General features: G+C 39.1%; 3 protein-coding genes across 6 annotated transcripts; 2 read left to right on the top strand and 1 right to left on the bottom strand.

The window, feature by feature from the left end:
- Positions 1-109,363: 109,363 nt before the first annotated feature.
- JAZF1 (JAZF zinc finger 1) lies at positions 109,364-295,229 on the top strand (the record flags this gene model as incomplete). The annotated part of the gene is made up of 5 exons (XM_082297380.1): positions 109,364-109,478; positions 212,763-212,835; positions 267,615-267,811; positions 288,460-288,629; positions 295,053-295,229. 5 exons carry the CDS (start codon positions 109,364-109,366, stop codon positions 295,227-295,229), a joined length of 732 nt encoding a protein of 243 aa, XP_082153506.1.
- A 2,654-nt stretch (positions 295,230-297,883) lies between these two features.
- Positions 297,884-353,792, bottom strand: TAX1BP1 (Tax1 binding protein 1). 4 transcript variants are annotated; one of them, XM_082285456.1, is made up of 19 exons: positions 353,527-353,792; positions 352,921-353,072; positions 350,550-350,732; positions 337,172-337,274; positions 333,727-333,914; positions 331,966-332,124; positions 321,061-321,209; positions 320,831-320,921; positions 319,389-319,574; positions 315,958-316,185; positions 314,485-314,631; positions 313,181-313,274; positions 311,764-311,882; positions 310,437-310,562; positions 308,525-308,596; positions 305,925-306,099; positions 305,440-305,588; positions 299,681-299,766; positions 297,884-299,031 (listed from the first exon to the last, which is right to left on the bottom strand). In XM_082285456.1, the coding sequence occupies exons 3-19, from the start codon at positions 350,724-350,726 to the stop codon at positions 298,830-298,832; spliced, it is 2,451 nt and encodes an 816-aa protein (XP_082141582.1). In that variant the 5' UTR covers positions 350,727-350,732; positions 352,921-353,072; positions 353,527-353,792; the 3' UTR covers positions 297,884-298,829. The 4 variants fall into 4 exon arrangements, with proteins under 4 accessions (XP_082141582.1, XP_082141581.1, XP_082141583.1 ...); XM_082285455.1 differs by lacking the exon at positions 352,921-353,072; XM_082285457.1 differs by lacking the exons at positions 319,389-319,574; positions 352,921-353,072 and having other exon boundaries at positions 353,527-353,789.
- Positions 353,793-367,973: 14,181 nt separating this feature from the next.
- HIBADH (3-hydroxyisobutyrate dehydrogenase) lies at positions 367,974-454,394 on the top strand. Its single transcript, XM_082282107.1, has 8 exons — positions 367,974-368,094; positions 376,395-376,555; positions 380,951-381,060; positions 383,509-383,630; positions 437,714-437,847; positions 438,400-438,476; positions 445,392-445,548; positions 453,419-454,394. Exons 1-8 carry the CDS (start codon positions 368,031-368,033, stop codon positions 453,575-453,577), a joined length of 984 nt encoding a protein of 327 aa, XP_082138233.1. The 5' UTR covers positions 367,974-368,030; the 3' UTR covers positions 453,578-454,394.
- The last annotated feature ends 94,926 nt before the right edge of the window (positions 454,395-549,320 follow it).

The following is a 549,320-nucleotide window of genomic DNA, read 5'->3' as shown; positions in this document are numbered from 1 at the left end:
AACCTGTTTGTTGAAATTAATCACCTGGGTGCATGCTTGCAGGACAGATTTCTTCAGCCTGGTGTGACCAAGGTCACTGAGATTTCCAAATACAGGTACAAAATACACGGTCACTAGCGCTAGCAGCGGTATGCAGAGACATGAGCAATAAATGAAGCATTACCTATTTTTTAGGGTCACGGGCACAATGTTTAAAAAGTGAGAGTAGACATGGTTACACTGCACTTGTGAATAGCAAAGAACCCCATCGGTGTATGCAGCATTTTAAACTGCTAGTCATGGCTATTCAGTACAGCACTATTTATAGATAATTAGAGCGTTATTAGAAATGCTATTAAGACTTGTTGGTTTTGGAAGCATAATACACACAGGGTTAATGCCTACGGTTGTTCCCAATACATACTTGCTTGAGCAAAGCCAATTTTAAGCAGCATTGTGCTGGAACGTTGCACGGTGGTTTTTGTCAGCGTGGGCTTTTCAGTGGAAGCACTTGTTTTCTGAACTAGCATCATGCTTTCCACATCCAGGCATACAGGGCTCATTATCACAGCCCTGCCTGCTTCAGCTGCTACAACGAAGGGTCTGTCAGCATTTCCATTAGAAACCCCCTGGTTTCAGGATTAAAGCATTTCCAAATGGTTCTGGATGCTGGAAAGCAATTTGTGTCTGGAGTCCCCAAGAAGGACTTTAATACAATGCACATTTGAGCTGGGGCTTGAAACCTCACTGTTACTCCAGTGAAGTTTTTGGGATTGCATTTATGATATTTATGTGTGGAAAAACACTCAGCTTGGTCCTTTACTCATTTGTTTTAAAAGAAGAGAGGCCCATAAATCTTCAGGCAGAGCCAAGTGCTCTCAATAAGCAGTTGATGTGTGAATTGCCTCAACAGCAAGCAGCCTTGCTTCGGTATTTTCCCCATGGCTGGCATCTGTGAAGTTGCTAGCCACTGGCATGCTTCAGGATCATTTGCAAATGGAGTATCAAAAAGATTATTTTTCATGCTTCCAAACACCCCAGTTCTTTTTACATGGCCATTTGGTTTACAAACCCACTGCTTCTGTTATCAGAGAAAGCCAAATAGCTGCTTCCTAACTTTCTTCTGCTTATGCAGAGGTGCTTTCTTCTCAAAAAAGAGCAGAACTAGGGATAACTAAAAGAATATGGGGTGAAGATAGGATATGTCAAAATGGAACAAAAATGGATTTTGTAAAACTCTGGAATTAAGGAGTGGGGGAAGCACAGGGAGGAAGAACCACTGGGGGACTGGGGGCAAGAAGATACCAGTGGAAATGGAAAAGAGAAAGACAGTGGAAGGACTGCAAACCACTGAGGACTGGGCTGAGGAAGAGGAGGGGAGTAAAAGGATACCTCTGAAAAAGAAACTCAAAATAGAAAGCAGATGATCTACTGCCTTCCCACATAGCAGCAGCGTGAGAGCCCAACACTGTCTATCACCCATGCAAGTATTTGGTAGAGGGCACAATTTGTCCTCTGCACTGGATGATCAGGATCACAAGTCTAGTGGAAATGCACAAGTCTAAATAATTACATTTCTTGGACTGCCTGTTTTAGTATAGGAAACCCATCACAGATTTACTTGCTATAGTGCAAATGGATTTGCTGTTTTACAGAAATGGCCATGGAGTTATTAAGCACAGGCCACAGAAGACAAAAATGGAAATAGGAGAACAGAGGTGAAAAATGACTTTAAAATGAAAAGTGACATAAAATGAAAACACACAAAAAAAATACCTAGCACTTTTGAAAACAGTTCATGAAAGTTATCTCAGCACAGAAACATTCTATAGGAGAAATAAGATCTTTATAGGGCAAGATGGCTATTACTTCAACTCTGGAAAAACACTTTGAGGAATAATGTGGTTATTTTGCACTCTGTGATTGGCCAAACAGGGCCAGCCTAACCTGGAAATGGCCCAGACTTGTAGTTCTGCAACTGTCCCCCATTGATGGCATTTGCAGAATAACCCTAATACCGGCTGTCCCTAGTTTCAAGTCTGAAAGGACATGAGAGACCAAACTGGAACCTCCCTGACAGTGCCAAGGCTTGCTTAACAGAACAAGCAGCAGCACAAGCTGTTCCAACATAAGGAAAAAGGCACTATTCAACGGCAACATTTCGCACACCATCAGACAGAAACAATACCTGAAGCACTTCTCCATTTTCCCTACATGCAATTTTTCTGCCTTCCAGTGCTGGAAATTCAACAGCTAATCCAGACCTATGAAAGTAAAACTGGTATCTGGGTCTGCAGACTTAACATGACAAATGTCAGGGAGAATTTCATGTGTCTACGGGTAGTCAAACAGCATCCGAATGTCAAGATTATCCGAACCTGAACAAATACTGTAATTGTCCTGTATCATCAGACATTTAACTGAAGTGCTAGTGTCAGAAGACTAAGTTAGACTTGAGGGTCTTGAAAGGGAGAGAAGGAAGGAAGGATGGAGAAAAAGAGGGGAGGGGGAAGAGGAGGAAAAGCAAGGGGGGAAATGGGGAAAAGTAGCAGAAGGAAAGGAAGGAAGGGAAAGAAGTGAGGGAAGGGAGAAAAAGGAAGGGAGAAAATGGGAAGAAAGAGGAAAGGGAGGAAAAGAAGGAAAGGGAATAAAGCGATGGAAGGGAATAGAGGGAGGAAAGGGAGGAAAGGATGGGATATGCTAAAGCAAGATTCAACATGTCAAATGCTTTAAATGCTGGGCTACAAAAGGACCCTCCACTATTTTAAAAGCTTTAACACTGAGGCTTCTTTTACCAGATGCACATACTGGGTGATAATATAGTCCTTATTTAGGTCAGAATCAATCATTCTGCTCAAAGGAAGGTGGCAGAACTGCAAAACAATCATAGTAATACAAGTAGCAGGAATCTTGCTTCAAGAGACAATCACTAACATCTAGCATTTTAAAGGAAAAACATATTTGCTCTGTTCTTTATGAGCAAGTCTTGGCTTTTCCCTGTATGTGACAGAGTCCCTTGGGGCAAAGCATGTGCACAAAGAAGTTAAAACCACCATTAGCTGAAATCAATATTTACTACCAAACTCTTGAAAGATTTAAAGGAGAAGATACATGCAGAGAATGCCATTCCATGCTCATACAGTCATTACTAACATGGATCTGATAGCACCCACTCTCCCTCACTACTAATTTTTAGTAGGTTACACACTTAACAACACTTCAGTGTAATATTTGATTACCTACAAAGTTGCTAATAATATAAAAATGGTCTGCTTAGAATTGCATTTACAGTTACTTTTCCAGGCAAAGGGATAAAAAAGAACAGAAAATGCTTAGCCTGTCAGAAAGACTGCCCCAATTTTCATTCATCTTCGAAAGGTTACCAATATTAAGTGAGGTGAGTAGTCTGTCTTCTAAACATCGTTTCACAAACACAGCCCAGTTCCTGGAGCTGTAGCAGTCACTGTGCCTCATGTCTGGGGTTCCTATGCCAAGAGGATTATAGTGGGTGTATGAAAGAAAAACAGTGAGTCTTCAGATCAACTTCAAAAGTTAAGATGGTTCACTATGCCTATTACTATGAAACAAACAAACAAAACAAAACAAAAAAAACCCTATTTCAAGGAAAAAAACAAAGCATTATGAAGTGGAGAAGATCTCCAGGAAGCGTGCAAAGGGCAGAAAAGGCAGCTGCAACTGTGGCAAGAGATGAAGCCTATGAAGCAGAGGGTGTCAATGATGAACTCCCAGTAACATCTGGCAAATAACCTAATCTTTTGGGACTTTCCAATGCTGGCAGATAAGTGTGCTGTCCGTCCCTTCAAAGGCTGACCTCATTTCTATCCTTGGGTTAATGGCATGCAAAGCTCTCTGCTACACTTACTTTTCCACTCTTCCCCCCCTGCCCCAAACAGTTATTATTAAACACCAAACAACTTTGCCTATTGTTGTAGTTTGCATACAATTTAATTAAGAGTTTTCCCTCCAGGAATAATATTGACTGAAGGTTTTGTAGGGTTGTTTTGGTTTTTAAGTGTACTGTAACTGCAGTATGCTAATTGCTTTGGTTTACAATACACAAATAGATAAAAAAATTCACCTAACTTGCATGCAAATAAACACTTGGATTTCCAAAGGGAAGGAAGAAAAAAAAAAGAAAGCATAAAAGATATCCTGGGGGAAACAACAACACAAGGCTGCTTAGCTGACTTTCATACCAGAAGCAGTTAGGGGCTTTAAGACAAGCTTTGAAAATTCTGCCAAGCCCAAATTTTCCTTCCATATTTTATTATATAAAATAATCCCTAAACCAGAACTCTGCAAACAATTTATTGATAAAACTCTGCAATTCTGTATGTTTAAAATAATTTTAAACTAAGACCAATCTCACTTTTTACTTTTTTTTGCTTTATAGTTAACATACAAGATAGTTTAAGATTTTCATTACATAGAAAAATGAGGCTATTAAAAATCAGCTACAAACCATTAATTATTAACTTTCACCAATTTCTAATTGCCATTTTTAAAGATTTATTTTTTTTTTTTAGTTGGGAAACTGCTCTCTCTGCAAAATTACCAAGAAAAAAAAATCCCGAATCAAACCTTCAATATTCACTGTTCCTAGTTATAAGATAAAATCCTCTGGAGTAACAAATCTCTGCTGAGAACACTAGCTGCCCAACAGGCCCCCTCAGGCAGTACTCAGCACTAGAGGGTTTTAGACACTAAAAACCGAAAAGTGTTCTTTTCAGCCCTGAAAAATCAAGGGCAGGCTGATTTGCAACACTTTAAACTTTGTACATGTGAAGCTGCTGGCATCCTCAAATACACACACTTTATCTTCAGGCACATTTCTCACCAGTCATATAACTAGTTTTACTAACAGCAGTGTAACAACCTATTTCGGGTATGTGTCATTTGGATTTAGGCTTATCCGTATGTTTTTAGGAAAACAAAGATGGAATTATCTTGCTGTCAAAATACCTTCATAAAAATAAGGTCTGAGTTCTGAGACCGGGTTAAAAAGCTGCTTCCAAATCATCCATTGCATTGAATACAGCACAATGTACTTAGACTTTGAAAGGGCAGTACACAAGTAAAGCAGTAAGTAAGGATTTGCTTGAACTAATAACCCAGAAAAAAATATACACTCAAAGAAGCTGCAGACATTAAAGCAAGAGTTTATATTTTCATAGAATCACAGGATATTTTGAGTCAAAAGGTTCCTCTAAAGGTCATCTAATCCAACCCGCTGCAATAAAGTAGGGACATCTTCTACTAGATCAGGTTGCTCGGAGCCCGGTCCAACCTGACCTTGAATGTTTCCAGGGATGGGGCATTCACCACCTCTCTGGGCAGCCCATTCCAGTATTTAATCACCCTCATTGTAAAAAAATTCTTCCTTACACCTAGTCTAGATCAATCCTTCTTCAGTTTAAAACCATTAACCCCTGTCCTATTGCAACATTGCTAAATATTGCAACCTGCTAAAAACATTGTCCCCATAGGTTGTGGCCCACTTACAACCAGCTCCTTATGGAGGCTGTTTGTGAGACTGGAGCCTTCCATCCTATCAAAAGAGTTAAAACTATAAACTAGATGAATAATTCACAATAGTTAATGAAAGCCTTTTGGGGGAGGCAGGGTAGGTATTTTAGGCTTAGTCTTCTGCAGTACCTGAAGCACCATCAGCTTCAGCGTCCCATGCAGGTCCCACTGACAAACAGTGCCGTGCTGCAGGCACAGCTGCTCCCAGGGCTCTGAAATCAGCCACTACCAAGGCCCAGCACCAAAAACACAAGGAGCAGCAAGCAGTGCCCTGGGCTGGCAGGCTTAGAAGCGAAGCCCCTCTTCCCCTGTCATGATAGAAGCCAATGGCAGAGTCCTCCACAACACCTCCTTCCAGCCAGCACTGAGAAAAGGCTGAGGACCATCTGCCCCAGCAATTCAGGTACCTGACTTGGAAACCGAACAGAATGGCCCACAAACTCCTTGGCAGACATCCAAAACAAAACAAAAAGCCCAAAACATTTTGTGCTGCTCCCCTTGCCCTCCTGCAGACCCCCCAGGTAGGCTCTGTCTTCCTGCTCTGCCCTGGATGTGTCTGCAACCCTTGGGTCAAGCTTCTCAACCATTAAAGGTCTGGACCCAGGAGAGGGGCTAACTTTGATGGGAAGCCAACACAGGTCTTCAAAGGCTTTTTTGCAAATATATGCTTTCTTTGAGCACAAAGGTGGTGATCCCTCTCCTCTCCTCTCTCCTCTCCTCTCCTCTCTCCTCTCCTCTCCTCTCCCCTCTCCTCTCCTCTCTCCTCTCCTCTCCTCTCTCCTCTCCTCTCCTCTCTCCTCTCCTCTCCTCTCCTCTCCTCTCTCCTCTCCTCTCCTCTCCTCTCCTCTCCTCTCCTCTCTCCTCTCCTCTCCTCTCCTCTCCTCTCTCCTCTCCTCTCCTCTCCTCTCCTCTCCTCTCCTCTCCTCTCCTCTCCTCTCCTCTCCTCTCCTCTCCTCTCCTCTCCTCTCCTCTCCTCTCCTCTCCTCTCCTCTCCTCTCCTCTCCTCTCCTCTCCTCTCCTCTCCTCTCCTCTCCTCTCTGTAAAAAACCCAGACAGGCTGTACACAGCCTATGTACTTCTGTCTAGTCAGACCTCAAGCCCCACCTCAAGGAATGAGAGATTTGGGATGCAGAAGAGACATAAATACAGCCATTGCTCCACTGCCTCTTGACAAGAAGGGGACATCTGACATGGGCTGCCACTCTCCTCTTGACTAATACAGCCACTGCAAAGCGAACTGCTACCAGTGACTGGGCACTGGTATGAGGATGAGTCTGCCTTCCAGAAGCAGCTGAAACAGCACCCATCATTGGGCAAATGCCCATGCAAACTACAGGACACCCTCGGAGGATCAGAGAGAGAGTTCTGCACTCCGGGAGTGACGGCGCTTGTCTGTGTGCACGGACATTCAAGTCTGTGGGATAGGTGAGAGTGTGCAAAGGCACCTTTCCTTTCCTCCTACAGGGATGCAAGTACCCCTCAGCAATTTAAGTCTCCAGAACTCCTCTCAAAAGACTGCTGTATCACATTCAAAAAATCAGCCTCTCTGGGCCATGGATTATTGCCTCGGTGAAGGAGGCAGTACATCAAAATGAAGCAATTCCTAATCAGTGACTAGCCACAGATTTCTGGCAGTGACCAAGCCATAACTACAAACAAGAACCTTAAAAACTGGCACATATGAAAGAAAATACTACTTTTCCTAAAAAGAAAGAGGCAAAGTGAGGAGTAATTCTCTGTAGGCTGTACATTCACAACCTGTGAACTACTCACAGCAACTTACAACATACTGCAAGTGTAAAGCGGTGAAATTCAAACATCTCTAAAAACCGCAGATTTGTAACTTGCGCTTATGTAAATACACAACTTTCAAGCCTCAGCCGTCCTGGCCATAGCTCTTCTGGGAAAAACGAAAAAATCTTGGCTAAGATTTTCAAGAGCAAGCGGTGATACTGAGCGCTCCAGTTTTTTATGTGTCCAATCAGAAATACTTTAAAAGGCTTCATTTTCAACTCCTGCCACACACACCCTCTTCCAATCATATCCCTTTAGGGAATATTTATCTTTGAAAGTAAGCAAATAAGAAAAAGTCAGACACATACACATTATTTTGTTCATTCTTCTCTCAGTACTCTCTCTAACACAAAGATGTAATACTATGCCAAAATTATAGACAAGAGGCTAAAGAACACACTTTAGAGATTGATTTTAATGCTTTTTAACAGAGCTGAAAGATGCTCACAATCACAATTAACTGCAAGGAGCTTTAAATATATTTTATCTGTAGATTCATCTAGAAGATTCTAGCTTACATGATCTATCCCAAGTCATGCAAAGTTGATGGCAAAGTCAGGAAATAAATACATATATATTTATAGTTACAATGTACTGATTAACTACAAGATCATTATTTTGGGAATGGACTGCACAGACTGATCTGGCTTTTGCATTTTTAATTAATATAATTTATCTCATTTTTAACTAGGGTGCAGAGAGTTATGACTAACGAATACTTTGTATGAGAACTTAAAATAGAATTTAAAAAAAACTTTAAAAGCTATTTCAACATATAATTGCCTCAGTTTCTAAAAAGAGAATTTAATATATAAGGTGTTTTGAAGGTCTAGCAAGTATGGGAATACATAATTCCTTTTGCCTTCCTTGCAAGAACAGAAAATCACTGAGATTTATACCAGGACAGTGAAAAACATAGCCTTATTTTGAAAGTAATGTAAGCATTCACATTCCCTAATAATATAGATACTATAATCCATTGAACAAAAAAAACAAAGCACAAACAGAATCACTAAGCCTACTGCCATCTATGTGTCAGTAAAGCAAAAATGCTATGGATATCTTCTACCAACTGGCCAGATCTATGTCTACTTCATAGTACCTATGCTATAGAGGCATAATAATCAGAAAATAAAGGCATAATTGAGGTGGCAGAATCCCAGCAAAGGCAGATTTCACAGCGTAGTAATATCAGTGACTGCCTCCAATTAAGGGATTACAAATGCAGGCTTCAGTTTCTGGAAAGGCAGTGAACTTTTTGAAAGACACTTTGATCCTTAGCACTTGACAGATCCTCTTGGTGTATCATCTGCCTCCAATCAGTCACCTGAGGAGTCAGGAGTTTTCTCAGAAAGCCATATTACTGCAGGATACTCCTTTCCAAGTATACGCTAATGATATGAAGGCCATTAAGTCTACATGCTCTAGTTGTCATAATCTTGTGTGATATAATATCCAATATTTTTACAGGTAAGGCTAAGTTTTCTTCACAGAGAGAGCTATTTTTATGGACAGCTACAGATACTGACTAATGCTTTTTCATTCATCAATGCCACAAATAGCTTTTTGAATTTTAATACTGCTAGATTTTCTTTCAAGACAGTAAGTGGCAATTATAAATACGTGCTATTATCTTCTCATGTGTCAAAACAGGCAAAAAAAATATTTAACACACATTTTGGTTGGATCATCCAAATAATATGATTCTTTGCATAATTCTGCAGAATAAAAAATACCTGGGGAGCATCAAGAACGAACAGGATTGTCACAAATCTCCTTCCAAGCACTACCATCCATCTCCTCTAGCAGACTCATACGATACACTTCCCTCCTTCTCCCTTACATTCTCCTTCCTCAAGCACTGCCTTGGTCTGAAATGAAGAAGCCTCTGATCTTGGATCATTCATTTTGCATTTACGTATGTAGCAGCTTATTTTATGCAGTTTTGTACTACGTCATAGCATGCATTTGCCTGTAGTACACAGGGTGTTATAAACTTCTTGTTACAGCATTTAAAAAAAAATAAGATCCTTCTCCAAGGCACTTTGATACTACACTAATACCCTTCATATTTTCTTGGCTGGGCTGTAGACTTAAAAAGTTATCTCCTTTATGTAGGCAATGGTAAGAAAAGAAGCAGCAAAATGTCTCTACTCATGTAAAAACATCTGGGCTAACTAACCAATCTAAAATGCAAGGGTCTCCTCTGGTATCACTTCACAAATAACAAAAAACGAATGTGGAGATACAGGATACATCTTCTACTTGAAGTTAACCTGAAAAAATTCCACTGAGTGTTACCTAAGCTCTAACAAACATAAAAGAGCAAAGATCAATACATTGAAAGCTTATTTCATTGCAATCAGTTGTTTGTGAGAAGTATTCACAGGTTGTCTCGCTTCCAGCACTAATGCTAAGCTCTTTAAGTAGACTCTACAATTTTCTTTATAGATTTCAATCTTAGGTACAAGGACTGAAATGAATCACTTTAGCAAGTAAGAATCAGAGCAAAGGAAAAAAAATTGGTTATTTTGGTCCCTAACACTAATAAGAAACTAAAGGAAAGTAGTTTATTTTTTAAGAAAGTACTTGCTGTCTTCTTAATGTCTTTCTCTGGCAGTCTCATTCCCATCCTCATATTTTCCTACTGAAAAAGAAAAGTGAAAAGAAACTGAAACCACAGTGAAAAAATATTTGGGGGAAGGTGTTTGTGCCACAGAGTTCAGGGCAGAATTCTGGAATTTTTTGGGTTTCATGCTCAGTGCTGTTTTAAGGGAATTTTATAGTTCCAGGTCAGCTCTTCTGTTCATGCACAAGATGAGACTGACAATGAAATCCATTTTGAAGGAGTTGAGAGAACATTAGTGAGGCCATCACAACTTCCAAACAGAGAACATGGGACTCAAACGGTCCAACCTCATCTCAAGAGATGTCAAGTTCATTTCACTACTGAATATGACTCCATATTTGGGAAGTAGGGAGGAGAAAGAAAAGAAAATAGGACTACATGTATGCTGGGAAAGATCTTTTCTTGCCTTCATCCCTTCTCACAAAGCCTGCATAGCTTATGCTTTTTGATGGAAGGCTTTAATTGTTTGATAAATTATATTTGGTAAAACAATTCTTTCTATTTTAAATCAAATCCCTTTTGAAGGCTCTACCAGAACAGTTCTGCCTGCAGACCTACCATAAGAGAGTCTGGGTAGCAAGACTAGTTCAGGCACTTGGTAATAGAGCACAAACGTGCAAATGCATATCCACCATGGACTGATTTTACAGTAACTTTTAAAGCAGCATGGCTACAATATTGCAAGACTACTCATTTTGGTGTGTGAAAATCCCTTTGGTGTTTTCCAGTTAATAAGGATGAAAGGAGGGAAAAAAAATAAAAAGAGAACAGAACATGGGAAAAAATTATAGGGCTGCATAGGCAGCCTCGAAGGAACACGGATTGAACAACCTTTGAAGTACCCAATTCTAAAATGAGATCATATGAGAATTTTTTCAAGCAATAAAAGTGAAGCCTCAGAAACAAGTGTAACTTACAGCCTGAAGTGCTTTATCACAGCTCCATGAACCCTCTTCTATAAACCCTAGTTCTTTTAAAAGTTCATTTACTTCAAGGAAAAATTGAACTGACTGTGGGGGAATGAAAGGGCAGGAAGGATCTGTAGCTTCCCAGAGGTGTGTTGATAAATAAGGCCTACATCTCATGACATCAAAGTCATTCGTGGAGAAGAGCTGTCTCCTGCCAGTCTGCAAGGAGGCATTTTCCACTTGGGGATAAGAACAAATACCAGCGCCTTATGTGCTTCTTCAACAAAACGCCTGCTCTCTGGAGAGCAAAGCCTTCAATTTACTAACATGCCTATAGCTATGTAAATCTACTGCAGCCTCCAAAAGTTATGCCTGGGCCAATGCTGTGCCACACAAAATACCCGAAGCTGACTCTGAGGGAATGTGGCTGTTTACACAGCACAGTGCAGAGCCGGGCAGAGATAAGCAGCTCACATCACGCAAGTAATATCAGCACAATACTGCCCTTGAGCTAATCAGCCACGTCTTTCATAATCCACACACAAAACTCAGCTGATGGGGATATGCCCCTTCCAGACAGAAATCTGGCCACCACGCCCATCTGAGAGGTTTCTGGTTGGTATGACAAGCACATAATCAACTTGGCTTTAAGCATCCTTAGCATCTCCATCTCAGTCAACCATTCCAGACCTCCTCCAAAGTCAACGGAGAGAAACAGGCACATGAACACTCTATCCACTTGATACAGACATCTCCACTGGGAAGAGAGGAATCATGAGCTAGAATTGCCAATTTCTCACTACTAGCTTTGAAAGAAGACTGGAGGATTAACTCAGGCCCCATGTAGATGCCTGTATGCAGCCAGAAAAACCAACTCTTCCACACTCAAAGTTGCCACAGATGTCTGAGCTAGAATAATGCTGGCTGCCTGTCTGAAGAGTGCTATTCATATGGATAAAGCACTGATAAAGGAGAAAGTCATAGGTTCAGAAACTGTTCAAGATAGGTTACTTCTTTTGCAACTGGATCTAGTTTTGCTGTCACCAGAACAGAAGGCTGGATCCAGTCTCCTCGCTTCATTCAAGTGGCACCACCTGACCACGGGCCTGGCTGGAATCAGCAAGAGGAAATACCAAGAGGAAATACACCAGCCCAGTCGAAAGGAATTCTCCACCCTATCATGGTGACCTCCCTGATGACACCAGAACCCTCCAGCTGAGTACATGCAGACCTTCCTCAGGTGGAAAACCACTGTGATGCAGGACCCCAAGCAAGGTGTGGCATCTTGTGCTAAGGGGCCAATCCAGCACAAAGAATATCTAAGATACTGAAAACAAGTCATGTTTTCTCATCCTTCTTTCCCCAAACTACATCTGTGTTCAGATAACAGGTGTGCAAGGTATCACCGTGAGATAGCAATTGAGCTGGTATGCTACTGCATACAGAAGTTACTTTTAAATAGATTTAAATGATAATCATATTAATATAATTCGTGCTGGGAACTGTAACAAATTCAAAACTTAGTCTGTTTCCAGCCTCATGGTTTGGCTGCAACCAAGTTCTTCCTTCAAGAATTTGTATCCTATAAATTTTGTATCCTATACAGGCAGCTATTTGTTTTAAAGTAACCCACAGAAGCCCTGGGAAGAAATACAGCTAGGCAGCTGGAGGAGAGAAATTGTTCAGCTCAGAGACATGCTCGGAGCCATATAGAGATCTTTTCTGATTTTACAAATGAGAGAAGAAGTACAGATTTAAAAATTATACAAATGCTGAACCATCCATTTTGGGTGATTTAGCAAAATGAAGCCTTTAATTTCAATTCTTGAAGTTATAAAAGATTCCATCCGGGGCAGTTGTTACAGTAGGTTGACTTTATCCTCTCAGGCAACTTTCCCTCTCTGTTCCTAAGCCCTGTAACACCCTGCAAGCCCCAAGGGCACCCCTGCAGCAATCTTTGGAGAAAGAAAGACAGAGAGAGAAAGTTGTCCTTGGATTTATTTAGCGAGAAAGAGGCCAAATCTGGGACAGGGAAAAAGGTTTGCATAGAGACAGAGCTCTTGTGGATTTGTACAATCATCCATGCACATGGAATATATTGAACCTTGAACCTAAACTAAGGTCAAGCAAGTTTAAGGCTTGATACAGATGTTTCACAGAACTCTGGTAAACGAAGGTGAATGTTAAAGCAAGAGAAAAAACAAGCCATAAAAACGGTTGGTCGATTGTTTATTTTTCTTTTCAGTCCATTGTCGAGTTTACTTTGTCCCCCTTAAGCCCAGCACTGGTATTTCCTGCATCTGGGTGATGACAGCAATCTCTTATACACCACATAAAACAGATTTAGAAGTTTGAAAGCCACTGCTGGCCTGGTTTCTCCCCGGAAATATATCACTCCAGAACAAGGGAATATTTGCATTTTCCTCATTTGTGTTTAATTTTAAAAAATACTGATTGTCTTCTGGTGCATAAAAAGACTAAACCAAACCAACCAACCAAAACAAAACAAACCCAAAAAATAAAAGCAAACCAAAAACTAAATTAACTATAAATGCAATACCAACGCCTCCATAACCAGTGAGGGAACTTTTGAACCAACATAACCTTTTTGGCTTTTTTTAATTAAAAAATAAGTTAGAGAGCAATCCAAAGGGAAGTCCCTCAAGGAAAATTAACATAATGATTTTTTTTAAAGACACTACAATCACTTGATTTTAGCCAATTACTTTTTCTCCTTTGGCATGAATGTGTTAGAAACTATGCTCAGAAAAGGGGCAAAGACCTTTCAAGTTTAATGCCATGATGAAGTGTAGGCCAATATGGAAGAGATCCCCATTCCAATCAAGTTCTGACTAACAGTGATAATGTTATTGGCTCTGAATCCAGAACGAGTCTCAAGATTTGGCAAAGGCAGGAGAAAAGAAGATTCACAGTAAAATGCTGTGATAATAATAATAATAACAACAACAACTTTTCAGTTGCAAAGAGCTTGGCATAAACAAACTTTGCACTGGTTTTGGCTGGGATAGAGTTAATTTTATTCATAATAGCTGGTATGGGGCTGCGCTTTGGATTTGCTCTGGAAAAAGTACTGATAATACAGCGATATTTTAGTTACTGCTGAGCAATGCTGACACACAGTCAAGCCTTTTTCTGCTCCTCACACCACCCCACCAAGGAGGGGGCTGGGGTGCACAAGGGGTTGGGAGGGGACACAGCCAGGAGAGCTGATCCCAACTGACCCAAGGGATACTCCATCCCATATGACACCATGCTCAGTGTATAAAGCTGGGAGAAAAAGAGAGAAGGGGAGAACATTCTGGGTGATGACATTTGTCTTCCCAAGTCACCATTATGGTTGGTGGGGCCCTGCTCTCCTGAAGATGGCCGAACATCTGCCTGATCATAGGAAATGGTGACCAAATTCCATTTTCTTTGTGTGTGCAGCATTTTCTTTTCCTATAAAACTGTCTTTATCCCAATTCATGAGGTTTTTTCTTCTACTCTTCCAGTTCTCCTCCTCGTTGATGGGCTGCAAGGGACTGCGTGGGGCCAGCTGCCAACTCTTAACATTACCACAAACTTTTAACATTAGAAGGTGCAGAGGTGGTATTTTCTCTACTCTACTCACACGGTACATGAGCAAAGGGACTTCAGGAGGGAGAAAACATCAGTATCAGAACAAATTAAGACAAGAGTAGGTGCGCCATGAAGTATTATGTTTAGAACAGATTAAGAATGAGACAGGCTTAAAAGTTAAAAATTTAAGGAAGCACAAGTTTCCAGGAAAGAAGGGTTTGGTGTTCCCAAGATAACCGCTAGAGTGAGGTGGTTGCAGGATTAGCACACCTGCTTCTGTAATTTGGACTTAAAGCTGGTTAATTTCTTTGTTTTCTCCATGTTCCCACTGAAGTCCCAGGAATCCTGGTTACAGTTCCTCACTGGTTTGCACCTTGGGTAATCATCAGTGCCCTGATGCATCAAAGATCTCACTTGCATTCTTAAGTTTCAGCACACACCAGAACTCCCAACTCTCGATTATCTATGGGTGGTTTTCCAGATTCAGTGGAATAACTGTGCTCCCAACAGAGAAAAGCAGTACCTAGTGTTACATGGAGCTTGTGAGGCTCTGGGGTCAGGCTGCTGGTTCAAGCACTGCTCTCCTGCTTGAGCTATTATCATGAGACCAATGTGGACTAATTTGTGCTGTATCAAATTTACCAACATAGGACTCAGAGTGCCAGGAAATAGAGTCCAGTGACACCTGAGTAGCTTTGTCACACGCAGGTCTGCATCAGTGTGGTTCACCGTGGGACTGCCCTGCCCTAAATCCCTGTAGCATCCCTGCACCGGGCCATCCAGGTGTATCCACAGTGTGTCGGGTACCCCCTTGCAGCTGTAGCCAGGAGATGAAGAGCAGCTGGTGCCCACTGACTTCACTAACACTGCCCACAAGTTCAGAAAGTTAAAGATGCATTCTGTAGCATTTTTCATTGACAGAAGTAGCAGGCTAGCTTCTAGTTTTTAGAAGCTTCACTTTTGAAACAGAATCCTCCAGCATCAATAGCCAGTACCCAACATGCCAAATACATGACAGCAACCAGCCTAGTGGGATAGCTGGAAGGGAGAGAGTTAAAAACAAAGACTCACTTAGCTTTTAGGAACAGAGAGTACTGGCAACATGAAGGGATTCAGACTACCAGAAAAGTTAAGATTTTCATATAAAACATATTCCACAGTCTTAGGAGAAGGACATGAATTTGTACCAATTTTTAAAAGCTCTACTACATTGTCCCATCACTCCCCCAGTCTAACAGTGAATAGTATCCGAAAAAATAGACAAAAAGTGAATAAGAAGATTATGTTTAAAATGCTGGAAAAACTGTGGGAAAAAAAATCAGTTACAGTGAGTTCTGTGACCTCAAATAAAAAGATACTGTAGGGACATAATTCAGCCTGATGCCACTGAGACATGAAGAAGGGATAGATGCTTGCATTACAGAATGAAGAATGCAGCCACCCACTTCAAGTTTAGACAGATAAAAACCATTACTTAGGGCAAGAGCATTTGTAGAACTATCAATAGAAGAAAACAAATTTAACCCCGGGTAAGTATCTGCAAACAAAACAGGCAGCTGAATTACACAGGGAGAGGATCAAAACAATGAGAAGTTCTAGTGAAGATTAAGTACATAGAGACACATCTGAAGAATTTAGAAGGCAGAACAAAGACTAACTGAGATTGCTGGCACTCCGCTCCTGTGCACAGGATCTGGAAAGCATCAGGAAAGGCTGAAAGAAAAAAAATACACAGACTATGGACAACTGTGGGAAACAGAACTGCTTTATACACTAATGCCACAGTAATCCTGGGGAAGGGGGTAAGTGAGTAGCTAATGTAGTTGTATGGGCAGTGATTGAGGACAGGAAAATTCACTCTAGGAGGAGAATATATGACACGTAACTTAAGAAAAGAATTCTGTGTACAAATACTATACAAAACTATCAGCTGTATCTGCAAGTGTGCCCCTGGATCAAACAACTAGCTAGATTGCAGCTGGGTTGTGGAGCCAGATGCAACACGATCACAATTGTGATGAGCAGCAGTATTAGACAGGAAAAATGTGACCGAGTGCTGGTGATGCACAATGCTGCCAACAAGAACATCATGAAGCAAAAGATGCTATCATTTGGCATTTATAGCAGATGACTCATAGGAGTACCACCCACCGCTGGGCAACGGGGCAGAGCAAGACACTGATTTGAATGCAATACAACACCACGACTCCTTCATCTAATACCCTGGGAATGAATAGTCACTGTGGGTCATGCAGTGCTCTGGCAGAACATATAGGTTAAGTTTCAAAGGCAAGAACACCTAGAAAACAAGGTACAGCCAAGCAAAAAAAAAAAAAAAAGCTAAAATGCAGGGGGATTTAGGCTTTGGGAGAGCTATTGAATCCAGCAACCCTGCAAAAAAAGCACTGTACCTGTACAAACTAGCAAAGACTAGATCAGCCATCCTAGTAAAAAAAAGGGAAAAAAAAATAATTGGGGTACCCACTGCATCCCAACTCAAAATTGCTGAGAAAAAAGGCAGAGCAAAGAGGTTAAAACCCATTAGCACCAGCTGAAGCAATACTATCAAGATATATTCAGGTCATCTTAGTTTAACGTGATAAAAGTAGGTCTGGCACACTGCCACATCTATTGGCTAGCAAAAACAAGCACCAAGGGCTTGACTGCTGTAAACTGGACCAGACAGGAGAAGAGACTTGTGTATTAGTGTTGCTGTCACTGTAGAAGATGCTAAGGAAGAGGCATTTCAGGACTGTAAGAACCCGTTTCAGTTATTCCTAAACACAGCAGAGTAGGAGGCTGCAAACTGGTAAGCTGAAATAAAAATGCAGTGCAACTTCCTGCTTTGGACATGGGGACTCAATGCTAAATCCTAAGAAATCCAAGACCCCCAAGAAACACCCAGACACAAGTGGGCAGAGTATTTGACTGTCATTCCAGATTTGATATGCATCAGCGATGTGACGCTTGTACTCAGTTAAAATCCAGTCTTGCACAGGGTGTGGAGGGGGTGGGGAGTCTGGAAGTCAAAGACCAGATAGTGAAAACAGGCAAAGGTAGACAAATAAAAATTTAAAAATTAAAACATTTGTTAAAAAAAAAAAAAGAAAAAAAAGTATGTCAAATTGAGAAAGATCTAGTGGCTAAGATGGACTAGACAAAACTCAGCAGTGCACTCCCAAGCCCACTCACCAGTCATGAGTGAGCAACAACCAAGCCTCCCCCAGATAAACTAAGTCAAACTCACCAGTGAGGTCACCCAGGTGACTACAGCTCATGCATTATGTGCACCTGGATATACAGACAGCCAAAACTGCAGTACCCCTGTAAACAGCTGTCTCACTAGAGGCAGCTTCTCTTTGCAACATGGTGCCCACTCTCACTAATACCCAGAATATTCTACATGAAATTACCACATCTTCTGTTGTGGCTGCTGCCCTTTTTCGGCAGGGGTCCCTCTCCAGCTGCCCAGTAGTATCCTTTGTATAGAAAGGAAGAGCTATAAAAAAAAAGGTTTTCTCTCACAATTGTCCTTGTTGCAGACAAATGCATTACCATCATAGACCCACTAGCAAGAGGGAAACCAATCAACACTGCAATTGTTACTCCCCTGTATGTACTGCACATCCTGTACTTGTTGGTGTACATTTGCTTACATACATTTTAATGTAAACAAATCTATCTCCTGTGATAAAGGGACTGATATATTTTCCTGTGCATTACTAGAATGCAATTTTAGAGTCCTGCACTAAACCATATCACTATGGAGTGCCTGTGTTACTGGTGTGTATGGTACATGCTGTGAAAAAATACTGTGCAAAGCAACTAAGTATTCACCAATAAAAGACCTCACTACAATTGCATAAAGCCTTTCATAGACCAAAATCTGGCCTGCAGCAGCAGTACATAGGTCTGAAGCAAATTTCTTCTCACTGACTGAGCACTTACCGCTCCAGCTGACAACAGTAAGAGCAGTGTACAGACAACACAGTATCTTCAATTTTCATTCATGTGCCCAGCTTCACTTTGAAGTTAACAGTTAACAATTTTCCATGTATCCTAAGTAAATAACATTACCAAAAGCACATTAATGCACATTTATATATAGTCTGCCATAATGTCAGATATATATTTCATGTGCAAACTGAGCATAGAAAGTAGATATGCACAATTGCTTCACAAAACATATTAAACTCCCCTTGTTCCACTAGGAAAAATTTTCTATCATTTCCAACAAGCTGTTAGGACTGCAACTGGACTAAAATGAAGATGTCACATGCTTCAGAAGAGCAGTTATGCAAACACCAGCACTGCAGTCTGTCAGCCCTCTTTGCAGGAAGCAGGACTGTACCTCACCAGAGCTCATTCAGAGAAAGGTTCCCAATACCAAGTAATCTCTTGACATGAATGAATAATGTGAATTTACACCAGTAAAGAATATGACCACCTCTCTATCCCACATATTTCTCCCTCCCTCTGCCCCAGAGCTGAGCCCTGCAAGCAGACTGGAGTAACCGCAGCAGGTAATTACATGTTATTAGTGTTGCATTAGACTGAGCAGCTATTCAGTAAATTAGTATGTGATATTAACTAAACCTATTCAGTTGATGAACACAAGAATCAGCCTCGAAGTAGCAATTAACAAATTATTCCTAAACAGGTGTCACTTACAGAGTAAGTCAGACTATCATTTCTCTATAATTCGCCAGGAAAATCCTGACTTCTTCTGTACAGTAAACACAATTTAAGCAGATGGCATGTTCTCAAAAGGCAAGAGACCTATGTTTAAATCAATGCTGTTGGATGTGAAGGCTTACATTAAAAGTCAGTAGAATTTGTGGCACATCTCCTTAAGATTTAGGAATGATTTACTACTATGCTGAGAGAACCAGCCCAAGATCTAAATCTTGCTGATTAAACTCCATGCACTCCTGGGGGAAAAAATCAGACCTCTTGTTTGTCTATACAAAATAGTCACTGACACTTATCACGCTCGGGTTTTTCTAAAGAGTAGCATATTATCACAAAAATACTGGGATCCCTGCTAACGTAAACAATGTCTTTAATGCCCCATTGCAGAAACACGTTGCCTTTTAATCTTGATCTTGCAAAAAGTCTGTTCTCCATATAGTTTCCCTGCTCTTCAGAGAGATTTATGTACGTCTGATGTTGAGTCCCTTGGGTTACCGACTGCTTGAACACATGAAACAAACTGACGGATTAGAGTCTGCTTTAAACCAAACATCGCTGCAGAAAGCAAAGCCGGAATGGATTGAAAATGTACATAGGAGAAAAATGCCCCGAGTTCTTAACGTCAACAACTCCCTCTATAAGCCCCATTTCACTGGGCTTTGTTAAGAGAGCGTTTTCACAGCAGGAAACATTCGCCTCAGAAACGGCGCGGTTCAGTTTTTGTGCGTGCGTACCCGTGGCTCGCCCCGTGGGTGAGCCCGCCCATCCGTCCGTCCGTCCGTCCGTCCATCCATCCATCCATCCATCCATCCATCCATCCATCCATCCATCCCAGAGCTCCCGGTCCCCGGCGGCGGGCACGGCGCGGCCAGAGCCGCTGCCCGGGCGGGGCTGGCGAGTCCCGCCCCTTCCCGGCGCCAGGCGCGGGCTGGCAGCAGCCTCTGCTGGCGACCGGGCGCAGGGAGAGGGCCCGGGAATGCGGCTCCGGCGCTCGGCACGGGCAATCCGGCCGGCGTTTAATGCCGAGCCGGATACTCCAACCGCAGCTGAGCATTTCTGCGTGTGCGAGGGGGTGCTTACACAGCATTAAACACTGGCAAAAGCCCGCTCGTATTTTCCCTGGAAGTGCTGTGATTTCCTTCCTTACGACTCTTCAGAAAAGTACGCGGGAAGTTCCTTCAGGTTTTCAAACTTTTATCTAAAGAAACCTGTGAAAGGTAACCAAAAACTATGTTTAATGAAGTGAAGAGGCACCACTGAGGTGCAGGCAGGTGTGCTTAGCCTGCAGTCGCTCTTCAAAAGCCCAGATAGCACAGGCCACAAACTCGGACTTCTGCTGGATAGACTGCAACAAATTGCATAATATACATACTAATGGTTTGTTACACAAACCATATAACTGAGAAGAAAAGCCCTCACAGAGGAAGAGAAGATGCACTCATTGTTTTGAGGCAGAATACAGGGCAAGAGCCCACTAGAAGTTGCTGGAAAGTAAAGCAAATCCCAAACACCAACATACTCATTTGCTGTCTTAATTTGCTGGTAGAAGAGTTGCTGAGTGAAGATCATTTTCCAATTGATGTGATTAGTATAAACAATTTTAGCCTTCATTACCCACTATGTTTAGTTTTTCATGAGAGTATTTTTCCAAGCCTTTGGAAATGTAGAAATTACAAGCATCTTAGAGCAGAATCCCAGCTCAATGGCAGAAACAGCAACAATCTGATTTAATACCGTACCGATTTACTGCAAGGTCTTTCATCCAGCTGGCACAGCAGAATCACCTAATCTCAGTAATTTATTCCCAAAGAAATCACAATCACTACACAACCAGGTAAAGAGAGTGTTTTAAAATTAAGAGCTTTTAATCATCTTGAAAGTAAATTTGTTCTAATGGGCAAAAAGTTAGAAGTATAAACAACAGTATTATATTGTAAATAGTATAACAATGTTTACAGCCAAAAAAAGAACTTGTCTTTCGACACAAAACACCTTCACTGACTTTCTGATTGATCTGAACTCGCATTTTTCCTTTGCTTTGAAATGAAAGCCAAAGTTTTTCTGAAGTATTCTTTCATGATAAAACCTACCTTATCTTACGGCAAATGAACTTTATCCTGGAGACTTGGGAGGGGCTGAGAACATCATGATTGGGAAATATCACATTTCCGCACTTTCACCCTTCTTCCAATTCACCTGGGGCTGTTTCCTCCAAGATTTTTCAGCAGCCTTAAGAGACAGGGCACAGGAGGCCACCAGAAGACACTGCCCAAGGAGCACAGAGCTGGTCTGTTCTTGAGCATGGTCTGCCAGAAAGCTACAACCCATCTTCCAAACTGGGTCCAGCTTACAGGGTAGGTATATTTACCCACCTACCACAGCTCCTGCCACCTCTGAATACCTCCAGATATTTGCAAACACATTTTCTGCTCAGATAAGCTGGTGTTTTCTGTTAGGAACACTGCAGGACACCATGTTTAGATGTAATTTTGATGACCCTAGAGTCGAGGGAATTCCATGACATATGTGCCACAGCTTGTGTTGGTGCAGGGAGCCCAGGCAGACCACCTATTGAGAAAGTTACAGGGAGAGGCAGTGCAAGGGATGTGCCTTCCCCCTATCCAGCAGGTACCAGTGCAGGGATGACAGATGCATCCTCCTAATCAGGAGACAGCTGAGTGGCAAGAGCTAACACAGTCCAAACTCTTGATGGAGAGCCTCAGGTCCCTGCAGGTCCCAGATTTCTGCTCCAGCTAATTCAAACCAAGCACGTTGCCAACCATCTTTTGGAAAAGCCATACCCATGGAGACAAGAAAACACCCAGCTATACCAAACAGACCTCCCACTTTCAAGTTTGTGAGACTTAAAGTGAAAGCAAATATTTTGTAAAGAAATCCCTTCTTTTTTGGACTCATCATAGGAGAAGACGTAGAGAGCTGTGAGTTTCTCCACAGTTAACATATCTGTAGCTGTAATTTGTTCTGCCTAAAGTTGACCATCACACAGGTACCTTAAACAAAACCAAAAATGCACTTAGATTGGTCAAAATTTTCCCAGACAAGTTCTGCACAAACAAAAGCTAACCATTAAGGGAAGCAATCTCCTCAGTCATCACACATACAAGGATTCACTGAGCCTTTCCTTCTTTTATTTGAACTCTGAATTTCTTTGGCCTTTATCTTCCACTGCAGCTACTTACTTTCTCTGTATTTACAGCTTACAGTCTTTTACAGTTAATAAGGGGTTTGGCAGTTCAGCAGAAAGACTGCCCAGCCATCAGATTCTGGGGCTGTAACAAAGCTGGGTGCCACCTACCATTTGGTTCAGGGTACTGACCCACAGGAGTTTGATTTCAAGTGACAGTTTGCCCATCCTGCAGAGGCTTTTTTCTTGTCTGAAGCAAACTGCACAATCCATGTAAATCCACCTTACAGCATTAATGCAACAAAAATGGGACATAGAGAGTTTCTAACACTGATAATATTTGAAAATCTTTAGTAAAAGGAAGCATGGAAGCAGATGAGAAGGGACAGAAAACCCTTTTTCTCCCTCAATACAGGCTCTGCTTTTTTTTGTTTGTTCGTTTTGCTTTTTTTTTTTCCTTTTTGCTTTTCTTTTTTTGGCAATTGTACATGGAATTCCCCCTTCAGTCAGTGCAAGGTTTTACACTGAGGAGCAGTAGAGTTTTTGTGGCTGGTCTGGTGGGAGAAATAAAATTAACAAACAAACAAGCACATATACAAGCTTTTCAGACAGAATTTAAGTCAGATGTTGTTCATCAGCTGTGAGTTACCATACCATAGTGAAAATACGGCAGTAATAACTTTCTATTCTGACAGCACCTTACTTTGATGGCTGGAACTTAAAATGCACAAAGTACTAAATTTGTGTTGAGACTTAATTTACTGTAAAAGGTCAACAGTTTCTAGCAGAGACAGGTTCCACCTGTGGAGGATGACTTCATGGCTTTTTTCAGAGCCTCCACAAAACCTAAAGGCCATGAGAAAGAAGCAGATTTCACCCACTGTTGGCTAGTCCTATCCTGGTTCTACACCACCACCTGCCTCCAACATCTCCACTAGAGAGTCTTTACATTTCTCCCTCCAAAAACAGAGCAGAAAACTGTCTGCAAGCTGTTCCACCTCTCTGTTAGTAAGGATTTGTGTATCCTTCTCCTGCTCTGCCATGTCGATGCATCCAGTTGCCTTACAACATCTTGGTCTCATGCTCTGGGGTTCAGTCTCAAAGAAACATTCTGCTAACGCTTGCTCATCTCTGCAAGGACAGAGCTCTGAACTGTAACCACAGGATACAGCTTTTAGTTGTAACACTTGAGTGCAAGGCCAATTCGCTTGGTTAATTACTAAATCTCCAACTACAGAGTTTAAACCAAATGAGGAGATGCAATTAAAAATAAAACTAGAATTACACACCCATACACACACAAGTACTTCTCTGTATGCTTAAAAATAAAGAGTGGGCTTGGCAGAAAGGAATATGCCAAGCACTCATACAGGTACATTCTTAGTGAATAAAGTTTGGGGAACACTTCAAGGAAACCTCTTTTTCATCTTGCAGAACATTGTTTTGCTTTGGTAGTTTATAGTTTAACCTCTATATGATCACACTGGAAAAAAAGCATTACTTCTCTTCATTCTTCATTTCCTTATTTGAAGCAAAAGAAGTCGTACACATTTCACATTTATACCCTGTTCTTCCTATATACTTTTTAAATTCTTGGACAGTTATCATGCCTAATTCTCAGACAGTTATCATGCAAAGAGCTCAGGTCCAGCTGCCCAAGCCATACACATACAGTGGTCATGTGGCAATGAGCTCCCATTAGGTAAATCAAATTTAAATTCTTCTCCAAGACAGAGCACTTCAGTCACTGTCTGCATGTGGTTAATTGGTAGACTACGGACAGAAAGTGAAAGCCATGTTAGCAACAAGTTAGCTTGGGTTTCAGTGTTTGAGGATGAGAGGAAAAATCCATAGGATTTATTGTTAAACCTCAGATAGAGGGCATTATTCCCTGTATTATAACAATTTGCATATGAAAGGTATTACCAGCAGCTTTTGTAGAATTTACATGTACAGAAACCATGAAAAACAAGTTGTGATAAGTAACTGATAGAACCAGGCTAAAAACATCATCATCCTTCATTGACAAAACCCCAGACTGATAGATTTCAAAGCTCCCTAGGAAGATTTTTCATTCATTTCTAAAGGATGCATGCAGATAAACTGACCAGACATTCATTTTAAATTGTATTTTCAATACCTCTGGCATCTGTCTGAAGTCTCCTGAACAATTTCTCATCTTTTTAATTAATCTGGAAGAAAATATGTTTTGTCTAATTTCTGAGATTTTGTATTGTCAGCCAAAATGATCTTGTAGTTACTCTTTTGGCAAAATGAGATTTTGCAATGTGTGTTTTTCAAATCAGAAAGAGGTAGCTTTTGCATCTTAATTTGGTTGAAGAAAGAGACAACACCAACCCTCATTTAGAAGATCCTGAACTCTGACAGGAGGGGTAACCAAATTACCAATTCAACTCCTGCAGCACCAAACGTCATTAGCATTGGCCATGAAGTTCAATTAAATGGATCATACAAAAACTAACAGGCTGAAATCCTGTTACCCTTGAAGCTGACAGCAAAATTCTCACAGATTCCAATGGGTGCATCAGTGTGCTACAACCTTGACAGAGAAACCACCTGGAGCTTTGTAATGCACAAAGTAACCACTTTCCTAAGGACGCGCGTTACCTGCACTTGATTGTATCCAGTCATAAATGTAATTTTCTTTCTGCTGTAGAGGAGGTGGCAGAACTGATTTGCAGTGTTGCCAGAAGAGATGGACAAGCCACCAAAGGACCCTACAGCAGTCTTATAACAATGCCTGCCTTTTACAGAGACTGACCTCTTTTCACCTTGCTAAAAGCAGTAAGTAGTAAGTAATAGATCTTGTCAAAGGTTACCCTGTAGAATAACCTCTGGAGATATTAGATAGAGGTGTCCAGAGAAATACCACAAAGGTGCTGACAAGGAAAGCAAGGGGATTATGATTAGGAAGTGTGAATAAGCTAAGGTTTCAAACATACTCAGATTTTGGTTAGAAATGCTGAAGTACAGGAAGGAAATGTTCTACATACCATCAAACCACCAAAACACACACTTGAAAAGACAAGTTAAAGAGCCATCACATGGAGATTAAATACTACACATGATCTAAGAAAAGCAATTCCACACAACTAGAATAAGGCAGAATTTCTTCCTCATCAAAACCTGGTATGTCTCCTGATAAAAAAATGAGAAACTAATCTGCTCAAAGGAAAAAAAAAAAAAAAGAAAAAAAAAAAAAGCCATACCTAGGAAACATTAATTGTTCCTTCAGCTCCCTTTTAATCCATCCTTGAATATTCAAGTTAATCAGAACTTCCACCAGATAATTCCCAGTAGGAGAAATCCATTTAAGACATCCACATTTCCCATAAAGAAATACATTTTAAAAGACCCTAGAAACCTAAGCCAGTAACATAACTAAAAAATACTCTTTCTCCATTTACTCCAATTTCTGAATTTTAGCAAGCCAGTAACATAACTAAAAAATACTCTTTCTCCATTTACTCCAATTTCTGAATTTTAGCAATTATGCAATTATTTAATTCCAAAAAAGTCCAAGATATTTCTGACAGTATTCTTAGTAGAGAACAGCCTCTCCTAAATTTACTCTCAGCAAAGGTGCTGTACAAAGACTTGGCTTCTTTCAGCCAATCTTTTTCTGATCCCATCAGTTGATTACATTGATTTTGCAATGCCCTCTAGGGAAGGCAATCATCTTCCCTGTTCCAGTCAAATCAAACCAGACCAGACTAAGTCTTAGGAAATATTTGGGAGATGTGGCCAGCAAAGGGCCTCTACCCAGCTATTTGAAGTTCTCAACAAACACAGCTTTCCAGGAGCTTGTCCCTGTCTTATATGCACAGAATTATATTATTCAGACCAGAAAGATAAAGAGACCTCAGCCTCCCAAGCCAAGAGCAGACAAATAAAAGCAGATAAACATGAAAGTGTCTGCATCAACCTGAAAGACTTTATTCAGCACAAAAAAAAAAAAAAAGGAATTAACCTATTAACCTCTGAAAGATGTAGTGCCTTATGTCTTCCTTAATATAAATCAATTTTCGAAGAAGATGTACCTCATTTTCAAAAAATGTTGAAACAGAGTATTTTGACTTTTTCCACATATTTTTCTCCCCTTTTATTTTGGCTGAAGCTACTCAGAAAATTTGATCTTTAACTGTGAACACTTTCAGGCCTCAATGGTTTTCAGTAAAGTCCTTTGTGTGAAAGTCTTTGGTGAGTATTTTTTTCCCTCAAAAAATGTCACTAGCCTGGCTGCAAAGGCATGTCACTAGCCTGGCTGCAAAGGCCAAATGTACTCCCCTCCAAAGAGGCTGCTCAGAGGGCACCGACTTTACCCCTGCTACTTGATTACTGCTACTTGATTTAACTCAGGATTGGATGGGGTGCAGAGAAAAACCCTGTGGCCCAACTGTCTTCTCTACACAACGGCAAGGAAATCCCCTCTGTGCTAAATATGGGGCTTAGCAAGAGACAAGAGGCTCTGTCAGGACCTTGCCATTTCTCAGACCATCTCACATACACCAGACTTGAGAGCACAGACAGCTCCAAGTAGAGTCGGTCATTAGGTGGAGAAATAACTGGCATTTTAATGCGGGCGCCAAAAGGGTGATGCTTTTTTAGCATATATTTTGAAGATGGTTAGTAGGAAGGCACGAGGTATGTGGGGAAAGTGATAGCCACAGAATTATAAAAGGCTGAAAAAAGTACTCCGATTTGGATTTCATTTAACTCTTTCACAACCAACCTTTATCAAAAATGTTATTTCCATGGCATGGACCACTTGCTTTTACCTCTTTCTCACCTGACAATAAGCTACACAATTTACTGCTGTGTATTATTAACTATGCACAAAAGAGTATCTCTGTACAAACCAGTTGCCAAACTGCAGACTTGGTTTTTCTCTTAAAATTCTTCAATGCCTGTTCCAGGTTCTACTGAGCACTAACCTCTCTATAAATGTAGACATGGGCATTTCCCTGTCCAGTATTTTCTAAACACTGGAGCCAAGTGAGAAATTTGTTTGAAATCTTGCTTGGGCTTTCTGAAAGCACCTGAACTCTGGTGGCTGGAATTGTATTAGTTGGGAGAGGTATAAGGTAGATTTCACTGCCACAGTCACACGGCCACATGGCTCAGCAGCACTCCCAATGCCACATTTTGCCCTGTTAGAGGAAGGGTGTTTCCTCGAAAGAAGATACAAGGAGCTCTACATACCCAGTACGTCAAACCAACGCCTTGCTTGCAAGGCATCCTCAGTACATTTAAGCCATCTGACACCACCATAGCAAATTCAAATTTAAAAAGAAAATCAAATCTATTTCCATGACTAGCTTGATAAAACACTCATAATCATGCCTCTTATTGTCCTCATTATAAATTAATTTAGAATTAATTACAATGCTGAAAATATCTCCTCTGAGCTCCTTCTGTGACTAAAAGCTTTCAGCCTGCTGAAAAGCTTTTGGCTGACAGTGCACTGACTCAAAACTCTGAAATGAAAACTGGAAGACTGACAACCTAGAAATAGGCTGTCTCAATATTTTGGAATAGCAACATTTTGGCAAGAAAATTTGTATAGAATCAGACAGCATGAGAGAGAAAATACAACATGCAGCATCCTGACTGCTACAGGGGGAGCAGTGTTTTTCAGAGTGTTTCCTTGTGTATCCTGCAAGCTCCACTCAATTTAGATAATCCAGTAAGAGGTTCAAGTGTAAGGCCACCACATAGCAGTAAAATAAACTGTCTGGAACTCCTAAATTTTAGGGTATTATTAAGTTGGTTGACTCATCTGGCATCCATTGACTTTAACTATTTCTGTTAAAAACATCCCACTATAATTTTTCGCTGAGCAACAAAGGAAAAATGTTGGGGGGCATTCACATAGCTGATAGCTTACTTTTCACAGCACCTATTTGACTACCCATAGCTGCATTCATTAGCATCAAAGCATACAAAGCTTTTTAACTTAACACTAGGGAATACAAAATCATTCTTGATAACATTAAAGGTCACTTTCAAAAGAATGAAATTCCCTATTTTCTGTATTGTAACAGAGGCCCAAAATGTTTTTCTCCAAAGCAGGATTTTTGTACCATTAAGGTATATGCAGAACTCTTCATGTTGAAGGACTCTTAGAAGGCTATAGAATTAGAGCACATACTTTTTTAGCTCTCTGTTGAAGAGCTGAAGCATATCTTGATCTTTAACAAAGAGAGCTTTACTCCCAAGAACTTGCTAGCACTTTGAATTAATGAAGAATTAAATTTCATCTCAGCAGTTTACTAAACTTGGGAGAAAAGGGACCCAATGCCACTCGTCCCTGAGTGCCCTCAACAACTACTGGCCTCATTGGGAATTGAGATCAGTCCTACTTTTGGTTGACACAGCACCTTGCAGAATTAAATCCAATCCCCTTCTCTTCCTCCTAAGAATGTATTTTTTCCCATTAGCCATCTGATTTTTATTTTGCTTTGACCAGAGATGAAATGAATGTAGATGTTTTGGTGCTGACAACCTCCCTGTCAAATTATATAGCGACTTCTCATGCTAAAACTTGTTTGTTTTCACACCATCATCACTGATGATCTCAGCACAGCAGCGCTCTGAGAATAATGGTTTAGTCAAACGCAAAGCCAGCAGAAGGAACATAAAACAATGTGTGCTTATATAGGGCCTACATAAATAGTGCTTTTTAAAAAGGTTTGGCAATGAAATAATAGTTGTGGGTTTGTTTCATTTTTTTTATAAATTAACCTCTGGATTGTTAAGGATCCAGAGTCTTTGCACACCAGAGTGTCTGTAGGGCCTAAAAATATTTGTTATGTCCTCCCACAAAAGAATATACATAGAAGTTGCCTGTTGTGTGCCATTAATAATCAACCATGGGCCATACCCTCATTCCACACAGTTTCAGAGAAGTCAATTAATTTATACCAATTTCAAAAGTAACAGAGCCCACATATGCTGGGCCAAATTAAGAAAATTGGAAGCAAGTAAGTGTATGTGATTAGGGCTGGGCAAAGTGCAGGTTGTACACGGGACACTGTCAATTTATCACTCTTTACAATGTTTTTCCTTATTCAAAATTCCCTGTTGATTGCTGTTTGAAAAATAGAATCAGAGTAGCTCAGGCAGTGATGATATTTTTCCCCCATTTCTCAAAGACTTTGTTCCCACTCTCGGGACAGCTTGGGAGCTGTGCAAGATGCCAGAGTGGCCTGTGTGTTGCTTTCCAGTGCTGCAAACAAATACTGCAATTTATTAAAACTGCCGAGCCATGCTGCCTCCTCACTTCTTTCCCCCTCTATAGCTTTTTTTTTTTTTTCAAATACTAATAGAAAACCCAAAACCTCCACATATAAAACGTAACTGAAGTCTAAGGTATTACTTCCAAGTCACAACTGCGTTCTTAAGGGTGAGAATGCACATCATATTTAGGGGCAGAATTATATCCTGCCATGTTTAACTGAAAACCTTGGTGGGCTTTTCATCTATGTTGTGCAAGCCTGAGGCCAGAGTGGTGACTGTCACAGGCAAAGAGACACAGACAGATAGATGATGGAGAGTGCAGACTGCGCACCCACACATAAAGCGCATGAGAGGAAGGAGAGTGCACGGAAGGAATATTAATTGAGCAGAAAATAAGTATTCTCAATATCCCCCTGCCCCCTTAAAAAGTAGCCACAAGATGAGGAGAGCTACAAACATGTTCATCTTGGGGAAACAGCCGTCCTTAACGTGACATGTAAGGCTATTGCTTTAATAATGGGATTTGCACAGCGCACAACTGATCAGCTATGCTCAGAATAGACCCCGTGAATCTAATTTTCTTCTCAATGAGTATTATTGCAGTTGGTAACTCTACAGATTTCAATAGAGTTGCTCCAGATTTGTATCAGGGTGAGTGGAGAATTAGGCTCTACTATGATATTTTTTAAATCCACAAGAATGTAATTGTACTTACCCAGCCATAAAACTCATGGCTCTTTTGATCCTTTCCACTTTCATAGCAAATTATTTACAGAAGCTTGTCTTTTAAAGATTCTCATCAAAATAGTTAAATTACTGCTTTCTCTCATTTTCTGTGATAAACCATTAATTACTCAAATTTAACCCATTTTCTTGCCTGCATCCGTGTACTGCTTTATTAGTGTTGAAGAATGAAAGAGCAGTACAGGAATTGTAGAAAGTGGTTTAAGTTTTACATAGCTCATTTTTTTTCCCCACTGCCTTTTTAAAATACTTTTCCATCGCACATCCAGTAAAAGAAATTTACACTAGCCTTATTTAATAACAGATAGAAAACAACTTTGAAGTGCTACACTTAAGGATATGGAAGTAAGGAAAGAAGGAAAATTCCTTAACTTGTTTTTAACTACAGAATCTCTCATTTTGTGCACTCTAGAGAATTATGGAAGTCTCTACAGATGTTGATCCTGGTCTCTTCAACCTTTAAGAAAAATATGCAAATGCCATCCCCCCTGCTCCAATCACCACCAGCAAAAGGAGCTTTTTTATTAAGTCACAGAAAATGAAGTTGATGTGGTGATTGAAATTATCACAAGCCCTTAACCAAAATTTCTTCTTCCTAAAGCATTCATTCAGTAATGAAGTTAAACAATAGGTAGGAAAATATATTCCTGAACAAAGCAAATGATGATCTGTTTCTACTCCATTGCTCCCTTTTTAGTTTTTTCAGGTTGTATTTTACAACCATCCCTAGAAAAGAACATTCCTATGAGTGAGAAACTGGCAAGCCCAAATTTCTAACACAGACAGTGCTGTTTCTGGACAAGCACAATTCCAGGCTCTTTGCCATCACACACTCAGGTCACCTTTGGAGTTCCTGCTGTGCACCTAAAAAATATCATGACAAACTCATTCACTGACTTGACCAGAACCAAAAGCAAATTTATCCAAACCAGTTGCCTAAATTTAATTCAGAGTAGTACCTATGGAGGTATGATGTACTATTACAGAATCATGGAGCCATTTAAGTTAGAAAAGTCCCTTAAGATCACCAAGTTGAGCCATTAACCCAACACTGCCAAATCCACTACAAAACCATGTCCCCAGCTGCTACATCTTGTAATTACCTCCAGGGATGGTGACTCAACCATTTCCCTGGGCACCCTATTCCAATGCTTGACAACCCTTTTGGTGAAGAAATTTTTCCTAATGTGCAAGCTAAACCTCTTCTGGTGCAACTTGAGGCCATTCATAATTTAAAGCTCTGCACCTAGTAACAGAGCATTGTTGTTGAATAAAAGTTTTTTGAAAAGTTAAGTGAGAGGTATATTTGGAGTGGGAATGATTGCAAACTAGTTCACCCATGACTGAATTACTGGCAGCTGATTTGCAGCATCAGTGCATGATCAAGTGACCTACCAATATCATCATCCATATCTTGGAGCATTTACTTAGGCAGAATACTACTCTACAGGTAGTATTTTCAGCACTCCAGAACTGAAAGATTTAAAGGACAGAATAGGAAAAAAAGAGAGAGGAAGTACAATACAGTAACATCTCAATTTATTGCTTGCTGTTATAGCTGCTCCATACAACGCATCCTAAGTCCAATCTCAGATCCTGTTTATTGTGCTACAGAGCCCCCAGTGTTGAGCATATTAACCAGCATTCCTTACATTAGATTAGGAGAAAAAAAAAAAAATCAGATGTTAAATCTAGGAGCCCCTGGTTCATTTCCCAGAGAAGACAGATTAGTTTCTGGGTAGTTGCAAACAGCTCAGAAAAAGGTGGCAAGGAACAGCACTGCCTTACATGAAATGAGAAAGTAGCTAAAGGCACAAGCCCACAAAGTAAACAGGAGCAGAGGCAGCTTCCTCTAAGTGAGAAAAGATTGGCCAAATTAATTTTTATCTATGTATTAACTTGAGGCAGTGTATTTAAGGATGACTAGTTTAAATGCAGTACATCCCTGGACAGAAAACTTTCAAACACACAAATGTACTACTGAGATTGGGACCAGACATTTCAACTGCATTGAAATGTTCACTGAGTGGTGGCACCCAAAGGCCCTTAGGAAGGAAAGAAGTTGAGATGAGAGAAAAGCAAGCTGCTTGAGAAAACACTGCAAAGGTTAAAAAGGCAGTAGAAACTATTTGTAGAGTTTATGTGGGATAGAAGGCGGCAGGTGAGATCAAACCATGCCCAATTCCTGAGCTAGCAGAGGTCTCAGTACCCTAGTAAGAGCAATGAAAACATTCAGAGCTAAAGAAAAGCAGAATCAACTGGCAAAGGTAAGAGAGGATTTGTAGTATTTTTTCCCAGTTAAATTCAAATCTCATTCCTTCTGGCTTCTTCTAAAGATGTTGCTGTTTTTATCACCCACAAAGTGGAGCCTTCTGGCCAAGCAGGGCTGCACCCCACGCCTTCAAATCACCTTACGTGTCAGGGTGGCATGACAGTGACATGAGCTGTCTCAAAGGCAGAGATTATTAAAACCACACACCTACACAAACCCTGCTGGTGACAGTGTTTCAAGGTATTTATTTTGAAGTTGTGTGTGGGACCGACTTCTTGAACAAATTCTCAAAAAAGTGTAAGACGGAAACAAGAACCAAAAGCAAAACATCTTTTAAGCTAAGGAAATTGTTGTAAGCTTTCAGTGTTTTACTTTGAAAATCCTACAGCCTTCAGCAAAATCCTTGGAAAATCTCTTTGTGTTTATAAAATAGCATTTGATATCACAACCTAAAAACCTGCAAACCAGTGCAACCAACCCTTTCTTAACTCTCTAAGGGCAAATAACACCTGCATTTCCCATGCAATGGCTGCTAAAGAAATGCTGACTCTCGGTAATTTTAATTACAGACTAAAATAACAGCTTAGAGAAAAATAGTAGATCAAGTATTATTTTAGAGTTTCAGGGTTGCCCTATGAACCTCAGCCGTAATAGGAGCAAAGCAACCAGTGCACAAACCAACACAAGAGCTCCACGGATGTAAAAAGACACAAGAGCTTATCTGCTTCAACAAGTCCTTTCATCATATCCAAAACAATTCTTTTATGTATGTTATGTTGTGCTTGTTATGTATACCTGAGAGTATTTAAATAATTTATTTGATTGTATGTGTAGCCAAAAGAAAAAAGTATTTCCATACAGGATTTTGTTTTTACATGTCAGGTCTACAAAAGCTAATTCCTGTACTTACTGCTATAACGTGGATAGAGTTAAAATACAGCATGATAACATATTGTCTGAGATGAGTGTTTTGTCTGTGTCAGAGAATACTACACCTTCAGAATTGTAAATTAGCATAGTAATAAGTCTTTTGCTAAGAGGAAAAAATATGTTTTCATAGTTTTTATTCCAAACTGTTGCTTTAAATTTGTGATCAACTTTGATCATTTCTCTAGGCAGAGAAATGCAAAACCCCTAAAAGCTTCTTTTTTTTCTTTTAAGGCTAGAGCCCTAAAAGCTCTGGAGCATTATAATTTGCTGAGATAATTTACCGAGAAATGGGGCGGGGGGGGGCAGGGATCAGGGGTTGAATAGCTTGCAGCATGGAGAGAGGGCAAACCAACAGAAATTGTTTTGGGATACTGCAGAGTGACCTACCAAGCTGTCTGATCGTCCCTGGAGTTAGTACTTATAACTGACAGAATCTCAAAGCATTTTAAATATTTCCACTAGGACTCTTATGTATTTGTATCAATGAGAGTTTACACATGAAAGATTAAGCCAAATAGGCTGGTTTAGTTATATATATGTCTGCCTATTAATTTGATCAGTATGAGATAACCAAAACAGAATCAAAGCAAAAGAATCACCTAGACCTGTGAAGCAGAACTGAAAGACTTGTTGCTTTATACATCTGTTTTTCCAGCAACTGCATCTACTGAGTAGAGTATTCCTGTAGAGTTATGAGAAAAATCAGTGTTCATGGGCCTTGAGAAAAAAATCCCATTTGTTCCAATAATAAATTACATGGTTCTTAATAATAATTTTTAAAATGTTTTAAGTAAAAACAGTTTTGCTCTTCTTTTATTGAAAAATCTTGTCCCGAAATAGTTTCCTCGTAATAAAGAGTTTATACGAAAGACGGCCACTGGAATTAAAATTAAGCTTGACAGACAGCTAATAATACATAAACATAGGTATAAACCCTCAAAGCAACAGGTTTTTAGGAAATCCAGAAAGTTAACTAATGGCAGAAATAGGAGACACGGGATGACAAAGAGTAGAGGAAAAGTCCTTGATTAAAGAAATTGTTTTAAAAGCAACAACCTTGCAAGAACTCTTCCAATATTTAAAATCCTCATACCTTGATTAGGGGCACAGAAACAGGTTTTTAGAGAGGGCCACAAGGAGACAAGTTAATAACCCAGTTTCAAATCATCCTGCAAGACTTACTGAGCTCAGAGAGATTCTGCCCACACAGAGTTGAAAGGTTTAGTATGTAAAAGCTGCCTTCTGAAGGCACTAGGAGATTACCTCTCTCTTATCAACTCCAGAGTGAACTCCAGCTCTCACAACAACAATCTTTTACAGAAGATTCCTCAGCAGTGAACAGGATAAATGTGATTGCACCACATTTTAGATTCTCAGCACGAGGAAGTGAATATCAAATTTAAAAAGCACCTATTACTCTTTATCTGTGTAAGTCATTCTGCTAAGTGGTGATATAAATAAAATTACATGTACAATCTCGCTTCTATCTTTTCTTTAAATGTATATACATGGTTTCTTTCCCTTTACCTTCCCTGGGTTAAATTAGCAGAAGCGGAGTGTGATAAACTGAAGCTGAACTATAAATGGGTGTTTTGGAAGGGGGAAAAGGTTTCCGCTTGTTCTAAATGTGTAAACTTTTAAAAATATTGCAATTTTAAATCCTGGAAAAGTGCCATCCAATATTCAAGACTGGCAGACAGCGCTTATTGCCTTTTTTATATGTTATTACAAAACTGTTTGATTTTAAGCATTAGCCTGACTATTCCTAAGAGTCTCCAATTAAAGATGTAACAATAGGAGACTACAGCTATTTCTTTTTCATGCCATAAGTTCATTATTTCTATTTCCTGTTTCACTCAAGCGTTTCTTTTAAAGTTTTGAAACTTTGATGATCTCCGCAGTTGAAACCAAACATGAATCCCATGCAAGCTAACGGAACAAAGGAAACCCCCATGTCTATCAACAGCAGTAGATACCAGTTCTTCCCAATCCATGTATAATAAAGACTAATGAAAAATCCCTGGTTAGTTATCATAAAAACAGGCTCCTTACCATAATCTGTAGAGCACAGTCAGGTCCAAGTTGTTTTGTTCAACCACCACACCAACTGTTCCTTCTTTTTAGTTACTTATAAAAAAAAAAAAAAACTACTCACTTTGCCAGTGATAGCTGGGGAAAAAACTCCCAAGAGCTTTCAGGCTTCATTAATTAAGGCCATCAGAACTGTACTTCATTTAAGCAGTACAAAAGAGTGCAATCAAGAGTTATGTCCCAGGCTGTAGCTATTTGCCCCTCTCTCATTCTCCTCTTCTTTCTCTCACCATCTCTTTCAGTAAATGAGGCTAATTTTTCCAGTAGCCTTTAACTCCCTAGATTAACTGAAGTGGAAAATGTGACTACAAACTCATAGCACTGTCTAGCCTCCAACCCAGCACAGAATCAACTTTGTTATAAGTGTTGAAGGACACCTAGCAAGCTGCTACTTGCTAAGTTCATAACCCAGGAGTGTATATTCGCACAGAACAGGACTGCGCCATCTAGTTAGCTGCCAGCAGGCTTTGGGAGCAGATGCCTCGGGATGCAGGGCTTTAGCCCTTGGGAATGTTCAGTTTCTTACAGATTCAATTGTGGTGGTTTTTTTTGTTTTTTTTTTTTTTAATAAAATATCACTACTGAGATAATCCACATCTAGTGGATATGGGAAAATTTAGGCTATAATAGCGCAGCAAACTTCTACATCTATCTTTGATTTACAAGATAAAAGCAACTTTTAAATTAAAGAGCCTTTCTGCTAATAGAGCTTATTATGCCAGAGACAGGAATGATTTTCCTAGAAAGTTGTCCCTGTGTGCATGCCTATTATCTTTGCTTTCCCCCTTCCACTAATGAGCATTTATCTAAAGAGCCTGTTAATCCTCTGATGTGTGCTTCTGGTCAGAGGTAACAGTTTGAATAAAACCACTAATCACTTATCACTAATCACTGATCATTAATCACACTTTTCCCTAGTGCTTTGCGACCTGTACAGCTCCCTTTAGGATTAAGGAGTCACAAATAAGGAGTTTAGCCATTTTATTAAGAATTTCCAGCTTTTGATACCGACAACCTCATTTGCCACATGAAAGTTACAAAACACTGAGCGGGGACTTTCACCACTGTACACTTACATACTGAAAATAAACCATACCCTTATGGAAGCATACCTCCTTCAGCAAAATTCCCACAAATTACCCTAAGTTTTTGCATTCGGCTCTCACTTTCCACCACTCAATTTTCTTTCAGTCCAGTTTCTGGATTATCTCTGTGTGACAGTATCTTACAAGAAAGTTTTCCTACACCACTGTTCCTTGACGCACTGCTGCTTGTCCAAATGGCCAGACAAGGAAAGTCTGGTGCACACCAGCGGGTGAATCTTTCTCTACAAACTGCAGTCTTAAAAAAAGCCCAAGTAAGATGCTTCACAGCACTTGTTATGCTTCTGTTCAAGCTTCAATTTCATCTAGCTAAGCACTGTTTCTTACTGATAACATATGGAAATCTTCTAATATTGCTGCTTAAGTCACTTCTCATACTGGTCTGGATTAAAAAAAAAAAAAGAAAAAGAAAAACCAAACAACATATGGACATGTCATTTTCCTTTATTCCTACCCCCATCTCTGAAACAACCTCTCTCTTTCCAATTCTGAAGCTTATATTGAGCCCTGGAGATGAAGGATCACTCACCATGCTCGGATATAAATAATAGAGGAGGCAGAGTTTAGCAAGTATTCCCCTTACACTCCTGCAGCTCTTATCGTCCTGAAAACTTCGCTGGGGAGAGAGAGACCCCTGTAAGAGAGGACAGTGGCGGGGGGACACGGAGCTGGGGAGGGAGGTGATGAGAGGAGTAGAGGGGCTGTAAAGGGAAAGGAGGGCTGCAGAGAGGGGACCGTGTCAACACTCGCCCCCGCCCCGCACCCGAGGGCATCAGAAGCGGACCATCAGCCCCGCACCGGCCCGCAGCATGACGTAAGGGCCGGCAGCAGCCCGGCACCCGGCTGTCTCACGGGGAACGCGGCCGCGCACCACCCCGCGCACCGCTCCGCGGCCACCGCCGGCTGGTCCCGGCTCGCTGGGAAGCACAGCCGCCGCCGCGAAACTTATCCAGAAGTTTTGGGGGCGACGGGGAGAGGGGACGGCGGGGCAGCGCGCCGCCGAGCTGTCACCGCCGGGTGCTGCCGGGGCACACGGAGGCTGGAGCCGTACAGCCCGCCGTGGGCTCGGGGACGCCGCGGTGCCTCCGCCGGGAGCTGCCCCCACCCGCCCGCTCCGCTCGGGGCAGCACCAGCGGGGTGCTGCCTGCGCTCCGCGGCAGCCGCCCCATCTCATCCCATCCCATCCTATCCCATCCCATCCCGGGAAGCAGCGCGCAGACTTCCCAAACTCGCTGAAGTGCGGGCGGGGAACCCGGCTTCCCCGCGTCTCGGCGACCGTGCGCTCCCGCCCCCCGCCGCTCTGCCCTGCCCGACCCTCCGCGGGACGCGGGGTCGCTCACGCCCCCCTTTCCCCGAGCACGGCGGGACGCGGGAGCGGCGGGATCCCCGCGCCCGGCAGCGGCGCGGCGGGGACCGGCGCTGCCGCCTCCGGAGCAGATGCGGTGGCGGAGGGAAGAGCCCCTGCAGCTGCAGGCTGCCCCTTCCCCGGCCGCGCACCCGGCGCTGCTGCCCTGCTGCGCTCGGCTCCGTGCGGGGTGCGCTGCGGGACGCGCCGCGCGCCGCGCCGGGCGCCTTCCCGGGACAGCCCCGTATTTTTAGGAACTTACCGCCCGGCGCGGCGGGGACGGGACCGGCAGCGCGGCCGGAGGAACCACGTTGGACTGAGGGACGGTTACAATACGTTCTATTTAGAGAAGCATTACATCACCCTCCGTGACGTCACGTGGGATTCCTGAACTTCTAAATCATTGCGGTCCGTGCCGGACGGGGGGGCCGGGAGCGCGGGGCGGGGGCGCGGCCTCGGGCGGTCCCGCCCCCGTGGGGTGCGGGGCGGAGCGGGCGTGAGTCAGCCTGGAAACGGCGTCCCGCCCCCAGTGCCCCGGGCAGTGGTGGCTCCGGGCTCCGGCACCGATGCCCGGGCGCTGGAGAGACGGGGAGAGTCGCGGGAAACCGGTCCCCGGCCGTGCTTCTGAGCCGTAGCCGCAGGGGAGGCCCGCGCTCAGCTGGGACTCGTGTCCTGCAGCCCCGAACTCTTTCGGCTTTTTTTGTTTGCTTGAGTTTTTTTTTATCTAGAGAGTGTCTAAGAAGTAACGCGGTGTCCGAGAAGGGAGGGAAAGCTCCGTCCCGAGCTGCAGCCTTGGGAGAGTGCGCCGCTGTCCACCTGCCCAGGTGTGCCTGGTCCACGCGTGTCCGCCTGGCAGGGTTTGATGCCGCGGCGGAACCAGTGGCGCTGGAGCTGCGCAGTCACAAAGAATCTTAACTGATATAATCGAGTGTCTCAGTGCTTTTTCAACATTTAAACATTCTGCACCTAGTTGGCAGTGTCTCTGTGTCGTCGTCTGGGACGATTACCGGTGACACAGTTATTGTTCCACCCTGTAACTACTTCAGTGCCTAATGCTCCTCAACAGTGCCTCTAGCACCTGGATCTGGAGGTTCCTTTGGCACCTAACTCCACACTGCAGTTATCCAGGAGGTATTCATGTCAAAGATACACATGATTGAACTGGATTTAGCAGCTGATTCATGCCAGGAGGTATGACTTAATTCTGATGCAGTGTTTTAGCACCTAAGCCTGGAATGTCTCATGAGGAAACCTCAGTGTTTTGAGGGTCTCAGAATCTGCAATGGCTTGCTTAGTTTGGTTTTTCTTTGATACTCCATTAACAGAGGACATGTACTGCCAAAATCGGGAACTACTTTACAAATGGCAGTAATACAGCACTTTACTCCTAATAATACCATTCTTTCACAGGTTTATATTAGGCTGTCTAATTATCATCTTCAGCTTTTAACAATTCACTGGCACTTTACGCAGGATTTAAGCAGACAGAAGCGGATCCTATCAGTGACTGATGATAGGTTTTGAACTCATTTAACTCCTTAGGATAAAGCTCAATGACGCTGTCACTGTAAGCCTTCGTTTTGTCAGGTATTATCTTTGGAAATTGCATATCGAGTGCAAAGTGCCTTACCTCTAAACGTCCTGGAATTATGAACTACACAGATGACTAAATTAATAATTGCAGTTATTTCTGGCTCACAGGAAGGGTTTTAGCATACACAAACAAGGAAGTTTTTAAGGCCATGACAAAAAGATTTAAGTGCAGGAAACAGCTCTGCAACTCTCATTGAGATTTCATCGTACAATTTATGTACTCACACTTCTCACAGACATGTAGCTGAGACTGCGGTTGATCGATGGGTTTTCCTGGGCTTGCAGTGCTGTTTTTCTCCAGTTTTCTCAATGAGACCAAACTGCAAATGGCAATGGAGAATTCAGATGCCAGTCAAGAATAAGAGGGCCCAAATCTGCAAGCTACATTTGTAGCATACTCAGTTATGGGAAATTTGACATAAATAGAAGGAAACAAAATGCTAGCTGAAGTATTTGCCATACTTTATGAATCTAGAGGTGATCCTTTCTTATGAATGATATTGTAGACCCCATGTGACTTGTACACAGATTATGATGAGGAAAAAAGTTGGCCCACTTTGGGCATTTACTGTACTTTAATTTAATACTTTTTGTTTACAGCTCCTGACTTGAACATTCTCCACATCCTTCTGCCTTGCCCAGGGTGTCATGAAAAAAAAAAAAAGATCCTAAAAGCAAGATGAACAGAACCACCACTTTGTTTGGCTCAATAGCTTTACCTGCCACGTACATATTTGGACAGATCTCTACCTCTTAAAGGGACAGGCAGCTTGTGGCTGCAGTTTGTGTGTATCTGCCCCTTGGAGGGTGGTGACAAATGCTTTGATAGGTGGTTACCTTGGTTTTCGCTGACAGCAGAGCAGAGAGGGTTTGGGTTCATGATATGAGTCTCAGGGCCCGAGGAAAGACTCTTGAAATGAGCTGTAGTCCTGGGGGGGGAGAATGAGTACAAAATAACGTCAACGGTTCCTCTGAGGTTTAAATCTGCTGCAGTATGTGTCACATATTATTGCTTTTCCCCATGCCCAACTTCTGCTTCACTTGCCAACCTCAGATTCTGTTGCTCTCCTCCCTCTTCCAGCTCTTTACTTCTCTATTTCCATTTTTCTTTTGCCTGCTACCAACCTTCTCTCTGTCCTAAGGCAACCACTCTGATCTCTGAATGGGGATGTGAAAAGGAACACTGAGATGCAGCTTTGTTTTGTTCTATGTTCACTTCAGTCACTGGTGGATGAGCAGTTCACAGAGAAGAAAATGTGTCGATGCCTTCAGCCTGGGGACACTGAGCAGAGAAAGGACATTGAGAAAATGTAATTGCCAAGTTCTTTCTTGATTTAAACGGTGGGATGTTGAGGGTACAACAGACGCTCCTCTGCCTGAAAAGTTACTGCTTTCAAGTTGAGCTGATGTCTGCTTGTGTGCTGTCACTGTGAAGAACAACTCTTTAATATGAACTCCTCTAAAGGTGGTTTGAATTAGCATATTCCACTCGGCAAATGAGGAATGTACGCAGAGTCAGTTACCACAGCTCAGCTGACAAGCCGTAACTTGAGAACATGCTCTATACCGGGGACAAATTTGAACAAATCTTAGAGTCTAATCAAAGGCACCTCCTGGAACAGCAAAATGATCATTCTGCAGAACTTCAGGTTCCTGTTCCAAAAGCACTATGTGTTCCAAAAAAAAAAACCCAAAAAAACCCACAAACGAACAAAAAACACCAACTTGTGAGATACGGGTTAATGTCAGGCAAGGAAACTTCCTTTTTACGGAATATTGCTTGGAGTGATTGAATTTTGGAACCAGCTTTCCAAAATATTCCTGCCTAGGGCAGGAAAACTCCATCCTAAATGGTTCAAAACTTGGCAATGATTTTAAGAGATTGAAGAAACTTGTAATGAAAAGTACTGAGCAATCAACTCCATGAGGCACTACCTGTTTTTTCATGAACTAATTTAAAGGTACAAAGTCATATGCTGCTTTTCTATTTTTATACATAGGCTTTTATAAAGCTGCTTTCTTCTGATGGCAAAATCCCTACTTACGTACTTTTCTGTATTATGTATTCTAAACAAATGTTTACCATATAGGTCTTTGTCAGTTTTAGTCTGTAAGTATAAAACCTCAAAAGAACACACTCTTTACAACAGTAGCATAATTGGTATGAAAACTACTCAGACATTTGAAGTGATAGGAGTTAGAATGACATTTTGTTTGACTGAGAGTAAATGACAGTAGTGCTGCTTCAGCAAACACCTAAAATCTTTGTCATATCGTTAAAATCATTGGGAAGTAAAGATATTAAAATAATTATAGGAATTTTGTATGTCAAATATCAATCTCAGCAAGTCACTATTGCTGTTGCATAAAATGAATATTTACTGCTGGTACAGCTGAATATTTTACATACCCATTCTTCCTATAACATCATTAACCACATGTTTAACTACGCTGCTGCCAGTGTTGAGTGTTACTCTCAGCCCTGGCACTTGCAATTATCTTGTTGCAAGTACTTTTCAGCAATATCTTTTAGTCTAATCAAACAGTAATTTATTCATCTCCTTACGTGCTACTAAAACTTCACATCTCCGCATTTATCATGTGAAACTATCCACAAAAAAAAGTAATTCAGCACTAGTCACACAGAAGTGAAGCCTAAGAAATAAAATGGTAAGTGGAAAAATTGATTTCTAGATCTTAACATATGCTTTAATCCATGGTGATAGTAAAATGCATTTTAAAGGGGGGGACAAATTATGCTATTTAATGTATAATAATCCTAGTGATATCCTGAACAAATGTAATTCTGCTGTTTTTATGAAATGCTCGATTTCTTAATTGCTACATCTCTGTTCAGACCTCACCTCTCCTTATTTTAGTAACAGACTGAATGGGATATCAGCAAAGGGAACCAAGTATTCTCTATGGTTTCATGAGCTCACTAGGAAGTACCAGGTTAGCCTTAAAGCTGAGACAGAAACTGGTGAATAAGTAGAGTTAACCAGAAGTAGTATCAAATATTTTTTTTAAAGTTCTATGAGCTGAAATGTAAATGGTAAGCAGTGTTCCTATTCAACTGTATCATTTCTTGAGTGGACTGGAGAGGAAAGGAAGTGTGATACATCGCAGGGATGTGAAACAGTCCTGTGGGATGCCAAGCAAGTCACATCTGCATTTCTGTGCTCTGTGTACATCTCCTCGCCCGTTCATCTGATGGTCTCACTTTTTCTTAATGACATTCGTGTCTCAAGCAGGTGACATAAAATAGAGAGCCAGGTCTCAGTAGGAGTACAGGCAAAGCAAGCAAATGTTTTGGAAGGGAAGGTTTCTACATACATCTGTAAGATGGATTTACATGGGAGCACATTTAGTCCCATAAGAGTACTAATTGCCACAGTTCTATGCCTTCTGGAAATAAAGATGCCTAGCAGTACCTCCTGGTTTTTACAAGATTATGTGAGCACTGAAAATGGATCTAATAGGGGATTCTTATTCTCTTTGATAGAGTTTATCTGCAAAGGCAAAGTGACTTGAAGTTGGATGAGCCAAGCAGGAGGTGCCCATATTTCGCCTCATCTGTGCTGCAGAAGCCACAGCCCAGAAAATTGCCATTTCTTTTCCACTTCCTGGAAGGCTGCTTGTGAAATATCAAATCACATGACACCAAACTCCCCTGTCTGAACTAAACTGCTGAGTGTCTGTAGGACAAAATCAATGTGTGTTACTACTGAGAGGCCACAGAGCTAGCTGGTGGAAGGAGGCTTGCTCTAGACCCACAGGATTTTAACCATTGTTTAAGATGTGTTGATTGGGTGCATCTAACTGAGCTTTAAGCAACACTTAAAATGATGGCTTTTCACTCTTCTTAAGTTACCCAAAATCAGTCTTATTCAATGTTTCTCCTTTCTTTTGGTAAACTTAAGGGTACCCGTAGGTCGTGCTTGTGCCACATAAAAAGAATGAGCATAATAATGGAGAAGCACAGCCCTTCCCACAGAAAAGCCCGAGATGGAAGCTAATCCATGCAGAAAGGTGTGTGCTGGCCTCCTCAACCTGGTGACAACAGTGAGGAAGCACACGAGGCCCAGGACTGCAAGAAAGAGGATTGTCTCCTCTTTTTTTCATCATTTCTCTTGCTCCATTCATGAGTGATGCCAGCATGTTAGGAAGCACAGTTTGACCAAACTCCTCTCCTTCAGATCCCAATGTACATGTGTTCTTGATACCTGTGCAAGGCATATGTATTCTCTCAGCTCTGATACACAATGCCATTTAACTCCTCACCTCTTGTGGGCAGGCAGGTACACAGTGGTTCTCCAAGCAGGTCAGATCCCAGATACCTGAGTGATCTCTTCATTGTAGCTGTGTGCCATGTGTTCTGTTCCAGAAGACCAAAAATAGAGACTTTATATTTCCTTCTACATTCTCAACAATTCAAAGAACACTTTGTTTCCTCCATACTCAGACACCATTATTTCATGGCTCTTTGGCATGAGGTAACAAAATTATTCACATTATTTTTCTTCCACAGAGATCCTGCGTGACTTCTTTTGTATTTATCATTTTTAATGCTGTTCTTGTTGGAATACTTTTCCTAATAATTTAATTGTTTGAATGTGCATGATATAGAAGACTGATTTGATAAACAGTTTTTAGGTGCTGTAGCTCCAGTTAGACACATACAGAGGCAGAGATAGACTTTTGACCTCTGACTGGATTTTAGTTGGTTTTAGTTTATTGAGTTGTTGTTTTTGAAGTTGGTGGGTTGTTGTATTTTTAGTCTTAGAACAGAATGAGGTAAAGAAAAAAGGGTTGAAAGGCATGACATCTTTGTTTCTGAGAGCCTAATTTAGAAACCGTATTTAAACAAGAAGGAAAAAAATACTAATTCTAATCTGTCTCATTTTGTCACATCTCTGATTATTAGTGGACTCAAATAACATTACAGCTGTATTTACAGATAAAAATCACGGAGTCGTGGCAAAAAGATCTTACAGACATTTTATGTGTAATTTTTTTTTTAACAGACTGTCTTCTACTGGTTCTCTTCTTGGGGATGTCATGAATGTCAGAGACACAAAGGCGTTCCTCCTCCTTTTAAATGTGCTATAAAGATGTCTCATTCACACCTTCACATTACTCACTTCATGGGTTTTGCTGCTTGAAACAGAATGAGAGAAAATATTTTGTGTGAGAATGTGCAGGTACTCTATGAAAGCAGTGTGTACTGCCAGGGGCTCATTTTCTGGCACACAAGTGAGGGCTGAAGAGTGGTTGTAATGGAGATCTGCACAGTTTGTGGATTCACAACCCCTCTTTCAGTTCTCTGCATAGTCTGCTTAGATAGCCTTTGTGCAGGGAGGGTCAAACTTCTGCCTTATTTTCTAGCTGAAAAGCTGAGAAGGAGATGATGAGGGATAATCCCAGCAGCTCCCATGTAATTGCAGAATTTGTAATTGTGATATTGCAGCAAGAGAAGTAAAGTGTTTGCTGCCATGCAGCACTGCCAGCATTTCACACAAGCATCAGTCAGGAAAGTCAGTAATGTTTTTTTAGAATGATTTGGTTTAGACACTTCTAAATAACAGCCCTATCAGGAAGAAATAAAAAGCCATGGTGATCCAAGGGCTAAAAAAGCTTTTTTTCAAGAGGAGAACTGCTAAAAGTCACATTAAGTAAAACAAAAATCAGTCTGCACTACTAAACCTCATCTGCCACTAAGAACTTACATAATATACTGCTGACATCATGACTTTATAAATTACATGGTACTTTCACATGTGACTTAGAGATTATATTACTAGTGTATGAAAAAAGAATAAACTTGCAATTTTTAAATTTAGGATGCACTACTCTGGTATGTATTACAAAATTAGCTACACATTCCAAAACAACAACAGCAGGTTTACTTTTTATTGCCTTTACTCCAACAGGTGCAAAAACTTTCGTTTAGTCAAAATCATATAGATGCACAAAACCTTTTTTAGAAAGGGTACGGCTTTGCTTTCATTCTTGTTACACAGAATATGTCCTGGGTTTTATTTTAGCTGAAGTACAGAATCAGGCTTGTTGTGTTTTGCTGATGAAACTCCATGGGTAAAATCCTGGCTTCACTGAAGTTAAGAGGAAAACTCCCATGGATTCAGTGGGGCCAACATTTCATCCCGTGTCTGTAATTAATTATTAAAATGTAACAGGGTCCAATGTATGACTACATTGGAAAAAAACTAGAGCAAAATACTTGGAGTAGTTTGCAAATATTTTGGAGACTTGAGACTCAGGCAGTAATGCCTCTCCCAGTTACTCCTAGAGAAAACATTTATATAACTTTTATTTGTATGTAGGTGAGTTCCAGATTGGATTTTTGAAGCATGTTTGATACTTGGTATTAAAAAATACATCAATTTAAACTTAATCTCTTTCTGAATTATTCACTTTTTAATTATGCAAGTTTCTTTTGCATGTTTTCTTCTTTGGTTAAAAGAGAGAAGCATTCAAGTATCTTCACTTTTGAAATTGAAACAGTCATTAATCTTAGATGACAATGCAAGAAAATAAGACAGATAAATATTTGAAGGTCATTTATTTTATTTTAAAATGCATTAAGTTTGTCTCCATCTTCAGCATAGTAGTGTGAAAAAGAAGAAATGACATATGAAAGCAACAGAAATTTGAGAAGTAGGACAAAAGACACAGTACACATTTTGAACCTGATTTCCCCTTCTCCTTTCCCTCCCCTCAAAGAACAAGCACCACACTGTATGTGACAGTTACATTTGCAATGCAATACTCAAGACAAATTTTAAAAGGCTTCTAAAATACAAGGTACATGAAATGCACTGGAATTTTCAAGGAGGGATTTTTCTTACATATTACACAAAGGAATAAGTAAGACATTTATTCAGACATAGCTGAACTTTAGCTAATAGCAGCCCTAGCCACCAAATTAGCATGTTATGTAAATAAACAAGAAATTGAAATTCAGACTTACCTGATGCCGAATGAGACAGTAAATTAACTCTTTCTGTTGAAAGTTATATATTTCATTTGTAAGAATAAGAATAAAAGTAAATCCATGGAATATTTGTCAGCATAAAAGTCTCTCAAGGCCCCGTCAATAAATTACTAGGAAGCATGGATGGGTGGGGGGGTCTATATGAGCAAATAATAGAGAAGCATAGAAATAAATATCATCCTTCTAGCTCAAAAAAATCCCACTTAACTTCAATTCTACCTTAATAACCACCATACAAACTGGGCAGAGAGTACCCATTGTCACCATTTGTATAGCTGGAGTGGACACATCCGAGCTTGAAAGAAATCAGAATGGGAAATAAAACAACTTTTCATAGTCTCTGCTGCTAGAAAAGATGAATGCGCTTATATATCCAGGATGGATTACCTAGCTCCTTTAAGCAAACAGCACCACTAAAAATCATTCAGCTAAAGCAAGGTTTACTAGAAATGCCTTTGGGGAATAACCGTGCATCGTGGAAGAAGGGAGAACTTGTTTTTCTGAAGCTGTGCTCCTAAAGGGTCTCAAGTATTGTTTCAGTAGCAAAGATAAATAGCTAATGTCAGGAAAGAAAAACAACACAACCGTTGCCAGGAGATCCGATGACGCTCCGCACAAGGTAGCATGGAATAAACAGGGCTGTAAAGATCACAGGGGTAGAATGAAAATCAAATGGCCAGAGAGCGATAGAGCTGGTTCTCTTTAACAAAAATACCTAGGAAAAAAATGAAATGTAACAACTTATTTGTGTGCAGGACAGTAGAATAAAAGAATGCAATTGCAACTGATGGGGACATCAATTTGTTTGTGGAAAGCCCTAAGAAATGGCAAAAAGCCTGCTGGAAGTGCAAGGGAAAAAGAAAACTTTTGCTGAAATCCTAGACGTGGTGATTCTCATACAAGTTTTACTATGAATGGCTGACTTGGTGTTTGCATCCCAGTTTTTCCCCACGGGGGAGGACATATAGGGAACAGCAGGTATGACAATCAGAGACGGTGAAGAAATGTTGTGAGTTACTAAAATACATGCACAGAAAAATGCCAAGGCTGTCCATGCCTCAGGAATGAAACAACAGAAAGTTTGTCTAGAACTCTGGTGGTGCTAAGTGTTTCTAGAAAAGAATGAGTAACTTTGAAACAGGGACCTAAGCACTTCCTAAAGAGTTTAATTTCTTTTGGAAGCATTGGTCTTGCAAGTGGAGCAGAAAATAGCCAGGCAAAGTATGAGGTGTAGTATGTGGGGAGGTCTTCAGGGAATCAGAGAAGAAATAAACTGATCAGAGCTAACAGGGATATTATTAGATACTTGGCCATACCAAGGTCAACCTTTTTTAAAGGCAGCAAATTCTAGCATCTAATTATATTCTTGTTTACCATATAGAGAAACACAGGATGATTTTTACTCTGTAACTGGGAACTTCTTTCACTATATATAAGCACTGGCTTATACTCTGTCTGAGAGTGTTTAGAAAGTTATGCAGAAAGGAGACAAAATACACTAAGTTGTTCAATTTCAAGTGATAAGTTTTAAAGACTTGTAATACGAAGGAAAACATAATGAATTTTTTTATTCTAAAATATCCCTTAAAAACTACTCTCATCCTTCAGATTTTTTTGGTTTTATACGTGTGGTAGTTTTTAAAGGTATCTATAGACTGTACCTGCACAGACACAGCCTGTATGGGGTAATGCAAACTCTGAGCCAAGCCTACAATCAGAGATATTAACACAACTGATTACACTGATGGAGTGAAGCCACTATTTTTATCTTACCTGAGATAAGGCACACAGGATATAAATTGCTGTTCAAAAGGCAAGGCATAAATTAAAAAAAAAAAAAATTACAAGGAAAAAAGAATGAAAGAAACACTTTACTTTAAAGATACAGTGGAACTGAAGACTAAAGATGATGGGAAATTATATTAGCCACATTTTCTGTCCCTACAGTGGTCCAGAAGGACACAATGGGAGGGAGGCACAACACCTCTGTCAGAGCTGGGAGCTGCAGAGCCATCTGAGGCTGCACAGCTATACATGGAGCTGGTTTGGCCTAGAGAACCATGGCCAAACCAGCTTCCATCAAACCAATTAATAAAACATTTTAATCCCCTTATCCTACAAAGCACTAAAGACAAATTTTTCCAAAAACAGCCCCTCGGCACCATTTCTGCCCTTGTGGCTGGTGCTCCAACACCTCCGGGTCCCTCATCCTGCAAGGAGACACCACCAAAGACTGGCAGCCATGCAGAATTAAAATGTGGGAGTTTAAAGATATTTGACCAAAAATTGCTTTCATTTATCTTTGGTGCCTTCCCATGTGGTGAGCATTAGTCATTGTGTGTGTCTAGAGACCAAGAGCCAGATCTGGTTGCTGCACTGAGTTTTTGTCACAAGGGCTGTGTTTAACCATGACGCATCCTGCGATTTCAAGACCTATTTCTCTTCCTGTTGTTTCTGACTTGTGAGGCTCTGGATCAGAAGCAGAGCTCTTTTTCTACCTCTGCCATATCTGAGGTTGAAGATCAAAACACTCAAAAGTTTGCATGGGCATCCCAGCACAAGGCCAACAGTAACCCCTGTGATACACAAATCCCTTGCTGCTGCCAAATTTAATGTTTTAAAGCAAAGTTCTGGCTCCCCTGAAAAGAGCAGTAAAAATTCTGGTGATTTGGATAGGGATAAGACTTCACCCATGAGTCTAACTATAGGAATATTCACTGAGCCACCCCAGCTGCTGACTGCAAGCACACAAACCTGCAGCAGCAGTCTCTGAAAGAGTGACAAAAGGCAGATTTCTCAGCCGTGAAACATTAGCTTTATTGCAGACTTCTGAGCAAAATGTAACTCCCTGCTTTTGTATTCTTTCCTAACTTAAACTCTTTGAAGACAAGAAAGTAAACTTAAAAATTAGAAATTTTGTATCTTAGTCTAGCTATAAATGTTAAACAAAACCACCCTAAAAATTGTATCTGATTGTTCTGTGGTATTGGCTTTTAATCTAAATTAGCTACCCTTTTCACTGTTAGTGTACTTCCAACACCTTATTGCTGATGTTTTCAGAAATTTCACTAACCAGTTTATCTACAAAACTTCCTGGTTTTAAGTTAAAATGTTAATATAACTTGTATCAGCATCTCAACTACTGAAGTCATAGTAGGTCGTTGATTTCAGTGCAGTTACAGCTACTACCCCTGATTAATGTACTGAAATCACAAAATAGTTTTCATTAGATAGCTTCCTAAAGTTCCTTCACTTAAGACAGAGAACAGCAGTAAAAAGCTTAAGAACATAAAATGCTTATTTTTCCTTTTACGAATAAAATCAGATGTGCTTTCAGTACACGCTCCATCCCAGCGTTATTCCACAAACACGAGATATTCTACAAGGTGATCCCTCCCCAGCTTCTCCAACAAAGCTCTGCAAGGTACATGACTTATCACCAGGTTATTTGGGAATGTCTTTAATAGGTGCATCTTACCATTTTCAAGATACAGGTTGAGACTCAGGCACTGTTTCATCTCCAGTGGTAACAAGTTCTGTAGCTCCAGGCCTTCTGTCAAGAATGCTTGTGCTGTTCCCCACCAGTTACATCACCCCGTTCATCCCAATTACACATACTGCAGCTGATGTAGTGCTTTAATAATTTGTTTTATTTGTGCACTGATTAAAAATTTCTAGATCAAACATTTAATGAAAAGCTCTCCAGCCTGACAGGTTTGCTGCTGAATGCAGTCATTTACAACTCAAACCTTATAATAACCAGAGCAAGTGTTGGAAAAGCTGTTCATGCCAAATGCTCAGCAACTGACATATATAATCTTATATCTTTTCATTCAGACTTTAAAAAAAAAAAAAATCTGAGACCTAATTATATTGGTTGTAACTGTTCTGAAATGAATGGTGGCAGGAACTAATACTTGTTTATTTTCTTTCCTGACAAGTGCTCTGAGTAAAAACAGTTTCTAGACATGATGGAATGACTTTTCCTATGACTCAGACACATTCAATGAAATAAGGTTTGAAGAAACTGGAGCTGGTTTTCTGTCTAACAATAGTAATTGAAAATACCCAGAACTTGTAAGTATTCATACCATTTAGAAATGTCGGACAGAAACTACACAGGGAGGACAAAAATCTCCAGCAAACAAGCTCTTGCCCTATGCTTTTCCATTTGAGTGAGATATTGCACTTATTCACTTGGGCTTATTTCAATTTAATGAATTTCTCTTTTCAGTTTGATTTTCTATTTAATTTTTAATTTACAGGTGACACTTAAAGTAAACAGTCATATTTCCAATTGGCAACGTATTTAATGTTTTTCACAACTCCAGGGCAAACTAGAGTTTTAAAATAAACTACTTGGTAATATAAGAAAGGCACATAAAACTTCATGTTTATGTCCATGTTACAAAGCTCTAACTAGCACACTTTTTGTGAGCTGCTTAGCTCGCAGTATTCCAGTTATTTCAGCTTTTCTAAGAGTAAGCTACCTAGTTTGGTTGTGTTTTGAAAAGAAGTTATCCTAAATTTTTGTTATTGCGCTGCAGCAAGTAGTGTAAAAGAAACTAAATATTAATTAAATATTATTTGAAAACTTAGGAGAAGTGTCTGCTGAAATGAGAGATATACCTGGTAATTTAAGTACAGCAATTACAAAGGCATGAAAACCCACTCGGAATACACTTGGAGTTTTTAACTAATTTATTTCATATCTTTTTCTATGTTCTTCCCTCATTCCCAACAACACAAGCATATTTTCTGATCCCAAGAAAGCACTCAGGCTTCCAACTGTATTCCTGCAATTGTAATTACTGCCCCTCGGCCTTTCACCTCGCGTGTCACGCTCAGAACGTGCGAGGTGCCTCAGCTGCCATGCACACCCCGTTGGTTTTCCTTGCCCACGCTGCCTGCGGCCCATCTGCTCTCGCCCTGGTGTCCCACGGTCAGTGTTTCTACACAAATGCCATCTCTGTGCAGCGTTTCTATGGCGTGTGCTGCAGGGTCAAACTCCGAGAGAGAACTGAAGTCACGTCGCTATCCCAGCGTGGGGACGGCTAGGATATCGCTGGCAATATTGCTCCTCGGTAAATAAAGGATCCCAACGCTGCCCGTGACTGCTCGGCAGGGGTGGGTGGGCTCTGGGCAGATCTCGGCTCGCTCGGTTTCTCCAGGGCCGGGAGCAAAGGCGGGCTGCGGCGCGCTGGGCTCTGCCGGGCCGCCCGGGCCATTCCCCATCGCAGAGCTCCCTCTGCTGCCGCTCCGGCTCCGCCGCTCCCGGCACGGACCGGCCGCGGCTCCCGGGCAGCGCCAGGGACGGCAGCCCCAGCGGGTGCCATGGGGAGGCAGGCACCAGAAGCTGAAGGAAAGCAGGTCCCTACCGCTGTCCACAGCGGTGTCAGCCACACAACTGTGCTGTTACTGAGTTTGTGACTGATGGCCGATACAACTTGCGAAAACATCCACATGGTTGGATGATTGCTGTTCGCTGTTCGCGCTGTTTACAGAAGAACAATTACAATAAGTTTTCACAGATTGTTAAAATATAGCTGGGCCTTTAGGATGGGATTTGGAATAAAAGGACACATGGAAACCACCCTCGATAAACTGGGCCCTGAGGTAGACTGGGAAAGTCCCATAAGCAGAGGCCACAGCCACCTTTCTTCAACAGAGCTTCTTGGGTGCTCCGTTGCATCCAAGAGCTCACTGCCTGCTTCTTCAGCTCCACCACCACAGAGATCTGCAGATCGATTTCCAAAATGCAGTGAAATGAGAGGTGGATCTGGGGCAGGAAGGCGTTTCGAAGTGACTTGGAGTTAGCCCTTCTGCAGAAATGGCAAGAAATTGTTTAAACTCAGGCTTTCAAGGATGAAGGGAAACAGCATACCTGTGCCCTCACTCTGCATTCAGGTGATGAAACATTGGCCTCCCAGGCACAGTCCAGCCTGCTCTACAGGGGTTTGAGCTGTGCTGAGCACTGTAGTGCCTCAGCACCTGACAAAGGAGCCCCACACCACCCTGACCTCTGCTGCATGCGTTTCTCTCACCTATCCCAAACATACTTCACCTGTACAGAACACATATTTCTAATTACAAACCAGAACACCTCTACGTTTTATTGTTCTACATTAATGCTCATTATGACAATACTTAAAATACGGTTTGCACTGAAGTGTCTGAAATATATTAAGGCCAGATGTCATAAGTTGTGTGTAAAGCATTGACAAAGCACATCATACCTACAGTACTTCAGGCATTTTTAAGTAACTAAAAAGCTAGTCTACAGCAGCAGCATAACACAGCATAAGCATCTACTACTCATGTGGTAACTCATCCTCTGGAGCAGCACTACTGCCTCCACCAACTACAGAGCACTCTGGATAAGTAGCATAGATAAGCTCCATGTAGGTTTCAGACGTACAGGATAGTGGAGATGAATCTCACCTGCAGTGTATATCATACTTGCCATTAATTAATCTGTTTCTAACAGTCTGATCTCTCTCTATCTCTATCAGACACCTATACTCAGCCACTCTTAGTTCAACCAAGAAAGAAGAAAGTGACATCTCTTGGCATCCATCTCCTCTGTTCAATGGAAAAGCACAAGGCAGGCAAATCCATGTAGCATTAATGAAGTTGGTATGTCTGCATGGAGGGGTACAGGGCTTGTGCAAGGATCCTAGCTCTGTCTTGAAACCAAATGTAAGCTGACTTCAGCCTCTTACTAGGATTCATTGGCTCAGACAGAATGTAATGCTGATAGGACTCTGCTGTCTCTGATATTGGTCATCATTAGACCAAGCACTTGCTCTGTCCCTGTAGCCAGTCTTAAGCAGACACAGAGATTTGGACCACAATAGCAACTTTATGAAACTGACTAACTTGGATCAGTGCACAGCTCAGCCTGCATAGAAGTGACGCCACCAAAAGACCCAGATGGTGGTATTCCGAAGACCTTTTCAATAACACTGTTGAAGGAAGAAACAAAGACTCAAGCTTAAGTTCCCCTAACTTACTTTCTTATCGGTGTTCAATTAAAATGCAGTTATTTTCTGTTTATTTATAGATGACATTTTTGTTATGCCAGACTTTTACTGTATGTTGTCCAGCTTCCAGAGTACAAAGCAGTGTGTTTATAGAGCTCTTACCTATAATTAGTGTCACCCAGTTAAACAAAGCACCTCTGTTTTATAACTGCCAAAGTTGTCACAATTTTTTTCAGACTGAATTTTAGTGATGGACTACTTGAGCCACAGATTCTTTAAAAAGTAGCATAAAAATGTATTACTGCTCCAGACCTGCTATTCTAACCAACCGTATCAGGTGGCAGGCTCTGTCCACAGTGCCAGAGCTCAGAAAAATGCTTCCTCCATTATATTGCCACTTAATTATTCTTGTACTTTTCAATAACTTTGTGTCATAAAATCATGGCATATAGTCGATTTGGATTAGCTTTATCGTACCAGGTTATGACAGACTTTCAGTCTAGTCATTAATCTGTCATCATAAGTTTTGGAATCATACAGACATGAGAGCTAGCCATATTTAAATTGGGAAGGTATTCTTTTTTATGAGTCAATGTTTAATTAGAATTCCAATAAAAGTGACACATCCATTTGAGGCAGGCTTAATATTCTGAGCTTAACTTTTCTTCAAAACACCTTTTCCCTCAAGAGAAATGTCAGCAAAGAAAAGCAGTATTTTGTCCAGATATAACAATCTTCTTGGCTTTTCCCAGGGAAATATGGCCCCTAGGGCAAAGGCCCAACTGATACTGCAGCTCAGAGGAGACATGGGAGGTTGTTGAACTGCTCCGCTTGAGTTGCTTCCTTTTGGTTATTTACTTACCTGCTGTTGCATGAGCAGTGTAAAAGGTGATTAAAGCTTCACAAGACAAGTGTGACTGAGCTGTGTTAGGTGTTACCAGTTCCAGTTTTCTGTGTAAGGGACGTATGAGCTGCTGGTAGATTTTTCCATGACCCGCACATCCTCTTTGCTTTTCATTCCTCTTCTCCCTGCTTCAGAAAGACCTGGGCAAGCCCCTGGCTGCTGCTGCTGCATCACCCACTGCACAGGATGCTCCTGGCAGCTGAAGGAGAAGGTGATGAGGATGAGTCTGGGTGGCAGAGGGAACAGGCAGAAGAGATGAGCCCCAGTCACAGAAATGGCATGCAGGTAGGCTCTGCACCTACCTGTTTCCACAAGACACCGGGACTCTCACAGGGCATATCTTCATTCATCAAATGAAGACATGGCTTGGTTTTCATCCTGGTCAACCACTCCCTGCTGAGAAGGTGGGCTTAGGATCTCCCTGGAGTCAAGGGAATTCTTTTCATGGCTAGTCTGTCAGCCTCCACAATGCCTTCTTATTTTCCTGGCCAAGGCAATAAATAGTCTCTCTGTCTAAGGCCTTCAGCTTGTTCAGAATCCAAGCTTAAAATACCCACTCCAAACTCACTGTCTAACTACCAGACCTTTAGTCCCTTGGACAGAAAGACATAGGCCATTGGCATCACCTGCCCCAGCCAGCCTGATAAATTTTAATTTACATGAGCCAAAATAACCTATAAAACTGATGCATTTTTAAACAATTCTAGCAGGGCGGATAACATTTGCTACTTTATAGCAGCTAATATTTTTTCCTATTCAAACATATTTTTATTATAAAAAAATGGGCCTGCTTAAAGTTACATTTGATTTTATAACACCCTACATTCAGGCCAAGATTTAATACCTGAAAACTGTTTATGTACACTTTAAAAATATTCTGAATCAATGAGCTCTCCTTAAACTCCAATGAGATAAAAGGTGCTACTCTTATATGTAGCTAAGAAAACTTTCGAGGTCAGCTCACCTTATAAATACATTGAGAAGTCATGCACTACATTAAATATTTACATTATTTTCAGTCTTTTCAATTAAGCAACTTCTGATATTTACATTTCTCCTGACTGAAAGCATATTCAGACTCTGTTGTACGTTAAAAAAAGTTTGCCTGAATTTCCCCTGAGCATTTAAGTTAGCTCACAGGAGTGGGAAGAATCTTTTCTTCATTTCTACTGCTAAGAAATGTGTTAGACAGTTGGGGGGGAAAAGCAAGAAAATTTATATCCTCATTTAAATCACTAAAGAGAGTATGTCCTTCACACAGGTCAGAGAATCAGGATCTTGGAGGAAAGGTATCCACTTCCCAAAGGCATGAAAACACTAAAAGATTTCAGAGGATGCAATTCACACTGACTTTGTCCCTCAATGATTACTATACAAGCTGCTGAGCAATGAGCTGGCTGGACATTTTCAGAAATCCTTCTGGGGACAAAGTTTACTTTACATGACCCTTAGATACCACACCTGTGGGGCACAGACCCAGTCTGTGGTACCATTATGGTTTCTTTCATAGACTCATTAGCTTTATTAATTTTCCATTCAAAACAATAATTTCATAAGCTTTCTTCTTTACTGCATACTTTCTGACAAATAAATTACTAAAATCAATAATGTTAGCTTTTGACTGTTAACAGTTTCCATCTAAATGCAGCTTGAGAAAATCCAAAGTTAAAACTACAATTCAGTAAACATATGCTTTATTTGCCATCTCTTAATATGAGGAAATAAAAATAAATATTGTGGATCTGGATAAAGATTAAACTATTTAATCATTACATAATTATTTCTAGATGTATTATGTCCTTTCTGAGGGGAAAATAAAACAAAATCACTACCAAGTATCAAATTGAGTTTGAAGTGTTCATTTGTTTTAACTGCTTTTCTAGCCAATGAAAATGAGCTTTTTATAGGAAAAAAAAAAGGGCAGAACAAGTTTAAGCATCACTATTTTAAAAATAGAAGCTTACTGTTTATATCATTGTTAAAATGGATGATTCAAATTACCAAGTATGGGATTCCTCTGGTCAACTCTGATATGTATCTACATCTGTGTTTAAAGGGTGCTAACTTTCACTGGGACTAAAGAGGAGCTTCTACGCCACAATTCCTCTCCTCTTAAATTAGATGAAATGTGAAGATTAGCTACAGAACAGAGTAGTTCAGTTAGAAGGGACCTACAGTGATCATCCAGTCCAGCTGCCTGACCACTTCAGGGCTGACCAAAAGATAGAGCAGATTATTAAGGGCTTTGTCCAGTTGCCTGCTAATTGCTGACAGGCATGAGGAATAGACCAATTCTCTAGGAAGCCTACTCCACTGTTTGACCACTCTCTTGGTAAAGAAATATTTCCTTATATCCAGTCTGAGCCTCCTCTGGTGCAGCTTTGAGCCATTCCCACATGTCCTACCATTAGACCCCAGGGAGAAGGGATCAGCACGTCCCCCCCCTTGGAGCTATAAGGAGCAAAGAGGTCGCCCCTCACAGGACACACCTTCCAGCCCTCTCCCCAGCTTTGTTGCTTTTTTCAAAGTGTTCCTCTCAGATGTCTTAGAGCTGCCCCTTGGTTGATTGTTTTCAGACCTGGAACATTTGGATCCCAGGCCCAAGCATAGCCAGGCAATGACAACACTTCCAAAGTGTCAAAATAGCACATTGCTGCTACTGCTGCCACATCGGCTGGTCTGACTGAAATCAAGCTGCACCACCATTGTAGGACCCCACACTGATGGGCTGGGTTTATACAGATACAAAACATGCTTCAGGGGTAAAACACCCCAGCTCTTTGGTGACTTTACCCTTCTGAGAGGTATTTGCCTAACTCATTTTATGGGAAGGTGTTCAGATCTTATCTAAAACCTGGACAAATCTCTTTTTCCTTTAGGATATTTCATTTTTAGTATTGAAAGAGTAAGGAAGGTATTATTCTTGTTATTTTATATGGTTTAACCATATATTCATAGGAAAAAAATGTTCCATATCCTTTGGCATAGCTGGAGTAAAGAAATAAATTTTAAAAATCTTTTGGTTTTAAGCACATACACATATCCACAAATTCCACAGGTCGCTTTTTATGTACCTTGCACTGAACGGAAATCTATACCACCTCTGCCATTAACTTCTTAAAGATATCCTAGCAGACATTTTAGGCCAGTCTCCCTCATTTTCCCACCTGAACCCAGGCAAGATCCACTGGTTAATCAGCATCAGGCTGGGATTTCTCAAAGCCTTCTCCACTGAAGAGCTGCATAGAAATGCTGAAGATTGCAGGCTCCATGTCCCAATGGATATACATGTAATTAAGGAAACAGAACAAGGTCAGGAAAATACATCTGTGGAGAAACTGTGGGGAGGTAATGACATGCTTTTGGCACTAAGCAGAGTAGCTTTTGTCTATATTATCATGCAAAAAAGTTATACCTGAAGTGCAACCTGGATTCTGACTTTTATTCTCAAAAAAGAGAGTATGACCTCAAACAGCTTCAAACCCGTGGGTTGTGAGACTACCACACACTGCAAAGAAAACACCTAAGAGCACTTTAATACTTCATGAACAAACCCTGAAAATCTTCCTATTCTGCCCCACACACTGACATTTTTCCTCTGTAGTATTATATTATCCTTTATGTAGCCATTTCTTTCAGCAGTTCAATCCAATGGCCTTAAATGTCCATTTTCCTTTGTAACTGAGTGTTTTTCAAATTAGTTATCTGTGTTTTATTTGCTTGCCAGATGCAAATAAACTCCTCAACATTGACTTGTCAGGAAGTTTTCCCTCCTGTGTAAAGCTGCAGGTGAGTGGTGCAGCACTGCCCAGACCTCATGGGCCACGGCGATGAGGTTCTGTCTCTCCAAAAGCTTTGTTGAGCATCACACTTTAGATACTCTTAGCCCAGGGCTGTTTACTGAAGGAAATGACTGGTCCAACATTTATAAACCCCAGCTGAGGAAGAGCTGCACAGAAGAGCTTTGGGAAGAGGAGCAAAGGGACAGGGTCTATCCACAGCTCACCCACAGTATCTCTCAGGCTATCCCACGGCATGGAGCCTTAGCTCGTCGCACAGGAGGTTTCATCCTAAGTGACTAGGCAGCAGTGACACCTAATGCACAAGATGGTAATTCCCTTTAATACACAAATACTGCAGGCCACTCTGCCTGTCCATTTCTAGATTCAGGATGTACCCTTGTGGACAGGTGTATCCTGAATCAGAATGTATCCTCCTTTGGAAGTTTTAGTGAGAGTGGTACCTGTTTATTATCAAAGTCAACAAAAGTTTTTGAACAAATAGCAAACATGCTTCTGCCATAAGATTGGTTTTTTATTTAGTGCTCTCCTTTTAAAATTATAGATGCTTAATTTGAAATTATTGTCACCTACTTAGCCATTTTAAATTCAGATTTTTAAAATTATTTTTAAATAATCACAATAAAGAAATACGTATTTGCTGAAAGGTACCTGATACCAAGTACTGAGTTGGAGGAGTCTTTTCTCTTACACCATGGAAACACAACATGTTAAGGGATAAACTCATGACCAATATAGGCTCTTTTACAGATCCAGAGATAACATCCTCCTCATTTTGTTTATTCAGCTTTGCCAAGTCAATAATCAGTTCATTCAAACTGAGAAATTTGTTTGGACTTGAACAGTAGGGAAATCTGTTTTTTGTTTCCAAGGTATGAATAAAAAGTCTGAAGGGCTTGGACATGGTAGTTCTAAAGTTCTGAAGGACTGAATGACCAGAAATATTAATTCAATTACTCATTGGTGAAATTTCTTTGAAAGAAATCAACTTTAAATGAATCACATCTTTTCTATGCATCCATCATATTCCATATACTTCCTCTTTCTTTGGCAGATCAGGGATTTTTTCCAGAAAGCTGATCTTCTGCACTGTTATTTGATTTTCTCTTTCTAACCAAAGGCATTTCTACCCAACAGTGAATAAGAACAAGTATTCCAATAAATAAGAGACATCATTTACTATTTCACAACATCATAACATTTGGGATATTTCCACATGGTTTAAAAGGCAGGTCCTCTTTTCAGTGATACATGTAAACAAAGCATTCTGCTGGCTAGCAAAAAGAAATAATAGATGAAGCATGAAAGTAATCTTTAATTGTAAATCAATATATATTAATATTTACCTATCTAAACCCTAACTTTATTTGAAAACTAACTAAATTATACAAAGGCAAAACAGGATGAATGTTGTTTATTAAAATCCTGGTCTTATGAATGTTTAAACCTATTATTTAAAACAATGAACACTGCTTATTACAGCTGAGCTATTTGGGAATAAACGTATTTCTCTGGGCATTGCTATATCCATTTCTGGGGTTCTTTATATTTTAGTTTGGAATTTTGAAGGTAGGTTGTGATTTTGAAAGTTGAGCACGATGCAAGGTTTTCCTCCATTATGAACTATTATGTAAACCTAGCCTGAATAAGCTACATAGTTTTGCCAAATGATTCCTGAACCTTAGCCAATAATCTGATTAAAGAGAGAAAGAACTCACTTTTTATATTTAAAAAGTGTGTTTGGAGAAATTCCACTGGTCATTCAGATTTCATTAAGCTCCAAGGTAATAATTCGCATTTTGTCCATTATTTTATATTCTGTCTTCAGGCCAAATTCACCCATGGTATGTTCAAACTTGGGGAAAAGTCTCTCAAAATGACTCTATTTGCTCAGAAACAAGCAAAACTATAAAAAAAAATAAAAACATTACGTTACAGGTCCTTTCCTTAAACTGCCACAAATGTGCTCTGCTGCTCTGAGTTTCAGCAGCTCTCAGATGAGAAGAATAATGTAAAAGTGAATTTAAAAAACAAGACTCATAAGACAGCAGCACAGAGCAGGAACTGTAGAAAATAGCTTTCTTACCTAAGGTGTACTGAAAGCATTATCAGCTATGCTGAACTGAATTCTGCCCTGTTAGAGGAGCAATGATGATTCATAGAAAGATAATACACTGAGCTATCTCCAGCAGAGTCCGTAGCAGATCTTAACAGATGGGACAGATCGCCCAGTGCGCTCCCCTGCCAGCATCCATTACCTCTATTGTAATTACTGAGCCAAAACATTACTCAGTGCGTGACCTGTCCATTCACAGAAGTCATATGCTCCTTTGAGAAGACCCAGGGAGTAGAAGCAGGAGGGAAGGCAGATTTTACGTAAGTCTTTTTTTTTAAACTCTGTCCACAGTTTCCTCTGTCCTGAATCCCAGGATGTGTCGCTTCCGTGTCCCACTTCTTCACAGTGCAAAAAGTATTTGGCCTTAAAGACATGCTGAGCTTTTTGCAGAAGAACAGCTTCACTTATGCTCATCTATGTGTATGAATAAGTCACAAGCCCAAAGGGCCCAAAGATTATCCAGGAAAAAAAAAATCTAAACATTTATATGGATCTCCAAAGTCTCTGAATGGAATATCATTTTATCCCCAAGGTTTCCTTGTTCTCACCCATCCTCAACACTGATGCCTCATGCTCAAAGTCCACGAATGAGGGAACAGATTCAGTTTATCTGCTCTAACTCATTTGCGTCTAGGCCAGGCCAATTGTCTCCTCCCTTCCCTCCCTCCCTCCTACCCTTCTTCCCTGTTTTTCAGCTTCAGTGGTAGATATATTACAAAAGAAAGCAAAAAATACTGTCTTGAATCTTCCACTGTAGTATGACTTACAGCTACATGATAGATAGATCCTACACCCTTGTTTGAACAACTCTTAGAAATATTGAAGTCCCTACCAACCACCCTGGGAAAAAAAAAAAAAAAACAAAAGCAAAAACAACCACTTATTGGCTTTTATTTGTTGATTAGATCACAAAAACCCAAGGCAGTATTTCCACAGAGAAAAGAAACCAAATAACCTTCAGCCACCATTTCTGAGAGCAGCCTAAATTCTAAATGGATAACATATAGTTCGAGGCTTGCAATTTTTTTCACTTGTCCACTGCCTTCTGAATCATCCAAAGTCAAATGCATCCATAGAATCTACTTATAAATGCTTCCAGACTTCCAGATAATGCAAAATGATACTTATACCCAGCTCTGACAGATTTTTTTACAGACCTTGCAGAACATGGTCCAAAGTGTGCTGATTTGCAGACACTTTTCTTATTCAAATCAAAGCAATTTCACATCAAATATTTCTTGCAGGACTAATTTTAGAAAAAAAAGTCCTGAACACTATTATATTGTAACAACATCTAAAGTGAATTAATGTGGCCCAGAAAAGTGAAGTACAAAAGGTCTGTATTGATATTCAAAAGCCTTGGTATTCAGTTCTTAGAGATCTTGCTTCCCCATGAGCTTTTGCAATGCTTTAAAAATTACTGAGAAAAACAGCCAAAAATTAGAAGCTGATAGCTTGTTTTTTTCAGTAATGTAATGTGTGAAAAAAGTAAATAGATGCCTAATATATGTGGATGAAATACTCATACACATGGCTGCCTTATGTTTCTGTGGAAGTGCTCTCTCATGACAGTCTGGTTTACAGCATTTTGGTCTCTGGCTATTGAGAAGTCTTAGTACCAGGGCAAGCCTGATTTATATTTTTAGTGCCAAAGGCGTTAATAAACCACAGATAAAAACAAAGTAGTATGTTTGGTATCTACTAACCTAAAGAAATTTGTGTTGTGCTGTGCTTTTTTTCCCCCATGAAGGATGCAATTTAGTGTTGCACTCACAAAAGTATACCACCAGGAATGTTGTTTCATTGAGAATTTGTACTAGAAGCCACCTGATTCAGACATAACAACACAATTATAAATACGAAAGGATGATGAATTGACAGTATCAGAAGACCATTGGCAGAAAAAAAGCAAGTCACTCATAAGCAGATTTCAAAGATATTCCCCATCCTTTCTTTTAAAATTCCTAATCACGGTACAAATATTACCAAAAAACAACACAATCAAGTTCAATACCACCTCTATTTTGCTCTCAAGGTAAGCAGTGCTTCATGAGGAATGGTTTTATTATGGAAGGCATATATATTTTGCAATAACTGAAAGAGCTGAATAGTGGTTCTTTCTTCATAAAACTGAAGAAAAAACTGTCAGACCTTTTACTCTGACAAGTCAGGGAAATATTCCTGAAGGGGGAAGAGGATTTCACAAAACACGGGCATCTTTTCAATAAAGTGCTTTTTCAAGCAGAAGGAAGCAGGTAAAGATGTCTCACATCTCTTCAGACTCAAGTAGTTGACTCAGAAAATCTTTCCTCAGAATATAAAGATGGAACAAGAAAAAAAAATATTTTTTAAAAAATTAATAAAAGGGGAAAGCAAGCAAAAACAGCAAGCTGCACAGCAGCTCTGCTGAGTCAGTTCTCATGGGCTGGCAACAGAACCTCATGTGCCAAACAAGAATTGACAGATTACTGCTAATTAGACGAGAATTAGAGCAATGGTGGATTTGGAGATCAATTCACAATAAAAGAGTCAGTGCACATCACCAAAACTGCGGGTGCCCATGTGGCTGGGATTATCAGCCTGTGAGTAGATTAGCATGAACAGAGTGATGTGCAACACATGCTGCTGTTGGGCAGGGACCAGAAATGACAGTCCAAAAGGTTGTTGGGCACTCTAGCCAGACTGCTCGGCATTCAGAACATGTGTGGGTCTTCCCAGTTTCCTGGGTTAATACTTGGAACACAAGGTTTCTTCAGCTACTTTTCAACATCTCTACTGTCAGCCTTTTGGAAGGAACGGGGGATTTGGCTTGGCATATGTCAATACAATTGATCATTTCAAACGATCACAGGAAAACGAGAAGCCTAATACTGAAGAAGTGTCCAAATGCTGTGTTGGTTTAATGAATAAAGAACAATAAAAAACCAGAAGTGTGTTATCCCAATAATGGAATGGTAAACTAGAAATTTAAAAAAAAAAAAAAATTCCTTTCAACGTGTCCGGGTATTATCAAAAGTGTCTACTAATGTGTTACCTCTTTGACTGCATGCAACCTGCAACAAAACATGCAAGAATAATAAATTTAGAAGTAGTAACAGTACTCCACTAAGTGGTAAGGCCTTTATAAGACCTAGCAGAAGCTCTGAAAAAGCTCCTGTTTCCTGGGGAAACATTTCTCATGAAAAAAAGTCATTTGAAGACAGCACCAGATACACTAAGCAGAGATAAAGAGCAAGGAATTCCCCAAAGAACCAACCCTGCCCAATTCTTTTCTCTACAGGAAGATAAAAGAGGAAGAAAGAGGGAAGAAATGAGGAATGAAGGAAATCTATCAGCTTCTTTATTGTCAATATTCTAAAGATTCCTTATTGCTCACCTGTTTGCCTACAGAGAGCTGTATCAGAAAGTGTCACCATGAGAAAAAAATAGGAGACAAAGCCATGGATGGCTGAGAGATCATTTGTTCTGCAAGAAATGCAATGATACTTAAGAACAGAAGGAAAAAGCTATTTTTGGAAAACACTTTCTGCTTATACCATCCATATGTTTTAGTCCTAAGACAATACTCTAATAAAATAAAAAACTAAGTAAATAAAAAAGGCTAGAGAAAAGAGAAGGATGTGGAGGAAAATCTAGGAACTACTGAGAAAATGTTTGCTAGATGGAAGGGACTGTATATGAGCTAAGAAGACTTACCCAGCCTTCACAATGAAAAATAAGATTTAGTAAGATCTGATTCTGGCTACTTTTTCTGAAAATCTATAGATGGATAAATAACATTTTGTTGGGAACAGATGAGATCATAGCCTTCTAAGCAAAGAGGATTTCTAGCATCATACCCGTGTGGGAAGCAGGAAGATTGCTGCTCAGTGACCTCTTCACTATCTACCTCTAAACTGGGATAGAGACAAAGAAGGAACCTAGGTTTCTCTTGCACACTGGGAATCTGAGAACTGAACACCCAATGGAATAAAGGCTTAGTCCATAATGGTGCCATGAGTTTTGGATCAGGCAAGTGTCCTTGATACGACCTGTGCAGCTGAAAGCTTTGGTGCAGCTAACACATCAGAGTCATTCAATAGCATCTTCTATAGACTGGGCTTTCAGAGTAATCCAGTGTTTGCTTAGCTTTTCAAACCCCGTTCTGGGGAGTAGTATTGTTAAAATAATAATTTAAAAATGCATAATGGCTGTGAAAAGTTTCATTATAAGACTGTATAGAAATTCTTTCTAAGTTTGGTATTCGGAGTGATGTGGGCACTAGTGCATTGTCGCTTTGAAGAAAGATTAGAATTTTTTTTAATATAATCTGATTATTACATACCAAACATGCCCAATAAAAAGAGTGAAATAAAAGAGTCCATAGGCACACCTGAAAAGAGAGAGACATTGGATAGATGCACATAACCAGGAAAGCATGCATTGGTCTGTACTGGTATTAAGGGAAAAGAGAATGGAATGATTCCGAAGGAATCAAAGATTTCAAAAATTGAAACGTAGGTATCAAGGAGGATCAGGTTTAACACACATGCTGCTACTTCTTCTGCTTCACATTTCAGGCTGGAATTGGAATTTACCTGGTGTAACAGAAAACAGCTTAACAGATAGACTAAATGTGCATGTATACATTTGGAATTATTTTTAATATGTCCACATGTAGTAATCTACCTTTCTCATACATATGATGTTTCATAGACCTGTTCCTTGCTTATGATCCACAGGACCTTGAAGTTTCAAAATCTTCTGAGCAGAATCAGTACTGGAGTTTTACAGGGATCTCCCTGTTCATTAACAGCATTTGCCAGTCTAAAGAGTAGAAATCCCACCACTTAGAGACTAAGGAACAAGGAGTAAGTTCTCTTACTTTGTTAACAGTAACAGGTTGAATTCACCATGACACGACTGTTTTGGTTTTATCTTTTCCCCTTTCTTGTTCTTTACAGAGAGTGAATCAAAATATTTAAATAAAATTAATTGAAAGAAAATAGGTATTCAAAAAAAAGAATAGAAAAAAAGTAGTCCAGTTTAGTCACTGCTCCAATTCACTCTTGAGAATACCTCAGTTTCCAAAAACCCTCATGTCATTGATAGGGCTTAGGTTAATGGAGAGAAAGGGACCTGCAGTTTGAATAGAGGACACACCAAAGACTGGGGTCTGCACAGAATTAGAGACGATGTTTACATAATATTTTTACTCAAAAAAAAATGGTAACATCCTTCTTCCAGTACAGAAATTGGTTAATCATGACAAGATAAATTGATCAAAGGTCTGCAGATCTGAGTCACTGAGAACAGCTGATGTTTAGCAGGCTATGTGTTAGATACCAAGGAAACCTTAAAAACAGGAAATATCAAACACAACTCAAGAGAGTAGAACTGTTGTGAATTTGTACTTTTCTGATTCATTCAATGATTTGCAGATGTCCTCCAAAACCTATGGCCAAGTTATAAGAACCCAGGCAACCCTAATCTTTAAATTAATCTGACCCACCAGTCACAAATAGCAGATCCAAGATAAAATGCCACTAGTTTTTTTTTCTGCCAGAAAAAAATAACTTAGCTTCTAAGAACTTTCAAATTATTTTGTTCTTAAAGAAATCTGTGTCTCAAAATCTATTGGTTACAGAAGTGGTAAACCATCTGTTACTATTTTTAGAATTTCAGTAACTGATTACATTACAACACATCAGCTAAATTCAGACCTTCAGACAAAACCTGCTCTGCTATGTTGGTATAAATCTGAAATAACTAACCTGCTTTCAGGGAAAATTTAAATTTATGTCTGAGAAATCAGAACTGAGAGGAGAATTTGGCCCCTAAACTAAGCAAGTACTATTCTTCATCAGCCCAGTTTGATCCTACACTGTTGGAAAAGTTGGGCAATTTACTTCTCCTCTGCCTTCAAGGAATGTACAACAACATTGAACAACTTGAAGGGCATTGCCAAACGCCAATGGTTTCAGGAAGTCTTCCCATTAGCACTGAGGAGGGTGGTAATCCTTACAGGACCTGAGGTAGCAGATACATACACGATGAAGAAGCTTGTTCTTAAAAAAAGTGTTAATGACAAAATGCCTGCCTTATGAGAACTCCTATATAAAGCACTGAGAATAGAAATTCCCTCCAGGAATGAGATTTCAGCTGGATGGAATTTGTTTCCCAAATAATCTTGGAAAAGAAAAATTAAATTTTTGTTTTGTTTTGTTTTGTTTTAATTAGAGATTTGTACCCATATGAAGACCTGCACATCCAGGTGTCTTTTCTTCTTCTTTTCCTCCACTGCAAACAAACTTTTAAAAAATGAGCTATTGCTGACTTAAAACAACGTTTATTTTAACATCTGAGAGAAGAGTACACTGAACTAGAGCTGAGTACAGCACTACCACCCTCATACATAACACCATTAGAAAACGTCTTAACCTACAGAGAACACAACATTCTTCCTCTCTCTGGAGTAAGGTTCTTCCCACCAGCTCAGGAGGTTTATTGACCAGTTCTTGTGAGAAACTTTAAACCTATTATACAGCCTCTTAAGCAGTAAATAAAAGAACAATGAAGGAATTTTGGAAGATGTCCCACTATCTGTGGGTAGACAGATTTAAAAATAATTCCCTAAAGACTATGGGTTCTAAATCGACAGTTTTATTTAAATAGAGGGACACAGACATTCCCCTGGACAGGCACGTAACTTTAATGCCCAGATAAGGTCGAAAAAGGAAACAAAGATAAGATGGAGTAAAAAAAGGGTGAGAGAAATCCTGCCATATGAATGATGCCATTATTTATATCAGGAGCTCACACTCCTCTGCAAATAAATCAGTAGTACGAATGTTATCTCAATAAACGTATTGCAAAGTGAAATGGAATTTAGAACCGGAAGCAAAAAAGGACATGGAAAGACCTCATAGAAAGAGATTTTGAAAATGTTTCAGTTGTCAACCTCAAAGAGAAAACTAACTACAAGCCATGATTAGAAAACAGACATCTAGGAAAAAAAGAAAATAATATAGACGCTAGTTTATATTATACATATCTAGGTAGGCAATCAGTGAAAAAACAAAAGGTAGCAAATGTAAAATTGTTGAAGTGGACTTTCTCCGTATACAATTCACCTGCAGAACCTTCTGGAGCCAAAAATTCAGAAAGAAAATAGAAGGACAAATGCAAGAAAAGAAAATTTACAGAAATATTTTAAAGCACAAATGCTTCATTGATACTCCGAAGAACACAGCACAAGTCCTGATTCAAAACTTTCTGGAATGTTTTTCCATTCATCTTGAATTCAGATGAGCCTATTGTTATGAATTTCCATGATTTGTGAGAGAGGATATAAAACCCAGCTTTAAAAGAATACAAATGCAGTTTCTGTGTTATTCTTACTTCAAAAGTACTTGTCTTGGTTTCTCCCTTGGGATAAATAATGGAAATAGTATAAAAAGAAACATAATGAAAATGAAATTTGGAAATAAAATTTATCAGAAAAAGCAGCAGTATCAAATAACAGCACCCCCAAAATTGAATACAGTTATGGAAAGTTGCCATTTGAAGAGCTGACTTGTTCACATCCATTACTCAGAACTCGCTTCGAAGATGGCAGATGCCTAAATGTGTGATACTTAGTACTTCATAGAAATCCACAGTAGATGCAGACACATGTAAGAAGTATTTCAGCTGTTTAAACAATCTGTTTTGCACAGAAAAGCTTTTGATCTTTTGGCTGGTAGTTTTCATGAAATATGGGGAAAGAACTTAAATGTAATAACACCATTAGTGAAAACGGTATTCAGAGGCACCTGAAACAAAACCAGATTGGTAAAATTAACACACACACTCACACACACAAAGAAAAACTGGAATAGAAAATAAAATAAGTGAAATTATGTGGCTCAATTCACACAGCAACTGGACCAAAACCTTCATTATTTCAATTACTTGCAGCATTGTCCCCCAGTGAGTCAGATGTGTGAAAACCGTCTTCATGAGAAGTGGAATATATTCGTACTTTAGTGACTAATAACAAAATCAATGCTCCTTTGTGCTTGTATCAAGCTTCATGTGGGCCTTTATCTCTGGCAATGATCAGCCAGGAGAGCAAGGTGGAGAAAGACAGAAGATGGAACAAAGGAGCAAATGGTACAAGAAATAGGAAATGGAAGAAAGTGAGAAGAAACAAAGGAGACAGCACCAAAAGTAAAAAAAAAATTTTAAAATACAAACTAATGTAATATCTACAGGTGAAGTGACATTTCATCTTAAACTCCATTCCTTATGGAGTCAGAGTGGGATTTCCATGGCCCACTGACCTTGTCCTCACCTTTTCCAAAGGGCTTCGTTTCATTTACCACACTCTCTGCAGCAACTAGGACTCTGGGGCTTGCTCAACAAACTTTTGCAACGATGCTAATTACTTTGCAATATTTTTGAGCAAGCAGTGAAACCAATTTTTCTACAAGGGTTTTTCCCCACCTTTGTTTATTTTCCTAACTTACTACTGAGATGGAAAAAAAAGATATAACCAGATTAACTGTTAAAAAATACACGTTAAAAATATTTGCAGAAGAATTCGTACACATAGACACAGCCAATGAAATATCGGTGAAAAGAAATTAATTAAGATTATGGGTGGGAAAAAAGTCTTGCATAGGAAGTAAAATATGGAAGGAAAGACACAAAGTTTTATGGAATCTAAAAGAAAAGAAAAATATGACTCAATAAAAAATATAAGGCAACCACAGCTGATTTAATGAGCGTCTAGAAATATCATAAATATTGTAGCTACCAAAATCTGAGATAATCCTGGATTTGACTCCATAATGTTTCCACCTTGATTTAGAAAAATGCTTTAAAATGGATTAGTTTCCATTTAAAAATATTTTAAACCAATGCAAGGCATACAGTCTAGAGCTACCTCTCAGTTACAGAGGGATAAGAATAAGCAGCACAAGTGATAAGTTACTGCAGCTTGTTTAGTCCCATCTCACCACCCCAGCCAGAAGCAAAGCATCTGGGGGGACAGAGGGGAGAGCCCTAGCCCTGGGCATGAGGCACCTCCCTGAGGACAGTGGGCCATCCTCAGATGGGCTGAGGCTGGACCAGGATGTTCACTCAGGATCAGCAGAGTCTGGATCTCAACAATGGCTTAAAAATCAAGACTTGCTTCCCCTTAGTGTCTTTCCTGGACTTCCTCCCTCATCAGAGGAGAAGTGGTTGCTTTAGTGGGGTGGGCTCAGAGCAGGTGACCACATGAGAGGGGAGAAGAGAGAGTCCCTGATCCTTCCATAAGACAGACCTAGGACAAGGAAGCTTCACACTCACGAAACAAAACTACGTGGGGGTTCCAGGAGTAGAGGTGGAAAGAGAAAGCTTCTTGTAAACCCCAAAATATGTCAGGTCTTTAATGGACTCATCAGCTCAAAGCACAGCTAACTCCACTCAGTCCCTTCCCTCAGCAAAATAATAATGCAAGATTTTGCAGCTTCTCCGTGAACAGCACTACAAAACTCCTAATAACCCTTCCAATACCCCTTCCCTCCCCCATGCTCCTTTACCTGCTCCAAAATTTCTCACCCACCACTGCAAGTCTGAGTCATTATGCTGTTGAGAAACTTTGAGCCAGCTCTGGGACCAGATCCAGCAGTAGTGCAGCTGCTCTCACATGATGCTGAACCTGACTCATTAAGCTCTGCCAGACATGAGCCACAAGGGTATCTCAGCACACAGATCCCCAGTGCTCATGCTTGTCAGAGAGTTTATTAGTCCAGGCAAAGTGCCAGACCTTGGCAGACCCATGAGTCTGTGGGGTGCAAAGCTTTAAGGTGTGGGAGCACATCATGCTTTTCCACATTTTCCTTTAATTGAGGTTTAACTGTAATTGCCAAAGGAGTGACTGATCTTGAGCTATTTTTCCCTTTTGGTTATTTTCTCTATAAACAAGTTGACTTAACTCAGCACCTATTACAATTCTTTCCATAATAGGCTAGAATACAGAATTAATGGATTATCACTGAACAGTTTTGTGTCAGTCTTTCCACCTGCTGCTCTGGTTCATGCTTTTGATCAGACTCTTGGTCTAGCTGGCATCTCCAGTTCAAACTGCTCATGCAGCTACGTGAGCAATTCAGTTCTTTTAAAATAACCCTGAAACCTCCAAAGCAATCCATGAAATTGATCCAGGGCACAGATCTCCTTCTGGCAACACAGTGATCACAGGCCCAGTGTTCATTGTCCAACTGCACTCTGAAAAGAGGATCCTGGGGCAGGTTAATGACCTGTGCAGGTATGACACAGTAAGTACTTGGGTTACCAAGATGTGGTGGTCCTCAACCATTTTATTCAATTTCTGTATCATCCCAGTCATATGTTATTTGGAGTAGTTTAGTAATTACATACCCAGATTCAAGGAAAAACAGTGTAATCATCAGGGAATGAGTTTGTCAGCATGCTTTCAGCTCTTAGCAGGAACAAAGTCTTTAAATTCAGAGGATGAGCACACAAGATGTTTTGCTACCTCCAAGAGATAGAAAAGTGAAGGACAAACTCCAAATATAATCTGAAGTTACATAAATAATAAATGCATAAGAAGTTTCATACTTCTTGTTATGTCGAGAGGAAGAGTATATGAGAAGCAGCAGCCCATTAAGCCCTGGAAAGACTATGGAAACTGTGGATTTTATGAACTAGGCTTAATTAGACAGAACATGGCTTGTCTAATATTTCACTACAGATTCCCAGATGTTGCTTTACCTCAAGTGCTGGAGACCAAAGCTACATACACACCTTTGGATAAGCAGGCAATAAGGCAGCATGTCCACCTGGGGAAAGGATGCAAATGTACTGGATAACAGGGTTCATGTCTAAAAATTACATCAGCAACAAAATATACATCTTGTTATCATTTCTAGAGCTTACTCTTCATGTACGCAGCAAAACGATATATAAAACTATCCAGCATTATCATCATAGAAATAGAATTCTCTCATTCTCAAAGTGGAAAGTGTTTTATTAAGATTATTTAATTAGAACAGAAATGGTTGTAATGAGATTCACAGTACATCAACTCAGTCTAGAAAAGTGACTATACCCTTGTGTACAGAAATCTGTTGCAATTTCTTTTGTTGGCACCTTATAACACCCCCCCCCCCCCCCAAATCCTAACTAGCACTCTTCCTGTCACTGAAGTTTCGTATTGCATTTGTATTACATTTATCATTATTTTAGGTATCAAAACCTAAATACTTTTAAAATTTTTCTGTAGGAACTTTCAGTGTTCTGCAGAGAACAAAATGGATGGCTTGCAAGTAGCGGAAGGGCAAGAACCACGACTCTAACAAGGGCACCAGGGATAGGTAAGACTTCAGAGCAGCATGACAGAAGACAGACCTCTTCATGTGCCAGTTTTTCCACCAGCATAAATTGTTTATAGAGCACAACCATGTTTCTAGAGTACTTTGAGCTTTAGAGAAGTATGGAAACTGAGAAATTATTTTTCTACCAATAATACTAGAGCAATGAGAGAAAGGCATACAAACCCTACTTTGTTGAACTTGAGATGTTTCAAGTTTTCACATTGCTGTTTATGCTGAATCTAAAGGTATCTGCTCTCACTTTCTTTCTCATTTTTAGAGTTTACATTGAAGTAACTGCTGCTGACCATCAGACAAAACAACTAATCAAAGTAACTTTTGCACCTCAGGTTTTCCCCTAAGCATTATACCTTGGAGGACTACTGACTATCAGGTACAGAACAGAGTTTTGTCTTCTCCCAAACCAGAACGACTGACAATGCAAGAGAGCCCAGAACTAAACTTTCCCAAACACTTCAGGAGAAGCATATTAAAAAGCTTTTGCATGCCAGGGGGAAAAAAAAACGTTTTAAAAGTAAAAAAGGAGGAAATGTGACTTCTGGAAAATGTGCTGGAACTTGTCTCTCTCAAAGTAACCCTTGTGGCAACCTTACATCTGGTGTTATAATGCAGATATCCACTTTTCAATGGCACTATGCCACATTCTCTGAAGTCATAAAGAAGGAGCATATTTTAAGCTCTTGGAGCATAGGAGACCATCATTACACAGAATTATCATTGAATAAAATAATCTTACCCTTTTAAGCTAAGACATAACATCAGCTAAGACCCGACATTATCAGAAAGCTAAGGAACATAGGAGATTGGACAAAACTGTGATTTCTTTATGGAAAGGAAGAAAGAATATAAAAATAAGCAGGTAAGCAGATAGGTGCACTTTCTTTATGCTCTCTAGGAGTACTTCCATCTACCTTTGTCTGGGTAGCTGGAGAATATTGGCAGTGTCTTATCCTCTTATTTTGCAACCATGAAGACAGATCTCTGTTATTTTCAACTCACATTATCTAAAAGACATTCCTGCTGATGGATTAGCAGTCACCATGTACAGTCACAAAGCAGCAGCATACAAGCCCTCTTAACAACACTAGCCCCAAACTGTTCCACAACAGTGACTTTCAAGAGAAAAAGAGAGTGCAATTCTAGTCTTGTGTCTTTGCTGAGACTTGTAAAAGAGCAATTACTGAATGGAACAGCTGCCGGCTGAGAAACAGAACTGCAGAAGCATATGATACACCATCCATATAGACAGCAATCATTTTATTCCAGAGATTTATGCAAAATAAGATTTGGTTCCCAGGACAGACAAGAACTGGTGATCTAAAGGTGAAAAGTTTTGGAGTATATAGAAATGATGTACCTTTCTGCTGCTCCAGTAAAACCTACCAGTGACTAAATACAAAACCCAGCTAATAGGAATGCACAAATCATCCCTCTGTTGTAGTTCAGAGCTTACAAGCATTTCAGGGTAATTCTACCTGTATTCAATGGAGTAAAAGGAAGTATAATTCTTTCCAAGAAACCCGAGATCTCATTATATTAGTTTGCTTTTTTGCTAAGCACACAGTCCTGTCATCTGATATTTTGTTATTAGTAGATCCCAGAGTTATTCTGAAAAGGTAATTCTGAATTCTTCAAACTAATTTCTTTCTAATAAGTAAGGGTTGGTTTGTTGTAATTTTCTAATGAAAACAGTAATTTAAAAAAAATCTAAATATGGCTTTTTTTTTCCTTACTGATTCTGCTTTGTATTTGAAATGATGCAACAAATATTGTTATCCCTCTATAGCATCATTGTTGCTTTCCACACAATTTGCAATCCAGTGCCTGAAATCCTGCAGTTGTCTTCCTCCAGGCAATGTCTGCAAAACCTATATGCTACTATAACTCTGTATAAAATCAAAGCCAATGATAAAATAGAAAGTGGAGATGGAGTAGGATGGAATGAAAGCAGATCAAGCCTGCTAAACTGTTGATTTATTAGCATATAATACTGAAAAGCTTTGTTTAAAAAAACGGCTCACAAGGTCTGGTTTTGATAATTTTGCCTAGAAAAGAAAACTGACATATAGGGATACGTTTTCAAAGCACTGCACAAAGTTTTAACAACATGATTCCCATTGACATTAATGAGTCACATGGCTGAAATCCTGCTTTGAAAACATACCATGCAGCCTTTTAAGCCTGCTTTTGGGAAACCAGAGCACTTGCCTCCTAAGTAACCTTTCGGGTGCAAGTCCTGGTGACAACTGCAGGTTCCGTTCTTGCCCCGCCGGAGAAAGTTCCCTCCCGTGCTGCGCGGAGGCGGCCGCAGCTGAAGGGTTTGTGAGTGAGAGTGGAGCTGCTCCAGGGGCAGCTCCTCTCCTCCGCGACCAGGAGCTGTCATAATTGGAAGCAGCTTCCAAAATGGTTTTAATTATGATGAGATTTGGCCTGGCATTTACTGTAGCCAGACTCAAGATTGCCCAGCCCTCTGTCCTGAGCTATGCTGTCACTGTTGTAGTGCAAGCTCTTCATTTGGCTCAAGAATTAGGATTCCCTCCCTCCCCCCCCCTCCCCTTTTCTCTACTAAATGTCTTTCTACAAAAAGAAGCAAACATGGATTTGCAGGGAAATGTGATATTTGTATTATACCAGTTGCTATATATGGCCTAACCTGCCTTTTATCTTTAGCCCATCACAGCAATAACTTCACTTCCTCACTGCTTTCTCACCAATAAAATGAACATTTTATTTGAAACAATTCCTCTCTATTGAGAAACAGGAAGACATTTCTCCTTCTTAAAAAAAAAAATTAAAAATTAAAAAAATATTTTGGAAAGCTTAACATCTTGAAATTACAAAATGGAGAAAGCCAGTAACAGAGCAAATCTATTTTCAACATGCCTTTGCTGATGTTAATTAAACTGAATGCTATTTATACCCTCACAGACATAAGGAGAGGATCTTGCAAACCTTTGAAATGTTAGACCTGAACAATTCATAGACACTAGAGAAGAGTGTGGGTTTTGTTAAGCCTGAGAACATTTGATCATGCAAAAACTGTAAATACTTCAGACATATATCAAGAGGTAACAGAGTTAATGACTAAAAAGGATTCAGACTTTGGCTAAGCTCCATACTAGAAGTAAAAGAGCATTTTTTTGTGAGCTGCTTAGTTAGATGCCTTAGCAGACCAACTATGCAGAGAAGCAGTACTGTCTTTGCATGGGACATGAGCACCTTTTGAAGACTGTCCTAGGATTGCTTTCTGTGAAAGGCTCAGGATGGGTTAAGAAAATAATGAAGTTTGGATTTTTGCTTTATCCTCTTTCCAGCAGATGGCTGACCAGTGCTGTTTAGGTATTAAAAACTTGTTTTCTGTATTGAAAAATAACATTAAGTTTGCATAATCAGTCTTTACAAATTATTACAAAATCAGTCGGCAATACTGATGCCACCTTTCTATATGTGCACTATAAATTTATCCTTCAAAGGTAGATTAATGTTGATATAGTTATGTTATATAGTTTTGTATACACAGTTTAGAAGTGCAGCACTTATCTTCCTGAAGAGATGAGAAATAAAGGTAATTGATGCTTAATCCTAGTACACAGCTGATGTGGCATAATGCAATTTAGCTTAGTTCTCCACAGGCCTGTTACCTTGCATCTACTGTTGGTCTTGTAGTACACATGAGGACAGTCAAACAAACTCATCTGGGGCTTGGTGACAGGTTACCTTGGTCATACATTTGATAAATTGTAGAATTTCTCAAGTGGAGAATAAATAGCAAGGTATGTACACAACAGAGTGGAGGTTAGTGACAAACTTTCAATCCTACTTTGTCCTTCAGGGTCATATCTGCTCAGGTAAAGTAACGACAAATTTTCTACAGGGAAGTGGCATTTGCTTGCATTGCAAGTGTTAACTCTTCCTGTGTGAACTTGTTACAATAAGCTGCAATAAACATCCATTAATAATGTACAAATTAAAGCTCTGCTTCCCTCTACAAGATTTTTTTTGCTTTTCCACTTTTTGGGTGAGTCTGGTTTTGCTTGTTCAATACACTCACTGGCATAGTCATTACATAGAAGAAGATAATATGAAGGGTTGCACATTACCAGAAGCCTTATTTAAAAATAAACAAACAAACAAAAAGCCCACTTTTTTTGTTAGAAAAGGTTCTATAATGTAACAGTCAGACTATTTCATGGCCTGTTACCTGTACCTGTTAACTATCATCTTTCAGCAGAAGGTTACTGTGTCCCACGACACAGGACCAGACAGTATGAATGCTGAGTCTTCTCAGTGGAGAGTAAAACAGATTAATTTGTGTCATAATCAGTGGGGGACACCATGAAATTCCTACAAGCTCTGTTTCTGCTTTGCAAGCAAGATTCATCTAAGCTAACACTGCCTGTCAGTTTTAATAGCAGCTTTATAGCAGTACTGTGTTTTGGATAAATATGGCACAGACATATTTAATAAATAAATAAGCTTGTAATAATTTTTCTGGGATAATGTTTTCTATAAAATTTCTCTGAAATTCTTCACATTTTAGCAAAACCTGGATGTGAAATATTTCCTTCTACTCTAAGATTTTTTAAATTTGATATTCCAGGTTAAGTTTCAGCAATAAACAAAGGAGAAAAGGAAAGACAAGGGAAAAAAATGTACTGCTGGCTTCAGACTTGCAAACCAAGCATTAAAAATAGCAAATAAAAAGAATTTGCTACTTTGCTTTACACAGAGGACAATACCATAAAACAAGTTTTGCAAATCATTTGTTTCAATATTTTGAGGAGAGTCAAGGACTTAGCCCAGAGTCAACCTTTTGTAACAATTCTATAGCCTTGTGTAACAAGGCATTTAATTTAGATGTTTTGAGAATGTTCCAAACTGTGGATGATCCTAAAACACATTTATTCTGCCTATTTTGAAATAGCATAACAAACTTAATAAGCTCTTTAGAGTAATAAGGACATCATAAGAACCCATTGGAAAAGCAAAGAGGACTCAGCAAGGTCAGACTTTATCATCTGAAGAAAGTTACAGCACATATTCCTGGTAAGCAGCCTTTGTGCCCTTTTTCAGCAGCATTAACCTATTACAGTGTAATGTTCTCATTTCTATAGTCCCTTAAACAAGAAACAAAGAGTAGTGGATGGAATCAAGAGACCTGGCCATGGAGTAAGTTCACTCATTCTAGAATTTCTTTAAAAATATTATGCCCAAGGACTAACACAAGGATGGTGTTACTGAATTTGTCAGTGTACATCATGTTATACAGCTAATAATAGTTGAAAGTAACAGCACAAAGCAAAACCAAAAAAAATTCACACAACCCTAGAGATGGCCAGTCCTGAACTTTATCTTGCTCTTCAAAAATCCTCAGAAATATTAACAAAAAAAAAAAAAAAACCACCCACATTGTTTTGTCTTTCCTGCAACTGAAATACATTAACCTGGACTACTCTGCAGTCCAAGCAGTGGTTCATAGATCCCTTACAAATCCCTGGGAGAAAGAAATCCCTGTAAGTATCAAAAACTATCTCTGTGCAAAATGAATGTCCAGCATATTCCATGCACAGAGAACCACCGTGAGCAGGCACAAATGACACTGACCAACAGCTGTGCTGACTTTAGATACCCGTGTCCTTGCACACATCCTAAATCTATTCCTCAGCTTGAGTTTTTTCCTGAAGCTGAAATATGTAGTACCTGGAAAATTTGTCACTGCTTTGGACAGTAGTTTCATCTGAAACATTTTGTTAAATGTTTGTGCTCACCCATCCTTTCAACAAAAGGTGCAGCCATGGGTGGACACCAGCTCATTCAATTTGACCCAAGCCTGTCCAGCTCTGAGTCTGCTCTAAATCATTTGCAACACAAATGATCAGCCATAAAGTCAGACCTTTTGTCATTGCCCATCTACCATAACCTGTGGCCCACACAGGCTTCTGTTCCTAGCTAGGCAACTGTTTCCAATGGCAAAGTTACAACATTATAATGTACTGAATAACACATTTCACTTGTCTCTGGTGATTTATGACACCAATACTTTTGAATCCCTCTTCTCATAAATAGTGAAAATGGAAACTTTCCACATTGTTTTTCTTTTCTACCACAGTTGACAACGCTAACATACACAAAGAATATCTTAACTGGCAAATAACTAGGAACTATTCAGAACAGCATGCATTTTGGGTCAGACTATACATTTTTTTCTTCTAATCAAAATAGAAAGCTGACAGTTTGGTCCTGTTTGATTATATAGAGATATCCTTTAATGATTAAACAAGGGCTCTGTTGAGAAGAGAAGAGAAGAGAAGAGAAGAGAAGAGAAGAGAAGAGAAGAGAAGAGAAGAGAAGAGAAGAGAAGAGAAGAGAAGAGAAGAGAAGTGGTTATTACTCACAGAGTGTGGTTTCAAGGTGCAAATTATTAATTTTTCCTGGAACACCAAATATAAACAGAGCAATATGCTTTGCCATTATAAAAGGATATTTTAATGTTTTTCCCTACAGTCCAAAGCACTGCTTCAGAACTACACAAAAGAGAAAAGAATGAAAAAGAGCACACAACCTGAGAAACCTGAGGATAGTTTCTGTTTGGCTGGATTCCCTCCCTGCAGAAGAGAGATCAGCAACACGTCCCATCAAAAGCTTCATGCAGGAGACTCATGAAACAACATAGTATCAGATGGAGACAAGAGGTAGCTCTATAACTTCAATAACTGTCCCAAATCACAACGAAGATCCAAGGCTTATTTGCTGTATAAACATAAAATAAAAGACATTTCCTGCCCCAAAGAGGTCACCACTTAAGTCGACAAGACAGGTAAAAGCCTGGGCAAGAATAATATTTATATTTCCCTAACACAGCTGGGAACTGCAGAACAAGCTGACCAAATCTATTGTAGTCCTAAAATACTATTCATATTGCAACCTACACCAGGTCAAACCTTTAAAGTCGCTTCCTTAGGTTCTATGCACAATAGTAAATATTGTGTGCACAACACTTAAATCACAAATGTTACCTACTGAATGTCTATTCACAGACCCAAAGGGATTATGGCAGCGCACTGAAGTTCAACCTGCCATTCTCAAACAGTTACAACTGGCTGAGCTAATTTAAAGTTAGCCCACGTAAGTAAACCCATGCTGCAACTACACCTCCAGATAGAAATGTACCTATTCTCAGTGACCCGCCCAGCATATGAAATATAAAGTTTGCAATAAAGCTAAGATGTGAACAAGGATGCTTGAGTCTCAGTTTGAGTCAGTGTCTCACAAGTCTACTCTTACTGTCTAGGGTCTGTTTAGGTGCAAAAATTCATTTGCATATCTGTAATATTCAGACTGCACCACTGTCTCTGACTCTGTTTTATGGGCTGTAGGAAGCTCAAGAGCTCAACAACAGGAGAAACCCTTTTCCTTCCCTCAACATTCAAGACAGAAATAACTTCACTGCCAAGAAAGCCATATAACACAGGTCTGAATGCCTATGTAATTTGTGTCCTACACTAGACCCAGCTCTGGACTCATACAGCTTGATTTGGGAGGAGGAGAAGGACAACAAAAATCAACCCAAGCTGTCAGTGTTTGTTCTGGGCTTGGGGACGTGTACTCATTATAGTTTAGTGTTACTTCTAGATTTTTATTTAAAACAATACACTCCATAAGAGGGCATGACTTTAAAGAATAAGGTTCCTTTAAAAGAAATTAAACCTCATGTCATGCTGATTTGTGTAGCTTTGTGTAGCACCCAAGCAAACAATAGCCACAAATTTCTGACACCAAAATGGCCAACTTCCTCCAGAAAAGCTGCTCAACTACATATCAGGTGATAAATTCTGTCTCTCCAGGGATGGCACAAAAGGCATTTTTCTGCACACCACAAGATGTGCCACCTGGTGACAATCCTCCTTTTGTGGACCCTGTCCTCTTCCCTTCCAGCACTGGAGCAGGAAACATTCAATTTCTGAAGTGTTTTTCTAAAGCAGCTCACCGACAGCCAGCAAGAGCTGTCCTGAAGAAATATCACCAGCTTTAACTATTTATAGCACAGCCATTTGGATGCAACACTATTTTATTCCCAGCAGGGGATGGAGGGTCAGTATCTCCCATCAGTATTCTGACAGCTTGTGATCCGTGAATATGGTTGGACAAAACATTACAATTATGCAGAACTATGTGAAGGGAAGGAATTCTACATTTTGCATTCAGAAGACTGCACAGTGCTTCACACTGGTGGCCAAAGGATTAAAAGATAGATTAAATTTTGATAAAGAATGAAAATACTTTTTCCAAGTCTTTCCATCTTTGTATTTTAGCAAATTCAAATTTTTTCTTTGTTTTTCTTTCTTTATCTCACATGGGCTCTCCTGTTCAGCAGGAATGCCAAAGCTCACCAAGGCTGTGTATTTACTTGTCCTTTCAGGGGAACCAGGGTATATTCAATTTAGGACACGCCTGTGACAGCCAGGAAAAATGCTGTCTGTATTTCTGGATGGAACAGCACACGGACAGCAGGGAAAGCAGCAAATGCACCTGAAGGCACAGAGGCTGCATTGCACCATCTCTTCATCCACAGGAACATGAATCAAAACCTCTGTGTTGATTTTGCAAAGCTGTTAAAAAAGCACTACAGTCTGCTTTTTATAAAAATACATTGTTAAATTAAAGTGATTTAGTAAGCAGTAACTTCAAATAATTGTGCTGTTCAGTCCTTAGATCACACTTGAATGCATCCAGGAGCCACATACATTTTTTAACTTCTTGTAAAGTCCTGTGCCAAAGGGGAGAGTAGATACTCAACTGCCTCTGATGTAGGACAGAAGATAAATACAATAAACCCAAAGATTTTTCAGGTAGAATTTCCTTCAATCATTTCCAAACAGCAGGCAATGATGCTACTGTATCTGAATTCCACCCTTTAGCATTCCCAGGTGAAGGAAAAGAGCAGTTGGAATCTAATCATGTTTAGATATACAATTGCAGTGATTTGAAGCTTATGCTACTTCACCTGAGAGGCAGTACAGTGTTCTCTGTCCTCCTATTTGAATGACTCATTTTGAAGAAAAATCTTCATTCAGACATGATCCTCTGTGGCCTCTACACTTTTTGTGGATTTGTCAAAATCTGATCCTTTCAGTAATGAAATAATGTCATGTGTTGATGCAGCATCCCTGAGTGATGTTGGAAGTTCAGTCACTACTCTTGCAGTGGAAGAAAAGCTGATCAATGAGGTATGCAACACCATTCTGGCACGTTTACACTTTGGCCGCACTGAAGCATATGTGAGCAAGTTTCAGAAATTAGTATGGTGGTGTAGTTAAACAGCACTGAGTTTCTTGGCATGCTCCTTGGGGAAACTTAGATATGTCTACACAATTACATCCACTCCCAACCCAGCCAGGGAACCTGAAGTGCTCAGGCTGCTCAGAGATCACAGGGCTCCTCGGAGAAGACCAAGGCACAAAGCTAATGGCTGTAAGAGGTAGTGTGAACTGTTGCTAGATTGGGCTCCTTCATCAGGCTGTCTTTTATTCTTACTTAGCACTGGATATGGATGCGAGATGGCCTTTTGCTGACTGACCTTACTAGTGGGCAAAGACTGGTCAAGGGAGGTCCACAGGAGTGGGAACTCAGTCAGTTCTTCTTAGGACCTCTGAAAAGTAATTTGGAGTCAGCTTAGGTGAAAGAGGTGTATCAGACTTCCCCATTGGAGGTGGCAACACAGTGTGAAATATTGAAGCAGTGAATGTTTGTAATAACCAGGACATTTTTGATGTAGTTAGTCCAGTGGTTATTATGCCACTTTTCTTTATCTATTCAAAATTGTGGCATTTATGCTGGTAAACATTAAAAATACAATACTCAATAGTGACTAATGTTTGTCCCTCATAGCACTCAGAGAGGACAGAAGCTCCTTCAGAGGGTCTGGTGATTGGCAGCAATGATACTTTCATTTATACTGCTTCTTTGTGCGAATGTAACAGCTGGAGAAATTCTTTGACTGGTGTTCTTGAGACTACAGTTGCCGAAGAGAAAAGCGTAAGTCACATAAGGAGGTTTGTTTTGCTGCATTTCCAACACAACCGTGTTCTACTACAAGAATTAATATTGTTTAGAGGAAAAAAAATGCCATTCTTGCTCCTCTGCATGAGACAGATGTATGATCCTCCTCCTCCTCCTCACTGTGTAGGCAAGGCATTTGTTCCAGTGATTCCTCTTGGGATGACACAAGGAAAACTCTCCCTTCCTTTTCAATATACTTTAGCCACAACCTGACCTCAAACTGATGAAAGAACAGTGTTTTTATAAGGCCCATTCCATGTGTGATTTCTCTGCTGAAACTGCTAGCAACCACACTCCCCTTGAGGATGACTTTTTCAAGGACACCCCTGTGCTCTAGGATTTACCAGACTAGTGCTCTCTACTATTCTTCAGTTTGGTCTTAAAATACCTTTGGTCATTTTAGAATTTTCTGTGTCTTATCAACTAACTCAGGTTAACCCAACGTAGCAAATGCTCTATTAACCTGTAACATAGATGATCTCAAAAGCAAAAGGAATGTGGTAGAGTCTATGTTGCCCACGTGGATGAGACACAGATCTTTCAACAGCACTGGCCATGCATTTGAATAAGGTTAGAGAGAGATGATCTGCTTTGCTGGTTTCAGTCACTAGGACAACAAGTGCTGTGGCCAGAGAGGCTGCACCCAGCCTAACCTATGAGTTAGGGTGCAACAGATTCTTCTGGACAAGATGATTTGATAATACCATTTTAATGGTTACCTACATTTTTAATGTACTCACAAGAAGCCCTACTGCTGACCTTTTGAAACTCTGAACAGAAGGGGGAAACCAGAACACTACAGTGGTAATGAAAAAAGCTACTGCAGAAATGCAGTTCCACTAAGTTTGCTGTTACATACCTGTGCATCTTCAGATAGTGAGATTTGAAAATTACCTTGATGGAAATATTTAGTTTCAATACACCACTTGTTTTAAAGTTTATTGAATACAGACTAAGTACAGTTTAATCGTTCCAGTGCCAATCTTTTGGAACTGTTCCAGGATAATCTGAATAGGTATGCAGATCTGAGCTGAAAATATTAAATATCCTAGTAACTTGATTGGCCCATCTAGTATGGGTTTAGAAGCTCCTCCTTCACCTCTAGCCCTTGGACTGAGGAAGGAATGAGTCATTCAGAAGAACTGAAATGTTATAAGGAGAGGGGATGAAAGAACAAACTTCCATGAAGTGCTGGGAGTTAGGAAGTGCCTCAAAGAAATGAGAAAGAAGAGGTTGATACATGGTAACTTCTTTGTTTTTACTACAGGTCATTATATGTAGCAACATTTGCATCGAGATTCAAACCACAAGCAGAAGGCTCAACTGATTGTTACACTAGGATACAACTTGGCTCCTCCAAGCTATCAGGGTTATATTTTATACCATTAGAAATGACACAAAACTCTCAAAAATTCTTCCAATCATTTTCTTCAAGGTGCTTTTGAATCTCAATCAGAAAAAAAGCCCACACAGAGCTCATATTCTTTTCTGTTATTATCTGCCATTTTTAAATTTCCATCTCTTATTACAAAACCACGTAGTCACAACTGAACATAAGCACTGAGGTAGTCCAGTTCCTCCTAAAAACAACAGGAGTTTTCAACATTTAGTTAGCTTACAACTTCACATGAGCAAGTCTAAAGAACAGTACTTGACATAGATTAGATGCTAGCTAAATTTTAAGGTCTTCTGACATACGTTATTGCCATTGTGCGAAAGTCAGAGATACCAATTTGACATGTTAGATGACAGAGCCTTTAATATTCTTAGTAGTGCAAGCTGATGAAAACTGGCTTACAGTTACCTGGTTTTAATTTCACTATTCTAAAATCACTCTGACTTCTCTTTGATATGCATAATATGAATGAGAATGGGTTCTGATGGTATCACACTGCTGCTTGTTTGGATGCCAGTGAATCGTCACTGCTGCTATTAGGTAGGCTGTTTGTAGTTTTGCTAGCTCAAGGCCAGCTGAATTCCAGGTATAATGGTCTAGCCTGATTTCTATACACATAGCCTGAGACTATACATATGTCTTATGAGGGCAACACTTTTGCTACTAGCAGATTGTATTAATTCTGTAGTAATCTTATGAATCTGCTCTATCAGAATTTTAAAAACTGATGGCACTAGTGTTCATTACCAGAGCTCATGACTAGACACTAGAGTACTGGCACTGGTGCTCATTAACCGAACATGAAAATTCCTGTACACCACAAATGTTAACTCCCTGAATCTGCAGTCAGAAAAGCAGCAGGAGTATAACTCAATCTGTCTTGGACTATGATATTACAATGTCATAATATTTGTGACATCATATGACTATAATAAGCAGCACAAGAGAACCATTTGCTGCTTGTGTTTTCTTAGTAAATATTACTTCTACTCGAACACAGAAATGCTGCAGTTGAAAAACAAAGCCAGAGTATAAGCAGTTCAAAAGCCTTTGATTTTTCATACACAGTCTTAAGAACAATGCGGAACAATAAATTGCCCTGCTTGATCATGCTTCTTTTTTTACCTCAGGCATTTCTTTAAAAAACCCAGCCTACACCTGGAATCCCAGCTTACTCCTCTGCAATGACTTAGGAAAACTAACCTTTTAGTAACTAAATTTAAGTGTTATGTCATAGGAGAAATTAAATTTTACTACAATTTACTTTTGCTAGAAGAAAAAGTGCTATATTTCACAGAAGCCACATGAAGACTGTTGCTTTAAAAAAAATAAAGTCAGGATAGGTTTGCATGGTAGTAACCCCTGGTGAGTTTTCACAGAATTGACTGAACTGAGCCAGTTACTTCATTACAGAATTTAGCCCAGAATTTCTACTATTACAGTAACTTTTAGGTAGCATTAAGTAACTCTTGCTGACCAAATTTATTCTCATGAATGCTGAAACCTCTGCAGGCTTCTGGTCAAGTGTAAATTAGAAAATGTCTAAAATATCAACTGAAGTAATTTTGAAGGCAAGATATGGGACATAAAACCAGAGCTTGTCCTAAAATGAATGCAAAATCTTCTACTTCAGTCAAAAGTTAAGTTACACAAGCTTTCAGGACAAATTGAAAAAAATTAATTACTTTATTTTGGTTGTCTGTACCTCCTAACTTCTGATGGAAGCAAGTAAGCTTTAAGGCACCAATTGACTTTTGAGAGTCTGCAGGATAGGATTTGTTTTGCTTTGGTTTACTTGTTCCACAGACAATACACTTCTTTCCCATACACCTCCACAATCGGAGCATCTGTCTGTAGATACCAGGGGCTGCACTTCATAGCTCACACCAGAGGAGCTCCATTTAGAAGGGCGTATCACCCTGATGCCATAGTTTATTTTTGCTTCATGGAAAAAGGGCAAGAGTCATAACTATGTTCTCTCCTTCTGAATCTTAATATAAAATTTCTCATCCTGAACAATAAACAATCACAGATAGCAGATACCTATGATTTACTAAAGTTAAACTAAGTTTGAGGCATGTGAGCGCTCATTCCAGGCCTTTTAAGGTCAGGCACCATCTTTTGGGAAATTGCTTTTTGTTCAGTTGAAAAGAATCTGACTTCATTAATAAAACAAGGAATAAATATAAATATAAACACAGTAATTTCTTTATTATTTCTCTGTCTTCAGAAGTCCCTATGTGCTAAATTGCAAATCAACACACAAATAGCCTGGTGAGAGAGGCAACCTGCAGTAACCAAACTTTAAATTTGAATGAAGAAGATCCTACTCTTCTGTTATTTAGAGGACTTTTCCAACCTTAATAATTATATGATTTTGTGATAGCCTTTGAAATACATTTAGTGAAACCAGAGTGTTTTTCAGCATGCAAGCAATCAGTAGTGAAGAGCTCTTGCAGTTTTCCTTTTTGTCACAGTTTTAAATGTCTGAATCATAATTTTACTGCATTTACTACAAAATCAAGAAGAAGAGAAGAGAAGAGAAGAGAAGAGAAGAGAAGAGAAGAGAAGAGAAGAGAAGAGAAGAGAAGAGAAGAGAAGAGAAGAGAAGAGAAGAGAAGAGAAGAGAAGAGAAGAGAAGAGAAGAGAAGAGAGAAGAGAGAAGAGAAAAGAGAAGAGAAGAGAAGAGAAGAGAGAAGAGAAGAGAAGAGAAGAGAAGAGAAGAGAAGAGAAGAGAAGAGAAGAGAAGAGAAGAGAAGAGAAGAGAAGAGAAGAGAAGAGAAGAGAAGAGAAGAGAAGAGAAGAGAAGAGAAGAGAAGAGAAGAGAAGAGAAGAGAAGAGGGAAGGGAAAGGGAAGGTGCGGGAAAGGGAAGGTGCGGGAAAGGGAAAGGGAAAGGGAAAGGGAAAGGGAAAGGGAAGGGAAGGGAAGGGAAGGGAAGGGAAGGGAAGGGAAGGGAAGGGAAGGGAAGGGAAGGGAAGGGAAGGGAAGGGAAGGGAAGGGAAGGGAAGGGAAGGGAAGGGAAGGGAAGGGAAGGGAAGGGAAGGGAAGGGAAGGGAAGGGAAGGGAAGGGAAGGGAAGGGAAGGGAAGGGAAGGGAAGGGAAGGGAAGGGAAGGGAAGGGAAGGGAAGGGAAGGGAAGGGAAGGGAAGGGAAGGGAAGGGAAGGGAAGGGAAGGGAAGGGAAGGGAAGGGAAGGGAAGGGAAATAAGGAAGGAAGAGAGAAAGGAAGAAAGAGAGAAAAGAAGGAAGAGAGAGAGAAAGAGAGAGTGAGAAAGAAAGAGGCGTTGGATTTCTGATATAGTTACAAGTGACGAGAATTTAGTTTTCAGTGGCTGTGAGAGTAGGAACTCAAAAGGAGGAATTTCTAAAAGGAAACAAGAGCCTGCTGTCCCGGAGGCAGATGGCACATTAGCTGAAGCTCAGGACTATGCTAAAATAGCTATACCTGGCCCTTGCTCACAGCTGGATTGCAGCCAGTAAACTTAGTGTGGGATGAGTACCCTCTGTCTGTCTGGAGCACTCTATATAGATACACCCTGAGGCTTCCTGGAAGCAGCTTCAGGCTTCCTCAATTTTCAGAGCTCCTATAGGCATTAATGCTTATCGGGTACTTTTGGCAATACCATTAAGTTGTTCTTTCCAAGCTAAGGAATATAAAAACGTAGCAGTGGTCCATTTTTTGTTTTTCTCACTTTCTACACTCTGTCCTGGGAATCTTTGACAAACACTTGGTGCTTTCAGCACTGAACTTCCCCCACACATACACTTCTCAGGTCTCATTAGGCAAGGTACAGGGTCATTCTGCGAGTCTCAAAGGAGCTATAAAGAATGGGAGGGGTTCATGGCATTGTGTGTGGCTTTTCTGTCAAACAGAGGGTTCAGTAGTAGATAAAAATAAAAAATTCCTGGAAACCAAAATAAGAAGAAAATAAATGTCAGACAAGGTAAGTCTTAGTACATCACTCAGCAAATTCTAGTACACACATCAGTCAGTCCAGAAGTTTCTTTAAAAAGCTTGCACCATACAGTATTTAGAAGAGAACCAGAGAGAAACCATGTCCCTTCTGAAGAGCTGTAGAGTATCCCCTGACTCTCTCCTGCCAGCCACCTGCCACACACACCTCAGCTGCCCCATCTGGGAGGACAGATCTTAAAAGCATTTTTAAAAGGTCATATCTGCAAACAACCAGGAATCAAATCCTAGATTTCTTTTCAGTGATCTGTGTTGAGCACCAGATAGTGATATACTGGGAAGAACCTTTCTTCTCAAATACATCCTTTTGTGATGATGGCAGGATTTGAGATTTAGCAATTACTCCATTTGAAAAATATCAGATAATGAGGAAAAAGAGTTTTTCCCCCCTTATCATCAGTGAGCATCCTGCATCACATGATACAACCACACACCACAGAGACCTCCTCCTATTGCCCTATGGAGTTTGACTTGCCAGGGGGAATATAAAGCCACTCTTAAAAAGCAATGTTTAACAAATAGCCCTATTGACATCAATAATGTTAATGCATGGGGCATAGTGCTCACCGGGCTGAGAGTAGTGCAGACTACTTCGTAGTTGAAGGATATATTTCCAAGAAAAAGTGTTACAAGTCAGCTGACAAAAACCTCAAAAATCCATTAAGAACAGAGAGTTGGGAGAAAGGACGTTCCCCTCAAACTGTGAGAGAAACTGGGAAAAGTCTTAAAAGAACTGACTGTACTGTTCATGACACCAGAGTCTTTCCAGGGCTGCAACTAATTCCCAGCCTCATCTAACACTGAAAATGGATTTCAGAATTACTCAGACTAGAAAAATACATTGTGAGGTGAAACTTGACTTGTGAGCTCATCCCATACTTAGAGAACAGGAAATATAAAATAGTCAAGAAGTCTCTGAAAAATGCAAAGTGAAAGTGGAAAGATCAAAAAGGAAACCACAAGAGGGCAGATGGACTACATAATGGATGATGAAATGATTAAATACAGAAGGAAAAAAAGGAAAGGTGTCTTATCTCTTAAGAGAAACCTCATCTGGGGAAACAAGTATTTTATGCAGAAGATGACAAGTTAGGAACATGAAGGGAATTCTACTTTTTCCTCTTAAAGATAGTGCAATTTTTAGCAGCTGAACAGTGTTATATCAATGGTTATGGAGATTTGGAGGTCCTTCAGTTATCCATGGGAAAGACTGACATATACACCTTTACTCCCATATGCTTCAGCCTCTCTGGAGGGACTGGTAAGCACAGTGACAATTAAATCCTTGGCCTTGTGACAGAGACTTTTAAATACTCACCAGCAATGAATTCAGAGCTCAAATGATAGGCCAAGTCTTTATCCACAGAGAAAATCACAGGAACATAACCATTTGAAAGGACACTAGTTAGGAAAGTGATTACTTGCAGGAATAAGACATACATGGCTGGGATCACAATTTTAAGTTCTACTTAAATTCACAAGAGTTTTCCACTGACTCAAGAGGAAAGTGATCTGATTCCGAAAGACAAAACAATGTTTAAGAAAACAACTTGTTTAGTCAGATTAAACCTCACATTTCTTGACATCAGTTCACACTGCTACAGAGATAATGTGAAGGCTGTGTGCTCTGAACTATACAAATATTCTCATCATGGCACAGTTTATAGAAGCAACTGTGTCAATATCAAAATCTGCAGACAAATTATTTGGAAGGATTTGTAACAGGTGTAAAAAAGGGAAGTATCCTCATTAGAAATGTGTGCTGTCTGTTACAGATATAGATCTAGAGAAGAGATTGCAAACACTGTGGGAGAAGTAGGGTGGATTCTTCCCGGCCTTGTAATGTTTTAAATCAACAGCTTTAGTTCATTAGGCATATACTGACTTCATCAAGAGTCAACTTTAACACATACAATTTCAGAATGTAATGCAGCTTAGTCCTTTAGAACAAGATGTTTGTACAATGCATTCCTTGTGTCACAAGCAAAAACACAGCAACTGATGGAATGAAGGCTTTATGTTATATGGGTGATGGGACTTGAGACAGTTTGACTCTCAGCTGCTTGTTCCAATCTGTCCCAGGTAAATATGATCACAGCACTTACTTGTCCACAACTATTTCATCATCTCTGTAAAGTGAGCTGCTTGTTAGCTTAGCAGCTAGTGGGTATCTGACAAAAGTATCACTGTATCTGAAGTTTTTATTTTAAAGTTTCAGGTTAGCACTGCTAAATGGATAATTTTAGTGATAACCTCCTCAGATAAGATTTGAGATATATGCATGGGAAAACATAGACAGGAGCCCATGCTGGAGCAGGTTTTCTGGGCAAGGCTTGTAAACCCCATGGGGAACCCACACTGGAGCAGTCTGTTCCTGAAGGACGGCACACAGTGGAAAGGACCTACCCTGGGACAATTCCTGAAGAACTATAGCCTGTGGGAAGGACTCACATTGGAGGAGTTCATGAAGAACTGTCTCCCATGGGAGGGACCCCACACTGGAGCAGGGAAAGGATTCATCTCCCTTAAGACGAGGAAGCAGCAGCAGAAATAACATGTGATGAACTGACTGGAACCACCATTCCATGTCTCCCTGCACTGCTGGGGAGGAGGAGGTAGAAAATCAGGAATAAAGTTATCTACAGATATCATCTACTGAATATTCTGAGTTGTAAGGGACCCAGAAGGATCATCAAGTCTGACTCTTAAGTGCACAGTCCATACAGGGATTGAATCTGCAAGCTTGGCATTATTAGCACCATGCTCTAACCAAGTGAGCTAATCCTGTGGTACATTTGAAGGAGGGAGAGGTGGGGGGAAGGTGTTTTTAAGATTTGTTTTCCTTGTATTAGTCTACCCTGATTTTGATTGATAATAAATTCAATTAGTTTTCCCAAGTAAAGTTTATTTTGCCCATTTCATTAATCAGTGAGTGATCTCTCCCTATCTGTATCTCAGCTCATGCATGATACATCATGCATTCTCTTTTCTTTTCCCTGTCCAGTTGAGGAGGGAAGTGCTAGAGTGGCTTTAGTGGGTACCTGGTACCTAGCCAACATTAAACCACCACAGTTGTACATGATCCAGCTTGAGAAATGAATTAAGATTTAGATCCATTACAAGTTATGGGGTATCAGTCAGGTGATAAATGTGGTTTACTAACTGAACAGCTACACCAGGTACCTGGTTTTTTTCTTTTTGTTTCTCGTCTTTTCTTTCCTACAGGACTGTGACAAACAAGTTTATACACAACTCTAATACTCTGTTTCAAATTTCTGCTCTCAGTTGTTCATAATTTTGCTGCAGTCAAAACAATGTTAATTAAGTTAGGTTGCCTATGTAATAAATACTAAAAATGTCAGAATTAACTCTGACCTTCTATGTATAGCAGAAAGCAGGCTATCACATAATATTTTTTCTGTAATTCTTTTATTGCATTGGGCAAACAGTAAGCTACTCTTTCTAATGCACTGGATTTGTTCCAGGAGTTCTATTTCTCCCCCTAATTGTGCCACAAAGATATTACATGAAATATCATCATAAAGGTGCTTTTCTATGTTTCAGTCCAAGATGCACCTAAGCTTCTTGAAAAAATCCCAGGACTAACTTTTACAACAGTTCCATGATTGCTTTATCTATATAAATAACTAAACACAAAGTTTGGGTTTGGCCATTTTGGTTCTTGGCAGTACATACAGGAATAAGCTTTGTAGTCCATCAGTAGTTTACAGACCACTGGTTAAAAAGTGTGGCACTTCAGGATTGACTTATGCTTTGTTGTAGCCTTAATTTTGACATTCACCAAATGAGGCCAGCTTCATTTTGAAAGCTTAACCTTTTAATGTTTCTTTGTATGTTGTCAGAGGGTTTGCCTACAAGTTTGTAGATGGCTGGGCTTGAACCTGTGACACTGCCTCTTCAGCTGCTTCATCTCTGAAGCAATCAGGGCAGCTATTTCCTCCAAATTCTTGTGTATAGAATCATTAAGGTTGGAAAGGATCCAAGATCACCGAGTCCAACTATTGATCAAACACCACCATATCAACTAAAACATAGCATTAAGTGCCATGTTAAATTGTTTCTTGAACACTTATAGGGATGGTAACAGAATTATAAAATAATATATATATAAAATATACTTCCAGCTATAGATAGAATTAGTTTAGCTCTGCATGATCTGGTAGCGATTCTTAGAGTATCTTCAAAGAAAAAGAAAAGAAATACCACTAATTCCCTATAATTTTCTGTATTCCTATCATTTGTTTTCTTTTTTCCTATCTGATAAAACTAGAGATTTTTTCCCCCAAGCAGAGGTGAGATAAGAATGAATCACTGTGATTCTGCATTGTCTCTGACTTCAAGACTCCTTGTCCCTCATTCATTAGGTGAAGAAATCTTGCTTGGGTGTTGATTGTATCCCTTGACCCACTGATCACAGAAAATCCTTCCATCTCCAGGGAGTTTTCCTAGAACAGAGGAAGCATCCTTCAAGATCCCTGCTGAGAAAATCATTGTTATGCAATCTGTAGTGCAATCACTTATCCACCTATATCTCCTGAGCTCAACTTACACAAAAGCCCTCAGATAATGGTCATGGAACTCACCACCTTCTGCCTCATCATCCATTAATTTTAATTCTCATTTCCCTGTGAGTTAAGTCAAGTATTTTGGATACTTGTATTTGGATTGTAGGAATCCAATTTTATATTTAGTATACAAAGCCATGGCCAATTATTTTGTGAATATCAGACCACTTATTTATCTCAGGCTGAATATAATTTATAACAGTTTATAACAACCTTAGCCAGAGTGTTTAAAATTATCTCTTTCTACCACATAACTTATGAAAGAACATCTTCAGGAATTTAGAAATCCTACAAAACACATGTTTCTTTAAATGTTAATGAATTACTACCTACATTGAGTTTTGAATCAAAATGAAAATTGGAATTGAAGTGCATGATCTCTCATGTCAAACATCTTATATTCTTGATCTGTGAATGAAAGGAAAAATGAGATGATGCCATGCTTTCCAGCAGAGCCAGAGCCAGAACCAAAATACATTTAATTCTGTAATTATACTGTTTGACTGTACTTAGGTTAGCAACTTTTCCAAGGCAACTTTCTGTTTAGATTTCTATTTTTTATATAGCCTTCCTCTTTGAAGCTACAGTGAGGCAGATACTGAAAAAAAACCCCATACTATAGAGTGAATACTGAATAGTATCTAGTTGAGCTTATAATTTTATTATTTCATAAGTAATTTCATGCCACATATATGCAACGCACCCCTTTCAGAATAAGATGGAACACCTGATTGTACAAATGATTTACAGAAAACAGATGTACTTTACAAGTTCTTGGTTATGCATTCATGAGGTGTATTTTGTAAATGTAAATATAAAGGCAAAGCATGATTTAATAAACTCATATTTCAAGAAAGCAATGCAGAGAGAATAAGGTTAGCATTTATGTGTGGGTGTTATTTGTTAAGTACTGCAAGTGAGGTATAATTTACTAATCTGAGTCAAGCCAGAACAACAAGGCTACGTTGTTCATTTGGTGCTTTCTGTTCCATCTAGGCGATATGAGAGTCGAACGAGCCAAAAAAAGAGACTTAACGCATAAAGTTTTGAACTCTCTGACATATGCAGCAGAGAGGCCAAAGTTCTGCAGAGATCTAACTATTCCCAAAGGAGTTTCAGGCATGCTGTCAAGGCAGCCAGTACAGCCAGGAGTTTAGTGCAACAGCTGTCCTGTAAATAAATAGAGGACAATATTTTTCAGGGATCGGTATCTTCACCAGCACTTGTCAAAATGGACTTAAACCGACAGAAAAGCAGTCCTCTGTAACAGTGGAGGGTTTTTTTGCTCTGAACCACATATTTTTATTCACCCAGACAAACCTGAGTTTGCAGTACCCCCTGCTGTCCTTGAGAAACCCGCTGAATAATGGCTGTTCCTGTATTACCTGCCTTTGCCCCTCCAACACTGAATATGCTTAAGTTATCTCACATGCAGAGATAACATAAATAGATTTTTCTGATTATTCTTTTCTCCCATCTTGCAGCAAAAATGGACCATATTCTTCAACAGTAAAGCTTCATTCTTTTTAAAGTGAAGATAAAGTTTGCTACATGCAAATCCACAAAGCAAAAACACAGAAAAATTTATGCATCATCAGTTATCTGTAAAACCTCAGACACAAAAATGAAGCACATTTAAGCTCCAACAAAAAACAAAGCAAAGTAAAATATTTACGATCCTAAGAATTTAAAATGTTGTTTAGCATAGAGGCTGAAAGCTCCCATGGGCCTTAAATTCTCTGAAAAATGTATATAACTTACTTAGAGTAAATTACAGTTTTTGCTTCAACCGTATTGTCATTCCTAGGTGAAGAAATGAGGAGGTTAAAGATACTGGCCTATGAAACCCAGCATAGCCATTTGGCAAATTCTGAAGATCAATAAGGCTTTACTCAATACATTTATAACCCAGTTTCCATATTACAAAAGATCATTCAAATATACATATGCCACAAGAAATAGTCTTATCTTCTTTAGAAAACCTGCCAGGATTCTAGTTTAAACAGCTACTTGCAATGAAAATATAAAGGGCAAGAATCTATGCTTGCAAGATGTTCCAACTGATATTCTTAGGCCACCATGCAACCCAGACTGCCATGGTTTCCAGGGACTACAAGCATGAACAACACTTAAGGAATGCAAAGTACACTAAATGTACTATTTCAACAGACATCTCAAAATTCCATAGGCCAACATTTTCATGGGAAGGAAAAGAAAAAGTTTTTCTGAAGGAAAATAGAACTTCATGAAAGAACCCTTGGTCAGATAAGTTAAATGATGCCATCACCTGTTTCAGTAACAGACTGATAAAAGTTACTTTCATAGATATGACTCATAATAGGAGTTTTAAAAATAATAACCATACTTCTAAATATAATGATGCCAAGCTGTATGTTGTCAACTATTGCTCATAATTTTTCCTGGGTCAGCGTTACTGTGTAGTGAAGAGTCACAATCTTTTTTTCAATTTTGGAGGCTCTAAAAAACTTTTCAAGAAGAGAGAAGGTGGGTAGAACTGCCTAATTACTATGGCTCAGAATATGCATGGAGTAATGTGTTATACATCATTAACACCCCAAAACACATAATAATTTAGATCAGAAGGGGTCTCTGCTTAGCCCAGTACCCACCCAAGAGCAGGTTTCTTGGAGCTTTTTCCAGTCAAGTTCAGGCTCTCTCAGAATGATGGAGATTGCTCACCCTCTCTGGGGACCTGTTCCAAAGTTTGACCACCCTCATGGTGAAAAAGGTTTTCCAATATCGAATCAACTTTTCCCATGATTTGATTTGTGTCTGTTGCCACTTTTCCTGTCCCTGTATGCCACTGACAAGGGTCTGGCTCTGCCATCTCTGCACCCTCCCATGATGTGGGTTGGGAGAGTAGTAAGATCCCTTCGTAGCTTTCTCTTCTGCTGATTGAAGAAAGACTCCCTACACATCATGTGCAGCAGTCCCTGATCATCTTGGCTGCCCTCCACTCAACCCACTACAATATGTCAGCATCCTTATACTGGAGAGTCAAAAACTCACAACTGACAAGTAAAGGCTGTTACATATTCTTCTGTCCATACATGTACTACATATGCATACATATATGAGACAGAGAGAAAGGCAAAAAAGCTTTGCATTTCTAGTATTGTCTTGATTAGACTTTCATTTTTAGGGCCTCATTACATCTATACAATTATTTTCACTTCAAATTTAAATTTAATTAAATTTAATATTCATTTAAATAATTAATTGTATCTGAGGGGGAAAAAAAGAGATATTTGTGGCCCTTAAGCTGCAAACACGTGTAATTCTGGGTGAAAAATCATGCACGCTGTAGCTGCTTTTATGTGTTGAAGGCAGAAACTAAGTGCTGAAACTCTGAAAATGCACAAATTATTTAAAAAACCATTAAGTGTTTGTGAAATTAGCATTAACCACACCATTATTCCAGAACACACAAAGTGAATGTTCATACAGTCACCACACATAACAAACAAAACCAAATAACCACCAATGTTCAGTAATGTGGGCTGGTAGTGACAAGGCAGAGCATTCCCTTGTGGAGAGAAGGCCCTTTCTGAAGTTTATTTCCCTCTAAGATAGGATGGCTTCTTGCCTCTGCAGAGAAGGCCTGTCCAAAGAGCTTGCTTTCAGTTTTGTGGTTACTATTCTTCCAATAATTATTATCCCAGCTGTGAAAGGGAACCCTTTTCTTAAGTGATATAAATTACCTTATGCAAAAAGTGGTGAGATCAGGCTTGATCTGGTCCAGGCTGAGCTTATTTCAGTTTGTGTTACATCAACTGCTTTAACCAAATGGAAACCAAAACACTTTAATACCAAATAAAGCTGTAGGTAGAGGTTTTCAACTGCAGAGCAATTTGGGGTGGATATAATACAGCAGGCTAAACTTCTGTAAAACTTCACATAGTGAAATAAAACCAGAAATGGTTGTTGGTGGGAATGCATGTTGCATTTTGGGGAAAATCACTATTTTCCTCCCATGTTTTTTTTCTCTTTCTTTTTTCTTTTAGATTATTTTGATTTATTATCATTCAGCTTATCAATGAATCAGGACCCTTTTAACACTGCCTTTTTGAAAAAGTCAAGAAGCTTCAGGAGATTTTCATAGACTCACAAAATCGCCCGAGTTGGAAGTGACCCACAAGGATCATCAAGTCCAACTCCCGGCCCAGCACAGGACCATCCCCAAGAGTCACCCCATGTGCCTGAGAGCATTGTCCAAATGCTTCTGGAAGTCTGTCAGGCTTAGTGCTGTGACTACTTCCCTGGGAATCCTGTTCCAGTGCCCAACCACCCTCTGGATGAAGCACTTTTTTTCTAATATCCAACCTAAACCTACCCTGACATAACTTCAAAATTTTATTTGAAGAGACCTCTTTGTTGCTTTGATCATGCATCCCTCACAGTGATTTAAACGGGGTCAGAATAATATTGCAGGTATTTGCAGATGTGATTGAGATAGTACTATAGGTATTTTCTACAGGCAGAATCCTGGCTTCTGTATGTGTGCTTTATTTTACTTCTCTAATGCCTTTTTATCATCACACTAATAATCTAGCCTCCATTCATTTTAGAAGGAAAAGATTTCTAAAGGATATTGCACCTTGCCTGGGTACTTATTAATGCCTGTTATTGTTCAGTGATTATACAAAGATTGTTTGTACAAAGGAGTTGCATTGGCTTGACTTAAATGGGTTTAGAAAAAAAAACCCCACAATGTATTTAGGTCAGTACAAATTCCTGGTTGGAAACTTTTAGATAATCTTAAATCTTTAACTATATACACTTTAAGTTGTTTACTGAAAACAGCAGTGTCAACCAAAAACAACTTGTGCTAAAGCCACAAAAGTTAATTTTAAGAAACTCAGTTGCATTTCTGAGTAAATCAGGCCTAGTTAATCCCCCCTCTTCCCCCAGTTTTATTCTCAGAGAAGGAAGCATCATACCTGGAAGGAAACATCCCTTCCCACTAGTGAAGTTGTGCAGCTGTAACAAATTGCTTCATGACCATGCAACCCGATTGCTTTTCTTTTGTTTGAGATGGCATTGACAAGGAACAGCTTCAGCTGTAGGTGAACTAAATTCCTGTTTGCAGAGATTTAGTTATTTTTCCTTCTTGTTTAGGGGTTTGAGACCATGCGTAAGGAGTTCCTTATTACAAAAGAAGAAAAAAGGTTCCCAGAAAGACAATCACTAAGGTGTGTTTCCTCTGTATTAGGCAACATGTAAACCTAAACCAACAAAATACATTTGTAATGTTAAGTATTTTATAAGTTATACCCTTCAACTTTTTTCTGTATAGAAACACTGCATATCTTTTTTTTTTTAACTCTCCAGTTATCACTATGAGATGGAACAAGGCACAGTCTGAAGGGAACAAGGAACAAATCTGCAGTCCAGATTTACTATGATCTATGATCCCCTCTCCCTGTTAGGTTCATTCTTGAAACACCATGCTGTCCAAAAACCCAGGTACTCCACTGAAGAAATAAGCACAACTATAGAAACCCTATCATAAATAATGTAAACATGTATGTATGTGTCTATGTGCATATTTTTATACATATATATATATGTATGCATGGTGTATATATATGAATGTGTGCATATAAATGCAACATAAAAAACCTGACTTTATTAATAATTTCCAGAATCCCAAACCTCAAATCCCTGCTCAAGCAACACTCAGTTTCTACAAGCAAGGGAAAAAAAAGGTAGTCCTGAAATATAATGCCTACTACAAGCCAGGGAAAGAAGATCCAATAGCCCAGGGCCCTCTAGAAGACTCACTCATTCCTTAGACCATTCACTCCCAACTTAATTTAAATTTAGATATGCCAGTGAATCCTTATGCTGCTTCTGGTGAGTCCAAAGAAAAAAACAAGGTCTTCATCCCTTAAAAAGCTTTAAGGGATCTGCAAACACTAAAAGAAGATGGCTTTCAAGACAGGCACCTCACCTGGCCTCAGGTGCATTAGTATATCATGGAGCTGGAGTAAATATCTCAGCTAAGTAGAATTCTGGTCATTGATGGTTTTCTAGATCACAACTAAGAGCTAAATTACTCCAGAAACCAGAAGGCAAACAGTGCTGACCATAAGGTAGACTTTCAACGTAGCTGGGAAAGAAATGCATCTTAATAAGCAAAACCATCGATGTTTTCTGCAGTGGCTCCAAATTGTTAGACATTAAGAGAAAAACAGAGTAGTCTACATAAAATGGCCAGCATGTATAACAGATTACAGAACTGCACTGTTCTTCTGATTTATGACACCTTCACAATCTACTTTGTACCAGTTGTCTGCTCCCTATTGCACTGTGCTCCCTGTCCCGTGGGCTCATATCTCATAATTGAATGAATTGATCACCCCTCAAAAAGTACAGCCTTGCCATCCTTGAACAGGCAGCTTCTATCCCTGGCGACAAGAGAGTCACCAGAGAATGAGCAGCTAGGTGTCCAAAACCTTCTGAAATCAATTAGACAGAAACCATCATTATCTCTTTCAGTTGTTGTTCCACCTTGCTCTTGCCTTAACAAAGTGAAAACTGCTGGTCCTTATCCATCACAATCACTTTCTCCTGCTTGGTCACTGAGTGGGGAAAAGGGGTAAAATGACACTGAATGGGTACTCTCAAACAATCACTTATATACATTAAAGAAGGGGAAAACAGCAGGTACTGTATGGATCCCAGTAAGGTGACAATCTGGCCACTGGAAATGCTCAGCCAGGCAAGGATACTACCCTCCATATCCTATTTTAGTAGCAAATTAGACAAAATAATTTTGTGATCCAAGGCAATGAGAGGCTTAATACCATCAGCACATATCTTAATGCAGTTCCAGAAGGAGACACTAGAGTGTTTTTGCTCTATCTAGCACTCAACAAACAAAATAATGTGGGTCAGGGAGCACTGTGGCCAAAAGACAGTGTGTTCACTGTTCCCATACAGCCTCAAAACTGAAATGAAAAAACACCAGGTGACATCTGGTAATAAGAAGAGTAATGGATAATAATTAACAATTGATTATCACTAGACAGTAAGGAAATCATGTGCTTCAAGTCGACAGCTTATGGTCCTTAAAAAAGCACTGACAACTACTGCTACTATGGGACCCAACACTTTCCAATCACTGCCAGAAGCAAAAAGGAGATGAGTCTCAAATATTGAAGGGAATGAGAAGTGCCCCCAAAACTTCTATTATACCATTGAAAAACGCTGGCAATGAGGATGTGACCCTCTTTGCACTTCTACTTCTCTCCTGCAAATGAACAGTTCTGACAGAATTGAGCAGCATTGCTCATGAAGGGGAGGCAGCTTCCCTGCAGTGAAGAATATTCAGACAATTTGCTTGAGCAATGATGGTTTTGACTTACTTACCCTGTCCAGCCAAATTAAATCTGCTGATTATGATTATGCAGGTGCTGTGGTGAGAGCAGAAAGTTAAGCATGAGAAGCACTGGTCTGGCCTGATGGCTCCAGAAATAGATTTAGCCTGGAGCTTTCTATGAAATAGACCTCCCACCTGAAAACAGCCTGCACAAGTCTACTTTGTAAAATGAAGAAGGGAGCTGGTAACATGCTTAAATCAATTCTAACAATCATTTTCAGAGATAAATAGTCTTCAGACTCTCTAAGGTCCTGAAAACTCTGTACCATGTCAAATGCTTCCCTCTGGAACTTCAACAGTGGTGAATAAAATAAAAGCCAATTTCTTCCACTTGACCAAACTGTTTACATTTCTTGTAGACCAATAAACTCTGCTTCTTTTTGGGCTAGGCTTGCCCTAGCCTATTAAGGCAACTCATTTGCAGCAGCTAGAGAAATACGACCTATACTAGCCTCCTGTGGTTCTCCAGGGATTTTCTTTCTCTCATTTTTTTTTCTCCCAGAGGCATTGCTGGGAGGTGGGGGAATATGGCAAGCAAACCCTTCTCAGGGCTCATGCCCATCATTTCACCAAGGAAATCATGATCTCAAGAGTCAAATTGAGCCATCATCATCACCACTTGTGCAAGGTCAAAGGTGCACAGAATCACTGCAGAACTGAGGATGTTGGCTGAGTACTAACAATCCTTTGAATATGTTTATCAAACAAACCAACATCCTGGAGAAAGGAGGAAAAAGAATTTGGCTCTTGCTTTCCCAGACAGCAAAAACAAATGAAAATCAGAACAAAACCAAAACAAAGTGATTCATAAATTCCCCACTGCCAATCTTGCGAAGTCTGACACTGCAGATTCAATAGAACAACTGTACACAGAAAACATTGGCACTGCAAACCAGCTGTGAACTTCATGCAAACCACATAGGTGTGGAACCCCTCTGACTTCAGCTGGGGTTAGTTAAGCAATGGGGGAAAGGAATCCATCTGCTTTCTAGGATCAGGACCTATATCACCAGTGAAAAAATGTGGTGTGGAGGTTAGGGTATGGCCAGTTACATATTGCATAGTCTGGCCTAGTCTTTTCTCTGAAATCCTACCCCAAACGAAAGCTCCAACAACTTTTATGGCTCTGCGGTAGTTTACCTCAGCTGAAAGAGTCTTTCTAATCTACATAAGATTTAATAATTCTTGTATGCATATAAAAATTATTGTGACAATGCTCAAAGGACAAAACAATTATCAAATCAAAAGGCTGACCAGGAATATCTGATTATTAATCCAATGAGGAGATGGAAATAAAATATTGTTACAAACTAAGAGTTTTAAATTAAATTATATTTTTCCTGCTTGTATATCAGAGAATCATATCAGGTTTATAATTTAAGAGGTGATATTTATATACACTTCCAAGACAACACAATATGAAAATGCAGCTTCTCAAGCTACATCTAACTGGAAATGCGCTACACAAATGAGTTGAAGAAAAGTGTGAACTTTGCTTGCCAGTGCTAGAATACATTTTTGCTATCATCACAAGGAGTCACATCTCTTAAATACAAAAGAAGCCTCTAATTCCACTCTTCTACAGAGTCACACACTTGTATACCCCAAAACTATATAAAACAAAGTAGTAAATATTGTTGTAGATCAAAAAAATATTCAGAGGTATGCATTGGTGATTCTCTTTCAGAAAAGAGCTAATCAAGTTTTCTGTTTATTAAGCTCCCCAAATTTTTTCTTTCTGGTAGAATTTTGGGCTTGGGTGTTCAAATTATATACTGGAAGATGGACTGGTACAAGCAATGAATTAAGCACAACTAATCTGAACTCCAAACAAGAGCACAAAGAAGGGAGTGAGTTCTTGAAAATAATATCTGTTCTGTTTGGTCCATATAGAGGAGAAAATCAGGGATAAGGATTCTTGTTTCACTGTGTCCTTTGATACTTTTGGGAAGGCTTTTGTTTCATATGAAATCTCTAAATCAGAAGATGTTCTGAAGAGTGAGTAATGTCCAAGTTTGTTTCCAAATACTGCATTATGCACAGGCATTTTTGTTTGTTTGTTTAGAAAGAGACTCATGACTTTCTGCAACTATGATGAGTAGTTTTTTGTTTACACAAAGAAGGAGCTTCTGCAGCTGTTTACAGAAAAAATTCTGCAAAGTGCTGAATACCTAAGATGACACTGAAATTAGTGTGTGTCCACAAGTCAGAACGTACACAAAATGAGTGTGGGTTTCAAGTAATTATGTATCTCATAGCTTCCAACTACTATACATTGTTATCAAGATGAGGAAAAGGATAAATTTTGTAGGAACACGCCAACTTTTTGTTCTTCTTCTTTTTTTTTTTTAACATAAGATTTATGATGTAATACACATTGAAAGTATCAGAAGAGTCCTTGAAGCCTTCCCAACTGTGCATTCCTCTGAAGGAAACAATGGAGCCTTTGGGTCTACTTTGGAACATTTCTTCAGTGGGCATTTATATTTCATATGATATGGAATTGTATTCCTTGCCTAGGATAGTAGACAGCAATTGTTAGATCCCCATTCTTGATCATCTTTCCCATGTTTCTCTAACTATTCACATATTTTCTCCCCATTACTTTTTATTGTTTCTAGCACTGTACTAGTCACCTGATTTCCTCATTCTTCGGCATGGTAAAAGTTTATTATTTCATTTTAATTTTCCAAAGATTTTGTTTCCTTTATTCCTGTTCCATTTCTACTTCCAGTGATGCAATGTATTTGTGGATCTGAACAGGTGATTCCACATAAACCACCGGTAGCAATGTGTTAACTGGAGGGCAGAGAATCTTTACAAAAAGTCTTCAGCTGTTACTGGAGAACTACCTAAGCTTTCACTAGTTGATGGCTTTTTGTTCTTGTGTTCAGAATCGAAGTGTCCATATTCACACCTCCCAATCCATGTGATGATAACAGGCACTATCGGTGTCTCTGATTTAAGCTGTCATAAGAAATACATGTCTATTTGACAAGCCCCTCTTGATGGTGATAGCAATTGATTTGCAATATTCTTGCAGCTCAGCTTCTGACAGTTCAGTCAGCCCAGAAGATCATTTGAGAAGTTTACTAAGATGGGTGTTTTCTTTCATTTGCAAATGAATCTTATTCTGAAGTCTGTTTCTCCTTTCCAATTATGTCAGGCTCCACAGCCAACAATTGCCAAGCCTCCTGTTAAAAAAGTTACCTGATTCCATTTTCTTAGAGACTGCCATCCATCCCCAGTGCTGTAAGTTAACTTTATTCCAAAGCCTTCTTTTCCCCCACCTAACTTAAGAATGAGAAAAGGCACGTCTTTTAAAAAGAGGGAGAACTCCCTGAGTAATTGACAGTTTGAACACCAGGGATTCTTTGACCCTACACGTGATTTAGCAAGTGCATTTTTGCTGGCATCTATGCCTCAGTGCAGAATTCTCCCTGTCACCAGTATTCCTGGCTCAGTGAAGAATTTTTAAATGGGGAATTTTCAGGCTAAACAGAAGAGAGTCTGTTCTGAATTTGCAGGCTCTAAAATACACAGCTCCCTGTGACTGGGAAATCCAGAAATGAAGGACTTGGATTTTCTTAAGTAAACTTTGATTTGGGGCAGAGGAATAGGTGAGCAGGAAGGAAAACATGACATAGCACAAAACCACATAGGATTTGTGTCCCATGTCTTTGGACAGCAGATCACTGATGTAAATTAGAGCCTTAGAAGTGCTTTTAATCACCCTGTAACTGCAGCATCATAAACGATCTTTGGGGCCAGAGGGTAAGAGAGTTTGATGCTCTGTCATTTGTGATGACTCTTCTACTCCAAAGAAAGAACACTAAGAAATGCTCGATCTAATATAAGATTTTTTTGTGTGTGTGAAAATGATAATATAACCTCAGTATATTTTGGAAAGAATTAGTCTTTTTTAATTGACTGCACAAATTATTATGTCAGCAGATGCCATGAAATTGCGTTACAAGTTGAGGACTCAATTCAGGAACTAAAAGAGGAAAAGGCAAAATTTAAAAGTTATGTATTTCTGCAGTTTTGAGATGCTGTAAAAGCTATTAAAATGAAAACTTCACTCTATACCACTAATCTTCATCAAAGAACAAGTTTACCTTTCATTAAGATAAACTTATAAAATTGCATTACTTTTCTAGCCAGTTATTTTTAAATGGATGTGCTAATTATCCCCAATTGTCTGAGTAAAACAACATAAAAGGTTTTGGCAAAATATTCCACTATAATCCGTAGTAAGAATATAGAGTAGGTTATTCAATACCTATGTAATTGTGGGCTCTTACAAGAGACTACTGAAATAGCTTGCCTTTTATAATTCGAGGGCAGACTAACACTGTAATAGTAATTTATGCTATATCATGTTAGTTTCAAATTTTCTGAAGTAGTCAAAACAAGAAAATTTTCTTTTTTATAGGCTTCAGGTAACCAAAAATACAGAGGCAGTTTGATCTCCTGTTTATCTGAAGCTTTATCCTCTGAAAATGTGAAGTCTTTCAGAAAGTTCAACTAAGCAGGATTTCTATCTATTGTTTTGGGGCATCTGGAACTAGTGGGGAATACAGAGTTTTCCCAGCTTAACATTTTGTTTTTCCATTGCACCCTGAAGCTATACAGTACACTGCCAAGAGAAAACTAATTCAGCAGTATAAATTAAAAATAGGATTCTCGTGACACAAACTGCATAAATATGGTTTACTTGTGTAATTATTTTGCAGCAGTGATATGTCTCTTGTTATGAAATCTTCATAAATTTCTTATAATGGCCAGTATGCAGAGGTGAGTATAAAGAAAATTATTAAAAATGTTACTGAAGAATTAATCAGTAATTTTTTTAGGTGAAGGCGAGGCCAATCATTTCTTTGTAATATTCCTATTACCCTTGGTTTATTTGTTCTTTAAGTAGGTATTTTCAATTATGACTTCGGTAGTGTAAGAGTCAGAACATGTAGTTTTAAAAGACAGTAATTTTAAAAAGTTTCACAGATTTGTATTGTCAACTATTATAAATACAGCAGAAAAGAAGTACTTAAACTATGCTTTAAATGAGACTCTAAAGAAAGTATTGGCTTTTCCTTGCTACTTGACAGGGAGGCTGGTGTCTTCAAAAAAATCTTATCACCCTCAAAGCACCAAGTGTAGCAACTATGAAGTTTTTCAGATTCAGACCTCTAGCCTTCAGAAAGCATTAGGACACAATAATTGGCTTTTGGGAATCCAGAGCAGTATGAGTGGCTGTTAGTAACCTATCCACAGATAAGGCCCAGCAGTTACAGCAGTTGATTACCACAATCTAAATGCTAAGTTATTAGTAAAAATCACTGAAAAGGGTCTAAGGACCCTAAGACTATTCAAGGAGATAAAGGGTCCAAGACCATAAAACATCAATTTAAGGAAGAACTGAATTTAAATTACTCTAAACATGTTCCTTACTCTATAAAATGGACTTAAAGTGAGGCACAAAGATATTAACGTAGGGGAGAAAAGATGCAGTCCTAATATACGCATTTTTAAGCAAGTAATCGGATGATACAGAAATCTACTCGGTTAATCAGCCCTCAGCCTTGTACAGGAGGTGGGAGTAGCAGCACACCCTTCTCACATGCAGTCCTGCCCTCAGTTGTGCCTAAGAGTCTGCCCAAGATGGAATGATTGTTAACCTAAGGGTCTTAGCGGGTCTTCAAAATAACTTCTTCAAAAACAAATAAAACAGGGTTCCACCAGCCGGTTGAGCTTTTTCTCTGCTCCATTTATATGAAGTATCCTTTACAGTAGCTATTAACACCTCTGAAATGGATCTACTCAGCAATTAGCTCCAGCTTCACAAATCACTTGGGTCTAATTTCCATTTATTTCTCCCACAGAACAAAATGACAGGGGAACTTCTGAGCACTTTGGCAGTTTGTTATATGGATACATGAATTCTCTATCCTAGTAAAGCTTGAATTAGAAAATTCTCATAGAATCAATCAATCATAGAATGGGCTGGGTTGGAAGGGACCTTAAAGATCTCTCCCCGAAATAGGCAGGGACACCTTCCACTAGACCAGGTTGCTCAGAGCCCCATCTAACCTGGTCTTGAACACTTCCAGGGATGGGGCATCCCAACAACTTCTCTGGGCAACCTGTGTCAGTGTCTCATCACACTCAGAGTAAAGAATTTCTTCCTAATATCTAATCTAAACCTACCCTCTTCAGTTTAAAACCACCACCCCTCGTCCTATTATTACATGCCCTTGTCAAAAGCCCCTCTCCAATCTTCTTACAGGCCCCTTTTAGGCACCAGAAGGTGGTCCCAAAGCTGCCTCTTCTCCAGGCTGAACTGCCCCAACTTCTCAACTTGTCTTCATAGGAGAGGTGCTCCAGCCCTCCGACCATCTTTGTGGCCTTCTTCTGCACTTGCTCCAACAGGTCCACATCCTTCTTATGTTGGGGATTCCAGAGCTGGATGTAGTCCTCTGGGTGAAGTCTCATGAGAGCAGAGCGGAGGGGGACAATCACCTCCCTTGACCTGCTGGCCATGCAGGTCATGTTTGGCTTTCTGGGCTGAAGCACACATTGCCAGGTCACGTCAGACTTCTCAACTCCCAACACTCTCAAGTCCTTCTCTGCAGAGCTGTTCGCAATCCAGTCTTGGCCCAGACTGTACTTGTGCCTGGTATTTCCCTGATCCATATGCAGAACCTTGAACTTGCCCTTGTTGAACTCCCTGAGGAATGCACAGGCCTACCTCTCAAGGCTGTCAAGATGGATGGTGAACTTCCACCCCTGGATGGTGAACTTTCCCTCCAGCGTGTCATTGGCAAACTTGCTGAAGGTGCCCTCAATCCCACTGCCCATGTTGCCAACAAAGATGTTAGTGCCAGTCCCAACACTGACCTGTGACGAAAAACACCTGTCACATTGTGATCATTCATAATAAAGAACTTCAAAACATATTGGATCAGATAAACTACTGATAAGAAGTTTGGTAAAATTACTCCACCTCCCAGCTACTAGAGAAAAGAACAACAAGTACATGAGGAAGAGTGGGTGTTCTTTCTACAAGCACCACCTATTATCAGGACATCATGTACTTTGTAATACACAGATGGTAACATGACAACAACAGTGAATCAGGGATGGGAAGAGTTAATGTTGGGGGCATTCTTCACTGGGTCTGTTCATGCCTGTCTATCATGAGTCTGGACACCAAAACCAGGCGCAGAAATTCCTTTACTATGTTGGGAAGAAATCCCTTCCATCTCTATGGAAGAACAGGGAGAGTGTTCCAAATCATAGGAAACAACATATGAAGTGGTTTAGCTATCCTAACTTCTACCAAAGCTGTCAAAGTTGAATATGTACAAAAACAGGCCCTACGAAACAGGAGCAATTTCATCAAAAGATACTGAATGGTATCCCTACGGGACACCAGAAACACCTGGCTTTCCAGCTCTTCTTGACTGCTGCGAGAGTTAAGTTCACTCCCTACCTCAAAGGGTCTCAAAAATCCCGAGAGTTTAGCAAACAATTAATGAAAAGAGACCTGCAGCTAACTGGACAAGTTCACACATCAGAAAGCAATCATTACATTGTATGTTACTAGCAGGTGGTTAACCATGAATGTTTATTACTTGTCAGCTACAAATGTACTTTGATTTCTTTGTAGGTGAACAGTGATCTTTGTTAATAGCTATTAAAAGTTATTAATAACAACCCAATGTCCATCACAGTTTTGTTTCATAACAGACTAAATCACGTATCTGTTGACCTTGATAGATTAGCCACATGGAATTCTTGTATTTAATACTCATTCTGATTAATCTTGATTTACTGCCTTAGAAAAGTTCTATTTGAATTATGCTTGTGATTGACACCAAGATAATTTTTACTCACATGTTTAAAAAGGCCTATGTGTTTGATTCTACAAATTAGTCTCTAAAACTGCAATTTATTGGGGAAGATGCTTATCTTCCTTTTTCACTTCTCCTCTTGGTTTATGTCTTGGTCACAAGGGCACATGCACAAACCTGATTTTGTGGTATTATTCACAACAGCAGCTTGTGTGGCATGAGTTTCCAGAAATACCATCTTAGGTAGGAACAACTCCTCCTTCACTAAGTCAACTCACAGTGAGCAAGTTCCTTTGATAACACCAGGACAGTGGAGAAATTAGAATAGTAAAATGTGAAGTTGCTATACTTGAAACAGGTGGACCAAATGACAGATGTGCCTCTGTATTATCCAAAAGAATTATGCATTTCCATGAAATGCCTAAAGGCAGCAGTTTTCCAACCCTCTAAACTATAATGCTGACCACAGTGAACCTTGAAAACACACTGTGGACTACCCCATGTCCATGTTAACATTCTTTTTTTAAGCGTAAAATCTACAATATTGTTATAGTTCTGTGTTTCAGCATCTCATGGCTATGCAAACTCTATTTACAAACTCCAGCTTGGGTGGAGCGTTGAAGTAAGAGAAGGCTTCTCTCCACATGGTGTTTTTCTGGAAAGGTTTTTTCTTTGCTTTGTTTGCTTTGATGTAAACTAAAAGGAGTGGGTTTACACATCAAGAAAAATACAAGTGGATGAGGGCAAAACATCAGAAAAATATTAAAGTGAAGATGTAAGAAAATGACTGAAACAAACTGCAAGATAAAGCTTGTTTTCTCAACACAAATGATGGGTTCTCTGAAATACAGGACACCAGGAACTAGCTCCAAGAGTTTTTGTCCTTTAAGGAAATGGGCAAACACTAATTTTTTCATTCACTAACAATTCTACTGCATTTTTAGGATTTGCTATTCTTTGGCTCCCACAGCAACACTAGGAACATACTTACCTGCAATACAGGTAATAAGATATGCAAGGGCTAGGCTTATTCTTGTGCACACGCTTGATGTTACAGAGGTAACATCTTGGGACTGTAATCTGTCAGCAGCATCAGTAGAACCACTTATGTTCATACGATTCAGAGTCTCATGCAGATTCTGAGGCTTTTTTTAGCCCCACTTTTGCTCAGAATTATGAACAATATTGTAGAATTTTATAATTAAAGAAAAAAGATTATTATAAAACAGAAGGGGGGGAGGGGGAAAGAGAGCCTTCCTGACAAGTGATCTGGTTTTTTTTTTTCCTTTAATCTTAAATAAAGCTGTCTGCGAATTTGAGTCTAGGGAGACCTTCCTTAAAATCAATTAATCAGTCAGCCTCTCTGCTGAATAGCTTTCTGGAGACAAAGTCAAAATAGGATTTGGTAGCGATGTGTGTGCGACTCCTGCTTAACTTTTCTCCCCAGAGCCGCAGCCTCACACTCCTGACCGCCTCAGCGGGAGGCGAAGACGGGGAGGATCTGGCACGGGGATCTGTGACCGGCAGCTCAGGGGGAAGGGGGGCCGTAGCCCAGCCGGCGGCGGGGACACCCCGGTACACCGAGCAGGTGCCCGGGGCCTGCGGCTCGTCGCCGAGCAGGTGAAGGTTGGGTTTGGCGGCCTCGCCCCCCCGCCCCCCGGAGAAGGAGCGACCGCCCCTCAGTTTAGCGATCTCCGCGAGGGCTGGTTGCTCCCCGCCCCGGGAGGGTGGAGGTGACGGCCGCGTTAGCAGCCAACTCCCGGCGGCTGGGTGAGCCCCCTGGGGCGGGCGCCACCTTCCCGGCCGCAGCAACTGCCCCGAAGCATCTCCCCTCGCCCCGCTGGCCACAGGAGCAGCCCCCGGCCCCGCCGCTGCCTCCGAGAGGCTGAGGGGGAAAGTTCTCCCCGCTCCCCCCCAGCCCCGCGCGGGGCCGGACGAGGCGGCGCGGGTGTCCCCCGGCGGCGGAGGGCGGCGCGGGTGCCCTGCTCCTCCCGCCGCCGGCGGCCGCCGCCGGGGCAGCACAGCTGTTACAGAGCCGCGCTGGTCCCTCCTCCCAGCTGCGGCTGCCTCATCTCCCCCCACCCAGCCCGTCCCTCCCCTCCGCCGCTCCCGACGCTGCTGCTGCTGCTGCCGCCGCCGCCGCCGCCACCACCACCTCCTCCTCCTCCCCACCCCCACCCTCTCTCTCGCTCCCCATCTCTCTCTCTCCGTCCCGTTCCCCCCCTGCCCCCGCCTCTCCCCGCCCTGCCGCCGCCGGCCCTGGCAGAGCAGGCACCGCAGGGGGATCTCGATGTAACACCATGACAGGCATCGCCGCCGCCTCCTTCTTCTCCAACGCCTGCAGGTTCGGGGGCTGCGGGCTCCACTTCCCAACCCTGGCAGAGCTCATCGAGCACATCGAGGACAACCACATCGGTGAGTGCCCGCGGGGCCGCGGCCGGGGCAGGGCAGGGCGGGCGGGGGGCGCGGGGGCCGCGTGTGCGGCGGCGGCGGCGCGGGGCGGGGTGGGGGGCACAAGGTGCAGCGGGAGCCGGGGCGCGGCGGCCGCCGGGGGGGAAGGTCGGCGGGCGAAGAGTGGCAGGAGCGGTTCCTGCGGGCGACGTGGAGCGCTCTTCAGGGAGGCGGCGGCGTGCGGCGCGGCGGCATGGGTGGGTGCGGGGGAGGCGTGCAGCCCGCCGGCCCTGGCGAGGGGGAGTTAGTTTGCATTGGCAGGAGGGAGCGCAGGAGCCCGGAGGAGGAGGCGGCGGTGGAGGAGGAGGACGGGCACAGCACGCCGCCTGCTGCTTCCGCCCCGGCGCTGGCTGTCAGGGCTCCGGGGAGGGAGGGAGCCGCCGCCGCGGCAGCCATTCCGCTTCCTCCTCCTCCTCCTCCTCCTCCTGCCGCCGCCACTGCGTCCTGTCAGCGCTGTTGCTAGGTGTGGCGGGGAGCACGGGTCGCGCTCCGGCCGCCGCAGCGCGGGAGGCGCCTCTCGGCGGAGGCACCGGCGTGCGGGAGCCCGGGGCCGGCGGCGCGGTGGGCGTGGAGGGAGCGCCCGGCGGCGGGGCCGGCGCAGCCCCCGGGGCCGGGCGGGTGGGAGAAGAAGGTGGCCGTGCCGGGCGGGACCCGCTACCCCGAGCCCCGGAGCCCAGGCCTGGCCGCGCCGGAGCATCACCTGCAGGCTCCCCCCGAAGCCGCCGCCCCCCGCTCCCCGGAGCCGCCCGTCCCGCCAGGGCCGCGGGGGCGGGGACGCGGCGGGGCGATGACTCGTCAGTGCCTTCCCGGCGCGGGCGCCTCATGGGCGGCGGGCGGGAGCGTGCGCAGGGGCGCCGGGGCCGCCCCTCGGCGGCGCGGGCGGCGCCCAGGGGAGGAGGGGGCGGTGAGGCTCCCGGCCGGCCGCGGGCGCCAACTTTCCCTCTCCCCCCTCCGGCGGGACCGGCCTGCCCGCGCCCGGCTGGGCCTCAGGCGTGCTGGAGTGCAAGGTCTGCCGGCGAAGCATCTCATCCCCAGCCGGGCACGGCATTGCCGCCTCCCCGCGCCTTCCCGCCTCGGCAGGTGTGCTGCCTTGGCTGCTGCGCTGCTTGCTTCCCATCTGCATCTTCCCGACTTTCTCTTTTTCCTAATAAAATGCAACCCTTAAACTGTCAAAAACGAGCTAGTTCTTTGAAGCAGACCAAGTTATAAAACTAGGGGAAAAAATACAGAAGTTTTAAGTACCTAGGGACCCAAGTGTTTCACTAGAAGTATGAGGAAAAAGCTGCTACAGAACGATGAAGCTACCATGCATTTCAGTTTATTAAAGTTTTAATAAGCCTGCCTGAATACCTGAAAAAAAGCACTGAAGCTTAAATTGCGAGTGTAACGTTACATTAATGTAGCATTATAGGTCAGCAAGATGAAAGGTGTGGTTCTCATAATTATCACGATGCCTAGTATGAGGTAACAAAACCACATACCACAAAACTGTGTAATTTATGACTAGACATGGTGCAGGCATTACCATTGTGATATTGTTGCTTTTTTTTTTTATTATTTTTTTAAGTCTCAGATTCTTAGCTTTTCCTATACCGTGCATCACATTACGCCAGAAAAGCTTAGAGGAAATAGTTCCCCAAAATGAAAGTTCGTAAGTCATCTTATGTGTCCCTTGAGTGGATTATCAGCCCGTAGGTGCCACAGCACACAGGGTGTCAGAGAAGATATGGTCCTGCCCATGTGGTCTGTGAGTTGCTGTTTGAGTCCCAGTCAGCAGTTCTGAGACTTCTTTGCAGAGAAGAGAACTTTATGCTGAAATACTGTATTTTTAAAATAATTTTATATTTAAGTGTATAATTTGCCAAGACTTCCAGGACATGCATCTGAGGCTCTGCACATGGTGTCACACAAGCAGCTGATTTGAGTACAAACTGGTGGGGTAGGACATGAGGTTGCTCATGCTTCATTTTTAATGTTTCACCTCTGCATGACAGCAGGTTGAACTTGACCTGTTTGTGAGTACCAGATGTGGCAATACTATGTTACCTGTATGAGACACTGGGAAAATCAGTAGGGAGTTGAACCAGTGACACCAAGTATGAATCCCAGTTCTTACACGAAGGTTCAACTCTATGGTTTGGTGTGTGCGAGGAACTCCTGCCACAGCCTAAAGGATGGTAATCTATGAAAACTCACCAGATAAGCACTCAGCCGAAAGGTGATTAACCTTTCTGAAAGCAACTGGGAAATAAAGGACCAAATGTCTGAATAGGACCTTATGTTGGAATTACTTTCTCAGTAAGATGATGCAAACAGTGTCCAGCTTTTGCCGTCATACAGGCCTAGAAATGTGCGCTGAAATGTGTTGCTTTAAAAATTGACTGTGTTTTGGCATATGAAATGAAGAATAACATGCCACGTAAAAATAGATTGCTTTGGACATTCAATGTGTGCTGCAGGAATAAAGAAAACTGAATTGAGTTATATTCCATTATTAGTTTAAATTGAAGTGGGTGATTGCTGGGCAGGCAGTATTACAGCACAGATAACAAACTTGATGCTGCAGACAGCTGTGTGTGGGGAGGCATGTATGGCACAGGCTCTAGGTGGTCTGGCTGCTGCAGTGCTGCTGCTCTGCCACATTTCACAGGATGGGTTAATTGTTCACACCATCAGTGGCGCGCTGGTAGGAATGTGGTTGTTTTTCAGAGCCCCACTGTGTATCTGAAAAGTGGGAGCAAACACTTATCAAAGGAATTTTTTTTTTTTTGGTCAGCCTTTGGAAAAAACCTCAGCTTAATATGAGGAAGTAGGACAAGAGACAATGAGAATAAAGTGATGCACAGGAATTTCCACCTGAACTTGAGGAAGTACTTCTGTCGTGTGGGTGGCTGCTCATTGGAACAGGATGCTCAGAGTGATTGTGGAGTCTCCATCACTGGAGATACTCAAGAACCATCTGGACGCAATCCTGTGCCATGTGCTCTAGGATGACCCTGCTTGAGCAGGGAGATTGGATCAAATGACCCAATGTGGTCCCTTCCAGCCTTACCTGTTCTGTGAAACACTGTTATGGCATTCTGGAGGCATTTCTGAGCAATTCTGCAGTTGCTTTCTTTTTTCGTAATACTAATCAATAATCATATTGTAATGAAATAATTCAGTGTACAGTGGTGTGATTTTTTTTTTTCCCACCTACATCTTAGTGACCAAGTGGGAAGCTACCAGTTACTTGAAAAAGTATCAGTGTATATAATCTGGGAGAGTTGTGGCCATTGGATGAAGGATTCAACTCCAGGATGGTGCTGGGTGCACATCCACTGCTTTCTGGGTTTTGCGTTTATAGATCAAAGCCACATGAAGAAGCTCAGAAGCACTGGTCTGGGGTCTTTCATTAGGCAGGCCAGGCTCTACTGGTGTCCTCTGCAGTGAGACTGTGTTCTGCAGTCCATAGCAATACTACTAAACAGTGTCTTCACGTTTTCTGCGGCTCACAGCTGGAAATGGATGTTGATTTAAAACTGATGATTTGTAAATGCTTCTCTGTCAGCTTTTTCTACCAGCACGTTGTCCAAGCAACCTGAAGTGCTGTTACCTTCTCTGCAAGTGTGCCGAGAAGGGGGGCTTTTTGGTCTTCCTTGCTAGGCTGTCTCCCTGCCTCTCAGTTTTGTCTGCTCTGATCCCTTGCAGGTAGTTTGGCTGACTTTTCTGACATCTTTTAGTCCAGGAGCAAAAGGCCAAATTTACTACAATTAGCCAGATTCAGACTGTCAAATGGAATGGACTCAATTGCCCTTAGTAATGTCAAGAGAGGAGGAAAAAGAGTTCCAAACCCACTAATTTTGAACTGCCTATTGAAACTATTCATCTGTGGCAACATGGCAAACTTTATTGCATTTCTGCAGTCCCATGGTGTCTTTGGCTATGGTGTTGGGACCAGCACCTCTGGTTCCACAGTGTGTTTCTGAAAATACATTTAGGTCTTCTGGGGCATTTTGAGCTGTTCATAGAAGTCCAGAGGGCCACACCTTTGGTGAGGTTTCTTTTTTTTTTTTTTTTTTTTTTTTTTTTTTTTGAGGTGGTGGGTGCTCCTCTCCCCTTTCCCATGACTTGTTTCTCCCTCAATCTACCCACAGTTGAACTTCACCCTTTAGAGTGGTGAGTCAGGTAGCTCCTTATTTTCTAAGACAAAGTTTATTCTGATGCTGAAGGACTAATATTTGAACTGAATCTCTTAATCAGGTTTTGGCAACATTTATTTATTTTAATTGTAGTAAAATACTTTTAAATCAGGTGAGGTTGCTGTTTGTGTGAGGCAATGTGTTCACTTGGTTCATGACAAGTGCTGACATGGTGTATGAACCTGTGTAGTAGCTCTGTGGCTGGTATGAGCAATCCTGCTTCTCCTGAGGCTCATCAAGCATTGAGGAAATAGGTGTGAATGAAATGAGTGTCCAAGCATGTGGTGGTGGGCTGGAAGAGGTGGAGAATGGATAGGAAGAGATACAAAAGATAAATCTGGAGATGCTCTTATCTGGAAATAGAGTTTGATAATTGTATTGGACTGAAACTACTAGAATTTGAAGGGAGAAAAAAAAGACCATCTGCTTATACAGTAAGTGCACAAAAAGATGATCGTCTGTCGCTGAATGTTTCATCACAGCTTTGCAAGAAGTCCCAGTGTTAGATAGCTTCCAATGGGGTATTTTTGTAGTATTGCTGTTGGAACTGGGAGCTTTTCATCAAGCTTGACTGATTCCCAAATACTAGCATGGGTCCTGCAACAGAACAGGACTTGCTGTGGGAGCAGGCAGCTGCTTTCGTAAGTGGTAGGATTAGCAGGAAAAATAAGACTTCCTCCATAAAAGAATAATTGCAGAGGACAGACCAAAACCTTGCATATTAAATACTACCCATCTGGAAAGTTCAGGTCATATGGAGGGAGAAAGAAGCTTATGAATTTCTGTGTCTGGTGGTAGCTTTGACATCTGCTGCCTTCAGTGACTTCAGTTCTTAGTATTATGCAGTCAAGGGGCCAGATTCCCCAACAAAGAGCTCAAGTAGTTGAATAAGCCATTGGCTGAATGCGTGTAGCTTTCCTAAAGTTGTCCCTTTCAGTATTTTCTCAGACATGCTAATAATGTTGTTGTATCCTCACTTTGATAGCTAAAGGTGTTGAATGATGAGCTGGCTGTGAGCACATGCTAAAATGGCATTTGGTATTGCTAAAATGTGGGCTTTGCTCCCCACTGCTGTGTTGCCCAGAACTTCCAACAGCAGCTTGGATAAAGTGCAGTCTGACAGAGGTGACAGCTTCTATATTGGAGCCAACACCATGTTGTGTAAAACAAGCATAAGAAGATGCAACTGTTGTATGTTGCTGAAGATGAGGATTAAGGGCTACACACCAGCACCTATGGAAGGCCTGGAAAACCTAAGTCTGTATGACAGATGGTGTTCGTTAAAGCTGAGCTCTTCACAAGACTGTGAACATCGTTTAAGTGGCTGCCATCATGTAAGTTTCTCTTAGCATTTGCTCAGTGTGTAATTTAACATTTGCAGTTGAGACTGGCTGTTTTGAAAAGGTGGTAGATCTTAACCTAAGGCTTTTTACACCAGGAGTGATGTGGCAGCTAGGTAGCGGAATGCTGTCATCAGCATCTGGAAATGAGAGAACAGACCCATACTTAGTTGCCAGTAATGTGCATGAATGTATGTCCTTGCAAAATAAACGAACAATTATGTGTATTTACCTCAGCAGGAGTGGTAATTATTGTTCATGAAAACCAACTTTCTACATTTATGGCTACATTTAGCTAAACTTCATCCTCTGCCCAGTATTTCTGCTACTGTAGTTTTTTTGTTTTTTATTTAAAATGCATTTCACAGTGAGGTGGAAGGATCTGTTTTCCAAGGATGTTGGTTATTTGCTGTGTAAGTTGGTGTGGTGAGGAAGGCCCTTCTATCTCAGGAAGGCTTTTCTATCAAATAAAGTCTTTTTTTGACTAAAAGTTCTAATCAGCACATTTTCCCCCCACATGTAATCCTGAGCAGAGCAGGTTTTTGGATTACTTAACACTTATGAATATGGCTTCTTTTGCTCTTCGGGTTTGAATATAAATTGTGATGAAATGTAAATGCAACTCTTGTAACAAATTCTAGAATATATTAATCATGTGGAGGAAAATGGAATTGTTGTTAAACTTGGCTAAAACTAAACTTTGACTAATTTTTTGATATTTCTGACATGAAATTTTTTCTTGTTCTGGTGTTACCAAGTACATGGAGTATAAGATATAAAGTGTTTACTGGTGTAAAGCCTGAGTCATATATTTTCTAGGAGGAAAGGACTGAAAGCAAACATCTGTGAACATGCTGCACACTGATTTTTCATTTTTAAGATCGAAGGTCTCACATAAAGCTGATAGGGATCTTTCCTTTTTCCTCTGCTTGCTGGAGTGGGTTTGGGTGAGGCCCATTGCAGTGCTGTATCCATATGACTGGCAGGGATTGCTCCTGTTATACGCCAGCAGATCTACACAAGAGCTGGAAAATGAAAACCTGAAGAAACATCAGGTAACTCGTAGCAGTGGCATTACACTTCACTTGTGTAGGGCATATTTACCTTTGTGGTGAAATTTATAATGGTTATCATGTCTGCACTTCAGACTTTGAGAGGATGTTTTCATAGCTAGTCTCCAGTTCTTATGAGAACTGTAAAATAATCAGGTGGCTGCCAGTCAAATTTTCTTTTTTTCACTTGATCATTTCTTGAGGAATAAGAAATTGTATAATAAAAAATAATAATTGTATAGTAAAAAAATAATTTGAGGAAGGGGTGATGCCAGAAGATGAAGAGACATCTGTTTAATCTGAGACAATCTTACCTACCATTTCTTCCTCTTCTAGAATATAATGCAAATGCAAACAAGTAATCAGAAATATTTTGTGTCAAGCTGCAGAATACTTTCATGCAGAAGAAAGAAGCACTACAGGCCTGCTGCTTGCAGTATACATTTTATGTTGCCCCTGAATGTGCTATTTTTTTTTCTTTATTTATAATTCTTTTTCTTGAATAAGCTGGTTTTCACCGAGAATTAATTTTATCTCTACTAAGCACCAGTTATTCAAAATTTGGATGATAACCATCTAAGAAAATAGCTGCTCTGTACACTTTGAGAAAGGCAGAGACAAAGATTTTAGTGTTAATTTGAAATGGCGACAATTAGAGAATTGATTTGATAAATCAGCTGTGTTTAACAATAGAGTCCTTGGTTTTAAAGGACTGTCTCAGTGAATAACTTCACATTAAAAATTAAACAACCAATTCCTGTTACTCAGTGTCTAATTCTATCTTGAGACTTTTAGAAATGCTATGGGAGAGTACATAAGGTTTATTACACTTTAGTTACGAGATGATGGACCAATATTCAGAGCTGTAGGATAGAAGAAATATTCCAGTTTATGGTTTAGTGATTTTTTCTTTGCTATTAATATTTGTGTTCCCTGAATTCTTACAAGGCTCCTTCTTAGCTTTGTGCTGTCATAAACAAGGGGAATGGATTTTTTCACCAGAGATGCTGATGACACTGCACTTGTTGATTGTGTCTCTGATAAGTGCACAGATGCAGTACATTACTAATGTGCAGTTTCATTTCAGATACTGTTCATTAAAGACTGAACTGACTTAAATACAAGTGTTATTTGGGTCTTTTTAATGTTCCGTTTTGTGTTACAAAGGGTGGAGTAGACATAGAAGAAGAAATTTCATCAGCTTAAGGGAAAAATTGCATGGGATTTTGAAGCCAAGTTGGTCAGTTCTTTATGGACAAAGAGATTAGAACTTAATTGTGGATGAATTTTGAAACATTTCTTCTGATTTTGAGAAAGATTTCACTGTGTGCTAACAAAGGCCATCTTATTTATTAAGACTTTTTTGCGAAAAAGCTGAGCACTTTCATTTTGAAATACTGGCATTGCTGAAACTGGTCCAACAAAATCTTTTTATAGCTTTAGAAAATATTTGGACCCTCCTGAGATACCTGCTTCAAGTACTTTGTCAAGCTTGAGTAAGCTGCAACTGTTTCTGTTCCTTATGGAAATTAATTTTTTTGCCCAACATATTTTGACAGATAGTAAATAGTCTGTGAATAAAATTTGACCCTCTGAATACCCCAGTATGAAGTGGAAAGGACCTATCACCTGTTTCTCCAGCAGTGTGTAATGTAGTCACTGTCTTACTTCCTGGGAATTATCCAGATAGAAAACAGGGAGGTGGTACATTTGAGATGCAAGAGATCTGGTTTCACTGCTGTATGAGACTGCCATGGATACCTGAATGTTAACTCAGCCCCTTATGGTCATTCAGTGTCAAAAACAACACTATTTAATTATTTCAGTCTTTTATTGTGAGGTAATCCTGCTGTGTGTGCTCATCAGAGTGTATATATTAGTACTGTGGAAGTGACCTCAAAATTCATTTGAAGGCTTCATGTAGACTTCAGATGTTTGCCTGCTGGCAGGTGAAAGCTGCATACCAGATTACTGAGGTCTACCCTTGCTTCCTTTGTGTTCAGATCAAGGAGCCGACATTGATACAAGTAATTCTGATGACAAACTTTTAGGGAAGCCCTTGAAGTTTAGATGTTTTTGTAGCAATATGTTGGAGAAGTGTTACAGCTTCTATAACTTGCTTTTGAGTTGAGGGGTGTCTGCTACCTGATAGTTATACTGGGTTAATTGGGTGATGTGAGAGTTGTTAAGATCTCAGTTTTGATGCAGAAAATAACAGAAAATAGCGCACATACTCATCTCTATTTCAGTTTGGGACTAGGGAGCTTTTCTGTTTATCCTGTTCTGTGGGTATCTGCAGAGCCTTCCTCCTGAGGCATCAGGTTTTCATTGTCTGTACTTATTTTTTTTCCTCTTGCTTAGAGTAGATTATGGAGAAAGATGTGTGAAAAACCCACAAAGGCAAACTCCAAATAAATTAGTTTGGGCCATATTGCAAGAGCTTCCTGCTCACTTAATAAGTATGTTAATGTGAAGAAGATGGATTTGTGGATGGGGGAGTGATGTATTTCCACAGCAGTGGCAGCACAGAAAGGGGAAGAGGCTTGGAAGTATGCTGCTCTGTGTGCCCAGGCTGAGGGTTATTCGTCAAATACAGAGTGCCATGGATGTGGCAGGGTGGACCAGGCAGCTGACAGTAACAAACTCACTAAAAATTGCTTGTAACTACTGTTATATTTGGAGGAAAAAGGAAAGCTTAGAAGTGTTTAAAATAAAATTCATGGTTGCAGATCCTTCCAGGGAGGAACTAGGTAGGAAGACTGTGGTCCTTACTGGAGTTATAAGTGCTCTGTGCTCCATGAGGCAAGGTAGTGGTGTGGTGAGTGAGGAGGGTGGGAAGATAATGTTCCATAGAGTATTTTGTATGTACTTTCATTTCACAGGACTTCTCTAGGGAGTCTTCATCTTCCTGGGCTCATTGTGAGCACTTGCTGTGCTTCAGAGAGGCTTTCTAGCTGTGTTGTAGGACTCTGCACACAGTTGTAGCATTGGTAATAACTGTATTTTCTTTTTACCTTAGAAAATCTCATAAATTGACTAAATACTCTCTTATAGATGGGAGATGTTGACACTGTAGCTATATCAGTCCTCACACTTTATCTTCAGCAGCCATGCTTGACAGGGGTTCCAGACTTTGGTCTCTGTCTTAGGAGAGCTATCTAGAGGGTTAGCTACCTGTACCTAGTGCTCTTATTTCATGTGACCAGAATAAGCCCTTTCTTCCTGGCAGGTTTTTGGTTTTTTTTTTTTTTTTTTTTTTTGAGTGATTGTGAAGAGCCTGCCATCAGAACAAAGCAAGTACTTAATCTTTGCTGACAGTTAGCAGGGCTCTCTTTAGACCAGATTGAGTAGGGAGATAAAGTCTATGTTGGATACTGTGAGCTGGGACATAGTTTATGCCACAGAGTTTTAGTGGCTTGCTTAACCTGCTTCCAGAGCCAGGGTAAATACCAAGAGCTTGTTCAGGTATGTAATGATAATTGAATGCACAGGATGGGAAAAAGGTATTTGTGGCTTTTATCTTCTGTGGATATTTTTGGTTGCACTCTGGTATTTTAATATTAAGTGGTTGGATTTTAATGAAATCTAAAAAAAAAAAAAAAAAATGCCCGTGAGCAGCCTTTACCTGAAGAATTTTACTTCTGCGGCAATTTTCATAACTCTGAGTTAGGAATCATTGTGAAAGAGATGGGCAAGAGGTTCTATATCTGCTCTTGCTATACCTGAATTGTATGTATGGCCTCAAATGCATTTCAAATATTGAAGCATAATAAAAATGAACATGCACTTATAAACTTAATGAATGTTCTGGAGATATACTGGGTTAATTGATAGCTGCATTTTTTCTCAGTGGTGACCTGACTTCTTCCTTTGTTTCTTTTTTATATAGAAAGTGTAGTTCCTGTAGCATTGTCACCCTAGTTTTGCTTGATCCCACTGCCCTCAGAAATGTAGTAGGTGTACAGTTAGTGAACCCTTCTGTTCTTGCTACTGGCATAGTGTTCCAGCCACAGGATTGCTTACTACCACCAAGCTTTCTGGAAATGAGGGAATGCCTCTTCTCTGACCCTGCCTATATGGGAGCTGTAACATCTGCATTTGGAAACTAAATCCCTTTTCTCTGTCCCACAAAGCACAATGCCTTAATAATGGAAAGGATTGGAGTTTTGCCTGCAGTGGTGTAAGTGGCTACTAAAAACACTTGATACCTCATGAATTCAAGGTTGAGCCCAAACACACAGTTTTGCAATTGCTTGTTCTGTAGTAGCAGGTGTGCATACATATTGAAAGCCTGTTAGTATTTGCTCATAATCTCGTTGGTGTTGTGCAGCTAGAACCATGGCACAGAATTGAGTATACAGCTTTCCTGAAAGTATTGTCAACTTGTGTAGTTAAATGATTTAAAATTTATTATACACTCATTGTGTGCCATTAGGCTTGCTATATTGATAATTAGGAACAATAATTCATGCTGATCTTTCTGCATGTAATTTAAAAATATTAATTGTAATGGAAGACCAGGTTCATGTTTCTTTCAGAAGCCTGCAGAGCTGCAGGTAGTTAGGAGAAGAAGAGAGAACTGAAGAGAGGAGGTTAGGAAGAGCCCACATACTAATTCAGTCTTGGTAAATTGGTCCAAGACAGAGGTAAGAATTAAAAATCCAAACATGCCAGTATCTGTACTTTGGTGAGACACTTGTGAGGGATTAGTCATCCTTTCACAATTGAAAAAACATCATACAAACCCGGGGTTAGAATTAATTTTTTTATGTCTGTGTCGACCTGTGAAGCAAAGTTGGACCTTTACATCTTTCTTCTGTTCTGTACTAGCTTTGGTTACTAAACTAGGAAAATTAAGCCCCTCTCATCACCTGCCACTTTTTCTTACCTGCCAAGCCCTGACTGGTTGTTTAAGGAAAGGGATTATAAATCCCATACCTACATGGAGGAAACTCTGCTCCAGCAGTGTTTAGCTTTTGATAAGCAGTTAGGCTCAGCAGCGCATTCTGTTGCATGTACACACAGACCCCATGTGTGGGGCTTGGTGCCCCAAAGTGGTTTTACCCTTTGCATAGAATGTACCCACCTAGAAAGGTGTTACATGTGCATTCTGTGGTAGAGTTGGTGGGTACCTGATTTAGGCTTTGTAGGGAAATCAGAAATTGCCTACTGTTTGTTACTGCTTATAAAAAAAAAGTTCAAAAATCTCCATCCAGTGTCTGTGCTCACCTGCTGCTCACCTTCTGATTGTTCATTCTGTTCTCTTCTCCTGTTGCTCCACAGATGAGTGGTTGATTGGAGTCTTTCTCACAGCTGCTGCTTTTCTGTCCTGGAATCACTGAACCACTTTGTCCTGTAAAGTCTCAAAGCCTTCTTTCCTTGTGAATACTGATTGTTCTAATTTATTTCTTTTTGGTGCTCTGTAGAACAGGTGTAGCTTAGGAACAGGACACTGAACACAGGCGTAATAGGATATACTGTACTTGTGTTGTTCAGGCCTCTGTATTAACCATATAAATACAGAAGGTACCTTTCTGAGATAGTAAAGAAGCAGAGTATAGCAAGGAGTAAAGATGAAGAAATCTGAAATTGAAGCAAGGAAGAAAAGGAGTATGTGAAAAACACAGGAGTCTACCTTCTAAAATGAGGTCTTGGTTGGGGGTTTTGAATCTTGTAAGCTGGACAGTTACCTGCCTAAAAAAACCCCATGTTTTTTCTTGCTAGTCAGACACATCTCTAATTCTGGAGCAAGTATACAGGCCACTCTCTTTCTCCTGACTCACTTTGAGGTTGAATGCTTGGGGTTGTTCAGGCAGTCTGCTTGAGGCATGTACTTGATGAGATTCAGAGCTCTTAATGGATGTTTTAAGTATCCCTAGTTCACTGCCTGCAAAGTCCTTATCTAATTTATCCTGAAAACCTCTCTTTTTTTTATTACTAAATACCTCCTCATATCATGTAATTTCTATGGGTTATTGTAGCAGCCTTTTCAAGCTAGCTCAGTACCTCTTTTGAATTTCCCACCTTGCAGGTGACCTGTCACACTGCTGATTTTTAACTCATTTTGTGTAGATCATGTTCCTTAAGAGCTGTATTAATGATCTAGATGTGGATGACTCCCCTGTATTTTTGAAGCAGAACTTTATGGATCTGGGAGTTGAATTCTTTTGCTTAGCTTTCCTGCTCAGGATACTGAGCACTGAATGCTCAGTCCAAAGGACTGGTTCTGTAACTGAATGCGTGTGCTGAAGCACTCCTGCTAAAGAAGTGAGCAATCTCCTTCTCAGATATGACACACCTGTTCTTCTGTAATACTGTAGCCTTTCTCTTAAGGTCAGTTCTGAGGCCATCCTTTTTGGAGTCCTGGGATTTGTTACACGTTGGGGCTGGTAGCCCATCCTTCTGAAACAAACATTATTTTATTGCTATTGTAGCAGAACTGATTTTTTTCTTTTTTTCTTTTTTTTCTTTCTTTCTTTTTTTTTGTCCTTTTCTTTTTATTTATTTCTCTCCCCCTTCCCCCCCCCCTCCCCTTCCGTTACCAGTGGTTTCACAGTAGAACAGCTTTCTTCTCAAGATCATAAAGGTCTTCCTTTCTGTGTGCCCTTTGGTTGCTTTCTACCTGGTTGTGGGTAGGTAGCTTAGGAGAGCAGACTTCTTAATGATAGCTTGTCTGGGAGGCAGCCTGTTTATGTGGACTTAAGCTGATTTCCTCACTGTGAGTCCATTGAAGTTTCCCACCTTTGAACCTCTGGTGTTAAGCAATCAAACATCTTGCATGATGGCAATTTTTAGAGTCCAGTAGGCAGGGCTGATGATAAGCACTCAAGAAAGCAAATTCATTGTTTTGAGCTTGGTCTGTGTTTTTTTTCCCCCACCGACATTTTATGAAGAGCAGAATATAAGCATTAAGACCATTACTGGAAGGTTTCATGCTTGAATTTGGGTTGATGCAAACCTGATATGGATTCCTTTCCAAGAGAGACTTTTATTTCACAAGTGTCTGAGACAGCTCCCATTTGAAAACATGTTGAACTGTTCTGTGTTATGTATTTTGAGCCCCAAAGTGTCTTAGATCGTGGCAGAGGAGCTGCTTTGTCTCTGTGTCCTCCAGTGCAGTGGAGTAACATATGTTGTTGATTACTAGGAAGATAAAGTTGAAGTCTCACAGTCTCTTGTCTTGTTGCTGTCTACTAGTCAATGTGGTGTCATTGTGCGTTAGGATGTGGAAAAAGATTCCTACAAACAAAAGAGCTACTGAGTAGTCATGTCCTAAGCAGTACAAGTTTACATGGGCAGAACATACTTCTGGTTGAGCATATGTCCATGTGAGTTCCATGAAACACAGCTTGCCCATGTGATACCTTATGGTGAGACATCATATGGGCAAGAGAGACCAGCTGATGCTGAGATACAGGCACAGTTTGGTGCGTCTGGTTGTGTAGGTGATTGCAGGGCTGTCCTTCCCTAAGCAAAGTGCAACTGTTATATTGCTGTGTTTGTAACACTCTCACTTTCATGTGTCTGTAGATACACAGTTTTCTTTACTTGGAGAGGGGAAAACCAGTGGTTTGGGGGACGACAACAACCCTAGTTTTACATAATCATCATAAATACTTTTGTAGATGGGTTGATATTTAGGAAGTGCTGATCTCTTCACCTTCTGAAAACTGGTGGTTGTTTGTGGTGTCTCATTTTGGTCCTGTGTGGTTTTTATAATTCACATATATGGTTTAGTAAAACAAAACTGATCCATGGTACTAACATGTAGTACTTCTACAGACTAAAGTGAGCATGGCAGCTCTTCCCACCTCATGGCCTGAGGAAAGAGAAGACATGGTAGCAAGAGGTATATCTGAGTAGAGGTAGCTCCATCCTCCCTTTCTGGATGCTGTTTCTGGAGACGGCATAAAGGAGAGCAGAGACCTGTGCCGGGGAACATGTTTAAGAACATGCATTCCTAGTGATTTGTTGTAGTTGTTAATGTAGTAGGAACTTGTTTAGATGTAATTTTGTTTCTGATGCTTAGAATGTGTTACAATGATGTGACCTTATGAGAATGGCTTGAATAAAACTTTGGCTGCCTCGGGCAGATGCAGAATTCAGCAGATATCTTTCTTGGAGGAGAACAGAGAAGCATCTGTATGTTTACCTGCTACAAAAATGTAGTAATAATAAGTTATGCTGCTAAGCGCATGTTTGCCAATTTCCTTCAAGTGCTCAGATCTGCACTCTGATGGTCCCAGTTTAAGGAGTTAGGTAAGCAGCACAGTGGTATTCTGTGGTATTCTAACATTTGGACTTGAATTTGAGAATCAGTTGTGGACATTTCCTGAGAAGCAGCAAGTTCCTACGCATTTTGTGATCTGCAAGTCTCATGCTGAGTGCATGTATGTGGTTGGCTGATTCCTATCTGCTCAAGTTTTGAGGGAGCAGCATTTGCAGAGGTCCTCTGGTGCAGAGTAAAGATTTTCAAATAAATACAGTCTTTTTCTGGTGATGTACACTTGTGGTGCCAGCTTAACGATGCTATTTTGAACTGGTTATAGGATAATGAAAACAGTGTTCCATGTTTCCTGAGTGTGGGTTACCAGCACTGCACTCCATATTTAGCTGTGAATACAAGGTGTCGGGATTAAGTTTTCCTTTTCATCATATAGGCAGTGTTCCTGAAAAAGTAAAGGTGCCAAAAATGAGCTCTAAAAACCACCAGTGCATTACCACTAGATAGAGATTTCTGCGTCGTTTCCAACTTCCATAACTTCTCTGCATCTAGTTTTAAAAGCAGTTGAGCTGGATTGAGGATTAGGAGTCCTGTATTTTTATTTGCTATTTCCCACTGCTTTAGCTGACTGTAAGTGAACAGATAAAGCATTGTCTGTGAGAGGTAGCCAACACTTTTCTGTGTATATATGGACTACAGAGGAAATGAATCTGTTTATTAAATACAGTGTAGAAGTGGAATTTGCATATTTTTGTCTCTATGTAACTGTGAACCAGCATTACTGGTGCAGATTCTGTTTAGTGGAGTAAGGAAAAGGCTCTTTGCAGAGCAGATTGGAATAAAATCAAAAATATTTTTATCTATGCAGTGCTAATGGGTCTGAGGTTTTATAAGATCTGTGTTACTTGCTTTGCCATCTGATTTCTTCCTTTATGGCGATTTCATTTGGTTTAGCAGATCTCAAACTTCTAGCTTCAGCAGTGATACTGTAAAAGAGAAGATAATAAAAGGTCAACTCTGTGTGGTGGTGGTGTGTTTGGGATGCAGAAGGGTCTTTTTTTGGTTGTTTTTTGTAATCTCTGCCATCTTTCCCTTTTTTGCAGAATCTTTTAATGGACCCTAAAACTGGTGAAAACACTAATTCTCAGTTTTTCTGCTTCTGTCCATGTCAGTGTAGAAGTGAAAACATGGTTCTAGTTATTGGTCTGATTCATGGGCATTCTCTTTGGCTTAGGTAGGAGGAGGAAGAGAATACATTATTGTGAAAGAAAATGTTTGAGCTCCTCAGTAATAAAGTAAACATACCTTGCACTTAAGCAGGAAGAGTGTTGGTGGATAACAATGGTAGAATTACAATTTAATTGGTTGACTGTAATAATAAGTATTAGTGTTTGGCAATGTGTTATTTCCATTTAGAAGTGCAAGGATTAGATGGCTCAGCAAACCATGGAGGAGGAGAACCAAACTGGAGAGGTGAAACCAGTTCTGGGCTAGTGGCAGGGCTGGATCTTCTCCTTCTTACAGGATTGTTGCAAGATGCCAGGGAGATGTGTGGGCACGAAGGATTTGTGCGTGTAATTTGCGCCTCTCAGAAGCAAAACCTTTGGATGATCAGTGACACTTTTGGATGGAACATGGCTGATTTCTCTGCTGCAAAGATCCCAGTGAGAATATCAGAAGATCTAGGCTCATAAATAAGGCTATACATAAATATATAAACCCAAATGTACACATGCATGAAGGATGTTTATAGTTTTTGTCTACATGTAAATATGTGACATGTAAATAGATATTTTGGTTTTGGTTTGGGTAGGAGACTGAAGTGCAATTTCCTGTTTAAGATCACAGAATTCAAAATGGGGTTTACTCTAGAGAGTAGCTAAATACCTTCAATTGCTGATGGCCTTTTTATTTCTTTTTTTTTTTTTTTAATTAATGGATATAATAACTATACTCTTGACATTATTTTTCTCTGTAATTCAAATCATGCTGCTTAGGCTTGACAGCTATCTCGGGTTGATAACTATCACACTGGTTCTGAAGGAGAAAATCTTAAATGGTCCAAATATGTGGGCAGGTGAGGAGAGCCATAGATATTTATCCCAGCAGCCATGTATCTTAACTTCTAAGCTTTGTTTTGTGCCTGTGAGCATTAATTTCAGAGCAGTGTCTGTGAGACCATTTCTGACTATAATTTTTATTAGTTGCTCTGTTTATTTCTTGGTGCTTTTCAAGTTCCTATATTTGTATTTCTTTAGTTTCGATTTTTTCCTTTTTAAATTTTCCTATTCTAAAGTTTATCTGGGTAGAGTTTTTGATGTGACAAATGTTGAACAACTTTACTATGCATCACATGGCTACAGTAGGACTTGATGACTCTTATACATTGTTACTTGTAGCTCCATGGATTTGGAAGTAAATCATTGACTTTTTGGCATTGATAACCAGAAGCTGCTGTAAGATATGCAATAGTAGTACTTGCATCTGGCTTGAAAAAAAAAAAAAATTCCAGAAGTCATGCCTTGAAGGAGGTGGAGAGTAGGAGAGAGAAGTTACAGCACACCAGTTCTGTGAAGAGCAGAAGAGTATTTTATGTCGTGAGTAAAATTCCTGAGACTGTCAGAGTAGGCAGGAGTGTGCTGACGGCAGGGATGCACAGTTTCAAGAGAGATGATGGCTTCTCAGAGAAGTGCAAAAATGGCTGTGAGTTAGAGGTCAGCAAAAGTAAACTGCCTCTCTCTCTGTCTCTTTTCTGAAGTGGTAGGATTTGGCTTCCATTGTGTGTGCTTGGACCAGTACACTGTGCCAAAAATAACCCTAGGAATGTGAGCAAGAGATGGACGCCCTAGATGGGTAACAAGGCGCTGTTCCTGACTCTCTGAGGAGTATTTTATCTCTTTTTTTAATGATCTGGGATTATATTTGACTTGGAGTAACAAAAATGTGGTGCTGCCAGGTTGTCTTTGCCTAAAGAGAAAAACTATAAGTAGAATTGATGAATAAAACATAAGTCATGGTGGGGCTGAGATTGTAGAAAAAAATCTTATTTCCTGCAGTTAGCAAGCCTGCTTCCTCTCTTCTATTTTGTTTTTAATTTCCATGCCTCATGTATCCGCTCAGTTCTTTATAAACTTCAAGAACTCAGCTAAATGGAGTCTTTGATGCTGGGGTAAAGGATTACATTTGCTAGTAAGAACAGATTAGCTAGTTCTTTTAAAACAGAGATGTCTTAAAAGATGTGAAGAGGGCTTTAAATGAAAGTTGCTGGGGGAGGGGAACCTCCATCCATCCTACTCCTACCAGTTGGTGCCAGCACCAGCAAAAGATGCCCAGAGCCTGAAGATGGATTGCAGCTCAGCAGGAGAGGTCCTGAAGAGCAGCACAAAGGAATTGCAGCCACTCCAGACCGTAGTTGGCTTCATCGCACTGACACACTGGAAGGAGGGAATGGCATCCAGTGACCTTTACAGGCCTCAGAGGTGGGCCTGTGCAAACTTTGTGATGTTCAAGAAGGTCAGGAAGGGCTTTGAGCAACCTGGTCTAGTGGAAGGCATCTGTGCTTGTGGTGGGACACCTAGATGGTCTTTAAGGTCCCTTCCAACCCAAACCATTCTCTGATTCCTGAATGAATTGCTTTTTCACCCAGAAAGTAGTGTCAAGTTCAGTTGTCATGTTGCTGAGGATCAAAGTAGGCACTGGGAGCAGCTTGTCCCTTAATTACTGTAATATTTCCTGTCCTTGTACTCTTGTAGTGTGCTTATGCTTATGCACACTAAGATAAATGCAGGATAAGCATTTGCCTTTCTTAGATGGGGTAGCTGGAAAGGAGTGTATTTGTATTATTTGGTTAATTGAAAGTTACTGAAGCTACTTAGTCTTAAATCAGGTAGTTTATCTTCTGCTCGTAAAAGAAGCCATGGCAGAAATCACAGGCTATAGATGTACTGTAGTTTGTCTTTCTGTAAATCGAACCTTATTGTGGTCTGGCTGAAGGCCAGCATATAGAGTTAAAAAATGACATGAGGACTGCTCATGAGTATTTACTTTAAGTTCGGCCCCTCCTAATCCCACATATTCCCAACCTTTTGTTGAGAGCATGAATAGTGACTCTCCGAGGTTGTCTCCATCATGGGGCAGGACAGTGCTTCTGTGTCACCGTTCTGTTCCTGAGCAACACACACATTCAGAGGTGTGTGGGATTTTTTTTTTTTTTTTGCTTCTCTTAATTCTAGAGAGGTTTGCCTACCAGATGAATAAGCTGATACGGTCTTCTATTAAGAATACAAAGTGTTTAAAAACCAATTTTCTGTGATGTTTCCAAGTCTTATTCAAATACCCCATCTAAATCTGAGCTAGTTCTTCTTCTCATCTTTCCTTTTATAGTTTTCATCTTTCCTGTTTCAGCAGCAAGCTTACCCTGTTTTTTGCACTTCTCTGCTGCGTATGAAGCTCAGGGAGGAACATTTAACTTCACCTGCTCTGGTCTTTAAGGGTGTGATGAGTGGTAATAAAACCTTTCTTAATTGAACTTTGATGTCTGTCATTGTTGGAAGTATACTCAATTGAATTCTCCCACTAAGCGTATTTGAAAGCCAGTTACATGACTTCAGGTGTGCTTTATTCAGAATAAATTTTTGGGGTTTTTTTTTCCTGTAAAAGTAGTGCCATTGGTTAATTTAGGGCATTTTAATTTTTCTCAAGTATGGGGATCCTAGTACATCATGAAGTTTGAATAAGTGTACTCTCAATTTTTAGGAGTGCCCATAGCACCTCAACTGAGGCTGAACAATTCCTTTGAGAATTCCTATGAGACTATTCCTTTCTGTTGTAGTCTCTGTACAGAAGTAAAGGCTGCTAGTTGGTTCCTTGTCTTCATTCGACTAATTTTAGCTGATTTTTAAGTTTCAGTTGTTTAGAGTCTTTGTCTCTGGAGCTTTATTGGAAGTGATACCCCACATGGTGTAGGATAACAGATAACTTTTTGTGCACGTCTTCTCTTTCTTTTGTTTACATAGTTTTGTTCTGTAGTAAATGTTTCTCCTGTTAATGAGCCTTTTCTCCAGGAACTTGTATGCTGCATGAGAGTCATTTATTTTAGTTCCTAACTACAGATGCCTTGTTGGTTCAACAACTACTGCTTCATGTCTTTCAGTCACTGTCATGAGCTCCCAGCCTCTTATGTCAGGGTTCTGAGGTGAGAGTCCAGTTACGTAGTGATCTTTCAACACACAGCTGCCATATCACACACCCTGGTGGTATTTTTAATGGTAAATCATGAAGTCAATGCTGTAGGTATTTCAGATTTTTTTTTTTAGGGTTCCAACTAGAATCATCATTTGTAAAAATAGGATTGTTATCCATCTAGTCCAAGACAGTCATAACATCAAAGAATATTTTCCTGTATCTTTAATTATAGTAACACATGGTCAAATAAAGTTACTTTTTTAGTGCAGTGGATTATTGGAACTCAGTGCAACTGACCTTTGCTTCCAGACTGTAAAAGTCACTTGAAAGAATGTATTAATAAAGAGAGAACAGTATTAATTTTCATGTGTATATACTAAATGGCACTAAAAGTGCCTCTGGAAAGTTTCCAAACAAAAATAAAATAGTTTCTCAAGATTTTCACAAAAGTCTGGATCTCCTTGTTTCTCCTATCAGAAGCTGGACTTGAATGGAGCAGCAAATGTGTAGCATAAGGGTCGAGGATCTGTGAGGTAAGGTAGAGAGATCCTGCTGCTTTAGGCTTTGCTGAAGAAAACCAGCTCATATGTCATCAGAATGCATCTCCAGAAATGAGCCCTGCCTTTAAAACTGGACTCTGTTTCAAACATGTTTCAAAAATGAGTTTGAACCTTGTCTGGCACACAGAAATTTTTAAGCAGTGGGGTAGCAGGCAGGAGTTGGCACAGGAGGATGAAGTATCCTTGCCTCTATCTTCCTGGGTTTCTCTCCCTTCCTACCCCCTAGGCCAAGTCCAAAACTCAGTTTCAGCTCTCTCCAAGAACCATAATTTTGAGATGGGACTGGCTTTTTGAGATGGGTAAGATTTGCACTTAATATGGATGTAAACATTTTACTCATTGTGCCTTCCCAATACTCATCTGTTGTGCTCATTGATTTCTTAAAAAGCCTTCAACTTTTAGCGTCTGACATGGCTAAAATTTGCAACTTGGGAGTGTAAGGGGAGTGGCATATGTCCTGTCTAAAATACTTTCAGTAGCAGCTCTAATCCAGGGTAGAAAAGATAATCATCAACAGGCCTGTAAAAACTCTATTAAGAAACTGTGCAGTGGAGAAAGAAAGTGTTTCTGCTTCTCTTTAAAAACATAGCACCATGAAAGATAAGGAGGTAGCTGGTGAATGCTGAATTGTTCATTTTGCACTGATGTAGCTGATGCTGTGTGAATTCTTATTGTGTCAATGTGCTGGACGAGGAAGTGTGTATCACAGCGAGCTATCAAGGCACCTGTCTGCATCAATATGGAAAAAAAATCTCTATTGCCAAAGATAAGTCTGTGTGGTGTCTCTAGATGTAAAATCTTGTGTTTCAGCCCAGTGTCCTCCTTGAGATGATTAAGAAGGAAGGGGTGGTGTTTTCTATTAGAAAATATTCTCAGTTTAAGAGGTTAAGTCTGGCTACTTGCTTTGTGCTGAAGGAACACTGCATCTGTTCTCAGCTTCCCGCTGACTTTTGGTTAACTAGTGGTAAATGAACCTGATGTAGTGCACGTTATTGTAAAATAGTATACTTTCATACCCTTATTGTGAAATGCTGCAACAAGAAGAAACCTGTTAACATCCTCTTTGAAGCCTCTTCTACATGTTTTAGGCAAAAATAATCTGGCCCTGCATGAATGTAAGCATAACTAAGGTGTTTGAATCCCAGAGTTGATTAACTGTGCAAAGAACAAACTTGCAGACTTCAGGAGTAACACATATTCATTTTCCTCCCTTCCTCCTGTTTTTCTCTTGCAAGAATTGCTGGTAAAAGAGGCAAGAAAACTTGCAAGCTGCCAACGGCTACATGGTATTACAATCTTTACAGTCTGCCTGTGCTACATGTATTCCCTGTAATTCTCAAGTTCTGCAACTTAGAAATAAACCAGAGCTTTTCACTCCATTGTATTTGCTAGTAACACAAGGAATAGCATTCAGGTACAGCTTATTGTGCTGCACTTTTAAACTGTTGGAATTTTGCATGCAGTCCAAAAGGCTTTATATTTTTGTCTGTTTTGCGTTTAAAGCAGGAAAGAATGAGATGATGCAGAAGGTGATTCTCTCTCCAATTTTCATTTCCTTCTGTCTTTAGAAGGTTTGTAATAATGTTGCTGTGTACATGCAAATGATGTTAATCAGGAGATTTTGGTGTCAGCTTTGTCAACGTTTACATTCACTTTACACACCGAATTTGCATTTGAAAAGGCCTGTTATAATCAACATTTAAGGGATAACATAGTCAAATTTACATTTGATTGAGTAGAAATGTTAAGTAATTTTAGCTGAGCTGTTGCTAGGAAACAAGCCAATGTTTTTGTATTTTTTTCTCCCTTAATCCATACTGTCTTTCTATTGGCAATTCATCTGGTAATACAAGAACACCAACACTGAAACAGTATAACTTATATCTTCACTGTATTTCTAGATTTATAGTTTTCCTACTGGTTATAACTTAAGGTGAAGTTTTGGAGAAATTCTCTTGTACATGGTCTAGCAGTCACCCGTGACTACTTTCTGTGTGTGTGATCAGAAGTAGGATCAGCTGTTTGACTTTTTAAAAAATCCATAAATTCTGTATCTTTATGACCTGCTATCTCTTTGGAAGTACACTAATGCATTTCCTTTTCTGTGGTCAATGTTTATTATAACGTTAGTCACCATTCAAAGAACGTCATGCAACTGCCCAAGAATTTAGCAGAGTTTTATGTGTAACCTCTCTGGGTTTGCATAGTACACTGGTTTTGTCCTTATCTTGGGTGATCATTTTGATAACTCTGTTATTTTCATTCAAGTGGGCAAAACGAATTGTAGGTGCAAAAAGAAATCTTCCAATTTTGGATATGCTGTGGCTGTCAGTTGTGTATCTCTTGGAACTTGTAGGAGGACTCCACAGCTTGGCACTTCGCAGCAGTGTTCATCTGGCAAAAATGCTAATTAAAGGGAAGAATAGTTCCTATTCATATCAGTCCCAAAGCATTTCAAGTGCATTATCTGTGTGGCGCATATAAATGTGGCTATCCCCTGAAACTTGCTACAAGGCAGTTGAAGGAATGTAGCTCCTTAACAAGGCCAAATAGAGGCTCTCTTGCCTCCCCACCCTGCTGAACCAGACAGAATACAATTTTACCTTAGATTACTGTCCTTCTCACTTCATGTACCCCAGAGCTTATCACAGGGCAGTGAGTTAGAGGCTGGTGAGCTCTCTAGACAAAGATAGCAGCTGTTACTCATGTCAGTAGTTCACGAGCATCCCTGGGCACCCAGACTTCTGCAAACCCAGGAAGAGGGCTGGCCTGATATTATCCCCTTTTAATCCCTCCCAAAAGCAGTGCTTATTCTTATCTTTCAACCTTCATGGTCAAGTGAAGGAGGCAGGTGGGCTTCTACCCTGTATGCAGAGTTAGAAGTCTCAGTGCGACATGTAAACCTCACAGCTTTCTGCCCAGGGTAAGAAAGCTACTGGCATTAATCATACTGACAGTAGTTTTGGGGCTACTATTATTGTAATACTGCTTAAACAGTACAGGCATTCCAGATCCATGCTGCAGGAAAGACTGCAGATTCCTTATATTTTTATGGTCTCCCAGTGGTATGGGCTGCATTCCTCAGATTCTAAGTAATCCGTGCATGTGCAAAATACGTATTATAAAATCTGGTCAGGGAGGGCCTACGGTCACAGTGGAGCAGATGTGGGTTTCCTTCAGTTCTTGGCACCTGTTGCATTCCTTACTGGAAAATACTGATTAAAATAGCTTTTTCTCACAACTCATTTTATATGTCTTTAAAAAAGTTAATAAAATATTTGCCTCTGGGGTGCACTGTGGTTGGAAAGAGAGCTCAGGCAGCTAATTCTCATTTGCATACTCCTAATTTTCATGTGTTGGTAGGGTTGGTAGCTGTGAACATGCATTTCTTCAGCAGCTCTTGGAGCCTCTGGCTCTAGGAAGGAAACTTGAGCAAATCTGAGCAGAGTATGGAGGACTTTGCTGTGGAGGCTGAGGTACAGCATGGTGTGCATGCGCAGGTGAGACCTTTTGTGTCTCAGTCCTGCTTCCTCTCTCTTCAAGACATAATGTCATTTATCTTTCGTAGTATGAAGTCATGGTAGAGACAATGCACTTAGGGCTGTCAACAGGAAACTTCCTGTAAACAGTTATCTTAGAGTAGGAAACCTTAGAGCCTTAAGGTATGAACAGGGTCTCAGGCAGGATGCATAACAAAAAGCAGGAGCTATCACTTGACAAAGGTGTCTAGTAGTTCTGTTCAAGTATCACTTTAAATGACTGTTATTTTCCAGGAAACTTTAATGCCTTCCACTGCTCCCATGTTTTATGTAGAAGACTCAAAAAGCATATGCAGTTGCCTTTTGGGATGCTGTCCATTGAATCTGTGATCTGTAGGATGTAGTTACGTATTGAAAGGTCATGGTGTGCCACTAGTTTGTGCTAAGTGGATGCTTACAACTCATCTATACTTCTGTTAACAGGTGTGGGATTTTGTTTTGTTTTATCCCTGAACAGTGTTACACTAGAGACTGAAGCGCTGTCTGATTTTGCAGCCATGGAAATGCACAAAAAATGTTCTTGTCTGATAATTCTACATGCCAAGCTTTTATTCTGGGTCCTGGATTGTATTTTTTGTCATACTTCAGTTTGTCTGTTGCCCACTGCTTTTCTGGGAAGGGAGAGAATAACCTAATAATGAATGCACAAATGCAAATTGTGTTGTAATCTTCTTCTTTAGATAGGTTACTTGACCCAGCAGGGTCTCATTAACTAGGTGAGCTTACTAGTTCACCTCTTAATTTTTGTATTAGTAGGAAGGTCTCCCTGTTCAATTTTTTTTAAGGTTGATCTAAGTACAATCTCAGAACCTCTTTACAGCTCTTTTTCTGAGTGTAGAGCAGTGCTTTCACTGATGTGTTCATTGTGGGTTATCTTTGGGAAGGAAGTCAGGACTTGGTACATGTATTTCACTGACTCTCTATTACTATATACTTGTAGAGCCATTTGTTTTATTACTTGCGGCTTTATTTTAGTCTCAAAGAACTCTCCGTGTATTATTGAGGTTGCTTACTGTCAAGTGATGCTAAGGGATTTACTTTCTCCCTGTGCCTAATGTATAGTTGTGTTCATTGTGTTAAATTTCCCAGTGTCTGTATGCATCTCCTTCACGAGAGTTTCCAGTGATGGCTCAGTTGTGCTACCTGCTGGCAGCCAGAAATTTACATGATTTTAGTAAAGCTAATTTCTTTTGTGGGTATCCTTTCACTGAATGAATAAAAGCATAGCAACAGTGGATGGCCAAAGGGGACTCCTAATGCAATGCAAAATAATCAGTCTTGAATGTTTACTGCAGTCATTTTTTCAAGAGTAATGACCTATTGGATTTACTATAACAGTACTTTAAATGTGGGGGGAGCAATTTATATTTTTATGAGTATGCAATCTTTGTATCTCATCAGAGTATTCTCTTCATTGTAGATAAACATCATTGTGTAGCCTTATTCATATTACTTGGTGATGAATTGTTAACAGCAATTCAAATATATCATGGAACTGTGTACAGCTCGGGATATCCAGCATATTTTGTTTGAATGGTTGCACCATAGTCTTAACACGAAAGCAAAGGGATTTCCTGCTTCTGTCCCCATGAAATGTTGCAGCTTAATGGGTATGAAAGACACAGTTTACCCTCCCTAACTCTGATGGGACAACATCAGTATTTCTGTTAGAAGTCTGTAGAATTCATCTTCATGGCTACTTCGGGGTGTGCAGAAAGAAAAGAGAAATCTCTAAATCTCAATAAAGCCTAGAGCTGACTTCTCCAAAGCTCTCATATACACTATTAATACTATAGGCAGGTTGTGCTTCACCAAGGTCTTCAGTTTATGGGAGGGGAAGAAGGCTGGTTACTGAAGGCAGGTATGTTGGCTTCATTATAATGATGTAATTCCATGTGTAGATGAGATGACAATGAAAATTTTATCAGTTCTACTAATGTTCAGTTGATAGGTTTTAATAATCTGCTTGGGCTTCTTGTGATACTTCAGCTTTTTCCTCAGAAGGCAGCACAAATTCTTGAAAATGGCTGATAATTTCTTTGTGAGGACTGAGACTAGGCTCAAAAAAAAAAGGGGGAGTGGACAGAAAGAGGACTTTTTGTTCTTTCTTTTCATGAAGTTGCAAAACACTATTCACCAGGTGTTTGCTGTATTCAAACACTGTTGCGTATTTGACTTTGGCTCCCTAAGATATTACTCAAAACGTAATTTTTTCAGTTTCATTCAGAAGTATATTCTGCCAACTTATGTTTTAATGCTAGATGTGTGTGTATGTGTGTTATGACATAATGCTATGTTAAGTCAACATCATTATATTTGTTCCTTTGTAGGAGCTCTAATTATAATCTGAACTTCTTTTCTAAGAGGAACAAAGAGGTTGAACTGGTTGCTGAACTTGATATTGCTAAATCATTATTTGTCATTCTCTTGCTGTATTTCCAAGAGAGTGACTTTGGGCACCCTGCTAGGAAAATGATTATTTAACAGTATTTTTATATCCAGCTCCTATATGAGGCTATCTGAAAGCATACTGTAAAGGTAAAACACACATAGCATGTGTGTAAGGGAGAGACAGAATTGTGTTTTCATACCCATGTAGCAGGGAAAGGCAGCCTTTTCAATTACCTGCTCTGTTGGGAGCTCTCTTGCATGAGGAGGGCTGCTGCCTGCCCTGCTTCTGCATTGGTGGAGAGGGACAGTTCCCTTTCCCTTCTACCTTGCTGAAGCACTTGAGTTGCACAGTTGGTCCTAGTGTGTGAAAGGATGGCAGAAACATGAAGTGTGAGAATGAATGACAAACCACAACTCTTTTACAGAATGTGTGTCCCTACAAATTATTTAATTAATGAACTAGCAGTAGTTACTGTCCAGGCTTTGAGGGGAGGGATTTGTGCTATATGACTATGTGGCTGGAGGCCCCGTTATGGCCAGTCAATGATGATGATCACTTCGAGGAGCAGAAGCAGGGGTAGGCATAGTCCAGCAGCTTGTCTCCTGTATATCCTTCTGGATTCTAGACTGGCTGCTCCCTGTGTTTTGATGCTTACCACTATGGGACAAAGTGTTTTTCTTCTGATCTTGGCTATGGAAATGAACTGGACTCCAGCAGTGTGCCAGACATCATCTCATGACTTTACTGCATCACTTTTCTAATGCTTGGTTAGGGTGATGATGAGTCAAGTTTTTTTGTTTCCTCTACAACCAGCTACTTGTGTGCCTCCTGAATGAACTGGAAAAAAGCGGATTATTGAAATACTTGGTGTTGGAGCTGGCACAACTCTCGTGTCAATGAAATTTCAACTACTCGGTTGTCTTCTACTGGGATGCCTTCCATCTCCAGCCCAGCAGAAAAATGCAAACAATCCTCACTCTGGAGTCTAGTTCTTATGTATGAGAATATATAGGAGATTCTGATCTCAGGCATATGGGAGTCGTCTGCATTGGCACCATCACTTTCTGTCCTTGAACTAGCCACATAAACTCTTCCCTCCTTGGACTGGTTTTCAGATGTTTAAGGAGAGTATCTGCTAAACTGCCAGCTGTGCCACGTGTACGAACTGCCTGTGAAGCAGAGTTAGTTGGGGCCTTAAAGAGAATAAGAGTCCTGTCAGAGTTACTCCTTTTGATGGTGTTTACTTCTGGATTGACTCTCCAAACATTTTGCTTCAGCCCAGAAGCACCAGGTAAAGCTTGTTGTCTGCTGAAAGAGTACTCCCATGAAGCTGGTGGTAGAGCTTTTTACTCTGCATCCTCTCTCCTGACTCCTGAAGTTTCTGCACCTTCTCTGGGCTAGACCTCTGTGACCTCCAAGTCTTTAGCGCAGATACCACTTCTAGACCTTTTAAGGCTGATTGTGTCCAAAGCTGCTGAGCTGAGTTGCAGAGATGACATCTCGCCCTAGGCTGCTTGCTGCCTCTGGGAACCAAGTTTGGGATCTTGTGAAGTCAAGAAAAGTATGTTAGACTGGTTGGGCTTCCTGGCCTGTGCCGTGCCTGGAGAGAGCCAGTGAACTCTAAGGCACCTAGGAGATTGGGAACCCGTGAGGATTGGCTGTATGCCCTATTGTCTGGTGTTGGGGAAGTGTATTAGCTGCCTCCCCTCAAGCTGTCCCCACTGGATTATCACAGGCTGTTAAGATCACTCAGTCCTTTATACTGGAAGGGACCTTGGGAACTCATGTAGGTCCAGCTTCCTCAAAGGGAACACTGAGTTCAGGTGAGGTTGTTGGGATAGTATCCAAACTGAAGTCGCTGTCTAAATTGGTGAAGATAATCTTTTAGTGTATTGTACCTCTTGCCTTAAAACACATCCCTCAGACCTCTCCGTGTCTGCATCTGGGGCTGCCTTTTGCTGCTAATTTTGAATGCAAAAGCAAAATTCCAGTCTTAAGGAATTGCCAAGCTTTGATACTAGCTCTTGTTGTTCTAAACTGAAGTGTTCTTCAAACTGGTAGCAGCATGGCACAAAATGTACTGCCTGCTTGCTCTAGCAAATAATGTAATACAGGAACATCTGCAGTTTCATTAAGATTACTTACTTGAACAGGTTTTACATCTAGACTGAGATTTTTTTTCTGATTTCATTCTGGCAGTACTCTCCCATGCCTGGTGTCTGTTTCAATTTTTATGAGTGGATTTCAGTTTTGTTGGTGTTGGTTGTACCTGTGGTGATGCCAAAAGCAGCTAGAAGCACAGTGCCCTCTCCAGTCCCCGTGGCACCAGCAGACAGTGGGTTATCAAGGTGACATGTCAGCTGTGGTATCTCTTCTGTTTCCTCAGGCAGGCTGCTCACATTTTAAACTGAGTTGCTCTGCAGCAAATGTTACCTGTAGCACAGCCTTGTCGGTAAAACACTGCCCTGTGGTGGAGAATCTTCAGTGGTTAAATGGCACAGATAACAAATGGAATGTAGACTTCAATTTTGGGGTGTTTTTTAGATGAACAGAGCCAAAATTAGTGCTTTGGTTCATTCAGTTGGTGGGTCATTGTTGCTGCCACTTGTGTAGAGCAGGAATGATGAGAGGAGTTGCGAAACCATGCAAGTGGGCTGCAGAAAACGGAACTGTAGGAGATTCTTCAGTGCTCTGACTTCATTGCTGCTTTTATTCTGATCTTTCTGCACTCACTTGGGTTGTCATTGAGAAAGGCCATTGCACATTGCACCTAGAACATAAAGTCCCTGCTTGTCAATGTGGCTTCCAACAGCATGTAAGCCTTCTTTTATTGGGGGATGATGATGTTCAGTTTGTGGCTGGATTTCTTAATTATTTTAAAAATCTGATTGTAGAATATTGCCAGTAGAAATCTTTTTAAAGGAATGATTAAAGTAAAACAAAAAAATCCCTAAATTTAAAAGCTAGGAGCTCCCCCTACTTGCTGTGGCTCCCTGGCTGTCTGGACTGTAAGTCCTGTTGCAAATGCCCAGTAAAGTTAGCATGAGATGGCCACTGTGAACCAAAAGCAGAGCCAGCCTGGCCCTCTCCACGGTTGTGATGACACTACTGAAAAGTGAGGAACTTCTTCAAATTACTAGTAGATTCTGAAGCTGTCTCAGCTATTTTCTCCATTCTCATTACTTTCTACTGTTTTTTCTGACCCTGTGTGCCCAGTGGGTAGCATGGGAAGCTACCCACTTTCTTGCCCAGAGTCCAGCTTGTTGGAAACATTTCAGTGCTGCTGTGGGTGTGATGTGAATGTGAATAGTTCAATGTGAAATAATTCAGGTCCCATTTGATGTGGGGAGGTGAAGGCTCTGCCGTCCTGCTGGGGTAGCTGCCCTCCTTACCAGCAAGATATTTCAGGCAGAAACTAGTGTTTGAGATCTTTTACATATGCAGACTCACAGAATACTCTGAGTTGGAAGGGACCCTCAAGGATCATCAAGTCCAGCTCTTGAGTGCACGGCTCATATGGGGATTGAACGGACCATGTCGGTGTTATGAGCACCATGTTACTACAACAAGCTTCTTTGCAGCTTACACTATTTAATGTGCTGATCCATAGCTGTATCCTCTCCGTGCAGCACGTGGTGCCAAAGCTGCCCACTTGACAGTCGCTGGCAGCATCTGAACTTCTGTGGAGCGATGGGGAAGGGGATGGAGGTGAAGCCTCTTGACAGCAAAACAGGCTTATTAAACGGCGGCTGACTGTACAGCCCTCATTGCCAAGCTCGCTTTGCATGAGCTCTTCGCCTTCTAGGGGGGCAGCTCCTCCCAACTCCGTGTCCTCAGCAGAGTGGCCCTTGAGGAGTTTGCAGTACCGCCTGGTGACGCGCCCTTCCAGCGGCGTGTCGCGATTATCGTGCTCACCTGTGTCCCGTTCCCCCCGTTTCCCTTGGCCGTCCCTTTCCCGGGGCGCTGCCGGCACGGCGGGGGCGCCCCCTCGTGGCGGCCGAGGGCAGCGCCCGGCCCGGAGCAGGTCCAGGTCCCGCTCCCGCTCCCGCTCCCGCCCCGCGCCCAAAGCCGGGAGCTCGCTTCCCAGCTGCCCGGCGGGAGGCTGCTCGCCCAGCGCTTAGCTGTGGCCGACAGTAATTTGGTTTTCGCTTTTTGGCTTCGTAGTTCGTGAGGCGGCAAGTAAAGAAAAACACCGTTAGAGATTTATTCCCTTAGCTTTCCAAACAAACGCGTCTCACAGAGCGGGAGTGTGTAATTTCTGTACTTTGGAATGCTCGTTATATTTTGCCCTTGTCTGATTTATTGCAGTGCCTGTGCTAGGTATAAATATTAAAACAATTTATCATAAATTGAGCATTGCAAAGGCAACATCTGTTTTAGATAACAGGTTTTTTTGAGGCTAAACTTTCACAGTACAGTTCATAAACTACACATGGGTCTTACATCCCTTTCTTTAAACTCAGGTCTTTCCTTCTGTTGTTGAGTGGGCCGACACTTGCAATATTTAGTTGAGTATTCATAAATTCTGTCATGGCTTCAGTGTATGTTTTTGGAGCCGAAATTTTAAAATTCCCCAGCTAATGTGTGGCGTGAGGATGCACTTTCAAATGGGATAGCTGGGTCCCTTACTACTTTCTGTCTCCTGTGGCTGTGATGCCATTTCATGAGGTGTTTCTCTGCTAGACTTGGTCAGAAGGGCAAGTACCATTATTGTGGTAGGGTTTATGTAGCTGTGATACCACCACTAAAATGACACACCACTCCCCAGTTCTTTAGTTACACTGATAACATTCTAAGGAGAAAAGCTTCATGGAGTTTATTAAACAGAATCACAACATGTAGCTTAAAAAACAAGGTAAAGGCTCTGCTTTCCTGTGCCTGCTTTACAGGAAAAAATGGGCAGATGGATTGACAGTTCAATATATTACGTGTTCTTCTTCAGATTTGAACTCCTGTAATAGAACAAGTGTTTCTGTCATACTCCATAATCCTGCTCTCCCATGAGATATCTTGAGAAACCTCAGAAATGGCATATCAAAATTGTAAACCACAAAGCATAACCCTTAATATAGCCCTGGGGCAAACCTCTGTCTTCTGAATTGCATGGCACAATGGAGATCATAGAATAAAAGAATGTTTTGCCTTGGAGGGTTTTTTCCTTCCTTTTTTTCAAGCTAGTTCTAATATTTACAGTATCTGTGTTCTCTGCAGATTTAATTGAGTCAATTAAGATTCTTAGGCTCAATTCCCCCAGGTATGGGTTAAAAGTCTCTATTTTTTTTTTTTTCCCTCCTTCTTGCCAGCTGGTGTTTCTTGTTCTTCCCTGGTTACAGAGGAAGCAGCTACCTGGGACTTTGGTACAATTTGCAAAGTTCCCTCTATTGCAGTGAGGTGATCTACCGTGCAGGCAAACATGAATAACACCTGACTTCACTTGCCTTTTATGCCCTTTACAGTGTTTCACCTCTTTGAACTGTGTCTTCTGTGGTTTTTTCCTATGTGGAAAACAAATCCCTTTGTTTTTCAGTAGTCTTACCATCATTGCTGATTAAGGGGAAGATTTCTTCATCATTCAAGAGCTGGAATGGGCATGCCTATATTTCAGCTTTTGCCATGCTTAGCTCTGTTCCTAATCAACACTATTACCAAAGAGCTAAGTTGGTATATTCAACCCACTGTTGATGACCATTGGTGTTGAAGCAGCAGACCTTTCTCAGGCTGGCACTCTGAGAGCCGCATAGTCCTTTCAGGTACTTCTCTGTTAGTGGTGTCTCCCACTTCTTATTTGGCTCCTTGCTCTGCGTTTGGGTCAACTGAGAATGCCCAGGTACACCCACAGACTGCATTTTCGTGTGCACTCAGACATGCACCAGGCTCCTGTTGAAGTGTAACTGTCAAAGGTTCAGCTCTGAGGATGTTTGGGTGGCATCCAAGTCTCGTACATCAGATGGAATGCTGCCAACGAGCATTTCCTTGGAAGCCCAGGGTGAGAAGTGTCGTGACTCTGGGTACCAGGAACGTTTTCAGTACAGGCAGACAAAAAAAGCACTTTTTCTTCACCAAGATCAGTCTTCATTTGGCATGAAAGCAACATTGTTCTTGGTGTTGCGCTTCGCACGTTACTCTTGTCTTTGAATGATTATTTTACGCTAGTCATTGTATTTTCAATATGTGCTCTTAGAACTCCACGGCCACTCGATTGCGACAAAACAAATTCACATCTGGTTCTCAAGAAAGTGCTGATCTAGGTATTGATGCTCATTTGGATTACCTGAACTGACTGATGGTTGATACAACAAATTTAGCTGGCAGTAATGTAACTTTTAAAGGAGTATTGGTGGGAGTCCATGTCCTGACTTTAATCCCAAAATGAGCATCTTAAAACAGACCTTGGTGGTATTCTTAGTTTATCCAGTATGTCCAGGGAATAGTAACAATAATAATGATGGTGATGATGATGTTCTTAACTTAGAGCCTTGTTTCAGAGGCCATGTTAATGCCTTGTTTCCTGTTACTCTATCTGTGGCTATATATTTGGGAACAGCTTGCTCATCCTGAAGTTCTTGTATAGGCAAGACTGCAGAAGATACTTGGTAAGTTTGTCACTGGGCTGGCAGGAGAAGCCAATGGTAACCCTGCTCCACACAGGACTACAGCAAGACTCAGTGCCCAGAAGACCCTTGGCTGTGGTTGTTGTGTGTGTTAAGACTCCAGGTTTGCCATGTTCTGGCTTGATGTGGTCTTCTGTACAAACATTAGCTACTCCTCAAATATTGCTAGGGGATAGGTGTTGCTTTGGGACTTGCTTGCTGTGTGTAACCTGGCATGGAAATCAGAAGGGTTCCCAGCCTCGGCATCTACACTGTTTGAATACTGTTATCAGTGACAGCTGTCAAAGTGAACAAGCAAAGGTGCATCTCTGGAGGATTCTTCCTTTTTATGGTTACGGTTTTTCACTTTGGCAAAGCTGAGCTGCTAGCAATCTCAACAATCTTTCTCACCCACATAGAATTATAATATACATTGGAAAAAACCTGCAAGATCATCAAGTCTATTTAGTTGGCACTGACAACTCCACCATTAAACCATGTCCATAATGAAGATCGACAGAGCTTTACAGCATATTACAAAAAACAAAAACAAACCCTGCCTGATTTTGAGAAAATGATAGACTGAAATGTCTTTATGTGAATATCAAGCAGCAAAATCTGTACCATCTGTTTAGAGCTTTAACTTCACTCACTCCCAAATTCGTAGGAGTGAGACGACTTCTGTGGAAAGAGAGGTGTAAACAGTGTGTGCAGAGAGTATATGTGGGAATGCACAGGGGGAAAGATAAACATTTGCAATCAGGTACTGCTGTCTTGTGTGCAGACATTCACATGTCATCAATGACATGGGAATGGCTCAGAAGTGTGGTGAGGTTGGATGGGTTTTGCCTGCTTAGAGTGAGGCAGGAAGAGGTTCGTGCCTGTGTGATGTGGGTTCTTCTGACTTTTTGTTGTGGTGATATCTCACGTCAAGAGAAACCATCGCCTGTTGCAAGTTGATGGCAAATAATATTGTACTGTTCAGTGGGATTTCCTAATCTGTCAGGTTTGCTTTAAAATTTGCAAAGCCTTTTTTATTGATTCATTTATTTGCTGGTTTTGGATTCCTGTTGCATAAGGGAAGTCTCAGCTCTTGCAGGGCTGACCCCATGCTCTGGAGAAATGAGTTGTGGGGTAAGAATTTCCTTGGCTTGATAGTGTGTTTGAGCAGCAGGAGTTTCAGCTCTGTTTGACATGCTTCTGTAGATAATCCCAACTCAGAGGCACAGATAAAAGTGACTGTGTACAGCTGTGATTGATGTTTAGGCTTCAGACTAGTATTAGCCAGCTGTCTGTTCATCCCTTGACTGTAGCAGCTGTTTCAAGTTTGAAATTTTTATTTAAAAAAACCAAAACCAAACTAACAGAATACTGATACCAATATTTGATTTGCAGACCAGAGAACTTCACAATGTTGATCTGCACTGAGCCTCTTGCACAGCACTGATTACAGGACTTCTTTACCCTAATACTTTTCTGAAAGCATGTATCTTCTGATTTTGAGCTTAATATTTCTAATATCTAGTCGTCTTAATACTTGCTAAGGTCTTCCAATGGTTTATTCTTGCTATAAAAATCATGTACTTTATTAAGAATTTGAACTCCTGTGAATTAAAATTTGATATTTTTTTTCTGTTACAGCCTTCCCACCCCACCACCCAGTAGCTTATCCACCTTGATTCCTTAGTCTTTAAAAAAATACTTCCCTCTCCACCATGTTGTTAGTGTTGCAGGCTTTCCAAAGGTGACTTTTAGCCAGTTTTAGTTTTTTTCACGCTGATTCCCATCAGCAACATTGTGCCATTTCTCTCTGTATCTCAGGATTTGTATCCTCAACAAATATGTCAGTAGTAAGTTTCTTAATAATGTAAACCTTTAGAAGTCACATAATATATGTCTAGGGTCTGGTGTGGCAGTAATACTGCTTGAAGCCCATCTGCTTGTGATGACTCCTCGTTTACAAGAACCATTTCACACTTGCAACTCTCCTTCTGTTTGTTCAGTTAGTGAAGTGAATGTTTGAGTTTAAAACTCTATTTAAAAATTTATATATGCTGTGGTAAGATGTTAGCTGAGTAACTAGCGTTGCCAAATGTTAGGGTAGAAGATTTAAGATTTCATGATGGGCAGTTAGTTTTTTTTGCAGGTGAAAAGGGGATGTGTGTGTGAGAGAGAATGAAGAATTGCAGGCTGACAGCAGCAGGGTGAAGCAAGTGGTTTTAGGCACCTTGGTTGCCTTTGATAGAGAAATAATGTGGTTTTAGTTTCTTACCCAGGAAGAGCTTTGTTTCCCTTCCCTCTGTGCTGGTGCCTGGAGCAGAGTCCTCAGTGGCTGTGTTCCGTGCTGGTGATGGCCAGGAGCTCCTGGCTGAGCTGTGTGGGATGTCTGTGCCTGCCTTGGCTGCGACAAGACAAGGAGCAGGCAGAGTAGTCAGCCTCTTGGCTCAGGCTGTCCATCCCTGCCTTGGCTGCTGCCAAGGAGAGCAGCCACTTTGCTTCATGTGCTAGAAGAGAATTGGTGAGTCTGGTCTCATGGGCTCCTTGTTCAAAAAGAACTGCAGTCCATCCCCACCCCTTGGGGAGAAGGAGGGGACATGCAAATTGTGGGTGTGGAAAACATTGTATTTGGTGTTTAGGCACTTACCCGACAGGCAACTGCATTTTGGTGGTGCCAGACTTGTGCAGGCTGTTTTGGCACTGCTTGTGGAAGGTTTTACTTTGACTGCTGCAGTGTTCAGTATGTCTGGCTTAGGACAATATCTGTGCCATCAGATCTTCACTTCTGTTTGTTCAGGCAAGAGAGATGAGCACCTTTCAATATACAGCCCTTAGATCAAAGCTGCTTGCTGTTGGAGGGTACTTTTTGGGGTTGCTGGTTTTCATTTTGTACTCCCTGTTGTACATACCTGGATATCAGCAGAAGAACCTACTGTGGAATTTCATTTGTGACTTAAATCACTGCCTTTATCTAAGGAAATTTACTCTCAAAGCGGTTAGACAGCTATTCGGTAGTCCTTAAGCCCATGTTGATTGGCATTAGTTATATTATCTTTCTTGATATTTTTTCATACAGAATGCTGCTTTTGTCAATGCCAGGGTCAGGTTAATACATTAATTACCTGTGCTACTTTTCTTTAAATGCATTGTTTGAGATTTTTTAAAACTTCTATGTTCTTTGACTTGTTGAAAAGAAGTTTCATGAGCCAACATAAAACAAAGGCCTGAGATACTGCTGCAGGCCAATTCCTTCCACGTCTCCAATGAATCGAGCTGCTGTATCTATAGCAATCAGGAGGGTTTCCAAAAGAAATTTCCTGAGTACTGCTTTGGAGAAGAGTATTTCTAAAACGAAATAGCTTTCTGCAGAGTTTCCACCACACCATCTCTTGGCAATATCCATGCATGTTGATACAGGAGAGGCTCTCAGTTGTGTCGGGCCACATGGGGTGGTTTGTCACACTGCTCCTGTCTTTGTGTTTAATCCCTGATCCAGTGTGGCATGCTGGACTGGACAGGAATTGGCAGTCACTCTGCGGCCTGTGTGCTCCTGTCTGTGCTCACTGCTTTCTCTCTACTGCAAATGCAATCCCACTTCTTCACTTCATATCAGTGTCAAAGAACATGAATGCTTTGGACTGTTTTATGTGCAGCGTGAAGAGACCGAAGAGAACTCTTACAGTATTTGTCAGCTTTAAGAAGGTGTGGTTTTAAAATCTCTTCATGTTTATAATTCTGGAGTTAAGTGCAGCCATGTGTCCCACTGCCAAAATCTTACTGTAGCTGTGAAAATTAAAGAGGTGATAAAAAAACTTTCTCCTTTAAATGCCAGGGGAATAAATGTTCTTTACATAGGCCCAGTTCTCTTCTATAGCCCCAGACAGACATGTTTGTCTGCCCCATTACTTTCTGAAAATACTTGAAGATTATTTATTTTTCAACTAAATTAGGATTAATGTCTTTTAAATTTATTTCTACTAATGGATGTCATGTGAAATGGCTTGGCTAGTCCAGACATTGTTTAAAAAAAAGAAACTTAAAAATACCATCCCCAATGGAATTAATAAGACTGATTTCTGTGTCATTGTTAAATATTTTTAATCCTTAGAAACTCACATGCATTCTTTTAAAAAGAAAACCAGAACAAATATCAAATAACTGCCCCAGAAAACCAACAGATGTTTTGTTAAGGGATTTGTATGAAGATTTTTTCTATTTCAAATTTTGCCTTATTGCCATTTTTTGGAAAATTTTATTGATTTCTTTTAAACCTTTTGTTTGAGTGATTTATAATTCTCATTTTAAAAAATACCCTGTGAACAGACGTTGGGCATGTTACTTGAACTCTAACTTAATTGGGCAGCAAAATAAAAGAAAGTTTCTGAGAGTTAAAAGATGGGGGGGTTCTGTTTTGGTTTTGTTTGGTTGTTGTTCTGTTTTTCCTTGTTTCAAAACATTACTAATTGACACTGTTTTGATAATGATGGAGTATTGTGAAAGGCTCATGACATTTTAAATGATTTAAGCTTATTTTAAATTGCCACACTACCTCCTTACCCCCATGTCTCCTTCCTCCATCACCCTTTCCCCATTTTCTGTGACTTCCTTGGGATTTTTTAATATCTTTTCCGCCAAAGTGCTGTCAAAGTAGATGCTCAGCTGCGGCAGGTCTGGCAAATACACACAAACTGATAATGGGCCTCTTATAATAACAAGTAGATTCAGCTCATGAATTTACACTTGGAACTAGAAAAAAAGTCCTGATTTTCAGTTGAAGTGTTGAATGTAATGAAAAGCCTTTTTCATCAGCTTAAACTGCAGTCTAATCATGGTGGATTCCAAGTTCATCTCAATGAAGTATGTAATTTTTAAGCTGTAGAGCACAGGTAGCCCTGTTCTTACAGCTTCAGACATGAAGGTCAGGTGGGTCATTTTAAGAGAAGCTTTTCAGAAAGCTAAGGTGTTTAGAAGCAGGTGAATAATCAATGCTCTGTCTCCTCAGCTTGTGTGTTTAATCTTTACGGAAGTGTGTGGAAATAAAGATTTCATATATCCTCCTAAACAGCATAGAAAAAAAAGTCCTAGATAAAATTGTGCCATGTTCATACTTTAAAGTGCTTTCTGTATACTTCCAGTTAGCTTTTGAACAGCTTCCTTTCAAAAAAGCGAAACTTTGCACTTCTGCAGGTATGGGGAGAATTACCTGCAGCTTTAGAGATTTTGGGGTTGAAATACTATGCATCTGAGTTTTGGACCATTTATTGTGAATTAAGGCACTTTCAAAATCTAATGGAATCAGGAAGTAAATAGTATTGTGTGAATAATGTAGCTGAATACAGTTTTGATCCGTCCTCCTTTGGTATAAAAGCCACCGGTGCTGTGGAGAAAAAGATTTCTGTGCAGCAATTCCTGTGGGTGCTCTCGGGGCCTTCTCAGGCATGCAGAGGCTGGTGCCTCCGGCTTTTCATGGCTTGCTACCTCAGCTAGCAAGGTCATATTTTGCTTGGCCATGTCCACATACCTTGTAATCCCATCTCTGGTGGCCAGCATAACTGTAGTGACACCTGGTTGGCTCTGACATTCACATGGAGGACATAAGGTGCTTGGGGCCAGGGACACATGCAATGCTTTTTTTTTTTTTTTTTTTTTTTTTTTTTTTTTTTTAAATAAATTATTTTAAATTAAGCGTTATACTGGTCTTATTATTGCTTTCATTCCACTGCATTTACTTCTCTTCATAGCAAAGTTACTGCCACTTTGAGGACAGAGAGGGAAAGAAAGACCCGTGGTGGTAAAGCATTTACAGCGCAACCATCAGCCTATTTTTGACTTCTTCCATGCCATGAACAGTAAGGTGATGTACTTAAAAGTAAGAGAGAAACATCTTGCCTGCTGTGGGTTTGGTTTGGGTTTTTTGTGGATGAAGTGAAACTCTTCCCCAAATACCTTAACAGTAGCGTCTTTGACTAGAGTAAAAGGTGGTGGGATATGAAAACACTCCTGCCAAAGGATAGAGCATGCTGGGAGAACAAGTGTTTGCTGGTCTGATAGTCATCCTGAGCAGTGGAGAATAATCTGTCAGTTCTCAGCTTTCGTATTTCAAGTTGAAATCTATTCTAATTAAGTTCCTTCTCTAATGGTTGTGGCTATCACAGCATTAGTTTTATTAAGTTAAAAGCTTAAGAACACAGCTTGCAGCTCCTACTTTTGAAATATTATTCTTCATGTGCAATGTTGGATTGTCTTCATATGTTGCTGATAGCCTCAGCTTTGTGGGAGAGGAGAAAAGGAATTACACAGAGCTTCTTCCCCACCTTTGCTATCCTCTGAAGAAAACAAAAATCTCTTCCTGTGCTTTTTAGGATAACGTATTTCAGTGAAGTATGACCATGTGTCTCCAATCATTGCCTTCCTCTCCAGGCTATTGCTCTGCTTAGCGTGGGTTGGTGGCCCCTACCAGTGTGCTGGATGTTGCACCTTGTTGCTCAGAAGGGGAACTTTTTGCACAGTTCTGCAAAGTGTTATCTTAAAAACATGTTTTTTCATGCCTGATAGATCAAAACATGTGCTTTTTCATAATGACGGATTCTTGTATTTTACTTATTTTTGCTTTTCAGCAACCCACTTAAGTTAACAGTATTCTTTGTAATTCTTTAATGGTCATTTTAGAAAGGAATCTTTTTTCCTTTCTTTTTCATTCTATTAAAATCTTTTCTTCTGTTACTGAACTGCCTGGATGTTCAGTTATAAAATACTAGTGACTGAAATTCATATGACATCACTAGCAGTTTGTCTGCTTTACAAAGATTCCGTCGCGTTTTTGCTGGCTGGAATTTTGAAGAACCATTAAAATAATAAAATTGAAAATAATAATTTTAAAAGAAAAAAACGTAACTTGAAAATACTGGAACATATTTTACTGAAGTGGAAGAGTCACTAAATGAAATTACTTTTGGCAGTAATTGAAAGACATGTTTCATGTTCCACTAGATGCACATGGCTTAGGAAAGGAAGTGCATTTTTTAGTGTAGGAGAGAACTAATATTGAAAATACTTAAATGATTTTGATTCAAGTTGAGCAGTTTCATTATTCCCAATACCTTAAATACCTTCACCTGCTTGCAGCTTCAAGTGCATATGATTTGTCATTTGAGAATTGTCTGTTGTAACTAAATTTAGAGATATTATTCTTTAAATGCTTGTTCATTGTATTAAGCTTGGCCTACTAAAGTCATTTGTAGCCATCTGAAGATTAATGTCTAACATCTCTGCTCCAGCATTGGTAGCAAAACTTGGCTTAATGTTGAAAAAATATATGACCTTCCCACGTAGCTACAGAAAACTTGAGAGACACAGTAAGAAAGTTACATTAGACCTTTTGGGTTTTTAAAGTGTTTGAATGTTGATCATTTAGACTGGGAAAGACCCTTGAGATGGAGTCCAGCCCTTAACCAGCACTGCCAAGTCCAGCTCTAAACAATGTCCCTAAGTGCCACATCTGCATGTCTTTTAGAACTTCCGGGGATTGTGACTCCACCACTTCCCTGGGCAGTCTGTTCTTGTGCTTGACAATGCTTTCAGTGAAGAAACTTCTGCTAATATCCAATCTGAACTTCCCCATGTAACTTGAGGTCATTTCTTCTCATCCTGTCACTTGTTACTTGGGAGAAGAGGCTGACCCCAACCTGGCTACAATGTCCTTTTGCGTAGTTGTAGAGAGAGTAAGATTGTCCCCCTGAGCCTCCTCTTCTCCAGGCTAAACTGTTCCAGCTCCCTCAAACACTGCTAATAAAATTTGTGCTTCAGACGCTTCAGCATGTTTGTTGCCCTTCACTGGACAACCACCAGCATGTCAATGTCTGTCTTGTAGTTAGTGGCCCAAAATATTGCTGACATTCCCTGTTCATTGTGGAGGGTGGAGGGAGTTCCCAATAGCAATCCTGGGACAAAACTCTATCTGGCTGGATGTGTTTGTATGAGCACTGGGGCTGACTTCATCTTGCCTGCAGATTGTCTGTACAATCTGGGAATTTGTGCAGCTCTGAATCCTTGAGCAAAGCATGGTGTTGCCCTGTAATTTAGGGGCTGAAGCACCAGTGCTGGGTGCTCCTAAGTTTCAGCATGGAAGTGCGCTTAGTGGAGTGTGCGCAGCCTGATCCACAGCAGTGCTCGAGTGGTGACATGGGCACATGGGACTGCAGAGCCATGTCTGGATTTTTTCCTCAAGATGTAGCATGTGTTTGTGGAGTAAAAAGGCAAAGCAAAGCAAACCTAGATAGCCACAGTGAGTCGGTGAGGGAAGCACAGTGCATGTGGACTGCTTAATCAAGTCTTTCGAACTACTCCGAAGGGTTTTCAGAAGGAGCTTTGATGATATTTTCAATTTGGAATCGGGCAATTTCTTATTGTCCTTTTGTGTTGTTTTGAAAGAATCTCTTGTCCTGGTGAGAGTATCCTGTTGAAAGCATCCATCTGTCTGTATTGCTCATTTTTTTATTTTTTTATTGGGGGAGGGAGGGATCGCAACATGACTGGCATTAAAATAATGCATTCCTAAATTTCTGTGGTTAAGGCTATGGGTGTTAGCATTCCTTGTAGCTTCCAAAAACTGAAAGAAATGTCTGACATGGAGTCTTGTGAACAGGTGGAAATACAATTCTTGACCTTCCCTCGTTGTATATTTTTATATTCTGGGATAATTTGCTGGATTATCCTTTCTCAGGGAACCAGTTGTTTTGCAGGTTTATATTTCCTGGTGGGATTTTGTTCGGGCGACACCTTGTGCTGTTTAGTTCTTTTCCCACAGTTAACGCTCCTTGAATTAAATGTGTGCACGTGTGGTTGCCCAGAGGGTGCAGGATCCCGGACGAAGGGATCCTGGATGAAGGGATCCTGACCCCCATGTTGGGGTCTCTCCCGCCGGGAGCGCGGAGCGGCTGCGCTTCCTTGGGCGCAGCAGCAGAGGGCGCTGCAGGGCAGGGGATGGCCCGGCGCTGCTCCTGGTGTGCCTCGTCCCGCCCCGTGATTTCACTGCTGCCATACATTGCAAGTTTTTAATTTCATGTAATAGATGTTTTATAATAACTATATATTTTTGTATAGTATCATATATTAGCTTTCAAAGTGCTGCTAGATACTCTGGTCCCTAATTATGTTAACTCTCTTTTGGAAATTGCAATTCTGTTTACGTGCTGATGCTGCCCAGATTCCAATTTTCTGTGAGGCTTCTAAAAATAATATGTAATTATTCATTAAAAAACCCCAACGCTCTATTTACAGTCCAGTTTTAGGACTGGTAGGAGAAGGCAGACTGGGCAGTTAGGGATGGTGCCATATGAAAAGCCTTAAAATGCCTCCAGTTTGTTCACGAACAGAGCCAAATGTATGGTGGGTTTCTCTGTAGTCTTACTTCCTCTAATTACTGTAACTACCTTTGAGACTATTTAAATTGGAAACCATCTTCCTTCCTGTGCTGTTCAGTATGGCTGATTTTGAGATTTACTTAAGTAATTGAGAAAACTGTCTGCAAACGGATACCTTTATTATTATTATTATTGAAACATGATTTATTTTCATGAAAATTAACTGACTAAGTCTGACTAAGCAATTGAGTTTTAAAATGTGCAGAGTTACAGGGGAGGGTTTTGAGGATCACTTGTATCACACAATCACTTGTGTTGTTAAACTGACTTACTGGAAAATCAAATATAATCATTTCAAAATAGGATGCTATTTAAAAACAGGTATGGGTTTTTTTGCAGATTTTCATGATTGTTCCTATTTTACTTGTGTAATCATTATTAGATTATCTTTGTCTTGAACATCATGAATCAAAAACATTTAAAATCAAATGGCAATGCTTTAGGGCCAAGAAATTGTGAGATATTGCAGATTCTAAGAATCTGTTCCTATGGATACTCACGAAAGCAAGGGCTTTGGCATTTTTTAGTGAGCTTTGTTTTAATATCCTGTGTCTTTCTACCTACATTTTATGATGAGGTTTGACTCTGTGTGTGGCACTTCACTAATCCCTTGAAAGGCCAGGCAGTTGTAGCAAAGCGTGTGATTCAGAGCAGTTTTCTGCATATTTAAATATGTACCTACAAGTTGCTCTTCTCAGTTCACTGCTCACTTGTGGAAGCAAAGCAAGTAATTTTCTTTGAGATACCTTTTATGTCCCTGTCTGCATGCTGCACTGCTATTTCATTTTGCCTGCAAAGCAATGCTTTCAAACAGGTGAAAGTACGCCATGTTTAACTTCAGATTATAGAGTCATAGGAATTAGTTATGGGGGGGGTTAATTGGCACACAGAATTTTACTTTTGTTCTGGTTTCAAAAATCCTTTTTTTTTTTTTTTTCTCTAAGCTCAGATCTGTGCAAAAGCTTCAGAATGAGCAGAGGTTGCATCTTAGTTGTGTTGAAATCCTGTCCAGTGATGCCTTCTTGTAAATGCTATTAGACTTTTATAGGTTGTTGAGGTTAAATTTCTGAGTGGGACTTAAAAAGAGTTCAGAATACAAATCTGTTGATTGAAGAGCCTGTTACACTGAACTGGGGGCATTGGGAAGCAGAGAAGTGTGTCTCTACAGTCACTGGTGCAATGTGTTCTCGGCATCGTCGCTTTGCTGTGAGCTTTCATCAGAAGTGGCTGAAGTCAGTCAGACCCAAGGTCCCTGTTAAGCAGCATTTTGTCACAGGCTTCATTGGGGATGCTTTTCTGGACAGTAGGAATGGGGAAAGCTTTTGTGGATCCTGCTGGAGAATATTCTCAGAGTCACCTGCAATTTGTGGCTCAGGACCTTCCTGAACCAAGTGCTATCTCTGTATGGTTTACAAGTAGAAAATTAAAATTAACCAGTGCTGCTGTGAGAATGTAAAATGAACCTATGTCCATGGTTCCCATTTTCCAAAAGTAAATCCTCATGAGAGAGAATGAGTTTATAATATGGGCGAGAAGCTCGGGGCCATACAAAATCTCAAGACTTTTCGGGGGGGGGGGGGGGGGGGGGGGGCGACAGGATAATTTTTGGTCCCCCAGTTCTCCAGGTCCATGGCAATACCACTGCCTACTGGGGAAATCCTGGTGAGAAGGCGTGGAAATTTCCTGATGCCTCTGGAATCAGCCTGTGTGTTGCTCTCTGTGCTCAACTTCAGGCTGAGTTTTGGAGGAAGAGTCACGCATGAACACATGTAAGAGGGCAGGACAGTGCACGTCAGTGTGTGTGTGTGTACACACACAGAAGACTCTTGCATGCTGCCTGCAGTAGTGTCACTTCAGAAAGCCTTCCTCCTCTGACTAAAACCACAGGCATTAGCACCATTTTCCTACATGCATCTCAATAAAACCATGGCTTTTAGAATCAGTACAAATGGGGTTAAGACAGCTTGATTAAAAAAAAAAACCAAACATAAGTTGTCAGGTAATTTAAAAAAATTAACTTGTTATGGAAAACATACAACAGTCTAGACTTCAGGAAGAATGGTGAATAACATGGCTGCATTTTAATTCTTATCCTACATTTATATATAAAGACTTTGAAAACCAACCCAGATTTTCTGATTTCAGAAAAGTTTCACTCAAGCCCAGCTACCCTTGCAACTGAATTGGAAACTCTTTCTGCAAACCTGTATAATAGTTTCTTAGTTTTCCCATTGCACTGCTCTGACAAGTAGAAAAATAAAGACATTGCTCCCGTGAATGTGTATGTATGCAAGTAAAAAAAAAAAGTCTATGCAGGTTATCGGTCAGTAATAGTCAGACCATGGAACAGCTGAAAACATGGAAACAATTTCCTCCCTAATTTGGGCAGATTGGAATGCATCCCCAAAATCCAAACGGAAATAGTAAAATTTAAAAACTTTTTATTAGTACCTAACCCAGCTGCACCTGGCCGGCCTAATTGCCTTCAACCTGGTCATTACTCAAAGGCATGAAGTTTAGCCACCAACAGCACTTATTAACGTATAATAGGAATTTACTTGTAAAACAGAATTATTGGAACGGTGTGATATCATAAAGACAGAGGTGCTGACATTTTAGATTGTTTTATATAGGGATGTTGAGTTATAATTTAGGAGTTGGATATTCTTTGGGTGATTAATCATTCTTACGTATGACTTTAAATGTCTGGTGGATATACATAGAATTAATGTTGGCAATGACCAGCTCCTGAAGCATGCTTATGTGAATAAGGTCACATTTGGTTTCTGGACAATCTACTTCTCCAGCATTTTGTGAAAGGTTGGTGCAAAACCTAGAAATGCTGAGGCCGCAGTTTAATGAAATGTTTCAGCAAGACAGCCCCTCGCTGATTTCTGTAAAGATGTCAAAGCCTAAGCCCGTAAAAGTGCCTGCAAATTCTCCTCTTCATATCAATGGTGTGAGAAACTGAATGTATTAATTCTGTTGGACCTCAAACTTAGAATCTGTCAATATGATTCCAGTGATTGATGGTTACAGACTTTTACCTACCTCATAAATATAATGTGCCTTGATTACAGAGGCACTGCTAGTGCTGCCATAGTTAGTTATGTCAGCACTTCCATTGTAAACCCTGTTTCTTTAGTAGTTTATAACTCCATCATAAAAATTCACTCTGGAATGAAATTTATACCATAGGCTTCTAGACTGTAAGCAAGTCATTGAAAATGCAGATATACTTAAAAAACAAACAAACAAACAGTTGAACAAAAGCAAAACCCCCAGACTTGCTAATTTTTTCATGTGTGTGTGTTATTTCTGTAGCTGAGAAATGACTTCACTTTTGAGATGAAAGGTTGCTGCCTTTTGCTCCCTAGTGGAAGTCAGGCTCTGTGTGGGTGTCTGTATGTGTATGCACACACATACATGAATATACTTCTGTCATAAATATTTTTAAAACATGTGCAAGAACTTTTTTTAAAAAAGCTTGTAGTATTAATACCTTGAAGTTTTTTATCCATAACATAAACCAACACTAAACACCAATTTATAGATAAAATACAATTGCTGCAACAGAGCATGAAGGTCAAGGGCAAGAGCATTAAAAACATATTCAGTTAAATACAGGGATTTGGGTGTGAACCTCACCTGGCATAAGTTAACTTCAGTAAATATATAGAGACTTCTGTGACCAAAATACCGCGTGATCCATGTGTGATCTTTTTAAAAAGGATTAATTGTTTAAAGCTTGTTTTAAGCCTCTGATGTATTACCTTAAAACACATTTTTTTAATACTTTGAGATTACTGAAGTCAGCCTCTAGCAGGTAATGTTTTGTGTTTCTTTTGTCTAATGTAGTAGAACAGTTGTACAAAGGTTTCTGTGCTGTTGGTGGCAAACAACTCTATAAGATGTGGATTTTCTTAAATTTTCAGTAGACTTTGGATCCTCTTAAATGCTTTTTCTTAGTCATTAATTCAATATTATTTTTTTCTGTGTTTTGAGGATTTTTAAAAAAAATACACATTGAGGTTAGGCTTGAGCTTTTTTCTAGCTTTTGCACGTTGTAAAGTTAGTGTTTGGATATCGAAGAGAACTGAAAACACTGGTAACGTCTGTTTCCATATTCCAGCCTGGTGATACAGTAGATAATGTTTGGACCTTAATATGTGACATATCTTTCCAATGGGGCTGTAATTACAAGTAGGGTAAAACTGGCTTACTACCATTGAATTAGTTAATGTGTCTTAAGTTTTATTAATCTTTCCTTGCTGTGCATGTTACTGCTTTTCAAAGACTGATGGAAAAAGGAAGGAAAACTTCATTGCATCTTTCCCATTGCTGGTTAAAATTAAATGTCTGGCTAGCTATCATTTTTATGAATTATAGATAGAAATAGCTGAGGAGGAATTAATTTCTTTCTCTAAGTACCTTTACAAAAATCTAGATGAGCCTAAGATGAGGGTTGTTTCTATTACTAAAAGTCCCACTGCTTCGACACTCTACAGCTTTTGAAAAGAATTGAGCTAAGCTTCTTTTTATTTAAAGGTTCAAGTTAACCTCAGATGAATACCTCCACTTGATTTACTGATATTACCTCTCCACTTTGTTCGCTTTTAGGTTTTTGGCGTAAAATTCTTAATGACGGGGATTTTTAGGAGCCTACAAGTTTTCCATTTGTAATACGAATTGAAGCTGTGTAGCTTTGATTCTCTCCTCTCTCTCCCTTCCTCCTCCTCTTACCCCCACTCTATCTGCAAATAAAAAGACCAATCCTCCCAAAAAGCAGCTTGCATATATCAAAGAAGGGACCTGGAATCTTAAATAACTTCATTTATGAAACAAGAGGGAGTGGGTGGTGGGACGCTAGCACTAAACTTTTGAGGGTGAGCATCCGGCTTTCACAGTTTACTTGGCTGGTTGAATTTCTTGAAAGCCTTAATTTAAAAGTCATCTTACAATCATTTTTAATTGGCTCCAAGTAAGTAGTTGAGCATTTGTTCTGATAAGGAGGTTTTTTGCTCTATGTGTGCCATAAAATCAGCAAAAAGAGGGATCTGTTTAATACAACAGCAATGATGGGCTTTTTTGTTTCTAGGGTTTGCCCTAAACAGGATTTACCCCTTAAGGCAGCAGTAGCACACCATAAAAAGACCATTCTTTTACTCCACAGCAGCAAGGCTTTAACTTTCTGGTTTTCAGATTTCTTTTTTAATAGGCAGCAATAACAAGACTTCCATAGGGTGGTTGCTATAAGTACTGTACATGGTGTCTTAAGATCAGAATGCTTTGCCTGCAACGTTTTATTGCTTTTCGTTTATAAAGGCCTGGGAAAGAGCATCTAACAAACTTCAAGGTTCAGCTCATGTTTCTGGAATCTTTTCTGGGTGGGGAAAGCTTGTAGATGGAATAAAGTCAAGCTGGTTTTGCTGATTTACACTTACATTATTGCTTGAGTTCTCAAATCTATGTACTCCCAAACCCTGACGAATATCCTAGTTTGCATTGTAACAAAAAAAAACCCTAAACCAACCAACCAAAAAAAACCACCAGGAAAACCCCAGTGAAAGCCAGAAACCTTAATTGAAAATTTGGAATTAAATACTTCCTTGCACCATTAATTCTGTTGCTATAGAAATGTCAGCCTTTCTTTGCTCCCACATATCTATTAATTAAGTCGGTGTGACTTTTTTTTAATCTGAGGATTTGTTCCTGCTTCCCCAGGAACTCAAAATCTAGTTTACAGCTGTGGAGAACATTTACTTGGAGAAGCTGGTTACTTTTTACCGCCCTCTCAGTTCCTTTTATCATCTGTATTTTTGAAGTCTCCTCCTGACTAAGCTGCAGGTGGTCTGCTTTTTTTTGAGTAGCATGTAGAGCAGACACCCCCCCCCCACACACACACCCCACTGTCTAGTTCATGTGTTCAGTGTGTGTGTGATGTGAAGTTTCATGCAAGTCCTGTGATGTTATGTTCTGCTTGTTTGTAAAAAAAAAAAAAAGGCTTTATGTGGCTTGTTAGCAGGCTGGTCACAATTGTTCTTTACCTGTTTGTTAAAATTCCACTGGTAAGCTCTTTGTCTAATAACAAGTTAACCTTGTGAATTGTGTGGCTCTGAGAAGTCTGACTTCTCTGGAATTCCATGGTTTTCCAACACTAGTTCTGTGCAGTGAGCTTCCTGTAATGTTAGTGGTAGTCAGATGAACATCTCCAGATGTTGCTGGAGAACGTTGGAAGATGCAGCCCTGCTCCTAAGGATGGGGAAATTTCATTCCCTCCTACCACATAAGTCTACAGTCCTGAGTGCTCATGGTGCACCAGATAATGCTGGCAAAAAGTTTCAGAGGGATAGGAGACATGCATTAGAAAGTGTGTGTGACCCAAGGCCTTCTTCTCTTTCAGTTACTGAGTAATTCATAGATATTTTTCAGTTTTCTGGAAGTTACTAGGAACTGCTTTTATTGAAAATTGTTCTTGGCTGTCTCTGAAGTGGAAGGTGCATGAACTCCTGTCTTTGCTTGTTTGCTATGCGTGTTTGCTCACTCACATACAGTTTCTAATGGTTTTCACTTGTACTGATTGACTCAGATGATGTGGCAGACTTGTTCTGATGTTTGTTTGAACTGGATCGTCTTACTGCCATGGAGTTCTTTGGAAGGGAAAGACTGGCAAGTCAGAAGAAGGACACTCATCTGGTACAGACAAAACAATGCATTTTTCCCCTTCTCCTATAAAAATGTGTCCCCTGACCCTCCCTCTTCTCTTCCCTAATCCTCTTAAAGCATTAGTTTGCATGCTTTCTTTGCACCTAGAGATAGAGTGGGCTTGCAGGAAAGTCATATATTCATCCTGGCAATGTGTGCATGATGTGGTGGGTGCCCCATTTTTGCACATGTGATGAGATGTAAGCTGAGCCTGCTTCTCAAAAGAGATGAGATTATTCAATCGTCTTATGCCAAAGCATGTGTGAGGTTTGGGAAAACAGACTGTCAGTCTGCGTTTTGTTCAAACTGGTCACTGAGAAAAGCTGGCCCTGCTTGGGAGCCTAGGTGGTGCTTAAGACTGGGGAGCTACCCTGTAGTGCAGCCCATGCTGCCTATCTTCTCCAGCTTCCTTGATCTCTTTAAAATGCCCCGTGACTGAGGATTCCAGGAGCTTTGAGCTGCTTGGAGTAGTGGCCTCTCCTTCCTCCATAAGCTTCTCTGTGGGTAACTCTGAAGTAATGGTGTACTTGGCTAGGGATCAGATGCTTTTTCTCCCTTTCAGTCCCTCACCCTCAGTGTAACATAGTTCTGTTGCTATATCTAGCAACAAAATGGCCTGTCAAAATGTCTTCTGGTGACACTTAACTTAAAAAAATTTTGGTGACATTTGGCGTGCAGTGTTAACGGTGAGAACCTGAAAAGCATATCTGAAAGGTCATTTAGATATATAAGAACAGCGTGTCAGAATCTAATGATCTTTCAGATGATTTTGAGGGGCTCAAAGAGTCTGTAGGAAAGTAATCTGGGTGCTAATGAACTTTACAAACTGTCCAGCTTTGCAGAGGTTCCTTTAATGCCCCAGTTAACTGGTGCATTTCAGTTAAATCTGTGGATGTCACTTGAATGCTGACAAAATACCAGGGAGAACTTTGGTGGCTTTTGAGGCTTTTCTTTATTCTTTTTGTGAAACTGGGGACTTTTTTTACAGCAGGTAACACCTTAATTAACTTGATGGACTATTCTGACATTCTTAACTCAAGAAAAACTGTGTCCTTTTCCCCTCTTAAAAACTGTCGATATGTAGTAGATTCACCGTGACTTTTCAAGCTAGGTATTTTTTTGCACTGTCTTGGGATGTGGAATTCTTGAGGCAGTAAAAATGTTAAGTACCAATTCTCTGTCCTTTCAAAGGAGTAAGGACACCTGTGTGTAATACATACACGCATGTGTGCATGCATGCGGTCTGCCACACAAAAACTCACCATTTAGGATACGAAAAATACTTCCTTGGTGACTGTAAAATGCACACAGAAATTGTGGAGCTTCTTTTACAGAACTTCAGGGGGGTTGAGGTTGGAAGGGACCGCTGCAAGTTGGTCATCTGGTCCAACTCCCTTGCTCAGATGGTCACTTAGAGCAGTCACTTAGAGACGTTGTCCAGATAGCTTCTGAATATCTACAAAGATGGAGACTCCACAACTTCTCTTGGCAACCTGTGCCAGTGCTCAGTCCACCCTCATGATGAAAAAGTGTTTCCAGCTGTTCAGACAAGAGTCTCCTTCGTTTTTTTACCTCTGGTCCCGTTGGTGGGCACCACTGAAAAAAGCCTGCCTCTGTTCTCTTGGCACCCTCCCTTTAGACGTTTGTACACACTGATGAGACTTTCCTGAGCCTTTTCTTCTCCAGGCTGAACAGTCCCAGCTCTCGGCCCTTCCTCATAGGAGAGACGTTCCAGTTCCTTTGTCATCTTGGTGGATGTTTTTTAGGACTCTTCCCAGTATGTCCATGTCTCACTTGTACTGGGGAGCCCAGAACTGGACACAGCACTCCAACTGTGTCCTCACCAGTACTGAGTGGAGAAGAACCTCTACTCAACACTTCTGGCAAGTCTAATGCAGCCCAGGATACCATTGGCCTTCTTCACCACAAGGGCACACTGTTGGCTCATGTTCAACTTGGTGTCCACCAGAACCCCCAGGTCCTTATTTGCCGAGGTGCTTTCCAACAGAGTGACCCCCGGCACATTATTGGTGCATAGGGTTGTTCTTTCCCAGGTGTAGGATGTTGTACTTCCCATTGTTGAACGTTGTGAGGTTAAAGATTCTGTGTATGACCTACGTAAGTTTCATACGGCTGAGCCTGGAAATTGTTTTCAGTTTAAAGTATGTTCTATTTGGCTTCATTTTAGTATGTCCAAATGTTAAACCGGTTGGAATTTTTCAGTTTATCTGTGGGGGTGAAAGGGCAGGCATGAATTTTCCTTTGATAACTAGTCCTATTATGAAAGTTCTTAGCAAGTCAGAAATATATACTATATTTTGTTCCTCATGCAAGAAGTCTGTACAAAAGGAAATCCCTTAGGATTTGGCCATAAATGATTGTTTTTAACCTAATACAGCTTCATATTTTTCAAGCAGAGTAGACATACTGTTGTGACTGTGTTGCCATCAGGCATATTTCTGAAAGAACAGGTATCTGCAAATAAATTTACCTATCACACTTATTCACACAGAAGTAAATGAAAAATAGTTCTTCTCGTCTTTGAATGTTCTCCATATTGCCTTTATTTCGTACCATGGCTGCTGCTGTTTTGTAAGTCTCTGAATTTTCTAAAAGCTGTGCCTAGCAACAAATTGGATTCTCTTCCCTGGCTATTCCTCCTGAAAGAGGAAGCAGAAATGCCTGTTTGACAAACTGAATTTACTTAAAGACTTCTAGAAGCTGTAGTAAAATTTGCTGCGTGTTCCCAAATGAATATGCAGAACTCTACACTGTGGTGTCAAAGGAGAAACAATAAAAAAAGATAAAGTTGGATAAGTTTCATTAATACTTCTCTAGATTTAACTGTTGTACCTTTTGGTCCAGTGTTGTATTTTATCCTGTTGTCAATCATCATTCATAAGATGATGCCAAGAGCCTTGCAAGTAGGTTGTGGTCTAAAGATCTGCTCAAGGCTTAGCCTGAAGAGGACAGGGTGGAACTGCTGAAGCTGGAGCTATGAAAATGTTGCACTTTCTAAAAAAGACAGATGCTTTTTAAAAATACAGGAGATGGAATACTTCATTAAAAATACATCAAACATACAGATATTATATTGCAAGAATTTTTTAATGTGTTTTTTTTTTTACAGGTACTTTGGCCCATAAAAATGTTCCTTGCAATTCTGAAGGACGTTACTGTTCATGGCACTTTTAGGAGTCAAACATAGTAGCTACTTTAATCGGGATAATAATTTAGAGTGTCAGAAGGGTAGTGTACCTTTTCAGCGTTTCCATTTGGTATTATTTTACTCCTTTAATAGTACTTTATAGTTCCCAACCTTACCTCAATTAGCAGTACTGACAGATGCTAGTTCAGCATTTTACCTCCAGCCAGTAGGGCTTTCTTTAGAATAAATGTCAGTAATTTTATGTTGCTAATTTGAGGTGATATACCTACATGTAAAATTACATTTTAACTCTCTTGTTATACTTGCAGTGAGAGATGGCAGCATAAAGAAATATAAGTGAATGCGCCTGAGAGATAGTTCAGGACTAGCAGGTTCATTACGGAACTTTTATAGCTCATTTTGAGGCACGCTGCAGATTTTGTTAACTCTTTCTTCCACTATGCATGTGTTTCTTCTACACCTCTTTCCTATTTTTCTTTGCTTTTGTTCTCTTTTAAAGAAAAGTTTATTTCGCTAGCAGATTTTGGGAAAAGTGGGCGTGGGATTTGGGTTTTTAAAGATCACTAAATCCTGTTACAGACAGCTTTTTAATAACAAACATTACTTGCTTAGTGAAAAGAAAATATCTGTTAGTGCACTGAAAATTGCTGTCTGAAAAAGTCGGTGTAAGTGTTCAGTAAGTAAAATAAGGAAATGCGGTATTTCTTAAAATCAGGCAGTTCTGGAGAAAGACCTTAAGGAAGCTTGCCCCAGTTAATAGGAAGCAAGCAGAAGGAGAATATTTCTGAGAAGTATGTGCCTGATCAAGCACAATAGTCACAACTACTCAATACTAATGATTGCTATCAGCAGATACCATTGAGAAAAGTGTGCTTGGGTATTGTTCTCTAATTTGCCCTGCAGAATACAGGGGAAGTTGAAGGCAGAGCTGCAGCATGAAATTGCAAGAAATTGCAGTATTAACTGTTCCATAAGTTACTTGGAATTCATTTTTAAAGATGGTGTGACTTTTCCTGTGTAGTTATGTATTTCAGTCTTTCTTGAAAGACATCTTTTATTAGTACTTTAGATTGTACTGCAGATTCTCTCAGTCAGTTACTAAATTACACTTTTGTCTATTTAGTAAAGAAAAATACCACATGTGGGCATGCTAATAACTTCATATGTGGCAGCAGATCTGGCCATGTATACTGACTCTAAAGTAAGGAGAGAATATAAGCTTTCTGCTGCAAAACAAAAGCCAATATACTGATTTAAGAATTTACTTTCTCTCTTTCAGTATATTCTTATACCTATATAGACATTTTCAAGGCATAGAACTCAGGTCTTTATTATACATACTACAGAACTGATTAATGTGGAATAATTGATTTCCTGTTTTTGTAACACACATTTAAAATTGTTCCTAAACGTTGTTATTTATAAAGAGTTAATTGATGCTTCCTATGTCATTGCATAGATGTGAGATTTTCTGTCATTTGTGCTTTACTGTGTGGATATGCATTGACTACTGTGGAGCAATTTCAGCATTTCAATTTCTAAAATTGTCCAATCTTCAGTCATTCTGTACATGAGAAATCTTCTATAAATTTACATAATTACTGTAATTGTAGCCTAGTTGTAGCTGCAGAAATAAAGCTGGCCTAATTTTGAGTTGAACAAGAGTGTCATGTTCATAAAGGTTCGATTGAAAATAGCAATGGTATTTTTCAAATAAATTGAGAAACATTTATTAAAGCCTCTTTAACACTATGATAAATTTCTCAATAATTATTCACTCATCTCTGCTGATCTGAAGATCTTATAGTATTAGCCTGTGTTCATTTCCTCCTGCTCCTCCAATTAATTTGATTTTAACCATGGGGCAGGGGGAGGGGCACGAACCAGACAATTTAACATAAAATGTAGAGAGATTTTCTGGCCCTATCACTTGTTATTCTGCTAAAGCTGAAATGTGCCACCACTTTCGGCTGGAATGACTGGCGCTACTTGTAGTCATCTAAAATAGGATGGAATGAAATGTGTCATTTTCAATAAAAGGTCAACATTTCTTTCAAACAGTTACAGAGAATTAATTTTTTTTTTCTTCCAAGCTAGCTCTGCAGATTTCTTCTTTTCTCTGCTTCGAACTTTTGGCCTTGCCCTCAAGTATATGGGTGGTATGTGTTTTAAAATTGATATATTAATGTTGAATTTTTATTGTCACCCTTTCTGTTCATGCGCCTTTCAAATCCTTCATTTGTTTGTTTCTGAACTTTGGATGTATCGTAAAAATGTCACCATTGTGGCTGAACATTAAGCACCTTCCCTTTTTGCTCTGGGCCGTTGAAATAAATTTGGACCAGGTGCTCCTCTCATAACAGAAGTCCTTGATGTGCCCTGATAGCGAGTGGGAGAGCGGAAGCTGTCAGCTTTCAGCTGGCTTGAAGAATGCAATTAGAGCAGTTTTAATACTGTTGAGGGACCCCATCCAATCAAAGTTGTTTGAGTTAAGCCAAGTCTAGGATCCTAAACATGTACTTTAGGCACGTCAACTTTGTCTTTTTAGTCAGAGCGGATCTGTCATTCCCACACATTATGTGAGGGTGGATTCTTTTTGTTGGGATTTTGGGGAGTTTTTATACCAGGAGAAATACTCCCATTTCTTACTAGCTCACTGTTACTTTATCTGTTAGCTTTGTCTTTATGGCATTGTTAATACTCATGGTTCAAAGCATTTATTGTCAAATTAAGGCTTAAAATGCATTTTTAAATGTCAGAAGTGCCTCTGTCTTTACGTAAACCCTAGATTAGGTAAATTCGTAAGTGGTTCATCACTAGGTTTTCCAGATTTGGCTGGTTAAAGAAAGGGGAACATCAGTACAGATCAGAGCACATGAAGTCTGTAGAAAAAAAATCCTAGAAAACAGGCAGTGCTGCAATGAGGTACTGTTTCTACTGAAGTCTCAGCTTGAGTTAATTTCCATACTGGGTGTGATTCACTGATATCGAAAGCAAAGGGATGGAAAACTTGCAGGCTCATCTTTTTTTTTTTTTTTTCCTTCTCCTTTGTTTAATTAGAATTTTCAAGTTTGCTTTTTGCTTCTTCCGTCGCTCACTGTTAGAATTGACTTCCCTGGAATTAGTGCTTTCCTGAGGGATAGTCCTCAGCTGGATGTTTCATTTATTTCCCTACTTTTCCTCTACTGGTAAAGTAGCTCAGTTGTTTTGAGCCTCACTAAGTTGCAAAGTAGAAAATAAAAGTTATAAACAAAGATCGTGAAACTTTTTTTTTTTTTTGTAAACTCTATTAGGTTGGGGTTTTTCCCATCGATTTGGTTTTGGGGCAGGGGAAGACAAGATGGTCCTTTGCATAGTCTGACTTTCAAGGTCTACCTAAAAGAACAAAAAAGTGAGTTATATGTTCTGATGCCTCCCCAGTTTTCAGATGAGGATGGGAAAGGCAGCAGAAAGCCAACTACAAAGTCGTTTGTGTGGGATTTGATAGACCAAATTGTGCTTTGCTATTTCTTTGGTTAAATCAATAGCATTAGCGGCTTAAAAAGATAGGATTGTCTTATTGTGAGTTATGATTGTTAGCATGAAAACCTTTAAACTGTGTTCAGAGATTACTGCATAAAGACATTTCCAAGGCTTGATTCTTTGTCATGATGAGTTGGAAAGGGAAGTCCTTTGTGATTTCTAAGTAAATGTCACTCATTTCAGGAATGTTTTACAAATGTATATATGTGTGTGTGTAAATTAGAAAAAAGCCAGACTTTCTGCCTACCTCTTAAAAGGCTGAAAGGAGAAATTACATACTGGCTATCTTACAAACATTCTCAGAAGATCCTGGACAAACCCTCAAATAACAGAGAGAGTAACAATGAACTTGGATGTTTGTTCTTGGCTAATGTCTGCTGCTTCTTCACAAGGAGCATCTCTTATTTCTTCCTTGTCTTCCCCGTGCTAAGCCTTTTCGCACAGCTTCTTAAGAGTGTCGTGGTGTAGACAAATGTACTGTTAGAGGAATACCAAACCAGAAGGGAATTGGCTCCAAGCAAATGGTGACAGGCAGACTAGGTTATGGAGAACATGCATCTGGATCAAATGCTCGTTTTGTGCTTTTGTCTTCAATGGAGCAGGAAGTGTGAGTTAGTAAAGGGAGCAAATCAGTAAGCTTCTCTCTACCATTAGTTTCTTCTGCCACCTTTTCTGGTGGTAACTAATTCCTGACCCTTTCCAGTGGTGTTGGGCCTCTTCCCCCTTCAGTATGAATTAGAGAGGAGAGTCTGTGTTTCACTGCTGTTAGTGGTGCTGGGAAGGTGTGAGCTGAAATGGTTAAGTCCAGTTTCGAGTCAACAAAAGAAGTGGGCCAGCTGAGCTTAGTCCCAGCTCCCAGAAGAGCAGCCAGTGGGTCAGACATAATGCTTTGTAAGAATCAGGGAGGAATTTGTGTCCTTTTAATCCCTCCAAATGTATATTTGGACCAACTGAATTTGCACTAAGAAGTATTTGGGTGGGATGAAAATAGTTTGAGAGTATCTCTTTTTCTGGAGGTTGTCAAGCAACTGCAAGGAATAATAAAGCTGATCCTTTTGGCAGATGAGTGCACAAGCTATTCACCTGAGGTCCTGTCTCATCTTTTGGCCAGTTGTAACCAAGTTTGCCATTGGGATGAAGCTCTCAGATAGGTGATATTCCTATTAAATGTTCTGGAGAGACTCAGGTGATGGAAAGGTTATGCAGTGACTTCAGTGGCCATATTTTGTCATCTGGTGTGATGGAGAGGTAGGCTGTGCTCTTAAGTACAGGGAGGTATTCCAGAGGAATTAATGCGGTTTAAATATCAAAGAATTGGCTTCTCAAGAAATGTTCCTCTCCATACTGATCCTCTAGCGTTCATTCATATTTTCATCTCAGTCAAAATTTCTTCTGCCAACAGAGATGAGTTTGTGGGTAGCTTTTGAGCCTCACCAGAGCTTGTGAAGCATGGCTGGTTTGCTTTTCATTGCAGAGAGCCTGTCCTTTGCAAGAACTATGTGTCAGCCTGTACCACAGGATTGTCTTAAAACCAGTACTGGGGCCTAGCTTGAGCAATAATAAAAGTGCAGTCAATAGCTCATTTTTAATTCTTCTGGATAAGGCATTGTCTGGCACAGTGCCTAACACAGGGCTGTAGTAGCTGGAGTACTGTTGAAGCCAGCACACTGCCCACAGGCACAGTGCCCAGATTGAAAAAGTGCTATCAATCGCACATTTAAAAAAAAGGCAAAGAAGAAGTATGTAGTAAAAGTTCATTAAATCTTTCTAAAGCAGCTATTTTTTAAACTGTAGGAGTCAGATTTTTCTTTAAAGACTAATATAATTTAAACAAATATTAAAGACTTGGATGAATTTTAGACAAGGATTATGTTTAAATCTGTTTCATTTCTGTGGAAGGAAAAAAAATTACTGCATTTGATTGGACTTCCTTCACTTGATTAATTACTAAGTATTTTAAATATGCAAGAGCGATGTCCCATCTGAAATTGCAACTATTTGCTTTCCTGATGGATTGAGGATGGTGAAGGTAATGATTCTACTGCAAATTTAAAGCTGGTTGTGCTCCTAAATTATTTTCCTTCTCTGTTGCAGATCTGTCCGTACAAGCTGTGTGCCATTTGAACATATTTTTGTCATACTGGCAAACACTTTAATCAGCCCTAAGTCCTGTCCCTGTGGATTAGAATATTTGCAGGGCAGGAGCAAGGGCACAAAAAAATGAAAAAGAATTGCAGGGAAAAAATATTTGGAAGCTGCAGAGTAGTAAAATGGCTTTGACATGTCAAGTTATGAGTTCTTCAACACTGCAAAGCAAATACACTATTGGAGCTCTACAGAGAAATATATTCAGATTTTGCTGTCACAACTCTTTCTCAGTAGGAATTGTGCAGCAGAGAGCTGGCTGCCAAACTGCTGCTTGTCTGATGCCGAGATGGGATGCTTTCCTGAGCAGCAGAAAGTAAGAGGGTGTCAGAGGAGGCAGCCCTCTATGCCTTTTAGCAAGTTAAGACAGGAAAGCAAAGTCTCTTCCTTGCTGAATGTGATATATGGCTTGGGGTAGTTGTTTGCCTACTATCAGCCAGGAGATGATGAATGCTGGTACAGGGCTTTACTCTCATACGAGGGACGGCTCCTGTCTGACATGCATGCCCCCATGTGCAATGGTTGACTGTCCTCTCTAATCCCCTGTGCTGAACTGACAGCAGTTAATACAGACTAAGCAGGAGCTATATTTTATGGAGGATATAGGGAATAGCTTTACATTACATTTAACATTGCCTTTTCTGCAGTAGCAGGAAATCTGACTGTGCCTTACACTTTGTGCACAAGAGTGCTCTGTAATTCTGTGCACCAGCTGTTGTGTAGCTTGACTTGAGCATCTGCAGGAGTTACAAGCACGAGTGATTTAGCATTTGCAGGGCAAAGCCCTTCTCCTTAGCACTCCTGTGCGCTGTATCTCTGAAACTGTAATATCTAATGTATTGGCCTTCTCCACATGCATGCATAGACAATGTTTGAACTGTAAGTTTCAAAAACTGGAACTCTACAAAAGCTGGATGTTACTGGAACACTAAAGACAAAAGCCTCCATCTGTATTTTCCAAGGTTCCAAATTTTCATTATACACTTTGTTCAGCTCCCTGTGCCACAGAAATGCTGTGTCCTCATGCCTAAAATTCTCTCTGCAACCCCGTTAATCTCTTAGGGTGTCCTGAAAACATGGGGCTTTATAAAGGTCATTTGCATGTGAAAGAATGCTCCTGCATGTGCAGATATATATCCACAAACAGAGAATTTTTTACCTAGTCAAGAGATAGTGTGAAATTCTGTGTTTTATATGTACCTGTACATATGGGGCACCGAGACACAGAATGCAGGCAGGGTAGGATATAAGATTATGATCATGTGAGATCACACTATAAGCTGCTCTGAACACTGGCTGGATAGCACGAAAGTAATTTATCAGCTATCAAAATAAAATTGTAAAAATCAGAAGATCAGGCATGTATTCTTACCAATGGTAAACCAATAAGAGAATTAAATTAGGTAAATAACAATAAATAGATAATAAAAATAAGATTGGTACAAGTCTAAGAAATAAAACCGTAAATCAGAAGCAGTAACTTTTAGCAGACTTAAACCAGAAAGTTAAGGGGGAAAATTTAAAAGGGGAAAATGCAGTCCCATGAGAAAATACTGCTTTAGTGTTAATCTTATGAAAATAAAGATCTATGGTCATTAGGCTTCATAATCTACAGGTTGAGGGTTTGGGGTTTTTTTCTTTTACAGGGTCTACTCTATGGTGAGTGTCTTCAGTTTTAACTTTGGGAAGGATATTAAAGAAGTCTTTCAAATTCTGGATTGATGGTACATTCTTGCACGCAGTATTTCTGTGATCACCAACCTCAGGGGTAGTGTATGCATCTGTATTTATGAAGACACAGTCCATCAGGCATATTGACCCTGGAAGACCAATGTGGACTTCAAAACATTGGGGAGTGTCTATGGTTTTGTGCATGTAGCTGACTGCGAATACTAATTTTATGGTAGGAAAAGTTCCTATTGCATAATGTATGGTGGTTCAGTGTGGCTTATTAGGGTCCCTCAAGCACTTCCATTTAGAGAGTTTCAATCTTTTCTTCCCTCTCTGAAAAGAGCAAGGGAAGGCTTGTGTAATGTACCTTTACCATGTATCTTGTGTGAGCATTTGGAACTCGGCTCTAGTGGATGAAAGCTGACCTTTTTGCATTGAAAATGCTTCTTTGGACTGAAAGAGAAGCAACCTGACTGTGGGGCAGGCAACAAAGCTTAGGAGTTACAGGAGAGAAGAAGCAGGGAAGGTTGTAGCAGTAGAGATCTGAATGGGAAAGACATCGTGATACTTGGAAGCAAAGTCCCATATTCAAGTCGAAGACATGATGGTTATTTTGTGTGTAAAATGCCAGGGATCAAAACCAAGGTAACTCTGAGCAGGATCAGTTAATAAACCAATTAAAATAATAAAGCCTGAAGTTGAATAAGGCTAGGTGTATAATGTTTTCCTGTTTACCCAGCATCTCTAATTGGTAGGGAAGCTGTTAGCAAGAACAGGAGATACTTTTTTATTTGCTTTCTTGTCACATTCCATGCTAGAGCAGAATTAACACTACTGTCAATAAATGGGGCAGAATCAGATGAAATTGGAATAAGTGGTAGTTTAGAGGATGCCTCTAAAATGTTTGATAGCTGAGATGGGTCAAAGACTTCCTGGAAAGTGTTTATTTCTCTTGGTGTCTCTTTTTAGCATTTCAAGAGGAAATTGGGTAATGATGTCAAATAATTGTGTTTCTGCAAGAAGGTACCAAAACATTATCAGTCAGTGCCTAGCAGTACCCTGTTTAAAAGACCAGAATGTTTCAAGGTAAACTTCAACCTAGAATAAGCAGAAAATACTAGAAGAAGTATACACAATAGGCACGTTCCAAAAAATGATACTGAGTGTATTGGCAGTGTTTATGTTAAGGAGATCTGTGGTGTTGAAAGATGTCACTCAAAAAGTGTAGGACATGCATTTCATGAAAACTGTTGTGAAATCAGTTTAAAAACTAGAGTGCAGAGAAGTACATTATTTATAACAAAGTTTACTCCAGTCATGAAAAAATAGATAGATGTTAATTAAAGATATGCTCCTTTGTTAAATGTTATAAAAATCTCCCAACTTTGGAGTCTTCAAACTCCAAAGGTGTTTCAAAATACCAGGAAGTAGCAGGCTTGCCAAGATGCACTGAAGCGATAAAGACACTTGAAAGAAATTCAGAAGGAAAGATAACCTTCAAGGCAATAAAAAGCATGCGTATTGGTGTAACTCCAAAAATAGATTGTATGGAGATAAATATGTATAAGGTCTTTCACAAACCTGTGGGAACGTGTGCTTTCGTGGGAGAGCATTGCTATGGGATCTGGAAGTGAATACTCCTTACTGGTGTGAAATATGATTTGCCCTTTGTGAGAACTTCTGGTAAACATGGTAACAGAAAAGAAATTAAAAGAGGAAAAGCACTGTCATAACTTGTGCAGTATTTAGTGGTAACTGTTACCTGGGGAGAAAGTTCTCTGGTGATTTTTAATAGTGAAACCTTCACTGAAAAGATGGATACTTGGTGTCACAACATGTCTGTATTTTAAAAACATTTATTTACATATTAATTTGAAAAATACTTCTGAGAGGATAAATGTGTTATTAGGTGCTTGGGTTTTCTTTCTTGGGTATCCAGTGAATACAGCATCCTGCTAAAACAGATACCTCCTGTTGAACTGCTTAATTGTTACTTCACTGCATCACATCTCTTTTAAACAAAAATAAGCTGTGGTAGCCTTTTGTTGTTGTTGTTTTTATTTTTAATAGTACTAATATGTACACCAGCTGTATACTGCTTTGGAATAACTGGAGTCTTCTGTGGTTTCATCCATTCCTTTTGACTTCTTTAGATTAGGAAGAAAGACAGAACGGTGGATGTGGACGGGAGGTTTCTGCTTCTTTAAAGATTAAAATGTATTTATTCAGGTGAAATTGTAAGACTGCTTAGAATTTGGTGTTGAATTGTGTTTGGCTGTGTGTGTGGTGTTAATTTGTTTTAGGATTTTGTGTCAGGTTAGCATTCAAACCATTGATTGCCAACCTAAACCTATTGTTCTGCTTAGTACTACTGAAAACTTCTTGTCCTTTTAAGCAGTCATCTTTTACCCTTAAACTACAGTTTCAAAGCTGTGATGCTGCTTTGAAGTTTCCTGTTCATATATTATCACAGGGAAAGCTGCTATGCTGTTTGACAGGGACTGTGGGATGAAGGACTTGGGGTCAGGGGGCTGCTTTTTCTCTAGAAGTAGTTTTGCACCTCAGATGAGGATTCTTTTCCTGATTATTTTGGGGCACTTCTTAGAGCACGATTCATAGTAGGCATAAAATTTCAACACAGGCTATTTAAAATACTGATTTTGTTCTTGCCTGTTAACTCTCACAATTGAAACCCTAAGGAATATTTGAAAAGTGATGGTCACAATTTTGCAGGTAATAGGATCATAAATAAACATCTCTATGCAGATAAGGACTTAACAGAAATCCATCCTTTGAAGAGAAAACCTATTCTGCAGCTTTAAATTGCTGGATTTATCTCAATAACATGCAAAGTACTACAAAATACGTGTGCACAACATCTCCCAAACAATTAGAAACATCTATCCTATTGTGGTGGATTTAGGATTGGAAAGGTGAGGTTAGACTGATATTGTAGGGGAATCTGGAGAATGTGTTATACTTGAAGTGATTTTTTAATTTCTATTTATTTTTTTCCTTGCGTTGACAAGCACCTGCAGTTCCCATTGACTTTCCCTAGACATTCCCTAGAATTCCCCAGAAGAAACACTCTAATCAAAATATGACTTGACTTACTCACATCCCTCCAAAAAAGATAAAATTAAGGCTTTGATTAAGTTTTAAGTCTGGTGTTGTTCGATCATATTAACATATAGGTGAGCATAAACTTCATGTATAAACATGAACAAGCAGTTAGCAAAAAATACTAATACTTTAGTCTAAACTGTATACTGACTAAAAAGGAAGAAAAAAAAGCTCAGTGGGGGTTCATTTGAACCCACTGGAGAAAGATGACTAATGGCAGAAATAAATATACAATGCTGCTTTCTTTTTTCCTTCCCCCTCCTACCCCTCACCCCCCTCCCCCTTTTTTTTTTTCTTTTTGGTGAAGTTTTGCAAGTGGGTAACATGTGGCTTGACTTAGCTCTGACAAAATGAGCACTATGATTATTGATGCCCTACTTAACCAAAATATGGATCCAAAATTACTCTGACAAGCATCAATGTGCCAGTTACTTTGTGCAGAAGAACATAATTGTTCTTGAAGAGAAAACCAAACAAAAAACCAAACAAACAACAAAAAAAAAAACCAAACAAAAACCAACCAACCAAAACAAATGTACAAAAACAAAACAAAAACAAAAACAAAAACAAAAACAAAAAAAAAAAAAAAAAAAAAAAAAAAAAAAAAACACCAAAACCAATTTCATTAAGATAGAGTAGGTCAAGGTACCTATGTTTGACAGTCTAGTTTATGCCTGGAGAGAAGGAGCAGAGGGGTTTTTTTCCTGCATAAGAGCCTCAAAAAGATCATAAAAACCTAAAGAAGGTAGATCATGAATGGGATATATTGGTATTCTTCTGTATTCCATTTTACTCTAAAATACTCTTAATTGTTGCTGAGAAATAAGTCTGTTCATGATTTTTTTTTCCCTTTTCCTGACAAAGTCACCATATTAAAGACTGAATTTTGGTCACTGAGTACATTAGTTAATAGTGATAGTGGACTTACTTAAGAGCTGTCATAGAGAGCAGTAATGTTTACAAAAGCATGGAAATAGAATTTCAAGGCCATGTTTGTGTTGCATGTATTTCTTACTTAGTGTTTGGTATTTTGTATCTCAACAATGCTTGATGGTGTGATTGCTGGGGTAATGTAACAGCCATGTAAAAGAAGGTGCTCGTTTACTGAAAATAAATGCAGGTTTAACAAGTGCCATTGAGAAAAAATTGTGATCAGAATTTGTAGGGAGCTAACTTAGGCAGCTGTGAAATCTGGTTGTTCACACACAAATAATAGCAGTAATCTGTTCCTCTGATTTTTCTCTAAATATTTAGAAACTGTTTGCATAGCTGAAATTCCAGACATATTTTCCTTTATTTAAAAAATGACTATTATTTTTAGATAGATAGTATAAAATTATATATATTAATTATATTGGGCAGGGGGGAGGTTCTTTGTTTTCCTGCTAGCTGATAGATGAGCAAAAGGTATACTTTTTTTTCTATATAGCCAGCCATACAGACAGAAATAAATGTACTTTAAGTATCTACACAACACACAAGTAATTGTTCAAGGTTTTTTTGGCCGTATTTGGTGAAGATATTTTTTATATTTTTAATTCTCTGCATGTGCTTGTTCTGTGCCTTTTGTGTTATTTTGTACACCACCCAAACTTAATCCTATTACTATTTAAAGTACTTGTAGTGTAATTCCACTTGTGTTATCTTGAGAGGAGGGATTTTTCTTCTCATTCTATTTGCTTCAAAGCAAAAAATTTAGCCGCATTTGCAGCCTTTGGTGCATGAATGCTTCTAAATTAACCTCCATGTTTTTCTCGTTCTCATTAGCAGAAGTGAATGGTCAGGGAGTCATATTTGGGGACCTTAGTAAATACATCACATTATTTTAATCCTGTTCACAACTGCAGTGATTATTAAGATCTCTGTAATTTGTAGGCTGATTTTTTTGTTGCAATTTCACGTTTGTGAAATATTACAGTAACTTATTGTGTAATATGTCTGAACCAATTACAGTTTTTCTATATTAGATATGTAATGTTCAAGCCTGTAGTTTGTTGTAATCTTAAGTGCTCCTAATATTTCTCTATAACATTTACTTGAAGTATTACTTTTACATTTAACGATGCAAGTACAAAACGAGTTCTTGCAGGTTTCTTCTTTTGTGCTGCAACTGCATCTGAGCCCTGCAAAATACTACTTTTATTCTCTCAGTTTGGCTCTCTCTTGAGCAGTGACTGCCAAATAGTTCAAATTCCTCCTCTGTTTGACTGTGTCTGTGAATATCTTGCAACTGCTCCTAGCTTTCTACACTTAGTCCTAGAAGGAAATTCCCTCCCTTCCTGCCCTCTCCTGGATGCTGTCAGTACATGGATAACTGTAATATTTGAAATACCAAGCAAATCCATCCCCTGTTATGGGCTGGAGTGATGGGAGCTGTGATGTTCTTTCAAGATACCTCACGCCCTTCTTTAAGAGCTGATCTGTGTTGTAAGAGGTAAAAGCAGTGAGGCTCTCTGAATGGGGCTTACATGAATCCTGAGAACATCCACCTTCCAACTATTGTTCATTTACAGCTATTCTAAGTCTTTGGATAGTAATATATCTGCAGTAGGGCAGGGTGTGCAACCCCATATTACTGTAGTACCTCATTAAAAGTTTCTTAGGTACCCTTTGTAGCTTTCTAGTGTGCAGCAGTACAGCAGGAAGAAGGGGAAGCATTAAACATGTCTACACTTGTGATTTAGGGCAAGTTTTGCCCAAAATAAATAAGGCGTGCATGTCTTGGGATAATTCTACTGCTCACGAGAAGCAGCAGATTGCTTCTTTGTAGAACACCTCTTTTAGTTGTATGATGCTATTTTCAACTGAACCCCTTTGGGCTGGCTGGTTGGAATCTCCCTTATGAATGCTTTGAAGGGAAATTAGACCTGGAATCTGAGAAAATACCTCTTAATATTTCATAATGCATGTTTTACTCTTGTGCTTCTAGGTATTTAGCAAACAAAACATAGTTTCTTGCTTTTCACAGTAGAACTTAGTAACACTGGTTCTCTCTGTGTGTTCTAAATTTGGGCAGTGTGCAAAATCTAATTATTGCCAGGGTTTTTAATTGTTTCAGTAACCCTATCCTGACTGTTTGCTTATTGACCATATTGCTGAGAGACTTCCAATTAAGAGTTGTTCTTGCAGTCTTTCAAAATTGTCTCCACTACTTTTGAGGTATCTCCAGTACCTTATGATTTGCAGTACTAGCAATCTCTTACAAAGACTATGCAAAACATAAAAACTTGTCTTTCATCATGAAATGAAAGTTTCAGTTATGGCAAACAACATTGGTAGCTAATTAATGCAATATTAAATTGGTGGTAATACTTGGAAGTTACTATCTTCCCAAGTTTACATTGTGATGGATGACTATTTTTTGAGATACACATGGTAGCTAAATGTCAATTCCTGTTGATTTTATTGAGTCCTTGGAATGTAATTACTGTTGTGCTCTTGAAAATGTCCATAATAAACACTCCCATTCTGTACTTGCTTTGCAAAGGAATGTATTGTAGCACTTATATACAGTATGGTAATCCCATGTATAAGAAAGGACTGTGTTTAATACCAATGCAGTAATTTCTTTTTAAATTCAGTGACTTTATTTGGGATTATTGTTTTGCCATTGTTAATACCAGTATTGGAATAACTGTCAAATGGTCCACATTTTTTACAGTATTGAAAGATGAAAGTCCACTTTATATTAAAGTATTATTTTTCTGGAGATAACAAGTCTTTCTAGGATTACCTGCCAAACAAAGTTTTTAAGGTTATTGCAGGATTGTAATAAATTCAAGGTGTCTGTATTTGCATACATTTTTAGTAAGTTAGGGACTTTTCTGTGGGAGGAATACAACTGCTATGTTTGTTCAGCAGTGACTTCCAGCATTAAGTCTAACCAGACTGTAACATCTTGGTTTTGTCTTTAGAGTTACTTCTGGGGGAAAAAAAGATTATTTTTTGTCAGATCTGATTTCCTTCACAGCTACCCCTACACCTACCTGAGCTTGAAAGGCAGACATCTCCATGTGTGAGGAGTGGGTGATGGTGTAAGGTACCTCAGTGCTATAAATTCACGGCTGATATGGTGGTCATGGCTTGGAAGAGCTCAAGACTGTATTTTCTACTTCCATAGGAATGGCCACAGATTCTCTTCTTGAATCAATTAAGACCTTAGATTTCCAAACCATTAAGGAAATGCACTGTTGGTATTCTACCAGCAGAATCATCCATAGGGCTGTTATCTAGGGCTGAAGTGATTGTGGGTGCTTTTATTTAACTTCATGGTTCCTGGTTTTCTTGAGGGGCTTTGGGGGTTTCTTTTATATCAGAAGAAATTAAGAGCACAGCATAAGGCTTGATGGAACTAATTTGAATGGGAATTCAGAATAATTTGAATTTCCAAGGCTTGTAATATGTGACCGTTGTTAATCACGTTAGCAAGCTGGCCTTCTCTCAGTGCTGATATGATTTACAGTATTGGTATTAAGCTTTGCACTATACCAAAGGTAAAGGTGATTTACCAGCTTCTAGTTGGGATGTTTCTTCTGATTATACAAAAAGTATTTCATACTCTATGACAGACTAGGGTGAAGCATATTTATCATTAGAAAATACTTCTCTCTTATAAGGAGGAGGAGACTGGGGGGAAAAAAGTACCAGGAAAAAAAGAACCTGGCAAAAGAGTATAACTGAAAGTGGGATATGAACCAAGATTCAAGGGAAATAATGTTAATTTAGACATTGATGTAAATCACTATATCCAGATACAGGTTTCTTATCCATAAACCATATTGGTGCTCCAAGCAAGATGAAAGGAGTCTCATAATGAGATTACCCGTTTAGCAAGCTGTTTTTCAATATTAAATTACTCTTCCCTTTCTCTTCACTTCTGCTGAAGGTAAAATGTAAAAGGGTTGAACATTTTCATTTATGAAGAGCTAAATTACCGTATATTACTATTAAGGTCTGATACCAGGCCAAGATTCATTTTTTACTTGATGTCTAGTGTTTTAGAACAAGAGATGTCTGATGGGGTATCCAGACTTTCTTGTGTGCCTGCCAAATCTTGTATGTCAGCATTCCCTCTGATCTTTTAATGGGGGTTAAAAGGAGAAAACCAAGGTTTTTATTACAAGTGGAAAGTAGTTTGCAGTAGAGATTGTTTTCTTTTAGTTATTATAATGATGGTAGTGCATCAAATACTATTTTATTTTTATAGGACCTTTTTTTTCCTCATTGTTTTTTTTCTTAACTCTGAAATATGGTAGAGAACAGGAAGTGGGGAAACTTCTCAGAATTTTTGTTAATTGGATAATGAAATGCTTTAAAAATATTCTTTGAAGTTTACAAATGAATGTTGGACTGAGCTTCACAGTTGTTTTGTGATACCAGGAAAGGCAGCAACTTGGCACCTATTTTAAATACTTTTGTTAGCTCAGAGGATGTGTTGTCTGGTATCTGCACCCACAGTGGTCACAGGAGCTGTTTGACTCCTTCAGTGAAATGTGCTGGGAAGCAGCCACTTAATTGCAATGTGTGGCTTTTTCCTCTGTGTGTTCTGTTACGGCAAAGTCCTGAGCAAATTTACAGAGCATAGAGGTACTTACTGGAAATTTATGCTGTTCCTATACTGCTTAATTGAGACTATAATCTCCTCAAGGATTTAGCATCTTTTTTTGATCTATTATTACTATTTTCTGTTCTATTAAATTCTACTTCTGAGTGATATTACTGTTTCATCTGAAATAGATTCTTCAGGTTTGAGTGGTTTGGCTTGGGTCCCCACCACTGCCCCACCTAATTACGGGAATTCAGATCATCTTCCATTGTACAATCCTGTCTGTCTTCACCTTCCTTTATAGCTGTCTTAGCTGTAGCATTAACAGTGCCACCAGGAAAAAGAAAAGCAGCCTGCAACCCTGCAGCTCTTCCTGGTGAGCTGTGGAAATTCATAATCTCTTTGACCAAATGACCCAAAATCTAAGAGAGCTGAAGTTGCTTCGTCAAGTGTATTTTTCTTTGGAATATAATGGCTATGCTTTGTTAATTCAAAATCCACCCTTTTGGGCAGAAATGTGGGGGGTTTAAGACTACCATTAAATAGTGGATGAGAGTTCACTGTGTGCTGTTGGAAAACATTTACTCACAGCATCAGAATTTATGCAGAGTATGTCAAACAGCAGCTGTTGTCAAAATCACAGTTAAAGGAAAACAACAAACCCATGTTTAACTGCAGGAAAATAATTTAATCTCCAATAGGCAGATGAATGATGGGGTCATCCACACAGATTTCTTCAACAAATTTTTCTTTTTTTCCCTTTCTCTTTTCTCTTCAGATGAGGTTCTCTTTTCTTTGCAGATGAGGTAGGAAAAAAAAAATAACCTGGAAGGTGCTGTGTTTCCCAGAATGACATACATTCCCTATTCTTGTCCTTTTGGCCTGAGAATAAGCACAGCAGGTTTCTGAGAATTTTTGTGAGCCTGTTGCTGTTGCCTGTTGATCACTACTGACACTGTAGAAAACAATTCAGATTATGACAGCTGTAAGCAGTTAAAACTATTCTTTGCATAGAATCTGTGTTCTTAAGAGGACTGTACCCTTCATAAGGAGCCTGCTTGAAAATTCGCTGGTAGGCTCTATTAATCCTACTAATGGCTTCAATGAACCTTATCAGTTCATGGGGTTTTAATACCCATAAGCTAAAATAATTCCGCCTTGGTCTTATGACTCTACTTACTCCAATAAATATGCACTGTAACTTGTAATACAAAAGAATCCCGAGTGCTGTGGCTGCTGCTTGATTTCAAGGAGTAGAGGATGACCAGAAGCAGGAAGCAAACACACTGAATAAAACCTTGGAAATACCTGTGGGGGGCAGCAGTGGCTCAGGTCATTCAGAAATGGGGCCATAATTTCCTGAAGGACTACCTTTGTTTCTAGTTAGGGAAACCACCTTAATAAAAAAAAAAAAAAAAAAAAGAAAAGAAAAAAGTAGCACAAGGAAGAGCAGAGCAACGCTGAGATGTTTTGGCTCTTGCGAAACCTTGTCTTTTCTCTTGGGCTCCCTGGCTGCTGGTGTGTGCTGGCTGAGCAGGCAGGACTTGGGCACCTCTTGCATTTGCCTCCAAGAAGCTACTGGAATAGCTGCTGTGGTGTCCTTCCTGCAGCTCTGGTGAAGATTGAGTGATTTTATTTTCCACAGCAGCTGAACTGGTTGAATCTGTTCTCATGCCAGTAAGCTTGTATGTCTCCCTTTGTTGGTAGATGCCTAGGCAAGAGTAATTTGTGTGGATGGAGGAAAAGACAGAAGCTGTATAGAGTTTGCAGATGATGTAATGTGGGTCAAATCCCTGCAGAAAGAGGTGTCAGAGATGTAATGTTGATTTTATATGCCATAGTTGGGGGGTTTTTTTGGATGCAGTTCTCACTGCACAAAGCTGGGAGGAGGAGATGCCTAATTTTTAATACGAGCAGTTTACAACCATTCACAGTTAAACAGTTTATAGGATTCTTGGTAACAAAAGGTGGTCTAATTATAGAGAAAAGGAAAACAATATAGTGAGGATATTTACAATGTGTGACCTATGTGAATTATGATCTTGTTAACTATGCAAAAATGACAAAAACCAGAACCATCCCAGTAAATGAAATGTTTAGCCTTCCTTCAATGAACTTTTAATATAGAAGATATGGAGGAGGCTAATTTTTCCCCCTTAACATCAAAAGAAGCCTGCACTTTGGGTGAACCTGTACTTTCTTAAGATTCAGTGCAAACTGGAAAAAAAATGACAATATTTTTTCTTTACAACTAGCCCACACTAGAGTGTTTAGTTTCTGCCAGTAAATCACATGCCAGGGTTTCTACTGCCCTCTTAAATCAATTGAAGGTGTGATTCCTTTCCCTGTGATTTTTGTTTAACTTCCCTTTTGTAGTTGATCTTAATTGTTCTTATTTGCAGGCTTTAAATGTTGATGGACTGTGTCATTTATAACCCTTTTTCATTGCACAATGACCTTCATAGGGAAATTTCATACATGTTTTCATTGGGCTTTGGTGGCATTTCTGTTTTATGTATGTAAGTGAAACTGGCAATAAAAATTAGTGCACAGAAGTACAGTCTTCTGATTAAAACAATGTTTTAAAAATCTGGTTACACTATAGATAGAAACATTTCAAAATGTTTTGCAAACCTATACTGGAACTGTGCAAGCACAGATTGCCAGATGTGAAGTCCTCAGTGAATGAAATTTTGTGGTTTTCTCCTGGACAGAAGCAACCAACTGTGAATTTTGTCCCAGACTAACACTTCATGTAATCCCAGTTGCAGTATTTCTACCCTTTCCACCTTCTTGTTGCTGTTGTACTGGGAGGAGTTGTACCTTGTACAAACTGAGGTGCAAGGAAACCTCATGTCCCCCATTAGAGTGTCATCCTGTGAAAATGGGTTTTACCCCAGAATGTCGTATCCCTGCCATGAAGCTGTTACTGAACTAACAAGGCAACTGGGTTGGGAAGTGGTGATGGAAAAAGGGGAATGGAGTTTGCTACAGTGCAGGTATAGTAGTGTGTAATGAAGTTTCAGGTAGCTTTAGTTGGGCTCAGCTCAAGTGCATACAGCAGCCTGCCCAAGTCACATGTGGCAGGGCACAGAGGGCAGAAATGTAGAACAAAGTAAATTAGATTTAACCCACAGGGTGATTCATGATCACCTTGATGCTGCTGGCTCTAAGATTACAATAGATGTGGAAGTCCAGAACCAATTGTTTGTTCCAATTATTTTCACTAGCAGGTCAAAAAGACCATTTTTGTAAAGTTGATCTGCCCTTTTTGGAAGGATATAAGATAGGTAAGCATGACAGTTCATCAGGTTGTTTGGCCATGTCCAACTTTCAGGCGTTTAAGGCAGATGTTGTGAAAGCTCCAGCCCTTGAGCTAGGATGTTGTAACTAGTGCAAATTTGCCTTCCTTGCTGAGGGTTGATAACATCAGGAACTCGTCTCTGGGAACAAGATGATCCTCTTCTCCTCTTGGAAAGATGCAGCTCAACAGTTTGAAGTTAGAAAAACATGAACTATTTTGGGTTTAGGTAATTTATGGCTGTACAAGAACAGAATTTACTCAGTTATTTCTTTGTGGTACTTCTGAGAAGCCTGTTTCAAACTTTTCTCCCTGTTTTGGCCAAGATGACATTAACTGACTCTTAGAGTTCTCTTATGTTTCTCGTTTTCTGGTTTCTAGGAAGGAAGGCAAATCACATGTTTTCTCCTTTTCTTTTTCTCCATCCACTTCCAACTTTTAAATACACTGGCTGGTTTCAACCAATCCCAATTCAAAGCAGAAATATCAGAGTTATATCATTCTCTTATGTTGCATTTTAAATTAATAGAAAAAAGGAGGATTTTTTTAAACTTAAAATGTTCACAAAAAACCTTGAGCTTTGTGTTTGTATATTTCTCATGGCTGCTGTTACAGCTCTAGCATGAGCAATATATTTTGAGTGGCTGCTTCAAATGAAATTCTCACCAAACTCTCTTTGAGGAGTTTCTATGCACTGCATCAGAATAAATCAGATTGTAAACATTGTGAATTCGATGCCAAGTTTCCAGTGTGAGTACCACTGGTAGCAGAAGTCCAGTACAAAAAATTTAGAAATAGACTATGTAGGCTGTGCATTATAAATGTTTATATCCCACTACTTCTCATGTATTAAACAGAGTAACCTCTGACAGTAATTTGGAAGAATGTATCCAAATTGATAAAGATGTCTTTGGTGGTGTGTGAGCTAAGTAGTGACAAGGCTGCAGTGTTTTCTTTTGGTGTACGATTGCTGTCAGTAGTGCTAAAAGAGAACACTTTTCTTTTAGGTAGGAAAACAGTGTTTCAGTGCCCATTACTGCAGTATGATACGCAGAGTTAGTATATTTTTATTGCATTAATAAACAGAGCTTTGTCCTTCTCTGGCTGTTGGCTTGTAACCTTTATCAGAAGATATCTTTCAGAGCTAAAGGGGAAATTTGGGATTTGGGTGCTGCTGATGCTGAAACCGACATTGCATTTCCTGTTGAATATCTCCAGATTTACCTGTATTTAAAAGGAAAAAAGCAGGCCGGTTGTCTGTCAGAGCAGGTTAGAGGGCAGTATGAGGAAACCCCATTTGATCTCTCAACTCCCCCCCATTTTCTCTATTCAGCATCTTTGCTGTGTCCTGTTCTCCCTTTTTCTGAGGGAAAGTATGAGCATGGTATATGTGAAAAAACTATGCTCTGAAGATACAGCCAGTAGTGCCAAGAGCTGATAAAAGTGGAGCTGACATATTTGTCTCCTAACAGCAGCTTCTTGTATAATATGCTCTCCATCCATCCTCTCATAAACTCAGTGTGTTTTGAATAGGATAGCTATCATTTAGGACATTTTTGAAGCAGGGCAAATATAAGAAGTTTGTCCTAGATGTTTAGAATGGGCAGATGAGGATTGAACCACAGTTTTCTAATATCCAGAAGTCATGTCTCACTGGATAATCTTTTTCTTATCTTCCTTGTACTCCTGTACTTTCTTTCATGTTGACATCTTAGTTTTGCAGTCTGCTGAGAGAAGGTAATGATGAGGATTACATCATATGAATTATAAAAGACCATTTCATCTCAGCTAAGAGACTTCACTCTCTACATGTTGTTGTTTCCAGACTCAGCAGAACAGTTTAATTGACCAGACATGGAAATAGCCATTGGTCTGTGTTCTAAACAAACTTACCTAGACCACAAGGCTGAATTTTGTTTGTCAGCAGCTAAAACAATAAAGGTTGACACTGTAAGAATGAGTTGGTTAGAAGTAGCTGAAGCATATCTGTTGAACTAACTGAAAGCTTCAGTGCTGGCAAACAGCTGCTCATCAGTAGTTCTGTCCAGAAAAATCAGTGAAGGAATGTAATAAATCATCAACATTAAGAGTTTTAATCAGATTTCAAATGGAAACAATAGAGGGTTCATTCATGTGTATTGCAGGGTAGAGTGATTCTCTGCAAGTCTTTTTATCAGCACTTTGCTATTGAACAGCATTGCCAGAATCAGTATATAGCAAACCACCAGAAGATGAAAGAAACCCTGGTTTGTTCTGAATGCTTCATTTTATGAACTATCAGTTCAATTTCAGCTTTAAAACTGTAGTACCTGTCATAGATCTTGAAGCATTGAATGTTAAAGAAACAATTGAACATAGTTTTAAGTGTTCTCTGCCTCAAGTTCTTAATTGAGAACATAAAGGAGTTTGCCTTGAGAGTTAGGTGGAATAATTAGTCTTCCAGGTGTCTTATTTTAGATGTAATAGCTTTTGCTGCCTCATATAGTGCTGGTAGGATGATATTAGGTAGAGTCCTAATGGAGAGCTTGTTATGGGACTCAAATTTTGACTGCAAGATCTTGTTCTTCACCTTAGGATCTAAATTTTTGAACCATTAACACAGATTGCTTTCCCAAAATGTTGATCAGGAATTAGATTCAGGAAGAAGAAGAAAGCAGTGAAACAGAGTTTAATTGTAATTCACTCAGCTGTTTCTTTATATTGCAATTTCTTTGTTTCACTAGTTCTTTCTTGCTGTGGTCTGATAGAGTAGGCAAGACCTTAATTTTAAAACTTGCATCATGATCCTTCGTCTCACAGCTTTCATCACTTATTTAAGGTTATGAAAAAGAGCTTGGTATTTTTTTCTTACTGTATTGCTTCAATATTGCTGAAGCAATAGAGGCAAAATGGAAAAATCCTGCTACGGCTTGTAGCATAAATACCCTATAACCCTTGACATAGTCTAGGTGTTCAGCTTCCACCCTTTCCCCCATTCTATTTTGAAATTGCTCTGTCTTTGGTGGCTTCCCATGTCATTCTGTAACCCAGCACAGCTGGAAGCATGCCAGGGCTGTTGGAATCATACGCAGCTTTGTAAGTTTGGCATGTGTGTCATGAGTGTTTGTCCCCCATCTTCAGTTTCACATCCCAGCACCAAGAGGCTGAATTATTACAAGTGATTTGCAACCAAGTAGCATTTTTTGTCATTAGAGCTTTGTTCTGTGGTTACAGAAGTGAAGCAGGTATATGATGACAGCGAGAGAATGTGGCTGAAAACAGATTAACTGGAACAATTTCTCAATTTCAGTGTCGCTTTAACATTCTGTCCTGTTTGCTTAAAAAAGGAAGAGTGGTCTTGCTGCATCTGTAACATGGTGAAAAATAGAATGCTACCGTGTGTGCACTGCTAGGTAGGGAGGCTTCCGCAGTACTGCAGACATATGGAAAACCCTTCCCAGGATGGCAGTCATGCTGCTGCAAACATGCTTAGGAAAGTAGAGGCTGCCAGAGCAGGCTATTGCTGTTTTTAAGGTTTTGAATGTTGCTGCTTTTGTCTTTACAATTATGCTGCAATGGGTTATGGGGGAGTAGAAGAGGGGAAGCCACATTAGGTCAAATGACCATTGCTTCTTCATTCTCTACAAAGGTTATGGCTAGAGGAATTAATACACCATGGAGGTAGTAACATGCTTAACAATTTTTTTTTATTTTTTTAAAATGTAGCCACACAAGTGATTACAGTAACTCTTACCCAGCCCTTCCTGGAAGATGACAGAAGTTGGTTATTTTCTTAGGTTTGCTCAGAACAACATTTAAATACCACTGTATCTCCTTCTAATAGCTTTTGAATGTGTTGGCAGATCCATGCTACGATTCCACTGTGGAGTTAAAATCTCAGTGATAACAGGTTTCCAGAAACTTTATGCAGCTTTTGGGACTGGGGGGATTATTGCTTCTGCAGAGTAAGTGAGAGGAAGAACTGTGGAGTTTCCCTTTATTTTGCAGTTGGTTGATGTGGCTGGAGCTCGAAGAAGGCTCTTTCTGCCCGGCCAGTAACAGGCAGAGGATTGCATATTTAAAGCAATGGGATGTTCTGGGGTATGTGTGAAAACCAAGGATAGCATACATGGGATTTACAGTGCATTCATTGACACTGGCAGGGAAGAGTCTGAGGACAGCAGAGGTAGTACTGTGAAACACTGGAGACAGAAGGTGTAAGTGATATACAGCAAATCTAAGGGAACTTGGTTTGACTTGTCACTGTGCACATAAAACAGTCTAACCCAAAACTCAGCTAAGAAGATCAGGTTGTGGGTTCAGGCCAGGTAAGTTTTACTCCAGAAAGACCACTCTATAAGTACTGAGGAGGTTCTTTTGAGAGGTGATGACTGAATGAATGAAGGTGAATTTGGTGTTTAGTGAATTTCAAGGGCTATGAAATTCTGTTATTGAGGGATACAATTATGCTGCCCCACATTTGACACAGAACTTGGAAACAAATCATGGCTCTTCCTATATAATTGCTGGAAGTCTGCAAAGTGAGATTACTGGTTATTGTATTTCTTAATTTGGTAATGGGGCTATCACTTTTCAATTTACACTTTCCTCATTCAAGTTATTGTAAAATCCGTAGATTACAATTACTTGCTAGATTGATGCTGTTTAATTAGTTTTCTAAAAAGAATTTGCAGAACAACCTCTTGACAACTGCTAGAGTGTGGTTACAGAAGAGCTGAATCCATTAGATTGAGCCTGGGTTTATGACAGTTCATGGGGGTAAGGAGTGGTTGTTACTATGAATGCGTTTGTCGACTTCATAAAGTTTGTAATTACAACTAGCATTTCTTAGCCTGTTGATATCTGAAAACAGATATTATTTGTGATGCTTGTATTTGGAGAGTTCTGGGTAGGGGACTGTAAACCACTTTATTAAAACCTGCTGTGCTGATTGTTTTACTCTTAAAGGAAAAATACATTCATGTTTTACTTGAGAATAATCTCTTTAAAAATGTTAACTTTCACCAGAATGCTGGATGATCTTAAATAAATAAATAAAGCTAAACTGTGATAATTACATTTTCTACTTGGCTCTTGAGTGCAAATGTTTCAGTTTAAAATGGCTACAAATCGAATCTGAGCAACTTCTAGTACTACTTATGGTAATAACTGTATCTTATTCCTTCAGAACTTTTATGCAGCTGGTTTAAATAAAATAAATGCAGATTGCCTTTAGTAGCCTTCCACCATATTTAACTACTATTAGACTTTTCTGAGACTTCTTGATGTGAAGTTCCCTTGCACCATCATTAATATAATTGCAACAGGGAATTACTGTATTTAGTGCTCACTAAATTGTTTTAATAGGTTTGGAGTATGTGTTTGTTCTTCTTGAAAAGCCATTTGAATTTCTAACTTCCTTGGGCACCTGAAGAGAGACTTAATAGCTATATAAGTCTCCTGAGGCATGATCCCAAGCTGATAAAAAAGCACTTGCTGACTTTTGTATTTCAAACCAGACTTCTTGGGGACAGTTCATTTTTTAGGTGATAGATTTGCTGGAATTTTTGTGTGTCAGAGTAGCAGGTATGGGATTAAACTGGAAAGAAAGACCTTACTCATCTGTTACCATAGCTTCACTTCTGTAACATCATCTCCAGGAAATAAATGTTTGTATTATTTTGTCCTGTGTTGTGTAATACAACAGAAAAAAAGCTATAAATTTACTTTAATACTATAATAGTTGTCTTGAGTCCATTACAACTCAGCCTGAAAATGTGAAGTTGTTGTGCTAGTGGATGAGGATAGGGGAGTGAACAAAAGGATCTGTGAGTAAAAGGCAGTAGTTTTTGGTTTTGTTTTCTTCTGTGGCTTGTACAGCAAATGTCGAATTGTCTGACCTTGTGTCCTTTTAACAACTTTCTGCCCTGATTCAATATGGAGTCTTGAGCTCTAATGTAGAGCAATGTTTTTGAAAGAAATGCTGTCAAGAAAGTTGTAATGCTTTGTTTGAGAATGTCCTACTTTGGAAATGGAAATTGTTTTAACCTTGGGTACCGTATAATGTATTTATGTGACTATATTATTTTCTTAGAGATGAAACCAGCTCCTTTATACACACAGTGAGAATGTGTCTGTGATGTGGCTCCTAGTTCCATTAAATTACAACGATGTAGTTTATAATGTGCATTTCTGTGTAATCTGTGTAGAACAGAGATTTCATCTCCTCCTAAGAATACACTGTACAGACAGTGGGTTATTGCTTCATCACAATTCTTAAAAATTAAGTCCGTTGAGCACCCTAAAAGGTTTTCTCAGTCCTAAGAAGGAGAACAGATGGTGTTTGTAGAGCTGGTCGTGTTTGTTCATTGCTGAAGTCTCCACTTCAGGTATTTGAGGTATTTATTTTAAAAGAAACCCCATATAAAGGAGGAAAACTATTTCATGTAATACTACCTCTGCATGACTTTGGAGAAAGGTTAATGAAGTTCTTTCATATTTGAAACTTACTAAATATGTATATATGTAAGTTATGGAAGAACTACAAAGAAAATTTTTTTCTCAATAGTCTTTTGCATTACTCTGGAATTGAGGGTTTTGGCTACAGTTTTGAGACTTGTATAGGACCTTGGCATGTGAACTGTAAAAGAAAATAAATCTAGGAATATAAAGGGGGAAGGAGGAGGAAGAGCGTGAAAAAAAATCCAGAAAAAAAAAATCGCCAGTTGCATAGACTAGTATTTGCCATTCTCTGCTAATACAACACAGAATGTTGTCACTTCTTCCCTGAAAGATGTTTCCATGAAGAAGTTACCTCTGGGACATACTGTAGCCATCACTAGGTCTGTATCATACATGTGCTTTTTGAAATGCAACACAGAAAAATGGGTAATCACGTGAACAGTCTTCATCTCTCATTGCTGAGTTCATTAAAACAATTTTTTTTTCTCCAAAGTGTTAAAATTCATGTTTCAAAAGCTGATTAATAAAGCACCTAAGTGCTTCTCTTGTCGAAACATCATCACCAGTTTCCATTGCTAGTCCCATGAAAACTGGAAGTGCCTTTTTTCTGGTGCTCCATCAGTTGCATTTCTGTTGAGTCTTAGTGCAGTCAAATTAGTACGTATTTTTAAAGGTATTAAAAATTATTGAAATACCTCATTGCTGTCTCCCTATCTTGATGATGTCTGTCTTCATCCGTCTAAAATAATATGCAGTAATCATGTTTAACACATCTAAAACATGCTGTCACCATGGCGACATCCTTGCTTGTGGTCTCTGGGAAGTTCCTCTGCTTTGGTGCTCTCCAGTCTCTCAGGCAATGTCCAGTGCAAACAGAGGTTGGTGGAACATGCCCATTTGCAGCTATCTTCATAATGAAAAGAAACAAGCTGGAATGAGTGGTTGTTTATATGGCATATTTTGGCTATGTGGAAGTTACGCCTGTGTCATATGGATGTGGAGCAGGACATAGATAGCAAGATGTCTAATGGAAATCAGATCAATGGCCCTAATAGTGAAAACCGAAATGAACTTTATGAACACATAAGCAATCATAGTGAAAACACTTTATTCATCCAGAGTGTGTGGTCTTGTGACTTCCCCACAGCTGTTTGCTTTCTGAGCCACTGGTAAAGCAATGCAAAGTGGGACCATTCCAGAGACATTTGTCCTCTGGTTTTATGTGAAACAGTTGCGGTCTGATTGTTTGTTGACAGCAGGTATTTCCATCTTTGCAATGATTCATGAAACCCTGCAGTTCCCTGCTGAGAGCCTTGAGACAAACCATTTAAACTCAAAAATGCTTTGCTGAAAGATGTCATAATACTGTACTGAAAGGTGTAGGGCCATGCCAGGAGTTTAGGCAGCTGTGACATGCTATCCTGAACCACATGGAGGGAATATATGGATTCTATTCCAAAGAAGTAGTTCTGTTGAATACATAGGAAGTGGAAAATTAGTGGAAAGTATGAAAATGGAACAAAACTTAACACCTTGTGCAAAAATCAAGGTCATGATAGCTGATGAGCTCACAAGATATATGGGCATACTCATATATCTCAGGGCTTGTATTACCCACTGTTGTCTTGCATGATCCTGTTCTTGATGTTATTTTTTGGGCTCCTGGTTTCCTGTTCTTTAATAATGTCATGCTGCCATTTTCTTGCAAGTTTTCATCTGCATCACCTTTAACTTAGCACAAACATAAGCAGACACATAAAAAATTTCACTTTCATCTTAGTTGGAACTTTGAATTCTGACACAGAAGGAAGCTTGTTCTCACAGGCACTGCCACCCTTGTCCTCTCTTAGCCACGCTGTATTGTGTATCAAAGGTCTTGTTTTTGCCTCATGAACTTTTCACAGAGCAAATTACCATTTATCTGAGGCTTCATAAGGTACAGTTCTTGCACACTTCATTTTATTCTGGCTGATAAACTCAGTAATGACAAATTAATTGCTTTCATTTTTGACTGCTTTGCTGGAGAGTTCTGACCCCGGAGCCATTTTGCGTGACAGCAGTAGTATTTTGAAAAGTAAAATCTCTGCTCTGTTTCTGTAACTGGGGCCCAGTGCAGTCTACCTATTTTGCACTGTGGCAGCTGTTTCAAGAGTTGAACTTTACTACTCTGCTGGCAATGTGCTGCGGTGCCGCCAGGCTTGCAGGTAGTGGAAGGCAGTGCCTGATTTCCCAGGGCAGCCTATGTCTGCCACTGCTGCTGTGATTATTTCAGAGTGGGAGCATCTGATAAAGAGTGTTCTCTAACTTCATCTTCTGTGTTCTGCTGCCAGCACCATCATCATGGCCTAACAGCCCAAAAGATGAGTGTAATGAATTACAAGAATTTTAAAAATAAATATTGGGAGTCTTATTTGCACCTAGGTCTTAACCAGATAGACTTAGTTCTTCTAACACTGTTTTCACTTCGGTATCTGTTAATCTAAGTTGTTTGATCTCAGGTTCTCCATTGTTTGCCCTCTTATCATGTACGTTACTCCTCAAAGGCAGTAAGATTAAGCTGTGTGAAGAAAGGTTGCAAGATCAAGCCATTTGTTCTTCTAAACTTATGCCAGAGGCTACAGCATTTAAAACAAATCAGTCTTAATAACTAACTAAATTACCTGGAAAATGGTTTTGTAGATACCTGTGCCTTTCTTATATCTCTTATTTTCTGAGTTCATTTTGGTTTTAGTAGTATTGCTTACTCTCTCACATACTAGGCAGGAAACAGCAACAAAGATGGAGACAGTCTGACAAGCAGAAATTTACTCCTATCTATAGCATGCTAGAAATGAAATTTGCATAATACTTTCTTTCCAAACTGGTGATGGGGAAAGTATCAAAGTACAAACAATTTTTTCCATAATTTGTTCTGTAGTCTTGAGTTGGTGTGGTGTACTCTGAGATTCCCAGAAGTGACAAAGAGTGAAGGATAAAATCTTATGCTTCAAATTTAGTTTTATGAGTTAAACTTGGCTTTGCAAAATTATTTCCCCTCCGTTTGTGTTCTTATCCTAGACTCCAGCTTTTGTGTACTGTTACTGTACATTTTGTTCCTGTCTAGCATTTTGTCTGGTTTATCTCTAAGGTCCTAAGAGACTGGCTGCTCATCTGAACTGGCAAGCTGCTCTCTGTCCTGGCACTGCTTGAGAGTTCAAATGTCTGGCTTGTCTTTTGGTGAAGGAACCTGTTTGTTTGGCAGGTCAAATACAGACCTGAATTTTGTTATTGGAGATGCTTTTTTGTGATCTTCAGATTTCCTCTGAAGTTAAATTGCTGCATAGCTGTTAGAAGCAGGTTGGAGCGGGGAGAATGAGACAGCAGAGAACGTGCCAGGATAGGCAAAATAAACAAGAGTTATAGCAGTTCTCACATACAGCAGTATTTTCTGGTCGAGCTTGGAGCCAAATGCCAGTAGCTCATGGGGTCCATGAAGTTCAGGCATAGTGAGAGTGCAGCAGTCACGCCGAATGTACCAATTCTTGAAACTGGGATTTCTCCCAGAATCTGGGGGGGAGGGGGAAGAAATGCTGCTGCTTATCCAGTGAAGTAAAAAGTTCCGTATGGTGTGGCCTGATATTGCTGAGAATGTGGGAAACCTCCATGTTAGTCACCATGAGAAGAGTTGAAGAATTCACTGCCACCTGGAAGATGCAAGTCTTTTGAGACTGGTGTTTCCAGCAGTTCAGTTAGTTTCAGTAGGCTGGCATCCCTAACTTAAAATTTCTTCATGCTCTTGAGCTAGTTTTAGGAGCTGTATGCATTTTAAAGATGATTTAAAAATAAGTTGTTAAAAGATACAACCAAACTAGCTGTTAAAAGCCTTCTTTATTAATTAAAGCAATGATTTTTGGAAAACAAAAATCTTTCTTTGCTACAGATTTGACTGGCTGACTTAAGTGATATGCTGAAGTTGAGTTCTTTTCTGAAGAACGAGCCGTAATTTCGGAATTACAGATATAGTATAGTCCCTAACTAAATCTCTTCATGCAGCTAAAAATCCCATTCAGATAACTTCCTTATTAGTTTGATTTTAATTTTTTCTGTGTGTTCTCTTTCATTATTTCATTTCAGTCATCCTTTCCATATATAGGTGGATCATGGTAAATTCTGTTCTGTGGCAAATTATTTGGGAACATCATTAAAGCTTTAAAAACAGCAGGACTTATATTAAAAGTGGTTCAGCTGATCCTGATACTGCAGAAGTAGTAGTGCAGCTGATTGTGATGACAAGGTAATCATGAGATGAGATCAGAAAATATGTGCCTCTAAGAACTGGCTGTCCTTTTGATCTGAACTGATGCTGGTTTTTAACTCTGTGCTTCAAAGAATGTGTCCAGTGATGTGTATGGAGGTAGCTGAAATTGTGGGTCTTACAAAAAATCAAACATAAGGAGCAATCAGAAAGTTGAAGGAAATTTGAAAATGGAACAGGAAAATAAATGCTGGTGGTGCCAGAGGGCTGGCACCCACTAAGCTGGGAAATTCTGAACTGGGAAGGATTTTGTTTTCCCTTTCAGAGGTTGACATTGATTAAATAGATAAGATGCAAAGTTACCTGGCAGATTTTCTCTCCACTCTTGTTTCAAAGTAAAGGAAAGGGGTTAAAGAAATGCTTAGAAGAGCAGAAGAAAGAAAGGTTATGCTAGATAGTATCTCCTTCTGTGTTTATGTTTTCAAGATGCTCTTGTTTTGTCATTAAGGCTTTTTGTTTATGATAGTTCCTTCTTCTGTACCTGTTCAGCTGACAAATTAAACCAGGAAACTACCAAGATCTGTAAAGAAATTGTAGTAAGACCTCTCAATGAACTACCACTTTCTATTTCAAAAGTGTTTTTAATTATATCCTTTCCACATCTAAACCATTTGGAGTGGCATTTTTTGTGCTCAGTGCCAGCTTTTGGACACATTCTTTGTGATTTTTAATAAAAAGTTTCATGTGGTTTTTAAAGAAAATTGGGAAAAACTGTGTTTCTCTAGTGAAAAGATAGCCTAAAGAAATGATACCCGCTTCATTCAGATGATCCACATCTCTGCTTTGGAGCAAGTTTTAGAACTTAAGAGATGGGAAAGTGGATTCTTTTTAGTGAAAACTGTTCAGATGTGGCAAGGTTACAATCTCTGGAAATTGTTCATTATTTTAGCATAGTAGATGTTTGTAATGAGACTGTAAAGAAGCAAAAGTTTCTAAGAATTCTTTGAGTTTATCAGAGGCTGTTTGTTAAGGAGTTTGAAAGATGACTTCCTTGCAACTCTTTTGGTAGGCTGCTGAAGTCCTTTGGAAGGGAGACCTGAAAGCTTTCTTGTTTCTCTGACCAAAAATGAGAGTGAGCACGAACTGCCTTTAGGGACTGCTTACAGGTGAGGAGAGAAGGAGAGGAGGCAAAGCTTTCCAAGACTGGGTTTAAAGGAGAACGGAGATCCAAGGAAACAGGCCAAGGTTTGAATTTAGTATACTGCTTTTCAAGTCATGGTCTAGGAGATTTGTAGGCTCACAGCTTCCAAACTCTTTGCTGTTTTGATAGGCGCAACTTGTGAAGTTGGCTGAAGAATTTAGAACTGTTTTTTTGTTTGACTGCTTTCCAGATCTGTCAAACTGGGGTGTGTATATATCTGTGTGTGTGTGTGTGTACATTTGTACAATTATTTGTTTTTATTAGTAGTACCTAATTAGGACAAAGAAAGAAAGAAAGAAAGAATTTTTCATTTAAAAATACAAAACAGATGAACTGACTTTCTGTTAGGTTTACCTGCAGAAGGGCTTAGAACACAGACTATCTCTAATTAGTAATACTGTGTTTTCTAACTGAAATTAAACTTTATTTTTAAAAACCCAACACAAACAAAAAACTCTAAACCTGGTTTCAAATGTTCATTTTGTATTACTAGGTATAAGTGCCAAAACTGATTTAGAATTCTGTCTGATAGTTGATTTTTCTGGTCCTTAGAATCTTTCCTTCTGTCTTGTATGCATCCAAAGAAAAAGGTATAGAGTATGATGGTATTTCTACCCTGTGTGTGCCTCATGTAGTAACTGTAAGGTCATCAAAGATGGTTGGGTGGGGTTTTTTTCCCCCCACTATAGCATCAGTCATCAGAAAAACAGCTCTTAGACCGAGAGGTCAGTTGACACAAGGAACACACAAATGATTTGTGTATCTGTTGTGTCATGAAATCTATTCACATTTAATTGTGCATACTCAGAAGCATTGCTTAGCAAAGAATTTCTGAGCAATACACAAGCTGATTAAAAGAACAATCAGCAGTGCATTTTTCAAAGTCTTCTAAAGATACTTGATTCCCCTGAATTTACATTAAACTCATTGCTTGAAGGTATTTTTTTCAGTCAGTGTAAGAGCACTTTAGGATTTTGTGGCAGATGAGTGTTTATAACAAACTATAAATCTCTCTACACACACCCACACCCTCCAATATAAAATAAATGAAACCCTAAGGTTAGATGCAGTAACACCCATTACTTATGCAGACGTATCCATAACAACTAGTACTTACCTCAGTGCTTTCTGCTTGAGGATGATGAGCCTATATATACACTGGTTTTTCTCATCAAGGCGTACTGTATCCCCTGTGTTTTCATAAAACACTGTAATTGGAAATAGTCTGACAGAAGCCTTCCAAGTCTTCATCTTGGCAATGAATCTGGCTGCAAAGTGATTCTAGTTCTACGAAGCATTTGAAACTGTTTATCTCTCACTGCTGGTATTCATTGATATGTTTGTATTTCTTCAGTGTCTCCTCCAGGCCTATAAAATTCTCTGCAGTGCTTCAGCAGACATTTTGCCAGGAATGTGACAGTGGACTCAAACTGAGTGCTTCTTTCTTATTTTCAGGGTGGTAGTGGTGGTTTTGGGTGTCATCCTCTCCACCCACCCTGATTACTCTGTTTTAGTGGCTCCAAGCACTTGTGAGTGATTGAATATTTGGATTCATGCAGTGACTAGAGTTACATACATTCTCTTGTGTTTTCTCCTCAGTGTTGTATACCTTACAGCCTGAGTCCTTAGTTTACTTGGTACACTGATGCAGCCAGAGAGCTGTGGTCAATGTCTCTATGTCCAGTTTGAGGCTGCTGATGGGTGGTGTCCCTCAGGGCTCTGTCCTGGAGCTCGTGCTCTTTAATATATCAATGACAGAGAGTGTGATCAAGCACACTCAGCAAGTTTGCAGATGACATGAAGCTGATGGCACAGCCATTCTCTCAGCCTGGAGAAGAGAAAGCTCCAGGGAGACCTCATTGCAGCTGCTGGTAATAATGAAGGCAAATGGCACTTTGTTTCTGTTGCAACTATGGAGAAGAAAAAATGTGTCTATGGGAAGGTTTTGAAGTACAATTATGTTCACATCTCACTATCTGTAGATACTTGCACCAGCAAATACAATGTAGCCTAAGGAATCTTCTTTAATTTTATGCACAGCAGGCAGAAGAAGGTTTGAAGTGCAAAAAAGTAAAAATAATGTGAATTGAGCAAAGAAATGAGTGTCAGGACTGTTAAGCAGTCTGTGACTGAGCTGGAAATTGACCTTGAGGCCTTTGATCCTAGCCAGTGTAGAATATTCACTCTCTTACTTAAAGGACCAAAATTAACTTTGGTACTTAATAATTTTCTTTAAGATAAGCTTTACCATTACTGATAGTGGGCTAAAAATACTTACTATGCAATGCTTTTTCAAGTTGCTTTGTGACAGTTCTTTTTCATAGTGGCTTTAAACGTGGAGGAAAGAAGCTGATCCTTTTATACCTGGACAGAAAACAAGACCTAAGACACATTGCTTGTGCTGGAGACCAGGACTGTGTCCAGACTTACTGTAAGAAGCAGAAAAGGATAGAATCATAGAATATGCTGAGTTGGAAGGGACCTGTCAGGATCATCCAGTCTGACTCCTGGCCCTGCTTGACTTCTTCAAGCGTCCTGTCTTGCAGAAACATGGCATCGCTTGTCACTGTCTCCATGTCCACCATTCCAGATGATGTGCTAGCTGGTAGGCTCCCTTCTTTGTTCACGTTGGACCAAACTGGATTTAAAGGATGGTGGGTTTTTGCTGATGCCTTCCGTTCAGATTTCATAGCCTGCTCTTCCTCTCACGTGCAGAGCCCAAGCAAGTCTCAGTGAAACCTCTGAGCAGCTACTGATCATCACTTGCCAGAGAATCCTGAAGTTTCTTTACTGGTCATGGGAGATACTACAATGTTTCCTTCCCCTTCCCCAAACCTGCCCTCAAATAACCAGGTCTGATGAATAGCAGAGATATTTGCATGGGCAACACATAAGGGGAACTACAGCAGTTGTTGAGTAATAGAAAAAATAGTCTGATTTCCTTTTTGGTAAATTAAGTGATCAGCTGGAGATGAAGAGCCATTAATTTTATATGAGAGAAAAAACTGATTAGCAAAGACCTTTTTTCATGCCTGTTTGAGGAAGAGCTAGTGTGTGGGTTCCCCAGACCTCTAGTTTGCATGCTCATGCTTTTGACAAATACCTCAAGCTCTAACCCCACTGTTAACTTGACGTGCATTAATAGCAACAGGGAGATGAGGTCTGGAGATGTTCTTCGACTCAGATTTTTGACTTAATTCAAAAACACCATGTAGGGGTTCAAGAAACAGTTAAAACCTATTGTTAAGAGCTGAATTTTTTCCTCATGGGTCTTGGTGGCTTGATCTGTTAAATAGTTAGTTCATACGGGTCCTTCCCATCTCCTATAAAAGAATCTTAATTTGAAGCAGCTATTTTACAGTTGTCTAGTGTTCCCAGGAAAGCCTTGCTACTGTCTGAAGCTGTTCAAAAGTGCATTGAAAAGAATTTATGATCTTGGTTCCTTTGCAGCTGGAGTGGCTTTTAATATTGCAAAACATACTGATTTATAATCTTAACTGGTAGCTGCAGAGAGAAGGCCATTTATTGCATGGACATGGAGAATGGACTATTGTGTTTCCAGCAGACACTACCTCAGGCTGCAACATGACTGTAGGGCAGTCTGCCTCCTGCCATCCATCCCTGTCCTGGTCCACTGATGATTTATACTGATGGATCTTAGAGCATGTTGTACCTTCCTGTGCCTTCCTTCCACAGTCCACTGGATTTCTTTCCATTGAGGTCAGATTGCAAAGGGTTGTCAGAGTACTTGGGTCTCATCCTGTATTGGAACAATATGCCTGTACTTTCACACTGGGAATCAGTCTTTACCCCAGGGATACAACAGTAGAAAAACTTACATTTTGACTCCTCATAGTACATTTCTGCTTATCTAGGCAATGCAGAGAGCATTTTTGACAGCTGTCAGTCTGGTACATTTCATTGATAATCAATTTATTAAAGTTTTTTCCAAGTGTGTGAGGAAGAAAAAGGTAAATCTAGTTAGGAAACGATGTAAGCAATTACCTCATCAAACTGGTAAGCTTGGCTGCTGAGCTGATGCAGTGGACAGCCTCTGGGAAGGAGTGTCTTAAGCTTTTTACAATTCAACCAAATTGTAGGACTCCATTGCCCCTTTCAATCTAAAAACAAGAAACTTTCAACCCCAGGATTGTACATTAGTACTTGGCATGGGCAAATTTCAACTAGCAGTGAAAGAAATCATCTTTATATACTTTTATTTGTTTGTTTTGATTTCAAGTCTTCTCCTCCCCAGAAAGAATAAAAACAAAAGAGCAGTTATTAATGTTTCTGGCTTCAGGGGTGGTGCTGACATGGGAACCCTCGAACAATATGCAGCTTTTTCTTTGTTATGGGGCTTTTCTAAGCATCTTGTCTGCAGTTCATTGCCAGACAATCTCGGTCTCCCGCTGAGGTGGTTTGTTTAAGGTGTTTATTTTCATACTCTTTAATTCATGCCACCTTCCCCACAGTTTTCTGTCATAGAAGATGTTTGTCTTCATTTTGACTAGGCTATTAGGTAGTCTTCTGACTGCAGTGGAAAACTTTAGAGCTAGAATAAATTATGGAGGAGTTACAAGGCATTTCTCTGCTTCTCACTGCAAATCAACACCACTCTGTAGAGCAAGGGGTGAGCACACCGACACTGCATTAAGGAATGAATATTAGACCTTGCTGAAATCCAAACTGAATGGAGAGGGAGATAATTCACATAGCCATAGTAGAGACAGGAGCAGGGAATAGAAAATACTTATTGGAGAGACAGGGAAAATGCTTTGGAGGAGGGGAGCATTATTGCTGGTGGTCTTAATTTCTCTTGTAATCCAACCACCATACTTGCACACCATGTTAGTCCTGAGTATAAAAAGAGTTTAAAGCAATTTTAGTTAAATATTGTGGACTAATCCTGGCAGGAATGCAGTTATATTGTCCTGATGGTAGTATGCAGGTGTCTGTTGAACCTGGAGAAGTATTTTGTTGCCACTTGGGTTCTTTTATTAGTTTGCTTAGAAACAGCAAACCAAAGAAACTCTTCCTCTGAACAAATACCCTTTAACAGGCCACAAATTTTTAAACAAGCCTTCAATGGAAATGTTTTAAAGGGTTTTGTTAAACTTCTAAAACCATTTCTTGAAAAGAGTGAAACAGACTAAAAATAGGAAGCACCTGCTGTTGCAAGTAGTAACGTACTTGGAAAGGTGATGTTATTTTTCTGATGTTTTGTGCAATTTTACTTATAAGGCCATTATTGAAATATGGGTTTTTTTAAAGTTGAAAGTGTCTTTTTCTATAGACTGATAGTCTTTTGAGGCCAAATTATTTAATGTTCTTTAGAGAATTTTTAAAAACTGTGTTTAAAAATAACTCCCAACTGTGTAAGTGACAGCATAGCTGACTAAATATTGAGACAAATTAATCAGAGTTTAAATCGTCCTTGAATTCAGCATCAGAACCTTTATCTACTGTCTTCCTTGTATCATATCCCTTAATTTTGGTAAATGTATGTTGTGCTTTTTCTTTCACACTTGGGTGTTGATCAGAGGAGGAACAGTGCAGAATAAAAATCATATTAAGATTTATTGCTGTAATAATGGGTAGTGCTATCAACTCCTAATGGTTAATTAATTGCTGTTTAGTAGTAACAATAGTAGAATTTAGAAGGTATTATACCATCACTTTAGGAAGTAATTTTCTTTGTCAGCAGCTAACTGTAAAATTAGCAGCTGGATTGTTCAGAAGAATGTGCATCCTTTTTTGAGTTACCCTGAAAGGTGTGCATATATCCAGTAGATATTTTAGTATCGTGATCTGAGAAGGCCTTGCTTGAATGTCCTCCCTTCCTTTCCTCCCTACCTGTTTCTAAGTTTTTCCTGATTCTAACTACTTATAATACATAAGAATAGCAAAATAACTGTTGTTCTGGAAATTCTGAATAGTCCATTTTTCAAATGACTACAGACTTGTAAATACAATAAACTTAACACTGTTTTGCAGCAGGGTTGTACCACCTTTCAAAGTTGCCCTGAACTAGGAGTGAGGCATTGCTTGTCTGCACTATTACATCAGAAATAAACAACATTTCAAACTCACATGCAAAAATGTGTGCACAGATACTTTTTTTTTTTTTTTACATAATTCAATGCAAGGAGAAATTTTACTGCTTGTAGGAAATTTTCTCTTTTCATATCTTTTTGCTTATCTTAATTAAAACTGATTTCTGACATACCAGTGCATTCATTAGATTGCTTGATCCCCTTAGATGTTCTTGAGCATAAAATGAGCTTTCTCTGCTGAGAAAGCCTGCCTGAGCTTGACTTGTGTGAACCTGGAGCACCACTTTCACCTGCAGAAAGTGCAGTGCCCTTCTGTTGCTTTCTATTACATCAAACATTAAGGAAGTACAGACACTTTAGCTTACATGACTGTCAGGCAAAAGAAGCCAAAGAATGGCATGTAATTTTTGTAAGCTTTTATAGTGAATAGTCTTTCTGTTGTCATAATTGTAAAGACTTTTTTTTTTTTTTTTTAATTATGGTAAGCTAGCTTTGTATTCACTGGTGTGAGTATTTGATTAATAATTCTATATTCAAATTCTATGTGAGGGCAAAGACAGCATAAGAATTTTGAAGGAATTGGTAACTTACTGTATTTCCTATGTGTTCACATCAGGAAATTTTTTTCATTTTGGTTTGGGTGGGGGTTTTTTTTTTGGGGGGGGGGAAGTTGGATTTGGGGGGGGTTTTTTGTTTGGTTGGTTTTCGGGGGTTTTTTGTTGTTGTTGGGGTTTGGGGGTTTTTTGATTGCTTGTTGGGGGGGGTTGTAGGGTTTCTTTGTTTTGTTAGATGCTGCATGGTTTTGATTGGGATAATAAAGTAAAACTAAAACATGTAAGAACATACTATGGTTTTAGAACATCTTTGATTATTAAGCTCATCTATTTCCTTAAATCTCTGCTTAATGTCAATATTTTTAGGCTTATATAAATCCATTTTTTATTTTATTTATTTTTATTTATTTTCTATTTTAAACTGACCATTCATCTTTTGGTTTGATTTTTTTCCCCTTGCTTTACATTTTGTTTCTCAGGCACTAAGGCTTAGCTTAGTCCAATCTGATTTGTGTTTTCTCTACACCAGCACTCTAGAAATAAAAAAAATCTTTCTCAGTGCCCTTCCATAAAAGTGACTGTAAAGAAATGGCTACAGAGGAGTGATGCAGTTGGTATTTAAATGGTGGATAATGTTGTAGGTTCCAAAAGGGTGTTTTAGTGGTACTGAGTGGCAATAAAGGCTGAGGCTGCTGCATGGCCCTTCTCTGAGGGTGCGCCATTGAACCTGACATGTTCAACAGGGAAGCCAAAGGTGTGTGTGCGCCCCACCTTTCATGACAAGTGTCCTGCTCTGGTTTCCTCTCAGTCGCTTGGTCTGACCTACGGCTCTGGCTTCCCCTGAGAGCAGCAGATTATTGATATTGTTGCTGTTATGGTGCCTCCCTATCACCCTTTCCATCACCTCTGGTGCAGAGCACCCGAGGGGCTGTGAGCCTACCAGAAATGATGGGGGAACACTGTGGCTGCCGCCAGTGCCTTGTGAGGAGAACACAGATGGTGAGAAGTGGTTCGAAACTCCTCCAGTCAGGGGAGGTGAAACACCGTCCGTCAGGGAAGTAGAGGCAGGCTGAGGCTGTGGCATCTACCCTCAGTGGTAGAAAATGCACTGAAAACTTGGAAGTTTTCTTACCAATAAACTTGCACAGCATCTTCCAGGACAGAAAATACCTTCCCTCATCCCTCTGCAAGCTTCAGTTCATGAGTGGTTGCGTGAGGGTAAAACTTCAGCTTTATCTTTGGGCTGTATGGGTTCAGATCATTCAGGTGAGAGAGCACATGACAGGATCCACTTTCAGTGGAGCTGTGAGGCTTCACCCACTCCCTGCTCTGCAAAATCCTGTCTTAAGAGCTGGACTGAGATAGCCAGATGTCATTCAGTGGAGGGCACCAAAGCCCTTGCTACACTTGGCTTCCCAGTGGCTGGAGATACTGGAACCAATTCACTAACTTCAGTGTATGAAATAATCTATTTCACCTTCTTAGTTGTCAAGACAATTTGAAATTCTCTTTCAAAAACAGATATCAAAGGTACAAAACTGCAGAGGTTCTGCTCCACCGTTAATACTTAAGGGCAAACAAAACAGTCTTGTTGCTCAAGGTTGATAGTTAACGGCACTTAAAAATTTTCTCATATGCCAGTCCCTGTTATCCCAGTAATTGAGTCTTAGGTTTCCAAAAGGTGCTGTTTGGGGATAACTGTTTTATTTAAGTTCACTGGCAGTTTGTTTGCAGAGAAATAGATTTCTCATCTCAGAGTATTAAGTTCACATTTTTGCACTCTTTTCAGTGCTGGTATTTTCCTGTTAGAGAGAGGAACACCCCTACACCACACCCTCACTCCCTTTGGGAAATATATTGATACGTGATACGTGGTTTTGTGTGTTTCTACCTGCAGGATAGGCTTGTTGCTGGATATTTCATGTGTAGCTCTGGTGAAAAATCTGGAGTTGTTCGTAGTCTCGTATGAGGCATATTGGTGGTGAAATTATTCCCAGTGAAATAAAATAATAAAATTGTGTCAGACCCAGTATGTCCAAAGGAATTTTGGAAAAAAACATTTTGGGAAATAAAGGCTATGTGAGCGCCTGGTGTTCTAACACATCTGGTTCCCGTCCATGCTCCACCTGGCATGGTTGCTGTCTTCTGGAGCTTCTTTTGAGTAATGCTAGGTAATTATGCCATTTCCTTCTTCCTTTTCCTATCTGCAGAAAGTGAAGATGAGGAATCCTGTCTCTTACAGGATTGCAAAATAGTAGCCCAGAAGATAAGCTGCTTATAGTAATTTTAGTGACTCACAGGAAAACTAAGTTTTGTTTCCTTCTCATACAGTCCTCCCTTAAAATAAACCAAAAAATCCCTGAACCACTGCTTGCAGAGGAGCGAAGACACAGTATGTAACTGAGAGTAAAAAGCTTTCCTTTTTCATTCCTGGTAAAGATGAAGAGGTTGAACTGGCAAAATACTAGCTGTGCTGCTTACAGCAGTTCATTTTAGCGTTTCCAACCAAAATTAAAGGTGGCTTGTTTCCAGTGACACTTGGAAATTTAGGGCTGTGTTGATAGTCTGAAATGGAGATCCTCTGACATTGCAAATGAAATATGTGCCACTGCAGTTCAGTTGTGGTTTAGCTGGTCATGGAGTTGGGATATAATCATATTATTTTAACTCCTGGAGATCATTACTACTTTGGGAAATAAAACCCTCAAGCATCAGAACTGTCAAGATATATATATTTTTAAGTTTTATTTAAAGTAATACTAGGTTTTATTTATTTTTGAATGTTTAGCTAGGTTTTCATTATTAAAACTAGATGAGAACAAGGGTTTGAGTATTTGAGTAATATTAATGTGAAGGCCAAACACAAGCCTATAAATTTTCAATTTTCTTAGTAGGAAAACTAGCTGTTTTGAAATAACTGCTTCCTTTATGCTAAACTGTTTATCCTAAAATACAGTCTTAAGCATGTACTCAGCTCACATTGAAAAACCAGAGCCTTGTGGTTTATGTAAAGATTATTCTTCTATTACTAGTTAGCAAGTTTTGCCCAAAAAAGGCCAAACTTCCCAATGGATTTGCCCAAACCAGACCTGGGTTCTCATAGAAACCCACAGAATTCAACCCTCAATCAATCAATTATCAACTCTAAACATTTATTTCCTCATAATTTTGGCGAAATACTAAGTGCAGGATGAATGCTCCTCATTCTTTTTTTTTTTTTTTTTTGTCACTTCCAGATGTACTGGGTAATGATGTGTATGACCTTAGAGAGGGGAGAAATATGTGAATGCTGGAAATTGAGGTTTTTGACTGAATACCTAGAAATTCTGCATGCAAGGCTGGGTTTGCGTTGGAAAGCACCCTCCACCCCTTTTCCTCCACTCTCTCCAGCCTGACAGCTCAGGGAATGACAAATGCTTTCCCCCAGTAGGCAGCCCCCTGCCAGGGAGTATGTCCACTCCCTTCCAGGGAGTCACAGCCATGCAGGCAGAGGGGTTTTGCTGGCATCAGGAGTCATCTGGGGAGGCAATACAACTCCACCAGCCAGAGAAGTCCTTTTCATGCTCTCACTGTGTCCTGGCTGGGGGGCTTTTCCTATGTATCCGTGCTGTTCCCGCTGGTGCAGAGAGCACCAAGCGTAGTCAGGGCCCACAGAAGTGATTAAAGAGACCACTGTGCTGGTGTGTGCGTTTGGGGGCAGTGCTGCAGGTCATGAAAGTGATTTGATCATTGTTTCAGTGTAGAATAATATCCTTAAATCATGAATTAAGTTTTCTTTTAATTGATTTTGGGGACTTTCCCCAATCTGGGTGAATGCATTTCCACAGTACGTGAGTTTTTAAACTTCTCAGCCGAAAGAGACATCATAGTGTGGTGAGGAATAAAAATGCTCATTTAATTACTGAAATGGGATAATTTTAGAGATTACTAATGATAAATTTTATGTCTTGTGTCCTTGACTGTTAAGTGCAAATGGACCTTTTATTTACTCTCCAGTACATATCATAAGGTTATTTGACTTGAATTAAATATTGTTAAGTTCTGTGAAAATGGCATTCTAATTTTTCTCTATGTCAAGCTTCATTAAGTATATTTGCACTTAGAAATTGCAAGCAAGATGTTAACATTTCAAATGCTTAAAAACTGAGTATTTAAAAAGTAAAATTAAATTGCAGCAGTCTTGGAGGTTTTTTCCCTTCTCCAAGGGACCTTTCCAGCACTGCTTATTTCCTGTTGATTTGATTCATTAATATTTTGCCTATCAAATACATGCATTAATGATTGCATTTGGTTGCAGCAATAATTGTGTGTTTCAAATAAAAACTAATTAACATAATAAGTGGAAAAGCATCATGGCACATGAAGTGTGCTTGCAGTTCATTACATCTGAAAGATCACAAAGACGTCTTTTTGGCATTTGTTGCTTTTCAGCCAGTTACCAGCAATTACGTTCTGTTTGAATAGAAATTAAGTAGCTGATTTACAGCATTACTCTTTTTATGCTGAGACACGAGCTACTGAGATTGAGGGTGTCTTCAATCACAGTGCACAGTAATATTTTCTGAAAGAGTTATGGTTATACCCTCGTACACAGCTCTCTGTCTTGTAGCTGCAGCTGGAGATTTGGTTGGGTTTTTAGAGGAGAAGGTCATAGCAGGAGAGGACTTAAAAATAGGTTGATTGTGTGCCATTCCTTCTGCCAGAGGCAACTGCAGACTGTGGGTGCCAGCCTGTTGTTCAGGTGTGCCAGAGGTCTGAGAGGGCCCTCATGGGCTGGGCTGTATCTCCAGTCAGCACCACTTTAAAAGGGGCCAGGAAAGCCCACAGCTAGAATGTTTTATACTACTCAGCCTCAGTTAATGCAAATTATTTTGAGGACAGAGAAATGGAAAGTTTAATTTATTTATGGTAGGGGAAAACTCTTCTTATAGCAGTAGATTGTCTGTAATAAGGATTTCAAGAGTAGCAAAGTAAGATATGTTCAAATAAACAGATAAAGACATGCCTAAGTTGATCAAGTATTTGGTTTAAGAACTTCAGTTCTTATTTGTGTTATTTCTATGTAATATATGGTACTGGAAAGTTATGTGCACACTAATTTTTCACTTTAATTGCCTATTTGAAGACAGCATGACAGATCCAAAGATTGCTTTCAGCAACTGAGGAGCACTGTGGTCACTTACTATTGTGCAATAATTAACTTAATTGCAGAAATTAGAAGATTTTAAAGATTCAGGATCCTTGACTGGACTCCACACATTCTTTCTTTTCTATTGTCCATATCTGAAATAACCATTTCTTGTATATGGTTATATTACAATTTTTTTTTTCAATGAAAGATATTTTTCAGGTTTGCAAGTCCTTCTGTTTCTTTACTTGGCTATTTGATTTTTAAATTAAAAATGGAAAGTGTCAAGTGATCATCTCAGTTATGTTGCTAAAATACTTTTAGTAACTGTGTATTAAATTAGTACATGCGAAGCTGTAATCAGAACCTGTTTGGCTGGACAAGATAAGGATGGCCATTACTTTTAAAAGTTAACAGTCTGAATTAAACAGTGGCAGCTTGCAAGGATGAAACAAGATTGCTCCAGAACAGTATTATATAAAAAATTCTGTTCTGCTGTAAGATCAAAGCACATATTTGTTTCTTTGTAGGTTATCTGAAATACCATATATTATTTTATCACCCAGAAAAATACCATTTTATCTTATGACAAAGCTCTGAGTTTTCGTGTCTCTCAGAGGCTGTGTTGCAAAATGGAATTTCATTTGTGTTAGTCTGAGTGAATGGATGCTGTTGGTTGTGGTGTTCTTGGAGGTTTTTGTGCTTTAGTTTTCAACTATTTTCTGCCTTTGAATTTCTCTGACCCCTCTTTTTATATGGTCCCTCTCGTAGTGATTTCCTCTGATTGCACCTTAGAGGTTCTGCATTCGTTAACACTCAGTCATGCTAAAAATGCTGGAGTGCTGTCCCTGGGATCATGGTGTCTTTCCAATGAAGAGGCAGTTATTTTACAAATTACCATTTTCCTTGGGAACTCCACAAGGACTGCCTCACTTCCTTGGGAGGTTCACCAACATGAAAAAGGCAGTGTGTGCTAATCCAGGGTGTTAAGTCAGCAGCTGCTGCTTTGCCTTCCAGCTGCCTCTGTGTTCATTCCCAATTTATACTTGTTCATGTTTTTTTCACAGAGGCAGCCTCCATTTAAATAAACCTTCTGTTTGACATTTCCTTCTGCTAACCACTTGTCTACATGTGTAATATGTAACTTGCAGTTATTAAGATTAATGATAACCTTTCTGTGCTTGAAGGCTTTAGGAGAAGTCCACAGTAGTTCAGCTTTTGGGCTGTGACTTCTCATGTTCTACCTTGTCTTCAGACTATGTTATTCTCCTGCTGTAATGCAGCAATTGCAATCACTCAGTTGCTGTGTGGGAAGTCCACAGGCTTGGTTTGAGCAGCAGCAGAGTGCCAGGCTGACAGAGCTGTCCCCCAGCAGGCCAAAAACGCTGCAGTTTCATGACCTCCTTGTAATACTGAAATGACCTGTGTCTTTACGGGTTTGTTTTTTCATGGCTTCGTGCACTTAAGTACAATTTGATGGTGGAAATAAACTGTTTGCAGCTAACTGAGAAATTTTTGCAACTCTGGGATAGACCAAGCAGGCAGAATTTTGTACTAAAATGTATTCTGGGGCTTCTAGTGTTCACTGAAACTGAAAGTTGACATAAGTACAGTGTTTTCTTGTTTGTACTTGCCTGAATGTAGCTTTCTTAGTCATCTATTTAGAGAGCTAAGTCATCTATGAGAGCTTATTGTGGAAATATGAAGGTTTGGTATCTGATCTGTTTCACACATTTTGGTTAAGTCCATCTCTGTGGCAGTCAACACCTTGGTCTTGGAAAGAACTTGTGCTTAAATACTAAAGATGTTTATGAATTCTAGATTTAAAACTCTTGCAGAATCGTATTTATCCTCCAATCTTCTGTCTTTGAAGTGAAAAGCATAATCTTCTTTTTGAAGATGGGAAATTTTTTTTCTATTAAAGATATAATGAAGGCACTGTGTTAATATCTGTAAAACCACAGTTGTCTGAGATGGTTTTTTTCTTTTATTTATAAGAAGACCCAAATAATGCTACATTTGGAATTGATACTGTGACATTCATAATGTTTTCCTTGTCATGGAGGTTTTAGATGGGGAGCAATTTCCAGTAATGTTGAATTTATCTATTTCTGGCGTTTTAAGCTACATCCGCATAGGAACAATTGCAGACTTTTGAGGTAGCCAACAGAAATATTTGCCTTGGCATCATTAGTGAAGTGAGCTAGTTTCAAGGGAAGTGTAGGTCTTAATTAACTAGCTGAGCTGACTTATATCAGCCCGTTTCAAGGCCAAGTGAAATACAAGACAGGCACTCTGCAAACCTGCTGGTGGGCGAGCGGAACATATGTATGGATGTTCTGGCAAAGTCAGGTTTGAGTCTGGGGGACCTCTGTGTTGGCAGATTACCCCAGTGTGATCTTGCACAAAGAGGTGAGATTATCATAAACATCTCCAAGTGACTTGGGAGAGAGGTCCTATGGTCCTTACAAATATGTACTTTAATACTTTTAAAATCCTTTGCAGGGGCATTATTTTCATAACATTAAAGGCATTTTGTTACTCCTTTAGAGATTAAACAGAAATGGAAATAACACCCTTGGGTTGGCAAGGGAAGTGGTTTTTTGCCTTTTTTGCTTTTCTTGTAACTGTTTTGTGTAAGATTGGTATGACTTACAGAAGACATGTTTTTCAAACCTAAGTCTTTTTAAGATATGGACGTCTCTAAACCCTTCCCTCCAAAAAGTATATCTGCAACATCAGTGAAATGTCTTGCACTTCTCACCTCACCAGAGGCTCACTGGAGCTCACTGAGAGACCTTGTTTCTTAGACTGACATTTATTCCCTAATAATTGCCCCCACACTCAATTAGCATAGTACCCCCTATGACAAAGAAAGATAAAAGGATAATTATCAGCCATAAAGAAGCTGCTCAGGTTGCTGCTCTGTGAAATCTGTTGGAGGATTACAGCTACCAAAAGTTTTTGACAATCCAGTCACTGCATTTGTAAGTGAGCTGGGATTCATGTGTCCTTCTTTAGGCAGGACTTCTGTCAATCTTGACCTCAACCTCTGCTTGTTAGATGGTGTAGGGTGAGATAAAAACAGCACTGGCCAGTTCATATTCAAGATGTTAAAGAGCAGTATAATTTTTACTTCCTTCAGGTCATTGTTTTTCTCCTGAGACTATCTTTACCGCATTGCTAGTGGTAGTGACCTTTCCTGGTCCCCGTAAGAAGAAAGCTTGTGGTTGTAAAATAATGCCACTGGAATTTGTTAGCATTTTGTAAGGTGAAAAGTGATCTTTCACAGTGATTTAAAATCAGGGCTCTTATGAAAGTGAAGTTGCTTCTGATAACTTTCTTGTATCTTTTAGGGTAAAAAACATGTTGCTCTATTATATACAATGAAGATGTGGCATGTATTTTGTGCAGAAATACTAATGTAGAACCAAGTTATATAATTGAAGATTGTGCTTATACAGGATGTGTATGCCTTTTTTTTTTTTTACTTGCTCTCTTTAAAATACTTTGCCAGGTTAGGATTTTGCAGTGCTTTCAAGCTGCAAGTTGTGTCTTTGTAGTGAGGTGATTTAGTAATCGTAGCATGCTTCAGTAGTCAGTGATTTATTTTGTTAGAAAGTACTCCACAGAAAATGCCTGGTTTTGTGTGAACAGTTCAAAGATGATGCAGTGCAATTTATGGTCTCTCAGCCTTAATTATACACTCATACTACTTGTCTAGTTGTCTAGTATGGAACAGGTAGTGGATGTGAGAAAATTGGAGGGGTCTAATCCTGTAGATGACTGAGTAACTCTCTCTTATGGATGTTAGCATCCACACTTCAGTCTTTTAATAGTGAGGTGGTGGGATGCAGAACAAAATGCTGGGGTAGTTCATATAAGATAAAAATTTTATTTTAATAAAATTTCATTAAAGAAAAAGAAAAAAAAAAAAGGAGGGTTTTCAAAATCTAGCACCATAGTAAATGAGGAGGACATAGCTAAAAAAATACTCACAGCATTACAGAAAATAATTCTTCCCACTGTGGAAGGAAATCAGTGGCACATGATGTTTATAAGAAGAGACAAGTAATGAAGGCAGCTAATGTACAGTGGGTGGCAATTTGTTCTACCAGATTTAAAGTGTTACTGCAAAACCAGTGAAATAGTGAGTCATGGGTAGTCCTTGTTAATTCAAGAAGTGAGAGTAACTAGTTAAAGTAATGTTAATCAACCAGTCCCCTCAAGTTCTGGAGTCATTTTTGTGTGTGTGCTGGATATTTTTCTTACGAGAAAGGAAACTCAGATCAGTCCTAGGTTATATTGCTTACATATTTTCAAGAAAAAATTTGTCATCTGTGAGTGTTTAATCCATTATAGGTGTGTGTTTGGAAACTATTTAGGCTACTTTTGGCTGACTTTGACTGGTCTATGTGAGTTTAAAGAAACATTGACTAAACATGTAACATTATGCAGGACCATTTTTGTGAGATTGACAACAGATTTTTGTCTCCCCTCCTCCTTGTTCCTGAGTCAGATTAAGTGAGAGCGTTGGCTGATGCATAACATCCTGGTCAGTGGGGCAGCATGTGCGGTATTAGAAAACATCCCTAGTTGTCTGTATGAATGTGCTTAGGCCTGAGAAAAGCAGCGTGCTGGAAGTCCAGACTCGAAGATTCAGCATCAGAGAATACTGCTACTTGATCTCACTGTAGCTGTACTTGCTATTCCTTAAAAAAGGAAGAAAAAAATGCTTTTTACTGGGTTTTTTTTTTTTTTTTTTTATCAAGTCTGAGAGGGTTGTGTAGTAGTTAATGTATATTCACTCTGTGCTCAAAAGTGTGCTAAGTAAAATCAGGAATGGAAGCAGAGACTGCCTAAATTGGAAGTAAAATACAATAAAGGGGGCAGGCAGGGGCCGAAGGGAAGAGGGCAGTCCAGGGAATTAATTGCATCTATGTTTAGATGGTACAAGAGTGATACAAGACTGAACAAGTGGCTATAGACATCTCCATGTAAGTTTTAACTTGTTCTTATGTTGGAACATTTTGAGAGGGGAGCATAACAGTGAGAGCAGGAGAGAGCAATGGAGTGCAGGATGTATAGGAAAAATTGGAGTTAGGAAGGGGCAGGAGAGACGAAATGCCCTGGCTGAGGCTGGGCAGAGGAAGAGGGAAAGGAGGCAGAAAGGAATGTACTGGTGGCATTTTTAGAGCGAGAAAAAAGCTGGCAGTGGTGGGCCAAATGTGCATGTGTCTGGATAGCACAGCCATGCATGTTTTAGGTGGATGCAGAGGGGCTGCCAGTGTGGCCCTTCATGCCCCCCCTCAGTTGGAGAAGGACTGTGCCAGGGCCCCATGTCTGCTGCCACCTGTGTCACAGCTGGTCTGCTTTCTCTTCTTTTCTGCTCCTCTCTGAGGGCCTTGCTGTGGCCCCAGAGCAAGTTTCTGTGGGTTTTTTTATATTATAGCTGAGGAAGAGAAATAATACCCAGCAGTGTTCTGTGTAGTTCCTGCTGCAGTGCAGAAGTGAATGCAGCATTCTCATGACTGGCAACCCAGCAGCTGGTTGCAAGAGGAATAAAAATGTGTCAAGCATTTTGAGTGCTAAATTCTTACAAGCTTTTTTACCATTGCTTGGATTATTTTGTGAAATTGGTATATACAGCATAATTGACTTGAAAAACACATGAAGTCTGATATGTGGAGGGGGAAGGGATAGATAGATTGAATAGAATCTGCATTGTGTTCCTTGTGTGTCAGGCAGCACCTACTGAGAGACAGGAGTCTGCTTTCTCCAGGTGCCAGCAGGCAAATTGCTCTGTGCTTTGATAACACACTCCTGCAAAAGTTACGAGGCTTTTGGGTTTTGTCTTTGTATTTTCATCCTCAGCTGGTGTTATGGTGAGCCACTGGCGAGCTGCAAAAGGGTGGTGGACTCTCCATTAGAGCTTTTCCTTGTCTTCTCCCACAGATAATGTGCAGCACTCTGATGTAAACCAGCCCTGATTTTGTCTCCTTCAGTCACAGAAACTGTTGTTTATAGGTGGAGGTTAATCCCATTTAGAACTGGATTAGCAAAGACATAGTCATTTAACCACAGATGCTTGAACTTGGGTTGAGGCAGTTCTCAGATAGTACTGGCTGGGATTAATACCCTGGAGACATTCTGGATCAAGACAGTTTCATGGCAGGCCATGCACCACTGAGGTGTAAATCTAAGAGAGCTCACTGTGACAGTAGTTGTATGCTTGGCCTGCTAAATGATGGTGAGTTTATAGAAACAAAGGCAAGTAAAAGATCTTTGTGTGTTGTGTGAACCTAACTTCCTCAGAAGTGAATTAGACAGCATGGAGGGTAGCTGATGCTTTGCTGTCTTTGGTTAGCTTCATATGGAGTGTGATGTGCTGGCAATTACAGCAGAATTTTCCCAGGCACCAGCAAGATCTGTTCCTCTTAAGAATAGCAGGCTTGGGGCTGCTGGTTGGATTGGCGCTTGTACTTTTATCCATCTTCTCCGAACTTTCTTGGAATTACTTACCTCTTTAGGGACATATTGATAAAGGCATGTTAGCAAATCCTGCAGCCTAAGCTGTGCAGGAGCAAGTGTAAGGAGAAAGATTAGGATCAGTCTAAGCTTTGAGAGGCAGACAGGGGATTCCCATCTCCCTGAATAAAGACATTATCTGCTTCAGCAGCGGCGTGACTGTGGCCTTGAGCACAGTCCCTATTCAGCTGAGTTCAGAATCTTCCTTAAGGCACGGCAGTAGAGACAGATTTCAAAATAATTGTATCATGTTTTAAACCCCACGAAAACCACCAAAAGTTTGACTGATCAAGTCAAACTAATGTGCTTATCAAGATAATGAGTTTTAAAACGTTAACAGTGCTTAAAGCTGTAGGAGGAAGCAAGAACAATCCAAAATATGGGGTTTGATTGGAGTGCCCCACGCTCTCCCGTCTTCGCCAAACACAAAGTAGATGGTTCTCAGAAATAAAAGATGGATAGCATCAGTGCTATGGGGAACCATTTGGTAAAGGCAGTTTTTATTCTTGATAGTTAAAATGCAGAAGTTACACCCAGAATTGCTTTTAAAGTAATGCATAAAACATGTTGTTAATGACTACGTAGTAATCTGCACAGGCAGGATGCACGGTTTCCATTGGGAACTTTAGAAGACTGTTCATGCTCAGCTGCTAAAGATGCCTCTCAACTATGCAGGGCAAAGTTGTATTTGAAACTTCAATGTAATCCTGGGGTTTGGTATAAGAAAACTGTCTAAACTATGGACATACTCCCATGGCTTTGGTTTCAGAAATTTAAACCAAAACTCCATTGTTAGATGAAGGCACAACTTAACTGCAAAGGACAATGGAAACAATGATTGAAAACATATTTTTTCATTTGAGTGAGAAAGTTAGCACTCGAGGGAATTTGGATGTGTATGCTTCAGGGCTTTTGGTGGGCAATGCTCTACTTGGCAAGCATTTCGCTTCAAGAGCATTTTTGTATGACTTTCCTGATTCAGAGCTTCAGAAAATAAGATGTAGAGAAGGGAGAGTACAAAACTCAGAGATGCAGAAGAAAAGTCTCAAGGCCCAGAAGAGATCTAATCACTCTTGGAACATCTTAAAATGTGTCAACCATATTTAGAAATAGCTACATTAAAAAAGAAGAAAGCTTGATCCATTTAACACTATAAATCATAGAAAGCAGTGAAAACTAATATTTACGAGGGGGATTGTGAAAGCTTGTGTGACAGTTGGAAATTACATCACTGTTGATGTTTCAAATTCTTGTGTAAAGTAATGCAATACTGTGTTTATGAATGAATGAGCAAGTGGTTGAGCTTTGCTAAGTGTACTCTGTGGATCAGCTGGGTTGAGCTATTTCGTATCTCTTGTGTCCGCTTACGTTACTTTGCAGCATTCAGTCCCCTAATTTCAGTGTAAACCAGAAAGCTTAATTCTGTGCATGTACTTTTTTATTCCAGATACAGACCCACGTGTATTAGAGAAACAAGAACTTCAGCAGCCAACCTATGTTGCTCTAAGTTACATTAACAGGTAAGTGTGGTTATTTTTCAGGTACAACTGACCTTGGTTTGCACAATATATATTCTACCAAAATGGCATGCTTATGGATGCACTCTGTTTTGCTTAATTGGATATGACACTATCATAACACCTGTTTTGGAAAAACAGTTGAATTAAAATTTAGCTAAATTTTTAATCACTTCTGCATAGGGCACAAACAGCCCTTCAGCTGCACTGCTCAAATACTTAGGGAATGAGGTTTTAGCTTTTTATGTTTTAGCTAAATCTCATGCAAAACAAGATAATTTGTCTTGGCTTAGTTTTCTATTTTATTGTACTTCTCACAGGTGACTGGAGAAAAATTTCACTTTTGATTGGAAAAAAGTTCTATCTGATAATAGTTCAATATAAAAGTGGATTTTTTACAGAACTTCAAAAGTTTTTCAACCACAATATATATCTTTAAAAATCTTGCTTACCAGCCCTGTATAACCTAAAACCTGAAGGCAATTAAGAAATTAAACCATTTTTAAAGTACTTTTCTAAGTAACAGAGCCTCAGCTTTTCAGTTATTGACTGATGGCGGTACTGAAACCTCCAGGGTCCTCCACCATGGAGGAATGGAAGGGCTGCTGGTGTCTCAGGCTGTGTTATGGTAAAGAGCAGCCTGAGAGCTGCTCGTTATTTTCCCACTCACCTAAGCACTTAGAAGAATTCAGTGGAGGTAGCTCAGATTACTTTTCCTCTGGGAGGACAGTGACCCATGGAGCAGGCTCCTCAGAAAGGAAAGGTGGCAAGGTTTTGTGCAGTTGTAGTGCCCCTTTCTCAGGATGTTTGCCAGGCTGTCTTCTCATCCTAAATGAGCACTGTGCAAGCAGTGTAATTCTTCATTTAAAACCCTTTTTCCTGTTCTAGGTTAATCAACATGCTGCTGTTCTGGGATTATTTTGCCTTCTTTTACATCATAGTGGGTTTTTTGATCAGGTATACTGAGGTTTAAAGTTCCAGTTAGTTGTGTTTTTGAAATGCACTCCTTGGAAAATACTTGTTTTGGGATTATTGCTTTTTATACATGGAATACCAGTTTGCTTTTTTATTTTTGCTGTCAAGAGGATGAGATACAAACTTGCAACCCTGGAAGATTAACCCAGGATTTAGTTCAGGATAGCCTGAGTTGATTCAAACTCTCTCATGGGTCATGCAAAGTTTTTCTTTCTAATTCTACTTCATTTTAAAAATGGGAAAAAGCAAAACAAAAGCAAAAGCCAACAAACGTCTAAAACCACAGAATCCCGAGACTGACTTCCTATAATGTTTGCTGTAGCAAAAAAGTGTCAGTGGGCATGTGGGGGAAGAATACTTAGAAGTATGAAAGTAAGAAGTGGTGTTCACTTGGTGAAATGACTACATTTTCTCCACTACATGAGACTATGATGATTAAGAATAGCCAGTATTGACATGATTTCCTACTTGGCAAGTAACTCTTGTTCTTCCTGGAGACAGTCCGACTCTTTAAAGCATATTTCAAGATTAGCCATGACCCTTTTTAACACTTAGTTCTGTTGATCTCATTTAATGCGTAAAACTTTTTTTTTTTTCTAAGATGTAGGCTTGGTATGCTGTTGTGCATGTTGGTATGTTTCCCTCTTTCCATCATATACTTGGGCGTTTTCTCTTTTTGCTTCTGTGGTTATTTTACTCAGTGTGAGAGAGGGGAAAGGTTTTGGGTTTTTTTCAATTAGGGAAAAGCTGTTTTAAGACCACATACTTCATCGTGGGAGTTGTTTTAAGACAATGGGACTTGATTGTCCAGTTTGGAATCAAACTACTTTTTAAGTAGTTTGGAAATGATCCCTCCTTTAGATTTCATTATTTTGGTACCCTTTAAACTGAGTTCTGTGTGACTGAGACAGTTTTATTTATGACATATTTTGTCCAAACTTTCTTACCCTGTCATTTCTGGAAAATAATTCTGGAGAACTGAACTGTGTTGTTTGTATGGTAAAACCAAATCTGAATTGACTTGTGCTTGAACCAGCTGTTATTTAGTTGCTCTTTTAAGTGTATTTTAATTTTTTTCCAAAGTGCTAGTATCTTTCATTGAACCACCTGCTCTATGCAACTCAAGCTCTTGAGGGAGCAGCAATATCCATTACAATTACACTACAAGACATGCCTTTCTATTTCCCACTACATATGCCAGAGCTGAGTTCTGCTTTGTTGTCCCAGACTATGAACTCAGATTTTGTAGCCTAATACATGTCATAAACATGTTGCACACTGTTAGATATCAAACACCAGATACTGCTGCACTTTTTTTAAACCCATGCTTTTATGGCTTCCAAGTGGAACTGAACTTAGCTGAGTTCCTGCTGTGAATTACAGACCTTAAAACAATCTTCCTCTGCAAGTTTGTATATTCAATATGTTCTGTGTGGGCCATACGGTCTCATGGAGCCTGGGAAAATAGGGACGTCTGATTCTCAGGGACTGCCAGAATTGTATGGTAAGATGTACACTAAATATATGTTGTGGTAGAAAGATTAAATGGGTGTGCTTTATGCTCTGCCCATTGCCCTGTTGTATGCTGGCTATTATGAACTAAAACAAAGCATAAATCTGGGTTGTCTGGCTTAAAAGCTGGGAGGATAAAGTATCAGTAAAACAGATAGTAGAGAGGGAAGGGTACTGTAGTCTCTGTTTACAACTTGAAACATGCTCTTGTTTCCATTTCCCTTCTATCCCTGGTTATTTTCTCAGGCATATTATTATGGCAAAACTGTTTGAGCTCTGAAGTTCTGAGACAGCCCTCAGATTGTGGATGTCTGAATCTGTAAGGCTCCATCTCTTTCTCTGCTGGAGATTTACTGCCACTACAGCTTTCAGTAACTACGCACAGATGCTGCTTCCATAGTGTGTGATCCTCATGTAGACAGATAACGTTCCTTTTAAAACTGGTGGACAAAATATAAATTATGGGTCATAATGGTTTGTTACTTCTACATCAAACACTTCCATCAGACACTGACTGAATTGCCACAAATCCCTTTCTCAGACAACATTTAGTGTAGCCTTAGTGCAGTCCCCAGTATTGATGGCTGTTCCCTGCTTTCTTCTGGTTTGGTTTCTTAGAAGTCAGAATTGGAATCAATAAAAGACACACTACAGCTAAAGCAGATGCAGTTAATCTGTTTCCGTCCTATAAATACAGGAGAGGTTTGCCTGCAAGGAGTTCAATGGTGCTACTACAAGATGTGAATACTGGCTGTGATCTGTCAGGAGTAGTTGCAAACGAGCACTTGGGCCAACATCCTCCAGTACTTTCTAGAGGTATTTCCTTTGTAGATGGGTCAAGACACCTTTATATTTTGTATGGCATTGAAATTAGATGCAGGTTTTGTAGCTTTAAGGTAATAAACATGACTATGAATTTTGCTCGATGCTTATTGGAAACTGCGTAGCATTGTTTGTGCCTCTGAGAGTGTTAGTCCAGGTTCTTAGAGGTGATGGCTCTTGAGGTTGCTGTATTACCTGGCACTGCAGCATACAGCCAAGGCTTTTAGACTGGTGCAGTCTAATGGAGAGAGGCTTCTCAGTATTCTCATATTTGAAAGTTTGTTGAATGTGGATACTGCTGGTTACCTGTTACTGAGGAAGGCAGCTGTTATGGGAATGCTTGGGCTTTCTGAAAAACAGCAAAACAAACATACCAGTATTACTAGCACAAGTGAGAAGACAACAGAGGCATACAAATAATTCCTTCATGTGAAAAGGTAATATTAAAAATTGTTCATAATTAAAAAGCTTTTATTCCCAACTTAGTGAATGAAAAATTCTTTACAATTAAGTTTTAATGGGGGTACTTCAACTTTGAGATTCTAAGTACCAGAAACAGGAAAAAAGCATAAATTATTGGAGTCAATTCCTTTCACCTTGAATATGAAGGGTGGGAAGTGCCACAGTAACTTGTATTATTGGAAGCACATACCATAAAAAGGGCAATTAATTCTTTATTTAACACAGTATCCATGAAATATATATTTTTTTTAATGCAGTAATTGTTTTGCTTAAAGAAATTTCATCCTGATGGGGAAAAAAGAAAACTAGTATGCACCTACAACTGAAACTAAGCAGTCATAATTATATACTGTTTCTACTGCAAATTGCATAATGGCTATATTAGGGAATTTTTGAAAATAAAGACTGTTGTAATCTTAAAATCTATCAAAATCTACCAAAATACTTTAATTATGTTAACCCCAGGTTCTTTTTAATAGTGTTTTTCTATTCATAATTGAGGTCATAGAAGAAGGGATATATAATAAAATATGTTTTAAGCATCGATCCTGCAAGCAGTTACAGCACACTGGTGTGAATGTTTTTGGTGTTGCCTCTGGGCAGTTTGTTGAATGAGGCTGTTGAATGTCTATAAAGTTAATTCTCATGCACAACTGGGAGCACAAATGAAACCTGTGATCAAAACTGGATGGCTTTCTTAGACGAAGAGCCCAAGATTATCCTTACACATCTCTGAACTAATCTAACATTTTCACTCCTCCCTCCAGATTTTATTTTTAACTAGCAAGGTTTTGCCTCACTGTTATCATTATAAATTCCTATAGGCTTCAGGCATCTTTTCTCTCTCCACTTCCTTTTCAGTTCAACTGTCATTGACTTCTGCAGAAAAAATTTCCTTACTCTGCCTCCTTGTTTTAATACCGTGAGACGTAAAATCAATCATTTCTGTGAGCATATGCATTTGTGTAAGAAATTAATTGCATGTAAAGTTCTGGCCATCGCAAACTGTCCCTGTGTCTTGTCCAGCTCACTAATTCTGGTTCTACTGCTATTACCTGTTTTTTCCAGGAGTAAAACAAACAGCCAACACCACAGGATTTAATGATCATTTGAAAGTTATTTCAAAAAGTGGCAAATTTTTAGGTAGTGATATGTTTAGTATGCACTATGTTACTAATGCAGTAATAGGAAGGATGTTTTTGGATTTGAGGCAATGCACTTTGACTACATCTGTGGGCTTCTGTTGCCTGGAATCAGAAGAAAAACTCTTGCAAACAATATTGAAGTGGTTATATAAAAAGTAGTTCTTTAATGAAAGTTTTCAGGTGTGCAAAATATAGGAACATTCACACATTACAGAGGATTTCTGTGATTTTTGTACAGTTAATTAATTAGTATGTCTACCGGGTACATCCAATAAGGGACCAGGTTCCCTAGAAACCCACCCTTGGGTCTGCCCCTTGGAGTTGTTCCAGCGGGTTCTTTGCCCTATATCTTGTTACATCTCTCAGGTGCTGGTGTAAAACAAAATGTCCATGTTACAAATTCTCCTCTTGAGAGTAAGACTAAACAGAACTTCAAGAATGTGTTAGAAAGGGTTAGCTATTATTCTAAAGTGTGAGAAAGGGTGAGAAAGTGCTAAAAACTATATAACTATATATTAAAAATCTACAAAGCTACAAATATATGAAAAAGCTAAAAATCTTTAGGCATCAGTTTCTTAGCAGAGCATCCAAACCACATGATACTATAACACATTGCACTTTTCCTGTGGTTCTGCTCTGAGAGATTTTCCTGGGGTAAACTATCAGCAGTAGTTGAACAAGAAGCCAGTGAAAGGCTGTAGCCTCTCGGAGGTCATACCCCGTGACTGGATGTGCCACCAAAGTGCTCTGTCGAACATTTTCTCAGCAGCAGTGAAAATCCTCTTGCTTCCTTTTTTCTATGAGCACGAGCATTAAGTTGTTTTGAGTAATTTGTGGAAGACCAAGACTGAGTTTTTTCCCCTTTGATTCCCTAAGAGTGTTTCAATCCTTGATTAGCTTCTCTTCCTGGCATTTCTCCTCCTTGCCTTCTGATGTCTGTGAACTGTCACTGTAATGGCTGTTGGGGCACAGTTTGGAATGAGAGTTGCAAGGCAGGAGAGAAATGTGTTTGTTTCTCCTTGTTTGCCTTCATAATAAATACTTTTGCAGGAGGCATATGCAAAGTGAAACCATTCTGAAATGGTGAGCATTTTTCTCTAAAATAACTATTCCCTGCATCATTCACCTGATAAGCAGTAGATTAGACTTCAATTCTTTCTAATTAATTCAGGCCCGATATAAAACCCCTTAAAATTGATCATTGATGTCAAAATAGTTAATCTTACTTTCTGCATGAAAAAAGGTGAAATCTAAAAAAAGATAACAAAGAGCCATCCTAACTTTTTTTTTTTTTGTATATCATACGCGGTTTAAAATCGCATGTTACGATTCAGAAACAAAAAGGTAGAGACAAAGGAGACTTTTCAGAAGTTCTACTGTAGATCAGTTTTTCTGCACAGGAACATCTGAGCCCCTGAATCTGTTAAACTATTGCTGTACCACCTGTTCAGACTTGCTTCATTTTATAGTGCCTAGTACCACAGTTCTTCCTCTTTGTCTTAAAATTTAACTTTTCCTTCCTGTAACATGATACTGTCTCATTTGAATTGAATATCACAACTTTGTAAAAGTGCAGCAATTCTCTTGGATTCTTGGTTCTTATTACATTGAAGGTGCATGCTAATGCTTCCAGTAGCTGCTGAATTGAATGCATGTGACAGGATACAGAAAGAAAGGGATCAAAGTAGCACATCAATTGCCAGATAATATTTTTATGTGTAAGCCTATTTTTAAGTTAACAGTGACCAAGTAGATCATATGGTTTTATTCATATAGCCGTATCTTTATGCTCTGCTATTTGACTTGTTCTGGAGATGGAACAAGAAAAACTTCAGATGGTAATTCAAACAAGATGTGCAGAAATGAATGATAGCTAGGGTAAGGGGAATGCCTTTTGGTTTGGAAGGATTTATGCAGATGGCTTTGTTTTCTCTTTCATTCTTTACCAGTTTCAAGCTAAGCAAAGCTTCAAGATTTATATAATGTACAGCTCTTCTATTTCATGTCAGCAGTAAAGATCAAAAAGCAGATTGGTATTTTAAGGAAAAGCCTTAATGCCATGCCTTGAAATAAAAATGACGTGGTGAAGTTAAATGTAGGACGCTGAAAAAAATGTATCTTAGTTGTCCGGTTGATTTTTTTGTTTGTTTTAATTAAGAGGGAATTAGGTTTCTTATGGTAATTTTTCTGTGTAAGACTCAGGGACAGAACAATTTCCATCCTGTGAATCTCAAGTGAAAGAAGCATTGCCAAGTCAGCATCATTCCTTGCAAGTGACTGTGTGCACACCTCTGTGTGTGTTTTAGTTACCAAGCACTAGAGCCGTCAGTGTAAATCCCCAAGATTTTCAGGATTCTTGTCTCTATTGGTATTTCTTCATCTTTTGTGAATGTGGCATGCCAAAATTGATGACAAAACCATTTTGTCTTCCTGGCACTGTTTTTTGTCTTGGCCAGTTCTGTTTCAATTTAATAACATGAGAATTTAATAATTTAATAATTCAATTTAATACCTATGCTTTCTGCATAGGTCTCTTGCACATAGGTCACTGCCTTTAGGGAAAGGGGAGGAGAAATACTTTGGTTTCCCTTGCTTTAAAAAGGAGGGCATTTCACTTCTGTGATGTTTAAATTTGATCCTAAGCAGTAGTGATGTTCTCAGAAGGACTGTGTGTTGGCTGTACAAAAAACCATATGTACCATATTCAGGTATTTTGCTGTCAGCTGTGTGGGCTAATAAGGCTCTCAGTATCTATTTCTCTGTGTCATACCACAGTAAGGTCCTAATTCTTACTAGACTCTGGTAATAACATATGTTCATTCTTTATATTGTTGTTACTTAACATATTTGCAGAGCTGTTTGGAAAACACATTAATGTGCCAGCTGCAGATCCTCTGCAGAAATAAGAACTTGTAGAAACTATTATGCTTTGATTTACAAGTGAAGAATGAGCAAAAATTTTACAATTGTGATCAGTTTTCAAGTACAATCTGAGTTAAAATGGCTGAAAGGAGTGGCTGTTCTTCCTGACTTTACCATTTAGAAAAACAGCTGACATATACAGCTAGTTACCTCCTATCCCGATAAACTTATTTTCTTTAAATCACCATCACCAACAGCAACAAAACATTACATGCACAAGAGAAAATTACAGACTGAGTAGATAACTTCTTAGGAAAGGTTCACGCTGTCCAGTGTTTTGCTAAAAGCTTGTTGTGACAATCTTAGCTACATGTGATGACTTGCAGATTGGCCAATTTGCCATCTCTGGAATCCTAAGGCAGCCCCGACCAGCTGCTGGTAATTTTCATTGACTAATTTTTTTATGAAACTAGAGTTTAGTTATCACTGACCTTCTGTACAAAAGTAATTGTACTTCTTTGTCTAATTTCACTGATTTTTAAAAAGTAACAATATTTCATTGTAAAGCTGCCTACTTAGATTTGTTGCAAAAAAGCACGCATAGGATTAATCTACAGAAAGACTTAAAATTAGATTTTCAAATAAATGTCGTAGTTCAAAATGCAAATTCTTACTTTTTAAATTACAAAATTACAAAAATTACTTTTTTTTTCCTGTATTAGCTTTTAGTTATGTGAGCACATTGTGTATTCTTAGGTTCATTCCTGTAGCGAATATCCCAATAATTTATTAAAATGCAACAAACTACATCCATAATTCCCAAGGTATCTGTAGATGCTTGTTGTTTCCCTCCCTTCTCCTTCATTCTCATTTTCATGTAACACTTCCAGGTAAGGGCTCTTGCATGTCATTTGCAAAATCTTGCTAGTGTTCAGTGAGAGATGGAGCCTATAAACATAAAGGCCACGAAGCAAATGGAGTTGCAGCAGAAAGTTTGTATATTCTTGTAGACACTCAGAAGCAGGGCCACAATTTGGAGGTTGCATACCAAGGCTGTCCAAGTCATGCTTTAGGACAGCCTGTAGCCTAGACTAGAGATTAAGTGCAGATGAGAGAATATTCTTAGTGCTGGAGACCTTGGCTTGTGAGGAAAGAATGTTGATGTCATCTTCTGCTACATAAAACCTACTCCGAAGTGTTAGTCTCAGCCTTAATTTTCATTAAATACGTTTGCGGTTGGGTTGACCTCTCAGTTTGATTCTGAGCCAGAGAGAAAAGTTTATATCCTGCAAAGATGCATTCCTTATCCCACCACTTCCTCTGTAATACTCCAGTGTCCCAAGAAATGGAGACCAGGTGGAGAGCTTGACAGAGTTGGTTTCTTCTCTTATTGAGGCCGAGGGTGCATTTAGCAGGCCAGCGAGGGAATTTTGGAGTCCACCAGAAAAATGCTTTTGGAAGATGGTTCTCCTAGGTCTATGACTGGAATAGCACAGGCTATAGCAGTCTTTAAGCACCTTCAATACAGAGCTGAAAGGAACCTGTGTTGTGCACTGGAATCCTGACTAGGCTTTATGCTAGAACAGAATGAAGGTCAAAACTGAAGCCATCTGAAAGCTACTGGTGGATATGAAACACAAGCATGAAAGAGAGCAGGGAGGATGTGTTGTGGTAAGGAATTAGTGAAGTTTGACTGCTCTTTTCTTTGGCTTTTGGTTTTCCTTTGGGGCTGCTCTCATAAACTTGTAAAGTGCTGAGAGGAGGAAGCCCTGGCACATCATCTGTGATTTTGTTTTAATCTACCTTATTTTGTCAAGATAGTATGGTATCACAAAATCAGAAAATAATTTTCGACAGTGTAGAGACATAGGCAAAACCATGGGGCTGACTGGATTTTTGTTATGAATGTAAAAACAGAGAAGAGAGTGCTCTGATCTTGCCCTTGGATTTTTCTGAAACTTCTTGTCCACAACTCAAACAATGAAGGCAATTTACAAGGCTGTAAAAGCGAGGATTTGCATGACAAAGCAGAAGTAAAACCCTGAAACTGGTGCAAAGACATGGCGCTTTTCTGATGTGCAGCTGTTGAATGTGTTTGGGAATAGAGGTGCATATCTTTGACCTCTGAAAGTCTAGAGTCTAATTCAAAGCACTTTAACAATAGTTGTGTATGTTACATGTTACACATTGTTTAAGTAACTTATGTTGGATTACGGTGACCTGAAACACTCAAAATGCTTGCTTGGCTCGGCAAACAAATGCTATTAAAGGCAGGCTTTATTTAATTAATTTGGCTCAGTTATAGTACAATTAGTCAGGTTGATTTAGTACTTTCTGAGTCTTGGTTTCCCCGAAGCAATACAGTTTTGCAGACACTAGATATCTTGTTCCAATTTTTCAGAGAATTGAGAGAAGTTTTCTTTCATTGTTATTGTTGAGTGTTTGTGGAGTTTTGTTGTTTTTTTAAATCAGGCACAAGTTTTTACCCAAGTGGTATATGAGGATACAGGCAGAGATGGAAATAATTACAGAAGTAATTCCGTCTACAGGTGTAGTTGGGCCACAGGGGTAGAAACTGCTGATTTTTCCTTGATTTTTAGAGGAATTGCTGTGGGTTTGCCTTGCATGACTGTTTAATATCTAGTAATTTCTAATTAGAGTAGCTTTTGTAATGTATGAGAAAGACACCATAACAGAGAGGGATGTAGTTGTGGGTTCTGGATGGTGGTGCAAAAAAGGTGACTTATTCCAAAGCTGCATATAAGTAACATTTCATATCTGCCACCATTGGCGCTGGGGACTGACCATGTGCCTCAAATGAACCTTTTACAAGAGCTTTTGAGCTGGGAATAGGTTGGATTTGTCCCTTCCTTTTATAGTGTGGATAGCAGGACCATTCCTCTTAACATCCAGTTCACCTGTAACTACTGTGGTGGTGGTAACAATTTGTGATAGTAAGTTCCATTGCTGCTACACACAATGTAAAGTAAATTCAACAAAACTCGAGTATTTGTTGAAAGCAGTTTCCTTCCCTGCAGTAGCTTCCAATGTGACCTGTGCTTAATAAAGTGTTAAGAAACCCAGCCCAAAACATCCCTGTTCAAGAGGAGTCGAGACATTTATGTGTGACTTCCCTCTCTACTATTTCTTATTTCATTTGCTCACCTGCCATTTCTAAAAAGTCAGTAATTATGAGAAGTTGTGAAGCAATTTAAACCAGGTTAGTTGGGAAGTGCTGTTTGCAAGAGGTAGCTGAACAGTTCCTGTCCTCCATGTAGAGGATTACCAAGGCTGATGCTAACTTTTTAACCACAGGGCTTGGGTATAAAAGCCTGGTTTGAATATTTCCAGCACAAAAACTTTGAGCTTATGCTTTTAATGTGATCTTTGAGATCTGACCAACTACAGAAATACTATCTGTTACCAGTGTTGAGATTGTAGAAATGTCCTGAATTTGCAATGTAGCAGTTCTTTAATAAAAAGAAAACCAAGAGTGTTACCATTTAAAATTTACCATTCCTCTTGCTAAATGTAATTCTCATAATCTGCTAAATATACTGAAAAATGGCATTTTGCGGGGGCTTTCAAGAACACACAGGGGAGTACTCAGATATCCTGTTCCCATTAATTTTCCCATGTAAAGTATATTCCCTTAATTTTTTCTACTGATTTCTCTTTCCCAGTACTTTGTCATTATGCTCGTAGAGGTTGCCCTTTTTTGTAGGCTTCTGTTTTTTGCCATTTAATGCAGAAAGCTGGAAAAAGGTTTGTGGAAACCTGTAGTGCAGTTATGTAAAATTAATGTACTCTTCTTCGTGCTAGTAAAAGAAACATACAATCAATAGGTAAAGAACTTCTAATTTTTCTTACATGCTCCGTGTAGTGCAACCTCATTTATTCTTATTGGCACCTAAGGTCCTGTGCACATAATTCTTCATTTGCATCATATGTTTTAATCTTGCTGGTAGTTTTGATTCCACCCATCTGGCTCAGTTAGAACAGCGTAACTCAGCCCAGCTAGGCTGGGGATTGTAGACGGCACCACTGCTTTACTGGAAACCAACCTGCATCCCTTTCAGTTAGAGTAGGGATTTTGCTGTAGACTTGGGTTCAGTCCAGTAAGAGTCCTTGACTACTACATTGACTTGAAAGCTGTTACAGGAAACTGTCTGTCACAGTTTCTAATTGAATACTTTTACAAATCACGTGTGTATAAATGAGGAGTGGCTTGGTTGCTTGTAAGAGGTCAGAGTTTACTGTCTTCCTACCTGATTTAATACTATGAATCTTTTTTTCTTTAACAATATTTTTGTGGAGCAATTAAATACTTCCCAAAACTTAGTGTAACATGGATTTTGCTTTAATTTCAGACTAAGAAATTTTAAAAATTCTGCTTACATGAAATGCAATATAAAATTACAATCTACGTGCCTTCCTAAAGGTATAGCAAGTCTAGGCTTTTTAAAAAAAATTTTAATTATTGGTTTAATATGATTGAGAAGTGAGAAAACATTGCCAGTAGTACCAGCTGTGTCGGAAAAGATGCTGTACTTTCTATGGGCTAGGCAATTAAATGCATTTTGGCTTTGTATTCATGTGATCCGTAGAAGATGTTCAGTTTCCTCATTATTATTCTTTCTTTCCCATTGCTGCCTCAGTGATGGTAAATGCAGACAGAAAATACTGCTTCAGTAAAGTTTGGACTTCATTATTTCACATCCTGAATGTCTAAAAAGCATGCTGGAGGTTTTGTGCACAGGTTGTGATGAAAAGGCTTAGTTTCTTAGTAAATTATTGTGATGGGGAAAGAGAAGAACTATCTCACAGGGGTATTCCATCCACATTTCTTCAAAATAGTTTCTTGGCAAAAATTGTAGTAAAGTAGAAGTCCATTACCATGAACAATTTTTGATTTGCAAGAGCAGTAATTGTATACATACTGCTTGTCAGTGCATGTTCTTACATATGGTATAAAACTAAAACATTGCTATCTGGCGAGTTCTTCATTTTTGCTGATGTCCTTATTTTGTTTGAGGCATGGTTTATTGGGGCAGCATGTAGGGCACAGTGAAACTTTCACGATGAAACTCGAAACTGGATGAAACAAACCTGAAGGCTGGATCAAGTTCATAGGACCGTTTGCTGAGGTTTCTAAGTCTGGGTTGAATTTGCAGCCGATCTGTGCTCACTTACTGTGCATTGAAAGAACCACAAGAAATGTATTGGTTTCATATGGTTTCAGCCTTCAGTCACTTCACATTGCTGGTGACTTCAGTAAAAGCTGGTTGTTGCTTGCTCTAACCTCAGTGAAAGGGAACTGGGTCCCATGTCAAGTGATGTAAAAGGTCAAGTGTAGTAAGTGGTTTGACACTACCATCAAAGAGAAATGAGACAGAAAGCAAGAGATTTTTGTGCTCCCAAAAGCACAAAGGAGAAATGTAGATGTAGGCCGGATCTCCCATCGCTCTTGAGAAATTCCCCCTTGGTCATTATTGAGCTACAGTACAAGTGACAGGATTGGGCTGTGCATGCATGGTGGGTCTTTTGTTGACAGCGAAGGGTGGACAAGGAGGGACCAATGAGCAAAAGTGAGGATGGCTTCACCTTGTGGGTACAAGCGTGGGAGTTCTGTGGACGATTTCTTTTAGTCAGGGAAACACAAGGGAAAACTTTTAATTGTGGCCTGGAAGTATTTGAGGGGAGTAAAAACCTGGGTCAGCTGAGTTATAGGATGACGGAAACATATAAAGAAAGGAGAATTCAAGGGACACAATACACAAACTGAGTCCAGGAAGGGTTCTTCAGTGTGATGGGTGGGGGCCAGTATCTCATTCAACAGTTAGAGAAGGGTTATTGAAGGGTTGTTTCTGGATCCTGATGAGTAGAGGTGAAAGGAAAGCTTTCTACTTTGAATTGTCTCTGGTAATAAAATCATCTGGCTGCTGGGGGTCACTTAAAAGCTTTGTTTGCTAATCCTCAGAAGATACTTGCTGATACTGGTGCTTGCAGCTCTATCTTGTGAGCATTGTATCACAGGAGAAGTTTGATGGATGCATGTTTGAATAGGACTTGATATCTTTCTTTTGAGGTAGTGCCACTAACAAACAGATCCCTTTTTATTTCTCTGTCAACAATACTGAAATAAATTAGCTAGCACTTGAAGATGCTGAACTTTGGATTTAGTTCCAGTGTGGAAATACATTTGGCAAAAGAAAATCCAATGATAAATAAAAAGCGATCTCCCAAGACACATGCAGGAAGCCTGGTTTCTGGGATTCCACCATACTTCCTGCCAGTCAGAGTTGTGGAACATGCTGGCCATTTTTTACTAAGCTTAGCAGTAGGGTAGAGGTCTTAAAAGTTAGATAAATTAATCTAATCTTCATCTGATAAGTTTTTGGCTGGACAAGAAAGACCCAAATTAATGCTCTGGGGTACTGAGGGAAAGGACTCAGGTGCTAAATGCTGTTTGGCAGTGCAGCTCTGGAGCAGCCTTAGCACACAAGAGTTCAGAGGAAGCAGGTTTCCATTACTTTTGCTGGTCATAGGCAATTTGTTTTCTGTCCATATCATCTATTGGAAAACTCCCTGTGGCCTTGTGTTTGGTGCTCTAATATTTCTCACAGTACTTCCCAGAACTCCTGGTTTGTCCTTGGGGAATTCAGTAAATATCTGTGAGAAATTAAATGCTTTGCTGTAATGCTGGCTTTGGATCAGTGGGAGTTGTAAAGAGCAGTGTAAGGTAGAAGTTGTTTTAGGAGGAACTTGGAACAAGAACTACCAGCCAGATATCCAAGAAACTTCCCAGATTAAATCTTCCTGTTATGTCTCTTTGGCAGCTGTCTTCCTGATGATGCTGTGTGTTGCAGGTAAGGCAGGCAAAGTCTGTGGAGCTGAGATTGGGCCTGAGGGTCCATGGGAGCCATGCCAGAGAACAATATCTGAAGGGACGAATGTTATCATTATTGAACAGTGGGTCTTCAGGTTGGGTCTGTGTGCCGATTTCCTTTGTAGCCAAAAGTTTTCTGCTAACTTTTAACAATTAGCCACAGTATCTGAACTATAACCCCAGTTTTCAAGCGACAGATGCTGAAGACTTGGCTAGATAATTACATTAGCATTTACTTTCCTAAAAACTGTACATAGAGAAAGACAGCATATTGGCAAGGCTTTTGCAAGAGCAACAGTTCACAGAAGGTATCATTTCATTGCTGTGTCTGTGATGCAGCTTTGAGAACAAAACCAGGTAATCCCTGAGGAGCAATTCAGCCAAAGCAGCTCAGAGTTGTAAGAACGGGCCATCAGTACCCTTATAGCTCCTGCTGCCTGACTGCATATTTGTGGTCTTTTTTTCTCTACCCCCACCACCACCACAACCCCCCTGATTTCCTGTGAAGATTAAATTAATGCAGCTCAGACTGTGCTTCTGTGGTAGTTTTATTTTTCCCTTAGTAACTTCAGAGCATTTCTATTTCTCAGTGCATTGAAGCAATAGTGACAGAGCTAAAGACTTATATTTGATGTGGTCAGAAGCTTTGTGATTTAAGAGGTGTCATGTAGGTTAAAAGGTGGTGATAGGATATCAAGGACTCATTGCTATGAAGACGAGCATAGGATCACGCCAGGTAGGAAAAAGGAATGAGAATGGAATCTACGAGAAGGCCATATTCATTCTGTACCTCTGTTCATGCATTATAACCTTGAGACTAAGTATGAACATACACTTTCAGATCTTATTATCCTGTGTGGGATATTTCCACAGATGTTTTCTGTGGAAATTAGAGAATGAGTATAATAAATGTTACCAGTAACATGTAAAATACTTAAATGTATTTTTCCTCAAATACTATCTGTATTAAATGTAGTACAAGTTACAAACTGCTCTTTCCTTGCATCATTTGATTTTTGGGAAAGCCATTAGCAAAGGTATGAAGCTGTGAGCCAAAATGCACAGGTTCTGTTCCTCATTCCATCAATTACCTGCTTTGCGATCCGAGGCAAGTCATTTTTCTGTCCCTGTGTCACTTCCTAATCTGTCTGATGCTTTGGCTGACTGCTGACAGATCCCTCCATGTCTATGATAAAAAGTACTTTATATCAGACAGGTGGTGGTGTCAGCTGCATCCCTCTAGCTGGTGTCTGTTCCTAGAGCATATTGAGAATTACAGTTAATAAGCTAATCAAATAGAATTATGTTAATTTAATTTCAAAGACACAGATGTTACTTTAAATTCCACAATGTGTAACATAGAGATTAGTTTTTCAAGACTGGACAAGATGGGCAGTTTAATGTGAACTAAATGCAGACATTTTCCCTAACGTAAGTGATGACTCTGCTGTAGTTTAGAAAGGTTTGGTTAGTTTTTCTGCCCTCAACCGTTATTTTCATACACGTCTTGTGATTTTAAATTCTGGTTTAACCAAACAAGAAACAGGACTATCAAGGTGCTCTGTCAAGGGCTACTTTCTAGTAAAATTCTGCATGGAAACATGCAGTGCTGGCAGCTTTGTGAAAGCATAGATGCTGATAGACTTCTTTCAAATTTCAAGTTCTTTTTGCTTGGCATTTATGTAATAGGTTGAATCTGTTGGCTTCCTGGACTTGCCATTTGTCAGAAAATGGGCATTTATTAACTTAAATGCATGTATATAATACAACTAAAATTAAGCTATATAAGCTTTAAAAATTACATTCCAAGAAAATATCAAAATTAGTTTGTAGTCTATTCTTATCTTTTAACTTCTGGGCTTTTTAAAATAGTGCTTGGTAAAAAGCCCACACCTCAAATACATATGTAATATATTGTCCTTCATTGTGTGGAGTTGGCGAGCTTAAAACACTATTGACAGGAGAATATTTTAGTCCAGATGGCCTCAGCTTTGTGTAATTTACCTTTTAATGTATGGCTTGCCAGCTGGGACAACTTTGCTTTGGGTGAAATTTGCATAGCCATCAGATATTTGTTACATGCCTGGAAAGAAAAGTGGGAGCAAGTTCTGGCTTATGTTAATACTTTGCTATCACCACATGCTACCACTAAAGCAGCAAAATAAGAATTAGACTCTTCATTTGTTCTCGGCAGTTAAATTATGAGTCTCTGCCTCATAAAGATGAGATATTTTTCCGTGAGCTCTTTACTACTGATGAAGCAGGCAGTGCTTTAATTGTGAAATTGTTTCACCTTGTTAAAATACTGCCGTTCTTGTTGAACAAATTAAGTTATAAAATATTGATATGTGCACCAGGCATTTCCAGACATCAAATAAATTTTCAGACAAAACAAACTAAAACATTATGGGAATTCACGTTTTAATGCTTGGTTTTATTCTAGTTCTATTTTTGTTACAGTAGTTTTAAAAGATTAGACATTACTAGTTCTAAAATAGTGCCACACTATTCTCATAAATGTCCCAATAACAACAATAATTAATATCCCCACATTTGCATTTTAAGTCACTCCATTTCCCTAGTCATCTATTACTTGGATGTGAAAAAATCATTTCTCATCAAAACTTGGCAAAGGATACCTGAATTCCATACTTTCTACCAGATGTAAAAATAGAAGTGAACTAATTCATCTTTTTCCCGCCAATTAAAGGGTTCAATAAAGTATGAGTTAAATTTTGTCCTTGTTTTGATAAATGGTTTTCATTTCAAAGTTCAGAATAGCTCTGATCTAAAAAAAAAAAAACCAAAGAGGGAAGTAGAGAGAAGGGGGACAGGGGGATCTGCCTCATGAATGGCAATAACATGAAACTGCTGCTTTCCAGAGAATGCCTAACAGCCTCAGCTCCTTGGTGATTTCGGAGGAACACTTGCTTTTTGGAGTGCAGTACTGTAAGAAAACAGCCATCATCTCCACTTGGCCACCATTGAGACAGCTTTGGTCGCAGGCTGTGGTAGCTGATCACATCTGTCTCAAAATACCTCCTGGTGGTTAATTCAGGCCAAGAGCCTTGTACTGCTGCAGAGTAATGTATGTCCTTGTCTTCCCTGAGAAAAATTATAAATGTTTTTCACCTCCGTCAGTTTTTTACGAAGACCCTGGCTTTGCCCAAACCCTAACTTACTACAAAAGCCTGTAGTTTCCTACTGGATCTTCTTAAGGAAACTTCTTGAGCCTAGGGATATTGAGAGAGACACCCATTGATTTAAAATTATACTTGATGAGGTGCAAGTTTTATTCTGTGATTCACCATTCTAATTTTAGTTTTCACTGGGGTAAAAAGCTGAGAAATATTGAGAACATTCAGAAAATGGCAGAAGCATCTCCTGCTTTGGGTTAGTAGCTGCACAAAGCCCACCAGTGTGCTGGCCAGAGCCCTACCCTGCAACACGAGGAGTGGGTGGGTGGTTGTTTCATAGAGAACTGAGGAGTGGTTTTCCTGCCGGATTGCTAAAACACTGTTGCAATAGAACTGGGTTTATGCCAATGAATCATCCTTATTTATTTAGAAACACTTTTTTTTCAAGCCTGACTTCGGTTCATGCAATTATCGCATCTATGTTTCCCACCAGGGGAATTGCATGGTTCTTGCAGATTTCTGCCCAGAAGTGTTGGCTTGCCTGAGGCATAGGTGTAAAAGTTGCGCATAGCTGAAATATACTATTTTCTCTTCAATTAGTGTGCATTGCCACCACTTGAGGAGACCACAGAGGAGACAGTGGCATATAATGAGCAGACAGTGTTGAAGCCTGCCATCAATTTGTTCTTATTACAGACACAGACTTTTATAACACTTTGGCTTTGTTCCAGTCTGAGTCGAAGTTTTGGGTCTATCTTTAAAAAGTGGTATTTTTGAAAGGCAGAAATATGTGCATGTATTCTCATTCATCTGCAGAAGGATGAGCAGGGAGTGAAGGGAATGGTGTCAGCCTGTGTTGTTGGACGCACATTCCCTCTGTGAAGGGCAAGGTGCTGTGGCATTCAAGTCCCTGCTATTTGTCTTGGCAGAGGACAAGTTGCTTTGCCCTCAGTGGCTGGTCCATTTCATGCCTTGCGTGAAAGGGGGCACAGGTCTACTAAGGCTCTGTTACATTGACAGAATTTTGGTGACTGAAAAATACTCACTAATTTAAGTGGATCAGGAGGTAGGCTGATACTGAGCCTGAAGAAGAAAGGGAAAAAAATGCAGCCCACCCTTGCTCTGAATATGTAAATATTGGCATACAGGAATAGACATTTAAAATTTATCACAGAAGTGAGATTACTTTGCGAGGCAGTGCCCGGTCAGAATGACAAAAGAAAAGGCATATTCTGTAACTTGAAACTCAGGATTCCTTCCCGTTTCTGTCTCTAGTGGTTAGAGTTCTTCACTCTTGCTAGATTACAAGTCCACAGGGACTTTTAAAACTACTTATTCAGACTTTACTGTTTTGGATGTACAAGAGTTAGTTGCATTAAGCTGTAGCTTGGAAAAAAAACTGAAACAATTTTTATAGCATTTTAAAATAACTTTATTAAAGGATAGCATAAAAGATCACAGTTTCTCTGTTTTTACAGCTCTGCTTTGAAAAGATAATAAAGCTACTACACAGGACATGTATTAGGCTGGTGATTAATGTGTCTGTGTGTTACAACTCCGAATACTCTGAAACTAGCTTTATATTGGAATGAATGAAAATGTCACATAATGAAACCGCAGAGGAGGAGTACAGTGCTAAGAAAATAATGTGCACTTGTCTCTTACTAGGTAACATTTTACATTAGCAGAGTGAGCTAAACGTTTTTTGCCTTCCATATGGGGATCTTAAAGTACTTAACATCAAAGAGGAGCTCTGTTTTGACAGAGTAATTGATAGAGCCTGGATAATCCTATTGCACAAACATTAGCAGGAAGCTGGGGCTCTTGACATGCTGAAGAATACGGTGGAAGTTTTAAAGTATTTTCTAGGACTATTCTTTAATCACTGATCTGTATTTTAGGCACTTGAGTTCCAATATCTTGGTTTTAAGATGAGATCCAGTATTGAATAAATAAATGTTGTTATTGGGAGGGAGATGCAAAGACAAGGTCTTTTTCCTCTAGGGAAGGACGCATTTCTGCCTTCTTGTAGACACTGCATAATGTAGGTTGGAAAGGATCCCAGTAGGTTTTGTCATTCAGCCCCTGGCCCTAAATAGGGTTAACCTCAAAGTTAGATGAGATTAATTAGGGAGCTTGTCTCTTTAGTCAGCCTTTTCCAGTGCCAAGGTGCTCTTGTGAAACCTTTTTTGTTTATATAAAATTGAGATTTTTCTGTGCTAAAAAACTTTTACCCATTGGCTTTCACCCTCTTGATGTGTACACATCTCTGAGGAGAGCCTGGTTCAACCTGGCTAGACAAAATCAGCCCACTTGCTCAGCTTCTTCAGATCTTGCATCTCAGATCCTGAGGTGCAGCCTCAGGCATCTTAGTGCTTTGCTGCTGATCATCTATCTCTGACCCTCTTTGCTGGGGTTGCAGAAGTGGACATACTCTTCCAGATCTGTCCTCACAAGTGTTGTGTAGATGGGTTTAATGGATTCATTCAACCTGCTGCCTGCCATCATATTAAATGCAACACCGGCTGTGTGATTAACCTGTTGCTGCTCTGATGTGTTGCTTGCTCTGGGCTAAGATGCTTTCTTTCCATTAACAGTTCTTTTCTAGGATGTAGCATTTCCTAAGCCCTCAGTCGTCGCAATGATCTGTAGTACCAGTGCTGTACTAAATAACAAAAGAAAGCCCAAAACAAAATGACAAAAAGGAGCTACAGACAGGTGTAGATGCCTAGTTGTCTGTCATGTGTGTCTGACTTAAACACCAGAAGTTGGAGTAGCTGTCACCCAATACTCAGTTGCAACCAACCCAGGTTCACACGAGGAATGTTCTTAGGGTAGTGCCTCTGAGAGTTTGCTGTAACAGCAGCTCACATAACCGGGTCAGTTTATGCCTTCAGTGAAATTCATCTCAATTACAGATGTGACCACTAAGTATTATAATAACTATATCACTAATAGTTTAAAAAAACATGAAGGATTAAGAGCCATATGTTCTCCCAGGCATGTGAGCTTAACAAATGCAGCATTTTGCTATAAAACTTTTTTTTTTTAAACTTTGCTATGTAGCCACCCCATCCCTTGGCAGAAATAGGATCCTATCCACAAGCTACAGGCGAGGGTGTGTGGTCTTACAGCAGCATGGGAGGAGTTGGGTCAAAGGCAAACTTTTATATATGTGCTGTGCTACTGAGGGGAAAGGAAGCAGTAAACCAGAAAGGACTGCCTTCCTTCAGTACTGGCTCTTTTGGCTTTCACTTCTGCAGCTGAGGAGTCCCCCTCCCTTCTCTGCTTCTCATGTAAGAGCACAGATGCTGTGTTGGAGAGCCATTGGAGCTGTGCTAATAGGGTTGAAGTCTAAATGAAGAACTCGCCCTGCAGAGCCGACACTGTAGATTTTGTTGCCTGAGATGCATTTTGTGGAATACAAACCATGTTGGATGTATACAGCATATTGTTTATGAAAAATAAATCAAGCAGCGAGGGGAACAGCATGGTATTTTCTGGACAGATCTGTACTTCTGGATGCCAAACATGGTTACAGTAATCTCATATTTGAGGGAATACAAATTGAAACCTTATTTGAGTGTGGCCTGACAGTAGAAATACTTTAATTGATGCAACTACAGTTAGCTGCACAAATTTTTCTCTTCACTGTGTGTGGATGTGAATCAAAAGCATTTTCATTATTTCTTTGAAATGTGTGTAAGCACAAGAGAAGTGGGAACAGCATAGTATGTTTAGTCAGATCTATGGTGCTAAACTTCCAGACTCATATAATTTCAATGACTAGTTATATGATTTTGATTTTTTTCTCATGCTGAATGGTTTTTTAGTATCTAATATTCTTGGGTCAGCTATACCGGAGCAAATGGAAGTTTTGTGAAATTTCCACAGTAACTAGATCAGCTTCCAAAGAACAAAGAGAAATTCCAGGTTAAAGTCAGAAGCCAAAATGGTGTGAATCTCCCAGGTGGTATTCAGCCTCTAAAGCTACAGAAAACAGCTTATATTCAGCAAAGGAAGCCATTAGACAGCCATTAAAGAGCAATCAAGAACATTTTCTTTATAAGGAAACAAAGAGTACTCTTAAAGGGTGATTGCTAAAGGTTAAAGTGCAGCCTGAAAGAAAATCAGGCCGTGTGCAACTTGTGAAAAACTTGATTTCGTTGTTTGCTGTACTAATTTGACAAATTGTTGGCACAAAGATCAGGTTGTTACACTGAACTCACTTAAGAAAGAAGAAATAATGCCATGCTGGAATACCTTCTTTCAAAGCTTTTTGTACTTTTTTTCCAATATTTTTTGAGTTATTTCATCCCAGTTGCAGCTGGAATTGCCAATTTCTTGTTTCACTTCAGAGAGCCATCGCATCTGAACCAAATATTCCCCTCTTCTGTGGGACTGTTTCGGAGGATATGTTACTGGAAGAATTTTATGCAACTTGATATAGACATTTGAATTTGTTCCATCTTCTTCATTTATAAACTGATACAATCTTTGCAAGTTTTTCATATATAGTAAGATGGACTTGTTTCACAGCACTTGGAATCATTTAACTGAGCAAGGAACTTAACTGTAAAATAATTTGCAAGACTGGGCGGTATTTTAGGATTGCTTCATGAGTGTCAGTGTTGGTTGTCAGTCCATTATGGTGTTCAATACTGGAGCTGCTGGTGCCATAAGTGGTTTGTGAGCTCAAAATTAAAGAAGGAAAGAACAACCCAGGCAGAGAACACGGTTGCCAAGATGAGAATTACCTTGGACACAGTGACCATTCCAAATATGACTGCAGACAAAAATGTAGTAAAGGGCTTTTCTTGTGCCAGGATCTTTTCTGAATTCCACGTCTTGAGTGAAATATTCTGTATCCACATTTTGGGTCTTTTTTTTTTTCTTGTTTCCTGCCTGCCCTGTAAGCCATTTTTCTCACTTGCTTCTGTTTAGGGTAAGAAAGGATACCACAGTCTGCCTCTTTATCATTCACTTTGAAATCAGTTCAGAGAATTCATCAGTCTTTCCCTTTCTTCAAGAAGACATTAATGTTATTCAGTTTAGATTAGGAAGTGCATCATGGGAATTGATTGAACTGATTTTTTTTTTCCCCTCTTATTTTTCTCTTGTCCATGGTGCACACACCTCTTTTACAGGAGCTGATGACACAGGAATACCAGTTGTCAGTCAGATAAGAATATCTTCCACACATGCCCCACATCATCATGGTGTAGTTCTTTCTCATACTGGTCAAACAGCTTTGGTAATAAGACTACAGCAGGAGTTGTAGCTGTGTGTGCACTGTCCGAATAGCTCGTGTGCAATTGAGAAAATCCTAAGTCATTTTAGTGGCCGAGCTGTGCTTGGAGAAATAAACCGCATTGCAAAGCAAGTACGGGTCAGTTTCATAAGTGGCAGGGTTTTGACTGATACTGTGTCCTGCAGAGCCTGATACTTTTATCAGCTTGAGCCAGCCAGAAGGTAGCTGGAATGGAGTGACTACTGCCAAAATCACAGCAGCCTTTTCCCGTTTGAGATCTCTAGTGCAACATCTGAGGGTGTGTTGTAAACTTTTTGAATGATATTCTGATATAGGGGTCCCTGGAAAGCTCTGAGGGAGCAGGAAGACTGAACCATGCTGAATAATTTTCAGCTTCTTTCTCTCTCTACCTTACTTGTTAGCATTATATGTGTGTAAATTTTTAATGGGGACACTGCAAGATGTCATAAGTTTGCAGGAAGATTCTCAAGAGTGAACTGTGTTTATTTACAAAATACCTTCAATGTACAGGCAGAAGTGTTTTGGGAATCCTGACTCCATTGGATAATTTTTTGTGGATGAAAAGGTTATTAGTTTTTCATGCTTTGGGAATCTACCTATGTTATTTTTGTGTGCCTCAGTAAGTTGCCAAAGATGGATGTCCTGGAGTGTGAATCCAGTCCTTACCTGTAGGGTTTAAGTTCTGATGAAGGTTTGCAGCATGGTGAGGCAATGGGAGGGAGTTCTCTCTGGTTTCAGACTGATGCTCCTCTGTGGGGCGTATCTCAGTTTTGTAGGTTCTTGAATCAGATCATTCTTTTCTAAAACTTTTTTTTTTAAATACATACATACATATGTGTCTGTGTGTGTTAAAAATACACATAAATAATTTCATGAGTCTCTTTAAAAACAAATTATAGGCATCTTACTGAAGAGGAAAAACAAAGGATGGAAACTCTCCTGTGGGTCAAAATTACATTGCCATCCTCTTCTGATGTGAAAAAAAAAGCCTAACCCTATCGGTTCGGGTGACCTGTAGGGTCTGTTAGCAGGGAAAGTCAATGAAATGCATCACAATTAACAATGTCTTGTTGATCTCCCACGGACTGGAACTGTAGCAGATAATTGTGCAGTAGTGGGAGTTTTGCCATGACTAGCTTTATCATTTTGTCAGTTTGCTAATAAAAGGTCACCAAGGGTACAGAGCATCTGAGATTTACATATGGCAGATACGAAGGCGTTCTGGGGAGCCTGCTTCAGAGAGGGGCTGGGGCGTTTGTTGCAATTGACACCCATGCTGTGAGTCCAGAATTGACGAGAAACGCCGTTACTAAGCGGATCTGCCAAGATAATTAGAATTCAGGGTTGCATTTTTAATCTGACTTGAGTCAGATAATCTGTCACAGCAGTAGCAAGCTGTCAGGGTCACACAATAAATAGTGATTATGGAAGAATAAAGATTAAGTGCAGCCATACAAAAAAAAAAAAAAAAGAAAAAAAAGAAAAAAAAATTACAGGCCAAGTTGTACTTAAGAAACGTTTTCTTCCAATACTTCCCATGCTAATTTCATGTGATATTGGCAAAACATCATATCTCTAAAATGAGCTTTTTTATAAAAGGAGGTAATGCTGTGTAGGAGTATCTGTACTTAGGACCTGTTTAAATTTTAAATTTCAGATTGATTGGAAGAAAATACTGATTTTGAAAAGCTGATTTAGCAGCTGTTCCATTCCTATCATTGCCATAAGAATTTGATATGTTAAAGGACAAAATACTCTGTCCTGAAGGCAGTCCTAATTTGTTAGCATTAGTAAGATACTGCATTTTTAATTTAGCGCAGTTCTTGCTTTTGGTTCACACATGGACAGTTTATGGCACTTTCATTTAATTAAAGAAACCTATTTATTAAAATATGCAACTAAAAATGGTTTTTGAAAGCCATTTATAAGCTAGTATGTTAAGGATTCAGCACTTCCATATTCACCTATAGTTTTTTAAGGATACAAAATCAAATGAGAACATAGCATTTATGCACATAGTATGTTTCCTTGAAAAACAAGCTACTGTGAAGAAGAATAATTAATAAATGTATGTTGTATTCAAAAAGAAATTTCAAGAGATGCTGAAATGCAGTAGCTACCTTTAGAAGTACAGTTTCTTAGTTAGCCATCCTGTAGCTCTTTAGCAATACAAAGCACCTTTAGCAGCCATGTTTAGGTGGTGTGTTGGTTATGTTGCCTTCCTTTTCTTCTACAAGACCATAGCTTACTATTTATCCCTGTAAGAACTTTGAATAAGTAGTTAGTTATTACTGAAATATCTACAACTGAGTACTGTGAAGTCTTAGCTGGAAAAATGAGAGCTTTGAGATACTAGCAGCCTTGCATTTTAGAGTTGCTTTTTGATTTGCTTTCTGCTATTGAATATTTCATGTTGAGTGGGATTTCATGTAGAGATGTTTCCACTTTTCTCTTGGCAGCATCTGTGGTTAACTCATTATTTTGGTTCTGGAAATAGAGTTTGTGGTCCTTTTTTATAATGATAGGACTCTAGTACATCTGCCTAAGGAGAGCAATTACTGTGAAATCTGTTCAACTGAAATTGAGAGAATGAAGCATGGATGAAAGATACTATAAAAAGTAATATGTTACATAATCTTAGGAATATATATATATATATTCTAATTGTAACTGTAAAAAAAATAGTAAAATATTTTGAAGTATTATTTCATTTCCAGAAAGTAAGTAGATAATTTTCAATAACTAAAATTCTTTAGGTTCTTTAGTAACCTTTGAGTATAGATTTTTTTCTAAACAGATATGCATGACTGTGATTTTCAAGAGATTTTCTGCCTGTTTCATAGGCTCAGAAATTGCAAAATTCCTCAATATTGACTCTAAGGCAGAGTTAGAAAATGTTTCCTGTTGAAGTCACAAAAATGATTAATTTTGGTAGATGAACCCAATAATGAAGCATCTTGTTTTTGGGGACCAAAGCACTCGAATCTCTCTTTTATCCAGCAGGTCTCTCATAGCAGGCACTGGAAATGAAACTTCCACGTCACTGTTTTTTATGGTGTACCTAATGAAAGCTTTAGTCTTTAATCTTTTGAAATATCTGATTGTAACCAATGAAAAATTGAACCCTTTTGTGTTACTTGTATGAATGTCATTATTATTATTATTACTGCTACTACTATTATTATCATCATCATTAATTTTCTCAGTAATAAATTGTCCTGCTAGCTCACTTAAGTAGCAGGGGACAGAAGTGTGTATTACTATAGCATTCAGCCTTGCTGGGGAGGAACAACACACTGTGTGAGAGACTGTAATGCTGGGGCCACAGGATATTAAGGCTCAAATTGAAGGCCAGCCAGGAGAGCAGAGCAGTGGGTTGACTGCAGTATGTAAATAGTTCCTTACTCTTGTCCAAGTGCAATGAGTGCTGAGGACTACTAAGTTAAGATACAGCTTTTATGGACCCAGCAGACTACCCTGCCCAAGTCTGGGGTAGAGTTGTCCAATTAACGTTGTTAATGTATTAATAATTTTGTGTTAATAACATAAACAAATCCTGGGGAGGTGTGAGCTTAAATTCTGCACAGTGAAGGAGCTGTGTTTGCAGGCAGGTTGGGAATCGCATCTGCTCAGAGGGCATTATTTAGGAATTTACTTTCAAACAGCTCCTTTCACAGTCTAACTACAAGGGACAGTAGCTGGAGTTGTGCCTGGAATAAAATAGGAAAAAGAAGGGAGGCCACTCCCTGGAAGCCTGGCAGCTCTGAACCCTGCAAAACCTCTGGGCTGCTGTTTCCTAGGTCTGGATCTGTCAGGTAAGGATGAGGGAGAGCAGGCAGAAAGGGTTGCTGAGTGCCTGAGCAATGAAGAAAGCTAATAGATCAAACTTGCTTGATCTAAACACCTGTGTCCTGGGCATCTTTTTAAGGCACCCTTTCTCCCCCTCCAACAGCTCCTAGAACTGTGGTCTCTGACCAGGGGCCTGTAACTCCTGTGGCGGTGAGTTACATGCACCTACCTCAGCAGAGGTGTGGAGAGATGCCCTCAGTGACTTTGCTTTCTGCATACAGCCATCTCCTCAGTAGGTGCTGTTTCTGACCACATCAGGTTCCACAGCTGACAAGCTGAGTGACACATGTAATTTTTCTGTACAAATATTGGCAGAAAATGCAGTGTCAGCCTCCCTTTTCACTGTGATTGTCTACTAATTATACAGCTCTTATGTTAGCAGAACTCTCTGAAAATAGGTACATCATTTACATGCATGTTTTTAAGAAAGGTCACTTAGTTTGGTAATGTGTTAATTTAGACACAAGGGAAGAAACAGGTCAGAGGAAGAGATAACATTTGTCTGTCTTCTGTAGTGGTCTCGCTGATTAACTGACAAGGTCTTAAACTTATGTAGTACCATAGGTTATGATTAATTAATTCCTTACAAAATAATAGGAGAGCAAAATAAAAAGCAACGTGAGCATACTTGTATTCCTCACTAGAAGCAGACTTTAATCATATTACTGAACACTGTTCAGTCATCCCATACTATAGCAACTGATGTAAATGGGCAAGTCATAAAAGGCCAAATGGGATTGTGTTGGAAGAGCTACTTCCAGTAGAGGTGAGACCAGTGCTGGTGCAGTGAGCATTGTGACTTTTTTGGGATGGGGTGTAGGGCAGAAAAGGGTGCATAGCAAAGGGAATAAAGTCGTGTCAGAGTAGGTTAGCTCTCCTTTAGAGGGTAGCCAAGGCTAGGAGAGAACAGCTTAGCTTTCATAAATGTTGTATGAAGAGTAAACAAGCAGAGAAGGGAACTATCCAAAGTAAAGAATCACATAGCTAGCAGAACAAATGTTTATAAATTTGTTCATGGATCTTCTGAGGCTGGAAACTGGAAGAAAGTTCTTCACTTGAAGTTGTAGTTACCTTGATGCCTTAGTTACTGTAGAAAATCAAAATTCTGCACCAGGGGGCAGTTGTGTGCTCCAAAACTTTGCCAGTGGCAACTAGGCTAGATGATTCATCACAATAGTTTAAAATGGTTTAAGAATTTTCTTTCCCATTATGTGTTTGAAATACAATATCACTTAATTTCAGAGTGGAAAAATGAGGGGTATAAATGTATTTAACAGTTGAACCTTTGATTCACACAGTACTGTGAACTGTATGGAAGTCCAAATGTGAATAAATAGCTATAAGAAATTGGCTAGCCAACACTCGAGGCATGAAGAAATACCATGCTATAATTTTATAATGCATGTTACAGCTGTATAAATATGAATAAGGGATCTGTAACACCTCCGTGAGTTTTTGCACTGTCTTAGATGGGCCTTAGGTGGTGCTGTTGCATTTTTTCTTTTGGCAGTGGCTGTTTTTAGTGCTTCAATCGTTTTTATTCTGCTTTGCTTTCTAGATCATACCAGAAAACTGAGAATAGTTGGCTACACCAATATTTACAAAATTTACCAAGGTGGAACACTAAAACATAACCACTTGTAGGGTGCACTTCATTTCCTAATTTGAAACACTTTAACACTTTTATATAACAACTAAGTAATGCTGAACTATGCTCATAAGGCGTGTCTTGCTCTACGTGTGTTATTTTGTCTAACGGTGTATAAATGTGAGTATAAAAATAAATTAAAGACACAAGATCGAGTAAAACCTCTCCAAAATTAAGTTCAACATGTGGGATTGATGCTGTAAGTTCACAAGTCTTTCAACTTTCCATATGGCTAATTAAAAAGAAAAAAGTGGCTGAATTTTAGAAAAGAAATGTGTATGTCACATTGGCAACTTGCAGAGTGCCTCCTCTGTTAGAGGACCTATGCACTAGTTTTACATCCAATTTCCTGCCCTTATCTTCCTTATGCCAGCTCACAGTGTGGTTCATTGGGAAACAGTTTGCTTTTTTTTCCTATTTCTTTTTTCACAACATAAAAAAAAAATTCCCATGAAGGTTTTTTCCACTACAACTGCCTACCCTTTATGCTCTGCAGTCTGCCAAGCTTGCCAAAACTCAGCAGGTAGCCCACATGGTATGCATGTCTGTGTGAGAACGCTCCCCTGATGTGGACAAGATGTTGGTTGTAAAATGAAGCCAACATCTTGTCCACAAGTGTGCAAAAAAATATCCTCAATCTGGACAGACATGTTTTTGTAGGCTGAATGCATTGGCTGTGCTAATTCAAAGTCTAAACCTTTTAAAACCAGGAAAAAATAATTATATAGTTACAGTACCAATAATGCTATCAGTAGTAGTAAAGCTGCAGACGTATTTGTTAATCTGAGACTGTTTGGTTAAACTTTTACTGCCCTGGTATTTATAGTAATTCTTTTGGCATCTGTAACTGCAGGGGTTTTATCACTCCTATTTTAGTCTGCACAACCTGGGCAAATAATGTAACCCCAAGATTGTGGGCTAGCAAAGAACAGTACAAGAATTAAGAGGAGAGATGCTGTGGGTTCAGCCTGCAGTTTGCCCGGAACTTCCTTGAGATGGATATTTTTGTTTTGTACGTATGCCCTGTGGGTTGCACGTGAGGAGCAAGGGAAAGAGTAATGTATAGACAGTGAGGGATAGCAGTGACAGACTTCCTTGCTTGGATGTAAATGAATGAGGCAAAGTTGGTTGCAAAGTGTAAACAAAACAAAATGTCCTACAAGGTCATTCCCTGGAACTGTGTATGCTTCATATTTTCCAAACTAAAATTGTCAAAATGTTCTGATTAGTTTAAAACTTGGAAGTATTAAAGTTCGGTTTTCTCATGGGAGCAAACCAAAAAATTGGCAGAAAACTTAAGGCTATACTTTGGTGGTTTTGCTTATTTCAGGCTGAAATATGGGAAGGACAAAAGTTGGTTTAGTTTTCACTTTGGTCTTTTCAGTTTAGGTTTGTGGTTTAGGCTTTTTTAAGCTGTCACAATTTGAGTACTTATTTAAGTTAAAGGTATTCTGAATTGCCTAGGTCTGCCTAAAACTGTGGGTTTTTTCCCAATCCATGTTACAGATTTTTTTTTTTACTCAGAAATTTAAAACACCACACTATTACATTACACCTAAAGGTGCATACAGTGATTGAGTACATCCACACTTCAGCTCGAGCAAAACTCCTGCTGATCTGCACAGGTCACCTGTGGATGACCCACACTGGCAGGGGGGAACCAGGATTCACCCTTTGTTTTAAAGGATGCCTTTCTCCATGTGTATATCTGCTAGTATATGCTTAGCACAGCTGGTTCTGTTTCTCTCCTCTGCCCTTGCAGTGTGTTAGGGCTGGGGACACCCAGACTCCAGAGCATTTCCCTCACTAGCAGGAGTGCTCTGCAGAGGAACCTCAGAGCTGCAATTGCTTCCTCTGGATTCTCACTTGAAGTTAGTGGAATATGGGGATACTTAGCATACCTAGACATTTCCGGTAACACAGACTCATGGCACTTACTTCAGGCATGTCATTTGGTTTTTTGTTTCTATGGCTTTTAAAAAAAGTTTTTAATGAAAGCTCTTTGTTTATTACCTGGCAAAGTACATACGGCCTATTCTCCATTTACTTGCATTATGTAAAAGCCCTTGAAGGTTTAGGATTTCTAAATGCATTTGCCTAGCATGTGCACACCTTTTTTTTGTAAACACAATGGACAACAGCTTTGAAGAATGTTTGGCTAGTTTAGACTTGCAAATTATACCTAGTAAAAGTTTGGGCATGTTCTTCCGCACAATGCTTTTCCTGTCTAGATCATCAATGTGCATGGTTGGCAAGTGTCTGGTTTAAATAGGTTCTGGTTTTGCCTTGATTCATTCTGGTTTGAAATTTCATATTATACAATATCTAAAAATTAAACTTCAGTATAGCTTTCTAATGAAAAGACAAGGCTAGGTTGATTTTTAATTTTTTTTTTTCAGAAGATGATGAAATCTCTTATGTGCATGGGCATTTTCTTTTGAATAGTTCATGCTCTGTTTCAGGGAGGTAATTTTTTTCATGCCTTTAGAAGATCTTTCTTGATGTACTAATATGCTTCATTGTCTTGAAAAATGACTGCATGGTAGTGTTCAGCAGGCAAAAAAAAATTACAGTGTGTGTAAAATTCCTCCTTGATCGTGCATGACATTGCCCAGTTTATGAGGCCTTGCTGCTAAAGAGTAATCTATTCTTAAGCATGTCATTATTTTTGGCAGGCAGGTATTTCAAAATACATAACTTAAACTTTTTTCTGTTCCGAGTCTGTTTCAGACTGTGTGATATGCCCATTCTCATGGTGGAAAGGACTTTGTCATTTTTCTTCATAAATGTCATTTTTGAAGTTTCATTTCAGTTTATTACGGGTGAACATAGCTCATAATTTGTGTGTTACACTGACAGACTACAAATAATAACATCTCTTGGAGAACAGCAAGTCAGAAGATCACCTAGCATATTAATTACAATTGTCAAGCAATGATTAATCATAAATTTAACATCAAAGACCCAGACTTCCTAAGAAAGCATCTTAAATGCTCCATTAAAAAATTTGCCCTTGAAATTGCATGTTAGATAATAAGTACTAAAGTGTAGCAGTAGTGTATTAATTTTTTTTTTTTTGAACTATGGAAATGTCTTTTTAAATAACAATTTGGTAGAAAAGTTGGGGGAGGGATTTATTAATTTGTTATCTCTCAGTGTAAGAATTCTACACCTACATATGAATAACAATATACCATTAAACTTACTTATCGGATTTGGTTATCTAATACCACTTTAGAAGCACCTGAAAGGCAGAGATAAGGACAGTGTTCTCCAAGGTGATGTGTAGATGTGTGTAGTATGGTGTGGCTAAGCCACAGTCTTCTCTGTGTCCCCTGGTGCCTCCAAGTTCCACCACCTGTAAACTGCGTGGTTCTGAGGAGTGACACGTGTGACCTGCTAAGGGACAGTGCATGCTCGCTCGTCTTAAGTGTCTGCTTGGCTCCAGGGTCAGCTTCCTCAAAGAAAAAATCCAGTTGGACTTTTCTGTCCTGCCCAAACTTTTGATTTTTTCCATCACAGAGGTGGGAAACACGGTGGGGGATTCAGGCATGGTATGCCTCGACCATTTCTCCTAGGTAGGGTCACACTCCAGTTCTGCAGCTGAAAGTTGCACAGGTTTAAATTTTTCCCTACGTGCTGCCAAGGTCTGGCTTGAGTGCAAACCCCAGGCTATCCTCAGAAGGTTTCCCAGGGGTACTGTCTGAGGTTGGTGGGTTCAATACCAGGAGTCAGGAGTTCGTATAAGGATTCCTAAGTGACTAGAGGGTTGAAGAACCCAACTGCATATATGCCTTTGCATGGGCCTCATTTTCAGAGAACTTTGTAGCTATTGAAAGTCAGCGGGTTACAGTGAATATGTAGACATTTGTCTGAGGTTACAGTTGTGGTTGAAACAACTATAAACACTATGAAAGAAGATCTGGGTCTAAATGTGAAGGGGAGTGGGTCACAGGAAAATGAAGACGAGAGGAGGGAATTACAGAAGACACAGGAGGAGCTGGTGTTTATTGCAGTAGGAAGTTGAAGGAAGTGGTTTGTATGTCCTTAGGAAATCCAGCTTCATTACTTCTGTTCTTTACAGAACTTTTTAATTTAAGCTAGATGGGTAGTGGACTCACAATTGGGAAATGACGTGGTGACAAATAGCATTTCAGTTTTTGCACAGTTGAAGTCCTTTCCTTTTCTCAAATATATCTCAGAAGTTGCTCCCATGGTGTACGTCCAGCCCAGTGTCTGAATTAGAAAATGGGAACAGGCAATGGAAAGACTTGTCATGCAAAAAAATTAATTTGAGGAATATGTGGAAAGTGTCTGTGATGAGGCAAGTCAGTCTAAACTTGTCAACACTTTCATTTGGCATAACTCGGTGCTGCTGGAGAAAGGGATGATTGCCTCTCCCTGTTCAGGCTGCCTGTTTCCTTTGTGTGCTGACTTTGTGGTTCTGACGTGGTTTTGGTTGGGTTAGCTTTCACTTGGACCAGGTCCATGTTCCAGCTTGCCCACAAGCACACAAACACTTCTGCTGCGAAGAGACAGTGGTGAGAACAGGCAGGCTGGTGTGGAATGAAAGGTGGAACCATTTGCCTTGTGAGGAGTTGGGCCAGGCGAGGGGATTGCAAAACCATCACCTCCACAGGGATGGCAGGAGAGTCCAAGGCTGCATCCAGGGAGAGCTGCTGAAGAGGCATAATCAGCAATAATGTTATTAAGGATTTCTCAGAACCATTAAAATAACATGTTGTGACACTGTAAAGTATTTATATGTCAATAATTATTTTTCAGTAATTATTTAGTAAGAGTGTCATTGACTTCTGACACTTAATATTGATAACATAATGCTGGGTATTTTATTTTCCTCTCTTTCTCTCTCTCTTTATTTTTTTTTCTTTTACTGGATCCCTTTACTGCACTCTTTTAAGATATAGAACCATTGCACTTTATTAAAAAGACATTTCCCTGCCTGGGAAGCTGAGCACCTTGCATAAACCACAGTGCCGAGGGGTGTGTGGGGGCTGGATAAGAGACCCTTGGATTATCCATTTAAGCCTACCAGCAGAGGCTTCTATTAGTTTTTACTGAGGTGGAAGTAGTTCGAAAAAGATGATGTCCAGGAAAAGTATTATCTTCAAGTATTATCTCTTAGCTGGATCCAAAGCATACTTGACAATGAGCCTGATTTTCTGGAAACCATAAACATACTAAAATTCAGCATTAGCTTTGAAATGCAGGCAAGCAGACTTAGCTTCATCATATTTGGAATCCCAAACACATCATGGAGAAGTTTTCTGTGTTTTTTAATGTCACCAACCTAAATATAACTACTGAATTGCAGCAAAGCTATGGTAGCAGATACACATAATTTGGTTAGTGTTACTTATTCTGTATTTCCACATCCATGTGAGGTGCCTGGACATGGTATAGACATCTGTCTTCCACTCCTCATAACACACAAGTTACTGGTGGGGCAACCACTGGTTTCTGGATTCTGTCCACACCTGGGGGAAGCTTCTTGTAGCCTGATGCTTTTCAGAAGAATAGCTCCACGGTACTGACACTGCATCTGCAGGGACTGAGTTTGGGACCTGACATTTAAAATGTCATTCATTTTGGCTGCTTCATTATGAAGAAACAGCAGATCCATGCAATGGGAGGCATTAGTAAAATTTTAAATTTCCACAGTTCAACCTTACGCAAAGACAGCATTACAGTGCAAGAATAGCTTATAGGAGCATGTAATTTTGGAGTTTTCTTTTGGACTGGCAAAGTGAAACAATGTAAGAATGGCTACAGAACCTTATACCTTGTTTCCAGCTCTTTAGTGGCTTTTTGCAAGAGTTCACCTTGTCTCATTTGCAAAGCAGAGTGCTGGTTATCACAAGGCTGTGGTCGATAATAAAGATGCCGAAGGATAAAAAAACCCAGTAAAACTAATACAGTTCATAAAAATAGCTTGATTTTGTTATGTTTTTTTCAGATTTTCACCTGAAATTGCACAGAGGCTGTTTAGAATTATTTGAGAGTTGAGGTGTCGTTGCATGGTTTTAGGATGCTCTTGAGAGATGAAAATGGGGAGGACAGAGACAGCCGGAGACTGTGTTCTTACCTTTCCTGTGTTGTTTTCCTATGTGCACTGGGTGAGAGTGTTTACAAGACAAGTTATACATTCCCCATGTAAAGCTGTTTCTTACTTTTCTTAAAAGCACTTGGGGAATCCTTAAGAGTGAATGGGTTTGGGTTTTTTTTAAATGGATTTTGGTTTAGCCAGCCCAATTATTCAGGCAATCGCAAGGGCCCTGTGATGTTTTTGGCTAAGTGGAGGACCACGTGGACAACTGGAGAAGGAACTTGGGATCTGAAAACGGATATACCGTTGCCTAGCTCCAGATGCAATTTATAATGTATGAGAATAATCATGTCCTGAAAGGGTAAACACTTAAAACTAGAGAGCCAAATAAAATATGATGTAGTGGATTAGGCTAAAATGTACTTAGAGCAGCCTGCGTTAGAATTGTTTTATTTCTCATCAGACCATAAATTGCAAAGGATTGTCAGCAATAAATTTGGACTTAGTTTGATAGAAGACATCTTCTGCAACTTGTGAAATCTAATAAAATTCATTAATGTGCCATGATTCAAGATTTCTGTAAATGTTAAGAAAAATATGACTATACCTAAATAAAATAATATTAATAATGTATTTATTCTAGTCTTAAGACACGTTAGCAATTACATTTTCACATCATTGTTCAGCAGTTGCAAATGTACCAAAAAATATTGGCAGAAGACTGTTTTCTAAGTGAAAACAGAGAGCCTTAAACTTAGGAAAAACCTGAGGAAAGTCTATGTAACGGTTAAATATATAGATAATCCCATTAACAATGGAAAGAGAATTCCCTACTTGAGTTCAACAAGAAGAGAAGAGAGATTTAGACACATTCTTGTATTGCAGTCTCACCTGCAAGTAAATAAAATAGAAACTAGTTTTGTTTGAGGTATCAGCAGAGGTTTCCTCCAGTGAACATGAAATTAGTTGCTTCTTTCTCTGCACCAGCATCTCTCACACTGTAAGAGGTGTACCCCTGTTTCACTTGTGTATGTGAGAAGAAACTCAAAATTTTCGCGATTCAGCTTGACCTTTATACCAAATTTCAAATTAGTTCTCCCCCCTGCACTCATGAGAGCTCTGCATGTCCTAGTTTTAATTTTTTTTTTTTTTTTTTTTTTAAGAATACAGTGAGATCGTATCTTGTAGACCCAGAAGTGATGATTATCCCAACAAAGAAACCAATTGTGGGCTGTTTCATCAGTTCCTGGACGATGATGACAGAGGAGTGGGAAAAGTACATTCTGATTCAGCTGTTTATTCCCACATGTAGTTACTAGTTTCTTAGTGATGTTCATTTCCTTGACTAAGAATTGCAAAACTCAGAACAACATGGTGAAATAGGCAGAATACTTGAAAGCATTTTATTCCAGAGTGGAAATAAATAGGGCATATAGAGAGCTCAAACTTTATGGTATTTTTGAGCTTTTATCTTGATTATCCCCAAGTTTTCAATTGAAAGAAAAAGAAAAGTGGAACAAAACCACCACAGAAGCAACTATTCTTCATATTTCGTAAAAGGCTGGGGTTTGCACCTAAAAACTTTTCCACTGCTTAATTTTTAAATTTAGTTCTTACAATGACAGCAGAGTCTTTTGATGACAACGTAGAACCACTATATGAAGACAACTGTAGTATTGATATGATACATCTTTTGTATCTATCTATCATCTTTCTATTTAGCAAATTGGAACAAAAATTCTTACTGTGTGTCTACTGTGCTAAGGGAAGCTCTCTGAAATTTGCCTGAAGCACAGACATGTGGCCTTATCTTGTACAGTTACATAAGTACTTCTCCCCAAGTATCTAGTAGTAGGAAGGTAGTTTTTACTTTTGATCTCATGGGATAAGCTGTGTTCCAGCAACGCATACCTGAGAGGCCAACTCTGTGGATTCCTAAGAGTGGTGACACATGCTCCTTGTCCTCTGTATACTTTACCTGAAAAATTATTTGTGAAATTCAGGTTTCCTTTTCCTACCTTACCTCTGCTATGTAATTTTCCTGGCAGATTGGCTTAAAATTTTGTAGTAAAAATTGGAGGGGATGTGGAGGGGCCTGCTAATGTAAAGAATAAAATGAACCATGATGTGAAAGATCGCTAGTCTGGTCGGTGGTATCTTGTTGATAAGTATCTGGTAGTTGATACTGAGAAGGTGTTCACAGAAAATAGGGATTAGACTGCCCAGGGAAGGCTGAACTGCCTCCCTCTCTAATCAGTGGAGAGAGGTGCTTCTCAAGGAGATAGTTCAGACTAGTCAAATTAATCCCTTCTCTCTACATCAAGGGCAATATCAGTGGAGTAAACCAGCAGGATTAGGTGAGTGAAGTACAGTGGGCTGGAGAGGTAGATGAGAACGTTTATGTGTGTTGCATGGAGATGATTTGGTGGGGACTTGAAGAGATTAACTTGCTCTCAGTAGCTAATGGAAGGCAGTTCTTCCCAAACATGCAGTAGTTCTTTCCTGCTCACCTCATGGAGTATCAGCTCTCTCAAATGGCTGATGAGAGATATGCACAGTTAAAAGCTGTGAACAGGTCCCTGATCAGTTATATCTGTATCAAGCTTTACAAAGTTTTTGATAGTACAGAATGGATCCTTATGGTTACCTAGACATAACACAGGCAAGGAAGTGCCCTCACCACATCTGCAAAGGAATTGTACTCTTGCAGCAGAAGTGAGTGTAGCCTGAACTCTGTAACATGTAATTTGATGTAATGAGTATATTCTAGAAAAACATCCAATATTGGTCTGAAGCCAAATGAAAGACATAATTTCACTTGGTAAATCTTCCTTATTGTTAACTAGGTGTTGGGTTTTTTATTTGAAGCCAGAATGTTTCCAATTCCCATCCATTAGATAATGTTGCCCCTCTGTTTATTTAAATTCAAGGGCCTTTATGTACGTTTATAATCCACAGAGATCAATAATTTGCTCTTTGAAAAGTTTAAGAGTTTTTGTGATCGTTTGTGGTGTCTGTGTGCTCTGGAGAAGACTCCTTTTTTTAATGGGCAAAAATTATGAAGAGTTACTTTCCAGTTTCTAATTTGCTGTGATAGCCAAAGGCTTAAGAAGAGGAGTCAACCACTGCATTAACTCTCAGAAAGAAAATGAACAGAACATGTCTATCTGGTTTAGCACTAGATTTTGGCAGAGAGGCAGCATTCACGGTAGTAAACCAATTATTATGGATAATAATATTTTAGCTTGCATAGATTGGTTTTTTTAGAGTGTTTCCAGCTAGTGATAGTTGTTAATCTATTGGTAAACTGAGTCTTGAGCTTTCTGTTCTGATCTTTATTTCTGATTTGTTTACTTGAATGGATTTTTAATGTGATAACAGCCAGATTGTTTTTGACAGCCTGATGTCATGGCTGATTGAAGTGTTCTGTTTCTTCCATTAGCTCTTGCCTGCTCATCACTGCCAATATTACTGTGAGTAGCTTCCCTCCTCCACTCTTACATCAGTTTTGTGGGTTGGGGGACAGGAGGGCTGGTGTTCAGGGGGTTTGGTTCTTTTCTCTCAGAGTTTGCTTTAAATTTTATGCTTTTCATGTTCATGTTTCTGCCATTAAATCGTGAGACTGTGGTGTGGCTTTCCTTGCTGGGCTGAAAATACTCAAATGTTATTTTCTCTTAATCCTTATCACCTGTCCTCTCCCATGTTCTAAATGAGGAAAGCATTGATGTTGAAATTACACTCTGGAGCATAAAAATTTGCAGCAATAAGCCTGTGAGTCTGGGGGAGCAGTCTGTAGCCTGCAGCCCCACATGCTGAGCCAGCTCTTGGGCAGCTGCCATTCCCTTGGCAGTCCAGTACACTGAGGCACACAGTGTACCAAAATGTTCCTTCAGTTCTGCAGTAGCAGATCAGAGATGCTCCCCTCCAGCTGGAAAGGTACTGGGAGAGCCAAGTGATCATGGTCCAGAAAGTTTTCTCACTGAGTTCGTGGGTGCTCACGGACATGCTGTAGATTTTAACTAGAGATTTGGGCAATGCCTTACTAATCCTGATAATTGAGGGACAGGTATAAAGGGACAGCTCATTGGAATCAGAATGTCATTTTATCTATTTATTTCTTATCACTGAGCTTCCCCTGCAGTAGCTGAGTTTTAACTAGTCCTCCTTGTCTGTTACCATGGGACTTTGTCCTTAAGGACCTTAACTCCTCCTAACTTCTCTATCCTGCCCAGTCTGCACATTCTGATCCGTCTTTGCAGCTTCTTGTCCTGTCAGGTTGCCATACACTGTTTTGAGTTGCTGCTGACAATAATGTGAACACCCTCAGTATCGAGTCCTTTTGTGGCAGCACTCCCATCTTATTCCACTTACCTTGGCTCCCACTCAAGTGCCGGGGTGACCCTGATGGTTTCATTTCACTGCATTGCTGGATACAAGCAGTGCTGAAGCTCGCTGACGTTGGTATTTGATTTTGCAAGTTGCTGAGCACCTCGTGCAAGTGTTTTCAATTACTCCAGTGTCCGTGGGAGATGAGGATAAAAATGGTGCTGAGCAGCTCCAGCAAGTGGCTGATATGTCACCCTTGCTAGCAGATCAGCCGGTATCACTGTAAAGTTTATTACCCAAGGGAGAAGGAGTTAACTTGGGGGCGAGGGAGGGATAACTTCTGGTGTTAAATGTCACATGTTTTTTACTGTAAGTACACATTTTTCAGTGGTGGTTTGTTGTTTTTTTGTTTTTGTTTTTGTTTTTACTTTTCGGGGCTTTACATTAATTTGCAGCAAAAGCAAATAAAAATATGGTATCTATTTAGTCTTTTGATGCTGCTAGGATAAAGAATGCTTCAGCTCAGGAGTATGTTCAGCAATATCCATCCTAATTTCTGATAAATCTGAAAATCTTATTTTGGGTTACCTGAGTCGAGTGTTTGACAGCTTTGAAGTAATTACTCAACAGCTTTTGAAAAGTGACTGGATCTGTTTGTTTTTAAGGGACAAATAGAGCTTTCAGACAAATACCAAAATTACTGTAATTTTTTTTTAAGTTAATTACTTTGATTACTCTCATTTTCGTATTTGTCATTAAAATTAATAAGTTCTATTAAATTCAAATTTTGCCTTTTAAAATTCAGGCCTTTATGAGCCTCCCATTTTAAAATAGGTATGGGCCCTGCATATAGGGTTTTCTCACTTTTTCCTCTCAATTAATGCACCATGACAGACATGAGTTACTCAGGGGGTGTAGAGGAGTTTTAAGTATTTCAGTTGATTATATGTGAGAGTTTGCATGCAACTCATATAGGAAAATGCTATTCAAGGGCAATTTCAGAGTTCTTCGCTTCAGCGAAAGCAGTCTGCATCAAGGGGCAAGCCTACCTGAGCATCCAAAAAATCCCAGCAGCCTTAAAAGTTCTTGAGTAAAATTTGTTGCAAAGTACCATTCCTATATTGTTTAGTCCTGCTGAGAGTTTATTATAAAGAATTGACAGTTCGAGTAAAAGTTGGCTTCCTTGAATGAAAAGATATTTTATAAAATTAGTTTGGATAGGAAAAGGACACTAGCATTGAAGGAAAAAGATATTGATTGAGGGGAGGTGGATCATCACACACCTTTTGCATTTGCAGGTGTTAAACAAAAAATTCTTCTTCCTTTGAAAAGTTTCTTTGTCCCCCCTCCACTGTGAAAGACTGAGTAGAGCTATCTTTCAGCATTTCTAGGAAGTCAGCTCCAGGAAAATTTGTGTAATATTTATTATCATTGTACTTCACAATATTTATATAAAATGGGTTTTGGAAATCCATTCTCAACCATGATCTGAGCTCTACTTTGATCCTGTTCATAAAACAGCCTTTAGAATTTGTTTGGTTGATAAATACAGAAATGAAGGAAAAAATCGATTTTAAGGAGCTGGCCTTAGAAATAGCTAAAACATTTTTGAGGATTGAATTATTCAAAGATTAAAAAATCTTGTTTAAAGATTTGCAAGAAACAGTATTTTGTGTCATTATACTGAAAGTGTTTAAGCTTTTTACCGCAGATGTTGACTGATGGATGAAAAGCATTAAGGGTAGCTATTACTGATTTATATTAACAGCAGTCCATAGGTGTTTCCCAGGTCTGTAGATTTTAAAATGTCTCCTCTGGTGCTTGACATAGGTTTTGGGGAAATAGAAAAGGACATGTATCTCTTTAGTCTCTTGGTATTTGGTGGTTAGTTTATGTGGTAGGAATATGCCAAAACAGACTTGGAAAGTGGACAGAGCAGAAAGGAGAGTGGGAAGGTTTAATAGATTTTTAGCCCCTGTGAGCAAAATTAAATCTGGAAATCAATATGCCAAAGATTTTTTTTAAGTCCTCATCTCCAAAGAGAGTACTGTGTTAATATGTAAAGGAAAGTTGGTGAAGTTTTTGTGACAAGCAAGCAACAAGAAGTTATTTAATTGTCTGCCTTTTAGCTCTCTCTTTCTACATGGTGTTGCTGATGTGAGAGAACTGCCGCTTGCCAAGGGGGGGCCACTTGGCCCAGGTCAGCATTTTCGGTGAGACGTACAGCTGAGAAATGCCCTCATACAGGTTCATGTCTGATGCTCAGGCCAGAAGTGGGAACAAACCTTGGCCATGTGCCTTTCAGCCCAGACAGTGGTTCTCTAGCATGGCAGTTTTGCAGACCAGAGTCAACACTCAGTGTTTTCTTAGGCCATAACACACCAAATTTTACCCTCTGGCTTCTAATGAACTGCTGTTTAATATAATTTTTTAGACCATCGAGGAACCGCTAAGTATGCACTTGTGGGAACCACTGTGCTGAGAGGGCCAGAGGTTTGAAGTCCCTGTAGCTGGTCAGGCCAGCTATTAAACGTGGCTAATATTTGCACTGAGGTTGTTGGTGTTGTTTAGGATCTACATAGGATGAGCAGAAATTTGCGTTTAAAGAATTTCTTAGACTAGCTTTTTGCAGGTTGTTGAAATAAGTCTGAAATTTGAGTATGTGTTGCAAGATACTGTGGCATAGAGGCTTAGGCACTGGCTGAAGAATGGAGACAGTGGTAGTGGTGTTTTGAGGCTGTTGCTAAAATTTCTCTGCTGCATTCCCTCTGTTTGGCAACAGTGTCAGAACTAGAAAGGGATGCTGGTCAATGTTTTTCATCCGTGGCATCGTGCTTCAGTATTGACAACTTCAGAAATTCAAAAATCGTGTCAGACACTACCACGCTTCATTATGGTTATTTTGAATCTTGATTAATAGTTACATTTCTCTATTCTTACTTTCTGGGTTTTGCGCTTTTAAGATATTCTCAAGGTGTATTTGCAAACTTGTCGAGCGTTTAAACAATGTTTCAAAAATTGAAAATTACAGGACAGGTTAGAACATTTTCTGTCTTAATATAAGTGCTGTGGTCCTCTTCTCAAAACAGATTCTTTCATCAGGGCTTACCTTAGAGAACCATCAGGAATCACACAAATTCCTAATTCTGTTGTGTGTGCTGAATCCTGTTAGGTATGTGCTGCCTGAGTAACAGCTCTCCAAAAGTCATATTATCTTGACCACACATTTTTTAAACTTCATTATTTAATTATTTTGGCCCTCAAAAGAACTGCTTTCACTTGGCTGTTAAAATGAAAAAGAATACACATGTGTATTTAATATACAAATGTAAATTTAATTAATATGTATGCATGTAATAGACACGTGTATATGTGTATTCATGAATCTCTGTGTGTGTGTGTGTGTAGATATAGATGAACACGTACAAGCAGCAATACAGTGCTACTTAAATTCAGGATATGGATTCTTAATCAGGACAGAAGACCTAAATTGGAGGAAAAGCTGCTGGAGAACAAGGCAGAAATTCTAGTATGGATAATATATGTAAATATGATTGAAGTGTAAAGAATGAAAGTGTAAAAGGTAGAGGTCAGATCTTTTCCAGAGTGGTAAGTGTAGATGGTGATGGTAAATTACTAAAAAAGCTGTGGAAAGTCATTAGAGAAAGTGCTCCATTTAATTATTTTCCCTTCATCTATTTATACAGCATCAAAAACTGCAGAAAGATCAAGGAGATAGATAAATTATATGTTTTGGCACACAAACCAACTTAAAACTAGTGCAGATTACAGCAGTCCCTGGATACCAGCTGCAGTTCGAGCTGAGATAGGTATTGCTTTAGGCAGCACCATGTGCACGTGCCGTGTGTTTCTGTACTTTATACACTGACATTGTAGGAAGATGCATTTTGTGTTGTTGAAAATAAAGTGAATGACAGTGCTTTTGGATTCCTCTGGAGGGTGTGAGAGGTCAGATGGTTTTCATTTTCCTGTTCTTTGTGTCAGGTGCTGCAGGTGGTGTTTCTCTGAAGGTGGAGGGTTTAGGACAAGGGGCAATGGGCAGAAACTGATGTACAGGAAATGCCACCTGAATACGAGGAAGAACTTCACTGTGAGTGACTGAGTGCTGGAACAGATTGGCCAAGGAGGTTGCCAGGTGGCGGAGTCTCCCTTACTGGAGATAACCAAGAAATGCCTGGACACCATCCTGTGCTGTGTGCTGTAGGATGACCCTGCTTAAGCAGGGAGATTGGACCAGATGATCCCTTCCAACCTCATCCATTCTGTGAAGCAGGGGAAGACTGAGGTTTTGTTCCTCATTACTGTCACTGACAGAGTTTCACATTTATGGAGTTTAATGCGGCCAAATTGTCTAAAGCATCCTTCATGTGGCCAAATCTGTGGTAGTTTCATGGCATGCAAGATGAGGAAACCTATCTAGTCCACTGAGTTCCCTTCCCTTGTGTCACCTGGCATCATAAATCCACACATTTTCAAAGTGAGATCTTTAGGGCACCCTAAATTCGCAGATGCTGTTGGTGTGGGTTTTCCACCATCCTGTGATCCCACCTTGCCTTGGCCTACAGGCCTTTCTGGGCCCTTCTGGAAGAGGCCATGCTTAATACAGGGGCGAGTATGTAGACAGCTTGTTCTGGGGCGGTAGGGCAGGACGGGTAGCTGGGATGGGGATAGGTGGTGATGCAGGGCAGCAGGATGGGACGAGGGATGGGCAGTCGTGCAGGGCAGCGGGCAGGGATGAAGGATGTGAGGTGATGGGGATGGGCGGTGATGTGGGGCAGCGGGATGGGAGGAAGGATGTGAGGTGATGGGGATGAGCAGTGATGCGGGGCAGCGGGATGGGAGGAAGGTTGAGCGGTGATGCGGGCAGGGATGAGGGATGTGAGGTGATGGGGATGGGTGGTGATGCGGGGCAGCGGGCAGGGATGAGGGATGTGAGGTGATGGGGATGAGCGGTGATGCGGGGCAGCGGGACGGGATAAGGGATGTGAGGTGGTGCGGGCGGTGGCCGCTGCCTGCAGAGGGCTCTGTGACACCGCGTTTCCCCCGGCCATGTGCGGGCGGGTGGGGGGGGGAAGGGAGCGCTGGGGTAACGCTTCCAACAGTCTGGTCTTAGTCTGGTAAACAGACTAGGAATTGTGGGCTAAGTCCTTTTCCTCAGGCTTTGCACCAAGGCTGAGATCAGATGACTCAGTCCGGACTCATTATTTTAATAGCCTACAGCTAGTTCACATAGCAGCGGGAGTCCACAAAAAAGGCATTTAATTGTTGAAACTCAAACTGGTACATTGTAACTGCAGATTATAGTATTCAGATTTAAGTGATTCAAGTAATTTATAAAGCTTTTGCACAAGCAAACTGAAAGTTAAAATACTGATATTGTAATAAAAAGTAAATAAAACATACTTTTGTACATTAAGACCCAATTAAAGAGCATGATTTCATTTAACAAACTTAAAACAGGCAGGTGATATTTGCCAACATTACTACAGCTGTGTTTTACATTAGGAAATTAATTAAAATAGTAATTTATACTTTTTTCCACTTGCAACTCTTGGGCCTTTCTGTATTACACCATCTATTTTCTCTTCATTCATTGTGTTAGGGTGCATTTTTAACCTCACTTAGGCTGCATCACAACTTTGGAGTTGGTTTTTTTTTTCTTACCTAATGAAAAACCGGCTTTCTGCAATAATGCCAGCGAAGCAGATCAAACAGGGCTGAAGGAACTTCCCTGCTGTCTGCCTGAGAGGCAGTGCATTGTTAGTTATTCAGATGTCAGTCCTTTTCTTCCGCATCCTAGCAGGGTTTCGCTGGTTTCATCAGATCACTCGAGCTGGAGGTGGGAGGGTGGCTGCCAGTGAGGGATGCGAGGGAATGGTTTCCTGTTAGACTGAGCAAAACTGGGGGATTTGCTGCATTCCCATACGTGCCTGGGTCTGGTGCAGTAGCACACCGTGAGACTAAGAGGGACAAAACTTCAAAATGCAAATCAGTGTTCTGCTTTTATACCTCACAGCTAAATAATGGAACCTCGGGAGTTATTCTTAGTTCTTAGGTACTTCCCCCTCCCCAAGCTGCTAAAACAGTGATTACATAACGAACTGTTAACTTTGTCAGTCAAATCAGCTTAAAGTGTAGAAAAGTACATTTTTTTTAAATAGCACATAATTACAGAAATGAGAGTTCATTGTTCTGTTTGTATGAAAGAGCAAACACACATGTGATGGTTATCTTCTTCCTTCTCCACTTTTCCATGTCTGTCGTCACCAGGATAGAACTTTGTTCATCAGGAACTTTGTTACCTTCAAGAAGGAATCTTTCATGTCAGCTGTTTTATAGACTTGTGACTCATTGCAGCAGTCTGAAGAATGGGGAATGTTCAGTTTGCCATTTTAGCAGGGCTCAATTGTTTGTAAGTTGCTATCGTCCTTTCAAACAACTCACGATGCCTGAAAACTTGGTTTATTAAGACCAGACATTTCACATTCCTAATGTTAAGATTGCTGCAATTTTCCATTATAAGCTTTACCCCACCCAGTCCTCTGAATACAGATTCATAAATCAGTTTCAAAAAATGCTTCTCCATCTAAATCTTCACTTACATTTTAAGCTTGGGAGAACATCTTTGAGCTGAATGCTCTTTCTCAACTGAAGAATCATGTTCTGTATCAGTGTTTTCACAAATGGATTTAGTTCCTTTAAAAATAAAATCAAGCAGTGAATGCATTGTGAGTGACTTTGTGGTGTCTGTTTCTGAAAGAAAAACACCATCTGTAGGTTTTAGGAATTCATTATTATGCAGCTTACTACCAGTTTCTTTTTGCCATCTTTTTGTTGAATGGATATTCCGGATTGCTTACAGCCTGGAGGAGCCAGGGCAAACATTGTATATGCGATACATTTCTGAAAGACTGAAAAATGTGTTGGTTAATGTGTTTGACTAATACTGTGTAAAACACTGAAGATTGGTTTATTTATGCAGATTGATATTAGACATCCTTGGAGTGTTTATAAGCAGTGCTTTGTGATAATATCTGTTTTCTAAATTCTTGCATAATGAATCTGTCTTTGGGTGTTGACTTGAGTTCTCAGGAGAACTCAGTACAGAATGACACAAGAATAGCCGGACATGAATGGAACATTACAAGAAGAAAATGTCCAACATTTCAGCTCCCTGCTTCTTGAAGTCCTTGAGGCATCAATAAAACGAAACCGAGTCCGACAGTAAAAAGTGTGTGTCATGCGTACGTACACAGATCTACTTCTCTGTAGGGCTGACTGAAAGAAATTGTTTTTACATAAGTAGTTACAATAAGCTCTTCAGGAAGGAAGGAGGGTGGACCAGTAATGGAAAAAAATATGATATTTTACGTTAAGCACATCTGAATGTAAAACATGCTACCAGAGCTAGGCAGTTTGACAAAACTGGAGCCTGTGCAGAGAGCCAGAGCAGGGCTGATACGCTACTTAGTCCCACATAAGAACTATTTTGAGATTAGAGTCAAATTTAGGACATACAGACTCTTTATTTTTTATTCTATGAGCAGCTTAATTCCATTTTCTCCAAAGACATTAGTAATTTATTAAAGTTTACAATTTCTACAAATAAGGAGGCAAACACAATTTATTACCCCTGTACTTTCACTAATGTAAAAGTTAAATTTTTACTCTGCTTTCAAGAATTTTGTATTTCATTCATGTGAAAGCTTAAGAGTAGTCTAGCAAGTCATAAAATGTGAAATAACAATATGTAAAATATTTAAATTTAATGACTGATAGGTTACATTAAAATATTACTGAAAAGATGCTATCACTATTCTTTCATCTGAGATTGTCTTCAGTCATACTAAGAAAATTAATTGGGGGGTTTTGTTGCTATGATACAAATTTAAAAACTGTCAGGGTGCATTTTTTAAATTATGTGGTTTAAAAAATACTTTAAATGAAGAAGTTGTTTTTCATGTCACAGTATTTATGCCTGCTAAGATTCTCATTACGGTCTCTGTAACATTTTATGGCTGTGTGACATTACGTTATTCCTGTATACTAAAAAGGGTATGAACTGGAATGTGAGGATTCATGATGTTATATTCAACGATTAATTAGGCAATAATGCATAAAGTATCTGTTGTTAGCAGCAGGCTAGGGCTGGTTTGTTCGTTAGTGGCTGCAACAAAGCCAAGGCTGATGTATGTCCCAATAAGCCACTTCGTGAGTGCAGGGAGGAAGATTTCTGAAATGAGAACTGCTACATCACGCTAAAGGCAGGGTTTTGCTGCAGCATCTTAAAAATCTGTCCCAACTGCAAGAAAGTCAGCAAGTGGTTTACACTATCCAAATGGTCCTTTTCACCAATGGCAAAACTCTGGAATGAGTTTGATAAGAAGTAAGTTTATGTCAAGGCAGAACACAGCATACTGAGCATTTTCATCAGATGTGAGAGTTAGCGTGACGTTTTAAACTCTTCTGCATTTGTAGGAGAGGTGAAAATATCACGCCAAACAATATCAAGTGATTGGTGCCTTCCTGCAAATTACCTCCTTCAAGTATCTCTTTTGTTCAACTATTGTCTCTCACTCCATGGAGATTACAGAATTTTGAAGACGCACCTAAGTTATAGCTCCTTTCTGAAACTCACTCATTTACTTCAAGATAGGATGGAAAAAACTGGGGAGGGGGTGGGAAGGGAAAGGAAGAAAACTAGCAGTATGTTTCTAATGTTTTGGAAATTACTGTTGCTCTCTTGAATTTTGGTGAGCTCTGATTTTGTTTCTTTTAAACATTGAAATGTCATTTGTTTATTTTAACAACGTCAGAAAGACAGCATGGGCTTCTCCTTGAGTTCCTGTCATCAGGTGAGGGAATAAGTAATGAATTTTTATTATGAACGGAATATCTAAAATAAGACTGTGTCTGCCCTGATTATGTTACTGTTCTAATGTTATCTATCCAGTGTGTATTTTTTTTGACAATTTAAAAAGAATATAAAATAAAATGCAGCCCTCAATTTTTCATTTGCTGTATTACCTAAATTCAAGAAAGAAAGGGCAAAAGTACCATGTCATTTAAAAAATAAACAAAAACCAAAAATATAATCCCTACATTTGAATTTTAGGTAAACAACTATTTTTGTGATGGGCTGAACATACAAAACTGATTTGTGTTTGCTTGGTTTTAATTTTAAATTAAATATTATTTTGGTCCTTCTTGAAAAGTAGATATAGGAAAACAAGTGTAAGCAGAAAAAAACAGAAGAAAAAGAAAACAGAATAAAGAAAGACAAAAAGAAGATGAAAAAGAGCTCCTTTCCAAAAAGAAAATATTAAAATTCATGTATTTAATACCATAGGCTTTTATTATATTACATATAATATAGTAAATAATTATAAAATGGAAAGCTAGGGCTTATGTTCAGTATTTGTTATTTCTGTTAACTGAAGTATGAAGTGTAATGGACACTGATGTTTTTGTGTATTTCCAAAATCAAGAGAGATACTAGATTTCTTTCCATTGCTTTTAACACTGCCTTGTATTGATTAACAATGAGTTGAGGTGTAAACACACGCTTTCCTGTAGGCAATTAGATGGTTTGGAATGGTTTCTTTTTATTTTGTTTGAGTGGTAATAGATTATTTGGCATATCACTGTCTATTAGCTCCACTTACACATTTAGATATGAAATTACTCAATCTTCTGAATCAATTTTCCATGCTAGAAGCGCAAAATATCTCCTTGGTGAATGTTTTTTATTGTGTCTTATTGTAGCTTTTAAGAATGTGTGAAGAGCAGACAACTAAAGTAAACCCACTGAACTCTTGCTCATATTTAGCAGATTTCCTAAGGTTGCAGCCTTGAGTCTACTGACAGCAGTGAGTGTGACTGCATGTTGTGTTCGAGTCTTTCAGTGATGAGGCAGAAATGGAATTTAAATTTTTTAAGATACATGTGCAGCCTAATAATCTCTACTACATTGGCTTAAGATGCAAATATTCAGAAAAATATGTATTACTCTATAGCTGATTTCATAGCAGTAAGTTTTACATCTTGAGAGAACTGGTTGAATAATGGAAATGAAAGACTTGTACCGGCAATGAATTATCCCTAAGGCTAATAATAAAAAGAAATCTGCATCTGTCCTATCTAAGATACTCATCAGTTTGTCATAAATATTCCTTATTTAGAACATAGGAAAAGCTTTCAATAGATGAGTCTGAATACAACTGGCACTGAGAATGAACACTGAATTCCCTTTTAAGACCCGATCTCAGTGCATGAGCATGCTGAAGTCCAGCACAGATGTGTGGTGTTTCTGCCATGAATACGGGGCTGGAAGAGTTCTTTCCAAAAACTTAGAAATGCCCTTTAATGATCTGTTTGATCTGGTTAGTGCCTGTTGTGAAATCCGATACAGGTTTGAGAGACTAATTGGGAGGGGATTATTATTTTGGGCTGTTTCTTCTCCACTTGTTATGGTTTTTTTGAAATTAGAAAAAAAGCAAGACAATCCAAAGGGATTTTGTATGAATCATATGCTTCAGTACTATGCAGATACTCTGTAATCTAAATAGTGTGAAGGCATGTGGGGGATTATGCATGGTTTTAATGGGGCTTTTTCACACTAATGTTTCTTTTTAGGGTTTTTTTAAAACTATAATGAAAGATCTCTAAAGAAAAAATTTGTTGCTAGTTTCTGTGAAGCAGAAGGTCTGTAAAGAGCTGCAGAATACTTCTGTTTTCCTCACACTACAAAGAATGGTATGTCCAAGTGCTCAAGGGTGTTCATCAAATTATTTGAGCTAATGGATGGTCTAAAACTTGCTCATTTATTTCTTTCCTCATTATCACATAAATAGTGTGGCAAGACATTACTGGGTATATTGACTGTCTTTGTTTTGGTCCAGTGTTGTTCAAGTTCAACTGAGAAAAGCTTTTCATCCTTTCCAGGAGACAAGACAGCCCAAGTCTGTGAACTTGTCTGTGAAAAAGTACTGCTGAACTCCCACAATTTAGATTTCACCAGACTTCTCCTTAACCCTATAGCAGTTCAACTTAACAATTGTCTCTTCCTTCTGGCATTGGTTAAGTCAAACCACTTTGCTGCTTTTACAAGAAAAGACAAAGCAAAAGGTATGGAGGACAGCTCCTGACTTGAGGAGTCCACTGAATCCCATCCTACTGAAATGGGGTCATCCCTTGAGAAGTGGATTCTCCTAATCCCTCTTCAAAGTAGAGATCTCCCAAAGTTTTAAAATACCATACAACTGGAAGTACTTTTCATCCTAGCCTTTTTTTTTTTTCCTAAACACTGCTACTGTGATGAGGAAGACTGAAAGCTAAAATTACCATCCCCACCTCATTATTTTTCTTGCTACAGCACTGGCAAAGAATAGCATAAACATCTTGAAGCAAAAATGGGAAAAGACTGAGGGGAAAAACTGGTACGCTAAGGACCTTAGTCTAATGGGTGTAAAGAGTAGCAAGAGAATTAATGCATGGCTTTCGTGTATGTATGTAATTTAGTAGGTAGCAAGCTAGTGTGTGCCCTATCTGTCAAGTAAGTCTGACCACTTTTTATTTAAATACAATACTACCAAAAGGCAGGACAAATCTGTAATAGAGCACCATGGATTTTTTTTCTTCTCTTTCCAACCTTGAAGTTGAGCAAGTGTCAGGCTAAGGAGCAATCTGTTGAAAAATAAGCGATGGAAGCTCAGCATGTTCTCGTAAAGGTGACAGGCTTTCCCAGGGCAGGTTAGCCAAATTAGGCAAACGTGAATATGACCTGAATGCTACTATCAATGTTTTTCCATAATTATCTGGTAATGAAAAAGGTCAGAACTAATTCTGTTCTGCTATCTTTTCCTGTTGTGGGCTAGTACTAGTTGTCAGTGGTAAGGCACAGGACAGAGTATATTTGTTACTGTCAGGTAGTGCTGTACATTTTTTTAAGCTTGTGTGCAGCTGGACAATGTTGTGGAGCAATCCTGGGGTTGAGTCTTGGTGTAGTGTAATCTGCTTGTTATGCAAGCTCAGAATAATCCCCCTCCTGTGCACGCGGTAACTGGAGAACAGTAGGCTTGTGATTGTGACGTGTCCTCTGTGTTGGTGTATGTTTTAGAGACTAGATCATGAAGAAACTAAATGTAGCAAATTAATACTCAAATCCAACCAGGCAGCTGTGATGCACCTTCTTTACTGTCAGTGTGAATGTCTGTAGACATGGAAACAAAGCTGGCCCAAGCAGGGCTGACTCCCTGCATCAGCAAGATCTAGCAGTGAGGAAGAGGAGGAAAGGGTACTTCATGCCCTGATAAGAACTATTAAGAATATACGTTCTGGAGTGCAACCCAGGTTCTTTTTTTCCCTTTCAGTTTTTCTGCAGCTCATTTTTATAACCCTTACCCTCAGTCTAGGTGTATGAGTCCAGAGCTCTTAAACTGTCTTAGCATTGTGTGTAGCACAGGTTTTATGATAAACCAACTCTGACATCATCATGTGAGTCACACTGGGGCGTGATCGTGAAGCAGTGCATGCTAATAGCACCAGGAAATTTCTAAGAGTGTGTTCTGTTCATTCTGGACTCCAATGCTTATGGGGGTGACAAGTCTTAGAAATACTGGAAAAGGTTTGATTCTAAAATGGTTTTTTTAACTTGAGCATAGCCTCTGCTTTTTTGTGACTTTCTGTGTTGGTAACAAGAGCTAACGCTGTTTGTATTATATTACCACCTATATGAAAGGTTGTGCAACACTTTCCATTATAAGACTGTTTCAGTTGCTTATGTTGCCAGCATTCATCTGTTTGGGCTGAAATTTTCCATGCTGGGTGTCTCCTTCAGGCTGAATTTCTTGGGAAAGTTTCAATAAAAATACTTGAACCATTCCATGGAATGAGAAGGGGGGAAAAACTATATTTTGCTCATGTTTATTAAAGTTGCTGCAAGCACTGGATTCAGAAATCACTGCACCCACGTGTTTTGGAGCAGGGAGTTGAATAATTAGGAAGGTTGAAAGGGTGAGGAAAGAAAAAATGCGTGTAGAAGAGATTTCTTTAGAAAGAGTTCACTCCTGCCTGATGTTATGAACCGTTGGCAAGAAAGCACTCAAACCTTATGCTTTTCAAAACAGGGTTAATGAGTGGCTGGGAGCTGAATGATCCTCCTTGTTTCACTGCACCTATGTGATGTATTGGTTTGAGGGAGAGAGGCTTATGAGGTGTACACAAAATCATATGCAATAGGGAAGGTGACTGAAATCTGCACAGTGGTGGAACTAGAGGGGCAGGGTTATGTAGATAATTATTTGAAAAAAGCAGAGGCAGCTTTGCTCAGCAAAGAGATGTGTTTGAAGATGGTGGGACAGACTATCAAGAAGATGGGACTTAACCTAAGTGGTCTTGGAGCAGCCTTTTTTAGTTACAGTTCATTTCCTGTTTCCCAGATATCTTGTGCATTTAAATGAGGCAGGGAAAATTTTATTCAGCCATGTAATTTAGAGACCAGTATCCAACCCTAATTCCAGCATGTTTCATTCGTGAACACTTGATGTTGCAACCATAATGTACTTCCAACATGAAAATTAAAGACTTAGTTGGAAATGTCATTCTATATCCATCATTAAAGTGCTTATATTTTAAGCTTTGAAGAACACTGCCATAGTCAGACACATGTATGATACTGAATTTCAGTTAAAATACTGAAAAATGTTTTCTTTTAATCCATTTAAACAAGTTTCGTTTTCAAAACCACAGCACTGCCTGTGCTTCAGCAAACATGTATGGGACTATTCAGATCTGAAAAGGTTAATTCCATATGTGAGATATTGGAAACTGCACTTCTCAACAGACTCTGCCTTCCATTTCTCTCAGGTTCTCAGTGTAGACAACAAATGACATTTTGGAATATGCTTTACATGCTTAGCCCAAATGGGAATGAGTTAAGAGGACAGGGAGAAGTTTCAGTTATAAGTTCACATTTTCCTGAGTTTTATGGACTTCAACCAGAGTGGTTATAACTCAATATTATTTTAACATTGTTATTTGTGGCTGAGTTTACTAAAGAGCAACTTTCGTGCTGCTGCTTTTAATATCTCACAGTTGAAGTTCTCCTCCAAATTTTCAAGGATTTATAATGTTACCATAATATTTTCTTAAGGAATAAGGCTTCCCATCCAGAAGCAAGCATACATCATAGTACAAATTGCAAAAATAGTGAATTAGACATTTCCTAGTTAGAGGAAAGCAAATAGGTACTGAATGCCCACTTTATTAAGATCCTTTTATTTTCTTGAATGAAATGTAGGCTTCCATTTGAGGATGTTTTGTCAACATCATCTGCACCCTTGTTTGAAGAAGAGAAATTTAACACTCAACTGTTACTGTGGATATCTGCATTTAAAATATTAACTTCATAAAAATGCCATATCTGGGCTTGACATGATGTATTGTTCTCTCAGTTCAAAGAAGATAAGATGTCATGTCACATACCTGTTTATTAATGTCTGTGTGTTGATGTTACTTATCATGGCAAAGATCCACTTATTAATGCCTTCATGGTATGGACAGACAGGATACATCTTTATTGCTCTAATGGTACCTAAAATTTTATGCTATAGTTTTTTGAGACTATGGTCAGACAAATGCTTGTCTTGTGTAACTTAACTTTTTATTCTGTATCATGTGCTAGTGCATATTGTTTTTATTCACTGGTAGGTGTAGTTTGTACTTCAGCCTCAAGGACAGGGGGCTGTACGGACAAGGTGATTTACTTTAGCCTGTGTTAGGAATCCTTCCAGATATCCATAATTATTAATGTATATCCATATGCAGTGAAGGGGAAAGACAAACGATTAAAATGTCTCTCCAATGCTAATTCATTAAGTCTGACTTGCAGAGATCCTGTTGGGGGGGACCCCCAGCCTTTTCAAGTGGGAGTTAATACAGGTGCCAGCAGCAATGCTTTGAATGTCAGCACAAAGCAGCTTCAGGTCTTCTGAACTCTTTGTATGTACTTGGAATAAAAGTGGTCTTTTCCAGTTCAATTCTACCTTTTTGAAAGGAATCAAAATAAAAGTGAAAAAAGCTCTTTTTATTCCAGATGAGATACCCCATTCAAAAAGTTGCACTGCTGGAATTACAGTGCTACTGGTGCACACCTTGCATCATGCTGCTGGGGTTACCTCTCAGCACCCCACAGAGATGAACCTCAAATTGCATGAAGCCTTCAGCAGCCTGTGCAGAGCTCTACAGAGAGACCTCATTTGGTTTTCAGGAGCTGGGAACGCCAGTTTGAGGAATTGCAATTAGACATCTTTTATGCCAGGCAACGTTGTCTAAAACCTTTAGTAAAAGGATGTGATTATCCTATTGAAAATTACATATCTACACAAAGTAATTAATTCTATTCCTTTGACCTTCAGATTGAAGGTTGTTTGCTGCTAACATTTTTCTCAGCTACTTTTTCACAGAATGATTGAATGTAGTTACTGTAAAGGACTGAGTACAGTCATTATGTTATTGTTTGTAATGCTGAGGTCTGGTTGGAATTTAAAAAACACTTGTGTGTTAGCACATGATGCAAGTATCTAATGTAAGTTTTATTGAAATCAGAAGGAAATGGCCCAGATCTTGAACATAAAGTTATTGACGGAGAAGTTTGTGTTCTTTAAATTTGTGTGCTGCAGAGGAACTTGGAAACTCCGTTGGGTCACTGAGGGCAAAAAACCCTTTGCCTTTACCTAAAGATTGCTGGTGGAAAGTGGTTCAAAGCTCTCATCCTCATGATTGTCCTTGTTCTAGATTTATGACTGATGCAGCTCGACGTGAGCAGGAGTCTTTGAAGAAAAAGATTCAGCCGAAACTCTCTTTGACTTTATCAAGTACGGTGTCCCGTGGGAATGTATCTACTCCACCTCGCCACAGCAGTGGAAGCCTTACTCCTCCAGTCACCCCTCCAATCACTCCCTCCTCTTCATTTCGCAGCAGTACTCCTACAGGTAAGCACCTACTCTTTGATTCATCCCAAATAAAGGGAGCAGTTTTGTTACATGGCATTTAGAGAACAGGAGACATATTGAGGCATGAGGAAGAAGTGCCCCAAAAAATAAAACAGAAAAGCTTTGGGCTGTTTTACAGTTGGTTTGCATTCCCTAAAATCTGTTAGGGCATTTTTTTCCAAATTCTTTGCTAAAGCAGAGAAGGGCACTAACTTTAAATGTTGCAGCTGAAATTATTACATGAAGAAACTAACCTTACCGGAAATACCCAATGTGCAAAAGACCCCTTATGTATCAATAGGAGAGCTCTGCCTATGGTACAGTACCAGCTAAAGATTGAAAAAAAAGTGGTCTCAGTATCTTCCCCTCCTCCCCCAGTTCTTTTTTGGTGGAGGGCAAAGTGGAATTCTTAGATAAGTAAGTGGTCAGGGAGGAATGTTCTGCTGCTGTCATCATGTAGAAATTACTTTCATTAGGAAACTATGTTCACGAAAAGAAATAAATTTAAAAAGGGATCTATATTTTCTTCAAAAGCTAATATTCCAGTGGTTTTCCAAGGTATAAAAGTCCTGAGAATCTTTTTGCACTGATTACAGTAACTGAAAATTAACTTGCTTTGCTGAACCACACTCTTGGCCTAAGTCAGTGTGATTTACTTTAGATAGAGATCTTGTCAGACAATTCTGATACACTTCAGGCTAAATACCAGTATTTTCATCTAAAAAGCTAAATGCATATAATAGGGCTATTCTATTCTGTAATAAATAGGTTCAATATATTCTCCTTAGCAGGAAATCACATGAGCATCACTGCCTTGAAAAACTGTTACACCACGTGGTTTTTTTATAGGCTATTTCATTCATTAGTATTAATGATTAAATGGAAAAGTTGTAGCAGTCCTTGTGATGTTCTGTCTGCAAGTTGTAAAATGAAGTGGTTGTTCAGTATGTCCCTGGTTATGAAAAAGGGAAGCACGCTGAGAAAAGCTAAATTATAAAGTCCTAATGTAATTCAGAAATTTTTACATTTCCTTAATTATCTCCTATTTGAAACAAACTGATTCGTTTCCTTGACATCCTACAGATGGCAAGGTGTTTCTTCTTTCTTTTGTTGACTTTTTGTACAGCTCCTCCTGAGAAGGCTAATTCATGATGTGGTCAGGTAGTATAAGTTTGCACATCTGTCAGGAATACTGGCTAGTTATGTACTCTTTGAAACAAGTTCCATCAAATACTAAAGAAAAAAAGCCAGCATCTGTCTACCAAAATACTTTTATTATTTATATATTTTCCAAACTTTTAAAGTTAGTCAGAATGTTGTTTTACCTGCAGTTAAGAGAATCAGCTTGTTATGGCTGCATTTCTCCAAGTCCTGCCTGCCAGGTTATAAATAATACCTGCTTCCACTTTCTGCACCCTCTGTTCCAAGTTCCCTTTTGGACCCTGTTCCAAAGCTAGGGTTTGTAACATCCTAGTAGCAAAAAACATACATTCTTTCTTTAAGACTTTTTTTTGAATTTACTATTAACTGCATTGCATTTCAGCAGCCTCAGCCCAGAATTTCCATTTTTCTCATCTTGAAAGTTTTTCTGGACCTAAAGTAAGCATTGAGATTTTTCTGATAACTGCAGGTTTTTTCCCAGTGCTTACTTGGTGTAGGATTTTTTCCTAACTTAGATAGATGAGGTACTCGGAGTCATGCCATGGCATGAGTTTCTCTTTCTGTGGGTGCAGTGCCTGGAGAGGCAGCACAGTAGGGGTTGCAGACTCGTTTTAGATTTGCAGCTCACATGTCTTTTATTGGCCAATGCAAATCTTTTTCCCTCAAGGGCAAGTATATATGACAGTTGACTAGCAAGGTGATGTAACCAAGGATAGGCAAGATCTGTTTCAGGGAAACCATTTAGAGTATGTAAATTGTCCTACATTTCAGCCTCATAGTGCTTGCACAGCTTTCAAGCCCTACAGGCATACCCTCCACTGCATCCAGTGAGAATGAAGAGTATTGCTGTATCCCTTCCATGCAGTCCTGTTTGATTTGTACTTGGAGAAAACTCTTGTTAATTCGTCTTTGAATGCAGGTAAACGTGTATGTTGTGGTAGCTTGAGAAAACAAAGAGGCTGTTTTCCCTTAGGGTACCTTATGTCCTGTATTTGTTATAATCCAAATATAATCCTTGTCCTCATCCTCCTTTAGACCTATACTTTGTCAAAAATAAAATGGGATTGCTTTGACCCAGCTCATTCATGAAATTTCCAGAATGGCTGTTTCCCTTTTATTATCTCCCGTCTCAGCTGTTGGGTAGTTCCTGAGGGCTTATGCCTGGCATTACTGTCACTGCACAAGGTGGTGCCACATCAGATGCCAGAGAGGAATCATGCCCTACAGGCTGGTGAGGTGGCATACAAATACACATGTTCCTCAGCAGAGAGTGTCTGTCACATGTGGCTTTTTCCCATTCTTGTTCAATGTAGAAAGCAAAAACCACACTAGTTTTTTTGAATCCTCTTTTGCATGTACTGTCCTCCCTTTTCATATGCTGCTCATCTTGGCTTTCCCAGGTGTGTTAGTCTTGCCTTGGGTGAAGCCAGGAGCTGCCTGGATCCCAGCTACCTGTGTGCATGTCCTCACAGCGATGTCTCACCACTTCCTGATGGTTTTAAGCTACTGCTATAAATTTTCAGCAAAGTGCAATTTCTTGTAATGATCTCTCATCTATGTATTGACCAGACTCAAACCCCCTTAGCTTGTGAAACCTGATAAGAAGCGGTTCAGGGTGTTTTGGCTGCAGAGAATGTTTGTTAAGTTTTACAGTAAAAATCTGTGCCAAAAGACTACAGGGCCTCGTTCTCAGACAGAGCTGAGCAGCGTCCAGCCTGACACACATCGATGCTGTCAATGTTGCATGTGCATGTGTAGGCACCTCCTTGTTCTTGGTAAATGAGATTATTCACAGAGAAGCAGAAATATTCAGCAAAGAAGTGTGCTCTTTAAGGCTCTTCTCAGGTAATGAGCTAGACATGTATTTATCCTCAGGCTCTGTATGTGTTAGTCCCCTGAAATGGCCCGTTAGCGGTTTTGGTGGGAAGGAGAAATGCAGTAGTTAATTTTCTGTACCTCCCCCCTGTTCCCTCAGGGTGGCTGGCATATGCTCTCTGCTTACATTTGGCTTTTTGTTCCCTCTCCTATAACAAGTCTTCTCTTCTTCTTAAGACCTGCATCCTCTAATGATTGCAGAAAGTTCACTTTAAAAATTTGTTCCAGTTTTTATTTTAACAATAGTGTCTCCCGGGAGACTTTGTTTAGTAGGGCTTAAATGGTCTTGTTAGAGTTCACAGGCAGGATTTAGCAAAAGAAATGGCTTCCATCAGGAATAAAGGCTCCTTAGGGTGATAGGGAAATAGAGCAAAGTAGCACCAGCACACAGCTTATTTTGGAAAGATGTTAACAGTCTCCAAACACTGAAATCTCTTTATTTAAGGAGCACTCAGTTATGTCACAAAAACTTATGCTGCTTTTATTTTTAAATGTCAATTTTAAACCCACAAAACTAATGAAATCTAGTTATGGATAAAGATGTGGCTGGCATTGCATCCTTAACATACGTTGTTAATTTTTTTTAATGCTTTCATGCATCTATGTGGCTCACTGATGAAATTTCCACCCCTAACATCCTGGCTTTTGGTGTAAGTCAGAGCATTGACATTCCTTTGAAAACTGTGATATCTCTTCATACTGAAAAGCTTTAAAAGAAGTTCAGTGATAGTAACTTATTGGGAATTAATTATTAAAATAACCTTTTTCCCTATTTTAGTTAGAAAAGTAATTCATAGTGATGAATCTCAGACTTAAAAAAAAAAGCCATTTCTGCATTGAAGGAATGCCAGAAATCATCTGAAACCACTGTTTTGTGTTTGTTTATTATTTTCTTCTATATTTATGACTGCTTTTTTTTGATTTTTTTTTTAAACTATTCCAGGCCCAGAATAATAAATTTCAGCCTGGAGTGAATTTTTTTGCCTTCTTATAAATCCTAAAGCAAGAGTTTAATACCACCAACTGGCTTTTTAATAGTTCAGCCCTAAGTCTTTTGCTCCCCAACCTTCCCCTGCCCAAAAAAAAAAAAAAAAGGAAAAAAGAAAAGCTGGAGTACTTGAAAACCTCATAATTAGCATTACATTTTGCTCGGAAGAAGCTGGCTCTCAGATATCCTTTCCTGTTTATTTTTTATTTTAATAGATTACAAGTTATAACATTTATGCTGTTTTAATGGGTTTATGGACCTATTTACTGCCTGATCATTTGGAGCAGTGGATGGCAGCCAGTCCTGGCACGAAGTGTTGAGGATGCTGTGGTTGCCTGGAACAGCTGTGGCCATTTCTCAGTCCTTCCACTTGGGAAGGAGATGAAAGTGTGCAGTTTTCATGGGTGGTCATAGGCTGACCCCATGAGAGAATTGGCGGGTTTCATTTTGATTTACAGCTGTCATTTGAGTAGGTGACTAACTATTGGTTTGTCTTATTAATTAGGATAAATGCCTTTCTGGGGAGTCATATTTGTTCAGTCATTTTTGATTGATTGCATTTGAAAGTTTTTACCTTTCATAAATATGTCAGACTTCCTTGAAATTTCCACCAGTCCAGTCTCAGTATTTATGAAAGTGACACTGTTTTCTACCCAGAGAAAATACCTAACTTGTCAATTTTTTTTTCTTTCTTTCTGGTAAAACTTGAAAGTAATAAATCATTTTAATCTGGAGGAAAAAAATACTTTGTAGGATTTGCCTTAACGTTTAAGAAAACTAAGACCTAAACAGTGATATTTATTCAAAAATGCCTAAAAATTTAGCAAAGTAATGTTGTAAGATTTGAAAAAAAATATGACTGAGGCTATCAAATTATTACTGTTGATGTAGAAATTATTACATTTATTATCTGAGGATACTATCTGAATGATGCTTTAGCAGATTTATAGTAAATGAGTAGTTTTGTAGATATATAGAGCATATTCTAAAACTGAAATCAAGATCGCTTTGTAGCTTTGTCAGTAATCCTAAAGCTGCACTATTTCAGTCAGTTAGAACACACTGTGTGAAATGGGCCAATTTTTGTCTAATAAATCATACTAGTGGTGAAACATGACTTAATATAATATGTCGTTCTGTAACAGAAAGTGAAATTCAATTAATTTTCAATCAAAAGGAAGAAAATCAGTCTTCCCCTAGTGTCTTTTTTTCAGAGCCTGGTATAATTAAGAGTACTTTTTATAGCTGGAGTGATTGCATTATTAAATATTTGCAATAATTTTAAATATATTTGTGTTTGATTCAGGTTTAGGTAACTAAATTAAAGAGAATCATGTCCCATTTACATAATTAGGGAATATCTTCTAAAAGATACATAAAAATTTTTACTCAATAACATTAATAGATCCTAACAACTCAGACTATTAATCTCTTCTCTGATCAGAATGGATTTTGTTCAGGATTCAAATGCTACTACTGGCAAAACAGTGACCAAAACATTACAGCTTCCTTCTGTGTTAACGAGAGTTCTTGCTTGCTGCTGATGAAATAATTTAGAGCATCATTGTTCCCTCTATGGGTGACTAATTTACAGGGGAGGAAAGTCTGCATATTACAACAAAGGAGCTCCTTTCTCTACCTACCAAAGGCAGTTGGGACTCAGAAATTGATTTGTAAGGATTCAGCTTTCTTCTGGTCCATTAAGGACTTGTCTGTTGTGGAAGCTTTGATTTTGAGAAGTGAAATACTGTGTGGCAGTTAGTTACTTTTCCCAATAAACCTTGTTATCTCATGTACTGTTATCTCAATGACATGAGATATCATTCCTGTAATTCTGCTGTCTAGCATTTGCCTTCATGGATAACTCATGAAGGAATCCCACGGGCCTCCTCTTGAATCTGTTCCCTTTTCTTTTCCAAGAATGCAAAAGCTGAAAGAAAACCACACCATTGTTTGCTGGTAATAGCAACCAAAACCACAATAGTAACCCGCCTTTGGAAGTGGGCATTGAAATAGAGTAACAGGCATGCTGGAAACTAATATGGTTTAGATTCTAAATGTGTGTTTAATTTTTTTTACTTTAAGTTGTTTAAAAAATGCGTTGTTGTAATGTAAAAGCTCATTCCTCTTCATAGGTATCAAAGCAGCTAACATTTCAGTAGAGTTTCCATATGTCAGGCTTTCAACAATGAAGTAATCAAATGGCACAGACAGCTGTTGCACAGAGTGCTGTAACAGCACATTAAACAGAATCCAGCAAGAAAAAGAGATCTGCTCAACTGAACTACTTTGTGAGTTTAGAGTGAACAGCAGAAATGTAAAACAACAGGGGTGTTCCCCCCACAAATTAATTGGAGACTTGGAGGAGGAGGAGTTAGGCACTCAGAACTTCTGTGTTGATGGATATGCTAATAATATGTAGCCGAATTAAGCTGAATTTGTTGCAGAACTGCTATTTATAGCAGAATCTGTTTGGCTGCTGTCAGCAGGTGGCATTTCTGAACTCCGTGTTAGGTTGAATCAGAGTAGGCCATGAGCCATTAAATCTGCTATTCGGTTGATAATCTGCAATGCCTTTCTCTTTGGGCAATGAAGATTTACTCAGTATTGCTACAGCTAGAGAGATACTGCTCTTTTGTGGTGGGCTTGTTTTTTTAAGGGAAGTGCACTGCAAAATATTCCTTGATTAAGATCTTAAGGGAGCTTGAAATCAGACCTGGGAGGACAAGCAAGTGGAAACAAGTACACGTTGATGGCATTTTGAAAATAATGCTACAGGTCACATGTGCTTGAAGCACATGATTAATGTTAAGCACCTAATACCAAGGAGGTAAATGCTGCCTGACTTTGAGCACATAACAAGTGCTTTGTCAGACTGGAATGAAGTATTCGGCACTTGCAGAGTTGCAAGCTCAAGAATTTATGTAGTCCCAGCTTTAGCCATTCACTTCAAAAATTCTTCACCTCTGTTAGCATACTGTAAATGGTTAAATTTAATTATTACACTTTATGTTAAAGTAGTGTAGTATCATACAGATGTAATTTAAAAAATAATGAAAAGTAGAAATATGAAATCCAATCCCAGGGCTCTTGTATTAAATTGTTGCTGAGAAGTGGGCTGAGAGTGTTACATTTTTGTGTGTTTGACTTACGGGGTGTCCGGCATAGTAAAGCATGAATCAACCAAGCTCTAGTGCAGCTCAAAAAAACACTCTCAGATGTCTGAGGAACCATCTCATTACTTGTTCAAAATTTTCTACTTGTTTAATTGCCTGCTCAGAAACTGAAGAACTTTTATGCTATGTTTTTATTAAAAATTAGATATATGGACTCACTCTTGGATAAACACTATGAGCAAATAAGTAAGCCATACTTCACAAAATGAAGACCAAATTCAGTTTTCCAGCATAATGAATGTTTGAATACATTTGATATTTCAGGCCTGCAAGGTATGATAAAATCTATGTTAAAGTATCTTGTGGAAACTGAATTGTGGTCTCTGACAAAATCTCCTTCTGAGGTGCTTCAATGGTGCTAGGATTTCGCATTTCTGTGTAGATGATGGAAGAGAACTTTCTTCATTGGAGCCAAAATGGTTCCATGTAATTGCGGGTTTGGGGCCCTATATTAATCCTGCACACTAACTAATATGTACATATAATTGCCCAGCATTTAGCAGCCTGAGGCACCTATTCTAACAGAGCTTTATGGGTGTTCTGGTAAAAAATAATTTAAAAAACAATGAATGACACTGTGCAAAACAGTTGATCAATGTGTGACTTAACTATAGTATATGTGTGTGCTTAGACATGGTATGAGATTTTAACACAGGCTTTTGGCTGAGGTCGTGACTAAGCGTGAGTAATAAGAGAAATCTGTGGTAGTTTCTAGTTTCTGCCTTAAGGAATAAAGCTATAATAGAAGGTTTCTAGTAACAATGAAAAATAGTAAGTAGAAGTGCAATTATTTCCTATAGGGGTTTCCTTAGAACAGGTGGGATTTGTTCCCACAGCTAGAAGATGTTTTTTCAGGGCTAGATGTCACATCCCATTTTAGGGAGCCAGACTTTAAACTTGTACATATTCAGCTCCTTCTTCAGTAATCCAAAGTGAAAAATGTTCAAGTGCTCCTCACTGTGCTTGGCTAAGTGCCTCAGAAATCAATTTTTTTTTTTCCCCTAGCAGTCATCAACTGTCAGGTGACTGTCTTGCTTCCTTAGAGAGACAAGACTATGTAGTAAAACTGGTTACTCAGTGGCTAAATCAAACCAAAAGAATTACATTCCCAGAACATACTGAGACTTAGGCTTGAAGTATCTGCGAAGCAGAGATAACTCCATATTGCAGGCACAGCAACAGTGTTATCATGACTTGGACTAACTTGTAGCACCAAATCAAACAGCTGGAAATTATCTTGAGGACCAAGAACATTAACTTGGTCAAACCTGCACATTTTTTGATCTCTAGCTGTGGGATTACCTGGGTACCTGCTCTGCAGTTTGGCTGGACCCTAAAAGAAGGAAGGATGGGAGCTGGCCCACTTTGATGGCTGTATCGCTTACAAGGGAGGCCCTGGTGTCTTTTTTTATCTCCTAGGCAAAACCAGAGTCCTAAGGACTCGCAAACCCCAGCCCTGTTTGCCTTACCAGGTGAATGAGGAGTGTGGGTTAAGGCTGCGAGGAGTACAGGGCTGCAAGTCCATGACTACAGTTCTTTCATAGTCCTGTGGCTTTGGGTACAGATCCCAAAGTATTTCTGCAGGGCTGTGCGAGACAAGCTGACATGACCCTTGAGTGTCGTAATTTTTCAGAGGTTTGGCATTCCCCCTGATCCTGTAAACTTGTGAAGATGGAGCAAAATTATGGAGATTCTCCTGGAACTAATCTTTTCTATGTTTGCATAAAGAGACATGCTATGATAACCTCCCCTGCTTAGTGCTTTGTTTAACTCCATCCTAAACTAACTTACAACCTAAGTACAGAAAGGCCTGTACTGCATGCGCGAAATGATATTATTTGAAAGTGGTGCTTCTAACCATTTAAATTGCTTTTAAGGTTACAAGGGCATTTTTTACGTGTATATAGAGGAAAGTAAGACTAATATGAAGATAACTGATGGGGAAAAATGGGGCTGTGCTGTGAGGGGAAATACATGTTGACTTTTTTTAATCATTATTCCTCTCAGCTTTTCGCTTCATTTTCTGTTTTTCTTCATTTTCCTGCTTTATGTGGGTGCATTTCCATTATAATTCTGTTAAATTTCTCATTTGCTCTTTAACTTGGCAGTAAAAATGTGTTGAGACCAGTTTTCTGTAACAGTATGTTCTGGGAAGATTAACTCAGTTGTCAGATTTTGTGCTTTCTAGTAGAATTCTGAATCTTACCAGAGAAAAAGGCACACAAAAATTTAACACTACCTTTTATTTCATCTCATTCACTACAGGTAGCTTTACGTGTAATCTCCTGCTTGTTGTACTTCATCTTCTCAGCCCCTTCAGAGCACTCCTGTTTGATACAGACATAAATTGCACCGGCAATTGTAAAGCTACTGTGCTGTAGAATTGTATTTTAATTGCACATACCTGTAATTAATTGTATGGGAATTTTCACAGTACTCTCCCCAAGGAACAATTTAATTGAAAAGTAACCAAGTTGTCTAGACTATAGCAACTCATAAAATCATCACTAGTTTTGGGGTTTGAGCTACAAAGCAGCAATAGAAACATGGCTTGTAGATTAAAGTACTTCCAAGCACAGGAACTGTTTTATAATCCCCATCGTAGTAGTCTACCCTGGCAAACCATTTTTAACAGTGTCAAGAACAAAAAATGTACAATAAGCTTAAAAGTAAAGATTATCTCTGTGTTAATTTGTGATAGGATAGGGATTTTTGTGTACAAGCACACCCCTTACACATAGACCCATTTCTTCCTCCAAATGTGTAAAAAATACTTACTTTGTAGAAAGCACATTATGCCTGCCTTTCACAGCTTGTGGCATAACTGGTTTAACATAGGAATAGTGTGACACTCAAGAAGTTACTTCAGGGGTTCTGGGTAACAATGATGGCATTCATGTTTGTGTGTTTATACTGCAAGGGCCAATTGGTGGAAGGATTTTTATTTATTTATTTGCTATTTAGCTTTGTAAGTAATCTGCTAATTATCTTGAAAATTCCTAACTGAAAACACAAATGTTTTTCTCCAAGTTAGAAACAGGAGCGGCCACATGGAGGTTTTAGGTGTTTATTTAAATTGTGTGTGTGTGTGTATATATATATATATATGCACATATATACTTACACATATTCATATATATATATATTACACTGTGAGATTGAATGGGATTTATCTGTATCACTGTAGTACCTTGAGGACTGAAAAAATTGCTCTATGTCTGCACACTGACAGCAGTGTTATGGTTTAGCAGAAAAAAAACAGGCTTGTTTAGGCAGCACTTCAGTGTGCTGAATATGATGCAACTTAGGCAAATGTTTGAGTTTTCCTTGCATTATAGCCAAAGCAAATCAAAAGTAATAAAAAGCAAGGACTAACATGCCATTTCACACTCGATGACTTATAACCCAGAGAGGTTTATTTCACAGGGGAAATGGTGTATCATGAGTCAATGTTTGCCAGTACAAGATCCTCAAAATTATGTAACATTTTAGGAAAAACAGGGTTCTTTGTAGCTTTTGTGTATTTCAAGTGAGCTAAAAACCATGAAACATTTGCTGACCCCTAAAACCACAACATCCTCTTGTCTTTTTAGCCTGGCAGGTGGAAGACACCCCCCTAATTCTTGTTGAAGGTGAAGGGTAGTGCTTTGTCTTGCTAGCATAGGCTCCCTCTTGTAAGGTTTTTCCATATATAGTCAGACAGTGCCATTCACAACAATTTCTGAGCACTTCTGCCTCTAATGTCAAAGGATACAAGAAGCCAAGGAGCAATGGAAAATAGCAATTTGAAAAGAACTTTGATTTCAGCCCAGTGGTATGTCACCTGAAACAACTCACACGTGGTAACGTATGTTTGAAACAGTGGTAGCCTCAAAGAAAGTTTTGTGACAGCATAATAGGCACAGTGCACACTTTATTTTATCAGAATCTTTGTCTTTAAAAATGAGAGAGGAGACATGACTCCCCACTGAATTCTTATGTGTTCTTATGCCTGGGTGCATTTCTTTCTGAGAAATACAAAGTAGGATTAATAAAAAACAGATCTTTCCTGTAGATTTTTTCTGTAGTTAGAATGACAAAAGCCTTGATTCTTGCTCAGTAGTCGATAGCCATTTTAGCCCTTACTGGTAATTCTGAGTCTTAGGGCTAGCTCTCAAATCATGCTAATGGTGTTTATTAAATCTAGATGGTCAGAGCTTCAAAAGCAGACAGAGAGAAGTGGTCAGTGTATTTTCATACAGATTAAATCCTCCTGCCCTTCAGTGCATTGAAATGGAGAATCTGCCATTGCGTCCTTTGTTGCTGGCCAGGGGTTTGCAACCCTCTTGGGCGTCATAAACATGAAATTTCCTCAGCCCAAAGCTGCTGAAAAGGCAATGAGTTGTCTTGCACCTCGACAGCTCCTCCTCGCCCTGGTCCTCCATGTGCTGAGCTGGGGTTAACATGCATGAATGCAGCCCATTCACACAGGGGGGCCTAAGGAGGCCCAGGAGCATCTTGGAAATCCCTGCCCAGCTGGATCCTGCTGAAATCAGCAGCATTCCTTGTGTAGTGCAGGCTACCTGACAATGATAGCAATGCCTTGGGTGGGAGCCTGGTCGTAGCTCGGTGCGTCCGTGCCGGATTTGCACGCTGGTGAAGGCAGAGCACACAGCAGTCGGGGTGGGTAGGGACTGTGTGCATTAGAAGTTTTATGACCTGTATTGTAAGTGGCTGGATAGCTTTTGTGCAGCTGTAAAGCATGTATAAAACGTGTCTCAAATGTATTTTCATGGCTTCATAAAGTGTAGTTCATTTATGTAGGTACTTTTTATTGTAATCCTTTATCTTCAACATGGAACTGTTTCCTGGTACCGTTTCTATTTTTTCTTCTCTTTTTTTATAAAAAGGGGTAAAGAAGAGAAAAGAAAAACTGCTTTTTTGTTACATGCATCAGGAGAGTCCTTAAGTACAGTAATAGTGCCCTGAACTTGTATTTTTGTATTTCTAACCTTGGAATGCAGGCCTAGCAACTAAAAAGCCAAAATAACATTAATTATGGCTGTTCTTCACTGTGGTTTTTGGAGTATAAGTCTGGAACAGATGTTTGAGGGGAGAGAAGGGGGGGAGGAAGGATGGATTGTTTCTTTTTCTCAGCCCCAACTGGTTTTAATTCTTTCTTGAACATTTTGAGAATATCTTTAAACATTTGCCAGAGTTCAATTAACATCCTGTGACTAAAGGTGGAAAATGTCCTACTTTGTTTTTCTTCAAACATATACCTGCTCTTGCTTCTCATGCCAAAGCCAGAAAAAGAAAGGATTCCAGCTGGCATAGGTTTTATTACTGTTACATTAATTTGCAGGTTAAGCCTCAAGTTGGGAGGGGTCTGCTGGATTGATTTATTTATTTACTTTTTTATTTTCATGATTTTTAAAAAGTGCCATGTAAAACACTGCCATTTAATTACAGGAAGGTTATGCTCTTTTTTGGTGAGTGTTTAACAGCTTATTCTTGTTTACATGAAGTTGTAGAAATCTACTTTTAAAATATGTTTAAAGTAGAGATTGTGTTCTTGGGTTTATCATGTTTTTCCTGTACTGTGTATAAACACAAGATTGTACATTATTGAAAGCCCTTTTTTGTGGAAAGCAGGATTGAGGGAAAAAGTTTATATAAGAATGCAAAATAACTTCCCGAGACTATTGGCGCAGTGTGACCATAAAACCTCAACAGCACATTGTGCAGTGACATTATAACAATTTGCTTTAGCACCTCTGCAGCGTTCTCAGAAAGTCCTGCTCTACAAAACACATGCCGTGGTATCAGTTGACTGTTTTTTCCAGAATCAGTTCTTTACATGCATGTTTTTGTGATTAGTTGCTGTTCCACAAGTAATTGGAAGTGGGGGGTGTTTTTTTTCTTTTATTTATCTTATTACATGTATGTTTTATTTGCATTTATACTTTCAATAAGTTGTAACATATCTGCTTATATAGGTGTTCAAGTGGATTTATAAACTTTGGATTGGGATTTACAGTGGTTTAGTTTTAAGGACTGTTCTTTGCTATACCAGTATCAAGATACAGAAATACCACGAAAGAAAATGGCACAGAGTTGCTCCTAAGACCAGAGTCCAGCTGCTCCACCAACCCCAGTGTTGGCTCTGGAGGCCTATTTCTTCTTTTTAACCTGAGTGTGTTAGTTCTGTTTCTCTAGTAACCCAAAATGGAGAGCAGATCTCATGTGTAAATAGTTCTCCATTTTGCAGATAGTGAATAAGAATATGTAGCACTAATGTCATACTTGTAGCACTTTAAATAAAAAACTTTATGTTTATTTTGTACCTTTATCATTTTAGCTTAGCCTCCACCATTTTAGGTTGATTTCCCATATAGGTTAGCTCAGCCAAAATCATTCTATACCAAAATACAATGTGTTCAGGTTTGTGTTCTACCTGTAGGAGTGTCTGCATGCTTTCCAAAGTCAATTCAAACCTTGTAATGGGATACGTTTTCAGTCACTTAAAATTCAGCATGAGCTTGCACTGAGAGCATTGAAATGAAAACTGCAGTTGGTGTGAGATGTTGGAATTGACCTATCTACCATTTCATTTAAAACACTAGTGTGCTCCATGGACTGGGTGTGTAACTATGTGTGGGTTCATCCTGTTTGAAGTACCGCCCTCCAAAACAGCTGCGGGAGGGATCCTTTCAGACCATCTCTGTGACGGTGCAAGTTACAGTTGCCGTTTGACTGTGAGGGAGGGGAGAAGATGTCCAGAAACACCTACCCATAACCTTAGTTGCTTAAATGTTCCCTCTTTTGGTATAGCAGTGGAGGTCTGAAAGTGTGGTCTGACAGCTAGTCTTTAAATGATGCGAACAAACATGAAAAGGATTTTGGTTTTCGGGTTTTTTTTGTCTAACTTATTTTCTCTAGTGCTTTTAAGTGCCTTGTGCCTAAAAATAATGATAAAAACCATACTGTTCTTTGTATTTGAATCCATGTTCACATGATTACATGAGAAGGTACATTTTTGAAATTCTCTTGGTGCTCATTCATTAGATGAGCCTTGCTTCAGCCAGAGACAATAGAAGATTAGTTCTTCTGGGCAGTAATACGTCCTAACAGCTCGTTATTTAGCGCTTGACACTTGATCTGAGCTAGGCGAGGACTGGAAAAGAGAAGAGGAAGGCTGGTTTCTCCAGAAGACATTGTTCTGGCCAAAGCCTGCTCTGACTAGTGTCGTGGGAAGGAGGAGGATGCTGGCAGTGGTGACAGCTGAAGGCAGGATGAGGGAGTGCTCCTGGCGTGAGCAGGCCGGCAGCGGTGGCCACAGCCCACAGAGCCTGCGGGACACGCTGTGCAGGGCTCGCAGCGGCCAGCGGGACAACCCTGCACCCCCAAGGCAGTAATAAGTCATAATTACTATTTTGGTGGCTCTGTTGTGATTGTGAAGAGGGATGGAGGCCTCTGCCAGCCCTGGCAAGTGCCCATTTGACAAACCATAACCATCTCAATCAGCTCCCGCCAGTGACAGCAAAGTTCCAAGTATGCAGCTGGCTTTGAGAACAGAATTGACTCTCCTCACCCAGAAGTGAGGATCAGAAATATTTGCTGGGAGAAGAGCAAGAACTCAACTGCATGTGCTTGTGCCCATGTGCTGGAGAAGGCTCCAGCGTTCACTGAGGTGAACCTAGTGCTTGCTGTATTTAGGTGCTTAATCCAAACACTGGAATTGCCCTTACTGTCTAAAATGCCAGTGTCTGTAGCACTGCAAAGTGCTCTGTTAAACTTCTCTGGGTTTTCTTCAGTTGTGTCTACATCATCTTTGTGGACATGAATGGTAAAAGTATTTTTGAAGATCTAAGAAATTAATCTGAACAGGCTTTTCACAAAAGCTGAAAACTGCTTTCTGTCCTCGGAGTCCCCTCTCCCCCCACCCACTAAAACAAGCAAGCTGGCAAAGACCCTGGCTTAGTCTGGCTGGATGATCTAGTGTCTGACATTTGTTGCTGGAGTTCACAGAGCCAGTGCACTCTGCTACCCATACCAGCTCTCAGCTGAGAGAGTCCTGCTACGGCTTCTAGACTAAAGACTTTCATAGCAGCTGTTATTTAACTGTTTTGAATTTCATTGCCCCTAGCATTTATTTCCTGTTCTTTATATAAAGGAAGAATATTTCATTTTGAATGACTTGATATGTCTTTAGATCAGCAATGAGTATCAGCTGTAGGGACACTGCCCCTGCTTTCAAGTATGGAGGAGGCTGTGTGCATCCATGGGCACAGAGGGAAGAAGTCTGACAAATCCATAAATGTGCTTTAGTGTTAACCCAAAATTCACATAGTATTAATAATTCACTTTTTTTATCAAGGAAACTGTCGCAGTATATGGGAATGCAAAGTTCTTAACATAAGAACTGCTCTCATAAAACTGTTTCTATGAAATACAAACTGCAAGTCCCGCACGGGACAAAGTGTGAAGCTGAATTTTTATGAGAAATCCTTGGAATTACCATGAACTTTCAATGACACTAGTAATGTTGGTTCCCACTGCAGTAAGCTATTTGCTCATAGTTATTCATTGTTACTTAAATGTATCCTTTCTGGTCACAAAAATAATTGGCAAGGATGTTTTGGGTTTGTTTTTCTTCATGGGAGGAGAAAGGAAGAACTCATAATGTTTTTTGATCAGAGGTCAAGATAGATCTTACTCATTAAAATGGCACACACAGCTTGTGCTGGTTTTAATCAGCTTTGTCTTTTTTATATTTAAAGGCACAGCAGAGAAGTCTTTGGATTTGAAAAGCAATGTAACAACAAATGCTGTGCACCTGCTAGAACAAAGATTCATTTAAAGTTCAGGGGAAAACCCTCTGTAAATCTCACGACAGAATGAATTCGCTCAAGCAAAAGGCAGAATTTATCGTGGCTGCAGTGGTGTGAATACAGAATAAACCCCAGAAACATAAAAGATAAAGCCCCAGATTTTCAGCAGTGTAGCTGGGATGTTGTCTATTCCAGAATGTCAAATGAATTAGCTCTCTGCAAAGCATTTCTGAGCTCTTTAAATTACCGACTTCATCTACTGGAAAACAAAAAAGTAGTAGATGGGCATCAAAGAGGTGAGATCTTTGCTGTAGGATTAAGTGACATTCTCACTGATTTTGATAGCAAAACTGACTGGCAGCAGAGGTGTAGACCAAGTCTTTATGATCGGCTTTGCTTTTTGTCAAACAACAAAGGCTTCTTACCTTACAGGCAGTAATCATAATCCCTTTTCGTGCATGTCTTTACTTTTGGCTGTGACATAGACAGCCTCTTCATTTGTGATGGATTCTTCAAATGCAGTGTGAAAATTACAAGAGAAAGAACTTGCTGGAACTCTTTGTGACCCAATATGTTTTGTGGCTTCTCATAAAGGGTAATTTTATGTGATACCTGGCTCCAATATGACATCCTGTGTGAGTTGTGCCTAGTGGAGTCCACCTCCCCTTTGAGGAGTAGTGGCATTGTCTCAGCATGGAAAATTGCAGGGAAGAAAAAAAAAACTAAACTAGCCACTCTTCCCTTGCCTTTGTTTTGTGTCATTTTTTGATCTTCTGGGGGCAGCACAGATGAAGTGAGTCTTTTGGCAAGGCCACTGGAGCGAGGAGTGGGGAAATGGCTTTGTGGGCCAGGACTGAGGGAATATTGCATGCGAGGGTGCGTGCAGTATTAAGAAGATGTTACTGAGTTATTTGGATAAGAAAGCAGTGGTTTAGGTTAGGCCAAGGTAGAACTGTGTAGGGTCTCTGGATGAAAGCCAGATGATAAAATTGGTTATTATGTTAAAGAGTAATGAGCTAGCAAGGAGCCTCAGAAAAAGTATTGCCAGAGGAAAGAGATAGAGAGCAGGTTTTTTGCTATGATAGAACTAGTATTTAGTTATAGTAATAACATTGTATGTTTGTACAGTGCCTTGCTGAAAGCATGTGCTTCTCTATCAGCCAGATATTTAGATGCTTTGTCTTCGAGCACTGTATGTCGTTGAGTTTTGGGGGGAGGTTTTTTTTGCTATTTAGACTTCTGAAGCATAATTCTGATATTTTTCCTTTGAATACCTGGGGGGGGGAACATTCAGTCCACTTTCCAAGCGTGAGGAGAAAGGGTGAAGCCATTGGCACCTGTGCTACAGGAAGGGCTCAGCTCAATGCCCAAAGTCACACAGTTGTTACACCCTGGAACAGGCCATAGGTTGGATGCAAAGGTGCTTAATTTTTTTTTTTTTTTCCTTTAAAAAAATAAATATTTACAGATACAATTTTGAAACACCAACCAAGTTTTTAGGAGGGGGAAAAAAAAAAAAGCAAGCAATTAACTAAGTCTGTCTCGATCAAAGTGCGCTGCCGTGCACTTCCCCTCAGCGCGCTGCTGGTTCCCGGGAGCGCTGCCCGAGGAGCCGGGCTCAGGTTGCAGTTTGTACACCTGACGTGGAGCCCAGGGCCAGCGCCTCCTGCTCCGGCTGGGAACGGCCTCGCAGAGAAACCGTGCTCAGCCCTGCACCACTTAATTAAAATACCTCATCCAGGGGCTGTTTATAATGGCAGCGCCAACCTGCGCGTTGTGCTTTTTGTTTTCCCTCTTGTTTTATTTCCCCCCTCTCTGATGTGTTGCACGCAGTCAGTGAGGCACCACATGGGTTGCTGCTCTTAGATACTGACAACTGAGGAAATTAAATTCTGAGGCAGAATCAGTTAAAAGCATGACTAAATCGGTGTTGTTTTTCTATAACAACTGAAACAACATAATTATTTTAAGGTTGAATTTTTATTGCTAATGATTTTTTTTAAGGCAGTAAATTTTTTTGCATTTTCCTTATATTAAGATCCTTTTAAATACATTTTGGGATTTCTAATGGCTTTTGGATTTTTTTTTTTAAGAGAGTAGAAACAGTTGAGTTCAGTAGACACTTTTAGATAAAAGCAGTGATAGACTGCAGTTCCAGCTCCATATGAAGTCATACGGCACCATTAGTATTACTGTTATGAGCAAGAAGAAACACCTATTTATATGGTCATTCATATGAAAAAGCTTATTGTATTTGTAAAATCTGCAGTGACATCTGAATTTAAAAATTTAAGACAATGGAGCATTTGCTTATACTGGTTAAAGAACTGTTTTGAGTGTACTAGACCAAATCTTGCATTTTTGTTCAGGTAAGCCAGTGAGAAGAAAACCGTAAGGATGGCTGATCTCAGAGATGCTTACACACACAGTTTGATCTCGTCTGTCTCTCTCCTTCACTGAGACTGCCTTTGAGTGAAGTACAGACAAACATTTTTACAGAATTGGACCTTCCTGTACAAAGTTACTTAGAAAAATTCAAAGAGCACCCCTTAATCTCTTTAGGAAAACCTAAGGAAATGCATAATAGTACTGACTGCAGCTTCTACCCACTGTTCTGTGTATCTCTTCTTTTATACATTGTATTGTATATTAAGTTTTAAAGAGCACTGATTGTTGCTTTATGAAAGCATACTCCTTATCATCACTAGAAGGAGTGGTGTCCCTACGAGATGCCATACAGTCTCAAATGGCGTTTTATTCAGGAGGACAAAATCCTATTTGGGCGGAAATCACGCTCTTAAGGGGGCTCACAAGGGGGGTGATTATAAAGGCAGAAATTGTTGGTATCACTGTTTAGAAATTGTATATTTTGTCATCCTAGGAGTGCCTATGTGTATTTACAATAGGGTTTTCTGTTTCATTTGCTTTAAAAAAACCCCACTGAGCTAAAAGGTTTGAAAGGAACAGCTTGAGGAATTTTTTCCATCAAGATACAATCACGGGCAGGAAATCGTAGAAGCAGAGTTGTGGTTTTGCCTCCATTTTTTTATTAGTTAATTAAACTATAACAACTCTTAACTTCATTTTAGGTTAACTGTTCCTAGAGTTCAGAAATATTTTAAGAGGTCAATAATGCTTTCTTTGGCTCTCACTCATTCGGAGTGGGATGAGGAGCCGCAGTCAGCAGGGCAGAGTTTTCCAGATGTGCTGCAGGGCCTGTGCATGCGCTCATGTCGACAGTTGTCGCTGGTGGGAGACCATCCCTCTGTCCTCATCTGCACACCACCCTGTGCAGATGGGAGCCACGGGAAAGAAACATGGACAGCCTGACATCTGTCCTGACCAAAGCTCAGGAGCCCTGGGTGCTGGCAGCTACCAGCTGCCACGTGTTGTTACTCAGTGCTGAGTCTGACTGGGAATGCTGGGGAAGGGGGAGTCCAAAGAGACGGTAAGTGGGGAGTTTCACCAGAAGCAGAAACACCGCTAAGAACCCATTGTACTTTGAGGGATGGATCTTCCCTGTGAATTCAGGTCACTTCATGAGGCATCTGTCTGCATTTTCCCCTCAGCGGGTAGAGCTGCTCAGAGCCGTGCACTGAAAGGGCACATGAGGGAAGAGCCATGCAAGTGTCACATAACTGTCTTTAATAGCGGGAGCTATTCCAGCACTTGGAGCCAAATTGTCTTTCAGCAGAAAGGATAAAATTTAGCAGAGCTGGGAAAGGGAAAGAAGAAAGGGGAGGAGAAACACAGCACCACCTCCTGCTGACACCACATAAGTTTCCCTCAGCTTTCCCTCTCTCCCTCTGTGCATATATTTTCTTTTTAATCAGCTGTGTCTCTTCCCTCCCCTGCTTTTCTTTTTTCAACTGTATTTTTACAGTTGGAATTCTGCTTTTCTAATTTCTCTTGTTTCACATTTAACTTCTTCAGAGGATTTCATTAATAGTTATTGCAATTAAAAATAATAAATAAACTCAGCACCAGCTGCTCAGATGGCTGTCATAGCATATCTGGAACATAATGTGGTCTGTTCAGGGCAGCCACACAATGCAATTTATACCCACACCTGAGGGAATGAATTTCACAACTATAATTGCTACAATATAATTCTTATTAATGTTGTGCTATAATTCCTATTAATTCCAAAGGGCTAGTAAATGCATTAGGACTTGTCAACATATTATTTTACACTGTTTATGATCTGTAGAATTACACTCTTCAGTATTGTATTGCATAAAGAAATGCCTTAAAATTAGCTTTAATTGGAGGAGGGGAGGGAGCACATTTTCTGTTTGGGCACTGGAAAAGACGGAAGAATCCTGGTGTTTGAGAAGCAATGAAACTGCATTTTAAAATCAGTCCTTTGAACTTTCTGTGCCATGCAGTTAACAGTTTATGAAGATATATTAATAATGCCTGTCCTGGTTATTAGAAAAAGAACCACTGGTGTCTTTATGAAGGAATAAATAACTACAAGAAAGATAGGGTTATAAAATTTCAAATAACTGTCTTCCAGAAAAGACAAAAGTGGGGAAATTACAAGTCATTGTAGCTGATGTAATAAATGCAGAATGAGTTATCTTGCTGTGCTCTTATTTATTCTTGTTTTATCTGACTATTCTGCTTTTCTAGGTAGTGAATATGATGAGGAGGAAGTAGACTATGAAGAATCAGACAGTGATGAGTCCTGGACTACAGAAAGTGCTATCAGCTCTGAAGCTATCCTTAGTTCAATGTGCATGAACGGAGGGGATGAGAAACCTTTTGCCTGTCCTGTTCCTGGATGTAAAAAAAGATATAAGGTAAGTAGTAGTGCAGACCTACCTCATTTCATGCTGGTGTAGGTGGTGGGGGAAGCCTCTAAAATCAGTTTGCAGTATTCTCATTTAATAGACTTTTCACAATTATTTTTGTGACATTTTAGCAGAATATTTTTTTCACTGGTTTCCTCTCAAGCACAGCCAAGTTTATCAGTTTTACAAGGGATGTCTGTCTGTCAAGAGAGATTACATATAGCAACTCTTTTGCTTTACACATTTTAACGAGCTTTGTGTTATTTAGACAAATTAACTGCAGAATGCAGGAGCAAAATAATCTCTTACTACAAGCAAAATAATCTCTTGGGTCCCTTTCAGAAACGTGAAATAAAAAGCTTCTGTCCATCTGTGCCAGAAAGAATTCCTTCTGCTTAACTGCTAGAGATATCACCTCCTCTTTAGTGAGACAGTGCCCAGGGTGCATTTTCTGATAAAGATGATGTGTGGAATGTAGTGGTTAACATCGTGCAGGCCAGAATTCACCTCGGGAAGACTGAGTCTTGGAGAAATTCTGGCATCATTCTGTCCTGGGTCCAAGTTCCCGTGACCTGCCTGCACAGCTGTCAGTGACCACATGTGCAGGGCTTGCATCCCTCTGCATGACACCTGGGAAACAATTCCCTGGCCCCCCTACCCCACCCCACTCTTTACTTGCTCTCCATCATGAGAAATTTTTGTCTCTTTATGTGAGTGAAGGATTTCTAAACTGGAACCTTGAGCTGGCCGATGTAGAACATGCCAGGATGTTACAGGAGTGTTGCTTCACGTGCATCAGTGCAGAGACAGATGAAATTGTGTTGAACATCTTGCACTTCAGTATGGTGTTCTTTAACCATTCACATTTGGGAATGGAAGTAGCGTGTTGGCACACTTCCTCTAAGTCGTTTTCTAGAGTTTTTGCATGGACTACTGGAAAATCCAACTGCTGACCCTACACCCTAGAAAAACCATGGTGCCTGGCTTGGTTTTTCACTAATTGTATTTTATGGTTTGTCCTTTAAATAACTGATAAGTAGGGACTTAAAAGGGAACAGAAATATGAAATAGAAATACAGGAAGGCCAAATAGCATTTGAGATAAAACAGTTGTGGCAAGAATGGAGAAACTGTGCATGAAACCATGTAGTAGATGAAAATCTGTTTCAGTGATGCTGCAGCAGCTCCCACAGCAGCAAATCACAAGACTCAGGTTCCTGTACAGACCACTTAGCCCTGACAACACTATTTCATAAGACATGGACAAGGAAGCAGTGTGCTGTTTTCTTAGTGACATACAAGTCTTTTTCCTGGGATTATCCTGAACTATGTAGTGTTTATTCTCCAGTTACAGGAAAAACTGAACACCATTTCCAGGGCCAGGGCACAGGGAAAGATGGTTTTGGACTACTTGCAAGTATTACTTTGCAGATAAACTCACATTATTGATGATCAGTACTTTCCTTGTGTGTGGTAGGAGCTGTGCCAGACAGAGGGTATGGTATAAAAAGCTAAATCCCTAGCTCAGGAAGCAAACAAGCCATGGTGATTTTTAGAAGTCATGTGCCCAGAGGGCATCTATGCATTGCAGAAAACATTCATTTAATGGCAAAGGCTGGAAGGAGAACTCTGTAATTTGCTATATCCTGTCTGTTCTCTATTTGACTGCCAGCCCTCTGTCTTTTTATTGCCCAAATGAGCAAGCTGTTTGTGCCTGCCTCTGCTATCTCACTACCTTCATCTCAAATGCAGGAGGACTGTCTATAAGGGGTATCTTGTACACCATTAATGGTAGAGCAGCCGGGGGAAGAAGTTAATGACCCTTAGAGGGGCTGACAGGGAGCAGCAGCAAATAAAAAGTACCGTATTCTCCTAAGAGACTCACCTCTGTTTAGTCCTCGTAGGAAAACACATTTCCTTAAATTCTGCCTCACCTCATTCTCTTTTCTCTGGGCTCTGTTTCCTCCCTTTTTTATTTTCAGCCTATTTTTTTTCTTTTTGCATTTTTATCTTTGTTTCCTTCCTTTTAGCTTTGTGTCGGCTGTGTTTCTTGTTTCCTCTTTATCTTCCTTCTGCTTAACCCACTTGTCCGACGAATTATTTGCAGAGTCTGGGTAGGGAGTCCTGTGATCAAAGCCCTGGGATTTTCTGGTGGGTACTGGATAATCACAGTCAGGACTGTAAAACAATTATAGTGCTCCAAACAGGAACACAGACATGCACATACAGTAACTGCCAGGCTCACTTTACAGCTGAGAAAGGATGCATTCCTTTAGGGAGCGAGGAGGAAAGGAGGATATACAGTTTTCTTTTGTCTGGCCTTAGGTGACGTAAGTTTGAGAAGCAGAATGGTATTTTTAGAGATTTTATTTGTATTACAGTACTGCTTAAAGGACCCAGTAGGGATGGGGCACCTTTTTGCAAACAATGTTCAAGGATAAGAGACGGCCTCTGCACTGAAAAGTCATTATGGAAAGGTAAATAAGACAAGAATGAGTACAACAAATACTCCCAAGGAATGGGCTGGGGCAGACAATGGAAACTGTAAGGAGAACATGTTTATACACAAGCCCAGATGTGTATCAGAAGCCCCTGCTGGCCTCCTGCCCAGCTGCTGTCTCCTGGCGCTTTCCCATAGGCAGTGCAAATACTCATAAGCATTTCGTTGTTCCTCAGGAACTTTTATTTTAAAAATTGTTTGCTTGTAATAGGTATTGGTACTCTGTATAATATGACAGATTTTCTTGAGAAGCCACAGATCCTGGGGGAAATATTTTTCTTTAAATTACATGTAACTTTCTTTGTGGGATAGTCAGAAACATCTAAATCAATGTGAAACACACTGACTTCTAGATGTTTTAAACACAAGTCTTTGAAGTTCTGAAGCTTGCTTTCTTCTCTAATTTTGCTTACTGAGCTAGAAATGAAGTTACAATTACTTTATAGTTTTCCATTTATGGATATTTTTTTCTTCCTGTGATTCATCTTTGATGCCTGAAATTTGATTTTTAGAAAATCATCTGTGTTATTCAAAGGAACCCAAAGGTATTATCCTTTTTTCTGTGGGGTTCACCCTCACCAGACTTTGGATTTACATCCAAATTCAGATGCCCTGTCAAGAAGTGTATGGATATCAAGTAGTTAATGTGCTTTGCAAAATGCCACCTGTAGGAGCTAAAATGGGATTTATGAAGGTGTTGATTAGTTTTCCTTTTATTTAATACCCCTTGAGTGGTCTCCAGGTCTGGAGAAGGACATTGGAAATGCATATAAGATGTAGATAAACTTACTCAGGCAACATCCAAAGAGCAAATGATGTTTGAGACATAGCAGATACAACAGACCACAAAAATAATGCATATATACTAGCATAGAGAAAACCCTAGAGTATTTGTCTTGAATTTTCTAGTTTGTGCAAATTTAGTAATAAAAAGAATAGATTTCAGCGCATACAGAATGTAGCTTATATCTGTGACTTCTCTTTGGCCTTGGGCAAGAGGAAAAGTGAAACCTCCCAAGGCTGCCGAGGCATTGGGCTCGTCTGTCTGGCAGGTGAAAGGACGAGGGTCCTGTCAGGTGGCACAAACCCCCAGGAAGGCTGACCTATGAGTGGTGAGACCCAGCAGAGCTTAGGGAAGGAGAATATTGAAGTGAGAGGGAAACAAGGGAATTTACTTGAAAGAAAGGAGCAAGCCAGAGCTTGCAAGTCAAACAGAGGAACCAGACCCACAAAGAAAACTTCAAGATGAAGAGCCAAGATTACAAAAGCATGTATAAATGTCCAAGGCTGAAACAAGAAATCACTCAAACCATCCTTTTGAGGTGTCTTTTCCTACTTGAAGTGGGGCTGCCAAGTTCTCTGCAGTGTAGTGCCTTTGTGAGTCCTGCCGTGCAAAAGGGGCCCTGCCCAACAAGAGCCTTTGTGTCCGTGCAAACCAGGTAGTGCCAGTCTAAACTTCTCTATCGCCTCCTGATCTGGTCCCAGGTTAATAATTGTTTCCTCCTGTTCAAGATTTTTAGAGTGCCCTTCTCTACTGCCATCTTCTTCCTCAATCATCTGTGAGAGTAAATAGTGAGCAACCTAAGTAACCAGAGCAATAAAAGTGATGTACGAGTTTGGCCGTGGCTTTTGCTGTACCTCAGCAAACTGAGCCCAGACGTACAACAAAGTGTTTACATTGCAGCAGTGGAAAAAGTGCCGAAGAGTCGCTGTAATTCTAACACCAGTTTCCTTTTAGACAGAAGTACAGGTCAAATTTCATGTTACACAAGCTCCTCATGCTATGCGTGGTTACTGTTTTTCAAACCTTCCATGGCCTAATTCATCCCACGCAGGTTTCTGCTTTAGAATCTCCTTAAATTTTTCTGCCTGAAAATACTTCCCCCCCCTTTCACCAAAGCCTGGGGTGTACTGGGGCTGATGGATCATTAAAAAATCTGGATCAGATCATGGCATAGTGAGGGTATTTGTGATTGGAGATTTACGGCATCTGTAGCAATTCACAGCAGTTCAAAAGCATCCAGAAGTGGTTTCTTAGAAAAATTAAAAGTTTAAACAGGAACAGGGTTTTTTAAAGAAAATATTGTTATTATAGATAACAGGGCATGTTTTTAAAATTTCACTGCGGTACCAAAAGTTTAGCAGGTCACACACAGATTTTCTCCTCTTTTGAAGGCATAGGTTCTTAAAGGTACACAGATGATGGCAGATGCCTTACGAAGTCCTCATGCCATCCAGTGGCAGTCCCAGCCCCCGCACCCCAACAGTTCTGTGGGTGCTGGAGGTTGAAACTAGGTGCAAGATGATCCAAAAGCTACCCCAGGATCTCAGATTACTTGCAGAGAATTCACTTGACTGCTCTTGAGGCTGATGTGTAGCTTTGATTGCTTTTGGAGTTGTGGTGGTACAGCTTTCTGCCTCTCCTGAGTGCTCTGCACCCAGACAAACTCTGCCCTGATGGCTCGTGTTCCTGTGTCTGGTTGGTGTCGGAGATGGGGTATTCTCAGCTCCCACATCTCAGGAGACAACTGTGCAGGGGCTGTCCAGCATTTTTAAGGGTGTAAAGGACAATTCAGAGGCTGGATTTGCAACCTCAGGTGAGGATTCAGTGCCTGGATCCTCTGGAGGAGAGGAGCATTAATCTGTGGGCAGAGCAGTTGCTTGCAGTCTTGCACCCCTTTTCCAGGGTGGATATTTGAGACTCTTTTCTGTGAGCTCCAAGCTGGAGCTTCCACTTACTGTAAGCTGCACATTGATAAAACTTGTTGTTTAAAGAGCCAAGGGGACTTTCTGTTACGTGTAACACCAGGCAGTGGTTCAGCAAAGACAAAATCCCTAAGACCTAATGGAGGGGGTTGTTTAATATCCAGGCTGTTGATTTTAGTGTGGTTTTTTTTTTTTTTTAAATCTTTAAAAAAATACTGAGATACATATCTGGAAACTTTAGAGAGAACACAGGAGAGCCTTGAACTGCTTTTTTTGGTCACAAATGCTGTCTTCTTTGGTTTCATCCTAGGAGAAGCTCAAATGAAAGACAGTATGCCTTTGTTTACTCATCCAAAAGTCCAAGCTCTTTTAGTGGGAACAGATGAGAGACTTCTATATACTACATAGAACAATATCACAACAGCTGCTGAGATCACAACAGCTTTTTCCATCTTTGCCAGAAATATGTGTAAAGGAAGACAGGGAAATTACTTTGATTTATGTTTAGTAAGGTTTTTGGTTGATGTGGCAGAAGTGTGGCCTGTTTCCTGCCCTTGCCAGTGTAACAGGGTGTGTGTTGTGTTGTTGTGTTTTGCACTAGTGGGGATCAGCTCTCCAGTTTTAGCTGTGGAGTATTCCCAAACAATAGTTATTTTGAAGAGAACTTCTCTGGATTACTTTCTAAGTGTCCCGTGTAAGTCTTTGAGTTAAGCATTCCCTGCAGTTAATTCTTTGGAGGCAATGTGTAAACGATCAGAATTTGCTGGAGCTTAAAGACGTATCTAGAAACAATGACACAAAACAGAACAGACCCACCATGGGGGGAGTCTCAGCTCTTTAAAGAGGTGTGACCCGAGTCTTCATGCCAATTCTTTGTTTGCTTGTAAATGAACCTCTGAATAAGATTTGTCAGTGCTATATGAAAAAGATGACAGGATGCAAAGAGCAACCATGTGTGAGCCCATTAATTGGTATTCTGTGGGAAGTGACGTATACTGGGAGATAGAAATCAGGATTTCCCAGGTAGGTGAGTTTTGAGAACCCCACAGATTATTCTCCTTGTCCCACTTGGTACCTTGGGAGCACAGCCCATGTGTAACACCCAGCAGGAGCTCATGGCAATTTATAGGATCTTGCTCATGACGCTGATCCATTTTCAGTTTTTAACTGGAAGCAGAGCCCATGTCCACCTGGCCAAGCACTGACATCTTCCCTTCTCCCTCACAGAATGTGAACGGTATCAAGTACCACGCCAAGAACGGCCACAGAACACAAATCCGCGTACGCAAACCATTCAAATGTCGCTGTGGAAAGAGTTACAAGACAGCTCAGGGCCTGCGGCACCACACAATCAATTTCCATCCCCCCGTGTCTGCTGAGATCATCAGGAAGATGCAGCAATAACATGCTGGTCACAAATGTGCCAAGAAATCCTCACCAGCAGTTGCTGATTTTGAGAACAGCCACCTTTTTCAGGGGAAGCACTCAGCAACCCTTTAAAAAAATTAAATGCATGCTTTAAAATTTTCTGTAATTTTGGAATGATGTATCTTTGTAGAGTTAATGATTTTGTACATTTGCACATGTTATCATCATACCCATTTTCATTACTTTGAGATAAGGTGCTATAAAAGCTATAGGTTCTTCAGAACATTTTTCTCCAAAAATACAAAAAAAGGAACTAGGGGGACATTGTGTATTTAGTTGTACTGACGTGTGGGACAGGAGCGTGAGGAGGAGAGCTTGGCACTGACATCCTTTCAAGATTGTAACGTGATGAAGACTTTTGATGCATCTGTCAATGTGTGTGCAAAACCAAAACAGTACCGCCCTCGTCAAACTATAGTTAACATGCCTTACATAACGGAGTTATCAGTGGAGTAGCAAGTCTTTTAGGTAATGGAAATATAAATAAGAAAGAATGTTTAACATAATATGCTAAAAATATTTTCATACTTAAATAACATACATAAAAAGGTGTGCTTGCTGTATTTTATATTATCTTGCAAATCTTTTTTTTTTCTCCCTCTTGAAATGCTGAAAACCTTGCCATTCAAACTAGTAAACAATCACTTTAGTGTTAGCAATTACATTTTTTTCTCTGTACAAGATGTCATATTATGTTCATGCCCATCAAACTTTTGAGGACCAATATCCCAGTCCAACTAAATATTTACCCCTGAACTATCTGTTAGAAAGACACTTGGAAATACTTAAGTGCAAATTTATGTGTGTGTGAGAAACAATTATCTTCATCTCAGATGAAGTTTTGAAGCACTTTGTAGTTCTCTATTGCCAACAGATTTAATGTTTTATGTGTTGCCAATTCTTGCAACTACTGTACAAGCATGTGCTGCGGTTGCAAATAAAAATGAGAAATTCAGCGCATGGTTTAAGGAGGTCCGTTAGTTGTGCTGAGGGAGTTCTAATGCCTCTCCCTCACATTCATTGTTTTGAGATTTTCTTTGTGCATTTTTTTGCTTCTCATTGTAGGTCACCACATTCCATATGGAAGTGTCTGTTTAGCTTTACAATTAATTTTGCTGAAATAATGACATTTGAGCCTTACTGAAGATTAAGTGCTTCTTGCAGCAGGTGGTCAGAGACTGACTTAAAAGCCAACATGAGAGTGCTTCGTGTCTGGACCATACCTGAACATTTGTTGCTTGCCATCCTGCCTTGAGCATTCTTCTCACAAGTGCTATTCCTGGAGTTCAGCTGGCTGGGAGCAGAGGTGGTCACCCTCCACCAGCCCCGGCCTGAACACTCCTTTGCCTGGCAAGGGTGAGGGAGGAACTCCCAGTGTTAACACAGTCATCGCCTTGGCTTGGTTCCTGTTCTTTTAAGTGCAAAAGAAAGCTCACATAAAGGAGGAATGAGCTTTCCCTGTTTTGTTTCCAAAGCTTTAAAGGAAAACTTTTTAAGGATGACAATTACCTATTCTCCAGCAGAGTATAAATCTCATTAAAAAACGTAAGAATCATCCTAATGAGCGTTTAGAACAGCCGAAGTGAAGCGAAACATCCCTCTCTCAGATCCCAGAGAGGTGACCGTGACAGCCGGGTTTAGAGGATGATCCAGACATGAGAGTTACTGGTACACACAAGGCCCCAGGTGGCCACTTCCCACCTTCTGCAGCTTTGGCAACAGATCTGGCCAACAAACACATTTTGGCTCTGCTCCTAGTGCAAGAACTACAGGCTGGGCGAGTTCGTTCAACAGCTAAACAGTTGTAAAACGTCATTGTTGCATGTAAATTCCTTTCAACTATAAAAATTAAATTCCAGTTTCTATTTACCTATTCATTGTGACAGTATTATTAACAGGTAAAGATGGGACTATTTTGTTATACTGTGTATAGTGAATGTATTGTACTGTGTCTGTGAAAAGTGTGCTTTAAATTATATTTTCATATGTTTTGTTGGGGACAAAGTACTTTAAGTTTGAAAGTGACAGAGGTTTGTTTTAGAACTGAAGGCAACTTAAAGAATTCCTGTCAGGAAAGCTGCTTATAAATGTAAATCAAATCACATTTAAAATAAACTGCCTCTGACCTAAAAAGACTGCTCTATTGTCATTCCTAACCGAAAGAGTCAAGTTCTTGGGCTGTGTATAGTCTTTTATTTGTTTATTTTACTTTGGTATCATCAAACTCTTGGAGCCTGTTCTGTTTTCATCTGCTGTTGAGTTGCAGTAAGAAAAGCAACTTGACAAAAGATGCGCATTCAGTACTTCCATGCTTTACCTCAGGCCCCCTCTTTAGACTGCAACTGGCACACGAGCACTGATGAGTTGCTGCTGCCCAGAACACAGCAATTCCTCCATGTCATGCAGTTTTTAATAACTCCTGCATTAACTGGGTATCATGAGAGAACTGCAGACAACAGAAGCTACTCCAAGCCTTAATCCCAGAGTCTCCCTCTCAAAGAAAGAACATAAATAGATGTGAGGAACAACCAGCCCCTTCTCTGTCATACAATGCTGAGTCATATTCACTCCTAAGTAAAATCTACGTTCTGTTTAATCAAAATGGGCAGCAGGAAAAATAGACCACTGACTCCATGAATAATTCTGCTTTTAATGTAACAAGACTACTGTACAACAAGTGGGAAGCAAATTTACTTAATACAGTTAAAGTAAATATAAAATGTTTAGATATACACACATGTTTTTACTTATTGGAAAGAAATACATGAAGTTAAAATGCAAAAGGTTTTAAAAGCCAAAAGGAACACAATCCACTGTTGAGAAAATAGAACAATATTTTCTACTGAATAAAACGGCAACATAATGGCAGTGACTTTTTTAAACAATTACTTTTAGGCATTTAAGCACAGCAGTTTCTTTCAGCTCAAAACCACTGCCTTAAAGTATAACGTACCTCATTTAACGTCACCCCTCAAGGCAAACATTCTAGATGTGAAACTGAAGTATTTGCCATTCCTTTTGTTGCAAGCCTGGAATCTCACAGTACATGCATCTACATCTCAGAAATGTACTAGAAAACTATATTTTCATAGGGTAAGTAATGTAACTTTCCAATTTAAGTGTTACTCAGAGAAAAACTACATGGATTTGCTAGGAGAAACACCTGCTTATTACATTTTTAATTGTGCCTCAGTTGTCAATGTTAAGAGAAACCACAGGTGTTTTGGTGACCTTTTTTAAGTGTAGCTGAAGAACACCATGAAGCCAGTCTCATTTTTTCTGAGGCCCAGTCATTCCTGTGTCCTTAGGCATTCCACTAAGTAGGGGAAGAAATTCCACTAAGTAGGGGAATAAATAGCTACATACACAACAAGGTGGGAGGCTGTGGGTCTCCTTAGTACAATGTCAGGCAGAGAGAGAAAAGAACCCCATAGCAGCTTAGAGCCACAGCTCCCATTAGAGTACATGAGCTTTTAATCAGAAGTTTGCACTGTTACAGAAAGCTGCACTGCTTTTGTTCCGGAGGTGGACTACTCAGAGTGGTGGGGTTTTAAGCTACACTGCAAAACAAAGTATTTAATCAAAATTTAATACGTTCTGATCAAAGTGCGTCTGGACGTGCCTCTCAAAGCCTTGCTGGTCGTAGTCAGGTGGGAACTGCTCGCTGCACATGGGACACACCTTCCAGTGGCTCTCAACGTGCTCCTCAAACTTGCTCTGGTCATAGTTTGGGGGAAACACCACGTCGCAGAGAGGGCATTTCTTGTGCACGTCAAAACTTCACGAGGAGGCGGAGAGAGAAAAAAAAGGGAACAGTTTATTTCTACTTACTCTGTTAATGCAAACTAAAAGCAGGGTCCTGCTGACACCAACATTAAGAACTTTACTACCAACTTAAATTTGAGTGGACTTTGTATCTAAGTATCATCCAGTTCATTTAAATGTTTTTGCCAAAGCACTCGATACAGTCAGAGCAGTTTTACACACAAATTCCAAAATAACCTGGCATTTTAAAAGCAACATAATTTTGACCTTATTCCAGCTACCACTGAACACAAATCTATTGAATGCCTTAATGGCCAAACAGTTTCATGGGAAACCACTCTCTCTGCTCATAAATGCTTGCTCTTAGCAAACATAACACTTTATAAAAGCTCTAAACTTAGGTTCACAATTAGGTTGGCAAGAGAGGAGAAAAAACAAAAGTTATTCATTCATTTACTAAAAAATTGTCCAAATTCCATCACTGTAAGGAATAGCACGAACACCCTGCCCAGTCTCACGGCATATTCTCTGCCAGTTAATTGTAAACCAAACATCCATTGAAAATGCTTGGCAGCTTTTCACCTCCACCCCCCCACCTCCCCTCGACTAGTTCTACAGAAACCTCTCCATGCCCTCAAAGACCAATAAAAGATAACATCTACCTGGAATCAAAGCAGAAACCTGTGCCCCGCTCACGCAAGAGAAGACTTGGAGGATCAGGAGCAGAAGGTACGGTGTTGTCATCATCCTGTTGAAAAGAGAAAGTATTTTAAAGAATAACCCCTATAAACAGCTTTTTCTTCTCCTCAATACGCATTTTTGTTACCAAACAAACCCAGATGAAATTTATGTTCACTCCGTAATTTGTGCAGCACAAGTTTTACTTTTGTGCATCTTGGCTCTATTCTGCAATTCGATAATACAGCACAAAACAGAGTAACTTCAAGGTGGAAATACAAGACCATTCCAAGATTTTTGGAACTCCAACTCCTACCTCATTTTCCTTTTTATCTCAAAGATGCCTTACAAGCAAGAGTAAGGAATTATTTAGCTGATCTACAAAAAAGGATGTGTGAAGGAGCACATATAACAGCACCCGTACTGTATGTTTTATACAGGTAACTCATATGCATATGGAAAAATATTTCAGTTGTATGCTCACGTACTTTATGTAACCCCTTATGAAGCATTAATGGAAACAGGGAAGGATGGGAAAAATTTCCTCAGTATTCTTCTTCTGACAACACCTGTTTAGTTTCAACCATTTAACATTTCCATTAAGCAGGCAGTGGGGCCTGCTGTGACAGATGCTGGCAACAAACATAATCTTGCAGTCTAACCTGTTTGCACCTGCAGTAAAAAGGGCATATGAGTTTTAAAACATCAGTTGTTCCTTTTGCCACGAGAGAGACAGGATGGATGTATTAAGAAAGAAAAACTATTTAAAGTACTCTTGAGCTACAGTGCTACAGCTTATATAATGCCAAAACCACAACAAATTCGCTGTATACCAGACTGAAGCACACCAGGACTTAAGCAAGAAAATTAATATGCATCTTCCATCAAAAAAACAGTTCAACTACAAACACTGGCCAAATTAACACTGAAGTTAATTTCTTCAGTATAACCCCTCTCCCTCTCCTCCCCTTTTTTTTAAAGCCATTTGTCTTACTGCTGGTCACTTGATAAGATAAAATTGTTTACATCTTTCGCCCTCTCTTTCAGCTTCTGGCAAGTGTAGTACCCACCACATACAAATAAAACATTCCTCCTTGTTCCTTTTTGAGAAACATCTGAAAAAGAGGACAATGCTTTCCTCTGCACAAGTGCACCTGCACTGTCCTACATGGCTGCCCTGCAGAACTCTCTTCAACAGAAGGCAAGCACATGTAAAGCCTTTGGAATGTCCTACGGCTACAGCTTTCTCGTGGCCCAGTTCCCGTAATTGTGAAATTCATACTGTGTGTTCCTTACAGCAGCTTCTGACCCAGGCCCTGCACAAGAATGTCAATACTAAGTATGTACTGATATTACCCTGTTAAGATACGGAACATTTGGCTCTTCAGTGTACTTTTGCTCTTGGCCAAGTCTCAGAGATGAGTTCTTAACCTTCTGGGATGCCGAACCCACACAAGAAGAATGCAAATGTCTCTGTGTTGAGCTGACCTCACAGAGATGTTACAGAGATTACTGTGTAACCAAGGCATGGTGAAACAGGAACCATGAGAACTTTATCTTAGTCTGAGAGGACTTCCCAGCTATTCTAATTACAAGTTACAGTAAACACTATACAGTCACCCAGAACTAAAAATTCTCACGCAGTGCTCTGGGGTAACTCGGAACCTCTGGAAAACAGAGAAGGTGACATTGTATTGGACTCCAACAGCTGTCTATTTCTGTCATTACTGATGGACAAAACTCCTAAGTGTTCCATGTAAAACAGAGCACTTTATGGGGGGGGAGGACGGATCATCATGTTTCAGTGGTTCACTGCCACTTAGTGCCCAGTACCATCCAGCAATCCATTCTTTATTCTTATAAATGAGGTTACATGAGCTTTTCAACCTGACATTTAAACACCCATCACTCTCCCCTGGTGGAAAGAACCATCCTTGACAGCTCAAAAGACAAAATGAGGTGGTAGTTGAAGCTGCTTTACAGAGAGCTGGACAACAACTGCTGGGACACCAGGCCTCAGTGGCTCTGCCTATGCTGTATTTTAAGCAAAGGCATCAGCTTACTTCAAGACTATGTGGTTGAGTCATCCAAGTTATTTCAATGAAAACCCACACCCATAACTTGAGAGAGTTTCATCTGCCCTTCATGTAGATCCAAGGCCACCTTTCTTGCAGTCCATACTGATGACCAGGGACATGGACATGGCTGCACATTCTTAGTCTGAGACCTCTACAGTGTCCTGCAGTGAAGTAACAGAGTGGGTACACGGCCTCAGGTTCTTATGAAAAGAGACTGGTACCATGTACCCACAGGTTGGCACTGTGGTCCTCTGGCATAACAAGTGCCAGGCCTCCTAAACTCAGAAGCCTGAATAATTAGGTGAATAAATTATACAGGATGCCTTTAACATCATGACTTAATTATCATCACTGGACTGTACCTCTGGCTCTTTAAAAAACTGCCACAATGAGTTCCTTAGATTAAGTGAATCATAAAGATAAATACAGTATTATACACTAAAGCATGGTAAAAAAAGGGGGTTTGCCAGTAGAGGAAGAAGGGAAAGCCAGACATGAAGTGCAACTCAATTAGCTGTACCAAAACCAACCAATTCTGTCTCAAGTACTGCTTTCATAATTACAACTGTAAGCAGTTCCAGGATTGTCAAACAGAAATTAGAAAGCTATGTGACACAGTACAAAACCACAGACTTGAACAGTCCCATCCCCAAGTGCTACAGATCATTTTAACATGCAGCAGTAAGGAACCCATCCAAGGCTTTTAAAAAACACACGAACAGACACAGGGCTGACGTGCAGTGTGGGTACACTGGGAATAAGGGCACATCCATTTTATTTCTGTGATTCAGTTCTGCTGTAGGAGTGAAATCAAACTCATTCCTCTAGGCCTCTCAACCTCTCTGCAAGCAGTCTGCTCTCCCAAGAGACACCTGGATACCAACTGCTCCTTTTATGTCCTCCCTATACAAAAGACAGTAATTGGCTGCCAGGGTCAGATCATGCAAATAATGCATTGTGGGGGGTTTTGCTAGAAGAGGCCATTTTGGAGTCATCTGAAAAAATATCCTGACCCGGTGCTCAGTTGCCAAGAGTTATATTCTCCATCCCCCACAAATTTACTGTGACTAAAACATTGTTTAATAGTCTCAGGATGGTTATTCTGGGCTTGCTGCCAACTGTAATCAGGACTACACTGCTAAAACTCATACTTTAGTTTTATATATATAAAATATATACATATATATACATTTTGTTTATGGATCTCTCCCTTACTGCTAGGAATTCTTTGCTGCCAACAATTCCATCTTGGTCAATTACAGCAGCACAAGAAATGGAAAGTTAGTGTTGAGTAGATGATGGCAGGAACTTGTGGCAAGTCAGCCACTCCACACAAAATCACCACTGTGCATGTGTTCAGCTGGCACTACTAACACAGATCAGCTTATCCCTCTCGGAAATCACTGTTTAATTGGCCTCCAAGTTCCTAAAGTCAAAGGTGCAAGAATCCTGTAAAGTCTTCCCAGTCATACAAAACTAATGCGTTCTTATGTCAACCAAACATGTGGAAGTGCCTGTTTCTAAGCAACCAAATTTTGGGAGAAACCAAATTGGAACACAACAGCACAAAAATTCCGAGGGATTTGAATATCTTGTGTTGTATTAGTTTGAGAAATTAAGGGTGCTGTAGTCACTTCCACCACTTCATGGCTGTTTTGGTAGTGGTTTACCTCTGATGACGAACATGTCTCCTTTATTTATCTAAGGTAACAGATCTTTTAGCCATAAAGAGGTGGAAGTGACTACAACACCCTTTATTTCTTAAACTAATATAATGTGTAGTAATAGGAATGAGGACAGAAGGACAGCAGAAGTCCATACAACAGTAGTATTTCAAACAAAGCAGCAAGCCCACCAATCCTCTTCTTCTGGGAGGGAATCCTCCTCCAGCAGAAGGCTCTGCATGCTGCTGATTGAAAAAATGCAGAGAACTACATCTTAAATAGCTTATTTTAAAAACAGTCCAAGAAGTGGTGATCTCTTCATATTATCATTTTATATTTGCTGTTTCTTCTGCACAAATGACAGACTCTTCTTTATAATGAATCCCCTACATATGTGGAAGTTTTCCCAGGTTATTTATTTACATCCTGCCTCAGAACTGTTTTGTCTTTGGCATATTACTAAGTCTCCCTAGAAAGATTCCTGCAGCTTCTCATTTCCATATAAATTTGTACACTATACATAAAGTCTATCTGGGTGAGGAGCAAGCAACTGATTCTCAATTGCAAACAAAAAATAAAGATACAAGTTATTTGATTTAAAGGCACCTTTTCTCAAGCTGAACTTTATTTAAGCCTGTTATATTCCACCTCATTACAAAAATCCAAGCTGTCTCTGCAAACGAGCACAAGACTCTAGCACTGTTTCTCTTGGGTTTGCAAGAGGGCAAAGCACATAGATCAGAGAGAACACCCTGCTAATTAAACTGCAGCAGATGACTAAAGAAGAGAAGAGCGTGTCAGATGTAAGAGCTACGTCAAGAATGATCAGCTTAAATATGCAAAATGTGAAGTAAAGGTGGGGACAGCATTAAGCTCACATTTGAGATCTTGAACAGGCTGCAAAATCTCTGACAGGTTTTCTAATTATTCACAGTAATGGACATTGGGAGCAAAAGGCAGGAGGGAGAAATACATTTTTCTCCATTATAGGTGCTGAGCACCAGGGCTAAAATCATGCCTGTCTGAACACTGATCAGTTTCTGCAAAGGTTAATAGCAATTAAATGTGGCAAACTAGACTAAATGAGAAACAGGTCATGATACCATTGTACTTGCAAAGAGCACAATACTTTGCAGAAAGGTATTTCTTGTTTTAGTATTTTTGAAGGTGCAAGAGTACTTGGAATAAAGAAGAGTAATAGGTCTGTTCCTGTTCAAATGAAGACATACAGTCCAATTTACTACAGAAGCCATTTTTTTATACCAGAATGTGCAAGTTAACTGTACTAAAAAGAAAAGCTAACCAGAAACTTGAAACATACAAAGCACAAAAAAAAAAAAAAAAAAAAAAAAAAAAAATCAGTGGAATTGTATCCCTTTCAGTTTAATCAGCTTTAGGTAACAGTCAATTAAGCTCTTCCAAATACATGTCCAACAGCAAAAAGCATTCAAAATGGAAATTAATAAATGCACATTTGCAGAAGACAGAATGAAAGATTAATATATTAGAATAATGTATCTAGTAGGATACCAATTTACAGTTAGCATTTAACTGAAAATACTGGTATCTGAATCCTTTATATTTTTATTTGTTCTGTTCCACTTAAGTTCCTACATTGCTATTATAAAATGAGTGAGATGTGGCTACATTTTGAACTCTCATTCTACCACACAGGAGAGAAAAATCATGAGTTGAGATTACTTGGGGTTTTTTTACTTTAATACTTAAAAAGATTAAGAAGCTAGTGTCCTAATACCAAAACAAGCTGACAGTAACTCAAGAGATTAGGGGAACAAGTATATTAACATCAATAGATATGCAGGGTTTTCTCCTTTAAAGCAAGCAAAATTCACCAAAAAATGTTTCAGGGAAAAGAAAAATCAATTGCAAATTTACGTAACAATAAATCAGGCCTATCAGATATGGAAAACCTATGTGAAACTCTTGGTAACTCATCAGTAAATGTATAAAAGAAAATAAATAATAAGGAAAGTAACTTGCATTGCCATCCTCAGGATCTTCTAAACCATCAGGCCGACTGAGATTGCGTGAAGGCTGGCTACACACGACATCGTCTTCTAGCTCCCAAAAGGAACTTCGAACAGGTGGTCTTTGGATCTCATCAGGATTAAAAGCACCATCTGCTCCATCTGAAGAAAAATTAATTAGGACATCTTCGTTCAGTAGTTTGTATTTTGAGATTACATATGTGCTACCTTACCTTTAAAAATCAAGAGTTAAACACATTTTCGGTTTAGATTATATAAAACAATAGGAGAGAATCAGCTTCCTCCAGAGGTGTTTAAAACTTTGTTTACCTTACTGACTCTCATCATAAAATAAAGGCCCTTTACTGATGTTCATCAGTCAGAAAAGGCTCTGTAAACCAGTCTGAAGGCTGTTGGTACTTAACCTGAATAAAATGAAGCATTGCTTTTGAAACAGCGAGAGAGAAATTATATTGGGGAAGTGTGAAATTTACTTACCTCTTCTTTCCTGAATTGCATAAGGGTTTCCATATTGCAATACTGGTAGTCTACTTGGCACTGCAGGAACCGGTCCATTTTCCTCTGAATATGGGTTGCGAAAATGTAATGTCTGCTGTGAAGTCTGTCCTTCCATCATCCTTGCAGCTTGATCTCCTGGTGTCCTGCCAAGTTCCTAAATTATGCAGAGTTCGAAATGTAATTAACCTATGGAGCCCTAGCAAAATTTGAAATGTTTATGAAACATGTTTTTAAAAGAAAAAATTGCTAACCTTCCTACTGTCATTTCATTTTGATCTTATGCCAAGTATACCAAAACACCAAAAACAGTCAATGAAGAAAAGAAAATACAAAGAAGATCTTTTAAGGAGACACTATTTTTTCTTGGTTTGTTGTCAGTTAGTTCTAATTACATAAACAGAACTGCCATGTTTTTCAAGTATCTGCATTTTTTTACAATGAAGACAAATTAGCTCAATCAGTAAAAATGGGCAGATTAACAATAACAACTGAAGATAATATGCAGTGAGAAAAATTTTTTAAAGTTACAATTAAAAATAAAATCATTCTTTTTTTCATATCATACCATACCATACCATTCAAGAATGTAGCATTTTAGTATGTGGAGCACATCTTGGTACATACTTGACATAATTCCACCTGAATCCCTGAGTGGCAGACTCTTAGAGAACTAGTAAATACATTGCACTGGATCCCTTCTGATATTTAACAGCAAATATTTGTATCAAAAATGCTCAGAACTCTTCAAAAAATTAATATACTTAAAATTCTAGATTCTTACATATCAACCATACTTATGATAGTAATTACAAACTATAAAGGGGTTTTATAACTTAGAAACCATTAAAACTCTAAGCCAGTATATATGTTAAAAGACACTAATTAAAGTGACTTAAGTGTGGTCAATGCATCAGCTGTAACTTATCCCAATAAAAATCTTTCCCATAATTCCACTCAACAAAGTGGGTTAAGGGATAGAGAGCAGTATGCCAAGACTATCAAAAGACATATGCCATTTAAATTCAGAACCAAGCAAAAAATTCTGAGATGTAAATACGAAAACAATAATTAAAAAATAGGGACTGTTAAGGGAGACATGCTTTCCAATAATGTTCTTTCTGATTAGTATTTTCTTCTGGGTTCTCTGGGTTCATGTTTAATATTTGCTGATGTTAATAAAACCCTCAAAAACTGAAGTGTATCTTTTCCCCAAAAGACTTTAAATTGAAACGTAAAACTAAAGCTTCAATTACCAGTTCAACTCCATAAGAAATAAAAAGTCTGCTACTAAAAGGAACAATTCAATATTTTTTTTCTTGCAAACAGGTGAACTTCAGATTAACCTCTTGAAGAGAAAAATGCAAAAATGCAAAAATCAATAACTACCCTGAAAACAAAACACTACTCAAATGCAAAAAGATCTCATATAGTGGATGGCATCCCTCCTCTAGATACAATATAAAGCTACGCCAGTGTTACTTTAGATTTATAAACTGAAAGGAACATGTGATTAAAACAGGTAGGATTAAAAGCTAGGATTGCATGTTTTAGTGAGTGTGTAAAATCTAAGTAATTCATCTTTACTCAATACAAAGCAGGAACAATTAATTAGCAATGAAATCTAAGATTTTCCTTTTTAAAACTGATTTCTTCTGGAATACAGAAGCAGTTCAAAACAAGAGGCAGAAGCATTACTACTTTAATTTTCATATTACATACAATTAAAACAGAATGTAAATAAACCTGAGGATAAAGAGGTACTGCAAAATAGCCTTAGCCAGAAGTTGGACAGCAAGGGTAGAGACTGATTAAAAAAAAAACCTAGAAAAATATCAAAGGCTATCTAAGTATGTAAATAAAATAGAAAAAAAAGTGATTTTGTAGTTTTAGAGTTTTGAAGAGACAGCAAATGAACATTTTTAGCAAGCTATGCTTGGTGACATTTATAAACAAGCACTGATAATGATAAACTATTAAATCGTGATTCCAGTCTAGCAAGGCACTTTGATTCTTCTGTATGTAATGTAAATATCTATAAATTTGGTAGACAAAGTTTAAAAATTTTATAAGCTTCATACATTATTATTATTATTATTATTACAGTAGTTGTTCTTATGTGTGGTGTTTAAAATTACTCCCTCCACCTAAACTAGCCTCACCAAAACTCAAATTTTAATTTGATTTCTTTTGAACTAGAAAAATTCGAGAGATCTATTAAAAATTATATCCTTAGTTTAAAAAGAAGATAAATTAAATACCAGCTATTTGACAATCAAGAATTTCACCCAAAAATTAACTAGCTTAATCTGAAAGTTTAGTTTTGTTTCAGTTTCTCAGTATTAAAATGCCTGATTTTACTAAGTATCTCTTCTGGAATTGTATCTATACTGGAATTGTAAAGTTATCAAAGTTTCAAAGAAAAATCCTAACTTTGCACAGTATCATGCAGTACTATCTGAATGTAATAAAGACACTTTATTATTTCACTTTTCAGTAAAACCTAGCTTTGATTAATTGCCATATAATACATCAGAGGTACTTCTACATTAGCATTAATACTCCAAAATTTTTGACAATACCTTCTCACTGGTCAAGAGTTCCAACTGTGATGCCAGGTCCTTTATTCGTCTCTCTTTTTCTGCCAGCTGAATCTATATGAAAAGAAGATTAAGATTCTTGCATTAGTGAATGGAAACTATTTCCCTGCATGTTACATTGTGAAAACAAAGTTCCCTGATTAACTTAATCTTTCAGATGAGAACAGTTTTGTCTACTACAGTTACATGCAACACGTAGTGCTACTAAAACTCCAACCCAACAATTCTCATGAAGTTTTATCTGCTGGACAACAGCAGTACACTAGCAGCCTTTTCTTGCCAGTTTTCAGTAAACAGTTGTGGAATGGTATAAAATTCTATGTTAGAAATGAGGAGTAGTATCAGTGCCACCAATGGCAGGAGGGGCACCACTGCCCAGACACACCTGAAGGTTTGCAAGCCTCATCTCATTGTTTTTGAAGAAATCTCCTGGCATTGTTTCTGTCCCACCACAGAACTTGAGAGAACGAAAAGCTACTCCTGCCTCAAAGACATTAAATTTGATTCACAAACATCTACCTTGTGTCTCTACTGGGTGCTCTGGGAGGAGGTGCAACTGACACATTACACAATTCTTCCTGCCTTCAAAATGATGATTTAAATAATCTCTCTCTACAAAGGACTGTTTTATTTGTATTCTGGTTCCTTTAAAGACTGCCCCTTCCCCTGTTTTTCTAATATCTAAACTCAAGGCTTGGCATAACTGCTTATCATTTTTTTTTCAGTTCCGAAATTCCTTCTCCTAGTTTAGGTCAATGGAGCAAAATCTCCTGACTGGGAAGAAAAATTCGTTTTTCTCTACCACCTGCACCCTCCTGAAAGATAGTAATTTTCTAATTGCCAGCAAAATGCTTTCAATTGTTGAACCAATTATTTGTTACATCTGCTGTTGAGAAGTTAAACTTTTTTCACATTAAATTATGCATAGCAACTTATCACTGCTAATTAGTAAAATAAACTGGAAAGAGTCATGCATTTTATAAAATTGAAATTAGAGCTTCAGAAAGTGTCGGAAAAAGATGGCCTATGGAGTGCTAAAATAAACTGTAGAGTAATTCAGGATTTTATAAAGAAAAATTGCTGTAATTACCAATAAAAAGGGGGTCCTAGTAGAATCAATACAGTCACAGTTCAGTTTAATCATTTTTCATCACAATGGGCAAAAACAGGCAGAGGTTGTTGACAGAGGCAACAGAGGTGACAGAGTCAACTGCATTATCACCATTAGACTGAGAACCAGCAGAAAAGCTAGTCTCATTGGACATTTGTTGCTCTTATCTCACCCGTACTGACCTAAGAAGCTAATTCAACATAAGCATTACTATCACATAGCCTCAAAGATTAAGGCCCCTTGTACGCTAAAGCTGCCCATTACGCTTGACTTTCTGGTGAATGTCACTCTACCAAGACTATACCTGAGGTTCTCCAAATTAAATTCTTGCATGATTTTAAAAACAATGGATCACTCCTCTCTACTGACTTCAGATAAAATGCATTAGACATTACTATACTAGTAATGCAATATGCAATATGAAGATTTTAGACAACACACCAATCAATCTTCCTGTTAGTATTACAGCAAACAGCAGGAAATTAGAAATCCCTTGCCCTTTTTTCCCATAATACAAGATTACATCATTGAGGGGTTTGTCTAAATCCACAGTATTAAAAGACTGATAGCCAGCTGGTAGTAGATCTTAGCAAACCTCTCTTACTTTAAAAGAAGCATTACAAGACTGTATTGTTTCTTCAAGTGCAGAATTTCTATTTACAGCAAAAATATATTTAGTGCACTTTCCCTATTAAAGCTCTTCATTACTTGAACCATCAGAAATAAGCAACCATGTTAAGAACAGGTAACGAGTCATTGTCATAAACAAAACCTGTAACTTACTTTATACTGATCCTCCATTGCTGCCAGCTGTAATTTTATACCCTCGTTGATTTTCACTTGTTCTTTCCACTTCAGCTCCAGTTTAGCTAGTTCATCAGCATAAACACTGCATTTCATCTTCTCATCCTAAAGCAGTTTATACCACGGCATGAAATATTTACAATCTTAAGAGATTTTCCCTCCCACCCGCAACAATGTCACTGTGTTAAACTCCATTCTTTTGAAACGAGATCATTTACAAATGGCTTCTCCAAGCCTGACTCAAGACTTTGAAGAGGTCAGGACCACAGAACACTGCATAAATGATGTTCAAGAGGCATTTCTTTCCTTGAGTTTTCAACAAGCTGATATTCCTCTTTAGTTTAACAGCTTCAGGTTTCTTTGTACCCTAATACTACTAACAATGATTATTCTTTCAAGTATCTCACTTCAATACAAAACTTTTCCTCAAGTGATTTTTATAACCTAAGTATCTTTCATACAGAAGGTCAAAGGCAAAGCTTTCTTCAAAAATCACTATGGAATAAACAGCCAGCAGAAGCCAATGCAGGCTCTCCATGGACAGGGTTATGAGCAGAATTACAGGACAGTTATTACATCCTGGAAAAACTATTAGAATAGTATCACTGTGATAAATAAAAGAAACAAAATTAAGACAGACAAGACAACACTCAGAAAGGATTTCTTAAACTGTTGTCAGCTTTACACCAGTGCCACTGATGAAATACTCCATCATCATCCACACATCTAAACTGGTTAAATGAAAATCAAGTTATGACTGACAGGTACTAATATTTAAAGAGCATCACTACTGTGGCTACAGCACTACCAGTGCCAACTTTGGTTGAGACAACCAAATAAACACCTTTATGTGTGACTGAGCCCAAGCTAGCTGGCAGCACCCACTCAGGTGTGAAAGCACTGTAAAAGCCATGACAGGCAGGTAGGGGAAGTTGCTACACTTCGGACAGTGTACCAGATCAACACTGCCACACTTGTACCAAACATCAGCTGGCTTACAGCAACCTGCTGTACTTGATTTATAAAAGCAATTACACTTAATGTAAGAACAGAAAGTATTTAAAACCTCAAGCATGTGCACATTTGTTTTACTGTATCTTGGTCTTCCTTATCTGAACCCTCTAAAACCATACATAGTCAAGAGCTGACTGAACAAAAGAGTGTTTTCTAATGTTAAGATTTCTACCATAATCAGAGTGTATCACACAAAAAATGAAGGCAACTCAGCTGGGTAGGCCTTGTGTTTTTAAGGCTTAGCACCTAAAGCTACTTTTTGTTCAGCTTTCTGAAGCAGCTGTTTACTTACAGCCAACATTTGCTTGCATTTCTTATACTTCTCTGTTTTCTCAGCAATCTCTTTATTCATTTCACGCACTTGCTCCTTTACCACGGATTCCGAAACTATGTCAGATGAAATGGGGCTAACTGTGAACATTGAAGAAAAAACAAGAACATTGATATTTTTTGTTCCATAAATAAAGTTTGTATAAGAGATGACAGCCCAGATTTGAGAGTGCATCAAAAACAGAGCGCTCCATGTTATCCAAACCAGAGGCAATCAGCATTATGTGCTATGTAAGATCAGCAACCATAGTGGCACATCTGTGTTCAGTTCTGTCACATGCTGAAGATGAACATAAATACACACACATGTAGTACTCTCCCAAGAAAGAAAACCACGTAAACACCAGAATATGTGTGCTATCATTCTAAATATTCTATTCTCACATAAAAACATGAAGTACCTCAGCAAACTACTTCATCGCACACTATCGCTGAGCTTGCTGGGATTGTATGTTTTAAGAAACACTTGTATTTACCATAGACAGGAGGAAACCGACAGAAATTACACCCGATGGTCTTTACATATAACAAGAATCTGTCAATTATAAAGTAACACAGAGAAAACTATTCAGCATTTATGGGCATTTATCAATTTAAACTGAATAAAAAATCACAAAATGGTTTGGGTTGGAAGGGACCTTAAAGACCCTCTAGCTCCAATCCCCCTGCCATGGGCAGGGACACCTTCCACTAGACCAGGTTGCTCAGAGCTCCATCCAACCTGGCCTTGAGCACCCCAAGGCATGGGGCATTCATAACTCCTTCGGAAAGCCTGTTCCAATGCCTCACCAGCCTCATAGTGAAGGGTTTCTTCTTTAGTTTTAACCTATTACATATTGAAGTTTAAGAATATTATTTCTGCAGTAACTTAATAGTTCACAATAATTATAAACATTTTCTAATAAACCACTACTGCCTATAATTCATGAAAATAGTCAGCTAACTTGACCTTCCAATCACATAATCAGAACTTTTCAGCAGATTCGATTTTACAGTAGAATGTTATAGTGGATAGTCATCATAACTTGACTGCAAAATTACTGTGCTATTATACTCAATTTTAAAATTTGAGTAAGGTTTTTTTAATAAACTGTTTATTAGCTTGGCAAAACCATCTCTGTTAACCATAAAGCAGAAATTCAAGAGTTCAGTTCTACTGACATTAGTAAATAGCAACTAAATTGATACATGGATTTATTTATGAATGTTACCACTTGGTAAGAGACAAAATATTTGGATCAGTCTTCACATCTCTAATTAATGCTTTAATTAAACAGAACAAGTCCACCTACTTCATACTAAAAATACTATTAGTGACTACTTCACATAGACAACACTTTCAGGCTTATAAAGACAGACAAAATTTAAATTGTTGGTACCTGGAGATGCAGACAACTTTTTGTCTGTAAGGACGGCAGTAGCTGTCTCAATGTTAGATGCATCTGTCAGTTTCTGTTGATGCCCTGCAGTTTTCTTTGTGAAAAGAAATTTTGTTTTGGTACTTGATTAAATGAAAGCCAAAGCACAAAGTAATGTATCTTGCACTATCATTTGCTCCAAAATTGGACTAGACAGAACTGCTCATTTAAACAGTAGGTAATAATAAATATGCAAAAACGTTTAATTGTACTAACACTGAAATTGCTTCAGTCTATGATTTTTATCACCTTACTTGATGAAGGTCTTTTTCCCTAGAAAGAGTAACTTCTAAGCAAATTATTAGAAAAATCTCATTTTCTAGAGAATCAGTTATATTTAAATTAATTAATTCTACTACTCCATTAGAAAAATAGAGTCTGTTTTAGGAATGTCTGCTGGACTTTTGGAGTGAAAGCAATGAAATCTGGTGTTTGCTGTAAGATGTACAACATTGCCAAAGATGTGGAAGATTTTTAAGGAAAAGCCATAGATGTTCTGATATGACACCTCATTCACCATTGACCTTCCGGATGAAAAGATGACTTTTTTACACAATGTTCTGTGGATAAGAGAAATACTTAAGTCTGGTTTTCTTAAGAATTCATATTTGCACATCTTGCCATTGCACACAGGCCTTTTCCCTCTTCGAGCTCCTCTCCAACTCCAATTTTTACAAAATTCTGAAGAACTCTGCTCTCAAATCTGTTTGAAAATGGCTGACAGGTTCAGTTACTAGGTGGCCTAAGACTTGTATCATCATTGAAAAATATTCATTTATTTATGAAACAGATCTTGGAAGAGTGATAAGATTACAAAATACGTATGGAATACAACTCCATACTGTGTTGTGGAAACTTCTTTCCCACTTCGCCTTTAAATCCTACTTCAAGTTCTCTATTTCCCCCGCTTTTGGGCTTGGGGTTTTTTGTTGGGCTTTTTTGTGGTGGTACTGGATAGAGGCAGTAATTATGGATTTTCCCAGCTTCAGTTTCAAATTCTTCCTTGAACAGTGTAATGCTTATAGGTTCATCCGAAGTCTATCAGGCTTGTACATAACATCAGCTACTATAAATTCTTTGCTTGGTTTGGACAACTATCTAAAAAGAATCATAGACGTAATTTAGGTTTGTGAAAGAAAATGGTAGAGTCACTGCTTACCACACATTTTAATCCTTTTCAAAAGCATTAGTTTTCACAGAAGGAAATTAAATTGTTGATGAAATGCTACCAAAAATGCAAGTGCAATTTATCCCATTCTACTTACTGCCTGTTCTGTAAACTTGTTTACTTGTTTTTGAAGTTTTTGACATTCTTTGAATTTTTCCTTGTAATGGTCAGCAGCCATTTGTAGGCGAAGCTTCAGATCTTCAACTTCTCTGCGCAGTTCCTGCTCCACTGCATTTGAAGCTTCCTTTAAAAAAAACAGAAATTGTTTCCCAAAAAGCCTTTTTTCAATTAAAAAAGCATAATGCTCCATGTAAGTACCAAAGCTCCTATTTTCTTTGTGGGAAGGAAAGGAATAGAGCAAGCAGTAGAGCACAGAGAGAGGCAGAATCTGTGCTGAACTTCATTCCAAGCAGGACACACTGTGGGATGCAAACAGGCACTGGTATAATACCAGAGGCAGGTAAAGGAGCTTCTTATTTTATGGGCTGATTAATGTGTATCTAAAGCCTGAACATACAGGAAAAGTCTGAACACCTTCCAAGGGGTGTTCCAGCTATCCTATAGACAAGTATGGCCACGCAGCACAAGTGCACAGTCCACAACAGTATTCCCTCACACTCACTGTATTTCACCTGGGAGTGGTTCCATTGAGCCACAACACTGACACACAAGCTACACAAACCACATCTGGCAACTAGACACAGGACATGGTCAGATACTTTCTGGTAACTTGAGTCATTCACATGATTTGCTACTTCTTTCATGATGCATTTCAAAACACATTGTATACAACTGAAACTCTTAGGGAAAAAACATGCAATTCTTTGATATTTTAAATACTTCTTTTGAGTGTTGTAACATTCATTTTGTATTTACAGTACTATTTTAATTGCTGTTCAGCTCAATATATTTTCTTCGAACAGTTACACCATTATAGTAATCCTAGTAGCAAATTAATCCAGTACAGTTGCAGTCACAGAAGATCCAGTATAAAGCTCCCTTAAATCAAAATGATGAAACATATATTTGCTCACTATATTATTATCCAAGACTAAGGTCAAGACAGTTTCCATTACATTAATATTTTTATACTTGTAAGTACTTAAAGCAAATCAATTTGGATCACAAATACTGCAAGGATTTTTAACAATTCAGAGAGAATCTATCGATGAGGAAAGAACATTATAAAACAACCCAAGTTTCTACCAATAAATTTTCTTATTTGAATGAATTTTTAATGCTATTGCGTCTCACTTGACAGAATTAAGACAGGGACAGGATTCAAAATAACACAGATAAATACTGCATTATTCTGTGAAAATAATGTGGGTAGAAGTAGATGTGAGTAATAGCAGGAATCTCCTTTCTTACTAAGCCTCCAAATCAGGTAACATGCACTTGATTTAAGGTAGTATATTGAACGCTGAAAGAGAATTTGATAATTATTTGCACTAATCATCCAGAAACCTATTTTTATTTCCCATCTTCAGTAAAGCCAGCTCTGACAGATTTTATAAATACAGATTTTATAAATACAGATAGACTTCAATACTAAATACTGACAATTTACCTGTTCATTTTTCAAAGTCGTGATTTTTATAAGTTCAGCTAAAGCTTCAGCAAGTTGCTTTTTAAATTTTTCATTTTCCAGACGTGCACTGTGAAGATCTGCCATTGTCTTATCCCGCACATTTACTGCATCACTCAGCTCCTTTGACATTAAAACAGCTTCTTGTTTACTAGCCTGAATCTGATCTTCAGCTTTTCGAAGCTGCTCTTTTAAAATACTTGCCTCATCCTAGGAAAGAGAAGAGATGGAAGAGAATTCATCATTTTTTAATTCAAAGCTTAAATAAAGGCTGGTATAGGGATTAGAAACATCTGAAAGAAAAACCAAGTTTTCCTGGTGGCTTTAGCAAAACTACTAAATCAAGAAGTCAGTACACAAGTACCATTTTCCCCACTTGTCTTCTTTGCCAATGATGATGTGCAAACTTATTTCACTATGAAATAAAGGCAAACTTAAATATTATTATTTTCTCTATTCTGGATTTTTGTTGGAATTTCAACTTCAGTTTTAAACATATGACCAAAAAAAGTCTGTTTTCCACACCTCTGTTCTTATCACTGTAGAACTCCAGCATCAAAACCAAAGTCCATCCCACAGAAACACACTGACGGTAACAACAGAGCAAGAAGTTTTACAGTGCCTACAACTGGTTGATGTAAAACACTGTAAGGCAGCTTTGGGACGTTTTTCTCAGAGCTCTGTTTCCCCAGATCTTGCACAACAAGCTTTCCAGAGGAAAGAGAGAACAAACAATAATGAAGAACAAGGTGCAGCATGTAGCGCTAAGCACTGCTGCAGCACCATAGGGCAACCCAAGAGCCAACTGACCAAGCTGAACTACCAGCCTCTCATTCCTCAGAGAAGGCCAGGATTACAAAAAATAATTTTAAAATCAATTTTTTTAAATAAAAAAGCTACTATATAAAGTATTATATAGCGTCTGGGCTCCCTGATGGCATAATCATGTCTTATTCTTGAGTCCAGACATAAATTCAGCTATCTCTAGTCCATTATTTGTTAATTTTTTAAATACCACTTAACAAATCCAGAGGAATACTAATGCATTTTGTAACCATTTATGAAGATGGATAGACTAGTAGATGCCCTGAAGTCCTGTCTCCTAGCTATTTTTACAGCACATGATGCATTGGTTACATATTTCAGTAACAGTTTCACAGTGTGAGATAAAACTATTAATGATCCCACCAGAAACCTCACAAGCACTTTAAGATTAATAAATGACACGAACATTAGGTTGCTTCAGTACTGGCACATACCCACTCCCTTCAAAATAAAACACAGTAGTAGTTTAACACATTCAGAAACAAAACAGCACAAGAGAGACTAAAGTAAGATTTTCCATTCTCAACAGCACTACTTTTCCACTTAAATATTATATTCATAACTCATATTACTTTAAAACAATTTCTAGTCTTTTGAGATCCAAGTTGCTTTTCTGTGAGAAGACTGGCAAAATACACAAGAAAGGTGCCTGCATAATCTGACTTTTCTATGCTGGCCTCAAAGGCTGTATCTAAACTGACTCTCTAATTTGGATCAAGATCAAATTTGTAAAGCAAAACTCCCAGTCAATTTCACTACTGCTTATCACACTGTAGATCTGAGAACAATCTCAGGGCACAGAAACTGCATTCCTTTTGGATGAAATGGAACAGGATGATGTGTATCAGGAAAGAACACCTAATGGTTATTCTATTGTAGGTTTACCCTGGCTGGATGCCAGGTGCCCACCAAAGCCACTCCACCACTCCCCTCCTCAGCTGGACAAGGGGGAGAATATAACAAAAGGCTTGTGCGTCATGATGAGGACAGGGAGAGATCACTTAGCAATTACTGTCATGGGCAAAACCAGACTCAACTTGAGGGGAAAATTAATCTAATTTGTTGCCAGTCAAATCAGAATAGGATAAAGAGAAATAAAACCAAGTATTAACACATCCAGCCCCCAACCCCTTCCTCTTTCCAGGTTCAACTTTACTCCCAGATTCTCTATCTCCCCTCCTTCAGCAGCATAACCAGGATGGGGAATGGAGGCTGCAGTCAGTTCATCACACATCGTCTCTGCTGCTCCTTCCTCCTCAGGGGGAGGACTCCTCACTCTCTTCCTCTGCTTCAGTATGGGGTCCCTCCCACAGGAGACACTATTCTACAAACTTCTCCAACACGTATCCTTCCCACAGGCTGCAGTTCTGCATGAACTTCTCCAGTGTAGGATCCCATGCATGGGGTGCAGTCCTTCAGGAACGGAGAACTCCAGCACAGGTCCCCTGTGGGGTCACAGGTCCTGCCAGCAAACCTGCTCCAGTGCAGGCTTCCCACGGGGTCACAGCTTCCTTCAGGCACATCTACCTTCTCTGGCATGGGGTCTTCCACAGGCTACAGGTGGACGTCTGCTTCACTGTTAACCTCCATGGGCTGCAGGGGGACAGCCTTGTCTCACCAGGGTCTTCACGATGGCCTGCACAGGAATCTCTGCTCCAGCACCTGGAACCTTTTCCCCTCCTTCACTGACCCTGATGTCTGCAGAGTTCTGTCTCTCTCATGTTCTCACTCCTCTCTCCAGCTGCAATTCCTCTCACAGTTTCCCCTTCTCCAATACCCTTCTTAAATCTGTTACCCCAGAGGCGCTACCACCATCACCCACAGGCTGAGCCTTGGCCAGTGGTGGGTCCGTCTTGGCGCCTGCTGGCACTGGCTCTGTCAGGCATTGGCTGATATTGGCTCTCTCAGGGGAAGCTTCTGGCAGCTTCTCACAGAGGCCACTCCGCTACCAAAACCCACACAAACCCAATATATGCATCCATGATACCCGACTAGAACTAAGCCTGAAATAAACCCATGTGGACCACGGATAACATAAATATGAGTTCTTCAGCAATTTCACTCTCCTATTACACCACACTGCTTGCTAACCACAATGCTACCACAGGGCATAGTAAGTCACCTCTTCCTTTGAAACCCTACTGCGCAAGTTCTCAGTCAGCACTGTAGCTTGACACTACATTCACCTAACAAGTCCTTCAGCAATCACCTCATGTCTCCTCTTTTCTTCTCCATCACCCTCTACAGTCTCAACACAACTACATTACAAACTTTCTCCTCAACCTCCTTTCCTTTTTTGTGAAGCCAGAAGCAACTCAGGAGCACACCACTTTTACTGAACTCAAAAATTACCTTTTCACACATAGTTAATCTCAGTTCATTATGTAAGACCTCAACAAGCTCAAAAGGCGCAAAACTAGAACAGATCTCAGTCTTTTCATCATTTTCTGCATCTACAGAGAACATCATAATCCTCCTGCCTCTTAGACTACACCCTGGTGATTTCTTCAACTTCCTTTCTCTTGTCAAGCACATACAACATTAGATACGTTTATTCACATCAGGCCAATTATATTAGTACTGCTTACCTTGTTGGATGAGGAGTGCAAAAAAGCTTTCTTCATATTTTCTTTTTCAGCTATTAATAGCTGTAATCTGCCAACCTCCTCTTTATAATACGATATCATGTTTTCTTTGTTTGCATCCAAATTCTTAAACGTCTGGATTTCTTTTACTAGTTTGGTGTTTTCTATTTCTGTATTCTTCAAGTGTATCTGCAATGATGCTAAAACACGTCAAACTTCTTCCACGTTAGGAGCACTACTGTTCACCTGTCTATTTACGTGCTCACTGAATTCTAACTTACTCTAACTAGAGGCAGATTAGAAGGGGTAAAGAGAAAAATTAAACATTTGATACTGTCACTGCCTTTCAGCCCAAACTTTCTGGCTGGAATTCTTTCAGCATGGTCACCTAACAACAGCTCCAATCTACAGCTAGAAGTTAAAGCCCTAATTTCTCTCCACATCAAATTAAGCCGTTCAGGACTCACTCCTCTCTTCACAAATGCTAGACAACTAAGGACAAGTAAAAGAGAAATGACTTGAAGAAAACTAAAGAGAAATTAAACTTCTGTAGTATCTGCCCACAGTCATCTAAGCAAACAGGTCTACATCAGCAATATTCATATCCAACAACAGCAAACTACTTTTAACAAATCTGCCTACAATAATGCAGAACAGCTCCTGCACTCAAGTGTTTCCCACTCAGACCAGAAGATTTGTGTTGATTATTTACAAAGGGATTCCATGCTCGTAAAAGATGCTTTTAGATTTTAGAACCGCTGTTGTGTATCTAATACTGCCTGTCACATAATGACATTTTCCTAGGAACAAAAATAATCTTTTAAATACACTTGATCTATTTCACACAACCTAAGGATTTCATTATTTTAGCATATAAAGTTTTTTCTACTTTGAGGGGAGGGGGGCCAGCAGTGTATTTTTTTTCTATATATGGGTGTCTTTCAATACCAGCAAAAGAAATCAGCTATGCTAGTAAAAACAAATGCAATACACAACCCACTAAAGCTTCTCAGTAAAACTACACAAGGCTCAAGAAGAGGGACTTAGAAAAAAAAGTCTGGAGAGAGAATTTACATGACTAAGAAGTATTTTAGTTATGAAAAAGTGTGTTAAAGATGATCAGTTACTGGGTGATGCACTGTATAACTAAGGAATTTTCTCACTAGAATCTATTATTTTTTGTTACTATGTCTGAGCTTTAACAAATTGGTGGTTCATTCTCCTTCTTATAGACCTTTTTATACCATGGTTGAATTCAGATGCTGTTTTCCTCATTCATTTTTATATGAGAACACCTATAACTATCTTAAAGATATGTTCACAGAAGTTACCCATTTCCTTTTTTCCTTAACAAATTCAATTTATTAGACTTCTCCATAAAACATTATTACTTTTATTTCAAACCACTTCATTCCAGTGTATACAGGTACAAGTAATAAAGTTACCTTATAAAGCTCTTTTTCATCCTTTTCTGTCTTTAACACACATTCAAGTTGCTCCTTCTCAAGCATCACTTTCTTCAGTTTGTCCTTCAGACTAAAATATTGAAAAAGTATTGGTACAGAACTATTAATATAGAAAATCCATGCATATATTAAAAACTGTTAGTCTAAAAAAAACACCTTTGGGGAAAAAAAGTAAAACAAGGAAGGTAAGGAACAAAAAGACTAAGTACCTGTCTAACTCAGTTTCTTTTGCAATGGCTTTCTGAGTAACAGTCATGATATCTTCTTCAAGCTGGAGAACTTTCGAAGCAGCCTCCTCATGCTTCTTCTTTAAATCATTATTTTCCCTTTTAAAAGCTTCTGATGTCTGAATATTATCCTTTGAAAAAAAATTGCAAATAGACGTCATTTAAAAATGTGATTCTTCAGAAGTAAAACATGCTATTTGAATTAATGCCAAAATATGGCCATTAGATTTATTCTCTTCCTTAAAATGTATAACAAGCCCATTTCAAGTATACATAAATATCTACCGAATATTGCTATGCACAGTTCATCTATTAATAAGGGGTCAATAAGGAGTTTGTTTTGGTGCAACCATTCAGTTACTCAGAGCCTACCAAAGACTTCAGAGGACAGGATAAACACATTATTTCCTATCTTTTGCCTATTTCCTTTCGGCACACAAACCACTGACTGTCTAGCTTAGAAAACAAAGAAATTTGTTTCTCTTTGTACTTGTTTTTACTTAAAAAGAAGAAGAGCTTGCATTTTTCCAGACAGTTACACCACTGTAGCAAAACACAGTAAAGACAACTGCAGGCAAAAGGAGAAACAAAACAAAACAAAACTCTGATTTAGAGCTGGTTACTACATGACATTCTCGTAGCTAGAACATATAGAAGATCTCACATAGCTCAAGGAAGCTGATGCAACCATTGTAGGATTTATGTCTTGGATATTGGAAGCTGAGACAGAGGATGATGACAATAGTCAAAATGGATTCCTTTGTCAGAAAACTTGACAAATACAAGATGGGAAACCACTTTAAACATTCCATTCATTACCTAATTACAGTAATGTCCATACTGTTCTAAGGCAGTGGACAGCTGAATGCCATCTCCACCACAGCAAAATGGCCATTTAAAGTCAGGCTGTCTTAAATAACCCTGAAAATGGGGTTTTTTCCCCATATAACTAATTTTTGAAAAAATAAATAACACTAAAGTAGATCACACACACTGAGATAATATGCCACTTTTTCTGATATCAAAGTACGATAAAGCTCAGCTTATTATCAACCACGACAGTGATACGAATCAAAGTGTAAAACAAGGTCAAGACACACTGACCAACATAGCTAACTACAGCATGACTTAAAAGTGTTTGTGTAGATACTAAGGTACAAGTTGTCTTTCTGCTCTAGATTTGGGAGATTAAAGCACTAGTTCATCTATTCATTTTTAAACAAAGCTCAATGCCCTGAAATAACAAGACTGTACTGTTCCATCAAGAGAAACACATCAGCCAGACTTTACGAAGAACCCCTACTGGCCGAATTCCAACCTAACTAACAATGTTTTAAGTACAATAAAATATAATGAGGACTGGTTTTAGTCATTAATTGTCAAGATACACTGTTCACAAGTATAATTAAGCTCCACTTTTACAAGCAACTAAACAGAAGTTTGAGCATTATGATTTTCTTTGCATGGAGGGGTAGGTAGTATTGAACTGAGGAGTGGCAGATGTATCTGATGACTCGTTCACTTGCTACACACTAAACCAGCATGTAAAGTAGATTCTTGTTTTTGTTATATAGGCTATATAAAAGAAGAGGACTAATACATTACAACTATTTAAACTCTAAATGGCTTTCTTATGTCTTAATATAAAAAAGAATTTAAAGGGATCATGAATGTGCCATCTTTTTTAAAAAAACATCATTGGAGAAGATACCCCCCAACTTTCTTAAGGTCTTGATTTCTGAAGACCTATCAGTTTCCTACAACCAAAAATATACGTACTTGGTGTAATGAGGGCAGGATATTTTAATTAAAGTCAGTATTCCAAGTAAAACTTGTTATATAACCAGCAGCAACACCACACTCTGTAACTGCTTGTCCTCCCCTAGTGCAGTGGAGACTAATTACTTGCCCCTGTTTTGAAAGCCTAGCATAGTAAAAAGTCTATTTCAATGCATATCTGTGTTTTCTCTAAACACCACTTCGGTATAACTGTAACTGTTGTAACCCAAGTGCCTTCAAAAGAATTTAATCTGATACATTATATATATAAACTGTACAAACAGTTCAAACAGGCTGCCAAAGGTAACATATATTAAAAGGAATTAATAGCCTGAAAAAAATTCACTCCACAAACAGCATTACAATTGATGCTGCTTTGCTAGTTATTCTAAAGGGACATGGTACTAAAATGTAAAAGTTCCATACTTAACAGATTCTCACCTAATAAACTTGTTTAGATACAACTAAAGCCTACAGTTTTTAAAGAAAAAAAAAAAAGGATTAATTTTTAGAGACAACTTGTTATTTTACAGAATTCTTAGCAATTCAATTTAGATGTAGCAATCCTAGTCCCATACACTGGTTACAGTGGTTTCAGAGCCTGTAAAATTTAAAATGAGTGCTCTTAGACTATTTTACAGGTAAAGTCAACTGTGTTTAGAAGGAGCCTAAAGGGGAAGAATATAATAAACACATCAACTAAATGTACGACGACTCTTACAAAAAAGGTAATTACTTTCTGTAATAATTGCTTTAATTCATTTATCTTATCTGATACATCTACCAATATTATATATTTTCTTCCACGTTCTTAACAGAGGAATAAAAAAAGCACAGCAAGAGCATGAATCATTTTAATGAACTGGTTTAAAAACACCCAACAATTTTAGGTTATTTTTAATCCAGTTACAAATGCAGCTCCCCCATCTCCTTCCCTAGAGCTGCAACAGCCATAAGGGTGGGAGTGGGAAGAAAACTGCACCAAGGGTCAAGAGTAAGCAACCAGAAATTACTTAAGTCGGCTTTACTGCTGCAAAACAAGAAGTTATCAAAACAAAAATTCCTGTAACTACTAGGAGTCTCGCTAGTAAAATGAAACAACAAAAATTCAATGAGTTGTCAAGTGAATTTCCCTAGAATCTAAACTACACTTTGAAAATCTTGATGTACCTTCAGATAGGGAACATGAAGAAATATGGGAGTTCCAAAATCTTTACTGCTATTCTAAAATGGCAGAAGATTTAAGACTGATTATTTCAAAAATAATTTTATTGTAATTCCACGTAACACTGTCCTCATAAAGCTATTATAAGCTCTACCTAAAGGATATGCAAAGATCATGCCTGGAGTCATCCTTTAAACACATTTAAAATCCATTTCATAAATAAATTCTTACTGCAAAAGGACTAATAATCTTTCATTTGAGAATGGAATAGCTACAATGTTTCTAAATTCTCATTTTTGTAAGAGAAAATCATGGCAAAATCCGTACATTCAACAAGGAAGAACAACACGCTCTCCCCACGTATTTCTTACTTCTAATGGATTTTTAAAACAGCAGTAAAACATTGCTGAACAGAGTCTGGTTAATGGAAGCAAAATGGTACAGACATCCCTTCCTATGAATCAGCACATACAACACATTTTTCAAACACAAAAAGAGATCCAGCAGACAGAATACTTGAAAAACACAACCCAAGACTATTTCCAGACGTGCCACCTTGCAGTATGGCAATGGGCAGCATGGCTTTTTACGCTTCATCTCCCCTTTCCATAACATGCAGAGCTCCCTACCAGCCTTTTCAAAGTCATCCCACACCTAAAGCATTCACCTTTGATTAATGGCTAGTATCTGCAGCCTTTTTTTACTTTTTAGAGCATGCGTACACTGTAATGAAGAAGGATGAGAAGTTAAAAATGAGCCATGCAGCTCACACTGAAGAGGTCAAATCACTAAATACAAGGCAATCTACTTAAAAACAAAAAAGAAAAAAAAAAAAAGCAGTGCCATCTTTCAGCTGGATTGATTTATCTGTATGTAATTTAATGTCAGAGGAACCATTATGCTTGATATCCTATAGAGAATTTAGGGGGTTTAGATGAATTATCTGCAGGAGCCTTTTCTTTATCCCACTGACATCACAGCAGCTCCAACAGAATCATGTGAAACACTTGGCTGACATCATATTCTGTTTAAAGGACCTCTGAGGATAAATGATGAATACAACATAGCACCACTGCAAAACCTGAGTCTGCACATAACACAGGACCTGAAACATCTGAAAGCAAACCTCAAGTCGTAATTTTTCTTCCTAAAAAAATTTAAGCATTCAGTAAAATAAAACAGCAAACCAATTCCAAATAAACTCAGTAACATTAAGCTTTTATCCTTGTGACTATGACTTGTTATAGAAATATTGCTCTAAAAAACACTGCAGTCAATCTATTTTGAAAACCTAAGATATCACAGTAGTAGTACTTTAACTGTTAATTCTTCAACTAGTATTGTTAAAGAGATCAAAACTACAAAACTAAGGTCTAACTCCGTAAGAGTTCATCTAAGTTACATCAATCACTCAATTACTGTCATGAAGATTACAAACATGCAAGTTTTTGCAGAAGGCAGCTGAAGCATTTACACATGCTATGATTTTGCAACACGTATTTATATGTCAGAATGTTAATTCTTAAAACATGCTGTAATTTCACTATAAGCTATTGATTGGGTGAAGTCATTTTCATGAATACTTAACTGAATTATAGAATATCTCTAGTTACCCTTTAATTTTCCATTGAAATAATTTTCAAGCGCCCAGTTTAAGAAATACTCAGAACAGTCAAAAAAACCCCCCATAAAACAGGGTTTTCTCTTCATATGATGTTTATAGTACCCAAGGGTGCTGTAATTGCTGGTGCCAACCTGAGTGAATCTGAGTGCTTAATTTGTGTCTAAAATTAAATGAAGCTGGGGGGAGGTTTGCTTTTTGGACTGGGGGGCAGTTTTTTGGTTGCTGTTTGGGTTTTTGCCTTTTGGACGGCTTGTTGTCACTTAATTTTGGGGGGTTTTTTTCCTAAAACAATGCATCTTCCTGACCATCAGATTTTCACACATGCAGCACACATGAACCATACGAACAGAGCCTGGTCTAAAGAGACACTGAAGAAACACTTGATTCACTTCTCTGCACACAGGCTGAACTAGGCACTTGTACTGCTGACATATCACACTGCACAACAGTGTTTTTTCACTTTCTAAGCAGAGAAACTCTCCTTATAAAATGGCACCAAAAGCCAACTTAAATTAATCTCTGATATTTGAATAAAATTCTCCAATAAATAAAGCTACTGTGCAGGTAGAACCTGTCAGCAGAATGTGAATTTACATGGATGTCTTGTTAAAATTCCCCATCAGATAGATGAATAAGCCCACTTTTATAAAGTTAAATGGTAAACTAAATTTACAAAAAGCATGAAAGAACAAGTTTATCAAGTCAGTAAATGCACTCCTGCCTCAGTTTATGCCAGCATCATAACAGAAACACTATTCAAGTGTTCACAAGATCAAAGGATGAACAGGCACTCTGCAAATATGTTGCTTCTGACTCAAGCAAACGTAGACAGAAACTACTGCCACAGGAATAAGACTTGTCACCACTGTCACATTAATCAGGTCAGAAGTGCTCTCTTCCCACTAGAGGGAGACCAATGACTGCAAAAGCATCTTTTGCAAGCTCTGCTCTCTACAAAAGCACAAAAACAGTGTTCACAAAATTGAATGGCTGCAGAGTATCAGAGGAATGACCAACGAAAAGACACACAATGACTGCTGCACGTTTCTCTTCTTCAGCACAGTAATACTGAATCTTAAAACAGTGGGCAAGTGCCACAGACCTTACACACAGTTTAAGCATACACAAAACATGGAACACAAAGACTAAAAAGTATTCCTTCTTGTTATGTACAAAGCTGTATACATTTTATATTCATAATGTCTAAGATAGAGATTAAAAATATTTCTATTATTGTTTTCTAAATAAAAACCTACTAAGCTTTTGTTCCGTTTCCTTTTTAAAAAGTTTCCTTCAATTTTTTAAAAAGCAAAATATATTCAGATAAAAGCAGCATACTAATGTTATTCAACACACTGATTATGTACCAGTTTACAAAAGCAAACCAAAGGAAAAGTTGAAATATTACAAGCAACCTGAAACAGTTCTGGTAATCATGTATAATGTGTCTTCTTCTTAAGCAAAATAATCATAGTGTGCAGCTACATCATTATTTTAACAGTGTTCTATTTCTAGAGTTGCAAGGTGTATATACAGCATGATCCTAAACAAAAGTAGGCTACCAGGGAACATCACCCTAGTAAAAACATATTAACTTGGAAACACTAACAGAAGGTTGTAAGAAGAAGATGTGACATTTCTGAAACATTTCCAATAATTTCACGTTTACTCTGAATTCCCACACAGAGTAGTAACAGATTAAGTTAAATCTTCACACTCAGTAAGAACTATTTTAATGTCATCTGGGGAAAAAAAAAAAAGTAGGAACAGTTTAACTGACATGAAAACTGCTGCAAAGGAATACTATGTTTTCCTCTAACTGAAAATATAGCCCTTTTCAGAAGACTAAGGAGAGTGTTCATGCTGGGGCAGGAAAAGGAAAGGCCACTTACGGTCTCTCTAAACTGATCTTGTCAGAACATACTGCATTAAGCAGGCCTTAGATAAGAGGAAAAGATCCACCTAAAAGAAATACAGACTGAATTTGTCCCTCATCTTACAATATCTCAAGCTTTGGAAGGGTGCAGTTATTAACACAACTTAATGGTAATAAACCATAAGTGCACACTAAAAAAGTGGGGCTGGAGAGCGTGTTCCTTGTGAGAGCAAACACCAACTAATGCCAAGCTGTTTGTCTTGCAAATATTTTTTTTTTCTGTGACGCTGGCAATGACAACAAGAGAAAATGTTGTCCGCAGAATCATTCATATGTTGAATACAAATTGATCAAGCACTAAAAAATTAACCAAATCTAAAAACCCAAAAGCCTTTAGGGACAAGTAGTGACTCAGAGTAGAGTAACGTGTTACAAGAAGATGCGTTTCAAGAACTCTAATAGCACATTATGACTTTATGTCTTGAGTGCATTTATTCCTCCTACCTTTGGTAGGAAATGACATGGCTACCTTGTAAGAAGGCAACACAAAACTGTTTATCTCTTGAACAGCAAGGGCACCTTTGCAAACCAAAATCAGTAGTCTGCTGTGGCCATTAATTTCAAGTGCCACAAACACCTATTTTTAAAACTCAAAAAAATGGGAATCTTTTCAATACTTGAAAACATGCATAGAGCCCAACAGTCAAGCTTCAAGGAGCACTGATTGTATTACACCTGAATAGATTTTTTAGTATGCCCTTTTCTTAAAAGGGTGATCTACTTTTAGCTTATCTCTTCCTAATATTTTCCCTAACCACTTACAAAACACCCCAACTAGACAAAAAGCACACTGAGAAAACAATAGTTCCACTGCCCAAAATTCTCTTAAGAGTAACTAGGTGTGAAGAGAGGTCATTTAATCAAGAGTAGGAGGGAAGCACTAATTAGGATATAGCTGTGGCATTGTCGTGTCAACAATCATCCTGTCTATTTTAAGAAAGCAATGCTTCTACAGAAGCATTTCTCAATGATCCAAACTACTTCTGAGCTATTTCTGAAAATAAAGGATTGATAAAAAAATCCATACCAAAAAGAAGAAAGTAGTCTAAAGGCATATGAATAAAAGAAGATTTTTTTAAGAGAACTGTTTTTTAAGGAATGATTTTCGTATTAGGAACTTGGAGCTTCTCCACCTTCTATTTGTTATACTGCACCACGGCAAAGTAACTTATGTACTACAACCCCTAACCACACTATCTCCATTCTGTTCAATTACAAAAATACAAGGTAGCTTAACAATGGATTTGATCGAAAGACAAAACACGAGAGCTCAGATAACCATATTATTTTCTCTGAAGAAACTAAGGTTTTTCAAAATTAGGTAAAATGACAAGTATTATGTATGCAGGGGTTCATAACTCCAGGGCTCCCTTATCACAATACAAATGTAATAAGCAAACATTAGTTGCCAAGAGCTCTGCACTCAATTAGAATCGAATACATGTGTCTGTAACAGACACATCCACTTCCTTAGCACGTGCAATTACTGCTTTTTAAACACAGTGCTTTGTACTACTATGGGTTTTTTGAGAGCTTTTTGCACAAGCAGAAATATATTGTGCACTTCCTGATGGAAGTACTTGCAAAAACAAACAAAAAGAAAAGTATGCTGTTAAGAGATTGCACACAGGTTCAACGTAACTTTACTTTGAACAGAAACAGATTTCTATTATAGCTGTCTTAAACTACAAAGGTAATGATATCTAGTATATACAATAATTATATTTTCTTATACGGGCTATTTTGTTTTATTAATTGTTGTTCATTAGTCCAATATGCTCTAAAGTATACTAGAAGATTTTGAAAATAGAATTCCAAATAGTTAAACATTTTCCTAATTAAAGATTTTTAAAAATACAAATTTTAAATTCATGAATTCCATTTTTTACCTATTTATGCATTCAAAGTTTGTAGCGCATAACTAAAAATTCACATGCATATGAAAAAAAGAGAACTAGAAATAAAAGAAGAAAATAAAAAGCCCCCATAATACTTAGTTAAAACAACCACTCAAAGGCAAAAAACCCATAAGCCAAGCCATAACAACCTGGCTCACACTAAGCACCTGTGAAGGTTCTGCTGTTACAGAAAATACAAATACATTCTGATTACTTATCACTTCAAAGATTATCCCCTGTAGTCTTATATAAAAACATCCAAGTTAATGCATTGCTTATGTTTATTGCCACTAACAACTATTCACATCCCACAAAGTGCACCAGATTATTTGGCAGCTGTGTTCAGGAGCTGTTTGGTAAGATTCGTTTTAGAGGTCAGTTGGGGAGGGTGTGTTTTGTGGGGCTGTTTTGTTTGGATTTTTGGCTTTGGTTGATGCTTTATTTTTTAAACAAGCCACAAGAAAAATAAAACCTAGGTACTGAAATCCAACTGAGTGCTGCGTCACTGCTGCTCAGGAATCTTTCAATCAATCCATTAACATACTGTATGTATTCCCAGCAAACATAAATTACATAATCCTGCAACCCACTGTTGCATTTCGTGTACTGGGGTGGGGAGGCAAGGAGAGCAAGTCATCTTTAAGACTGGAGAGCCACATGTAAAGCATTGCTTATTAAAATTTCTGATGATTAAAAAGTTAACATACTGCACCTGATTTTGTAGATGCTCACTTAATTTTCAGGAAGAACAACCAATTTATATTCTGCTTATACACATAAACAAATGAATACTTTTTCAGCTCAGCAGATATGTTTCTTTTTTTAAAAAAGTGAAAAACAGAGAACAGGACATAAAAGATGTAAAATAAGAGAGCATCCAAGTCTCTCTCTTTTGTCTATTGGAGAAAAAAAATAATTGCATAAGTTAGAAAACTTCCATAGTATTTTAGCCAGGTGAAGATCTGCATCAGCCTCAGATCAGACATCTATTTGTAGCTAAGTACAAGTGAGAAGTTTGTCACACTGCATTATCTCTTCATGGAAATACAAGGCCAAAGGAGAACAATAGTAACAGAGAAAAAAAAGAGAGAGAAAAAACCCACAAAATAAACCCAAACATTTCTGAAATTAAATTCTATTTGCTAAATTCTGGTATCTTAGAGGCAAAAACTATTTTGGATTAGAGAAGTTCACTCTAAAATGTGAGAAAGTACCGAGACATTTTTGTTCTTATACTGTCTAACTGTATCCTTGCTCAACAGCAGTCAAAATTCCATTTCACGAATTGTTCTAAGATGGAATTGTAAAGTTAACATGGGTTGAAACTGACAGTTTGCTTTCAAACATTTTTTTAAAATAAGAGCCTCAAATGACAATGAAAAGTATCTGTGCAGCTCATTCAGATTTATTCACCAAACTTACGATCTGCTAATCCATGAAATGTGAATTTATATTCTTCTCTCATTGATTTGCACTAGTTCTCCCAAGCACATTAAATTAAAATCATTCTTTAATAGGAAAAACTTTTTTCTCAACAAGATCTATCCTTTCATTCTTCCTTAGCCAACACTAGTCCATTTCACACACTGTTCAAAAGTACACTACAAAGCACTAACATTTTCAAGTTCCCTTCACAAATTCCTTTTAAAGGTATATGACACAGGACTGTTGACATGTACATACTAGTACCTAGAAATAGTCTATTAACTGCTGTCCACAGCTAAATTATATAGGTTTCATTACTTCAAATTTGTCCATGTCACCACCTCCCTCCCACATGTTTTTAATCTTCTCCTAAAAGTTGGGGTTTTTTAAAAAGCAGCAGCTTAAAAATAGATTAGATCCAACTTTTTGGTGCCAATTCTATAGTATTAGATTTCCTCCTTACCACATACAGAACTCCAAATTAAGCTGGCTTTGGTTTAGGCTACATTTACATTTTTGCTATTAATGAACACTTTAAACTGATTTTTAGGTTTATGCTTCTTTTCCCTTTGAATGGTGAGACCTTTCGAGACAAGTCAGTTACTTTTCAGTCCTTGGCAGGAAGTACTCTCTGTTAAGTCTCAATCTTTGCTTTTCATACCAAAAACTTTCATAATTTTCAACAGCTTGTATTCTATGCAGTTATTCCCTAATGGGAGCTTTTTTTGAAAAGCTTTCCTCCATTTTAAATTAATGTAAGCAAACTTTAAATTATCAACTACTTTCCACTATGAATTCCACAGTTAAATGTCAAACATCTGGAAACAGTTGTCATCGATTATCTTACCAAGCCTGGTACCAAAAGCCTTAAATATTTTAGCCATTTTACGACATAAAAGGAATAGTGGCAGGAGGTTAATAGGAACTGACCTATTCTAGTGTAAATGTCTATCTAACTGCTGAGGGGGTTTGATAGCTGATTTTCACACAGTTTGACTGGTCCTTGAAAAAGCAGTATTATAGACATTATGAGTCAGCTTTAATCAGTTAAACAACTAACCTTTTGCTCTGTTTGCAGTTGTTCACATCTCTGCTTTTCATGGTTAAGTTCTTTTTCCAGTTGTTCAACTTGATCTCTGAGTTGTGTCGTTTCCTTTTCCAGAACAGAAGTTACCTTTAATAGCTCTTCTTTTTCTTTTATTATTTTTTCAATTTTGAACTGGGAGGGGGGAAAAAAAAAGTAAAAAAAAAAAAAAAGAAAATTAAAAAAAAGGGGGTTGGTAATTTTTATCCCCTTCCTTCTAATCAAACAAGTGGATAACAGATTACTCCAGTTTTCCCTGGCTAGGTTATTAAAGTTTTCCCCTTATTCCCAAATTTCTAAAGTTTAATTGCTTTAACCACATAGTACCAGACTACCATAAGATAGCATGCTTTGCAGTGTCCTGATTTATCCTCAAGTTTTCCTTCCTTAAATGAATTGCCTTTACTGTTCCCAAGTGACAGCAACTGTGGAAAAGCTAATTCTGATGATGGCAGCTTGGTGAAAAAATGACAGCTGAGTGTAGAGACACACGCTCTCTCTAAAGCAGTATTTGAGGAATTTCTTGAGAAAAATGAATACACACACACTCCCCGCCTCCAACACCTGAAAAGCCCTGAAACATGACCTGTGCCCTTTCAAGACTTTAAGGGGGCTTATAAAAAAGATGCACAAACTATTTAGTAGGACCTGTAGTAAAAGAACAAGGGGTGAAGGTTTTAAACTGAAAGAGGATAGATTCAGATCAGATGTAAGAAAGAAACTTTCGTGATGACGGTGGCGAAACTCTAGAAAGGGTTGTCCATAGAGGTGGTAGATGCACCATCCTTGGAAAAGTTGAAGGTCAGGCTGCATGGGGTTGTGAGCAACCTGATCTAGTTGAAGATGTCCCTGCTCACTGCAGCGGGTTGGAGTAGGTGACCTTATATGGTTCCCTTCCAACCCAAACCATTCTACAGTTCTATAAACCAAGATCATAAAAAATACTTGAGAACTTCTTTAATTTTAGTACTATGAATACATATCTGAAAAGCAAAAACACCCAGATGTATCTCTGTACTAAGTCTCTTATCCCTAAATTTTGAAAACCATAAATCAAATACATGCATGTATGTGCCTAGATGCAACTGACAAGATAAGATGTCTGATGGCAAGGTAAGGGAACTGTACCGAGCAATTTTCCAAGAAGAAACTCAAACAAAAGTTAGTTTGGGTTCCCTTTTTGTTTGTTTGGGTTTAAATAGTGTTCAGCCTACAAACAGCAACAAGCAAATGTAAAACACCTGGACTCTGGACATAAGCACAGAAGTCTAACCACATCTCTCTAGCAGAGAACACAACACATAGAAAACTGCTTTAAATAAAACAAGACCGACTCTAATATACTTAGGCACCTGCAGTTATTCAGCTCAGTCTCCAGGGCTCTTAACTTGGGCACAAATAAAAGTATACTGGTTCCATAACTCTTTTTCCTTACAAGAACCACCATTTCACACAAAGGGTATCTTCCCCCCCTCCAGTTAGTTGGGAACTACAGATGTGAGAGATGGGCAATATCTACCTCTTACATTTCCCAGTCCATGCTTATTGCTATACATTTTTAAATCTTGATTTAACCTGCAAATTTTCTGAACTTCAACCAAATACTACAGAACAAGCCAGAAATATATACATTACACAGACACATGTAGGCTTTTCCTCCTAGTTTTTTCTTCAGTATCTGTGATCGTATGTATATAGTATAAAGAAAATAGCACTTTAAGAATTTTTGTATCAAACCTCAAGAAGTCCGGCTTTTGTGGTCACCACTAACATATCAGAGTTTCCTTCATCCTCCATAGTGAGCAATTCTTCAACAGGAGAAGAGGTACGAAACTGGAAAGGTGTGCTTGCTCCACGGATTTCTCCTTTGTAAGTCACGTAACAGAACTGATAAAATTCTCCGTCATCATTTGGTAGATAATATCCTGTCAAAATAAATTCATATTTGAAGAAACATTCTACACAAGCTTACAAGTCTCCATTTGTAGACAGATTACCACACCACGTTTGACTCACAGATTTCAGGCTCATTGCCTCAGTAAGGCATAGATGTATCATCAAAACAGCAAAAAGAAAGTCACCCTATTTAGTAATCTTCATCCCCCAGCAATTTCTACTAGTATTTAAGACAAAGACTAAACAGTGTTGGGCAATAGCTGCTGTTCATACACTTATGAAACAGGATCATTAGCAATCACATGCCATGAAGTTCATCATGACCACATTATCGTGTGACTGCTGTACAGTTACAGAACAGAGAGTAAGTGATCTTTTGGCCTTGAAATACCTACACAACCAATTACAACAGACAAAGACAGAATAATATGCAATGACAAGACACCTGGAACTTTACCAGGTACCATTTGCACATAGGTTTTGCTGTTGTTCTTGTTGTTTTGGGGGAAGGGGTTTGTGGGACAAACACAATTTATTTTTGCTATTTTCAAATGCCGAAGCACAGAAATGCTCTGAATGGATGACACCAGCTGAAAGGGAAGAGCCTGGAGTTTAATAAAGAGTTTATTTTTTAAAATTGAAAAAAATTCTTCTAGACTTTACAAGTAAGAATAAATCCTCTTCCTTGAAGCTATGTAACAGTGCATTGTGCAAACAAATTATTTGAGAAGAACTTCTGTGTAACTATCCAACTGAACTGTTGCCCACTACAGCTTCAAGCCTCTTGCATGACCCAGAATTACACAGTAAGATTTATGAATGTTAAATAATCATTTCCAGAACTACAGAGATTTTTACCTTTATTAGTAAATTCAAGATCCATGCCTTACCCAGCTGAATGATAAGAAAACCAGCCAGTTTTATTCTGAATACTTATTTTCAGATACTGTAGCCAGTCTGAGGATGACACTAATATAATAAATCCTCACCCAGTGTTCAGTCCAACAGGTGATGTCACCCATTTCAGTTCTTTTTTCACCACAATTCAATCTTCTCCCTTTCTAACTTTATCATTAACTTTTCACCAACTTTTATTCTATATTCCTGGAAGTCCTTTCCCAGTACTCTTAGCTACTTTTCCTAGAAATTGTAAAACATTACATTTGCTGTATAGACAGCACTTGTATCAAGAACTTCATGTTTCCATTAGTCTTATACTTTATTAACAGTCACTCAGGGAATAGTATCTGAACCTCAAAACATCAGGATTCATGCTTTTGGGCCTGGCTACACTTCCCTATATAGCACTGTTCAGTTTACCTGATTCAGTGCTTAAGTAAGATAAACTATGCAGAAATAAATGCAGAACAATCTACATTGCTGCTTCAGTGTGTTTTCATATTGGTTCAGACAACCTGATTTTAAAACTACTGAAAGTCTTTTTTCTTGTATCTAACATGTACCGGAGAAACAGATTTCTGATTATTTTCTTCCAGCACACTTACTTGATCCTTAAAAAAAAACCAAAAACAAAACCAACACATTTAATGTGCTGCACAACATTTACTATTTAGCTCAGATAATCAAGCTCCTGTAAGCTCTACTGATCTCAGCAGCATTAAAATATCTTGCCAAACACAACTGGGAGACTGTTTGAATGGAGATTCAATCTGGCAGCTCTATAAAAGTGGAGATCTGTCAGGATGGAATGTAACAGATGGGCAGAGTTACTCGGTCTCTTCATGTGCGGTAAAATTTCTACATACAAAGGACTGATAATGGCATCAAGAGTCCTACTTTTCTAGATCACTTTTCATTTCAGTCCAACCCAACTGCATTCATTCAGTGAACTTTGGTAACTGTAAAAGAAACTAATGATTTCCTTCCAGTTTCTACAGAGCACACACACTTTTCAATCAACTTCAAGGTTATAAAATGGTTATCAGGTTATCAGACCATGTGGACATGGTCACCATAGAAAGCAGCAGAATAAAAAGAGACCTGGCAAAAGAGAAAGAACTGAACTCATCAAAGCTATCACTATTTGCAGCTTTAATAAGACAACGAGCTAATACAGTCATCATTTCAGGACTTCATTTTTTTTAATATGCTTTAAGACTAAGGCCAAGTACGGGAAGTAAAAAAGAAGATAAGATGGTACATAAAATTCTGTTTGTAAGCAGAAAAGCATTCATTTAGTGGAGGTGCTCTTTTCAAGTGAAATTTTAAATGCGTGTTATGTCCTGTAGCAACAACTTCTGCATGCTGACTGTGTCATAAAAGTACCATCTCTACCTCCATTTTGAACTTGTCACTTGGTAGCTTACATCAATGGCTCCTATTTACTTCTATATATAGAATGGATATTAATCCACTCATGCCATGGGTAGCTGATTTTAGAGGCATCAGTCACTTCACATTATTTCCCTTTCCCAGCCTGAAAAACCTGGCCGAAGGAAGTTTGGAAAGTCATTTAGTCCAGTTTCCCACACAAGAGACTGTTGTCAGCACCTGCCTGAGACTACTGTGGCTGTGTCTAAACAACTGTATGGAATTCTCATTCTTCCAAACCAAGGATACCTGTTCAAGGGCTGCACTACTCCCTCTCAGTAAAAATGTTCTTCCTAATGTCAGACATAATGCCAGGTCACAACCCACAGCCATAGTCCCTTTTTCTATTTAATGAGTGTGGCTCTCATCTTTATAATTCCACACCCCTAAAGAGAAGCTATTTCTTAATTTTGATCTTCTTTGTTGCACTTTACTAGACCGGTTTTAAGATTGCAAAGGGGAGGGAGAGGATATGACCCGCACACAGTGTTGAAAATGCAATTATACTATAGACTTGTACAGTGGTGTAACATTTTCTGGTTTGTTCTTTATTCTTTCCTTAAAAGCTTCAGACATTTCCATCAATTCCTTGCAGCAAAAGGTCCCACGCAACTCTATGACTATTCTGAACCCTCACAAAACTATAATCTACACTACTTATTCTTTGACAAGAATCTCTTCACATTAATAATGTCTGAAGTCCAGAGACTAAAGACTATGTAAAGACACAATGCAGTAAGAGATGCCAAAAAGCCTACTGATGATTAAACAAAGTCATTTTCAGTATTTTAATTGTTTCCAGCAGAACTAAACTTCCCACGGTGAAATGTTGAAAATTCTCCTCCAACTTATCTTTTTAAAACTCTAGTACTGTCATACAATGCTCGGCACTTTAAGTATTTTAAAAGCTGTGTAGGCTGGAAAATACAGATAGATACTCCTGCCTTATACTCACCTTGAAAAGTCAGCACACAGTTAACAGTTGATCCTTCCACATAATTTTCTGGCATAGGTGACCAAAGAAACGTGTAATAATCTCTTGCAGTACTCCAACCAACCTAAAATTAAATAAACCACAACAAAAAAAAAATAAAAAAGAAAAAAAAAGGAAGAGAAAACATTAAACAGAAGAATATGATATACACAGTTAAGATATCATGGTCTGGCCTTTACAACATACTATAACATGCATATATCTGCTTCAATATGCAATAAAAAGATACTTAACAATGTTTACAAATCAGGAATATTTTAACAAGCATGTCAAAGATTTAGCATTAATTTTATTAAGCTTGTTACCTAAGGCAATAAATGGGTCTAAGGCAATAAAAGGGTCTATATAAAGTAAAACACCAGACAGTTTTCACTGCATGTTAAACCACTATTTGGTACATTAATTTTTTTTTCTGTAAAGATACACATTTCTATATTAAAAATACAAAAAGATTAATTCTTGATTTTATAGTGGGATTTTCTTAGTGTAGGTTCTGCCATTGTTGATTCTTTTGTGTCCACAGTCCAGCTGGTTCATCAGAAAACAAAAGGGGGGGGGGGGGGGGGCGCCAGGAGGAGGGTGGGAAGCTTTCTATGCTACTGTAAACATCACAATTGACTTTAGAATTTTTTTGACAACTTCTGCAATGCCGAAGACCAGCATTTCACTGGAATGCTAATTCTCTCATACATACACACTATGTCTGCAAAGAAAAAAACCAGATCTGCATGAAAACCTAACTCAGCTAAGTCAGCACAGTCTTCCTGCTACCTTCAATAAACATCTGCTTTGAGAGTTTTCCTAAGAGTGCAGTTCTGTACAGTGGTGAGCCACTGGCACAGGTTGCTCAGAGAAGCTGTGGAGGCCCCATCTCTGAGAGTGTTCAAGATCAGGCTGGATGGAGCTCTGAGCAACGAAGTCTAGTGAGAGAGGTCCCTGCCCTTGGCAAGAGGGTTGAAACTACACGTTGTTCTTTAACATCACTTCCAACCCTGACCATTCTATGAGCCTATGATTCTACCCTCTGAAGATGTATATTCCAATAGGCTTAAAATACATGCAACTAAACCAGAAAGACAAAGCAACTACGTCAATGCAGTGGATATTAATAATAGCATAATGGTGGAGGAAAAGAAGAAATACATTTGATTTATGCCACTGATGAAAAAAAAATACCAAAAGCCAGGTGTCATACAGTTTATCAGTGACTGGGTATACTGACAGGGAAGAATTAAGAAATAGAAAGGGAATAAATTGTTTCCCAATTTTTATCAGGTAAGACAATATTTCAAGAGGAAGAAGAAAAAACAAATACCCACACACAAAAACCACACAACAACCAAGAAAAGATTAAGTTAGTAATCATGATTTTCATTGTTTCAATAGACAACACTTCCAAACTCCAAGTCTCGAAGTTCTCCTTCATAAAGAATACATTGCAGTAGTGTATTTTAAAGGCATTAATTGCTGGGTTTTGAAAGGAATTTAAAAAAAGGAAAATATGTTTAGATAGGCAAAGGCAAAGAGAACATCAGAGGTGAAAGTAATTCAATAGCAAAACAACAATTATGTATGTATAGAGGCATACATTTCACGTATGTAAATTAATACATAGCATTAATAAAAAAAAATTCTGAATAGATTATTCCATAGATGTCCATTCACTTCTTCACTTATATATTAAGAAGTATGGAAAAACTAATGTCAAAGATAATAAAGCCTTTTTTATATTCTTAAAAAACGCAGATTAACAAACTTGAAACCAGATGAAATTCTCATTTTCAGTCGCTTCTGTAAGGCAACCAGCATTAAAGACAAGCGGTGCAGGTGCTCAACACATCCACTAGAATGGAATCACCTACTGCATCTTAGACCTATTCTTAGCAAAAAAGATTTCTAGGATATTTCCTATCAAGCAGCTTTTAAAGACGTCAATGAAATGAGATTTCCCGGAGTTGTTATTCCGACACTTAAATATCTCAGAAATAACAAGGAAAACTCTTCCAGTAACTTGGACGTGGTAAAAGGAATTTTTTCTCGATAAAAGTTCACAGGAAAAACATTTTGCAAATTTTCACATTAGTCATGTCTTCAAATCCAACTCAGATGTTACTTCCCCTTTTTTTTCTGAACTTGCTTTTACTTCAGAAAAGAGAAGCATATACCATTACACGGTGCCCTGAACTGAAGCACACAGCTTTCTAAACGTAGTTCTTGGTGAGTGAAAAGTCAGCATCTTTTTCGTTTCAGAAAAGAAACAAAATTATCATGTCCAGAACAAATACTGTATAGAACTGAAATAATCTTTTCATCTTACTCCAGTTTTCATTTCTGTTAAAAACCAAAATATGTACACAATGCTTCTGATGCTGTTTTCCTGACTAAGACAACATTGTTCCTTCTGATAATTAACACTGGAAACTGCAGAGAAAAAACAAACTCCAATGAACATAAACACGAAAATGGTCCCTATAGGAGATCAAATCCATTTCTGATGCAGTTTATTCCAGGAATTCTTTTTTTCTTAGATACCACATGTTCATTTGTAAATTTAGTGATTTATCCTGAAACCAAAAGTTATTTTTATCAATAACCTACCTGTAGCAGTAATCGACAAAAGGATTTTTTGAGGTAATTTAAAACTTTAGCCATACTGATACAAACAAAAAGAGTAATTATGTAGAAAACAAATACCTCTCCTGGTCTGTTTCTCAGTAGGTACCGTATTTTAAGTATAACTAATCTATGGACTGCTGGTAAGGAGAGAACTGTGACACGTCAGCAGCTAGCAGGAAACACCCTGGGAAGTTTACCCCACAAGTATTTTCTGTAACAATTCCCCACATTTCTGGTCATCCATCATCTGTTTCCCCTGGCGAGACTCCCTGTCTTACATTCTTATGATCATGACAATTCCGTTCTTTCTTAATGGGCACATGCAAGTTATCAGCAGGTGTGGATTGCCCAACAGCTCGTCACAGCACAGAATTTCAGAAAATGAGGGTTTTCCCTGCTACAGGTTCCACATGTCAAAATGTGACAATGCGCAGAAGGAAGTATGAACAAATCTCATCTTCCTGAATACACTTTAAAAGGAGAAGGTGAGTATTCTGCAGCAAAGCAAGCTAGCTCATTAACATTTTTCATCATCCTTCCTACATAACACTAAATATCATTAAATTCCACTGTGTTATTTCTTAGATGGCAGAAACAAGGAGCAAAGCCACATAATGATAACTTGAGAACAAAATAAAGCCAAATTTAAGTAATCCGTGGTTTAGGCGTAGGATGCAGATCATTAAAAAAAAAAAAAAGAAATCTGTTTTTTTAGCAACAGGTTTTAATAAACTTTTACTTTAGTACTTTATGTCTTTTGTCAACATTCTCTTTAGTAAGCCTAGTATGGAGTACACAGTGGTTCCAAACTACAAAATACTGTACTATATATATACTATGCACATATACATAGTGATAAGCTTCTCTACAGCAACGATTATACGATCACAGATATAAGACTATAGCACACAGTGGATGGCTCAGCAACGATTTCAATGTGATCCTTGACGTAGATATTTCTTTCAGCTCAGAAAGAAAACCAATAGTTGTCTAAAGACAGGGCTAAAACTGTATGGATAAAATTTAACAGCACTTAAAGGAAAGTAAATAAAAATTGAGATAAACTAAAACCAGTGGCAAAAGCTACAAAGGAAATCAACAAAATATGAAAAATATGAAGAGAAGATGGGAATAGTCACCAGCAGCCCCACAGTGAGTTTACGTGGTAAGTAAAACCCTGTAGCTTCGGAAGCAAAACAAACAGCATCCTCAGCAACATCAGGCATATTAGTTTGGAAAAATAGTTTCATTTTTAATTACAGGAACCAGAAAAGCTAGACTATTTGTCTTACTGCTGATCATACCAACAAAACCTGCTACAAATAATATGGACTCTCTTCCAGTTAGTCTCTGAAAGGGAAGAGGAGTCCAGATTCCCCACAAGAACCCATTCTATGTGAACACCTTACCTGTACTACACTGACAGGAGGAAAATGGCTATTTAAATTGTCAGGCCTCTAAGAACAAGAGTCTGACCATTTCAACTGCCAAAGCAGCTGATATGACTAACACTGACCATCTCTTTTCATGAAAACATTATAGAAAACAAACAAATGCTTGTAAGAAAGATTTGAAACTTTCATTTCTTCATTTGAAATTCAAAACTATGAAAAAAAGCCATTGAGAGAAAATATATCCATTATAAAAATATATTTAAAATCAAGTCTTCAATTATACTGTATCATTTTTTATTTCCTTCATTTACCAAGCAGGTTCTAAAAATTTATGAAAATTATGAAAATTTATGAAGCTGCAAGCATATTTATTTACATTCATAATTAGAACTTAACAGCTGTTAAAAGATGCTAACAAGGAGAAAGTGTGGAAACCTACACTTAATTTCTGTTGAAGACTCACGTGAAGTTAACAGTTCTATTTTGGTATGAAGAATACATTCTTATGTATCAAAATGTGAAAGCAAAGTTAAAGTTAACTTCACATCAGCTGCAAAAAAAAACAAAAAACCCCCCAACACAACCAAAAAAAGTCAACTACAACCATGAAACCAAGTTCCAGTCAAAGTGCTAAAGCTGATGCACAGTAGTACTTTCTTACTATCAGAAATCTAAAATAAATGAGAAATTTCCATAGGACATGCTGGGAAACTTTCTCTGAGCCAGGAAGAGCACAGTACCCACAGTTTATTAGCTCAACTTAAAAACCTGGCATGGGCCATGGCAAACATTACAGCACCCCAACCCACATTCAAGCACACCAACATTGCAAATTACAGAACTCCAACACAAAACCTTCTGAAGGTCAGAGGAGGAAAATGAAGAATGACCTGTCAAACTACACTTGTGAAGCCTGAACTCAGGTTCATCTTCTGACCAGCACAGTAGCCATCTGTGCTGACACCATTACTTTTTAAGGAATTAATTGAAACCTCTGAAAACATTTTGCTCGAAGTTCAAAACTCAAAAAAATTGAAGCATTCTTATTTCTCAGTCCAAAGTGCACGTAAGACTTTGATGATGCAACTTTCTGAACCCAACAGAAAGAAAAAAATCCATTTTATAACTGCATTAGACAAAGTATCTGCTAACCTGCTATTCAACACATTCTTCTATATTCTCTACATTTAATTCTCTCAAACTCCACTCTGAAATACATTTTTAAGTTAGACAGCTGTGCATAAATGCAAACATTCTTGCTTTCCTTCCCAAAGTTAACCAAGAGATTAACAATCCAGAAATCAAACTGTATTTTCACCTTCTCAACCCATGTTTTTATACCAAAATATGACTACATATCATTTATCCCACAAAAAAATGTCATATCCAGATTAGATTATTATGTACAAACAATGTATAACCGAAATCTCATTTTATTTAATTTTTCCTCTATAAAATGGAAAGCTTTAATAGGTCATTACAGAGTAATCCACTCATGATATGCCTATTTCCTACTTTTGGGCAAAAAGGCTTATTTCAGTTTAGGACATCATAAACACTTTTCAGCCATATAAACCAACTCAGTAGCCACAGTGGAAATGCTGAAGCCTGGTAAAGGCTAAGAGTCCAGCACCAAGTACTTTGCAATTTGGCTGCGCAAGCAGGAACAACTCCGCTGTCCCATAATACTCACCCTAGACAGGTTTTCCGTCTACTAATAAATAGACATGTAATCATCACAGAAGTTTTTTCTTCTTCTATGCTGCCCCACAGATGTAAGCCCATTTCTTACTGCAGCGTCATACAGTGAGATTAGCTTTCCCATATTTACATTTCACCCACAGTATGTTTCAACAAAATACCTTGAAGAAAATTTGCCAAATAGAAAAATAAGTGGGGGATGAGGGAGGGAGCCTAAACAGGGAGTGCCTGTCTGTATAGCAATAATGAGTGATCCAACCTGAGGGAAAATAATAACCACTTTATTTCACTTTATCTCCTCCAATTCTCATCTCATTCATCTTACACAGAAGGTAAGCTTTTCTAAGGCAAAAGCTCTACCTTACAACTGCACAGTGCTGTCAGTGTAAAAATTAGTTCCAAATTTGTTTTCATTTATTGAGTTTCAGAATATAAGATTTTTCTGATTTCCCATTTTGTTAAATTTCTTTCCTTTTACAATCCCTCAGTAAAGTCAGTCAATTCAGTCTCGAGACAAAGTGCCTTAAAGAAAGACCACCAGCATGGGAAGCTCATTTGGCATTTTGCTCCCTGGCATCAGAATGCTGTTACACAGCTGAAAGAATAGCAGAGTTCATTCTGCTGCATTAACAGTGCCTGACCCATCTGCAACATCAGCAAGCCAAAGAAGCAAACCCAGGAGAACACTCGTTTAGCTGAACCAACTTGGGCATAATCAGTGGGCCTTTGCTGTAGATACCGAATTACAACCCAGTTTAAAAAAAAAAAAAACACAAAAAACCAACCACAAAATTTATCACAGTAAAAATTATGCCCTTTTCTAATTTAAAAGGTAAATTACATAGCTGAGAAAGAAATCTGGCAAAGCACCCTAAGTACTGCAAGAAGACAACATGCTACCTCTGAAAGATGCAAAATTACAGATGGTAGATAAGGTTCTGGATGTATGTTATACAGTTTAATTACTACTGACAACAGCAAGTCAGTAGCCTTTCCATGTTCCACATGGTAAGAGACATTTACTTTGCTCCAAACCACAGACAGCACAGGTGTCTAAGCAAAATACCACTGAAACCAGTATCATAGGAAGTGATTTCTCTAAGCAGGTTTGGTTTGGGCCATGAGTTAAACCCTGAGTTAAAGCAAGGTTACTTGAAAGTCACAGCAATGCCTGTGCTACTGTAGCACATAATCTACAACAGGCAGCTACAAACACTAAGTTCTTCTAAAACAACTAACAGGAAAATGAAAACATCTGGGTGCAGTGAAGCTCATACCAGCCAAAATTACTGAGAGTTAACACTGACACACCACTGATGCAATGTACTTTTGAACACAGCAAATAATGGTATCTAGATAGCAGTTCTGAAAGAATAAAACTGTACAAAAAATTTCAGAACATGGACATAAGGAAAAGTACTTATTCAAGTATATGGTAGTAACACAGACACTTCAAAACAAGTAAACAAAGTCAAACCTTGGGGGTTTTAGTATGTCTGTGATCACCTCATACCACATGCAACTTTGACTTACCTCAAGCCAAGACGCTTAAGCCTTCACCTCAGACATTACCTTGCTACTCATGCTGGGATTAAAACCAGTTATACAACAGGAGCCCTAAGGTTGAGACATTCTTGGGTAGAAGATGGTTGCAAAGTACTCTAGATTCTTTATGAAAAGCTGTAATCTCAAAATGTTCTCCCAGTCCCAGACCTGAAGAAGTCCATCTCTGCTGAATGTTGCAAAACACGTACATTAACTTGGACTATTGCAAACTTACGGTATTTGTTGCAGTATCAAGGTACTGTGAGGATCCTAAGTTATGACCGTCTCTTATTGGTTGTATTTCTACCTCATAGTTCAGAGCAATGTGTCAAAATGATGTTGACAGAGTGCCTAGACCATAGGATCAACTTCCTCTATTAGGTATATGTCAAAATAAATATAGAAATAATGTGAATTCCCTAAAAGTAAACCTGTTACATATGTAAATTACTGTCCAAAGAAATGTATGACAGATCAAAGATGAACAAAGCTCCTGTTTACTTTAGGAGATAAGCATGAAAATGTATTAAAAAAGAGCAAGTGGGGTTTAAGTGAACTATTTCCTCGCTACCACATCTCATGAAAACTATCAATTAGCAAAATCTCTTATTTCAAAATTATTACCAGCTACTGACTACTTCGTTATGCCAATTCTACAACCTACTGCACCGAGTAGTTTTCGAAAATTAATGATACTTGGAATAAAATGGTAAGATTTCTTGTCAAAGGTAACATCACATAAACCCAGATTATCCTTCTCTTCATCTCATAAAGAAAATAATGCTTCCAGGGACTTCCTTTTTTAAGCCAAGTCTTATTTACTTTCCAAAGAAAGTAAACCAGAAACCAACAGAATCACTCTAATTCACAGATATAGCAATTCTCAAAAACATTCTGAATTCCAGTAATTCTTTTCCCAACTATTTTAACAACAGGACATACTGCCCACTGCACATTCCTGTATCTATCATGGCCAGCTGTGCAGTGATGATATCATGCCAGAAGAATGGTATTTCTATATGCATGTGGCAAATACATCCAGATGTTGTGTTGTACTTCAGAATGTAATCTGTATATATGCAAGTAATTGTTGCTTAAGTTATCAATCTACAACAAAATCAGGATATTGAAATGACTCACACAAGATGTACTGTTATTTACAGTCCAAAGGAGACTAAATAACCCAGCGTACTATACAAAGATATATCTAAACTGCCTTAAACACAAACACCAAGTCGTTTCTTAAATACAGTATTAAACTGTGTTACAAAAGTTTTTGACCACACATCAAACTTAATTCTGAGATCTGCTATAAATAAGGACATTGAAAAGACAGAAATTAAGTTGCATGTAAATACAGATACTGCACTGATGCACAAAAAGTAGCTCAGGCTTGGCCTTGTAAATACTGAGTAGTCCCTCTGAGCAAGAGGTACTTTTTGTGTTCAAATAAGTTACTAAGATCTTCCCAATTCTGGTTATTCAGTTTTTCCATATGTAAGGTTACCAGAATGTCAGCTCACCCTTTTTAAGGTGTGGATATTAAAAATGTTGAAATTAAGAAAGTATTTCCTTTTCTTCTCTAGGGATACCCTGAGACAGCCAATATCAAAGCATGTCTACAACTTGTCAATATCCTAGAAGAAGGGTAAAGTAGATTACTTAGAAAATTATTATCAACTAGAACTGAGGAACAGAAAAGTTTTGATGGAATAGTTAATTAATAACACAGCAAGACTGAAGTCATTAGTGTAACATATGTAAGACTGATTACCTGCTGATATTGCAGGTCATTCCAGCATGCCTGTCTCAGCTAAATTACATCTTCAGAAATGCACAAAGTATTATGATATACCCCACAAACACCTACACCTTTAACAGTACTCTCTTGATGCAATGTATCTTTATAATGCCCATAAAAGCCCTTCCCCATGCCTTTGAGATGTAGAGAATCTGCCTCTCTTGTATACTGAACATCTGACAGCCCTGTTTGCAGACATATGCTCCAGAGAGGCAGGCGCTGCCTCCTAGAAACCAAGCAAGTTTTCCAAACACTTCTGCAAATCTGGTCTTTTCATATTAATAATGCAAAAAATATCACTCGGCCATATGATTACTTTATTTTACAGTCATGAGATGTAGACTTCCCTACCGGAAATTAGGACTACCTACAGACAGGCCAGTTTTGCAACCAGATGCAGTGCACACATTAGTTACTTTTCTTCATTTCAAAGGTTTAGGTTTGGGTTACACTAAAGGCCTCTGCAGATTCTGATTAACCAGAGATGAGCAGAAACAAATAAAGAGGTCTTGGATCACTCTAGGAATACAGCTCTCCTGTGGAAATCAAGGCTGGTAATCAAGGATGGTAAGTCTTCTCACCTTTGACTCCACACTAGGAACCATCAGGTTACGCTGCACAGAAACCCTCAGAAGAGGGAAAGCTGATCTCAAATTCTAGTTCTCGTAAAACTGCATGAACAGGAACTCAGGCTCAGGATGTCCATGCCAAATACTAGACTAGTACTTATCTGAAAAAATGTCTTTTTTTTTCTTGGTAACACACAAGGATATAACAGATCAAGATCTTTTAGCACTTGATTACAGATGACTCTCCAGAATATCATAAAAGCAAAAAAACACATAGCAGCAATGACAGACAACAGATTTGAAGACTGAGTCAAAACCTGTGTTTGAGTCCTCTCCTGTAGGGGACAAGTAAGAAAAAAACCACAAAACTAATAAAAGATGCATATGCAAAACTTCTGCTCTAAAGCATAGAATCTTCATTATTGTACTTCCCACATCTCCCAGTTTTTGCCAGATGTCCAATACCAGAATTAGTGTATCCATTTAGATACATCTAGCTTGTAAAAAAACTGGTATATCTGAAATAATTCCCCTATATGCAACATGACTCTTTCAGTTTATGAATGCTGGGTCTTCATTTTTCTGAAGAACACAAAATTACTTTCCTGGGAACAGTTTTAAAGATGTTACTGCCACCACGAAGAGCCTTCGCTCATTATTACTGAAGTTCAACATTTAGCAATTTATGCTGGGAACAAAAGAAAAAGAATCCCATTTCACCTACAGCATCTGCAGAGAAGTTGGTAGTGTCTTAAGTTTTACAACTTCAAGTAAGGTGCTCTTAAGAAGAGAATTCTAAAAATGTTTGAAAGAAGTTTCAATTGTCATTCCACATGAAGCAGCCATGTCAATAAAGCAGGCACAGCCCTTCCCACATACAGATTCCCAGTCCCCTTGTTTCCATCACAGTGATGCCAGCACAGCTGCCCATTGCACCACACCATGATCAAACTGAAGAACCAAACCAATTGTGAAATAAGATGGTAAAAGCCGGGGGAAGAGAGGCTGTATTTTCCTGGCAGATCACCCCACTGATCCATTTCACTGTGCAGCTGCACTAACAGCTGGACCAGCAAAACAAAGGCAATAATATAAGGATACAGATAACCAATATTTACTCAAGACATCATTGTTGCTGAAGAAATGCACTTGCATCCTAAATAAAAACTATTCACTTAAAAAGGTACCTAATTTTTTACCTAAGGTATTTTTTCAGTTCAATAAAAAAATTCTTATCTAGCCAGTAGAGCAAACAAGACAGAATACTGCTGAAGCCATTGACCCCTAAAATTCAACAAAAATCAACATTAGAAAAAAAACCAACAAAATGTTCACGGAGTGCAGGAAGAATCTTACTTCATACTTATTTCCTATACCACTCTGAAGTTACCACTGTTTGCTGGGGCTTTTGCTGAGGTTTTTACTTTTTTTTTTTTTTTTAACTAGGTGCCTTTTTCATCTGTGCACTATTCACTATTACAACACTAGTTACCTTCTGTGCAATTTCAGACAAAGGTTAAATGACACCAGCTTGAACAGATTTGTTTTCTAAGCAACTTATGCACTTCAAAAAGACAAGGTGAACTTTATTCCCTCTACATGAACAGTCTGTGAATCGACACTTTGAGTTCTATCACAAAAACCCCACTTTCATTGCATACTAGGCCAATACTGAAGGTCATTAATTATTGTTCTCATAAATAGTCAAGATTTGCTTTTGCCTTTTTTTTTTTCAATCACAGACTCACTTTACTAAAATTGCATTGCATCCTTCATAGGTGTTTAAGAGAGGTAAATGAAAAAACCCCTGCCTGCTTTCATCAGGTTTCAAGCCACTTCCAGGTGCTTTCTTGTTTGTTCATGAACAATCAATTATCTAGAAGTCACTCATTTTTACACTCAGATCACAGTGCAGTACAACTTCTATTATCTATCCCAAGATGACTACATTTTCACAGTTTATTTTACTGCAAACATCACACATACATATTTGTAGACACAGATACAATTAGACAGCTGGCTCCATTTAACTCAGTGTACTGTAACTATACTAAGTATATTCATAACACTTAGTATAAGCTGATATAACCACTGAAAGAAAACCATTTTTATTCTTTTCTCATCTTTCAATGCTTCCTTCCCTTGTGCTGATGAGAATTAGGCAAACTGGAAATTCAGTTGGGGAATACCATTTAAAAAATCTAGTCACAAAAACACCGGTCTTAACCTCAATCAATTCCCTGATTTGATTCACCACACAAGAACTTGTTTCACATAAAGAGGAAGCACAAGCAACAAGCCACCCTGCATGAAAGACGTTTCTTTGAGCAGAAGCACTACCTTATGCCAGTTCAACGTGTTCCTCAAATGACTGCCAAAGTATTAGTTAAAGTGGAATAAAGTAGAGTAACTTCAATAGTTTACAAAACCTATCATCACAGTCAGGATGAAATCAGATACCTGTACAGTGTACACAGCATTTTGTGTAGTCACTGAAAAACTGTTTTCCAACCTTTTTTTTCTTTTACCTACTTAGTAATTCTAGAGCCCTGATTGCCTCCCTCACTTAGGCCAACAGACAAAGCCATTACATCCACATTTCAGTAATTTCAAGATGCTTATGTGCAATATAAACAGAACCTTCTATAAAGTTTTGATAAAGAGGGTTTTTTTACATTTCACGAATACCATTAACTAAACATTCAAGTGTGCTCAGTTACATCATTTGTCAAAACTTTGCAAATAAGACATTTATACACTTATTTTAAAAAACAACTTATTAGGGAAATGTGCCTGTTGGTAAGCTAATGCCTCCCTGGGCACAATTTAGTGACTATACAGTCACTGCACATAGCATGAAAAATGCTTCTGCTTTGTTACAGAGCACAGTATTTCTACATTGCAGAGGAGTAATTTAGCTTGAAGACTCACAATCTGCAGATTACAACGAAGTCGAGCATTTATTCTTAAACACTGGACTCAGTTCTATGTGAAAAGCCCTACAGTAACAAATTAGACTGTCACCCTTCTCCCCTCCCCACTGCCAAAGCATCACTTCATTAAAGCCTGAATCAAAACTTCTATTAAATAAAATTCAAATAAGGAATTCAAGCATCATCTATTAGGAGCCATACTGACAAAGATACACAAATCAAGGTCTTAAACAGAAGTAGATAAAAAAATTAATCAATTTCTAATCCCATAAATGAAACTTTACTAACCTTTAAAAATATCTCCAAATATCTTTTTTTCAAGGATCTGTTTTGAATAATTTTAGTGATCTATATTGTTCAGCCTGTTCTAGCAACAAAAATTAGTCAGGGATGTGGGTCAGGTTATCTCCAGCTTAGTTTTCATTCTTTGCGCACACATTTCACATGCACTGTCTCACATTTTTCACACAGTCCTGTTCACAATGTCACTCTGTAACCACACATCTCTTCTCAAATCATCTCCATTTAATTCTGTACACATTAAACCTTCCCCTTTACTCCAGAAGACTTCCAGCTGGACTCATTCCTCTAGTTTTGATCTCCAGTTTGGTCTTCGTTACAAAACTGACACTCCTAACAGCAGGAACCAATACATCACTTAAATGACGGTCAACTTAAAGTTTATGAGAGAGCTTTTACTCTTGCTGAGATTTATCTTTTTAAACTTGCAAGAGAGCAAGCAAACATTTGAAAAATAACAATAGATCAAGCATAACTTACCTTGAAAATACCAACCCAGTCTTTCTGATGAGGATGGATAAACTGGGTCAGAGTGTAGTGACACTCAAGATGTGTGTTTGGAAGATAACTTTTTGCAACATTTTGAAAAATCACATGCGCAAAATTGGAGGTCTGCAAAGTGCTAGCTGAAGACGGAACTTCTTGAAAGGATGACATGATTATCTGTAACAAAATTGTAAAAGTTGTTATTTGAACATAGTGGAAAAACTAGTTAAGTTACAAAAATTAATCTAGTTGAAATACACATGACAGAAAAATCTAACTATTAGTTCCCCTCTTCCGAAAACAGAGAGCCATAGACTAAATTCATGAAAGCACACTGCCTCAGCATCACTTCAAAACAACCACCTCTCAGAATAAAAGAGCAGTCATTTCACCAATGACATCAAGATGGAGAGAAAGCATTGCTTAGCTGAATGCCCCCAGTATTATATCTCAGTGTCAGAATATGGAAAATAAAAGCAGTGGTGTGAAAACAAAGCAGGGTTAATGAAAGATTCTTAATGGTTCTAGACAGGGTAGAGAAGGAGAAACAAAAGTTCCATAGTTTCCCTGCTTTAGACTTTTCACAAATCTCTAGTGCTGAGCGCTTTTCACAGCATTTTTACACATGAAGTTTTTTGTCTCCTCTCAGTAGAAGTATCAAAGTTCCATTTTAAGACCTTTTTTTAAAAATAAGAATGTTTATATGAACAGGACGATTTAGTTTGGTTTGGCTTTTTTCCATACTTCTTCGAAAGAGTTTTCCTGCCTGTTCAGCAGTCTGTGGGCATCTTTTACTATTCTCACTGTAACACACACTGCATGTTTAGCTTCATTACCATAAACAATGGCCTGCATTGATAGCAGGAACATTGAGGTATGCATGCAGTTGGAGGGATTAACACTAATCAGTTCGACTGCAAAAGCTTTTAATCGTGCTTTCCAGTCACCACCTCATTCAGGATACATAGTGCTACAAACCACAGTAGCACAAGATGCTTCACAAGCTGAACAAGAACATCCCTTCCTCAGAGTCGGCAATATCTGCCAAAAATATAATATATGCAACTGAGAAGTTTCAAGTGTGTGATTCCAATGTACAATCACAATTTTGTTCAAAACATCTGACATTAGGAGGTTTAGGGCCTTATGTATCTAACATTTCTAGAAAGATGAGCTATCCTGTGCTTGCAATTGCTGTTGAAAGTAATTTCATACTGACCAAGCACATTCACACCTTGAAAGAGGTTAACTGCCAAGTGTGTGACATAATATATTACTTTCATTGAAGATACATGTGGAAACCAAAACCAAAAAGAGACAGGCACAGCAAGCCCCAAGCAGTTCAAGGATTAAAAGCTGTTTGTGTATCTCCCATAGCCTTTTAAAATTTCACCAGTTACAAAACAAGTAGTGATAACCTTGTGCTTTCTGAAACAAAAAGCACTCTGAAGTAAACAGGTATCCATCATGCAAAACAAGGAAAAGGTAAATACAGGGATTTTTTTTTTAGTTTTAATCCCTCAATATTTTAAGCTTACTACTGCTCGATTTAGGCTAACACAGGAAGTACATACAGGCAGCCACAACAATATTTCAGTGTATCAGATGTTAAATAAAAAACAGTCTTGTACACTGACCAACATAGGTTACAAGATAAAACACCAAGCTTGTGAAGATTAATAAAGAAAAACAAGAACTTCCACAAGCAAGAAACTGAGTAAAGATCAAAACACAGTTTTCTAGAGACAACATGACAGACAATAAATCATATCAGTTATGCAGCTTCAGAGTCCAGAAGAGTAAATGCTACAGCACAGTAAAATCCTGACGACCCCCACACATATCAAAACAGAGGATTACATTCAAGGCATCTCTCAATTCACTCTGAACTATAAATGGTATGCATCAGCAATTTCTATAGTTCTAAAAGAAAAACAATAACCTTAGTTATTTTCAAGTGCAACAAATAAATTCATTTTTAGTAATCCAGTAACTTAACCAAATAACATTTACATGAAATAGTGGGTTTAATTTTCATTAGCCAGAATAAATACAAAAAAGAGTAAACACAGCATTAATAACAAAATCAACTGAATTTTTTTCAATAGCTCTATTTTTAGAATTGTATAGTTCAGCCTAAGCACATATTACAAAAAAAATAAAAATAATAATTAAATACCCATTTCTGCACACTCGTCGTCAGCTGAATACTAGCCCTAGTGGAATCAATAAAGGCAGGCTGGTTTCCAAGCCCAAAGCAGAACTGTTCACAAATCTAACTTGTGCAGACCAGCACAATCATCTGGGATTACTGCTGCCTAGCAGGAAAATCCCCGGAGCTTAGATGATGCTCAGATCTACTTACAGTTCAAGGATAGTTATGGGGATGCTGGGTGCTTGCTTGCTTAACTCACAGCTACCGGCTAGGAAACGGGAGAGGAGGAGGAAGAACTACGCATAGGCTTCATTACTGACATGACAAGCGCTTCCCACGGGAAGGCTGAACGACGCCTTTGGCTTTGCGCAGCGGAAAGGACGGCGAAAAGGAGGAAAAGCTCGTCAGGCAGGAAAAACAAAAGCAGGACGAGCCGCACCTCCGCAGTCAGCTCCTCCTGGAGTCCCAGCTGCGGTCCCAAGCCCCCGACACCCGAGCCCCCGACACCCCCGGCCCCCAACTGCGCCGCCTCCCGCCCCTTCCCCGCCGCTGCTCCGCCACCTGCCCGACGCGGTCACCTTGGCTCCGGGCCTTTGCCTTCCCCCCGGGCAGGGGAGCCCCGCCGGCTCCCGCAGCCCGGCCCCGCCGCTCCCCTGCCGACCACGGCCGGCCCGAACAGCTGGCGGGGGCAGGTGGCGCAGAACCGCGGCCTCACGACCCGGCCGCCCCGGCCCGCCTCAGAAGCCGCCAGAAGCCGGCGGGAGAGAGCGTGTCAGCCCTGCCCGGCCCCCCAGCCCGGCCCCGGACAGCTCTTACCTAGGCAGACGCGGAGGGCGCCGAGGACATCAACACGGGCCTCCGCCACCAGCGCCGCGCAGCTCCGCCCGTCCGCCCGCGTCACTTCCAGCCCAGCGCTGCCGGCGCGGGGCGGGCCCCGGCAGCGATCCGGTTGGAGACCGGAGAGGCGCCTGGCGGTCTCCGCCTGCCCCAGGCACACGCCCGCGGTGGGGCTCGGGGGATCGGGTACAGCGGTGTGTCCGGCGTGTGCCCGAGCGGGCTGCTGTTACCTCTGTACGGCGCTGCCACGGTGCCCTCCCGTCTTGTCCGTGATTACAACATCACCTCTGTCGCACTCAGTTACCCGAATTAATCATCCCCTCTTCCGTGTCCGACGTCAAGACACAGGCGTGCCGTCACCCTGTAGGTAGCCACCGTTAATCTGCCAGCCTTTGCAGGTCTCGCCAGGGCAAGGGAGCGGTGAGATAAGAGCGACTGTACACCCTTACACAGGGTTCTGCCTGGGTACCTTGGCGGATCTCCATAAAAGGACGTTACATCACACACAACACCGATTCAGAGAACCGCGGAAGCACAGAATCATTTAGACTGGAAAAGACCTTTGAGCTCATTGCGTCCAGCCTGTGACCGATCACCACCTTGTCAACTAGCTCGTGGCACTAAATGCCACGTCGAGTCGTTTCTTGCAGGGGATGGTGATTCCACCACCTTAATCACTTTAGTTGCCACAAGTTTATACAGGATTAATAGCTTTTATCACATCTGATAGTTTTAAAACAATCTAGATTTAAATGGTTTGGGCGTTAAGGCTTTTCCGACTATGCTCGCAACTACTTCACAGACTCCACTCAATTTTCATCCAGAAACAGCTCATAGAGCACTTAGCAGAGTCACAGTGCTGAGTAAAAGCAAGCGGTGATGAGTACCCATCACTGGCAGGCAGGATTTGTCCCAGCGCACTCAGTGGTGGTGGCCACTACAGTCTTCAAAATCATCTTAAACTCTTCGCTGCTACCATTTCGTATGTGTTTTCACGTGTATTCGAAACAAACAGGTTATGTGGAGAGACACAGTGTTATTATAAATAATATTATATTTATGGCATTAGAATCATTGAGTTAGGTTTCTGACAAGTTCACCTGTTTTTTCATGGTCAATCTTAACAGAAATGAAACTAAGTTGAAGCACAGAAACTGTCTTTAATTATGGTTATTCATTGTACTTGCGCTTCTTGTTTCTGAAAACAATCTAATGTCTTCAGGTGTATCACAGGTTACTAAGTTATCCTTTGATTTGTAGCCACAATGAATAATCTCTTATATCATCCATATATTCCATATCTCCCTGGAAAGCAGTAAATTCCCTGCATAGTACTAACTGATCATTTTAGAAGACACAAGAAGCGTATGTAGAGCAATCTCTCCTGTAAGACCTGACAAACTTTTGTAGTGGAAAATGAAACCAATATCTTGTTCAGCAATAAATATTTGTAAGGAAGCAGGAAGAGCTATTTCTTCTTATCTCAGCCCTCCATTTCTTCTCCTTGCTGCTCTCTGCTCTGTATGACGTGATAAAGGGCTGTTTAAGAGTCACGAGACACTGTTCTCATGTGGGCTGGAATTTAGAAAGAACTCGGGGTTTTACAGTTACCAGCTGGGGAGTATCAGCATTGGCGACACTAAGTAGTTTTGCTTTCATCTAAAGGTATTATAATGTAGGTTCATGGGAATATGACGGGAAATTTGAAATAAACGTTTTCTTTTGCAGATAACAAAGTTTTTACAAGTGAATGCCTGGAAAAACAGACAACCAACCAACCCACTTCTGTTTTCTAATTTTTAAAAGTACTTATCCCCAGTGCTGAGTTTTTTAAGAAACTGGAGGTATTTCCATGTTCACTTAATAAATGTTCATTCAGTCAATAAAGGTAATTATGGTTTACTCATAATTCAGTATTCAGTTACTATTTCTATTCCTTAATGCATATGGAAGAGTTAAAACAATCTACATATGTTGGCTTTCCCATGTGCAGTGTAAATATTAGGACAAATAAATCAAGAGTAATCTTGTATTTTCTTGTACTTATATCCACAATTTTCAGGAAAATGTATTTTTAAACTTTTAAACTCGGTATCTTAACCACATATATATAACAGCTATAATATATACATAATATAAAACTATTTCTGACTAAAATAAACGTATGGTTTAATGTGTTCTCATATATGCTTTTGCATGCTAGGTTTAGATGCCAATCTTATCCCTCTAGAATTTATAGATATTTTACAGAAAGATGGTGCAGAGTCTTTTCTGATTTTGTTATTTCCCTGTCAAGATATGAAATACTTGACCAAAATGCAAAAGTGGTGCACAGTGATCCAGAATCAACAATCAATATCCTTGTACAAAGATCTGAATGAAGAAAAATGTGACTGGAACTGGTGAAACTTGCACTTGGCTCTGAGAATTAATGGTTGAGTGCCTTAATAAGTCTGAATTTGCTAGACAGATACTATTTCCTGAAATTCATCCACGTGATATAAATCTTTTAGGAAACTTGCTCTTGAGCAGGAAAAAAAATAAAAACAACAAAAACAAACAAACAAACAAAAAACAAACAAAAAACCCCACAAAAACCCACCAAACAAAAAACCCCAAACAAAACCAAAAAAACTCACCAGCACTATTTTTCTATCTTTCCTTCATTCTCTCCAAAATATTTAAAACAAAAAGAATGTTTGATATCAGCATTTCTAACAAAACCTTACTCTTGTGAGATGTGAGATTCTGTTAACACTAACACACTAATTCAATTAGAAAAGCTTATTACAGGTATGGTGACAGTAATCCCATCTCCTTCTGGCTTGATTTTCAGCTTTCCAACTCCACTGATTTCAGTAACAGGAAACTGGTTTTGTTCAAGCCAGTATTTTACCACAAAAACTGTACAGTTTTCATGTGTACCAGAATGTACTTTTAAACATGTAGTATCAGTGTTTAGCCAGTATTTGTGCATATTTGAAAGAAAAAGAAATTATGAATGTCAAATATCTTTTAAATGATACTATACATATATATAATCAAAACCATGTTTGTTGAAAGGGATGTCCAGAGCAGCTCAAAGGAGCATGTTGCTCAGGGCCTTGCCCAGCCACATTTCTAATGTCTCCACAGATAGAGATATTCCACTGTCACCTAAAGAACCTCTTTCAGTGATTGAAAACACTCATTGTAAAAACGTTTCTTTATATCAAATTGGAATTTCCCATGTTCCAGTTTTGTCTCTTGCCTCTTGTTTTTTCACTGTGCACCTCTGAAAGACATCTGTTCCATCTTTTCTACATCCTCTGCTTAGCTGGTTGTAGATAGCAATAGGCCCTGAGGCCTTCTCTTCTACAGGCTGAAAAAATCCCTCTTCTCTCTCTTTTTGTGTCTATATGCATAATCCCCAAGGAATTGATGTCAAATACATTTCACCAGGGTATTGACTTTGAAATTAAAAGCTGGCAGAACCCTTTTTAAGGGTCTTTATTTCTGAAGTGCATAAATATGAGGACAAATATACAATGGCAAATTACAGTTGTAGTTATGATAGAAATAGTAAATAAAGTAAAAAGTGTGTGTGAAGGCAGTAACTGGATTTGAACATTACTAGATTCCAAAGAAGTTTGAAATTTGATTTGGGATGCAAAAATTTCCCGGCTTTGTAGTTATACTGAGACTTTGCCAGGATGAGATTAGTCCTTCCTCAGGCATGAGATGAATGAGGAATAAAAACTGTAATCATGACGAATAAAAACATGCAGTTAACCGGAACTGCCAAAGGAAGCGGGGAGCAATTACAGACTCCCAGGGAACAGAATCTTGGATGTTTGCAAAACATTATTTTCATAACTACACTATATTTTCAAACCTGTGAGCTCCTTCAATAATTTAGAGCCTTTAAATTAAAATTGGATCCCTGTCATCTCTTTAACCTTGGATATATGTGAACTTTTATTCAGATCCAAAGCCTAACATTTTCTTCTTTCATTTGTTTACTTTCTGTATTACAGTCTGAACCAAACCCATGATGAGTTTTTGAACCATCCCTGAATTCCTCCCCTCTGAGGCCCATCTTTGCTTTGCGTGAGTGATAGAAGAATTATGTATTTCTAGGTTTTATTACCAGAGAAAGTACTTGATATTGTGGATATTCAGTCTATTGGCATGGCATGATGATATTGATGAAGTGTGATAAGGAAACACTTCAGTTCTAATGATTTGATTTAATTTTGGTTTGACTCCTATTTCAACACTTCCAAGTTTTAAAAGTATGGGCCATGTGAGATGTAAAATATATATATTGATGTCACAATCGGAAGCTCTTTCTGGTCATGTTGTAAAGCACACTTAATCAACTTCTTTAAGATCGTGTTACAGAAAGCTATTAACTATACTCTTAAAACAGTTAAACAGTTATAAATAATGTTTCATGTTATGGCTGACAACACTGAATTGCCCAGCATTTAAGGGAACCTAATCACAGGGCATGCAGTCTCGGCCTTCCAGTAAGATGGTGTGGCAAAACTTTGGAACATATTAGAAATCCCATACTATTGCTAACATTTCCTATTAAGGAGAAAGTTTCTCTCTGTGTATTTTGGATTTCTTTTCCAACACTTAATTGCAGCTGATGAAGAAAAGCTATTCAAAAGCTGCCAGGATTTTTAAATCTGTAGAGTGAGATTGATGAAATTTGTGGGTTTTCCCAGAAGAGTATAGGTGAGAGCAGACATGTAAATTTTGTATGTGTGTGCATGTATGTGTGTGACAGAGGAGAGAGCAGGAGCTTACTCCTAAGGTGTGAGACTTGGCAGCACTGCACTGCACAATGGGCACAAGAAACCACACGTCTGTAAATGACTGCATTTGAATTGCTGTTATTTCACTGTTGGGTTACTGTATTGTTAAAGTGAAAAGGAATGTTTTTAATAAATGCAAATAATGAATTAAATGCTTGCACATACTGAGGCTTTACCCTCTGGTGTGTAATTAATATATGTGCACAGGAGACCCAGGTCTGGGGGAGTGTTTCATTTCTTATTTATGATGTTTGCAATGGGGTTTTTTTCCCTCCAGCATACCTCTTACTGGCATACACAGAACGGCATGTAAATGACCACTGAGTAGGTGTCACTGAAATCTTAGCAGATATAGAACAGGTAAATACCTTTGTTTGGTATGCTTTAGTAGATTTACTGTTTCTCTCAGCCTTTTATCTTTGCTATCTGAAAGTAATAGGAAGCTCCCAAATGACCAACATTTTGTTTTCAGAGGCAGGAAAACTGCATGTGGCAGGAAACAAACAAGCAATGAGATTTAAAAGTTCTTGTACCTTGGGGCACAGCAGTTAACCTTGAGGGACTGAAAGTAGAAAGGCACTTTCCACAGCAGCCTGCAGCATGCTTCTTGTATCCCCTTCTGGGTCCCCCTCCAGCACTGGCTGCCACCACCGACAGAGCACAAAGTGTCTGTATACTGTATCTGCATGAAGCTTGGCAGCTTTCCTATTTTTTCATAATGGTATATGTTTTTCTGAAAGGATCTAAAGATGTCTGAGTCCTCATACTAATGCTGTCTCTGGCTTCTCTAGCCTGGCTCAGGCAGTTGTTGTGTCTCCACCATTACACTGGTTTTTCTTGCTCCTTGGCTCGCTGAGCAGGTGTGTTCAAACCAGGTGCACTTGGTGCAGCTTCACAATTCCCTACTGAGACCAGTACCACCTGAGTGATGCAGGAGTTCTTTGTCAGCCTTGACCTGGCACTAAGGAAAAAGACTGTCAGGTCATGCAGTGCACTTGCGAGAGGCCGTGCCTGGCCTGGGTCTCGATGCAGAGATCGACTTGTGCTGCTTTCCCCATAGCCCCGCATTCAGCTTGGAGACGCATCTAAAGCTCTTGTGTTGCTGTTTGTACAGAACACTTCTCAGTCAACAGATCTTGAGTCTCACCTTCTCCTACTGCTTGAGTTCTGAAACTCTTACATTATGAGATCTTAAATTCTATGAAAAAAATAATGATCACATTGCTACATACATATCAATTGCTACATACAAATCAATTACTAGGAAACACATTGCTAAAATGAAAATTTGTCTTTAATTCACCCCCTGATGAGTTATTATTCTGTTGTGTCTATTAACATTTTACAGAGAAGACTATGTTGGATTTGCTGTGCAAATTCACATACAGAAAGTAATGTCATCTTTCTGGTGTTATTTGATCATCACCATTTAGAAATGCAAATTTATTCTAATCACACAACTTTCATACCTTTTCTTATTTCACAAATTAATTTCCTTGTATAAGAAATATTTTTAAAAGGCAAAATACTGTAGAGCTTACATTTCTAGAACTTTCTACAGAAAGAAACATTTAATAAATGGCTCTCCCTTTTGCTAATAAATATTTTACACTATATTGTAGCCAAGTTTGCATACTTTGTTGTGCAAAGTGTGGTCGCATATGGTTGTGTTTTGGAACTGGAAACTTTCAATCAAAATAAAATTTACATTATTAATTTGGGTAACAATCCTCACTCTTTTGAAACCACAGTAAGGTTACAGCCATGACATATGGCTTTAGTTCACTACATGGCAAAGGATCTGTTGGGCCTGTAATAAGTGTTTTGTACACAAACACCATGGTAAAAATCTGTTTTTACAGTGTTTATTTCCATTATCTTTGCTAGGATATGTCAGTGGGCAGCATTTGGTCTGCATATCTGCATATTTTGAATATACTGTGTCTGTGCTGAAGGAGACTTTTTAAGGCTTTGTGAAACCGCCTCCTTAGATGCTTCCACTGAGGCCTGACTGAATTTGTCACAAGGATCTGTTACTTATATGGCCTGTAAATAGTGCAGCTTTTCCATAAAATTGGGTGACAGATGTATGAGTCTGAAAAACACTAAGTTATCTTCCCAGATCTGAGACCTTCACCGATCATAATCCACACATTGATATCTTCATTTTAGCATTCCCAGAATCCAGGCGTTTTTCTGCCTGATAGAAGAGATGCCAAAAGCAAATTTATTCTGTAGTTCTCTCTCTCCTTCCCAGACCTTTGTTGACTTGTGGTCCCCATTCTGCTGCAATTAGTCAACTGCCAAGGGAGAGTTAATTGAATATTCTTCCTAGTTGTTTTCTAAATTAAAATACAGTTAGTCTTAGTTTTTGTCGCATTAATCACAGGGCTGCTGGGGCCAAATCAGCTCAGTGGGAATTTGCACAAACCTTCAAGTGAGATGAATTTTCCCCCACAAAAGAGCAAAAAATCTTATGAATTGCACCCACTGCATATCTAACATCACCCTGATTTTCCATTTACATATTGCTTTCTGATCATTTTACACCCAATATTTCACTTAGAAATCATTTATATTAAAACTGTACTCAGCCTTTGGTATTATTAGGTAGCATGGAATATATTCAGTGATGGTATGAAAGTTATTTCCAATAGGGCTTATGAAGAACAGCTGAGCAAGTACGACCTCCTGACCTCAAAGTGTTTGTTTACTGGGAACTATACTCCAGTTCTCTACATTTAATCTGTCTTGGACCAGGCTGACATTCCCCTACTAGATTTATGCTATCTCTAGAGGCTATTAGAAACACAACATTGTCACTGTTTATCTAATAAGATGATAACAGGATTATATTCGTCTAGTGATTATGATACATTTATTTTCTTTTTTAGTAGTAACAAACTGAAGTTTGATTTTATGTTTCATGAAGGTAATGTGTTACTAGGGAAAAAGAACATTCAAAAAGTACTTTTCTTTCAAACAAATCAGTAATGGAAAATATTTTTATTCCCACTTATTTGTAAATCAAAGCATCGGTTTGTGTACATGAATAGGCATGCTGTCAATTTTACAGAAATTATAATATGGGAAAATCTGACTCAGAAAACTGGATTTCCTAAATCAGCAACTCTGGCTTTTGGAAGCTTGTCATTATGTTTTTTCTTGTGTGTCTTTTCCTAGAATTTATCAGTTATCAAAAGGCAGACACAACAGCCCAAATTTGCATTTTGATTATGCTTAGTTATAATCAAGGTGTCCAGAGTAAATTCATTTCTTATTAGTGCTGGTAGCTGTTAAGACAACAAAAATCACTTTTTTTTTTTAACTTCAGTAGGGAAATGCATTAATATATAACAGAGATTTAAACCAAAATTAATAATAAACAAGCTGTTCCATACATATGCATTGTCTATGATGAAATTATAGTGCTAGACTTAAACCAAAGGTGCGATATGTATTTAGAACTCCTAAATGTTACATGGAGTGTATTAATTTTAAATTTTCAGTAGGGCTGAAGTGTAGAAAATAAGTTCCTTCTTTTATGTTGATTTATATTACTTTAGTAACAGTGTCACTTTATCAAAAGTTAATTAATTGCTGTCTTGATCTGCAATGGGTTATGCTCCTGGGTACTATTTCTTCTAGCAAGGCAGTGGTGAGGAACGCACCTTGCTCCTTCAGGGACCTTATATTGCTTCCTCTAAAATCAGGAACAAATTCTTAAGAATGTTGATAGGAGCAGGATTACCTCCCATTGGGTGAAGTCAAGACTTTGCTCAGGAGCATGCCATATAAAGAAAATGTTTCTGAACCAGCGTGGTATACACTTTGGTGTAGGAAAACCCAAGGACTGAGTTAGTGCCAGGTTTCCTCTTTCTATATCATAGGGCGGTTAGTTCAGGATTTTACCAGACTAATGTGAGGTTAATGCTTTTAGCCTGATACACATATGATGGTTGGAAAACCCCTATTTTTTCTGTTTTATATGCATGCATCTTCTTCTGGGAAACAATTACCTAATCCTTACTCAGACTCCTTAGGTTTGAGATCAACATACCATGTAGGATTTCCACACTGCTTTTCCCTGTTGCCCTACTATGTTCGCTTTCTTTTGCTACATCAGTACCCAATAACTGGCAGAAGGGTGTTGAGTGACTGTTTTGTGCAATTCCCACATAAATCAGTATGTTTTATATGTAGTGCATTGCAGGTAGAAGTAAAAATAAAATCGCCATGATCGATACCAACTATTTATCATACGTAGCAATACTTCTTTTGGAATTTGTTTCATTCTTCAGCTGATTTTACAGAAGCTGTTCATCTAAATCTGAACTGAAGTCATCATCCTCTTTGCATTTCTATGTCATGTGAAAGAAGCTTGTAAAAGAAGCTATTTAATAAACACGGCTAGATTCTAAATCCATTAAAAATGCTAAACATATCTTTCAGCTGAAATGCAAAAATGAAATCAACTCGAAATTACTATGGGATGCTCTACTGGTAACGTACGCTTTAAATTTTTTGTGTCAGTTCTCCATTTGTTCTATCAGTTTTTTGTGTCTATTCATGGTATGACATATATGCAGTCACCCACATAAAACATCCCACTTATTTGTAAAAGACAGTAGTGGTTGAAGTTGCTCATAACCAGAACTGCAACACATTCCATTTAGCAAAATTTTTAAAAAGACTAGTTCTTTGAATGAAATCTTCTCAGGAACTTTGGAAAATCCACACTATGTTCCATGAAATTCAGCTAGATAAAGTATCTCTATTACATTCTCCATGTGTGGGAATTTGAAAGGGACAATTGAATTCTTCTAGGAAATAGGTACTTGAATCTTTTCAGCTCTCCAGGAAACCCAGCCAGCACAGTCTAGCCTAAACATCCTAATGGAATTTATCAGAGTTAAAAAGAGGGCAAAAACTCTAGTGTTTAAGTGACCTTGGTATCAATTAGTACAAATAAGTATGCACTGGTACCCTGTGGTAACCTGCCCATTCTAACATTCACATGATGTCCCAGTGAGATGCAACTGCTTTCCAAACTACAGTACAAGTGCTTCTGACAAAACAGACACTACATCTTCATACCAAAACAAAGTTTCTGTGTTCCCCCAAGGCACTGCATTCCCACAGAAGCCTGGAATTTGTGTCCCCTTAGGTATGTGCAATATTCCAAACATTGCACATGTTTAGCTCAAGGTTGATTACTCAATGCACACTACTGCAAGATATATCATATGATTCAGCGAGAAATAAAGCAGGTCCAGTTACACAAGGGCTTTTTTTCTGTAGGCAAAAATAACCACTTGCATTGCTGCTTACACATTCCAGTTCATTATCTAGTGAAATGTGCCCAGCTAAGAAATGAATGCTGCCCCAAGAATCCCAAATCAAATATTTACAAACGTGAAGAATGTTATCTTATGTTGGACCCCAGGTCCCTCTAGCCTAGTAGTCTGTCTCCAGAAATGACCAGTCAGAGAGGAAATACTTCAGAATATTTCTCGGGCATGCTTTCCCAGCTCCAACTTTTTGCAGCTCAGGCCTTCCTGAGCAGCTACACTGTGCTTTTATTGCATTTTCAAATATTATGACAGCGCTCTGATACAGAGAAATAAATGCAACAAATACAAGATGAAAGGTTAGAAGGAGGAATGGAACACGGTAAGTTTGGCTACCAATTCATTTTGATTCAAGTCTCAAATGTACTGTTGCATCCACTGCAGTTTCTTTTGGCTACATTAAGCAGTGTTAATGCTGAATTTAAATATCACTCTGCAATGAGGGTCCCATTTTACAGGCATCCTATGTTTGTAATTCTTGCTAGATTCATTGTTTAATTATCAACCCAGACTATAAAACTTGATGTCCTGAGAAGGAAAACTACCAAAAGTAATGGAAAACAAAAAAAACCCAACCAAATCAAACCAAACCCAAAAAAACCCCACCCCAAAACAAAAACAAAACAAAACAAGCAAACAAACACAAAGACCTCTGATCAAATGTATTTCATGTCAATGGAGTTAAAGTCAGGGGCAGATTCTGAAGTGAATCTAGATAACCTTAGCATATTTTGGCGCAGTGTATATTAAGGGAAAAAAAATCTTATATTTAACAAAAAGAAAATTGACAAAAAATACTATAAATTTTCTGTGTTCTTAGGGTTGTGGGTTTTTTTAAATTCTTTGTTTTGTCCTTTTATATTGAGATCTTTAAAGAAAAATAAGATGGCCATATTTTCAACACTAAGAATGAAAGGAGTAGCCTTCTTTACATTTTTTTCCTGTTTATTTACATGTTTCATTACATTTCTTTACATGTCCTGTAATTTAGTGGGCACCCTGTACCAACACTTAGAAAACTACCTACCTATTTATGTGGAATAGCAGCTGCTTTCTGTATTAAGAATGCTCTGACAAGTTCTCATCCATGTTTTAACATCCATGTTATAATATCACAAATGATGTACACCTAAGGTCTACACGTACTTGTTACAGGGTAAGAAGTCACTTAAGTCACTTAAACCCAAAGATCTAGGTTTACTATGTCACTAAGCATTATTTGGGTACAATATAAGTAAATATACGCTATTTCTTGATGGTCTAAAACTGGGAACCTCATTGCACATTCTGTACAAAAGCAATGTAAAAGCTATAGTAAGGGAACAGTGGTCATGTCTGTAACAAGACTTTATACACAAGTGTGTTGGCAAAGTAATATAAGGCTAAGTCTACTACATTTTAATGAATAGGATTATCCTTTTTCCACTTTCTCATACTTTTTCTGGAAGTGATTATAGTGTATTTTTATTATATTGTACACAGTTTGTTCTCCTCATATACCTTCTAAACAAAGAATGCATTATTTATACCTACACAAACAAAACCACCTTAGACATGAGAAAGGTGTAGAGAAAGATGAAACTATAGATGTAAAGCTGCATCTTGTAATCAGAGTTAAATATTGGAATTAAAGGACCACACTGAGTACAGCATTAGACTCTTCACACATTCCTCTATGCTTAACTCCCCTCCCCCCCCCAAAAAAAAAAAAAAAAGAAAAGAAAATCACTTTTCTAACTCAGTTCAGAGTTGATAGGAGTCTAGGTCTGGTAAAGGGCCAATGACTGAAAATGTAAGGTGGTGAAGTAGCAGTCTAGAATGCAAAACCCCCCATGTTTTCAAAGTTCTGTGTGATTATATGTAAAAATCAGGTTTCAAAGACTTCCAAAGACCTTATTTGGACCATACCTCAGTAAAAATTTCTGCCAGCATAGCTGCTCAATGAGGAGTCACACCTCTTCTCATCACAAAAAAAATTCAAGAACAAAATGGTAGTCAACCTCTTCACCACTGAGGAGAAAGGTAAACATAGCTCAGTAGCTTTATTCATTTGGCACTCAAATGGCACAGTGAAACAGATGAGCGAGCTTACAAAAATATTGGTATATTTGAGTCTACAGAGCTTCCAATATTTATCAAAGTGCTAGCAAATGAAAGAGTTGGTGGGTTTGTGTCTCTTTCCGTTGCTTTAATTACAGAGATTATTCTTCTTAAGTCGTATTCTGTCTCAGTGCTCAGCTGAGAGGCAATGAGAAAGAAGCAACTGGGTGAAGGTATGAGATCAGCCTACTGAGTGGTAACATTCTCACATGTCACAGTAAAGCTACTATATGACCACAGCCGCTTTCACTGCCGACAAAATTCCTTTATGTTGAGCTTGGGTTGATTTAACTGTATATAACTGTATTGCTTTATAGGGGTAAATATAAAAATACACATTATGGTACTGAGAGGAGAGCCAAGCTCATATATTGAGCCTACTCTTTCTGTGCTAACATATAACTGAGTGAATACATGACATGGTGAGACCCAAGATCTGTGCCTCACGACTGCACTCTCCCAGAAGTCTGTAAACGATACTACATAACAGCTACAAAAAAAGCTCTGACCTAACAACAGTAACCTAATGACTGAGGGAGTACCCAGCATCCTGGCACAACAAAGTAAGGCAAGTTCTTCTGACATGAAAGTAAATTAACTATTTTGTTCCAAAGTGATGAACATGGCAGTTGCAGGACTGGAGCTGAAGCTTTGCTCTGAGAAGGCAGCACTTGCCTGCCTCCAGCCTGCCCCGCCTCAGAGCCTGGTGTGCTTCCTCACACACCCACCTGAAGCTCTCCCAGAGCCACCAGTGAGGTCTCCAGATGCTGGGCTCAGGATGAGCAGCCCAGCTCTTGCCACCTTGTTCAAATACAAATTTTATTGATGTTGATAAACCCTGTGTCAGGCCTTTGGGAAGTGCTCTCTGGGCATGATTGCATTGGGTTTGCATGGCAAAGTTTTGCCGGTGGATGGGCTACAGGGCTGGCTTCTGTGAATAGATTCCCCTGCAGCCCGTGGTGAGTCTGGTGGGACAAGCTGTCCCCCTGCAGCCCATGGACGTCCACAGTGGAGCAGAGAGAAGGGGGATGTGCCCAAAGCCTGTGCTGGAACACGTTTGCTGGCAGGATCTGTGACCCCACAGGGGACCCACTTCCTGAAGGACTGCACCCTACGGATGGGATCCTACACTGGAGCAGTTTGTGAAGACCTACAGCCCGTGGGAAGGACTTATACAGGAGAAGACCAGGGAGGAATATCTCCCGTGGGAGGAACCCCATGCTGGAGCAGGGGAAGAGTGTGAGGAGCTCTCCCCTGGAGGAAAAAGCGGCAGAGACAACGTGAGATGAACTGATTGCAGACCCCGTTCCCCAAACCACTGTGCCGCTGAGGGAGGAGGAGGTAGAAAGATCAGGAGTGAAGCTGATCCCGGGGAGAAGGGAGAGGTGGGGAGGAAGTGTTTTAAGACTTACTTTTTATTTCTCATTATCCTACTTTAATGTCATTGGTAAGTGACATTAAATGAAATTAATTTCCCCAAGCTGAGCCTGCTTTGCCTAAGACGATAACTGGTGAGTGCTCTCTCCCTGTCGTTATCTCAACCCACGAGCCTCTCGTTGTATTTTCTCCCCACTGTCCAGGTGAGGAGGAGCAGTGACGGAGTGACTTTGGGGGGCGCCTGGCGCCCAGCCGGGGTAAAGCCCCCACAACGACGACGAAGCCAGTCACAGAATCACAGAATGATTGGGGTTGGAAGGGAACCTAGAATATCGTCTAATTCCAACCCTCAATAAGCGCCAATTCTTATTTGCCACCTGACTCGACAAAACAGTGCAAGGCGGCTTTTTCCCTCGCCCCGAGGGCGCCGTCTCGTACCACAAGCTGTCTTCGCCAAAACGCCAGCGCTCCGTTCCTCTCCCGCTTCAGCCAAGCCTCCTCCCCCAGCAGCGAAGCAGGAAGCCGAAGCGGCAGCGGGCAGGCACAGGCAAGGAGGGCTGGAAAGAAACGCCTTCTCGGGGGGAGCCGCGGGCAGCGGGATACAATGTCCCACCGCCCCAATGAGGTGCTCCAGCGCCGGCCCGGCCCCCGCCCCGCCCCTCGCCCCTGCCCTGTCCGTCACGGGGCGGTGGGCGGGGCCGGCCGCCCGCAGGGAGGACGCTGCGCGCTTCCATTGGTTGTGCCCCGCCGAGGGTCGCCCGTGGTTGGCTGCAGCGGCTGCCGGTCGCGGCGCGCGGGCGGTGGCGGTGGGCGGTGGCGGGCCGGAGGTCACTCGGCACGGGGGCGCAGCATGGCCGCGGCGGTGGTGCGCGGGGGACCTGCGGGCTGGTGGCGCTGGCACCGGCGGGTGATGGGTAAGGACCTGCCCCTTCCCTCGGCTGCAGTGGCCCCACTCTGCCGGCCGGGCGGGGAAAGGCCCGGCCTCTCCCGGGGCGCGCAGCTGCCGCGCTGCCCTTGGCGGCTGCGGGCCCTCCGAGCCCGGTGCAGCTCCGTAGCCATCTCCCCGTGAGGCATCCCCGGTGACGGACCCCCCGGGCCGTCGCGGCTGGCACGGCACGCTACCTCTGCCTCCTTATTCGGGGCTCCACCGGAGCTTCGGAGCGGCTTGGCTTAATAAATGTTTTCACTCATTTGCTTAAAATAGCGTGCCTGAAAATCATCAGAGCCCACAAATGCTTCCTGTGGCAGCAGTGACATGTCTGCGGTACCTGTTACCTAGTTTTGGGCTGTTCAGCCCTCTCCGTCATTGAGTCCGATTATTTTCCTTAAACTGAAGGTAGATCCAGCGGCGCTTCCTCCTGTTTCGGCTCTGCGGGCACTGGTGCTCACCTGTGTTTGGTTCATGGGCAGTGGAAGGAGTAGACACTGCAGATGTCCTGTTGGTGCAAGTGAAGGAGGAATGTATTTGTAGAACTGGACCTAGACATTTTCCCTTTCCAGAGTCCTGAAAAATCACACAGCTGTTTCAAAGTAATATAATTGCTGAAGTAAATCATTAAAAATAAACCTTTAGTAGTCTTTTCAGTGTCATTTTGATTGTGGTCTGTTGGTCGTGTATGTCACTCTGTGGTTAGGCTCTCAACACATAGGTGGAGGTTTTTAACTGGCAAAGTGGAAGAAATAGATTCTTTTAAATGGTATATGGTTCTAAAATCTTGACACTTAACAATGTGTTTCAGGAGTTACTAAATTACTTTTAGGTAGGTAACTTAAAAAACTTTGTAATTCCCCTCTAAACCTCACTTAAACAGATGAATGAAATTGACAATTTTGACATTATCTTTAAGTGCTCTTTTTGCTCCACTGTCTCCTTTCCACTAATGCATTAATTTTTTTTGTAGTTGCAGCTCTGATGTTGTGGTAATTAATAGCTCAGGTGCAGCAGGCATATTGGTCTCATGCTAGTAAAGGTAAATATGGGGGACCTATTTGTGTGTTTAGTACCTTTTGTGATGCCACAATTGAAAGCAGTAGCTTTCAATGATTTTTGAACTTTCTGTGCATAGTAGCTGTCAGGCATTTCTGTAAGAGCTTTGAAATCCACTGTCTTGGTCAATATCCAAATGATATGTTTAATGTAGGGCAGATGGTGGGGATCTTTTTCTTGGTGGTGAGCATAGGCATGAAAAGCAACCCAACACTGGCCCTTAAAGTTGAAAAACACAGTTTGTCTTTGCCTGAAGACTTGAGCAAGAAACTGTAACTAAGTCTAAGGAGAAACTGTGACTCTCCCAAGAAATATCCACAGAACAGAATTTCACCCACAGCATTTAAGCTCTTAGTCAATAGTGACTGTGCTGAAAGTACTCTTGACTCTGAGAAATGTTTATGGGATGAAATTCTAAGCATTAAGCCTTCTTAACTGCTAAGCTCTATTGCTTAGTTATATGTTGAGCTTTCCCCATCTCTAATGAGTTTACTAAGTTTGCCATTCTTTTTTTTTAGTTTTGATTAGTCTGACAGTTGGGTTTTGAGTAGTGATTTCATCATCTGTCCTTCTGAGTGAAATGCCATTCTAGTGAAGGAATTCTGCCAGCTCTGAGAGCTGTCCAACACCACAGTTTGGTTAGCAAGCAGGCTGTCTTTCTTCTCTTAGTGAATGCTCCTTGGTTACTTGGCCAGTTGCTCTTTGCAGCTGGTGCAGACCATGATGGTTTGCTTTTTCTGTATGTTTATACCAGAGATTGTTAAATTGTCTAGGAGGAAAATAAAGAGCTGAGGGCAGATTTTGGAGGAGCATCTTGGATATGTATGTTTGTGTTTTAGCCAGTTGGACAGGGGCTACGTAGTCTTGTGTTCTGCAGCTGGCAGGCACTGACAAAGGTGCTTGATGGAGAGGGTTTATATCACCTTACTTAAAAATATATTTTTGATGGACATGGAGAAATCCCTCCTAGGGACTGCTAGGGGGAATGAAGAGGGGTTTAATGAGTTATGGTGGCTGAGAAAAGAAGATTTTCTGGTGAGTGAAAATTCATGAGCTGAGGGAGCTGTTATCAAAGAAGACAGTACCATGCTAGAGAACAAAAATGTCCTTCCAAGTAGTTTTGTTTGAGTGGTAGGGAGCCATTGAGTTAATAGTTAAATAGTACTTTTGGTGGTTAAATAGTACTTTTGCTGATGCAGGAGCTTTGTTTGAACTGTTGCATGACTCTATGCTCTGGTGCAGAGAAGCATTAATTACTAAGCAAGGATTATGACAGAAGACCTGCTGCTCAGAAGTCCAGCACATTACTCAATTAAGGGATCAAGTGTACACTTGATATTCTTTTTAGATGAAAAGTGCTTACTGTATGGTTTTGTCTGTAATGTATTAGCAAACATTCAATGAGGTATAGGTACAGATAAGAAAAATTTTATATAAGAATACTGTTACAAGATAGCACGTCTGGTTTTGATCGGCAGACCTTTACAGAGGCAAGAAAAAGCAAGTGTAAGTTTCAATGTAAAGCTGGCCAAATTTAGAGTATTGTAATCTTCTTAAATTATTATTTTGGCAGAGTGCACTTCTCAAAATCATTGCGTAACCTTTAAAAGTCAGTGACCGTGGGGCAATTTAAATTCCATTGGCAAAACTTCTAGGAGCAGAAGGAGTCTACCCATGTACAGCTGGCCTCTCTAACTTCTCTATTTCTTCATCTAGTGCCCTCCCAGGATCTAGTCTCAGTAGAGGTTTTATGAGTTCCATAGAGAAGTCTGCACAAAACACAGATGTTCTCTCTGATCCTTTCTTTCAAAGCAGGAAGGAGAAAAAGGGTGATGTCTTCTGTTGTTGTTGTACCAGAACTTCAGATGCTAAGTCAGTGGGAAAATCTTTCATTTAGTGGCTCATATTGAATTGTCATCATTGTTTCTTTCTCCTTGTCAAGTGACTTCATATGTATTTTCTCATAAAGCCCCAAGCAAAACCAGCAACTTCAGTAGTTGAGCTTACTCTGGGTATCTTCCGATGATCCTGTTAAATCTCACCTCTTGGAAAAGAGGTGAAGTTTCACTGATCTAGAGAGATCAAGAATATTAATATGATCTGCAACCGCTCTGATTAGGAAATTCTTCTGGGACAGGACGGTGTGGACTCTTACCCCTTGTGCCATTTGGTGAATATGGTTCAAAATACATTATATAAAGCCAAGAATTAAGTAATATAGCTGAAATTATATTTTGAGAGTTACTTGTTTCTCATTCCTATTCTTAGCCAGTTAGAGTACAAGAATATTGGACTTTTTCCAGCTCTGCAGTCTGTGGTTCTACCCAGCTATTAGTTCCTTTTTGTTTGAATACAAAGACATGTCCTCAGTTCTGCATATTGTAGTGCTTGTGCACTCGAGTGTTTGCAGTGAAATCAGGGCAGCACTGGAGCTGGAATTAGTTCTTGAAACTGTAAGACTTGTTACTTTGGGAGATAGTATCAAATGAAATGTAAACATCTGAAATTATCTAAATTTTTCATCGTTCAGGTTAAAAAGAAAACTGCTTTTTGTGTCTTTATATAAAGCTTGAAGAGACAAGTTTTGGGTCATTGACAGTTCAGGTATTCTAAGGACAGGATCGCAGTCTGTGCATTTCTGAAGTTACTCTTCTAACAGTTGCATTTTGTTCAAGAAAAGGCATTCAGATATTCATAAACTCTTGCTGATTTTTTAAATTAAATTGTTTCTAAGGTAAAATTCTTGTGAAATTGCAGATTAGGTCAATTTTTTTCTGTTATAGGCTGACTTTTCAAAGCAGAAAATCTGTGTTTTATCTATATTGTCCTTGAGCCCCAAATTTGGTGAGAGTGTTGTAATTGGTTGTCCTCATCAACTGAGTTTTCATAGGCATGAGGATCTGTAAACACATATTCCCTCAGGAGAATAATGAAGAATCTTCTGGGAAAAGGCCAATTTCTTTGGAGTCAGTCTAGCTGTAGCTTATTGTGCTCACAGTTATCTTGATTTACTGATTAACCTGTATTGCTGGTTCTGTTCCCAGTGAAGGAGAATTAGTTGTGCATGGTATCAGTGATTATTTTAAAAGTAGATTCTGTTGCTCCTGTTTTGGTTGTTCTGCCCTCTCTTAGAAGTTGAGTGTGGACTGGGCATTTTTCCAGCCATGTGATTGCAGCAGGTTACTGTGGATTTTATGGTTGAAGTGAAATGGGCTCAATACCATAGGGACAGTTTCAGCAAATGCTTATACAATTGATGGGATTAGTTAGCATACGTGATGTGGGTTTGCAGAATATCCATCCTTAGATGTTTGAGTTATGCAATTATTTCAAATCTGAGTTTGTGCTACATATGAGATTCTAAAAAGTGCCAAGATATGCAGGGTGGACATCGCATTCTGTGAAAGCACCTGTGGAGGTTCATCTAATGGGAGAACATGAAAGTTCTTGTCTTTTAAAACATCCTCTTTTTGGCAAATCCCCACTGTCTTAAGCAGTCATTAAATTATGCGATACATCTAAACATAGTTGGTTCAAATTTAATTGAAATCATCTCTGTTAGATCTGTGAGCTAATTTAATCAGTCCTCTAAACCAGTTTTCCTGTGTTTTAGTAGCTGGAGATGTGAAGATTTTTCAAAGCTGTTGATCAAATTATTTAATTTTGAAGTGGCTTATATAGCACTGAGCTATGAAAAGTTAAACCAAAGTAAAGCCAGAAACTGACTCAGGAATTGGACTACTTCTCTAACAGGTCCCAATTCCCATGGATTTGAATATGTTGTAGATAGCACATAACAGAAAGTGGTCTCTGATTCATGAACTGAGACAAAAAAATCAACAGAGACAGACAAAAGGAGAAATAATAGAATACAACACACAAAGCTTAATAGTACTGGTCAGCAAGTTGTCTTGTATTACAGCCTAACTGTTGCCATGCCTTTCTGGGGGTATTGCAAAGTGACAGTTTTTAAGGGAAACCTTATAGTAGAAGAATGTTCATTTCATGGATATTTACCTTGTGAAAAGCTTGCCTTAGAGGCACAACAGGAGTGCATGTTGGCAATAGGCACGTTACTGCAATCTAATTACCAGCTGAAGTCTTAATGTTAAGATGTCATGAAGACTGTCAAGACAGTCATGAAAAGGCATCAGAGCAAAGCAGTCTTACGTGACATTGTAGAGAAAAAGCAGGCAGACTGCAGAGAAGGAGTGATGGAAAGTAGCATGGGCAAAATGTCCTTTTCAATTCCCAGCATGAAGATCAAGGCAAGATTATGTCTGTTGAGACAGGTGACAAGGTTCTGAAGCAGCTGAGATCTCAGATGTGATGGATGAATCAGTGAGATTTAAGCAGATCATGGATGGGTCTTTGAGGCTGTTGTGAGTGACAGTCATCACTGCTGGTGACAGAACTGATAGCAGAAAAAGGTATCAAGAAAGTTTTCTGAAGGTGTTCAGTTTGAGGTGATGGTTAGATGTCTGTGAGATGGTGTGAGAAAAGAAGAAATCAGGATAAAGGTGAGGAGTCTACAAAAATGAGCCTAGATATGGTAGTCAGAATTATTCTTCTGGTACGGTTACTTGGAATTCACAGAAACAAAGAAAACCGAGGTTTGGAAGCAAGGCTTCCAAAAGACTTAAATCTTTAAAGGAAGATTAGGTTGCTCATAGTGTTCTAAGGTTGCTACAAAGATGGAGGTTCCACAACTTCTCTGCATTGTCCGTTAGCTTGCGGAACCTTTTTTCCACATCAGGGATGCTTTTCTTATTTCCAACCAGAATTTCCTTTCCTGCCGCTTTTGGCCATTGCCCCATGTCCTATTGTTGTGCACATCTGTGAAGAGTTCAGCTTCATTTGCTCTGTAACTCTTCTTCCCTCCCAGTCCATAGGTGGTAGAAGACTGCAGCCTTTGCTTCTCCAAGCTCAGCAAAGACAGTTCTCTTAGCCTCTGACATAGACCATATTCTCCTGCTCTGTGGTCATATTACTTGATGTTTGCTGGGCTGTTTGCAGTTTGATCTCTTGTGTATTTGCTCTGTAGAGGAATGACTGGTTTCTTTGACTTCTTGGGTCTACTCTTGCTAATGTAGTGCAGAATGTCATTAACCTCTTACTGCAAGAATGCACTACTGACTCACGCTCAACTTCCAGTCAATGGGAATCCACAGGTTCTGCAGAGCTGCCACCTGGCTAGCCAGTCAGCAGCCTGCAATGACATCCTCTGCCCCAAGTACAGGACTTGGTATTTGTCTTTGTTGAACTGCTTGAGGCCCATTTCCATTTCTCCAGTCTTTCTGAATGGTAGCCTTGCCCAGCCCTTTTTCAGCCATTCCCCCCAGTTTGGTGTCACACATGGTGTTGCTGAGGGTGCTTATGTTCAATCATCAGTCACTGATGAACCTTTTAAACAGCTCTAGTACTGACCCACGAGGATCATCATGTGTAACTAGACTGTTGCAAGTCTTTGAACTACTTATCACTGTTATTTAAGCTCAATGCTCCAGACAGTATTTCTTCCTTCAGGCAGTTTTGCAGTCCAGTCCAGTCCATACCTTCTTCATTTGGCTACTGGGATACGAGAGGAGGCTGTTCTGAAAGCTTTACTGAAGTCAAAGTAAATAAGATCTACTGGTATTAAGGGCTAGAGAAAGAAAAGATGCTTAAAACCAGGGCCTGAAGCTCCTCAGGAAGTGGGAAGCTTTGGACTAACTAAAGGAGCAATTTTAGATAAGTGCAAGTGAGGGACTGGGGAAGACTGACTCATAGAAACAATGAGAAGAAGACTCCAAGATGATTGTTATGGCTGATGATGCTGGTTTAGGCTCTTTGTTCATTTGTTCCCTAGTTTTGACATGTAGCACTTCTTAAAAAAGCAATGGGCTCTTTTCCTGACTTATCTCAGTTTTCACTAAGCATTTTCCCAGTGCAGATTTATTTTAAATTGTGCTACTTCTCTAGCTATGTAATTGCTGTAGGCATCTGTGGAAACTGTCTCAGACCAAAATTCTCTCAACAAACCTGATTTATTAAATGTGGCACATCCAAAACAGTGTTGCAGATGAAAGAGCATGACCATTGCTGGCTAAGAAGGAGCTTAAAGTCATAAAGACTTTAAAATGATTAATCAAGTGTTATTGGCCTAGAGAGGATTCTTTGCTAAGCATTGAGACCTCTTAGAGTCTCGATGCAGCTCAGGCACATTTTCTGTATGTGTACTTCAGAGCCACAGTATTTCTGTAGTTAGTTAGCCTTGTTTCTGTCCGCTTAGTTGACATATACTTTAGTGTTTATTCTGCATAACTTTTTCCTTTGTCGTAAAGGAGAAAGTATTTAATGTAATTGGCAAAGAAATCTAGTCACTGTCAAATTGTGCTGCCTTTGGATTAGGACTGTTCAGAGTGATGAGATAGTGATTGCAGTAGATGAATGCCTGCAATGCTGCTCCTGTCCAGAATTTGATGCTCACTAACTACTGGGAGGAGGTAACTGACTGAAACTGTAGTGTTTTCCACAGGTTGTAGGTTAGGCTTTATAGTTCTGTCTTGGTAGTATGGTAAATTGAATACAGAGGTTATTCATGCAAAGACGTCGTAATTATTTTTTTTTAATACTATATTTTGTTCTGGTTTTCACTATTTGAACTATGATTGCATGGCTCAAAGGATTTGCCATGATTTAGTATGGAGACTTTTCATCTTTAGGTTAGTGACTTGTATCTGATTGCAGGATCAGAAGAATCTGTGAGGGGCTGCATGAATTAAAGTGGCAGCCTGAGTCCATTTCTAGAGAACACATGCTATATCCCATGCCTGCAAGCAAAGTTGCCAGTAAAGAGTCTAAAATATATATAAAATTGGACTTTGCATATCTAGTTTAGAATTTAGACACGTAATAAAACATAGACAATCCTGCATATTTTAAATGTGCATTTGAGCTCTTCTCAGATCTTAGTTTTAGTACTGTATTTTTTGAAACACCCACATTTTCCTAATTACAATAATTTTCTTTGACATTTAGAAAAATCATTGTGGGATTGTGTTTGTGGCCCAATGTGAGCTATAATTTATGGTTTACATTATGTAAAATAGGATTCACATTTCCACTGTTTTTAAGCATAAAGCTGTTTAAATAACTGACAACAGATTACATGGTAGCTTTTATTACATCATTGTTGTACATTAGTCTAAAATGCAAATATATTGATCTTTACTGTTTTGAAATTAGTGTGTTCTAGGACTATGGCTTCCAAAACCCCAGTTGGATTCATTGGGCTGGGTAACATGGGAAATCCAATGGCAAAAAACCTGGTAAAACATGGATATCCAGTTATTGCATATGATGTCTTCCCAGAAGCTTGCAAAGAATTTCAGGACTTGGGTGCTCAGGTATAGTAATAAACTTTCTTTATTCCAAAAATAACTCTGTGTTGAATGGTTCCTGCATGCAATGCAACTAAATCATCTGGGTTTTTTTCTTGGTTAAGATCGCAGTCAGAACTGAAACAGCACAATGAATACAATCTGAATCTGTGAGGTTTCAGTTAGAGCAAAGGTATGCTTCTGTCCCAGGTAATTTTCCTGCTGTTTGCCAGAACTGCTACCTTGTCAAACTTCTCTAGCTGTCTTTCTCCCCACACTTTTTATGAGAGTAGGTTGATGGCCTGTTCTTTCACCTCCTCCTTTCTCCTGCTTCCTTCTCCCCCAGGTCTAGATGGCCAATGGGCTGCTTTTCATCTGGTTCCTACTTTGACCTTTTCAGGTTAAATGACCCTAGCCAAAAGTTCCTGCTGGCATAGCTGTAAGGGTTATAGGGACATATGAATGCTTTCCTGCTGCTTCAACGTGCAGTCCTCAGGGGCAGGGGAAAAATCTAATTATTTAAGTCCTTATTCTCTTGGAGGTGAGGAAGGATATGGTGAGAGAAGAGGAAGGAATGAAAAGGAAAAAGGAGGGAAGGAAATTGATTACATTAAGGAGCTTTACCTTCCTGCAATATACCCTGCAAAATCTTGGCCCTGTTCCAGCCAGTCCCACTGCTTTTCTTAATCTGTTAATACCCCCAGAATCCCATTCAGGCTCTCAGGTGGTTGTGTTATTTCTACATGTCTGTAACACATTTGAATGGTTTTGACATACTTAAAACTGTCACAATTTAGACAGTTGTAAGCAATGGATATGTGCTTAAAACACAGAAAAAATGAGTGCAGTGCAAAAATAATCCTCTCATGTAACAAGGTAGGGGATAGAAGGGACTCTTCCAGCAGTGGCAAGGAAATTATAGGTAGATCTAGACAGAGGAGCTGTGTGCCTTGAAAGTCTAAACTGTTAGGGCTAATTGCAGCTGTATTAAATAATGAGGTAACATCAAGATTCCTAGAAGATAAAATGATACCACATACCTGTTAGTAATTAATTGCAGCTCTCCTTGAATAATTACAGAATCTTGGCCTTAAGTGGAAAAGTAGGCTTTTCAGCTGCTTCTCCTAGCTAGTGTTCTTGTTTTGTTAAAGCAGCCAAGACCCTCAGGCATGAACCGGACCTGTCTTGAGTAAGACTCGGCAAATGGGAGAGACTGTTGGTTGTATTTTTAATTTGTGTTCTGCAGTGGGATCTCTTTGCTGTGGCTGCCCACGTTGATAGCTTTTTGTCTTTGTAATAGAATCCTTGGCATTCACTGCAAGACTAAACATGTGATAATAAAAGTGAACTGTAATGCTTTTAAAAATAAAGTCAAAAGTATGTTTTAAGATCATAAATCACTAAGAGAATACATGGGTAGGCTTAGATACAAATAAAACGCACTTAAAGAAAATATGTGAACATAACTTCCTCTTCTTGATCTATAGGTGTAAATCCTACTCCAACACTTATTTCAGGAGTTGAAAACTTGTGGGTCCATGGGGCCTTGTAGAAACTGCTGTAGAAGGAACATTGGGCTCTAAGGGCTGCCTTCTCTTTGGTCTGGCTGTAAGGGTAAAACCATCAGGAGTGTTACAGGGGTGAAATGACCCCAAGAGACAGTAAACCTAGTCAAATGGCCGTTGTTTAAGGCCAGCGCTACTACCAAGGTATAAGGCAGATGTGGGATGTTTGGCCATAAATCTGCACAATCTGTGATTCCACTTTCTTCAGCCACTGAAGCAAACAACTGGGAGGTGGTACATGTCAGAAAGCGGCCACCCGCCTGCTAATGGTGAATAGTAAGAGAAAAACTGGCTGAGCATGAGCGTATGGAACTTCACTTGGGGTGAAGCTTGGAGAAAGCTGGAAGGCTACAAACAAGGGAGACTATTGAACAGTGCTGTGAGTGAATAGGCTGCCTCTACGCTTTACTTACTGTCTTTACCTTTTGTCATTAATTATCACTTTTTGCTTCACACAGTGGAGTGTCATACATATATGCTTCAGTTTAGAGGTCTTTGTATCTAAGTCCTATCTCAGATTTAGAAGATTGAGAGTGTTATTGGAGTCATATGGTGCATAAAGCATCATAAAAATAGTGTACAGTAAGAATGGCATTTCAGGCAAACAATAATTAATTTACTTACTGTAAATATAAGTAAAAAAATAGGGAAGCTGTTTGGAACAAATACAAGCAGATGCACATATTGAAGGGCAGAACCAACTACCAGCAGTATGAGGAGAAGTCTCTCCTATCCAGTTGCATGCTGCAAAAGTTTGCTTGAACTAAAAAAGTATCAGAACATGTACAGATCTTGGTGGGCTGCTACTCTGAGCTAGTATGGTCTATGTTGGTAATCAACAATTAGTATTTGGTCTGTTTTTTAAAGTTATGCACATATTCTTAATGATTTCAAATGCTTAATGTTTTATAATAGATTTCAAATCATTCAGATTTGTTTCTGAGACACAAAGTCCCAAATAAAAGAAAGTTTTATATGCTGCTTATTGAACCAGGTAGGTAGATTATTTCAGGCAATATCATTCATATTTGTTAACAGCACCAAAAGGCCAAGAGTGACTATTCCTACTTTTAATTCCCACTTTGTTTTGCTACTTACTTCAAGGTAGCAGAAAGATTTTCCTTTGTATGGTTGTAAAAGTACTGTCCCAGTCTGTGTACATTTTAAATCTCATTTTCTTCATATAAAAGGCATGTTAGTATTTTGAAAGACATGGATAGAATAAATGAATTTCCATGTAGATGACTATGGTACTGTGTCTTCTTTGCACCTGTGTTGCTTAAGAATTGTTTAACACTGTAACCAAAACCCAGCTGTCTTCTGTCCATGTAGCCAAGTAGAAATTTGAGGCTGATGTGCTACTTCTGTTGTGTGTCCAGTACAGTATGTTTTTCAGCTTCTGGTTGAAAGATGCAAATGGGCCCCTGAGTCTTCAGCTGATACCCTGCAAACCTCTAAGAATAATGGAGATCATAGTTTCAAATAAGAAGACATATATAAATTCAGGTTCCAATTTCATACTTCCTCTAATAATACACATTGGGACTGAACCAAACCGGAGATACTCTGAACTAAACCAAAGGTGTCATACTTCTTTTTAAAGAGATAGGCTCTCTGGTCTCCAGGGAGGCAAGTCATAAAATTAACTAATCAGATATAGGTTTGCTGCTTATAATTGCCTCATTTATTCCTGCTAACCTTTGTTCTTTAGACTAGAGCATGTTTCCTTTTGTAATTGTGTGGTATGCCAGATGTTTTGTGCAGTATTAACTCATTCTTTCAAAACAAAATCTGCCATGTTTCTCAGTCCCATCTATGCCAGTTTCTTTACTATTTTTTCCCCAAGAGCCTTGTTCAGTGACTATATACAGTCTTCCTTTCTTTTGTTCACAAGTCAAATAAAAATCAAGAAGTTTCTCATGCTGTATCCCAGAAGTTCTTCAAGGCAAAATTTAGCATTTATTACAAATGACTGAAATTAGATTTGATCCTTGTGGGCTAAAGATAAAAGAATAAGCTGTATTTTTGTTGCAGTTTCCCCTGGGCTATGAATGTGTTAACAATGCAGTTTTGAAGAAATTAATTATTTCAGACCAGTACTGGACAGGAGTCTTAGTTGTAAATGCCTTCCAAGTGAAACTCACTACTTAGCTGTCAATATTTCATTTGTTGTGTATGTATCTTAAATACTATACTGCCTGCCTCTGAAAGTTACTTGGGAAAAGTAATATACCTTTCAATTTAGGTATGGTTATTTAACAACTAATACCTAATAATATATTTTGAAAATTTTTCAGATCTTTTTTGTGAAGGAGGCTTGAGCTGATAATTTCCCATTTTAAAAATGCCAATTGTAATATTGTGAGAAACATCAGTTAGTTTATCTGATTTCTTTTAAGGTGAGGCTCAGAGGTGCATTAAGTAATTTCTTCCTTTTTTCCTCAGTCTTCCTCTCTTTCAATGCCATATAGAAGACAAGGAAAACAGTGAGATTTTTGTGATCCTTTCATGTTGTCCCTCCTTAGAAACATTGTAGAGAAATATTTTGTTTAGATGCAGGGTTTGTAGTGAATTGAAGATTCATGAATGGGTTGATGGGATGAAAGCATCCCCCTTGGCAGATACTGTGGAGGAACTTCCATGATAGGAGAACCTTTTCTTTTTTTTTTTTTTCTTTCTGTTACTGGATCCAAATAACCAATATTTTCATTAGGAGAGGAGTTTTTCTTGTGTTTTAATTTTTTACCTAGCTTAGTTGTGACCCGTGAATACTAAAACCAAACTCATCAAACCTGTCTGACATTTCTTTTTCAGGAATTGTGTAAGCTAATATTGTTTGGTTTTTTTTCTTTAAAAGGTAACAGAATCCCCAGCAGATGTAGCAGAAAGAGCAGACAGAATTATTACCATGCTGCCTTCTAGTCCCAATGCAAAAGAAGTTTACACAGGAGCAAATGGAATTCTAAAGTAAGATTTTTTTGTAGTTTGGAGAATTTCCACTCATACTCAAGGTTTGTCTGATGATCGCTGTTGTTCTAGCTCTTGCTGCCTTCAGGGCACTGAATTAAATATTCTCTGTCCTGTCACTATTGATATTTTTAATTATATGAGTTCTTTTATACAGTGCTTGCTTTTGAATGGCTTTTGGCTAAAGTCTTAATTTTATTTTCAGCAGAATAATGATTTTTGTGCATATCAGGCAACTTAACTATTATCTGTCTTTTCAGTTGCATGGTTCTTTTACCATAATGTAATGTACTACACTCAAGTACAACTATAATATTTGCTGGCAACAAGTATTTGCTCAAATACTTTTTTCCTTAACTTGAAATCCTATAAATTAAATGTTCTGAAGAGACGCCATTGTGTCTTATAGTATTGAAGTGTATTACCATAGAATGGCTGACAAGACTTCATTGATTTCTATTCTTATTATCTGTTCATTACACAAAAAAATACCTGAAGAGTTTGTTTAATGTGAAACAGTGGTTTCTAACTTTTGTGGAGGGATTTCCACTGAGCCTTAAATCCATAGTCTGCAGAATTCTAATGCTCAGAGTTTTTGAACTTGCCAAGTCAAATCTAAATATAATTTAAAAGTCTGTTCTGGCTACATGTACACTGCTCCTGGCAGGGTGACTAAGGCTACTGGATACCTCTGAGGATCATGTAGGCTCTTACAGCTATCCAGGTTGGTAGGGTAAAGGAAGAAGCACATAGAAGACAAAAGTACAGTAGATTATCCAAAAATGATGATGCCTTTTTAGGTTTTGATTGTACAATATTAAGATGCAGTGATAAGAAAATGGAACTAGAGGAGAGGGATTTCTGTTGTTTATGCTGTATAGGAATAATAGTTGCTTCCTTCCCTTGATGTCTGTAGTTTAATTCCTCATAAAGTAGGACTGAGCAGATCTGAGTATCCATAGCTTAGACCCTTCAGGGAAGATGGGTAATTGAATCTGTCCCACAAAGCTCGGGAAGCAGCTGTGGGAGAACTGTACCCATGATGGCAGTGGTTTGAAGAACAATCGGCAGTACTTACTGATACAGTCCAGCCAGTTAATCTCTTGAGTACCTAGATGTGGAAAATCTGTCAGGGAACAGAGGATGTGGAAAGCAGTCCTATGCTGCTGCAGCTTCTCAGTCTCTATGTTAAGAGAAGGAAGTGTAATTTGGCAGTAGGGGATAATTGTTGCTCTGAGTGACCTGGTCCTTGCTCACTGGTTTGACTTTCATAAATTTTGTAAAGCTTTTAAAGCTTTACAAAAGAAAACTTTATTAACATGAAGTGTTTAAAGGTTGACTTAGTCATCCCTCTGTGTTACCAAGGAGCCTGTGCCAATGCTTCTTGTTCTAAACATAAACGGAGATGATATAGTACCTTATCTGCTGTGCTGGTAACTGCAGCAGCTTGTCCCTTCCATGAAAAGGGATGAGTTTTGTGTATGCAGCACTGTTTGAGTCTGGAGTTCCAGTGAGGTCACAATGTATACATTGAGAGATTATTTCCAGGAATCTGGGTAATTCAGTTAAGTGAAATCCACTGTACTGCCAACAGCATGCAAGGTGCAGTGGAGCTCTTTATCTGTCATGAGTAGCTTTAAATGGGACACCTTTTTATGACTGAAAAATTCTGGTGTTTGGTTTCATGGCAATTGCTGGTCAGGTGGACTAGAAATCATGATATAGTTCAATAGAAAGAGGGATAAAAATAAACTTTTTTGTTGTGGAGGGCAATAAAAAAGTTCAAATTTTGTAAATTTCAAAAATTTTATTGAATTTTTTAATCAGATATACAACTTTCTGTGATCTACAGTTTGGAATACAGATCTACCTAAATGTACTGGCTATCGGTGGGAAAACATTTTTCTCTATGCTTCACTTAAAATATTCAGTGGGCTTCTGTGGTTTTGGTTATGGTCTTTATGTAGAATAAATTGTAGAATGATTAAAAGAATGAAATCAGACCATTCTGATAAGAACTTAAGATACTGTATATATTAAAAGAACATTTTATTGTTATATATTAAATTTTAGGCTGTATCAGCAGTTGCTTAGAATGCATCTTAGGTGATCTTTGTATTATATACTACTCAGCTTGTATACTGGAAGGTTTTCCTAGTGCGTCCTTTTTGTGTAATTCTTTTGTAATAGTGTTTAAGAAGAACATCCTTTTTTGTGTTCCGCTTTTATTGGGCTTTGAATGATTCAAAACTGTGGTATACATACTCAGCAGTATAAATACTGAGCAGATCTTGCTCAAAAGGGTTTAAAACTTCACATTTACTAGAGTATCACAAAATGTCTGCACATTTACCATGCTGAGGGAAGCCAGTGCCATGGTAATAGTTGCAAATATCTCCTCATAATAATAGTAATTATAATAATAATAATAATAAATCTTTATTTTAGGAAAGTGAAGAAAGGCTCATTGCTAATAGATTCCAGCACTATAGATCCAGCAGTTTCAAAAGAATTAGCCAAAGCTGTTGAAAAAATGGGAGCAGTTTTCATGGATGCCCCAGTTTCTGGAGGTAAGTCTTCATTAGCAGTTTACCTCATATTGGACAAGTTGTCTCTTTGTTTGCAATTTCAGTCACCAATTTGTACCCTTACTGCTATAAGTTGCTTTTTTTTGCTATGTGTACAGTATTCTGTTTTGTTGTTGTTGTTTAATTGCATTACAGGTAAGTATGTTATTACAGGAGTATTCTTAGGACTTAGGAGTATGCTTTTGTGTTAGACTTGGAGAAAAAGCTTTCTTGGGATATGGTACTGTGGTCCTTTTAATTTAACTTCTTTCATAAAGTTGCATTTTTATGCAGTTATTCACATTCCTTCAGCCTCCATCTGTTTCTTTCTGTTAGGGAAAAACTGGTTGTCATTAAGCAGTTCTGTTGGGTTTTCATTAATTAAAAAGGAGAGAATGAAGTGAGGAATATAGGATTTCTTTATCAAAAGAAAACAGATTTGTCTGGTTTTATAACAGTTGAAGAATGTGGGTGATAATTGTCTATTCTTAAAAGTTGCTAACTACTGATCTCTGAGTATTTAGTCTCTTGTAAGAAATAATATAGAGCAGGAAAGTATTTTCATTTTGTGGACAAAGGAGAGCAAAAACAAAATTAATGTTTTGAAAACAAAAAAATAACTGATAGTTTCTATTGTTGAATTCTTCTCCAAAACACCTAGAATTAGAAGGTGAGGAAACCTCATTTTATGTGGGAAAATCATGAGGTTTTTACAATCCACTCTAAAAATTAATGTAAGGGGAATTTTGAGAATTCTTTATCTTCCTGATGAGTAAAAACTAACAATCTTTTTAGTTTTCAACTGTGAACTAAGGCAGGATTTGACTACACGCTAAAAGCCAAAATTTTCATCCAAATTCTATTGTGAACAGAAAATAGGAAGATCCAGGTAGGTGATACTGAAGGATATAATGGAGAAGACAAGATTCTTACTTCTCAGCCAAAATAGTAGTTCTGTTTGATAAAGCCAGGGAGCTAATCAGCCTGGGAAGAAAAACCAAAGAAAAAATGTATTTTGGGCAGATGATGTATTTATCTGATTCTTTTTTTAAACACAGCATGGCTTTCTGCTTATCAGTTGGGCAATTCTGATGTACTCCTATGTTGTTTTCTTCAATCCCTTTCTGCCAAATATGCTGTTTTCCTGAGGGAATTATTTACCTTTTAGAAATGTCTGTAATCTATTTTTACCTGTAAATTTTTGCTGTAAGGCTGACTATAACTACAAAGAAAAAAAAGAAAAGATAGCGTCTGAAAGAACTTTAGCTGTTTAGGGGGTTTTGTTCCTTGAGAAAATGGTAAGGGCAAGACAGTTAATATGATAACATATAGTTGACTAGTATGAATACAGATGGCTTTTTTCATGTTAGTGGTTTATCTGAATACAAATAACTCGGTGGTTAGTGCCAGTTACAGATTTAGGGATATCCTGAATAAGGGGGAAAGAATTGAGACTTAACTTTTCTAGTCCTTAATATGTTTGTGAAGACCAAGGAGCACTCTGTGCAAATCATGTTTGAAGTGGGCACTTGCTAGAAATGGGAGAAGTTAAGTCTGTTGGAAAAAAAACTTTAATGTTATGCTTTGTTATTTCCATCTTTCAATACCTAGCACATCAAGTCTTTGGGGTATTTTTGTATGTCCTGACAGCATTGTTGGCCTTCTTACAAAACACTAAATGGAGAAGTATGCTTGGCTCTCTAGAAATTGGCAGGCACTATGCTGTTGCTGTGCAATGCAATAGAGTTGGCAGGCGTTTCAAGGAGAGTGTTTGTGGGACAGAGGGAGGAGGAAGAGAAAGCAGCATGCCTGAAGTGTCCTCTTTAGAGCTGTCTGTTTACTAGCTGTTATTGGCAGACAACTCCACTTGTGTTTTTAGGTATTTGGGTGTTGCCTGATGTTAGCATTCATCTGCACAGTGAACAAGTTCACAAACTGAATAATATTTTGGAAATTGCTCGGTCTGTAAACCCCGGGGAGAGATAGTAGTGATTTTAATCCTGTCCTGACATTGCAAATGAAGAATCTTTGGGCATAGCATTAGGCCCAGATTTTAGTGGCTTGTTTGCAGCCTTGCCCCCAAAAGATGAATTCTCTTGATCTTTTTCAGATGGGCCTGCATGCCAATTTAGTAGTGCTGTCTTCTTCATATGATTGGCCTACAGCATTTACTTGCAGCTTACAGTCAGGACCCATTAAGTAGAAGCTGATGAACCAAGTCACTGTAGTATTATTTTGTAGTCAGTGACTTCAGAAAATACTTCTTATCCCAGTAGTTGCATGCAGATTATGCTGCTAATGCTGTCTAGAGATAGCAATCGCTTTAGCCTGGGATTAGGATCTCTTGCAGGTCCACATGAGAAAGTTGTGTCATGGTTCCCAGTGCTGCCCTGGTTTGTGACCTCTTTGTGAGCATGAGACAAATGAGGAAACACTTCAAAATCCATGTTTTTTGGTTGGTTTTTTTTTTTAATCTAGACAGGAAATTTATCTCTGTGAAGACTGGATTCTTCATCTTTGTATGTATAAAAGTATTTTAAAGCACACATTATCACAGAAGCATATTTAAAACTGACTTCTGTTGGCACAAGATACTACTGGCTAAGTACAGGATCTAAATTTAGCCTTCAAGAATTGTGTCAAATTTGTCCTCCCACTGATTTCAGTAGAAGTATGATACAGATTCTCACCTTGTAATCCAGAGTAAACTTCACTAGTGGCTTCACTGACGCTGCTGTAATAGTTCTGTCTCTTTAACTCAGTAGACAAAATAATAATTTCCGAAAGAGCATTGACTGATTTTTTTTTTTTTTATTTCTGATGTGATTCTTTCTTTGTTGTAAGCATTGTTAGTGTTCAGATACAACCTTTTCAACTTTTTTCCCCTTCCACTGACTATTGAAATTGTATCAACTCCATATCTGCTCAAAATACATTGTACAGCATTCTACTGGGACTTCACAAAATGATGTGACAGCTTGATTTGTTTTTCTGGTTTTGGAGGTATGAAAAAAATGTTTTCAACTGTTTTGTAAATCTGGTTCTTTAAGGTCCGATAATGAAACTTTAGAAGATCTTCCCCTTCACTGTGTCCTTTGGACAAGAGAGTAGTCAGTTAAAAAGTCAGACTGCTAATTGTTAGTAAGAGCTGTCATACAGAGAACTGTAGTCATGCTAAAATGGTAATAAAGAGTAGAATAAAAGATTTTGTTTTTAGAAACTGCGTTGGAGGTGGCTAGAAGAGGTTGTAGTTTCTATTCCAGCTGTCATTTCAAACTGTTTCATCTTACAGTACTGCTTCCGTAAACTTCAGCTAATCATTAAGTGATGGAAACAGTATTAATAGTAACACTGACAAGTTAAGACTTCAGGTCACTGTTAATGTAAAGTATAATGTGAGTCCTTGAGGGCTGCGTTGCAGACTTATTCCCTGCATGGCCAGATCTCTACTTAATATGGAGCAAAGGAAAAAAAATTATTAGAAACACTCTGGAGATGTTTTATTTTATTTTATTTTATTTAGCAATATATTTCATTATTCCAGCTGTTTTGTTGTTTTTTTTAAAAGGGGCACCTTCCTGAAACAGGAGAAGCAAATTATGTTTCTCTTACTTGAACGTTGAAGGCACGTTGTGCTGTGTCTTTTCCAAGGGAAGCAGAAGAGTTAAGACTTTATGCACACTAATGCTTGCCAAGATGATTTGAAAGGCACTTTCAGACTAGACTAAATAATAGGAATTAGGAACAAGTAGTTCAAACATTGCATCTCTTAGCTTGTAAGTTCTGTTGTAATAAAGATGCATAATCAATATCTTTGCCAGAATTAAACTGATTTAATAGACCTGTCTTTGTTGGGGAGCCTTTGTAGAGCTACTTGAACTGGTTTCATTAAGTTGTGTCTACTTTGTTTCTTTAGCTTTGTGCACCTTTAGAGAACTGCAGTCTTATGACTTTATGGGAGTGGAAGAGTTGGTGGGTTAATTCAGTGTCTCTAATTTGAGGCATCTATGTCGTTTTTAATAAACACAAAGAATAAAATAAGGAATCTCCTGAATTCAGTGACGTAGAGGTTTGGTATAGTTTTGGTTTTCTGGTCTGGAAGGCAGTGATTGGATCTGTTAGGATCTTTGAAACACTATAAAGATGAAGCAGGTTTGTTGATTTCTGTATTTTGATTTTGCCTCTGATTCACGAGTTCTTTTACTCAGAGGTTGCATTAAAAGGCTGAAGACGCTGAGTTGTTCTTCTAATTTGATGTTTATTAATTCTTATCTGTAGCACAGCTGCACGGAGTGTGCCTTCTAAGTTAACAAGGTGGAAAATGTTCTAACTTCCAAGGCCATTTAAAGTCCAGACTATCCAATTATGGAATGCCAACTAATTTATTTTTACTTATAACCCAGTAACTATTCATTTATGATCCGCATTGCAGGTTTTTTGAACCAATACTAGAACAATATCTGAACACCCAGATTTGTGAAGGAGGAGGAAAGAAGAACAAACCCACACCCAAAATCCTCCATCTTGTTACTAAATCCCATAAACCTAATTTTTCTACATCTCTACATGTTCCACCCAGTGACATAACAAATTTCTTTTTAATTACACAGCAACAATCTCAGTGCTATCACATAAAAAGGGAAGCCTTTCCCCGGGCCTCAGGTCAAATGCAGTGTGCTTTTGAGGATCATTGCCTGTCAGCACTGAAAGACTGAAATTCTCTGAACCCAGGGTTCCAACATCGGTTCATGAATTTAGAACTAATAATTCTGACCTATCCCCCTCAATGGCAGGTGTTCTTGTTGGTGAGGAAAAACATCTAAAGGCATAGCAGTATTTGCTCCATTATTGTTTCTGGATTTATGTTTTTATGCTGTATTTTTAAAGCCTAAATGTGTGTGCTCAGAATGGCCACAATGTTCTCTGTGTTCCTGGTATTGAGTATAACACTTTTACCTCACTTCCTTTGCTCTTCCTCAGTCACTACATGTCTCGTGTAGTTTTTTCTTTCCTGACATGTTTCTTAATTTCTCTGTTTACATTTTTTGCTGAAGGCATTTAATCATACTAATTTTTTGCAGTCTGTGATCTAGGGATGGTAGTAGAAATTACAATGTACAGCCTTAATACTAAAGGTAGTGTGAAAAATATCACTGAGTTATTCTGAAATTTAGATGAGGGAAAATAATGCAGGAAGTAACTGATGACAAAAAAGGGAAGAATCGGGTGAACTGATTTAAGGAAGCTGAAATGAGGATGAAAAAATATTTTGAAATCTGAGATGCTTAAAAAGCTTCTGATTTCTAATAACTTATGTTTTAAATTATATAACAATACTTCTTTGTCAAAATAAAGCTAGTTTAATAGAGCTGTTTTGTTGGAGAGAAGATGGAAAGGACTGAAGATCTTGAGAATCTTACACATTGGGAAAATGCATGTTTTGATACAGAGGGGAGGAAATATAAACCCTGTGCAAATATCACTTTGTTGGTAGCAGCTGCTGTTTCAGAAGAGTTAGGTAGTATATTTACTTACGTGCTGACTTTGCAAGGCTCTTTTCTTCTATAAGTCTATTATGCCTTTTGCATTCTCTATAAAATAAGGTAGCAGAAGTTAAGGAAGAATGAACAGATTGTTGAGAGTATCATCTAAAAATGTTCACTGGGGTGGAGACAATTATCCTACAATGACTAAAAGGGTGGAATAAATGATTTTATTAAAGCATATTGTATATTTTGGCAATAAAATTGTGTGTAGTCTGGCCAAATAGTGACCAATGTGCAGAGAAACATATCTGTCTCCATTTATTCAAAGGTGTAAAGATGAGTTATTCAGGCTGGCTCAATGGGATATAACCAGGAATAATAGGCTGGAAATCATTAAGGAAAGAAAAATGCGTGCCGTGTCTACCAGGAAAAATGTCCTAACGACATTCTTCATACACTGTGGAATAATTTCCAAAGGAGACAGTTGAAGCCAAGTATCTCAACACGCTTTAAACTGTACTGGGCAAAGTGCTAGGAACTATTCTGTAGGGAAAAATCTACAACAGGCAGGAGGATGGCTACATGATCTAATCGGTCTTTTCCATCTCTAATGTCTACAATCCTGTTGTGTTCTCACACATGGTGTTCAAAAACACTTAAAGGAAAACTGTCCAGATGGAAGTTAGAAATCCCTGTGGCACTCTTTGAAAAAGAGTAAGGAATAAGTGCAGAGTTAGAGCCAACATTCCTTCTCTCAGTAAAAATGGTTCTAATATTCACTGCTGCATGTGAGCTGTTACCACATTCCTAATAACTTCTCTGTTTGCTTGTGGTTACTTTAATGCTAGTATCAGGGTCTTCCTGTCAAATGTTCTGAGATACCGAGAGTAGGGAAGATCTACAAATGTCAGCCTGTCATAAGTCCTAGGGAATAAAAGTAAATTTTATTTCATTTTTTAATTTTTGATTGCTTCTCCTAGAGAATGTTTAAAGTTAAGGGGTTGCAGGTGGTGTTTGGGAATGTTTCTGGAATGAAGTGATGGCTTTGAAGCTTTCTACAAAGTTTGTTTTGGTTTTAAATATTCATGGACATCTTTTTCTCTCTTTTTGTTCTTTCCATGGAGTGCCTTGTTCAAAGTGTGTATTTTTCATGTAGTCAAAAAAACCTAGCGTGACTCCTGTGCTCTTGGGACAGTGGGGATGATGAGCACCAGACCTTAATAATCCCCTGACTCCATATGAGTCCTAATTCCATACTGTGCTAAATGTGGATGGTGCACATGTCAGTACTGAGCCTAGCACCAGGCACACAGAGCGGGAAGTCTGAACAGGAAGGCACCGTGCAGAGTAGGCTGGGAGTGCCCTGTGCCTGTGCAGCGGCCATCAGTGTGGGAACAGTCCTGCCAGCCACGAGCTCTGGAGGTGCCACTGGAGAAAATGCAGTTTTCTCTGAATCTTAATACAAAGCAGTTGTACTTGTAATTCAGTGTTGCCTTAAACAGATTTTTTTCAGTCTGTGTGTGGAGTTCCTGATTTTTGGGGGGAAAAAAAAAATCTAGAGAAACCTTACTAACTGGCTTCAGCTGGCATAGAGTTAATTTTGCTCCTAGTAGCTGGTACAGCGCTGTTTTCTTCAGAATGAGAATTATGTTGATAACACACTGATGTTTAGTTCTTGCTAAGTAGTGCTTACTTCCAGTCAAGGACTTTCCGTTTCCCATGCTCTGTCAATAACAAGGTGCACAATAAGCCAGGAAGGAGCATTGCCAGGACAGCTGACCTGAACTGGCCAAAGGGTTATATTCCATTGCATAGAACGTCATGCTCAGTATATAAACTGGGGGAATTGCCTGGGAGGGGCTCATTGCTGCTTGAGAATGGGCTGGACATTAGTCAGTGGAGCAACTGTACTGTGCATTACTTGTCTTTCTTGGGTTTTATTTCACTCTCTCTTTTTGTTGCCTCCCTTTTCATCACCATTTATTATTATTACTACTATTGATATTATTGTTATAATTACTCTATTTTATTTCAGTTATTAAACTGTTCTTATGTCAATGCATGGATTTTACCTTTTTTTATGTTTCTCCTCTCCATCCCACTGGGAGAGGGTGAGCGGTGAGTGGCTGCACGGTACTACTTCTTTGCCAGCTGGGGTTAAATCACACCACTTATTTAAATGGACTGGGACACTGAAGATGTGGCCCAACATAGAATTACATGTTTTATTTTGTCTGTTATTCATCAAGAGAGATCTGCAGATCTTACACTAGACATGTGGAAAGAAACATTAACATCCTAAGTGTCTGAACCTTAGGACACATCTTAAGCCTTAGGACACATTTGTGCAAACTGCTCTGTGTTGAAGAATGCTCCTTTGAAGGCCCTTTAAACACTTAAACTAAAGAAGCAAAAAAGAAAAGAAACAAACACACATGGGGTAAATTTTGCAGGCAGGGAGAGCTAACCTTGTCTTGTGGTGCAGGCCTTTGAAAGTAAATCACTTGTTGATCCCCTAAATAGCTGAATCCAGGATGAGTAGGAATGAAAGCTGATCTTCTATTTACCCCCATCTGGATGATGCTCTAGTATTCTGGGTTCCTTGTGTTTCATTTTTAAAGTCATAGTGATGAGCAGGCCAAGTATTGGATTTATTTGTGACAATATTATTCTATGACCCGGAGCCATTCTAAGTCACTGGATCATTGCAGAATGTTGTCTTGTCGTTCAGAACATTTTTATATTTTGAGAAGTGTCTTGTGTGACTAAACAGGGGGAGAATGTTCTAGCAGAAGTAGTCCCTATGCACTTGAAACAAATACCTAAAAATTATTCCATATTTGCAGTGTTTAGTGTAGTGCTGCCCATTGTGAAACAATTCAGTAGCTTGAGCTTTTGTCCTTAGCAGAACAGCTCCTGATTAATCCACAGGGAGCACATAGAAATACCAAGATTTCCTAATTTTTCTTCCTTCAACCGCATTTAAAAAAACCATGATTTGTGTCATGAAATAAAACAGTAAGGGAAAGAGTATTGCCTTTTACCATTAATAAGCATTTAGAATCCAACTGTCAGCATACAAGCTATGTAAATGTTCACCTTTCAGTTTGTCCAACAGTATTTAGTCCTGTTGACTCACCACTTCAGTCTACTGAAAAGCGGAGGACAGAGGAGGGTCTTGCAGTTCCAGAGCTGAAGAAACAGTTTTTAACTACAGTTCTCTTCATGCCAAGTACAACATAGGACTTGAAGTGGGAAAAAAATTTATTTACTGCACTGTATTTGACCTATAATTTTAACCCTTAAAATTTGGTTCTTATTTTAATTCCTGTAGTTTTGCTGGGACACGTTGTGTGGAATTTCCTAAACCTTATACAGCTTTAACCGTATCTGTTCGTAAGAAAAATTAAGAGATGGCTTGATGGGAACAGACTAATGCATGGAAATTTTATCCCAATGCCATACCTTCAGTTTCTCTTCCTGGTTCTGTAAGCAGTTGTGTTTTAATTATTCTGTGTTCTGGAAGAATGTTAAATTATTTGTGGCAAAATGGGGGGAGCAGTGTGAAACACTGTCACACTTTATTAAACTCTTTATGTATTTTAAGTAAATCCGCATAATGATTTGATAATATCCCGGTATGTTGTTTGACTGCTGGTAAACTAATGGAGTTAGGGTTTCTTTTTAATGTGAAGCTTAGCAAATTGACAGGAATACTAATCTGACATGTAATTATTATCCATTTGCTTTATTTAACGAGTTGCTGCAAACTGTGTAAGATTCTAGTGACGCAGTGATCGTATAGTTTAACCATACACAGTCAGAAATGTGCATTTTGGCTGTCATTTTGTTTTCGATTCGTGTTTCCATTGCTTTCTGAGAATGTATGGTGGGAATGTGTGGTTTGTGGCTCTTAGTGTATTTGCCACAGCGAGTACAAAGAAAGTAACATTGACTTTTAGCTGTGGCTGAGGAGCCTACTACTTGTGTTTCATTTGTGTTAGATTTCTTGGGTTTGCTTAAAATTGTGGATTTCATTATGAAACTAACATGGAGGTAATCTGTAGAGACACATGACTATACATGGTTAGCTGTTCGACTTGGTTGATTTCTGAGGTCCAGCATTTTTCTGATTAAACTACTTCCCAGAATTGCTACAATTGCTAGTAGTCTGAAAGCAGTATTTGGTAGGAGCTAGATGCTTTTTGTCTTGAGTAAGGCATTTTATGTTGCACGTGCAAGAAGAACAGCAATTTCCTTCCTCTTTTAAAAGCTGAAGGACAGCTGGAGAAAGGAATTTTCAGTAGGTTATCAGCATGTGAAACGTTGTCATAGTCGAGCCCTATGTAGTTAGAGTAAACCAGGGGTGTGTCTAACTTTCCTCTTTCTGCAGATACTCATCTTAGGATTTATATTAGCGGGGAGTTAGGGGTGATGCTGGGGCAGTGGTAGAGTTTTGTAGTGGAAGCACAAAATGAGAAACTGATGTGAATTTGGCAAGCAGGAGAGTTTCCTGAGATACAACATCCTCTTAGCAGCCTCAGCCTGAATCTTGGCTGCCTCAGAGGGGTCCCACCCTGTCCAAGATGGAAGTTCCTGCAGAGAGCCCTAATAGCATCCCTCACTGCCTCAACAAATCATGTTAAGGCATGGGACTTAACTGCTGTGAAACAGTGCAATAAATTCCTCTCAGGACCAAAATGAACATACTTGATCACCTAAATGCATCATTCCAGTTCCAGAACAAGCTGAACTATAGAAAAGCATTTCTATTAGTAACATTACAACAACTGGCACACCTATTAAAGAAGAAGGTGGTTAATCTGTTACTGTTTGGTCAGTGACACTTTTTTTCCCACTGTATTAATATGCTCGGCAATTCTTAACACTAAATGTGACTATGTACATTTACTTAGTATGTTGTTTTCTTTAGTAGACAATTACACCAATCTTGAATGGAGCATTTTTTTGGTTACTGGAGTAAAGGAATCTTAGAAGATTGAAACAGTAGGCAGCAAGGCTTGTTAAGGAGGTTTTTATTTTACAAGCCCTCAAGAATTCAGAATATGGCTTGCTTACTACTTTAAAAAGTCCAAATGTCCTTATAGACCCCATTTCAGAGCCAGCATCAAATCTATGCTATACTTGTCTAAAAATCCAAACATGCACTCTTGGCTGTTACTGTTTACTGAATCAGAACCCTACTGTTTCTACTTGCACTGTATCTAATTTAATGTAAGTGACCGCAAAAACTAGAATTATTTATATGTTGGCACCTAACAGCTCCACTATAGTTAAGGGTCTGTTGGCATTTCCATTATAAACCTCCCTTTGAGAGGTTTATAACTTGGCGGTTTTACTTTTGCTTCAGGCTCAAATGTGCCATTTTCATCCAAGCACAAATTCTTCTACAGAATTTCATTTAAATCAGTTTGGCCATTATTTATTTTAGAGTGTGTATGTTGGGGAGTGGAAGGGAACACACTATTTAATTTTGGTTTCAGAAGCTTTTTGGTCAGACTATATAATGAAAGAAAAATGGTGCTTTTTATTTTATTTTGTAGAGACTTAAACCTTCCTTGGATGTTACTAAGCCCATGCTTTTTCAGGTTTCTGCCAATGCTCACATGCAATGCATCCACTCCCACTCATCCACCCACCCATCTTGCCTGCCCCTGCCCAATGACATGCTTTGAGGAAGCATCCCCAGGCTTCTGGCAGAGAAAGGTTTTTGGGGAAGTGGATGAAGTAACATACAATGGGTGTCCTGTTGAGAGGCCTTAGGCCAGCCAGTCCAACCAAGGAAGCAGATGGAGCTTAATTGGAAAAAGATGGGCTGAGTGCAGTTGTCAGTCAAATGTAACCCTATGTGGTTAAGAGTGGCATTTCCTATGGCTCTGCCATTTCTTGTGGGATCTGTGTAAATTACTACTTGGGTGCAGTAATTCTCAGACTCTAAAAGTGGTGTGAGTTTCCGTTTTCCCTTGCTCCTGAATGCTGAACCACAGAGGATTTCAACACTTTTTTTAGTCAGAAATTCTTGCCATAGTACTCTATTATTATGCTAATTAAATTCTTGCCCCACAAATAATAGGTATCTATAATGTTTCAGAACTAATCATAGTAACGAAGTACCAGTGTTCTTTTGCACAGTGACTTAAGAGTAAAAAGAAGGGAAATGGTGGACGGAGAGGTAGAAGCTTTTATTAGACCAAATAATACAGCTGAAAATAGAAAACAAGTTTCTGAGTCAGTTCTTTCACCACATTACACAAGAAGCAATAAAGTACAATAGTGTTTGTTGGTTTTTTCCTTTGCTATTGAATTACAAGAAAAAGCTAGTCAATGGAAAACAAAGTAGGAAGAGAATATGTGGTTTGGCAGCTTCTTGTGTACTCTTTCTTTTGAGATCTTTTATTTCAGGTAATTCATGCAGATTACTGACTGGACAGACAAGTAATGAAAATGCTTTGTTATATTTTGTCATCTGTTTTATTAACAAAAGATAAAAGGGAAGCATGAGTGTAATTAATTATGGCAGCAGACACAAACAGCTTGTTACACCATAAAACATTAGATCCCATTGAAGTATTTGAAGGTCTTCTCCATCTTGCTTTCTTCTGTCTAATTCCAGAGGTTAATGAATTCATAGGTCAAACATTCCAAATCTTGAATGTTTTAAGGACAATTCATTTTAAATTTTATGAGTCTATTTTTAGTTTGTTGGTATTAACATTTAAAAGCACTGAAGACTAAAAGTTTGGTATCACTTAAAACCTGCTATTTTCAGCTTTGGACCCTGGAAACAGAAGCCTACAAAAACAGTAAATGTCACAAGACATGATTAGTTGATTGCTATCAAAATATATTTTAATAACATTTTCCCTGGTATCCCTTTATTGCTAAGGATCAAGAACTATAAGCTATATGCAGTCAGGGCAAACAAAATAATTAGAAATACCTTAATAGAACTTATCTATAAAGCTCCAATTGAGCACATAACGCTTAGACATCTGCTTAAGTCTATCCAGTTGAATGGGAATTTAGTGCAAGTTGAAGAGCTGTGTCCTTGGTGTCTGCTAAGTGTCTGTGGGGTAATCTCTGTCTTACACTACTGAGCTGTTGTCTTTCAAACTCCAAGGTTGCAAAGCGCTGTGTAGAGCTGACATCCTGGGCATGATTTGACTGGACTTTTCATGCAACTATAAGCTAATTCTTTTATTTATTTGGCAATATCCTTCATCCCCAACTAAACATACAGGATTTTTTTATTTGGTGTCACCTATGCTCAAGGTTTTATTGTTTGCTATTTCCAGCAGCTAACCTTGTTGATATATTATTTAAACCCTGTTGAAATATAACTTAGTAGAATGACTTTCTGCCTTTCTTGGAAATGAGATCGTATTGAATTAAATTATTTATGGTTATTTTCAAAGCACATCTGCAAACATGACCTTGAAACAGAACTAAGTATTTAGGCTTTGCAAGTTATGTTTCATTACTACTCTATTTCTGTATCTTCAGCACAGCAATGGTTGACTCACTTTAAATTGTATCCCTCACTTCCTAACCTTCTAGTTGAAGCAGAAATAATGTCCATTTTTGTTCTCCCTTCATCGCTCTAGGAGGTATATTGCTGTTTCTCACAGGGCCACAGCTGGGAGCGATCATTCTTGAATCTCTATCACTTTATTCTCGATCAGCTTCCACACTAGTGATGAAATAAGACACATTTTCTAAATTCAAGGTGTTGCTCTGGATTTCCAATGACAAAATATACAGTATTTTGGTGGGAAAGGAGAATTGAGGAGGTTTATTAGCTGAAAGGTACTTTTCTCTAAGTACCTTGCATGGATTGCAGTTGGAAAGGAGTGTTTCTTTTATTGATGCATGGCTTTAACACAGAGTTTTAACTGTTCCTAATGCTGGTGTGGGTTATTGAAACACTGAAACTTTGCAACTTTGTCAAGAGTTACTGGAGTATGCCCCTGTGCTGGCAGCTCTTACTAAGAAGGTAACTACCTGTGTTTGGTCACCTCTGTGTGTTGCTTCCCGAAGCTGATGTGTTTATGGAGGGCAATACCGCTTGGATACCTTAGAACTCTGGAGCTAATTTGTGCAGACCATCATTACTTTGCCTCTCCAATCAGATACTTCTTAGGGAAGCCAAGAAGTTTAATTGTCACGATGAATATGTACTTACTGTGATGATAGAGCTCCATAGGTTTTATGTATTTAACTAAACATGGAAATTAAGCTTTGGGAGGGAAAAAATAAGCTGTAAAAGTCACAGTTCAGCCATGAACAGTAGTGTTGCACATGGGTCAACATTTTTCTTTTCCTTAAAAACAACCAAAAGCAAACAAACTAAAAAATGGCCAGAAAGTTGTAAACATGCTCCCAAAAAAAAAAAAGCTTCTGGTTTTCCTTTTTGTGTTTTAATTTTCATATATTTGTGAAAACCTCTGAAATTTTTCCCAGTATTTAGAAATTGTCAATATTGGCTCACAACTTAACCTGTGTTTTGTTGTACATGGACACTATACAAGGATTTGCGAAAGTGTACAAGTGTTTCACTTTCAAAAGTGTTCCTGTTAACTTCAGTGGGAGATTATTGCAAAAAATAAAACCTGTGGCTTAAATTTGAAGTTACAGGAAAGACATACAATAAATCTGATGTATTTAATTGATGATAATTAAAATGCTGTCAAAAAATTTAAAGAACTGCTGCTCCTTCCTCCTTAAATTGACTCCATGTACAGCTCAGTCAGCAGCAACTTCTTACTCAGAGCTTCTTAATGAGCAGAAATGTTTCAAAATTAGTTTTGTGGACTTTTTTGTTGCTTTCCCTAGTACTGTGTTACATTTGAGATCTCTTATTCACATAGAAATGTAAATAAGGATCTAATTGCAGTTCTTCGCTTAATATTAAGCCCAATACTTGGCATAAGGTTTGTCATAAAGTTTTCTTTTCTCTGCTTTGCCATGACCTTAACTTGACCTAAAATGACTAATTTTTGTAGGGATTGCAGTGTCTCAGGCTCAGAAGGGTCCTTGTCTGTCACTTGGTGGCTGCTTGACATGTATGTGTTTTGCATGACATCACAGTGTCTGTACTACCAGTTCCTAACAAAGACAGAAGAACTAGTTCCATGTGTTTTAATGCACTTTGCACTTACATGCTTCCATGTACTCAGTGGAGTAGCAGAGACATCTAAGACATGGTGTTCTTCTTTCTAAATTATATACACTGGAAATACAGTAGGTTTAACATATCTCTGTCTGTTTCATTAGAAATCCCTATAAAATACTAATCATAATTCACATTCCCTCATTCTTTCCACATTTGGGGGTATTACCTGGCTTTGGAATAGCCAGCTGTCTCAAACACTATCCGCATTTTTAAAGGAATAAGAAGTCTTGGCAGACACTGGAACAATTAATTGGCTTTTTCAGCCAAGTCAGGTTAGGAAAGTATTTTGTGGGGAGGGGGTTGGGTGGGAGGGGAATACGACGTCCTGGTTTCAAGTCTGAGTTCTATTAACTCTTTACGAATGGTAGTCAGACTTCTTGCTAAGCACAGTTTTCGCCATCTCTGACTTTTGTGGAATGTATTTAAGTGAAAAGTTTCTAATACACATGACAAATATGCTTTATTAGACGGAGTTGCCTGGCATGAAGTGGAAAGTGCTAAATTTAAATCATGACTGATTTAAAAATCTCTGAGGTGAAATAAACCTTCGAATATGTATTAAAGAAGTCTAACCTCCTCTAGTATATATATGTTTAGAAAAGAATGAAAAAGGTGGCGTCTGAGGCACAGGATGATGATACCTTCCTGTTGAGTTAGAGTGAAATATTTCCATGCTGGACTTGCTCACTACATTCAACATCTTGACTTACCCATGGATGCTTGGTTAATATTTAATTTCCAGCTCCATAGCTTTGTTTATTTTCATTCCAAAAACAGAACAAGTACTAAACATCAGATTTTAATTATATGTATGCCCTTGCATTCCTGAAATGTTTTGTTTGAAATATTGGAACTGTCACGCAGTCTGCTTTTTCACAATTCTGTGTACATTTTGGTGCCAGTGGATCAATTTATAGCAAAGAATTTTCAATGCAGTTGCTTTTAACAGTTGGCTGCCCTTGTTCTGAAGACTGTTTGTTTGTTTGTTTCAGTTGTCCTTTATGGAGTAAACTACTAGTAGTTTAGACTGGAAACTGTAAAGTTAAACTTTTTGGAATTGTTACTGCCCCAAGTGGGAATATAAACCATATTGAACAAAATTTATTTAGCCTATTAAAAAGTCAGCCTAAAACTACATTTAATTAGTTTACACTATTACATCACTTCTAGTGGGGAGTAGAACTTAGGCAGAGTAAAAGGAGCTCTATCAGGTGAGCTGACTGTGGCCCATATGGGGCTTTAAGATAATGATGAGTTTAAATTTCCTCTTAGAGCTAAGTGAGAATAAAACTGGAGGCAATAAATACTCTTGGCCAAAGCCATTAAATGAAAAAGCTGGGAATTCTCCAGCTCTTGACTTAAATTGTTTGTTTATCAGCTGGCGCCTAGTCTGGAGTCAAGAGCTGGAGATTTCTATCTGTGACAGAACTTTGAAAATCTTGCAGGACACTTTCATTTTAACTTAAGGTAACTTGAGTTTATAGCTTTGGCTTTAAAGATTACTAATGATTTACTCATTTCCTTACCATTTAACCAGAGAGGACTTTTTCCCAGGAAGGGATCTGTGTTTATTTAGGGCCTTTGTCTGCGGAGGGATTAAAAGGCAGCCCACCAGCATTGTGAACTTGATGGTAATAAAAGGTCACCAACACACACCATAAAAACGTTCTTACTATGGAATTAATTATACAGTGTAATTTTACAAAGCATTTCAGTAACCCTTCTTTTAGACTTCTGCTGTATTTGATTTTTCCCCAAGCAGGGAAAAATTCAATGTTAGGCATTTATTGTGTGAATTAGACCCTGTGTGTATGTGTGCAACCCTTTACAGTGTAATATACTCATCAGCAAGTTCAACTCACAACTGAAATCAATTGTAAAATTCCAGTTGAAGTTGGTTCTCGACATGTGAACTCTAAAAATTGAAATACTGTGCACTGGGAGCAACAGAATAAAAAAAAGACTTGTTAGCTAAGAAATGCAAATGATTAACTTAAACTTGTTGCCATGGTTGGCATTTTTATAGAATATTGCATATTTTCCAAGCCATTAAGCACTGTTCAAACTGCATCCTGTTATTTTTTCTAAGCCACCAGGTGGCGTTGCAGCCCAGTCTGCTCAAAATTGGCAATTTATAAAGATTTGTATGGAAGGCATTTCCTCCCTTCACCCTATTAATATGCCCTAAATATTAGGGCTTAATTTAGAATATCTTATCTTGATGTCTAATATTCCTAAAACCCAGACTGATTTAATTCTAGATTTTTTTTTCCAGTGGTAAAAGCATTAAAGATGTCACGTTAGGGTATCAACAGAACATTTTTTGCTTTGGTAACATGATAGCAATAGAATTATGTTCCTATTTCATGAATTATCTTAAATTCATCCACAGTGAAGGTCACAATAATTTCTGAAAAGCTGTGGAGTGGACAGGCGTAGAAGAACACAGAATCCGTGTGGTTTTCTGTATCGAAGGCAAAGATATCTTGCTGTATTCTAGATAGAGATGAAAAAATACAATTATAAAGTTGGGGTTTTTTTCATCTTTTGCATTATAAAGATATCCTTCCTCCATTTCCCATTACCAATTTTGAATTACCCATTTAATCATGCCCTCCATACTCTTATAAATGGACAAAAGAAAACATGTACCCATGAAAGTCATATTTTACCAATTAAAGAACTTATTAAATAGCTATTAACGTGTATCATGTAGCCCGTTCGACAAATTTAATGTAACAACATTGTCAACAAAACCATAATAAATCTCTAATTTGATTAAGGGGGATTTTTCCCCTCAATTTTCTATTTTTTGAATATGCTTTCTCCTTAGAGGTATGAATGTAAAGCGCTAATGAAGTAATTTATCCAGAGTTTTACTAAGTGTCACTCCTCTTGAGCTGGTGCCCTTTCACTTCGCCCATTAAATGGGCATCACCCATTTTTAGGAATGTGTATGTTTTCAAAGTAAGTGTCTCTGACCTCCCACCTTGTCGAAATCTGAACATACATGTTTTGCTATAGTCTGAGTATCTGAGATGCAGCATAACTGTGATACTAAAAATTCAGATACTAAGCAAATAAGCAAAACCCCATGTGGTAATTTAGGTAATGCTTTCAGTAAATCATACTTTAACACGTATTTCTTCACTAAGAAAAGTAGTAGAATAGGTAATTGAGGCTTTTGACCCTGGATATTAAACTTTTAAACTTGATACAACAGTCTCCCTCTAAGCTTTGTTGTATACTGATATTGCTACTTACTTAACATCAAAAAGCTGTGGTAGTTTGCCTTTATAGATTGCGCCTGTGTTCTGGAATTGCCTCCTGCTGTCCTTGAACTGTTTCTTAGTTTAACGTGTTAGATTTTCTCATCAAAGCTTTTAAGCATGATGTTTAGTTAACACTTGTTCTATCAAATCTGATACAGTAGACTGGTTTGGAATAAAACTGTTATTTTCATTAACAAACACGATAGCTTGACGGGCCTCTTTCCCAGCACATCATGGGTTTTTTGGGTAATGATATGCACATGCAGATTTTACATCGCATGTAATCTTTGTGTCTGCCCAGTTCACAGTCATTGCTCTAGGACTAGAGTAAATGACTGGTTTTTGCCAAGATTCCTAAAGTAAACTGGCCTCATTAAAAATAATGGTTGCTGAGGAAGGAATCTCTGTAAGCTGAAGCAGTTTGCTTTTAGACCTGTTTCACCATAACAGAGCTTTAATTCCCTGTCTATAGTTCAGTTCAGTGTGACACCACTTCTGCTGAGAGCCGCTATGGGATTCACAGCACAGAAATGAAAAACAAGAATGTCTGGACAAAGGAAAAAAAACAGATAGAATAATTAGTATCCATTAAAGATTCTATGCATTGCTTGAGGTAGCTAGATAAAAAATTGGGGAATGGGGAAAGAAAGGATAAGAACAAAACAATAAAATGTCTTTTAATGACTTCAGAAAACAAAAATTCTCTTAGACTTTTCATTTGACTTGAGTGTGTGTGTGTGTGTGTGTGTGTGTGTGTGTATACCTAGTGTGTCAAAACTATGGAAACATTGTGTATTGCTTTACCTGTTTTTAAAACAGTTTGAGAAACTTACTCAATAGCAAATTCAATACAAGCATATAATGGGAGTATATAATGTTCAATTACTGTAATCACTTACAGTTACAGTCATTTTAGAGTGGCTAGATTTTATAGTATTTGTGTTCTTACTGCTTTAAACTTTATAAGAGTTATTTCCTACATAGATGCTTCTATTTTTTTCATCCTTCTGTTTGTGAACAGCTTTAGCTTCAGTCAGTAAAAATACAAATGCTTAAATATGTAGCACATGGTCTTAAGAAAATTTGAAAAATTTTTGGCTGCTTTCTTGTCAAAAATTGGGGGTTTTTAAGATACATCTACATGTGTAGAAAGCATGTGCATATGTTCCTAGTAATATTTTGTTTCTACTCTACATGACGTTTCAAAAGATACAGAAAGACGTTTTCTTAAGGAGGAAAAATGTCTTTGTATTCCAAAAAAGTGTCAGATTAGTAGCAGATGTACTGGATGTACTACTAAAATAAAGACAAAATCCAATTTTTTATTTTATTTAATTTTTAAAAACAAACACTAGTTAGTGGCAAAGTAAAGGTACCACACTAATGATAACACATGAAACTTCTAACCTCTGGTTTATACTCCAGCTCATACCTGGTTGGAAGTAAATATCGAGGAAGAAATTTAAACTGCTTCTTCAGAAAAACATCCTCAAGCTTTAAAGTAGATGCCTTGGACCATTATTTTTAGCATTTTCTGGGACTAGAGAATTATCATTTCATAAATTGGGTGTAAAATAGATAAATAAGGAGATTGCAAGGTATAATGAATCAGGACTGAGAACAGGTAAGAGCAGTATCTTCAAGAAGTGTAAGAACTTCTCAAAGGTCAGTGCTGTTACTCATTTCAAAAGTCTTTGTCCTGTTGTTATACCTGTACCTTTGCTCAGGGCTGTGCCTGTCCGGATGAAGTGTGACAAGATTGCAGAACTTCTCCCTGCCAGGACACTGAGTGACTAATAAGAAAAGCTCTTTTGTGGGAAAGTGGGGTGTAGGCTGAAGTGTTTGTGAAACGTGGTTGCAATGCTGAACAGTGAGGGAAACATGGCTGTTGGAGCATTCAAGAGCAATAGGAAAATAAAATCCTAATTCTTTCATGGTCTTCCTGTGCCCACCTCATTGGACAAGAAGGAAAAAAGAGAAGGTGTCAGACAAGATCTTTTATGTGTGTGCTTTGTTGTCTGTTTCAGATTATTACTCTATTAATAAAACTGAAAAATAACCAACCAACTTGTTAGAGCAACAGGTGAGGGATTTCCTCTAATGGAGGAATAATACACATCCTGGAAGAGCATGCATTTCTCTGCTGGTTTGTGAACAATGTGGCTGATACAAATGCTTTGGGTATTTTTTTTTTTCGTTCTTAAAAATAAAACACCTCTTAAATAAGGTGACAACCAGCAAGCTGAAAACATTCAGTCTTGAAATTTTAAATGCATCTTTGCTTGTTCCTACTTTGACTTTTTTAATGACTTCAGAAATCATGTTTAAAGCAAGTAATAGTGTACATGAATTGTTTAAAGTTCTCACCTGTGGACTGTATACTTTTCAGGTGCTAGTAGATAGGACATGCTAAATAGCATGGGTGTGCACATTTATATCTGTGTTCTTTTCTCTTATCTTACAGTGCCCTACTTTACATATCAGAAATCGCCCAATAAAATGAACAACAAAATTTCCTTACAACAACAAGAACCGAAAATAACCATTTTATAATGCCAATGAGATAGCTGACTCTGTGTGTTATTGGGTAATAAGATATTCTCAAATGTGTTTACTGCATTCAGCCCTCAACACAAATATGTATTGAAGCCATAAAATGAGAATAATTGTAGTAGCATACGCCTTACCTTCTTGCTGAATTATTTCTATTGCATTAATGATTATGTAGGGAAATAATTTTTGTTGCTACTGTAAAACTTTATAGAAAGGAGAATTAATAGATTTTCAGTTTGTCAGTAACTTTGCGATCTCAAATTTTGTGTTTGTGTAAAATCATTTAATGGTTAAAAGTTGAAGCGCTACAAGGTCTCAAAAGAATGAGACAGCTTTGAAATTATTTATATATTAATAATGCTTCTGTTATATTTATAATGTATAGTATTATAGGAAACTCAGATTAATATGATAGGACAGTGGAAAAAATACTTGTCACCATTCTTTTGCAAAAATGACATTCTTTGTCAGTTCCTCAAAGTGTGTTGAATGAGGGTGATCATGTTTTAAATATAGTATAAACACTTCCATGTTTTTTAGTAGTGCCAGGTACATTTTTAGATAAAAAATCATTTCTTTTTAGTTTAAAAAAATATTTTATCTGTATTGCTAGACTGTAGGAAGCTTGTTATTTTGATGGTTTTAAAGAAAAATTAGCCAGCATTTGCATCTTACACATTAGATGAAATCACATGAAATCATCATGCTATGTCACAGAATTAGATTTTATTATTTAATACTTAACAATCTTCCTTATGTTTTTCTAGGCTGTCTCACCTCACTGTAGAATGCGTCTATGTTTGTCTGTTAACCTTATATTTCTTTTGAGTGACATACACATGTCCTGTATTATGAAAATAACCTGTATCCTTTGAAGACCAATAGAGTAAGAGTAATCTACAGGAGGAGTACCAAAGAGTAGGAGTAACCAGTACTTTCTCTCAGTTGCTGTCTTCTGGTTCCTTCCCGTCCATACCTTGGATAGAGCTGTAGATACCAAATGGCACTGAGATACTGAACAGTGTGGTTTTATTCTGACAGCCCAGTTTGAATGTCTGGGGCCATGGATGTGTATGCTGAAAAAAGTGAGGATAGAAAGGTGTGTGCTTCCCAATAAAACTGAATAGGCAAGTAAGGTGTTGGCGATTGTTCCGGAGGAAGAACATTCTCTGAAGGCAGGAAGTCAAAAAGCAGGGAGAAATAGGAGTGTCCTAGAAAGCTTAGCTTAGCCTAAAACTTTCTCATTAAATTTCTTGAGGAGAGAGGAGTACTCAACTTTTATGGGGGAAATTTTTTCTGGAAGTGAGAGCAGTGGGCTGAAGATGCTGCTTTGCTTCCTATGGTTTTCTTCATGTCATCTCTGAAGCATGCAGTTCTTCTAGAGAGGTATGCTCTGAAGAAGAATATTTAAGTAGAAAATGCCGTAATGAGTATTGGGGGAAGAGTGTGACACTGCTGGACTGTGGACTGCCAAAAAACCCCCGAATCCTGAAGTGTCTTCCATGCAGGTAAGATGGATCCAGGGTTACTAAATGGAACCAGGAAAGCAGTCACAGGGGAGAGAGGGGACTGTATGCAGATGGGTGCTGGCTTGGACAGCTCTCTACAGATTAACTCCAAGTGCCCAAGGGTTTATGTCTCTCACCAAATGAAGAATGGGACGTTTTTGCATCTTGTTTTTCTGGGAGGAGTTTGTCTGAATGAGTATATTGTGCCATAAAGGAATAGCTTCATTAATGCTAAACTTGCTTTGGCTAATAGAAAAACTACAGACCTATTGGATAAGAATATGATCTCCTCGGGGCTTAGCCATGGGCACAAACAACCTGAGAAAACATTGCACAAAACCAGAAAATCTAGAAAGCACGATTCATTAGCACATTCCAGACTGCTTCTTGCATGCCAAGGCTGTTCTGAAATCTGGTCTATTTAAGGGGGATGTTTCTGTCACTCATTGGGAAGGAAATAGAGCATACTGTCCTGGTGTCTCATTTTCTGAGAATTCCTGGTTTATAGGGATGTCTGGAGGTCCTCTAGTCCAGCCTCCCCCTTGAAGAAAGACTGTTGCCAAGATTGGATGATGTAGGCTGTTGTTTTCTTACGCCAAGTCTTGAAAATCTTCAGGGATGGAGATTCCACCACCCTTGTCTGGTTAACGAGCTTCAGTGACAAACTCTGTTCCCAGCAAAGAGGTTTTGTAGCCAGCATGCAGAGGTCAGATACAGATGCCAGAGTTATATCTCAGAATTCTAGGGAAAAGAAGAATGAAAATTCTGTAGATATACTTTTTTAATCAGTCCTGATATTTTTGAGGTGTGACAGGTACGAAAATTCTGTGTCTTGTTTCATAAACACTGTAGTCTAGATGTATTGTTGGACTTTTAAACATAACAGTTCTGAGAGTCTCAGAATTGGTCTAAAAATATGAAACAGTGCCAGTGATCCAAAGATATATGTAGCTGAACCTAAGATTCTCGTTTTCTAAGTAGTTTTGAAAATAGGCTTTCCATGTCAAGTTGTGTTTGGGATCTAGAATTTGGACAAATGGATACTTGATCCTGTAATTTCTTTGATCATGTGCTTTTCACTGCATGGATTCAGTCACAAGTATGGTGGCTTGTCTGTTTGGATAGATAGTGCCAAAGCCAGAGAAAAGTGACTAGGCAGTATAATTCTTTTTCTAACTCTGCAGTCGACAGTGAACTGTTGACATATTTAGTCAGTCACCTCCTCAGATGCATCTCTGAAAATGAAAAGGGATGATACAATCAGAACATCTATAGCAAACCCATGACAAAGCATTTGTTAAGTGGATCTTTTATTGCTTGGCTATCTGTAATGATTTCTTAGAGATGGGTCATTTTATCACAAGGAAAAAAGCTTCTATTCTTCTTGGATTGGTTTTTTTTTGTGTGTGTGTGCTAGCATTAATAAGTCCTGGGAATTCCTTAGTAGTGGAAGCCTAATAATTATCTCTTTGCTGTCAAAGGGCTAGTCTAGTTGATGCTCAGTTTTTGCAATGTCTAGTGTCAAGGTTCTATACCAGTAATTAGTACCAACACTTCCCACATTCCGAATTTATGGCACTCTGACCACATTTTTACATATGTTGAGGGATACTTCAGTAACCCTCTTAACATGAAGATATTAAGAAATATGCTCTGTTTTCTCTCCCTAGAAATTTAGTTTGCTGCATTTTTGTTTTTTGCTCTCTGGCAGCAAGTGTAATTAGATCAAATTGTGTTACTCTGCAGTGCTTTTCATTATAAGTGATTTTTAAAAGAAGTGTCCTTGACATCCTGCCAATATCATGTGGAAATGCAAAATAACTTCTGTTGAAGATGTTTTTCAGTTTTACAAGATATGGAGTGGGCAGATAAAATGAAATCACTGGCCTGGAGGTCTGCTGGAATGCAAGTACATTATTGATATTAAGCATTTGACCTTAAGGTATCCTAGGAATGAATGAACAAATAAACAACTTTTTTCATTAACTGATTAATCAATGAAAGTTGGATACAAATACTATTTCAGAGGTATCTGTAAGCACTTGTAATAGGGTCTCAGAAATTAGTTTCTGGTAATTTCTGACTGAATTAGAGTGAAATGATTTTAAGAACCTATTTTGAAAAGTGCATAGCAGAAACACTGCAGCACACATGGATGTGTTATCATTCCAGCCAGTACCAATGTATTTTGCTACAGGTCAGATAGTCAAGCCGTTTTCTGATTATGAGCAGTACATGAAGCATAAGAGCTATAAATTCTTAGGCCTAAATTGTAAATTTCATGTATAAAACTCCTATATATGTAACTGAGCTGTTTCTGCTTTGCTTTTAAAGCAAACAGCAGGTACAAGAAACGTCTTTATTTGAACCTTACTTAGTTTATAAGGGATTATTTTTATTTGTATGTGAGGAAAACCACACAATCTATTGTAGCTTGGAATGCATTGTAGTTAGTGAGTGACTTCCTGTTACTTTCTTTAATTTTCTTTTCACCAGATTGAAATCCAGTAACTGCCATACAGTTTCCATAATTTGCATACATATATCTACTTTTGGTCAGTGGTAGATGATACTTGTTGGAGGCTGTATTTATCAATGGAAGGGAATGTCTCTTGGATAGCTAGATCCTCAAGTAGGAATATTTCCAGAAAAAAATTGTATAGATGGTGAAATCACCTTAGGTCAAGAGGGACTAATGCAGTGGGGTAATATTGGGAGAGGAATGGCCTTGTCTGCTGACAGTGTGTTACACTACTACATAATTTTGAGGTGTGTCTGGGTGTTGTTTGGAGTTTCTGCATGGTGCTGTGTGGTGGGGATTTTTTGTCTGTGGCTCTGATGGACCTTGCTCTTTCTTTGTCATCATCTGTCCTCTGTGACATGGGAGTTCTGGCCTGATTGTGTCTGCAGTGTGTTATTACAGTGCATCCGAAACCCAGCAAACAGGCACTAGTTTCTAGTTTCTGGCTAGCCACACAATGGGTGTATATGTTCTACTTCCAGAGATTTGGAAGGATATGGTAGCTCTGACCGTGTCCTTCACTTGTCTCCTCCTCTGCACTCATGCCATGGATTGCAAGTTCTCCGGATAACTACTTGTTGCTAGTGGCATTCATTTTCAGTCAGGTGTATTTGATTTGAGCACTGGTTTTAGTTTACCTCCTTTTGAGAAAGGTGAGTGATTGTCAAGAATAAATAAAAAGAAAATGTGGTTCTGAGCTTCCCTTCGCATATTTCTGATGCTTCAGCCTGTGCTATTCCATTGGCTTTCCTACAGATCATAAATACTGTTTAAGTGAGAGTTTTAAAGAATGATATTTAACATCTTATTTAAATGATTAGTGCTTCATTATTCACTAAAAAGCCTAAGAATGTCAGGAGGTAAGGATTAAATTCATGGGTCTTCTCCAACTCCAGAGCTAAAGTACAGATCATAGAGATGGTTTTTCATACCTTGTGATGAAAAGAGTTGATGTCTATCTGGTTTGATGACATCAGTACAGTTTGTTGTCATGGGAAATAATTTCCCCAGCAAATCTGTAGGAAGGAACCTGTGTGCCTCTTCAGGTTAATGAAAGTGCTATGCATAGATATGGAGATTACTCTTGGAGTTGCCAGTAAAGAAAACTTTAAGGGTTTGAAAATGTTTCTGGAGAAGTACTGCTTGGGTAAATGTTGTTACTCACTGGGGTGATGAATCTTAAGGGATATTTCACTTCATTCCATCTGACATAGCCTCCAGTTCTGGTACCTGAGTTTAGCAGTATTTCCAGAATACCAAGAGCTCAAGCACCCTTCTTTACATAATTCATAGTTTTATTGTAAGAGCTAAGGTGACTTTACCAAAGTTCATCTACTCCCTTCTCTGGTGGCTGGGGAGATTTTTATGGAAACACTCCCAAGGGTTCCGTTTTTTGGCATTGACCCTACGTTATCACCAAGAGCAGCACTATCAGCTTTCAGTCTTTAAACATGAGAGAAGTAGGTTCCGTATGAAGGAGATTCAGAATGTTGTTCTAAAGAATGAAGGGAAATATGTAATTAATAAAACGTTCATTTCCAATTCCATCTCTGTCCTTGGTTGGAGTGCTGGAGTGTGTTTGTTCTATTATTGTCCTCTTGTACTTGCTGCAATTGCTAGATAGCCAGTGCAGCTTTGGGGGGCTGGCCAGAGCAGCTGTTACTCTGAATAGATCCCTCAGCTAATACAGCTAGGAGCAGAGGTTTGATCAAGATAAACAAGATGACAGAGTGATAGGACAAAAGGGCTGCTCTAGTGAAAGGGGCCATATCAGACCAGCATTATGGGGGCCTGTTGCAGTAGGGGCCTGGGGAGAATTGCAGGAGCATGGCACATCGTTCATTGTGTGGTTCTGTCCCAAACCTATGACCCACTGTGTATTCAGCAGAATGTTTTAAGGGAGTGCATTAGGCAGCAAGAAATTCAATACAGTCATTCCTGCTTTGAAGCCTGATGTAGGATTTCCTTTTGCTTGGAAGCTGATGCAGCAGGCTGTACCACACTAGCAGAGTGGAAGCAGCAAGGAAGGAAAAACTGCTTGTAACCTGTAGCAAAGCTAATTGAGAAGAGGGCATTCAAGGGGCCAGAAGGAAGCATTCTTTATCTAGAATGACTGAAAATTATGATTAAAATGTTCCTGTCTCTCATTCCATAAAATTGAATTCTCTGATGCACCATTCCCCCATCTTTTTTATTTTTTTCCCCTTCTGTGTTATCTTATCTGTGGTATTGCTGTCACTTTGATGGTTTAATTGTACATGTCTCTTGACCTCTTTAATGATAGCCTTCTGTTGGGCCACTCTTCTTTGCCTTGACCAGGTGGCCAAATGGCATCATCTTACATTCTTCAAGTGAAGTGTTTCAAGGGAAACGGTTCTCTCATGCAAGAAATACTTCCTATTGTATAAATCTCCCTCCTTGGTCTCCTTGGGTCTCCTATTTGTGACATGGGTCTCCTGTGTCTCATTGTAACTGCATTTTCCTCCTCTCAGTCTCCTATTTGCAAGTCTGCTTCCAGCCATCTCTCTAGACTACAATCATCTTTTATTCCTCAGATTGGAGATTTTTTCCCCCATATTTGTCTCCTAACTCCTCAGTTTTGTGGCTCATAATCCCTTTTCTACAGTTCATCAAAAGTCTAATCCCTTTTCTACAGGTCATCAAAAGCAGATGCTGGGTTCAATGAAGAAACCAAGTTTCTTTTGCCATAAAGAAGATACCACTTGTTAGGACTGAAAAGTTAAAAAGTGTACTGGTAGTGACTTCACTTATATCTTCCTATTTAAATGGTTGAAATATAGGTCTCAGATAACAGCTTGTTTGGCCAAAGCAACCTTGGAGAGCAAAGTGTGACTTGTAGGTTTTGTTCAAACAACAAAAATAAATACTAAATCCAAATTTTTTAGGTTTAGTTAGCATAAACTTTTTTTTATATGAAACCTCAGAGACTATGTTTGCAGGAATTTTTGTTCCAGAGAATATGACTGAAATTGAAAAGGTGTGTTTATAATTGGCATCAGCCTCACAACTGGGCGACTTACCATTTGTAATTTTTCATGAAGGGAATAATCATACTTGTGGCTCACAATAATGCTTCCGTGTGTGCATATGTCTGTGCTTCCATGGTTTCTATCTTGATCAGAATTACAATTTTCTCAAGATAATTATCATAAGAAAACTAAATGCATTTTTAGTTAATTGTATTTTTGGTTGTGTCTGAAGTTGCACTTGCATGTCAGAGTATGTTGTGCTACATAAACAAGTGAGCTAGCTGTAAAAAGGAGCAGGAACTTTATGTTACTCTGGTTGTACAATTAGAGTTTGTGAGTTAATTTCTTTTGTAGTTGGCTCGTTTGTCTGACACAAAGTGCAGATTGTGTTATAGACATGCTCACAGCAGAAATCTAGTGACACTGGCATGAGGTTAAAAACTGGAAAATAATTCAGTATGATTATGAAGTTTTTATTACCCAGTCTGGATAATATATAAGTGTAAAATCAAAGAGCAGAGCCCAAAGCAATGAAAAATATGTGTACTTTTATGTTTCTTGCCTAAACATCCTTTTACAAAGTATTAAAGCAGTGGTAATAGTGCACTATTGCTGTGTCAAATTTATACAAATCAAAGTTTGGCACAGAAGTAAGTCAAGTTCAGAGTTTTACCAGGCAGATCTACATCAGTAGAGAATGCATCAAATATCCATCATCGTAGTACAGTCTGTATTCACAGAAAATCTGCGGAAACACACCTGTGGTAAATGTTCTTGTACATTTTAGTCTTTTTAAGTGCTCTTTTTATGTTGGTGGAATGACAATAAATGTGAATATCAAATTTTGTGGAGAAAAATGTGGGGAAAAAATTGTTCTGTGGACGTTCACCTAATGATAAAGGATGGAGCAACTTTTGATTCTTTTGCGTGTTAGAGTTTTGTCTGTCTTTTGGAGGGAGGAATTGTAAAATTTGGTTTTGTTTTCCTAATTGCACTGTCCAAGTAATTATTGTCCATTGCCACCATTTTACAGGTACCTCTGTTAGGCCATATCATTGCCTATGTCTGCAATTTTTTTTTTTTTTCTTTTCTTTCCAAAGTCTCAAGCCTACAGTTAATCTTTTGGCAAATTCTGTGAAATGTTGGGAAGTGTTTATTATTTATTCTTTTGCTTGGATCACATGTGATAAAGTCTTGTAGATTAACTATATTTGTGGGTTTTAGTGTGACTTGGATGGAAGCTTCCTATATGGAAATAACGGCTCCCATCTGTTTGGGAATAAATTGCTTGTCATAGTGTCTTTACAAGGTGAACACTTGTCACAGACATCCTTCTGTTTCTGCCTTGATTATATTTCTGACTTGACCACTTCAGTTTTCAGAACTGAAAGTTGCTGAAGAATGACCTTACAGTCTCCATTATTAATCTCATGTACATAAATAAATGGTTTTCACAGAAAACACTCAGCACTCTGCTTATAATGAGCTGAGGCAAGGAGAGTGCACATTCCTTCTTTCTTATTTTCTTCCTTTGGCCATGTTTTGATAGAAAAGGATACAATTTTATAAAAGCAGATAAGCTAGGTTTTTGCACCAAATTAAATACTGAATGAATTGCTTTCAGGTCTACACATACATGCTCTTCTTCTGGGCCCACTTGTTGTCTGCTCTTTTTGTTTGTGTATACATTTGGTCTACTCTTCATTCCTTTATAAGAACAGTCTCTGAGAAGAATTATGGTGGTTGCTGGGAATGTGGGAGGGATACAGCAGATACCAAACTGCTGATGTTTAAAAGCATCACAGCATTGCAGAAGCCAACTTTAGTGCAAAGGATCTCTTCTCTCTCAATAATATTCCAGTGAGCCCAGAAAAACCCTGTCTTGCATCAGTAAGCAACCTGATGACCCAGGCTGGGTAGCCAAAGTGAATTATTACAAAAAGGAGAGGACCAAATGTTTTCTGGCAACTTTACTAGACATAAAGGTTGCTTTTTTTAACCCTTTAAAATGCTCTTTAATCAGTGGCAGTGGCCATGGCCCTAAGTGAACCAATTCTGATCTAATGAGTGATTTACTTCTCTTAATCTCTCTGAGACCTGCTTCTGCTTTCAGAACAGGAAAACTACAGCTATCTTGTTCTTCCTTTCTGTTCTGCACCTTTTACTACCTCCTACCACTGTATGAATCTAGAAATATTATGGGTGGTAAGAGCTCCTTCCCACCTTGACAATTTCATCTCTACATTGGGAACTCATTATCTGGGACAAAAAAAAAAAAAAGCCATTTATGTCTTTTACTGGTTCTTAATAATTATTTTGGTCACTCAAGAATAGAAAATATTATAATACATTGGCTTTTTTTAGGATATGATGGCAAAAGTACATTCAATTTAATTGTAAGGCAACAAATCAAGATGCGTGATTAAACAACATGGAGTCAAATACAGTTCAGTGTTGATAAATATAAAGTGGTACTCACTAAGGAAAAAACACTTGTTTAATTCCTCATTGCTGCCTGATTTTGAATTAGCTGAATGCACTTAAGACTATTTCCTTTCTTTTCCAGCCGCTCGCGGTATATCCTTGTATGCTAATTAGTGAGAGCCTCTATTCAATATGGATCAGCTTACAAAACAAATAAATGTTAAAGTTTATGAGAAGCAGGTTTGAAAAAATAATACTAAAATGTAAATCCGGTATAGAAATAAATGATTTGGCACACAGCTTTATGGTTAACGTATTCTGGTTTTAATGCTTTCACAAGGATGCAGCTAAAATGGGGAGACTTTCAGACTGTTGAAGTGGAATTTGAAAAATAGTAAAAGGATGGAAATAGTAAGAGTTTCATTTTTAAAATGAATCTCTGAAAGTAGGTAGTAGTGGAAAATATGCTGGCATCATGTTTGTCTTTTCTCAAGGTATGATGGTAAAGGGACATTCAGCCAAATTCTAAGGCAACAAGCTAAAAACTAACACCCAGATTTCTTCTCCTGTAGTGCAGTGTTATTCTGTTAAATGAATGCACTGATTTGTCATTGAACTCAAACTTGTTAGGATTAAATTAAAGAACTAAGTCGGTATATACATATACCAAGAACACCCACAGCTTCATTAGACACAATTTAAACAAACATTTAGGAGGCATGTGCATTTTCATACCTCACTGCATCAGGCACCTACGAAATGACAGAGGTTAAAAATAAATAATTTTCATGTTATTGTCATGTATTTCAGCATTTCGGGTTGAAAAAAAGAACTGCTTGACTCTTCTTAACTGGAACTTCTGAGCATATGTGTAGGTGAGACTAAGTTGGTCAATCAGTTTTAATGAGAACCATGTCAGCTTTAAAGGTGATACAAAACATCAGTGCAGAATCCTGAATAACACAGGAATAAAACTTTCTGTGCGAATTGCATGAACAGAGTTTCCAATTTCTTTGGCATTTTGAAGGAAAATCACCATGCTTTTATAGCTTGGTGTAGAAACACTTGTGCAGTGCACCTCTTCTTACTTCTGGAGGGGATCAAGATATATGGATAAGAGAATCAACAAAAAGAACTATTTCTCCAATGTCTCCTTGTATTAATTTTCTTGGTGGGAAGTAACTATATTCTTTTTCTTATCAAGAAACAGAGCTATTAGGAGCTTGGCTGGCAATTCCACAGCTAAGCAATACAGAAAGTGAAATTACTTGTTGATGTGATTAGGGTGGATCAGTACTGGATAATACCAAGTGGTGAAATCCTATCATCTTGAAAGTTATATCTCAAGTGACCGAGTTAGCTGACATCAGATTGTGTCCATTTTATTGAAATACCTGTCTTTAGATTAGCTGTTCATGTCTTTTTTGCCAATGGAACATGGGATAGTATTGCTTCTTTAACTTCCATTTATATAGTTGTATCTTGATTTGTAATAAAGAAATAAATGTTAATGTCACATAAATAGAGAAGAATAGCCTGTGTCCGTTGTTGTTGAGTCTGACAACAATTGCATTATTGTTTGAGACAGTTTGTAGCAAACTTGTGTCAGATACCAACAGCTTGAGGGTGGTGTTGTCAGAACTGTCAATAATATTTTGTTTGGAAAGTGTAGCTCACGGTTGCTTCAAGGAAACAGAACTTTCTAAAAGTGCTAATTTAGCCTTGAATAGGGATACTGTGTTTTTTGTAGATAGAAAGTAGACTAAAACTCATTTGAGGTTTGGTATTCTCTCAGGCTTCCCTAAGCTTTCCATTTTTTAGAAAATACTTTTTTATGCCACCTTCTTAAGAAGGAAGAGTTGGGGAGAAGAATGTGAGTTCCATGCACATCCCTCAGTTGATTTTCACAAGAATATCTTGGCTTCATTAGGAGTGAGACTCTTAAAGCTCCTTCAAAAGCCATGCTTTTAAATCAAAACCAGATGTGCCAATAGTGTGCATTTTCAGTGTAGTTTTTTTTTTGCTCTACCCCTGCCCAATTCAACAACAAAAAAAAACTTCCGGAATTATTATCTTTCTGACCTTTTCGAGGTTATTTACATCATTTGTTATGATCCTTCAGTAAGGCTGTTAGGTTTTTGCTTAAGTTACCTTGCTTAATTGGATTTGTGTACCTTTATAAAAATTGAAAAATAAACATGAGGCTATTTCAAAATTACTTTTTCTGTTTGTAACATTTTTGTTATGAATTTCAATATCCATTTTCTAATGTGCTTGCATGTAGCTTATTTTCTTTATCATGTGCTCTGTTTTACATAAACATCTTTCCATCTCCCTCCCACCAATTTACAGTCTTACAATAGTTTTGCTGTTGTACAGTTTAGTAAGCCGTGTCCTTCCCCATCACTAGTACTTTTTTCTTTCACACTCCAGTCCTACTATCATATTTGACTTTTCTTCCTCTTTTCCAAGAAATTAGGTCTGTTCTAAATACTGCAGATGTTTCACTTAGCTTTGTTTGAGAATCTTCCCATAGTATTGGCATGATCATGGTCCATGACTCAGTTATCTCAGGCTTTGGCAAATTGCATATTTAATTTCTCCTTGGCATCTCATGATCCTTTATCTCCCTGCTATTGTCTTTCACCTAAGTCTTTATTTCTTGCAGTCTTCTGTAAATGTGTTCCTGGAATCCTTTTCCTGGTTTCTGATCTCAGTCTGCATCACCTCTCGTCCTCTTCCAGAATTTAACACAACAATACCTCTCTCTCGAATATATCTCTTCCCATCTGCCTCACTCATGCCAAGTGTTCTGCCAGCACGGTGTGCTGTGCCATTTTTCCAGTTTGTCCCAAAGTTTGACTCACACCTTCCTTCACAAAAGCTTGGATTCCTGGGCATTAATCAAGCCATTGTCTTACGATTGTATCTTAGTATTTTTCCCCACAGCCTTCCAGCACTGATGTTTTATAAATTTGTTTAACAGTCATTTTGGAAGAGAAAACCTTTTATGATATTGAACCTTTTATAAACCTTTAAATGGTAAGTTTTTGAAGTAAATCTCCCCCCACTCCTGCTCTCGTTACTGAAACTCACTGTTGAAAGAGGTTGAAAAGATGAATCACCACTTAGAAAGGCAACTTCATTCCTATGAGGAGAAAGAGAAATAGGTTAGTGAGATGTGGCTTGATTTGTTTTCATCTGGCCTGAGACCTGAATTGGTTATAAAACACACTGAATATTGATCTAGCTGGGGAACTGTGCTGTAGCTTTGTACTCACTATAGTTGCATTCTTTAGAGTTTAGAAAACCTGTCCAGTATTCTTCTTCGCCAAAAATATTTCAGTTTGAGAAATAAAAATATATTGTCTTAAATGCTAGATACAGATACTTAACACCAGTTTGTTCTAGCTAACAGTGTTTTATCTGCTAATGTTTATGTCAGCTTTTGCATAACTTTTCAGAATGAAGGCATGCAATTTCACAATGATATTTTGAGCAGAAAGTTTGATTTATATGCTGAACAAATCAACAACCTGATACTTAACTTTTAGTTTCTAAATCTTCACCAGACTTTCCTAGTTTACATTCTTGTGCTTACACAATGACTTCTCTAAGTAAAGTCTTTCATATCTCTGCATCAAGGGAAACTACGAATAGCTCAGAATTACATCTAAATTAAATTCAGTAAATAAATATGTGAAAGAAGCAGGTGGTTATTGCTACAGCAGGCCTGCTAGTTGAACAAATCTAAACACCAGCATGCTAGTTAAAATGAGAAATCTTGCTTTTCGTTACCTGTACCCCTGCATTAAAGCAAATGCCTCAAAGGCAATTCACTGCTTTCTTGAATATTCTGGGTCATGTTTATTTGTTTGCCTTTTAAAGTACTAGTCAGATGATCTAGCATTATATCAAAGTTTTATAATTCCCATTTCTAGTGGTAAATTATGTAGATAGTGTGGCTTTGACTCATGTTTGATTAGATGCTGTATGTTTTTAAATTAATTTCTCTCTAAGCTCTTTGCAAGGAATAGTAACCCACTGCAGAGAGGTTACAGTACTATGGACTCTGTCTGTTCTGCCTTAATGATACAAGGGAATAGTTGAGCAAGAATAAATGAGGTACTTTTGGTGGGTAAAAATGTGAGCTGACTGTCAGTGTGAGATTGGTTCTAGGAGCAGTTAGCCAGCAGTAATAGGGCACACTTGAGTAATTGAATTTGCATAACAAGGCTTGCTGAAGAGATCTGACAGGCCCAGAGATTTGTCTGGCTGGAGATCTCCAGATGGACGTGACCACACAGCAGCTGGGTGGCACGTTTCTCAGCATGGTCAGCAACACCCAGACTGTCAGCTGGCCTCTGCAATTGCAAAGCCCTGGCAGGCCAGCTGGTGGCTTCTGACAGCCAGTGGCCCCGTTAGAGAATCTTTTCATTCTGCCTGTCAGGGTACAGGACCTGCAGGGACCCGTGGTAAGATGTAACAAGTCACCAGTGAGAGTTGTTAAGATGCTTCAGAAACCTGCTTCTGTTAAATAGCTGCTGCTTTACCACTGAGAGTGAACCTTCTGAAAGCTTTTTCCATCCTTTAACAAGGACGGGACTAACCTGTTCTCCAGCATTTTGTTTGGAAATCTATTACTTGGTGTTAGTTCCTACATGTTAGTTTCAATACCAATATTTCTGCATCTAACCAAGCATGCCCAGTCAGTAACAGAAGTACATTTTATGTGCTTATTACTTTCACAAGAGAAAATAATAGAGCTTTTGTTCCTGTGTCCCTTCCAAGGATACTGATATTAGCGTATTCTAGATTCAGCAGTTCATTTAAACAGAGCAGTTTATGGAAATAGTGTAAAGGAAGGCATTAGAAACAATGGAGGCAACAACTGTTTTAATTGATTGGTGTGCATAAATACTCTGTGTGGGTGGGAAAAGAATATCCACAATACTAGAAAACTCATCCTTTGTCAGCCTGCCAGAAGTGATGTGAAAAATTAGATCTATTGCTTGGTCCTAACATCCCTGAGCCCCAGCCACTAAGCATTAAGCTGTTGGATTTAAACTCTGTATGCCCTTGCAAACTTGGGGAAGTTCCTGTTCACCAGGAGTTTAAAATCCAGGTTGTTCCACTCTCAAAATGGTAAAAAAAACCCCACTAATGGGAGTTACATATTCTCATCCACTTACTATTTCTGTCCTCAGTGATGTTACTTTGCCCTGTTTACAAGGTGACTAAACAGGTAGGTGCCTGCTGTCTAAAATACAGGCCACTGATGTGGGCATTCAATATTTTTAATGTATGCAGACCCCCTCCAAACTGAAGGAACTAAAAGTAGGGTTTTCTACTGGGTATAGTACCCCTAGCCATCCTAATTTCTAAAGGATCTTATTGTTTCACCAAGTCTATTAATTTGGGGAAGGCTGGAGGAGAGACATGTTTAGTACTATTCTTCAAGTGTCAGTTTCTGGGTTGTTTGTATGGTTAGTCATCCATAAGCTTCTGTCCAGTCACAGAATCATAGAATCATGGAATGGTTTAGACTGGAGAAACCTTAAAGATCATCTAGATCCAACTAGTCCAGTTCCAAGTCAGTGGCCCTAACTTCTACATTTTTTCTGAAAAATTCGATGTCAAAGCTGAACATTAGACTCATCCTTCTAACTGTGCTTTCTTTCTAGGAAGTAGCATTCAGCATTTGTAAACCCAACCAGTCAATTACGGAATAATTACAGAATTATGGAATGGTTCAGGCTAGAAGGGACCTTAAAGATCACCACAGTGGGGGCTGGGATTTTCTGCCTGGACTTCTGCAACCTGGCTTTAGTCAGGCTGAAGTCTTCTTTTGATGAAGGGGGATGTTGTACCCAGCTTAGTTCAGATTACTTGGTAGCAGAAGGGATGTTCTTATGCACAGAGGACTCTGTTGGTGAATGCAGTGTTAAACAGCCTCACGAGGCATCCCATTCATCCAGTCTGTGAGTTTACTCTAGCGCAGTGTTTTAATGCTGGATCCATTTCTCTGTAGACTCATATTCCCACCTGGACTACTGCACCCTGATTTTAACAGGCTGGTGCCCCTATGGCACTGTTTGGAATCAACTGTATAATGTCCTCTTGTAATACATCTGTTTCATCCATCTTGTTACGCTACAAGATGCGTAAGTTCCCTTTTGTCTCAAGGAAAGGTAGATTAGACTGTTAAAATAAGAAAAAAGCTTCACAGGTTGGAGGGACAGGTATGTTTAGTTTTTTTAATCAAGAGCATTTTGATACCACCTCAGGCACTGTCCAGAAAGGGTTGTTTTTTGAAAAGAGCTCTGCATGAATGGAAAACGAATAAGAGAAATTGTCAAAATAAAGACCATTTTGACTGTTTTATAGGCTTTAGACATTTTTACTTGTATTTTTTCTTGTTGACTGTAATAAATGCTTAGCATGCAATAAGTATTTTACAGAAAGTTCTACTTTGAAAGAAGTAGAAAGAAGTGGAATAAATGCCATTTTAATTAATTTTTATATCTGTTCATCAAAGAAGGCTGAAATAACAGGTTATAAATTTTGTTGAGTCCTGTGATGCTGCAACGTAAACCTCACAAGATTTGGCTTGTAGAATGGGAACCTCAAAGCATTTCTGTTCTAACAGCAGTGATGAATGAGAAAGTCATTGGTTTGTGTCCATCACATTAAAAAAAAAAAAAAAGGCATGTAGAGAACATACGCAACAAAAATGTCTTCCCTTGCCACCCTGAGTTTTTGTTACATGTATGGTTTTGGGGTATTGTACTTGAATTCTGATGTGTATATAGTCCCTGTAAGTCCATAAGCTAAATGAGCAGGAATCTTTTGAGTGCACTTCTATCTCATTCTAGAAACGTCTTTTTTAGGACATCAACTTGTCATTCAACTTTTTTCATTAATTTAAGTATAATACTACTGAGAAATACCATTGATAGACCGTTCACTCCTGACACAATAGGGCAAATCTTTAATCAAAACACTGAACAGCTACCTCAAGAAGACAGATTTAGCAACCTTTGGAGGTGCTTGCATGATCATTTTACTGTTTCTTATGTTGAATTCTAGCTAACCCATGACACAAGATGGAAAACAGCCTTTTTAAAAGTAAATGATGTATCTTTGTTTTCTGTAGATGATTGTGAACCCCTTCCTTTCCTTTTTTTTTTTGTGTGTGTGTGTATTTTACACAAAGAAAGCAAGCAGTTGTACTAGATACGCATTCGTAGGGACTACACAGAGACAAGGAATATAGTCTGAAAAACTGTAGTCTGCACACAGCAAAATGAATTGTTGTAATGCCAAAGCGCACCTTATATGTTTTGCCAAAAGTGATTAAGGAGCTGGTATTTCAGATGTTGTAGCAGGTATAATTACCTTCCCTGATAAGAGCATAATGTTAGGCTGTGTTTTGCAGATCTGATTACTGTTGGTGTGTAGTTTGTGCCAATTTTAGTAATTTCTGGTGTAGAACCTTTACTTTTATGCCAGTTGCTCAGTAGCTGGTTCAGAAGTTTAATTTCTTACATGATTTTGAATATTAAATTCTAATTTGGAGCAGTTATTTATCTGAAATTACATAGAATTAAATAAACAAGTATCTTCTCTCTTCCTTCTTTCCCTGCTCTCCAGGAAAAGGGAGATGTGGTGTCATCAAAGCCACTTCTTTGTGCTTTCTCAGTACAGAAAGCACAGACTGACTTCCTGCTGATACTCTGAATATGTAGCCAAAAAAGTTTATACCAAGTACTGACCTGATCATTTTTCTCTCTTTTCCTTACTAAAGTCCCCATGGAACTGTAGTTTGTTGATGAATAATGGACACAGAAGGAGCCAGAGATATACTTTGGGTATACGATTCCCCCATTAATCTCAGAGAATAGGCACAATACAAAAATTAGGAGAACTTTGGTGTTGGAGAATTCATTAGAATTAATTAGAATCAAGTCTGTATTCTGAAATAAACTGCTGTAGTTCACTTATCCTTCCCAGTTCTCCTATCATTCTTTATGAATAAAAGCCCAAATCTCTGACTGAGTTACATTCGGGGACAAAAAAAAGAATGCTTCCTAATTACCTATTTTAAGACCAGAGTTAGCACAGAAAGATTGCAGAATAACCTCTTAAAAACCTTATTTTCTGTTTTTATGTCAAGGAAGTGCTCTTCTTTCTTCATCTACATTCCTGTGTACTTAAAAAGCTAATTTGAAACTGTAATGTTATCTCCCTATGAAGGCACATTTATTTTTTTCTTTTCATTTAAGAGCTTTTAAAAGCATACTTGAAAAAATTATTCTAGCCACTGTTTTATCTTTTGCTAACATTTCAGAATGATCTTGGGCATTTTATAGATAGCTATAAACACGGTAGAAAGCAAGCAAATTGCATTTTTTATTCTATGTCCTTGCTTCCTCATTATTTTTTTGTGAGTAAGGAAGAAAAACCAGTCTGAATCTATTGAACCAATTATATGCATGCCAAAATATTCTAGAGAATACTTGAAAATGGGAGGGTTTGGACTGTTCTTTGTCTTCTTTCTTCAGTATTAATTGCATTTCCTCAGTGCATATGACTCACTGCATTTCTAATGCCATCTGATTTTTCTAAATCAAAAATTTTAAAAATATGAACTCGATGTGATTCAAGATGGGACTTGGAGCAGCTACTCAGCACAGTCAGGACTGTGGAGGGTTGCTACCTTAGTCTGAAGGGACTGCACAGTTGCTGGGCTTTGGTTGTATCAAGGAGCTGTTTAGAAAGGAGAAGAACAAGTTCCCATGCCTTTGTTCCTATTCTTCTCCAGAAGGCAAAAGGGATGAAATGGGGTTTACTCAAACAGAACAAAAATGTGTATGGCAAACAGAGCCTCTAAAAGGGCTCGTAAAATGAGTGTACAGTGAGGAATCATGGAGGCAAAGCAGCTTTTTGTAGCAGGAGATGGCTGCATAGCTTCGTGAGAGCAGAAGATGCAATCTAGCTGCAAGACTCAGAAGTGAGCTAATCTGCAATGGAGGAAGAGAGCACCAAGATTTTGAAGGTGATCATTAGTTCCAGGTAACAGAAAATACTTTTGACATCCTAGCAGACAGATTTACAGTTTGTGCTTGATGGAGATCTAAATACAGCCTCTCTGTGTTAACTCTTCTTATTACTGTAATATCTGGAGTTCCTAAGAGTGAGAGCACTATGGCTGTGCTACTGTATGGCAAACCCCTCTTTCCCTTGAAATTCAGAGGAGGGGTGCAGAAGAAGTTTAATGGCTGTCAGATGTTACCCCTTCAGGCACACTGCAGCCAGCAGTATTTGCAGCTACACAGGACAGCCTTTGCAAAACAGGCCAACACTTACTAGTCTACTGGCATACAAGAGCGGTTTGATTTCTGAATGGAAAAGCAAAGCTTAAACATGTGTCTGTGCTGGCAGCATGAATTACTTTCCTGCCTAAGTGTCCAGAATTTCTTTATTCCTTCTTTACATTTCCAGCAGAGCTCGCAACTGGGAATTCAGACATCAGGGTTTTGTCCAAGTTTTAGTCAAGTCAGTTTGACATGTTCCTCTTTCCTTGGCTGCTAGTGTTTTTAAGTCGATACTTGGAGTGTTCCTTCTCGTCCCACCCACGGTCATTCCATTCATATGTGGGCAGTTTTCGGGATTTCACTCAGTTTTCTTCCAGCCCCTTGTCCTGAAAATCCCTTAGCCCTTTCAGTACCAGGTGACAACAATAAAAAGTGAGGGGTGAAACCATTGTGGGTTTCATTTTAAAAGTAACTGTACTATGTTTTAATGATAAACCATACTAGTTACTACGCGTCAGTTAATATAACTTGACAGATAAATGCCATGTAGTCCTACCAGCTTCAGTCTGGATTACTTAGATACTGTTATGTAGAGAATCCTGAAAAGCTGGCTGAAAAGTTTTACATCTTTTAATAAGGCTCCTAGCTAAGTTAAATTTAAAAGACATGGAGAGTGTATAGCAAGATTGTACTAACCTCATTGTGACTGGTAAAACGTGTCCTTTTTTCTTGTTTTTCTGGTTTATTCTGCAATGAGAATTGAAAAAAATTATAAAAATTTTACTGAGTAGAGCCCTATCATGGAACTGAATTACAAAAAAAAAATCTTTGCTATAACTGTAAAAAAATGGGGGTGGGGGAGGGGGATGTTGCCTTATGTTCATGAATGTAACTGGCACAAATTTCTAATCTTCTTGAAGTGTATTCATTTTACAAAGCTAAGGTAGCTTTCTTCTGTGACCTATGCAGCACCACTCATACAAGCTGTTTCCTGTTTACAAATCAGTATTTTTATTGCCTCAGTGACCTTAGAAAAGCAAGAACAATTTCTGATCATTTCCTGATATGAATTGACAGTAGCAAGTCCTATAATAGCATATGCTAATTTTTTTTCTTATTTGTATCAACATGGGGTTTGTATTTGGACAGCCATTTTGAAATGTTTCACTGTATATCAAAATAATAAGTCCTAATGGATTGCTTCCTGCTTGACTAGACAAAAGTTTTTGGGTTTTTTGGTTTTTTTTAATGTATGCCCAAGCAAGTTTAAAAGAAACAGTAGAGCAAAATAAAGTAGATTTGCTGTTAATAGCCTTGCTTGATCAGGTATTTATATTCTGGGTATGGTTTTATTATATATTAAATTCTGACAGTAAGGTAGCTTTTCCTCTCTGAGGTCAGTAGTGTTCAGATTAATCAGGTTGACATTTCATGCCGGTGGGTCATGAACTGTTGATAATAGCATTAAATGGTGATTCACTTGCTGCAGGGAGCACAGCTCATTATCCAGTCACTATATTAAATCATCGCCACAAACAGCTAGAATCCTGTGTGTGTGCATGCACGCATCTGTACACACACACATACACACACGGAAATCCGGGTGGAGATCTCTGTCATGTAGCTATCCATTTCTCTGTTTATAGCAATTGTTAAAGCTGTTTCCAGCATGCAAGGATGATGGACATCTCCCCATTTGGGAGACTGGAATACTTTTCTCTGAAGAATCTGTTTATGTATGGAACAGGACGATGCGGTTTATTTCCTAGCTTCTGTCCAAAAATGGGGGATAATTTTTTTAGCCAGTTCCATGTTAGACAAACACAAAGAAAAATACATGCGCATCATTTCTACGGTGTTAGTGTTGGGAAAAGAGCAAGATGGAAAATGAAAACAATGGAAATTCAAATTGCTTGTGTTCATTGGGTATGAATTTTTATTTAATGCTGTGTTTCAGGGGCTTCTATATTAGTTTCAGATGTGCTACTTCCTGTTAGAAACAAAAAAAACCAAATTAGATACTGTCCTAGTTCAAGAAAAAGTGTATCTATCATAATGGAAAATTTTAAAATAGAACACTGTCTAAATAGCGTAACAGTGGATTAGCTAAGTTGAATGAGGGAAAATTCCACCCTAATGCTTAAAAGATTTTGCAGATAAATGCAAATCTTACTTACTTTTAAGTTGCATTTTTCTTAAATTACATTTGAGTAAAGAGTGTTGCAAGGTATGTGTCCAGCAAATAATAAGAAATGTTGGGATTTTTTTCTCCTACCTGGAGCAGAGAACTGTGGAGTTTTCTCCCTCCCTGTCCTCTGGCTTCTCCAGCTGAGCCAGTGTAATTCATTTTAGTGCAAAACTGACCGTTGTTCAAAGGCAACGCTTAGGGGGACTTCACCTTAAGGTATATGCAGGCTGGCTTGAAGTATAAGCTTCTCAAGGTCTTCATAATTGACACTAAAAAGTATTTTGTTTTAATATATTATATATTTTTCCTAGAAGACATTATGTTTAATTAGTATATAAATATTAATTACCATGAGAACCGTGTTAACCTCAGTATTAACTTTAAAACTGAGAAGTTGTGGGGTTTTCATATAGGTGCATGTTTTTTTACATTTATATAAATGGTTACAGAACAGGAAACCATTTTGTGAAAAAATTAGCACACTTTATACTTTAAGAGAAGTTTTTAAAAAGGTATCTTGAAGGGAAGCATTTTACATTCATCAAACTGCCCTTTTTTTTTTTTTTTTTTTTAAGGTTAAATAGCTTCTAAGACTGCCAAGAGAACCGGAGTAACATGAAAAAGCTGTAGGCCGCTAGAGGTCACTATTTGGTAATCAACTTCTAATGAACCAGAACTGTCGAGAAGGCCAATAAATTACACTGTGGATTTTTCTAATTATGAATTCCTATTTAATCATTCAATGACAAGTTAACTGTGGCAGCGGTTCTATGTACTTTGCATACACAGTTATGTTAATGTACTATTATATTTCTTAGGATGGAGGTCCTCCATCATTAGAGCAGTTCATTACCAAAGAGTCTCTTATCTAATCATAATTACTGATTATGAGAAATAATTAACTTTGTTACCCTCTTGATTCTGTTCGTTGGCAAAATGCAGTCTTCCTCTTTTCTTGTTTTTTAAATGGAAGGCCAGGCCAAGTACTGACTTTCAATTCCTTTATGTTACAGAAAAAAGGTTAAATTGGTTTTGTGTAAAATTGCCTAAGTTGCAGTGTTGGAATACTTCCAGGCAGTACAGAAAAAAGGGGTTCACAGATATTACAGTGGGTCTCCTTAAGTTGTCATTCAGCACAGTTAAATATGAAAATGTGTTTTGTTTTGTGAAAGTACAGCATTTGGAGCATTTGTAAATTTAAACCATATGATTGCATATTGGCTCATCCTGAAACAATAAATGTAATAATAAAAATAGTATCTCTTCTTAAAAATATTTCCATATTAAACTCAGAATTAGTTCATATATAAAGAGATATGACTTTTAATTAAATTACAAGGTTTGAACTCATTGTATAAGTGGCATCAAGTACATTTGAGAACACTGAAAAGTACATTGCATTTTAGGCTGAAGGGCAATGCTAAGTCTAGTTCTTTGAAAGAGATGCACTATCTGTTTTGCAGAGAGGTAATAACAGAATTATGTGTAGAGGATCCCTGAACAGGAAATAGAACTGGGAAAGGCCTTGAAACAAAGGGATTCTTTAAATGGAATCTTTCCAATTTAGGCTGTTTTTCTAGCAGTTGTTGTAATATTGCATTATTGTATTGCTTTGCCTTTCAGTGCCTTAAAGCTTTGAGAATTAACTTTGACCATGCTGAAATTAGGCAGCAGAAAGTGATTTGTTACTTTGTAGGTACAGAGTTAGGCATGCTTTAAAATAAGCATATATTTTAAAGGAGCAGCTGAAAGATAAGACTGTGGGGGCTCTTGACTGTATCCAGAGGCAAGATTCAATGCCAAAGTGCTTGAAAAAAAGAGCAGACATATCTGAAACAATGCACAGGTGATGGTTCAGATTGTAAAAAAAATTCTTGGTCTCATACCACCAATGACATTTGAAGGGACAGAGTTCAAAAGTTCATTCAAAAATGTTTAGTGCAGTCTTCACTCCTATTATTTATCCATTTCTTTCCAATTTCATTTGGTAAACCTCTGTCAGTTGTCCTCTCATAGACTGTACCCAAAACAGGTAAAATTAAAACTTTCAGCTGAGAAGCTCCCCAGGAGAAAATACTGGAGACTGATTTATTTTAAAACTACCTGTCTGACACTTCTTTCTGGCTATACATTTCTATTTTATTTTAAAATTTTGTTAGATTCCTGCTGTTAAATACTAGGTATTTTTTAAATGTTGTGAATGTAAATATGCCCCCACTGATTTGGATTGGCTTGTGGCATTGCTACATGCTACTTAAGATAAACCAGAAATGCTTAGGAACATATATGCTATGTTATCCACCCCATTCAAATGCTTTTTGTTTTATTTTTCTGTGTTTATTGTCTTTATTTTCTTATATGACATTGAAACCACTAATGAGTGCATCGATAGAAATTTACCTGCTTCTGCAGCTGGCTTTTTAAGAAGCAGACCTTTTATCAAGAGGAGCACATGAACCCATACCTGTTGAGTAATGCAGTTTCAATGTACATCTCAGTGTGACTGTGTTTTTCTGTTTTTAGCAGTGTGCTTAATGCTTTCATTATTCAGAAAAAAAAACATGCCACGTTTTGTTGGTTTTCAGGATCTATAGAAAAATAATATGATAAAATCATGAAGTACTAAAGTGTTTCAAGTAATTTGTTTTTGTAAAAGGGGATTGATATCTTGTTAAAGTTGTACTAATACTGGAGAAACAGGTAAACAATAATATTAAATATCCCTGGTTTATTTTTTCTTGAAGGTTTTTGTTTTGCTGTTATAATAAAAGAGTTTCCACCTTTTACATATCTATTCCACAGCACTATGTAAGCACAGTTGCATTTTGCTGTGGAGTTAAGGTAGAACGTGCAAGTATTTTATACTTTCCGGACAGAGACATTCAAGTCCAAGTAGCAAAATCTGCAAACATGGTGGCTTATAGCTGACTGCTTCTTGTGATTTAAAGAAATCAACAAGATTGGCTGTGCATCTGGTTTTGTTGGCCATACATTTACATGTATGTTGTTCAGTCAGAATGGATGAGATGAAAAGCTGTGATGACAAGGTGGATTGTTGGATCTATTTGTGGCTTTTGGATATTCCATGCAAACATTAGGCTTCTGCAGGCTTGATGTTCACTTTGGTATTGTCTGTGAACTTGAGTTAGAACAACTAACTATATGAATATAAGAATAGCCTTTCTGGAATTTTGCCATCTCTTTTTCAAAGGGAACATTATAAATGTCTATCCCTTTGAGTTTTTTCTTCCATAGTCACACAAGAGTCTATTTTTGGTTGCTGATCTTCTGCATAGAGTAGAAGCTTTTCAAGAAAGCGAGGTTGTGATAATATTAGAAATGCAGCTCTTCCCTCTTTCTAACACCAGACAAAAATTATTCTTGATTTTGCACTATGTCATTGGGATAAAGTTTTATTTCTAGGACTTGAAACCTCATCAGTGAAGACAAGAATTATGCCTACTGAATTTCAGTCGTGTGGAGGGTTAACAGCGGCCCACATAGTGGAGGAGCTGCACGCATGTTCATGTTTAATTTTTGGACTTCTGCTAAAAGACCAGAATTTCAAGCAGTAGTGCAGGACAAGATTTATTTTCTTTGAAGGACTATTTTCTTTGTTTCTTTTCTATTTGATGTTTCACATGTATTTGATGCTGTGCTTGCTTGCTCAGAACCCAGCAGCAGTTAATCAGACAGCTCGGTGTCATGTGCTTTATTTACATTTGGACTGTCTGAAATCTGCTTTGAAACTTTGGGATCTTGTATATGTGGAATGTATTGCTTCTGTTTGTCACTGGTTGTCCAGCCTTCTTGCTAATGTTCAGATAAAAAATTAAATACTTGTTTTGAGCTGTGCTAAGCTCTGTGCAGGTAGTTTCGCTGTCCACAACTGTAGATACATGCAACTGTTGGTTTTAAGTTTTAATATTTCTGTATAGGTCTGCAGATGAGATTTAGACCATATATCTATATGTTAGGGATGTGTAAAGGAGTAGCTAAATCTGGTACTCCAGCAACACCTAAAAGAGTGTTTCTGTTGTGTGGGATTTTATGGTGGAGTATGGATTAAAGGTAGAGAATGGGAAAGATAACTGTCATGAACTACTGTTTTTAAATGTTTTTAATGCAATATTTTGGGTATTAAAAATAAGCAAACAAGTTAATCAAGCGTACTGTATTTCCTTTCTTATTGCAGTGCTGTTAACCTTTTTACTTGCTAACTTTTCAAGTGCTTTGATATTTCTCTTTGACATTACAATGACTAGAACTAAATGTAGTGCTTTTAAAAAAAGGCTGCAGACAGAACAATTTCATCAGGCCTTTCAGCTTGTATTTCTGTTGAAGAAGTTGAAGTATCTTATGTGTGCATTTGCCTTTTGCAACTATTTTCTTTGGCTGATCCTTGGGAGGCATCAGTTGCTACTTAATACCATCTCGTAAAATTTTCCTCGTTCATCCCCCTCATATTAAACTGCCTCAACAACAGCTTCTAGTCAGTTTTTGCATGATTTATTGAGAGGGCATATTCTTTTCTGTGTTTTGGCATCGTTCTATAATACATCTAAATCAAACTGAAGATTTTTGTTCACCATCCATGGCCAAGTTCAAGTACGAATCCCTATACAATTCTACTCAAGCCTTCTTTTGAAAACATGAAGCTTCTCATGACCATTTTGCCTATTTTGTTTAATTGGTTGTTTATCCTTCCTCCTCCACTACTTTCTACCTTCCGTTTCTGACTATGTTTACATAATTTTTTCTGTTCCCAAAAGGGATATCCTCTTCTAATATAACACATGTATGTACCTATTGTTTATATGCATGTATCCTTATGATTCATGTAAATCCCCAAATACGTTTTCCTTGAGGCTCCCAAGGATCCTTGCATATCCAGCAGCACTTCTCAGACTGGCATGTGGGACTGGAGAGTTTGGTACTGGCTTTGTCTTTGGACAGCACCTAGCAAAATTGGGACCCAACTGTGACAGCAAGTGAAGTGCTGAAGAAAGGCTCTTGGAGCAGTCTCTGCCTGCATCTTCTACCTTCATATTATCCTAGGAGGCAAAATCTGTTTAATTATGCCCTCTCATGCTGGGCTGCCCAGAACAGGTAGCATATTGCTCACCTCTCTTGCATCTTTCTTTCAGTGTCTACTACTGCTAGGAAAATAGCTGCATGGAGCATTAATGCTGATGCACACAGTCTGATCCACTCGTCTTCATTCTTGCCAGTGCTTGTGGGAGAGGGGGTGGAGGAGGAGGAGGAGGGAATTATTATTCTGCTGCTGACACAGGGAGAATGAGAGTGGCTTGATGCAACAGAAGATTATGTTCCCTGAGGATAAACAAACAGAAGGAGATAAATTAGGAGAGAGGATAATCCTGTTAATATGTGCATTCCTTAATTCTGATCCAGTTTTTCAAACTGTATAATTTCACAGAGGTTAGAAATTTAATTAATACCTGTAAACCATCTCTTCAAGTTTACCTTTCAGATTGTGAAGTAGTGTTTTGAGTTGGCATTTGAGATGCACGAATTTGCTTATAAACAGGACTTGCAGATAGTAATATGAATATCACGTGAGGGAAAAATAATAATGTGCACATCACCATCCCTTAATTAAAAAACAAACAAGCAAACAAAAAACTTTGGTTCTCTGGACTTCTTCACAATACTGTTTGTTAGGAAGTCAGAGCAGTTTTTTCTTTGCAATCTTCTTGTTGCTTTTTCAGCAGAAGCTGGGCCATTGTGATATTTATCTGAATTCAAACAAGGCTAATTAAAAGAGCTGCTGACAGTTGTTGTGATCTGACTTTGACTGGAGCTTGATGGTCATTATGGGTAAATAATGAACTAGGTCTGCAAATGTAGCAGCTGCCAACTTGGGATAGAAGAACAGCTATTGCGTCCAATTTAAGGATCTATCGACCGCTTCCCTTTTCCCTGCAGATCTTCTTCCTAGCAGAAAACTAATGTTTTATACTGCTTTGTTTTGTGGTTTCAGCTATTTCTGATATAGTCTATAATTTCCTCTTAAATATTTAACCTAGTCTATTATTAGCTTTCAGAGTTAACAACTTTTCCATTGGGCTTTCTTTGCATTTTTATTTTGTTTTGTTTTGTGGGTGGGTTTTTTGCAGTTTGTTTTTATGTACAATATAACTGCTTATATAATGATGATCATGTGTGTTTAATTTGCCTGTTGCTGCAGAATAAAAATCCACTCGGTTTTTTTCTGTGTACAGTCATAATCTCACAAATTGTATAATTCGATTATGCCGTAAAGGAGATGTTTCTACTTCCTTAAGCGTGCTTTTGTCTGGATTAATATTTGAGTGCTTGTTTTATAAATCTTGAAATCACTGACCTGAACCTCCATTTCCATTTTTGCTCAAAAATCACTAGTTTATGAGGTACGGTGATGCAAAGCTCTATTTGTCAGAAGAGAGAAACAGCAATGACTTTCATTAAGGGGCACTTCCAAGTACGTTCTCGCTTCATCATGAGCTTTGCCTTGTCCCATTAGCAAGTAGGAATGGTACCTTAAAGGGAAAATGGCAAATTTTAATAATAGATTAATTCAACTTTCTTCTAGAATCCTTGGCATTATAAATGCAGTACAAACTCAGAATTTGATATACGGAAGAACTTAGTGCATCTACCCAGCGTTTGCTCAGCTGCCATTAGAAAAGGCAGTGTGCATTATGTAAAATGTACGGAGGCACTTGTGCATTAGTGCATAATGCGGCAGAACTAGGGATCTTGCTGGGAAGAAATGATCCCAAGCGTGCCCCTAAAAGACAAGTCTTGCTTTGAGATATAATGATGAAAAATTGCCCATTTATTTGTGTCTTTGCGTTTCAGCAAAAACGAAACTTGGACTCGTTGACTGTCATGCTGCCGCAGGGGTTTTGTGCACGTATGTGTGCGTCCGCGGGCACGGGCGTTTCTGTGCCTGCTTGGAAAGGCCAGCGATACGTTAACAAGGGGTTATGTTATGCTGGTTTATGTTAAACCAGATCACCCCCTAACATGTGCAGAGCCATTCATCTGTGTCACCAAAACCCAGGAGAACATCTGACATGGACTTTGAAACAGAAACAGTGATCACTTACAAATCAAACATGGCACGCTCTAAACCGATTGTGCACGGCAATCTTTTCGAGAAAGGACAACTAATTGAACATGATAAAGTGTAAAGTTAATTAACACCCTTAAATTTGTTGATTACTTTCACGGGATTATATTGTTCGTTGAGGAGCAGCTTTCTGTCCCAGCTGTCGCCTTTTTAGCGAATGTCGCTGGTAAACAATAGAGACACCATAACAAGTCGTAAATGGTCCCTGTGACAGCAGCCCCTTGTGAGGCTGCATCTGTAGAAAATGATTAGAACAATTGCATTTTAAAGACGGCTCACATTGCAGCCCGGTCCCATCGGCCCTCTTCTTTATCTCTGCTGATGGCAGACTGGTTAAAACATTTAAGTTCTTTTGAGCAAATTAAGTGATTTACTGTGTTTTAGTTATACGACAGTAGAATAGCTTCATAGCACTAGCTTTGATGCTGATTTTTATAATAGAGAGAAACACAAGCTCTTGGAGTGGTGGTGTGCTGTGGGGTTTTTTTTGAGTCTGTTCCATTTACATGTTTCCTGGAAATAGATTGATGATGGCAGACATTGTCTAAGAAGCAAGTAGAAAAAACTGATACCCTATTTATATTTTATAAAATAACTAGTCTCTTCATGGTTATTTTAAATTTATAGTATGGTTTTAAATATCCTTTTATTTCCAGTAGGGATTTATAGCTGATTTTGCCTATACATGCCTTTTAATTGGTTTTAGATTTATATGTGTAGCAAAACAATAGTAACCTTTTCAGTTAATCTTTCCTTGTGTATCTTGCTTTAACTTTTCATGAGTTGCAAAGACAAAGTATTTGGTGTGAGCTGGCAGGTACTTAAAAAAATATGCTTAGTCCTTAAAAATACACACTCACACAAGGTACACAGATGCAGCCTCTCAAGCTCAGCCTATCTGAAAGAGAGCAAACATGACAAGAAGCTGCTTGTTTGAGGCAGCTACAGTTGCTTAAACTGCATTTTTTCAAAAAAAAATCAGAATAAAAGACCAGTGTTCCCTTGCACTTCCTAAAGTGTAATAGGCAAAGCCTCAACTCTTGTGCTTGAGGGTGCAACATTGTAAAACAGGATGGAGGATTAAAACTCTAGCAATATGCTTGTTGTTTGGTTGGGGTATTTTAATCTAGTTTAGATCACAAAATTAGTTGTTAAAATTGCAACTAAATGTTGAGTTGAAAAATAACAAAATAGATGATTTTTTGCTGGAGCTTCTTGATATTACAGCCTTCATCTCCTACTTGTCCTTTAGAGACTCTGAAACAGCTCAATTCGTGTTGTTTGAGTCTCAACTTTGTCAGCAATAAATTTTTTTATCTGCAGATGCAGTGCAACAGTGGTTTAAATACGTTGGCACAGGGATATGCTTGGGTGCATTGTGTTTCCATCAGTGTTACTGTTTTCAGCATTGCCACTGTGATGGTGCTGTAATGCATAGCCTTACAATATCACTTCTTTTAAACTCATCTGCCCTCTGTTCTTACAGAAGCATAATAAAGCTGAAACCAAAAGCAGATACTTTCATATAACACCTTTACGTTAACATTTCTTTTCTAGCCAATTGTGTTCTTAATAATAACAAAACTGATAGAAACTGATAGAAACGAAGCAGTTTTAATGATGTAGCTACAGAACCTTTCTGAGCTTTTTTTGGAACTGGAAACATCAGTGGCAAATTTCAAGACTTTTTGCAGCAGCGATAAATACTGTTTAAATAAGCACGGGAAAGTGAATATGGAAGGGCAGCATGTCTATCAAATGAGGCTGCTTGGCCTGGATGCTAAAACTTGAAGTCACCTTCAGACTGTTCCAGGGTACCTGCAACCAGTTACTGTTGTCATGTGAGAGCTTCTAAGTCTCCATTCCTATTTTTGTCTAAAATGTTGAACTTAAGAACTGCTCTGCATCAGGTTCACTGAGCAATCCATTGGCAATTGAATGAGAAGCACTTGGGTTGAACTTGCCCCACCAGTAACACAGCCAGATGTGACAGGATGCTTTGAAGTGCAGTTCTTCATATACCTCTTTTGATAAAAAAAACTTAGTTTTGCAGATCTTCATCCAAAACCTGCTAGTATGCAAGTGGGAAATCCATCTCCAAGTGGATATGCCATACTGCAGTGCTACTCTGTAACTGCTCCCCATATTTTTCCCAGTCATTTTCTTGCATGTCCCCTCAACTAGCTAGATCTCTTATATTTTTCTGCAATCCTATTCCTATCAGTTTATATCTCTGGGACAAACTCTGGTGCTGTTGTGACCAACAGACTTGGAGCTGATCTGCTCTGTGGGATCTGCTCTGTGGGATTCTGCACAAAGGTGTGGGTTATCATCCTAGAAAAGCCAAGTATAAGACCGCAGCCATAAACTCCAGCAGTCTTGCTTTGCAGCAGAGGAGGAAATCGTAACACTCGCTAATCATAGATGCAGTTTCTCTGAAAACCATTCCCCAAGGACATGAAGAGACTTTTTGTATTTTAGAAAGAACAGATAGATTCTAAATTACTTTGACCCTCACAGCAGCGGTACATAAAGCATTATCTTAGGTGGTAAGATTTCTTTAAAAAAATCAAAATATGAAAAATAATAGTTAGCTTATTTAAATGGCATTAGCTGCTCTGCATCTCCGCTGCTCTCTTTAGCGTTAGAAGCTGATAATACTTTACTGGCTTGTGTTATTGGTATGAAATCTGTGATTGTGAAATAATGCTGTGCATTCTTGTATAATGATTTTTTTAAATTTCTAATTTTAGCTGAAGTTACAGTTCTTGTACTCCTAGACTCCATGCCAATTTTTTTTAAATTTCCAGTCTTACAAATTTGCTGCGTTGCTCGTTTGATTCTGATAAAATAGCAGATAGTTGGCAAGGACCCTAGATGATAAAATCTACCATGAAGTAAATAGGTTTTTGTTTTCAAAACAAGAATTTTCCAAGCCTTCTGCATTATACAACAAATTGCTCTTTTTTTCTATTTAACTAATTTATTTTTGCTTCTTGAAATGTTTGAACAAGTGAGAGAGTGCAGCTGTCAGAAGATTAACCAGCTGAAAACTATTGTCAGCATTAATTTTGCTCTAATAAATGAATCTCTGAAACTATTTAGCAGTCTGTAATCTAGATATAAGGCTATTGACCTGTGATGGATAGTACTGGATTTTGTTTGTAAGCTTTGACTTAAATTGTCTACTTAATTTGCTGCAGGTCAGATCACAGGATTAGTGGTAAAGGCCATTATGTGGTTTGAATAAAAATAGCTAGAGGAATGGAATGAAAACCATTGTGTTTATTAATGTAGCAATCTTTGTGGTCATGTACATAGTGAACTGGTAGCCAAAAAGACAACAATGATCTGTTTGTGCTAGCTAGTTTGGGCTTTGCTCTTAGCCCAGTTCCTGTGAGGTGCCTGGAGAGGAGTTGTTCAAGTGAGATCAAGGATTGGCTGCAAATTGGGTGTCTCTCAACCTGGGCAGGAGGATCTTCACCACTGTATGTATTTCAGCTTAAAAGTGTTGTGTATATAGACCGATGGTTTTGTTAAAGCTATGAGTCTGAGTTCTTCCGGATGCTCCAGTTCTGGGCTTAACAGCACAAGACACAGATTTACTGGAGTGAGTCCAGCTAAGGGCCATGAAGATAACAAACGGTCTGGAGCATCTTTCATATTGAGGAGAGACTGAGACTGTTTAGCGTGAAGGGAAGGCTTAGGGCGGATCTTATCAATGTGTATAAAAACCTGATGGAAGAGAATGGAGAAGAGGGAGCTACACTCTTCTCAGTAGTGCCCAGTGACAGAACAGGAGGCACAAATCAAAACACATGAAATTCCATATGAAGCATAAGAAAACACTTTTACTGTGAGGTAGGCAGTGGAAGAAGTTGCCTAGAGAGGCTGTGCAGTCTCCATCCTTGGAGATACTTGAAAGCTGACTGGACATGGTCCTGGGCAACATGTCTCAGCTGGCCCTCCTTGAGCATGGGTGTTGAATGATCTTGAGAGGTCACTTCTAACCCCAGAAATCCTGTAATTCTAAGTTCTAATATAGGCTGGGCTAATATCATTGGGAGCATCTTTACTGTTGCCTGGTTTTGCATACCTGGTAGGTATTTACTCTTTTTGAGACTGATCTGTCAAATTTGTCTGAAATTCTTCAGTGACTTCAAAAGATGGTGTGTGTTGAAAGACAGGATGGAAAAAACACTTGGGAGATACAGAAAGGGGCATTTGTAGACATAGCCACACAGAGCAGTTGCACACAGAGAGAGCATCAATTGAAATTTTTATTGAAAAGCAAAAAAATATTCATCAAAATCTTCTGTGTGAGAAGCTTCAGTGTAACTGTCCTTGATGTTGTAAACAAAGTCCAAAACTGACCATTAGCTGTGGTAAAGCACTTCAGAGCACTGTACCTAATTGAGCATGTTTAATTCGAAAGTCAGTTGTTATCTGCAGCTGTGCACCCTAACCAGCCAGTGTTTGATGCATAGCACAGAAAATTTATAGTGGCTGTGCTTCTTGCCAGAGTGAAAATTAGTGAGGAAGTTGATTTGTTCATCAGTTTAGGCCAAATTTTCCTAGCAGTTATACCCATTAAATACTGGGGATACTGAGGTTAGGGACGTAAGAGTTATTCATATTAGAATTAGGCTTCTTTTAAGGAATAGAATATTTCATGGAGTGGAGGTAATAAATATCACATGAAAAATTTGCCAATGTTGTGGTTAGGAACTGTATAATCAAAGAACAATGGTGTGTGCTTGCTGAACTGTGGTAAAGACAGGACAGACTACAGGAATAAAACTGGGACTTGTGTATTTATGTGTATGTGTATGAATAATTTTTACATTGTCTTTACATAGGAATTGCATCATTGTATATGCATTAAGTTTATGTATGGGAAACTAACTTAAAGCTTCTCAGATTAAGGAGAATTTTGCTTCAGATTAGAAACATAATAAACTGCAGAAATTCAGAAGACTTGATTTTATATGCCTGTGTCTTTTAGCTGTTCAATCATGTGAAAATCAGGAAGCATTGATAAAAATTAGCCTAGATTTGGAAAGCCTGATAAAAGAGAGTTAACTTTGAGCAGTGGTTTGTTAATGGTTATATGTGAGGAGTAGTTTGACAAAAGAGAAATTTTATTTAGTAATTCAGATACAGTGAATTTTTTTTGAGTGCAGAGTTGCAGGAAAAGTTGATTGTTTCTTTGTATAAACTATAAAAAGCTACATTGCCAGTTTTATGCAAGTCTTATGACTTATCTGCTAGTGTGCCTGGAAGATAAGGTGGTTTTATCTCCATCAGATGTTTGAGAATTTAGATTACTGATTCTGGGAGTACTGGGAGTATAGGCTTACTTTTACACAGAATTTGAGAGCTTCATTGTAAGTGAAATATTAATTTTGCATCATCAGACCCTTACTGGTAAGAGAAACTGCCTAAGTTTTGAGGTTTTTTAATAGTGTTATTAAATCCAGTGTTATCTTGATTCAGGTGTTGGAGCTGCTCGAGCTGGGAACCTTACTTTCATGGTTGGTGGAGTGGAACAAGAATTTAATGCTGCCAAAGAGTTGCTGACATGCATGGGTTCTAATGTGGTTTACTGTGGAGAGGTTGGAACCGGACAGGTAATGCTTTCTGAAGGGCTAATAGTTATCTCAGTCTTTCCTTTTTCTGGCTTTTTATTTATTGATGCCTACTCTTTTACTCCAGAACTAAATGCATGATTTTATATCTTCATACTTGTTTGCTTGTTTCTAACCTTGTGTTTATAAAGTAACTTCATGGCACTTTTTTCCAGTATGTTGTGTCACTGAGCACCAGAATCTGACTGGTGTTTCTCCACATTGGCTTGTTGAGATTATACTTCTTAGGACACAGACATTTTAATTTTGTTTCATCTGAATTTAGATTTACTGTATGTTCTGAAGGACAAAGAACCCCTGCATGCCATGTGTACTAACTGAGCTACTGTACTAAGAAGTACTTCTTAATCTCTGAAGGAGCCATAGAGCGGCTTTGATGAACATTGTACTATCACAGATCTCTGTTAACTGTAGAAGAGAGCTGCCAGAACATACTTGATCATATTGGCCTGGGCCTAGTTGATTTTTACACGTTCGTGAACGTGTAAAAATTTACACGTTCATAAACTAATTGATGGTTTCATGTGTTTCCAGGCTGCAAAGATCTGCAACAACATGCTCTTGGCCATCAGTATGATTGGAACTGCTGAGGCTATGAATCTTGGAATCAGGTTTGTTTGATTTTTGTGGTGGATTGAAGCATTTTTTTCCGTGTTTACAGTTTTTATGTATTATGGTTGACTTCTGCTGAGATGATGATTAAAAGACATAGGTAAACTTTTTGCCAGGAGTTGTCTTATAAAGCCATTAACAGGTTAAAGGGATTATTTAACTAAAGGAGGTGTTTTCAGCATGGGAATATTCTCTTGTATTGGCTGCATAGGTTGTTACATTCTGCATCTGCAGTTAAGAGTTTATTTGTTCTGCTGTCATGCAGCGTACAATAATGTTTGTCTTTCATTATAAACATCCAGAGCTAATACAGAGGTAAGTTTTTGTTTGTGTCCTAAACTGATGTATTATATTCCCATATGGCTTTGATTGGCTTTGTTTACTTTCTTAAATTGTTCCAAGATATTTTGTAAAGTGAAACTTCTACTACAGTATGTATATCAAATTAAGATCAAAGCATAAAACAGAACATCTACCTTTCTTTGACTTTATGAGAGCACTTTGTACTAATTGCCAAAACTCCTAGTTCGTCAAAAAGCTGCAGTATGCTCCACTACACTCTTGCCAATGCTGAGACTACCATTCCTTTTCTAGCATGTGGTACATCTAACTTTTAAGTGACATCATATTAGAGCAAAACTGGTTTCACTTTCCAATTGTAATGTATTTATTTTGCTGTGGTCTTTGTCATTTTGTTTTATTTTCCAATAGAGTGCATGCAAGTACCAGTTCAATATCAAGGTATTTGAACTTCTAATAAATTGTTTTAGCCAGATCAAAATCATTTGCAAATTTATAGACAGAGAAGTCCCATGTTTGAAGAGATTATCTTGCAATTGTGTATCTTTTAGGGGCTTTTCATGAATTACTTATCTGCACAGTTGCATCCTTAAAATTTGCCTGCTAAAACTACAGATATTGTAGGTAAGTATCAACTGGGTTCAACCGTGTTCATGTGGATTTGATACACTATAAAAACAGCAAGAGGGCATCAAATGCTTAAATAAATAAAAAAGGACACCTACATACACACACATACACAAGACAATGTAATGGATTCACATTTCCTCTTAATTACCATATCAAGATGCAGTTGTTTTATTGAATTGCCCTTGTCTCAGATGTTAGACTATCTTGACCTATTAAGTTGTCATGTTGTAATTGAGATAAAAGAGGAATTTGCTTTGCATCAGTGCTAATTGGTTTATCAATATCCTGTACCATTTACATTTTAAAATTGAGAGTCTGTAATATACTGAAGCATGTCTGCATCAAGCCATAATAAAACCAGTAGCATTGTTTACAACTTTTGTAATCCAGTGTAATCCAGAAAGCTTGCACTGGGTTCTGCTTTAAGTCATGATTCACTTAATAAAGCATATGCAACTGATTTTTTGTTAGAGTTTTATCTACATTTGTAGGAATGATTAAAAAAAAATCAAGAGGTTTAGAATAGGGATATTCTGGGCATGTAAGTCCTGTGAAGAGCAAGTTGATGTCTATGGTCACTGTAGCTTGAAGGTGTTTAGAATTTTTTCTTTTTCCAGTTTAAATTTTGGCTGAATCTATATTCAGCATTTGTGAGCAAAAATCCTATGAGATGGTAACAATATATAAACTTCCTAAGGTTATCAAGAAGGAACTGTATTTATTGTAGAAGAAAGCTGCTGATTTTTATTATAGAAAAAGCAGAATCTCATTTAGTCAAAAACTGCATAAAGTTTAAGGCAGAGGTGGTTATTTAAAGCCTTATGAAGTAATTTAGAACCCTTGCATTGATTTTCATTTGATGTGATTTAAATCTTAAGAAGATGACTTCTACTTATAACTGGAGTAAGAGCTTTCCACTTGGAGTATGTAAAAATCTCTAATGTAGAAGTTTACAGTTGTCATTCTAAATACTAGAAGTTTTGCTATATTAATAAATTTAGGATTTTTTTTTTCAAGTCTAAAGCTCAAAGGATAGTGTGGCTGCCTACTCTGAAGAGAGTAGGAAACTGAACTTGATTTATTAGATTGATGTTTATTTGGTGAAGAAAGTCTGACTTCGACTTAATAATAGTAAAGGATACTGAAAGTCTAAAAATTCAGAATAGGAATTGTGAAACTTAGATGTGTTCTTAACTTTTAGAAAGAATATAAAATGTCTTTATGTCATGCATTGTGTATATCTGCTACATCATTTAAATTGAGTTCTAGGGACTTTGAATAATTAATTATTCAAAATACTCCTGTCTGAAGTAGATGTAGCTACAAAATCATATTACAACACCTTCCATAAACCAATATAGTTTGGTATGGCTCTGAACTTAAGTCTTCAAAAGTGTGATATTAATTCTATTAATAAGCCAACTTCTTCTCTAATGTTTTCATAAACCATGCAGTCTAAATTTTCATTTTCTGAAGCAGTTAGTGACTGTTTTATTCATTTCAGATTTTTAAATTACATCTGCTATTGTTTTATTTATTTTATATTTGAAATTATAGTTTTCCAAACTTCAACATAAGTAGCAAATAGCATGTGGTGAGGAGGAAAGAAAACTAACATTAGTTAACAAAAATTCCACAATAAGCTCCCAGAAAAATAGGCTATATTGCCATGTAATTTGTGCATTTATATTTCACTTGCTTTACTCTATCATCTTTATTTACTGATGAAGATGCCCATTTCACTGGATAAATAATGCATAAATAATTTTTAATAATTCCCATCCTTAGTTCTGACCAATGAAATGCTTGTTCTGTTCAGTTTTTCCATAACTTTCCTGATTATTTATGAATGTTACTAGTAAAAGTTAAAAGGTGCAGCAGACACTGCGGAAATTAATTCACATTGTCATTTATATTTTCTTTTCTTTCTAGCATGTTAGTGCAACTTGTCAGTAAAAGAATTGAGCACATTTTGCTGTACAGTTCTATAGCGTGCATATTGCAAAATACTGAGTTACTGTGTCAAACCAACACACAGAGTACACGTAAACTGCACAAATAAGAAATAGAAACATTAAGTTATGCTGTCCACAGAAGATATTTTTCTTTTTCATTTTGCTGATCATCTCAATGCCAGTAACTTTGTTCTACTGAGCCCTGAGTTCCAGTGAAACAATTTCTAGCAAAATAAAGCTCAGAAATGAAATATTGCTGATACCTGGTTTGTGTTTAGGTCAGATGGAAGTTGTTGCTTGACAGACAGTTTGCAGTCCAGTCAGAAACTGCCTGCAAAAACTCAGGGAAGGGCTTATGTGGTGACACAAGACAGGACAAGGTTGCTTAATGTGGTTGGGATATAAGGGACCAGGAGAGCAGTATGGGCTCTGTGGCAATAACCTTGCTGCAAAATCACTTTTGTAGTTCCAGTAGCAGAGAAAATCATTTCTATGAGGAGGGACTGCACCCAAATTTATGCTAAAAGCTCCAAATACAGCTCCTTCCTAAGTAATTTTACTGTATGGATTTGTGCCTGCTTGCTTTTTTACATTACATAAAGTGACAAGACGGTAAAAGAACTTTTTCTTCTCATGCTGAGTTTAAACGTAGTCTCAGTCTCTAGGTCTGCTTTCTGTGAGCACCCCTGAACTGTGGATGTAAGACAGGAACAGAAATGAGAGTTGACAGTGTAGAGAGGTGCATGTGTGATAGGATGAGGAATTAGCCTTGGACACATCCCCACTGCAGAGTTTAGAAAGAGTACCTTGAAAATGGACTCCAAGGAACTGTAGTTCTACTGTCTTTGGCACAGGGCTATAGCTAAGTCTCATGAAGGTTAGTAATGGCACTGGAGAGCACTTACCTTGTTTAAAACACCAATGGCAAAGTCATTTTTAACTGTGGTAGAATGGCTGTAAAGTTCTGCTTGAATATTTGTACTTTTATATAGTGTTTACCCAAAGCACCTTGAGATGGGAAACGCTCAAGAGTTCAGCTACTTCAGCTGTTACACCTTAAAATGAGACCAGGATGTATCTTTCTTGTGAGACACTATTTTAATTTTTCTGTCTCTTCCACACTGAACTTTTGGAGGAGTGTGTGAAAAATTCAGTCTGAGGCTTTACCAGAGCTCAGCAAAACTTGAGTTTTGAGCAGTGCTGTGAAGGGATTCTATTTTAACCTTTTTTTTTTTTTTGGTATGTGTATCTATTGCTTAGTTTCTGCTGTTCATTAGGAATGTTATTGAAGAAGCATTGATTTGAGGGAGCAATTGTTTTTGTTCTAAGTACAGTTAATACATGGGCTTCTTTTCTGCTTATAAGGGAGAAGAACATTTTGGTAATTGTAAATTCACACGCACAGGCACAAGCTCTTGCCACGTCCAATGGCAAGTTGTTATGGGGACTGGCAGACTGTCATCATTTTGATAGCTTGAGCAGTATATCTCCTGAACAGCAATGGAGCTCTTATGCAGAGAGTATCGTATGTTCCCGGCCAATTTACAGGGAAACAGCAATAACATTTTATCATGGTTGAGAGCCCAGTAGCTGCTTCCTATTAAACTTGCCCTTTCAGATACCTGTCTTGGATTAATTTGTTGATTTCAAATGGAAACTCAGTCTTCTCCACTGAAGCATGACTTTCTAGGATAGACTCTTGCTGAATGACAATTACTTTATATTCTGGCTGGTTTCAGACCATTACAAGCTTTGGGCACAGTGGAAGACAGAGGACTTCTTCAGTAACTGATTTTAATATATGTCTAATTTTAACTGTCAGTTATATATGCACCAGTGGATGAATCTTCAGAAAGATGAAATGCAAAGCACTTCTAACTTGCTCTTATTAATGATACACTTGCTGCAAAGGAGAAAAAAAAATAGGTTCAGGTCTCCTGAAGAGAAGCTGCATGGTGTTTAAGAGCAATGAATTTTGAAGAAGCAGGGATACAAACTGACACTATCTTCCTTTTTCTTTTCCAGGAGCAAAAATATGTCAGACCTTGTGCAAGACAGTATTTTACATATCTGTATAATACATGCATATCTTTTAAAGTAGACTTTCACAGAGAGGTGTTTGGAACACTGTAAGAAGAGCATTCTTTGGGAGGGTTATATGTGTTTTAAAATAGTAAGTTCTATGTCTTGCAGTATACTCACAGCTGTAATTGCAGGCCTCTACATGCAGCTGGATATGGCACAAGCAGGCACTACATTGGTAAAAATATTGACCTGGATGTAATAATAAGGAAACAGACAAGTCAAGAGATTTGTTTGGGAAAAAAACCCGAATCTCTGTGTATTTGAAAGCTCAGGTTTTGAATGCTCCCAGTGCGGGTTTTTTTTATTACAACAATTAAAGCCATTATTCGGAGTGGCTCTTGATGAAGACTTCTGTGGTGAAGACTTTAATGCACTATGCACAATAAAAATACAATTCAAATATGGTGAAAACATACTGGTGCTGAAAAGTACAGTTTATATTTTTAAATACATGGTCATTATAAGGATTCAGTTGAATCAGAGGATTGGAAAAAAAATGGGGAGGAGCATAATGCTTGATCCCATTTAGGCCAGCGGAGACTTTCTACTGAATTCCAGGGGCTGCTGCAGCTAATCATAAATAAGAGTGCACAGCAGTACTGCTAAAAAGCTATCTGAGATACAGGAAGTGTTCTTGCTTTGCATTAGGAAGGCAGACTTGCAGGACACAGTGACAGTGTGGGAGTAGGAGCCATGTTGTAGGGCCTACTGTCTTAAACATAGTTTTTCAAGTCCAAAATGCCTACTGGAATAGATAGACATGCATTTTAGCAACTGTTCCATTGGTAATGAGCTTTTCTCATCTACAGATTAAAACCTTGAGTGCTATAGTGCCTGAAAGCAGTGTTAGGCTATGAAGATCTGTAAAAGTCTGTGATGTGAGAACTAACATAAAGAGCATTGAAATCTATTTAAATAAACTTTGTAGAAAGTTGTGATATATACCTTTTAAAATGTCCTTTTCTCATCTTGAATTGTTACTGGAGGTAGTTCCCTTGCTTTCTCTTTTGTCCTGAGTATGGCTGAATATCTGTACAGTGCCAGATAAACTGCTGCTGGTTGTCCTTGGTATTAATGCAATTGATGTAAAATTACACTTACAACTTATTAGCAGCATAAATCTGAATTCATAAGAGGGTTAATTTCTTGTAATATTGAAGAATTTTCAGGGTCTGCACTGAGCAGCAGTTTATGCCATCATCTCCATGGTAGAACAAATGACGTTTCTACTTGGACAAGCTTTGTTTTATCGGGATCAGTAACCTTATCAGCAGCTGACCCAGAACTATAATATATGTTTGCAAATAGATAACGTATGTCACAGTGAAATGCAGACTTGCCTCATAAGCAGGAGCATATAATGAAGATTTAATAATAGCAAAGACAAGAATTCACAGATGTATACAACAGTAGTGGGTTTTTTTGAGAAGAGCAGCATTTTTCACATTATTAGAGCAGAATCGTGTTATCTTGTTTACTTCAGAAATGCACTAATGTTCACATATAAATGCACCACACAACAACTTTCACATTGCCACACTTGCTTGTGAATTTTTTGCTTTGTTCAGAGAATACAATTTTGATATGAAGAACAAGTATGTGACCTAGTAGATAGCAGAACAGAGAATGCCTCTTAGTAATTGAAATACAAGGTAACTATTGTTCTCAGAGGACCTTTATTTTGCTTGTGCTTTTAAAATTGCTAGGTGAAGAGGATTTGCTTAGTGCAAAAGGAAAAAAGATCTGAAAACCTACTGCTTAAATGGTGGATTGATGCTCTTTAATTTAAGATACAGCATCCCTGCCCCCAATATCAATACTCTGTCATTTTTCATGACTTATAATAAAGGGAGAGGAATGATGGTAGGGTCCTAAGATATAAAACAAGTCACCCATGTCTTGTGCATTTTGACATTAACACTTCTCTTCTTTGACCTTTGACAGATTAGGCCTTGACCCAAAGCTGCTGGCCAAAATCCTAAATATGAGCTCAGGTCGCTGTTGGTCAAGCGATACATACAACCCCGTTCCTGGAGTGATGGAAGGAGTACCATCAGCTAACAATTATCAAGGTGGCTTTGGAACAACACTCATGGCTAAGGTACATAACACTTGCATGTCAAGTATGTGCAGTTGCTTCTCTCTGGGCTTCTAGCAAACGGTCTTCTCAGTGAAAATTTGTGATTACAGGATAATATATAGGCATGAATAGAGGGGAACTGAGCTCCCCCTGTAGCTCTGAATTAATGAGTTGTTCAGGGGGCTTTTCCTTGGTCTTCAGCTTCTTTCTAGCCACTATTACTGCTGAGCCACTCAATGAGATTATATGCATGGTCTTTTTGAGTTCTGCCTTAATAAAGGAATCCCAATGGACTTGTGTCTATTGTGAGCATTCAGCAAGCCATTTAGGTGCCTCTTGCATGACTGCTCTAGAATTTAGGAGCCTAAGTTCAAGAGAGAATTCAGGGAAATCCAGGTGCCTTAATTAGGTGCTGATAGTGGCATAAGCATCTCAGATTTTAGGCCCACTCTCTTCCAGATACCTTTAACTGTGCTACTGGACATGCTCTCTAGCAACCCCCTCCTTGCTAAGCCAGTTGCTTGTGTGCTTGTCCTTCTGCCTAAGGCCATCTGGAATGCAGAAAGCAACCCACACCACAGGCTGATCTCCTGCAGGTTTCTGCACCATTCTATGAGCTCTCCTGAATTGTCTTAGCTGGTGATAGAATAAGGGCTTCTCATGAGTAATTACCTAGTAATCTAAATTGCTTGTCCACAAAGTGGGAGATCTGGGGTTTAGGTCCTTCTCAGTATTAGGAAGTTGAAAACCTACTGTTATCCCGTCCCAGGAGAACGCACTTACTGCCATGTTCTTGGCTTTTCCAGGAAAAGCACTGGCCTGAGTCACTCTGTGGTCAGGAGAGCAGAGCTCTTGGAGGCCACAGGAAAGTAGGCAAGGAGGTCAGGGCTCTGCATCCCACTGACAGGACACACAGTTGGAGGAAGGAGATAATTTCACTCTGACTCTTGAACTACTTCTGCCCTGAGCACAATGATTGCCTAAGGCAAATTATAAAACCAGCTCTGGGAGAGATGTCTCATCTAAGTGCAGGAGATAATTTCACACTGAATATCCATTTCATGGAGATACTATCCTGAGGGAGGCATTTGAGTTCATACAGGATAGGTGTTATGCATACCAGTTTTTTGAGTGCTCCCAACTGGTTAGGCATTCTGTCCACTTTCAGCTCTTCCATGTACAGTGGAAATGTAGCATTTAAAACTAAAACAGCATTCTCAAAGCTGGTGAACAAACTCAGATGTTACCATGCAAATCTCCACAGTGCTGGAGCTCCTGTATATAATAGCTGCTTACTAATACTGTTCATTTCATTTTGCAGTTGGTTTAGGGCAATTGGTGCATTTGCACACCCAATGAAATTAGCCAAATTCTCTTCAGAGTGGGTCCAGAGTATTTTGCATGTGGTGGCACCAAAATATTTTGCAAATGCTGCATGGCTCAAAACCCCTCAACGGCTGCTACATTTTATGTTTATGGACCAATGACCAGGAACTCCAATTTCTTTGAGGGATGTGTTAAAATATTGAAAAGTAGCAGTTTTTACATTGTGTTCATGTCATTGAACATCAGGGACAATAAAGTGTTGTTTAAATTACAGATTTATAAAACATGATAGGTTATTGCTTAGAGTTTGCCAGGGCTATTGATTAGAGAAAAGCAACCTGATCGTGGCCCTGCCTCAAAGCTTGTTTCCATCTTGTGTGCTGTTTTCAGAATCTGTTCTGCCTGTTGGGCCATGTTTCACGCTGCAATCTCTATTCTCATGATTTATAGTTCTTAATCTTGTCCAGAATAACCTCATAGTATAAGTGCAGAAGGGGTACACATTTTCTTCCCTCACTTTTAAGTGTCTTTCTAAAGGGTTGGTTTTTTCCTTTGGTCTTTCCTTCTGAGAGGGACCTTCATCTCCCCTGGAAACTGCCTTGGAAGATCTTCCTTTAATTGGAGGAATAGCACCCTGCCTTGTGCCTGTTGAAACTGCCAACTTTTGGTTATAAAGCATCAATGATAACCAAGAGAGAGTTCCTCAGAGAGATTTGTAATTGCTGTTCACCTCTTCTGACTTGCCTCTCCTGACAGTCCTGAAGACTGCCTTCTTTAGGCTAGAATCTTCAGTACGAAGGAAAGACATTAAATCTCTCCCATGCCTGTTGAACTATGCTATGTTACTCTATATAGATGGAAGATTTCTTGAATAAGTAGGCAAGACAGTTGATCATCTTCAGGCTATTCTTTGGTACTGTGGTGACCCCTTCTAAGACACTGCTTTTTAGTTTGCGGAAAGATGTTTGCTACTATCTGTTTCATCCTGGTGTGTGACATACTATGCAGTTTGTGAATGTTTGAGATGGAGACTTTTTTTAAGGGAAATGCAGAGCACAATTTTGCCACTTAAGAAATAAAAAAGGATGTATCCAAAGGAGAAAGAGGTAGGTAAAATCCTGAGGTTGAGGAGAAAATATTCCACTGTGAAAATAATCTAGGAGCGCATCACTAACAGTCACTAAAGACAGTTACTGAACTTCAAGTTCTTGCTCACATATCAGAGATGGTGGAAGTCAAAGGCTTTCTTAAAATATTTTGTCAGCAATGGATCTCTCAAACAAAGCCAGAGGATCCTTATTTTAAGTGTCTAGGTCAGAAAAGTTTGCCAGACACCTCTAAAAGCTCTTTGGTCTTGAAATTTGATACTGAAACATAGAATTTAGTCAACTTAATGTGAACCTACTCTAAAGATTTTGCATTTTAAAAAAATCTAGTTTAGTTTACCACACCATGTTTGTGTTCAAGGCATTGGCAGGCCAGAAGTTTCATCTTTCATTGACAGCACAGTTGCTAATTAAATGTCAACTTTGGATCCTGAGAAGAGCTAGATTTATATCATACTCCTCTCGAGTCATGTCAAGACAGCCTTTGAGCTTTATTCCAAATGGCAGTTTCATTTACGTCAACTGCAAAATAAATGTAAGGAACCAGGTAATTCCAAAGTGGAAGCAAATTGTGAAAGAGAACTTGTTTCCCTATTCCAAGCTGAGGAAAAGTGTTAGAATATTCAGTGCACTGAGACATCTGGAAGATGTTGTCAGTTCCAAAGAGTATGAGAGAAGCCATAAACTATGCTCTCATTTTTCCTTTTCCAAGTAAGTCAGCAAAGGGAAATTTCTTTCAGAGGTGTTTTGTACTATTTCACTTGCGGAATCTCCAACCTCAAGTGAAAAGGTGCACAATACTTCACGATCTGAAGCTAAAGATAAGCTTTACTTACATTTTCTTGGGTTTTTTCCGTCAAAGCTCTAATTTATAGAATGGAGTTTTTAAAAAGCGAAACAACCTTCCTGCACTTCACTCAGAAGTCCTTGTCCATTTAACTATTGAAATGTTATTGAATGTTTCAGCCATCTTGGAGCCAGACGTTCATTACTGAAGTGAACAGAGCTACTTTATTGCCCTGGTTTAGGAATGTTATTCCCCAATTTAGTACTCCCACAAAAAAACCCCTGCCAGCCGCTTGCTTCCACTCCAGTCACAGACACAAGAAGCAGAGATCATGGGTTGAGATAAGAACAATTTATGGGAAGCAGCCATGAGAAAAGAACACAAACAGTAACAATGCTAATAACAAAAGTGTATGAAGAGAGGGTGATTTATATGCAAAATTCTCACCAAGCCCAGGACAATGAAAAACAATGGTGAACAGACCCACCCACCACACTTTTCCACAACCAGAAAGGAGCCCCCTTTCTCCCAGGAAGCCAGAGAGTCCCTTTCCCCACCCCATCAATGACATAGGATGGTATCAAATAACCTTGAGGTCTTGACCATGCCCACATGGTGCAAAGCTCCACCCCCTCACGCCTACTGTGAAAAATTAACCCTGTCCTTGGCAAAATCCAAGACATCTATGAAAATTGTATTTGTGCTAGCAGTCCATTCAGAATTTTCAGGGATTGTTTCTGTGAATGTCCCTTCAGAGAGAAATAGATCACAGTCACCACTACTAATACCAAGTACTTTTCACTAGCTTGGAGTTAGATGATTTTGTCATTCTTATATTCCATTACATGAGTTAGGCTTTCTTGAATAAAATTAATAATATGGATACAGATTTCTCAAAGAGGGTTTATATATGTCATGAAATGTCTTACTGTATGTAAGGATGAAGTAAGTGTTCCTAGATTTGTCAGCTCATCAGTCTTTCAACAGAGTTGCTAGACAAGAAGGAATTATCTGCCCTGATGCAGATGAAAACTATTTTGGATCCTGTGACATCTGATATGTGTGTTTTTCCCATTTTCCTAGAGCTTGAAGTCATTCGAGGGTAGTAGGAAAAGTAACTATAATTCTGATTTGTATCAGAATGACCTTTATAGAGCCGATTTACAGATCGAAGTGACATTTAGAGAGTAGAGTAAGATCTTGAATTTCCTTGTGCTAATTCAAATCCAGACACACAGAAAGTAAAGACCTGTCTTGTAAGTCATCCCTGAGAAGTCAAAGGTGCTCTCAGCAGTACTACAGTCTCTCAGTTCTTCTGTATCAAAGGTGGGGACCATCTGTCAGAGTAGGGGAAGAGCCTCTTCGCTTACAGGCTTGCAGAGCTGCAGTGAAGAGAGCTTTAAGCTGAAGTTACTGAGGGAGGGGGAACCTGCATTCATCCCACTCCTACCAGTTTGATGCTAGTGACAACAGTAACTGTCCAGAGCCTGGAGAAGGACTGCAGGTCCAGCAGGGGAGCACCTGAAGAGCAGCACAAAGGAGTAACAGCTATTCCAGCCAGTAAGTCGGGTTCCTCAGGGCCCAGTTTAAGTGGCATGTGCAAATGCTGCATGTGCATGCCTGCAGGGCTGTAATCTTACTGGCATCACAGAGACACGGTGGGATGACTCCTCTGACTGGGGTATTGGAGTGGAAGGATTCAGGCTCTGTCAGTGACCAGCTGGAGTGCGTGGAGCTTTGCCTGGGGATGGATGAGGAGCTGACTGAGATCTTATGGGTCAGGATTAAAAGGAGGGCAGGGACAGGTGACGTTATAGTGGAGACCTTCTACAATCCATCTGACCTGAAGACTGAGCAGATGAGACAAATATAGACAAACAGGATCCATGTCACATCCACAAGCCTTGGTCCTCATGGGGGACTTCAACCACACTGGTATCAGCTGGAGGGGCAACACAGCAGGGCATAAGCAATCTAGGAAACTCTTGGAATGTGTTGGTGAGAACCTCCTTCTCCAAATGATAGAGAAGCCAACAAGGAGAGGTTGTTATGTTGGATCTTGTTCACTTCAGCAAGGAGGGGCTGGTGGGGGATGTGAATCTCAAGAGCAGCCTTGGCTGCAGTGACCATGAAGTGATGTAGTTTGAGATCCTTTGGGCAGCAAGGAGGCTGCACAGCAAGCTCACTATCCTGGACTTCAGGAGAGCCAACTTTGGCCTCTTCAAGAATCTGCTTGGTACAGTACCATGGTAAGGCCCTCGAGGGAAGAGGGGCACAAGAGAGCAGGTTAATATTCAAGGATCACCTCCTCAAAGCTCAGGAGCAATGCATCCCAACAAGGAGGAAGTCAGGCAAAACCATCAGGAAGCCAGTGCTGATGAACAAGGAGTTCCTGGTCAAATTCAGTCACAAAAAGGAAGCCTACAGAGGTTGGAAGGAAGGACAGGTAGGCTGGAAGGAATACAAACAAATTGTCAAGCAGACAGGAATCAGGTTAGGAAAGCTAAAGCCCTGATAAGATTAAACTTGACCAGATACTTCAAGGGTAACAAGAAAAGCTTCTGTAGGTACAGGGCCTTATATAGGGTTAGGACTTGGTTGCCCAGGATTTGGAGAAGGTTGAGATACTCAAAGACTTTGACAGGTGTGAGAGGTGGGTCCTTGCAAACCTCCTGAGTTTCAACAAGGCCAAGTGCAAGGTGCTGCTCTTGGGTTGGAGCAATCCCAAGCACAAATACAGGCTGGGCAAAAAGAATGAATTGAGAGCAGCCCTGGGGAAAAAGGCTTGGAGATGTGGGAAGACCAGAAGCTCAGTGTGACCTGGCAATGTGTGCTTGTAGCCCAGAAATCCAGTCACATCCTGGAATGCATCAAAAGCAGCATGACCATCAGGTTGAGGAAGGTGATTCTCCGCCTCTGCCCTGCTCTTGTGAGACCCCACATGGAGTGCTGTGTCCTGCTCTGGGGCCCCCACATAAGAAGGCCATGGACTTGCTGGAGTGAGAGCAGAGGAGGGTGATGAAGATTGTCAGAGGGCTGGGTCATCTCTCCTGTGAAGACAGGCTGAGAGAGTTGGGGTTGTTCATCCTGGAGAAGAGAAGGCTCTGGGAAGATCTTATAGCACCTTCCAAGACTAATAGGAAGCCTACAAGAGACCTGGAGAGGGACTTCTGGCAAGGACATGTAGTGATAGGATAAGAGGTAACAGCTTCAAATTGAAAAAGGGTAGATTTAGATTAGATATTAGGAAGAAACTCTTTACTGTGAGGGTGGTGAGGCACTGGAAGAGGTTGCCCAGAGAAGTTGTGGATGCTCCATCCCTGGAAGTGTTCAAGGCTAGGTTGGATAGAGCTTGGAGCAACCTGGTCAAGTGGAAGATGTCCCTGCCCATGGTCAGGGGCTTGGAACTAGGTGATGTTTAAGGCCCCTTCCAACCCAAACCACTAATACAGGAAAAAATCAATCACGCAGCAGATTCTATAAACCACCATAGTTCTGAATGCACAGGAAATCTAGGCATTTCCTAGTAACACTTGAGAGGTTCTTCTGCAATTTTCTTGAAATATGGACCCCAGACATTGATTTCACTAACATGATCTTAAAGGCAATCTTGAGTGCAGGCATTACTTTCCTACTGTAGTCAAGAGATCTTTTTATATATGTCCAGGCCCTTGTTAGTGCTTCCTTCTCTGGGTTGTTTCATGTCTGGTTCAGCTTAGAGTTCAAGATGTCCTTCAGCCTGGCTGGCAGATGACTATGTCTGGCTAACTATGGTTAGTCATAGTACTTGGTACTCACCTTTGGGTTCTGTCCTATTTATTTCAGATAATAACTGTAGTTGAACAAGGACTCTTGGAGGGCATGTTTCAAATTTATCCTCTTTGAACCTTCCCTCCCTTTTGTTGACCCAAATATAGTATTTAAAAACACAGTGGAACTATTCTCTATATGCCTCTGTTAAAGAAAGTCATTAAAGAAAAAGTCACTGAAGAAGAATTTTGAGTTGTAGCAGACCCAGGACTGGCCCCTAAGCAATTCTCTGATGCATCCTTCCAATTAGGCAGCTAATCAGTTATTTTCACAAAGTGGTCTATGCCTCTCATTTTGTTATTAACTGTTTACATTATAGTAAATGTATGTTTGCTAAGTGGCTTCCATTTTCTTGTTCTTGAAATTCCTTCTGCTTGATTTTTAACCTGTTTATAGTAATAACGAATTCCTCTTGCCAAAAGAACTAAATTACACTCCTAGAGTCTACATGAAATGCTGCAGCAAATAGCCAGGGAGATTTTCTTACTAGAGATGACATACTCAATCAGGAAAAAGAGAAAGAGTCTGAGTCTTGCTACCAGGTTATATAGTGATCTAGAATCTTAAAATTCCTCCTGTTCTTCTGTCTGCCTGGCAAAGTTTGAGGTTTTTCTGTTGAATAACATTGAATTACTGTCTTAAAAAATAAAAACTACACAAAACCTACTTCTTCCAGGTCTGAAATTTTAAGACTGGAGTATTGTCCTTGTTGGCAGTAGAGATCTTGTTTCAGTGGAAGCCAAATAGCCTCTGTGTACATGGCTTGTACATATCCTTGTTGTTTCTCCCCTGACTTTTTCTCTTTCTCTTTCTTCCCATTCTTCCTCTCTGCCCTCTTACTCTCTGTTCTCGCCTCCCACAGGATCTTGGCTTGGCCCAGATTTCTGCCACCAACACGAAGACACCAGTTCCTTTGGGCTCCCAGGCACATCAGATCTACAGGATGATGTGTGCCAAAGGCTATGCCCTGAAAGACTTCTCAGCAGTGTTCCAGTTTTTACGTGAGGAGGAAAGCTTGTGAGCTGTGCTTTGGAAATGGACACAATAACAAATCACTTTTTTTTATCCATATAGCTCATTTGAGAAGTTTGTGGGTTTAATCAAGTACTGTGCATCCTGCTCCCATACAGACTAATCATCTTTGGCTGTCTAGATCACAACGAACTCCAGAGTTTCTTTATAATTCTTGAAAAAGCAAGCCACAGAGAAGAGATTTTTTGGCAATTAGCCAACAGCAAGTCCTTTTTTTTTTTTTAAAGAACCATCAAAGTTTTTTTCACTAGATGCAATAAATAAATATTTTTTTTATTAAACAACTGCATATGAAATAACTTATGGCCATAAACATAGTTGAATCATGAATAATAAGAGAACGTTTTATTGCAATTTTATCATATATAGTGATCTATTAAAATTTTAAATTAATACCTTATGGAAAAAGGGAATATATGTTCAATGAAGAAACAAAACACATTTTGAGATGGATTTTTTTTTTTTTTTTTTTGAACCTACTAGCCTTGAGTTGATCAGAAGTGAATTTTTCCTGGGATTCAGGTTGCAGCTTAAGTTTATAGGCACGCGTTCTAAGTGGAAAGCTGTTACAGCATGTTTACCTGATAGACTTAGTTCAAATAATATCGAATGTGTGTCCCTCTTGTAAAGCTCTGTTACTGTATTTTACAATTTTATATTTTCTTGTATTCTGTCACGCATTTTCGGAACTCACGATCAGCACTTACCAGAAGTTCTGACAAAGTGTACATTTGTTTTAGGTAATTACTAAAGTATTTTAAATCTAAACAAGCCCCATTATTTTGAAAAGAAATAAACTCTATACTGGTAAATACCTGCTGTATGATTATTTCCTTTTTGTTTTGGTGCAGTTTTGTATTAACAAAATAGTATTAACCAAAACTTGTATTAAGTGGTCTTATTTTTTAATTTGCTGTGTTTTCTACAGATTATCAGATCATCTTGCAAACTCAAGCCTTTCAAAAGCTCTTGTGAAATGCAGACAGTAATGCATTTGCATATGTATTACCTTAACCATTCACATCTCATTGGTCTTGCCAAAGTGCAGGTACATATTTGGCTTTATAAATACTCATGCTGATTTTGTTAGAACTACTCAGACTCAAACTCTAGGCTTAATGATCAATTATGCATCTACATTCCTGTTTCGGTTGTGTGATGGATCCTTTTATATATGCACATTAGGTTATCAAAATTGTGTGCTTGAATTAGCTCAATTCTGTGAATAATCAGAGAACCTGGACACTATATTCCAACAAATTAGTAACATCATGCCAAAGTTATTAAACCGTACTAGTTGATCTCTTCTCCTTTCAGCTTTCTTTGAAAACTGTTTGATATTCCAGGTGATTCAGGGATTTGGGATTCATTATTGTCATATATGTTTACAGGACTACTGAGAGCAACTGTACTTTTGAAAAATTGTTTCTCTCTTTTGGTAACAGTGTTGTGTCTACAGGATTGCATTCATTCAGAAGTTAGACACAAAACTAAGTGCGGCAAAAACAGCCGCTCGGGTGCAACATGGCACCGTAGTTGGAGATGTGGTTTGACCTTTGGTAACAAGATCACATGCTACAATGTTTGTTTCCTGTGGGACTCCTGCCCCACATAATACAAAGGGTGGATCTAGTCTTGTTATGAGTTTGGGGTCAAATAGTGAAGGCTGTTTTTGCCATTGGGATCCTTTTTCATTTGGAGGTTTTATAATGGATGAGGTAAGGAATTGTAGGAGTGTTCTGGTTAAGTTTGTATCCTCTGTATTTGGCTTGGAGATCTGTCTGGCATTGCAGGACTGCAGAGAGACACTTCCTTCTGCTCTTCACCCCAGCCTGTAGCAGCATTTGCTATGAAAGTGTTGCTGGTAACCCTGGGTTTACCTGTAGGCCTGGCTTGCAGGAAGCGTGATCATTTCTTTTCTGAAGACATTATATGCACATGTAATTGTTGGGAGTCATGAGGGAAAACAGTATGCTCAGTGAGACACAGTTTTTGACGTTTTTAGCCTCTGAAATCATAAAGCTTCTATTAAATATGTGGAAACCTCATTGTTATTTTTATGTTCCTCTCAAAGGCTTGTAGCTTAGGCTTCCTGGGGTTCATTTCTCCTCCCTCACAACACAATTTTTAATTCTCACTCCAAAGCACAGGGTACTCAAGTTGGAGGAAAGGCTGCCAGAATGCCATTTTGGTAAACCAGTAAAGTGTTCTGTGGTCTCCTTCTTGGAGGAGAACTGTGGCTGAAATTAAAAACAAACAAACAAAAGAAAACAACAACAAAACAAAACAAAAACCAAACAAATAAACAAAACCCCAGCTTCAGGGCAGACAGCCAGCATGTAAAGTTTTAGAACAAGCAGTTAGTTTGGCAAAGTCAGAAACAACTTTTTGAATAAATATAATTATAGAAAGTGCCTTGCAAACTTCAATGATGTCCAATACCTGAAGCCAGTAATATGATTTATATTAGAACACACTTTTTTTTTACTAATTCTGCAGGGGAATTTGTATGACTGTTTACATATCGTGATGATAGTACATGCTATGGCTATTTTGCATGTGCATATGTTTATAATGTATCTTTTGCTTGGGGTGTACCTCTGCTCTGTGGAAATTAGGCAAATACTAAAATGATTGTCACTGCCAGAGACAGGTGTTGAAAACTGTAATTTGTTGAGTTGAACAGAAAGATGGTAAAATTGGTTTAATTTCTACGCTAATTACCATCCAGTACATACACACAAATTGGGTGCAACAAATTAATGGCATATTTTGTAAATGTCCCAAAGGAAAACTTGAGGTGACTTCTTTTTAAATTAGTTTGAATCTCAAACTAGCCCTCCCATCATGCTTACTTTGGAAACTCACCTAGATCAAATGCCTTTACTGACTAATAGAAAAACATTGACAACCAATAAAAGTAGTGATGTTTTTTTAAAAAAGTCCTCTACAGCCTTCTCTCATTTATGATTCAGTATAACCCATCTTAAGCAACTATTTTTGGTGGTTGTTTAACAGAGGAGGCCTTCTGTTAAAACCACTGAGTACTATATTGCTTTAACCTTATTTATGGCTCTTACAAGCCTCAGGAGGAGGAGGAGGTGTTCTGACCAAGTAAAAGTATTATACATGATAGTCTGGCTCTGCTTTAATCAATGGGAATTTGGCCATTAAATACAATACTGCCAAAATTTCACAGTGTGTGTTGAAGGCCCACGTGATTACACTGCAGTAATGCATCTGTGGAGAAGCTCAAGCACATCTCTCTGGCTGGGACTGTTCCACATTACTAGCATTAGGATTATGAGAAGTTGTGGTGGTGGTTGTGAGAGGAAGCAGCCAGCACAAGCTGCTGAAGTTTGTATTGCCAGTCTCCATCTCAGCCTTGTCCCACACGGGATGAGAGAGAGAGATACTGAGGAGTATAAAATAGCTGCTGTCCCTGCCTGCGTGAGCACAGAGCTGCCTGTCTTTTCAGTTGTTTAAATCTTATAGCTCTTTACCACAAGGAGATTTTATCAAATGGCTTACTGAACTGAAGGACTGGGGCCACCCCTGCAGCAGGCAGAGAAGGGCTGCCATCATATAAGCATTATTGTATTTGTGCAGTAGATGTCTTTCTATACTTTTAGTCTGCCAGCTTGCTTTGTAAGATCAAATCTATCCAGGCACAAGTCTGAAGGTACCAACTTCATCAGTAGATATACCTGTTGCTTTTGATTTGTTTTTACATCATCATAATCTTCTCCTTTTTTCCACAGCTAGTAGGCTGTGGAAACTGAAGCGGTCTGCAAACTTCTGTTGTGTTTCATTGGTGCAGTGATGTAACATGTGGAGTTAGAATTCTCTGCGCTATTTTGGACTTCAGGTTTACTAAGGTCCTCTAAAAGTTTGGGGGACTTGCAGACATCATTGACTTCAGTATCAAGTTCTTAGAACTCTTACTGCAAGCCTTGCAAAAGTGACACTTCAAAAATTACACTCAAGAGTGGAAGAAGTTTAGTTCAACATCTGAGTTAGAATAAATGGTGCTTTCAAAAAACTGGAGCTCTCAGTAGCAAGAATGACTTTGTCATTCTGTGCAACACCATAATGGATGTGCGGTCTTTAAAGGCTGCTGGTATTTTTAAGATTTGTTGCTTTCTATATATGCTTTGTCACAACCTGTCCAGCCTGCTGGCACAGTTACACATTAAATTTTTTCCAATAAGACTAATAGCAATGGTTACAAAGTTTTCTTGGGTAGACAGAAAATTAATATTTTTATGGCTGGTATGTTCAATAGTTGTATGACATGGAACTAGGCATCCATATGGCAGTGATTTTTTTTGGCTTTGGCATTCATCATGGATTGTGAGCACTTGGGTAAATTGGAACAGGTGGATAAACCTTTCTGAAGTACTAAATGTCTCGTAACAACTATTGTTTAATTAAAAGCCGTCTGGCTCTGTCTGCATTTATACCTAGCTCTTCCTTTTGACCTTGACCCTAAGATGAGGGATTTTCATTTGAAGTAAGAAATAACTCAGTCTGTTTCTTCATCTAGTTTTACTGAGCCTCCATTAGTGATCACAGAGTTTGGTTTGTTAGAGTAAATGCTGTATATGGAGATAATAAATGTGCTGACATATGTTTTATGAAGTTCATTGATTTCAAAAAGACTTGGAACACTGGCCAAAACTGACTGAAATCCAACTGATAAAAAGATGTTTGCCTGTACCTGAAATGCAGCTACTCTGGAAAGAAATGCAAATATTGTTACAATACATTTCAGTCCTTACAGCATTTTTAGAAAATAAATTGGTTGTATTTTTGTCTTGTTGAAATTCAAAGGAGAAACCAGACACGTAAAACAAAAGTTGTGGCCTTCAAATGTGGCCAGCTGTAAGCTTTATGTGGCCAGAATCAAGTGTTGCTGCTGTCTGTCTCCAATTTGAGAGCATGACAAAAATTTATGCAGGCAACTTAGGGCACCAACAGCGGTAGGGAAGTAACTTAAAGAATAGTTCTTAGATTCTCTGAGCTGCTTGCTTTGCTCTGAGTCTCCTTCCAACTGACTTAACTGCATCACCTGGGCTGTAACCCCTGGTTACAGACATACCTGAGCCAGCTGTAAGCTAGCTGGTTTGGGTATCTGCAGCTCCCAAATCCCAGAGGCTTTCCTGGGTAAGTACTGGGCCAGCAGTGCTGTTTCCAGTACCCAAACTGTCTAGTTTGTGGCTAGCAATAGTGGGCCCTTTTTGCTTTTTAGTCATGTTATTCCATGGCTGTAGAACCTGGAAGCTTTCACTGACCAGTATTTAGTAGGTTAATGCATTGGGTGTGGTAGCTGTTACCTGTTTTACAGCATCCTTCTGGCAGTCTGTGCCCTGTTGCTCATTCCTCTGCTTGTACAATGCCTAGAGGTCCCCTTGGTGTTGTGTAATTGTGTCAGGCAGCAGCCGGGCTGCAGTCCACAAAAAAGACTGACGTTAGTCACTCACTGGTGATTGAAGCTGAAGCTTCAGCACTGGGTTTTAAGATGTGCTTGGATTCCTCTCCATTTCTACTTACAAGGTTTTCATACAAGCTCTACTTTATTTGAACCTTTGCAAAGTTCAAATACAAGCAAGAGCTTGTGTGATTGCAAGGCATCAAGAGCCTGCAGTATGTCAGTTGGTTGGATATTTTTCCTGTGTTTGACTGCGTTAAATCTACATTTGCTATTCATGCTCAAGAAAAACCAATTTCTGGTCCTTGTCAGGAGATGGGGAAAAAACCACCACTAAGCAAATGGAGATTGGTAGGTCACAGGACCTGATGCCAACACGTTACTCTCACTGGAAAGCCACTGGATCCTGTCCCCACCTCCTGTTGCTATGACTTTTTTCCTCTGCTTGTCCCTGGGTAGATAACTGTGTTAGTTTATGTGGATGCAAGCAGAGTCTGTGTTTTATAAAAGAAGAGAAGTAAGCAGAATCCTGTGCTGTGTGACCTACTGGGTCTGTCAGGGGAAGGTGGTTCCTTGTAAAACAGATAAGGGGACTGCAATCTGCTCCCTCCGGCACCATGATAAAGATGGAGACAGTGAGTCTGCAGACATCTGTAGATACTACCACTGAAGTCACGGCCTGCAGAATGCAGTTCCTGTCCCGCATCGCACCACCCAGCTCTGCTCTCTGAGCAATAAACATCACACCAGCCTCTCCAAACTCTCCCTGGGGCCACTTGTGGCTCTAGTTTTGGCAGCTTTGTCTGCCTTGGCCCTGGCTGCCTGGAATCTACTTCTGCACTTCCTCCCAAAAATTCCTTTTCCAGTTCTGTGCCCGAGCTGACTGTAGGCCTTCAGTGTGCCTACAAATAAGTTGCTAGGTCTTAACTTGCTCTCCATGTGCTCCCAGTAGTGCCAGAAAGCACATAATGAATGTGTCTCCCTTGTTTCTTCCAGACTTAATAAGTAAATGAAGCCATAAACAGTAAGCCAAAAGGATGGGGATGGCAGGCATTTATGGGGTAGTAGGAATTTGTTCATTGAACTGATCATTGTTCTACTTCGTGTCTGTGGTATCTCTGCTTTTTTCTGAGGGCAGGAGCAATGTGGGTTTCTTTTCATGTGAAGAGAAGCCAAAAACTGGCTCTGTCCACTGACCTGTGGCTGTCACTTTGAAACAGACTCATTGTTTAAATTTACAGTAAAAACGAAAAATAGCCTCTTTTTTTTGTATTAAAATACGGCTAGTTTGCTTTGTTGGATTTTTTTTAATCACTTTTCTACAAATGGATGCTCTAATTTGTTTGCTAGTATTTTACTTCCTTCTCCATCTGTGTAACAGCCTGGGTATTACAGGCTACATATAACATCTAAAATCACATTCAGGGATCTGTGAGAAACTCAAGTCTTAAGGTAACCCTGCCATGGTGCTGTTAATAACACATTGCAAACAAGAAAGTAGTAAGTGGAAATAATGCACTCATTTAGAAGTAATAAATCCTTTGATCTTTCTTTGAAGCAAGGGTATATGCTTAAACTACCAATTCAGGGACAACCAGATGCCCATAAAGAATGGTTCTTTGCTTTGATAGAAAATCGCTGAGGCCTGCCCAGCAGCTCTGGTCTGTAAACAGATTAGTTAAGTGCTCATCAACTCCGATTTGCATAGGACAGTCTTTGCACACAAACCCTACTTCCAGCCTTAACGAGCTATTTACTTGCAGGAAGGCTACTGGTTTCCTTTTAGTTAGAAATCTCAGTAGAAAATTGCTTTCTGAGAAGGGGCAGGATCCCGATTTGGGAATAGCACTGTTCCTCTGCATGGATGTTAATAGGCACATGGTGACTGGCAGTTTGGTGTGCTTGCTGAGCCCCTTTAGTGAACAGCTGTGGGAATTAGTAAAATAGCTCGTAGTTGGAAATTTGGAGGACGGTTACTTCTCTCTGCTCATTGGCGGCTTTCAGCCATGGCTGGATAAAGAGCGTACATGGGAGAGGATTGGGAAGCAGACGTTTGTCTCTGCGGGAGAAGGATCCCAGAGCTGAAGTGTTCACTCAAGAGGATTTCACTAGGCTGTAAAATTCTCATCACCTTTGAATAAAAATAAATGCCTTGTGGATGCTTGTTGGTTTGTGTGCAGAGACTGTGTGCAGCCTGCAGATTTGTCACTCACATTTTTCCCTGTTTAAACTTCATTTGATCCCCACAATTACTTTTGTCTGATACAAAGGGAGGTCAGTCTCAGCCACAAATGCAGCAGATGGTGAGATTCACCCTAGAGCATAGCAAAGCTACAACTGCCTTCAGTGTCTTTTGCATTTTAAAGTGCGTTACTTCTCAATTGATTGCAGCCTGGCTAGCAGTTTGCTTTTCTTTGAATCAAGAAAGTTGTGAAACTGCTATTTTTTTCTCATGGGGAGACAAGTCTATGAAAAGTGAGAAGGAAAACACAAAGTATTCCTGAAACCAGCTGTAAGCAGTTTCAGTGCAAACCTGCTGCAGCTGTAAAGGTCTTAAAAATTATAGACTAGATTCTTTCTGTATTAATGATCTCACAAACTTTGGGGTGACAGGTCTACAAATAAGGACATAATGTAGGGGTGTGTGTGTTTTAAAACAGAATACTGGCATTAGACAGAGAAAAGTAAGTTGTGTAGTTCTACCTTGCCCTAATAACAGTGAAAAATGTTACAGATCTGTTTTTTCACTGATTACATTATTTCCGTTTTGTTTCCCCTTTGGATTGGAAAGTAAACGTAGGTCAGTGCCTTTGTGCCTGACAACACAGGGTGAAGGGCTGGACTGAGGAAACTACTTATCATTTTCACAGGCAAGCTAAATATAGTTATAAATTCTTCCCTGTAGTTTGGTTTTCATCATTTATTTCATCAGCCAGATGATAGATTTCATGTAGGCTATGATAGGAACATTACCCAAAGACTTCCTCAGAAAAATAAAATCTGAATTATTACAGGGCACTCTGCATTAGCCCATCAACCGTCTGCCTTTGAAGACTTGTGTTCAGCCCCTCAGTTTATAGTGCCAAGATTCAAATATGGGATTGCTAGAGGAAATTAATTACTAGTAAATTTAGAACAAAGGAAGGAACCTGCAATTTCACAGCATGTAAAACACCTTTTGGAATTCTTTGCTCTCTTCTTGGAAACCAGTGTGTCAAATTCTTGGAATTATTTTAAAGGTCTTGGTAAAATAGTTAGCTATCCAAAAGGCATAATAAAACATTATGCTTAAGGATATAAATAGCTGGCAGAAAATTATTTTGTCTCTAGCCACTTTAGACCATGTCTATTCAACATTCATTGCAAATCCCTGTAGGTCTTGCTTTTCTGATGTCCTGAGTGCTGAGTATGGCTGCGGGCAAAGAGTGGAACCTGAAGGGACAAAGTTGTGATCCAAGGTGAGACATCCTCACCCTGGAGATCTACAGCTACTGCTGCCTTCCCTTCAACTCCTGTCAGCCACCTGTGTCCAACCAGGGGCAGCAATGGGCTCAGGGACCCACATGGCTTCATACATCAGGTGTCCCACAAACCCAACAGTACCTGCATTTTTCTGAACTTCCTGGAACTGTCTCCTGCCTTCAGCCACTTCTTAGATGCCTGCATCTGCTCATACTGCTTCATGTCACCTCCAAGGTGGACGAAGGAATGCCTGCAGTTTTAGTCTCTATAAACCCAACCTTTCTGTTGATGCTCTTGCTGCTGGTTCTCAGTTCTCCCTCTCTGACAGTTCTCTTTTACTGTTGCCTCCAGATGACAGTCTGTAAAACATGTCTGTCACCTGCCTCCTCCCAAAGCCCCTCTGTCATGTGGTCTTGTCCTCACTTATTCCGTCACATCTGAATGTGCATGTCTTTGTCCCAAGACAACATCCACGAAGATCGCCATTCTCATCCCTAAAGACAGTGTATGAATCCACCCTAGCCAGTTTTTTTTTCTTTTTTTTTCTTTTTTAAGTAGTGTGGCTTGTGTACCATGGCTCTCATGCTCCATTTGAACAGCACATTATTTCTCTTGTTGCTTTGCAACCTTAATGCTCACAGAGGTGTTATGCAGACTGTACAGTCCGTCCGAAGAGTGATTCCCAAATCGCTCTTCAAGTCATTAAGGAGGTTGGATTTTATGTCACCACGTTCACTCTTGTTTTCACATCTGGTATCTTACTCCTGCTCCCTCAATTGGCTTTTCGACTAAATTAGCATCAAGTGTCCTCTCAACTCTCCTTCAAGAGCAGCTGCATCAATAGCAGTCTCTAAGGCTGTGCCTAAAGCAGTGATGTAGTCCAGAGCAGGAACTTGCTTTACAGCGTATTTTCTGCCCATACCCATTTCCCATCCTTATATGCACATTGCAGAGAGATCCCAGAGTACATGAGTGGGTTTCCTTTCGAATGAGGCAAAAGAGCAGGAGGGTGCTCCAGGTCTGTCTCAGGCACTTTGACTTGCTCATGGGCCTTCTGAGTACCAGACTGGACTGCAGCTGGGGGAAAGCTCCAGATGGAGAACACATACAGTGTGAGCACTGGCTCCTCAAAAACAACTGTAGTTTTCCAGATTTTCTCCTACTGTGCTGCTGGGGTAGGCAGATCCTGTGCATCCTTTCAGCAGATGTGATTTTTCACTGAAGCTGTAAACCTTAGTTTATTATTTTAACATTTGAGAAGTATATGTGCCTCACCAGATCAATGTACGTTTGCAAGCCTTAGTCTTCCAGCAGGATGGAGCTGATCCTATTTTACTGACATTGATTTTATACCCAAGCACATTTATGGGCTTCTGCAGGGATTCCCTTTATGTCATCCAAAGTGAGATCCACATGGAAATGTATCTTCTGCTTGGTGAAATTTCATGTCTGTGACCATATTCTGCATTTTTTAAATAAATACTCAGTCTGGGAAGCATTCTGGCCTCAACAATTGTTTTTCTAATACAAGAGTGGCAACACTCAGCTGTGTATTCTTATGGAGCTAGCCAGGTTATTATTGTGGAAACAAGATATATTAACTTCATTTTATAACTGTTCTCTGTGGGGGATTGTTTTTATGACCCTGGATTTTAAAAGATTTCAAAATACATTTGCATTCGTGAAAAATGTATTTTAACAACATAAAGGCTGACATTCCTGCTAGTTGTAAGGAATTCCTTTGATGGTGAGCTACAAAGTCTTTGGTAGCCCTGATAGTAATACAGGGTTTCCAATACATTATTCTCCACCTTTATTTATTTTATATGAAACCTTTTCTTTCCAGAAGTCACAAAGGAAGAATAGGAAACAGTCATCAACGTGGAGGTGACTTTTCCACTTCCTTCTCTCTCATGTAGTTGTTAACAGTAATTTACAGTTGCTCAATTACATTGCAATGGCTGGGGTATTTCTACATAAAGTAATGAAAATCAGCGTGTAGGCCTTATTAATTTACTGCATATCATAAGACCTAACAAACTGTACTGTACTAAAAGAATATTACAGAACTATTTACTAAAAAGCATATGATATTGAAAGTAATTCTGCTTCCTGTGGACTTCCTTACCTCTCTGGGAAGAATTATGATAGTATTAGGCATGTTCATCAGCTGCATTGTATGGCAAACTTGAGAACTGTTGTGCTCTTCTGAAAAAAATGTAACAGATACTTTTGATGCATGCACACATTTCTATTTCCTTCTTCTGTTGTGCCACGTGAATGTGATTCTGCCTTAAGCAAGTACAAAACTCTGAGTGTTTCTGAAGTCAATGGAAATTTTACCACATATTTCAGTAGGACAGGACTTTTTCTCCCATATTAATTTGGGGGGGCACAAATAAAATATAATTGTGGATCTTCAAGTTTTAAAAAGTGTCAGGTATTTTATAAAGATCAAACTGTATAATTTAATCAAATAATTTTGCAAGAAATTATGTATATGAAGAGTGAATCTGACTCCTGATTTATATTACTGTATGACAGGTTCTCTCAAAAATGGGGAAAATTATCTGGACTTGAAAGTTAATATCAACAAATTTGTTGGTGAAAGGTAGCCAAATATTAAATATCTAGAAGTCAGGGGGTCAGAATTAGGAACATGGGCTATTTAACATTTTCATAGATTAAGTGGTAAACAAGGACTACCCATTGTTCAAAGTTGCAGCCACTGCTATGCTCAGTAGCTCTGTCATCCCTGTGGCTTCTGGCTTGTGATGAATCACAGAATTCCAGGATGGCTGAGGTTGAAAGGAACCTCTACAGGTCATCTTGTCCTACTCCCCTACTCAGTTAGAGCCATCTACAGCAAGTTGCCCAGGACCATGTCAGGTGGCTTTTGATTATCTGCAAGGAGAGACACTCCACCTCCTGTGCCAGTTATCAGTAAAAACATGTTTCCTGATTTCAAACAGAGCCTCCTGTATTTCAGTTTGCGTCCTTGCCTCTGGTCCTGTCACTGGGCACCACTGAAAAGAGCCAAGAAGCTCCATCCTCTTTGCACCCTCCCTTCAGGTACCTGTATACATTATAAGACCCTCACTTAGCCCCACTCCAGGCTGAACCATCTTGCTCAGCCTTTCTCACTGAGGTCTCTTCATCATCTTCATGGCTCTTTGTTGGATTATTTTCAGTATGTTTTTTGTTGTGTACAAAAGTACACATTAGCATAATTTCCAAGGGCAGAGCTTCTCTGGGGAGGAAGAGGGACCAAGCTCTGGTGCTCTGCACATGCTCTGCCAAGGTGTTTCCCACAGACATCCAAGCACATTGGTCTGCAGTGAGATGGCTTTGTGCTCCTCTACGCCATGGTAGGTTAGAAACCTCGTAGTGGCTTCGCTGTAGCATTCTGCCCACAAAGTGACCACTTCACAACTTTATAGATCTCCAAAGCCTCAATGACAGAGTAAACTATCCCTTCTGAAATAAAACTAACTTGTTCTATTCATGCTATAATAACCAGCAAAAAACAGGCTCTAGGTGAAAGAACTGTGCTAGTTCCCGACCCAGCTGTGTAAAAGAAGACGGAGATCTAAGGCAGAAATTTTTCCTCATGTGCAGTAGCTTTAACTGTGAAGTAAATGCTTATTACTGAGGGAAAGACTTTATGCCTGATCCTCTACTGGGTGCTGTAATTTCATCTTTTCCTTTTGTTGGCCCTATGACTTGTGAAAGTCTTAATTAAGGTGAAAGGCAAACTTTGCCAGGCCACACTAAATGTAGTGGTAATATCCTATCTGAAAACTTTTCTGCTCATGGCAGAAGAATGTACTTAGAACTTAACTGTCAGTAATTTCATTTGCTGTAATTTGATGAAGTACGATGATTTTGCGTGTGACAACCTAAATCTTCCATTAGTGTAGGCTGAAATAGTATCCCTAAATTGAGATAACAAATAGCAAACTGATCATAAACAAATAATGAACAGAGGGAAAATTTGAATTGACTGGATAGCTATTTACTGTGAAATATTCACTCAGCTCTATAAATAATGTTTTGTTTCTCTCCAGAGGAAGAATGACTTACTTCACCAAACAGGTAAAATAGAAAAAAATAACAAGACCCTAATACACTGAATCAAATGAGAAAATAAAAACTGTGACAGATGTGACCTTTGGAGAAATGTTCAATTTTGTTTGTCATTGCTTGGAAACAATGCAGTGTACCTACAGGAGGTAAGAGCCAGGCAGCAGAAATGTCACTGTTTTCTTTTATTTTCTTAATGTGGAATGCAATTGTTTTAATATATCCAGTATACTTTAATAGATTGCTTGTTTTCTTTCACTCATAGGGGGGTTTTATGTGGGATCACAAATGGGTGTATTCCTCCACCCCCTGCTTTATAGCTCATCACTGTCACACATGACATCAGCATTGCTGTAACGTGTGAATGTATCTATAGTTTTTTTCCACAGGATTCCCGAGCCTTTAGTGTGCTGATGAGCTGCTTTTTCACTTTGTTTCTTCTGATTTAGATCAAAAGAACTTGCTCACGGGAAAGCCCCTTGCAATAGACTTGATCCACTTCCAAAACAGTGCCAGGTGACAATCTCATTTTTATTCCACAGTTAGTTTGCATGTTCAATGTGTAGGCATTTTCCAGACACTATACCCCCCAAAAATTAAGTCTCTATTCTCATAAAGACCCTCCTCAAAGAGCCCCTGGCTACCTTATGTTCCCCCTTCAGTTACCATCTACCTTTAAGGAGGGAGCATGCTGTGTATTGACATGCAAAACCAAGCTCCAAAGAAGTGACCTGCTGTGTCTGATAATTTCTCTACCAAGTAGCTCTTAAATTAGAGTTAACCTGAGATTTAGGAGAGTCTGCTTATTTACACATCAATATCTTAGTGCTCCTCCTTAGCACTGGTGATGTCCCAGTGTTACTTTTAGGATAAGGTGGTTAGCTTTGATATTTAGAGATATGCGCACATTAGAAAGCTGGATGTGATCCTGGGTAAAGTTCCAGGAGTGTTTTGGCCAAATGCACAAGGGCATATGTTAGTGATACAGTAAGAACAACAACCTGGAAAACACTCATCACATGCATGCACTATGATAGGCAAAGATGTGCTTTGAGCAGCTGCAGACAGATTACACCAGCAGATGTGTAATTTTACTGCTGGAGCATCACCTATTCTGGAGCTTCTGCCAGTGCTGCTACAATGGCCAAGGACACCTCTTTCCCTGACCCTGCCTAGAGAAACCATGCCAGTGGCATCCTGCTGCACAAACACGGTCTTGGTGTGTGGAAAAAGGTCCTGAAGAGCAGTGCTGGGGAGTGTGAGTCTGCTGGCTTTCAAAAGATGAGGTGAAGAACTGACCTGTTATAACAAGTTTAAGACTGGCAGTCCTGTAGTGCCACAGAGATGCAACCTCCAGTTCCCCTCCAGCTTTCAACATTGAAGCCTGAAAAATTCAAGTGAGGGAAATAAAAGTGCTGTTTGCTGAGAGCAACAATAATTTATCATCAAACAATTCACAAGAAAAAGTGACAAATTCATCCTTGGGAATGCTAGCTCAGTCACCCAGCTACTGGGTTTCACAGTCAGGATTGCTGCAGGCTGCATGATAGCACCTTTGGATCTTTGTCTTCTTCTTTTCATTCAATATTAAACAGAGGCTCTGGCCTTGTTAAGATGCAGTAATTACTGTTCAATACATTTGTCCTTTAGGATTTGGGGTGGCTTTTTCAGCTTTTGTACTAATGATTTGTGGTACTAACACCCAGTGATAGCTAAATGTGGGATACAAGTGCATTTCTGGTGAATTTTGGCACTTACTGCTGTGCCATAGCAATAGAAATTATTTCTGGGTCTATCTTCTTAATGATATCAAGAACTGAAGTTCTTAGTGACATTAATTATGTTCTCAGCTGTGTCTCCAGTTCTTCCTTCCTCCCTGATCAGACTCAAGAGTGCTTATGGAATTGCTTGGAGAAGGAATCTGTAAAAGTTTGAAGCTTGCACCTCGTGGAAATAAATGCTGTGATTTATTTCCTATGTTAATGTCTGCTCATATAATTAGAGTGAAACAATTCCTATGAAATTATTCTCTTTGAAGAGTGTAAGAATTGAAAAGTACTGGGTCAGGTGCACCAGGTAGCTCTGCTTCCTGTCATACACAGGAATAAGTGATGGATGTGGACAGAAGAGTATGACAAGAAAAGCAAGCCAAGAAATTACTGCAGTCTCCTCTCGTACTCTCTCACTGTTTTGTACACATTTTTCCCGTTCTCTGCTGGCCTGGTCCAGTGAGTGGAGGGTGCTCAGCACCTCTCACAACCTGCTTTGCCTGGCTTCATGATAGATGCATGAATCTAGTCAGGTCCCTGGCACGTGACCTGAAAGCTGCAGAGAAGGGTGGGCCTCACAGGCAACACTGGGTTAAGATGGGCTTCTCTTGGGGTCAAAAGCTACAAAAGAAGTGCTATGTAAGTTGTGGAGGAGTGTAACGTGGGTATGACTATTTCAGTGTTTGCTATCAGTGAAATTGTTCTTAATCCCACCTGTGTTCCATGTACAGCAATAATGTCTTCAGACTCTGGAAATGTTACATTTCCTTTTAAAAGCCCAGGGGTGTAACTCAGGCGCACAATCAATGCTTGTACTCTACTGGTCTCGATTTCCAGACTGTTTCCAACATTTGAAAGGCTGCTTCATTTATTTTTCTCCTGTACCTGCTATGCAAGAAGTAACCAACACCTGAGTGGAGAAAATGTTAACAAATTCCACTGGTGTCCCTCTTTCATCAGTTCTAGAATTCTGGTTGCTGGATAATGTTTAAGTAAATTAACCCTTTAAAGACAAACAAAAAAATCCCAAGAAAATCCCCAAAGGTTCTGAAATTCAAATAATATACTGATACTGTTGAAGCATTGTGGAATTGTAATGAACCCTGTTGTGCCATTAAAAAGCCTTGTCCTCAGTCAGGAACCATTCCTAACAACCCAACAGACATCCTTTGAGCGGCAAATGTGTGTTACATTGTTTTCCTCTGTAATTGCTCCAATTTTATTTAGAGAGGCGGTATTAGGGAACACCTTCAAAGCAAGTAAAAAAGATTAGTTGTGGGATAGGTAGAAGGCAGTTTCCTCACTGGGATCTTCTAAAAGCAAAGATTTGTAAAGCTTTCAAGATGACTGGGGACAGGATTGACTTCTTGTTAAATCAGATAGGGACCTAATTAGAGATTTATGAAAGCAACAAAGCACCCTGCAGCAGGCAGTTTCCCTGCTGGGAGAAAACTCACTGAAACATGAGGGTAAGGCTAATAGCAGCTACTAAGAAGAAAAAAAAAAAAAAAAAAAAAAAAAAAAAGGAATAAAAATCCCATGTCCCTTTTAACTGTTTTAAACCCTCAAGCAATTGGACTTCACTTGTCAGGGTTGAGAGGAGATAGCCTACCTTGTCTGATATGAAGACAAGAGACTCAAATCTGTTGCCAAGGGCCACAGGGAAGGGTTGAAAAAAAGACTAAAGTGGTCAGAAGATGAGCAGATATCTCCCCTCCAAGGAGAGGGATGAATTAGCCTTACAGTTGCTAAACTCTGGATAACAAGTCTAAAAGCCTAAAAAAAAGCCTAAAGCTTTGCTTCCTCATTGGGAAAATAACCTTTGAATGGATCTCTGGAGCAACAGAAAGAGATCAAGGAAAATGTGTCAATTTGGGATAATAAAGGAAGCAGAAGGGCCGTAAACAGAGCAGATATGCATCCCTAGGCAGCATCCACCTTTTTTTCTTTTAGCAATTGACAGTGGCCCTCAAGGTGTTGTTACACACGATGGGTTCTCAGACTTGATACTGCATTTCTTCTTATTGCCATTTGCATAATAGATGACCCTTCACTTTTGTGTATATGAAACAATCTTGTGATAGAAATGTGAGCACATGGGGGGAAATTATCCAGATTCCATCTGTTTTGGTGCATTCAGATTCGAAATGAGTATTTTTCTGAATGCATTTTTGCAAATTAAATACAAAGACAGACCCAAAATTTTAATTTTGCATTTCCTTTTTCTATTGCAACCTATAGAGGCTGAAGTCTGAAAACTGAGAAAGCTTCAGGGCAGCAACCTGAATAACTTCACTTACAGAAACATTCTGTCATAGAAAAAGGCATTCATAGCTCAGAAACAACATTTCTGTGTTCAGCCCAAATTAGTCAGTCTGGCCGGGGTGGGCCTTCTTTTGCACTTTCCAAGTGAGTGAAAAAAATGCTTGTCATTGTTCGCATGGGTAAAAATTATGATTATTTTAATACAATGCAGCACCAGAAATAATGTCCTGAAAGTTTGGGGGCTCTTAAATGGGAAATAGTAAACAATGAAAATTAATGAAAGGTCATTTACCACTCAGCATGATAAGCTCACTTATTTAGCACTGAAGAGGTGACAAGGGTCATGCCTGTGTATGATACCATTCTAGATGAAAACAAAACTTCCACTATTTTCCCTAATAAATGTTGAATGCTTTAGTAACGCTTGCATGCTTAAGTAATATATGCAGGCTCTGCTAGTTTAATTTTCATAAACTTGATTGATTCAAATGTTGATTTTACTACCACAGCTTTTATATCCCTGTCTAATCAAACTACATGTTTATTATTTCAATTTTACATATTTTAGTAATTGGGCTGCGTACCTTAATGGTACAGTAAGGTTTTGCATAGTTCACTAAGGAAAAAGCTGACTTGATACTCTTTCTCCCATTTTAGTGCTATATTTTTAATTTTTCTGGATCAAGCTAAGCTCTTAAGAAATTACTTTACAGGAGAAGTGAATGACAAGTTGAAGGGAATTAAATGAGACTCAATGGACTCAATTCATTAGCTCTTGCATTCCAGCATTGCTGCTGCTTATCACTTGGGATTCCTGCTCTGCAGCTGCCTTAGGCTGATACAGTGTTCACGGCTTTCCAGGTTCATGCAAGTGGACCCAATTCCTGTATTGTTCTTACAGCCTTCTCCATGGAAAAGGAAAACGGCTGAGTCTCAAACTTGCAACAAATACTCCATTTTGTTTGCTGCTTTTCCATCACAGATACAATGCACAAAAAAAATTCATTCTGTCTTTCCTTGGATTTCACTTTTCAGACAAAATATTCAAGTAACATATGCAATGTGAAGTGCCAAATTCGAGACTTCTTGTGAAAACTAGAGGTGTATCTAGTTGGACATATAAGAGGTGAGGCTTCCCATCTTGATAGTTAGCCTTGTTAAAGCCTCCAGCTTTGGCAGTTGCAAGACTTGTCCTTTAAAACATGTTCTGGTTTTGTTTGCTGGTCTTCTCATCTGCCCTTATAACATTTTTTTTTTCACTTTCTGCTCCTACATTATTTGACTTCCATACACATATACCATACAAATATTTGAAGGAATGCTTTTCATCTCTGCATATTTTTAAAAGGTTGGTAACTGAAAAAGTTAAGGTTCTAAGTCTGAGTTTTAGCACAGTCCAAAGAGATTTTTTAGATAATTTGTTATGAAAATATTCTGGTCGATTCAGGAATTTATTTTTGCTGATTCACTCCATTAAAAAATAGACAGCCTCTCTGAATTGCCAATGTTATTGGATGAGCCTAGGATTTCTGGGGAGAGGGATAACTCAGGTATCATTTGAAACGTACGTTTGTTCATGTTTTATATTACCAGAGGGGCTGTTACGCTTATTTTTAAAATAGATTATGTGATCAATACATGAATTAATGTAATTTATTGATTGAGCTTTATGTATTAATAGCTTGACTTCTATGCCTCAGTGGTATTATGTTTTAAGCAAGTCCCTTTGTGTGTGTTTTATAAACAGGATGATGACTGAAAGTAGAGATGACAGGTAGATTGTATGTTGGCAAGAAGAAAGTGTAGATTGGTGGCAAGTATCTTTTCTCTGATGTTCTTCTCCCCTTTACCACCCTTTTGTACACTTTCCAGCACAGGAGTATTGCTCCTCATGGGTTAGAGTGGATTTGTGACTGACAAGGGCTTGAGGAGAAGGGCTCTGAGGAATGTGTTGGTGCTGCTGTGAGTGGCAGCTGTGATTTAGTAGATGGCAGTCTCTCTTTGGAGTTAGAACTGAACTGCCAGCTCAGTCTGGAGTTTAGGACACTGGTGGAGCTGTTGTGTTTTGGGTGAAACTTAAAACCCAGGTCTTGTTTGTTTGTTTGTTTGTTTGTTGTCATTAAAGACTGTGAACATCCTCTACTAAACTGTTGTACCATAGTGCATTAGTTTTTCAGAAGTGGATTAAGAGATCATTTTGTCTGGTTTCCTAAGCACTTAAGAAATTGGGTGATAAAAAAATACCATATAAATGTAAGGTACTGTAATAATAATAAAATGAAAACACTCTCTTCTTAACTTTAGAATCAGGAGCACATCGGCAATAAAAGGAAAAAAATACAGCTCAAGGCTTCTTTAATACATAAATTTGGAAGTTGTTGACCAGATGTGAGTCAAGGTCACCTTTAAGTCAAGGTTTGGGCTTTAAGTTAAGGGCTGAACCTTGTCTAAGATTCAGATTCTGGCTTAGTGGCAATGAAATTCCATAAGGATTTCCAGTGAGATTTCATCTCAACACTGTAAAAAATTTCATAAAATCACCTGTTTTCCTGAGGTTCTCATATTTTCCTTCATTTTGAAATACATTTCTTCTCCCCAGCTTGTGAAAGATGAGGGAGCAGAGGGGTTGGATTTAAGTTTTCCAATATGACTTAATGGTAAGCCCTGCACAGCAGGGGTTTATGCCTGGTAGTCTCTCTGGGGCTTTGTTTTAATACCAGACATAGAAATAGGTTTGGAAGGAGAAAGAGAGAGGAAAGTGATATATACCCTGTAGCTTTACTGAGCCGTATTTAGCATAACTCTGCAAGTCCTCACTGGTGATTTTTAAGACTCACTTGGTAAGCAAAACTGTGGAGGTACTTAGGCAGCACTTAGGCTTAGACCTAAACTATCCACGCATCATTTACCATTACTCACAGTTAGCAGGGTAACACATGCCTTCAACCCATCACTTTCTAGCTCTGGGTTAATCCATTTTGCTGAGTACTTTACTTATCTTTGCACAGGTCAGCACATTTCAGGCTGGTGGCACTTGTCTGGGCAATATAGTAGTTGATCAATACTCTCTGTAATCATGGCATGGACCAGTCTGCATTCCTCAAGTCTTGTCTTTGCCTCATCTCTTCCATTTACTGTAGGATCTGTCGGGGGACAGAATGGAAGTACTTTCTAACTGGCAATTGTAAAAGGGGCTCTGTCCAGGTGGGCATGTCAAAGGAAATTCCCCTCCAGAGATTAAAGTGGTGGAAAAAGCTAATTTGGGGATAACTCAGACGGCTGTATCACAGTTTGTGATACATAGATTTGTGATAAGCAACTGCTGGCAGAAATATTTAACTCTTTGAAAACACGGTTGACTAGTAATCATGACCAGTGGGAATCAACTCAGGAAGAAATGCTGTCCATCAAAATTATGTGCATAACATCAGAAAGTTCGTGCAAATGAAAGATGATGAGTTTTACTCATATAGGGTTGGGTGGCTGAGAAAGAACAATTCTCTTCTGGAAAAAAAATCCAGTGTTTGTCATTTGCTTTTGTCTTGCAATGCAATGAGGCCTCAAGCCAGCTCAGAAGGTCCCGCATTTTAACAGCTGAGGCAAACCCAGGAAATGTGGTTGTTTGGGAATTTCATCCTGTGTGTTCGCAATTTACCCTATTCCCTCTGACCAACCATTCCATTCTAGATCCCTCAAACCTTTGTAAAATTTACATAAATGACATCTTCTCATAAAATGTTCCAATGGATGGATCTGCATTTTTCCATTAAAAGTGATTTAAAGCATTCTTTACCCCATCTTACTTTCATTCTTATGAGTAGGTGAGGAGATGTAAAGGAATGGTACTGTTTGAATAGTAGGACAATATTCTGTAGGAAAAGCTGTCAGACCCAAAATTATATAGCTCATTAAACATGCAACCTAATCTGTGTCTGCCTGCTGCCAAAATCATGAACCCAGTGAAGACAGTAACAAAAACTTCCTCAAAGATGCATTCAAGCTCTTGGTAGAGTGCTAAATAACTTTTTTTGTTAAAGCTACAACTTTCAACATTGCCTCCCATATATAATGGGCATAAATGTGGAATATTTGCATGACTTTTTCTGTGTCTCTGGAGACAAGCAGAGTATTTGGGCTGAGAAAAATCAGAAGACTGCAACCAGGAACATCAGACTATATGCATACACTCTAAGTTGTTCCAGCAAAGGAAACTCACTTTCATTGAAGTACTGTAAGTTGATCTAAGTGAGTTTTCTGGTGTAATGAACTTTATCACTTTGATCCCCATGAAGAATCCATCTGAGTCAGAGCCAGAAAAACATGTAAATCTGACACTACAATAGGAACATTTGTTTAAAATGAGTAACACATCTCGATAAGTTTTTTTGATAGCTAAAACAAACTTTATGCAATACAGTTTTGAAACCTGTTGAAAAATGAATGGATAAAACATGTTTCAGCTCAAGAGTCAGCCATACAGTCAGATTGCTTCTTTTGTTTTGATTCACTGTAATAAAAAGCTAAATCCTCTGAAGAGTCATTGTACCAAACTGACTAGGTCTGTTATGGTGGAGCACACATTACTGTAATGAACCAGTTTCACACAGATAATTGTCATAGCAATAGAAACCAAAGCAGAGACACAGATGCTCGTTGTGTTCTGCTAGTCCTGCCAATGGTTATTTGAAAGTCTGAAATCAGAGAAATGAGTGTGTCTGCATTAGGTCACTGCACAGGGTTTTTTGGTTTCCTACCAGGGTTTATGCAAACAATTAAAAACATGCATTATCAAATAAAGCTTATGCTGCTTCTTTCCATCTATACCTTCTATGAATATACAAAAAAGAAGGCCCTGGAAACTGCAGATTTTGGTAGTAAAATCTGATAGTCAGGAATGTGTTTAACATATTTATTTCAGAATATTTAAATGTCTATCAGCTTATCAGAGTTCTTTATAAACATGCAAAATTTAAAGCTTAATACACTCATAATGGTCACCACAACCCTCAAGGAGAGACATCTGCAGCCAGTTCCCCTGCAGACTGTCAGCTGATACATTATCAATTAGCCTGCAGATTGGCCAAACACATCTGTGCTATGTTTTGCCTGAAGGTTGCTGAATCACATTGCCTGGTACTCTAAAACAGTGATGACTAAGTGTATTAGAAAGGGCAAGGTGATGATCAAGCAAATATAGAGGAAAAATTTGGTCCCTGTTGTGGAAAATATCTGTTTTCAAACCGTTGTTTGTTGTACACAGTTATGTTTATAACCCTTTCTGTATGGCTCACATTGAACTTCCCGTGCAGTGAATGTAAGTAGCCCTCGAGCAACACCACCAAATCGCTGCAGTATCACTTCTTACATGGGAGCTATTTAGAGAAACCTGATTTGTAAATACATTTTAGAAGATAAAGAATCACGATACTATGGTTTCTGGGATAATCTGTGTTAATAATTTCTGAAATAACTCAGTGAACTGAGTTAGCTCCATAGCTCACGTTTAATAAAAGTATGAGACTTGAATGAGAACAATTGGAAGGAAAATGTAAAAACTTAAATTAGAAACATCTATTTTTACAAGATGCTGTGAGGGAAATGTCAGCAACAAAATTCTGAGTGATTTTTTTGGCTCAGTAGTATATGAACCTCTCTACATGCCATAATTTATTGTTTCTTCTGGTGACTGTAATGCTGGTATAGCAAGAAACATCAGCTGAGGTGAGTGGCTGGCTGACAAACCAATTTAAGAGGATGATAAGCACAGCAATGATGAGAGGATGTGCAGGGGTGAGATTTCCCCTCATCTTAACTTCAGAAACTCTGATTAATGAATTCAGTGTAAGCCTCTTGCTTTTGGATGAGATAAAGTACGAGCAGATGAGTAACAGAAGAGGGCAGTGAGGGAAGACAGTAAAGAGACTAATCTTTCCCAGCTGAGATGGGAAGGCTTTGTGGAAGGACTAATTTCAGGCCAAAAATATTATGAATAATAGAGATTATTTCTGTAAAGAGAACATCAGTTCTAAGTCTACAGGGAGGATTTCTAATAATAACACAGAAAGAAATCTAACAGAAAGCATCCTGTATTATTTTTTTTCATCCATAGGATCAAAACCATCAATGTGTATAGGCAAGAAGCTGATGAAATATTATCTTCCATAATATGAATTTACTTCTTGATCCAAAGTGAAAACAAAACTCTGAAAAATATGTTTTACTGTTTCCTCTCTCTCTTCTGTATGTAATATAATCTAGCTGTGGTCCTGTCCTTTTGGTGTTTGAGGAATTCTGGTTTTTCAAGTCCTTGGTCTGCACCATAACCACTGAGCCTTCTACAGAAGGGAGCACGTGGGCAGACATGGGAAGTTCCCCCCACAGTGTCACTGTGGGAACATCAGTTGGCATTGGTTTTTGCAGAACCTGTTTGCTGCAGCTGGTGCTGAGACACTTTACTAGGCACTGTCTCTTGGAGTGTGCATGCACATGTGCACACCCTCTGTGTGTGTGTGTGTATGTGCATACACTTGGGGATCCTATTTGCAAATGTAATCAAGCTGGTCGTGGATCCTACCTTCTCCTTACATTACTTTTTTGACTTGACTGACAGTGGTGCCCTCCATGATCTTGTTGAAGACTTTCAGAGCAGAAAGGTGAACATCTTGGGTCTCCACAACCAAAGCGACTGGATACATTCACAGATGCAGAGTGTTACCCACCGGGTTCAGCTTGCTGCTAGAGGTTGAAATGCCAATAGGTTTCGATGAGAGTTTCAAGGATCATATTCATGGACTTGAATGCTGGGGTTCTGCCAGATCCTTTAAGGGGCCATAAAAGGACACACAGCTCCTTTTGCTGTGCCTACCCTGGCAGGCAGAGCAGGGCAGCAGCAGAAGGCCAGCAGTTGTCCATGCTCTGTAATTCCCACATGCTCCCAAGCACAGGGATTGCTGTGCTGATTGCCCTTCCTCCAGACAACACACAGACACGCTTCAGGAGAGAGCATGTGCCAGGGTCCGTTCCCATCAGGCAATTTCAACTCAAACGCCCAAAGTCTGGGGGGTGGGGAAGGGAAAAAAGAGAGTGTGGTATGTAGAGCTGAGCCATGCTGTGCTCCCTGGCCTCAGGGGCAGAGCATGGTCCCTGGTTATTTTACTCACTAGACATTTCCTGTGTGTCTCAATTTTCTGTCTCTTCAAGAGCAAAAGAAGAACTTCCCTGCTTTGCAAAAAATAAGTGCCTTTTTAATGTGCTACAGGAATAGGTGCTATTTTAAGTATTCACCAGAGATGAAGCCAATATTTTTTCAGTCTGCTGGGAGAGTGGATCCATGGTAAGAAATCTTTGTCCTGCAATCCAGATTCTGTCTGAGTTTCAATCTGCAGAGATCTCCAAGTATGCTGAGTTGTTTGAGTTTGCTGCTCAAGTCTGGCCCACTCTTGATTGCATTTGTGCAAAGCTGAAGCTTGAAATTGAACCAGACTGGAAGGCAAGACGGGTTCTTCTGCATTGCTCTGCCTGTTGGGTTGCTTCCTCTCTGGGCAATGTAAAAAAGTCAACTGTATTATTTTTCCTTTTCCATGGCCAGGGCCAAAGAATGCAGGAAAATTCGCCAAGAGTGAAAAAAAAAAATTGAGTTCTGCTATAGCTTCAGGGGTCCAGGATACTTGCCTTTCTCATCAGAGAGAGAGCAACCAGACTGATATACTATTTTCCATCAATCAAGTCAGCAAAGCCAGGCAGAGCACTTCCTTTGACATCAATGCAGTGGTGACAGTTGTAGAGTTAATGCATTCCTTCTTAATGGAATACCATAAATCTAGGTTCAATGCTGCCAAAATAATGGCTGCAGTTCTCACTGGTGAAGTCAGCTCTCTCCCTGTATTCCCATGGGCCTAAAACAGTTTGGATATAGAACTAATAGTATTATTTACTGGTATTAATAAAAATTTCTAAGGCAGTTTACAGGGATGGTTTACCTCTTCAAAGTGATGCTATTGCCTCTTGGTTGAGCACACATCTGCCTTTTAATAATGGCATCATATTTAACAGCTTCAAAAGAATTATATTTCTTGTTTGAAACCACAGGACAAATTTAGAAAGGAACAATTTATGTTTTTTTCCAGGAAGATGTTTGGATTGTGTCAGAGACTCCCTAAAGCACACACAGGTTCCTCAGGCTTAGTGTCTTACTTCTAAGGAAATATGTAAAACAGAATGCAAATGTGACAGTAGGGTACAGTGCTGATATGGAAAGAAAAAGTTCATTGATTAATTCACTAGCTGTATTATATTTGGGTACCAAGGAGGGAAAAAACCCAGGTATACCAGCTCAGGAAGTCATCAGATCAGAGTTAGACGGACACTGAAGGTTCAAATGAAAGTCAGAAGACCTCTTTGCAATCTCAGAGAACAGCTTTGCCAGTGGGGTGTGTAACCAAAAGGCGCCTGCAGAAGGAGGAACAATGGATGCACGGTCTGCGTCACAGGGACAAGCCCTGACACCACAGGCAGAAGAGCATCTACCAAGCATTTCCCTCATAGTATCTTGATCCTCCTCCTCCTCTCCCACAAGAATTTACTCAGCCCCCAAGGGGATGTTATGTGGGATTGTATAACTTGCTGGAGTTAAACAGCTTTATAGCACTATTCAGGCACAAGGCTTTACCTCTCACTTACAAGTTTATTTCACTCTGCAGGGATCATAAAGCAACTTCCAAATTACCAGCCAGTACTGCTGGGGCACAGAAGAAACCATTGTGGTACGAAGTCCACTGAGCATAGGCTGTAAGTGTAGCAATGCTTTTAACCCCTTTCTGCATGGGAATCTGGAAACAGATGGTAAATGCCCAAAGGATAGGTGGTGCTAAGGGGGAGGGAAGGAGGTGGACTGTGAGCATTTTGGTTCAGGTAATCTGTATTTTGGTTCAGTGCACTTCCAAAGTGCAAGAATGTGACCAGGGCTTCCTCAGAGGACCCCCCCAGTGAGAGCAACAACACCCCTGCCCTCCTACCCACAGGAGGGGACCTTACCAACATACAGGTGGTGACGAGAGCAATGCCCTAATGCTGCCCACCCTCTAAAGGAAATGAAAATTATTGCCCATATTTAACAGCAGTCTATTAAATCTGATGTTTGACTTAAACATCTACAAGTAATCATACAAAATCTCAGCTTTGGTTGTCCTTGCAGACCTAGACACTCACCTACAAAGCAAATGTGCAGGATGCAAATAAAACATAAGCAGAAGGTAGCCTAGGGGGTCCAAGCCCTGAAGGCATGTAACGCGTTGATTCAATTTCTGGAAGGGATTTCTTGTTTATTAAACCAACCACTTGAAATTAATTGGAAAGTAAAGTCTCGATCTTGGCACATCTAAATCATAAATATTCAACTTTCATTTAGCTCCTAAATAAAGCCAACAGTGAAGGTCAGACTTGGAGAAGGATAACAAGACTCTCATGCTCAGTCACCTGACTGAGAAAGCTTTTGGTGCTAGCTCAGATCGCAGGACACGAGTGGAGGAGGAGTGTCGCTGGCTTCAGCTGCAGACACTTTGGTGCGGGTATGCAGAGGTTGGCCTTTGGTCCAGACCTATGAAGACATAACAGCAGAGAAGCAACACACATGAGGTTCCTCCTGGTACTGTGCTGATGTGCATGTTTTAACTTCTGGGCCAGACAGGCTAGCATCTGTCCAACTAAGTGCATGGGCTCATCCAGACAAGCATGCACTAAATCTGATCCAAAACAAAATAAACACATGCGCATTCACTGCTTTCTAGAGCATACTGGATGTTAATAAGCAGAATAATTTGTAGTGGCTTGACTACTGCCTTTTTTTTTTTAATTTGTGGCTAATGTATGAAGGCATTTCTGATCATAACTATGCCAATAACCTATTGTCACGTCAGCTATTGCTAACTGCATTTACTCAAACAAAATATTGATGGAGTTCTTTTTTATTGCACAGAAAAAAAACAAGTGGGCATGCTTTCAAGAATCACAGTCAGAGTACAGTATGTCTGCATTTAATTATGGGGTGGGAGCAATTAACACTTTGGCTCTGCTTTGTTCTGTATTCCATGGCTGGTTGTTGAGAAAATACAATTCTCAAAAGCTTGCCATTTAAAATGTATTTAGCCTATTTTTAGTTAGCGTGAAGGGGTTTACCTACAATTGCTTAGGGCTATGAAGGTTGGGCTAAGACTCAGGAGACCCTAGTTCAATCCAAAGTGTTCCCTGTGACAGTGGAAAAGTCTTAATTTGTGTAGAAATCTCACTGGCCTGCTGGAGAGTAATTCCTTGCTGTAAGGCAGGGATTCCATTAGCTGTAAAGTGCTCAAAATCTGAGCTACTTAAAAAACATTGGTGTTTTCTCAGGTTTTATTATTAATGTATGTCACTAATAACAATTTACATCAGACATTCACTGATAACTAGAGACCCTTAAACCAAAACATTACACAATGTGCAACGTATATAGCTTTCCCCCTCTTTCATGAATTCTCTTAAACATCTAAGTCTGACCTAGTTCAAAACTATGTATCTCAAGTATGTCTCTTAGATTAAAATGTATGTTTCAGACCCACTGAAAAAAAAAAAAATTATGATACTAAAGACCTCCTTTTTATTATTTCCCCTCACAACTTCACCTTGCAACACTTTCTTAATTGCAAAACAATTTTGGCTTGAACTTCTGTGTCTCAGTCTGCTGTACTGTGACCTAAAGAACAGTACATACTCATGCAGAAATTAACTGGTCCCTTAGGAGTACTCTTGTGCTGGAGAGTGAAGGAGGAGAAGGCAGATTTGCAAATAGCTATATTTTCTTTCACCAACTTAATTGCTTCTGTTTGGAACTTTTAAAATCTCACCTTACCATGCAGTCATTTTCAAAGCGAGCACAGCATGACTGACCCAAAAAAAATCTGTTTGCTTTTTTATTATAATTTTGGTTGTGATATTTTATTAGTGGAGGCTGCGACACCTCAGAGGAGTAACAGTCGACTGGTTGTGGCACTTCTGGCATTTCCTAGATTATACTCTGATTAACTCTGCTATATTAATAAAGACCTTTTAATATGCTTTTGTGAGAGTAATTTCCTAGGGATTTCAGGCAAGCATATGGAAAAACAAACTGCATCACACGGCATCACACTGACACTTCTGTGAGTCATCAGCAGAGTTGGACCTTTGGACCTCTAGTAGGTGAGTTAATCAACTAACCAATAGTAATACTAAGCCATCATCAATTTTGAAGATTATTACTAGAAATATTTACCAGTTTTCATAGTTATTTGTTGACAGAGGAACAGTGAAATTCAGGTTGGGGTTTTCAGTTACCATTTATGGCTCTGAAAGTATCTTCCCATTCTCAAGTGCAAGCCTTTGCTAGACCACAGGAAATGAATGCCTTTTATGGAAAATTGTCCATTTATTTTTCTTTCTATAATCCTTGATATTTCAGTTCAAAATAAAGGTTAAATGATGACAGTGGTGGTACAAAACAGTCGAAAGGGACTCTATTTTTTTTTTTTTTTTTTTTTTTTTTGCAGCCATGCTCACAGCATTTCTTATCCAGCAGAGTGCATAAACTGCACACAGATTCCCACATGCACACAACCCTTTGCACAGTGCTTTGATCTTTGACAGGAATCTTCAGACACCCTTTGGAATGGGAGACACTCTTGACACTCTTGTAGTCTGTTACAGTTATGGGTATATTTTTGGTTTGGAGTAAATGATCTAGTTAGAGGAATTTTTCTTATTCTTAAAATGACATGAATTCCTCAGAAGGAGATGAAAGTACATCATTGTATCTTTGTACTTGTAGGAATATTAGCCATTTATAACTATCTGGAATAAAATAAAAATGGAAATACGAGAACATGATGCATAGTAAACAATCACAGACCTGTAAGACATGTATTACTCATGAATGCAGGATCAAACAGCTGCTTTTCCTGCCTTTTGCAATGTGTTCCTGACATACAATTAACTGTATTTACTGCACTAGTATCTCACTTGATGTCGATTCCCCCCTTCTGTCTGTAATTCCTTCTGTTGAAATTCAAGGATTGATCAGGGCATTTTGTCCTATGACATCTTACCACTCTTTCACAATCTCTGGGGGTCTAACTCTCCAGCAATTCCTACCTTTGTCCATGTCTATCTTCCAGGTGATAATGTGTTTTTGTCTAGTTCTCTAAAACAGACTTTTACTCCGAGCACAGGAGGCATGACACCCTGCTCAAGTTAAGGATTGCAGCATCAGGAACCAGACTTTGCAAATTGTCACCTGATTCTTTTCATCGTGCACCAGAACGTGACCACAGCTGTCTCCTCTTGGACCCAAAAGGGACAGAGCTAAAAGGCAGCAGAGAAACAAACCTCTGCTGCCTTCTCTGATTACAGCTGCAGAATGATTTTGAGAAATTGCTATTGAGAAATACATCAACATATTGTTGATGACTTTGGCTTAGTGAGTGATGATCTAATTTCTGTTCAATTGACCAGCAGCCAATTTACGTTTGGATCAAAGTTTGAAACGTAGCTTGTTTCTTGTTAGGGTGAGCCGGTCATTATAAATGTGAATCATAACAACCCGTAGTAAGGGATTAATCCTGCAAGATGCTGAACACTCTGTGAGGGAGGGCAGGTGCTCAATATACCTCCTACCTTGTTCTTCACTTTACCAAGTCACACCATTTCTCTGAATCTGATCTGCCAAATTATTCATGAAGCCCTATCCTGTAGATACAGACATTCATACAGACAAATATGTTGTACTGTTCACTGAGGAAGGAAAAATTAATTATACTTAATGATCCTCATTCACACCTGCATTATTGAAGACTTAGGTCAATCTAAACCCATTGCTAACTCAAAACTGTGGGAAATGGTCTTTCAGTGATCTATTTTACTCTGGTTTCTGTCAGAGATCACCAGAATAAACCAAATGCCTTGGCCAGTCACAAACAGATCTATCCTACTTTTTTCTAAGAATAAAAAGCTGCTTTAATCAGTAGTAGCAGTTGCATGACACAAATTAGAAAATTACTGGAATTAGTTAAGATAATAAAAATAGTCTGTGTCCCTCATTAAAAGTCTTAACAAGAGTAACTAAAATTGAAAGGAACAGTTGAAAGATCAGGGTCAACATCTGTTTAATTTTTAGCTATTTTAATTCTAGTTCATGATTATTTTAGAAGCTATCCTAAAGAGTCAAAGCAGAAAGAGCAATGGGAAAAAAGCAGAGTTCTTCAGGGGACAATTCATCAGTGGATTCAACATATGGTGTATGAGAAAAAAAGCAAATAGAATTCTCTTAGTCATAAGCTAATAATAAAGTCTCTAGCCACCGTCCAGGGTAGGGTCAGGCCTTCAGCACTTTGAGCTTCTCACTGCTAGAAATCCAGCACACATGGGGAACAGGTTACTGTCTCTGGTGAAAGTGGCACTGACAAGAGCCACTCACAGTATCCCAGAAGTTCCCATTTGGTCACTCAGTGTCCCCAGGTTCACAGCACCTTAGTTCAGCACATAGCTAAGGGACTTCCATGAGGAAGAATAGCTGATGAAGGCTCTTGTGCCATCAACAGAGGCATAGATGGGGAACCTTTCAGAGGATCAGACATATTTCTTGTGGACTAAGAATTTGCTTTCTTTAGCCCATAACCAGTCCAAGGTAATTTGGCTTACAGTAGTGGACAGTCAAAAAGCTTTAAGAGACATCAAATTACCTCATCATTATGGCCAGACCAAAAAGAAGAAAGTCTATCTTCTCCTTAGTTTAACTTCTGCCTTAGATGTTGTCTGGGGCCTGAGATCTCTGAATTCAAAGATGAAAAATGGAGCATGCTAAAAGAGATGAGGTCCTTCTTTCTCTCTGTGGACTCCTCAGGCTTTCCTTCACTATGTAAAGTAGAGCAATCCAGCTACCCTTTTTGCATTACAAACTTTGCTAATAAAAACCAAAATCAGACAGTAACAGCACACTTTCTCCTGATGCTCTGTTTTCTCTTTCTTTCCCTCTCCCTGGCCCCACCTGTACTAACACAGTCACACTTTCAGTAGCCCTTACTGAAAGCAATGCAAGCTTTCAGTTTTTATTAAGAAGGCTAAATCGGGAGTTTATAATAGTCCTTTTATACTTTTAATGTTGCCCATTTTACTGCTGCTTTAACATTCACTGCCCAGACCTGGCTTGTATTCCATGTTCCCAGATCTGAACAACAGAACACCCCTATTAATTTAACCATGTCCTTTCTATTGCTACATTTCTTAAGTAGTACAGCTGTGATTTTGTCTTAATTTCCCTAAGGTCCTTAAACATCTTTCACATCCATACCTGCAGTCACTGCCAGTCAAAGCGGAGTTTGCAGTTCCCCGTGCCTTCGAGAAATCTGCAGTCATACATTGACTTTGCATTGTCAGTTGGGAAAACATGTCCTGTAGAAAAGGGGAATAGCTCATGGGTGCACTTGATGCTTTGACAAGCCCAAGACAAGGCTCATCCGGTTATACTGGTGCTTGAAGGAGGGTCATGGCTTTTTGTACTTGACTCTCACCAAAGAACAGGGTTTGACTGTTTTCCTTCCTGATTTTGGTATCTGATTTCAAACTGCAGGCCATGCAAGGACCAGCCTTCTTTCATGCACTCATCTCTCAGGTTTGGATGCCATTCAGCAGCCTGGTGAAGATGTCAGAGACAAGGAGATGGGGAGGAAGAACAACAGAAAATCTTGTTCGTGTCGACTGCCTGCGCTTTGGTGATGGGCTCTAAGAGCCTTCTTTATGCGGTTGATTGTGGAGCCAGATTTCCAAAAATATTTAAGGCCTCTAAAACGAGAAGTGGTTGGGATATTTTCCAGAGCTACCTTGCTGCTGAGCTGTAACCAGTAGTACAGCTAGTGGATGTACCAACACCCAAACTTCAACTCAAACAGGAATTCAGGCCAAAAGCTATATCCAGAAAGCTCCTGTTCAGATGCTGTTCCCTGAGGTGCCTAAACCTTCACTGGGGCTGCCACTCTTTCTTGAATTTAACTCTAGACATCTACCTGTGTTTGCTGATATTCACAACCTTAGATAACTTGCCTGTCTGGACTACAGTGCCTGAAACAAATATTGATCGAGTTTGGGATGCAGGCCACACCTTAGGCACACTATTGCTTAAGGTGAGTCAAAGATTCATCACGTTCTTTGTAAAGTTAGAAACCTCAGAGAGGAAGGCATTTGTGCAGCACTGCTCCTGAATGGAGATTGTTCCTGCTCTGGGGTTGCGCACCCATGTACCTCTTCACCCTCAACACACTAATCAAAAAAAACAGTGTGGTACAGTGTGACCTCCCTGCAAGCAAACACCAAGCACCATCGTGTACCTAAATGACAATACATTAAGATCATTATCATATGTAATATGGTCAAACTTATCATTAATCAGTAAAACCAGCAGCAGTATTATGTTCTTCCTTAAGTGACAGATTTGTCAATAGAATAAAAAAGCCTTTCTATTGAGACATGGTGACATAAATGCAGACACCTTAATGGAATATCAAAAATAACAACAGGCAGAAAGGAGATCTCTTTTACCAATAAAGAAGAAGAAAGTTCAGGTATCAACTAATTTGCTGTAAATCTGTCTTTTGCTTTCTAATCAATTGTTAACAATCAAAGGCCACCTGGCTTAATTGAGGCGAATTTTCAGGAAGCCTGATCTGGCATTCCTTGTGACTGCTTGGCTGAAGTGAATGTAGGAATAGGAGAACCATAGCTCTAGTAAAGGAATGAAGAAAACTTGTCATTAAAGTATTTTTACACATCCATTAGACCTTTTTTTTTTCCAGTAGCAGATGCAAAATATGACAATTGATGATCATTTAACAAACTAGCAAGGAAATAATGTTTTTCTTCTTCTACAGACTTTTGAAAAGTGCATGGACACATACAAAATCACAGCTGTATTCATTTTTGAAAGCTGAATGGCATCAGGCTAGAGAAGTCAATGGTTTTGTGCAACCACCATCATAAAGATACCTTCTGGCATGTGGGTCATAGAAAGATTTTAGAAGATTTCAGCCTGATAGGGTAAATGAATATCCTAGACAAACACACTTCCTCTTTGGTATTGGGAAATGTTTTAATGGAAGGCTAATTAGAGCCCTAGCAACTCTGTTCTCTGCAGGAGGATCTCCTCCTGTTTGAACTCTTTACCTGGCTCCATCTTCCTTGCAGAACCAGATGAGCAGCTCCAACACTTGCTTCTGACGGGACATGACACCATTTACAAGGGTTGAAGGTTTTGGGGGCTTAGTCTTGGGGTCATAGCAATGGTCTGACTGCACTCTACTGATGGATAAAGCCTATGTTTTACATTCTGCCTGAGTAATTGTAATAAATATTGATAGGTGTGCTTTGTTATTAATTTATTTCAGGCAAAGCATGTCTCTGAAGCTGTGGAACGACCTTGACAGAGCAAGCAGTGCTTACCAGGCATAAGTATCTCTGCTGAGGGCATGGCAAAGGCCAGGGGATCCTGTCAACGCAGCTGAAAGATACTGCTACTCAACAGGAGCTTCCTTGGTGCTACAGAAAGGTAAGATATTGCTTAAAGGCAGAAATTTAAAAGTATTACTTCAGTATTTTTCAGGATTTCTCTCAAACAAGGTCGTTGAAAGATTAAATAGTACTGGGGCATTGGAACTGTGAAATGAGGCATTTCATTCCTTTACAGGGAGAGGATGTGTCATTCCTAGCCTGGTCTTCTTCCTGAGGTTTGATCCTTAGATCTGGGTTTATCACCGAGCTGTTTGGGGCCATGCTGTCCATGCCGGTGCAGCACTGTGCTGACGTGGTGTGCCACAGACAGAACCTGTCTCTGTAGGTACTGTCTCAATTTCAATTTCCTCCGTAAAATTTGTATGCAAATATTTTCCTAGCTCACAGACCTATTATGAAAGGGATTGCCCTCTGGGTGGTTGCCATTCAGCTTGGCTGCCTTTACTATAGACTTTACTGGTTGACATCAAGAGTCACTTTTCATGTACACACCCATCTGCAGTTGTAGCAGCAATTTTCCCCCCAACTTTGCCAGGTATTTTTGCATTTCATTAGTAGCAACCTATTTGTAGCACTTGGTTCATTGGATTCTTAGAGTAACTACATAGCTCATTTACTCGTAGTGTCACTGAGCCTGAGCTGAAACTCAGGAACATATTTCCTCCTCCTCTGCACCAAAGAGGAAACACTTGGAGAACAGTCTTTTCAGCTCCTAGCTGTTTCTTAGTTGATTAATATTTGACCATGAAATTAGCTCAGTTGATTAGAACATGGTGCTAATAATGCCTAGGTCACAGGTTCACGCAGGTTTGATCCCTGTATGGGCCATTCACTTAAGGGCTGGACTTGACAATTCATGTGGGTCCCTTCGAACCCAGAATATTCTGTGATTCTGAATATAGTGTGGGTTTTGGTTTTTTGTTCTAGCTGACAAGATCAGCCCCTCTGTCTTGAAATACGGGACTCATAACTCATGCACCATCTCCCCAAACTGACTGTTAATCTAAATAGCCAAAATGATCATGCTTTACATTACGGTCCTATCTGTGAGTAACCAATAAAGGACTAATAAATTTTTAATAGATGTTGTAATAATTTGTTAATTGAATATTCTAGAGTACAACAGGCTAACTGGCTTCAAATAACCATAGCATACTTTCTACTAATGTCCTTAGCAGGCACGTTTAATTAAAGCCATAATACATCACCTTGGTGGCAATGATATGTGTGTCTGTGTAGCTACACCTCTAAGTGCTTCAAATATGGAACTTTGCAACCCCAAATGTCTTAAAACAACAACACACACAAAAATCAAACACAAAAATCAAAATATGGTAGAGTTTCATGGAAGCCTTCCTCCATATCTTGTAGGTCAGCTTCTTGATGGTAGTGAGACATTTTGAAAATGGACAACTTGTGGCTTCTCATACCAAATACAACAAGAGCATTTTCTATGTGTGTTAGAGTCTTTGCAACTCCTAAGTGTTTCTCTGAGGTGCATGCCACTCTTTCAGTGACAAGCTTCTGAATGCTGCAGAGAATCGTGTCAGCTGCACCCTCTTTATCTGCTAGACTTCTAAGTGTACTTTTGGCTGATAAATATAAAAAATAAAATAGTAATGCTAACAAATATCTCACTCCTCTCCAACTTCCCCCCCTATATCAGTTTTACTATAGGAATCTTCTGCATGACTATCAAGGGAGACCAAGTTGGCAATGGATCAGAATAATATATTTCCTCAACAGAACCTATGCCAATGGACATCTGATCACACAGAATTCTTGTATATTCCAGCCCCAGTGCACTGTCAGAGATACTTCTGCTGCTCTGCATTTCCTGTGTCTGGGTTTTTATCATGCTGCCCCATTTTACCCAAACAATGCAAATGAGCATTAAAATACTGAAAAATCTTATCTGCACTTTTTCACCTTTAGGAAAGAGCTGGGATAAATTCTGATCCTCACTGTGAGTAGCAACTACCTCCACTTAAGCCAGCAGGATGCCACTACTTTCATGGGTGTAAAACTGGGACGATTTTGGCAGAGACAGAGCAGGGGAGACCATGTTATGCAGCAACACCTCTGTTCTGGAAAATTACCCACCATTGATAAGCAAGAAACAACTAGCCCTCACTCACTGTTGCAGACTTCCAGTGAGATTTTTGCTGATCCTGCTACTGAAGTGGTTCATTAAAAGTGACAGTGATGGTGGAACACAGGGGCAATCATGGTAGTGTTCTGCAAAAACACCTCGGAGAGCACCTCAGCATGCCCACTCCAGCATAACCAATGGAAGGGTTTTTCTGTGATGAAAAAAGACAACTGCTGCATTTTCAGTCCATTCCAATAATGTGCTTCATTCTAATCAGAAGAAGTTTATACTAAACAAATGCTCACTTTCTTCACTTCCCTTTTCGCATCAGTCACTGTCAGCTTGATATAGAAAATATGGCTGTTAATAGCTTGCAGTGGAGCAAACATTTGCATAACTGTTACCTCAGAGCCCATAACTCCGAGCTAATTGGCTGATGGTGATTAAAATGATTAAGTGACTGTAATTTATATGATTAACCAATTAAGCCATTCTCCTGTGATTGGCCCAGGGTAGGGTCTGGGATGTGAGCTTGTTTCCCAGCATGCATGCCGGCAGTGCACGATATTAAATATTCTTTTAAATACTTGCTGTTGTTCCTGCCAACAGCACTCAAGGTGCTTTAAAGGTATTTTAATTACTCCATATCATTTGTGTAGCACAGTCATAAGTTGAAGGCAACCCATGAATTATTAACAAAATAAATCTAGCACTGACTAGGATAACACAGAATTACCGAAGGCAGTAAATAGGACAGCGAATTTGATCATCCAGAACTGATAGATGACTGACTGGTGTAAATACAAGCAATATCACTGCCTTGAACAGAAGTTATGCTGATTTATCCCAGCATGACATTCAGGTTCTGATCCTTGGAAACTGAAAGTTCACCAGCCGGTCTGAAAAAAAAGGTGGACAGAATTAACTGCAAATCCTTCTAGGTAAAAGAAGCAACTGACTTGGTTAATTTGTAACCAAGTCCATTAGGAGTGCATTTGCCAAGGGAGTGAATGTTGTTTGAGTGAGCTCTGGTTCTTGAAAGAACAAGGCAGGTGGGCAGGAAGCAATAATTAAGCATATTCTCTGTTAATCTCCTGCTAGGTACACTGAAGGGAAATCTTGCTGTGGTTTCATCCCCCTTTCCTTCCCCCTACCACCTTCCTGTGGGTTGCTGTTACAAAACAAGGGACTGCTCCATTTCCAGTTTTTTCTCCTCTCACCTCCTACCAGCAGACAGTTTAATTCCATGCTTCCTGAGGCGAAACACATCACCTTCATTCACTTTACTTTCAATTTCAGCTGCTGTGTGTCCAGAAACTTTGAATCAGTTGCCAGTTAGCATGGGCCCTCAATTCTGATTCTACAGCATAGTAGTCTTGTAAGAGATGAGAGCAATATGCTTTTCTTTTCAACCTACCAGTGATTTGCTTTGTGTTTTCTGATCTTTCTTGACTGATAATTAAATGTCAACATAATATAGATGGCTAGTATTTTACTGTCATGTGGGTTAACTACTTCCACGTGCAGTTTTGTCCAAAACAGTGGCCTTGACATACAGGAAAATATTACACTTAACTGTATTAAGCATCTTCGTGTTGCTGACTGGGTATTCCCAGTGCTTCAGAGGATGGTTTCATCATTGAATTCCTAGGGTAACCACACCTTGAAAAGTCAATTTTTTCATGGAGGATACAAATATCTGAACAACCTCTTTTGATCTAAGTGTTTTGTTCAAAACTTCGTGAGGAAGCCTCTAGCATCGGGATGTCTGTTTTACAGTACCCTGCAAAAAAATTAAATACATTGCCAATACTCCCATGATGAGCCTACAGTGCTCAGCCTATGGTGCAAAGCCAGAAATTCATCCTCTGGCTTTTTGTCTATTGGATGACATTTTCTCAATATTGCTCACAGAAAGCTCCAAGCAGTGCTCTGGGGAGATCTGTGAAACAGCTCATGAAGCTTCAGTCCTGAAGTTTGTGGACATGTGTATCTGTCCGTCTATCCCATTACTGATATGCCAGTAACATTTTAGACTTAACCCTGAGAGAGTCGTGAAAACTTCAGGTCCCACCGAAGTAAATAGCTACAACTTATCCAAAAATGAGAGCAGCAGTTAAAGCTGAGGCTGGGGGACAAGAGACACTGTGTGTGACCTTGGCCCGTCACCTCGCCCCTCCTTGCATCCCTGTTCCCTGTTGTCAGAGCAAGGGATTGCTCTTTCATCACTCCTAGCAAAGCTTGAGGACAAGGCCATTAATATACATAATGCACTCACACAGTAACAAGATGACGTCCATAGAAAAGCTTATAAATAAACATAAATAAGGACCTGATGAGTAAAAGGCTGGGTCCTGCCCAGGCTTCAGTGAGACTTATAAAGGCCACACAGAAAATGCATCTTAAAATAGACTATTTGAAGGTCGTAGCCTCCTGCCCTTACCTGTCAAGACCTGAGCGGAGGCTTTGCCTGTGAAGTGATGGCACTGCTGATGACATCAGCACTCTCCATGCAGGTTTTGGCAGGTGTTAGCCATTCGTTTCACCTTTGCTACTGTTCACCCAGGAATTTCTTCAGAGTCATGACTCGCCATGTGCTTTCATGGCAACTACCATTTAGTTGTATGAAAAAACACATTTCTGCTGAAGATCTGCTGCCATGATATCAGAACCTGAGAGAAGGCAAAGCCTCTAACTGATTCTTTTGACAGGTTATAAAATATTAAAAGAGGGTAAAGTTTTAAAACTCATTTTTACATATCTCTTTACAGCGAAGTGCTGCTGGCCTAAGAGATCAATGAATGAAACATTACATAGAAATGCTGAATTCATGTTATCCTTGATAATCTATATTTCAAAAATGAGACTGAGCTCTTAAATGACCCACACATGGATTTGATCTGCTCCTCTCTTTTAACTTGCTCTTCAGTAGCCTGGCTTTAAAAAAATTAACTGTTTCAGTAATGTGGGAGTCCTTTCGTTCCTACAGCCTTCTGATTAGTTCCAATAAAACTGAATAGTAATAAAGTTAAAATCCATTAGTGGGTACAAGACACACAACAGAACCTGTTCTGGTATTTAAAAAAATGTAAAGCCATTATAGCCTCCTATGCAACTTTGAATTTGGCACAATTATTTTTCACTTTTTGCTGTCTTGCTTTTTTGTTGTTGTTGTAATTTCAAGCTTCAGCAACAGAAGCGTCATTTCCCCATGTAACGCTATAAAAACTGTTCTGTCAGAGTACTGCAGTAGTGGCTCAACATGACTTAAAAAAAAGTATTAAAAAAGACCAAGCTACCTTAGTAAGAATTATACTGATTTGGAACATTTAAGACTTCATCTACATGTAAAGAGATACAAAAGGAGAGGATCAGTAGAGGAAAATTTTTGCTACTGAAGACCCATGTCCACATTGTCTGTGTCAGGGCTGGGGGGCAACTTGAAGAGTTTTCAGACCGGCACAGGTAGGTTTCTGTGAGTTACTGGAGCATTCTGTGCTCTCCCAAAGAAGATCTTGCAGTTCGGTTTTACGCAAAACAGTCCAGCTTTTGCTGTGAGGCAACATCCCAATGCAGCTCCAACAGGCTGTGCAGGAGCTCAACCTTACATCTAATGCTGCTGCACAAAATGGTGGGAACACAGCCTTTTAGCTCCTGGTTCCTCATGGTGCTTCCTAATCATCAAATTCCAAATCTCCTCAGAAATGCAGTGCATCTCTGAGGGTAGCTCTGGCCCGGTGTGATGTTTGCACCAACTCCACTCCCTAAGGCAGCTGAGCAATTCCAGAGCCCCAGCACTCAGCAGCAGGGTCAGGTCCCCCACAAAATGTTTTTTTTAAAAGGAACTGTGTGGAGGAATCTCCCCTTTTCTGGGCTAGTCCCCAGGAAGGATGCCCAGCCCAAGGGGCCCAAAATCCCAGCTTCTCTCATTGATGGACAGCCAGCAGAGCTTCAGGGTACATTTCCTTGGACTTTTAGCACCCCCAGCTGAGGAGGAAACTAGCCCTGGCTTTATCTTTCCCTGGTTAAATACCTTAACCACTAAACACCTATACAAAAGGACAGGCTACCCCAAAACCTCCACCAGCAGCCAGGTTTTAAAAGGAAATACAGATTAACGTAGTGCATAGATGAGGTAAAAACCTCCAACAAGTGCTTGGATCAGAGGGTTTCCTCACAGGAAAAACAGTAGACTTTCTCCTCCTGAGGAATAATTGGGGGCCTGGCAGGTGTGCCTGGTGCTTAAAATAAAATAAAAAAATTCCATGACTGCACTTTTCAGTGAAGTCCTCTTTTCCTGGATGAAAATCAATTAACTCTTCACTGTGCCTTGAGGCTAACAGACAGGAAAGAGATTAACAACAGGAAAGGAGACTTCAGCTTTATTGTACAGCAGCATAGGGCTCCCCGTGCTTGATCCACTCCATGAGTCCTCTAATCCAGGGTCCTGTCTCAGCCATGAAAGTCCAACGCATTTAAGCACATGCTTAACTTCAGGCATGGGAAGATTTTCAACAGCCTGGTGGAAGTCTGGCATTCGCCTCTCCTCCTCCCCCAGCTTTGGATGGGAGTTGCACACCTAATTGTTTTCTACCCCTTTGAACATTTCCACTCAACATGCCTTCCTAGGCAGCGAAGAACTGCTGAGCTGGGGCCTTCTGGAATAACTGCTCTGTTAGGGAAGCTGCTCGTTAGCCCTCTGTCGTCTTGTGGCTGGCTTTTGTCCTGGGGCATGAGGGTTTATTTGCATGTTAGGAAAAAAAATCTTTTTAAAATTTAATTTAGGATGATGCCAGCCCTTCAAGCTAAACGGTCTGTCCTTTTTCAGTCACATTAAGTACCTGGTTAAAAGAAGGGTCTGTGTCACACTGGCTAGGCACTGTTAAAAAAAAATTGAACTAAAAAGTCAAGTTGCCCTTTAATTATATTGACTGCCTTTCATTTTTCAATTAGGATGGAGGGTAACCAAAAGTGCATGGTCTATCTTTACACTAGACATGATGCTGTATCTTGTTATAAGCTGTTTAATTCGTCTTCTTAACGCAAATCCTCTCAAAATAAGAAGCATTTATATACTTCTTATCATTCCTAGCCATTTCCAAGCTCTCCAATATCTGTTATGTCATCTTTGTGATAGAAAAACAAAAGAATTCTGGCAAGATTTATACTGTGACATTATAATAGTCCCTGGACTAGTCCCTGTTCTCTTCTTTTTTTTTTCCCTTTTTCCTATTTCAGATGGTGCTAACAGATGATTGCAGAACAGCTATAGTGAGATTAGAACCAGGTATGATTAGATAGTTCTCACGCATTCTTTCATTTATAATTATGTTTTGAGACATAGCAGATTGTTCATTTTTAACAGTAAGAGATTGTTCTTACTGACCTGTGTGCATGAAATGTCAGTGGTCTGCATCTGGGTGTTAAAAAATACCTTAGGACAGAAAATTTGGTATTTTAATTAGTCCTTTCAAAAATATGACAAACCTAGGAAAAAGTGGTTGTTGTCCTCAAAGTTTTCTGCTAAAGAGTCTTCTTTTTCACACAAAAAAACCCTTCAGCAGAACTGAAAATTTACACTTCAAGAAACAATTAAACAAGAACACTGCAAAGGTGCCTTCTAGGTTGAAACTCTTTCATTTTTCTACTTAACTCCCTAACTGGTCCACATATTTGACCTTACACCAGGATCTCGCTCTGAGGAATGATGGCATGTTTTGAGACTCCTTGCTTTACTATGTTACAAGCAAAACTGGTGAATCAACATTGAAAGAAAGGAATTCAGGTTATGAATATCATGTCTGCATAGACACATTTGGGGTCTGAAAGGAAAATTTACAGTTTTTCTGTGTTTGAATTTTTTGAAGGAAGGACTACTTTCTCTGTGGAAACGCTTTGAAGTCTTAGTTTTTGTAACATGCACCACTTTCCTTTGTAGAAATACCTTTAAATGTTGCCTATTTTCTTCTTTTTCAATAGAACACTTAAGCCCATTCACTTAAAATTGAGCACCCATTTCTGTGTTGCTTTGTGTGTCCCACAGATTTCTAGTCTTGAGCACTGCATTGCTTTATATTGATTTGGGTTTTTTCTCCACTTATTCCCCGTATCAGTTCAAACCTTTGAAGTTTTCGTTGATTCAATTGATTTTCTTTAGTGTCACCAAGTAGACTTCTTATTCCTGCTTATCTCAAACTCTCTCTGTCCTCTCAGTAATTCTCTTCTCTCAGAGCACACCCACACCATCCTCTTTCTCTTCTGGTCTCTCTCTGCTGCTCCACTCATGATATAATTCTTTAGAAACTATCGTTGAATGCATTTTCTGTAAGTTTGTCAAATGGCCTAAATGGGGCAACCTTTTCTCAGTTTCTTGGTGGTATACAAAAACATAAAGCCACAAGTGTTTTATTATGCTGCAAAATTGGGTCAAATGCACCTTCTGAAAATGTTGGCCTCTATCGAAAATAGGATACTTAGCAAACACATCTGTGTCAGTCAAACTATTTCTTCCTTCTTTAAGAAATATTAGAGCTCAATCTCTATGATTGCCTGTAACGACTGTAAGAGAGGATTCAGATGGTTTCCCACTCTGCAACCAGCATTTTATGGGATGTTTAACAGGCAAAACATCTCATTGAAAAGGCAAATATACCTTCTTGGTATGCACAAGAAAATTCAAATCCTGATATCATCTTATGTGAAACTAGTTTTACAACCACCACTGTTGAGCTGATTGCATATCTCTTTAGTGGTTTCCTTCCTCTTAACAGAGACAGGACACAGGCTTAACTAATGAGAAAAGATAATTGATTCAGGCAAAATAATTTATTGGCATAAATCAAGAGAACACTGGTGGTACTGGAATGGTACTGGTGGCTGGAGCAACTGGAATGGTAAGGGTGCACCCTCAACTGTGCTGGAGGAGTCTGCAGGTCTGTATGAGTAACACAAGTGCCTAAGCTGTGCCCTTTCTGCTTCATCTGGACATCACCTGTCTCTTCACTTGCAGGGTATGTAATTTATACAAGATACTGCTTAGCTCTACAGTATTTTCTCATTCAAGAGAAAGGTTATATTCAAAATACTGGTGTGAGTGTGAAGCGAAGTGCTCAGTGAATTAAAGTAAGTGGAAAGTGGCAGGGAAGAAAAACAGATACTTGGCATGTTTTGTAAGCTATGGACAGGCAAAGGGACAAGGTACAAGCTTCCAGGCAAAATAACATTAAACATCATCGATCTTTGACCCAGAAATAGGGAAGGACAAGAGACAGAATATCCAAAATTAGACCATCTCAATGGCACAATGTGGTGGTAACTCTACACTTGGCTCCTAATTTGATTGCACAGTTGCATTTTACCTGCCGGGAAAAGGCTTTTTCCTAAGCTCTTGTGAAATATCCTCCTAAATGAGCATCCATGTCTTACCTAATATTACAGATGTGCTACTCTTTAAATGATTTTTAAATTATAACTGCTTAATTTTGAATTTTTAGGCCACACCAAAGAGAAATACAAATAATATATAAAACCCCCTTTTAATCAACTTGCCCCTAAATGTTTATACAGTATACCAGCTTAATTAAACTTATTCCAAAAGCCTTTAATATGGGGGGACATATAAATGCAAATCCTTTATAAATGCAGATCTTCCTGCTCTGAAATTGGAGCTGCCTGTGATCTTTATAGCCGTTTCCTGTACTGTGGGAGACTTGGGCCTGAGATCAGCTCAGCTACCCTGGATGGTTCAGAGTTTACATCTATATTCTGGGCTCTTAAATACACAGCTAATAGAATAGAACAGAATAATGAGATGATGTTACACCTTAGTGCTTGGGGGTTTTTTTGGCATTTACTACCTAGAACAAGAGAGGCCAGATATTGCTCTCCTCCCTCCAGGTCCCTTATAACCTTTGATTGCATGGGCTACTCACTGTGGCAGGTGAAGATCAATTAAACTGCCACAACCAAATGGTCAGAGAAGAGCTCTGTGAAGAATAATGGAAAAAAGAATTTCTCAAAGACTTGCAGCATCTTATAAAAGCAGCAATACCCCCACTATGACCAATCTACGCTTCATTAAGGGAGAGAGTCAAGATTAATATCTGAAAGGCAATCTCTGCTGTGTCTATTCCAGCAATTATTTGTATATGCATACACATAGGAGATGGAGCAGAAATAGTGGAGAAATGGCACACAATGCCTTTTTGCTTCCCTAGCAATGTCACACTTGAAATATGAAGCACTCTGAGCTGATGACTTCCTTGTGCTGCTATTACATTATCCTGCCTGGGCAACAACCAAGTTCTGTGCAACAGTACTTCATTATTTTAATTAAGCTTATTGCAAGAGTAATCATCATTGCCATCAGTATCAATCACCAGTAATATTTCCAGTGATGTCTGTAAGCGATGAAGGTCCTAACTGACAATAAATAATAATGTTCCTGGCTTGAGTTGACACTTCATTGGACTTTGCTGGGTTGCTCTAAGTACTCCAGGGCTCGCTACAAAAAGAACTATTTATCTATGACAAAAACGAGATCTAAATCATACTTGTTTTGACTTTCCAAATGGATATGTTCATAATGTTGGCAAAATTTATCCTTTCAATTATGGCAGATACCAAGTTTGAAACACATTTTGAAAGAAATTAGAAAGGTCTCAATACTCTGCTGCAGACATACTTTCCCATATATCTTTAATTAGTATTAATTTGAGTAAGTTCTTTATTTTATTGGAAGAAGACAATATAACATTGTTTGAATTACAAAAATGCTTTTGCCTTTAGTAAGGAAAAGTCCAAAGGGACATATTTGCACTCACATCTAAATGACCCCATGGTGTCAAGATTTGATTGAAATGTATTACTTACACATTTAGTCCAAAATATCAGTGCACTTGCATATTCCTGTCATTATCCTGCTACAGATTAAACACTCTGCCTGTTTTGTTTTGTGCTGCAATTTTTCTTAGCTGGACCAAAACATTTCTGGCAGTTTAGAAATGGCTTTCCTATTTTTATTTCTTTGTGTGCTTGTTAATGCTCTGAGGATGTTCATTTGGAGTTCAGCAAAAGGATATATATACAATTGTTCCGGACACATAGAACTTAAAATACGAACATAACATTTGAAGACGTTTTGAAATATTAATATAATGGACAGTAATCCCAAATTAACATTTTATTATCTCTCATAAAAAAAAAAAATCCAGGACTATTCACAAACAGTCATCCACCTCAGCAATACCCAGGCTCAGCTGTAAGATAACAGCTGAGCTGACAGTCCACCCCTCTTTTTTCTCTCTGTCCTTCTTTCACCTCTCTCTCTTCCCTATGAAAGACAGGCACTGAGCAGATGTCGCTGGGGTCTTTGGTGGGTGATAGCAGAGAGGACCATTCATTGCAGCAAACATTAGACAACACTGACATTTCCCAAACCAGATTTTCAGGAAACAGCAGATTTTATATTTTGTACTTATTGATAGGCAACACAATATAAAAACTGTCTCTGGTGGCACAAAACAGCAAAAAATACAGCACATGGCAAATTGTAGGACAAGAGTTGCTGTAAATACCCACCTCAGACTGTGTGTATGCAATTACTCAGTAAGCTCCAAAATAATACCTGCCAGAAACAGTCACCCACAGGATCATCCTATATAGCCCTTCCAGCAGAGTGCACAGCCACCCCCCCAGAGCTCCTCTGGAGCTATAGGATTGACAAACAGCTCAGCTCTCTGCAGCAGGGAAGAAGTGGGTCTGAGGGGGTCTCCAGCCTCCTGCCCAGTGCTGGCTCTCCCCAGACAGGGACTGAAGGCAAAGGAGCGCACAGGATGGCCTTCAGGGCCTCTGCATCATAATGGTATGAATTTAGTTTTAATGGTCTGTATTAGAAGAAGATGAAGATTTCACTGAATTTCAGTGTTCTGCATGTTAAGTTCAGGCAACAGAGTTTCATATCCAAAGCATCGCAAAGAAAGGCTTCCAAAGTGGACTGCAGAGAAACTGGAGACAGAGCAATTAAAAGAAATTGTACAGTTCCCCTGGATGAAGCAATTCCTTCTTTTTCCATCCCACATGGTGCAAAGGAACATGTCTGCATGAGCGTTGACCACATCGAACATTTCCCCATTTATTTCTTGTCCCCAACATTCATTTCATGCATGCTGCCGTTTTCCTCATGCATTTTTTCTAATGCCAGTATTTTATTCTAGTGCCAGTATGTTTAGTTTAGGAAACACATTCCTGTTTGCCTGTTTATCTATCTATCTATCTATCTATCTATCTATTTATCTATCTATCTATCTATCTGGCTACCTACATACCTGCCTGTATCTCTCTTCTTACTAAGTCATTCCGAAATCCAACACGAAAAGAAGTGTTTGTTTTCACTTTCAAGGGCATAAACCAACAAAGTATCTTCCTAAGGTAAGGCAATTTGGCGCTCTTGGGTCCCTCTTTGTGGCTGTTTGCTGCTGAAAAGATGCAGCCTGGTCCTTCCTGGATGCTTATGGAAAGGAAAACCCTCAGAGGTAAATCTCCTGTGTTGCATCAGGAGCTCATCACACCCTCTGTTTTCTAAACATAAATACAAGGCAATTTTGCTGTGAGACCCAGGCAGTTCCTGGCCAATCCATCCCTCTGAGAACTGTGGACACAGAAACAGGAACATAACCATTATTATTTTGAAGCCTTGCTCAAGGCTTCAAAAAGCATAAAGCTATCATTGCTTCTCTGAATGAGAGTTGCTCTTTCTATTTTTTCCACTTCAGGGCTGCATCCCACTTTCACAAAGATGTCTCACTTCCCCAGCTTCATCTCCTTACAGGTGTTAGATATGCCACATATCTCTTCCTATAGATCATGTTACAGCAAGTCACACTCCTGGTGCTTTGGGCTCTTTTTAAAATTACATTTTACACATCAGTAAACTTGTAATGTAGGAACTGCTTTCTTAGTGTTATTTATATCCCCGTGTAGCAAAAGAATTTGTCAGAGAGTAATATGAATGTTATTTATCTGACGGCTCAGCTTTATTGGCTGCTACATTTCATATCCCTCAGTACTTTCTGGCAGAGGAGTAAATAACAGTGCTATTAACCTCTAACACCAGTATAAAAATAGGCATTTATTAAGGAGTAAATGTTACTTTAATTATTATTACCCTAGTTTCCTTCCTCTGTAAAAAATTAGATCCCTTTGTGGATCTAAAAAATCCCCAAATTTTATTTAAGTTGTAGACAGTCATTTGGCCGCTTGCTCTGGATAGTTTCTGGTCTCTTCACCAGTAATTAGGGAACATATCATGCTTTAGCCACCTGATTGGATAACATTAAAATAAGCATATGAAAATAGTAAGTTAAACCAAGGTGTCCAGGGCTGCATTGCCATCTGTCTGTGCCACATCAGTGGCTGCCTTCTGTGACCTGTTCTAACCTCAGATAAACACCAAGCAGACTTATGAAGAGACCAGACCTATCACTGTTTAAACAGCAGAAGTCCCAGACAGTAGCAAGAGGAAATGAATTAAGTCCTAAACCCTCAGCCTTTTCAGCAAGAATTAAAAAGCTCACATCCTCAGAAGACTTTTTACTTCAAGCTTTCTTTGGACTTGAAATCAATAGATGTGATATATGTAAATACCTTGGGAACCAGGGTTCCAGCACCTCACCAGGGATGTTCAGCACCCTGCAGGATCAAAGCCTTTGCATGCAACCTTCTAAATCCCCTCAAGTGGCAATATTTCATTACAAAGCAGGGAGAGGAGTATAAGTGGCATTTCTGTTTCTATGGCAGCAGCAGGAACCACGGGGGTTTGTTACTTCAGAGAACTCTATCTTCTGCTGCTGGAACTTTCCTCTTCAAAATCTCATCTACATCACCTAGAGGAAAAAAATTAATGGTGGTTAGCATGGAGAGATTATCAAATATCTAATAAATAAAGCAGATTTTTTTATAATGTGCAAATGTACATACTGGGTTACATTAAAATAATGTAAAGAACTAGTATACCTGGTAACCCTCTGATGTCTAGTCCCTCCCATCTCAGATGTAGCCCTTCTATGTAAGAGATCAACACCACTTGAAAGTACCATTACTTCAGACTACAGAACATGCTGGATTTGTCTCTGAGTGCTATCTTTGTTCTGGTAGGTCTTTTCACCCTTTTTATTTCATTCCTCAGGTGGCTTAAGACAAATGTTTTAGTGACGACTAAAGTCAGCACTGATGAGCTGTTGTGAGCTTTACATGGGGTTAGCAGCACCTGTGCTAATGACAGTATGGGAGCTTTTAACCACAGTCCTCCCTGTGGCTCAGCATATGTGTTCAAGCTTTTATATTTGAGAATAGCATCACTATGTAGCATTGGGGCTTAGCCTAAAAGAAAACAAAACAAGAACTTCTTTGTCTGACAGGCATGACAAGGTGAGACATTTTCTCCAGTAAGCCTCTGGCACCCAACAGGCCACAGGAGTCCTCTTTTTGATGTCAGCAAGGACTGAAATTGGCTGGCAGACAGACCACAGGCTCACTCCATGACCACAGTGACTCTGGTGAATGGTCTTGTGCTTCAGTTTGCAGCTAGCCCTCCCATCCCATTAACAAATAGGTCATGGCAAGAACATGCTTCAAATGGCATGTGGAAAGAAAGGCTTGTTAATCCTGGCCAGAGGAGCATCAACAGGCACATGACCATTAAGGTGGAATATTAATGGAGTCACTCCAGTGGGAAATACATGAGACTATGTTTTGAATGTCTTGACACATATTGTGAACAAAACTTCATTTGTTCTTGCTAAACAGAATCACCTCTGTTTAAAAGGAACATATGAAAGTCTATGGAAACATTTGTTGGGATTTTAAGAAAGAAGAATCAAAATTATTTGGTGGATCTGTTGAAGATTGCAATAACTTAGAGACAAAATCGATTTCATAGTGTGATCAGAATGTAAAAACTTAGAGCTGTGACACTCAAAAAACCCCAATTTAGTAAAGAAGAATGGTTAATAGAAGATAGAATTTAGAACTGGTGATTTTGAAAGTAACAATGTAGAATGCTAAAAACTTGTATAGTAAGCCCTTAACACTTGGCCCAGTTTACTGTGTCTTTTCACTGGGGTAGAGGAACTTTTGCTACATGCCTTTCACACAGATTCACACAATGGGTAAGGTTGGAAGGAACCTCTGGAGGTCATGTAATCCAAGCTTTTCACTCCCGCAGGGCCCCCTAGAGCACACTACTCTGGAGTGTGTCCAGATGGCTTTTGAGTATCTCCAGTGGGGAAGACTCCACAATGTCTGGGCAGCTTGTTCCAGAGCAGGTTAACCCTCACAGTAAAGCTTTCACATATGTTCAGGTGGAACTTCCTGTGTTACAGTTTCTGCCCATTGCCTCTCGTCCTATTGCTCAGCACAACCAAAATGAACCTGACTCCTTCCTCTTGGCACCCTGCCTTCAGAAAGCTTTCATACAGCCAGTCTCATTATATTCTTGCTGATCAGATAAGAAGCAAATGGAAAACAAAATTAACTTTAAGAAAGCAACAGCTAAAGCACAGTGTTCTTTGTGCACAAACTTGCTTAATGAGGTATACCTGTTATGAGTTCCATTGCTGCAAATCTGATATTCATCCATTCCAAAAAAAAAAGTCACTACTAAAAAGAACCGTACAAAGTTTGCAGTCTAACTGCGGATGTCTTCAGAGAGACTCTTGCAAATTTGTTGTTATCTGTAATTATAAGTTTGCAAGCTTATTTTGAGAGGTGGTTTCATTCATACACACTGCTTTAAAATCACACACAGGAAAAAAAATTCTGTATTGAAAATTTTTATTTTCCTTCTTTCTCTTATGAAGAAGGCAGGAAGTTAACATGTATTCAACAGGATTTACAATTAAAATCACAATGAAGCGTGCTATATCTTAAAATCTAATTTAATATTTTTAAACAGGCAGGGAACAATAACCCAAAAACTGTCTAAAAAGAAATTGACATCTGTTTCCCAAGTAATTCAGCCCTTACCCAAATGAATTGTAGCACTGATCCAGATAACTGGATTGGGTTGTAAAGTGGCCCATGTATGATATATTATGTTTATAGATTGGTATATGTCATAGTACAATATTTTTGTTGTAAGTAAGGTAATGAATTCATATTGAGAGAGGAGATTCTGAAAGCTCTGGAGGACATTTATTCTTGTAGTCTTAGACAAATGCCTCCTCCCTCCCTCTCTCCCTTTTCCTCCCTCATTTGCAGTGAGACTTGAATCCCAGTTCCTAGAAACTCGTTAAGTATTTTTTTCCTTTCCTGGTTACCCATTGTGATTTTTAGCTTAACCCTCTGCACATTGACTTTTTCAGAAATAATAGGTCATGCAGGATGTGTTGTTGTGTATGCTTTCACCTGCTGCACAACTGCAGGGCACTGCAGAAGGTCGTGCCCAAGGACAGGTCCAGCTCAGGAGATTGCTATGCTCCAACCTCAGGAAGAAGTTAAATGCTTCCAAAGTTCTGGAAGTCACAGTTTACTCAAAAGGTTTTTGGCCCACATGAAATTTTTAGTGTCCAATGTCTCATGGATGGATGGATGGATGAATGGATGGATACTGTGCACCCATCAAGTTTGAATTTGTCTTCACTCACAGAGCAAACAGCACTGTTGTAGGTATCCCCTTTGCCCAGCTCCTGTTCTTGGACACGACTCATTTTTCCAGTAAGGCAAAGCCAAAGAAAACCAGCCTCAAAACAGAGAGAGGTCTCATGGTGCAGGAGCTCAGAAGAAAGGAATATATGACCAGCAGAAAGTGAAAGTTCAGAAGGAGTTACATGGAAACTTGTGCAAATCTTGTGGCTTCATTTCTAAGCATGAGAGATCTTTACAAGAACATGGAGTTATAATCTCATGCATTTTAATGCTCCCCAATAGTACTCTTAGTCACCTGATGCCCCGGACAGTTTGTGCCTCCTTAGAATCTGATTACCCAGTTTTGCTCTTCAAGGAAGGTACATTTACAGGGAATGTTTCAAAGGAAAGAGCAAGATGGTTACGTGTACAAGGGACTCAGCTCTTTGTAGAGATTATTTGTTTGCAGGAAGTGAGCATAGCTTTGTTTCTCAATTCTTTGTGGTCACAGCAGGAAAAAAGAGATACAAGAAAAGAAACCTGGAAGGGAAAGGCAGTAAAAGGGAGAAAATGGACAAACTAAGGCTCATGGTAGGAATTTGAAAAGGTAAGAGGTTTTTGCATATTCTATTATTTGTTTAGGTTTATGTGTGGTATTAAGATTTCAAGTTCAAAAGGGTCATAGACCAAGTGCAGTAGAAAAAGGTTGAAAGACTTCACAGAGATAAGCAGCTATGCATTAAGTGACCATAGCTTTACCTATCAAGACTGGGGACAATTGCATAAAAATTTATCCTATCAGCAAATTAGCCATCAGAAAAGCAAACACATTTCATAATCACCGATTTTCCTGCCATTGCCTAATATGTCTCACAATATACATAATTTCTCTTTTAAACTCCCAAAGCATTATTTCTAAGAAATGTTCATTTTATTTATTTAAAAAATTAAAAAAAGAACCAACAATAAACAAACAAAAAAACCCCAAACAAAACCAAAATGAAACAAACCAAAAAAGAAAAACAACCACCTAGCAGCTACACCTTTCTCAAGTGCTAAAAGCCCTTTATAGTGATCTCGTGTTTTCAGAGTCCTGACTTTAGGAATAACCACAGTATATTGACACAGGAAACCCATCTAATAAAGAATGGCATAGAGGAATATGACACAGACTTGCGTACATTGACATCCAGTCTTTTCTTCTGTGCAGTTTTATCACTGCATTTTTATAATACAAACAGAGCTAGACAATCAGGCCAGGCATGCAGGAAATACAGTACTGATTATATTTGTAGAGTTGACTTAATCTTTGGAGCCTTCCATAACAGCATGGTCAACCAGCTTTATTTGTGAAGAACAGACGAATCTTTTTAGGCAGTTCCTTGTAAATTTAAACTTCTGCATTTAGTTGGATTGATACAGAGAGGTAACCAGCAATGCAATAAAAATACATCATTTACATCTTCCTACATTTAAATATATTATCCACACAGAAAGTTGTTAAGAGCAAGTTATTTATTTCATGCTCAGGGTTTCTGAAGTCTGCAAAATCAGCAGTATGGAAATGAGTAATTTTTGCTCATCTCACATTGTTTAATAGGTTAAACTGAGCATAAACTCAATGGCAGCTTTGTGATTCACATCTAAACTAAGCTTTGTTTCTTTTATATATATATATATATAGATATACTCTTCTACTCATTAGGGGCCTCTCCAATTCCCATTGAAGTCAAAGACTGTGCTTCCTTTGGTGCAAAATTGCTGCATAAGATTCTACACATGCATTGTGTGCAATAGCTATGGTAGATGCACGTGTCACAGCCCACAGAACTAGGATATACTACGGTGTGTATTCATTTCAGGGTCTTCAAAATCACTTCAGGCAAAATTTTCCTACAGTAGAAACCATGTCATTTTATTGGACGAATTTTTGTTATCCTAATGTCATTGGGTAATTTTACATCTTTTTCTAAAATAAAAATTCAGCAATTATTTCTTTAAAAGAAAATATTCATTAATTACTTCCTTACCTCCAAGATTTTTGAACTGTTAAAAAATTCAATCACTTCAGAAAATATTTTATGTGACTTTTTTTTGTCACATTTTTTCTGTAAGTTACATTAATTGTTGTATTTGTTTTCCCTTTGGAAGATGTAAATATATGTATAAATACTGTACATGGGTGTGGTTTTCAGCTAGCAGGCAATTACAGCTGGTTCTGCTCGAGGACTTAGGTGCCACTGTCACATTTAGTGCCTTTGCTGCCTTAAGCCCAAGGGGACCTGAACAGTTACTGCACAAGGGCATGCCTGCTCTCACAGAGCTCTGGGCTGGGAAAGCCTTTCTTTCTTCTGTGAAGCTTAATCACTGTATGTTAGAATTAAATATTCTTTAGATTAAATGTTGTTACCCCCATAGAGCTCTTGGAATGGAGAGGCCACCCAGTTAGGGCAAAAATAAAGGGCTTGGAGCAGCTGGAGACTCTTCTGCCTCCCAGCTTCCACCCACCTGTCTGCAGCACATCCTGCACCTCTCTCCAGTGATTCCCTGGAGATCCCAGCATCAATTATCACTCAGTGTCAGAGCACAGACAAGGACCTCCAGGAAGAGGAGAAGATGGTGACCTTGTGAGGAGCAGGTAACAGTACTTTTGCTTGGCCCCAACCCCATAGGCTGTTCTTTCTCCTTTCTTCCTCAGCATAAGTATTTAACTACCCTACATGTAGCAGAGCAGCTTCAGCAGAAGTGGTTGAATCTAATTTCCCACATTGCCTGGGGCAATGGGGCTTTTCAAAGAGGATGTGAATTCATGTCCCAGCAGGCAGAAGAATGGTTTGGTCTCAGGTCTTTCATATCTCAGAGGAAAGCCCTAATCTCTGGATTCCCAAGCAGAAGTTCAGCATTGGCAACCTTTGCCAGCCACACAAGATGTGCTCAGGTGCTGCAGGTATGTGCCTAAACATTAGGCATTATAATACCCACCTATTTGGAGACAGTGCACTGGATTCACATGGAAAATTAAAAGTTCTCCAAGAACTTTCAAGTAATCATTACTTTGGGACACTTAGTAGCCTCAAGGATTTTGGGCTGAGTCCCAGCTGAGCTCACATAATTCAAGGTTCTAAAACTGATGGAGCCAACATGGTCTCACTGCATTTTGTTTTCTGCTGGTCCTGGATTCAATCAGAGAGTCAAGTTGGTCTACATATCAAGAAAGGATCAGGTCTTCTCCCAGTAGTGCCATTTGGAAGGATTATTACGAGCATGAATGGATTGCCAAAATATTTTTGCTACAAATTTCCACCACATACCTTATGATTGCCACAGAGAGACACTTTGCTCACATGTTCAGTTCAATGAGATTTGATAATTCCTGGAACACTCAGAGCAAATAGGTCTGCTGTCACCATGCAGGACCTGCTTAACATGAACACTAGCAGTGGCTTGAGAGCAGATAGAAGCCTTTACTCACTGAAAAGTGTGGCAGGGAGTTGAAACTCCTCTCTGCAGCAACATTTTCTCAGCATGTTCAAGAAAGATGGTAGTGTGGAGGTTCAGGATGCCTGGTACTGCTCTTGGCTTTCTAGCTCTGTAAGGATCAGCACCCTCAGCAGAATGCTCCCTAGTCCAGGAGAGCTAAGTGAGATGGTTTTGGTTTGTGAACATAGTATGTATTCCTTGCAACTGCATTCGTGTTGGAAATGCAACCTAAATACCTCCTTCTCTTCAGAGCTGACAAAGCAGTGGATGAGTAACGACAACAGAGACATGCTGCTTGACTGGATTAAAAAAAAAGGACAGACAAAGTCTATTAGGGTCTTACGACATTTTAATAGTTGTTATTCTAGTATAAGTGAGATTCTTTATACACTTCTCCTTCTCCTCCAATACAAGCATTTTTTTGCTTCAAACTGCTTTCAAATTGCTTCCACATTCTATTTCTCCTGGCAGATAAAGCTTTCTGTATTTAATGAATTGTCAGAAATATGCTTACTGAAAGTGCAATCAGTTGCTTCAGAGTTTACCTCTTTATGTATGAATTTTACCACCAGAAGAATGGCTTATTTTACTACAAAAAGGAAAGAAAAAAACATGAAAAAAGAGAGCATTTTTAGTTGTCTTAATAATCTTTTAAAATTGCATCTAAGAAGTGAATAATATCAGGAGTTATTTTCCCCTGCCTTCTCCATTTTCTTCTTGTGGGGAACTCAATTATAGAAAAGCTTTCTTTTCTTTACGTGGGAAAGATATTTGGTGTGCAAGGTAAATCAGGTCCTTGGTGCTGCTGTACTTAATATTAGGCCATGAGTTTTCAGGGAAAATGTAATGCATGAACAGAAATTGCAAATTAGAATTTTTTTTTTTTTTTTTCTGAAATAAGCCACTTGGGCTGGTTTCTCTCTTTGTGTCTTTACTTTGCTCTTATCTTTCTGACAACTAATAATTTAGTTTAGTACAAGTAAGGTAAAAAATCACACAATGAGAGTTTGTCATTGAGTTTATTTAGTATTTAGAGAGCTGATGTATGTAGTTAGGAATCAAAAAACAGCTCATCAAAATTTAACCTTGCCCACAGCGTTTATTTTTATCAAATAAAGTTGATTGAAGTAAACCTAATTTCTCCTTACTCACCTGCCTTATGTGAAATGGCATGACAGAAAACCATCCCAGCACATCCCAAATGCACCACCATCATTTTAATATATCTGTTCACCTGTTTGTCTTGTTTCAATGACAGAATATGAAGTTACAATGAGGGCTGACATACTGCAAATACATGGGATATACCAGGGAAGGAGAAGATGGCAAAGAAAATAGATGGACACTTGTCAGAAGAGTCATATTTTACTCTTAGCAGTGAGGTTGCTGGTTTGGAGAAGAGAATCAGAAATCAGCCAGTCACCCACGTTCCTCACAGCAGGGCCATAAATCTGTCTGTTGGGCAGAAGGTCCTAGATGGTGCAATACCAACAGATGTAAGCCTATACCACAAAATAGCTAAAAGCTGGGTCTTCCCAGCTTGTGGTAATAGACCTGTCTCTCAGAAGAGTCTAATTTTCTGGGGCATTACCCTCCCTGAGGCTGTGTGGCTAGTAGTCAGATCAGAAGTTGGTTGCAGCGAGCTGGCAGTGGCTCACAACAAAACAGCAAATGTGTAGGTTCTCCCTGTAGATGATCCAACAACTGTTGGCCAACAGACCGGTTAGAGATAAACATAAAGGCTTTGTCTCACAGGTGGCTCCCTTTCTTCTCCTACATGATCATCAGTAGGATCATCAGAAGTTCAGTGAAGAACTTCCAGACTATCTTGTACTCTGGGGGGAGTTTTCTGCAGGCCTGGTGATGTTTACAACTGAAGAGAAAATAACCAAACTCCTGTGTCTCATTTGCAGAGCATGAACAATGTATTTTTTCTTGTGAGTAGTCAAATGTTGAATAAATGAGCTGAAAATGAATACCTGGAACCATGCTAATTCACCCAGTCACCTTGCAAGGCCTCTGCCTTGTTTGCAAGGAATGTTAGGCTCAGCGCCTTGCCCCAGGCTCCACATATTGTTCCTATTTTTATAATAGTCCAAATCTGAACCTCTAAAATCTCAGAAAGTCAAATCTGGATTCAGATTTTATGCTACAGCCATAAAATTAATAATAACAAATTTATCAGAAACAGAGTGCCTTCCAAAGACCAGGCATGGTGGAAATATTAACAAAATCTAAAAGGAACTGTTAGGAAAGATAAAACTGTTACTGGTAATCTAAATCAATCTTTTACATTTATGCTCACCAGGAAGACTTCATCTTACATAGAGCTGTTCTTTAATGAAATGAATCTACAGAGAGGTTGCAGTTGCCCCCTCCCTGGCAACATTCAAGGCCAGGTTGGATGGGATTCTGAGCAACCTTACCTAATTGAAGATGCCTCTGGTCATTGCATGGGGTTGGACAAGATGACCTTTAAAAGTCCCTTCCAACCCAAACCATTCTGTGACTCTGATTTTATGATTCTAGGAATCTAAGGATCATTTTCATATTTTACTCGTAATAATGCAGGCTGCAGGGTAACTCAGTAAATGGAACAATAAGAAATTTCCAAAATCAGATCATGTTTACACATGACATCTAAACAAACTGAAGTACAAAAACGCTTTATTAATTGTGGTACAGGTAAATTACTGATCAAATACACTCTGACACCAGATGAATATAAAGTAACAAAGATGATATCAAAAAGGGCTCTTGGGAGGAGTATGGGAATTACAGAAGTAAATCTGACTTGTCTGCCATGCACCCTGGTAGAGGTTATAGGAGAGAAGAATGTTAGTAGCTGTTCACAGAAATATATAATAAGAGGGTATAATAAGAGGGAAGACTTAGCAAGGTTTTTGCCAACGAGTCACATCTCACAAATCTTTTAGAGTTCTTTGATTTGCCAAAGTGTAGAAGAAAGGCACATTATGTGGTCACTTGCCAAGGAGGCTCAGGAAGCAGCATGCCAGGGCAGGATACCACCGCAGCTCTGAGGGCTCTTGGTGGGGTTTCTCCCACTGCACAGATTTGATACCTGATTCTCCCCTGATTTACCAGTGCAACTTCATAACCACAGCAACCAGGACCACTCTCAAGCATTTGTTACTTTTTCTGGTTAAGAACTCTAACGTACACTGGGCGTGGATAAATAAATATAGGATTTCCAACTTCATGTCTGTTTTTATAGCCGCCTTGTTTTGAAGGTTTAGGATATCTTAATATTCTAGTAATTTTCCTTCTTCTTTCCTTAAGGCTCAATTTATAAACAAGTATGAAGAAATGAGATGGATGTTGAAAGATGGAAGGGGGGGGGGGTGTGGATCATTTAAGTTTCTGATGAAGTAATAACGTACTGGTGTATGCTTGGTGATCAAAGAAGTCAGACAAAAGTGATCAGTTAAGATGACCATATGTAAAAATGTATGGGAAAAAAATGTATGGGAAAAAAAAGAAGAAAATTTAGTAATCTCTACAGAAGATGGTCTTTAAACAATGAATTTTTAATAAGTTCCTCATGCCCCACAACAATTTTCCATTAAAAGTAATTTGCACTTCTGATCATCTGCAGTAAAGAAAGTGTTCATATAACATAGAATTGAGGGATTTTACCTGACATTTGTCGTCAACATTTTTTTTTTTTTGTTAAAGCTGTATTGAAGATTGCATTTGCTTCATTTAGTGAAACAATGCAGTGTGCACTATTTACTCTTGAATTACAGTGACACCAGGATCAAGTTTTATACCAGTGTGGGCATCTTACCATAACACATTCTTATGCCTACACATTTGATGGTCTTTCTCCAGTGCCAGTCTGGAATGGAAGAGACTTTGGAGAGGAAGGAGGGTGTTTGGGAGACGAGGGCTCACTAGCCAGATGCTGTATGGGAATAAAACTCCATGGTTATTATTCCAGCCCGGGAGTGCTGCATGTGTTCTGCGCTGAAGGATTTGGTCAATAATCACAGACCCATGTGTCCTGTCCTGGCACAATTACCCCACTCTCAGTAGTACAAGCAGTCCCCAACAGAGACGTATTCTGTGGTTTAGGGGATACACTGCACATGTTTTTCTCTCATGGTTGGCTTGTCCTTCCTTAAGTCTCTTAGCTCGACCAGGAATTTACCCCTGCATGCCAGTTCTAAGATCCTGTGTGGAATCTGTGGCTCTCATAAACATGCAGTGTGCTTCCTCCCTCTGAGGTGCCTGCTTTTCAGTAAGGAGAGAAGTGATCTGTTTATATTTACAGCCCATTTCCTTGCCAAAAATATCACAGAAGTGAAGGGCAGTTTTAACAGACACCAAGCCCGTTGATTTCGCACGGTAATACTCCCACGACTGAACTCAGTGTTTTCACACAATTCTTTTTTGACTTTAGGCTGTTTTGCTGCCACTGACAGACAGCAAATACACACACTCTGACTGTCAGGCAGTGGCCAGATTTTTTGGCTGAGGTTAGGAAGTTGGCGGGTTACCCGCCCTGTGGCTGTACTTGCGGTGTGCACAACACACATCTCCCCCCTCCCTCCATGAAACTCAAGCTGGGGTCTTTATGGTTTGTAAGCAGTAATTCTAGGAGCTGAGCAGCTATCAGCAAGCTAGCCCGAGCTGTGTTAAGCTTTCCTCAGTTGGAAGTTGTTCTATGTTATATATCACTCAACAGATCTATACGCTGTGGTGCTTTAAAGAACAGAGCTCTGTCTTAACTTGTAATCATTTTCTTTGAACTCAGATACTGTGAGAAATGCCAATAAACCCAGCAGAGACTATTTCTTACCGAGAAAGTGGGACTCTACAGGAATGTGGATTTGAGCAACAGGCGCACAGATCTCATAAGCAGTAGGGTTGCTGGAGGAGGTAAAGGGGCGCAACCAGACTAATTTCTCTGGTGAGAAACAGACTAATTGCCCTTATCCAGATCACTGGCACTATGTAAAACAAATGTGTAAAAATGGAAGGGTGTAACTGCTGTGTTGTTGTGCTAGCCTACATTTGAATTCTTGGCATGGGAGCATCTACTTGGGAGACAGAGAGCGCTATTATACCTGTTCTGGGTCTGTTGATGCATTTCATCAGCAGCCTAAGAACACAGGAGGTTACAAGAAAGCAATAGCAAAACGACTTAGAGAAGTCTAGACCAAACTGATTTGCAAATTTACATGGAACTGCACACAGGCAAAGCCATACAACTTGGAGAACATTGAGAGAAAAAGCCTGACCCCTGGCTTAACTTCCCTGCTGTAGCTCTCTAATGGATCCCAGCCAGAAACATTACATCTGATCCTTCTTCAGTTTTGGTCGGGCTTTCTAATTGAACTCACATCCAAATGTTGCTTTTCAGGCCTATGTTAATACATGGTTGTGTGTATTTACAGTAAAGCTGCAGAGCTGTTCATATTCACATAAGCAATGCCTCATAGCTGGCTGACAATTTAATGAGACATTCTGAATTTTACCTAAGGCATTCTCACCAGTAGGAAATCCTGTTAGATTTACAAGTGTCCATCTGTTAAAATCCTCCAGAGTCATTTTAGATGCTACGCTGTTTGTTGGGTTTTGACCTCCTTTGCTGTGATTGTTCAATTAGTTCTGTTGTGTTCAGACCACATTTGCGTTGTGCATCTTGGAAAGCACAGTAGGGAAAGAGCTCTGCTTTGATGAAATTAAAATGCCAGCCAGGATGTGGCATGCATTCCTGCTCACTTATTTTCCAGGGAAATGGAAGCTAATGCTTCCTTAATTTTGCTTATGTGGCTACCCTTGTAAGTAGAAGAGTTACAGTGCCTAAACTGAGTTTGATGCACTTCAATTAAACTTCTTTTTTGTCCTGTTAATGCATCTTGAAGGCATTAAGTGGGATCAAGTGGATTAAGATTTCAAGGGTCTTTGAATCTATTCATAGACCTGCAAATGGCACTCTATTTACTCTTTCTGAATCAGTTTGCTTACCCATAAAATGGGCATAATATATATGAACTGGGTGGAAAAAAAATGTACAGCATTTGGAAATCTTTGGGTGAAACAAATGTCAAATTCCAAAGCTGCCTTGATTAAGGGGGAAAAAATCCTATTCTGGTTTCCCTTGTGCATTAATGACACCTACTCTTTCCCTTAGCTTTCCTCCCCTCTTAAAGTGCAAGAACCAACTTCAACCCCTGCTGCCAGAGAAAGCAGGGGGTGGCAGGTCAGTGAGGCTTACACCTACAATTCACGAACTCTTTTGGCAGAGACACTCAGCCCCTGCCAATACCAAACAGCCAAAATGGCTCCACTTGGTCCTGCACAGAGACCTCTCTACAGCTCTCTTATCTGCACAGCTCAAGCAAACACTACAGCCATAAAATACACCCCCTCTGTATGTTCAGCATGCTCTGCCTCAAAAGTATATTGAGCAAGGGTTACAACAGTTGCATCATAAGGTCATAAACTTATAATTAACTGTAACTAAATACACAGAGCTAGTTCTTCGCCTCCTGCTGCCGTACTGAGGAGTCCTCTATATACCCTTTTCCCCTGCTCCTTCACAGCTGCTCTGTGATGGCTCAGTAGCATGGGAGGACCCTTGGGCTAGCATGTAATTTCAAATCTTATGGAAGATGGCCGTGGCTTTTGGGGAAGATACTGTTACATGTATTTGTATGGCTAGAGCAATGACGTCAGTCCCACCATGCAAGGAGCTGTACAAACAGTAAAAACATTATTTTTCCCTCTCTTTTAAAAGACAGGAAACACTGGATGGGTAGGTGCTAATGAGTGAGCAGGGGTGCCCATTTTAGGCACTGGGTCCAGTGGCCTTTTTGGGGCCACAGAAGGTCAAGACAGCATTTCAGTGCAGATAATGAAGTTGTTTGGAAAGGATTTAGGGATGTACCTTCCATAGCTGAATAAAAATAGATAAGACAGCACAAAATATTTTTTCAGGATGTATTCTGATGAAAAGCAGGACATGGAGGTACTAGAAAGGGATGTGAGAGAGAGCAAGCAAATGCAGACATTCCACAAGTGGGAGGTGACATGGAAAAGCATGATGGGCACCAAGTGATGGGCTGAGAAAAGAAATCTGACAGGAGCATTCTCAGAAGCAAACAACTAGCCACAAGTCTGCTAGCCAAGGCCAGAAAACTAAACAGTACGCTCCCCCAACATCCATGCCCATGCTGTGCATGGGCAGTGTTTGGGGTTGAGCCAGTGCCACTATCATTGAGCTCATTGCCACCAAGATGAGCTGAGTGAGGAAGACTGATTCTTAGTTATTTTCCCACATGTAGCCAGAGAAACGCCCAGTAAAAAAACTAGTGTCTGAATTATGGAATAGAGTGCAGACAGGGTGGTGACTTGCTTCAGGGTACTTAAATAAGGAAATAGAGGGTAGAGGTTTGATCACGGAAATATACTGAATATCGGGTGTCCTTTTCATGTTGAGGACAGGTTTACTGTTGGGATTATTCATGGAAAGCTTCATCTAAGGCTATCATCATGTTGTTTTGTCTGTGAACTTTATATTAGTGCAGAGTTAAGTTGTTATACTATCAAGTTCTATAAAGATAGCACAAAGGATTCTTGAGTGCTAGGAGCCCACAAGCAATTCTTGACTCCGAGTCAAAATCATTTTTCACTGAGAGACTACTCAGTTTCAGAAATAATTTTCAGGGAACAGGAATCTTATCTACCATGATCCTTTCATTCATTACAACTCTCTCCCTAGTCTTTCTTAAATTTACTACTTTCAATCCACACTAGTCTGCCAGTTGTGAACTCTATGTAGATCTCTTGATATGTGATCTCTGAATCTGGCCCAGTGAATTTAAAAGAACCTAAGCAGTTACCCAGGTGCCAAAATAGAAGAGTTAAGCAATAAAAGACATTAGTAAGTGAACATTAATGCCAATAAGTAACAGGCTACATTTTTATTTCAGATGCAATCCCCCAGGGGGCATATTACATAGTTGTGCCATTGCAGCAGGAACCCCCTGAGGCACTGTAACTCAGCGACACACCTTCTCCTCTACTATTCCCTCAGGCAGTCATTTACCTCTGGCCTAAATCAGAAATAAAATAATATTCCACCCTTCCTCCCTCAACCCCCCCAGGCACTCACCATCTCAGCTGAGCTGGCCAGAGAGAAAGGACCCCAGGCTCTATTCATTTCCCACCCTCCAACTTCTAATCCCCAGGGAGGAAGTAAGCAGATGTGTGGCCCTGCTTGTTTCATGCACCTGGACAAAGCCTGGGCAATCCATGTGGCGTTGTAAGTGGGCTCTTACTCCCTCAGGCAGCAGCGTCCTGCACACATGTAAAGCAAAGCATTGAGCTGTTCTTCCTTCTGGCTCCCTAGAATGCAAGTTCAACCACCGTGTACCCTTTCTCCTACAGCCAAGAGGCTTTTTTATGTCTGAATTGTACCCTTTTTAAAAAACATAACCATCCCACCCTGTCACCATCCAAAGAATATGGGACTTTCCCCTCAATCCCAAAATATTTTACTCTGAACCTAGGTCTGGGCTCCAAAATGGTCATGTGGCTGCTAAGCTAAGTGGTGTCAATCTGACCCATGGCACAGGGTCCCAGCTGGAAGGGGGTGACATTCCTCAGAAAACAATGGAAATATTTTGAGAAAAAATAACTCCCATTTGAAAGGAAGTTATTGGAGAGGGCAGGTGGAAAGCAGAATTAGAAGGGAATCTCTGTGTGCCTGTAACAATAGCAAAGCTGATGGCCATGACCCAGAGCAGCTGGAGCAAAGCTGTCCCTTTGCTTACCCCAAATTTTCTGCACTCCCTCTGGATTTACTTTACTTCTGTGTTTCTCACCTGGGGTCTGGTATATGAGTTGGCGTGGTAAGGGATGTGTTTCATCATGCCATTTGATCTTGGAAAAAATCCCTCACAGAGAAGCAGTAATGCCTGCAAGTACTCTGGCACTCTACCTTGTATCTCCTGGGAAACTTGTACAGACTATACTAGCAAAATACCTCTGCTGCGTGCGCTTCCATTGGAATTGGAATTCCAAGGATGTCTGTGTGAGGAAGCACCACTGCTGCCTGTCTAAGAGCACAATTCTTTGCACAGTAGTTGCTGTAGATGACTAAAGATGAGAATGAACCATAGAAGAGCAAGAGGAATTTGAACTCCCCCTTTCTATGAAAACAGGCTGAGACAGTTGGGGTTGTTCAGCCCAGAGAAGAGAAGGCTTCAGGAACACCTTATTATGACCTTTTGGTACTTAAAGGCTACTTATGGGAAAGATGGGGACAAACGTTTTTAGTTCCTTATACCAACAGGACTAGGGGTAATGGTTTGAAACTAAAAAAGCATAGAGTCAGACTAGACATAAGGAAGAAACTTTTTTGCAATGAGAGTGGTGAAGCACTGGAACAGATTGCTCAGAGAGGTGGTAGATGCCCCATCCCTGGAAACATTCAAGGTCAGGTTGGACAGGGCTCTGAGCAACCTGATCTAGTTGAAGATGTCCCTGCTCATTTCAGGGATTGAACTACATGATGTTTAAATGTCCCTTACAACCCAAACTGTTCTATCATGGAATCCCACCATGGGCCAGTAGATCAGGTTGCCCAAATTCTATGAATCTATGATTCATCGAAAAAGAAGTTGCAATTTTTAACCAGTAAAAGCCACTGCACAGTGATCCCACAGTATCCCTAACAGGGTAAATAAAGGAATGTGTTTTTCCTCTCACTGCTGCAGCAGAGACATGGAGAGTCCACATGAGCAGCAAAGGGAAATCAGCATGCACAGTAACACCACAGCCACCCAAGGAAACGGCAATAGCTGGGGAGATGGATGAAAGCCCCCACTTCTCTTCGTTGGGTCACAGGAAAAGGTGGGGAGAGCGCACCATGGAGGTCTGGTTTCAGAATAGAAATCTAACAAAAAGCAAGTGTGATGTTTTAAAAATAAAATCTTACACCTTTAGCTGGTTTAATTGGGGTGCTTTGAAGGGCAGGGTCAATCAAGACCTTATATGTAATCTCACACCAGGTTTTCAACATGTGTGGATGGAAAAACCCCTTTAAGGCCAAAATTCATTGGCCTCACTACAGCTATCCCGAGTTACACTGGCCAGTGAGGTGGTCACAAGAATTTTTATAAACTTATATAAAGCTGCCAATCCCACTCTTACTATGATCACTGGAATACCCATTAACTCTGTCTGCTTTACAGTGGAAATGGATTTAACTAACATTCAAAGTTAGCCTGATCATTGAGGTGATTTTATTTTAATCTTAAGAATAACACCAGCTGAGCTGTGCCCAGAAAAGGCATTTGATTCGTTGTCACTTTTAAACAAACAAATGAAAATGCCAAAAAGAATGTAATTGACTGATGAAACGAAGACGGAAACAGGCTATGCACGCAGAAATATAGTGACTTGTGAACATCCACTGAAGTTCGAAAAAAATACACATGGGAAACATTTCAGTATGTGAAAATTTTTTAAAAAATGCAAAATAGGAAACTGTCAAAAACATGAGAGAGTGGCTGGTCAATTAAGTACTGTGTAAAGATTTCCAATTTTCTTGTAGTAAATTATTTATTTAGCCCTTGCATGCCATCAATATATTTTACAAGTTTAATACCCAAATTATAGCTACCCACCCATTTATGGCCCTGTAAATGAGTCCTGACTTATCAATGCGAATTCTTGTTCTAGGCAATGTCAAATTTAGATTGGATTTGGATGTATTGCTCTTACCCTTATCAAGAAGTTTTGCTAGTGTAGTATTTTATTGCTATATTTAAAATGGAAAGTGCTTTTAAATAGACTTGCCTGGACAGCACAACTGATCACAGCTCAGATATGTCATTTCCCAGCTTAAAAACCCATCCTAATCCAGGCAGGAGGTCTTGGAGATGTAGCAGAACTCATTTATACCCATTGAGATTGCGTTTGGCTGCAATCTCAATCCTTTGCGATGAAGTGGAAGAGCTATTGTGACAACAATGACTTTAATCTAAAGTAAGGATAGCTGGAACTCTTAAGTAATAAAACCAAATGGTAATCTGCATGTTTCCTGATACTTCATAAGAAAAGCAAGCAGTAAAGAATTCAAATGAACAAGTGTAATGACTTCCTAAAGTACATTGCATTACATTTGGTCATGCTTGTGTCTCTTATCCATGTTTCACTTTTTAGTAAAGGTAGGCAGCTATACCTAGGAGCAAAGGTGAAGAATTATCAGTGGAGGAGAATAATATGTAAGAGACCTACTAATCAAAAAGGAACGTAAAAATAAGAACATTGTTGTGTAAAATTATATCAAAGCAACACAAGTATCTGGAAAACAGAAAAGAAATCAAGCAGAAACATTACTTTCATTTGACTAACTAAAAGCAGGATGTGCCCAGTACAGGAGTCATTTGGAAGGTTAATAAAAACAACATTTGTATTCATGAGATCAAAGCTAGCTGAGATTTGCATCTCTGTACCAAAGGGCGTATCTAGTAAGAGAACAAAACAGAGAGGGAGCAAGTATTGGATAGGTTTGTAAGAGCTGAAAATGATGGCCTTCTTATTGTTGGCTGCAGTCTGCAACCAATGTTTCTGGGCCACAACTCTGTAGAACATAAAGTGAAGACCCTGAGGCAGAAAGAAGGCTGGACTGAAGACTGCCAGGAAGGCAGAGGAATGTGGGAGGAAAGCCCAGAGGAAGAAAGGGAGTTCTGATCACGGGAGATGGAGACCTGGAAACTACCAATAGCATGTAGGGCTGTCCACCAAGTTTTTGCACTCTGATGTCCCAGTGCTTATTCTAAGTGCAGTCTCGGGGCTCAGCAAAGACATACAGCTGCAGCAAGGCTTGCTACATCCTGCTGTGGGGCAATGATGGGGAAAGAGTCTATCCGACTACAGCACGAACAAAGCTTTGGTGATGGACCCGTCTGCTATAGACAATCAGAGGAAATGAGAATTGCAACAGAACAGCACGGGTTTGGCACAGTAGGACGAGCATAAGGGGTTGATGCAGCCTGTTGAGGGCATGAAGACAGCACAACTGGCAAAGCAGGCAGAGCAGGGATCTGGGGATGCAAGTACAGATCCAGCTCTCTAGATATTCAGGCTCAAGTTACCCACTAACAATATAGGGCTGCATGAGAATTGACAAGCATGCATAGTGGGGAAGAAGGGAGCTTCCAGGCAGGCATTTTGCAGCCATTGTCATTAGATGCGCCTCATGCACCAGGAGCAGTCCAAAAGTTTGGCATTTCAGCTGTCAAGACTCCTACAGTTGTCCCTGGAAGGCGACAAGCTCCTCCAGAGTAGATTTCATCACACCTCTTCTCACACTTGTTTTACAATGGGATGACGTTTTCTCAGTTGCTGGCATAGACTAGAAACCTCATTTCTTTTTTAGATGGGCAACAATATAGAATTTGAATCCCACCCTTAGTACATGTAACTGACCTGTCAAGGAGGTCAGGATCACTGATATCAGCAGCCTGATACAAGCCGCTCTCCTGGACCTGTGGCTGATAACTCTGTCATGTATTTCTCACCTTGCATTCACCCAGATGACTTACTTCAAAAGCCCTAGTTGGGAAAACTACAGTGCTTCTACAGCTCCATAAAGTACAATACCTCTTCTTGAAATCACAGCTGTTCCTTTTGCTATTTGCATGTGCACTTGCTATCTATCTCAGCCCAATACAACTGTTGATTGTTGGAAGGTACAGCTAACATTAATCACCATAGATGACCCCCTGTATATTGCAGTAATTTCTCGTTAGAGCTGTTTGCTGCCTCTCTGCCTCTGCTGTGTTGTTTTGAGGGGGTCCATAACATAGCTGAAAATAGGCTAAATCCATTTTTTTCTGTCCCTATCTGAAGATTTACAAATGTTAAGCTTTTTAAGATAAATACTAAAATATCTAATTTTTTTTTAATTTATTTTTTGCTTCTGAATTTGGTGGGCGCACAATTGTTCCAGCATTCAGTCCTTTTAATAACTTCATCCTAAATCAAGTTTATATAAAAGCCACTTAAAATACCCTTCCAGCTAATTTGTTATGGGTGCTGTGTTATGTCACATTGATCTCTCCTAGGAATTTACAAATTCATCATAGATTACTATTTTCCAGACTTGCTCCTGCTCCCACTGAATTCAGCCATAAAACTCCCATTGCATTCAGGGCCGAAATGATTGGGTCACTGAGTCCTACTATTATTTCAAGTTCTGGTTTGTTCTACAGTTTCTATCCCATGTAACTTTAGTCTGTTTTGGAACTGCTAAACAGCATAGTCCACTTGAAGGAGGCATGTTAGTTGTGACAGCATCATACAAAGTCTTGGCAGGATCTACTTCTCCTCTGTTGCATAAATGCAGTACATTGTTCATACATTTCTAGTTAGTCCTCTGTATTTCATAATCAGCTCTCCTTTTTTTAATTACTTAACATGACTGTGTAACTGTGGTCACATGCTAAGACTAAAATCATGCTATTGATGAACTGTAGGAGTGGGAAGGGATGGGAGGAAATCTCCTCTTGAGCTATAAATAGTCCTTACAAAGTGAAAACAACCTAACCTTGTTAATCACAAGTTAGGAAGGAGTGTGCCAAAAATAGCACGACGATTGGGTGTCAAATCAAACGCCTCTGAGCAGGTAGTTTGTACAATACCAGGTGACTATAGCTGTTGTGGGAATATCCTTGCTCAGGAAAACAGTCTAACTCAGTGCCAACTAGCCATCAATGACTGGCTTTCTCAGGGACCCTGTTTAAAAGGCATCTGAGCAACAGAAATGAGTGATATACTCTGTTCCTCCTGCATTACTTGGCCTCACTGCCAGTACAGTATAGTTGTTGTAATCTAAAACCAGACTGTTTTGTAGTGTAAGAATCTAACAATGGCTGTGCCAAATAACTCTCCCACACAACTTCTGAGATAACTAAATATAAGTTTGCATTAACAATTCACCCTGCAGAGTTCGCTAAACTGCCTTCTCCCAGCAAGCTGAAGGTCTCCTGGATTTTCAGGCTTCATGACAAAGCCTTCTGGCTCACACAGTTTGATCAATTTCTAGTCCTGACTATGTTCAAATATTTTATAATAAGAAAATGCATTTTTTCCACTCCTGGACTCCCATCAGAGTGTTTATTATATTAGATACATTACATAAGCTGGCACTTTAGGTGCTTTATGGGTTTTCCATACACCCTTATTTGCTAATGGCGAGCCTGACTTTGTGAGTCTACTGCAATTTTTGACCTTTCCTAGTAATGGGAACCTGTTTTGAATAATGTTTATAGTACCTTTAAAAAGAGACATCATAGAAATGAAAAAAATTCATAATAGTTATGATAAAAATATTTCCTTTATATGATACTTCAGCCAACTTTCTTTCACAGGCTGAGTAGTGTCTTTCCAAAAACTTTCAGCATGTACCTTTATTTTTCTCAGCTGTGGATTCCAGGTTGAAAAACAAACCACTTGGATTAAAAGCAGAAATAGACTAAATATGGCAATCTCTGATGAAAGGTAAGACTCTTTGCTAAAAGTTCCATGCCCAGTGACCAGGCTCAGTAACTTCATCCAACTTACTGACATTCTGCTTTTTCATGGTTTAAGAATTTCAAACATGCAAAATCTCTCATTATATTTATAAGCTAATGGCCCTGATTTTGAAAGATGCCCACACCATCAGGCCCTGAGATTTTAGTTTGAAGGTAACGCTCACCAGCTGGATAGGAAGTTCTGGATTGGTGATCCCACTCTGAGCCATTTTCAGCCCCACTAGAAGTTGTATCAGCCTTGCTCAGGTGAGTGAGAAGAGATGGTAGGATTAAGCCTGCTATATGATATGATACCATCCCCGGATCTGACACTTTGGTGGGAAGGAATTTAAAGTAATTGTGGGGATAGCCAACTGGAAGAACTTTTACTGTTATACATAAGAGAGTCATAGAACCATAGAATGGTTTTGGTTGAATGGTACCTTACATATCATCTAGTTCTAACCCTCCTGGCATGGGCAGGGACACCTCCCACTAGGCCAGGTTGCTCAAAGCCTCATCCAACCTGGCCTGGAACAGTTCTCTGGGCTGAAAAACCCCAGCTCTTTCAGTCTGTCTTCACAGGAGAGATGACCCAGCCCTCTGATCATCTTTGTGGCCCTCCTCTGGACCCACCCCAGCAGGTCCACATTTTTTTTATGCTGGGGAGCCCAGAGCTGGACACAGCACTCCAGGTGGGCTCTCATGAGAGCAGAGGGGGAGAATCACCTCCCCTGACCTGTTGGTCATGCTGCTCTTGATGCAGCCCAGGATACAGTTGGCATGCTGGGTCATGTTGCACTTCTCATCAATCAACAACCCCAGGTCCTTCTCCATAGGGTTGCTCTTGAACCATTCCCTGCCCAGCCTGTATTTGTGCTTGGGATTGCCCCAGCCCAGGTGCAGGACCTTGCACTTGGCCTTGTTGGACTTCATGAGGTTCGCAAAGGCCCACCTCTCATGCCTGTCAGGGTCCCTCTGGATGCCATCCCTTCTCTCCAATGCCACAACCACACCACTTGGTATTGTTGACAAGCTTGCTGAGGGTGCATGAAATCCCACTGTCCATGTCAACAACAAAGGTGTTAAACAGTGCCAATCCCAATGCCAACCCCTGAGGAACACCCCTTGTCACTGGCCTTCACCTGACAGTGAACAAGAATTTACAAAACATTTGGGGAAAGCTTTCCCACCTCATAAACAAGTATGGATATTTACCAGGTAGGCCTGCTCCTTAATACACTTGCAGTTACTTTACAAAGATGCAGTACAGGGAGATCTGCTCTTAATTATCTTAAAATACAGCCACAGGAAATAGCATAAGGCTGTCATAGGCTTTGCAACCTAGAATTCCTACTTCTAATCAGCAATAGTCATTTTAAATTCAGCTTCTTAAAAGTCTTAGTAAAATTTACCTTAGGGAACAATAAAATGGCAATTAGGTATGACAAAGTTATGTAGCAGAAACAATTAGTTATCGCCTCAATAAAAAAAGGAAAGATGGGACTGTGAACTTATCAGCCCAGTTCCAGGAAACAGGATAGCCTTCTTGACCTTAATGCAAAAAGCCCAAATATTTGGTGATGGTAATTTTGGTATCTCTCTAAAGAAACCAGGGCTTTTTTCTCTTTTTGATTGCCCAGCTTACTACTGATACTTCACTATATTAATTTAACGGCATTGATCAGTCACTCTGATAAATCATCGTATATTTGCTTGCATTACAAGTCTCCTAATACATTTCCACATTGTGAAGAAAGTGCTGCAATGTACCCCAAAGAGTCACTAGGTGGTAACATATGCAGACTTGAGCATACCTGCAAATCCTGCACATTCTCATCTAATGTTTGTCCACATTAGAGAAATTTAGTCAATCTTCTGAAGGAACAACATCAAGTTTGTAGTGTCTCATAATGTTTGATAGAGACAAAACCCTGAGAGCTCATTAGTTGATTAAAGGCAGCCGGGAGCTTAGCTGTCCTTCATGCTGCTCTGGGGAGTCCTGTAGCCATGTTCACCTCCATGCTTGCCTGTGAAGCCTGGTCTGTAGGAATCCCTGTGAAACTCGATATGAGAGTTTGGAAAGGTATGTGTTTTCTATTAAATGCTATCAGCCTTTCCCAAAAGGATAAAGAAGTTGCGGTTTGCAAGTTTCTGCCTTGGTGCTTTTGATATATTTGCCGAGTGTTTCCTGCTAATACAGGGCAAGGTTGCCCCATGCACCCACGCCAGGGAATAAGGAATTGACTCTCTGGGTGGCCCCTGCACATTGACTGTCTGTGCCTGACGGGCAGAGCAGGCTGCCAGGGAGCCTGTGGAGCCCCAGCCTGCCGCTCGCCTAGCCCAGCACCCCAGTGGGAAGTAATTTACTGGTGATCTGGGCCAGGAGCAGTCTGCTTTGCTGATTAATGGGAGAACCACAGACGAAAGCATCATTCCCTGACTCCCAGAGCTAGGCAGTGGAGACCAGCTCTCATCTGTGTTTTAGGAGGAGCTTGCTATCTGGCAAGCCCCAGGGTAGACCCAAACCCACCCAGGTGAAGCTGTGCAGCACTTCCAAGGCTCAAAATCTGTTTGCCCCGTTTGTGGGGGGCTTAGAGGGGATGGCAAACTGTAGACCAGATTTATTGCTCCTTTCTAAAAACATGTAACAGTTTTCCTGCAAAATAGCAAAGAAGAGAGAGGAAGGAAGACATGAGGTTAGCTAAGAAGCTACATACAAGATGGTCCAGGTAAAGACATCAAGACGGAGAGAGACTGATTCTCAAATTTTCATCTGCACAGAGCTGGAAAGTTTTCTGCCTCTAAGCAAGTAGCACTATTTTAAACCGTGGTCTCCTATTTCTGAGTTAATAGTGTGCCCCGAGGAAAGGGAGGTGACTGAAACAGAAGCATGTGGGGTTTATTTGGATTGCCCCAGCTACTGAGTCTGCCCTGCAGCTTACTAAATGATTGGCACATTAATTTTAAAAAATCCCCAGACATTTTTAAAACAAACATGTTTTGTCCATTCTGCCCCTCCTTTGAGATATTTACAATAGGCTTAGCCAGAAAGAGTAACAAAGTGAATGAGCTGTAGAAATGCTAATTCTGAAGGCCTGTTTCCTTACCTCGATTATGTACATGTTATGTTGCCTAATACAGCAATTTAAGAATGACATTTTCTAAACCATCTGATGCAATACATGACACCTGGCACGCTGAAAAAGAATTTGAGAGTCTGTAGGGGTTTAATCAGTATTTTATCATCTGCTAGCTATATCTATAAGAACATGGCAAATGCTCATTCACTTATCATCTTGGTCTGCACATGGAGCATTTTCTCCGCAATGCAAATGGAATAATGGAAGATTGAATCAAGAATAGCAAATAGATCCATGTGGTCATTGTATGGAAATATGACTTCATGACACCCAGAGAGGTTGTGGAATCTCCTTTCCCAGAGATATTAAAAACCCACCTGGACATGATCCTGTGCAACCTGCTGTAGGTGAACCTGCTTTATCCAGAGGGTTGGACTAGATGATATCCAGAGCTTCCTTCCAGCTCCAGTCATTCTCTGTGTCACAATGTGTCACATTGATTGAGTCAAAGGACTTTTGCCAGAGTTTTTTATTCATGTTGGTTTCCTCGGGCATCCATTTATGTAAGAGTGATCAGATTGTTATTGTAATCCTTTATCGTCAATATGGTGATTCAGTAACACATACAGTGATTTAAGAAAGTAAATACTGATAGCTAGTTCATGATGGTTGATACGATTTAGAGAGATAGAAAAGAAAATGCAGTACCTGAAATACTCACATTTAAAAATTCAAACCTAATCGAAATTTAAGTAAGTTAGAAACTGTGTGACCACCCACATGCAAAACAAAACAAAACAAAACCAAAACCAAAAACAAACAATAAAACCCCCACAACAAACAAACAAGTTTACACTAGTGTAAACTTCTGAAGCGGAAGGAGAATCTTAGACATCATTTTTTAAAAGGGGGCTAAACCAGACTGAAAATTATTTAGCTCTTCTCCTGACAGTTTAAAACAACTTTCAGACACAATGTTTCCACAACTTCCCTACATGGCCAACATTAATCCCTGGCTACCTGTGTTGTTAGCCATCTATATTGCTTTTTTCTTGATGTCTAGTCTAAACCTCCTTTGCTGCAATTTAAACCAAACGCTCGCTGTTTTGTCACCAGTGGACACAGAAAAGTTTATTTCCTTTCTGTCTAAAGTGCCTTTTACATATTTGAAAACTGCTGACCGTGCTTTAGAGCAAAAAAAAAAAAAAGCAAAAAATAATGCATCCATTGGCACTGCAAGGTCAAATTTAATCCTTAGTAGTACAAATCCTGACATCTTTTTTCAGGATCTGAAAGAGGCATGACATGGCCAAGAAGCTGTTGCCAGACAAGGAGATGAAGGTGCTGTAGACTTGGCTACTGCCATACCAGGAACACACCTAGCAAAGCAGGATGGAAGGAGGAAGGACATGGTGACCTCTGAAAATACCCTGCCAATTCTCCTAGAATAGGAGTTCCCATCTCCAGTAACACTTGAGGACAAGCAGCAGTGACTGGGATAAGCATCCTGCTAGCACCTCCAGGGATCTGGCTAGCCTAAGCCCTGTTGGTCTGCTGGTCAGGGATAGCCCACAGGGCAGAATGAGGCTAAGAAATAGGATGCATCTGAAGTACTCCTCGGGTTTTCAGAACCCAAAGGATTCATTCATTCAGTATGATTTAGATAAATCTCTGTGGCTCTAATCTAAACCTTTTATAGTTCATAATGCTCTTGATTTGCAAGGGGAAGTTGGCACTCTTGAGAGAGAGCTACATGTGATTATTAAAATATTCCATTTTAAATGTAAACAAACTTATGGCATCATTTTTATTTCGTAGTGTTTAGATTGTATCTGTGGCCTCACAAGGAAAAGGATTCTTTTAACAAGCTTTAAACAAGAGCCAAAAAAAAAAAAAAGGTGGTCTAGTGCATTCTTGTTAACATTAAAATTAATTACCATAGACTTACATTTTTAAAAACAGTTCTTAAAAAGTGCTACAATAATTCTCCCTCAGAAAGCAAAGATAATTACACAGTATTGTTGCACCAGCTTTTTTATGCTGTTCATATTCTAGGTGATATGAAGAGTTATTCTAATTGTGAGTGTTCATACATGCTTAAGTCTATGTGAAAAGCTCCATCACTAGGAAGGAAGACCTAGCCTAGAGTGATAACTTAAGGCTAGACACTTATGTGGCTACTAGAGAGGAAAGCAGATTCGTTTCTTTTGCCATATGATTCTCCTCCCCCTCCTTTTTTCCTTTCCTTTTTAGTTCCTTGACTCTTTTTGATTTACGCTCTTGCTGGTCCACTGTTTTGAGAACCTGATGTTGTGGAATCTTTAAGTCATCTGTGACCTAGGTCACTACAGACAGGAGCAATTTAGTAAAAGTATTAATTGAAACTCTCTGGCAAGCCCTACTTCTGCAGATGAAGTTACACATCAAATCTACGCAGACTGCAACTACACTTCCGAACAGACTAAGATTTTCAATATCTCATAAACAGGCTCCTCAATCACCAGAATCTAATAAGACTATAATCATCATTGACACTATAATGATTAAAATGAATAAAACCCATTAAGAAAAGTCATGTTGAGTTATTAAAAGTTTCGCTCTGTGTGATATGTAATCTTTTATCCATTTTTTATGATGAAATCTGTAACCATCTATCCACAAAAGACCATTAATTTACTGCTCTGTGGATGTTACCATGCTCTTTAGTTTAACAGCTTATCATTGATTTCTTGAGGGAGATATTATATTTGGAGAAATACACATGGAACTAAAGCCAGTACATTGCTGTAAATTTGCCACTGACAGGATGATCAAAGTATTTTGGTCTAGTCAGTGCAGAGGGCTGGTGTACAAGTTCAGAAGAGCCTATGGTCATATCCCTGCTCTTGTAAGCAGACCCCGAGGCAAGGCAGCAGATACATGTTTTCAAGAAATCACAAACTCTTGTAAGAAAAGGTCATGTGCACTGCAGGGGGAAACACAATAAAATTTCCATTAACTAGAGCCTAGTTAACCGGCTTATTGGCATCTATTAGAAACAAATTGCAAACAAAACTGATCCTATTATAAACTTCCCCTTGTTCCCTCAGTAAAACAAAGTCACTGAATGACCCACAAAAGAGGAGGAACACAGTTTGTCAGATGACTTGCTTTATTTTCAAGGGAAGTATTATGTTTCACCCACTGAAGGGTCTACAATCATGACTGGCAGAAAATTACATAGTTATGGGAAATACATGAATCAGTGCATCAAAAGTAACCTGGAGAGGGGAGGCAATGCACTTCTGCTCACATTCTTTTACTACGGACTTCTTTTCCTCCTAGGCAAACAGCAATAAAAAAATGTGAATGGAAGGATGTGTACACAAACTTTCTGTCTAAGTGGTGGGAGAGCACTCTTTCTGAAGTGTACATTTTCTCATAATAAACCCAGCTCTAATATCTTTATTGCTCATCTCCTTTTTAATCTTATTAACAATAAAGCCTAAAAATGTTTTGAAGAAGTCAAATAAAGGGTGTCCTCCTTTTTTTCTGAACATTCTTTCCATTTACCTGGATAACTAATAAACTGTCTTTCCCAACATTTTTAATCTTCAGATGGTGAAAAGTCAGTCAAAAGCAGTGAGGATATGACCATTATTAACTGCTGAGAATCTGACCCATTCTCTGTATTTTCCATCTTCCTGTTTTTCCCTTCAGGCACCTCTTAGCACTTCAGATATAGCTATGAATCAAATAAAATTCTTCTTGGTTTATCTGTACCACATGCCACAAGCCAGTACCACAGAAATGTAAGTCCCTTTGCAAAGGGAATAAAACAAAAAATATTTGCTTTCCAAACAAATATAGGCATGACAATTATAGAAGTCAAATATCACCTTCCTCTTAGCAAAAGAAAGTAGGGGATGGAGGGTGCAGAAGCATGGAATATACAATAATGACTGTGGATGTTACTTTGACATAGAATACAGCTATAGGGAAAATGCTGTGATTTTAGCACTCCATTCAGAGGCAAAGGTGTGCCAAGGAATTCACAGAGGAGCTTGCTCTGGCCAGCCCTGCCCTTTCAAATGCTCTGCCAATGCAGGATGTTGCTTATCTGAAAAAAACAATTTTCTCAGCAATGCTTTTGAAGGAGGAATAGAAAGGCTTGAAGTAATTGTTGTAGGAGCAGTTTGGGAAACAATTCTAAAAGTTACATCTTTTTTTCAGAGTAAAAACTGAGCCTTACTTCGAGGATCCTGGCAAATACCTGTCATGATCATCTATTTTTATACAACAGCTACATGCTCTACTGCAAAAAAAAAAAAAAATACAACATGAAGGAGACCACCTACTCTGACCTACTCGGGAGTCCTTCCTGTAGTCTGGATCCTGGATTTACTGAGTGATCTGTGCTGAGTTCTACTGCAGCATTTGTGGGTCCCTGTGATGCTATTTTTCTTCCCTTGCAAGTGTAAGCAAGAGATTAAAATTCTATTGCGCAAATCCTCCAGAGTCACAGAGCCTCTTGCCATGGGGGATCCTTCACATTGATCAGCCTGACACTTTGCAGAGCACAAGCCAGGCAGCTCAGTACAGCTGTCAACAGATTGATACCTATGACTTAGGTGAATCTGAAGCATTTCAGTTCCTTGGCCATATGTTGATTGAAAGCCATTAGTAGAAAATGGGTAGTCTGAGATATTTATGGTGAACTCTGCAATCATCTATCCTTTGAAGAGCATTAATTTACTGCTCTGCACATGTGACCACACTCTTTAATTGAACAGCTCATCTTGCTGGGGGGCAGGGAATTTGTTAGTAACAGATTATTCTGATAGGTGACCCATATTCCATGTTGCAAAAAATGGGGTTCCTGCCTGACCTTCCTTCACTCCAACTCTGGTCAGTGGTTTGATTCCGTGTAAGTCATAACACCCCGTATTGGGAAACACTTGAGAAAGGAGGCTCAGACTGCTGTGCCTTTCTGCCTACTATCCCAAACCCAGCCATTGCCAGAGCACATGCCTAATCAGGAGGAAAAAACCCAAATTCAAGTTCAAATTCCAGTTGCATACCAAAGTGCTGGTATTTCTTCATGATCCTTGCAACTAATTCACTAAAACCCTGAAGCATGACTTGACTACAGTCATGTATTAATACAGAGCTTCAGGTACTATGAAAGCAAAGTTTTCTCCCCTACTCCTGGACTAAAAGATGAGAGAGAGGGAATAAATGGGAAAATTGTGGCTTAACAGACATTTGATTCTTTAATAAATACTGCAAACCACAGTGAATTATGTTTGTTATCAAAAGATTTAAAGGTGAATGTTATTAGGTAGATGAAAGCTTGTTAAGGAGTATTCTATGGTAGTGAATGAGGTAAAACAGAGGAAATTGTCTCCATCCTGGAAGGAATATTTACTTTAATACACCATAGAAAAAAGGTAAACCGATTGCTAAAATGTGCATAATTTTTAGGATATTCATTAATTTCATTTTTTCTTTATATTACTAAAAATACACATCTTTCAGCAAGGCAGTGAAGAGTTTGTTGCATGAATGTTTCCCTGTTATTAATCTGAACTGTAGTTAATTATAATCTTTTGAGACGAGTCTTATACTGATCAGAAAAGTGAGGGAATTGTGCGGGAGTGGCGGTGCTTACAGGAAGGATGAGAAAACAAGTCACTTTGAGAGTTTTAGCAAATCTGTTCAATGGTAAGGGATGATTACGGACTGACGAGTCAGCTGTTCCACAATTACAGGTAGAGAGAGCAATAAAATCTTGCTGAGTTTGGCTATTGAAATTATATGGTTTCATAAATAGTATAATACTGTTCTCAGCAGGTAAAAGGTGTATTTTTAAGGATGACCACTTTAGCACACATAGAACTATCCGGTGGCTGAAGGTCACCAGGCCACCTGCTAAATGATAATATAAATCCACAGAATTACTTGATAGGAAAGTAATTGCTGAAGCTTTGCTCTTGTTGTGAAATTACAGTTTACTGAGTAGGCAATATTTTCATTGTAAATATTTTCCTACAAGTATATCAAGGGAGAGAGGGCAGAAGACATTTTTTGCTAGTGTGTGTCTCAAGAAGGAGTACTACATTTTATCATAAAAAACTTGTAATGGTTGGTCTATTTTTCCTTCCAGCTGGTGCAGAAAAAGAGCTATTTTCTTTTTCCTTTCTTGCTCAAACTTTATGTCTAGAACTGTAGCATCAGCACTGTCTTTAAGTTGGTGATCAGGGCATGCAGCTACAGATTGCCAGATGTGACTGCATCAGGAGAGTGGGGTGTTGAATGACACCTTTTGTTTCCTAAACAAGGAATGTCTGCCCTCGGCAAAACACGATATATGAGGAATATGAGCTAGCTTGTCCTGCTTTAGCCCCCAGTTATGTCTTGCAATTGTTCCTGACCCTAGTCTGGCAGGAAGCTCTTTCCTCCCTGCTCTCTGACTGTATATTTATAGGCAGAGGCAGATGAGGAATTTCATAAACAGCGCAGTGAAGCTGGAGAAGCCACTCAGAGTACTGGCAACCCTGTATGGAGAATTGGCATGCCGAAGTCCTGCCCAAGGTGATCAAAAAATTACTTACTTCGCAAAATATTAAGCAGATCTTTGGATACCCCCTTAAGTGATAATCCCTCAGCAGCCGGGCCCCAGACTTCATCCCTTTCAATCTAAAAATCAGCTAAAGTTTTCTGAGGATTGGCCTGTAAGATTGCTATTATTTCATAGTCTGAAAAGTTATCCACAGCTTTCATCAATCATCATGCAAGTAAACTTTACTCTGCAAGTCCAATGACATCTTGATGTTCTTTTTTATAAAATGTTCTTTTTCTGGAATATTTTTTGCTAAAGGACTTATAACTGATACTCAGGAATATTCACCATGCAGCAAGCTTATAATACTAAGTCTTATAGTAATCAAATTGCAAATGTCTTGCTCTCAAAGTGGATGCAAACAAGGTCCAAAGAGTTCTCAAATGAACCCAGACATTGCAAAATTTAATGCAAATTACTGACATGAAAAAATCTGCCAGTATTTAAAATGATTAAACATACGGGTCTATAGAAAGTCATCTTTGAAGGCTCATTTCCTCAGGAGTAAAGTGCATGGGCTTTCAAAGGAACTATTAGGAATTGTCTAGGTATAATTTAAATTACATAATTCATAAATAATAAATCCCTTTTTTTCAATTACTCTTCTATGTAATTATACATCAGTGCTTAATTGATATTTAGCTCTGTGAGTACCTAGGTCTTTATGTAAAAGCAGGAAAAATACTTTGGGTTGGAGTCCACTTAACTAGCATCTTACTTGCATTCAAATATTTTTCTCACACACACAAAAAATACAGATAATCTAAAATGAGAGTGTAAATTGTCTAGATCAAGATCACTGTGTCAACAGTGAGAAGCAGATATGTTTTGAGGGAAAACAAGGTTTCATCCATTTCAGATAGCTGTTAGGTATGGAAAGACCTTAAATTATGAGTCTAAGGGGTGTAAGGAGAAGGAGTATCTCGAGAGTGACTATTGGTGTAGTCTAAGGCACTACATAATAGAATAGTTTCCTGTATAGCCCTTCTGGAGATTAGTGTTAATTAGTTTTAAGTGGGTAAGTAACCAAAAATAATTTCTTAATGTGAAGACTTCTCTTGCATGGACAGCCATGCTTAGAGGCAGTATTTGCCTCAGGTCTCCGTGGATAATTTGCAATAGCATTTTGCTGTTTGGAAGTTGTTACTGATTTCTTTGCTGTCTTCTAATATTTGCCATTAGTCTATATTTTAGCATAACATCAATGTATCTGCTGGCACATATATTATGTTGCCATGCTAAATTACTATTGCAATGGCTGGATTCCTCCTGGACTCTTAAACTGAAAGGTAATATTTCTCAGGTTTTCCATAAAGTCTTGAATTTGACCTCTGAACTCTGCATGACTACTCATAGAGTCAATCAGATGGGAAAGTTACACCACTGACTGAATCTTCCATTATAGCTATTGAAAGGTCTTAACAATCTCCGCAATAGATAACCCACAGGCAAATCAAATACCGCTTTGGTAGCAATGCTAGAATTGTACTCATTTACAAAGCTGTCACTGAATTTGCAGTAGTGCCTTGTACTTAGAAGATAATTTGTTTTAATTTATCTGAAGCTGTCTCTCTGCACATACTTTACTGATGTGAGCATACACATGCTTTATATTCACTGTGTTTAGTATAGAAGATTCTCTCTCTTTAGCACCTGTTTTACCGGCTACCCAGGTTAGGAAAAGAATGCCAAATATTCAGAAGGGCTATGTTTTCATCTGATTTGTTCTATATCATGATGTTTTCATCTGATTTTGTCTACATCATGATGTAATACTTTCCCATTTGTAGCTAAACTTCAAAGTCCCACATCAATAAAACTTCTTTCCATGCTAATTCAGCCATCACATACTATTCTCTACTGAGTAAAGTGTGCATCATCCCACTGAATCTTCAACACGTTTGAATGGAAATGGCCAAATGAATTTACCATTACTCTAGGTCTGCAAAGACAGGTTCTCTGTGTTAAGTAAGCAACATGGTTTTTACCTTTCTTTCCATATAGTAAGGGGGAAAACATTCAGCAGCAACACATGAAGGTTTAACGTCTACACCTTTGTTTCAGTTTATCAACATTTTTAATTTGATCTTTCAGTAAAAAAATGACAGAGGTATTACACAAGAAATCCTAGATAATATCTTTGTAGCACATTTGAGACAGACCACTGTTTTCAACTGTTTAAACAAAATCTAACGTGAACATACTTCAGCTTGGCTGTCTTTGAAGCATGAGTTTAAAATAACCATTGAGATAGAAACACCATTATTCATAAAAACAGCAAGTTAATAATAAAAGTGTGCTTGCTAGAACTTGCGGCACTATTATTGTATATAATCCTAAAAATAAGGACATTTGTTTAGAAATCAGGGTATTTAAAAACAACTTAAAGACTTAAGCTCCATGCCTCATGTTTGCCTTTCAGTTACAATTTCAAGTTTTCTTTCACAAAGAAGACATTTGGAAAGTACTTTTTTTTTTAAAGGAAAGCCAGGTCCTGTTGGTGCTAGGACTCACAGCTTCAAAGAAAAAACAAAACATTACAGAGTCATGGAATAGACAGGAAATTTGTCAGCCCTATGACACAACACCACGGTTACATTTTAGAATACAACTTGCTAGCCCAGGCTTCACGAGGCCAAAGAGTTTTCCCCCAGAATGGGCCTGGTTATCAAGAAGAGCTACAGACATTCACACAGCCTCATGCCAAAGCCTTCTCCTGCCATCCCTTGCATATGGAAAGTGTTAAAGAACCCAAACAACTAAATCAGGCAAGAGGAACAAACAGAGAATAACAATGACTTTCACATGTCCCATAAATGTACCTTGGCAGTGAATCCATCTGCAAGCACAGCACACTAGACAATTAAGGGCAATTTTTCAAGTGTGTTCTCTGAAATTTCAATGCAGTGTTGCCTGTTTTTCATAGGAAAACTCATGTTTTCACATTGAGTTGCATGTGAAAGCTGGCATTCAACCATTCCTTGTGTAGTTTCAGAGTCTGTGAAGAGGGGCCTTTGAAAGTTGAACCTGCTAGTTACAATTCTAATGCAGAGATAAAATATTTTTCTTTCTCTTGATCTTGCATGGTTTTCACAAGCTTTGAGTGAAAATAAGTGTTAACTCCCCTTAGTAATTTTTGCAAGATGTCTGTGGTAAATTACCCGCAAGATGTAAGTGGGTTCATCTGATAGCTGGAGACCCTTAAAGTGTCTATTAGAAAACTATACTCATGAAAGACTTTCTTATTGATTGCAATCATTATTAGCTCAACTGGCCTGAGACAGAGAATAAATATGCATTATACCTCTTGAGAAAACAAGTTTCACAATTATACAGATTTTATTAGACAAACAAGATTTTTGAAAGCTTGTATGGTCAGTTCCTCTTTGGAGAGGCTTGTCCGGCTTGGAATCACTACAAGAGCTACCAGTGGCTCTCTGTATTGCATGATTCATCTGTCCCTATAGATAACCCTATATATCACTGCAGAGTGTGCTGATTAGAAGGGGTGTTACTAGGACCCAGAGGCCTAAATTGCTGCTTGATACTGCATTAACATTTCACATTTATTAACTCAACACACAAACTATTGATCTGAAAATAAAATTAGTGGTTTCTCTGGCATAGTAGTGAAGAATAGTTCTTTGTAATGGAAGAAATTCTCATTCTTGATTGCATAACAGTAACCATTAAATTTCCTTATTATGAAGGCATCTAATTAGCAAAGATTTTCATTTTTTCCCAATACCACAGGGGGCCAATCACTATTCTGAGCACATATCACTTAGGTGCATAAAAATTTGCATTGTGCTGTTGGTTTTCCTTTTGAGAGAATGCCTGGGAATATAACAGAATATAGATATGGCGCTAGCATTTTCTATATAAAATTAAAATTCAATTCAGCAGAAAGTGTGCAGTAAGGAAATGTATTTGAAGGTTCTGTTTCCTCTCTGTCTTCTTGTTCTTCACCACTCCCTGAAAACTTTGCAATGGATATTGTTAGCACAAAAAGAAAATGGTTTTGTTGTTCAATATAAAATTCCCCTGCAAAACACACAGAAGTTTTTAATGGGGCCCTGCTTCTTCTGAACAACCTCTTGCCTCACATAAACTACAGCTGCAATTTAAAACCATAACTTGCTTTTCAAGGATGCCTCCAATTGGGTTTACTTAATCCTCTCCCCTCCATGAAGTCCTGCGCTGTGAAAGAGAAATTAAAACTTAGAAATATATCGGTGTACACAAACATCGAATGAATGACTTTGAAGTTCGTGTCCCGAACGCATCCTTGCGCCGTGCCTGTGTTGACACTGTAGCTGTGAGGCTTGGCAGGCTGATCATTACGGCTGTCTCGTCAATCTGATTCGCAGAGGCCGCAATCAGCATCTCACCGCCCCGTCATGCTTAGGCCAGCAGGTTCAGTGAGTGCAGCAGATGCACTGAAAGGGAGCAAACTCTTTTGAAACATAATAATGCAGTGTTCTCTCAGAGATCCTGCACCAAACTTAGAGTTATTTTGAGTGATGTAAAAGTACATGAGATGTATGGTGAGCATTAATGCACATGCCCAGTCCCTCTGTGTGGGAGAGTGATAGGAAATATTGGTATTCTGAGTGGGTCCTAACCATTTTTATCTGAATGCAAATCAGTGGCAATCCACAGAAGAGAGGCTTTGTGATGTTGACAATGCCTATGATGCAACTTCTGCAATTTTGAAAGCATTGTACCACTTGGGGTGTTAGGATTATTTGGATGGGTGTAGGGGCTCCTGGTAATATACACCTTTCTATCTTTATAACTATATTAAATTTGTATATAACAAGTGAGATTGAATTTGTAATGCTTATATGTGGATGGACTATGCATTATAGTCAGAAGATATGAATTTTAGCTCTGTACTCCAAGTAGCTCAGCTATCTATGCCTGCTTTATGGAATGGCTGAATGAAATGAAACAGCATTGTGAACACAAGCAAATATTCTTAATTATTTTGATGGGAGAAAAGGGGAAAGAGAAGATGGGAAAATACAATTTAGCCTGTACATTTTTCTTTCAGTCATGGTTTTCAAAGGCTGAAATAGATGCACAGAGCCACAATCCTGCCAGTTGCTCCCTGCAACTGCATTGATCTCAAGTAAGAGTTCAGCACTATTTGGAATTAGGAAAAATAAAATTAAAATCATCATGATGAAATATTTCCTTTCCCAGCTAGAACTGCTGATTCGACTGCAACACTAATATAGCTACTGTAGACAGGGTTTGAAACTTGGTTTCATCTCCTTACAGGCAGCCTCTGGATCATCTCTTGCTACTTGTGTATTTCTCACTGTTTCTGGCCTCTGTTTGGAGAGCTGGGGAAATGCAAGTTTTCTCTCCATGTTTTTATGTAGTAAACCCATACCCAACATGAAGAAAGGGTCAAACTGGTGGTTACATATATTGTCTTTCATTTCAGGGCTTCTTATAAAAGTGCGGCTAAAACAGCTGTGGTGGAATCAGGCTGCCAAGAACGCCTTACAACACAAGAGTATACCCAACTGGTTTATATAGCCTTAATTCAAGCAGCACAACTAATGATAATGATATGTTACAGTATTATTATGCCAGGAATGTATGAAATCAAGAGAGAACATTTCATTTTAAACTTTGCTGATTTTTCACATTTGCTTAGCATTTTCTCTAATGATTTCTTGCACTGTTTTTATGCCACCTCAGATAAAATGCCATCATACATGGTATTTGCACCATTAGGCACAAAGTAAGCATTAGTTATGATTAGACGCAATGCTGTGAAGCATTAAAAAATGTAAAGGAAATGGTTTTCGAGCATACTCTCAAAAGCTCTGGAGCTTGAGTGTCATTTGCTTTCACCATGCCAGCTGGGTGATGTTCTGCATTTCAACAAAGCTAGCTACCATTTCCAAACAGATCCATGCAAGATTTTCGGCATTCATATTTGAGTGAGAAGTCCAGTAAAAAATATATTCACACAGAAATGCAGAGAGCAGAAATCCAATGAACCTATCTAGTGGGGATTAAGTGAAACAAAACACAGTGGTTACAATTAATCATCAGTGAACATGGTCACAATGACATTCTTTTCAAGGAAAGGAAACCGCTTTCTGTCATAAGCTGCATCTTGTCAAACAACGCCTCTAATATTTGGGTTTTATTATGACCCTTGTCTTTGTGTAGCATAACAGTGATTTTGACTTGCTGCATAGATAAAGGGTGAATAATGTAATTAGGTTGAATTAATAAAACTCATGGTCTTGAACTATTAACATGTCAGTATGGAAATTTTTCTCAGCTATTTCCTAATGCTGAAATGTAATGGAGTACAGTTCCACAGGATTAAGCCTCTACAATTATTCAGTTTGTCCTCTGGCTTGTGAAGAAGAAAGAACAAGACCATTTTTGAGCTGTGTGAACATTCTTTCAGCATTTGGCTAGGTCAATTAGAGTGCAGTAAGTAAAACACCTGAAAGAAATGATGGAACAAGCTAAGAGCAGCTGAAATCAAGTCCCTTGGTGTACATGTGGTCCAGACTTTTTCATGTTCTAGTCCCACATAAATGATTAAATTTTTTTCTTTGAGTTTTCTTAATTTATTTACCCAGAAAACTGACCTAAGATCCAGAATCTGATTTTCTGTGAGTTCACTGTTTGCAACACTACAGTGACTCTTTTTGAACCGTCAGAGACATAAAACCATTCAGATGATTTATTGGAGTGGATCTTGCTGCCAGCATCTACCCTGGTGTGAATGATATGCATGATTCCATTGCACTTCATGAGCATTAACCCAATAGCACTCAAAGATGGAAGACAAAGTCATTGCTTGTGTAAAATTTTTAAGGTCCCATGCATCCATTCTCTCTGTGTAGGAGAGATTAGCCATAACTTCATATTCGTTCTTTAATTTTGATATTGATCATTTAAACAAGAAAAAAGTCTTATCATCTAGTTTAGAAAATAACATAACTTTCTGATGAAAACTGTTGTTTATCCTCAAAATTAAGCTGATTTCATAAGACAGGATTGAAATCTTGACTTAGACCAATACTAAATAAGTACACCTGAGCCAAAATCTTCTCAGATAATTGGTTCAAAGGCACCTCAGGAGTTCATCTGGTCCAGCCCCTGCTCAAGCAGGGCCATGCACAGCCACTTGCCCAGATCCATGTCCAGACAGCTTTCTAAAATCTCCAAGGAGGGGGGATGCCACAACCTTCCTGGGCAAACTGTGCCAGTGGTCAATCACCCTCACAATGGAAAGGTGCTTCCTAATGTTAGCCAGAACCTTTCCTCCCTTTCTTTGTTTCCACTGGACACGAGGAAGTGTAAAGTTCACGAGAGCTGTGCCCTTCTGTGCCGCTGAGAGAAGACAGTATGAAGACTTTGTTTCCTTGCAAGTGAGCTCAGATATCCTTCTCTTTCTAACACTTGCATTTCAATAATAGAAACTCTTCTGGAGACATCAGAAAAAGAACGCTACAGACTGTCAGCACAGTAGAGACCTCACCAAAAATATCAACATGATACTTACATGATACAACATGATACTCCCTCTGCTTTGAGTTGCCTGACACAAAAAATGAATTAAAAAAACCTCTTTACTCTGTGAAGAAGTGACATCTCTCTGCTATACAACAAGGCTTAAGAGAATGAGGAAAAATATCCCCACAGTCTGGAGTAGTTACTGCCTTCAGTAAGGCAGGATGCAGCTGTATCATCCAAAAAAATCTACTCACTCAAGTTCACAGTGAAGCTCAGATGTTGACCTCCCTCCATTTGTAGTACCATCAGACTACCAAGGGGATGTTTTTGTTGTCATTTTCTACAGATCTTTTAATCAGTTGCTAATTGACAGTGAAATAGATCAGAAAATGCTGGAACACTTGTAGGGTTTTTCTAGACTCAAAGGTGATAATAACAGAATAATGAAGAAACCTTAAATTTTAAACTTCTAATACAATTCAAATTAATATAAATCACCAGAACAGGCTGCATTTGGAGGAAACTTGTTGTTACCAATGATTACATCACCTAACTGTTATAAATCCAGAAGGGACAATAGCATCAGATTAATATTTCATGTCATTCTTGTGAATGTGGCTGTTAAATACCAAAACCTGTCATTCGTCTCTTAACAAGAAGAGAGGTGTCTGAAAAAATGTCATTGCAAATCAGTTTAATCTATCTCACGCTGAAAACACAAATCTGTCTTCCTCCTAACTCTTTTTTCCATCGTGCTACTGGTAGGAAAGGGCAAAGCTGCTATTACTTAGACCTGTATTTCCACACCTTTATGTGTTTTCATTGCTTTGAAGCACAATTTAACCACGAATTTCCCGTGCTTGTAATGATCAGGGGGTTGTGTGATTACAGCACAACAGTGATGCTCTTCTATTATCAATGCATGTTTTTAAATGTCACTGAATTCTAACATTTTTTGGCCCTGAAGGTCTAATCACAGATAGGAAGTGTGGAATAAACAGAGATGGAGGCCTTTGTATACATAACATATTAGCCTCAGGCTTTTGTCACTTCCATAGCATATTCAATTATCTGAACCCATATATTATTTAATGGGATTTGCTACTATGACATGCTTTTGTCCTTCAACCTAGCCTATACTGGTGCTCAACAGGAAAAACCAAAATGCCCACGTTTTCTTTGAGTCAGGCAGATAACTGATGGCAAAGGAACACTGGTTTATCTTCAGGTTGCCGGAAACACTGGCCTTTATAAAACCTCTGGTCATTAATGTACTAATCCTTTAGGGTGGTCTCCTGAGAGGAAGGGGGCTGTGGAGGCACCACCCACAGCCTTTCCAAGGTGAAGATGAGCCATAAACATCAAACCTGAAACCGCTACTCTGGATTTCAGTGCAGATTAGGGGTTAAGGAGTGGGGTGTTGTTTTACATGTGAATAGGCTGACAGCAATACAAAGAGAAATCAGAGAGCTTGGTGTTAGCCACTTGGTTTTGAAGCACAAATGTAACATCTAAGGGGAAAACATGGACAGTTGCCAGTAGAACGGGTTCAGCTAAGTCACACGAGGAATTTATTTTTGCGGAAACAAATTCTTACACGTTATTTTATTTGAAACACTGATACTTGAATTACTTGTAAAGTCTTGAAATTTATTTAACTTCTCTAGGCTTATCAGAATTCATTACAATATATTTCATTTTGACCCAGGAAATGTGTTTTCTTTTTTAAAAGAGAAGATAAAAACATACCAACCCTCAATATTCTAAACATGGAATTAGTGTCAGATAAGTGTAGTCAAAATCATCCCCTATCTGAGACTCTGGAATGAGATGTTCTTCAGGCTTTAAGAAGGCCACAGAACCCCATGGCAAGCAGATAGCTGTGCATTGATTTTTTTCCTTCTGAAGAGCTCAGAAAAACGTTGTCATACACAGAAGTAGCAGCTGTGCCATATATCTTTCAAATCTACAAAACATTTGCGTTAAATCACAAGTGAACCTCTAAGAAATAACTTCGGAAAAGCCTGAATTCATCCCTTTCAGGATATGCAATCTAATCAGCACCAAGGGAGAGGAGGAATGGATTAGAAATAGCAGGCTCTGTTTATTTTTGTCTGGGAACTATGGAATGCACATTTATGGCTTTGTTTGAGAGCTCAGAATTTATAAATACAGTCCATAACTCTGTACCCCCCAAATAACTTACCTCACCAAAAGAGACATTTAGAAGAAACTGGATGAAGCCAAATCTTCAACCCTTAATTTGTCTGTGTTTTAGGGAGCAAAGGCATTTCTTCTGCAAATATTCAGACATGCATCAACTGGTGCTGGACAGTTCTGAATTTTATTTTCTGGTTCAGATTTAACTTCCTCTAATGTCCTTCAGTAAAAACAGACCTTGTGAGATTTCTGCTGTTGTAAGCAAAATTCTCACAAGTATGCTGCAAAACTGAAATCCCACTTTAAATTTTGAATATGCCAAGCTGCACAGTCTGTTTCAAAGTTGTCCTAATAGAAGAGTTCATTTAGTTGAACTACTAGTAATGCAGCTGGTTGATCTCAACACCTTGGCCTACCTGAATAAATCAAGTGTATGAAATAGTTTCCTCTTCTCTGGTGTGAAGGAGAGCGAATACACCTGTTTTCTCATAAATCTTAGCAATTTTGGTGATGAACACCTGAAAGAATAGGGAGGTTTGTCAATGCCATGCAGACGTGGCCGGAGGATGGGACTGAAGGCTGGCATCACTTCTTGTTTGTGCAGCTGTTCTTAATCCCGTATGAGAACAGATCTTCCCAATCCAAAGATAGCTTTCCCTTTTTCACCTCCCTGCACTTTTTCTTCCTTTTCTTACATTACTTACAGTCACACTCCCTCTGTCTTGTTGCCCATCTTTGTTTCTTTGCCTCTCAGGAAGTTCTTTCCATCATTTTTTTCCTACACTATTTGCTGCCACCACCTTTCTAGCTCGGTTCCTAATATAACCCAAAGCATACAGTCCTTTCCCAAAGTCTCCCAGAAAATCCTACCCATTCTACCACACTGTCATACGGCCCCATCTGGCAATGCACTGCCCCACTCTCAGAGGGTGGGGGAAACACCATCCTTCCCTCACCCGCTCATCCTTCCTGTACTTCCTGCCATTGTCCTCTGAGGGAGAGTGCAAGAGACAAGGTCATGCTACCAAAGGGGAAACATGTAAATGGAGGATTTTACTTGCACTTTTTATGGGTAACTTTTTGGTTGAGTGGGGATAAACATCTTGACTAGATTTGTCTCCAGACACCAGGAAAGGCGGACAGCAAATAGCAGAGACCAATGCAACAGCCCTACTGTCTGTGATTAATGCCAGAGTCCAGGCTGAATGCTGCCCATGGGACAGGAGTGAGACTGAGACTACTGAGAAACACAGCACCTCTGCCTTGAGGGCTGCAAGCTTTGTCCTCGTGCCTTCTCAGCCCTCAGGCAGGCTCTTCCTCCTTCTCTGTTTTCTCTACTAGCACAGGCTGAGCCTTGGTCCTGTGGTTACAGATCAGCTCCATCCCTGCCTAACAAACTGCCTCTGCCCTGCTCATTATGCCATGCATAGATCATGTGAAAGGATGTTACCCCCAAGCACATACGGCAAGAAGAGAAGATCACTCTCAAGGAGACTTCTGCACATGATTTGCACTTTGGTTTGGGGAAAAAAATGCACTTTACTATGCACTGTACATTTCCATTCACGTGCAGGATTGGGAGAAGAATAATTTTTGTATGGTAAAGTTCTGTAACTAGGGCCAAGATTGTCTGTCAAAGAGATCATGATAAAATGGCTGACTGTTCTTGACCTCACAACTCCTTCCAGCAGAAGTGCTCCTCTTCCCACACAGTTTACCAGTGGAAAGTGTATTATTTTTGTACATCTCATACAAAAATGCAGCCTTTATTTTGCTTACAGAAAATTAGCCAAGGCTAAAATCAGGCTTAAAATAGAAATTATCCCACAAATTGGATTAGATATACATTTAACTGACAAACTCTTGAATGCTCCTTTTATATTTTTTTTAAATTCTCCAGAGATAACATTCAGCCCTACAGTGGCTGAAACAAATGATGGGAAAAGTCCGATCAGATGTTGCTGGTCTACCAATCTCCATGAAACGTGAGTCGTCTTTATCACTATAGAGAGCATTCTGGGGAGATTAACAATTTGACATGGATGCCATTCATCCATGTGCATGGAGCCAGCACCCAGCCAATGCACGGTATGAATTCCACATAATCCATCTTCTGTAGGCTTCAGGGGTACATAGGCTTTATCCAGACCATAGAGAACCAAGAATTTTACCCATGGGAAGTAAAATAAAAACAATTCAAGACAAACTGTGAGGAAAATATCACTGATAAAGTATTGCAAGAGCGTGTTTGAAGAATGCCCCTACTTTGTTGAACACTGGGGAGTTGAAATGTCAGTACAGGGAAGACCTGAACCACTTAACAAATGTTGGGTCTGAGCCTGTAAACAATTACTTGTGTGAGTGATTATCAGCACAAGTAATTCCACGAAATTCATGTCTAAACATTTGCAAAAATGTCCAAAACTGGTTTTTTACTCAGCAAACACAAGCATGTTCCCAGCACCATCTGAGGGCAGTAGGCGATATACACAGTCTGCGTAGGTATTTTTTAGTTTGTTCTGCTTAAAAGGTATTTTAAAATGTGATGCTTTGGCAACAGTAGAGGAAATAATAGGAGAGAAGGCAGAGTGTATGAGAGGGTTCATGTTCAGAGAAATCTTTCATATAAATTTGCTGCTAATTGCTTCCTTCTTCTTAAGACACCAAATGATGTCATTGATCATCCACAAGTGCTGAGGACAGCACAAGGATGGTTAAATGTATCAGTAAAGAAACATTCTTAATGAGACAAAAAGCAGGGTAAATCTTGACCAGCAAATTTCACCACTTTCCAATTTAAAGGAATATTTACCTTATCATTAGTTTTACTTATTTTTTACCTCAAAATTTGAAGGAAGAGTGAAAATCAGATAATCATAGGGAGCTGTGAGTTGCTGTCATTCATATATTTCAGTGATCCTTAATATAATAGTTAAAATCCCAACCAGAAAAAGGATGATCTAGTTTTTCTTGCTGTTTCACTATCTCACACTGTCAAAGTTTAGTGAGATCATCACACAGTTACAGTTTTAATAAATGGTCATAATAATGAAAACAGATTTACTCCAAAAGTGTTGATTCAAATTTTTTAATTCCTGTTTTGTCAAGCTGCTTTAAACAGCCAACCCTTGTTGTAAGAATATGCTAATGTGTAATTAAACTGCACTCACGTCATGCCATATGGTACATTTGAAACATAAACCACTGTTCTATTATTTGGGGAGGGTCATTTGAAAAGGAAAGGGAAAGAAAAAGAGACAACCCAGGGGAAAAGACAGTTTATCTGTCCTCCCACATTTTATAAGCCAGCTTTAGCATTAGGCGCTGTTATTCTGGATGCGATTTGAGAGTTTGGGGGTTAATGGGTCCTTAATCTTTTATTAAAGAGAAGAGAATGTGCTGATATGCAACAAAGACTATTTTGGGGATTGTGGGATTTATCCTTTAAATTAGACATAATTAAGTTTTTAGGGAAAATATTTATCTATACTATGAAGCCATGAGCAGGTAAACATGCACACATGGGGGAAGTAAGCTTTGGAGCCAGTGTGAGTTTTGCTGTTGGCTTCTGTGGGAGCAGACCCTGGTTCTCTGCCATTTTCCAATCTGATATTAACATGCAAGTCAGGATGGGTGAGAGGGAAATATAAAGAGAGAAATACTGGGCTCAGAAAGAGAGTTTGGCAGTTAGGTGCTTAATTATATAGTGGCATGTGGACAGCGTGCAAGCAGGAGTGCAGACACAGGCAAAAATTATTAAATTCTTGTTTTAATTATAGTTGATCATTTGATTGTGTGGTCATTATTGAAAATGACCTGGTATTTCATTTGGGAACCTCAGAGTAGCAGGAAGGTAAGGAGATGCTCTAGTCTAAAGCATTAGCTTCTTAGTAGTAGATGTTTGTATTTTAATGTGCCTGACAGGTCACAAGTGAGATGAGTGATGGGCTCAACCTAACCTTTGCCAGATGATCACCTACATTAAAAAACCCTGCATAATTTATTAAAATAATTCAAACACATTTCTCAGTAGAGCATTCATTGTCTACTTTTCTTTTTAATGATAACCGTCCATAATGCTACCATCTGATGGCTATTCAAAGAGATGTACATTAAATTAGTTGGCCAGTGTTTTCAGCTTAGTTCCCACAATCAAAGGCACAGGTCCTCAGAGGTATTTTAGTTTCTAAAATAAAAATAACTCCTCCTCAGCACTCATCAGGACTTGCATGCGTCCACTCCCGAAATCCAACCTGTTTTGACTTTGGTAGGTACAAGCAAAGAGGCCAAAAGCTCAACAGTGTTCTACTCAATGATGTGGTGAAAAACAAGCACCTCTTGAAGTAAACACTTCAAGGTGAGATTGTGGCAAGAAGCCTGGGCTGCTACGTAGAGAATTTTAGTTTTCAGAGTTGGCAGGTGGGAGCCTTTCAATGCAGGGTTATTGCACTCACAAATATGTTTCTGGCCTCGTGGGAAGAAACACACTACATAAAATTCTGCTGCAGCATGAAAGAGTTGAAAGGTTTCTTTCACATGATGTAACCTCTCAGGAAATCTAACCTGACAAACAAAATAAAAATGCCCTCTCCTCTCCTTCATTAACAAGAAAATAACCACCTTGTTAACCAACTGAGAGTGTAATATGTTTTACCTCAGCTCTGCAAAGTACCTGCTTATCTTAAAACATGTTTCAAACCCCATTCCTATTCTACAAGGCAAGAAAATAGGGTGTGCAGCTTAAAACACTTACAGCCACCGTTTCACTTGATAAATCAGTTCTAGTGAGAACCATGTGAAATTGTTAATGGCATTGAGGCCTCCACCACAGGCCCACGAGAACTGAAGGGCAGCAGGAGGTCTGGGTGTTGTCTGCCCACCACTCGTCCTGTTTTTCATACATGCCCAGGTTAAACTCTTGGCCCCACTGAAACAAAGGACGTTTTTGATTACTTGGATGGGAGCAGGCCTTTCCCCATAGACTTTAAGGATGACAGTCATCTTGACTGGTCTATTATGACCCATCCAGGAAACCCTGTGTTAAACTCAGAACTTGTGTCTGAACTAGGTACTTTAGGAACATATGCAATGTTGGTTTAGAGGTTTTAAATAGAGAAGCATTCATTGTATACCTATTAAAGTTATTCCAAAGGCTAATTACTCTCACTCTTTAAAGACGGAATCTTACTTCCTGTCTTAATTTGTATATATTCAGCTTCCAGATGTTGGATACCACCATGGTCTAAAGAACTCACTTCTATTAAAATACCCATACCCATGTATAGATCACAATCAAAACAGCTCTTAATATTTTCTCCAATAAACTGAAGAAACTGAAATTTACACAATTTTTGACAGGAGAAAAAGTTATTGACCAGCTACCACAGAAAGATATTTTTAAATGGAAAAGGAATAAATAGCAAATTTGGATCAAATTTGAATATAGTCATGCCAAAATGGATTTATTTTAACATGTGTGTTAATATAATTGCATTATATATTTAAACAGGTACCACTGTGTTGTCCTGACAATAAGATGGGGCACAGTCTTGCACTGCTGAAAGAATTATAGCACTATTTTCAAGATGTAATAAAATGGAGAAAAAATGTCTAAGACAATTGCCCAGGGAAGACAGAATCCATAGGCTGCTGGCCCAGAAGAAATAAATGATCCTTCAAAGAAAAAAAAAAGAACTTGAAGGAGAATAGAGAATGAGAAGTCTGGCAAGAGGAAGGTGTTCCCTTTCATTAGAAAATGTGTCGTAATACTTGCATTCACAAAGAAAGAAAAATAAAGAAGTCTTTGTCAAGTCCTCCTCTGCTAACAGGAACTGCAATGGGAGAAGTTGAGAAAAGAAGAGTGTGAAATGAAACATGACTGAAGATGGGGATAGGGTCTCTAAACTCGAATGAGGAGTTTGAAGTGTACTTGGGGTTTGAAAGGAAGACAATAGACAACAGAAAGAAGAAATTACTTGCCTGCTGCAGATTACCAGAAGAAGATTATTGCATTGTATTGCAATATTTTAAACAGAATGGAGAAAAGAAAAAGGAAAAGACTAGTAAGGCTGAATACAAAATTAACTAGGACAGGAGAGGGTGAAAAACAGGTAGCTTTGAAAACAGTAAGAAAGGAAGACTTCAGAATAAGCAAGGGTTTAAAGACATGGAGTGGTCATAAGGCTGCTTAGAAGAAGGGGAACTTCTGGAGTAGAAATCATCCACACAGACAGCTGCAGCTATAGTTTCAGGAATAGTACTGTCCCTGAGCATGCTTATGTCCTCAGGGAAAGGGAAATGGGAAAATGAGAACTGATCAAAGGAGATAACAAAAGGACAATAAGATAAAATCCAAGAAAGATGGGTGCTCTTGAAGTTAGTAAGTTGAAAGGGGAAGGGTGGCCAGAAAAAAATCAAGAAGTCAAAGAAGTCCCCATTACATGGAAAAAGAAAAACTTGGATTAGATTACTTCCTTGCAGAAAAGCAGATTACAGTGTTGGTTGGAGGGGATTAGCAGGACAGAAGAAGTTTATGCAATTGGCAGACTAAGGCTAACTCTATTCATTGACTTTAAAATTGCCAACTTCTTAGCCAGAAAAAAATTTTCAGAGATAAAGGAAGTTTAGTTATCCTATTTCCCCACCACATTCCTCTGTTTCACTGTCCAAAATGCAAGTCTATTAGGAAAGAGGACTGGTGTGAACTAACATATCTACAAGACAATATTCCTCATTCTGCCAAGATTTCTGGAAATTTCAGACCCTGTGAAGATAAGGATAATAACATTTATATTTCTTTCAGGGTGGTAAAAAGCTTTGAAGCGTCTAAAAACTGAAATAAAAAAACGGAAGCGGGAAGAAATGAATCTATTTAGTGATGAACAGGTTCAACTCTCCTATGGATTATGTTACCAATCAATCTTATCTGAAGATATGGTATGACCTACCAATATGGATTAAATTAACAACAGCAGGTAAGAATATTCTTGATGTTCTCTATAAATGCATGATATTTACAAATTATTAGATAGATCTATAGGCAATATACTTACTCAATATGAACAATACAAATGTTTTTACTTGGACATAACTTGAAGTAATAAGCCGTAGAGATTTGTCACCAGGGCTGTTCTTCTGTATCCTTTTTAATGAATTCCCAGCCCATTGTCCAAATTTACCTTAAAAAAAACACAACCATTTAGAATGTTCAACAAAATGATTGTCAAAGACAAGTTGCTTCTTTGCTATAAGTGCTAAAAAAGATCTCTTTCCTGCTTTTTTAACTGTGAAGTGTGATTAAGTCACAACAGTCTTATGTGTATGATACAGTAGTTTCCATTTATTGTTATCCAAAACAGAATCACAGAGAATCACAGAAGTGGTAAGGTTGGAAGGGACCACTGTGGGTCATCGGGACCAAGCACCCTGCTTAAGCAGGGTCATCCTAGCCTTGCTGAAGTCAAGGTAGACAGTATCCACTGCTCTCCCTTCATCCATCCATGGACTGGCTTCATCATAGAAGGTAATCGGGTTGATCAAGCATGATTTACCTTCTTCAGTGAATCCATGCTGACTACTCCTGATCATCCTCTTGTCATTCATGTGGATAGAGATGGACTCCAGGCTGAGGCACTCCACCACCTTTCCAGGGATTGAGGTGAGGCTGACTGGACAGTAGTTTCCTGAGTCCTCATTCTTGCCCTTTTGGAAGACTGGGGTAACGTTTTCTTTCTTCCAGTCCTCAGGCACCTCTCCTGATCATCATGACCTTCCAAAGATGACCGTGAGCAGCCTAGCTGTGGTGTCTGTCAGCTCTCTTGGCACTCTTGGATGCATCCCATCAGGGCCCATGGACTTGTGGATGTCAGGTTCACCTGGGTGTTCTCTAACCCAATCCTTCTTGGCCAAGGGAAACAGAATACCAGACTCAAGAACAAGCAAATCCAAAACTGATTTGGAAGGAGTGAATTAAGCTATCTTGAAAGAAGACTGAAATGTGAATAAAGTGCAACAGATGTATTGTTCTTCAAATAGTTTTCTTGATTTGAAGGATATATTTCTAGTGT

This window comes from Coloeus monedula (assembly GCF_965178545.1).
Source record: "Coloeus monedula genome assembly, chromosome: 1".
NCBI lineage: Eukaryota > Metazoa > Chordata > Aves > Passeriformes > Corvidae > Coloeus > Coloeus monedula.
Note: the sequence above shows the minus strand (reverse complement) of the source record. Positions and strands in the feature narration are given on the sequence as shown.

Excerpts from the sequence above, each read along its gene's own strand:
- TAX1BP1 (XM_082285456.1), bottom strand. The coding sequence starts at position 350,726 with ATGTCATCCTTTCAAGAAGTTCCGTCTTCAGCTAGCACTTTGCAGACC. Across the intron at positions 319,575-320,830 it reads ATGAAAAAGAGCTTTATAAG|ATACACTTGAAGAATACAGA; the intron begins GTAACTTTATTA and ends GCATCATTGCAG. Across the intron at positions 311,883-313,180 it reads AAAGTTGTCTGCATCTCCAG|TTAGCCCCATTTCATCTGAC; the intron begins GTACCAACAATT and ends CAATGTTCACAG.
- HIBADH (XM_082282107.1), top strand. The coding sequence starts at position 368,031 with ATGGCCGCGGCGGTGGTGCGCGGGGGACCTGCGGGCTGGTGGCGCTGG. Across the intron at positions 437,848-438,399 it reads GAGAGGTTGGAACCGGACAG|GCTGCAAAGATCTGCAACAA; the intron begins GTAATGCTTTCT and ends ATGTGTTTCCAG. Across the intron at positions 445,549-453,418 it reads GAACAACACTCATGGCTAAG|GATCTTGGCTTGGCCCAGAT; the intron begins GTACATAACACT and ends CGCCTCCCACAG.